The 558,303-nt window shown below is 42.0% G+C and overlaps 10 protein-coding genes, 2 long non-coding RNA genes and 1 pseudogene across 19 annotated transcripts; 8 read left to right on the forward strand and 5 right to left on the reverse strand.

The window, feature by feature from the left end:
* The first annotated feature begins 18,020 nt into the window (after positions 1-18,020).
* On the forward strand, positions 18,021-161,683 carry EPB41L4B (erythrocyte membrane protein band 4.1 like 4B). 3 transcript variants are annotated; one of them, XM_060014359.1, is made up of 26 exons: positions 18,021-18,920; positions 56,893-56,997; positions 71,078-71,120; positions 72,186-72,264; positions 74,212-74,256; positions 76,089-76,141; positions 81,289-81,409; positions 82,511-82,598; positions 82,757-82,845; positions 83,142-83,211; positions 83,308-83,477; positions 85,480-85,589; positions 87,626-87,656; positions 90,718-90,751; positions 96,780-96,844; positions 120,188-120,402; positions 122,735-122,853; positions 128,111-128,236; positions 129,061-129,128; positions 131,627-131,725; positions 141,035-141,215; positions 143,083-143,160; positions 149,029-149,145; positions 151,389-151,457; positions 157,637-157,782; positions 159,029-161,683. In XM_060014359.1, the coding sequence occupies exons 1-26, from the start codon at positions 18,618-18,620 to the stop codon at positions 159,096-159,098; spliced, it is 2,694 nt and encodes an 897-aa protein (XP_059870342.1). In that variant the 5' UTR covers positions 18,021-18,617; the 3' UTR covers positions 159,099-161,683. The 3 variants fall into 3 exon arrangements, with proteins under 3 accessions (XP_059870342.1, XP_059870343.1, XP_059870344.1); XM_060014360.1 differs by lacking the exon at positions 149,029-149,145 and having other exon boundaries at positions 141,026-141,215; XM_060014361.1 differs by lacking the exons at positions 120,188-120,402; positions 122,735-122,853; positions 128,111-128,236; ... (6 more) ...; positions 157,637-157,782; positions 159,029-161,683 and adding an exon at positions 98,628-100,701.
* LOC132426552 (DNA endonuclease RBBP8-like) lies at positions 136,995-139,857 on the forward strand. Its single transcript, XM_060013350.1, is given in 6 exon segments — positions 136,995-137,368; positions 137,370-137,669; positions 137,671-137,726; positions 137,729-138,037; positions 138,040-139,098; positions 139,289-139,857. Coding segments are annotated over 6 exon segments (2,667 nt in total).
* Positions 161,684-165,672: 3,989 nt separating the features above from the next.
* On the forward strand, positions 165,673-190,827 carry FRRS1L (ferric chelate reductase 1 like). The gene is made up of 6 exons (XM_060014362.1): positions 165,673-165,925; positions 176,978-177,062; positions 179,142-179,280; positions 182,262-182,508; positions 184,456-186,969; positions 188,961-190,827. The coding sequence occupies exons 1-5, from the start codon at positions 165,688-165,690 to the stop codon at positions 184,626-184,628; spliced, it is 882 nt and encodes a 293-aa protein (XP_059870345.1). The 5' UTR covers positions 165,673-165,687; the 3' UTR covers positions 184,629-186,969; positions 188,961-190,827.
* A 5,317-nt stretch (positions 190,828-196,144) lies between these two features.
* TMEM245 (transmembrane protein 245) lies at positions 196,145-299,685 on the forward strand. 3 transcript variants are annotated; one of them, XR_009519814.1, is made up of 18 exons: positions 196,145-196,748; positions 206,070-206,187; positions 207,722-207,823; positions 220,165-220,281; positions 223,245-223,469; positions 224,726-224,895; positions 232,920-233,024; positions 244,481-244,563; positions 248,573-248,663; positions 259,626-259,724; positions 262,107-262,238; positions 266,168-266,290; positions 266,419-266,564; positions 277,449-277,549; positions 278,444-278,618; positions 283,169-283,363; positions 284,752-284,918; positions 294,542-294,589. XR_009519814.1 is itself a non-coding variant. In XM_060014363.1 (17 exons), exons 1-17 carry the CDS (start codon positions 196,155-196,157, stop codon positions 294,585-294,587), a joined length of 2,622 nt encoding a protein of 873 aa, XP_059870346.1. In that variant the 5' UTR covers positions 196,145-196,154; the 3' UTR covers positions 294,588-299,685. The 3 variants fall into 3 exon arrangements, 2 of the variants coding, with proteins under 2 accessions (XP_059870346.1, XP_059870348.1); XM_060014363.1 differs by lacking the exon at positions 284,752-284,918 and having other exon boundaries at positions 294,542-299,685; XM_060014365.1 differs by lacking the exons at positions 278,444-278,618; positions 283,169-283,363; positions 284,752-284,918; positions 294,542-294,589 and adding an exon at positions 278,100-278,340.
* Positions 299,686-301,767: 2,082 nt separating this feature from the next.
* CTNNAL1 (catenin alpha like 1) lies at positions 301,768-360,634 on the forward strand. Of its 2 annotated transcripts, XM_060014366.1 has the most exons (19): positions 301,768-301,984; positions 319,010-319,199; positions 325,293-325,480; positions 327,577-327,696; positions 330,173-330,262; positions 331,310-331,480; positions 334,396-334,596; positions 336,987-337,073; positions 340,147-340,305; positions 342,113-342,205; positions 345,397-345,547; positions 349,083-349,120; positions 351,467-351,517; positions 351,611-351,765; positions 355,515-355,563; positions 358,522-358,578; positions 358,722-358,835; positions 359,512-359,595; positions 359,736-360,634. In XM_060014366.1, the coding sequence occupies exons 1-19, from the start codon at positions 301,844-301,846 to the stop codon at positions 359,757-359,759; spliced, it is 2,163 nt and encodes a 720-aa protein (XP_059870349.1). In that variant the 5' UTR covers positions 301,768-301,843; the 3' UTR covers positions 359,760-360,634. The 2 variants fall into 2 exon arrangements, with proteins under 2 accessions (XP_059870349.1, XP_059870350.1); XM_060014367.1 differs by lacking the exon at positions 351,467-351,517.
* LOC132427174 (protein Abitram-like) lies at positions 360,523-367,201 on the reverse strand. Its single transcript, XM_069540761.1, is given in 6 exon segments — positions 360,523-362,654; positions 362,748-362,817; positions 362,897-362,973; positions 365,103-365,232; positions 365,837-365,888; positions 366,994-367,201. Coding segments are annotated over 6 exon segments (564 nt in total). The 5' UTR covers positions 367,091-367,201; the 3' UTR covers positions 360,523-362,516.
* Positions 367,202-367,429: 228 nt separating this feature from the next.
* Positions 367,430-393,449, forward strand: LOC132427176 (uncharacterized). Its single transcript, XR_009519815.1, has 4 exons — positions 367,430-367,565; positions 378,833-378,894; positions 391,915-392,030; positions 393,328-393,449. It is a non-coding gene; the product is annotated as an uncharacterized lncRNA (long non-coding RNA).
* Positions 383,191-448,165, reverse strand: ELP1 (elongator acetyltransferase complex subunit 1). 3 transcript variants are annotated; one of them, XM_060014368.1, is made up of 37 exons: positions 447,932-448,165; positions 442,636-442,798; positions 441,694-441,846; positions 439,967-440,048; positions 439,218-439,298; positions 436,074-436,159; positions 433,883-433,979; positions 432,872-432,962; positions 431,452-431,575; positions 430,414-430,507; positions 426,980-427,210; positions 425,689-425,859; positions 424,788-424,887; positions 422,885-423,067; positions 420,572-420,678; positions 419,923-420,026; positions 418,678-418,731; positions 418,480-418,585; positions 417,512-417,627; positions 417,069-417,142; positions 416,246-416,324; positions 416,064-416,143; positions 414,481-414,618; positions 414,286-414,371; positions 413,603-413,751; positions 412,904-413,027; positions 411,881-411,978; positions 410,207-410,408; positions 408,052-408,113; positions 396,492-396,554; positions 396,048-396,108; positions 394,174-394,287; positions 393,364-393,475; positions 392,158-392,285; positions 391,621-391,775; positions 389,415-389,490; positions 383,191-386,666 (listed from the first exon to the last, which is right to left on the reverse strand). In XM_060014368.1, exons 2-37 carry the CDS (start codon positions 442,783-442,785, stop codon positions 386,599-386,601), a joined length of 3,999 nt encoding a protein of 1,332 aa, XP_059870351.1. In that variant the 5' UTR covers positions 442,786-442,798; positions 447,932-448,165; the 3' UTR covers positions 383,191-386,598. The 3 variants fall into 3 exon arrangements, with proteins under 3 accessions (XP_059870351.1, XP_059870352.1, XP_059870353.1); XM_060014369.1 differs by having other exon boundaries at positions 447,625-448,165; XM_060014370.1 differs by lacking the exon at positions 426,980-427,210.
* Positions 448,166-448,395: 230 nt separating this feature from the next.
* Positions 448,396-454,182, forward strand: LOC132426553 (protein Abitram). Its single transcript, XM_060013351.1, has 6 exons — positions 448,396-448,580; positions 449,709-449,760; positions 450,366-450,495; positions 452,636-452,712; positions 452,792-452,861; positions 452,955-454,182. The coding sequence occupies exons 1-6, from the start codon at positions 448,484-448,486 to the stop codon at positions 453,090-453,092; spliced, it is 564 nt and encodes a 187-aa protein (XP_059869334.1). The 5' UTR covers positions 448,396-448,483; the 3' UTR covers positions 453,093-454,182.
* A 1,770-nt stretch (positions 454,183-455,952) lies between these two features.
* LOC132426555 (uncharacterized) lies at positions 455,953-457,036 on the reverse strand. Its single transcript, XR_009519724.1, has 3 exons — positions 456,978-457,036; positions 456,721-456,834; positions 455,953-456,036 (listed from the first exon to the last, which is right to left on the reverse strand). It is a non-coding gene; the product is annotated as an uncharacterized lncRNA (long non-coding RNA).
* A 14,178-nt stretch (positions 457,037-471,214) lies between these two features.
* On the reverse strand, positions 471,215-472,522 carry ACTL7A (actin like 7A). Its single transcript, XM_060013352.2, is given in 1 exon segment — positions 471,215-472,522. A coding segment is annotated over 1 exon segment (1,308 nt).
* A 5,871-nt stretch (positions 472,523-478,393) lies between these two features.
* ACTL7B (actin like 7B) lies at positions 478,394-479,647 on the forward strand. The gene has a single exon (XM_060013353.1). It carries the CDS (start codon positions 478,394-478,396, stop codon positions 479,645-479,647), a length of 1,254 nt encoding a protein of 417 aa, XP_059869336.1.
* A 41,584-nt stretch (positions 479,648-521,231) lies between these two features.
* On the reverse strand, positions 521,232-521,584 carry LOC132427632 (large ribosomal subunit protein eL42-like; annotated as a pseudogene).
* Positions 521,585-558,303: the final 36,719 nt, after the last annotated feature.

Consider the following 558,303-nt stretch of genomic DNA (forward strand, 5'->3'; position numbering starts at 1 on the left):
ACCAGAAATAGAAATGTATTTAGAAACAAAGAAAATTTATTTTTTAATCACAGGGAAGTTCATCTGATAAGTTTGGTGTCACATTAAGTTCTAGGAAACAGATCCTTGAAAACCACTATTAAAAAAAAAAAGAATTCCTGTAGCCTCAAGATGTCAAAAACAAATTTTACAAATATTTTCAACATATTCAAATGCTAAAGAGGGCTGTAACTCTCAGAAACGGGATCTATTTGGTCATCCAGGATAGTGTTCCGCTCCCTTAAGATGAAGACATGTGGGCCCACATGGAGGCAAAGTATAAAAGCCTTTAGACTGGTACTCTGCCAGATTGTATCTGAAGGGCCTGGGGGTTAGGGATGCAGCAAGTTCACCTCCATACCTATCCTGCACCCACCTCCCATGCCTGCTTGCTTTTAACTCTCTATCACCCCTCATGTTAAACCCAGGTTGGGTACTTTTGATGATAAACACTGGTTCTTTATACCTATTGTTGGTATAAATGCAACATTGTTTATTTGCCAGATCCCTGAGAGGCAAAGATCTAATTAATCTATTACAGCTTCTCTTGGCAAAAAGTCAAACCTTTCAAATGGGAAACGTGGGTCGATATCATCAGTGTGTTTTGCAGCAGAGCTGGCGGGATTGCTCCAGACAAATCAGCCAGACTCCGCTCAGCATGTTCTGAGGTTCAGGCAAGCTGGGAAGTAGCAGGCTGGGGAGGCAGGAGAGGGAGCAGTCCTGTTTGGGCATGTTAAGCAGGAGAGGCCAGAAGCATCCACCAGGCCAGTGTCCAGTGCCCTCCGCAGTGGAACAGCTGTGCCTGTGTCTCCAGACCTGGGACTGGAAGAGGGAAGATGTGGCTGCAAGTGGGGCCTCAGGCACCCCCCAGCATGTCCCTGTAATCTTCCAAACAGTGTACTTGAGGGTAGCGGCTCAGCTCTGCTGAGCGAAACTCTCTCCTGAGGCTTGTTCTTAGGGGCATGGCCGCTCATGGTAAGGGGGTCAACCAGATCCCCCAATAAGGCCTCCCAGGGATGCCTGGTACTGGCGTCGGCCTGGTGGGAGTGGGAAGTTTGGTTTAGTTTATTTTTAAGCTATAATCTTTCTCGTTTTCCCCAAACCTTAATGGCATTTGAACCCTGAACTGGTTGCCCTTTTCAAGGCTTCTCTCTCGTATAGGGACACAAAACAAATCACCAGTTCATTGAAATGACAACTATGGCTGCATTGCTGGAAAAGAAGGAGAAAGATGAACCCATGAACTCTCGCTCTCTGCAAAGTGAGAGAAAACCTCAAAGTTCTCCATCCAAGAAACCTGCGAGTGGTGACTTAGAGTGATGCAACCGTCCTCAGAAGACCTTTATTACATGATTTTGGCTCTTTAGATCTCCAGGCACAAACGCTAAACCAGCAAGAGATTTCCAAACTGGCTCTATGACATCTGTCCCCACAGGGTGGGCACAGTGTGGCCAACGTTTGGCAGGAGGGTAGAGGGAAAGGGACATGGCTTTCTCTACAGCCCTATCCAAGCAAACTTTCTGCAGTAATGGAAATGGTCTACAGCTGCTCTAGTACCATATCCGCTAGACACCTGTGACTACTGAGTGCTTGAACGTGGCTAGTGCCACTAGGCAACTGAATTTTTCATTGTGTTTCATTGAAATGAATATAAGGGAATTTCCTGGCGGTCCAGTGGTTAGGACTCCACACTTTCACTTTCCAAGGGCACAGGTTCAATCCCTGGTCGGGGAGCTGAGATCCCACAAGCCCTGAGGTGTGGCCAAAAAAAAAAAGAATTAAACTTAAATGGCCACACATGGCCAGTGGCTCTCGCATTAGCACAGTTAGAAGTTGTCTGATCTTGAGCTGCTAAGAGAGGGCAGGCAGCTTCAGTTCCTCCGGGTCTCCTCTTTTGTCTTACTTCCCTGGATATTCAGCTTCTCCTTTTTCATCCATCTCTGGCAGCTTCGTCACCAAGGCTTCTCCTCAGTTAACCCTACCGCATTGGCCAAACTTCAGCAAGAAGCAACATTACATTATCTGCTTTGAAAAGACCAAGTATGGCTTTCTCCGAGCAGGATGAGGTTGGCAAGGATTGCTGAAGCTGAGTGTGATATACCAAACTGCTAATTTGCTAAAATAATTGGGGAAAGTGCTACTTTCAAACCCCGACATGACTGAAAGCCGCATTTCTGAAATTGATGGGAGGCCAGAGTCCATGCTACTGGAGGTTATGTTTGCTAATCGTCTCGGTGGTCATTTATTAAATGGCTATGGAATATTGATTCCTCTCTGTCAGAGCACTTGGCCCAGAAAGGCAGGCTAGTTCACTGAGATTTTCTACCGTGCCCCAATCCAAAGATGCAGCCTGACTTCTTGTCAACTGGAAATTTGGACTCACATAATCTGCCTTTTCCTCCAAGGATCCACACGATGTTTTCATGATTGCCTTTGCAACCCAGGTGACCTGTCCCCTACAAAAGTACTGATGAGAAGAGGGAGGCGGGTGGGCCTAGGGGACTGTGTTTTGTACTATTCTGCTCAACCATCTACAGCCAGTTGGATCAGGGCTGGGCATTAACCTCAGAGCTGCCAATTTCACAGGCTGGCCAGTGACCTATGACTTGGCACAGAAGAATGTCCTCCAACCAGAGTTCCTCTTTCTCCACTGGAAGCAGAGAGACTCTGACACTAGAAATTGCAGGTGGGGGATGAGAAGGCAGGAGCCTAGTGGCTTAGGCAGGGACTGGTTTTTGCACAAATGGGGTAGAGCCTTGGAATCTGCTTTTAAAATCCCTCAGGTGGTTGAAACACACTGATAACCATTTTGTTTTAATTCCATATGTACTTAGTCACCTCCAAGAGGACGCTTCTACCTCACCTTACACCTTCCATTTGCAACTTTAACATAGGATACAGCCAGTATTTTGCTCTTGTTGGTAGTACTTCAGTGTAAGCCTTTCTATTTAATATTTCTTGAGAAGAGATTGCTAGTAGTGGGATTCCTAGTCTAAGAGATACTTATCTTTATGGTTCTTGCTACATAGTGCCCTCCAATGGGTTGTGTGAATTTACAGCATCATTGGATAACTGGGTATGTCAGTTTCACCACAGCCTTTGCCAGTATTGGGAATAACACCATGTTGCATTTCCCTCCTGATTCTCCATATTTTTTCAGTAAATGTCAGAAAGTGCCTCAAGTCTGCTTTCATTTGCATTATCTTTGACTATAATTAAGATAATCGTTAAGATAAGGTTTCCCATAGGTGTGTTTCCTCGTCACCATTTCCAGAAGTAATACCACCTTCTCCTGCTACTAAACCTTTCCCCCAATATTTTCAAAAACACGACATAGCATTCAACATTTCCAGTGGCAGCATCGTAAAACCCCACCGGTCAGAAGAGCAGCCTTTTGCCATGTTAGTTAAACCTCTACGGGAGTGTTGTACTGGAGTGTTGTCCAGCAGTGTTCTGCACACAATGACTGACACACGCGCTTATCAAGGAGCTGTAACCCTCTGGTTATGTGGCCACGCTGTTCAGTGGTCCTATAAAGATAAGACAACTGGATTAAACAAAATTAAACCAATTCCGTAGCTGCAGGACTGCTTAGAACCTGCAACACTCCTTTAACAAATGCTTGGTGAACATATAAAGAGGAACATGCATGAGGTCCATTTCCCAAATCTATTTTGCCTGCCGTAGAATCCTTATACGCTGAAGCATACTGACCAATGGTGTCCCGAAGAGGGTACTTTGAGAAACCCTCTCTGGCCCAGAGGTCACGCCCACAGTGTGTGGACAGAAGCTGGAAAAATTCTGGCATCTCTCAGTGACTCCATGTCAGACACTGATACACAGTGACAAAATACACACCTATCTCAAGAAATACTTTAAATAATATATATGAAAAGTCAACAAGGATGTCAGGAAGATATTTTGTGGTGTGAAAAGGAAAGCTACAACATGGCATGTGGAAAAGGATCCCATTTTTGCTTAGAAAAAAAGGTATGTCTTATTGATTACTTCTTGTCCCCTCCAATCCCCCCATCACTAGAATATGTTTCCAACAACAAAAATGTCCAATCACACAGACCATTCTGAGTTTGTTTAAAATTTTAGGGTGTGGTTATATTGATAGACTATTGAGTTTGCTGATTGCACTGTCCTGTTTTATATTTTATGCTTTATATTTTATTTTAAGATGTGTTTATATTATATCAATATTTTTTTGTTTTACCAGCAGAATGCTGTTTACTTAATAATAAAGTTATTACAACAAATGCTGGAGAGGGTGTGGAGAAAAGGGAACCCTCCTACACTGTTGGTGGGAATATAAGTTGGTGCAGTCACTATGGAAAACAGTATGGAGGTTCCTCAAAAAACTAAAAATAGAGTTGCCAACTGACCCTGCAATCCCACTCCTGGGCACATATCCAGACAAAACTATAATTCAAAAAGATACATGCACCCCTATGTTCATAGCAGCACTATTTACAACAGCTGGGGCATGGAAACAACTTAAATGTCCATCAACAGATGAATGGATAAAGAAAGATGTGGTACATATATACAATGGAATACTACTCAGCCATAAAAAGGAATGGAATAATGCCATTTGCAGCAACATGGATGGACCTAGAGATTATCATACTAAGTGAAATAAGCCATAAAAGAAAGACAAATACCATATGATATCACTTATATGTGGAATCTAAAATATGACAGAAATGAACTTATCTATGAAACAGAAACAGACTTACAGACATAGAGAACAGACATTTGGTTGCCAAGGGGGAATGGAAGTGGGGGAGGGATGGATTGGGAGTTCAGGATTAGCAGATACAAACTAGTATTTATAGAATGGATAAATAACAAGGTCCTACTGTAAAGCACAGGAAACTATATTCAATATGCTGTGATAAACCGTAATGGAAAGACTATTAAAAAATATATATATATATATATATATGTAAAATGGAATCACTTTTCTGTACAGCAGAAACTAACATTAGTTGAAATTAAATCAACTATATTTCAATAAAAAATAAAGTTATTAAATAAACTTTATTAAACTTTTAAAAAGTTATTACTAAATTAAATTTATTATGAAACTTGTTTCTCTCTATTACATATTGTCTGAGAAGAATGTTTTCCCAAAGAGTGTGTGTTCGTTTTATAACCAAAGGGAAAAATAAAGCTATTTTTATTTGGGGGTAAAAAGAGGCAATAGCAAAAGTAACATTGGAGCATCTACTGTGCCCAGGCACAGCAATTATCTGATATCATTTAATCCTTCCAATTATTATGCCCATTTACAGATAAGGGAACTGAGGCACAAAGGAGTTAACTGACTTGCCCAAGATCATACTGTATATGGTGGAGCAGGGGTTTTTTTTAATTGTGATAAAATATATAAAACATAAAATTGATCATTTTCACCATTTTTAAGTGAAAACATTATGTTTTCAAAGTTTACTCATGTTATAGTGTGTATCAGTACTTCATTCCTTTTTATAGCCGAATAATATTCTATTATATGGGTATACTACATTTTGTTTATCCATTCATCTGTTGATGAACATTTGTCTTGTTTCCTTTTAGCGAATGTGAATAATGCTACTATAAACATTAGTATACAAGCATCTGTTTGAATTCCTGCTTTCAATTAGTGTGGGTATGTAGACCTATGAGTGGAGTTGCTGGAACATAAAGTAATTCTATGCTTAAATTTTGAGGAATCATCAAGCTATATTTCATATCTGCACCATTCCCCATTACCTACCAGCAATGCACAAAGTTTCCATATCCTCATCAACATATATTTTCTGTTTTGTCTTGTTTATAATAGCAATCCTATAAGTGTGAAGTGGTGTCTCATTGTGGTTCTGATTTGCATTTCCCTAATGATTAGTGACGTTAAACATCTTGCCACGTGTTTACTGGCCATCTGTATATCTTCTTGGTAGAAATGGCTTTTCAAAGCCTTTGCCTATTTTTGAATTGGGTTGTTTTGTTGTCATCGTTGAATTTCAGGTGTCCTTTATATATTCTGGTTACTACTCCCTTATCAGACACATGATTTGTAAATATTTTCTCCCAATCTGTGGGTTGTCTTTTCACTCTCTTAATAGTGTCCTTCGATGCACAAAAGTTTTCATTTTGATGAAGTCCAGTTTATCTATTTGTTTTCTTTTTTGGCTTGTGCTCTTGGTGTCATAGCCAAGAAATCACTGCTACATCCAGTATCATGAAGACTTTGTCCTATGTTTTCTTCTAGGAGATGTCAAATGACAAAAATAATACAATTTCATAGTGAATTTGATGTCCTTTAGTAAAAGGAAAACAATCAATGGACACGAGTACAGTGCCTTCAGGCAGTGGGACACACTTCCTGAGAAATTTTGGGCAAGAGCGAGTTTTTTTTTTTTTCTTTCTTTCTTTTTTATTTTTGGCTGTGTTGGGTCTTCATTGCTGCACATGGGCTTTCCCTAGTTGCTGTGAGCGGGGGCTACTCTTCATTGCGGTGCGCGGGCTTCTCCTCGTGGTGGCTTCTCTTGTTGCAGAGCATGGGCTCTAGGCACACAGGCTTCAGTAGTTGTGGCTTGTGGGCTCCAGAGTTGTGGCTCGCGGGCTCTAGAGGGCAGGCTAAGTAGTTGTGGCACACGGGCTTCATTGCTCCGTGGCATGTAGGATCTTCCTGGACCAGGGCTCGAACCCGTGTCCCCTGCATTGGGAGGTGGATTCTTTTTTTTTTTTTGCGGTACGCAGGCCTCTCACTGTTGTGGCCTCTCCCGTTGTGGAGCACAGGCTCCGGACGCGCAGGCCCAGCGGCCATGGCTCACGGGCCCAGCCGCTCTGCGGCATGTGGGATCTTCCTGGACCGGGGCACAAACCCGCGTCCCCTGCATCGGCAGGCGGACTCTCAACCACTGTGCCACCAGGGAAGTCCCACGAGCGAATTTTATAGAGTATCAACAGAGGCAACTCGGAAACAGGACATGATTGGCTGGGAGGTCGGGAAGTTTCTTATGAGGCCTGCAGGTCCTATTTTCTAGGTAACGTAGCTAAACGAAGCTGAGTTGGAAGATGGTGATTGGTATATGTGAGGTTTCCTTGACAGAGAGGCATTTCCCATAAGTGTAGGCTGGCTTGGGTTTAGATTTGTGATGCAGGCCAGGCCCCTGAGGAGGCCACCATTTTGTGGGTCCTGATATACCAACTACCTTTATCAGAGTTTTATCGTTTGGTTTTTACGTTTAGGTCTTTTGTCCATTTGGAGTTAATGTTCGTATACGGTGTAACGTTAAGGGTCCGGGTCCAAGTTCACTCTCTTGCATGAGGATATCCAGTTTTCCCAGCACCATTTATTGAAAACACTGTCCTTTCCTACTTGAATGGTCTTGGCACCCTTGTTGAAGCAGAGTTTGGAATCCCACTCTGTTGGACTTTTATGTGTTACACTTTTTTGTAGTGGAGTGTGTGCCCCAGTTTTCTCTAAAGCAGTCTCTGTTTCTCAGACCCAGAAGGACTGTCACAGGCCAGGCCTAGAGAGCTCCTGACATGCCTCCCAGGTAGGGTGAGAAGACCTCAGACATTGCCCAAGGCTGCTCCCTGAGGCTGCCGCGCCAGCTGACCCAGCCTGGCTCAGGGACTGCCCAGACCAGTTTGCAGGGTTTCTATTCACTGGGAGCTGGTTCCCTGGCCACAATGGTGGCGTTTTTTTCTTTCTCTCTTTCTGGCTGTATTTCTTCTCAAATTCCCTCTCTCTCCCTCTCCCTCTCCCTCTTCCTCTCCCTCTCTTTCTCTCTCTTCTGTCTTCCCTCTCAGTCCCTGCATGGTCCCTGCCAACCCCCAGGCCAAAGGCCCTGGGCCCCCGACTTCACTTCCACACCCATGCCCAAGGCTGGGGGCCCCTTTCCTGCCCTGGGCCCCCTGCCAAACCAGCCAGCCTCTGACCCAGAAGTTTCTATTTTTTTAATGGACATAAAATTATCAATAATTACATGCCCAGAAATGCTAACAATAACAGTTCACATTTATTGGGTACTTCCCAGACATAGTTGACATGCTGTGTCATTTATTCCTCACAGCAGACCTGTGAGGCCAATACTTTAATTACGTCCCATTAACAGATGAGAACTAAGGTGTGAGGGCTCAAATTCTGTGCCCAAGGTCACTCAGCAAGTAAGTGGCACAGCCAGGATTCAAACACCACCTCCCCAAAATGCTTCTGAGCTGGACTGTCTGATGCCCACTCTTGGTTGGTGACCATGGCCATTTAATGAACATCTGTGTGTGCCAGCCATTGTGGGGGGTGTGTGTGTGTGTGTGTGTGTGTGTGTGTGTGTGTGTGTGTATAAGAGAGAGCAGTGGTGGGGGAGAGAGAGAGAAAGAAAAAGAGACTATTCTCAGGACATGAAGCCCCAGAGAAGAAATGACCTTCCTAAGGTCAAGGGATAGTAGGCAGGGGTAGAATTAGGTCTCAAAGTTAGTTTTCAAACTCCAGACTTTCTTGTAACCAATGGCCATTGGCCCTCTTACCGAGGTAGGGGAGCAGATTAGGGACAGAAAGCCAACAACTGAGGTAACTTATGAAAGTTCTTGAACACTTACCAGGACCCCTCACTGGGACCCCTCCCCCTTCCTCAGGCCTGGCTCTGTTCTCTGGCTCTGTCTTCCCAGCACCTCCTGGCTGGACTCACTGATACTGCTTTTCTAGCAGGCTCAGGCCTGCCCCCATTCTGAAGAAGTTCCACCAGCCAGGCCTGCACAGAGCAGGGGATGAAGAGGTAAACAAGACATGTTTCCACCTTCAAGGAATTATCAGTCTGGGAGGGAAGGGGACTCATCAGCCAGAGACCTAGGAGTCAATCCCCCAACACCTGCTTCTTTTGCCCTACAGCATACCCATCGCCACATCGTACTGGGTTTACCTCCTTCTTGCCTCTCAGTTCTGTCCACTTTTTCCTCTCTAATCCAAGCGGTCATGATCTGCAAATGCTAGCTCTTAGCAGAGGGAGATGTGTGTGCACATGGCATTGTAAGATGACAGGAAAGGGAACCCACCAGATCTATCTAAAGAGGGTCAGAAAGGGCTTTGCTGAGGGGGCGATCTGGGTTCTGAAGGGTGAATAAGAGTTTGCAGGTGGGAAGGTGGGAAAACCTATTTGAGGGGCATCAGATTCCAGTATAAAATCTTTTTTTCAAAAATTTTTATTGGAGTATAGTTAATTTACAATGTTGTGTTAGTTTCTGCTGTACAGCAAAGTGTATCAGTTATACATATACCTATATCCACTCTTTTTTAGATTATTTTCCCCCGTATGGGTCATTACAGAGTATTGAGAAGAGTTCCCTGTGCTACACAGTAGGTTCTTTGCGCATAAAGTCTTGAAGGGCCCCTTAGGGTGTCTGAAGAATGGCAATAATTTAGAATTCATGATGGGGTGGTGAAGTGACAGTGGGGCTGCATCAGCAGGCAGGGCAGATTAAGCCTTTTCCCTGTAGACCATGAGGAACCACGGAAAGACAAAGTCTCCAAGGGGGAGGTGGGGGAGGGAGCTCTGGTTGAAACTATGTTGTCTCCCCAGCAAATAAACATAGGCTGGCTAAAGATTTCTTCGTGGAGTTTGTCCAGATATGAAATATAGATAGCCCTGGGCCCATGTCCAGGCTCCTGGAACTCTGTCATTTTCACCACTGTCCCTTGTCTTCAGCCCTGCTGAAAGATTATAAATAGGGGAATGACTCAGCCTATTTCCTTTTCAGAATGGTCGCTCTGGGGGCTGAGTAAGGGGTGGATTGGAGAGGGAGAGACTGCAGGGGACGCTGCGCAATGGCCTGGGGGATCAGGTAGTGGTGGTGGAAATTTGGGGATGGGGGTATAGATGTTGAGGAATGAGGGAGAATGAGGTAAGTTTCTAGCTTAGATGGATTGGCAGAGAAAGGCCTTACCCAGCTCCCCACACAAGGAAAGTCTCCTTGCCACTTCTCTGCTCTCCACCTTAAGAAGATAGAACACTGATCTGATTGGTCAAATTCCACGGTGATGGTGAGGTCAGGTTTACTTGTGCGTGGTGGGGTCACTGAGCATCAAAAAAAGACACACAGGAGGGTGACTCTCTTCCCTTCATCCATACCTGAGTACACTCGCCTTTGCTTCTCTAGGCAGCAAAGGAGGAAACGCGCCCAAAACAAACAAGGGCTGGGGGGGAGGGAAAGGTCCTCTTTCAGCCTGGGCCCTGGGCTCCACCCCAGCTTTATCAGAGAGCCCTGGGCACTGGGCAGGTCCAGAAAAACAAAGCACACCTTGTATCTCCCGCCATTGCCCTTGGTGCCTGTTTCCCTTGGGGATCTCTGGGCCAGAGAGGGGAGTGGCTGGCAGTCTTCACGTCCTCAAAACCCCTGCCTTTATTCTAACAGCTCAGTCCAGAGGGAGGGAAGGGCTAGGGGAGGGGGAGATGAAGGGATGAAAGAGAGGGTGGAGTCTTGAAGGTCAGAAACTGGCTCTAGGGAGTAAAGAGGAACGGTGGGGGGGGGGGGCCTCCCAGTGAGTCAGTGAGGGTGGGAACTGTGGGCAAGGGCCAGGTTTCAGTCTGGAGAGCACGCCGAGGGAGGGACAGAGGTCCAGCCAAGCAGCCCTGGGATCAGGGCTCCAATCCCAGTGCGGCGGCTGCGTACCAGCTACTCACCGCAGGCGAGTCCCACACTTCTCCAGGCCCCAGGTTCCTCGGCTACGAACTGGGGGCAAAAACAAAAATGTCATGAAGAACCTAGGGGTAAGACAGGAATAAAGACACAGACCTACTAGAGAATGGACTTGAGGATATGGGGAGGGGGAAGGGTAGGCTGTGACAAAACGAGAGAGTGGCACGGACATATATATACTACCAAACGTAAAACAGATAGCTAGTGGGATGCAGCCGCATAGCACAGGGAGATCAGCTCAGTGCTTTGTGACCACCTAGAGGGGTGGGATAGGGAGGGTGGGAGGGAGGGAGACGCAAGAGGGAGGAGATATGGGAACATATGTATATGTATAACTGATTCACTGTGTTATACAGCAGAAACTAACACACCACTGTAAAGCAATTATACTCCAATAAAGATGTAAAATAAAATAAAATAAAATGAGCAAAGAACACCTCACGGCCAGGGTTGTCTGGCAGAGTCATTAAATGCGGTCACATCTGTGACAGCGCTTAATAAACCATAAACCTCTGCACGGCATAAAGACCATAAAGACGTGTCATTCTTCTCACTCTTCCCTTGGGAATAAAAAGCAGGTGCCTCTGATAAACATCTGGCGATTCTCAGCTCCACCCAGCTTCTCTCCAATCAGCCTTCCCTCCAGCTTCAAAACAATGCCATTTATTCCTTCCCCCCAAACACTCTCTATATGTTTGTTCTCTGATCCTTAGCCCTTTGGTCTTTCCCTCCCCACGGGCTTCTTCCTTTTTTTCTACTGATATGTATTGGTCTCCCCGGTATTAAAATAAGAACTATACCCCCCCCACACTTCTGCTTAGTCCTCTTGCCCCTTCTAGCGACTACCCTATCCCCTCCTTCTCCCAGACTTATACTTTTACAGGATTTTGCAGTTTATAAAGTTTTTTTTCCTTTTTTTGCACCCATTATGTGTTTTGTCATATCATTAAGGTCAGAATAAAACTTTGAGGTTAATAGTGCTCGCCCAGTTTTGCAGATGAGAAAGTGAGTATCAGACTAGGGTCCAGCAGAATCCTAGCTCTCTCTTTGATACCTCACTGCCTCCCTTTGATGCTAAGCTTTTTAAATGAGAGGCCTGGATCTGCCATCTCCATTTCCCTGCCTCCAACTTCTCGTAACCCCATATAATCCATTCACTGCTTCAACCGCTGGACCGCTGGACTCTCTTCAAGGTCACCGGGGCCAATAGCTCCTCACCAGCTGGCCCACTTCAGAGGCCCCTCGCAGCCCTTACTCCTCTTAAACCTGGCCTGCATCTGACCCTACCCACTGGCCTGCATCTGACCCTACCCACTGCCTTCTCTTTCTTCAGATTCTCTCTTTCCTTGGCTTGAACTAGAGCTTGACATCCACCACAGAGAAGGAGGTGATGGAGAGAGTTCCTTTTGTGTCTGTGGTTCCTGTAACTTGGTTGTGTGATGTTAACCCAGGTGCATCATGGAACCCTCACTTCGGAAATCTGCCTCCACAGGGTGCTCTGAGCGGTGGCAGGATTTCAAAAGTCCATCCCACCAGCAGCAGCAGCTCAGTTGCCAAGGGCTTTCCCCGAAAGAACAAGTTACCTTGGTTTTGACCAACTTGGCAGAAGATGGGTTTTTGATTTGATGGCAAATAGGCTCAGAGCTGTCATATCTTATGACTTGGCTGGGCCTGGGAAGGTTAATGTCAGAAGTCTGGGACAGAGAAAAAGTGTCACTACTTGGACGTAGACTCTCCCAATAGGAGTGGAACAGGGACCGGGGAGACAAACCCAGCTATAGGTGATGGGGTAGGGGTGATATCTAGTTCTGCATTGTCCAATATGGTAACCACTAATCAGATTGATATTTAAATTAAAATGAGGACTTTCCTGGTGGCACAGTGGTTAAGAATCCATTTGCTAATGCAGGGGACACGGGTTCGATCCTTGGTCTGGGAAGATCCCACATGCCGCAGAGCAACTAAGCCCATGTGCCACAACTACTGAGCTTATGCTCTAGAGCCCGCAAGCCACAACTCCTGAGCCCGCGATCCACAATTACTAAAGCCCACGTGCCTAGAGCCTGTGCTCTGCAACAAGAGAAGCCACCGCAATGAGAAGCCCGCACACTGCAACAAAGTGTAGCCCCCGCTCACCATAACTAGAGAAAGCCTGCATGCAGCAACGAAGACCCAACGCAGCCAAAAATAAAAAATTAAATAAATAATAAATTTAAATGAAATAAAATTAAATATTTAATACCTTAATCTTACTAGCCTCCTTGCAAGTGTTCAATAGTCACATGTGGCTAGTGGTTGCCATATTAGACAGCACAGATGTAGAATGTTTCCATCATTGCAGAAAGTTCTGTTGGACAGCAGTGATTTTAGACCATTGGATACAGAACCAAAGGTAAGCAGTTGGCTAAGAGAGAGTAAGAGATAGGTGAGCACATCAAGCATGTCAGGTAAGAGGGGGCTACACCTTGGGCTTCCCTGGTGGTGCAGTGGTTGGGAGTCCGCCTGCCGATGCAGGGGACACGGGTTCGTGCCCCGGTCCGGGAGGATCCCACATGCCGCGGAGCGGCTGGGCCCGTGGGCCGTGGCCGCTGGGCCTGCGCGTCCGGAGCCTGTGCTCCGCGAGGGAGAGGCCTGTGTACTGCAAAAAAAAAAAAAAAAAAAAAGAGGGGGCTACACCTAAGATGAAGGCAGGGAGGCAGCAGGGTGGGCAGGCACTATAGAAATGCCCCCCTTCCCTTCTCTGTGGTCATCGGCAGCATGAATGTTAGGGCTATCGCATCAGAGCCACGTGTGTTTCCCCAAAGCGGGATGCACATCCTTCAGGGAAGAAATGGGTCCTCAGATAGGATACACATGCTAGGGTGGGCATCAGCGAAGTGGGGCACACCCCTCTTTCTCTCCGGATGTTGATCTCTATGTCTAGACACAGGGCTGGGTTAGTAGATGTTTGGATTGGAGACCTAGGGATTAGATGTTGAGGGAGTCAGAAATTTGGGACTCAGTTGCAGTTGCCAAAAAGTCACTTTTGTCACTGCCACTTCTGAATCTAAAAGTTTAGATGACTTATGAACTCTTCATTTATTTCTGTAAATTCAGTGATGAGAATTGCTTTGCTAATGACTTGCTTAGAGATGAGTCCTTTAAAGAATGAACAAAGTGAGTCCCTATTCGAAATAATTCTTATACTCTGTGTTCAGGAGAGAGAACAAGTGAAGCCAGCGAAAGATCTGGGACCTGGAAAATCTTTATTCTAATCTGATTCACTCCTTAAACTGTAAATTCCAAGGGGTAGCTTCAGGCATGGCTGAAGCTGCAGGCTTAACACTGCTGGTTCCCAACAATTTCAACAAGAGTTCCAGGGCTGACCTTCATTGGCCTGACATGGGTTACTGCCCAGTTTTGAACCAATAACAGGTCACTGAGAAACGTAATGCTCTGATTAGCCAGCTCTGATCATGTACCATACCTGAGGCAGGAGGTGGGGTCAGCTTCACCTAGACCACTAGGCCTCTGAGTGGAGGTGAAGTAATTCTGCAAAGCAACCCAAACTCTGTAACCCAGAGAAGGAAAACGGACGCTAGGCTGGCCATAGCTGCCCACTACACAGTCTTTAATCCATGATAGCTATTATTATTGTAAAACCATAGCAGAAAGTTTAAGCCGACATTTACTAAACACTTGGAAGGGTAGGAAGGGCTTTGTGGGACATCGTAAGGTCTCCATAAGTGTTTATGGAAGGAAAAATGTGTGAAAAAACAGAAGCATACATTCAAAGGTAATCTTGTTCTATGGGAAAAGAAAAGGCATCGGAGGGAACGAGGGCGCGATTTGACTGAGTCTAGGAAACAAGCCAGGACACAAAGGATAGGGATAAATGGTACATTTCTGAGGGAGCTCCTTAGAGACAGGGCTAAGGGCTGTTTAATTAACATGTAAAACTGCTCTGGAGGAAGGTCGTATATAAGGAACTCTCAGGGTTTACTGATGACAGAACTCTGGGAGTAGGGATGGGGAGGAAGACGGGAAGTTCTCATGAACCTGAGGAGGTGGGTAAGGAAGTGGTGGCTGAGCTTTAACGAGGGGAAGGCAAGAAGTGACTCTAGGGGTCAGCTTCTGACTACTGCCCATAAAGTTGAGGAACTCAAGCTACTGCTCATGGCCAAGGAAAGGACCTGGAATTTAGTGTAGACGGTTTCTTGAGAACTTCAGCTCAAGACAGTTCCTGTTTCTAGACAGGAACACAGGTGAAACACTAAATAATCGTTTGAGGACCAAGAGGCCCGTTAAAGAGTGATGTGTTGGCACACAGGATACATGCACAGTTCTGGCCCATTTTCATTGAACATAGAGGAGGTCTGAGAAACGGCCATTAAAATTTCTGAAGGGCTGGTACAGAGCTTGGATAACAGGGACAGGAAATTTTTAGGGTCCAAAAGGCAAAGATTAAGACAGAGCAATCACTGAAATATGTAACCCTGAGCAGACGAAATGCAAACTTACTCATCAAATGTGGAAATTCTGGGGAGGAAACTTGGGTGACAGGAAATTTAATCAAAGGAAGGCCTGAGCCTCTGTTTTTCCTCTGTGTGGTGGAGAAAATAGTGCTTAAATCACTATTGTGATGAGGACTGAATGAGATCAGTTAGGTGACGGTGCCTGGCACAGAGGAGGTGCAGGTAAAATTAAAGCAATCTGGAGTCCCCATGGGATTCTCAGTGACATGGTATTGTCGGCAGCACATGGGAGCTCGAGTCAGGAGACATGAGTGTGAGTCTGGGCTCCAATCCAGTCTTCATTTTCTCCATCTCTAAAAGGCAAAAGCAATACCTACCCCACGGGGCTATTACGACAATGAAATGTGATCCTGCATTCATTCAATGACTGTTTATTGAACGCAGACTACTTGCCAGACGGCAGGCTAGGTGCTGGGTGGGGATACAATGATGAATAAGGAAAAGTCTTGTCTTCATGGAGCTCAGCATTTAGTAGGAGGGAAGGACAGAGGATAATTGCAAATTGAATGACACTCACTTTGAGGGGGATGGCACTATGACAGTGCCAAGAGGCTTTGAAAACGGTAGTGCAACAAACTAATATGATTCACCACTGCACTTGTATGCATTTCCTATCACTGCTGGAATAAATCACCACAAACTTAGTGGTTTAAAACAACACAAGGGGACTTCCCTGGTGGCGCAGTGGTTGAGAGTCTGCCTGCCGATGCAGGGGACGCGGGTTCGTGCCCCGGTCCGGGAAGATCCCACATGCCGCGGAGCGGCTGGGCCCGTGAGCCATGGCCTCTGAGCCTGGGCGTCCGGAGCCTGTGCTCCGCAACGGGAGAGGCCACAACAGGGAGAGGCCCGCGTACCGCAAAAAAAAAAAAAAAACCACAAATGTATTATAATTCTGGAGCTCAGAAGTCAGAGATGGATTTTACAGTCTGTGTTAAAAACAAAGGCTACGTTCCTTCTGGAATATCTAGGGAATAACCTGTTCTTTGCCTTTTCCAGCTTCTAGCAGCTGCCTGCATTCCTTGGCTCCTGAATGCTTCACTCTGACTTCTGCTGCCATTGTCACATCACCTTCTCTGTCTCTGACCCTCCTGCCTCCTTCTTATAAGGACCCTTGTGATTATATTGGTCCCACCTAGATGATAACCCAGGATAATCTCCCCACCTCAAACTCCTTAATTCAGTCACATCTGCAAGGTCCCTTATGCCATGTTCGGGAACATATTCACAGGTTCTGGGGATTGAGATGTGGACATCTTTGGGGGGCCATTATTCAGTCTACCACAGCACTCCTGGGCTATATAGTGTGAAATGGGCTACCCTTAGAAACCAGTAAGCACACTGGCTACCTTTGAACACCAGTTTGCTGGGTATTCTATTAAGTCAAGTCTTGAGGGAGGGGAGTAGAGTGGGTATTGGAAGGCTGATTGCAGGTGCCCCCTCAGAATACACTGTCACCCGGTAGATCCCTGTAGAGTCATAAAGGAAACACTAGGCAACAAGTGAAGGTCCTGGCTGCTGCCATTCAGGAGCTCTGAGACCTCGGGCAAGGATATTACTTCTCTAAGAAGTCCCAAACTCCACATAAGTCAATGGGGACAAATAGAACTACCTGGAAGGGTTGGAGTGAGGATAATGAAAATATCATCCATGAATTCACCTAAGACAGTGCCTGATCCTCAGTAAATGGCAATTTTGGAATGCCTCCTGAATTCACCCCTCCCTTTCTCTTGCCCCTTTGCTGTGGCCACTGCCTCCGTCCAGGACTCTCAGAAACCATCATCGCTTGCCAATCATGTCACATGCCTCAGCTTGGCCGTAGTTAGGAGCAACAGTTTTAAACCCCAGCAGACGAGCCCCTATTAACCATGAAATCTGGAGCAAGTCTCTTAAGCTCTCTAAGCTTCAATTTCCTCCTCCGTACAATGGGGACAAAACCGACTATGGAACCAGGCTGTGCCGAGGATTTAGTGAGATGATGAATGGGAAGGGCTTAGCATAGTGTCAGGCACACACACACACACACACACACACACACACACACACACAAATCAGTGTTATTCTTCTCAAGAGGCCTGGCCTCCTTTCAGCCACACTGAAACTCACTTCTCCCTGAACCAGGCCTTGAACATGTATACCTGAGGGGCACCGTTTATAAACCCTTCCCTCCGCCTCCGATATTCTGTGTGTCCTATACTATCCTCCTCATGCCTCAGTTCTACTCTGCTTCTCAGTAACTTGTGCAACCTTTACTAGCCTTCTCAGCTATGGCTATTTATGCAGGCCTCTGCCTCGATACTGGACACGAATTCCCTGAGGAAAGGTGTTCTCCAGTGTAGTCGGTTGGAAAAGGACACCCCTCCTTGCCTGGCCTCAATTTCCTTATTTGGAATGAGCCCATTGGACTGTGACGGCAGAAAGGGCCCTTCCAGCTCTGAGATCTTAAACTGACAGAACTTTAAGTAGCAGGGACCTGGTAGATTACCTAGTTCACCCCTATCCTTTTCCAGAAGGGGAAAGTGAGGGCCTGGTAGGGCCTTCGCTTAATGCGCTTCTCGCTGGGGCCTCCCAGGCAAGGCTCCCCCGAGGGCATGCAGCGCGTTTTCCTAACTAGGCAAGGGGAGACTCTCCGGCGTCTTCAGGGCTCGCGGCGCCGGAAACACGTGTGTGCTCACCTACGTGTACACACGTGAGCACACCTACAGCAGCAGGGGGCGCTCTGGCCGGCAGGGGGCAGCACAGACCCGGTTTGCAAATACCCGGCGCAGCCCCGAGGGAGGAGGGCGTGCTGCAGTCCCGGCGGTGGTAGCGGCGGTGGCGGCGGAGGCGGCGGCTATAGGTGCAGCCTCCCAGGTGGGAGGCGGGGGCTGCGGGCGCAGGAACAGGCGCCTGGGGAGCGGGCGTTCGGCTGGGCCTCCTCGGGCCTGGGCGCGGCGAGTGGGAGCGAGCGCGCCAGGAGCACGCAGGCGCCCTGCTCCGGCTGGCCCTCGGCCGGCGCGCGGCGCGGGAGCAGCCCGCAGCCCGCCCCCGCGCCCCCCGCGCCCCCCCAGTCCTCGGGCCGCCCGCGGCCGGCAGTCGGGAGCGGCCCCTTGGCGGCGAGCGCAGGCCGCCGGCCCGCCAGGGCGCCTGGCGGCGGAGGCGGCGGCGGGACGGCTCCTGGGCCGCCCCGAGCGCGCCCTCCCGCCCGCGGCCACTCGCAGCCGGCGCTGGCTGGGCCGGCGCGCCCCGCGGGCAGCCGAAGCGCGGCCTCGTCCTCGGCGGGAGCGAGCCCCGGTCCGCAGCCGGCGGGAGGCGGCGCGGGCGGCCGCCTGCACTGACGGCGTCGCGGGGCGCTCCTGGGCGGCGGCGCAGCGGCGGCGGCGCAGGGGGCGGAGGCAGGGGACGCCCCCAGCCAGGATGCTGCGGTTCCTGCGCCGGACCTTTGGCCGCCGCTCCATGCAGCGCTACGCGCGGGGCGCGGCAGGGCGCGGGACCGCCGGCCTGGGGGACGAGCGCGACGGGGGTCCGCGGGGGGGCCCGGCCGCCGCCGCCGTGTCCACGCTGCCCGCCGCGCCCGGGGGCAGTGTGTTCCCGGCCGGCGGCGGGCCCCTGCTCATGGGCTGCGCGGCCGTGCACATCTCCGCCGCCGGGGCCTCCAAGACCACCCTCTACTGCCGCGTCTTCCTGCTCGACGGGACCGAAGTGAGCGTGGACCTGCCGGTGAGTGACGGGGCCGGTCCGGGACACTGGCACCCCGCGGCCCTTGGGGCAGCTCCCTTCCCCCGATGCTTCCCTCTGGGGCGCTCCCCTTGTACCTCTCCGGGATCCCCTCCCCCTTCTGCAAGCACTCCTAGTCTGGTTCCCTCTCGGGCCACCCCGTCCTGCTCTCTTCCGGGGCCCCATCCCTGGCCCGCGCCCCCGAGTCCCAAGTCCCCGCCCCCTGGCGCGGGTGACTGGTGTTCCCCTTCTATCCCCCAGGTTCCTGCATCGTCCTTCTCGGTGCTGGATTATTGGTTAGAAAATCTCAAAGCAATGCGGGGCTGCCATGGGGTGGCCCGCTTGCCCCGACAAACTCGCCACCAGGCCTTGGTGGGACGTCAAGGCGGAGAATCCCCCTCGCCTGCTGGCCGGCAGGTGCCCCAAGTTTGGGAGCGAGTCGGGGGACCACTTCTCTCTTCCGTTCCCATCTTGGTGTACCACTCCGCCCCACCCCCCAACCCGGTCCCATCCTAAAGAGCCCCTCTGGCTCGCTGCCTCACAGGCGGCCGGGCGACTTGGGAGCTAACTCTAGAATGGATCCTCGCGGACCAGGCCAACTTTGCACCGGCAGAGCCCCTGCTGGGGCGCTGGGAGTCAGCCCTGGGGTGCTCCCGGGCCTGGGGCGCCGGACTTTCCCCGGGGTCTGTGCGTGGAGCCGCGGAGGCACTCCAGGGCAGCTGCGCCGCGGCCTGAGCCCCGGTCACCCGCCCACAGGTGGTTGCACCCCGCCGCCTCCGGCAGAGAGCTAGGCTGGCGCTGCTGTCCCCGCCTGGGCATCTGGCTACCAATGTGTCTTTCTAGCCGAAGGGGCCAGATCTGATCAAATCAAATCCGCACATTAGTGGGGCGCCTGCTGTGCACCCGGCGCTGCGGCAGACGGTGCCTTTGGGAATCTTTGGGTGTGACCGAGGACACAGCCACGATTGAGCTTTAGATGAATGTTACAGAGCATCTCGAGGGTTTCAAGGGAAAAAAAATAACATACCGGGACTTCGAAAGAAAGCATTTAGGCCTCCTCGGGTGGGGGAAATTGGACGTCATGAGAGAACTGGGAATATTGTAAGGGTTTTAGATGGGAAAATGAGAGCCTGCCTGGCTTGGGGTTTAACGTTTCTTTGTGTAGGTTTAATTTTGAGACAGTGTCAGTTTATGGCGATTTTATTTTTGTGGTTCCTGGTGCTCTCCATAGGATATCATTTTGTTATGATAATACCCTTTGGGGGCCTTTTTATTCATGGAAAAGGAGCCAACATTCCAGTGCTTAGAGCAGTTCTCTTTACAGTAGTATTAAAATGTTACTGCTTCCCCAAGACGGGTCTCTCCAGCTTTTATTCAGCTGGGAGAGGAGGCCTGAAGGGACCGGGAGGGGCGGTCGGGGGGGCAGCCAGTGGTGAGGTGAGTGTGTTGCTTCTGGAGCAGGCAGCTGGTGTGTGGAGAGGATGTGGCGTATTCTGCATCTCGGATCTGGGAAAGGAATGCTCTGGTTTGGAACTTTGACAACGCTCATTGCTGATGGTTTTCTTGTCTGTTCCCCGGGGATGATTGGTTTATAAAATGTAATGCTTCTGTCAGGTTTGTGCGACAGGCTTAAGCTGTGTTTCTGGGATGAAAAATGCAAACCCAGTAAGATGCATGCGTAGTGAATAGACCCAAACAGGTACCCAAATGAACAGGTTGGGACGGGAATGCTGACTTAACCACAGCTGGTGGAACCCTGGCCCAGTGTGAGGGGAGGGGGATTTTGCATCCTAAGAGGTTTCTTCACTTTATTAAAGGCTACTTGACAAAAGAATTCACCAGGTTTTCTTATAATGGCAGATTTTTTGATGCTTTAAGATGTTATTTAGTGAACTCCCAATTTTATTTATACAGACACGCATATGTATATATACCCCGTCCAAAGGCAAATCCAGAGCAAATGCTGGCTTTTGTCATGTGAGCCCTTGCCTGGGGAGGAAGGATGGAGAAGAATAAACAGTGAGCACGGCTCATCGATTTAAAGATTTATTAGGCATTAGAACTGCATCGCACAGTCTCCTGTGCTCATCTTCCCAGATCCGAGTCTTAGTTCCTGTATTTAATTCTCAGAGTTACAAGGTGAGCTCCAGGCGGCCAGCTCCCCATGAATCTGTAGCATGCGTGTGCCTTCTCAGCCCGTTTCACCAAGCTCACTTTTTATGCTGTCCTTTTTGACATTTAGTCCCACTGGTCATTATTCTCGTCTCCTGCGTTCCTGGATTTTTACCGCTTCCTGGGCCCCGGGGTTGCTTTGCTGCATGGCGCACAGACCTTTGACTGCCATCTCCCTAAGCTGGACTGTCTGTCTCCAGTCACTCGCAGGGGCACAAAGCACACTTGCCAGGCTAACGATAACTCTTTTGTAATTAAAACCCTCTGGTAGTGGTAGCGTCGAGAATTCGTCGCTCAGTATACTAACGGTGGTTATACATTGTCATAAGCCGCTTTATTCGCTCTAGTCAGGAGGCCTGTGTTCCAGAATTGCCTCGAACACAACACCCTCACTGTGATCGTGCTGGGGCACCTCGGTTTTCAGTTGTCACCATTTATTGGGCGTCTCTGTGTGCCAAATGCTGGGCTGTGGACCCAAAGGTGAATGAGAGGTGGCCTTGAGGCTCTTGGGAAACACGTGTAGCAGAGCGTCTTTTTATTGTTAAGTGATGCTGAGTGATAATGACAGGCTCACCGGACAGGGTGCTGGTGGATGAATTGGGAGGACTTCCCAGAGACTTTGACACTTGAGGCTCTAGGATGTCAAATCCAGTGTCCCTTGTGCATTCAAAAAAAATTTTTTTTTTAATTTATTTTTTGGCCACACTGAGCGGCTTGTATAGGATCTTAGTTCCCCGACCAGGGATCGAACCCGGGTTCGAACCCGGGTCCACGGCAGTGAAAGCCCGAGTCCTAACCGTTGGACCACCGGGGAATTCCCCATTTTTAGATTACCTGTTGTGTCAGGGCCACTTCTCGGTCAAGCCACGACCCAGCTGTTATATATAACGAAGGAGGAAGCAAATGACAGGGCCTGGGGCTCCTCCCCCAGGTGGTGGCCTTGTCCTCTGACATGCCTGAGTGTTCTTAACCTTTGCTGTGGATAGACAGGATCTTTTTTAAAAAAAAATCCATCGGTAATGTGCAGTCTGGAGTGGGCTTGCTGTCCAAACCCAGCTTCCGCCCTACAGACCAGAGTGCCACCCTGAGCCACTCCTCTTCAGAAACCCTGGCGCTGCCTTGGAAGGTGCCTCCGTGTCCGTAGCCCAGCCCTGCCCTGCCCTCAGGTGTGGTCAGGTCAGAGCAGGCAGGACTCCCTCGGCCTGCCTGAGACTCTCCCCTTCTATTAATGCAGCTGAAGATCCCATCAGTGTGCTTGGCAGCGGTACCCGCTGTTGACTCATATTAGTTCTCTGTTGACTAAAGCCCTGGCATCGCTTTTGCTCGCGCGGCTGTTGCTCAGCCCCGTCGCCCCCCTCCCCTGCATGCACAGTCTTCCAGCAGCTCTGTGTGGAAAGCCGGGAGGGTGTGTGGCTGGCTGGTCAGCACGCCCCGCCCCCATGCCTTGGAGGGCACGGTCCATTGGCCGGTATTGCATTTGCTGCAGTTGCTTTCACTGTCCCTGGAGCTCCGCAGTGACTTGTATGGTACAGGGCAAGCACCGAGAGTTTCAGGGCAGGAAGATGCATGTTTGAGTCTTGGCAGCTGGGCTGTGCAGCCCTGGGCTACTTGAATCTCGATTTTCTGGTCTTTAAAATGGGATGATTACGACAAAAAGGGTATGAAAAGCCTCAGGAAACAGCAGGGTGCTGAAGGGTTGCTAGTAGGTTGTAATCTTACACACATCTCAGTGCCTCCTCTTTGGCCTGTGAAAAGTGATTGGGAAGTTTTCTAGAAATGAACATTAAAGGAAAAAAAAAACAAAGGCTGGGAATTCCCTGGTGGTCCAGTGGTTAGGACTCTGTGTTTTTACTGCCAAGGGCCCCGGTTCGACCTCTGGTCGGGGAGCTGAGATCCCACAGCATGTGCGGTGTGCCACGCCCCCCCCCCCCCAAAGGAAAGCGGTGCCAGGAAGCCTAAACAGAGCCCAGTGCCCTTTGGCGGGGCTGGGGGTGGGGCTTGATTTAATGTGGGGGGACTGAGTAGTGGACTCTACCTTGGAGGGCAGGGGTATCTTCACTCTCAATGGTGGGAAGAAATGGGGAACTACATAAGGCCCTAGGAAATAGGAGAAGGCAGCTTCTCATTTCCATCCTCTCCCAGGGTTCTGGCTGCCATGGACACCCTGCCTTATCCCAGACCTCTCGGTGGCTTGCTTTTTCCTGCTCCTGAGGGAAGGTATGGGCTCAAGGTGGCCCTCCAGGGCTTATCCTGCCCCCATCTCCAAACCCCCCCGCCCCCGCCCAGACCGTGAATGAGACCATGGGGAGCTTTGGGTAACTGTGTGCGTCATGGGGTTGTGTATTTCTTTAAAAAATACCTTTGTTTTAAAAGGAGGGCTGCTGGCGAAGGAGGGGAGTGGGCAAGAGAGGTGGGTGGTGAACATCCTTCCCAAGTGGGATAGAGATGCGATCTCTAACTCTGGTTCCCCACTTGCTGGGTGGTTGGTGTTAATATGCAGGGAGGGGGAGTCTGCCAGCCTCTCCAGTGCCAGTAACATGACCCTGCGCTGGGCCAGGACTGAACAAATATTAACTTGCTAAGCACTTTCACGTGCATAATCTCATTGAATTCTGTTGCTAGTGCACTGTTGTGGGTGAAGGTACAGGTCTGTTTAATTCTGAAATAGCAAAAGGTTGGGGGCGCGGGCATGGGGAGGTAGAACTTTCCCTTACATTCTTGCATAGGGACTTAGAAAAAAATCCACTCCTTCACCACAGAAATCCTCCGCCCACAGTTTGTCCTCAAAACACGTGTCCTGTCCTTCTCCGCTGCCTGACTCCTGTTGCCAGCCTCCTCCACGGTGCCTGGCGCGTTTCTCCTGCAGGAATCTGGTTCTTTGCACTTGGGTTTCCCCCTCGGGCCCGTGGCAGCTGCCTGCGGGCAGGGTCAGCTGCTGATTCGTTTTGGTGTTTCTCTGCAGGTTGGCATGTGCTTTCCTCCCCCACTTGCATTTCACAGGAGAACATGTTGGCAGCAGAAAGATCAGAAAATATAGAGAAGCAAGGGAAGTTAAAAAGATCTAAAATCTCATCAGAGATAATAACCACTTTTAAAATGGTGGTGTGTGTGTCCATCTGTACTTTTCTCTTTGTTTTTAGATATGAATGTTATTTTAAGTGATGACTTTATATGGGTTGGTGAAAGTAAAGTCTCTTTCCCCACCCCTTCAGCACAAATGAATCGGGACCTAGACCCCAAGTTTGTGTCTCTTGAGGGTGGGACCCTTTTCCCCCCCTTTACAGTCCCTGGGACCTTAGCTGGGGCGGGGAGCGCCCTGTGGCCGTCTGAGCTGTGTGCCACCTACTGCCTGCCTAAGAAGAGGGCTCCCCATCCTTGGAGCCCTTCCCCACCAATCACCTCTGCTCTCTGGCAGGTTAATGTCCTGTTGATGGGGCCACAAAGTCCCCTTGCGTCTGAGGGCTTGTGTTCTGAACACCTGCCTTGGGGTGGTGACCACTCTCGCCTGCCCAGGGATGCCCAGGCTCTCTCACCAGCTGGGGCTCATCTGGCAGCATCCCAGGTGTGCCCCCTCTGCCCTAGGGCCCCTTCGTCTCCTTCTGCAGCCTCTTTGGCTTCTCTCTGCAGCTGGATGTATCTCACTAGTTCCACTTGATTTTAATTTCTGGTTTATTTTTGTTTTCGAAAATGTTTCTGTTTGCGCACTTGTTTTCTTCAGTCAGCATAGACTTGTTGAGCACTTACCCTGCAGGAAGCGTTCGGGAGGGGTACAGGAGGGATGAGAGAGTCCCAGTCTAGAAGGGGAGACAGTGTAAATATACTAGATAACTCGGAACCCCACATGAGGTAGTACAGGCATGAGCGATTGAACTGTGGAGTGGATTTGGGGAAGGTTTAATGCCCAAAGTGACATCGAGTTGTCCCGAAGGTTGCCTGGGAGTTCAGCTGTTAGATTTGGTCAGAGGCGTTGGGGCAGGTGCAGACGCATGGAGGATGGGAGCCAGAAAACCCCACTTGCTGGACTTGGGGCTCCTTGGGGTTGGGGAGGATTATGAGCTCCAGCTATGTCCCTGAGTCTTGAAGGAGTAAGTGAGGAACCTGTGAAGCACAGAGGAGGGTCTCAGGCTAGTAAGAGCCAGGGGCCACTGTGTGTCAGTCCTGTGCTAATTGCCTAAGTGACTGTTTTGTTGGACCCTCACAGAACCTCTTTTGGTGGTTACTGTTGTTAGCCCTGATTTGTGAGGGGGAGAATCAGGGCTTAGCAGGCTGGATAAGAAACTTGCCCGTGTCACACAGCAAAGGCAGACTCTAGTTTCGAGCTCAGATAGTCTGCCGGGAGAAGGTTTGTGTCCTCTGACCCAGGACTGGGCATGTGAGGGGTGGGAGCGGTGGGGTTCTGAGCCTGCCCCAGAGGCCCCGAGGTGGGTGGGGACCCTGAGCCTCAGAAGGGTGTCCTCCTTTCCAGGCCACTTGGGGTTTCCAGACATCGGATTCACATCTGTACTCATATTCAGTGAGTGTAGTTTCGCCCAGAGTGCATTCTGGTTTGAGGCCCATAGTTCTTCAACACTGAGGTTGGAAGTAGGCTACATTTTTTAAAAGTGTTTAATAGAACAACACTAAAATTATCACAAAGAAAAGCATTTTACATATTCCCATCCTGCTGCATAGCAACTGGTTGGTTTCGCTGCTCCCTTCAATCTTTGTGCTTTTGCATACGTGTTTATAAACATGGTGTGCATCCTTGTGTATCCTTTTTTAATTGTTTAAAATTGTCTTCCTCCTATCCGAGCCTTCCAGTGTGTGTGTGTGTGTGTGTGTGTAGTAATACCTGTCTCTACCTGTCTCTTGGGGTTGAAGGTTGATATGCAAAGCACCTGATATCTTACCTGTTAGGCATGCCTACTCCCTCAGGCTCGCAGAGTCTGTGTTACTTCTCTTAATTGCCACCATCCGGGAAGATGTTACTATCCCCTTTACTCACGGTCGCAGGGAGCAGTTGGTCCTGGGCCAGCTATAAGTGTGGTGAATTGAATCTAGGTTTCCTGACTCGTCCTCCAGTGCTCTTCCCCCAGCCCATGCGGTGCACACCTGGCCTTTCTGTTTGAAAGGTATGCCCCTTGGAACTCCTGGGGAAGGTCAGAATCCTTTGTAATTTGATGGGTCAGAATTTCATGCCATCAACCGCCCTGTCTTTCCTGAAACTTTCTGCTTTTCAGCATCTCTGGCATTTGGGTTCTGTCTGCCACTTCTCAGCAATTTTTGCAGGTTCTTTCCCCCAAAGTCATAGTTGGCTGAGTGCCCAGAACTTCCTTCTTGAAGTTGAGACCTGGAGGGTTACCTCCCCGGGGCCCTGTGCCACCGGTGGCATCATCCGGAGCATCTTTGGTTCCCAGCACTGAGCCTGGTCCCAGGGCTGGAACTGCCCAGGCAGCTGGCCCGGCTGGGAGGACGTGGACTGGCAGGCTCCCCGGGCGCCTGCGGGGTCGGCATCCCTCGGCCCTGTGGTGTCTCTTCCATGCCCGTTTCCTGTCCGGATGCTGTTGCTATCTGTGTCCTGCCTCATGTGCGCTCAGGGGCGTTGAGGTGGGCCCAGTGGCACCTCTCCTTTATCCTACCGGTTTGCTTGCTCAGCTGCACCTTCCCTGAGTTACGGATTTTTAAAAATTGTGGTAATACCTAAGTAGCATAAAATTTACCATTGTAACCATTTTTCGGTGTGCAATTCAGTGGCATTGAGTACATGGACACTGTTGTGCGACCATCACCACTCTCCATCTCCAGAATGTTTTCATCATCCCAAATTAAAACTCAGTGCCCACTAAACACGAAGTCCCCATTCCTCTTTCCCCGTAGCCCCTGGTGACCTCTAGTCTGCTTTCTGTCCCTATGAATTTGACTACTCTTAGTACCTCCTATGAGTGGAATCATACAGTACTTGTTTCTTTGTGTCTGGCTTTCACTTAGCATAATGTCTTCAAGGTCCATCCATGTCGTCACATGTATCAGAATTTCCTTCCTCTATAAGGCTGAATAGTATTCCGATGTATGGATATGCCACATTTTGTTGACCCGTTCATCCAAGTTTCAGACTTCGCTGCACATCCGGGCCTTGCCCGTTCACCAGTGGCACTGCCGTCAGAGACTTGGATGTCCCCAGCCCTCTCCTTGGGGATTTTGTTCTTGGCATTCTGGCATCCGCTCACCTGGGACTCATTTTATTTTATTTATTTTGGCTGTGCCAGGCCTTAGTTGCAGCGCTCGGGATCTTCGTTGCAGCGTGCGACTCTTAGTTGCGGCATGTGTGCAGGATCTAGTTTCCCGACCAGGGATCGAACCTGGGCCCCTTGCATTGGGAACGCAGAGTCTTAGCCGCTGGACCACCAGGGAAGTCCCTGGACTCATCCTCCCAGTTGTCTGGTCTTTTGTCTGAGGTGCTCAGTGTTGGCAGGTCCTCTGTCCAGTCATTCTTTACATCTTTTAATGATGAAATACAAATACAAAAGAGTGTCTGTAACATGACTAGTTTTAAAGAAAAATAATACGGTGAACATCCGGGTACCCACCACCCAGCTTAAGAACAAAGAGCATCACCAGTGCTGTTAATGGCCCCCCCATGCTCCTCCCCAATGACCTTTCCCTCCCTCCTGCTCTCCTGAAGTTTGTCTCTCATCCCTTTTTTGATGAGTTTGCCTCATATGTGTGTTTCCCTAAATGATTATTGTTAGTCCTGCATGTTAGCGAACTTTATAGTAAATGGATTTTTCACTCAATACTGTGTCTGTGAGAGATTCATCCATATTGATGAGGTAACTGTAGTTCTTGCTGCGCTGCATGAATATACCGGAATATAGTTATCCTTTGTCGGTGGACATTTGGGATGTTTTCAGTTTGGATCTGTTAGGAAAAAAATGCTGCTTTGAAGAACCTTCTGGAATTGGTCTTCCTGGTGCACATATGCTAGCAAGCGTCTCTCCTGGGTATGTACCAGTGGCTGGGAGGGTGGCGGGCAGGGCCTTTTAAGATCATGCGAAATTGTTTTCTCCAGAGTCCCAGCAACACGTAAAGCGTCTGCTAACGTCTGCTAACCCGTTCTTCAGCCCTTGGCGTTGGACGGCTTTTCTGTTTTTGTCTCGTGGGAGTTAGTGGGAACTCACTGTGGTCTTCACTTTTCCCCAGTTGTTCATGGGGTGGAGTATCTTTGCCTGTGTTATGAACCATGAACGTATCTCCTCCTGGTATGCCTTGTTCTATGATGTTTGCCTGTTTTTTAGTTGCGTTGTATTTTTCTCGTCGCATTCAGCTCACTGCCTGCTGGCTTTGATGAGATTGTCTCCTATACCCACTTCCTCTTCTCAGTGGAACAAAGAATACCTCTCTGTAAGTCCCCCTTGCGGGCCTTTCCTCACTAAGCAGGAATTAACGTTTTGTTTTCCATTTCGCTGTGAATGAGCTGAAGTCTGTTGCTGCTGGTGGCTTTTGGTGAGCAGTTGCAGGATCTATGGTATTCATTCAATTCTGCCTACTTTTTTCCCCCAGTATTTATTAATTGAAATTTTAAATGCAGTCAAAAGCACAGAGAACCCCAAGTACCCATCATATAATGAACATAATCCGAGTACCCATTGTTAAGCTTCATCTTTTATTTAATGTGGCCCCTCTCTTTTCATCTATATCTTCACCTCTGTTACTTCCCAATTCTTTTAAAACAAATTCCAAAACAAAGTCGCAATTATCTAAAAGATAAGGGCTGTGTTTTTTTAAATAGTCACAATATTATTAAAACACCTAGAGAGGGCAGACAGCAGAAGCAAGAAGAAGTACAGTCCTGCAGCCTGTGGAACAAAAACCACATTCACAGAAAGATAGACAAGATGAAAAGGCAGAGAGCTCTGTACCAGATGAAGGAACAAGATAAAACCCCAGAAAAACAACTGAATGAAGTAGAGATAGGCAACCTTCCAGAAAAAGAATTCAGAATAATGAGAGTGAAGATGATCCAGGACCTCGGAAAAAGAATGGAGGCAAAGATTGAGAAGATGCAAGAAATGTTTAACAAAGACCTAGAAGGATTAAAGAACAAACAAACAGATGAACAATACAATAACTGAAATGAAAACTACACTAGAAGGAATCAATAGCAGAATAACTGAGGCAGAAGAACGGATAAGTGACCTGGAAGACAGAAGGGTGGAATTCACAGCTGCGGAACAGAATAAAGATAAAAGAATGAAAAGAAATGAAGACAGCCTAAGAGACCTCTGGGACAACATTAAATGCAGCAACATTCACATTATAGGAGTCCCAGAAGGAGAAGAGAGAGAGAAAGGACCAGAGAAAATATTTGAAGAGATAATAGTCGAAAACTTCCCTAACATGGGAAAGGAAATAGCCACCCAAGTCCAGGAAGCACAGCAAGTCCCATACGGGATAAATCCAAGGAGAAACACGCTAAGACACATAGTAATCAAATTGGCAAAAATTAAAGACAAAGAAAAATTATTGAAAGCAGCAAGGGAAAAATGACAAATAACATACAAGGGAACTCCCATAAGGTTAACAGCTGATTTCTCAGCAGAAACTCTACAAGCCAGAAGGGAGTGGCATGATATACTTAAAGAGATGAAAGGGAAGAACCTACAACCAAGATTACTCTACCTGGCAAGGATCTCATTCAGATTCAATGGAGAAATCAAACACTTTACAGACAAGCAAAAGCTTAGAGAATTCAGCACCACCAAACCAGCTCTACAACAAGTGCTAAAGGAACTTCTCTAAGTGGGAAACACAAGAGAAGAAAAAGACCTACAGAAACAAACCCAAGGTGGGGCTTCCCTGGTGGCGCAGTGGTTGAGAGTCGGCCTGCCAATGCAGGGGACACGGGTTCGTGCCCTGGTCCGGGAAGATCCCACATGCCACGGAGTGGCTAGGCCCGTGAGCCATGGCCGCTGGGCCTGCGCATCCAGAGCCTGTGCTCCGCAATGGGAGAGGCCACAACAGCGAGAGGCCCGCGTACTGCAAAAAAAAAAAAAAAAAAAAAAAAAAACCCAAAACAATTAAGAAAATGCTAATAGGAACATACATATCGATAATTACCTTAAATATGAATGGATTAAATGCTCCAACCAAAAAACACAGGCTTGCTGAATGGATACAAAAACAAGACCCATATATATGCTGTCTACAGGAGGCCCACTTCAGACCTAGGGACACATACAGACTGAAAGTGAGGGGATGGAAAAGGATATTCCATGCAAATGGAAATCAAAAGAAAGCTGGAGTAGCAATACTCTTATCAGATAAAATAGACTTTAAAATAAAGAATGTTATAAGAGACAAGGAAGGACACTACATAATGATCAAGGGATCAATCCAAGAAGAAGATATAACAATTATAAATATATATGCACCCAACATGGGAGCACCTCAATACATAAGGCAACTACTAACAGCTATAAAAGAGGAAATCGACAGTAACACAATAATATGGGGGACTTTAACACCTCACTTACACCAATGGACAGATCATCCAAAATGAAAATAGGGCTTCCCTGGTGGCGCAGTGGTTGAGAGTCCGCCTGCGGATGCAGTGGACGCGGGTTCGTGTCCCAGTCCGGGAAGATCCCATATGCCGCGGAGCAGCTGAGCTTGCGCGTCCAGAGCCTATGCTCCACAGCGGGAGAGGCCACAACAGTGAGAGGCCCGTGTACCGCAAAAAAAAAAAAAAAGAAAATAAATAAGGAAACAGAAGTTTTAAATGACACAATAGACCAGATAGATTTAATTGATATTTATAGGACATTCCATCCAAAAACAGCAGATTACACTTTCTTCTCAAGTGCGCATGGAACATTCTCCAGGATAGATCACATCTTGGGTCACAAATCAAGCCTCAGTAAATTTAAGAAAATTGAAATCATATCAAGCATCTTTTCTGACCACACCGCTATGAGATTAGAAATGAATTACAGGGAAGAAAACGTAAAAAACACAAACACATGGAGGCTAAACAATACGTTACTAGATAACCAAGAGATCACTGAAGAAATCAAAGAGGAAATAAAAAATACCTAGAGACAAATGATAATGAAAACATGGCGATCCAAAACCTATGGGATGCAGCATAATCAGTTCTAAGAGGGAAGTTTATAGCTATACAAGCCTACCTCAAGAAACAAGAAAAATCTCAAATAAACAATCTAACCATACACCTAAAGGAACTAGAGAAAGAACAAACAAAATCCAAAGTTAACAGAAGGAAAGAAATTATAAAGATCAGAGCAGAAATAAATGAAATAGAAACAAAGAAAACAATAGCAAAGATCAAGAAAACTAAAAGCTGGTTCTTTGAGAAGATAAACAAAATTGATAAACCATTAGCCAGACTCATCAAGAAAAAGAGGGAGAGGACTTAAATCAATAAAATTAGAAATGAAAAAGGAGAAGTTACAACACACACCACAGAAATACAAAGCATCCTAAGAGACTACTACAAGCAACTCTATGCCAATAAAATGGACAACCTGGAAGAAATGGACACATTCTTAGAAAGGTATAACCTTCCAAGACTGAACCAGGAAGAAATAGAAAATATGAACAGACCAATCACAAGGAATGAAATTGAAACTGTGATTAAAAATCTTCCAACAAACAAAAGTCCAGGACAAGATGGCTTCACAGGTGAATTCTATCAAACATTTAGAGTACAGCTAACATCCATCCTTCTCAAACTCTTCCAAAAAATTGCAGAGGAAGGAGCACTCCCAAACTCATTCTATGAGGCCACCATCACCCTGATACCAAACCCAGACAAAGGTACTACAAAAAAAGAAAATTACAGACCAATATCACTGATGAATATAGATGTAAAAATCCTCAACAAAATACTAGCAAACAGAATCCAACAACACATTAAAAGGATCATACACCATGATCAAGTGGGATTTATCCCAGGGATGCAAGGATTCTTCAATGTATGCAAATCAATCAATGTGATACACCATATTATCAAATTGATGAATAAAAACCATAAAAGAAACACCTAAAAATAATTAGCAATTGTTTTTTAGTCTCAGATATATAGTCAGTGTTCAGATTTTCTTATTTGGTTGTCACAAGGTCCTTTCATTGTATTTGGTTGATATTCTATCTAAAGCTCTTTAAGAACTTTTTTAAATGTTATTTTTCCTTGCTCTTTTGAGGCATAATTGACAAATAAAAATGGTATATATTTGAGGCGTAAAGCATGGTGATTTGATATACGTTTGCATTGCGAAATGGTTACTGTGCATCGAGCTAATTAACATATCTGTCACCTTGCCAGTCACCATTTCTTCATATGTGTATCTTAGCAGATTTCAAGGATACTCTACGTTATAATGAACTGTCGTCATCATGCTGTCATTTAGATTCCCCAGAACTTACTTATCTTAAAACTGAAAGTTTGTGTCCTTTGACCAACATTATCTCGTTTTTCCCTGTCCCACAATTTCTCTAAAGCTCTTAGTCTAGAGTTTTCCCTTCTCCCCTCCTTTTTCCCCATTTATTTGTTGAAGAAGCTGGGCCTTGTGTCCTAGAGTTTCCCCCTTTCTGGATTTCCTTGATGGCATCCTCAACATTTGGTTACCTTGGGGTGCAGTTGGTACAGGCATTATTTAAAGCATCTGACTCAGGGCACACAGAGAACAATAAGATAGGTTCCTTGCCCTCGAGAAGCTTGAGAGGAGACAGGTCATTACACCTGGTGTGAAAAGTGTCCTAGGGAGTTTTAAATAAGCTTAAAGGAAAGGCTAAGGTGGGAGGACTGGGAGGGGAAAATGGGCAACCAGAAGATTTCAGAGAGAAAGCTTTGAGTTCTGAGGACAAGTGGAGAACAGCTTTCCTGGTGGCCAGGTCAGCACATGCAAAGGCACTGAGGCTGGAAATAATACTTCCAAGAGTCCCTCTCCTTGTTCAGCCCCTGCCTGTGAGCCTTGTTATCCTCCTATCTTTCATTGGATGTTGCTTATTTGAAAAGGTCCAGATTCTTCATCGTTGGAATGTTTTCAGTAGATTTGATTAAAAGAGTGTCTTTTATTTTTCTTCTGTTTCTTCATCAGCTCCATAACTGTAGTTTTGAATGTCTCCCTTGACCTTGAGATTCTCTTTTTCGGTAGCTTACTCCCGTTTGGGTTCCTTTACATTCTCCCGTAGGCCCCTAGTGAGCCCTTTCCATCCATCTCCTGGCCAGAGGTGCCAGCAGACTTTTTAAGGAGCAGAGTCAATGAACACTGCAGAGAGAAGGGAGACGGGGCAGACGGCAGGGCAGCGGGAACCACCGAGTTTTTCCCCTAAAGGAGCGCTTGAAAGCCTCATGGTCCAGAGCCTCATTCTGGGATGGCAGGTCTTTCCTACCTGCCTGGGAACATGCAGCCAGCTGCTGCTCATCTGAGGCAAATGAGCAGTAATTAGCATGTAATAAGCGCAGTTTCCTGCACACAGCCCTCCTGGCCCCTGTGCTCAGTGGCCCAGTGACAGCAGCAGGCCTGTTCGCCTCTCTGAGGCCCCCCTCCCTCCTCCGAAAGCAAGCCGTGGTTCTCCCCTGGCCCAGAAGCTGCATTGCCTGCCGGTGAAATGGCCATGGGCTTCACCCAGGGAAGCCCAATACACTGTAAAGGCTCCTGCGGGTTAGTTATTAACCCGCAGTGCACTCTGAGAGCCCCTTCCACAGCATTTCTCTGGCTGTAGTCCTTTGATTGCTCCTGTTTGCTGGGGCCGAAGTCACCTGCCCAGTGAGTTGCAGTCTGTATTAGGTGGCAGCGACAGTGGCCGGTCAGAGTCCAGGGAGGGGCCCAGGCTGGCTTGGGACTGGCCCCAGTTCTCGCACACAGGCTGGCAGTGGCAGATCTCGTGGGTATTCGAGGGAGAGAGTGAGAAGAGGGGATCTGGATGTGGGATGTTCCAGTGGGAGAGCGGGGAATCCAAGGTCGAAAGTGTTTGTTCAGGATGCTTCAGTATTCTACATAGGATGTCTTTTGCTTTGAAGTCCAGAAGCTTTTAGCTTTGTTCTAAAAGCTGTGACAGATAGTTCCTCTTCATTAAAGAGGCTCCTGAAGAAGAATGCAAAAATTACGTGCTGTCTTCTGAAAGGAAAAGAAGAATTACCTGTACTTGGGTTACTGTAACATGTCATTTATCTTATTAACTCACTTCAGGGGATGAGCACTTCCACACAGATGAGTTTTCCAGAGAGCAGCAGTTCTTTCCGTTTACTGACAAGACCTGTTTTATAACAGCTATTTCATTTATTCATTAAAAACAACAAAAAATGATGCAAATGAACTTATTTACAAAACAGAAACAGACTCAGACTTAGAAAACAAACTGATGGTTACCAGAGGGGAAGGCGGGGAGGGATAAATTAGGAGGTTGGGATTAACATATTCGCACTATTATATATAAAATAGATAATCAACAAGGACCTACTGTATAGCACAGGGAACTCTACTCAATACTCTGTAATAACCTACGTGGGAAGTAGAATTTGAAAAAGAACAGATATATGTATAACTAAATCACTTTGCTGTACACCTGAAACTAACACAACATTGTAAATCAACTGTACTCCAATATAAAGTAAACATTTTAAAACAACACAAAACAAAAACACAGCAGAATGCAAGATCAAACTACAGAAACAGAGAGATCATCTAGTGCGTGTAAGGCACCATGCGAGGAATATGAAATGATCAAAAATGTGGGCCCTGCGTCTAAGGAGCTCATTTGCTGTGGGGTGTGGGATTGTCCTTGAATCGTCCTGCACGTCTCCTGGCCCCCAGCTTTGCCTTGGTAGCCCAGGGTCAGCGTGCTGAGGATGTCAAGGTTAAAAGACCCCCCCACCCCCACCCGCCATGGTTCCAGGCCTCCCCACCTGGATAATCAGGTGGGCTGTGTATCACGTTCCAGCCTTCACCTCGTCGTTGCTTTACTTCCTGGCTCTGCCGGCACACACCTGCGACTCTACACCAGGATCACTGGGCATGGGGGGAGGGTCCCCGTCATCAGAATGTGGTGCCACGTGCAGCTAAGTTGGAGAACCAGTGCTCTGCAGGGTCACGTGCTTTACGTGTGTGTAGTGTTTTAGGTTGAGACGGAGCTTTCGCCTTTTGTGGCTTAATGTAATCCCACTCGTAGCACCTCTTTGAGAGAATTGTGGGCGTTCCAGTTTTATCGCAAGTTCAGCAGCAGGGTTTCTGCCCAGCTAGTAAATGTGGGTTTCTTCCCACAGCTGGTAAATGACAGGACCACACCTTAAGCCCTTTTCGGGCTCTGAGTTCACTTCTCCCCAGTTCTTCCCCAGGGCTGTCACCCTAGTGGTGCTCGAGCTGCCGCACCCTCACTCCTCACACTTCACTTCTTGCCTGGGTACCTTTGCTGTGTATTCCCTTTCTTCTTTATCTCATAAGAGTCCAGTCGTCTTTGAGGACCCATGTCAGATGTGACCATGTTTGTGAAGCTTGTCCTGAGCCCCCGCCCCTCCCACCCACCCTGCTCCTCCTGTGTCGTATTCCCTCTCCTGCCTGGGAAGCTGCAGGGCGTCGTGCCTTGCCTGGGACCTAGTACATTTCATGTCATAGTAGTTATTCATGTAGTAATTGGAGTAATAACTAACATTGCTGACTTCTTGTTTTGCAAATGTTTTTCTTTTTATTTTGGTGAAATACAAATAACAACAAAGTTTAACCATTTCGTACATTCACAGTGTTAGGCAACCATCATTACTATCTAGCTCCAGAGCGTTTTCGTGACCCCTGGATGCATTAAGCAGTCATTCTCCATTCTCCCCTCTTCCCAGCCTCTGGCAACCACTAATCTGTTTTCTGTCTCTGGATTTGCCAACTCGAGATATTTCAGGTAAGTGGAATCATATAGAATGTGTGGCCTTTTGTGCCTGGTTTTCACGCAGCATAATGTTTTCAAAATATATTGACCATTTACATTATGATTTAAGCACTTTACTGGCTTAACTCATTGACTCCTCACAACCCTATGCGTTAGATAGTTCCTATTAACATCCTCATCATACAGATAAAGAGATTGAGGCACAGAGAGGGTAAGCAACATGCTAGAGCACACACAGCACTTAAATGCTCTTGGTCCCTCCGCTGTCCTGCTGGTGTCTGTTCTTCCTGCTCTTGACCTTGATCTTTAGAGATTAGAGGTATAAACTCAACCTATGAAGTTGAATTTGAAGGACAAAAACAAAATTCAAGACAGAATTAATCTACAGCAAAAGAACAAACTATGATGCATCTCCAGGAGCATAAACCTCCAGAGGTACCCCACAAGGACTGCAGAACAGAATTAGTGGGGGAGGGGGTGGATTCTACAGTGAAAGTTCTTGGCTTAGTTGGAGTGGTCAGTTTTGTTACAGATTTCTCACGAGTGTCAGAGGTCCAGTAGGGATTATATGTCTAGTATCGGAAGCCTGCTAATGTTCCAGGATCATAGACATGTTGAGGAATGAGTCTTAAGAACTCCTGAAAGGTAGAGGGGATCCCAACTAGAAGATTTCTTACAAAAGTGGAGCTTACTATGTGCCAGACATAGTTCTGAGCGCTTCTCGTATACTTAAACTCAGTTAATTCTCACAAAAAGTTTACAAGGTAGCCACTGCCCTGTTGCACAGATGAGGAAACAGGTGCAGGACAGTTTAATGTCCCCTCCATGGCCTTGCCACTAGAATGTGGTGGACCCGGGAAGTGTGGTTCCAGCATCCATGGTCTTCATCTTTGTTTTTTTAATCTTCATTTTCTGGTTTTGATTATAACATACCTTTCCTGGAGCAGTGAGAACAGAGCAGCCTAGTTGCTTGAATAGGAAGGAAAAAAGGGGAAAACGATGAGAAAAATATCGGTTTTATAAAAAAGAAATGTTACGCTGTCATTAGTAGTTCTGTACTTTTTAAAATTTTTATTTATTGTTTTGAATTTATTTATCTTTGGCTGCATTGGATCTTTGTTGCTGTGCGTGGGCTTTCTCCAGTTGCAGTGAACAGGGGCTACTCTTGGTTGCTGTGTGTGGGCTTCTCATTGTGGTGGCTTCTCTTGTTGCGGAGCACGGACTCTGGGCGCACAGGCTTCAGTAGTCGTGGCTCGCGGGCTTTAGAGAGCAGGCTCAGTAGTTGTGGCGCACAGGCTTAGTTGCTCAGTGGCCTGTGGGATCTTCCCAGACCAGGGCTCGAACCCGTGTCCCCTGCATTGACAGGCAGATTCTTAACCACTGTGCCACCAGGGAAGCCCTGTACTTTTTAAAAAAATTAAAGCATACCTCTTTATTTTAGAATTTTTAGGAATTGTCGATTAAAACGTACAAAATAAAAATCATATAATACCTCCAGTAAGACATCACCACCTCATAACACTTTGGTGGTGTCCCTACCACCTTTTTGCTGAGGATGGCTAAAGAAGTTTCTTTCAACAAAAATTCGATCGTGCTCTGTATGCTTTTTTTTTTTTAATTGTGGTAAAACGTGTTCTTAATCTTTACACTCTACTACCTCTTATATTTGAAGAAAAGCTTGAGGCAATCTGGACCTTGCTGGGGGAAGGAGAAATCTTATCCTTGCAGCCTAGGGAGCAGCTGCTCCCTGGTATAGGAGCGTCTGAAATGGCTGTGGTGTGAGAAGGCCCATTACTGGGAACTTATGGCTCATGCCGAACCAAGGTTGGCCACAGGTTTTGATATCCTGCTGAGAATGTGGGGCCTTCACGTGCGTTCTTAGTCTTCATCTCACTTGACCCTTGCCGTGGTCCTCACTGCTCAGCAGTGCCGTGCCTCATCCCCATCTGGCTGGGAAGGTGGCTGAGCCCAGACAGGTGTATTTGCTCTTTTGACCCTTGGGAGCTCTGCCGCCTCGTTTTGCTTCTCAGATCGCCTTAATCGCAGGCAGAATGGCTTGGGCACCATCAGAGCCGGACAGCTGAAGCCTTGCAGGGGTTGGCTGGAGGGAGAGCTGGATTTCCATTGGGGAGGGCTTCAGGGGAGGTGTCTGCGGGGTTGATTTTGACATTGAGTGATGGGGGATTGGCAGTCCAGGTGGAAGAACGGCGTGACCAGCCTTACTGAGGAGGGTACAAGGAAGATGTGTCTGGGAAACAGAATGCAGCTCAGGGGATGCTGAAGCGGGGGAGATGGGAAGGGAGGCTAGGACCACTGGACGCTTGGAGTTTGGCTCGGGGGTGGTTGAAGGTAGAGTCAGACTAAGGCTGTTAGCTGCATTGCGGGTCTGAACTAGGGTGGTGCTGGCCATGGACAGAGGGGCGGATGCAATGGAGTCTGAGGACATGGAATCCGATGGATTTGGTGGCTGGATTTAGCAGTGGGATAGATGGGAAGCCAAGCCGTGATCCCCCCATTTTGTGCATGGCAGGTTGGTGGGGTTGAGAACCTGGGGGTGGAGGGGCAGTGGGAAGGGGCCCTAGTACTGGGCTTGCTGGGTCCTTGGTTTTTTTCAAGTTTGCAAATGTAAGGTTTTTTTTTTTGCATTTTGTTTCTTTAAGAGGACCACCAAATGGTATAAATTCAAGGTGCCATAAAGCCTGGATTTACTCCTGGTTGTATTTTAGTTGAGGCCAGTGTGAGGGCCCAGTGGGTCAGACACTTGGAGAGGAGTGTGGTAAGAGTTTCAGTGCAAGTCACACTCATGGGGCCAGCTATGAGGCCAAGACGGAGAGGAACAGATGCTGCCAGCCATAGACTTGTAGAAGCTTGTTCTCGGCCAGGCTTTGGGCTGGGTCATCCCACACAGTCCCCGAGCACAGGTGCTAGGGTTCCTGTCACCATTGTATACGTGAGCAAAGGAAGGCAGCCTGAGCTCTTGCCCCTCTGCTCTATTGCCTCCCAAACCTGGTTGGCCTTGATATCTTCAAGGAAGAGTGAATAACAAGAAACACGGGCATTTATTGAGGGCCTCCTATTGGCACAGAACCACGCTAGGGGCCAGGTGGATACAAGACTGAGTCAAGGATGCATCTCTTTCCTCAGGTAACTGCTATTTAGTGAGAAGATGTGTCTTTTGCATTGGCAGAGAAAGCTGCGGGTTTTACTTGCTTTTACCCACTTTTACCCAGTTTTCTCACTTAAGGAGGAAGAGCCAGGGCAAGAGACAGGAAAAAAATCCCCCAGTGGTCCACCCTGCTTCTCAGAGGACACTGCAGTCCAGAGCTCTGGGATGACTGTGGCTGCACATATTAGGTGCAGAAACTGGTATCTGGAACATGGGACCCAGGGAGGAAAGCAGGGTTTGAGTAATTCATTGAAAACCATGGCTCTGAATCCCAGTGCAGGTTATTTTTATCTCAAACGTTTGTCTCAAAGCTTTATAGTTTATCCACAGAAGATGGCATGAGAAGGGTGATGAAGACATGTCTATACTGTGTGGCCCAAGGTGAATTTTAAAACCCGTCTTTCTGTATTCACGGGCATCATGCCTAGTGAAATAAGCCTTACACAAAAGAGTACCTTTCTGGATGATTCCATTTCTGTGCGGTTTCAGAACTGGCAAAACTAATCTGAGGAAGAAACAATTCAGAATAGGTGTTGCTTCTGAGGGAGTGGGGACGGCCAGGGATTGACTGGGAAGGGGCACCCAGGATCTGGGGCGAGAGGAATGTGCTGAACGGTACAGGGGTGTGGGTTACACAAATGTTGCCATCTGTCAGAAGGGAACAGCTCAGATTTGCACATTTAGATGTAAGTGAATGTACCACCATCCCCGCAAAAGAAGTGTGAGAAAATTAATGGAGGGCGGGGGAAGGAAGGAGTAGAGGAAAAGATGACATAGAATGTTGATCATTGTTAAGGCTGAGTGACAGGTGTTTACTATACTATTATGTTTACTTCGCATTTATTGAAATTGACCCTGAAAAAGAGTTTTAAAAGCAAGAGCGCACTAGGTTATCTTTGTTGATTTCGCCTCCTGCCAGGAATTCAGCCTGTTTGGTGTCCTCTGGGGAAAATGCCCTCGGTGGGCAGTGCGGCTGGTCCCAGTTGCCCCCGGCTATGGGCTCTCCAGACATGCTTACTTTTTGCCTTGTCTGTGGCTCTGAACTTTGGCTTCCTCCCCGGGCACCTGCCACCTCCCCTGTCCTTTTGTCCTCTGTCCTTTTGCTTCGGGAATAGACCCTCCCCTTTTGTGACTTTGACCGTCCCACGCCACCCACACCTGGTGCTTCTCATGGACTCCTCCTCTGCTGAGTCCAGGTCTTTGTCAGCTGTGAGTGAATCCACAAAGGCGCATTCACTTGGGCCTCATTTCCCAGCCACTTAGGGCTGTGAAGTGCTGCTTGCGTGCCTTTGTTCAGCCGTCGAGATCTGTGGAGTGGAGGGACGCCAGCCCCACGTCCCACCTGGCTGTAAAAGAGTACATGCTCCATTTACATATAGAACTTCAAGACAGGCGCAGCCAATCTGTAGCCCCTTAGGGAGGGCGGGAGGGAGGGACATTGGGAAGAGGCACACAGGGCTTCCAGGAGGCTGGGAACTTTCTGTGTTTTGACCTGGGTGGTGGTTGCATAGCTATGGTCACTTCTGATAATTCCTAGAGTTGTACACGTGGGACCTGTGCAGTTTTGTCTGTGTATGTCATGTTCCATTTAGAAAGTAGACTAGAGGTCCGTACAAGGCTTTAAAAAATTCCCGCATTTCACATAAAGAAATTCGAATTTTGTAGCTTTCTTGAAAAACTGGAAGTCTGATAGCACAGTCTGAATTCCAAGTAGTTGACTAGATCTGTGTGGTGACTGACCCCCATTCACTTGTGTATACCATCCTGCAGGAACCCCCTGGACTGGGTGGCACCTGCATAACCCCATACAGGGTTTCCTCCTACTTTTACATTCCCTACGTCCCTGAGAAAGTGTGGGGGTTGGGGTTCAATGCCTGGATTAGAGTCAGTCTTGTAGGAATACCTTTTGACATGGATTTGAAGTCCTTGGGTGCTGAGGTCTCCTCTTGTGTGTGAAGCCACCACAGGCGAGTTAGTTCTTCTTGAACTGGGGGAAGTTGGGGTTCGCTTACGACCAATCCATAGCAGTTAGAAATGTTGAGGAGTTACTGCATTTGTACCTAGGTGTTTAGTTCTGTAAATTATTTCCTATTTGTGTCTTCTACTTTAAAGTAACATTCCATAATACTAGTTAATGCTTTTACCTTGCTTGGTATTCAGCTGTTGCTTTTTTTTTTTTAAATAAATTTATTTATTTATTAATTTTTCTTTTTGGCTGCATTGGGTCTTCGTTGCTGCGCGCAGACTTTCTCTAGTTGTGGCGAGCGGGGGCTACTCTTCGTCGCAGTGAGCGGGCTTCTCATTGCGGTGGCTTCTCTTGTTGCAGAGCACAGGCTGTAGGTGCACGGGCTTCAGTAGTTGTGGCACGTGGGCTCGGTAGTTGTGGCTCGCGGGCTCTAGAGCACAGGCTCAGTAGTTGTGGTGCACGGGCTTAGCTGCTCTGCGGCATGTGGGATCTTCCCTTCCCTGACCAGGGCTCTAACCCGTGTCTCCTGCATTGGCAGGCGGATTCTTAACCACTGTGCCACCAGGGAAGTCCTCAGCTGTTGCTTTTGAAAATGCATATATGATTGGAACATTTTCTCTTTAGTTCATGAGTAAGGAAGGGCTCACATTCTGTGTGGTGAACTTGCAGTCGAGATTCTTCTCACTGTAGCTCACACGAACCACAAACCACATACCTCAGGGAGATAATCTTGACAGTGCTGTCTCTACAGATCCAAACCTATGGAGAGGCTGTAGGCATCACACCCTCCTTTTCTTCTTCTGAATGGGTTATTCTCTGCCTTCTTCTGGCAGGAGACTTTTTTAAGACTACTGACTCACCAAAGGAAAAAGAGAGAAAAGAATGAAAAAATCAAAGGCCACCTATAAAAAGACAGCTTTGTTTGTATACCCCTCCATCAGGTGCGTGGACGGTGGTGCCTCAGTTATAGTTTTATGACCCTAACAGCCAAGCTCACCAGAGACAAGGTTAAAAGTTTTATGTGCTTTTCCACTCATTAACCTTTTTTGAAAATCTTCTATGCACAGAGCCAAGTAAATTAAGCCCTGAAATTCTGTGCCTTAGCAGTTGGTGTGATCACTAAAAGTGCTAAAATGCAGGCTAATTTGCTAGCTGTGTTCATTGTTCATCCTTATGGAATCCCAGCCAGGGTGGGACTTGAGGAATTTGGGATCTAAGACTGGGCTGTGGCTCGAGGAGTATCCAGGCTGTTGGGGACATGTCTCACCATCAGCTCCCGGGGAGTGCCGTGCAGAGTGTCTACGGGCCGCCACCCAGCACAGGCTCTGGATCCCTAGAGGGACATGGTGGGAAGTTCCCAGGGCTTGGTCCAAGGTCCTAGGCACAGCCGTGACCATGCTGGATGGGGTCCTCTGTGTATATTTTCATCCCACCCTCGCCGTTGCTTGGTGGGATGCGTGCTGTGGTTATGTCCATTTCACAGGCCAGAAACAGGCTTGGAAAGGTTAACAGGCTTGGGAAGGTTCAGGGGCTTAGTGGGGGTCACGCTGACTCTGAGTGGTGGAGCCCAGATTCAAAACTGGTCCTAACTTGAAGCTGTGTCCCTCCCGGTACTAGTCAGATCGGGATGCCGTAACAGAGGACCATGGTCTAGGTGGCTTCAATGACAGAAATTGGTCTTCTCGCAGTTCTGGAGGCTGGAATTTCCAGATCGAGGTGCCGGCAGAGTCATGTTCTCTGAGGCCTCCTTGGCTTGTAGATGGCCGCTCTCTTGCTGCCCCTCCTCCCTCTGTCTTCAGATGTTCTTTTCTGTGTGCATTCTTGTCTGTGTGTGTGACCTAATCTCTCTCTTTATAAGGACACCAGTCATAGGATAGGGTCTGCTCCAATGAACTCATTTTAACTTAATTACCTGTTTAATTACCTCTGTCTCCAATTATAGCCACATTTGGAAGCATTGGGGGGTTAGGTCTTGAACATATGAATTTTGGGGAGACACAGTTCATCTCATAACACTCCCCGGTCACTCCACCTCTGTAAAGCTCATCTTCTGGGAGTGATATGCTACCTAGAATGAGGCCATCTGCATCCACGGACCTGCCCTATGGGTGAACCCTGGGGCCAAGCCCTGTTAAATTCATCATTTCATTTCGTGTAATCCTCAGACATCCCTACCAGGTAAGATGTTTCCTGACACCAATCTCAGCCTAAGCTGGGTACCAGAGCTGGGACTCAGATCCCTGCCACACTGATCCCAGAGTCCACGCCTTCAGCCACTGCATCATGGGGTGTGTTGTGACACCCAGAAATTTCAGAGCTGTAAAGGGCTCCACAGAGAAAAAGGGAATGGTCATTATAGGACCTAGTAATTTAGGGAAGTATGTGAGGTAGCACTGACCTGCCTTACTTTGCAAATTTAGTCGTGTTCCTAAGTTGCAGGATGGGTGGGGGCAGTCGTCCACCCGAAATTAGTTCTTTCTGTTCATGTTTCTTGGCTGGGTTTCCTGGGAGTTCGTTGCATATTTATTTATATGGAGTTATTTCCTTTCAGAATTACACGGAGGGGGAATCTGCAATCTGGCAGCAAAAAGTAATTTGGTAGTTTATTTTCAGGGCTGCCCTTCTTCCAGCAGCTTGTTTCAAACTCAGCCTCTGGCACAAAGGCATCCATCATTTTAATTGCATGTTACTGTTTAGCCAGGCACAAATTTGTTTCATTTTCTTTTTCCTTTCTCCTGTGGTTTTTTTTCTTTCTTTCTTTCTTTTTTTTTTTTTTTCCTTTTCTGAACCCCCTTTTTAAAAAGCCAAAAATATTTGCTCAAACCAAGCACTTTTTATAGTCAAGGAGTTTTTAACACTGAAATTTTTCGTATTGCCTATTTGGTTCTTAACCATTTCATAGCAGAAATGCTAGGCTGGTCTTTTTCTTTCCTATTCAAGTAACATAATGCATTTGTCGCGAGATAGTCCTAAGAAAGAAAATTGTATTGGTCTCAGGGTCAGAAGGCTGGTGTTCTATTCCTGGCCTTGTATTGGTTGCCTGACCTGCCTCTGGCCTCGTTTTTCCCCATCTGTAAAATGAGGGACTTGAATGAGCCGATTTCTGGACCATCCCTGTGTTCCTCTTTGGTAACTCGGATGCCGAGAAGGGTTCTGTATGGGACCCTTGTCACCATGGCTGTCTGGAGTTTGGCCGAGGAGCTTGTCCTGTCCCATATCACATGTTTGTATTCTGCTGGGCCGCAGATGGTGGTACTTTAGTTCAAGATTAAGAATCAACCCCAGGGACTTCCCTGGTGGCACAGTGGTTAAGAATCCACCTGCCAATGCAGGGGACACGGCTTTGAACCCTGGTCCGGGAAGATCCCACATGCTGCAGAGCAACTAGGCCCATGAGCCACAACTACTGAGCCCATACGCCACAACTACTGAAGCCCGCGTGCCTAGAGGCCATGCTTTGCAACAAGAGAAACCACCGCAATGAGAAGCCCGCGCACTGCAACGAAGAGTAGCCCCCACTCGCCACAACTAGAGGAAGCCTGCGCCCAGCAACAAAGACCCAGTGCAGCCAAAAATAAATAAATAGATTAGAAAAGAGAAAAAGAATCAACGCTGTATCCCTCAGAAACGTTCTAAGGGATAAAAATCATTGTTCCCTTGAAATTAGGTAGAATGTGAACCTTGGTGTCCAAAGCTTAAAAAATTAGCTTTTACTGCTGCTCATACTTTTTTTCTTGCTGTAAAAGTATGTTATTTGTGTCTGCAAAATTGGGCACAAAGTATAGCAGTGCAGCCCCTTTGTAAGCGGCACCGAAGACTGGGGGTGGGGATGAAATGTGACCTAAGGTCCATAGTAGGTATTGAGTTGAATCTGGACGGACGTCTGTATATTGTATTTTGTTTTAGTGACATGGCAGAAAATTAGCTGTTACTGGCTTGGAGTCACCTTCTGCATCGCATAGCACCATCACCTTCCCTGCGGACAAAGGTTTCTCTTCCCAGCCACTGGCTTGGATGCTCGAAGGCAAGGCTCAGGCCAGACCATGCTGACACCCTCCAACCTTCAACTCCTTTGTAGTTTGTGAGGTTTTCATTAAGTTTTATGGAAAATTTCAAATACACAAGTTGAGACAACTCGTATGACTCATCATACAACAGTAGGATGAAACTGTCATGTACACAACACCCATATATTATTTTTTTCTCTGGAGTATTTTAAAGCAACTCCCAAACAACTTATCATTTCACCTGTTAACACCTAAATGGGTAGCTCTCTCTCTCTCTATCTATATATATCTATTCACCACCCCGTTATCACACTCAGCAAAATGAACAATGATTCCTTAATGTCGTCTGATACAAAGTCCTTGTTCACCTTTCCCTCGCCATCCCCAAAATCTTTTTGTGGACGGTGGTTGGCTTGTTTGAATCAGGAGCCAACTGCAGACGACAGGCTGCATTTGGTCAATAATGTCTTTTAAGTGTCTTTGAATCCATAATAGTCCTCTCCCTCCTTTTCAGTGCAATTTATTGAGTTCTGAATATGCAGCTGGTAAATGTAGAGCAAGGCAGCCTCAGACATTTCAGCCCTTGATTTTAATGTCTTTCTCCTAAGCAGAGTTTGTGGCCTCTGAAGAACAGTGTTTTGGTTTGTCGATCCTTTTTTTTTTAAGAATGAATATATGTATTATTCTAATTCCTCGTCTCCAAGCAGATGGTACCTAAGTTAGCATCACTCTAAGCAACGTTTTTTAAAGTTATGAAAAACTTTTACATACTAAATCTTTTATAAAGTGCGCACACATGCCACGCACATGTGTTATATCTGTGTACCTATATGGTTTTCATTCTGGTTATCTATTGAATAACAAATTCCCCCAGTGCTTAGTGGCTTAAAACAACAATCATTTATCGTAGTTCATGGGTTCTGTTGATCAAGAACCCATTGAGGGGCCAAGAGGGGAATAAAGACACAGACCTACTAGAGAATGGACTTGAGGATACGGGGAGGGGGAAGGGTAAGCTGGGATGAAGTGAGAGAGTGGCATGGACATATATACACTACCAAATGTAAAATAGATAGCTAGTGGGAAGCAGCCGCATAGCACAGGGAGATCAGCTCTGTGCTTTGTGACCACCTAGAGGGGTGGGATAGGGAGAGTGGGAGGGAGGGAGACACAAGAGGGAAGAGATATGGGGACATATGTATATGTATAACTGATTCACTTTGTTATAAAGCAGAAACTAACACACCATTGTAATGCAATTATACTTCAATAAAGATGTTAAAAAAAAAAAACCCATTGAGGTGGGGCTCAGCTAGGATTTTCTTTTGCTTTTCATGGCGTCAAGCAGGATCACCCAGGAGTACTTAGTTGCAAGATTGGCTGGTGTAGAGGGTCCATGATGGCTGCACTCACATCTGGCACCTTGACAGGGATGGCTGGAGGCTGGGCTCACCTGGGACAGTTGAGAGGGACATCTGCTCATGGCCTCTTCAGCATGGTAGTCTTAGGGTAGTTGGATTTTTCACATGGTGGCTGGCTCTTCCCACAGAGCAAGCATCCCAAGAGAACTGTCACTCACCTTGGAAATCACAGAATATCACTAATGCCATATTCTGTTTGGTTGAAGCAGCGCCAGCCTCTTCCATATGCAAGGGAAAAAGAAAAAGACCTTGCAGCCATTTTTTTAGTGGCCACAGTTTAAAAGATTAACACAAAAATTAACCCTGTAGGTACTTGCCACCAGGGACCTTTTAAGTCCCCATGTACTTGCTTCTCTTTTGATGTAAGGTGGAGGGCACTGGGATGGAAAGCCCCTGCCTTAGAGGTCATTCAGCGCAGTCTCCTGCCCCCATCCCATTCTCTAGGGCTTCGAGTGGACTCAGTTGGGCAGAGAGTACTGTGACTGGTTCATGACTCACCTAGCTTAATAATAAAGGTGAGGAGAGGCTCGCAATCCAGAATTCTAAGAGTCATTTGTCCAATGGACCTTTGTGTTAGGGAGGTTGTCTGATATTTTTGTCCTGGTCTGTAGGGATCGCATATGAAAATGTGCCTGATACTAGCTACCCCGAAATTAAAGAGTATTCAACATGCGCTGTTTTAGTGTTTCTTATTGAGAGTGGGAGGTATAATATTTGAAGTGTTGGGTGAAACCAGTTTTCAGGTCTGATTCTCCAGGATCAAGTAGCTTTAGTATCCAGACTTCATTCAGCATCTTGAGGATTGAAAGGGAACCCCTCCCTTCAACTAACCGCTGAGTCACATGTGTTAGGCATGCTTGGAAGGAGCTATAGGGAGACAGAAACCGAAGTCATTAGGAGATGTTAGGTATTCCACACGGATTGAAAGAAGGTTCATAGGCTCATGGCCGTTGGGACCATTTAATTCTCACAGCAGAAACAAATGAGAGCTTTGACTCTTTGCTGAGATATAAATACAGTTTGGCCTGAAGATGGTTTATCAGCCTGGAACAGGGGCTGATCAGTAGTTAATTAATAATGCAACACGAAGTCTCAGTGTTTTAGATTGGTCTCTCCACCAGTTGAAGCCAGTGTGGTGCTCTGTTCTGGACCCCTTAAGCCTACAACCTGCCCACCCAGACCTCATGTTGCACGTGGAGAGCCCCACGCCCCTGGTTGAAAGCAAACCCTGGTCGTCACTGCCTCCTTTCACTGACTCACATACCAAGATGACTTTCTTCTAAGATTGTTCTCACTTCCTTGTTGATCAAAATCAAGGGAAGTTGTTTCTGTAAATTTTCTTTTTAATTAATTTGTTTTATTTTTGGCTGCGTTGGTTCTTTGTTGCTGCACGTGGGCTTTTTCTCTAGTTGCGGCAAGTGGGGGCTACTCTTCGTTGCGGTGCGTGGGCTTCTCATTGCGGTGGCTTCTCTTGTTGCAGAGCACGGGCTCTAGGCATGCGGGCTTCAGTAGTTGTGGTGCCCGGGCTCAGTAGTTGTGGCTCACGGGCTCTAGAGCTCAGGCTCGGTAGTTGCGGCACACGGGCTAGGTTGCTCCACAGCATGTGGGATCTTCCCGGACCAGGGCTCGAACCCATGTCCCCTGCAGATTCTTAACCACTGCGCCACCAGGGAAGTCCCCAAGGGCAGTTGTTTTTGCTGCGTCCTCTGAGTTCTAAGAGGTTGTTAGCCAGGCAAATCAGGAAATTAATCACATGTGCCCTGTTTTACCAGAATTGAATTTCCAGGAGCTGCCCAGCCTGTGGATGTCCCCCACGCACCGTGTCTTGACTTCTGTGTCAGTATGTGAGCAAATCAACTACTTTGCGTTCTGCCACAGCTTCCCTGCCCTCCAGACAAAACTGGAATTGCCCCCACCCCACCCCACCATGAGATCTATTTGTGTCGGACCATGTGGCCCTGTATCCCAGCTGTAGCCGAGGCCACATGTGAAGTAGGCTCTCAGCAGCCATGTGTTGAATTGGGCTTAAGAAACATTTCTTCTTTGCTGGACATGGCTCATGTGTTTGGAGCCAAAGAGGTGAATGAGCTGACCAGAGATGCAGCGGGATGAGGTGGAAAGAACTCCACCTGTCTAAGAATCCGGAAGGTGGGGTCCTGATTCTAGGTCTGCTACTTGTAAGCAATATGAACTTGGTCACGTAATCTCTCTGAGGGTCAGGCTCCTTCTCTGTAAAATGGGGTCGTGGAACCTTTGTAAACATGGAGATCCTCTTCAACTGGGAGGTGGAATTTATAAGCTGGAGAGCCTGGCCTTCAGTCCAGCAGAGTAGGGATACTTCTGCACAGTCTTTGCATCAGTAGATTCCAGTTTTGAGTCACCAGGTCTTGCCGATGGCTGAGATGCTATTTCTCACTCATGATGACGTTTCAAGGTAACTTTATTGGGTAAGTTCAGATATTTGTCTTTACGACGTCCTGGTGTAAACAGTTTATATTTCTTTGTGATGACTTAGTAGTGATGGCAATGGGGACAGAGACCCCTGGGCCACTTTATGTGCGTGTAACAGAGAGCTAGTTTCCTGCTAAGGCTCAGAGAAAACTAGCAAGTTATCAAGTTGCGGGGTGGGGTTAGGAACTAGTAACTCACCATGAATTAGAACTTCCTAGAAACACTTGAAAGATACCTTGAGGTAGGTGCCTTCTGGGAACCGCTGGCCAGGAAGCCCACCGATGAGAACAGGTAGAGTTCCCGGAGCTGTTTAAACAGGGGTGTTTACGAACTTGGAAAGGAAGGAGTTGATCTCCAGGGACCAACAGGGATTTACCAAAAATACCAAAGCCTCGTTAGCCTCAGTGTTTCTTTAAATGGCATTACTAGATCACAGACTTCCTGTATCTCAGTTTTTGTTCGGCATTTGGCAAAAAGTACGTCGTGTTATTCCTGTGGGCACGCGAGAGAAATAAGGTTCGGACGAAAGTGATAATAATTCCTTTGTGTGTATAGGACACCGCAGTTTACAGTGCACGCTCATTTGCTTTCTTGCTTTTTTATTAACATAATGACTTAGCAAGGTGGATGGGGCGGAGGAGAGTACCCCATTTTTCAGATGGAGAGGCTGAGTCTCAGGGTGGGGCTTGCCTAGGGTCACCGTCATATTGCTAGAAAAGAAACAGAGCTGGTTTTCCAACCCAACATTTTTTTAAAAATAAATTTATTTTTATTTATTTACTTTTGGCTGCATTGGGTCTTTGTTGTTGCGCGCGGGCTTTCTCTATTTGCAGCGAGCGGGGGCTACTCTTCGTTGCAGTGCACGGGCTTCTCGTTGCGGTGGCTTCTCTTGTTGTGGAGCGTGGGCTCTAGGCGTGCGGGCTTCAGTAGTTGTGGCGTGCGGGCTCAGTGGTTGTGGCTCGCGGGCTTAGTTGCTCCCGGCATGTGGGATCTTCCCAGACCAGGGCTCGAACCCAATTCCCCTGCATTGGCAGACGGATTCTTAACCACTGCGCCACCAGGGAAGCCCCCAACCCAACATTTTTGCCTCTGAGAGTTACAGGGCATGGCCCCCCCATGGTAAAACTGTGTGCATTTATAACCAGGCTGTGGCCACCATCAGATGGGTGCCTTACTACTGTAGAAATAAAGACACGGCCCCTCCCCCACCCCATACCCTCCACCCCTCACCCCTTCCTGATTATCAGATTTCCCATATGTTGCAAAACTAAGATCAATAAGTGGTATATGGGATAACAAGCAAGGGGGTTAACCTTTTAATAATGTTCTTAAAAGGATAGATTGTGGGCCAATTTAAATAAGATGACATTTAATTGGAGCAAATGCAAAAGTCTGCACTTAGGTTTCAAACCATCGCCACACTTATTTTGGTTATTTTTTAACCCATGTATAAAAATCCAGAACTTGATAATATTTCGTAGAAGGCATAGCATTTTCATCAGCCAAAAGGGCAGGCCACAGTGTGGTATGGTTTTCAAAACACCAGTGTTCTAGACTGCTTTAGAACAGACAGGGAGTCGGGAACGGGAGATGGTAGTACCAGGGTTCTCCATCCAGGTCCCAGCTGGCTGTAGAGAATTCCCAATGAAGATGAACCAGGAAGATCAGACTTGTGCAAAGTGGGTTGTTTGAAGACTGTCTTGGGAGCTGAGGATTCTCCTAAACCCGCATCAGCAGTTATGTTTCGAGCTTTAGAATGTCGAATGATAAAGAAGCAAAGACGAACAGGACAGGGTGCCGCCAACAGGAAGTTTAGTGATGATGATTGTCACTTGAAAGTGGCCATGGGGATTGGCTTGTTGCAGGTGGGGATAGCAATGGGGGTGTAGGGGAGGAGGACACCTAGGCAAAGGAATGACACAGGCAACACTGTAGGGGTGGGACCTGCTGTCTGTGGTGAGTGGGCGGCGTGGTTGGAGAACACGTTTGCCTGGAGCCCAGGGTACATGTGAGGCCTGTGGGAGGGAGAAGGAGTATTGGGTTGGGCGGCATAGATTATGCAGAATCCCTAGCACCAGGCCAGGAAGCCTGCGCTTCATCCTCTGGTGGATGTTTCTGTGCAGAAAAGTGACTGAGATGAGGGCTGTGTTGTATGAGGACCATTCCGGCAAACACAAGGAAGATGGCCTTTAGGAGGGAGACGCTAGAGGTAGTTGGACCACTCGGGGGCTGTTGCTGAGGTCCGTATATGAGGTGATGTGGCCTGAGCCACAATGGAGAGGAAAGAGAGAGCCTTCTGAAGACGGATGCAGAGGGGCGTGCCATCTGATGGATGTGGAACTGGTGGATGGAAGAGAGCCTCGTGTGCCTGCAAGCCTCCTGAAATCCTTTCTCTGCCCAGATGTCATGCTTTCCAACTAGGATGTATACGCTTGACTAGCACTTGCTCACACAGCTTATTTCCTCCTTTCAAACCTACCTGGGATGCACGGCATCTCATGCTATTGAGACTAATGAGATTTGGACGGATTGGCTTCTATCTTCTTTGTTCTTCCAGGACCACAGTCGACCTATTACATTGCAAGGGGGTCAGGTTACAGTAAGACGTTGCCAGTTGCATCTATCTAAGAGGGTCAGGCTGGTTCATTTATCTGGGGGACAGTTAAGACATCCGCTGTCCAGCAGTCTTCCTTATCGGGACCGTGTCTGGGAACCAGTAAATAGGCAAAATCAGAACCTCTGACTGGCTAACAAAGATTTCACGATGTCCATACCTTTCCCTGCTGGCTGGCTGCCTGACCCAGTCTTTAACCGGCGACTCTGTACTCTTACTTTACACATGATTTTCATGCACGTGGTTATTTTTAGCTCCTCTCAGATCAGAAGGAGCTGCTCTAGAGAGACATACTGTCTCCAAACCACTGGTTGCTGGTCCCTGTAAAAAATGATGTGCTGAGACGGGAGGAAGAAAAACTAGGCAACGTGGATGTAAGAACTCGAGGGTAGAGCTCTCTAGATCCTGCTGTGTTTGGGAACAGCTCTCCATACGTGTCTTGTAGTTGGTAGACTTCAGGATGGTGATGGGGACTTTGTAAGGTTTTACAATGAGTATATTCTGTTTGGGAAGGCAGGGAGGTAAGTGGTGTTGCTACTTATGGGCTCGGGTCTTAAGCTGTTTAGGACGACGTTGCTCCGCAAGAAGGACTTGTTCTTCTGTAGCTTCCTGTAGCTGCTCCCTTCCAGACTTTGGGACCCCAGCATACCCCAATGCCTAGAGGGTGGCGGGCATTTGATGAGCAGTTGGTAAATATCTGTTGAATGAATGAATGAATGGATTCATCACAGAGGGGGAGACCCAGTTAACGATGAGGCAACAAGGAGCAGCTTCCATTCTTGTCACATTAACAGATGTCCTGGTGTAATCACTAGACAGCACTTCATGTAATAGCCGCGAAATTGTGTTTAGGTAAATGGCCTTGGAAGTCGAGCACAGTTCCCTAGATGCTTGTTCATGGAAAACTTGATTTGAAAAGATTTTAGTGAGTGTATTCTCATTTTTAGCCCTGCCCATTGTGAAATATCAGTCTGTTTTTCGTGCTTTGGCATGGCCCATCCAGAAGATTTGTTTCCTGGCCCCATCCATCCCCCATGCACATATCCGCATCCATCCACACATCCGTCCATCCATCCAGCCAGCCAGCCAGCCAGCCAGCCAGCCAGCCAGCCAGCCAGCAAACACATTTGTGGAGTGCCTGCGTTTTGGGGATGGAGGGAAGAGAGAATGGTATCCAGGTGAACACAGCTGGTCTCTGCCCTTGGGAGTGCTCAGTCTGAAGCAGGAATAAGACAGGAACATGGGCAGCTATGGTGCAGTGGGATAAGTGTGTATGTAATGAAGGCATGGGCCTGCTTGTGGGAACCCAGAAGAGGGGCACTTACTGCCCTGGAGCGGACGGAGAGAGTAGAGCTGGGGAAGCTGCCGAAGGAGGGAATGTCTGGACCAGTAAGCCCGAGATGACAGCTTGTGGGCTGCTAGGGGCTGCCCCGAGTCAGATGTCCTGGCTGGCAGTGCAGACGAGTTATCTGGAACCTTCTCAGTTTTGAGAATGGACACTCTGTGAGCTGGGAGGCATGAAAGATGGTTGATTCATGGGCTGTGGTCTTGACCCTCCTATCTTCAACCTGCCTTTAACTCCCTGCGACCTCTGTTTCAAGGACCCTTCTGTTCATTCCAGCCCTCATAATTTCACCAGATTCTTTTTAGAGCAGGAAAGGGCCATTGGGAATTCTCTTTTCCAGCAGAAAAGACCAAAGAGCATACTTGGAGGGAGGAAGGTGAGTGGGGGGAAGTGTTTATAGGTGAGTAAAAATAGTGTCTTCTATCCACCAGACCCTGCTGTATGCCACCCCCAAGTCCAGCTGAGTGAGGGTCTGTCAGCAGAGGAGCCAGTCTGGCATTGGCAGAAGGGACTCACTGCCCCTAGAAAGGTTCTTTTCCTAACCGCCACCTTGAGCTCATTCTAAATTAAGAGCCACTTTAGAAAGACATCAGAAAAGTAAAATTTGGAATGACCTAGACAGAAACTTGGGCTAACCTCCCTCATTTTACATGTGGGGAACTGTGCTTTTTCAGTTCATACTCTGAGAGTGTTAAAATTACATACCTGGATGGTAAGCCCTGAACCAAAATAGACCCAGGTGGGGAGCAGGTTGGATTTGGGGTCATTTGAGTTTTGGTGGCCCTGTATATTCAGGGCGCCATGGCCACGTCTGATTTGCAGCTGCAGGGGAAGTCCAGGATGACCGTATGGTTTGGGGGAAATTATGAATTGCTTAAGGTTGGAGTTAATGGTGTATCTGGGACTAGAGCACAGGTCTCTTGCTTTCTCCCAGCGCAGTTCTTTCTGCCACATCCTGCTGCTAAAGCTTTACTCTAACTATTTTTTTCCCACTAGGAAACCCACTAATGAAGCATTGGCACCGTGATAATAGGTGTTGCATGGGGCCAATAGCACTGGATAGTAATTGGAAGAAATACATCCAGAAGATGGATTGTTATGGGCAAGGAGGAAGAGTGCCAGAATTGTGATTTTTTTTTTTTTTTTGAAATTGTATTTGCTGCCTAACAACTGCCAAAAGACCAGTGTTAAAAAAAAACTTGGGAAGAAAACCATCTATAGTTTCTCCATGCTAACACAGCTGTTTTAGTTTTTGCCAATTTCCTGTTTTTATCAAGTAGTCCATGTACAGTGCATATGTATTTTTATGTAGTTGGGATGACAGCTTTCTATTAACAGAGTTAAGTACTGTGTTTACTTAACGTTTCTCATAAGAATTTTCCATATTTCGGTCTCATCTTCATAATTCTTTTTGGTTATGGCCGAATAGTATTCTGGAGTGCTGGTGGGCCCCAGTGCTGTGTTCTGTGATTGGAGTTTCAGTTGTTCTTCTTTTTGCCCTCCCGTGCTCCTGCCTATTTCTCCAGTAGATTAATTTATAGAGAACAGCACTGCACGTCAAGTCTTCTGCTTCTGTTGAATTGGTGCCTTCAGAGGAGTATTTCCAGGAAGGAAAGAGACTGTAATTCATTGATGTAGTTTTGATTGTTTTTTTGCTATTGTTGTTTATTTGTATAACGTCAGTACAGATGTACACATAAAACAAAGGTACAGTTTAATGAACTACTAGAAGGTAGACAGACACCCTTGGACCACTACCCACGTCAAAAGCTGGAGCCCTGCCAGCCAGCCAGAAGTCCACTGTTGCCCCCTCCCTGTGCCCCCTCCAGGCCCCAAGAGCAACGACGGCTCTGACTTTATTACAGTCACTTCTTTACTATCTTTCCAAGTTTGCTCACCCAAGTGTGCATCCCTAGATATTTCAAGTTAAGTTATCCTTTTTTAAAAAAATGTCTTTTAAAGCTCTTTTAATCTGTAGGTGTTCCCTCCACCTCTTCTCTTCCCTATAGTCTGTTGGTTGAAGAAACTAGGTCATTTGTCCTGAGGAGCTTCTAGAATTTTCCACAGGCTGGATCTCACCAATTGCAGTCCCATGTAGTTTAGAACATTCCTCTGCATTTCCTACAGTTGGCAGTTGGGTCTGGTGGTTGAATCAGTCCCAGGGTTGATTTTTTTTTTTTCCCCTGTGGAAAGAGAGGTGTGGGGAGCAAGATTATATCTTGGGTGGTGGGACGTTCTTCATGGCGAGGTACATAATGGTTGTCTGTCTGTCTCCTGTTGCGATGTTAGTAGCCACTGGCATCCAATGCTTAGAGCCTGCCATTCATTAGAAGTTGCAAAATTGTGATACTGCAGTTCTGTTGTTCCTTCTTCATTTATTTGCTGGAATACTACTATAAAGAAAAACTTGGCCTCTCTACTATTTTTAATTGTTTATTTATAGAGATTCACATACCATACAGTTCACCTATCTGAAGCATGCAATCTAGTGGTCTTTAGTATTTTCGTAGAGTTGTGCATCAATCACCACAATTAATTTTAGAACATTTCATTAACCTCCAAAAAATCCTACTCATCTTCACTGTCACCCCGCAAACCTGGCAGCCCTAAGCAATTACTAATCTAATTTCTGTCTGTAGATTTACTGTTCTGGACATTTCAAATAATATGTGGTCATTTGTCACCAAGTTCTTTCACTTAGTATAATGTTTTCAGTATCCATTGATGTTGTAGCATGTATCAGAACTTTATTCCTTTTTATGGCCAAATAATATTCCATTGTATGGATGTACTGCGTTTTGTTTATCCATTCATCAGTTGATAGACATTTGGGTTGCTTCCACTTTTTGGCTATTAGGAATAATGCTGCTGTGAACATTTTTGTACCAGTTTCTGTGTGAGCTTAATGTTTTCATTTTTCTTGGATATTTACCTGGAAGTGTCATTGCTGGGTCAAATGGTAACTCTAGGTTTAACCATTTAAGAAACTGCCAGACTGTTTCCTAAATCAGCTACACAATTTGACATTCCTGTCAGCAGTATAAGAGGGTTCTATTTTCTCCAACATTGGTTATCTGTCTTTTTTATTATAGCCCTCCTAGTGGGTGTGAAGTGTCTGATTGTGGTTTTGATTTGCATTTCCCTGATGAGTAATGATGTTGAGCATCTTTTCATATGCTTATTGGCTGTTTTTCTATCTTTGGAGAACCATGTATCTATCTATCTATCTATCTATCTATCTATCTCTATTTCCTTGACCTAATTTTTAATTGAATATATGTCTTTTTATTATTGAGTTGTAATAATTCTTTGTATGTTCTAGATAGAAGTCCCTTGTCAGAAGTATGATTTGTAAAATTTTCTCCCATTCAGGGTTGTCTTTGTACTTTCTTGATATCTTGGTGTTCTTTGAAGCATAAAAGTTTTACATTTTTGATGATGTCCAGCTTGTTTTTTCTTTTGTTGCTTGCACTTTTGGTGTTTTATCTAGGAAACTGTTGCCTAATCCAAGGTCATGAAGATTTGTGTGTGTGTTTTATTCTGAGTTTTGTAGTCTTAACTCTTACATTTAGGTCTTTGATTCATTTTGAGTTAATTTTTGTATATGTTGTCATCCGCTCTTTGGTTACCCAGTGCTACAGCTAAAGGCAGGATCAATGCTTGATTTTTTTCCCATTTATTTACCATTTATCATAATAAGTCATTGGTTCCCTAATCATCCTATGAAGTTGTAGTTTGGGGGGTTTTTCTTGTCATTATGTATGTATGCTTAGATTTCATCATGAGTTTGTATTATAATAAAAATAATTACGTTTTAAAAAATTTGTGTACTGTGACACATGTATGCAATAGAGAGAGAAAAGTGATTTTGTGGTTTGTTTTTTTCTTTTTTTAATCTTGTTTCTTATCCAGTTGTCACATCCTAAATTTTCATCTACCCAATTGTCTTCCAGAAACATGCCAAAGGCCAGGATTTGTTTGATCAGATTGTGTACCACTTGGACCTGGTGGAAACAGATTACTTTGGCCTCCAGTTCCTTGACTCTGCCCAGGCTGCGGTATGTATGCCTTTGATTCCTTACAGGATGGATTGGCTTTTCATGCTAATCACAGATCCACAGTTGCTAGAAATTGGTAGAGAAAAACAGGAGTAAAACTGTGATATTGTTGCAGTAAGGAGCATGGGGATGGAGGTGCTGGCACCCATGTGAGATGATGCATCCGTGGTGCCCCACCCTGGAGATGGCCAGTACCTGCGAAAGGAAGAGGAAGATGTGTTCCTGTTACACATGGGGATGCACTAGGGGAACCTTTCCAAGCATAGGGATGCAGTGTGGGCACATCTCTAGAGTAGGTAGAGAGAAGAAATATCATTATAGAAATTCTTTTAAGGATGCTGCTTGTATTTAACCAGCAGAAGAGGCTGTGCTACCCTCCTCTCCTGGACTCTTGCCAGGTGTAGCAAGCAGGTGCTGTGAGCACAGCTGAATTGCAGCCGGGCTTAGTGGGCTCAGGGGCTGGGCAGTCGGAGCGGGTCTTGGCATTGCTCGAGAACCATCTTGCAGCCTCCAGCAGGTTGCATTAGGTCAGCAAAGACTTCCCCTGCTTTGCCTGAGACAGAACTGTGTGCAGTGGAGGTGCTCAAGTACGTGAACTCGACACAGCTCAGAACCACTCTTTCATTTATTTTAATTTCTTTATTTATTTTATAACTGACCTACAGTACTATGTTAGTTCCTGTTACACAATGTAGTAATTCAGTATTTCTGTACATTTCTAAATGATCACCCTGAAAGCCTATTTACTACCCGTCACCGTACAGAGATATTACCTTATTACTGACTGTATTCTCCACACTGTACATTTCATACCTGTGACTCACTTATTTTGCAACTACTAGATGTTTGTATGTCTTAATCTCCCTCACCTATTTCTATCTCCCTCCTTCCCCCCCCGGCAACCACCTGTTTGTTCTCTGTATCTGTAACTCTGTTTCTGTTTTGTAATGTTTGTTCATTTGTTCTGTTTCTTAGATTCCACGTATAAGTGATATCATACCATGTTTGTCTTTCACTATCTGACTTATTTCACTTAGCATAATACCCTCTAGGTCCCTCCATGTTGTCACAAATGGCAAGATTTCATTTTTTTTTATGCATGAGTAATATTCCATTGCGTATGTATTATAGATACCACATCTTCTTTATCCATTCATCTATTGATGGGCACTTGGGTTGCTTCCATATCTTGGCTATTGTAAGTAACAGTGCAACGAACATAGGGGTGCATATATCTTTTCTAATTAGTGTTTTTTTCCTTTGGATAAATATCTGGGAGTGGAAGTGCTGGATCATATAGTAGTTCTATTTTTAATTTTTTGAGGAACCTCCATACAGTTTTCCATAGTGGCTGCATCAATTTACATTCCTACCAACAGTGCATGAGGGTTTCCTTTTCTCCACATCCTCGCCAATACTTGTTATTTGTTGTGTTTTTGATAATAGCCATTCTGACAGGTGTGAGGTGATAGATACCTTGTTGTGGTTTAGATTTGCATTTTCCTGATGTTTAGTGATATTGAGCATCTTCTCGTGTTTCTGTTGGCCATCTGTATGTCTTCTTTGGGAAAGTGTCTATTCAGATCCTCTGCCCATTTTTAAATAGGATTGTTTGGGTTTTTTGATGTTGAGTTGTATGAGGTCTTTGTATATTTTGGATATTAACCCCTTATCAGATGTATCGTTTGCAAAGATTTTCTCCTGGTCAGTAGGTGGCATTTTCATTTTGCTGATAGTTGTCTTCACTGTGCAAAAGCTTTTTAGTTTGGTGTAGTCCCATTTGTTTATTTTTGCTTTTGTTTCCCTTGCCTGAGGGAGACATATACAAAAAATATTACTAAGACCACTGTCAAAGAGCATACTGCCTATGTTTTCTTCTAGAAGTTTTATGATTTCAGGTCTTACATTTAGGTCTTTTATCTATTTTGAATTTATTTTTGTGCATAGTGTGAGATAGAAGTCCAATTTGATTCTTCTGCATGTAGCTGTCCAGATCTCCCAACACCATTTATTGAAGAGACTGTCTTTGCCACATTGTATATTCTTGCCTCTTTTGTCATTGATTAATTGATCATATAAATGTGGGTTCATTTCTGGGCTCTCTATTCTGTTCCATTGACCTATGTGTCTGTTTTTGTGTCTGCACCATACTGTTTAGATTACTGTAGCTTTGTAGTATAGCTTGAAATCAGGGAATGTGGTACCTCCAGCTTTGTTCTTTTAAAAAGCAGGAAAGACTTCAGGGTCTCCCTTCCCAACAAAATCTAGCTTTGGGTTTCAAAGAGAATTTATTCAGGAACCTAAAAGTATTTATTAAGTGCCTGTTATGCACTGGGTCCTGTTCCAAGCAGTGGATAATGCAGTGGATAATGCAGTGGATGTATGTAATACCTATGTAACATGACTGGTGGTAATAAGTGTTAAGGAAAATAAAGCAGAGTGAGGTGTTAGACAAAGTAAAGGGAGGGTGAGGGAATAGACAGAGTAAGGGGCAGTGCTATCTTAGACAGAGTATGAAAGGGTGAGTTCCCTGGTAGAAGATGTTTGAGCTGAGACCTGGAGCTCCTCATCTGTGGCTAAGCCTTTCTACCTGAAAGACACTTTTTAGTGACTTCTGGGGGGCTACCCATGATGGTTGTAAGGAGATGCTCAAAGTCGATGCCTGGAAATTGGATCTGCCTGAGATGGTTACTGTGATGCTCAGTCTGCAGTGATAACGGTGGAGCCAGGACTTAAGTGCGCCCGGGCTACAGTGCCTGCTGGGCAGACACTCCCCTCTGCTCCCACTGGATGGCCCCTCTACACCACTGACTTCCTCTCCACCTTCAGGACCTCCTGTCTGCTGACAGCCCACTACCCCAACCCCCTGACTGTTGCCACAAACACCCCAGCTGCCTCCTTGAGTTCGTGGTCCTGATTCCTTCCTGTGAGCCGGAGACTCTCACTCTGGCCACTGTGGCCCTGAGGAGGGCAGACCAGCTTTTCCCTGTCCCCTCCCCCGTGCAGTTCTGCTTCCTTTGAGGTTGGACTGCCCAGTGCTGTGCCCTCTGACCTCAGCGCTCTCCTTCCCATCCTTCAAGGCCTCTGGTGCCTGTTTTTCTCTTCCCTGGGCAACCTCAGAACTCAAATTGCTGACCCCTCTAAACATTCCAGACATGGTTTCCTCTCACTGAAGCTTCGGTTGAGCAAACCTCACACAGATGCACTTCTGGTCCTTTCACCACCGCAATCACTCCAAGATCCGGAATTCTGTCATTTCTCAACCCATGACAACGTCCCGTGATCGCGTCCTTCCAATTCTTCTACATGTGGCCTTGGCCCACGACAACTCCTCCTACTCTGTCCTTCCTCCCGGCCTGGCGAAGCTCAGCTGTCTCACCTGTGTCCCCTCTTGCCCTTTGACTGTCCCCTGGCCTCCCTTTGACACACACGCACGCCCATATGCTTCCTCTGCTGCTTCTCCCGGGCTGCCAGGCGTTGCTGGAGAGCCACGGGCTGTGCGTTTTGGCACCAGCACAAATCACAGATCACAGGTTCAGCAGAGTCCAAGCCCCCGAGCTGTTCTTGGAGCCTCATTATCCCCCAGTGGGCTCTGGGGGTTAATCCCAACTCTGGAATGCCCCAGGGTTCCCCTCTGACTCTGGATCACAGGCCCGTAATCCAGTTCCCACAAAGACTGGTCTCATGGTTGGCCTTGCCACCTACTGAGAAGACCGGGTCATTTAGCTGAAACGCCTTGAGTTTTCTTCCCTGCATCTCAGAGTTTCTCTTTTCTCTCTGTCCATCCTTTTTACTACTTTGTTTTAAGGGAGTTTGCCTGTTTCTCCAGCATTTACTCACTACACCTGCGTCAGAGTTCCATTTCCGGTTGCTTCCTGGGTGCTGAGTTCAGAGTCCTCCTTGCTGTCCCCAGCATCTGACACTTGCCAGCCCTCCTCATCCCGGAAACTCTTCTCTATTCTGCCTTCTCCTGTTGTCCTAACATGTGTGGTATCTTTGGCTTCAGATTGTTTATGGCCCTGGACTGAGTCAGACCTGGACCTTACTCTTGGTTCTGCCCCAACTCATTTGATGGGCTTTAGATAAGCCACCTTTTCTCCCTTGGGCTCAGTTTCCTCATCTGTAAAATGAGGTTCTTTTATTTATTTACTTATTTTTGGCTGTGTTGTTTCTTCATTGCTGCACGGGCTTTTTCTAGTACGGCGAGTGGGGGCTACTCTTCGTTGCAGTGCACGGGCTTCTCATTGCGGCGTCTTCTCTTGAAGAGCACAGGCTCTAGGCCTGCCGGCTTCAGTAGTTGTGGCTCGCAGGCTCTAGAGCGCAGGCTTAGTAGTTGTGGTGCACAGGCTTAGTTGCTCCGCGGCACGTGGGATCTTCCCGGACCAGGGATTGAACCTGTGTCCCCTGCATTGACAGGTGGATTCTTAACCACTGCGCCAGCAGGGAAGCGCCTGTTTTTTTTTTCTTTTGACCACCCCAGGCAGCATGTGTAATCTTAGTTCCCCGACCAAGGATCAAACCCGCGCCCCCTGCAGTGGAATCATGGAGTCTTAACCACTGGACTGCCAGGAAAATCCCTAAAATGGGGTTCTTGGACCTGTTCTCCCAAGAGCTCTTCTAGTTCTAATGTCCAGTGATCTGAGTCTAAAGAAGAGGCAGGCGTGTCTGCCCCACAAATCTTCTCTAGTCAGGGAGAAGGTACCTGTTATTTCTGCCATTAGAGCCAAGTACCTGTTGTTCTGGTGGCGTGTCCTCATCCCCAGGCGACTGCTTTCCAGCCACACGGGTTCCCAGAAAGCCGAGGATGTGACTCCACCATGAAAGGCTCTGCTGTGAGCCTCTGCTCACTTGGCTGCCGGGCTTTCCCGTCCGCTGGTGCCCTGGCCCTGTGCAGCGGGAGGGATGTTCACGGTGAGGTCCAGGCGTCCTTCCCAGGCCACACACCTGCAGACGCTCAGATTCTACAGGTGCTAAAGCCTTTCAAGCATGCAGCTCTGTGAATATGATGCGCTTTTCTTCCCCACAAGAGCAGGCGTAGGGTCCTCGTCTGCCGAACTCTGAGGATCCTGGAGATGTGGGGCAGCGACAGCTCCCAGGCCTCTTCTGCTCATCGGTTTGACATCTAAGCTGGGCTCATGGTAGGCTGGGTCTGGTACTGCCCACGCCTTGCTTGTGCTGGTTCCCCTCCCGGGACACCCTTTCTCATCCCGTTTAAACTTCTGGCCATCGTTCAAGACCACCTCTGATGACAGCCCTTCGTGCAGCGTGTCCTCAACTCCCAAAATGTTTTTCTTCCTCTATGTAGACCTGAGCTTATTTTTCCCTCCCTGGCAGTTTGCTCATTTGGCCTCAGGGTCATTCTTTGTGTATATGAACAAACCTTTCTGATTAGATCCTAAGACTTAGGTCCTCCTCTTCTTAGCTTGGTGACTATTGGTGACAAAGGCATACAACCTAGAACTTTCGTCCTTAGCCCCGGAAGGGACCTTAGGAGCCATTTGTCAAATTTCTCCATCTCTGGTGGTGAAACCAAAGTCCTTAGACCTTGGCAGGTCACTCAGCGAGTAGCGCAGCTTGTGGGCGAACCCAGGTTTTCCGATTTCGGGTTTTAAGTGTTCTTTTCGGTACACTGTACTCTGGAACCTCAGTTTTCCTAACACCAAGGTGAATGTAGTAACGTCCATTTCAGAGGGAAATTGAAGGACTGAGTTAATGGAAGAGAAAGGGTTTTGTAATCCAGCATGGGTGTGGGTCTCACTTCTTCCCAGCTGGGCAGGCCGGGGGGGGGACCAGATGTCATCATGGCCCCCAGAGCTGATGCCCTGAGGTTAGCTGGAACCTCAAGGCTGCCCTGTCCGTGGGAGAGACCTTAGCGATTTAGATGAGACCTCTGGGAAAGTTCGCTGAGCCAATGATTTTTCCCAAAGGCCTGGGACAAAGCATCTGGTGGCAGGTGTGATAGATGGGGGCTCAGAAGGGAACGGTCCACTTGGCTATTGGCTTATTGCCCCATAATCGAGGCTCCTGCAAGGAATGATGTCCCCACCCAGCCCCTAATATGCAAATCAGAGGGCTGGGGGTTCCAGGGCTCTTGGCTGTCTGCATCCCCAGCTTATATTCCCAGCTTGCTGCAGAAAGCCAAGCCTGGTTTCCATAGTGCGCAGCCCAGCCCTGAAGCAAGGTCAAAGTCTATTGGCTTCGCCTATTTTTAGCAGTTGGGGCTGGGGACCTCCTCTTTCCCTTTTCTATATCAAAGCAGGAAAGCCACCCAGGAACCCACTCTGTAGCTCCCACTTTGACACATCTCAAAGCAGGGGCAGGGGTTCTATTTGTACATATCAAAGCTTTCTTCCGAGAGCCCAGGGCTCTGGCCTACACCCACCCAGCTTTCTTAGACTGTTCTGATAGATGCTGTTTACTGAGTTTCTACTCTGATGAGCTCTGAGGCAGGTATCAAACTAGAGGCATTATATAACTCTTGTTTAACATTCAGCGTTGATCTGTAAAGCTGGCCATAAAGCAGACCCATTTCACAGATGAAGAAGCTGAGGCTCACTAGAAACCTTGTAAAGGCTAAAGTAAGGGACAGAGCCGGGATTCAGAACCTGGTCTCTCATTCCAAAGGCCAGCACTTTCCACTGGGTTATACTGACTCCATTACACAAGGGAACATCACACCCACCCCCACACAGCCACACCTGTGGAAAGAAAACATTCAGTCAGTAGCCATTCAGCAAACTTTGACTTGGAGCTTACTCAGTGGCAAGCTCTGTGGTGCAGAGGTAGGCTGGACAGTGTCCCCACCTGCCACATTCTGGTGAGGGAGACAGACAAGTGGTCCCTTGGAAAACTGGGGGCTCAGTTTTTTTTTTTAATGATAAATATAAAATTACCCAATAAAATATCCACCACAGTTAGTGTACTTAAAGTATCTTAGGACTCAGAGTCTTGGAGCAGAAAACCAATCCCAGAATTTCAGTGTTAAGATCCTGAAACCTGGAAAGTTAAGTCTCAGACTATACTGTTCACGGTTATAGACCGTACTGTTCACTGCCCTCCCGTCTGTGAGCCCGGAGGCTGAGTGTTGCTGATGAGGTGATCAGGGTATCAGAGGGGAAGGGCGAACATGGGGTGGGCCGCAGCCACAGAGGATGAGAGGACTTTGCCAGGCAGAGGAGCGGCAGGGATTTGGGGCTGGAGTAACCATAGCCCCACCAAGCAGAAGTCTCCGTCCCCATCTCGGGGTGGGCGTTCTACAGGGTAGGTGTAGCCATCCTCAGTCCCTTCCAAAGCCCCACCCAGCGTGAAAAGGGAGCATTTCATGGTGGTCCGTTTTGCAGCAAGGAATCCGGAAAAGGTGGTTTTGGGCCTTTGTCTCAGACTTGTGAGGTGTTTTTCATCTGGTTTTTGCAGCACGGAATCGGGTAGATGGGTGATTAGAGGCCCAGGGCTGTGAGGGGAGGTTGACACACAGACATGGTGACTGCTGGAAGGACTCTGTGGACGCCAGAGGGACTGTTGTGGCTTCACCCTGATGGGTGCCTGGAATGTCATCACATTTGCCGCTTGTGTCGACACTGCCGGCGCTCCTACCGTTTCAGATGTGTGTGGGGTTAGGGTTGGAGAGTATAAACACTAGTAGTGTAGGGAGGGAGACGCAAGAGGGAAGGGATATGGGAACATATCTATATATATAACTGATTCATTTTGTTGTAAAGCAGAAACTAACACCATTGTAAAGCAATTATACTCCAATAAAGATGTTAAAAACAAACAAACAAAAAAACACTAGTAGTGGGACATGTTACTGTCAGAGAAAGCATCTTAAACCCTTCCTTTCATGTGAACAGTTCATTACAGTTGCCATGGACACTGAGTTGATTCTTGTGTTAGGGGACCGCTCAGTGCACAGATGAGGAAGCTGAGGGGATGGGGCAGGGGGCTTGCCCCTGGCCACATGCCAGGCAAGTAGCAGGGCTGGGACTTGAACTCTGATCTCCTGCCTCCTTCTCAAAGACGTGTGCAACAGCTCAAGAAATGCCTCAGGCCTCCCAGCAGCCTGCTTCTGAATGTTGGCAGAGCGAGTGTTTTCCTGTCCACGTGCAGGTATTGGCGCTGAATGGGTAGCTATTGATAAAGGGAAGGGGTCTCTGCAATTGATTTAAATGAATCCCCAAGGAAAGCTCGAGTAGCTGGCATGAATGGGTTGACAGGGCTTCATGCTGAATGAGGACGAGGAGAGATCCCTCCGGTAGGCAGAGGAGGTGTGTCCTGCTGGGGTGTGGTGCGGAGACCCAGAGCACCGGATGCTGACACAGCCTGAGTTAGAATCCTGCCTCATTAGCGCTGTGACCCAGGGTACCTTGAGCCCTCTCCACGGCCACCTTCCTCTGCTCGAAGCCTGAGAAAGGGATGGATGTGACATAATGTAAGGGGTGTTTTTTCCAACACTACAAGCAATGGATTCTGACACTGTCTGCCTGAAGACAGTGTCGGATTAAGGGCTCGCTCCCTCAGACTCCCCACCAACCCCCGCACCGCACATACACACACACTTCAGGTGCTAATCCCAAGTCCACGTTGTCACCTGTGCTTCTGACCTACTGGCTATAGGTAGGAGTTTCCCATGACCCGCTCCGTGGGTTTAATTTGCTGGAGCCAATCGCAGAAATCAGGGGGACAGTTTACTTACTAGGTTACCAGTTTACTGTAAAAGGATGTAACTCGGGAACAGCCAGTTGAAACAGATGCATAGGGCAAGGTATAGGGGGTGGGGAGGTGTGGAGCTTTCATGCCGTCTCTGAACACGCCGCTCCTCCCAAATCTCCGTGTGTTCACCAACCCAGAAGGTCTATGAACCTTGTCCTTTTGGGTTTTTACGGAGGCTGCACTACATAGACATGATGGATTAAATCATCGGCCATTGGTGATTGATCCAACCTCCAGCCCCTCTCCCCTTCCCAGAGGTCGGGGAGGTGGCGGGCTGGCGGGCGACTGAAAGTTCTAACCCTGTAATCAATCATGTGTTTGGTTTCCCTGGCAACAAGCCCCATCCTTAGGTGCTTTCCCAAAGTCACCTCATTCACATAAACTCAGGTACCATTGAAAGGGTTTCATTATGAATGTTAAGACACTTTCACTGCTGTTACCACTTAGGAAATTACAAGGGTTTTAGGAGCTTTGTGCCAGAAACCGACAAAGACCGAATATATACATTTCTTATTATGAGTCACAACATCACACACAATAAGCTCCAAAAGTGTTCATTCTCTTCTTTCTCTTTACATCCTTTGGATATGATTATCTCTCAGATTCCTTCCAGCGCTAATTTAAATGCAAACTTTTTACAAGACACTTTTTACAAGCCAAGAAAATCTAGAGGTACTAGAAAGCCACTTATGAGTTCCATCACTCAAACGTGATGGCCCAGGGTTGTACAGGCAGAGTTTTTAGACCCTCTTCAACCCCTGAGCTTCTCCTGGCCATTGTGATTCAAGTGCTTCTGTGTAGATTTTAGACAATTAACTTCTATAACCAGCCTTATGTATGTTCTAATTCTAGAACTGATGTACTATCAGAACAGATGGGCTTTGCCGGATCATCTCACATCTCGATTTATGGGAAGGGTTTTGCCAGATGGACTCGGATGAGAAATTCAGATCAGAAACCACCTAATACCTGTTAGAGTGTTTGAGTTAAATGTCTTGCCCTTTGAACTCGGCAAGGCACCTGTCTGTTTCCGGTGACTGGTTTAATGGTCTGTTAAGGGGGCTGGAGCCATTTGCCTTGGCCTCTGCCGACAGGCGGCCTGGCTGTACTTAGCCGAATGCAGGTGAACATCCAAGACAGGTCCTGCTGCTGCTGAATAGGGGGGCTTCAAGCCAAGTATAGGATATAATTTATTAAATGCCACATGGGGCCTGAGTGCCCCCAGCGTCTTCAAGTCCCAGGGTGGTCTTATGGGATTAAGCATGAGTGATCCGAGTCTGGTCAGCTCCTACAGCTAAGAAGAAAAGTCGGGTCATTTTGAGCTGGTTGGATACAAGATAGATTTTATCATCTCTTATTTTAGGCTTGTGACTGGATTTCTTAGCACCTCTGATGCAGATGAGCAAACCTGATCTGAACACCACAGGGTCAAGGAGCTCTTTAAATGGAGCCGCTTCTGATTCTTTTCCCGGCTTTGTGAGCCCCAGACTTTTCACAGGCCTCAATCCTGGCGGGTCCTGCTCTGTGCGGGGCTCTGTGGCTGGTGGCTAGGCGGGAAGGATGGAGGCCAGCACTCATGGATAAGGGGACTTCTTCGTTTTTAGATTTTTTTTTTTTTGATGCGGACCATTTTTAAAGTCTTCATTGAATTTGTTACAATATTGCTTATGTTTTGGGGTTTTTTTGGCCGCAAGGCACGTGGGATCTTATCTCCCCGACCAGGGATCGAACCCACACCCCTGCATTGGAAGGTGAAGTCTTAACCACTGGACCGCCAGGGAAGTCCCTGATAGGGGGGCTTCTTTAGCAGTGTGGTCAGAGGGAAAGGCGTCTGCTGTCCAGGAGGAGCATCTAGCCATGATCTGCCTGTCAGTTAACACGGGTTGTAGACATCTGGCTAATAAACCCTGAAATTGCTTGAGATTTCAGACAGCAGTTTTCAGAAGGGGTCGTGGATATTTCGCCAGGATCATTATTAGGACATGTTCTTGGGTAGGAGAGGATGCAGGAAAACTTCAACACTAAATATTTAATGGGACCCTGGGGGCCTTTAAAAAACACTAACGATCTGAGATTCTGTTTAATGATCTTGGGTGGGACCTGGGCATTTGTGATTGAAACACACAGCCAGGGTTGAAAACCACAGCTGAGGAAACGACATAGGTTGGGCCTGGATCAAGATTAGAGTTTGACAGTAGAGGGAGAGGAACAGTGGGCTGAAGTTTGTTCTATTCCAAATACAATAAGGAGACTTGAGAAGGGAAAGAGATGGGACAAGCTCCTTTCATCTCTGAGCCTCTGGGGCTAATAAGATTAGAAGGCTGGTTGCAGGGAGAACTTTCCTTGCCTGCTAAGGATAAATTGATTTGAAAGTGAGGCGAAGAACAGGTTTAGCCAAGCCATTAGCATGATACTTACTTTGGCAGGAAGGTAAATATTATGTTTGTATCAAGTCTTTATCTGTCCTCCCAGGGGCTAATAAGGTCCAGCATTTCCAGCTTCGTTGAGGGCAGCAGTGAGACTGAATTCTAATGATACAAATGGATCATCAGAAACTGCCCGATAGGCAAGTGATGAATGAATGATGGAAGTTGGCAACCCAGCCCACCTCCCCGCACCGTGAAAATAATATTCCCGTTCAAAGGAAAAAAACTATGCAGAAAATTAAAAAAGAAAAACAGTAGACGTCATTTCCAGTCCCACATTCAGAAATAACCTCTATAAATTCTTCTAGGCATGTTGATAGGAAATAATAATTTTCTATAAAGGGATCCCACCTGCCTTTTTTTTTCCATCTCACATTGTGCCGTGGATCTCTTGCCACGTCAATAAATATAGGCCTAAATAGTTTTAAGGGCTGAATAGTATTTCATTATATGGAGGAGCCATTGTTTTAATCCATCTTTGTCGATGGACATTTAGGTCATTTTCCATTCAAAGCTATGAACAGTGAGATAAAGCATCCTGTCCACGAGCCTTTGAGATAGGCGTCCGGCTATGGGGTTACGGTGCTTTGATCACACGGTTGCCTAGCTGGGGAGTGGGGTTGACAGAGCCCACGGTCTCCCATTGCACTGCTCCCAGCTTATGGTATTACAATTCATCTCTTATTTGCTTCTGTGTTTCCTTATCCCCCTCCTCCCACACGATCAGAGTGGGCTCTTTGGTGAGTGGTAGAGTGCACTGTACTCAGTCCCACCCTTTCTCATTATTAGAATGTGCAGAGTTTAGATTGCTTCTGAAGGTATCTTGACGGTCAGCAGAATGGCCTCGGATTTTGAACAGCTAGTGAGAAACCTGCTGCGGGCTGTGTTGTTCCAACATCCTAACAGCGATGTTCCACGTGCATGGGATTTACGTAAAGGGATGGGAAGGTCTCTATTTGCCTCATTTAAAAAATTATGTTGAACATGTATTTCTCAAGCATCTGATAAGGGCCTGCTGGGTGCCAGGCTCTGTGTTTGGCACAGGAAACTCAGAGATGATTGAGTGTGTGGTCCCTGCCCTTCGAGGCTCATGTTCACCTGGAGGGGCTCGCAGTTTCATGTTCCTAAATGTTGCTTTCCATGGAAGTCGAGCTCCTGAGGCTCCTCAGGACTGTAGTGTCAACAACTTGGATGTTATAGAGGAACGTTTATATGAGGGAAATGGTTTTTTTTTTTTTTTTTTTTTGCGTTATGTGGGCCTCTCACTGTCGTGGCCTCTCTCGTTGCGGAGCACAGGCTCCGGACATGCTGGCTCAGCGGCCATGGCTTATGGGCCTAGCCGCTCTGCGGCATGTGGGATCTTCCTGGACCAGGGCACGAACCCGTGTCCCCTGCATCGGCAGGTGGACTCTCAACCACTGCGGCACCAGGGAAGCCCGAGGGAAATGGTTTTGCAGTTTCCTTGGATGGATAAGACTGAAGTGGTGTTTCTGGTGAAAGCTAGAGGAAGTTGAAATGCCTTCATGGACCAGAGCAGGATTCTCTCAGGCAAATCCCCTCCTGTCTTTCCATCTTCAGTGCGGGTCATTTAAAGGGTCGTGAATTTTGGTTTTAAATTTTAGAGTTTAGGGAGACAGAATGCCCAGACCTGTGTATGAGCAGAGATTTTCGACGGCGGGGCTTGTAGTCATTACTAGATTAACGGAGACTTGGTTGTAACTTGAGAAAACTCAGAAGGAAAAGGCAGTTGGTGGCTCCGCTGACTAGAAGGGACTGTATAGATCAATGAGGTAAAGGGTGGTAGGTTATTTTAGGCACCTCTTTGGAAAGCTAACTCTCCCCAGGAGAAATGCTCTTAATGTGCATAAGCACAGATATTTTTTCTTTTTTTTAATTGAAGTATAGTTTATTTATAATGTTGTGTTAGTTTCAGGTGTACAGCAAAGTGATTCAGTTATATATATATATTTTTTCAGATTATTTTCCATTATAGGTTGTTACAAAATATTGAATATGGTTCCCTGTGCTCTACAGTAAATCTTTGTTGCTTATCTAGTTTATGTATAGTAGTTTGCATCTGTAGTTTAATCCCAAACTCCTAATTTATCCCTCTCCCCTTCCCCCTTTGGTAACCATAAGTTTGTTTTCTATTTTTGTGAGTCTGTTTCCATTTTGTATATAGATTCATTTGTATTATTTTTTAGATTCCACATATAAGTGATATCATGTAATATTTGTCTTTCTGTGACTTACTTCACTTCGTATGATAATCTCTAGGTCCATCCATGCTGCTGCAAATGGCAATATTTCATTCTTTTTTATGGCTGAATAATAGTCTGTTATACACACACACACACACACACACACACACACACACACACACACACATATCTTCTTAAACCAGTCATCTGCTGATGGGCACTTGGCTTGGCTATTATAAATAGTGCTGCTATGAACATTGAGGTGTGTGTATCTTTTCGAATTAATGTTTTCAGTTTTTTTGGATATATACCCAGGAGTAGAATTGCTGGATCAAATGGTTCTATTTTTCATTCTTTAAGGGACCTCCGTATTCTTCTCCATAGTGGCTGCTCCAATTTACATTCCCACCAGCAGTGTATGAGGGTTCACTTTTCCCTTATCCTCTCCAGCATTTATTATTTGTAGACTTTTTGTTGATGCCCATTCTGACCCGTGTGAGGTGATACCTTGTTGTGGTTTTGATTTGCATTTGTCTCATAATTAGTGATGTTGAGCATCTTTTCATGTAGCACAGGTATTTTTATACCATTCCAAGCTGTTTGCAGATCCCCAGCCTAAGAGCTCGTGATCTGGTACAATCCCTGGTTTTAATTACTAAGAGTTGTAGGGCAGGGTAACTCCAAGGGACTGTGTAATCTTACTGACGAACTATTCCTAAGAAAAACTTTTTTTCTTTCTTTCAGCACTGGCTGGATCATTCCAAACCCATAAAAAAGCAGATGAAAAGTAAGTAAGCAGAATTTAGTTTACTACCTTCTTTTATCAGAGAGTAAACTCCTTTGCCAATGTTTTGAGGTATTACATTTTCATTAGAACTTGGGAGCATTTTCAAATGGATTCAATTTTAAGGATGAATTTTAATTTCCTAAGGCTGGCTAAATATTAGAGTTTAAAATTTGAATAAGAGTTTTTAGTAGATGTTAAAAAACAGACTAAGCCCTCATTTGAAATCAGACACTTCTCCCAATGAGGACTGATAAATATGCTGTTCAGAAACATGACTTTATACCTGTGACATTCATTTTCTCGTGAGTTATGAAGTAGATTCAGAGAATGGGAGAGCAGGAAGGATCTTTGACAGTCTGGTCCAGCTCTCTGATTTTATAGTTGTGGTAACCAGATTTCTTCAGTGTGGTTTATGTATGAGTAATTTTTTTTAATTTAATACTTTTAAGGTTTTTTTACCGTAGGTTTTTTTTTTTTTTGTGGTATGCGGGCCTCTCACTGTTGTGGCCTCTCCCGTTGCGGAGCACAGGCTCCGGACGCGCAGGCTCAGCGGCCATGGCTCACGGGCCCAGCCGCTCTGCGGCATGTGGGATCTTCCCGGACCGGGGCATGAACCCGTGTCCCCTGCATCGGCATGCGGACTCTCAACCACTGCGCCACCAGGGAAGCCCTACCGTAGTATTTTTAGATTACAGAACACTTGACTGTTTATGTGTCACTTTCCTTTAGCCCACTTAGTATTTTGTTAAAAGTTAGTATCACTTTGGAGTATCTTGGCAATCAGGGGTGAAAGTAAAGGGTTAGCTCTTAGTAATTCATCTAGATGATGAGGGTTTTTTTCCAGAATGAGATTACTAGCTAAACTATCTTTTGTCAAAACCGAAGTCCATTTTAGTTTTCCAAACTAGTATTGAAAAGAACTTACTAGCTTTGTATGTTCCGTTGTTACCTCCCAGAGTCCGTGGTGGATATGTTAATAGATTTAACATGTTTTTCCTTTTGTCCATTCTGTGATCTTCAAAATTGGGGAAAAACATCTTCAACCTTCCATCTCCAAATGCTTAGTTGGACCTGCTTATGCTTTGCACTTTCGAGTTAAATATTATTCTTCAGAACCGAACAACCTTCGTGAAGAGTTTACAAGGTAGGACAAGATGCAAAACAAGATCCTTCTACCCACCCACACCCCGTAGCACCTGCCTTACTTACAATCCACGGGTCTTCTAAACTGTGGGTTTGCCGCCTCTTTCATCTGCTGTCTTTATATTCCGAGCAACTGTTATTAGCACTTTGTGTGTGCTTATCTCTGTATTCTGTTGAAAATCCACACTTTGCTTGACTGGACCTTTTTCATAGTGAATCAGAATTTTAAAATTTATTTTCTTGTCACGTTCCTATTTTGTTGGACCTTGGGTAGATTGGCTAGTTGGTCTACGGCACTTTAATTTTGTCTCAGATACAAAAAGAGAAGGCAGATGTTAGAAGAGCATCTCTGCCTCCAAAATTGCCACCTTATTTTTTTAAGCAACTGCAAAATATTCCCTTGATGGTTATAATATCAAAGTTGTTAGAATTCCGTCACGGTATCTTTCCGCCCCACCGAATTTCTTTTATAGTGCGCCTGCCCTTGCCTGTCTCTTAGACTTCAGAAATAGCGTCAAAGCAAAAGAGGCTTAAAGAACATTTTACGTGTGGACTTTCCGTCCAGCCACCCTTCTATCAGTGAGATTCTCTACTCAGCCTTCTGCTGCTTTTGATGTCCCCAGAATCTCCTTGTCATTGTCTGTGATGGACAGTTGTGGTGACATGTAAGCTTCTGGGTGATGCATGGTGGTGGCCGCTGGCTTGGAGGTGACCCCCTAAGTAATACTTTAAAGACCGACTTTATCGCCATGTCCCCCATGGGAGCGGCCTGGGGGCTTCTGTGGTTAGGTTTTCCTATAGGAATTGGAAGTTCCGGCCACGTCAGCGTTGTGTCCTCCTTGATGTGAGTACTCAGTTTAATGGTGGTTGAGCACTTCTCAGAAGTAGTAACATTCTGGAATGTACTAGAACCTTCACCACCACCCACATGTCTGCGTCACCCACATTGTCCTATATCCATTCCACAGAGAGTGACCGTGTGCATTGTTTTCAAAGTTCAAACAAATTACATTATCCTAGTGTTTCTCTTTAGAGTCCTTTATGAAGTGTGCTGCTTCTAGCTGTCATCAGAGCCAGTGATTCTTAACCAGGGTTTGTGAATCAGAAACACCTGGGAGGCTTTTGAACAAATCAGATTCCTGGGGACCACTCTTGTGTGTAAGCTTCTCATTCTGTAGGTATGGAGTGGAGCGTGGGCAGCTTTGGTTTTTACAAAGCACTGTAAGTGGTTCTGATGCCCACGTCTTCCTGGTAAAAAGAACACTTACTTAATCTTTTACTTCAGTGAACTGCACTTGTGTTATTTGCTGCCTTCCTCCCCATTTTCCGTTACCCCTGTGACCAGCTGCCATCCAATTCCAGGACTTTTGTTTCGTGTGTGTGTGTGTGTGTGTGTGTGTGTGCACACGTGTACTTTGTTTTTTCAAAGGCAGAGTCTGCAGTTAAACTGCATCAGAAAAAAAGCCTCCAGTGGTTGCTAACTACAGTCAGCTGTAAATTTTTTGATACAATCAGCTGCAGCCTTTCTGGAATCTGCTGGTGGGCAGGCTGAGGGCCCAATGCAGTGGCTCTACCCTGCCTGTTGGATTGGACACGTTGCATGCTGCGTGTGAGCCCTGCGTGCGTGTGCATGTGTGTGTGTGTGTCTCTCTCTCTCCTGGAGCCCCAAGGGTGTGTGGAGGTGTCATTGGACTGTGCAGTGCTCCATGTTCCATCCTCCAAGTATCTTGCGAATTCCTCCATGCGCTCACCTTCCTAGCTAGATTCTGGGCTGCCTTCCTGGAGACAGGAGGAGATGCTTCCACCCAAGTTCTCATTTGATTTGGACTCCCTTTTTACAATGCAGAATTCCGGGCTGTGTGTGGGGTGGGATTTGTGATGGGAAGTTGGGGACTGGAAGCGGCTGGGGAAGAGTTACCCTCTTTTGACTTTTGTATATGTTTGTCAGGTACCTGTTTGTTTTACAACTCAGGCATGACATTCTTTCAGGAAAGTAAGTATGTTTTTGTTCTAACTCTTAACTCAGGATAGATCATAGTATATTTTCTAAATAGTTCACCGTGTGTGTTTTTTTTTAACTCTTTACGCTTGTTCCCTTTTCAAAATTCAAAAAAAGTACACCAGGCATTGTAAAGTGAGTCTAATACTTGGATCACAGTCATCATCATCTTATTTCACGTGATTACTATATGGCTTGAAGCATTTCCAAGAGCATTTAATATCTTAAGTGATGTGTATCTGGGAATAATTCTCTCCCTGATCACATCACTGCCCCATTCATAACGGCTTTTGTCGTATTTGTAAGCAAGATACGTTATTAGTATGTATACACTGACAAGTTTTTGGACCATCCAAAAGTCTCACTCATCACCATCTGCATTTAAGTCATGTAAAGAGGTTATGTTCTGATTCTAGTAGAAAGAGGTTTAGACATCTCATCTCATTTCCTTTTCCTCTCTTAAAAACGGTCTTTAAACACTAGGCCTCTGGCTATACAACGATTGTTGAGCGCAAGAACCACTGGCACTGAAATGGTTGGTTTCACAGGCAGTATGTATTTTAAGGATATGAGATTTCAGCAGTCATAACTTTTACAGTTGTGTCATTTTTTCACCAGCCATATTGACTATTTTCCGTTACATGAAAAACTAAGATATACTGAATCTAAAAAGCAATACCTGCTATTACTGACAGGAATACATTTTGATTTTGAATATAATCTGAAGGAGATTCAAAATGTGATTTCCGAATTTGGAAGCTCTCTGTAGAACATGTGCTATGAGGATCCTAGAGGAATGGACACTATAGAACAAGTAGATTGTACAGGGTATACATTTGCCTTATTCAGCCATGCAATACGGATCTTTGATTGTGTGTGTATTTCTCTCTCTCTCTCTCCATACTGTGCTTCTCATACTAAGAGCCTCTTAACTGGTGATTGTCTTTGGTCTGGAAACACATTAGTGGCGATGCCTCGCATTTGTACAGTACTTTGCAGTTTACGTGCACGTCAGCCTGGTTTACTGCATTCCTAGCAGAATGGTGTTCTGGCGGCCCCAGCGTTGCCTCTACCAGCTGGCCGTCTGTGGCCAGGACACTTGAACACTCAGTTCCTCATTTCTGAGGTGGGAATGGGGAGCACAGGCAACCCCCATCCTAGGGGGTTGACCCACTTGATGCATTGACCAAATTGGATAATATACATATATGAAAAGGCTTTGAAAACTATGAAGTGCTAGGCCAATGTGTGTCATTATTATTTTTCTAACTAAATTTGTAATAGTAAATATGAATGAGATCACTGGATTTGTAGTAATACACCTCTGTGGCGGTGCCTCAGTTATTCGATTGCTTGAGTGTATCCAGCTGTCCTGGCCATCTTAGATATGGTTTCTGTTTATTTGTAACACTATGACCTCCGTTTCAAGAGAGAGTGAAGGCAGCTTGAAAAGATGCATGTACTAGACCAAGATAAAATAAGTTTAAAAATAATAAGGCAAAGGGAAGGCTTTTCATTCAGTTTCCCAAACTTCCCAGTTCTTGCCAGATTCAGTAAAATTGCCCACTCTACTTAGAGTTGAGAGGAGCTATACCTAGATGGGGTTATTTCACCATATGATGAGAGCTGACTTTGGGAAACAGGGAGTGTAAGTCAGCTTGTTCGCAGTTTTTAATGTAGACAGCAAAAATAGAAACCACCGAGAACAAAGATCATTATCTGAATATCACTACCTCCTGAGAAATGATGTTACTGACATTTTGTATAGTTACGTATATTAAAGTTCGTATTTACAGTTAATTTCTTTTCTTTTTTTCCCTTCCAAGGTTGAAATGCCCATATGAAACAGCTGTGGAGTTAGCCGCTCTCTGCCTACAAGGTACATTATTCCTTAGTGGTAATTAGCATTTTAAAGTTGTTGCTTTTCATTTCAACAAATGAGGGTCTCCTGTGTACCAGGCACAGTGCTCTGGTTTGGTCTCCATCCCCAAGTAGCTTTCAGTCCCATGAGGGCCTCGTGGCCGGGTCACATACTCCGTGTGTACGTACAGAGTACACCGTGGTTCCTTCAGGAAGAGAGCCCTGCAGGAGGCTTGGAAGGTGGAGGCCTGTCGGGGGAAAGGTAGATGGAGATGAACAGAGGAACCAAGGCACAAAGTAGAAAAGTGTGGAGAGGCACTAGCAGTTGATTGGTGTCAGAGGGCCAAGTTCAAAAACCTGGAGCGGCGGGTGACCTTGACCCCATTTAAAGTGCATGAACTTCGTGCTGTCAACACGGCGTCTTCGAAGGCTCTTGAGCGGGAGGCAGGCCTGGTGAGACGTGCATTTTAGAAAGGCCACAGTGACTGTGATGGGGAGAAGGGATGGGGGCAAGACCAAGACTGGGGCTGGGGGTGAAGTGAGGAGGTGTAGCTGTAACAAAACGAAACTAAGGCTGGGCGTTAAACACACACCCCAAAGTAGCATCAGCGGTACAAGGAGAAGGACCTGGTCATTAGGCTCAGTGTTGAGAGAGGAGACAGAGATGACTCGTAGGCTGCTACCAAGGATGGGAGGTGGTGACAGTAAATGGTTAGAAGAAGAGTTGGGCTCCCGTGGGGGGACAACTGTGTAGGGTCTCTTGGCCGAGAGGGGCCAGTGGGGCCTCTGGGAGCTTCTTGAGTCTATAGAGATCTGGCTCCACCAGACAGGTCAGGCTGGAAGCACTGACAGGGGAGAGTCATCAGCATGTGGGTGGGAATTGGACGGTAAGAGGGTTGCCTGTGTCTCAGCGTTGACTGTTCCATCTGTCTGATGCACTGGTGGATTTTTAGTTTAACATGCGCAAGAAACACTTGTTCAAGTTGCCAGCACTAATTAAAAGGATACTAATGTGTAACTGCATATAAGGAATTTCATCGGCGCGTCGGGTAGACATATATTGCGGACTCGTTTATCAGGGCTTCTATGGGATAATGAATTATGATGTATTCATTTATAACTACTAACTATTTTTGAGTGCCATAGTAAGATTTGGCTTCTGACTTTTGTATTTACCAAGTTTTAAAAGTTGATCTAAGTCTTTTCAAATTATAAAATCAGTACAGGCTTATTATAGAATATCAGGACAGCAATCAGACAAGTAGAAGGAAGAAAGTAACCTACGGTCCTACCCACAGACAAGCAGAGTTTCTATCTGTGAGTTTGAGTTTTAAAAATGTAGTTCTGATCAGACTCATACACAAATTTTTTTGTATGATTTTCTACTTGGTAATTTTAGTACATATATTCTTTCTGTCATGTTTGTACTTATAAAGAAGGTTTTTAGTGACCAGGTTACTCCCATTCCCTGATACTTCCATTCCTTAGTCACCTTTACTGCTTATTTTTTTTCATTTATATATATACATATATATATATATATATATTTACATCTTTATTGGAGTATAATTGCTTTACGTTGTTTTGTTAGTTGCTGCTGTATAACAAAGTGAATCAGCTATATGTATACATATATCCCCATATCCCCTCCCTCTTGCGTCTCCCTCCCACCCTCCCTATTCCACCCCTCTAGGTGGTCACAGAGCACCGAGCTGATCTCCCTGTGCGATGCAGCTGCTTCCCACTAGCTATCTATTTTACATTTGGTAGTGTATATATGTCCATGCTATTCTTTCACTTCGTCCCAGCTTACCCTTCCACCCCCAACCCCGCCCCATGTCCTCAAGTCCATTCTCTACGTCTGCACCTTTATTCCTGTCCTGCCCCTAGGTTCTTCAGAACCATTTTTTTTTTTTTAGATTCCATATATATGCGTTAACATGCTGTATTTGTTTTTCTCTTTCTGACTTACTTCACTGTGTATGACAGACTCTAGGTCCATCTACCACTTTAGTGCTTATTATCTAGTGGGGACTTGGCATATAATAGGTGCTCAGTAAGTGCAGAATGAAATTGAAGAGCCCCGCCCCCCCCACCCAATGGACTTTGGCTGAAGGGCAGTCTGCCCATGTGGTCTGAAGGTACTTGTGTTGGAGGTAACCGTCTGTGCTAAATACAATGCTAAGCGCTTCACATCCATATTTTCCTGATACAGTGGTCCTTATGGTAAAAGTGCCATAACGATGTGCAGTGGCTTGGGGAACTTGGAAATGGACTGTCCACTTTGACCAATCTGTATTTCACCAGCTTGCCAAGTTGCATCCACCCTAGAGTTTCTGAGCTGCCAGGAGGTCATACTGTCAGGCTTGGTGGCCCAGCAGTAGGTGGCAGGGTGCAATTAATGGGATGAAAGCATCCATGTCAGACCTGGGGCCGTCAGTCCACCGGAGAGGTTCTTCCTAAGGCCATTGGCACACGTCCTAAATGATTAGACGACGATGAGGCACAGAGGTCACCACTCTGCTTGCCCCCAAGTGGTGAAGGCATCACCCAGCTCTAGGAGAGCCATTTGCCTTGCCCTGCCGCCGAGGCAGACAAGAATACCAGCTGTCATTTGAACCCTTCTTGGAGAAATTACCTGTCTGAGTTGGAACCACAACATTAGTGTAATTTAAGATGCAGTCATTATGTCAGGTACAAAGACAAACTGAAGATGTGGACACAGAAATGGGGAAGTTTTTGTCACATTGTCTCTCCGTGTCCCCTCCTCCCCCCAGCCCATCAGTAAATGCTTCTAGTTCAGCCGCAAAGAAGCCGGTTTGCCTTGGACTATGATCGCTAAGAGCCTCTGTGGGTTTGCACAGTGAAAGCTTGTGTACTTCTTCCCGTGCTTGAGCCTTGAATACGTGTCTTGCGGCAGTTGTCCTTGAATTGATGCCTCATGAGTTGTGTTGCAGTGGCCCTGCTTGGAGGCTCTGCTCTTTGAGAACTAATTTTATGGTTGCTTTGGGAATTATTTCAGGCACAAAGAAGAAGAAGGGAGGAGAAGAATGGGATAGTCATTTGTTGTGTGTCCATGATCTTGTTTCATCTTTGTCAGTTTCCCTTTTGTGGATAAGGCATCAGAGACCCAGGACAGTGAAGTGACTTGCCCAGGTCACACAGGTAGTAAGTATATGGTCAAGTTGGTAGTCAAGCCCTCCTGCCTCTGAGCTGTTTCCACCACGCCCCACACCCTTCACAGCTGGGACTCTGGCTGCAGAGTTCAAAGACTGAGCAAAGTGTCCTCTTGCCGGCAGGTTCTTGGAAGGCAGGCAGCAAAGTGTCCCCTTTGCCTGGTCTCGGGGGAACCTCGTCATTGGCTTCTCCCTCCTGTGCTTGATGATGTCAGATGCACAATTAACCCAGTCTTGTGCAGACACACCAGTAAACACAGGGCTCACTTTGGCCCTTGGGTGCAATGTGGTTCACATCCAGGAGATCTCTTCCCAGACTGCCCTTCTAGCTTTGCTAGGTCCCTAGCTTCAGGGTGACATCTTGGTCAGAGGTCAGTCGTGGCCCCCAGCCTTGGGAGCCCAGCCCTCACCTTTTCTGGGCAAATATGTCACCATCTTCATCTGTGACTTTGCCCAAGGCGCCAAGCAGCTGCACATCCTGACCCAGACCACCTGGTGGTATCAGGGGTGCCGTCCAGTTGAGAGCTGCAGGTGAGGGGCTGCAGTCAGGTGAGGGGACAGTCACTAGGTCCCCGCCCTGTGTCAGACACCGTCTCCTGCAGTCCTCCCACCACCCCTCCGAGAATGGTATTGCCGCTTCCTCTGTGTGGACAGGAACATTTTAACCTCTTCTCCTGCGAGCCAGCTGGAGTCCCTTTCCTGAAAGGTGGGCTCTGGGATTGGGGCTCAGAAGCCACTGGAAAGGGCTGCTGGGTCCATAGTGAGTTGCTGTCACTGGGGGTGTTCGGTCATTTGCTGGCTGGTCGGTGGGATGTCGTGTTAAGCAGTGATTCTCAGAGTGTGTTCCCTGGGAACATACTGCATCGGCTGCGTCAGCATCCCCTGGGAACTTGTTAGAAATGCAAGTTTTCAGGCCTTATTCCAGACCTATGGATTTAGAACCTCCGGGGATGGGGACCAGCAACGTGTGTTCGAACGAGCCCTCCAGGCAATTCTGGCGCATTCGAAAACCAGTGCTTTTCAAAGTAACGTGTGCACCACCCTCCTGGGGACGTGGTGGGTTTGCTCCAGCAGATCCAGGGTGGGGCCTGCGATTGTGCATGGTGAGCAGGCCCACGCCGCTGGTCTGCGGACCACACTTTGTGCGGCAAGGTATCAGAGGTAATTAGAGTTCATAGCAAACAAGGTACAGAGGAACCCCTGGAGGATTCCTTTTCCTTCTGAGGTCTGCCTCCTGCACTGCCAGGGTGGGGGGAGTGGAGACAGTGAGCTTTCTCATTCATGTCCTGGAGGAATGGGCCCCCTGTGTCCTCGGGCCCTGCATTCCCAGGGGCACTGGGCAAGAGCCAGGACCAAGCGGCGGCTTCGGGCTTTTTGCTGGGATCGCCTGCGTGGCCGCTGCTCCTTTCTGCACAGCCGGCTCCCTCCCAGCTTCTGCCTGAGTTGCCGCAGTTGCTCCCGGGGCCTTCTCACCCCCTCCTCCCTCACTCCTCACTCCTTCCTTCTCCCTCCTGCCTGATTTTTTCTCCCTGATTTCTGCCTATACCGAATTCTTGATTGGTCCTCTCCAGCACTGCAGACTCTGGAGTGCTGTTCAGACCTACCCTTGACGAGAGCCTTGTTACATGGATGTTTCTGGGTGGGTCCCCATTGCCTGCAGTTGCCTTTTATTGCAAATTCAGGCACTACAATTTTGTGGGGGAAATGTAATCAGGGCCTCCCTGGGCCAGAGAAATAGTCGAGAGAGGGACGGTCATAACTGAGATGATGGTGTATGGCCCAGTGGGGAGCACACTGGAGTGATTCATGGGAACTCTGAACGTACATGTGGGGACCGAGTGGGAGTTAAGTCCTCCTGAAAGCGGGGAGTTGGTTATACAGGAGGGGGTACCTGTGCTGTTTACAGTAGGCAAAGTGCCTTTGGACCTGGTGCTGCAATAACCAAAAGCATTCACTGTCTCCTGTTTTCTCCCTTTTATGAAACCTGCAGCCGAGCTTGGGGAGTGCGAGCTTCCAGAACATACACCAGAGCTTGTGTCTGAGTTTCGGTTCATTCCAAATCAGACAGAAGCGATGGAATTTGATATCTTCCAGAGATGGAAAGAGTACAGGTACCTTGATGCTACCATCTAACATTCTGATGTATGCATTTGGTCATTTGTAAGCATTTGTCAGACTCTTTTATCTCACAGCAGAGTGGCTCTGTTGATGACTATAAAATCGCAGCTCCAGCTCTTCACTTCTTTCCCTCCCATGCTTCAGTCCTGTTTTTGAAAGGCCCACAGGACATCTCTCTTTCCAGAGATGTACAGTAAAAACCAAGCCATACTCCTGTTTCTTCCTCTGAAGTACAGGGCCTGGTCCCGATTTGCTCGTCGCATAGCCAGGGACGCCATGGCCATCCCGGCCTCCTAACCAAGGCAGAGGGGTGCTGCCTTGACCCACCCGGTCCCACACACCTGGGGCTGTGTCCGTGGCCTGGACTGCTAGGGCAAACCCTTTAGAAATGTGTCCTGGGGTTGCTTACAGGGACACTCATGTTTGAGACCATGTGTTGTACAGAGTTGTATTTCAGGACACGTGGTCACCACAGCTAAATCCAGCCCTGCCACTTCTCTCTTGCTTTGTCCTCTTTCCTCCCTTAGTCACCCTAGTCTAGCAGTTTTATGCCTGGATAACAGGGCCACCGCCTCTCCTCCCGCCCGGCCCATCTTCCCCAAACGCTGCCTGTGCCCAGTCACTCTTGACTCAGAAACCGAGCATGGTTTCCCGTGGTCCCGCAGCCATTCTGGCTCCTTTGCAGATGGAAGGTGACAGTAGCACATTCTCGTATCCCATTGAAACAACAACGTAGAAACGGGCGGGCGGGCGTAGAGTCTCGCCCCAGTCCCTGTCACACCCCACCCACGCTCCCTCCTGCACGAAGCCGCGGTGAGCAGCCGGCTGTGTATCCTTCCAGCCTTTCTCCTTCGCGCACGCATGCACGAATCTACACACACAGAGGCGTCTCCCTAAGCGTTCCTATTAGAAGCCCTGCTCTGTCCTCTTTCCGCTCAGTGAACAGTCTGTTCTTGGAGGTCGTGTCATGTTGATGTAAATCGGTAGCCCTCATCCCTTTAATTGCCCCAAGCACCCCTTCATGTGGCCGTGCCCTTCAGGCTTGTGTGGGTGTACGCGTTGCAGTTCACATGTGTCTCGTTGGTTTTTCTAAGGGGAAAGAGCCCTGCCCAGGCGGAACTCTCCTATCTGAATAAAGCGAAGTGGCTGGAAATGTATGGGGTAGACATGCACGTTGTCAGGGTAAGAACCGTGTGCGTTTAAGTAATTGGTTTTCCCGGTGACTGAAAAACGTGTAAACAATGTGCAAACTAAGTAACGTGGTGAGGAAACTGTTTTGCATTCTGCTCTGTGACGACCTGTTAGAACCCTCTACCGACTGTGCCTTCGTTTATTTGTAGGGAAGAGATGGCTGTGAATATTCTCTTGGACTGACCCCGACAGGCATTTTAATCTTTGAAGGAGCTAACAAAATAGGCTTATTCTTTTGGTAATTTAGTTTTGTCCTATATTAAAAATGTCTTTTCCTATTTTGTGGTGGAATTATATGTGATGGGTGATTGTCGAGGGATATTTGCAACACCCAGATTCATTTTTAAAACACACGTACTCTTGCATTTGTGGGTGTCTGACAAATGGCAGTGGCGCTTCTGGATAATCACACTTAACGTGAATGAGTGATTCCTTGAGCAAATCTGAGCTTAAACGGTAGAAAGGAAACGGCGGTGTGATGGGTAGACGGCGCTGCTGCAGACTGTGCTTTGAAAATGCTTTCTTTCTGGCCAGGCCCAAAATTACCAAAATGGATTTTAAAAAGAGCAAATTGACGCTGGTGGTGGTGGAGGACGATGACCAGGTAAGCCTTGCCTCCGTCCCTCCGCCTTGCTGTGAGTCATCCTGAGTCAGTGTTACAAATCCCTGCTCACCGGGACCCCCGTGCTTCACCTCCGAGGGCCGGGAACAGGAGCACACGTTCGTGTTCCGCCTGGACAGCGCCCGGACCTGCAAGCATCTGTGGAAGTGCGCCGTGGAGCACCATGCCTTCTTCCGGCTGCGGACGCCGGGAAACAGCAAGTCCAACAGATCGGACTTTATCAGACTGGGCTCTCGCTTCAGGTTCAGGTAGGCACCGTCTTTACAACACGGTCATGTGTCTTGAAGGAGGGGAGCCGTGATGTTTTGGTGAAAGGAGCAGTGGACCTGCATCTGGAGGCTTGGGTTGGACGTCCTGCCCCTGCTTCTTTCTTAGCATCTGACCTTTCGTGGAGTCGCCGGAGCTCTTCTAGCCTCCGCATCCTCACGGATACGATGAAGCTAATAATCACAAAATTATTAACAGCTGACATTTAGCTGGAACTGTGCTGTCTAATACAGTAGGTGCGAGCTACGTGTGGCTATCTAAATTAATTCACGTTCAGTACATTTAAAAATGTGGCTCCTTGGTCTCACTAACCACGCTTCAGGTGCCCGGTACAAGTGAGATGGGTGGCTGCCACCTTGGGCCGTGCTGATGTAGAACGTGAGTGTCGTTTTGGAAAGCTCTGTCGACCACACTGCCCTAGGGCTTTTCATGTACCAACTCGTAATCCTCCCCATGGCCTCAATGAGATGGGTCCTCAGATTATACCCATTGTACAAATAAGGGAACTAGGTCCGGGGGCGGGTATAGAATCTGTCCAAAGTCACAGCCAGTCAGTGGTAGAGCTGAGATTCAACCCCAGGCTGTCTGGGTCTTATGTCTTATATTTCAACCACTACTCTATCGCCTGTCACACGCCAACATCAAGAAATTTGGTGACAATTAAGAATGAGAGCGGATGTCACTGTGTGTGTGAGTGACCCAGGCTGGGCTCAGGAATATTTGAATCTGAAAACACCCTGAAGAAAGAGAGGTTTATTCCGATATATTTCTACTTACGTTTCTAAGACCATGTCTCTCAAAGTGCACGAGAACTCCCTGGGTGTTTTTTTAAAATGAGGATTTAGGACCTACATCTCAGGCCTTTGTAATCAGAATCTATGGGGGCTCACGTGTGGCTGTATGAATAAGGCCTGGGAATGTGCATTTTAAATGCACTCCCAGGGTCGATTCCTGAGGCGTGTTTACAGATCTGAGAATTGCTGTTACAAGATCTAAAACTTCACATGGTTTCATAACCTCTTCTCACACATGGCATGTCCTTGAACTCTATTTAAGATGCCAAACGATTTGTTCATTTCACATTTTTCTGCTGTGCACGGAAATGTCTGTGCACTTGTGTTTAAAGAATCGCTTGGTTTGAATGTCTTTTTAAATGCTGCAGAGGGGAGTGGGGGGGACCGAGTCCTTTCTGAGAAAGAATCGACTCATGGGTCCTGCGAAGGAAGGACGGAAGGAAGATGTCATAACTGCGAAGCCTGGCAGAGACGTTGCACGGTGTGCTGACGTCTGCTGTGCTCCAAGTGAGCAGGACCGCACTGTTGAGGTTGCCCAGGCAGGGTTTCCCGTGGGACTTGGTCCAGCCCAGCGTGAGAAGGAAGGGAGTTTGGAGATGAGTTTGCCCCTTGGAGGCAGTCAAAGCAGGTGGCAAGTGGCTCCTTCCATGTGATAAATCATAAGCTGAGGGTGGCTGGAATGAGGCAGTGATAGATCAGACAAAGACAGCATTGCCTCCTGGAAGCTGTAGCTGGACGTTGGGTTGATGGAGAGCCTTGGTGAAAGCAGCAGTGTTTTTCTTGGCATAGCAGGGAAAGCCAAGGTTTAGTTAAGTGGTCATTGATAACAGCCTTTTAAAAGAGTTAAATGTCTACCTAATACGTTTTAGGAAAGGTATTTTATGTGTGAATCAGTGTTCTCTTAGTCAAATATTCCAAGTACTCAGACCTGCTTGCTTTGTGCAGTCAAGTGGCTGGTACCTAAATTGCAGGTTTTGTCCTTTGGCGGAAATATAATACAGCCTGGATTTGGCAACAGTGATTTTATTTTCAAGCGGAAGGCTAAATTTAGTGTGTGTCTTTGCCAAACGAGTTTGAGATAAGTTGAAATTTACATTGGAGCTCTTGGAAATAAAAGTTCACTTCCAAATACGTATAATGTACTGACATTCTGATATTGGTAGCATGCAGTGAAATGTTTGCTTTCCAGTGGCCGGACGGAATACCAGGCTACACATGGCGCCAGGTTACGGAGAACCAGCACCTTCGAGAGGAAGCCTAGTAAACGCTATCCGTCCCGGAGACATTCGACATTCAAAGGTGGTGCGCTTTTCATTCTGTCTTGGAATTTTACATCACGGTTAAGTTGGTTAATAAGCCCCAAGGAGTTTGGCGAAGTGGTTTGTGAAGGAACTGTCTGCTGTTCTCTGTCATTCTGAAGCTTTTGACAAAACCCCAGTGGGCTTCTCTTGGTGGGAATCAGGCTACTCTCACCATCCAGCTGTCTTTAGTCTTTCCCATTGGATGTGTTCATTTCCTTCTCCCCCTTTTCCATATTTCTTTTCTTGTACCTCTTTGCTTCTGTGGGGCCTGGGACCTTAGGGATATCATAGGTAAACATGTTTCTTGCCCGTGGAAGATGATGACATGTCTCGAAGGGAAGAACAGTCCCTTCTCCCCTCCATCTTCCAGTTTCAATTGGGGACATCATTCTTGCGCTAATCAGAATTCTGACCACTTAAGAGCAGAACCAGAACTAATTAAAGACTGGACTCGGGGCCCAGAGTCAATCCAAGCACATCGTGTCCTTGAATTTAGCCAGGCCCCAGGATGCTTGCCCTCCCCACCCCACCCCTTTCCCGAACTCCCCGAGCTTTGTCTGTCATTTACTACTGTGGCTTCACACCTGCATGAGGCCTGGTACCCAGTTACAGGTTCAGTCAGCAGATGAGCAAGCCGGGCCCGTTTCTGTTTAAACCCGGCCTCCAGATCCCATCTCCTAGCTCTCCTTTGTCCACACTTGATTGCTCCTCCATTCAGGACTATCTTGTTCTTTTATAGCAGGACCTCTGCACCTCCCCACCCCACTCTTGTTCCCTCCCATATATCATTGTACTGGCCATTTCATATGTTTTTCTTGTATAACTTTTTTTTCTTGTATGACTTAGTGGGCCTTTGTGGGACCTGGCACCTGTGCTTTCCCATCTAGAATCTTTAACCTTGTGTTCCCCACTGTTTCCTTCCTTTTGGAACCAACGGTATAATAGCGCGGCAGCCAGAAACTCTCCAAAGCCATTCTTGGCTGCTTTCGTGGGGAAAAAATTGCCCAGAGCCCAAGGAATGTGGCCTCACTTTCAAGAAAGACCAGAGGTTGAGAGGGTGGGGCTGGGTCCAGGGAGGGTGACAGGTCCGTGAAGGGTGATTGGTTGCAGGAACTGGGAGTGATGAGTGATGGGGCGGGGCCGGGGTGTGGGGGGATGAGAAAGCTCTCTGTCCCAAGGGCTGTGTTCACCTCCCTGGTGAGCATTATTATGCTTGTGCACGTAGCCAGTTGGGTCAAAGTTGCCCAGAGACACCCCGGTCGAAGGAAGAACTTGCTGGTGGGGCCGTCCAAAGATAGTGCCCCCTCTTTACAGAGTGAGCGCCCAGTCCTTGGAGGTGGTCAGGCACAAAGGGAAAGGCGCCGCGGTATGGCTGCTGCCGAGGGGAGGGTGCTTGATGCCCCAAGGTGGCCTTAGAGCTCTCCCAGACTCCAGGTTCCGTGCTTCTCCTCCACTTCCCTTCCTGGTCTTCATCCTCTTTCCCTCCTTTATTTTACTGACATTTTCTCCAGCCAGAGTTCCAGCATCTTTGTGAAACCATTAATGATTTTCCATGCTCCATTTTTCAAAAAACGAAATGGTGTCTAGGTACACAAGCTCTACCTCTGTCCATGGCCCCTTCCGCAGACTCACACCCCGAACCCAGTCAGAGGTGTCTGCCCCGAGCTCCCCTGCACAGGTTACTGCTTGTATTTCAGCCTGTCTTCGATCTTTCACGCCTCTGTCTCTGTCTGTGTCAAGACTGTGAGCTCCTTGAGAGCAGGGACTGTCTGTCTCTGCCTCCTAGGACTCCTGGCCCTGGGAACTAGCTCAGTGAGCATGTTCTGAGTGAATTGGAGGGTGGGGCACAGCGGGAGGTGATTTACTTTTCCTCCAGAAAGGAGAGGTAGCCAAGATGAAGATTCTGCCTCCTGGGGTTGGGACTGCTCTGAGATCACAGGAACCTCTAACCTGAGCATTGGTAACAAGTGGTAAAAATGGTAAAAAGTGGTAAAGCTCTCTAAGGTGTCATACTTTTCTGTTTTTCCCTTAAAGCAAGCAACCCGATGATAGCAGCTCAGTTCTGGTAAGCGCCCCCAGAGTCCGGGTATGGCTCTGCTCTCGAATTACTGTATTTGTTTGCAATGTTGACTTTTTCCTTAATACAGTTAAATCACAGAGTGAAGCACCTGATGGTTTCCTCTCCACCCCCTTTTTCTGTTGCCTGGCTATACCGTCCGCCTGGCTTTCAATAAGTACACAGTAGAATGTTCCAAGACAGTTTGTTTTTTTGGAAAACACAGATGCTTTGTTTGAGTGGCTTTGTGCTTTGTGTATTGTAACAGTGGGTGATAAAGGTGATAGGAATGTGTGTGGCCCAGTGTGCTAACGGCACTGCAGGCAGTGATGGGAAAGAAAGGCCGTGCTCTTGAGCAAAAGCTCCCCGAGAACAAAAACTGGATCCGCTCAGTGACGTGCGGGTTTCATGTCATACAACGTAGAAGACCTTTATCAACACCCAGTGAAATTCCTGTAGGAAGAGAACTTGTCACAAGACTGAAACTCTAGCACCGGTGTCAACAAACTTTTTCTGTAAAGTGCCTGGTCGTAAATATTTTAGACATCGCAGGCTCTGCTGTCTCTCTCAGGACCATTCCACTCTGCCCCCGGAGCATGAAAGCAGCATAGACAGTATGTAAATGAACGGCTCCTGGCGTGTTCTGATTAAACTTTACTCACAAAAGCAGGTGGGCCAGGTTCGGCCCATGGGGCGTGGTTGGCCACCCCCTTCTCCAGCACAGGTGGCCTTGATCTTTCCTGGACATTGGAATCACCTGTTGAGCTTTGAAACCCTCAGCCAGGCCACACCCCAGGCTAATCGAATCAGTCTCCGGGTGAGGACCTGGGCATCTGTGGTTTTAAAGCTCCCAGGTGAGTCTCGTGTGCTGCCCAAGAGGACACTGTCCCACCTGGTGTGTACTTCTCTTTCTCTCCCTGAAACGGTTGTTTTCTTATGTGAGTTTCGACCTCAGTGGACAGCTGTCATGCTAGAGAATCCCAGACTATGTAATTGTTCTGGCCCTTGTGTCCAAGCTCCAGCCACTGGTAGCCCCATCTGGTTAGTCTCTGGTCATCCCAGGCACAGGTCTCAGGCTACCGGGGAGGGTGGTCTTTGAGGCCAGCCTATCTTGGTGCGCTGTACGCCCTGGGCAGTTGGTAGAGTGCGGCGTGTGGAGGAGTGGGTTAGAGATGAGGCATCAGGAGGCCTCCCGCCCAGCCCTGGCATTTCTCTTAAGTCAGCTCTGGGGCGGCCTTTTTCTCATCTGAAAACAAAGAGGTCGGGCTAGATCAAGTGCTTTTCGAAATTTTGTAGCTTTTGATTTTGGCCCACTAGGAGAAACCTGCCATGGAAGCCCAGTACAGAGAACAGACCAAAGCGGGACTGCTCTGGGTGACACCGAGCAGGGAGGGCAGGGCTGGCACCTGCTGCTCACCCACCCCCCGCATCCCACAGGCAGCCCCCAAGACACCTCCAAGGACCCCGAGGTTCTGGAGAACGTAGCTGGCCGTTGTATCACGGCTGGAAGCTCAGCCTGGCCCTCTGATGGCAGACGCTGCTTGCAGTGCCATTCGCTGGGCGTCAGATGTCTGGCTCTTCCGTCTGGGTTGCTGAAAGTATGCCTGTCAGCATGTCTTGTTTTTAATTCTCAGGGGCTTGTGAGTTACGTTTCTTTCCTTTGCTCTCTAAGGAAGTGATTCTTTTGCTTGTTTGTTTTCCCCTAATAAAATTACATTTTCCTCTTAGCGTCTAGGAGAGATTATATATATTGAGAACCAAAATAAACTAAAACAACAAACCTCCACCACACCCACAAAAAACCACCCAGTAAATATACCCTTTAGGAACAAATGAGCTAATAACCACTGTTCGCAGCTGTTCAGTTGCTCTTCATAGCCTGTGGGGTCCTGGGGGTGGGGAGGATTTCTATGGGAGCCGGGGACGAAACTGTGCTCTGGGCGCAGAGGTGATGCCAGGAAAATAGCACCTTGCAGAACACTTCGCCCTCCTGGTGAAATGCAGCCGGGGGTGAATCTGGCCCAGAACCTGGCTCTGTGCACTGGCCCTCTAAGAACACTGGAACACAGGGTTATTTAGACCCTAAGCAAGGCTCATAACCATGAAATGTTTTCCTCTCATTTCTGGAGGAGCAGTAAACCTTGATTTTGAACACGCCACCCTAGCAGCCGAGCCCGATGATGGTGCTGGGTTGGTCTGTGGTCTTTCTGGCAGATGCCGAGCTTGCATATTAAATACATTGTGTTTTGCGCCAACCGTCTCCACCCATACTTTTGACCAGAGTAGTTATACTTCAGATTCCATCAAAATAGGATCATGCATGAGGAGCCTGGAACCTTTCTGCAGGTTCTCAGACAGCCAGCGTGGCTTGGCGGAAAGGATACTGGCCTAGGGGTTTTGCAAATGTCAATTCCGGTCACGGTGCAGCCATGGACTAGCTAGCGAGTGTCCTGACTTCTCTGTTAGGCAACCGTTCCTTTATCTATAAAATGAGGTGGTAACATTTATTGACCTCATAGCCTTGTTGTGTGGATTAAATAATAACAGATGCGAAGTTCCCAGTACAGAGCCTTATGTGGAATGAACATTCCAGAGTGGTGGCCACGTCATGGCAGCATTGTTGAGAGCGGTGGGACCCACAGTGGTGTATGCTCAGAAGTGGCTGGTGGCCCTCCCTTGAGCTGGAGAAAGCCCTGGGCATCACTGGAGCTGCCCGGTACCATGGGCCACCCAGCAATGCCAGGGCAGGCCTGGAATGGGAGCTAAAATTATTTAGTTTGCCCAACTGAAAGGACCTCCTTTTTGCCACCAAAATATAACATTATAAGCACGGGTCTGGAATATTACCTACATGTTTCTATTTGTGAACTCTAAAGTGACGAATGAGGGCTGCTGTTTGGTTTCCCCAGTTATATGTTCATTTAAGTTGCTAGTAACCAAAAAGAAATAGTATTTGTAAAAGTTGCTAACAGAGTAGCTAGCACCTAGGATTAGTTTACAACTATTAAATAAATCAGTAATAATGCCGCTTTACAACCTGTTTTACAATTTTTCTTTTCTTTTTTTTTAGCTCTAAAACAAATCCTGAAGTCCATAATTACCAGGTGAGCTATTGCTTTTAAAAGTTTTCATGTCATACTTCTTAAAGTGTCTAAATTTTCCACACTGAGCAGTCATTGCACTTATAATCAGGTTTGGAAGAAATAACAGCAGTTCATGTTTTTTTGAGAAAACAGTAAGAGGAGAGCCTTCTCCCCTGACCCCTGCTTCCTCTTGGTCATCTGAGCTGCCTGTTTTTCTTAACCTTGTACACTGGCAAGCAGCAGGGATATATGTTCTAAGTTTCTGGGTGGTCAAACACAGCCTCTCGGGGGCACTCAAGTGAGGCCATTTTTTGTCCAAGTGTGTCCTAGGCCCAGGGAACATGAGTCCCTGGAGGTGTGCCCCCAGGAGAAGGATGTCTTGGTCACATGTTTGGGAAATGCTGCGTCCTTCACTCCCTTCTTGGATCTTATGGTGCCCGCTGGGATGCCAAAAGTGCTGAAAAATCCTTCAAGGAAGACACATGTTTTATTTTTTTAAATCCAGTGTTTCCGCAAATCATTTGACTGTTGGACAACCTTCCCACCATAAGAAAAGCTGGCTTCCCCCACCACTTCTGTTGGTGGTGTGTTCATTTCCATCAGTGGAATAGTGGTTTCTAGAACCTGCTTTGTAAAGCACTGTGCTGGGCCTGTTGGCTGCAGAAGGAGTGGAGATGGGTGTCCATGGCTGATGTTCTGCTCTTTCACAGGATGACCATCAAGGCCCGAACCCCCTGCCTGCCCACCAGCCCCTGCTGTGGGTAGCTCTCGCTGGCTGTTCGCAGCCTTCTGTAACCTGGGTCCAGCTTAACTTTTCTACATTTATTGTCCCTGCTCCTTAGCATACATCATGTGTTCAGTTCTTAGAGAATCACATCATTTTTTTAAAAACATCTTTATTGGAGTTTAATTGCTTTACATTGTTGTGTTAGTTTCTGCTGTATAACAAAGTGAATCAGCTATAGGTATACGTATATCCCCATATCCCCTCCCTCTTGCGTGTCCCTCCCACCTTCCCTATCCCACCCCTCTAGGTGGTCACAAAGCACTGAGCTGATCTCCCTGTGCTATGCGGCTGCTTCCCACTAGCTATCTGTTTTACGTTTGGTAGTGTATATATGTCCATGCCACTCTCTCAGTTTGTCCCAGCTTACCCTTCCCCCTCCCCGTATCCTCAAGTCCATTCTCTAGTAGGTCTGTGTCTTTATTCCCGTCTTGCCCCTAGGTTCTTCATGACCATTTTTTTTTAGATTCCACATATATGTGTTAGCATATGGTATTTGTTTTTCTCTTTCTGACTTACTTCACTCTGTATGACAGACTCTAGGTCCATCCACCTCACTACAAATAACTCAATTTCGTTTCTTTCTATGGCTGAGTAATATTCCATTGTATATATGTGCCACATCTTCTTTATCCATCCATCTGTTGATGGACACTTAGGTTGCTTCCATGTCCTGGCTATTGTAAATAGAGCTGCAATGAACATTGTGGTACATGACTCTTTTTTTTTTTTTTTTTTTTTTTTTTGCGGTACGCGGGCCTCTCACTGTTGTGGCCTCTCCCATTGCTGAGCAGAGGCTCCGGACGTGCAGGCCCAGCGGCCATGGCTCACGGGCCCAGCCGCTCCACGGCATGTGGGATCTTCCCGGACCGGGGCATGAACCCGTGTCCCCTGCATCGGCAGGCGGACTCCCAACCACTGCGCCACCAGGGAAGCCCTATGACTCTTTTTGAATTATGGTTTTCTCAGAGTGTATGCCCAGTAGTGGGATTGCTGGGTCGTATGGTAGTTCTATTTTTAGTTTTTTAAGGAACCTCCATACCGTTCTCCATAGTGGCTGTATCAATTTACATTCCCACCAACAGTGTAGGAGGGTTCCCTTTTCTCCACACCCTCTCCAGCATTTATTATTTGTAGATTTTTTGATGATGGCCATTCTGACCGGTGTGAAGTGATACCTCATTGTAGTTTTGATTTGCATTTCTCTATGCAAATCACAATGATTAGTGATGTTGAGCATCCTTTCTTGTGTTTGTTGGCAATCTGTATATCTTCTTTGCAGAAATGTCTATTTAGGTCTTCTGCCCATTTGTGGATTGGGTTGTTTGTTTTTTTTTGATATTGAGCTGCATGAGCTGCTTGTACATTTTGGAGATTAATCCTTTGTCAGTTGCTTCATTTGCAAATATTTTCTCCTATTCTGAGGGTTGTCTTTTTGTCTTGTTTATGGTTTCCTTTGCTGTGCAAAAGCTTTGAAGTTTCACTAGGTCCCATTTGTTTATTTTTGTTTTTATTTCCATTTCTCTGGGAGGTGGGTCAAAAAGGATCTTGCTGTGATTTATGTCATAGAGTGTTCTGCCTATGTTTTCCTCTACGAGTTTTATAGTGTGTGGCCTTACATTTAGGTCTTTAATCCATTTTGATTTTATTTTTGTGTAGGGTGTTAGGGAGTTTTCATTCTTTTACATGTAGCTGTCCAGTTTTCCCAGCACCACTTATTGAAGAGGCTGTCTTTTCTCCACTGTGTACTCTTGCCTCCTTTATCAAAAATAAGGTGACCATATGTGCGTGGGTTTATCTCTGGGCTTTCTATCCTGTTCCATTGATCTATATTTCTGTTTTTGTGCCAATACCATACTGTCTTGATTACTGTAGCTTTGTAGTATAGTCTGAAGTCAGGGAGCCTGATTCCTCCAGCTCCGTTTTTCTCTCTCAGGATTGCTTTGGCTATTCGGGGTCTTTTGTGTTTCCATACAAATTGTGAAAATTTTTGTTCTAGTTCTGTGAAAAATGCCACTGGTAGTTTGATAGGGATTGCACTGAATCTGTAGATTGCTTTGGGTAGTATAGTCATTTTCACAATGTTGATTCTTCCAACCCAAGAACATGGTATATCTCTCCATCTATTTGTATCATCTTTAATTTCTTTCATCAGTGTCTTACAGTTTTCTGCATACAGGTCTTTTGTCTCCTTAGGTAGGTTTATTCCTAGGTATTTTATTCTTTTTGTTGCAGTGGTAAATGGGAGTGTTTCCTTATTTCACTTTCAGATTTTTCATCATTAGGTATATAGGAATGCAAGAGATTTCTGTGCATTAATTTTGTATCCTGCTACTTTACCAAATTCATTGATTAGCTCTAGTAGTTTTCTGGTAGCCTCTTTAGGGAGAATCACATCACTGTTGCCCCATAATTTTTTCCTACTGTTCCTTGGCCCACACTTGTCTGCTGGGAAGCTGTCACCTCCACAAAGCCTTCTCCAGCCCCTTGATTAGAAATCACCAGCACCAGTGGTTCTCAGCCCCGCTGCATGTTAGAACAATCTGTCAAGCTTTAAAAAAATAATTGGTGCTTGGGCCTCAGCCTGGACTGGTTGAATCAGAAACTCTAGGGTGGGTGGGATCTGGGTATTGGCAAGCTGTGGTGCCTCTCTAAGGTGGTTCTGATGAGCGGCCAGGTGGGGGCCCTGAGCTAATGATGTGTCCCTGGCTTCCCAGGTTATCGTGTGCTGAGAGGCAGCACCCATGTCTGCTGACCCCCTAACATGGTGGCCAGCTTTCTTGTCCTGGGTAGGTGTGAATGTCCAAGGGACACTCCTCCCCTGAGTTTCTCTGCCCTAGCGCCAGTCTGGTTTTGAATGTCACAATAAAACTACTCCATGATGAGTTCACTTTGGAGCCTTATTCTAATCCGTCTCTTTCTGGATCCAATCAGTCTTATTACTGTAGATATTAACTCCTTAGTTGGGGGCAGGGATCCCAGTGTACGTTATCTTTATGAGACCTCCAAATTATGTTTCCGAAGAATTTTGTGATATCGTCTTCTGTACATGAAATCTTCTTCCCAATGCGCAGAACCTGGACGTGACTTCCGAGTTGTAGGGAATGAGTGTAAAAAGTGCTTTGCACCTGGAAGGGGAAAGGCCAGCTTTCCTGATCTCCTTGCTGCTGCCTTTGGGTTCTTGAATCTTCTTAGTCAGAGTTTTTTTTTTTTTTTTTTTTGGTCGGACTTTCAGGTGTGAGTGGCTAGACTGTTGTTGATGGGTGATTAGTGCTTGAAGGGGAGAAAAACAAATAAAATAAACAAAGCAAAGCATTCCCAGCTCAGCGCTGCCCTTGCCCCGGCAGCCTTGCAGGTAGAGGGAACGTCCAGGCGATTGTTCGTTGAAATCAAATCCATGACAACTGTCACCTGGATGTTGTTCTTCTCTTAACATCTTTGGCAACCACTGGCCCTCTGCTCCTTGCCAGCCTTTAGAGGTGCCATGATGGGAGTAAATTGACCAGGAAGAGAACATCCTGATAGGTGGCCCGGTAAGCATCTGAGCGCTGAGAAAGGTTTCCAGGAAGGTGGTATTGCATCCTTGGTGTTACTGTGAGCTCAGCAAGCTTAGCAAAGGACGGATTGCTGTGTCCTTGATGGGAGCACTGTTGGCATTTGGAGAGGGGCAGTTCTTCATTGCTTGCGACTGTCCTTAGAGTTACAGGAGGTTTAGCTTCCCTCTTCTCTGCCCAAGAGTTACAGGTAACCCTCCAGTCATTGTGACTAGCAAAACTGCACATACTCATTTCCAGTTGTCCCCAGGGAGATGTAACGGTCCTGGTTGAGAACCATGTGGGTTAACATTAAAAAATACTCCTTGACAGCTTTAGAGGGTGTATAAATTACCAAAGGAGACCAAGGAAGGTTCTGGAATATCCTCCTTCCAAGTCTCTATGGATAAGGTGCCCACCTCTCTCCAATGCATCTGATTTGGTTGTGTTTGAAGACAAGGTATATAGAATAGAAGGTCCACTTCTATTCTAGATTACTCTCTTTTGTTCAAGAGCCAGTTGGTGGAGCCTCTTTTGGGGCCTTGGCTGTATGGCCAAAACGCCTGAAACGGTTCAGCTTTGGGCAAATCATCTATCACCTCTGGGTTTCTGTATCCCCTAAGAGAGAGAAATATGAAGCGACTATTTCCAGGAGATTCTAAAGCCCTAGTCAGCTTTCAGATTCTGCCACTGAAATGTTTTCTCCAGGTTCCTCTTTCCAGTAGGATGTCCTCTGGGGGCTGCGGAATTGCCGACAGGCATCCTTGAAGGACAGGGGCCACTGGAATACAGAAGAGTCAGTGAGGGCATCTCAAGTCCATGAAAATGGAATGAACAGAATTGCTGAGAATTTTTCATAATAGAGAATGGACTTCTGCTTCTTAACCAGAACAGCAGGGAAGAAGAAGAAGGGGAAGAAATAATTAAAAGAATAATGGTGGCAAGCCTGTGGTGACTTAAATGTCAGGAGAACCTAATTTGCCCCATAGAAAATTTAGCCTTGAAGAGCCCCAGGGCTTCTGACACAGTCTGGGACCGCTGCCCTCTGCAGGCCAGAAGTGGACTGGCAGGCAGCCTGCCACCCACCCAGGCCAGCCTTATATCTTCACCCCCGGCCGTTTCGTGAGTCATCAGTCTGGATCCATTTTCTCATGTTAAAATGGGCAAACTACTTCTTTCCTTCTGTTTTATCAGGATAATGGTGCCCTGGATGGTTTGGGGTTTTGTTTGTTTGTTTCCGGGGCCGGGCGGGGGTGTGGGGGGATGTGGGGGGGGGTGTTTTGTTTTGGCTCACATTTTAGAAAAAATTTTTTTAACAAGAGAGAAAGAGTTCGCCCAGAGTCCTGCTGCCTTGGCATCCTCTGTCCAGTCGTTGTCTGTTGGCAGATGTAACTGTTTACACACAGTTGTTGTCATTTTCAGCAACGACAGAAATTGTTTCTAAGGAATAAATTACCGTCATTCTCTCCGTCTCTCTGGCCCCTTCCGTGGGTTCCCTTGGGAGAGATGAATATTGCCTTGCCTGGGCGCCCTAGGGCACCCTTTCAAGGCAGATGCCTTCCGCTTTCTTCTTGGAGGGCAGCCCCCAGCCTTTGTCACGGGGGAAACGTGATATCCTGGGAAACGTGCGCTCCCCCAGCCAGGGTTCAGTAAGAGCCTCTCCATTCACAGCCGGTGAAGACCATTGAAAGCAAAGGGCATCTAATAATCGAGTTTGGTGTTTTATTTCTAGCCTCAGTATCACCCCAATCTTCACCCCAGCCAGCCTCGGTGGCACCCGCACTCTCCAAACATCAGGTAAGTACCTGAGCTCATAGAGCCGTCCTTTCCTAAGCTCTCCTTTTCTACTTAGTTATGAATTGAAATTCTGTATCAGAAACAACTGTTAAAGAGTTGTCTTGTCCCGGAAGAGATGAATAACTTGCAAAGCAAAATAAGCCGGTGATGGGTCTGGATTTACTAAAGTTATGCTTGACGAAATAAAAATGAACTGGGTGGGGTTTTTTGTTTTGTTTTGTTTTAGTCATTCTAACCTCAGATATTTTGGGTTTGGTTTTATGTTTGAAATGTTACTTAAAATTTCTAAGTAACCTTTTCCTGTCCTGAGAATTCATTTACTAAAAATAAGACTAAGGCTCAGGGACTTTTGTTGTGGGATTTTTTTTTTTTCAGGGATGGGGTGGAGGGTTGCTTTTTGTGGTGACGGATCTTTTTCTAAACCTAGGGGTCGGTAAACTTTTTCTGTACAGGGCCAGATAGTCAATATTTTCAGCTTTGTGGTCTCTGTCACAGCTACTCAACTCTGCCATGGTAGCCTGAAAGCAGCCACAGGCGATACAGAAGTGAATGGGCCTGATTGTGTTCCCATAAAGCTTATTTATGAAAATAGACAGTGTGGGATTTAGGCTGAGGGCCGTGTTTACCCACCTCTGCCCTAACCTACCACAGCCCTTCCTGAGTAAACTGGCACCTGCCTTGTTGCATTTACGGTTAAGCTTGAGATTTTTTTTAATGCCAGCTTTGTAAAGGCAAACGTTCCTTTCATGATTTGAATTTCAGATCAGTGTTAATTGGTGTTTATGTGTGAAGCTCTTTCAGAAACATAGTTGGTGAATTCAGTTTGCAGAAAGTTATTTCTTAGCGAGATTGCTAGCCTTGCTCCTCGAGAAAGTGCGGCGAATGGAGTGATGGGAATAAATCCATTGAGAACAGGGCAAATGAGAGCAGTTAGTTCTTGATAGTTCCTACCAAGTTTGCTGGGGATCCTGTAGGACAACAGTGCAGTTTGATCATAAGCACTTGATATTCATGTAACATTTAAAAGCAAGTGAAATTAGTGAAGTAATACTTCTAAATGTTTCTGTGTTGCAAAGGCCGTTTCTTTTCCAGACATGAGACACAGAGAGATCTATAGAAAAGCTTTTCAATTTAACCTTGTGTTTACAAAATTGAACACTTATTTTTGCCTGTTTTACCATATTGGTTTCCTTGTGAGGCAGACCTGGCTGGGAATGCTAGGGAGGCTGGACCAGTGCTGCTCGCAGGTGGCCCTGCTGCCTGGCAGTATCAGTGTCACCTGCAAACTTGTTCATGCAGAGTCCCAGCCCCTCCCCCAGACCTGCTGCATCAGAATCTCTGGGGGTGGTTCCCAGCATATTGTGCTTTATCAGACTCTCCAGGAAAGGAGAATTATTTGGTCCAGCACTTTTGGAAAATGCTGCTTGAGGCGTTCACAGTGTCCGTTCACATGGCAACAGTTCTTGAGAATTCCCGTAGAAAAGGAACCTTTTTCACCACCGCCTCGCTTTCCCCAGACCGACTTGATCATCAGACACCCTTTGAGGGATGATGGTACAGCCAAGGGCAGAGCTGTTCTCAACTTGGAAGTTGATAGAGGACCCACATCTGAATTTTTTAAATACTTGAAAGTAGGAAACCCATTCATTTCCATCTGAAAGCCATCCCCATTTATGTGGTTCATGGTTTTTCTTGTCCGTTTCCTTTGTGCTTGTGTTGTTTCACTCACCTCTCTGCATTGTCTTCATACCCCCACTGACCACTCACTCTGCGAACAAAACAGGCCATCCTTTCAGGATGACAGGCCGCATTGGAAAGCATCGGCCAGTGGAGATGACAGCCATTTCGATTATGTCCACGACCAGAACCAGAAGAACTTAGGAGGAATGCAAAGTATGATGTATCGAGATAAACTCATGACTGCACTTTGAGAGACTGAAGCGTCTTACTTCCATTCACCATCATAGTTTCGTTACATCCCATGGAAAGTGTCTTGGCATCCCGTGGACGTGTTTGTAGAAATGTCTTCTAGGAATAGTTCTGAAAGGTGTTTTCCGTGTCTGTGTAAATATTTGAAAATAACCCCAGTAGGTAGCCCTAACTTACTGACTGCATTCTCAAAAAATGAAGGTAGTTAAAGGCTCAGGAATCGTTCTGATATTGTGATTTTAAAATTGGAGTATAAGTCTGTGTTTATCGTATTGCTGTGTACCTGTTGTTTCTTTGTTATTTAATGAATGGGACCAAAGAAAACCAGAAAAACTTGGGAAGATCGCTCCGTAGAGAGTACCATATAGTACAGTGGTGGGAATTGAGGTCACTGGGGGCCCAGCCTCTGCCATTGTGTGATCTTGGACAGACCATCTCCCCTCTGTTGGCCTCATTTTCCCCGTCTGAAAAGAGCAAGTTGGACTAAATGATCACAAGGTCCTCTCTGGCTCTACAGTTCTGTGATCTGTCAACGTTTCATATTCTTAGGCTGAGGACATAACATTCACACCTTCTTTAACAGAGGGTTACCTCTTTCAAAAGCTGAATAAAGTATATAACATGTTAAAGGTTATATCAATACAGGGAGATTTTGAATTTCCTATCTTAAAGCAGTTTAGTCATTTTGAATTCTCGCAGGTTTATTAATCAGAAATCACATAGCCTTTATTTTTATAGAAGTTGCTGCTCAAGTACAAGAATAATTTTTTAATGTCTTAACGATTGGTGCTGCTAACTTGCGTGCTTTCAGAAGACATAATTATGAATGCACACTGTCAATATATAGAGTTCAAGGGTTGGTTTTTATCCTAGGCTTCATTCTTTTGAGAAGCAACATGCAATATGAGATGCATTTATGGCTCAAATTGAAGCGTGTAAAATTTTAGTGAAGTTGTGCCAAAGCATCCCGTGCAAGAGGATAGGAGGGTGTTGCACAGTCTTTCTGTAGAACCAGAAATCAATACGTTGCCTTTTAGGGTAGAACTCGTACCAAACTCTTTATTTCCCGCCCCCGTTTCAAGCCCCCGAGTAAGACCTTTTTTTCTTCCTGTTAGGTAGGCCTGAGATACTTTCCTTAGTATTTTTGTGAAATCAATTCTTGTGCCATTTTTTATATATATAATTGTAATTTGGCCCTTTTAAGCCTTTTTAAAAAAAAATGTGTTTCCCTCCCTTGAGATAGTTTATTGCCAAAATCTGATCTTTTTTTTTTTTGGTTACCACAAAAATCTATCCAGAAGGAGGGAATCAGCTGCACACCGTGCACAGTGGAGTTGATCACCTATAAACGCTCCCTAAGATACATGTTTACAGGTGTATTTCCTTTTAGCAGATGTTTTGGTCCTCAGTTTACGTGCTGCGTACAGATAATTGTGTTCTGAATCTTTTGATTTCATTGATACAGTTTTACAAATGTGTTTGTGAGGAATAAAGATTATTCTTGCTTTTTTTTTTTTTTTTTTGACTCCATCTTCCTTTTATGCTGCACAAGAGGTATCATTTGTGGATGAAGTAGGTGATGGGACTTTGGAAGTCTGAAGGTGAACATTCAGTTAGGTGGCATGGAGCAAACTCATCCTGGAATGAGGTTGCTCTTAGGAAGGGTGGCCCTTTTTGTAGACTCCGTGGCTGAGGTGTTTATTCATCTGGGGCAGCTTCGGTGAAGGTTCTGATCACAGGTGGCAGTGGGGCTCCCGCTGTAACAGTCCTGTGGTGAGGGTGGGTGTTTGCCCTGGTGATTGCTGCTGTCCCGGGAGAGAGACCTCCAAACCTGTGTCTGTGGCCTCCTGGAGATTGTGTACGCTTATCTAATAACCTCTAATAAATACCTTTCTGCCTGAAGTACCTTGAGTGGATTCAATTGTCTGCAACCAAGAGGTCTAACCAGTGTGCATACATGTTAATTGTTAAAGGAAGCGTACGGTTTTCATCCTTCAACTTGGCGGACCTTTCTCTACTGCATTTGATAGCGGTGACCACTCACTCACAGCTTCTTGAAACTAATCTCTTGATTTCTGTGATCTCTGCTTCTCTAGCCCTTGGACTTTTTCTTCCGTCTTTGTCACAGCCTCTTCTGTCTTCCTGTTAAATATTGGTGTTCTCCCAGGGTTCTTCCTCTGCCCACTGCTTTTCTCCCTGATCACAGTCTACCTGCCCTTCTCATCTTGTCAAGATTTTATAAGTACTGTTGACTCTGAAGCTATTATCTCTAATGCAAACTACTCTGTGAGGTTTTATACTGACATGTCAACCTCTATATCCTTGTACACCTCAGACGTCACATGGCAAAACTTAAATTCATCCTCTTTTACTGAAAAAAACAAAACACAATAACTTCACTTGAATTCTCTTCTTTCTCACCAGGGTAAGCATTTATACATCATCCACAGCTCCTCTCCCTTTTGCCGCCCATGTCCAGGCAGTCCTCAGGTCTGTTCAGCTTGCCTCCTTAGTATTTGTATGTAGCCCTTCCTCCCTCCTTATCAACACTGATCTTGGAGTAGCATCTTCTGTCTGGCACTGATCTCTCTGACTCCAGTCTCCCGACGAGCTCATTCTCCTCGCAATCACTGGAGTGATCTTTCTAGAACACCGTCTGATTGCGTCCTTGCAGTGCTTGATATCTGCCGGGGTTCTCCATGACCCACAAGATGAAGTCCAAGCCCTTCTCTGGAATTCCCCCGCTATCTGCTCCTGTCCTGTTGCTCTAGCTAGCGTATTTTCCCCCCATTTCTCACCCTCCTGTTTAAACTCCTACAACACCAAACTGCGTGTAGTTCCTGGCATTCACCATACCCTGCTGTTACTCCCATCTGTGCCTTTGCAAATACTGTTCCTTCTGCCGAAAATGCTGTCACTCCCATCCTCTTTACCCAACTCCTGCTCATCCCTTAAGCCTCTGCTCAGACGCTGGCTATCTTCTCCCAGGGACTCTGACTGCCTCCACCCGCCTCTGCAAATTGGGCTAGTTCCTGTGCTCTGCTCCTCTACTTCCCCAGCCCCCGTGTGTATCTATGATGTATTCACTATTTTGTGTTAAAACTGCCTTTCTTATTCATCTCATCTTGGAGGCTGTACGTTCCTTAAGTGTAAGCTTTGTGTCACACTCTCCTTTGTTCCCCGGTGCCTGATGAGTAGCAGGTGCTCAATGAATGTCTGCTCAGCAGATGAATTACTCTGCATTCATTCTAAAGGAAACATCTAACCAGATGACAGGCAGGAACACATCACTTCTGAGCTGGTCTGAAGGTATCTGAACAACTGTATCCAGCTGGGAGCATCATCTTTTGAGCAGGACTTTGCCCACCACGTGCGTTCTGGATTCATCTGCTAAATGTGAATATTATTCACTGTGCCCACGGCGTTCTCATGGGAGCCTTCGCTATAATTTTGAGTGGGGCAAACGACGGTCCAGCCATGTGATACTGGAAACGCCGGTAGGTTGACACTGATCCACAGAAACGTACAGGGGCTAGTAGCCAGATGTGCGCTTCAAACTCTGCATGTGTCACTTCACTTGATCTTCCCAACTGCTCTGTGAAGTGGGTGATATTCTTTTCACACGTGGGGAAGTTCAGGCTTAGGGTCTAACCAAGCAGCTTGCCCATGGTCACTCAGAATTCTGACTTCAAAGTCTGTGTTCTCCGCTCCTGTGCCCTCACCGCTAATTATTCCACCATTTGGGACCCTGTCCATCCACATCTCCAGGAGACTGTTACTAGATGATGTTGAAGAGTTCACTCCACTGAAATCCAGAACTACCAGAAAGCCACCTTCCACCACTATCAGTGTAGTGACTGTCTGTCTCTCCTCCACACCCGTGGTCTGTAACCTTGCTCATCACCATCACCAGTGAGCTAGCAACCCTTCCCAATATCCCGCCCGTCCCCTCACCCCTCCTCCAGCAGTCTAGTCGCCCTGTCCATGCAGGCATTCGTGTACCGACAGCCCCCTTTTCAAAGGAGCGGAGATTGAGCGTTATTTTCTTAGTGAGCCACTCATTTGATATGATCCCCTTCTTCCTTCCCGAGAGCTCACAAACTGGTCATTTTTTCTGGAATATTACCTGCCAGCAAAACCAAACTCAGTATTCCATAAACTAACGGGATTAGGTCTTTGCATTTTTGAAACTTAGTTACTTACTGGTCTTGATCATCCACTGTTTTTCTGTGATCCCTGAGAATATCTAACAGTGAATTGACAGTATCGTCACATTAATGTAATTCATGTGGACTGGAAGTCTTGCAATCATGTCAGGTAATTACCTTGGCCTTCAAAACCCTCTTGCTCGTTTCATTTCTTGGTCTACCACTTCCACTGAAAATGGTCCTCCTTAACAGTGAAGATGAAGGAGTAAGGACAGTACGGGAGTCCTTTGTTTTTCTTGCCTGTTAATATCCCACCATGCTTCCAGGTCAGTGACTCCAGCCTCCTGGGCCCTGCTCTGAGCACAACAAATGATAGATCCTTTTTGTTGCCCTTAATTTTTCCAGCTTTTAACTAGTCTTTTAAGATCTGAGCTCATCAAAGAGCTCCTTGAGCAGCCGCATTGATCCATTTGGATGAGTATTTCCCACCCGGCTCTAAGTGAATTCCCTGACTGACTGAATCTTCCAAAAGTACCAGGTAAATACCCTAAATAGCCCTAGAATGATTTGCTTCCACCATTTTGCTCTAGGAGGCAACAAATGCCTAGGCAAGGTATAAGGGGGCAGAGATAGAGAAAAAGCAAACTGCAGCTAAAGAAAGGAAAGTCCCTTCGCACATGAAAGGTGGCACGTTTTAAGAAGCCCCAGCGTTATCTAAAAGGTGAAACAGAGGTGAAATTGACATTCAGCTGAGACTCCACTAAAGAAGCAATCCTCAACAATTCTGCAAAAAGGCCCATTTCCCCCCAAATTAGGAAACCAAATAATCGCTTGGACAGCTTGTTAAAAATGGAGATTGTGAGGCTCTATTTAGGGGGTCAGGGTGAGACCTAAGAACCTTCCTTTTAGTGGTCACTCCAAGGAGAGTCTGAGGTGGGCAGGCGCAGGACCACACTTTGGAAAAGCACAGCTTCCTGTCTTGTTATGTTTGCCCTTGTTTTAGTGGCTCAGTTTTTAACTGATTAGAGACCAACTCTTTTTCTTTTTTTTTTTTTTTAACATCTTTATTGGAGTATAATTGCTTTACCATGGTGTGTTAGTTTCTGCTTTCTAACAAAGTGAATCAGTTATACATGTACATATTCTTTTTCTTAAAGAGGCATGATGTTCAAAAGTAAATGGACGGGGACTTCCCTGGTGGCGCAGTGGTTAAGAATCCGCCTGTTGATGCAGGGGACACGGGTTCGAGCCCTGGTCCGGGAAGATCCCACATGCCGCAGAGCAACTAAGCCCGTGCACCACAACTACTGAGCCTGCGCTCTAGAGCCCGTGAGCCACAACTACTGAGCCCGTGCGCCACAACTACTGAAGCCTGCGTGCCGAGAGCTCGTGCTCCACAACAAGAGAAGCCACCACAATGAGAAGCCTGTGCACTGCAACGAAGAGTAGCCCCAGCTCGCAGCAACTAGAGAAAGCCTACGCGCAGCAACGAAGACCCAACGCAGCCAAAAATAAATTTAAAAAAAGTAAACAGACGGATACATCATAATCAGCTACATCTGTCTCCTCAGCATAGCTTTGCACTTCCTTGGGCTCATGGTGAAGCAGGAGAATGTAAGAATTCTAGTGGTTCTTTATATGGCTTTAATTTCATCACAACCTCCCTCCCCCAAAATCTGTCAAACCAAGACTTAGGTCATTGTTGGGCCCTCCTGCTGAAGTGAGAGGCCAGTGAATTCCAACCACTCGAGGAGGAGAGGGCATAGCACACCCCAGTCTAAGGACCCGTGCCAAGATTAGAGCGCACGGTGGGGTAACAGGTGGAAGTTTACGGAAGCAAAATGGCAGGATGTTGCAGGCTCATGAGAGAAGACTGCAGAGTCCAGTGTGGAGTGGTGATTTTGTTGGAGCACTTTGGACACGCTTTGGAATCTCAGGTAGTTTGAATCCCAGCTTTGCCCCTCACTAGCCGTGTGACCTTTGGCCTGTTTCTTATCTTCTCTATGCCTCATTTTCCTCATCCCAAAATGGAATTTAACAATGTCTCACTGTTATGAGAATTAAATGGCACTGTATGTGTGAGGTGCTTTGCACAATGTTTGATGCTAGCTGGTAGCAATTTTTAGCAGTTTTTGAGATTTAAGGCCTTAGCAGTCCATGTAGTGAGAAGCAGGACAAGGGGATTCAAAGTCTAGCTCAAGGAATGGTGTATCTCCTAGGTTGATGGGTTAAGATGTATGGTCTAAGTTTAGCAACAGAAAGGGGTGCTTCGTTCCAAAGGAAAGGTCACATGGAAGAGAGTTCACACAATAGGTAAAGACACAGCTCTGAAACTCTAACAAGTGAAAAGCAGAAACAGCATGGGGATGTTTTCAGAGGAGATAAAAGGAAATAGAAATGATATTTCTGTCTGAGAATACCAAGAAATAACTGTCCAGGCAGAATGTGGGCAGTGCTTTCTGACCTGCAAATGGGAGAATGGCCCTAGGGAAGGAATTGGTGAGACCACAGAGAATCCATTCTGCTGGGGCATCTGGGACTCAGAAGTTGAGAGAATTGAAACAGATCTGCTCAGTTCCCAGCCTGTCCCAACTTGAGATTTCATCTTACACAAAGCAGAGGGAGTTTTTAACTATTTGGAGACTAAGTAGAAAGTAATAAAGAGAACTGCTGTGCTATTCAACCTTTTTAAGGAAGTAATACAGACAGTGGTAAAAATTCAAAACTATCCAAAAGTTACTTTTCCTTTCCACCCTCTTATTCCCTAGTTTTCCCCAGAGGCAAACACTGTTAGCATTTCTTGTCAATCTAGAGCCATTCTGTGTTTAAACAGGCACATGTTTATTTAACCAATCAATACTGATGGACATTTAGGCTGCCCTGCATCTCTAAAATGACAGCTTTGCCGCCATCCTTATACACGTCGTGCACTTGAGCAAATCCATCTGTAGAATAAATTCCTTACAAGTAGAGATGCTGGGGCCAAAAGGAATGCACGTATTTAATTTAGATATTGCCTAATGAAGTTTACCTCCAAAGATATCCTACCTGATTACGCCTCTCGACACTATACACACAACAGCTATTTGACAGGGCCTCTGTGATCCCACAGGAGACATGCGCTTAGCCTTCGCTAACTTTTTTAAAACCTTGCTAGTCTGATGGGTAAAAATCAGAATTTCTGTTTCAGTTGTATTTCTCTGTAAGCAAGGTGGCACACCTTTTTATCACTTTGAATGCCATTTGTTCCTTGTTTACTGTGGAACATCTGGAGGCCCTAATCTTGAGTCGTACCCTTTAATAAAGATCAGACTGATGAAGTAAAATCCGTCATCTTAGCCTTTTTATAGTGAAGAAAGGGAAGCCTGGGAAGAGTCGATCTTTACCAGACATTCTGTGAAAGCAGCTTTCCAGAAGTTCAGGTAACAGTCAGCATGATACCTGCATGCCCTGGAGGTCTGAAAAAGGAAAAGGGGCAGCATGATAATAGCCAGGATGAAGGAATTGATTTCTAATATCCATGTTTCCTTTCCATTTGGGGAGTTGATTAAGAACTGTACACTCAGACACTGTGAATTTCCCTGGTGTATTTGATCAGGGAAGGACGGATATACATTTAATTACAATTAACATTCTAATATATGGAATCTAAAATCACAGCCACATCGCAGGACTTGCCAGTGGTTTTATTGGGGAAAGGCTGCAGAATTTAAAATACCAAACGGCTTAGTCGAGGCAATCCACTAAAAAGGGTTAGAATAATTAGAGGAACATCCCCGTAGGCTCATGTTACAAGAAACCTGCAGAAACCTACCTAATCCTCCCCTACTGAATAGGGAATGGTTTAAACATCCACTTTGTACCGCTGAGACCTCAAAAGCAAGAGGTGTTGCTGTGCTAACGGCTCCACTAGCCAGTTGCATTCCGTGGCTGGATAAAGACGCTGTAACTATATTTAAGGCAATTTTAAAAGCCCTTAAAATTAGGCCCAGTGTATGGCTTCAGAGGCTAACTAGGGGAGTTTGTAATAGAAGCTTCTGAAGAACCTACAAGAATTGGGGAACAGAGAGAGGACCATTTGAAGAGATTTTTAAGCACGAATGAAAACCGAAATAGATTAATCCTCATCTGTATCCCCTCAGGACCTCGTACCCCACATTCAGCTCCTGCTCACACTTGGTCTTGTGCAATTAGAATGTCCAGGACCTGCCCTGAACAGAGTCTGCATTTTATTCATCCAACTTGAACTTCTTTCTGGAATGAATCATCATTTCATTCATTTGGGTGAGTTGGATGGTGTCTGCCGAGTGGAAAAATAACACTCGCAGCTCATGCCCGATTCTGCCATAACTCTTGCAGAGTGCAAAGGGTGATAAAGAACGGGCTCTTTCGACATTATTTTACACACTAGCAGCTGTGCTTCCATGGCAACGATAATTTTGTCTTACTGTTCCTTGAGGGCTCCCGTGTGATGCTACTGGGGTATGCATTTAAAGCAGTGGCTAGGGGCAAGTCCGTGAATGCTGTTCCCCACCTGAAGAAAGAAAGAAAAGAAAAGGAATCTTCTTTTAAGGCAGAGAGTGGGCACTGATATGCAGAAATGAGAGGCAAAAAGAAAATCTGTAAGAAACCAAGGGAAAACAGTGTTGGATTTGTTAGAAGTGAATGCTGTGAAGGAAAACAGCAATATTTATGTCAGTATTTTTTTCCTTAAGGCAGGAAAAAGATTGAGTCCATTCTTAGTCATGAGCCTCTGTGCAAAAGTGAACTCATGAAATATTTATTCTTTGGACTCAGATCCTGAAATTTATCTGGAATTGCTAAAGTCCTAGATCTCACCGCAAAGTTACAGAGCCCTTCCTCACAGCTTCTTGCTGTCTCCTACACAGACAATTAGAATAAGACATCGTAAAACTTAGCAAGAACAATATCAAGGTAAAATGGATTTTCTGGCAGAAAATGTTCAAGGCCTGCTTGTCTGCTTACAGCCATTCATCGACACCAATGGATACCAGTTTCACCAAAGGAAAACTCCAGACTCAGAGATGGAGGTACACATCCTACCGTAGCTCACACGGGACAGAGACCCCGTTACCACCGAACAAATCGTAAAGGCTCTCATCATTCCTTAAGATGTGGAATATTTTACTCTGCAGTTTTGCCGAGACCATCATGTATTGTTAAGAACAACTGGGGAATTCGTGACCAGAGTGAAGCTTTTATGAACTGACACTTGATAAATTACCTAGGGAGAGTTCAATTTTAATGCACTACACCATTCATCCAACAAATATTTACTCTGCTGCCTCACTGTGCCAGGTACTGTATAGATGCTGGGAATTGCTATTGAGGAAGACACCGTCTTTGGCTCCAGGCACCTAGTAAACTAATGAAAACAAGAGCTCCCAGTCTACTGTGGATTCAGATAGCACCTGTGCTAACACTAACTGGACAGTTCCGAGTTGATTGCCTGGAAAATGTTGAAAGAAATACAAATTGGGGAAAAAAAATTTCTGCCAGTTAGTAATCCATATAAAAGAGTAAATAATGCCAAAAAACGTAATTTTGACCTTTTCAGACAAGAGCAAAATGAGGTAGGGGCATCGTTTCTCTCTAGTCGCTTTAAAAAAAATAAAACCACTAAGTTAGTGTAAGAAATCATCCCAAATTAGTAGACCTAACATTCGTAATGTGTCACATTTCTAAGATGTTGCTGCAATTTTCTTCTCAAACCCATTATGAAAAAGGTACAGTTTTTCAATTATACTCTTACCGTCAGATAGTATGTTTGCGCTAAATTCAATAAGAACTTGTAGCAACACGTTGGTGTAATGCCTACTCTGTTTAGTCTCTGCTAAATTAAAATGGAAATGAGTGACAGGTATCCTGGAAACCAGGATGGGTAAATGCACCTTCTCCTGTCTCTCATCCGGACATGGCAGAGATCAAATTATTTCATTGATCTGTAGTTCCTGAGGTATAAATGCTTAATAAATGACTGTCTGAAAATGCAGTGTCTGGGCAGATAAGTGAAATCAGTTACCTAAGGTCATAGCTAAGGGGCAGCACAACCAAAGCTAAGTGCCAACCAGCATTCTTTTAATGTCATTATACTGCTGCTTTCACCATCCACGTGGCAAAGCAGTGTCTCTTGGCACTGAAGAGAGCACAGGGCTCTATAGTCAGGTTGCCTGGGTTCAAATTCCAGCTCTGCCATTTACTGGTTGTGTGTCTTTGGGAAAGTTAATTAGCCTCTCTGTTCCTGTTTCCTTATCTGTAAAATAAGGAGAGTAATAATTGTTCCTTCTTCAAATGTTGGAAGATTAAGTAAATTCGTAGATGGCATAGTGCTGGGCACTCAGAAGTGTTAGCACTTTTTTTTCTCCTCTGAGGGCATTAATGCACTAGTGTTCAGTCAGCAGGTATGATTCTGACTGACACCATCTGCTGTGATAACATGGTACTTGAGGGGATTCTGCTAAGAGAGTCCCAATCAAGAGTCACAGTTCCAGGCTAATGGGCTTAATTATGAACTAGTAATGATGCTTCCCAGCTTTATTTTTTTAAATTAATTAATTAATTTGTTTTTTGGCTGTGTTGGGTCATCATTGCTGTGCACGGGATTTCTCTAGTTGTGGTGAGCAGGGGCTACTCTGTTGCAGTGTGCGGGCTTCTCATTGCGGTGGCTTCTTTTGTTGCGGAGCATGGGCTCTAGGCACGCAGGCTTCAGTAGTTGTGGCACATGGGCTCAGTAGTTGTGGCGCATGGACTCTAGAGCACAGGCTCAGTAGTTGTGGCACATGGGCTCAGTAGTTGTGGCTTGCACGCTCTTGAACACAGGCTCAGTAGTTGTGGTGCGCGGGCTTAGTTGCTCCGCGACATGTGGGATCTTCCCAGGCCAGGGCTCGAACCCATGTCCCTTGCATTGGCAGGCAGATTCTTAACCACTGTGCCACCAGGGAAGCCCCTGCTTCCCAGCTTTTTCTGTCCTTGGCACCCATAGGAAATGTGTTGTTGTATAGCACACTGGGGTAAGCAGACAAGGGTGCTTGAGGCTCCCGGCGCCCCTGGTCCTGTCCCCTTGCTCCAGCAACTGAGAGAATGAACGGTTCATCCTACTTACCACCTTCTGAGGCCTATCAGTTGGGAAGCTTTACTGTGTGTCAGCAACTCCCTGATGCTTTAGTTCTGATTCGGAACATGGAGGTGTCCCCACTTAGGCTAAAAGTAAATTAGGTGCCAGTTTGCCCCAACCAGGCTCTTCTGGAAGGTGTTTAGAGAACTTACGTGCTGCTGTGTGGGCTGCACAGAAGCTCTTCTTGCCTCCAGGAAGCCTGCTATGAAGTTGAGACATGTGCCAGGATAGGTAAAAGAGTAACTGAGTACAGGCAGCACCTAAGGGTGAACTGAGCAATCCAGAGAAGATGCCAGACGACTTTGGACAGAGAGGATGTTCCCTGTGTCCTCCTAAGAGACTTCAAGCTGGCACATCACAAATGGGGGACTTCTTGGCCATCCAGACAGTGGAGTTCCGTTAAAAGCAGAGCATCTGTTGAGGCCTTGGCCTTTCTAGCTGATGATTTGGTTGCTTGGAAGGTAGAAGAAACACTGCCCTGCCGGTCAGCAAGGAAGACTGGGTTGGAAGTGTATAAGTGACAAGACCCTTGGAAGAAAATGACCCTGGTGTCTTAGAATCATTAATATGAAATGAGTGGAATTCAGGGTTTAATCTTCCATGTATTCTAATCTTTAGAAGATCAGATTTCAAAAATGTTAAACAAGGGTAGATCTAAAAGGGAATATTTTTCACATGGACTATGAATATATCAGATAGTCTGAAAGATGAAGGCATTCAGAGCCCACAATTTAAAACAGTATTTTAAAGAGAAGGAAGGTAGAACATATGACCAAAAACAAAGGGGCAGAGACCTTTTTTTTTTTTTTTCCTGCAGTACGCGGGCCTCTCACTGTTGTGGCCTCTCCCGTTGCGGAGCACAGGCTCCGGATGCGCAGGCTCCGGACGTGCAGGCTCAGCGGCCATGGCTTACGGGCCCAGCCACTCTGCGGCATGTGGGATCTTCCCGGACCGGGGCACGAACCCGCATCCCCTGCATCGGTAGGCGGACTCTCAACCACTGCACCACCAGGGAAGCCCAGAGACCTTTTTTTTTAAAAGGACTTCTGTAGGTGCATATTTTGGTCAGAGCAAAATGATGAACAATTTCATAGCAGAGCCATCTTGAGGATGGTATGTGAGATTAACAGGACAGAAGAAGAGCCGCTCAATTTCTGTTTTGTTTTTCTCTTTTTCAACAAGGAAGCCAGTCAGTATACTAACTGCAGAAAGGTGAAAAGAACAAAGAGAATGAAACTGAAGTCCAAGATAAGAGAGAGAGTAGTCAGGAAATATTTTGATGCTTTACAGTCAGTCTTCAGGTTGAGAAAAATGGCCTTGAAGAAAATTTGCATATGTCATTGCTGAGCCAGCACCAGCACACTTTGAAAAACTATGGAGTCTTGGGGAAATGCCAGAAGAATAGACAGGGAAATGTCATACAGATTCTTGAAAAATGAATTCTAAAACCTGGAGTGATAAGCTTGATGGTAATACCAAGAAAAGTTTGAGAACAGATTTTTTTTTAAGCACTTAGTAAAGTAGTGTTCACTTAGGAACAGAATGGATTTGTTCAGAGTAAGTCATGCTAATCTTTCAAGATTCTTCGTAGGCTAACAGTAGAAGGACTGTCTCTAACCTAATAAGTAGAATTTGTCACAAATCAACATTTAATTTAGATTGTAGATTTAAGATAATCTACATACTTCAGAAATAAGACAAAGATGATTGCTAATATTCAATATCATTCTAGAGGCCTTACCAATGCAATAAGCCAGGAAAACAAAATAAAGAATAAATGCTGGGAAGGAAGAAACAAAATTCATGCGATTATCCTAAAATACAAGTGAATTCCAATTAATAAGAGTTCAGCAAGGTGACCAGAGGTAGAAATACCTTAAAGTCAGTAGTTTCATGTATCTAGTAGTAAAAAAAATTAGAGAAAATGTAATAATTCGTGAGATCCCATTTTCAATTGTGACAAAACTGATATATGGATAGGAATAAAGTTAATAAGATATGTTCCATAACTTTATGGAAAAGTTAAAAATTCTGACTGAAGGACATTTAAGAAGATCTAAATAAATGGTGAGAAATACCTTATGAATGCATTCTCCCAAATTAATCCATTATATTTAATGCTGCAAATCATAATTCCAATGGGATTTTTTTGGTAGTAACTTGAATTGTAAAGTAATCTGGAAGACTGAGTGCATGATAATAGCCAAGAAAAAACAAAAGAAAAAGAAAAACGATGTGTGAAAGGAAACAGGATTTGTACTATCAGATATTAAAAAGCCCAAATATTAGCACAAAAGTAATTAAGACAGTCTGGTGCTGGTTTAGCAATAAATAAATAGTTCAATAAAAATATGAAGAATCCAGGGCTTCTCTGGTGGCACAGTGGTTAAGAATCCACCTGCCAATGCAGGGGACATGGGTTCAAGCCCTGGTCCGGGAAGATCCCACATGCCGCAGAGTAGGTAAGCCCGTGCGCCACACTACTGAGCTTATGCTCTAGAGCCCACGAGCCACAACTGCTGAGCCCATGTGCCTAGAGCCCATGCTCTGCAACAAAAGAAGCCACTGCAATGAGAAGACCGCGCACCGCAACGAAGAGTAGCCCCTGTTCACCACCAACTAGAGAAAGCCCGCGTGCAGCAACGAAGACCCAACGCAGCCAAAAATAAATAAATAAAAAATTTTAAAAATCATTAAAAAAAATATGAAGAATCCAGAAATAGATACAGGTAGATAATTGTGTATCAGTCATGGACAATCAGAACTGAAACCACTCTTGGCAGGTTTCTTACAGAGGGAATTTGATACAGGGAATTGATTGCATAAGGGATGAAGAACTAAGTAGCTAAAGTGACCAGTGAGGCAACCCAGAAATTAGCAACAGTAGAACCTGCTTATCACTCCTAGAGCTGGAGAGACAAAGAGACAAAGCAATATGGCAGTATTCCAGAGCCCAGGAGCTGGAGCCACAGGGAGTCAGTCTAGTGAAAGCTGAAGCCCCAGGGGACTCAACTACTGCCGAAAACATCCCCTGAGGTAGAAAGAGATGAGGGAGAAATACTTAGCTCCTTTTCCTACCCTCCAGTCTCTGTCAGTGCCTCCCATTGGTCAAACGTACATAGAAACCCAAGGGCAGGGAAACTGGGAAATGCATTTCCTTGGAAATACAGCAGGTCAGGGGCACTCAGGGAGGGTAAGGTAAAGGTAAGGAGAGAGGTGTCCAACCCAGCCTGGGGGGGAGCCAATAAAGAAGAATTTATTTAGATATTGTGAGGCAAAGGTCTCTTTTTTCCTGAAATGAAGAACCAGTTGTCTTAACATCACCCAAGGACATGAAAACATGTGATATGACAGTCTCTATCATTGGGAAGACAAGATGTGTACACAAAGATGTCTGAGGCAGTGGGGTTCTAAGGAGGTCTTGGGATTTTCCTGATGAGTGCATTTGCTGCCTTAAATAGAAGCCGAGGCAGATGGGAAGATGTAGCAGATGGACGGCACTTGGGGCACTTGGCAAGCAGAGAGGTGCGAGTCCTGGATTGTGTCCCAGACTCAGCCAGTTACTCACTGTGTGACCTGGTCACCTCATCCCCCAGTGGGTCCCCGTTTCCCCATATGCAAAGTGAGGAGGTTGGACTAGGGCCTTGTGTCTCAGCCCTGGCTGCACATTGGATTTAGAGATAGATGATGTAATTAGCCAGGGTAAGGGTTGTACACTGATAGTTTACAAAATCTCCCTTGGTTGATTTTTTAATCAGCTTTATTAAGATATAAATTAGATACCATGCAATTCGCCAATTCAGATTGTACAATTTAATAGTTTTAGCGTTTTCACAGAGCAGTACAGTCACTACAGTCTAATCTTAGAGTATTTTAACTTCTCCTAAAAGAGACCCCAAAGCCATTAGCGGTCACTTCCTATTTCTCCCCATCCTCCCCAGTCCTAGTTAACCACTAATCTACTTTCTATCTCTATGCATTTACCTATTCTGGACATTTCATATAAATGGAATTATGTTTTCAAGGTTTATTCATGTCATAGCATGGATCAATATTTCATTCCATGTTATAACTGAATAATATTCTGTTGTATGGCTATACCAGATTTTAGTTATCTGTTCATCAGTTGGTGGACATTTGGGTTGTTTCTACCTGTTGGCTCTTGTGAATAATGCTGCTGGGAATATTCATGTGCAAGTCTTTGTATGGACATGTTTTTATTTCTCCTGGGTATATACCTGGGAATGGACTTTCTGGGTCGTATGGTAACTCTATGCTTAACCTTTCTGAGAAACTGCCAGGCTGACTTCCAAAGCAGCTGTGCCATTTTACGTTCCCACCAGCAGTGCAGAGGGTTTCCTCTGGTGCTTTTCATATTCATCCAGAATTTAAAACCACCTAACTGGATGATATCTGAGTGGCCCTGTTTCTACAATGCTATGATTTTTTTTTTGATCCAAGATTAGATCCCCAGGGCTGCCCACAGAAGCCCACGTCTGCCCACAGAAGCCCACGTCACCCAGAACTTGGCTGAGCTGTAGAGTGTATGATTGGTTCCTCAGAGCACCCTGATAACCCCCAGCCTTAGTTTTAAGAGAAAGCCGTGTAAGTTCTGTGTTCCAGCTCAGGACCCTCCCCCATCCCTGCCCTGCGCAGATCATGGTTCTGGCGATGGATTCTGGAGGATTATTCTGAATAATCATACTGTTATTATACTAAATACTGTAACTATTATAATATAATAATTAATATAACAATGGTATAATCATATTATAATGATTATAATGTTATAATATTATAAACCTCAATAATTATCCCATTTTTCAGTATGGAACGCGTTTTGATTGAGTACCACATGTCTGGCCTGCTGGGATCCCAGAGTCAGGCAGGGGAGAGGCTCTGGTGGGATTAGGCAGGGCTGTAAAAGTCCCCCAGCCATGCATCTGCAGAGCCGTGTCCACCCCTAATGCAGTCAAGGACATCCCATAGGACACAGTCCCCCCGAGTAGGAACACTAACTTTTCTAGAGTTGGAAGTAGAATGGGAGTAGGGGCTTCCCCCAAGAGAAGGGAGGAGAAGAAACTAGATCTGGTTCAACTTCTCACTTCACATCTACGAACAGGGCACGTTACTCACCTTCACTAAGTCCCACTGTAAGAGGAGGTGGCAGCAGCTTCCTTGCAGGGTAACTGTAAAAGAAAAGCCTTAAAGCGCCTAGCACGTGCTAGGCACATAGCAGCCCCCTTCTTCCACACCAGATCCTTTCAACTGCCACCTCATGGAAGCAGGAGCTGATGTGTACATACCCCTCGTCCATCACCCTCTGAAAACCAGGACTTGTGACCTCCTTTCCAGAATGCCAGAAGCCTGGTGAATCTCAGTCTCTATTGATGGTGAGCACAGAGCTGGCCTCATCTCCTAAACCTTAGCCACTGGGCCCCGAGGCTTATGGGCTGCTGAGTGCTGCTGGACCCTCTGGGTGGGCTTGACCTTCTCTGAGGTCCCTGTGGACAGGACAGCTGCACAACCCCAGTGGATGCCATTTACATCATAGTTGATGTGAATATCACCTCCTGGAGTTCTGCAGGGAACAGTCCACGAGGCCAGGAACAGTGATTTCCTTAACAGACCCATAACCCCACACAGTGCCATAAGTTAGGATCTCCAGGATGGTCCTCCGTGTGTATGAGCTGAGAAAACACCCAGGTCATACCACGCCTGCTTATGAATCTTTGCTCTTCTAGAAACTTACTCTCAGAGATCCAGGCAGCTTCTCTGACCCTCTGTTTCTCTTCCCATTTGTCTCTTTCTCAGTCTTCCCCAAAAGTCATGGTAAAGTGAAAATCACATGTTATTAAATACAATTTATCACTCTCTGCACATATATTTATTTCCCTGTTTAACTTTTCACTCTGGGTTTCCTGGAAATAAAACACGCGCGCGCGCGCGCGCGCACACACACACACACACACACACACACACTTTTAACTTGGAAAGACAGGAAGGTACGTGAGACTACAGCTTCATTGCAGGTCTGCGGCAGACATCACTCATCAGTCACAGCACTCTTTCCTCCTGAGCTGGCACAACCTCAGAATCCTTTTTCGCCTTACGTTCCAAGCAGAGAGTGAGCATCAGTTGGAGATGGCATGGGAGATGATGTCTATTTACCAGTCCTCAGAAATTCTTGCTCAGAACTTTGCACCACTATGTACAGCCCTGAATGTACCCCAGATCTCTACTATAGGACATCTTGTTCCTTGGGTGTTCATTCTCACATTCAGTGAAACTCGTTGGAAGCTCAATCATAGTTTTCCCTCCTCCAAGCAGCCTTCACTCCCAGCATCCTTTTTTTCAATTAATGGCATGCCATTTGCCTGGTCCTCCAGGCTAAAAAATTCAAAAATTTCTGACCCCTCCATGTCTCTGTGTTCTCCCCTTCTCAAATCCTGCCAATACCCCCCATCCTGTCACTCTCTTCCTTTCAGTGTTTCTCTGGTTTGTCTCTGCTGCCTAGACCATTATAGTCCCCATTCAGACCTTTAATAGGCTGGCTGCAGTGTGGAAGGAGGGCAGGGTGGAAGATGAGCCTTGAGGTGTAAAGTGTCCCAGGCTGTAGGGAATTTTCTCTGTTCTGAGCTCCCAGTCTCTGTGCCTCCTTAGGACAGATATTATTTTCAACATATTTGAGACACAGGAAAATAATGCCCATGGATTTGCAGTTCACACCTTTGTCGTCACATCCCAGCTCCACAGCTTCCATTCATCCTTCCTCCCTCTCTCGCTGCTTCTTTCCTTTTCGCCCTCCCGCCTTCCATTCCTTCCTTTCATCATATATTTATGGAGCACTAATTATGAGCTAGTCAAAGTCTCTACATGTATACAATGGGATATTTAATGTAAAATAGCTAGCCCAGTGCCTGGGATAGAGCAAGTACTGGATAAATAGGTGGGGGAAAGGCTGACTCTCAGACCTGGAAGTGCACCAGAAATCACCTGACCCTGTCACGTCACAGAGGAGGAAACTGAGGCCCAGAGCAGCTGTCCGAGGTTCCTGCACAAAGGTGGGCAGAACTAAGACAAGAAGCCAGGCGTCTCGATGACAACTCGGTGCACGTTTTGCTGCCACCATTACTGCCTCCACGAGGGGGGTGGATACCCTTGGTTATGTTTCAGGTTGGAGAGGTGAAGCTGGACTCTGAACCCAGAAGCCAAAGTCACGCCTTCTTCCACATTCTTACGCACGCGCACAAACACACACACGATGTGAGACTGCCCTGAGCCAAGTCTCCAGAAGGCAGCCAGGGTGGACCAAAGACCCAGCTCACGGGACAACGTGGGGACAATGGTGCTGTTTCTTCCGGAAAGCATCCTGCATCTGCAGCAGAGGCCTCCTCCGTACCTCCTTCCCGCAGCGCCCACATGCCAGGCCTGCAAGCCCTGCCTGCCCTGCTTCAGAAACAGCTCAGAGGGCTGCTCTTCCGTCCAGTGAGTTTGTCTAGCCCCACCCCGTCACAGTCTCCTAATGAAGAGACTGGGGTGTCTGTCCTCCACGCAGCCCTCAACACGAACTTTCTAAAATGGAACTCCAGTCATGTCTCGCCTTTGCTTAAACCCTTTCCACTCCTCACTTCCGCTCCAGCCATCCTGCGCTTTCAACCATCATTCCTTTGCTCAGGCTGTTCCTTAGGCCTGTAATAGCCATTTCTACCTTTTCACTTGAAAGACATTCCACAAAACAAATGAACAAACAAAAAACAGTAACAAGGTAACACACCTTCACTGCTTTAGAGCATGTGAGTTATAAATGAGAGAAAATCAACCACATCAAACAAAAATAAATAAATAGAATTTATTGGACCTTGTAATTAAAAAGGTAAGTGGTAGAACCAGCCTCAGGCAGGGCTGGAACCAGGGGTTCAGATGATACCATTGGGGTGTTTTCTTTCTTTCCATCTAGCTTTACCCTCTGCTCGTCTTGTCTTCCTTTGTACATTGGCCACTTCCCACAGATACTCCTTTGTGTCCAGGGAATATGGTCATAAAGTAGCCTCAACTTACATCATCCTCATAGCCAGATCTGACTTATCTGTGTGTCACAGTAGATGCAGTGCCTTGGGCTCACAATACTTTTAGGGGCCCACAAAAATGGTTTCATTTCTTTGAAGTCAGAAGAAAAAAAATGAACTTTTAGTTGAGGAAAATGGTTTAATATCCGATAATATATTCATTTTTATACAAATGCAGTCATAAAATATAATTTTAAATTTTTTATGGAGAAGTGAAAGCCAAAGTGCTTAGGACCCACAAAAGTCACAATAAGGCCCTGTTTGACTCTAAAAAGGAAGAGAGACACTTTCTCTCCATTTCCATATGTTAAACCTATAGGAAACTCTGTCCCTGATTGGATCATATCCCAGAAAAAGTCACTCTACCTGGAAGGAGGGAAAAGTCTGATTGGCCCACTCTGAGGGGAAATATCAACCTCATACAAACACAAGAAGTGTGGTTTTCTGTAAGAAGAAGGATTCTGTTTCAAGAACGTCTACCAAAATTTGACTCTCTCCCAGTTGATCCCGCCCTTATGATTCCTTTCCCAACACCTTCACCAGCCCCAGAAAAACTAGTTGCCTTGACCTCTATGCTCACTTAGCGGCTTGTTCTAGGGTGATTGTAACTGACTGAAAGACAGAATTTCCTACGCTGAGGTGTGAGCTCCTTGAAGACAGAGTGAAGGAGTGGGCAGTAGAAATCTGGTCTATGGGAATGAGCAGAAAGAGGGGTTAGCTCTGCTTAGGGGTGTGAGGAGGAGACCTTTGATCTGGGTCTTAAAGGCTGGAAGTCTTCCTGGAGGAAGGGGTGTTTTAGCTGGGTTTAGGGATGAGGAAGGACTCCAGGGGACAGAAAGAGGTGAAAGGCACAAGGATGGGAAGGACTAGGGTGTAGAGAAGAATACAGCAGGAGATGAGCTGAAAAGAGAATGGGACAAGATCACAGGGGGGCCGTGAGTAAAGGAATTTGGATTTTTTCCACGGAGCGTCTACAGAGGGCTGAAATTGAGTGTAAAATGTTGCATCTTGGTGCCTTTTTCTGCAGAGAAGTTCCGTAGTTTTCTAGATTTCCAAAGGGTTCTCTATCTTAAAATGGTTAGGAATCACTAGTAACAGAGAGGTATTCCAGCTCCTGGAGTGAGGAGTGCCACACTCTAGAACGTAATCAGAACAGCTCTCTGGCTAGTGCTCTGTGGAGGATGGGCTGAAGGAGGAGTAGAGGCTGGGAGAGCTTTGGGAATCTGTTTCAAGAGCCTTAGGGCAGTAATAACCGGAGGAGCAGTTGGAATTAGAAGATGTCGTAGCAGTACCATTAATAGGTGCTTTCTGCCTGGTGGGGGTGATGGAGAGGAGGAGAAAATGATTCCAAGACTTCCAGTTTCTATCATGATCTTGTCGTAGGATGCTTAACAAATTAGTTTTTAATTTGATGATTGCCTTTGACTTCCTCCTCCCACTTAGACGATGTCTTTTTTTTTTTTTTTTTTTTGGCTACGTTGGGTCTTCATTGCTGCACACGAGCTTTCTCTAGTTGCAGCGAGTGGGGGCTACTCTTTGTTGCGGTGCGCGGGCTTCTCATTGCGGTGGCTTCTTTTGTTGTGGAGCACGGGCTCTAGGCACGCGGGCTTCAGCAGTTGTGGCACGTGGGCTCAGTAGTTGTGGCTCACGGGTTCTAGAGTGCAGGCTCAGTCGTTGTGGCGCACAGGCTTAGTTGCTCCGCGACATGTGGGATCTTCCTTGACCAGGGCTCGAACCCGTGTCCCCTGCATTGGCAGGCGGATTCTCCACCACTGCGCCACCAGGGAAGTCCCATGATGTCTTTTTAAAAACAGAAATTATTTCATTTGAAACTTAAGGATTTTTTTAAGGGTTAACATCTCTGATATATACAAATTTCCACTTTCTGCTTTTCCTTTGAGTGCAGTGTTGCCTTTGTGTCCTGTTCTACAATAACCCTGTGGATCTGTTTGTTGAACCTATTTCTCCTGGTTTTCAATGCTTGGAGAACATCTTTTAAAGTACGGACAGGAATATCAAGACTCTCTGCTTTTCTAAATCCTGACTTTTACACCCTCTGCAGCTACCCGCTCCCTTCCCCAGGGCTCAGCAGCGCAGACCGGCTGCCTTTTGGCCTCGAGGAGAATGGGGGCACACCGTTTGCCACCAAAGCTTCGGGAAGGCACCACCATCACCACCACCAGCACCAGCACCACACTAACTATGGCCTCTCGCTGACCCTGGAGAACAAGGAGGGGCCTTTGAGGTCCCCAAACTCCAGCAGTAAATCACTTACAAGTGAGTAGGAGTATAGGGGGCAGGGTGGGGGAGTGATGCTGCAGGGTGTGTGCGGCTTTCCTAGATGCTCAAGCCAGCCCCTTGCAGTGCAGCTCGGAACAGTGGTAATGTCTGTGCTGGGTTACCAGGTCTGGGCAAGAGCTGACAAGAGCCTTGTGCATTAGGCAGGGGCCACTTAAAAATTATGATTTACCAGCAAACTGATTTCGTTACAAGAGAGCAAATGTCTCTCCACCTCATTTCATGCCGGTTCTCTGCTTCTGCCATATGCAGCACTGGCTCAAGCAATGGAACAGGGACACACGGAAGTGAGGTGGCTGGAATCTCTCATTCCCAACCACAAGAAAGCCCATTCTGTCCCATTTCTGGCATCCCACTTTTCTGAGAGCAAGGTGTCAAGTAGATCTAGTGCATACTGTTAAAGGTCCCAGCTAGAGAAATTACGGAAATGGAGAGTAAGCAAATTAGAAACGTTTCTAGCAACTTGCCAGAGCAATTTTATATGTGTTAAAACTAATTAAAAATGTGGGCTTGGATTTTGTATGACTGTTCTTTTCTTTTTCTAGAAAATCACTTTTATTATATTTTACCAAAGAATTGGTCTGTGATAGGAGGTGGGGGAAGAACTTGTTCTTTATCACATATGGTTTGAAAAAGTGCCAAGGTAGAGGCAAGAGTCAAGAGGCTTCGATTCTAGTTCTCACTGTTGAGCCAAGTCCCCACTTGGATCCTTGGTTTCCTCGTCTATGGAATGTGGTGGAGGGTGTTGAGAAGATGACCAAGGAGTCTTCCAGGTCTGATATTTCATAAGTCTGTGGGCTGGTGAAGAGGATGAGCCATTGAGCCTTTACCTGTAGATCACAGGTAGCATTCTGGGTTGGTGGAGCTAGAAATGGGAACTCATCATCCACTTGGTGTTGAAAAATCAGTCCCTCATCACTATCCGCACTGCCCCGGCCCTGGGCCAGGCCTCATCCTTTTGTATCTGGACAGCTATAACAGGCCTCTACGGGCACCTCCTCCAGTGGAGTCTCCAAATTGCAGCTGCTAAAGCGAGAGCACTCACCAAAGAGCTCTGACCAAATGTCTTAAGACCTTTCCATGGTACTTCACTGTCCTGGGATAAAGCCAGCACTTCTGAGCATGGCCACACACAGACCTTCACAGCCTGGCCCCTGCCAAGGTCTCCAGCCTTCCCCCACACTCCTCAGTACACTCTAGCTACGTGGAACTCCTCTCCTCTCATGAAACACTGTGCCACGTCCCAGCTCTGTTATTTGCACCTGCTGTTCCCTCTGCCTGGAATGCTTTTCTCCACCCTAATGAACTCCTACACATCCTTCAGGAACCAGCTCAAAGGTTGTCAGTGAAACTTTCTCTTTACACCCCTCCCCAATTTGTGGCTTTGGAGTGCCCTCCCTCTTGCTCTATATAATTAAATAAATCTTTGGTTGCTCTTATTGGGGGTATCTGCACAGGCATCTGTCTCCCCCACTGGGCTAGAATTATATCTCATTCATCTCTTTATTCTAGCTTCCCAGATCCCAATTGCTATGAGTACTTGGCACAAACTTTAATACGTAATGAATATTGAATATTTAATGTATTAATGGATAAAAACAAGCTAGTGGGAGGAGTGGTGGTGAACTAATCCAACTTTCAGAAATCAAAATCAGTGAATTTGATTTTAGAAGCATAACATGGTTTTTTGTTTTTGTTTTTGTTTTTGTTTTTTTGCGGTACGCGGGCCTCTCACTGTTGTGGCCTCTCCCGTTGCGGAGCAACAGGCTCCGGACGCGCAGGCTCAGTGGCCATGGCTCACGGGCACAGCCGCTCTGCGGCATGTGGGATCTTCCTGGACCGGGGCACGAACCTGCATCCCCTGCATTGGCAGGCGGACTCTCAACCACTGCGCCACCAGGGAAGCCCATAGCATGGTTTTTAAGGGCACATTCATCTGTCTGTTAGCCTGAACACTAATCTTTCCCATTTGCATAGTGCTTTTCCATTAATAAAGCATTGGCACATGAATTACCTCACTTAATATTCACAGCAGCCCTGCAAGGTAAGTAATTTTATTTTCATTTGAAAATGGCTGAGAGGCTCAGAGAGGTAAAGTAACCTACCCAGGGCCACTGCTCATATTTGGGAGAGTTAGGCCTTGACACCTCGACCTTAAATGTTCTCACATCCCATCTGCTAGTGCATTCTCGAGAGGTTCAAGCTGCCAGAGGAGAAGCCAGACAGAAAGGCACTGGGAGTCAGGCTCTGGCAAGCATCTTTTATCACCTATATCTCTCTGCCCTTTCAACCTTTCCTTATTCACTTGCAGAACTGAGTCCAGGAACACCTGCCCTGTTCAGCGAAGCCGCTGCCCATCTAAAGAAGCTGGAACTGGAAACTGTGAAGGCTGCTGGACCCTGGCCTGCTCTGCACATCAACATAAATAAGGTGCCAAGGACTGGAGCTGGGCAATGAGCATGGACCTGGGGTTCACTCATACCTCTCATTATTACCCTGCCTGCCTCCTAAACTATGTGCCTTTGTCTTGGAGGGATTTCTACTCAATCTTTTTCTGCTCAGCATGTCTCTTAGGAGCAGAAATTCACTTACATTCTTTTGGGGTGGATTACAGCACTAGGGGCTGCCCCCAGTGCTGAGGCCCAACAGGCTGGATCTGTTAGTGGTCTCTCCATCCTTCTAACTGAAAGTTCCATGAGAGAAGCATCCACATTTACCTCTTTCCGTTTTTACCCCTCTGTATTAGTCTGCATTGGCTACTATAGCAAATTACCATAGACCCGGTGGCTGAAACAACAGATATTTATTTCTCACTGATCTGGAGGCTGGGAAGTCTAAGATCAAGGTGCCAGATGACTTGGTTCCCTGGTGAGAGCTCTCCTCCTGTCTTGGAGCTGGTCCCCTTCTCACTGTGTTTTCACTTGCCAGAAGAGAGGGATCTTTCTTTCTTCCTCTTCGTAGAAAGCCACTAATCCCATCATGAGGGCCCCACCCTCATGACTTCATCTAAATCTAATTACTTCTCAAAGGCCCTGTGCCAAATACCATCACAATGGTGGTTAGGGTTTCGACATATAAATTTGGAGAGAACACAGTTCAGTCCATAGCACCCTCTATCTCACTCAGACAGTACCTGGCACATCGTAGATGTTCAGTAACTGTTTGCTAATGGAAGGAAGGGAGGGATGAAAGTAGGGAGGGCAGGCGGAGGAAGGGACAGGGCAGAAACCAAGCTCTCTTTTGGCTAGACCTGTTCTTATATCCAAATGGGTAGCCTTATAAAAGCCAAGTTTTATCTTAGAACTGTAGAAAGCTAGTGCTGAATTCAATCTGTCATTTAGTTCAGCCTTTTCAACGTCTGAGACCAGAGGAAAGGTAATGGCTTTCCCAAGGTCACAGAGCAGTGGTGAAGCCTTGGGCTCCCGACTCCTGGTCCAGTGCCCTTTGCACTCCAACATGCTTCTTCATTTTCTACACCAGGATTTCTCAGCATAGGCCCTAGTGGCATATTGGCCTGATAATGTTGTGTGGGGGGCTCACCTGTGCATTGTAGGATGTTTTACAGCACCCCTGGCCTCTCCCCACTCGATGCTAGTAGAACCCCCATCCAGGTGTGACAACTAAAATTGTCTCCGGACATTGCCAAATGTCCCCTGAAGGGCAGAATTGCCCCTGGTCGAGATCCACTGTTGCACACATATTTTAATTTTTAAAATCCCCATAGGAATAGTATTCTTTACTCATGGGTCATTTTTTTCCACCCTAATGCTTAGCTTTGCCCCTTTATAAGAGGGAATAGGAGGAATTTGGGAGATCTGGCCTGGAAAGCTCCCCCTCCTTACCTGCACTGGTGAACGTGGGAAGGTTATACCTCCTATCGGGGCTGTTCCTCCACCCCAGACATCCCTCTAGCCTGCACTACACTTCCAGCATTTCTCAGAAGACCCTCCACTCCCTTGCAATCCCACACCCCAGTGGGGCAGCCTAAAGTCCCTCTGATCACTAAAGGGCCCCAACTTCAGGACACCCTGTTCACCCACTTTTTCTTTGATACTACCCTCCCTGATAGCCAGCTGGAAAAAAATTCCTCCTGCAGGATGGCACTTATATTCTTTCAGTCAATAAATCTTTATTGAGCAGGCCTCTGCCAGGTGTTGGGAGTCAGCCTGATGGATTGTGTGCCCCTGGATTTGTCTTCTCTCTCTTAGTATCCTGACTGTCAACTTTTCTTCTGCAGCCCACACAATAAATTGTTTTAACAAGAACTTACCTGGAGTTTGGCAAAATCCAAAAATATTTTGCAGGGAAGTATAGCATACAGTAGCAGAGAACTCACAAGCTCCAGGTAATTAGTAGTTGCACGAATATTGGTGGGACATCACCAATAATGGCTTGCTCTGGGTTAAGATGTAGCTGAGACAGCTGTGAGTTACTGAGCATTTCCCTGGCGCTCAAGCAACAATACCCCTCTTTTCTCCTCCGCTTGAAGAAATGCATCAGTGAGCAAGTAGGCTAGAGTGATGTCAGATAACCTTGACTTTGTCCTAATGCATAAGCAAAGTATATTACTTCATACTATGATTCTTTTTTTTTTTTTTTTGTGGTGTGCGGGCCTCTCACTGTGTGGCCTCTCCCATTGCGGAGCACAGGCTCCGGACGCGCAGGCTCAGTGGCCATGGCTCACGGGCCCAGCCGCTTCGCGGCATGTAGGATCCTCCCGGACCGGGGCACGAACCCGTGTCCCCTGCATCGGCAGGCGGACTCTCAACCACTGCGCCACCAGGGAAGCCCCATACTATGATTCTTTATCATTAATAAAACAATCCTCACAACTCATCATGATACCACAATTGGGAACCAATGGTTTTGATGGCTTTTAAGGTTTTTTGCGGTCTGAAGAATCCTCTGATTTGTCTAAGGTTTGGATATGTTAATGGTGAGAAGACGTTTGGTTGCCCAATTCCAAAAGCGTACCCAAAATTATCACAGGAATTTAAATCTCATCAGATTTCAAATGTGTAAACAGTTTGTATCAACAAGTGAAAACTGCATCTGATCATTTCTTTATCCCCAAATGACATCCTCAAACAGAAGACCATTTCCAATTATAATAGTATCAAAGCCCAATTATCATTCATTTGTATGTTTTGAAATCTGTTTTTCCATATTGAACGATAAAGCCTCTTTTCTCAATTCAAATTGAATGTAAAATACAAAATATGGCCATGCAAAAGAGAGAAAGCACAGCATTCTGGGTGCCGTCCTCCAGGCTGTAATTATGGTCTTGTTGTAATCCACATGTTTATCCCTCATAGAGATGCCTTTGTTGCAAACATATTCATGTAATAACACTCGGATTTTCCAAAATTTATATTGGTCTTCACCTGAGTCAAGTTATAGAGCTGAAAGGTAGCTCCTTCTTTTCAGAACAAGCCAGCTTGAATTTATATCCAAAAAGCAGTTTAGAATTAATAAATTCAAGGGGAAAATCAATGCTAAATTCTCACTCTTATTTTAGCAGCATTCAATTTTTTTTTTTTAAAGTAGGTCTTCGGTCATTACTGTCAGTATAACCATATCCCCTGAAGCAATTGTCAAAAATCTCAAATGGGCTTTAGGACCAGTTCAATTCTTGTATTCCGGCATATCATTCCAAAAAATTAGATCTAATTAAAAAATTAACTCATCATACACCAGTGAAAACACCCATGCTAGTATTATCTCTTACATATCTTTTCAACAATTATCTTAATGTAACAGGATTTACATGTACAAGATAAATTCTACTAAAACTATACTGTAACTAATAAACAAGTTACTGTTTTGTTTCAGAGAACGCTACGTCTCTTAGGATCCTGACTCCATTCAAAACAGTCTATTGTCTTTATACTCAGCTTGATCTTAGGACCATTAGTGTCCTCATATCCGATGCTCTCTTTGTAGTTATGTATTGTTTTCTAACCAAAGATTCTAATGTGAGAGTGCCATTCATATCCTTTTTTCCCATGTGATTGTCATGATAACCTTATGAAGAAAGAAACAGCCTCAGAGAGGTTAAGGGGTGCCAGTGTGGCTGGTGGGCAGGGGCTCTAGCTTCGGAGTCACCCAGTCTGGGTGTGAATCTTGGCTCTTCTGTGTACTTCCTGTGTGACCTTGGGCAAGTGACTTGCCATCTCTCTGCTTTGTTTTTCTCATCTATAAAATGGGGATGGTGATAGTATCTACCTTCAAATGGGATGGTTAAATGAGAGGATTCAATGAGATGTGCATATGAAATCCGCCCCCCGCCCGCCCCTTACCCTCCTTGTCCTTCATCTCCATCACCACCACCATCATCATCATCTTGTTTATGGTGCTAGTAAGGGAAAGAGCGGAGATTCAAATCCAGGTCTTCTGTCTCTGCTTATCTTACTGTTTTGTGAAATTTCTGGGTTCAGCTTGTTCTACCACATTCCCTCCATATGTTTGGAGGTCCTGCTGGGAAACTGCATTCTCGGCCCTCTTTTCTTTATTCAATGATGTCAACCAGCCAGTTGCCCTATGCTTCCTCTGGAGCTTTCATAAAACCCCTACTATGTGTATCCAGGTGCTCAATAGGACTTTTGAATTAGTGAATTAGATTAATTTTGGAAATGGCAGAATTGGAGGCCTTTAGAACATTTTGTTCTTGCCCTGGTACATTGTGGCTAATGTGCCGTATTAAGTCACTAAATTGACTTTTAGAAATCATATGGTCTTGTATCTTTCTTATTAAACACATATCTTCCAATAATAACCATATATTATTATAATCGTCTTCAGTAGACATGTATTAAGCACGTGCTGTGTGCCGAGCACCATATTAGCGCTGGGATACACAATGGCCACAATAGGCATGCTTAACAATATGACATTATTTCCCAGAGTATGATGTGTGTACCCTCAGAGACGATTTCAGGTTCTATACATGGATGAGTATTTTTTAATAGTTACATAATTATCATAATTTATGTCATAATAAATATAATAGCCACCAAGTCTATGATGTCAAAGATACTATTGCTTAGGACACACTTAAAATTGGTGGTCCCAGCGTAATCCACCTTAACCGGATTGTACGAATTATAGGTACATGTTTAGTTAATACATGAGAAATGGCAAAAATAGCAAAGGTGGTACCAGATTATTGAAGTCTGAGACACTCTAAAATGAGGCAACATAGATACAAATTTCTCATTGAGAATCACAATTTTCAGCAAGATTATTGTAAAAATACCAATTAGTATTTTGTACTCTTTCCCTTAACCCAGCAAGTCACAGAATTGGGTCTTTATATGTAAGAAGTAGCAGTTATGGGGGAAATAGCACTGCAGCTGGGTGTAGGAAACTCGGAGCTTGAGTCCTGGCTTTACCTGCATGAATACTGGAAGAGTCTCTTCTCTTTGGACCTTCCCCATCTTCTGACTCATGGGCTTCCTAATACAACCTCTCCCTGCTTCACGTGAGAATGAGAGGATTGAGAGGATGTGCTTGTGAATCCTTTGCAAATAGTAAAAGCACTGGTACAAACATAAGGAGTTAGTGACACACTTTTCTGTATGTTTATGTCTTTGGGTTATTTGCAGTGATGATTGATGGGAAAGATTAATGTACGTGTTTTCTTAGTTCTTTGTTTACAGTCTGTTGCGTGTATTTTGGTTCATCTCAGGCTGAAGAAAAAAAGGTTTCTGAGAAGACTCTTCAGACCCCACTTTTGCCTTCCCCCGTGGCTGATCACGTTAAGTGTAACATTTTAAAAGCCCAGCTGGAGAATGCTTCCCGAGCGAGCGCCCAGGTGCGTACCATGCATGCAAGCCTTTGATTTCACGTTGCGGGATTTCCTCTGTGCCACGTAGAAGAAAGAGGCATTCTAGGACTGAGACGCTGTGTCAGTCAGGGTGCAGCCAGGAGATAGGAACCACACCTGTTATGTGCACCGAGTTTTTAATATAAAGAGTTATTAACTGGTATAGCTATAACTGGGTAAGTGAAAGGGCCAGCTCTGTACGCTGTGGTGGGTCTGAGGACCACAGGCTGCTGCATCTCCTGTTGACCTCCAGTGTGTGTTCAGCTGGCCTGGCTGGCTGAGTGGGTGTCCTTTTCTTCCCCACCATTCTTTATGGGACTCGCCAGAGGGAAGAGGACAAGGCTTCTATCAAAATCCTATGACATAATTCCTCCCAGGCTCGGTACACTGATGTGAAAGGACAGCTTCTAAACTCTTTTGTCAGCTGTAAGTGCTGTGTGAGCATAGAGCTGCTTATTATTCCTGATCTAAAATGTGAAGTGGGGGATTAAACTGTGGGTTTGGTTTTTCTCACACCATCCTCTTCTCATTCCATCAGGAGCTGGCACGTAGCAGGTGCTCAATATGAGTGTGAATGCAAGCATTGATTTTATTTGAATGATTACGTGTTAATCCCTGCGATGGGGAATGACTCAAGAAAACATTTTTTGTTAAATAAACACCGGAAAATTTTGTTATTGACTGAGTACTTGATGATCTACCTCTTTGATACACCTTCACATCTCTGTAATCCTTTGAATGTAGGAGACTTGGAAACATTTTTGCATGCCAAGATGTCCAGTTTTGACGAACCTTCCTGTTTTCTTTAACAGGTTGGAAAAGAGGAATCAACGTTTGTAAATATCAATAAGAAATCCAGTCTTCAGGACGCTAACGTAAGGTCTGTTGCTTCTTGTTTGAATGGGGAAACAATAGTACCTTCAGCATTATCCTCAAAACATTACTCATGAGGGCATTTGCTAATAAAATAAAGAGGAAAAAGAAAACAGAGAGAATGTGAGCCTGAAGCAAGAGAAGAGGACTGTCATAAACAACTTCCTTTATGCCTCAGAAATGCCACTTATTCTGTTTTAATATTTCTACCTGATGTACCAAAAAAGAAATCACTTTTGAGATGCTTCTCAGGCATGTAGATCTGACCTTGTCATTCCCCTGCTTAAAGTCGCGGTGGAGTCCGAACTCCTTAACAGAGCATAGGGTGACCTTTATGACCTGGCTTCTGCTCCCTGTCCCAGCTCAGTTCATCCCTCTTCCCGTGGTCCATTCACACACTCCTTATCTGAGCTCCTTGAAGTACTAGAACCACAAATGTTCTTTAAAGCCTCCAGGCTACCACCAACCCAAACCCAGAGGAAAACCTCCCTTTCCTGATCTCATAGAAAGCAGACACTCTTCCCCTCCCAGCCCAAGTGAGTAACAACCTGTAGATCATGGCAGCCCCATTGACGCCTTGGCAGCCTGCTAACATTGGTGGGGGTCTCCCTAGGATAGAGTTTCCTAAAATGGGTCCAAGGAGCACTGCAACCATATTTTGTTAAAACCAAAGACTCAGGTCCTACTCCAGACCCTTCAGATCCTTTGGTGGAAGACGGGGTGGGTGTTGTTGGGGGGGGAGGGGGGAGGGGGGGAAGGGAGCGTGGTTGTGGTAGGGGAGGCTAGGAATAAGAATTTCAAAAACACCCAAGGTGACATAGGAACCACTACCCTGGGGAATACTTGATGCTAAAAATAAAGCCTAATATTTCTCTATGTCATCTCATGATGCCTGGCCCATGTTCTTGGTATAAATTTGTCTTCCTCCAGAGACCCATACCCAGCTGCCTCTTGGACTTTTCAAAACCTTAATTCATCTCTTCCCACCCTACCCTACTGTCCCTTCACCAGTTTTCCTATCTTGGTCAGTGGCATCGTTACCTACCTGTGATCCAGACCTGAGGCCGGGGAGTCCTTGACCGTTACCTACCTCATGCCCTCATCTAATTAGTCACCAAGTCCTGCCAATTTGACTTTCATATTATCACCCACATCCATCCTCTCCTCTTCAGGACCCTCTTCCCGGCCTACCCCCGGGCCTCACCATTTCTCATCCTGGATAACCACTACTGCAGTCTTCTAAGATGCTCCCAACTGGCCTGCTCTCACCAGCATCCTTTGATGCTCTAAGGGCCTTTCTAAAATGCAAGTCTGACCTTGCCACTCCCTTGCCTAAAACCTTCAGTGACTGCCTTTGCCTTCAGCGTAAACAGCTCATCCTGAGGTGCCTCAGGCCCTGGCCTCTGCTTTCCCCTCTAGTCACAATCCCCTGCTCTTCCAATGGGACCTTACCCATCAGCAGTTCCGGGTCTCCACTCTGTCTCCCACCTTGGAAGTCTTACCTCCATCTGGTTGAGTGTAAATCCCTCCTTGAAGCTTTCCAGACACCAACCATTTCACCCAAGCAAAGTTATGTGCTCCCCTATGTGTTCTTCCAGGGACCACGTTCTGTTGACTCTGGGGTCCCAACTTGAGGAAATCATGAACCTAAAGTATGTTGACTCCAATTTCGTATTTGCTCATTCACATGTTTCTTTAACAAACATTTCCTGGGCACTGGCCACCTACCTATCGCCATATTAGGCATTGAATAGAAGGGAAGATGGAGGTCCAGAAGTGTTAACTGACTTGCTAGAGGTCCCTTGCTGAGAACCTCAATTTGTTTTGTTGCCTGTTGGTCCCCGAAGGTAATTTCTGGTGTTTTAAGTGAAATCAGTCACGTACAAAAATGTGTAAAAGCTTTACCTTAAAATCACTGGTTTTGAGTAAGCCCATTGGTTATCTGGCATATTTTCTTGAGGAAATATAAAAATGAAACTTAATTTTTAACATTTTCACCTAGACATAGAATTAAAATGTTTCAGAGTAAGTCTTAAAGGTCTTCTGATTATGCATTTTCACATGAAACACTCTAATCATTATTTATCTCTCTTTTTAAAAAATATATTCTGTGCTACGTTTAAAATAACATAGCTACCAGATTACTTGGAAGTAAAAACGGGTTATCCACAGGTTTCTCTTTACTCATTTTACTGGCGAAACCTGGTTATGAACCAAAACCTAAAATTAGGAGTGGGTGTTTTTGGCAGGGAAATTTTATGTGGTACCCCAATTATGTTCAGTTCCTGCTTGCTGTATTTTCTTCCCTATGATTTTTTTGGTTTTGGCTTTTCTGTGGTATTTTTAAATAATTTTATGTAATAAGTAAAGAGGAGGAAAAAAAAAGGATATCTTGACTGTCAATGTTATTAAGGTATAAATTAACTGAGAAAGCAGTCCCTATAGCCAAAATCAGACCATAAACCTTTTTATTGGTGGTGTTCTGCTTTTCTGGTGTGTCTCTAGAAGTCCTATTCCTATACGTGTGGAAACTACCCAACCAGCTGCGGAAAAGCCGGAAATCAAGCCTCCCCGAGTGCGGAAGTTAACGAGACAATACAGCTTGTGAGTTCTGTGCTGCAGGTTTTCAATTATAACAACAAAGGTGATGCTCAATGTCCAGTTGTAAATGCTTCTTAGCCCTTCACACCATTCCCAAAGAGCTATCCCAAAAATAGAGTCTGTTTCCAATTTAAGTCATAGTGGGACTGGATCTTTCTCCCCGAAAACATGACATGATTGGCATATGTATTCATCATTGATTGCTGTGTAACAAATTACTCCAAGATTTAGTGGCTTAAAACAATCCACATTTATTACCTGTGGTTGGGAATCCAGGCATGGCTTAGCTGGGTCTTCTGGGTTAGAGTGTCCCTTAAGGCTGCCTTCCAGGTGTTGGCAAGGGCTGCAGTCTCATCTGAAGTCTCATTCATGCCGTGTGGGACAGGATTCAGTTCCTTGAGGGCTGCTGGACTGAGGACATCATTCGTTGCTGACTGTTGGCTGGAGGTTGCCCTTAGTTCCTAGTCATGTGGACCTCTGCCGCTTTCTCCATAGGAGAAAACACACAAGAAGAGCCAGAGAGAGCGCTAAGAAGGTGACATCACAGTCTTCTATAACCTCATCTCGGAAATGACATCCCATCACTTTTGCCCTATTCTGTTCATCTGAAGCAAGTCCCTAGATCCAGCCCACACTCAAGGAGACAGGCTTCTTCAGGGGCACAAGTAGCAGAAGGGGATCGGGGGAGCCATATCGGATACTGCCTCCATGGTGCCGTAGTGAAACGGTAGCATTTTCTGTCCACAGAGCCAAAGCTGATCCCTGAGCTATAGGAAGGAAGAGCCATAGTCCTGTAGGAAGAGCCATAGTCCAAAGTGTCCCAGAACCGCCAGGACCTGTCCAGTTCTGTTCAGCTTAACAAAAGTTGTTTTGGCTACCATGTGCACAGGGATATTCTAGGCACTGTGGGGGAAGAACAAAGTGACTTTGACAATTCCCATGCAAGGACTCATAATTTATTAGAGGGAGAGACAGATTTCCCTCTAATAAATTATAATTATAATCCAAAGAAGACAGGCAAATGCTACAGTAAGGGTGGTGATATATTAGCATAATCACAATGGTAGTTAGAATTTCTTGACCTTGGCTATGGCCCAGGTATCGTGCCTGGTTGTATAATTGGTCAGAGAGCTGCAGGGGGATCTTTGGGTGCAGTGGAAAGCGTGGGGCTCTGGAGTTAGAAAGGCTTCTAGTTTACTGTTACAAGCTCTTGGGAAAATTACTCTTTGAACGTCTCCTTCGTCTGTAAAATGGGTAAGGATTTTGTGAGGGTAAACATGAGATAATGTGGGTAAAGCCCTAGCTTTCAGCCTAGCCCTGGCTGAAAGATGAGTTAGTTCCCCTTCCTTTTTCTTATGGACCTGAAGCCTCTGAAGAGGTCAAGTTTAGGAGGTACTGAGAGTACAGAGTATAGGACAAGGAGTGTAACTCCAGATGCAGTTCTCAAACAGCCAGCTCAGGCCTGCCACTTGCACCTTGTGAAAAGGAGAAGAAAGGGGAGTGCAGTTTCAGGGCAGACACATCCCACCTCATTAGTGTTAATAGAAGTTTCTTGACAGTATAGCAGCTGTATTTCCTAGGGAAGCCAAAACGAGTAAGATTCAAATAATTAGCAGTCCTAATGATCTCTGGGGGACAAATTAAACCATGAAAAATCTGCTCCCCTGAGGATAAAGCTGGTAGGATTAACCTTTCACATTTCAGAACTCAAAATGTTATTATCACCCATTCGGGATATGTAATCACTTTGGAAGCAATGACTAACACATGACCTGGAAGGAAAGAAAATTTAGCTAACTCACCAAATTGCCTCTTTTAAGGAAGCCATTGTCAAACCTCTAACTTCATGTGTATTTCTTAAGATACCCCAAAGTATTCTGCTTTGAAAATCAAAGAATGGCAGCATTTTTCCCATTAGTAGTAAATAGCAAAATTGATGGATGAGATTTTCCCAGTTTTAAGTTTTCATCCCATAAATAGTAATGGTACTGTTGACACTCGTTACCACTTCTTTACTCGTCTCTTCCACTCATAGATATTGATAAAGTTAATAAACACTTGGTTGGGGATACAGATTGGAAAACCTCAGATTTCCCATTTCCTAAAAAGTAATTCTGCATCATTAGTTTTGAGATGCAGGGGTGTGTGTGTCCTTTTTAGCTGTTACAGTATTCCTAGTTCCTAGGCCAGAATTACGTGTGCTTGTTTGGGTTTTAGGGTACTCCATCAAAGCATAATGATATTCAGGTGCTCTGAAAAAGTTTTCAAACTGCTGCTTTTTAGGATATAAACAAAAATCTCAGCTGTGTTCTTTTCTTGAAATACGGCATAGGGAGGAAAGGTGTGGCTGCTGTGTGCAGAGTGAAAGGAGAAGCAAACTCTGCAAACAGTTGAAGGCAGGTCAAAGCATCATCTTTATATTGATGTCAGCTGGTATGTTTAGAAAATGATGAGCTGCTTAATTTTTACCCAGATATATAACTTAACTATGTATTTAAACATAGTGTAAAAATCTAAAGGTATTCAGGCAAGACAGAAAAGTCCAAAGAGAAAAGTAACTAATTCCCTAGAATCACACCGTCAAAAATAACCAACGTTCACATTTATGACTATTACTCTAGACATTTTTCTATGCATATATTGTTAAAATAGAAATCATTTCAAAGAAAAGACTCATACTACTACATAAAATTTTACTTATTAAAATGTTTCATGAATTTACCTTAGACACCAGGTGTTCATCATAAATCACATTGATAGCATAAGCTATCTGGCATAGCTCAAGGTCTTAGGTGTGCAAAGACACACTTATCCAGCAGGATATTCCAAGGGTCCAGAGGTTCTCTCAGGAGCTTGTCAGTGGCCAATGGTTCCTTTGGAATGTACAGGGTTTGAGCATCTGGGGCCTGCTGAGTTAGGCCTTTCCTGTGCAGGCAGCAATCTGGCTGGCAGCAGGGGAGAGGGAACTTGTCTATTTCTATAAATTTGAGAAAATACTGTCCATGCTAAGGGTGGGGGATTGATGGTGCTGCTCTGTGCTGGGATGATCAGATCAGAAGAGCTTCCAGCCTTGACGTACCTTGTGGGAAGTCAGGCCTTCCCAACAAAGCCAAGTCCTGGAGATAAGCCCCAGCTGCCGTGAGGGAGACTTCTCCCACATGGTGACTTCCTGTCTAGTGTCCTTTCCATCCTGGCTCATCCCACTCGATCAGAGAGGGTCGAAGACCAGAGCTGCTTGGCCCCAGAACAATTGTGTGCAACTCCTTCTCTATAATCAGTTTATCACACCGAAGAGACAGTTGCTGTTAGGCCACGAAAGGAGTCATTACACCCTTCGCTCAGAACAGGAGGTTCCTACAAGTCTTATGCTTACCCTCCTAAGGGAGGCTCCTCAGAATAACATCCCTTGGTTTGGTGGTTCCTCAAAACATTAAACATAGAACTACCATACAACTCAGCAATTCCACTCCTATGTGGAATTTCAGTTCAAAAGAGTTGAAAGCAGAGACTCAAACAAATGTTTGAACACCAGTGTTCATAACGGCACTATTCACAATAGCTAAAAGGTGGAAACAACCCAATTGTCCATCAACAGATGAAGGGATAAACAAAATACAGTCTGTCCATACAATGGAATGTTACTCAGCCATAAAAAGGAATGACATTTTGACTTATGTGATGACATGGATGGACCTTGAAAACATTATGTTCAAACAAGCCTGATACAGAAGAACATTTGCTGTATGATTCCACTTATACGAGGTACCTAGACTAGTTAAATTCATCCGGACAGAAAGCATCGTGGGGGAGGGGTGTGGAATTTCCCCTTTACCCTTTTTGAGTTCTTGTGGCTGGACTAATAATAAACTGAAAAGGTTAAAAAGAAAGAAATTTTAATTCATGCACATGGAGGTCTCATAGAATTGGAACCTAAGAAGTGCCCAAAGCAAGCAGCTTTTCTACTTTTTAGACAAAGAAACAATAAAGTTGTGAGGAATTGACAGGTGCTCATTTAGTGAAGAATCTAGACAGAGTTTGGGCTCAGGGTAGTAACTTAAAGAAGTAACAGGGTTTGTTTATACAGGCCTCTAGGCCCAAATCCCCTGACTCTGATGATAAAGGGGTCCTTCTATCTTCAGGTACAGGGAGTACACCTTTCACACGAGAGATTTATTTCCTGCTTTCAGGGAGACAGAAAGGAGGGTCAGAGTGTTGGCCATTTCTTAAGTAACTTTAATTCAAAATAATCAATATGACAGACCTTTACACCACGTAACAAGCAGAAAGGAGAAAGTCTGTCAGAAATTAAGGAATAACTGGGGCTTCCCTGGTGGCACAGTGGTTGAGAGTTTGCCTGCCAATTCAGGGGACACAGGTTCGAGCCCTGGTCCGGGAAGATCCCACATGCCGCGGAGCAGCTAAGCCCGTGGGCTACGACTACTGAGCCTGCGCTCTAGAGCCCGTGAGCCACAACTACCGAGCCCACATGCCACAACTCCTGAAGCCCACACGCCTAGAGCCCATGCTCTGCAACAAGAGAAGCCACTGCACTGAGAAGCCCATGCACCGCAACAAAGAGTAGTCCTTGCTCGCCGCAACTAGAGAAAGTCTGCGTGCAGCAACAAAGACCCAACACAGCCAAAAATAAATAAATAAAATAAATAAATTTATTTAAAAAAAAGAAATTAAGGAATAACTTTTTACAACATTTTAGTTACAATTTAACATCATGAAGAGGAGAAGAAAACTTGAGGTCCTAAACAAAGTTTCAGTATTCTCTTGGAAACCAGTACAAACTATATTGATAAATATTTATTTGTAATTTAAATGCCAAAAGTAATTACTTTTTCTTACTAACTACCACAGGAAAAAATTACCCTAAGTTGTTTTTAAAATGCAAATTTTCATAACTAGGATATTACATCTCATAGTTAATACATATTTTGCTTAATAGTAAAACTATCTCTTACCGGATTAATTAAAAAATCCTGGGCCCTCGGGCCATCCCCCAGCCCTGGAAAACACTGGCTGCCCCAAGGGGGCAGCTTGGCTGCTGGCGGTTTGGCAGATCAGGAAGGGAATGAGGAGAAAAGCAAACGGCCGTCTCTTCCCCGCTCCAGAGCGTGCTCGCGTTCCTGCTGGGGCTTTCGAGAATCTCGAGGCAATCTTGCAAGCCGTATTTGAACTGGCCAAAGACAACTTCAGACCTGTATAATGTAACAGAAAAGGTCAGAAAACATTAGGCAGTAGAAGTGTGAGCATATTAAGTAAGATGAACGTCTCGGGAAGCAGTTGCGGAGGCCCCAGTTCTGCAGATGTATCTAATGACTTTAAGGATCTTTGGCCAAAACGAAAGGAGTATCATGATAAAGAAGTACAAGGTCTACAAGTAAAAGTAACCAAACTGAAAAAGGAACGAAGTTTAGATGCACAGAGACTAGAAGAATTCTTCACCAAAAATCAACAGCTGAGAGAGCCACGGAAAGTCCTTCATGAAACCATTAAAGTTTTAGAAGATCGATTCAGAGCAGGATTATGTGATCGCTGTGCGGTAACTGAAGAACATATGCGGAAGAAACAGCAAGAGTTTGAAAATATTCGACAGCAGAATCTTAAACTTATCACAGAGCTTATGAATGAAAAGAATGCAGGAAGAAAATAAAAATCTTTCTGAACAGCTGCAGCAGAAAATTGAGCATGATCGACCACGTCAAGCACCCGGTCTTGAATCTGAGGAAGATGTTATTCCAGATTCACCAATAACAACCGTTTCATTTTCGGGCGCTAACCGACTACGAAGGAAGGAGAACCTCCATGTCCGACACGTAGAACCAACACATACTAAACTGGAGCACTCTGGGTGTGCACGTGAATGGAGAAAAGTACCACAGTCTTCAACTCATTCACAACGTAAACATAATGAACGTGAAATTCTAGTGGCTGACACGTGATCAGAGTCAAGCTCCAGTGGCCAACACACATGGAAAAAGCAGTTATCCTCCTGATGATTTAGTGCAGTTGTTGCTGAAAGACTTGGACTTAGTGTTCAAGATGAGTCTGAATCTCGAGGTCCTATGAGCCTTCTTGGTGATGAGCTCTACCACTGTCTGGAAGGAGATCACAAAAAACCTTTTGAGGAATCTAGAAGAAATAGTGAAGATAGTTTAAGATTTTCAGATTCGAATTCAAAGACTCCTCCTCAAGAAGAATTGACTACTCGGGTATCATCTCCTGTATTTGGCGCTACCCCTAATGTGAAAAGTAATTTAGGTTTGAATACAAGTTTGTCCCCTTCTCTTTTAGAGACTGGGAAAAACACCATCTGTAAACAACGCCTTTCAGCAACACTTCTAATTCTAGACCAGAGAAACCTAGATCAAAATCTGAAGATGGTGCCCTTTTCACACATCATAATATCGGGGCTGAAGTGAAGAAGATCACTAACCAGTCATCTTCTAATAAGCAGGTGCTTATAAATAAAAATACAAGTGAACAGGATAGTATTGATCACATTAAAGATACTGTTACTGATAAACATGTGGTACCCCTGAAATCACTGGGAGGCCGAATCAAAAGGAAGAAAATCAAGGAAGAAAGTGAAGATGAAGTAAGCTGCCCCCAAGCCTCCTTTGATAAAGAAAATGCTTTTCCTTTTCCACCGGATAGTCATTCTTACATGAATGGAGACTATGTGATGGATAAACCTCTGGATCTGTCTGATCGATTTTCACCTATTCAGCGTCAAGAGAAAAGCCAAGGAAGTGAGAACTCTAAAGTCGGGTTTAGGCAAGTGACTCTCTATGAGGTTTTGAAGCCTGTTCCAAAGGGCTCTTCCTCAAGCCATAAGGCCTTGAGTGGGAGCTGTGGGTTAACCAAAGATTCCCCAGAAGAGCCCAGCAGTTTACAGGAGTCCCTCCTCCAGTCCTTGAGTAAATCTCCAGATAATAAAACACTGTTACAAATAAAGGAAGAAAATTCTATCTTTAAAATTCCTCTACATCCACATGAAAGTTTGGAGACAGAGAATCTTTTTGATGACACGAAGGGTGCTGGTTCTCGTGAGCCTCTAAAAATAAAAACCAGGTCAGTCCATGGAGCATGTGAACTTGCATCAGTTCTTCAGTTAAATCCGTGTAGAATTGCTAAAACAAAGTCTCTACAAAACAACCAAGATGTATCCTTTGAAAACATCCAGGGGAGTATAGATCCAGGAGCAGACCTTTCTCAGTATAAAATGGATATCACTGTAGTAGATACAAAGGAGGGCAGTCAGTCAAGATTAGCAGGAGGAGAGACAGTGGACATGGACTGTACATTGGTTAGTGAAAGTATGCTTTTAAAAATGAAGAATCAAGGGCTTCCCTGGTGGCGCAGTGGTTGGGAGTCCACCTGCCGATGCAGGAGATGCGGGTTCGTGCCCCGGTCCGGGAAGATCCCACATGCCACGGAGCGGCTGGGCCCGTGAGCCATGGCCGCTGAGCCTGCGTGTCCGGAGCCTGTGCTCTGCAGCAGGAGAGGCCACAACAGTGACAGGCCCGTGTGCCGCAAAAAAAAAGAAGAATCAAGAGCAGAAGGGAGAAAAAAGTCCAAATGGAGAAAGAAAAATGAATGATAGCTTGGAAGATATGTTTGATCGGACTACACATGAAGAATATGAATCCTGTTTGGTGGATAGCTTCCCCCAAGTAGCAGATGAAGAGTTGTCAACTGCTACAAAGAAACCAAACTCTCCTGGTGATAAACAAGATAAAGTCGAACAGAAAGCATTTGTGGAGCTATATTTTAAAGATGATGAAAGAGAGACTAGCTTACAAAATTTTCCTCATATTGAGGTGGTCCGGAAAAAAGAAGAAAGAAGAAAATTGCTTGGACACACGTGTAAGTAATGTGAAATTTTTTATGCAGATTTTCCAGCAGAAGAAAGAGAAAAGAAGTTGGCTTCCTGCTCAAGCCACCGATTTCGCTACATTCCACCCAACACACCAGAGAATTTCTGGGAAGTTGGTTTTCCTTCCACTCAGACTTGTATGGAAAGAGGTTACATTAAAGAAGATCTTGATCCTTCTCCTCATCCAAAAAGACGGCAGCCTTACCATGCAATATTTTCTCTGAAAGGCAAAGAGCAGAAGACATAAATGTTGAAGCAAAAACAGGAGAGATGACAATATTCTTTTTATTTATAGTTAAGGTTGGTATTAAACATTGATTTTTTTGATCTTCTGAAAACTGATTTATAAATCATTTTTCTATTGAAAATGTTTTTAAATGGCATTTACCCATCACACAGACGACTGTTTAAAAATGGATAAGTTGGGCTTCCCTGGTGGCACAGTGGTTGAGAGTCCGCCTGCCGATGTAAGGGACGCGGGTTCGTGCCCCGGTCCGGGAAGATCCCACATGCCGCGGAGCGGCTGGGCCCATGAACCATGGCCGCTGAGCCTGCATGTCCGGAGCCTGTGCTCCACAACGGGAGAGGCCACAGCAGTGAGAGGCCCGCGTACCGCAAAAAAAAAAAAAAAAAAAAAAAAAATGGATAAGTTTATGTCGTATTTTCTTGCTTTTGCACCTTTAAAATAACAAGGTGCTTTCATTTTGCACTCTGAGTTAAAAGTTGTTTATTACTTTATTTGGTAATACCTAATTACAATTTTGAAAAGACGAAAAAAAAAAATCCTGCAGATGTTTCCAGGAATAAACTTTCGATGATGATGGTAATTCAATCTTTCCTTCAGGGTCTTCAAAAAAATGCTATATAAAAAACATATTAAGCTTTTTCTCCATGTAATTTTATTAAAATAAAAACAACTCTATCCTAATAAAAAAGAATCAATATGCCATTGTGGCATATTTGGGGGTGGCCCACCCTGAGCCTCAACAGCAGAGCAAATGTTACCAGGGTCTGCGGAGAGGGGGCCACGAGGAGCTGTCGTTCAGTGAGTGCAGAGTTGCTGTTGGGATGATAAAAAAGTTTGGCGTATAGATAAAGTCCTTGTTATACAACATTGTGAATGTGTTTGAGCCCCTGGATTGTAAACTGACAAATGGATAAAATGATAAATATTACATTATACATATTTTCTCATCATAAAACATTGTTTTAATCCCCGGGCAAGTGACAGAAAATCCAGCCCAGACTTGCTTTGGCTGAAGGTCAACATATCGGCCCCTGTAAGCTGGACATCTGGTAGACATCTGTTTGGGAAGCCCCCAATCCCCACCCTAGCTGTCCCAGCCCTCCCCACCTCCCTCCACTCCCCTCAGCCTGTTTATTATTGTAATGAGCAGAGCTTCATGTGCTTCTAGTAACCGCAGTGATGAAGACGACCTCCCTCCAGACCTGGCCGAGGCAGCGGGAGCGACCACAACTCCAGCCATGGCCACCACCATGGCCACCACCACACAAGTCTCAGTGCCGCTGGCATCCCCCAAGGTCCACAAACTCAGCTCGCCTCAGAATTCAGAAGGCAAGGGCCAGCTGTCCCCAGGGGCCAAGGTACGGCGGAAAAGCCCTGAGGAGTAGCTATACTTGCCGAGAACTCTGCATAAATTGTGTGTGGCATCTGTATGCATTTAAACTTTGCATCATCAAGTCTGTGCACTCGTAAAGCTACAGTAAGAACCACCAAAGCATGTGTTTTATATAACCTGTCCCTGAAAGATAACCACGTATGAGAGACAAATGGTATAATATAAAAGCATGTATTCCGTACTTGAAGGGAAATTTAAGAGATTTTTGAGGGCAATTTTAGTTTTAGAATATCATCCCTGCAAAAGCTGTTACTCTACTGTGAAGACAGAAAGCAAGAAATGGGTTTTTATCCCCCATAATGGAAAATTTGGAGGAATAAAAACATAGAGGTATCCCTATCCCATTCCTTTTATGGGATAGCCTGTGTTAACAGTTTGAAAGCGGGAAATATTATTCTATTTGTCACTCTGAAATTTCAGGAAGTTGCCAATGATGTGAATGGGCTGTAACTAAGGCACAAGACATTTCTCTTGGTTTCCTTTGAGTGACGCTTAGCTGTGGTCACTCTTCAGCAATTGGTCCCAAGGCGGTCACGTGTCTTGCTCTCCAAGCAGATGCTGAGTCAAAGGTTGCTTGGTCTGTGGACCCCGCTGAGGAACACTGTGTGCATGAGGTGGGGCCCCTAATGCAAGATTGGAACCTTAGAGTCTTGGGGGCCAAGACTTGGGGCCCAACTGCTCCTTTCAAACACCTATGGCTGCTTGAAACAAGTAGTCACTCCACAGCCCTTGTTTCTCCGAGCCTCAGTTTCCTCTTCCCAAAAAAGAGAATAAGATCTGCTACGATGCCCAGCTCATGGGTCCAGCAGAGATTAAAGTGCTTGTGCAAACAGGATGCCCGAGGCTTCTGTAGCTCCAGGGATCATGATTCCTGGTAGCATCTAAGTAACAATGGTCCAGGCCGCATCGTGTATGACTGAGGCCAGTCTTTCACAGGGTCCCTTCCCGGGGTTTCTGGGAATACCTCTGTGTCCAGCAGGATCCGGCTGGATCCCTCAGCCAGTGACTGGCCCAGACTGAGGCTCCCCACTTTTCTGTAGATCACCTCCTGGGAACTGGAGTTGGGTTCCCCTCCACTGTGCTGAGTCCCTAGCGCTGCTTTGTCCCAAGTGTGGACACAGGCTCCTCTGTATATCCCAGGCCATGGTTAAAACCACGCAAAAACATTTACAAAACAGAAGGGAATTCAGTGGAGATGCAGGCAACATCGTACCAGAAGCCACAAGGCTCCCTCTTCTGGCCATCTCTCTCCTTAGGGTCCTGCTTGCACCAAGTAAATGCGACTTATTTTTTTCCACAGAGGGTTTCAAGGCCCCCCATGCTGCTGAGATACCCCCAAGGCAAGGCGAAAAAAAAATTTTCCCAAAAAATGAACGTGATTTTCAGAGGTACCATCTGAAAATCACTCTCCTACCATAAAGCTCTTCCTCGTTATTGTGCAGATGAGTTCAGCTCCTTGAGGTCTTGATCCAGGTTGAGGTCTTTACTCTCTGTTTATATATTCAAAGCAGTCTTTGAAGTGTTTTCCCCCCAAAGGCCAGTCAAAGAGCAGTCAAAGCATTTAAGAAAAATTGTTTGCAGCTTCAAAAAAGACAGTTCTCCACCCTATGCCCTACTTCTACCCATTAAGATTTCAGAAAAACTCAGGCTTTGGTGTCAACATTTTGTACACTACTGAGTTAAGAGAACTCTGGTGGGGGTTGGCATGATAATGAGTTCAGTGTTAGAAAAGGGGAAGAGGAGAGAGGTCAGGACCCTCTGTATCTTCTGTTGAAATTCCACTGTCAGTCCAGAGCCGGCGCTAACTGGGATATTTTTGTCTGCCTTTGTAGAGCCCCTCTGACCGAGGAGGTGCCTTTACCTTGGAGCCAGGTGATCTGCTGATGGATTTCACAGAAGCCACTCCTCTGGTAAACTTCCCATTTTGCTAAAACCAGAAAAGCCACAGACCATAGAAACACCTTGGCAGTGGGACGGATGGACAGAGGTGGGCATCGCTGCTGGGAAGGCTCTTCCTCTTGTCCTGCGCACAGCCTGGAGGCTCAGGGATCAGCTTTCTTCCAGGGTTCAGGCATCACGGGTCCTTCCACCTCACAGAGCCCCCGAGGGAGGGCCGCGCTCCCTGTCCTCTGAGGGTGGCTGCAGGGGCCCCACCCTGCCTGTCTGCTGCTCCTCCGTGCTTCCGTCTCGGCTTCTTGGCTTCCTGGGCTGCATGCCCGCCATGCATGCCCGCCCTGGGACATCTCTTGCTGTCTCCTGCAACAACATGCTCCGGCCTAGAGTACCAGCTCAAGGCCTCACCTAGGTTTCTAGGCCCCTCGTGCCTCCCTACCATCCTCCATCCTCTGCATAGAGGTCTCTCCTTCAGGCTGGGATGCCTGCAGGTGGGAAGCCCTTTCAGGGAAGGGAGCACTGAGCCAGGAGTCATGCAGGCCAGACCTGGCTCCACTCTCCGCTGTTCACCTTAAGAGCCTTGTCACTGGATAGTGGCTGCCCCATCTTCTGTCAAATGAGGATGTCGTTGTTTGCCCTGTCTGCCTAAGAGTATTGTAAGGATCACATGAGAGAGAGAGCCCCACATATAAAGCACCATAAATGTGTATAAGATATTATAAACGTGATTAGATGACACAGGCAAAATTGGATGTATCTTAGGCTGGGCTCAGCCTAATACCCAAGTATACTGGAGCATAAATCATGGTGCACGAATTTGGCATGTGAGTCAAAACGTGAGCCAAGTCAAAAACTATCTCCTGAGAACTTACTCGGCGCCTGGCTGCGTACGAGGCTCTGGGAATGGATAGGGCAGCTAGAGGCTGGAGGGGGCTCAGGTTGGTAAAGGGTCAGGATCAACAGGAGAGACGTGTGGAAGATGCTTGGGGAGAAGCCAGAAGTGGGAGTCATTCAGGACTGGCTCCCTGGACAAGGGTGTGGTGGATGGGAAGGATTTCTGGAAGGCTTTCAAGAGGGGACAAATGAGGCAAAATGCTGTCCAGGCTTTAGGAATGATCACTGCTCCTGCCTCAGCTAGCACAAGGAAATCATCTGTGATTTATGCAACTATACCTCTCTTCTGGAGAGCTGGTACAGTCTGAGAGCTTCGAGTCAGCGCCTTCAGATAAACTGATTGAGAACTGACAGTGGGCAACACCCAGCTCGGGGACCTGCAGAGTTACTTCCTTCCCACGCTCAAGTAAATGGAGCTGGTTATTCATGGCCTTTTTGTTAGACAGATTGCCAAGATAGGGTAACCCGGAAACACCTCATCGCCCCTTTGCCCAGATTGGGAAACTGAGTCCCAGAGTGGGGTAATCACCCAGGGACCAAGCTGGAGCTGGAGCCCAGATGTTCTGGCTCTTTCTCTGGTGCCCTTTGCATCTAATTGAACTAAATCTGGACTCCTCTTTAGGGAACTTACCATTTTAGAGAAGAGCAATGCCTGGAAGAAGGGCTGTGTTTCAAACACTCTAAGAGAGTCTGTATAAACTGCTACTGCTGTGGGACCCTGTGCCTAACCCTGTCTGGGGGCACTAGGAAAAAGAAGGCATCATGTTGCTAGGGTTTTAAGGTATGAGTAGGAGTTTGCCAGATGGAGGAAGTGGACCAAAGCATTCTACGCAGAAGGTACAGCATGAGCAAAATATGATTATTTATTATTATTTAAAAGGTCTGGTGGATCTGAGAACTAGGGTTAGTTTACCAAAAAATACATCATGGCTTTGACAGGAGTGATGGGATTCCCTTAAAAACCATTGTGTTGCAGATCCACCTTGTGGATTTAACTGCCTCACCTTTTCTGTGTTTGGCATAACAGACTGAGATTAGAAAGGAAGCAGCATCTGGCAGGGACCCAGAGGTCCCCTGATCTCAGGTGCCAATGCCTACCAAGTTACTGTCCAGTCTCTGCTTGCACACCTCCAACAGCAGGGAGCTTATTCCGTGTCCCCAGGACACTTTGCTTGTGTCTCTGGGCAGCTCTGACCGAGCTCTGAAACAGGGTCCAGGTGCTGCACTGCCCAGCCACGGGACAGCTGAGGTGTTTGTACAAGACGCAGCTGCCCACTTCACAGCTGAAGTTTGCAGTGAATACCTTTTTTCAAGATGAAGCATCCTTCTTCTTATTTGTGCAGATTTGAGGCACAAGTGCATGTTCACAGAGCACATGCACACAGAAGGTATGCTGGAGGGCTAGTATTTCGGGCTTTCCTTGGCATCATTGGCTTTGACCTTACTTCACTCCAGAGACCTATCTCCATGAGTGCCGAAGCGTCCTAGAGGGGAAGAGGGACTCCAGCAGCCTGCTTCTCCCTTTGTCTGGTCCTCTTACCTCCATCTCCTCCATTTGTTCTTCCCAGCATCAAAGAAATGCGAGCTGCAGCCCTTTCTGCCCTTGATGTTAGGGTGATGGGGGGCGTGGCATCTGTGTCTCTAAAGACAGCCAAGGAAGGCTAGACTTAGGGTCTGGGGCTGGAAGAAAGTCTTAAAGCTGTGTCCCTGCCCTGGTTCCTCAGGCCAGAGCTAGAAGGACAGGGAGCTGGAGAGAGAGGAGTGGGACAGATTTTCTTGCCTTCATTAAACCAAGACACTATTGGAGCTAGTTTAACCCTTAATGTCTCTTTACCCTTATGATCCAGTCTCTGCATGGAATGAAACATGGTCCAAACAGCCAAGAATGATAAAAAAGATTCAGTCTTTAACTGGCGTCTCTTAAGATAATGAAAGAAGATTAAATGAACACCTCCTGGTAACAGTTCTTGAATCTCATTTTGCTTCTCTCTTAATTCTCTTGCACCTTGCACTTCCCCAAGGACTTACATCCCCAAACTCTCCACAAAAACATTCTTTCTAGCTTCACTCTTGTAGCATCCCCTGCTTTTTCCCAACTCTTTTCTTCTGTAATCCCCAACTCTGTTATTACGTAGCTCAATGTAGCAATCCAAGTCCTACAACCTCTGCAGCTCTGTTGTCTGCCCGTTCCTGGAATCTGCATTGTAGACTCTTCAAGATCAGATAAGAGTTTCTGCCTGGGAGGGAAGCAGGTGTGAGGATGGGAAGGGAAGAAGGCAAGTGAGTGAAGACAGCACGCACTCTCCCTCTGGTGTTCTCATTTGGTGTGCAGGGGGGTGTGGGTGTCGGTAGAGTGTGGGGTGTTAGAAGGTGGGCACATGGACACATCAATCATGTTGACCTTGGGATGCAGAGTCCCACCCTCTACTCCAGGTCAGTCATGCCAGCTTCCTTCCCCAGGTAACGCAGACCGTGAACACCCATACCTTCTGTGTCTCTGATGCTCTCTCTTTGGGGCGTGTCCCTCCCTGGTCCCTGTACTGCAAGAACCACTCACCCAGCTGCAGAGCATCATAATCCAGGTCTCGTCTGGGTCAGGGGACATTAGTCAGGAGTTCATGTGTCAGGGAGGAGATGGCCTGGCCAGAGGAAGGTTGTGTAGGGCCCGGAATGGGCCCTGGGTTGGGTGTCAGAAGAACTGAGTTTCCATTTGCCTCAATAACTTAGTTTTTATTTTGAACCTCATTCTAGCAGGAGAGCTGAAGCTTAAGCTCAAGTCAAATCAGGTGCCTCTTCAGTCTTCCTGGGGTTTCATCCGTGTTCTTCAGGGCATGGGGAGAGGGACGGAAGTCTCTTTAGTTCGTGAAGTCACCTATTTGCTGATACATCTGGGACACCCGCTGCTTCACTTATGCCCCTTTTGGGTGGGTGGAGATCGCGGTGCCGCTGGGATGTGAATCCGTATCTGCTGGACACAACCACACAGCCATTCTGCTCTGCTCTCCCATCTCTACCTGAGTAGAGGGGTGCAGGTCCCACTGCTCTTTAATCCCTGTCCCCCAGCCTCTGCCTATGAACGGGGGGCCCAGAGACCCTTTGTGCAGCACTCACTAATGTCTACCCGTTCTCCCTTTCCTTCTGACTTCTCTCGCTTATCCTCAAGCTGGCAATCTCCTTTCTTATCTGGATGAAGGCTTACACATTTTCACCATCTTTTGTCTATGCCAGAACCTTTCTGTTCCCCAGAGAGTCAGATTTTGGAACTCAAAAGCCATATAGAACCTAGGTGCCTAAATGTAGAAAAGACCCAAGGAGGAAAGGAAATACCAGGAGAAAACATAAATGGTATTTCAAAATAGTATCCTATTGCATGTGAAATCCTGTTCATTTACTACAAGTCAGAAGTGTGGGAGCCCCAGGGATGTTCTTTTGTTTAAATCCGCTCAGATGCATTTAGAAATTTGAGTTTCAAATCTGAGATCTAAATCTCCATTTAGAAAGGTCAGAGATGCTTGTGGGATGGACCAACCTTTCTTTACCATAAAAGTCCAATGCTGGGCAAAGCTTTAAGTCATCCATTATAATCTTCAGCACAGACACTGGTGGCCAGTACACATTTTGGCCTCAAGGCAGAATGTCCTTGTTTCTTGGTGATTTATGCCCTAGTAGCATCTTATAGAGCATAACATTTATCCTGAGGACCAGAGCCGGAGGGGGAGTTTAAGTAGGGTGGGAAAACTTAACTGCACATTAGGGGACTAATGTGGACTCCCTTGTTTCTGAAGAATGGATTTAGAAACAGTCAACAAGAGGGTCTAGACCCATGGATTTAGACTTTGCAAATGCAATTTCTGCATCTCCCACGTCTGAATAGTAAAACAAGGCTATCGTGGAGACCATCGTAAATAATGGTTGTAAAAGCCCCTTGGAGATCATCTAGGACAGCACAATAGTAAAAAGGATGGAGCTAGATCAATTTGGAGATGGAGAAGAAGGCAACAACTTTCCTGATAATTTTTCAGTGGAACTTTCCCAGAGGCTCTACTGGATTCATTATGGCAGGATCATACCAACTACTTCAGAAAACGCTCATGAGCTAAAAGATGCATGTATTTGTTCCCTGGAGTAATGGTTCTTTCCTGAGACCCAAACTGACCCTGTCAGTGGCTCCCTCCCCTGACATCAGAGCATTCTTCCCTCACCATTCTCATCCTCACCGGTACAAGCTGTTGGGTCTCTGCTGGGTGCATGGCACTGTTTAGGGCTGGGGCCAGGGAACCCGGTATCCCAAATGACATGGCATTTTCTCACAGTGCTTGGTATCTCCTAGCTAAGCGGCAAGTCCCCTCACCCCCCAGTGCCAATATGAGATGCCAAGGCCTGGGTCCATAGATGTGGGAGGAGGGTCACGGCCAATATATTTTCTGAACACAGATAAAGAGCCATGGCAGATTCAATGGTAAACTCTGTGTTCCTCCTCACTGATGCACCTCTTTCTTGTAGCTCTCTGTTGGGCATCTACTCACTTAGCCACTTACAATGTGGGCCCTTACTTAGCAGAGTTCAGGAGGCCATGGGGCATGGAAGGCAAAGACTCTCCAGTATGTGGCCATTGCTCATTTTGCCCTCATGGCTGGCTTCACGGATTCATCTGAGCTCTTTCTGGCTTGGCCTGGGCGATGCTTCAGAATCCTCAACAGCACCCCGGTCCTGTGCACTTGGCACAGGACAGGGCCCCTACCTGCCAGCCCCAGCAATGGGTTTTGATCTGCCGTTCTGCTCAGATAGTGGAGAAGACAGAGGAGGGCCAGAGAGGAGGAGAGAAGGTGGAGAGAGGAGGGAAGAGGGAGGGACCAGAAGCCAGGTGGCCAGAGGCTGGAAGGAGGCTGCGGGTGAGGCTGGCTTGAGAGCTGTCTGGATTCCACAGATCCATCTTGCACTGTGCTGTCTTTCTCTCCTTCCCCTCCCTTCTCTCCTCTCCTCGTGAGCAGGCAGAGCCCGCCAGCGCCCCCCACTGTGCCCACTCTCGCTGTTCTCCTCCACTCTCTCTCCCCATGAAGGAAGAGACCACTGGAGTTTGCATGCATCCTCCAATCAAAACGAGGCTGGTAGGTACCCTGGCAGGGAGAGGGGCCCGGCCAGGAGAGGTGAGGCGGGCAGGAGCCGCCAGGAGGCAGCCCGTGGGTGTGCACGAGCACCAGACCTCCGGAGGAGCCTGGGGCCGCAGGGGCTCTCGCTCCAGGATGATTGCAGAGTTTGGAGTCCAGCCGTCCCTGGTCAAACTGGGACCCACGGCTGTGATCCCGCCCCTTCGTCTCTAGGTCTCAAGAACCATGAAGAGTTTGTTCTCCTCGAGCCGTGCTGAGGATAGATGCTTTCCGCAGAGAGAAAAATTCTTAGTTGCATTTCTATTAAAACAAAAGCTTTTAACTTGTGTTTTCCTGCTATTTATCAAGATGACAATATGAGAATTATATAATGACTTGAAGGGAATCACCCATAATCCCAACCTAGCACAACTTTTTTTCATTTTTGCATGTTTCCTTCTAATAGTTATTTGTATTCATTCATAATTTTACATAGTTAAATCAGAGTATTCATATCATCTCCTGTTTTCCTCTTTTTGCTTAATGTTTTGTTGTTTCTAGCTTGTTCTTGGTACCACATACTGTATATTCCATCAAGTGAATGGTCCGCCATCTACCTAACGAACTCTTTACTGCAGGACGCGTGCTTTGTTTCCAGTTTGTCACTATTCGAGGGAACGCATATAGCTTGTGTGTCAGGTATTTTATTTTCTCAGGCCAGACCCTGCTGGGTTCAATATTGCAACTTTGGCTTTGCTAAAGTCATTCTAAAGTGGTGTGATACCAATGACCATCAGCGCCATCATCAGAAGAGTGAATGTGCTTTGCCAGAGCCCGGCAACCCAGAGTGTAACTGTTGGAATGTCTTTTTCTTCTTTAGAGCAGGTATAAAATAATTCTTTGAAGTGGCCCACTTTCACATTTCTTTAATAGCGGTAATAATCCTCTTTTCCCCTTTTATTTCATGATGGTCTGAGTCTTATCTGTATGTTACTTTCACTTTGCTTTTGGTCTCAGAACACCACGTTAGGCCCTGTGAGGAGAAAGGCTGCCCCCAGTCCTTCTATTGCTATGCTGCAGGCAGTCACTACCAGCAACCCGAGTTGGCACCTGAGTCCCTGGGAATTTTGAGATATTTAAAGAGACTAAGGAGAGTTTGAGGAAGGGGAGCAGGCTTGGGCTGGACATCTCAGTGCCCACTGCAAGGACATTGTCATTTCTAGATCCGTTGAGTTGAGACCTACTCAACTCATTCAGATCCCTCAGAAGATTTGGGTCTGGTCTGATGTGTTCCTGACCCTCCCTACCTTACCCTCCATTAGAATGACTCAAGGCCATCAGGTAGCTACTCCAGGGTCCGCAGGCAAGACTCAGAGACACTAAGGCGGTGGCGCATAGGGAGTGGTGGCCTCGATGTCTTGGCTGCAGCCCTCTGGTGGCGGGTGGCACAATGTGCATTCACCAGCAGGCAGTTTCTGTGCCCCTGTGGGTTGCAGACAAAGCTAGTGCCACAGTCGTCAGGACCCTGGGCCTGCTGGCAGTCCTCTAGGCCAGCTTAAAGAAATACACACACCCCCGCCCCCCATCCTCCAAGGCCTCCAGGAGGCCAAAGATGAAATGACCCAAGAGAAAGAAATGGAAGCAAAGGCTCTTTTTGGCCACTTAGCCCTACCTGATCATGCCGGGGCGTCCACCCTCTTTCAGACCCCAGCACGGGGCACTTCTGATCACCATGCCTTCTGTTCCCAAGGCCACGGTGGTGGGATTCTCCCATGCTTACATGGGTTTCCCTGAGGTTTCCCTCTATGGCCCGGAGTTTACAGGGAGCCCAGCAACTAAAGTGAACGGACAGGGAATTCTCCTGGCCTGATTAATCCAGGCCTCCTGGTACTCTGTCCACTCTGATATACTGTGTTCCCAGATGTGCCCTCTCAGCGGCCTCTAGTCCATTCTCCAGAGCTGCAGGGGAGCCGTCAGCAGGCCCCCAGGGAGCCCTCACCTGCCTCATTATATGCCCTGGTCGTGGTCAGGGCGAGGAAGACTCCAGCCTGTCTTCCTTGCAGCGGCCTGGCCCTATAGCACAACAGTGGGCACAGTTACGAGCGCTGGGCAACACTCCTAGCGACCCTTGGTGTATTTCTTCAACAAGTAATGAAGGCTCGGTGTGTGTCCCCCTGAAACCTTCAGTTCCGTTTAAAAATGCACTGCCAAAGATTTCAAAACTTTGTTTTCTAGTAACACTCTTCTCTGTCTCTTTTTTGAAGATAAAAACATTCCCGGCTGATACAGTGACCCCTTTTCCTGATCCTTTCATAACAGGGCCACAGTTTACCGTAAGTAGATCCGGAAAACAGATCTGTGTTTCGAGATATTGTTCCCAGGTGGCGTGCTTTCCTGTGATTCACCAGCCAGCAGTGCCAACAGCTTCTTTTTCTTTTGTGGTACGCGGGCCTCTCACTGTTGTGGCCTCTCCCGTTGTGGAGCACAGGCTCCGGATGCGCAGGCTCAGCGGCCATGGCTCACGGGCCCAGCCGCTCCGCGACTTGTGGGATCCTCCCGGACTGGGGCACGAACCCGCGTCCCCTGCATCGGCAGGCGGACTCTCAACCACTGCACCATCAGGGAAGCCCCCAATAGCTTCTTTTGATCACTGTGAACTCTGTGAGGCTGGGAAGGAGCTGGGGCTTGGGGGTCTGCATCTTCTAGTTTTGTTTTATTGAGGTGAGCTTCATGTAACATAAAATTGACCATTTTAAAGTGACAATTCAGTGACATTTAGTACATTCAGGGTCATGCAGCTACCACCTCTATCTAATTCTAAAACCTTTTCATCACCCCCAAAGGAAACCTCATACCCATCAAACAGTCACTTCCCATTTTCCCCTTCCCTCCGGCCCCTGTCAACCACCATTCTGTCTTTTTGGATTTGCCCAGTTTGGATATTCCATAAAAATGGAATCATATACTGTGTGACCTATTGTGTCTGGCTTCTGTCACTTAGCATAATGTTTGTAAGGCTCATGCACACTGTAAGATATATCAGTACTTCATTTCTTCTCATGGAGGAATAATATTCCATTGTACTTTTATACCGTAACTTGTTGATCCATTCATTCATCGATGGGCGTTGATGGGTTGTCTCCACCTTTTGGCTAATGTGAATAATGCTGCTATGAACATGCAGGTACCTATATTTGTCTGAGTCCCTGTTTTTAATTCTTTTGGGTTGGATCTGCATCTTGATAATGGTTAAGATTTTAGGTTAAGTTATTTTACCACTCTGAGCACCAGTCTCGTCTTATTTAAAGTGGAAATAGTAATAAGAACATCCTCCTCCTTATATCTGGTTGAGGCAAGGATCAAAAGGGATCAAGAACTTGAAAGTACTTTACCGACCACAGACCACCCCCAAAAATGTCAAGTACGACGTTTCTCAATGCTGGAGAGGCAGGTGGTGTGCTTAACAAGAGCAGGTAGTCATGACAACTGGCTTTCCCGTTACCATGGCTCTCTGTGTCGCCGAGCAGCTTATTTAAACTCTTTGCAAACTGTTGAAATGTGTTTAAACATTTAAATGTAGTTTCCTCATCTGCAAAATGAAAGAGTTCGATGATTTTCAGGATTCTTTTCAGCTGCTCAGCTTTTTTTCCTTAACTAAAAGCTTCTGCAGAAGCTCACCATCTACTGAGCAGAAGTGGGGAGGCTCAAATGGGGGTGGGCAGAAGAGGCTCCCTCCTCTTTCCCCTCGCCCTCTCCTCCTCCCAGGGATCCGAGTATGCGATTCCTAGAACCAAGAACCAAGTGGTCCCTGAGGCTCCTTCCAACGGCCAGTCTAGCGGACCTGTGAGGTGGCCTAGGGGTAGCTTGAAGTGCAGTCTCGTGGGTTAGGTGATGGTCGCTACCTGAGGTGGCCGGCCGCATGAACAGGGAGGGTGTGAGCAGCGGCTGATTCATGTTTTGGAGGATGAACAGAACTGGGAAGGTGTTCAGCAGTCCATGCAGAAACAAAAGCATGTTTCTAGAACAATCCATGCTAGGGTCATGATCTGCTTCCAGAACCTGCCTTTTAAGAGCCAGAGAGCAGAGACACAGGGGCTGGGCCGGGCGGTTCAGTGCTGCTGCCGCAACATTCATCTGGCCCCTGCAGTTGGGCTAGGCACAGCTCCCCAGCTGGAAGCTCCGGCTCTACTTCCTCTGCTGGCCGTGGCGGGCACTCTGGCCTGCTCCCCAGCCTTGGCAGTGCTGCGAGACACCCAGGGAAGCCCTTCCTGAAAAGCTGGGGGCCAAGATGGAGCAGGAAGCCAATGTCAGAAACCATGCTGGGACTTTTAAGAACTGGGCAAGAGAGCTTTGAGGCAGCTGGAGCAGGCAGGGGGAACAGCATGAACCAGAGTCCTGGGGCAGAGGAGTCATCCCACATTCAGGGGAATGAAATGAAGGCCAGTGGGCCTAGAAGGCAGAGAGCAAGGGTGTGAGGCATGAGAGGAGGAAGGGGAGGAAAGCAGGGACAAACCCTATAGGGCAAAACCATGCTTGGCTTTGTAGGCCAAAGGAGGGGCCCTGATCTGGATCCTACGAGCAATGGGAAGCCTTTGAAGGACTTTGAGCAGGGTAGTAACAGGGCAGCTGCATTTGGAAATGAGCCCTGTGATGGCAGTGGGAGCAGAGCTGGGTTCAGGCAGAGTGGACTCAGGGAAGTAGCCCAGAAATCTAGGACAGTAGTTCAAGGGAGAGAAGGCAGAGAGTGTGATCCAGAGAGGTGTTGATGGTGGAGGTGGAGAGGTGTGCACAGATCAGGGGGATATTTAAGAGGCTGGTAAGGGGGACTTCCCTGGCATTTCAGTGGTTAAGACTTCACCTTGCAGTGCAAGGGGGTGTTGGTTCAATCCCCGGTCGGGGAGCTAAGATCCCACATGGCTGGTGGCCAAAAACCCAAAACATAAAACAGAAGCAATATTGTAACAAATTCAATAAAGACTTTAAAAATGGTCCACATCAAAAAAAAAATCTTAAAAAAAAAAAAAGAGGCTGGTAAGGAATTGGATTGGATGAGGGAGAGAGAGGGCCAAAAAGGGCTCCCAGATTTCTGACTTGCAGAATGTGGATGGAGAGTGGGTCCATTCACTAAGATAAGGAAATCTTAGGGAAGAGTGGATTGGGAGGGATAATGAGTTTGCCTTTGGCCATGATGTGTTAGAAATGCCTTGGAAACATCTGAATGGAAACAGTGAATGGGCAGCTGGATATCCAAGTCTGTATCAGGAGACAGGACTAGACTGGAGATTATAATTAGGGAGCTACTAACAGCCGGATGGTAACAGAAGTCAAATTCATGAGCTTCAGCTTCCTAATTTTCTTACCCCCCTGTGTCATATTATCTTTTCCTCCCCTCCAAGGTCAAGACACTTGACCTTGCTACAGGGTTGCCCTCTCCACAGGCCTCCACACCTATCCTGACCACAGTCATGGGGGAGCTCAGCAGCTCCAGGGAACTCCACACAGAGTTTTTCTGGCCGTTGATCCAGCATTGACCTTGGGTCTGGTTTCAACAACCAGGCTCCTTGCTTAATCCTGAGACCAGTTTCTGTCTTGTATTTGAGCCTGTTAACTCAAAGCCCAGGGCCTTGGTCTGTCTAAGATGAGGGCCCCTGCCTGGCTCTGGTCAGATTTCTGTCCCATGTTCTTCTGCCTAACCTGGTCTGTCCCTGTGCTACCTGCTTTGTTCCAGCAGAAGTTTGTTCATTCATTTCTTCATTCAACAAATAGGAAGACAAGTTCTCAGGGTTGAGATTTAATAATAGTAATTTTCACTGCTCCCTAAGGTCATTCTTATTTATTTATTTATTTTTGGCTGCGTTGGTCTTCATTGCCGCGAGTCGACTTTCTCTAGCTGCAGCGAGCGGGGGCTACTCTTCCTTGCGGTGCGCGAGCTTCTCATTGCAGTGGCTTCTCTTGTTGTGGAGCACAGGCTCTAGGTGCACAGGCTTCAGTAGTTGCAGCACGCGGGCTAGGTAGTTGTGGCTCGCGGGCTCTAGAGCGTAGGCTCAGTAGTTGTGGTACACAGGCTCAGTAGTTGTGGCTCATGGGCTCTAGAGCACGGACTCAGTAGTTGTGGCACACGGGCTTAGTTGCTCCGCAGCATGTGGGATCTTCCCGGACCAGGGCTCGAACCCGTGTCTCCTGCATTGGCAGGTGGATTCTTAACCACTGCGCCACCAGGGAAGCCCCCCTAAGGTCATTCTTAAGTGAAGCTGGCTCTTTCTTTTTCAACTTTGAGTGCATGGCAGTAAAGAATGTAATGACTATTAATAAAGTCTGGTGCCACTGCCCTGATTCATGCTAAGGCCCTGGTACTTTTACCCACTTTTGCCTTTGTATGTAAGTGTAAATTTCCCTCTTTTTTCCGGAAAGGATCAAAATTGGCATCAAAAGCCCAACCTCCACCCACTTCACTGAAACAACAAAATAACTTCTTACCCCAGCTCCTGTATCAGGAAGGCTGGGCTAAGTCACGCTTTAAAATGACAAATTGAATTTCCTACTCACGCTGCATGTCTGTCAGGGGTGGGCTATGCACTGTGCTCTGTGTTGCTCTGTGTCTGGGACCCAGGCTAATGGAGCAGCTGCCGTCTGAAACAGTGCTAGTCACAGTGGCAGAGGTGAAAAAAAAAGAGGTGACAAATCACACACTAGCATGGAAGTAAAACATGGCAGCACATTTCTTTGGCCAAAACAAGGCACGTGGTCATGCCTAACTTCAAAGTGGGGTGGGGAAGTGTAATCCTACCATGGAAATCAATGAGCCAGGATTATCTGGTGAACCACACAAGTGACCACTACAGCGCAAAGTTTGTGAAAGCTCCCTGTGGCAAACATCACATGCTAGCCACTCTACGATGCTCCTGTTCTCGTGGTCAATTCTTTGGCGTTGCTCCAGCCCAGGCCAGGTCAGTTCTCTCTCTAGAGGCACTTGTAAAACAAACAAGGGCTTGTATTTCTCAGTAGTAGTCTTTCAGGACCTCTCAAAGATAAGATTCTCCCCATTGCTCAAGCCAGATATACCCTTACCGAACTACAACTACACCTGGTATTTTTGTGGTTTTCCATGTTTCCCTAGGAGGGACAGCTCATCATCTGTCTAATCACTAGAAATAGATTGCTCATTTGATGATCAAAACCTCTTCTTTAGAAAGCCACGTGAAAAATGTCTCCAAGTTTAGGGCCAGGAACTAGCATGAAAACTCAAGTTATAAAATATATAGCTGGTACTACTGACAGGTTATAAAACAAACAAAAAAGTATGCATAGAAAAAACGCTATGAGGAAATACACTGACAGTGATAGTAAGGGATTATGGAATTACTTCATTTCTTTACTTTTATATATCTTCTGAGTTTCCTATGTGAAGTAATAAGCATATCTTGCTTTGTAATGAAAACAACAATAAATTATCCTCTCCAAATGAGGCAGTGTACTCTAGACCAGTAGTTCTCAAACTCTACCGTATATCAGAATCATCTGAAGGTCTCGTAAAAACACAGATTGCTGGACTTTGTCCCCAAACATTCTGGTTCCAAAGGTCTTAGTTGGGGCCTGAGACTTGGCATTTTCACCAAGTTTCAAGATGGTACTGATGCTGCTAGTCTGGGGCCCATACTTTGGGAACCACTGTTATAATGGTAAAAAACACCAGTTTTGAAGTCAGCCAACCCTGGTTCTAAATACTGGTTCTTAATACTTACTAACTGTGTGACCTTGGGAAGATGACTTAACCTCTTTGAGCCTCACTTTCCTTTTCCATAAAGTCAGTTCCAAGATGTGCGTTTTTCCACCTTCTAACATCTCTGAAATCAGAATGTTTATTACAATAGTGTACATGACAGAGTTCGAATGGTTACTTTTTCTTTCTCTGTGGCACGGGCAAAAATGGTGCATCTTACAAATGATGGTGTCTAACATGTGATGAAACATGACCTCTACCTTTAAGATTGTCCAGAGGTAATGAATGTCAAGTGCTTAGCATAGCGACTAGCACTAAGCAATATCATTTAATAAATGGTAGTTGATTGACTATTATTAAAAAATAACAGGGACTGGGCTTCCCTGGTGGCGCAGTGGTTAAGAATACGCCTGCCAATGCAGGGGACACGAGTTCGAGCCCTGGTCCGGGAAGATCCTACATGCCGCGGAGCAACTAAGCCCGTGCGCCACAACTACTGAGCCTGCGTGCCACAACTACTGAAGCCCATGCGCATGGAACCCATGCTCCACAACAAGAGAAGCCACTGCAATGAGAAGCCCACGCACCGCAACGAAGAGTAGCCCCCGCTCGCCGCAACTAGAGAAAGCTCGTGTGTAGCAATGAGGACCCAACGCAGCCATAAATAAATAAATAAAATTTCTTAAATAAATAAAATAACAGGGACTGTGTGGTAAGTCTTAGGGAGCAGCTGACAGTGTGAAAATGGAACCCAAACTGAGATTGATTTCCTCTTTTCTGTTTCCTCTCCAGGCAGACTTTAGAGACAGTAAATTACAGTGCTGTCCTGGCCAGTCTTCCCCACTGATTCCAGCAGCAACCCTGAGGCCTTTGACAGAGACCGTCTCCACAGTGCAGACCATCTACACCATTCGGAAGCCTGTTTCTCCAGTGGCCAGGTGAGTCAGATCAGCAGGTACCAAGAGATAACTCTGATGACAGGAAACCAGGCACTAGGTGCATTGTGTTTGTGACATCTACCACTCTCTTATTCATTCTTTTATTCATTTATTCTCTGAATATTCTCTGAATATTGGTGTTTATTGAAATGTCGTCAAAGGCTAGGCACTATTCTAGGTGCTAGGACTGTAGAGTGAACAAAACAGATGAAAGTGCTACCTTTCCGGAGTTTACAATTTAGTGTTGGGGGAGGGGAGAGAGACATTGAATGAGTGTGTGTATGTGTGTGTGAGATAGTGACAAGTGCTAGGGAGAAACATAAATCCATGAGCATGCTGGGATGGTCTCACCCAGGTGGCATTTAAGCAGAGAGCTGAAGGTGGTGAGGGGAGCAGGCTGCAGGTATTTGAGAAAGGAGTATAGTAGTCAGAGGGAACAGCTGGTGCTAAGGCTTCTGAGGTGGAGTGAGCCTGGCATGGTTAAGAAAGAGTTAAGGGGGCTGGTGCAGCCACAGAGGTAGTGCAGGACAGGAGAGGAAACCCATGAAACTGGGGCCAGATTGTGTAAAGCCTCCTTGGCCATAGTAGAAACATTGCTTTCTACTCTGAATGAAATTATTTAAAAAATTGATTGTGCCTTTCAAGACGTGTACTTCGTGTGTGTGTGTGTGTGTGTGTGTGTGTGTGTGTGTGTGTGTGTATGCGTGCACCTAAACAGTGGAGATGAATTCCATAGATAGGCAACTGGGCTCGAGGGCCAAGAACTCAGCAGCAACCTCTTAAAACAGCCAATTTTACTTCAATTTTATGTATTCAATTCAATTTTATTTATTAAAACATTGGAGGTAATTCTGGGAGAAAGTGCACATGAAACCAATTGAAAACATGATTTAAAGAAATCTAACCCCTGGACATTTTCCCATTCGTTTAAATGACCTTTACTGAGAGGCTGCTATGTGCCAGATCCTGTGCTAGGCTCCAGGGTTTCAGAGCGGAATGGCATATCTAACAGTCAGTCCCCTGCGGAGCGGTGCTTTCAGAAGCCTCCGTCTGGTGGGGGAAACCTATTGGAAGCCTATTTCAGGTCACTGTAATGCTAGCAAGTGTAGGGGGTCCTTAAGGAGCCCGAAAGAGAAAGTCAAGAACTCAGATTGGGAAAGAATCTGGGAGACGACATTTAAACTGAGACTGCTCTTACCGTTTTTGAGCGTGTATCTCACCATTTTGTCACCTTATTGTTTTTCAGTGCAGAGACGCTCCGGCAGGAACTGGAGAGAGAGAAAATGATGAAAAGACTGTTGATGACCGAACTGTGAAATTCTCCCCTTGGTGCCTGGAGGATGGCATGGTGCCTTCTGTCCGTTTTCTTTCTTCGGGCTTTGTGTGATCACTCTAGCACGACATACAAATGTGTGCTCTGTTGGCCCAGGTCTCTGTGGTTAGTCAAAGCCAACTCCTGGCTTGACTTCTATCGGAAAAGATATTTTATGTCTCCTGAGTATTAGAGTTTTTCTGCTACTCAGTGTAGTTGAGACAGGATTTGGTAAGCCTAGAAGAAAGATGGGAAAACCAGGATTCCTTTTCAGAAGTACCTGTGTGTATATATTAATAACCACAGGGGTTAATATGGCACGGAATCCTTTGCTGTCAATCTCAACCATGTGATTTTGTATGATTGACACTTGCACCAAGCTTTGACTGTTTGTTAGAGTCATTTTTAATGAGAGAATAATTCTTTACTGCTGGTTTTTCATTTACACTGGTAAATACACAGATCTTATAAAGTCTTTAACATTCATTTTTATTCAGACACAAGTACGTGAACTAAAAAAGGAAAGTTGCAGTCACCAGAGCTGAAGGTGCTTCAGCTTAATCTGAAATACAATTTAACTTGTGAACTTATGGTATATGATATTATTGGGGATATATAAAATTTATTATTGAACCCAAAGTAAGACATTATAGTTTAAATTGTCTAAAAATCCTTACAAAGTGACTTGATATCAGGATTCATTTGGGTGTTCCATAAAGGAAAATTATTTCTAAAGTTGATCAACTCATGTCCTGTTGATAGAAACTTGACCAGAAGAAACTTTGCTCTCTTTTTATATAGTTTCAAGAAATGTGTTTTTAAATTTTTATTATGCACTTGAACAACTTTGCAGGAATAATTAAGAACCCCCTAACCACAGACTAGCCCTCTGAAATGTTTCCCATGCTTTCTCAATGAATATGCACACATTTTTACATCAGTATGGTCAGTGTGTACATGGTCTTTGAGTACTTCCTTCTAACACACAGCTCCCCTTTTCAACACTGATCCTGCTCTCACCAATTTTGATTTCTTTGTATCCATGTAACATGATTAACCTCACTTCTTGCCATTACTAGATATTTGAGTTATATCTAACTTTTCACTCTTATAAATAGTGCTGCTATGAATGTCTTTGTAAAAAATGTTCCTTCTTTTGGATTCTCCCCTTGGGAATATCTCCAAAGAGAGATTACAAGGTCAAAGAGCATGAGGTATTTTATAGCTCTTGTTTCATATTGCCAGATTGCTTTCTAGAAAGATCCAGTCTCTGGGTTGAAAAGACCTTAAAGGTCATCAAGTTCAACCCCCCATCCTCTCTGAATGCTTGAATCCCCTCTACAATTTATGATGCCACCAGCAATGTATAAGCATTTCTATTTACCAATAGTTCTGCCAGTATTGGGTTGTGCCATTTTTATTTATTTTTCCTAGTTTAATAAGTGCGTATAGTTGTTTCTTGAAAGGTGGTTTTATTTCATTAATTGCTAGCAAGGCTGAGCACCTTTCCATGTGGTGACTTACTAGCTGTATTTCCTTGTGTGTAAAATGTCCATCCATTTCTTATGACCACTTAAGTGGAATTGATCTCGTATATTTGTATCAGAACTGTATTTTTATGTTGTATAATTTGCTCTCCTGTCCCTATCCTTAAACCTGAATGGTGCCAATAATTTGATACTAATGATTATAAAAAAAAAAGTAATGCCTCATTGACTAGCATCGTTGTAAAATGAGGTAATGTACGCAAATATTCAGATAACAGAGGATTAACCCTTTAAGTGCTCAATCTATACAATTTTAATATTTTTTTGAGGGAAATCTTTCTAAAATATATTACACACTTCCCTGCCTTAGTAAACAGAGTATACTGGAGAGTATTTAACCTTTTCTTGATGAGTCATGGTCATCATCACAAACATCAGCCCCTTTTGTACCTTGGTGTGGTGCAGTGATGTCATCAAGCGCTATCCAGATGTGCAGGGCTTGGCTTGCCTTTCACAGACTAACGCTTTTCTCATTGATGGTTTGCACTGCTGTCTGCTCTATTGGTGAAGCTGTCTGGGGGCAATTGTGGTATTTGGGAACTTTTACCCCCCACCCCAATACTACATGACCCCGGCCGTACTCTTAAAACAGCATTAGCCGTTCTTTATGTTGTGTACACGATACAAAATGTGTTCCTGTACAGTACGGGGGAAATATCTGTTTCTGGGGTTGTCACCTCTTGCCAATCCCTCCTCTTCTAACCTGCTTTCTCAGTCTTCTGCTCTTCACTTCCGGCTCTCTGATGGAAACCTCCAGGGAAAAACTGAAGTTTTCTTGAGGAAGCCGGGAAACTCAGTGTTACATACGTGTCAGGTTGGCTTTGCTTCCGAGGAGGGATGCATGGGCTTTTTGGCCATTGTTCTCAGGAGGCTCTGAGCCTGCTGCTTCTTCCCCATGTCCCCCTGGGTTCACAGATGTTTCAGAAGGTTGATGTCACTGGAAGTCTGATCACAAACAAGTTGGCTGTTACTGTATATGAAAACCCAGTACCTTTGGCAGCTCAACCCTAACCAGTAAAATCAAGAGGATTCCATTGTTTCAGCAGTTGTCCTGGTTATTTGCCTACGTACATGTATGTTGGGTGCTTGGCATTGTGACCTGAGAAGATGACATTGTGTTGGGTGGATTCATAGGGATAAAAGTGAATTGGTACAATCACTTCGCCTTTTTTTTATATACTTAAAACCAAAACAACAGTACCATACGGTCACACCAACAGTACCATACGGTCTTATGTCCGGGGAGAAAAATCAGCTTGCTGACATAATCATTCTGGAGCAAGTGTTCCAGACTGTGAGCCACAGACTCCTGGTGGGTATGGGGGTGAGGGTTAATGCAAGTGGCCTGGGAATCCTGCAACCCCAGGTTTGTGGATTGTAGATTGCATAGGAGATCCTTATGTGTAAAGAGTTTAAAAATGAGGTCCTAGAGCATTCAGAAGATCCCACCTGAATGTGCCCCAAGAATACACTCCCAGAATAGCACAAGAATATTCTGTTACCATCTTTATCTTTCTTTCATCATCTCAAAGATCACAGCTTTTAAAAAACTTGAAACTCACCCTGTTAACCATTTTAATGTATATAATTCAGTATTTTTTAGCATATTCATAATGTCATACAAATATCACAACTATCTAATTACAGAACATTTCCATGATTCCAAAAAGAAACTACATATCTGTAGTCACTACCAGTTCTCCCCTCCCCCTATCTTTTAGCAACCACTAATTTACTTTCTAATTTACTTTCTGTCTTTGGATTTCTGTCTGTGGATTTGCCAATTCTGGACATTTCATATAAATGGAATAACACAATATGTGGTCTTTTGTGACTGGCTTCTTTCACTTAACGCAATGTTTGCAAGTTTCATCCATGTTGTAGCATGTATTAGTACTTCATTCCTTTTTAATGGCTATATAATATTCCATTGTAAGGATATGCCACATTTTGTTTATCCATTCATCAATTAATAGACATTTGGCTTGCTTCCACTTTTTGACTCTTATGAATAATATGAACATTTGTGAACCTATGTTTTCAGTTCTCTTGGGTATATAACTGAGATGGGAATAGCTGCGTCATACAGCAACTCTATGTTGAACTTTTTGAGGAACTGCCAAGATCACAACTTTTATTTCATAAACAATCAAAAGTGAAAAAAATCACATATATTACTAGACAGACAGAAGCATGGGCAAATCTGTTGTTAAACTGGTCAGATACCGAGATGCAGCACTGATTTGTGGGGGGTGAAGTTTATAACATAACAGAAAAAAAATTGTTTTAGAGAAATGGCTTTGAGAAGATAAAATAAAGGTGCTATCTTTTTTTAAAAATGCAAATGAAATTAAACTCAGGTTCATCTCTAAGTTCTTGTTTGAATTCCCAACTCTTGTTCAGGCAGCGGTCTCAGCATGTTCAGGAAACGTTCTTCCTTGAAAAATATGTACAAAAGAGAAAACCACAGTATTGTGGGTTCACGTCAGTGGGGAGCAGAGGCTTTATGCAAACCCTGGGATGTAACAACGTCGGGAATATGTGCTGAGGGTGAGAACAGGTCTCCCTCCAGGGCTGAAATCTTGTAAGAAAACAAAAAGAATAAGAAAATCCCAAAAGCAATTTAAGTGGATGAGAGAGAACCTCGTGAAAGGAAGCAGCCAAGCCCGTAAGGAATTGGAAACCAGAGTAGGTTCTAAGGCCCTGGGGTGGCGTGCAGACTTTTAAGTGACCCATGAAGATTATGGGTATTCTCCCTAGAAAAAGCTATACGTCACACATCATTCCAGCACTTTCATTGGATCCTCACACCAGCCCTGAAACCCATCTATGTCCGCCTTTGAGTCCATGGACCCCAGGTCCTTGATCATGGGTAGCTCACTGAAATCTGCAGTTTACCTACAAGCTTCATTTTAAGCTGTGGGTGCAAACCATCCTCCAACACCAGCACCCGACATCCCCTGCCCCCCCCCCCCAAAATAGCCCACCTGGTTTTACCAGACCAGTTTACCAGAAGAATGACCTGGTTTTAATCTGCCTTATATCTGGCACCATCACTGTTAATTGTATTAATTAAAATGAAGGGAATACAAAATAAGTTAATAGATAACAGCTTGGATTCCCAAACCAGTGAATCAACACCAGAATCAGAAGTCCAAAGCTTGTTTTTTTTTGCTAAACATTGGTCCATTTAAAATTGGCCATATCTTTCCTGATAAACAGGAAGATGAAAAGAAAGACATTTCAATTTTTAACAATAACATTTTATTTTTGGATTTTTTTGTTCTTTTAGGGATACTCTAACAGATTTTCAATTGATTGGATTTCTTGTATTTTAGAATTTTATCCTCTGAAAGCTATGTTTTTGGGAAAGAAATGTCTCTGTTTTGATTTTTAAAGTAATTATAGTTCATCTTACCTTTTTCAAGCAGTAAATCTGACATATTTCTTACAATGACTGGGATATTGGGAGACCTAGTGAAGCCCAGGGTTTCCATGAATTATACCTGAATCACCTGTCAGGATAAACACGTTTAAACTCCAATTGGACAACCCACCATCAGTGTTAACTGATACCTAAAAGCAAACATTTGACCTCTGGGTCACACAAAACTTCTCACTTCTCACAGCAGTCCCCTGTCTCCCATCTCTCCTGGGCCAAAAAAGGTTGTAATCACTAGTTTCTTTTGAATTTTTGTATTTCAGAACCATAGGCATATTCATTCGTTCATTGTCATAGGGTTTAATACTATAGGTATTCATTCAATACCACTGATCCTCACCTCTATCATCTTACCTAATCTCCAGTGCATCATGGAGGTTACTGATCACCACGTGGCACTGCCTGACTTCTGGGCCTACGTTTGAAACCTCCATGCTTTTCTGCCTCCGTAATTATTTTGTTTGTTTATGCAATAAAATAAAATTTAAAAGCAAGCTAGAATGCTGGATCTGCAATACTAGCATAAAAAGAATTGTATCCATGTTTTCTAGCAGAAAACAGCTTAGCAGTTTGAATGTGTTATCACTCCAAAACCATCATTTGGAAAGGCCTGGCGTGTAGTTAAGTGCTTGGTGTGAATGAATGAATGAATGAATGGCTGAGTAAATAACCGGAAGTGAACTGCAAGCGGCAGGAATGGATTTGGGAAAGTCGGGAATTCCACGGTCTGGGCCTGCCAAGGCCTGTAGGTGCTCGCTGTGGGGAAACCAGCAAACCAGTTGCCTGGTGTTGAAGGGGGCACGTTACGCAAGGGCACCGGCAGCCTCTGCTGACTGCACACGCCAAAAATCTATGTGAATCCAGCCCAAAGAGCTGGGTTCTAGTTTCCCTCGGGAAACTAGACCTTAAGGACCTCGGACCTCGGTTTACCTATGTTTAAAGTGGCCCTAAGGACCTCGGTTTACCTATCTATAAAGTGCGGATCTTGCAATTTCAACTTTTTCAGTGATGATCCCAAGAAGTAAATGGATATAGTAAGTGCTTTATATAAACCAAAAAGTGCTGGAACAAGGTGGGGGAAGCAGTGACTCTGACAAGGTGTGTTCAAGGTGAACCCTCCGGGGAGCACTTCTTAAATGTGAACGTATACTGGGGTCTCCCGGGGATATTGGTAAAGTGCATCCTGAGTCACGTGTCTGCCGTGGGGCCCGAGATTAGTGATGCTAACATGCTGGCCTCTGGGGATGCTGCTGCAGCTGCTCCGTGGACCACTTTCTGAGTAGTAGCAAGAGGGTAGAAGGGCCAAATCTGTGTCTGTGAGAGACTCGTGGAGGGAGGGAGGAGAAATGGGAGGAAGAACGGAGGCAGAGAAAGAGAGTTCGGGCGAGGAGGAGAGGATGCTAGGAAGAAGGGGAGGCTTCTGGCGCAAGCGAGGATGCGCAGACCGAGGCTGGGAGGCGGCGGGTGCGGGCGGCTCCGCGGCTGCGCGGGCTGCGGGAGGGGGCGGACGCGTGCTGGCGGCGGCGGCCGCGCAGTACCGACCCTGCGCCCGCGGCGCCCCTGCTGCGGCCCGAGCGGCCTGGCTGCGGGATCGGTGGATAGCGATGGCGCGGCCGCGCCGGCAGTGCCCGAGGGCCTGGGCGCCGCTGCTCTTGCTGCTGCTGGCCGGGCCCGTCGCCTGTGCCGCCAGCCCCGCGGACGACGGCGCGGGCGCCGGGGGCCGGGGGCCCCGGGGCCGCGCGCGGGGGGACTCGGGCTCCGACGAGGCGGTGCCGCGCCACGACTCCTCCTACGGCACCTTCGCGGGGGAGTTCTACGACCTACGCTACCTGTCCGAGGAGGGTGAGGCTGCGGGAGGATGAGGGGCTGCGGGAGCGGAGACCCGGGACGGGGACCGGAGGCGGCAGGAGCGGGGGCGGGGGCGGGCAATTGGTTAGGATGCGAATGGAGGCAGCGCCGGCACGGCCGAGGCCCGGACGGGGAGCGCGTGGCTCCCACTACCCATCCGCCTGGACAAGTGGTCTCAAGAGCTGTCAGCGCCTTCCACCCGCTGCTGGCTTTACAGGTGGGGAGACTGAGGCCGGGAGAGGCAGGTGGTCAGCCAAGTCCTGCGAAGCTGCGGACAGGTGGGGCTGAGTCTAGGCTCCCCCAGTTTTCAGCATCTGGCCTCCACTCTCTGTCTCTGTCAGGGATTGGGGTAGAGGGTGGTAAGGGAGGAGACTGCCATCTGGCCTAGGGTGTGTGAGATAAGAGCAGCTGGTGGGAAGCAGAAATCCCAATTTAAAGAGAGATGTTGCCTTATTTCCTCCCTGTCTGTATGGACCTAAATTTGCAGTGGCTAGTGTCCCAAGCTCAGCGTTCTGTTCGTGCTCACTGCCCTGCCCATGAGAGCCGGGTCACATCTCTTTCCCCACTTCCATCCCACTTCTTTACTGTCTTCCCACATGTCATGCATCCCTAGTGTGAGCCACCATTGTTGGGGCCTGGTGGGCCCAGAGACAGGGTGTTTGTCCCTCAATGACCTCCCTGTAGAGGCAGTGTTTCAGTGAGCACAAAAGCCAAGCTGATTTTCTTCAGAAGGAATGGAAACTGGCTTCTTACTTCTGCAATTTGGAAAGTGATTTTCCTTTTCTTCTGCTAAGAGGAATATCCAAGAATCAAGTTGGGCTTTGAAATGTTGTGTGTCCCAGCAGATGATATGACGCTGGATGTATCTGTTACTTAAGATTAGGTTTAGTTACCTACAACAAACAAACATTAATAGCTTAAATAAGATAGAAGTTCCTCTGTCACGTAAAGAAATCTAGAAGTAGGCAGTCGAAGGTCACTGACTACTTTATAAGGAGATTGCTCAGAAGGCCCATGTAACAATTCTACTTACACTTCATTAGCCACAACCTAGTCATATGGTCACACATAGGTGCAGAGGAGGCTGGGAAATGTAGCCTTTATCTGGGAAGTAATATGCCCAATTCAAAAGCTGGACTTACTGTATTATATGGAGAAATGGATTTGGGGAAATACATTAGTTGGGTAGATGCTTAACTGCTGAAACAGGGACCCCAACATACAGTGGCTTAAATAAGATAGTTTATTTTTCTCTCACTTGAGTCTGGCTGGTCTGGGCAGGTGGTCCAGCTCTGTTCCACAAGGTCATTCAAGGACCTAGGTTCTTTCCCTGATGTTGTTCCCCCACCCTTTAAGGCTTTGTCCTCATCTGTGTGGAAGTCAAGTTGCTTGCACGTCTTTGTTCAAGCTTAAGGAAAGGAGAAAGAGAGGAAGTTCAGGACAAACAATTACCTTTTAGGCTGGTTGCACAAATCACTGCGGTTCACATTTCTTTGGCAAGAACCTAATTACATGACCTAGCTGCAAGGGAGGCTGAAAAGTAGAGTGTTCTAGCTGGGTAGCCATGTGGTCAGGGAGAAGGAAAGAATGCAGGGGCAGAGTAGGGGAACAACAAGCAGAAGTAGAATCTGTCACTCTATAAAAGAATAAATAGTACAAAATCCATCTCTTTTTGAAAGCATGTAATACGTAGTTATTCTGTTCATAGTCAGCCTAGCACACTGCTAGGTGACTTAAAGGTGGCACATGAGAAATTATATTCTCATTGGGCACATGCATCTAACAAATGGAGAACAAGGTCAGATTCTGTGTCAGTTTGTATATATAGAGAGAATGAAGTTAGTTGTATAGTCCAGGCACTTTTATGAACATGGACATCAGGTGGGCTGCAGCCCAAAGGAAAGCTTTATAGAGTTGAACCAGGAAGTGTGAGAGACTTTGGTGAGACAAAAGGGGGAGGGCACTTAGGTGAGGTGACCCTACAGGGGTAGCAGGGCCTGTGATGTGTACAAATCTCTAGTTTGTCTGCTTGGCACTCTCACCCGTTCTGCACATACAACCTGAAGCCTGGCTCTAACCCTCAAAAATCTGCAATGGTTCCAACCTACTCCCTGGAGGAAGCTTCAACTCCTTTATCTGGAATTTTCTGTCTGACCCAACTTTCATTTACAACCATCTCTCACTCCTTCCTTTCCCTCACTCTGAACTTTCACTGCCCATTCTACCCTTCTCTCTGATCCTTTCACTTATCTTCAAAGGCTGATCCTACAACCATCTGGTGGGTGCTAGTGGGGATGTTTGTGGGGTGAGCCTCCCAGGGGAAGCACGTCTACTAGATTACCCTAGGCCTAGGCTTTAGCCTTGTGGGTCCTGAGTAGAGACTTTCCCAAGATCCTTAGAAATAATCAATGACACTGCCTTAAAAGGGTACTGCCAGAGATGGAGAAGCAGAACGAGGAAATGTCCCAGAATGGTTTCCCACCCAGGAGACGAAGGAAAAAGGCATCAGGAGGAGTGTCCCATGCCATGGGGAGGCCCAGTGAAGAGTTAAAATAGTTGATGGATTCAGGAAATGAGAGGTAATGGGTGGATTTTCCTGGGATGAGTTCAGTGGAGAAGGAAGGAGGGAGACCAGTTGATTTTGGAGGAAGTGGCAAATGAAGAGGTAGAAATAGTACCTTTAAACAATTCTATCTTTCTATCAGTACAAGTGGGCTTGTCTTTTTCTAGTGACTGGGCTGTTTTCTCAATGCAGGGTACCCCCTTCTCAGGTTCAAAGTTGCTGACAAACTGAATTTTTAATGAAAAAGTAGCCCAGTAGTATGAAATCAGAAAAAGGGAATTAGAATAATGGGGTGGGCATGGAGAATTCCCTGAAACTCTGGTTGAGCCCAGTGACCATTACCCACCTTGTCCAGAGACCATTTCTCCAGTGTCCAGGTTGCCCAAGACCCCCAGGCCACAGACTGAACACTGGCTGATTTGATGTTTCTCATCACCCCCTAACATGTTCATTTTTTTAAATTTAAATTATATTTTGGTTTAATGATGCTAGTTTTCAGAATTCTCGGGCTAAGACATTCTCATTTCAGAATGTCTTAGCCTGTACTACTCAGCCTTACAGCCCCAGCTCAGTTGCTGCCTCTTTCAGAGGGCTTCTCTGCTTTCCTCCCCCCCATTCCCTGCCACTAGGCAAGATATTCTCCCAGAGTACACTGTCTAACCGTGCTGTGACCCTTTGTGCTCTCTATGGTTAACAGCTTGGATAGGTTCTTGGTGCTTGACTCCTATTACTCATACCCTCTTACCCTTGAGGTTCTCAAAGCCAGAATCTATAGATTCAGAACAACAGTAGAAATATAAAACAGATCACCACATGATTATGGGCAAACCTCCTATTCTGAGGTTTCTCTGAAAAAAATGGAGTTGGGTGTTGGCTTAGGGTTAAGTCCTAAGTGAAGCCTGCTGCTCCGTTTTCCTTTTTTTTTTTTTTTTTTTTTTTGCTCCGTTTTCCTTGCTGCTAAGATTTACAGACCAGGTCTGAGGAGCAAACCCTGAGACTCATCAGCCAGCCACTTGGATGATGGTAGCTGGCTTGCCCTTGGGCCATATCCTACCTTGGAAGGAAACAAGGAACACCATTCAAGGTTGCTTATCTTTAAGGCATAGTAGTCTGACCACTTGTAAAACATGGCCCAGTCAATCAATGAGTTTCTGACCATTGAGTTCTGACCACAATTTTTCCCATCTTGGGAAAGAGCTAGTAAGGCAGTAGAGAGAAGAACAGAGCTTGGGGGGAAGGGCAGGAGTTCCTTCATCTGCCTATATTCTTCCTGCGTCTACTGTGTATTGTACGTGGATACATAACTCATCCCCATACATATAAACATTTGGGATGCTTTTCCCCTTGTGGTGCATATATACGTACTGAGAATAAAAAGACCCCCCCCCTCACACACAGAGGCACATGCACACGTATTTTTTTCATTTATAGTATTTCATTTATAGTATTTATAGTACGTTGGTTTGAACAAAGATAGTGTCACCTTTTTCAGTGACAAAGTAGAAACAGCATATATATATATATAGTTTGGGGGCAGGAGAATAAAACCAAAACAAATCACAGAAAAGGTAAATAATTTAAAGGTAAATAATCTAATTCATATCCATGAATCTAACCCAATAATAACACTAACTGGAGCTGACTTTTATTAAGTGCCTACTGTGTGCCAGTCACTGTCCTAAGTACCTTACCCATATTAACTTTAATCTTTATAGCAACACTGACTTAGATACTACTGCTATTCCCACTTTGGAGTTAAGGAAACTGACCCCCAGAAAGTTTAAATATTGTAGCTAAAGTCACACAGCTAGAAAGTAGCAGAGAACCGGGTGGGTTTGTTGTTGATTGACTTTATGGATAAGGTGGTGCGAGGTGTCCAACGTGCTTAGAAGAGAGGGCCCCCGTGGACCTCTCTTCTAAACACATGTGCTAGGAAATGCAGTGGAACAGGCGGGATGGGGCATTTTTATGGGCAAACTTGAAAAGAGGGGCTTGGAATTGATGGGGTAGTCAGTTGGGAACTACAGGTTCCTGAGTGGTGGAGTGCCATGATGAAAGCTTTGCTGAACGGGCTCCACGTGGGCGGAATGTTACATTTTACAAAGTCCCTTGACATTTTTGCTTCATTATATGGTTCTGATAAGCAGAAACGATTCAGGCAGTCCAGAAAGAGAAATAGGCTGATGCAGTAGCTCTCAGAGATTTGAACAGATAATTTCTGGTTAAAACTTCAAGGAATTGAGTACCAAATTAATACCTGAGGGCTGTGATCCAAGCAGTTAATTAGAAGCAATAAATAGCAAACGAGAAGCCATTATCCACCTAGTGGAGTATGGCAAAATAGGCTCAAGGGATTGCAAAAGAGGAACAGATAGTGGCTGCGTGTTAGACAAGAATGGAAACAACAGAGGCATGTTGAGAACCTGGAGAAATGAACCAAGACAATACGTGCCTCTTGAAGGGAGGTAAAAATGTCTTTCATCCTCCAAGACAGAACAGTTAATTGGAGGGGTTTACAGGGCACATGTGAGAAGAAGGAAAGGGAAGGAGAATAGAAAGGTTTTTTTGCCTCAAACCAATATTATTTGGTCTTCGTCCAAATTTTAATTTTCGATAAAGAGAAAGAAATCACTAAAATGGAAAGTGGAGGGAAAGGAACAAACAAACAAAACCACCAAAAACCAGTAATAAAAAGGTGGGAGCAACAACATTCTAAATCAACTTATACTTCAATAGAAGAAAAAAGTGGGAGCATGGATAAAGCTAAGGGGAAAAGCAGAAGCTGGCATGGCTGGGTGTCTGACGCATACATCTCAGGACTAAGGAAGACGAGTGAGTGTAGGGAGATAGGAGGGGGTGGGGAGAGGCCAGTAAAGGTCTTCAAATGGCGTTGTGACAAGATCTGATTTCTGTTTTAGAAACCTGGCGCTGGTGGAAGAATTAGAAGGGAAGTGGGGGAATCAGATAGGAGGTGGTACAATAGCCAAGAGGCAGGCTCGTGTTTCAGGGTGGGAATGAAAGGAATGGTGACGGAGGAAATGTTCCAGGTGGAGGAATCTAGGGTTTCAGGGTTGGGAGACTGGGGGTGGGTGGTGGGATTCTTCACTAAGATAGAAAACATAGGAGGAAGGGCATTTGGGAGGTGGAGAAGCTCAGTGTTGGGCGTCCGGAATTGTTTTGCTTGTGGAATGTCCAGGCAGAAACCCCTGGAGGGAGTTGATTGTTGGGCTTAAACGTTGATAGAAGAAAAGGAGAAGTGCCAAAGAACTGTGAAGTTAGAGAAAGAAAAACTCTGAGGAAAGTAGGAGGAAAGAAATAACGAAGTAGCAGAATTTAATGAAATAGAAACCAAATATTCAGTAAAGAGGATGAAAAAAGCCAGAAGTGATTCTTTGAAAATATGAATGAAGTAGATACGTGTATTAGTCAGTGTTATCCAGAGAGACACAACCAATAGGATGTGTATGTATATATAGATGAGAGACAGAGAGAGAGAAGTTTATTTTAAGGAGTTGGCTCACACAGTTTTGGAGGTTGGCAAGTCCAGAATCTGCAGGGTGGGCTGGCAGGCTGGAGACCCAGGAGAGAGCCGATGTTATAGTTCAAGTCTGAAGGCCACCTGCCACAGAATTCACTCTTGCCTGGGGAAGGTCAGTCTTTTTGTTCTGTCCAGCTGGGGTTGAGGCCCACCTACATTATGGAGGGCAATCTGCTTTACTCAGAGTCCACTGATACAAAATGTTAAATGTTTATCTCATCCAAAAACACTCTCACAGAAACATCCAGAATAATGTTTGACCACATATCTGGGCACCTGGCCTAGCCAAGTTGGCACATAAAATTAACTCTCACAATAGGATTCTGGCAAGATTGATAAGGAGAAAAAGAGAGAAGACAAATAATATTAGGAATGAGAAAAGGGAGAAATAACCCTAGACATAGCAGAGAGTAAAAAGGTAATATAGGGCTTCCCTGGTGGCGCAGTGGTTGAGAGTCTGCCTGCCGATGCAGGGGACACAGGTTCGTGCCCTGGTCCGGGAAGATCCCACATGCCGCGGAGCGGCTGGGCCCGTGAGCCATGGCCGCTGGGCCTGCGCGTCCGGAGCCTGTGCTCTGCAGCGGGAGAGGCCACGACAGTGAGAGGCCTGCGTACCGGGGAAAAAAAAAAAAAAAAAGCTAATACATTACAACTCAATAATAAAAAGACAGCCTACCCTATTAAAACATGGAGAAAGGCTCTAAATAGACATTTCTCCAAAGAAGGTATACAAATAGCCAATAAGCACATGAAAAGATACTCAGCATCATTAGTCATTAAGAAAATGTAAATCAAAATCATAATGAGATACCACTTAACACCCACTAGGATGGCTATAAAAAAAAAAAAAAAAAAAAGGACCTTCCCCCAACCCCCCCACAGTACATTGCTGGTAAGAATGTAAAACAGTGCGGCTACTTTGGAAAATAATTTGATAGTTCCTCGCGAAGTTAAACGTAGAGTTAACATATGACACAGCAATTCTATTCCAAGAGAACTGAAAACATATGTTCACACAAAGACTTGTACACAGATGTTCATGGCAGCATTATTCATAATAGCCCCAAAGTAGAAACAACCCAAATGTCTGTCAGCCCCTGAATGGATAAAAAAATGTTGTAATCCATACAACGGAGTGTTCCATAAATCAAGAAATATCGTTAATTCTGTGCACCTAGGGTATTTAAAAATTAAAATTCTACAATAAACATAATTTTCCAATAAAATTGTACAGTGCATGTAAAACAGATCCAATTGAATATCTTTATTCTCTAGGCTTCAAGATGATAACTGCTAATAAGATATGGTTTTTCACAAACATTTACATTGTATTGCTATTCAAAGATTAATACACTTACTCTCTACCCATCAAGGTTTAGTCAGAAAGACAGAAACCAATTTTTTAAGCTTTTTAAAACAGGATAACCAGCCCAGGGAGCTGTCTGAAAAGGTATTGAGGGGACTGCAGAAGCAAAAAGGGAGCTCAGAGAAAGTCACTTTGGGAAGCGGCTGCCGGCCCTGGGGCTGAGAGAGCAGAGAGAAGCGCTTGAGGTTGTGAGAGCCAAGAGCTCAGACAAGGGACCTCCCACTCCCACCCCCACCCCAGAGGTGCAGCCCATCCTCTGAGAATGGGCTGTCTGCCCAGCTGATGCTGGTTCCTTTGAAGAGGCTAGTCCTGGGAGTCTAGAAAAAAGCTGTAAACTCAAACCGACTGCCAATGCAAGGATGAAGTAGAGTTGCTGAGGACTTGCATATTGGACAGCAATCAAACAGGAACAAATGGTCTTTCCCTCCTCCTGCCTCCCAACCTCCCTTTAATGTTTTCTTTTGGCAGAACCTAGCCAGCTGGCAAAGGAGAGATGTGGTTTGCAGAGTACTAGCCCATCCTACAGCTGGCTGTAGAGGCTGGGTTGTAGCTGAGATACAGGAGCTTAAATATTGGCACGTGGTCCAAACTTATTTTATTCCAAATAGTAGATCATTTAATTTCAGGAAAAAAAATATAATATTGCTTTGCTTATATTCTGATACCAACCCCACAGTTGGTGTCTTGAAATTCAGTTCTGGCACTAATGACCCCACAGGTTAAAGGGCATAGTCCACAACAAGACTAGCCTCACTTCAGACCAACTGGCTACCAATCCAGGGGCCACTCACAACCCCCCTTGGGTTCTGTAATTCACTACAATGTCTCAAAGGATTCAGGAATGGGCTGTACACACAATAACAGTTTTAGTATCAAGGATACAGCTCAGGAACAGCCAATGAAGACACACACAGGGCAGAGTCTGGGGGGCTCATGAATGCAGTTTCCATGTCCTGTCCTGGAAGGAGAGGATTCCTCTCCATGGAATCATGACTTGTCACCCTCCCGTTATATCAGTGTGTTCACCACCAGGAAGCTGCACTGAGCTTCAGTGTCCAGTGTTTCTATTGGGGTTTCATTACCTAGGCATGGTTGATTTAATCATTAGCTACAGAATTGAACTCAATCTCCAGCCCCTCACCCCCTCCCTGGAGGCAGGGCTAGCTCAAAGCCCCAAACCTCTAATCACGTGGTTCGTCTTTCTAGTGACCAGTCCCCATTCTGAGTCATCTTATCTCTTAGCATAAACTCAGGTGTGAACCCAAGAGGCTCAGGAATAAGAAAGACCCATTGGGAAATTCCAAGGCTTTAGAGTCTCCTTCCCAGGAACCAGGGACAAAAACCAATCAAATTCTTTATTACAAAACATCTTACAGGGACTTCCCTGGTGGCGCAGTGGTTAAGAATCCGCCTGCCAGTGCAGGGGACATGGGTTCGAGCCCTGGTCCGGGAAGATCCCACATGCCATGGAGCAACTAAGCCCGTGCGCCACAGCTACTGAGCTTGCGCTCTAGAGCCTGCGAGCCACAACTACCGAGCCCGTGTGCCTAGAGCCCATGCTCTGCAACAAGAGAAGCCACCGCAATGAGAAGCCCGCGCACCGCAATGAAGAGTAGCCCCCGCTCGCCATAACTAGAGAAAGCCTGCGTGCAACAACGAAGACCCAGTGCAGTGAAAAATAAATAAATTTATACTTAAAAAAACAAAACATCTTACAAAATGAGAAGAAAATGTGATATTATTAAATGATGCCCAAATTCATTTGACAACAAAAGTTCTCATTCCAAGATTTAGAAGCATATAAAATAGGAAATCAGTGCTAGAAAAGCCCTGAGAAATAAGCCATTTACCAACATTAATAAGCTAGTTCAATACATTTATAAGTGAGCTTTGTTCCAGAACTTGCTCTTCTTTGGAGCTTAGAAACCCATTCTTCTTCTAGAGACAATCTTACCCAATGGGTAGTTTAAAAATTTAATAGTAATAATAATCCAATAGTAATAATTACTGGCATTTATTGAGCTGGAAATTTGCTATATGCTGATGTATTATTCTAGACGCTAGGAAGTAGTAAGGACGATGGAAGGAAATGATGAACCTGCGTCAGAAGCAACATTACAAGAGATTGTCTTTTTCAGACACCTATAGAACCTTAAAAACATAAGTAGTCATTGCATTCCTGGATAAATACGCTGAGAAAAAATAGCCACAGCATTGTAGTGAGAAATAAGAGGAAGAACATATAGGATGATGCTTAACATAGTAGCATCGAACTCCATAAATAGTAAGAGAAAAACAAAAAACTCATTCAAGGTGGGACTCAGTCTATAGTACTTGAGTGGATTTACGACTTAGCATAAAATAAGCATGAAAATAGAAAAAGTAATGCATCTGGCCCAAGTACTTAAAGATGGTGAAAAGGTAGGGCTATACTTTAGTATGTGATCAAGATCCAGGGTAGTAGAGATGAACTGTCCATAGAGCACAGATATGAACCAGGAAAATGTGGCCTGGTGACTTTTTTTTTTATTGAAGTGTAGTTGATTTACAATGTCGTGCTAATCTCTGCTGTACAGCAAAGTGACTCAGTTATACACATATAGACATTCTTTTTTTAGATTCTTTTCCATTGTGGTTTATCACAGGATATTGAATATAGTTTCCTGTGCTGTACAGTAGGACCTTCTTATTTATCCATTCTAAATGTAATAGTTTGCATCTGCTGTTGGCTTTTTTTTTAAAGTATAATTTAATGAAACAAAGTAAACAAAACCTCATTTAAAAAAATTACAAATCACAAAGAAAGGACTTCAGAATAGTGAGAAAAGAAAAACTAATACAATAATTTTTTTAAGTGTATTCGCACTGCCTAATATCTATGGGTGATTTTATTTATTCATTTGACAATCATTCAATGTCCAGTGTCAAGCACTGTGCTGGGCAGAGAATACAAGATGAATCACACATGGTGCAGGGAGTGGACAGCCTAGAAGAAAAATATTTGTGTCACAGACTGGAAGCATAATGCAGGCTTTCCTTTGATGTGTGGTTGAATGCATTATGATGTTAAGAAAGATGCATGAAATGATTTGTTTAAAGAATTAGTGAGATAAAATGTTCTATACAGCTTAATGAAAAATGGAAGTTCAGAGAAACAGAAAAATCATATTATAACATACAGATATAAATGGAAAACCTCTACTATCAAATATAGAAATGTTTCATTTATTTTTTCTCTTAGAACATGTGTATTGTATAAAAGTGTGATTTTCACACTCTCAGGGGACAGTGGTGAGCCAGTGGGTATGATATTATGTCCTCTTTCAGTGCCTCAGGCTCCTTACCTGTAAATGAGGAAAAAGCCCTTTCTCAGTTAACACGCAAGGCTGGGTTCAAAGATGCGTGCCCCTACCTGCCCCTCATGAGAAGGGTGATTAGGCTTCAACAGAGCTCTTTTCTGAGGCCTTCACCATTTCTAGACGCGTGCGCTAGAGAATAGTCAACCTACTAAAAAGAAGCATTTCTCATTGGAAACGTTGTTCCTGGATTTTCTAACCATTATTTATTCTCACTGGCCAGGTTACCCTTTCCCTACTGCTCCTCCTGTGGATCCATTTGCCAAAATCAAAGTGGATGACTGTGGAAAAACTAAGGGATGCTTTAGGTTGGTAGATCTGCGAGTTGGATAACTTTAAAGCCAAGACTTTGATTTTACTTCTCAAGGTAGTATTTAAATTGCATGCAGTTCACTCTAACCAGGGACCTGTACCCCTCATAACTTCAGCAGAGATGCGGCTTGTTTCTGATGGCCACCCCAGGTTTCAGTCTTCCAAGCCTTGAGCTGTAGCATGCCCGTTGGCCCTAGAACGTTCTTCTCTAGGTCTTCATTTATGACTGTACGCCATTGGCTCAGGTGTCTAACCAGTTGGCTGTAGGAAAAAGAATCACATAACACAGATGTCTCTGCTTATTCAGCAGGGGTGTGGATGGGACAGGCAATAATAGATGTGCCTGAGACCCAGTTCCTTTTCAAATCAATAGTCATGACTTATGGGTAGCTGTATGATACTAACTAGTCATTACGCATTGATTATTGTGTCTAGCTAGTTGTCTCAGATCTAGTGAGTTCCTGCCTGATTATTCGTAGTATGCTGTCAAGACGTGATGGGCTGGAGCTAGAAAACAGTAGTGTAGACAGTGGGCCTCCCGTCTAGACAGCTGTGCTTTGTTGGGAAAGCCTCCTTTTCTTTGAATCCTTTATTTCCTAAAACAAATTGTCCTTGAGTAAAGATTTTGATGGCCACTGCACTGAATGTTTTGGTTTTTTTTTTTTTTTTTTGGTTCAGTGCTCAAGGAGAAACAATTGAACATGGGGTTTTTGAGTTTTCTTTGATTACAAGTGTATTTCTAAGGAATTTTTAAAAATCCAGTGATACGATTATTGGGGAAGATAGCCAGCAAAGAATACTTCTGGTGATTAGGGGATATTTTTGAGAAACGAAGGCATTTTAGTGCCCTGCTGGCTTCAGGGAGACTTCCTTTCTGGCCCATTCACCCCTCTTTTAGCTTTCCTCACCCTTTTCAGGTTTTTCAGCCCAGTTCCTGTGGTCTTGAGCTTACACCTCCTGCCAGCTTCTCAGGGTATCTGCCAGCAGAGCTGCATGTTCCTTGTCTCCCTCCTCCGTCAATACTTGGCAGCCTTGCATCCTGTACTTTTAGATACCTTCCATCTGAGCTTAGATTATCCCACCCGTTGCTACAATTTTCTGTCGTTTCTGAAAATGGTGTAAAGCAGTGTTCCTGAAACTAGGGCTTGCTGATCCTTAAAGGATCCGCAAGTCCTCTGGAAGAAAATTTAAATTCATGTTTTCATTTCAGTGATGCTCCTTAAACAGATTAACACACGCATAATCTGGTTATCTGGATCACCACCTTACAGTGCTCTATACTTTAGTGTCTGAATTGTATTAGCACCAAGTAGCCCGATAGAGCAAAAGCAAATTTTATGAAGAAATGATGCATTCGCACCCAGTGAATACCAGATGAGGCATTTGTTTGGTGCCTTGTATGTATAAGTGTTGTGGAGCAATTCAGACAGATAAAAGTGGAGGGGAGTGGAGTCATGTCTAGTAGTAAGAACATGCTCAAAATAAAGACCCTGCAGAGTCCACTCAGACACGCTACATGCAGGTAAGCAGAAAGTCGCTTTCAGTGAAATGACCTCATTTGTCACGTGAATGCTATGAATTTAAAAGTTCCTGGTTTTGTAGTTTAATCTATATTTAATTTGCCCATTTTTGTTAGTTTAATTTTGTAGTTTAATTGAAAATTTGTAAGTGAAAAGAACTGGTAATTTAAATTATTTAAATTATTAACTCAGAGAATTTTTTTTCTCTAAAAGGGATGCAGAAATAATTCAGTAATAATTAATATTTGAGAAACTCTAATAACACGTAGAGAACCCTGGCTAGGCCTGGAGGCCCAGGTTCAGTCCTGTTCCAGCTTGATTCACTCGGTAAGTTCCTTCCCATCTCTGGACCTCAGTTTGCAGGTAGATAAAGAGGAGCGTTCCGTCTCCATGGTCTCTCCTGAGTGAAACTGGGGTTTTGAGATCCCAGGTAGCAAAGATCTAATTTATTTATTAATATTGCTTAGCGTCCTGCCTGACACACAGATGTTCTGTTGATGTATTTTGAGTAAGTGGCTGAGGAAGCAGTAATATCTGTTTTGATATATCCTATAGATATGGCAAACCGGGCTGTAATGCAGAGACCTGTGACTACTTCCTTAGTTACCGGATGATAGGGGCTGATGTGGAATTTGAGCTGAGTGCAGACACAGATGGTTGGGTAGCAGTTGGATTCTCTTCAGACAAGAAAATGGTAAGACACAAAGCATGATAGAAGCTAATTTTTCTCTTTAGTTTGCTGTGCTACTTTAGACTTTAGAGAATGAGCACGGTTGTGTTTCCCTAAGTTATGACGCCACTTTTAAATGGGAGAAGCCGATTTCTGGCATTTAATTTTCTTTTTCAAAGTAAAGCAAGTAAATTGATCAAATCCTTATAACAATTATACTAGTTACGGCTCTCTGATTACAAGTTAAAAAAAATTTCAAGCTAGCTTAAACGGAGATGGAAGTGTTGGTTATGAGAATACAAGGTGTCTCGTGGTACCTGTATTCATTAGTTATTTCCACAGTACTGCTGCAAGAGAGCCCCCAAAACTACACGGCTGATTTCTTTCTTGCTCACATGTGTGTGGATTGGCTGGGACTCAGCTGGGCTTGGCTCCAGGCCATGGCCCGGATTCAGGTATTCTCTAATCATTCTGGAACCAGTAGCTACCCAGGCGTGTTTTTCTCATGGCAGAGGCAGAAGCACAAGAGCCATCCAAGCTTATTTCAAACCTGTGTTCACATCACATCTGCTGATAATATTGCATTGCCTGAAGTAATTCACAAAGCCAAGCCCAGAATGAAGGGGCAGGGAAATACACTCCCTCTAGCAAGAAGCCTTGTGAAGGTGTATGTACCTGATATAACAGCGGGGGAGTGAAGAATTGTGTCCAACGATTCAGTCTTCCACAGTGTGCATGGGCAGGAACACATCTGGTCCTCAGAAAGGACTGTGAACGGGAACAGGCAGGAACCCAGGTAGCTGACCATCCCTCACCTCTGCTTCTGTCTGTGCCTCTGCTGCGTTCTCTTTCCTCTGGAGCGTCATCATTTGCCATTCACTGTGCCAAGGTGCTTCCCAAATAGCCAGACTTTCTTAGGCCTTTGAACCTTTGCGTGTGCTGCTGCTGCTTCTCTTCACATGGTCTGTTTTGAGGTTCTTCCAATGAGAGAAGGGCAGCTCAGACCAGGGTTATGGCAGCAGGCGTGGTGGGAAGGGCTCAGATTTCAGATATGTTTTGAAGGTAGCGCTGACAGTCTTTGCTGGTGGATTGGACATAGGTTGTATGTGGGCGGTAAGAAGAGACTGGGGGATCAGGCTAAGCAATCAGAGCTCCAGTGAGTTCGTTCTTGGAGAGTCACTAGAAGAATGCACTTCTCAGTCCAGGCTGTAAGACAGTGGGTGCACCTGGTAACACGGCATGGACACTAATTTATATCACTTATCTCCTACTTTAGGGTCAATAGGAGAAACAGCAGGTGTGTGTGTCATCCCAGAAGCTGGCTTGCAGTGCAATTGACCATTTCTTGTCCTGGAATGCATTTGCACTCATGATGCAGCTGTTAAGATTAGGGGGCTCAGAGGAGGGAGGTCGAGTGAGGAGCGTTCAGATTTTATGTTTGACATTTTGCTATCTAGAAGCCTTTAAAGTATAGGTCTCAAAAAAAATAAAATATAGGTCTCTCTTTTCTTCTCCTATTACTCCAAGAAGCACAGATTGAAAAGTTTTCCAAACCTGATGCACAGGAAAAGCAAAATGGAACCCTTTTTTAATAACCTTTAACTTTTTTTGAAATGATGCATTACTGTTTTCTTCGTTAGATTTTATTTTTTAGAGCAGTTTTAGGTTCACAGCAAAATTGAATAGAGGGTACAGAAGATTTCCATATACCCCCCCAACACACACGTGCAGACCCTCCACCATTATCAGCATCCCTCACAGGAGGGTACATTTGTTATAACTGATGAACACCTATAACGTTTTTGGTTTGTTTTTTACGAAAATGTTAAACCTACAGACAAGCTGCAAGGATAGGACCATAAACTCCTGTATATATGTTTCACCTAGATTCACCAAATGGTAACTTTTTTAATTGTGGCAAAACGTACATAACCTAAAATTTACCATTTTAAAGTGTTCAATTCAGTGGCATCAGTTACATTCATGGTGTGGAACTGCCACCACTATCACTTTTTCTCAAACAATAACATTTGCCACATATGCTTTATGTCTCTTTACTGCTGCTGCTACTACAACAACTCTGACTGCTGCTACTACTTACTATTTTTATTATTTTCTGGAAACTTTGGAGGTTAAATTGAAGATATCATGACCCTTTAACCCTAAATATTTAAGTGGGTATCTCCTAAGATCAAAGACATTCTTTTTCATTATATAGTTTATTAAATTCAGGAAGTTTAGCCTAGATACAATAGTATTATCAAATATACTTGTCCATTTTCAAATTTGCCCTTTGTCCCAATACTGCCCTTTACAGAAATTTTTATTTTATGACTCAGGAGTCTGTCTAGGAACACCATGAGCTGTCATGTATCTTTAGTCTTACTTATTTTGAAATAGTTTCTTATCTTTTCTTTTTTCTTTTCTTTTTGGTCTTTCACGACATTGACCCTTTTGAAGATTACAGGCCAGTGTTTTGGTAGAATGACCTTCCATTCAGGTTTGTCTGATTGCTGGCTTATGATTAGGTTAGTGTCTGTGTTTTCGGCGGGACTGCTGGAGAGCTGGTGATGTATTCTTCTCTAAATGGCTCATTAAGAGGCACTCGATGTCAGCTATGGTGATACAAACTCTGGTCACTTGGTTAAAGATTTTTTTTAAAGATTTTTTTGATGTGGATCATTTTTAAAGTCTTTATTGAATTTGTTACAGTAGTGCTTCTGTTTTATGTTTTGGTTTTTTGGCCACAAGGCATGTGGGATCTCAGCTCCCTGACCAGGGATCGAACCCGCACCCCCTGCACTGGAAGGCAAAGTCTTAACCACTGGACCACCAGGGAAGTCCCTGGTTAAAGATTTTTAGTGGCTTTTAGAACAATTTTTGGGGGTGGGGCTTCCAATTACAGAGTTAATGGATCGTATATTTCGGAGTGAAATTTCTTTCTAGCAGAAAAGTTTGCCAAAGACACACCTTTTGACTTTTTTCTCCATCATCTTTCGTGTTAGGGTGGTGATGATGTCATGGCCTGCGTCCACGACGACAACGGCAGGGTGCGCGTACAGCACTTCTATAACGTAGGCCAGTGGGCAAAGGAGATTCAGAGAAATCCTGCCAGAGATGAGGAAGGCGTTTTTGAGAATAATCGGGTCACCTGCAGATTTAAACGGCCTGTGAATGTTCCCAGAGATGAAACAATTGTTGATCTGCATTTAAGTTGGTATTATCTGTTTGCTTGGGGTCCAGCCATTCAGGGTAAGCTTACATTTTGGTATCTGAATTAAACACCAAACACTGCTGTGCTTGTAGTCCTTATTGACTGGGCGAGAGAGTGATAAGCACTTGCCTAACATAAGAGAGAAAGGCGATATGCATGTTCTGCCTTCAGAATGTGATAATGGACTTATACACATGAACACAGAAATGGACAAGTTATACACATGCCTAGTTAGAGCAAGATATACAAGATAGTATATGATGAGCTCTGTGCTTAATGAAACAGATCATATGTCTGCTGTATATGATATGTGGACTCTAATTCTCACAATGGTCTCATTTACTCCTCACCACGTCCTCCAGAATTGTAGGAATTACCCTCATTTTAGAGAGATTAAGGAACTTGCTCAAGGCTATATGGCTAATTAATGGAAGAACTGAAATTCAAACCTAGATCTGTCTGACTTCAAAATCAGCGAGTACTCTTAACTCCTATGCTCTAAATAGAAAAATACTGAACAGGAAAGGGCCTCTGGCGACTTCTCTAGAGATTGACACTCACTTTATGACTATTCTGGTGGTCATAAAGCTACCAAATTATCCTATTGTTTAGCCCATTACTCCTCAAATTTTAATGTGTATGGGGATTGCCTGGCTATATTGTTAAAATGCAGTTTTCAGTAGGTCTAGTGTGGGGCCTGAGATTCTGCATTTCTAACAAGCTGGTCCACTGATGACCTCACTCTGGGCGGCAAGGCTCTTCGGCATTTCCCCAACAGTGACCCAAGCATATCATGAAGCCGTTGAGAGGCTGCTAAAATCAAGTTACACTGTGTCTACAGCAATCCTCCTGGTTCATCAGCCTGATGGCCTGACCAAGGATGGAAGTGAGCTGTTCTCAGTCCCTGTATGAGAACTCATTCTGGGAATTGCATCTTTCTCATCAAATATCCATTGCCTAATCTGATCTTTTTTTCCTCTTCAAATTGTTCCCATTGATCGATTGGAGATTTTATACCCTTTTTTTTTTTGCCTGTTTCTAGTTGGGAAAACATATGGATGCCTCCAGATTTGTGACACCTTTTCCATTTGCTTATTTCCCAGGTTACCGACAGTGGACCTACAGTTATACCTTTGAGTACTTTCAGTGCCCTGGGAAATAAACTATGTCTTAGGCTGGAGAAATGAACTCATTTTAAATGATGGGATTTGGAATCTAAAACTCTGGGCTTGAGTTTGGTTCTGCCTCTTGGTAGCTGTATCTAGCCTTTCCCTCAAGAAAGGTATGAATTGGAGGTACATAGTTAAGCATGGGAATTCATGTAGGTGACCAATGATTGAGGTTAGGGAGGAGAGGTGAATGGGACCAGTTGAGAGAAAAACTCTTGCCAGCCGGAGGCGTTTGGTTTGTGTTAACAGGAGGCAGCACGGACACTGCAGCAGGGGCTTGACATGTCCAGTTGGACACAGCTTCTCTAGCAAATAGTACCTTAAAAAACCCTCGCTCTGAGCCCTATTTCCAAGATGTCTGCTCTAAATTCATATGCCTTAGTCTCCTAAATTTCATATGGGTTAATCCAAAGGTCAGGCCCTTCCTATCAATTTCAGCTTATTAAGCAGCCTTTGCATACAGGTCAAAAAATGTTTCCCATCCAAAGGCTTGTTTGGTATCTTAATCCTCTTACTTTCTGTACCATTCCACACCACTCTGCCAGACAGACATGCAGACATACAGACACACAGCACACCACACCCTCTCTGGTCTGGCCTGGGCAGGCTACCACTTGATATCCCATAGACTTCCATCTGCAAGGGAGTCCATGTGGTCAGGAGTGGTTAATGAGCCATACATAAAAAATATATTTGGAAAAAAAAATAGTAGCTGTTGTTCTTTGAAGTTTAGTTTTTCTGTGGTTTGCATGTATCATTTTAAATCTGTACCTTTTTTCTATTGCCCCTTCCTTTTTATTTCTTTCCTCTTTAAAGGCTCCATCACCCGACACGATATAGACTCACCACCGACTTCAGAGCGTGTTGTCAGTATTTACAAGTATGAGGACATTTTTATGCCATCAGCTGCCTATCAGACCTTCTCCTCTCCATTCTGTCTGCTTCTCATTGTTGCCTTGACCTTCTACTTATTGATGGGAACCCCTTAACCACAGCTGCAAAGCCAACAGATTCAATGCATTATTAGAAAGTCTTTAGTATATTTTTTAAAAATATGCAGTATAATTTTGGCTTCTATTATGTAAAAAAAAAAGACTTATATGATTCAGCTTTCTGGAAGAAAGAGCAAGTTTCTTTTCTAAGCGAAGAGGATTGTTTAATAATGACCCCATACTTTGGGAAAGTACTTAAAACTTTCCTAAGCACTCACTTTCAAATATGTTTTCTTATTTGAGCTTCCCAACATCTCTGAGTTGGCTTGATGAACATTATTATTGCCATCGTACTGAATGGGATTTGAGACCCAGGAAGGCTCCCTTTTTATGACTCTCGTGCCATGTAGCCTTGGCTACTTGGTAAGATAACACATAGCAAGGTAGAGAAAGCTAGGCATAGAAACCATGTCTCTAAACAACCTTTACTCTTCCAACTACAGCTCAAGAGAGTTACTTGGAGTAATACTAAGGAGAACTTCACTGGATGGCCCAAGTTCACAGCCAGCCTTTTAGGCAGAAGAACTTTCAAATTTTCATAAAGCATGAAGGCATTTGGATACTTACACAGCTAATGAGGAGAATGATGGAGATAATAGTGATATGAAAATGTTCATATTTATTTGAAGTGTCTTCTGGATTAGTAAGTAGCTAAAAGAACACATTTTTTTTTGCTGCTTGGAAAGGTTAGAAATGGAACTGTGAGTGTTCCTGAAGATGTAAAATTATATTAATGATAAAAAAAATGGGCATTCTTAGAAGTTAGAATTTGGACTCTACTACCACTGTATTTAATAAATTAAGGTGTTCATTTGTGGTTACAGCTAATTCTGTTGTCAGTCACCATATATTGAGTATGATTAAATGTGTATTATAATAGACAAATCATCTTGAATATTCAAGGCATTTTGATAATAAATTAACATTTTTGGAGATTTGGAGTAGAAACATTTTAAAGATGACATTTTTTTAAAATTAGCAAATGCGAAATGACCCATCAAGTGAATTTACTTAGAGTATCCGTTCAAATGTTCAGACATAAATTGGATTGGCAGTCAGCATAATTTATAATAATGTCTTGACTTAATGCATTTTCTTTTTTCAAAGGAACCCAAATGTTCCTTTATTCCAACTGACTGAGTTAAGAGCCCATTTAGAGGAAGAGTCTCTGGGTATAATTATGCTGCTGAGACATTTCCACTGTAGAGTTATGGAGTCTTCTGGCTCCCCCCCAACTCCCCACCCCATTGCTTTAAAGTTGGCTTCAACTTTGTGGTTTTTGTGATTAACAACACTGGAGACTGTGATTTCTAATGCCATCCTTGGAATCCATGTCAGAAGTGAAAGGCCGCCTCTCCTTTGGGAGAAGCTTTCACATTCTTCTGGCACTGAACAAAAATAAGGAAAACAGGGCTTCCCTGGTGGCGCAGTGGTTGAGAGTCCGCCTGCCGATGCAGGGGACACCGGTTCGTGCCCCGGTCCGGGAAGATCCCACATGCCGCGGAGCGGCTGGGCCCGTGAGCCATGGCCGCTGAGCCTGCGCGTCCAGAGCCTATGCTCCGCAACGGGAGAGGCCACAACAGTGAGAGGCCCGCGTACCGCGCAAAAACAAAACAACAACAACAAAAAAAAACATAAGGAAAACATCCAGATTCTGTGACATTTACTGCGTGCATCCAAGGGATGTAGGAGAAACAATCCTCATTGCAGGTGGGCAGAGGTGAAATGACATCAAGTGAGTGATGGATTCAAACTCAAGTCATCGGGTTCAAGTCCCTGGCTCCACCTGACTCATAACCAAGCCCTCCAGCCTTGGCTGAAGATGGCCTGTGCATCACCTTCTAAGCTACAGTGGTTGTGTAGCAGTGAGGACACTGAGTATGCAGGCACCCACGTTGTAAATAAGAAAGCAAATATTTTTATATTTCACCCTCTCATGTGTGTAATATTTCCACCATAAATAGGTTAAAACTAAATCGAGACTTGAGCTAGTCTCTGTAGCAGGCAGGGAAGGAATAAATTAAGGGATTTTCCTTCTGCTTACATTTCAAGTCAAGCTAATTGTTTCATGAATTGTTTTTCCTTGGATTACCAGTTTTGCATATTTGTGCTTAGAACTTTCAACGATTTCTCATTTCCATTAGTGTGAAATGCAAACCACTTGGTTTACCTCCAATATCATCTTTTGTCACCACTCCTCACCTTGCTCTGTCCCAGCAAGACTGATTTGCTCTCAGTTCTTCAGACCTGCTTTCTCACCTCTCGTGACGTTCCCTGTGCCCAAACATTCTCCACTTCCTGGGCTTGCTGAACTCCTATGCACCTGTCAGGTCACAGAGTAAGTATTTCTTCCTCCAGTCCCCTGGACTAAGTATCAGTAGGTTCAGGTCCCTGCCAAATGCTCCCAGAGCACACTCGGCTTCCCCATTATTTTACTCATCTCACTTTCCTGTAATTGCTGGCTCGTCCTCCCTGCTAACTCCGTAATGCAGGGACCATTTCCTGTTACTCATCCTTATAACAGACACGACTGCATAGTAGGTACCCAGCAAACATTTGTTGAATGAATAAATAAATGAAACTCTACTCCCATGGCAAGTTTGGTCCAGAAAGCTTGTATTCCATATACATTGCTAGACTGGTCAACATTTTTATATTCTTCGACCTGTGATCACTCCTTTAGCAAACACTGAACTTTTGTCCCTTGAAACATAAATCGAAAGATCTTTCGTAACAATGCTGTTTTGCCCTGTAAAACAGAGTTGACATTTTTAACAATAATCATTGTTCGGAAATGGGAATTCAACAGACCAGGGATGCAGAACAGCATTTAACCGTCATCCCAGAGAATCATCAATTTATAGACATATTGAAGTTAAAACTCTGTAGACTCCAATTTTATTCGTTCTTACGTAATGTAGGAGAATCAACTTCTATTTTATCTCTGTATTCCATTTTCTAACATAGTACTTGTTACAGGGGAGAAACCCAACCAGTGTGTTTTTGTAAATGCCTAAGTAGAATAATAATGTCTGCTAAGTGTATTTAGTGCTTTTCTCAGCACTTTACAAGGATTAACTCGTTTAATCCTCACAACAACCATAGGAAGTAGATTCTATGATTAGTCCAATTTTACAGATGAAGAAACTGAGGCTAGGCATTTGGCATAAATTACCAGTGTTGGCAAGGACTTTAGACGCCATTTTATCCAATGCACTTATTTTAAAGAGGGGCAGCTGAGACCTAGGGAGGTGATGTGATTTCCATCATGCACATTCATTAAAACTTTTATTAAGTGGAACCCACTATCCACACTCAAATTAGCCAGGTGCTTTTTTTTCCCCTTTAGCAATTTACAATGAATAGAAGGACTTTTTATAGTTATATTTGGGGAAAGGGTACATTTTACTTTCTATCGGCTTTTTCTCGTCTTAAAAACATTTTGATTCTTTATTTTACCAGTCATTTTAGTGTGTTTAGTAGTTTTAAAAAATAATACACAGATTGGACAAGACTAGAATGTATTTGTCTTAATTAATTTTTTAAAGTGACTACCTAAAACCCAGGTCTTCTAACTTGGAGTCCAATGCCCTTTTCTTGCTCCACTGTAGTCTCAAAGGTGAATTTTCAAACATGATTTCAGACAAAATGCAAGAGCCATATTTAATTATCTTAAGTTGGCTTTTGTCATCAAGGAAATCAGAAGGTTTGGACAATTCAGGGATGGATTTCCATCCCACATATTTTTTACTACTGTTTCTGTAATTAAGTTTACAGTCTATATTCAGGATTTTGTGCTTAAGGGGTATTACCACTGAGGTTGTATATTATTCTTAGTTCTAGCCTATGGGTCAGCAAAGTTTTTCTGTAAAGGTCCGGATGATAAATATTTTAGACTTTGCAGTCTCTTAGCTGTTCAACTCTGTTGCAGACAATACGTAAACCAATGAGCATGCCTGTGTTCCAATAAAACTTGACACAAATTTGAATTTTATATAACTTTTACATGTCACAAATACTCTTCTTTAGATTAAAAAGAACTTTTTAAATGTAAAAACCATTCTTAGCTTGCAGACCATACAGAAACAGGCAACAGGTTGGGTTTGGCCTGTGGACTGTAGTTTTCCTACCCTTGCTCTCAGCTAAGAGGCACGCCCAGGTGTCATGATCAATTGTATAGGACACTGCGAGTAATGTATTATAATGTATTACTGGTTAATTGTAAAAATATCGACATTAGTAATTTGTTTGTAAACTAAATTATAGTTGATGGATTGTTATCTTGATAATGCATTCCCATTAGAATTTGCATTCTAATATGTTTTCCAGAGTGGATGTGAAAGAGGTGTCAGTAAAGTCAGAGCTGGGTAAGTTTTATTTTATCTAAGCTGTGCCAATCGTGAATGACTTTCACTGTGCAGTTGCTCTTCATGGTGTGGATTACAGTTGATCCTTAAACATTGCATGGGGTTAGGGGCACTGACCCTCTAGGCAGTGGAAAATCCACCTATAATTTATAGTAAGCCCTCCATAATATGTGGTTCCCATGTCCGCGGTTCCTCCTATCCATGGTCACGTGGTCCAACGATGCAACCAGCCTTACTACATGTAGCACTGTAGTATTTACTATTGAAAAAAATCCATATATAAGTGGATCTGCACAGTTCAAACTTATGTTGTTCAAGGGTCAACTGTACAATGTTCAGACTAGTTTATTTTCCTCTAGACAGTTTTTAAGTATTATCTAAATCCGTTACATCCCCGGGATGGGAGTGTTTTACTCATGTGACTATGGCATCACCTTGTGTATCATAATGGAAACATGTTTGAGAACCACCACAATAGGTCAAATGCTGAGATGTGAATACTTTGCTGTATATAACTGTATTGTTTTCTAAATAGAATTGGTTATGTTTAGTGAACAGTTTGATTATTCTCAGAGTGTTTGTATATATATTTGTACATACATGATGAGGTCTGTATGTGTTTATACATAAATGCCTATTATATACACATACCATGGCCATTTGAAGGTCTTTGTCAGGATTGTTTCTGTTTCTGATCTTGTGAATACTTTAAAAACCAAGAGATAAAGCATTGTATGTATTACAGGCCAAACTACCCTTGAGTTTATAGTAATTTCGTTTGCAGAAAGGGTTCCTGGATCCGTTATTAAACCTTGCCTCCTCCATTCAACATTCTATGACTTGTTAAGAACATATAAAATAAAGTATCATTGTTGAGTTTGACTCTTCTATACTGTTAGTTAAGAAACTAAGCCTAGTGTGAACTGAGTCAATGGCATGTAGATGCAACCGGGTTTATCCATGTTTTATATTTAATTAGATTTCTTGTTCAATTAATCAGTTATTTAGTTTCAAGTTGTACTTGGTTGTTTTCATATTTAATAGATAAATATAAATTCCTTTTCATGAAAATAGTGGCTATTAACGTGATTTTAAATGTGACTAAAAAGTTAAGTGAACCATCAAGCGCTTTGGGGTTTTTCACTTAAAGTATGCTGATATTCAACTAATGTTTTCCATTTTCCCCTGGATATTGGCTATTAGGCAAATAGCTGTTCTGTTCTATTCTTCTGGAGAGCCATGGATTCTCTAGGGTTACGGGGTGCGTGGCGGTTGTGCCATTCCCCCAGATCACGAAAGCCGTTACCATTTCATCACACAGAATGTCCTGACCACCTGGAAGAGTCAATGCACCTTCTCCACATGCCTTATTCCCCCAGATGCGCTCATATGCTGGAACAGTCTGGCTCCAGGAGTATTAATATACTTTTTTGCAACTGTCTGTAAAATACTATTTTGTAAGAACTATGCCTTTAGATGGACATTGGTGGGTTATATTTGTTTTATAATAATTGTGTACTTAATGTTCAATTGTGATTGATTTTGAGATTTATGTATATTTATAAGCCTGTCCTACGTGGATTTTTACTCTACGATGTGTGGTACCTTCCTAATAAAGACATGGATTTCTATTTATGTAAAGTAATCGTAGCAATATTCCTAGATGCTACCTAAATGATTGTTCTGCCCATCTGCCGTCACAAATACTTCTATCTTTAGAGGGCTATGTTAGAGTTAGAATATATTAACTAGATTTAAATTTTAAAATATAAATTCTCAACACGGTTTGAAATTCTTCCTGTTGATGTAATTAAAATTTATAATTCTTTATTGATTTACTCTGGTGCATCTTTGGTTTTCTGTTTGTTTGTTTTACACTCTTTCATCAGTACAGTCTCCCTGAAGTTGTAAACCTTGGAGAAGATGACAGCCTGTCATTCTGACAAAGAAGAAAATCATGTCGCAGTAGTCAGGTAAAAATCCCTGCAGAGAAACAATTTGCAAAAGGAATCTTTATTTATAGCTTCAGCTCAGTACCTTTATCAAATAGTAAATGGAGGCCTGTAATCCCATGTAAAGTGTATTAATTGGCTAATAGTGCATAACTAGCTCTAAGAATTTCAATTATAGGCCTTACTGGTAACTAAGTCATATTATATGTTAAGAACAGTTGGTTTAGTTGTAAAGGCTTATGAATCATCAAGGTGGTATGGAAATTGTGGAATGCAGTAGCTGAACTGGTTGAGAAACTGGGACTAGGTTGAGAAATTCAAGGAATGTCATGTTAAGAAAGAGTTAGTTATTACCACATTCTGCATTATAGGCTCTAATCCTCACCCCACCCCCCAAACAAGTATTTTGTTATATTTTGGTATCCTAGGTGTTTGCCGTGGTATTTATTTTGCAGTGTTCTCAGTGGGTAGCCCAGCTGTCCGACCTGACCCTGGCTGATGTTTGACTTGGAAGTTTCTTAGGGCTCAGCCCCAGGTGCAAGGGCCAGGGTATGAGCTGTAAGAAGAGACTGATGAAGTAAAGTGGACATGAAAGTTACTTGCATCCAGGAGGTCAAGAAGCTTTAACCACTTGTTCGTTCATTCATTCATTCAATGAATACTTATCGAGGACTCTTATGTACCAGTCCTTATGCTAGAAGCTACTCATGGAGGACTCTAGGAAGAACAGCTCTTGATTTCTGCCCCTAAGAGGCTCATAGCCTACTTGGGGAGTCAGATACCTAAATATCATGATAATACTTTTTGGTGACTGCAGTGTAAAGAAATGCTCAGGTGTGGTGCAAACCTGGAGTAGGGATCCTCACCCAGCCTGGGGCAACCAGGTGAAAGCAGGTGGTAGTACTGAGGCTGAATCTTAAAGAAGGAATAGGAGCAAAGCAGGATGTGGAGAAGCATCTCCAAGAAAGGGGAGAGCAACCCCAGAAGAAAGGCCAGCAGGATGTGTTCGGGAACCGCTGTCATTTGACAGGGTTTGTATTAGTTTCCTATTGCTGCTGTAACAAATTACCGTAAATTTAGTGGCTTAAAACAACAGAAATGTATTCCCTTGCAGTTCTGGAGGCCAGAGGTCTGAACTGAATCACATGGAGCTACAATCATGGTGTGGGCAGGGCCGGTTTCTTCTGGGAACTCCTGGGGAGAGAATCCTTCCTTGGCTTTTCCACCTTCTGGTAGCTGTGGCTATTTCTTGGCCCGTGGTCTCATGGCTCCAGTGTCTGCCTCTGTGGTCAGAGAGGTCAGATTGCTCTCCTCTTCTGTAGTCTAATCTCCCTCCCTCCCTCTGATATAGATACTTGGGATTGCATTTAGCCCCCATCCATATAATCCAGGATAATCTCCCCACATCAAAATCCTTAACTTCATCATATCTGCAAAGTACAAGTAAGGTAACCTCCTTCACAGGTTCCAGGGATTAGGACCTGGATATCTTTGGGGGCCACCCAACTGCTGGAGGATAAAGGATGAGGCAGAGAGTGGGAAGAGTGAGGTAGGGTGAGCATGGCCCCATCACAGAGGACCTTGGAGGTCATAGCAAAGAGTTTGGAACCTTCCCACAAAGTGAGGAGGCTTTGAAAGGATCAGACTGTACTTTAGAAAGATCACGCTGGCTGCGCTGTAGAGAGCGCAGCAAGAGGGCAGACACAGGGACCAGCTAGAGGCTGCAGTGACATCAGTGTGGTACCAAGAGTGTACAAACAAGTAATGCTTAGGATTCAAACCCATCAGGACTTGATTCTCAAATGAAGAGAGTTTAGTTATACATAGAGAGTGATTCGTCTGGCTAATGTGAAATGCATCCACCATCTCCTGGTTCTCAGTCTTGCTCTGACTTGCAGCAGAAGGCTGGTTGTTTATACGCTGCATAGCCTCAGCTTTAGTTGGAGTGTGTTGTTGAGAGTAGAGCCAAGGAAGGGGTGGGCTGGGAATCCCAAATCCTGATCCCTAACTGTCACACTTCAACAGCTCCAGATAAAGCGTTCCAGACGAATCACGTCTATGAAGATGAGGAGCTACCGGGAAAGGACATTTACGGCCAGCCACTTTTTGGACAGGCAGTTCTGGCTTTTGGTAATAAGTGTTAATTACAAAATCAGCTTGCAGATGCCAGTCCCCCCTACCAAACTTCCTCCCACCCTAGAAGAGAAAGGGGGAGCTATTTTGGCTGCAGACTTTTTTTTTTTTTTTTTTTTTTTTTTTTTTTTGCGGTACGCGGGCCTCTCACTGTTGTGGCCTTTCCGGTTGCGGAGCACAGGCTCCCGACGCGCAGGCTCAGCAGCCATGGCTCATGGGCCCAGCCGCTCCGCGGCATGTAGGATCCTCCCGGACCGGGGCACGAACCCATGTCCCCTGCATCGGCAGGCGGACTCTCAACCACTGCGCCACCAGGGAAGCCCCGCAGACCTTTTTTTTAAAGGGGGATTTTGTGTGTGTGTTTTCCCCAAAAGAACTGCCCAGCTTTCTTTCACTCATCTGGTCTTTTCCTGGGTACATGGGTCTCAGCTGGGTTGGTTGAATCAATTTGATAATTTTTTCACTGACCTTTTTACGAATTGGTAAAATTGTCCTTATTGACATGGTTTGGAATGTTAGCTATAGCTGAATGGTACAAACCAGAAGGACAGGAACCTAGACTGGATGAACAGGAGCCTGGAGGCAGGAAAGGCGATACTCCACTCAGTGAACTGGCAGGACCCGTGCTGTAAGTGGGGGCATGTGTCCTAGTGCAGGAATAGGAGAGAGAAGTAGGAGTAGTTAGGGAGTCAGGCAGGGCCTGATGGTATCAGACTTGTTTACATCATTTGTTCTTCAGCCATTGAGATGTAAGAAAAAAATCTCTTAGTAACTGTTCACATTCATACTAACCTTAGCTTCCCAAACTCTTTTCTTCTAAACCAGTTATTTATGTTCTTAGTCTGCCAATTTTATCTAGTTTCAGACGCTGGATGGTTAGTTAAGTGTAGAAAAGGCAAATACGTTTCATCTTGGGTGCTTACTTTGTGGAGGTGGTAGTGGTTCCCTAGAATGCTTTGCTGAGAAGGATTTTGAGGCTGTGTCTAGGCTCAGTGAGAAAGAGTTGAGTGGTTGATTAGCAATGTCTTCTACGGGCTTAGTAAAAGAGAGCGGTAACTCAGATTTGGAATCTGAATGCACGTTGTTTGATTACATTTTCACATGGCTTCTCCTGCACTGTACATACTGCTCTATATGTGATGTACACACTCCACTGTAAGCACTGGACCTTGTTTAAAGTTAACACTCTAAGATAAACACAAAGCCCTGGAGAATCCTCTCCCCACCTGTGTTTGTTTTACCTCTGGGGCTGTTATCTTGATACCTTGGGAGTTTGTGGACATTGACTGATGTTTAAGAGATGCCTCTTGGCTTCTCTAGGACAAAACGAAGAGTTACCCTGAGAGCCACTATCAGATTTTTTACCATGTCCCAGGTACTGTGCTGCTGCTTTAGACACACTCTTCTGTTTCATTCTCACAGCAACCAGTGATGTAGATGTTATCGTTTTATCAGCCAGAAATCTTTCTGTTGCAAGAAATGTAAAACTGAACTGAAACTGGCTTAAATGGTTGGAAATTCATTGGTTCATGCAACAGGAAGGCCAAAGGCAGTGTGGTCCCAGGGTCAGCTTGATTCACTCCTCTGAATCTATTTCACCTCCACTGTATCCTGGATGCCCATGGAGGCTGTTCTTCCCTGAGGTCTTTGGAGTGAGTTGCTGTGTGGGACCAAAGAAGAAAACCCAAGTAGCCTTGCATTTTGGAGGTGATGCCTAAAAGCATATGTCCTGTGAGCTAGAGATTTGAGTAGACTGTGTGTACTTCTCTCAAATTCTGTTTGTAGGTCCTACATCCCAGTATTTTTTCTCTGCTCTCAACCATAGGAATACATAGCAGAAACATCCCCAGTGTTTCAACACTATTTCTCATAGGGAGCACAAACAAGTTTTTTTGAAAGGATAGCAAATCATCCATTCACTTGCTCAGCAAACACTGAACTTGTACTATGAATGGCCCATGCTGTGTCAGGTGCTGCGGACACAGAAATGAAGCAAACCCATGAGAATCTCTGACTTTGACTGTAGTGTAGTAAGTACAATCATAGAGGGGTGAGCAAAATCCTATAGGAACCCAGCCTTGCGTTAGGCCATATAAATGTAAGTCTAGTGAGTTTCTGGTGCTTCAGCCTTCATTTCTCTTAGTTCCAGTAGCTGCGCCTAAGAGTCTTCTGAAGAGCTTTAAAAAATATGCTAAAAGGATCCCTTGTCAGACCAATTAATTAACATAGTACGTAAGAATAGACTTAGGAGCCAGATTCTGAGTTTGAATCCTGCCTCTGCCACTTACTAGCTGTGTACCTTGGCAAGGTACTTAACTTCTCTGTGCCTCAGTTTTCCTCTTTGTAAAGTGGGGATAATAACACCGCCTTCCTTGTAGGGTTGTTCTAAGGATCAAATGAGTTAATGGGGATGAGACATTTATAACAGGGTCTGCCATATGGTAATCGCTATTTAAAATCCTGCCAAGCACACCAGAGCACACACTTTAAGTGTTTATTAAATAAATCAATAAAATAGAATCTGGTGATCGGTCTTTCATAAGTACTCCCCCACGGATTCTAATGTGCAGCCTGGGTTTTCAATCTGTTAACATCGTGCCTCTTTGGGGATTCCGCCTCCCCCAAAATTGGCGTTAACCAGTGGGTGAGGCGTGTTGCTTTTTTCGTTTGTTTTGTTTTGGGTTGTTTTTAATGACAGTTCAGGGTGTTTTTCGGGAAGATTATCTGACATTTTTCCTCCCAGTTTGTGACTATTATAACACTTTAATTGATGGGAAGGGGGAGTTTGGCTTGTTTGTTTGTTTGTTTTTTACCTCTTCTAGGATGCTGAGCCCAGAAACCTGTTACCTGGATTCCTCAGGGACCAATGAACGAAGGGAGCCCGAGGGCGAAGGAGCGCTCTCTACGCTCTCTGGGAGTTGTAGTTCCCCAAAGGTCCTGTAAGCGTTCAATGGCCAGCTAGGAACTACGACTTCCACAATGCCGCGGGCCGCCCGCCCTGCCTCTCGTCCGTGCCTCTCGCCGGGCATCCCAGTACCGCCTCTCGGCAGCGGCGGCGGCGGCAGGGTACCATGGCCGACGACGGTTCCCCTGAAGAGCCGCCCAGTCCGCGGGGCTCCCCGGGCCGGGCGCCGCGGGTTCAGCGTGCGGTCGGGCCGGGCAGCAGCGGCAGCGGCAGCGGCTGCGGGGAGACCCCGCGGACGGCGGCGCTGGCGCTGCGCTTCGACAAGCCCATCAAGCAGGCCTTCTACAACACCGGGGCCGTGCTGTTCGTGTGCCTGTGCTGCGGCGCCGCCGTGCTCGTCTACTTTATCCTGGAGGCTTTCCTGCGGCCGCTGCTGTGGGCCGTGCTGTGCGGCACCTTCCTGCACCCCTTCAAGAGCTCGCTGACGCGGCTGGGCCGCCACTGGCTACAGCGCCTGCACCGCGCGCACACGCCCATCGTGCTGGCCGCGCTGCTGCTGCCGATCTGCTTCGCAGACTACGGCGTGGAGGCCCTGGGAGAGCAGGCGCTGCGCCGCCGCCGCCTGCTGCTGCTGCTCGGCGCCGGCGGCCCGCTTCTCTATGGCCTCTACAGCCTGGGCAGCTACCTGGGCGTGCAGGTGCTGCTGGCGCACGCAGGCGCGTTCATCTGCCGCGGGCTGGACTACTTCAGCAGCCTGTGGGTGAGTGAGCCTCGGCCCGGGCCCTGGGCGGTCCCGGCGAGCGCGCAGTGCCCCTCACCACACCCGCAGCTCGCTGGGGTGCGATCCTGCCAACCCCTCCGCACGATGCAGGGGCGGCCAGAGATCCAGACCTGCGCCGCAGGCAGTGTCCGTCTCAGCCTTCCTTCCCGTGCACCCTAGGAACTTGGCGCACTTCCTTCCAAAGTGCGGGTGTGGTTTGAAACAGTCTCCCCGTTCCCCGCCCCCGTCCTAATGGAACCACTTAGCGGGGCGTGTGCCCTGTGAGGAATCGCCGTTCCGCTTTGCAGGTAGGGGCTTCAGTGCATCGGTAGGTGGACATGAATTTACTCCTGGTCAGGGAGAGTGGGTCCTCCAGCATCTTAGTTCTGCTCACGTGGGACTTTCCTGGAAGGGACCTTAGAGATTCTAATCCAACCTGTCATCCTACAGATAGGAGAGGTGACTTCTTACCAGGCTAGGGCTAGTTGGGCACAAAGAGGGCACTGGTTGACGCAAGTTTCTCAAGTCCTAGAACAAATCTTTCTTAATAGTTCAGAGCTGCCTCTCAGTTCAGGTGATTTCAATGTACTTTGTGCCAGGCACCTACCTGGTTGCTGAGCCTCGGGGGCCTCTTTCTCACCACAGTCTATTCTTGGGAACTGCTTACATTGTGCAGGGACTGCTGTGCAACATTATCCTCCCGCCTGGATTACTTAGGCAGACTGGGTGAAGGAAAGGTATATTTGTGATTCTTGGATCATCTGAGCTTATTCTTAGAAAATCACGGAGCTTGAGAGTTGGAAGGGATTTCAAGCATAATCTAGTGACACATTTCCTAACTCAGACCAGATTGTAGATCAGTTAATGATCCAAATATTTCACTGGGGACTGTTAAAAACAAGCGGATGTTTAATGCATAAGAATGCTATTTCATCAGTAAGCAGTACCATTTAAAAATAAATGTATTCACTTTTGTCAGTGTTCAATGCACCTTGATGTCAAGTTGCAAAATAATTCCCTTTATCTGTCAAGCAAGGTTTTGACTTACCTGAGGTTATTGGTAGAGTTGGTGATTGATTCCAGAACTCCTGTCTGCTTTTGCTCTATCCATACAACCTCTCAGTTCAAGTTAAAAGTTGATTGAGTATATTGTTAGGTACTGGGCTTTGTGAGGGCTTTAAACGGAGTAAGGTGCAGGCTCTGTGTTCAAGGTACATATAATCATATGTGAGCATATTCTTATGGAGATGACAGACACACAGATAAATGTTCATTACCCACCAATTATGGGCCAGCAGGGTATTGCAAGGTATTGGGGAGCACCTCATCCATAATTTTGGGATGCTGCTTGTGTGCGTAACTGCGAAGTTATCAGACAGAATCCTTGGCCTCCAAGAGGCCTGGTTATTTCAGTTGTGGTAGGAGGGAGGGATGTGGAAGCACCCTCTTTGACCTCCTGAGGCTTGGCAGGTTATCAGGTGGAAGTGATCCTACTCTTTCTTGCCTCCTTGCCTGGTGCTCTTCAGGAGAGGTTTCTGAGATCCGGAGAATGTGATGGTCCCAAAGTCGCTCAGACTTTGAACAAACCCAGGGTTCACTTTATGGAGTCCCAGTTCCATGTTATTTCTCCTTTACCTGCTGTTTCACAGTTCAGTTAAGTGGACTGAATGCCTCTTACATAGAAGGCAGAGTACTATATGCTGTTAAGAAATATAAAAATTACTATAACTTGATTCCTGTCCTCAAGAGATTCAATCTTGTCAAATTCAGACATATTTCTAGATTCTGCTAACATTTTTGACTGTTGATAATGCAGTTTACTGTAATTACCGTAGGCAAGACCAAGTAACATATCCACCAAACTGTAGGAAATTAGGAAAGAAAGCCCTAGCATATATGAACACTGTATTTTCATAGTAAAGTAAGAATTGAATACATGGGTAAATTGCCATGATTAGCAGAAACTGGGGCATTTCTGCCAGTCCCTCTCAGATAGTGGAAAGAGATGAGGAATTGAATAAATGTGAAAAAGTGCCTGCCGCTCCGTGTATAGAGCTATGAATATCTTTTTACTGAAGATAAACCCCCCTTCCTTGTATTTTATTTACATACCCTTGAATGGGTTGTGGATGAGCAGAAGAGAAGTAAGGGCCAAGATTGATTAGGTTAGAAGAGGGGAAGGAAGGTCAAGCCAATTAATAATTTTGAAAAGGCTTGAAACTCAGCTGTTTGCCTAAAGCGATGGGGGCAAGGGAGGAAGGGGTAAAAAACCCATTATAAAAGACACAGTATGAGTTAATTAGAAGTGAGTAGGGAGCCTAAATTGAGGTTGATCTGAATTGGAGAGGAGCTTGCGGCTGTGTTTTCTTGAAGCAGTTCTCAGGAGCGGGTGGTTGAATGGAGGTGAGCTAAAAGTGTACCTGGGAAGCGGAGACAGGGAGTGCTCACTGCTCAGTCAGGAGCGCTGATTAAGGCCTGACAAGAAGTGAAAGGTCATGTGACTGGGTAGGGCGCCCTCTCTAACTTTTCTGTCATAGTTCACAGCTGGTTTGGTTTTGTGAGCCCAAGAAGGGCTGCCTGTCATAGAAAAAGGGTCCTTATGCTTTCTAAACAACCTGTAAATTGGAGCCTGCTGCCACTGAGAGGTATGGCTGGGGGAGGTAGAGAGAAAAGTGAATTTAAGGAAATCTACGTTTTGGAGAGCTGACAATTCATGCATTTAAGATCCAGCTTTTGAGCATCTACCATGGACTGGTAGGCACTTTCATGTGTGTTATTTCATTCTCACAACAGTCATGTGAAGTAGGAGCGAGGAATTTCTCGGGTGAGATTTAGAGATTGATCTGTTCATTCTGTCAGTGAATGATACTCAACAGACCTGTCAGCAGTTGAAGGCCCTTTGTCATCAGAACCTTCAACAAAGATTTTTAAAAGCTTTCCCCCAATACATTGTGTTTATTTATTGATAGTATAAATTGATTTTAGTTTTCAGGAAAAAAAATAGAAGAATATCAGGATTGGACTAACCACACATAGTCCCCCAAAGGCCCCTGGATTCTAGTCATCTAGAAACCTTACTCATCTCTCTTATCCTTGTATCTGTTATTTCCAAGTCCTATCCCGTCTTCCTTTGTAATGTCTTTACTACCTGTGTTTTCCTTTGTTACCAGTTTATCCTTCCAGTTCAGGTCCTGTTCACCTCACTTTGGGGTTCCTTCAGTCTCCTAGCTCTTTTCTGCTAATTCTCCATCCTGCTTGCAAGTGAAAGAGTAACCATCCATGATGTGAGCAATTTTTAAAAACAGTTTCAAATATATTAGACTATTGTGCTGACTTAGTGATGTCTAAACACTTAAAAAAAATCATCTGTTGCAGCAACCTCACATATAACTCAGTCCTTAGGGTCCTTGGCATCTTTCCTTGGTGTAGAGCTGTCAAGATAAATCTAAAAATCTAGCCTTCCTGCTCCACCATTTTTCTTTGCTGGGAGTGTTTTGGGTCTTCCTCTCTCCTTTAGTTCAGACTTGTTAGAACGTTTTGAAGACATTTACAGTTTTTGCAGTAGTAATAGATTTGTTTTCTCCATGGTCTCTGATCACATTGTTTCCACTTTACTTTATAAAGAAGCATGAAGTGGAAGGAACAGTGGCTGAAAGATAAGAGTGTAAATTCTAAACTGAGCTCTGTTAGTAGCTTGCTTTGTGACCTTGGACAGACCAGGGTCCGTCTCTGGGCTACTCAACTCTAGTTGCATGAAGTGTGGGGTTAGCTTGGATGATTTCTAAGGTTCCTGGATATTCAGTTTTACAGATAGATCCCCAGAGTTTGGTAGTACTGCCAGCAAGGCTCTTGGGAAATGCACATTAGCCAGCCGGCCAGGCCTACTCCTGGGATGTTTTACTTGCTTGGCAACAGTAAGGAGGAAAGTTTCTGGTACTTAGGTTCTTTCTCAGTTAAATACTTTGATTATAAAAGAGTCTTGACTCTTAAGTTGCCACACCATGAAAGTTTTCAAATCAGAATAAAGGAGAATGAAGTTTTTTTTTTTGCGGTACGCGGGCCTCTCACTGTTGTGGCCTCTCCTGGTGCGGAGCACAGGCTCCGGATGCGCAGGCTCAGCGGCCATGGCTCACGGGCCCAGCCGCTCCGCAGCATGTGGGATCTTCCCGGACCGGGGCACGAACCCGTGTCCCCTGCATCGGCAGGCGGACTCTCAACCACTGCGCAACCAGGGAAGCCCGAGAATGAAGTTTTAAAGGAGGATGAAGTACCCGAAGCAGTAGCTGATGAGGGCTGTGGCTCCTTAAGTTGGGAAGAAATAAGTAGTTTTATTCTCTCTGTAAAAGACTTAGGAAACTGTTCTGCAAAATCATGCAATAGAAGCAAGCCAAGTTGCTTTTCCAGTTAATACCCAGATGACAATAAATAAAACAAAGACATAGTCTATAGGGCAAAGTCTACTTACGTTTTATGCATTTAATATCTTATTTAATCAGAAAAGTATATGTGGTCAATAAGTCAAATGAAAGGAAAATGTGATTGTTTATTAATTTGCTTTACTTGTGCTAAATAAATGTTGCCAGTTTTTATGGACAGTCTTAAGTATCTAGCACACATCGGTGCTTTAAAATGAGTATTGAATGTATATTTTGAAAAGATCAGACACATTGCTCTGAAGAACATAGTTTGGGAAAGTATGCCTTCTTCTGTTTAAACTGTGGCTCATTGATTTATTCCTGGAAGAAAATTCATACTTGAACAGGTTTTCTCAGAGACAGAAAAAATAAGCTCTCATAAAGGCACACTTATAGGAATCCATACTGGAAATTATGTATGAAATTTGAATGTACACATCCTTATTTTCAGTAAGTTAAAGAATATTTAGCGATTTAAAATATTGACTCAAGTAAAACATGCTTGTTATATATATAAAAAAATTTAAGCAGCATGTAAGTTTACATGGTAAAAGTGAATTGTCTCTTTTCTCTTCCCACTGTATAGATGTTACTGTTGTTAACTGGTGAATAGCCTTCTAAATTTATTTCTACACCTATGTGAATGTATAAAGTATAGGGGTTTTGTTTTTTAAAACAAAAATTTTATATATATATATAAAATTCTCTTTCTTTTATCATTGCTCTTTCATTATCATTGTATTGTGGATATCTTTCCTTGATAGTACTTTCAGATATACTTCTTTCTTTTTAATAGTAGTGTAGTCTAAAGTTTTTTTTTTTCTGGATGCCTTTTAGAAAGTGTTCCTACCAAATTATTTTAGCACTGAATTTGTATTAGTATCTGATAAACATTTTTAAACATTGGTAACTGTAAAATCATTATGGTTTAATAGAAACTTTAAAGTGTTTTTATAAATGGCCATACTTTTTCAACTAATAATATTCTGTGAAGTTTTTCTGAGGAAACTCTTGAAAATACTGAAAAAAAGTCAAAAGATTTTTTTTTTTAAGTAAATACATTTACTATTTATAAAGATAATACTACTCTTAGAAGAAAATTCAATGCTTGAAGTATAAAGATGTGACTTACCCCCTGAAATCCAACCATTCAGAGACAATATTTTTTAACATTTTGGTGAGTATATTTTCACCATTATAAATGTGCATATGCATAAATTTACACTGTGTCATTGAATAAAGTTATTTATCACACTTTTGAAAGTCTGAATAATTATTTCATTTTTGGAGATCCATAATTTAAACAGTCTCCTATAAAATGACATATAATTTGTTATATTTAATTTGTTTGTTTAATATTTTAAACTGCCACAATGAACATTTTTATATCTGCACAGTGTGTAGTTCTTCTGTAAACCAAATTTGTAGAAGTGGAGTTGGGGAGTATATTTAATAAGTTGCTATTTTAAACTGAAATGAGGTTATCTGTGAGTTTCAGGTTTACTGGGTGAAAACACATACCTCTCTTTAGATCATGAGTTTCTTTGAAAAAATCTGAAGTATGCAGTCTCTCATTTTTTTCCTCTCTTTGCGAGTGATACTCGTTCCTTATGAATACAGATAAGAAACAAAAACTTCTTGAAGATTGGTTGAAAAGTATCATAGGCATAAAATCTGAAAGTATATCCTTCTGTGATCCTCTAGCTCAGCTTCTCACTGAGGGCACACTCTCCTACTTTGTCATGCCTGACTTCCAGTCAGCTTTTGCTCAGACTTTTAGCAACGGTAGGTAGCTCATTCCCTTTTTAGACATCTACAGTTTATTAGAAAAATTTATTATATAAAGCTGAAATATGTTGCTTCCTAATTTCCACCTATTATTTCTGCCCTCAGAACCACAGATAATTAAGTCTGTTCCTCTCTCAGATGACATTTCCCCAGCTATTTGAAGATAGCTATCAAATCTTATTTCCTTCTCTTTCCTAAGCTGAACAGTTTTTTCCCCCAGCTGTATCTGTGTCTCCTGTGTTGTGATTTCCATTTCCTTTCCCAGTCTGAATTTTATTGCCACTGTGGTTTGATAGTGTAAGTCACTGAAACAATCACTTTCCCTGATGTATTGTACTTTTATTAATAGGCATTCATGCCAGTTACATTTCTGACCGGCTATCCTCTTCCCATTCTATACTCGTATAGATGAGTTTTGAACCTAAAAGCAGAACTTTGCATTTCTCTCTGTTAAATTTAATCTTATTTGATTAGCCCATTGTTCTAATTTCAGGATATCTTTTTGAATCATTTATATTGACTATTCCCAATTTTGTGTAATCTACAAGTTCGGCTAATATGCCTTCTAGTCTTTCATCTAAATTACTGACTACATGTTTAATAAGGCAGGGCTGATTACCCCTGTGTAGCATACTGCTGAAGACCATCCACTTGCTGAGGATCATTTTCTTTTTAAATTTCAGCAGTTTGTAGTCATCAGAATCAACTGTTTTTATTTTCCCTTGTGAATACTGGAGCAGCTTTTCCTCTTTATTTTTCTGGCACTACCCTTTATTCTCCTTATTGTTAAGAAAGCGGATTCTGGAGCCAGGTTCCTGGGTTCTAATCCTGACTCTGTCACTTCTTTTTTTTTGCTTTTTTAAAAAATAGTATCTATTTATGTTTTATTTTTTGGCTGCATCGAGTCTTAGTTGCAGCATGCGGGATCTTCGTTGTGGCATGCAGGATCTTTCGTTGTGGTGCATGGGCTTCTCTCTAGTTGTGGCATGCAGGTTTTCTCTCTCTAGTTGAGGTGCGTGGGCTTAGTTGCCCTGCAGCATGTGGGATCTTAGTTCCCCGACCAGGGATTGAACCCATGTCCCCTGGAGGCAGGAGGACAGGGTTCTAGAAGAGAGACTTCTGACTGATTTCTCTTCCATCTTTAAGATACTGATTGGGTGGTATCCTTTCAAAGCTTTTTGGCCTTGGCTGTCTTTCTACCTGGATTTTCCTCCCGTCTCACTGCCTGTCCAAGGCTAAGTCCGCTGCCCCAGAGGCCTTGAACCCATCTTTCCCGACTCTGTCACTTTTTAGCTGTGTGACCTTGTGCAAGTCACCTCTCTGAAGTATCAGTTTCTTTCATCTCTAAAATGGGAGTGATAATGGTACTTTTTTCCTGTGGTTATGAGGATTAAATGAGTTCATGTATTTAAAGTATTAGAACAAGGCAAAGTGTTACATAAGTGTACTGTTACTACACTCAGATTTTGTTCTGAGCTCTACAGTCATATCTCAAATTCTCTAAATTCCCAGGGTTAAATGTGTATGGTCCTACAAGCTTGAACTTTTTGGAAGCAGCTGTAGTCTCACTTCCCATGTGCTCATATATCTGGGGCTTAAGATCTCTTTAATATTTCATCTTATTAGTTGCTTGAAGAAAAATATTTTAATATCCTTTTCATTATAAAAGAACTAGTGCTCATTAAAGGCAATTTGGAAAATATAGAGAAAAGGAAAAGAGGAAAACAAAATCTTATCACCTAAATACAACTTTTTAGTACATTTCCTCCCCCTCCTCCACCATACAGTAGATATACTCATGTCACATGTGTTTTTTAATTTTGCTTTTTCCTTAATAATATCTTAGGAATATTTTAAGTTATATAGTCTTTGTTTAAAAAAGCCTGTTTTAATGATTGCATAACATTTTACTGAGTGACTCATCCAGAGCTAACCACTTCCCAGTTATTGAACTTTTAGGTTATCAGCTTTTCAGTGTTCTAAATTAGTCTGTGATAAGCTTCTTTATTTTTAACCCTTTTTCAGAATTTATCATTATTTAGTAAGGTCCCAAAGCTGAATTCTCAGGTCTGAAGCTATAAACATTTTTAAGACCCGAAGAGTATTTTGAAGATATGATCAAAATAAAGTAGGAGGTAGTTTTTTTCTGGCTTTTGTAGTAACCATATCAGTTCCTTTTTCTTCACTCTCTGAATTACAGCATAAAGTCCTTTTTTTGTTTTAATTTGCCTATTTGTTTTCAAGGTTCAGGTTGTTTTAATAAATTCTTGGTGCTCATTTGTTCTAGGTTATGTATTCTTTCCATCTTTTGTGTGTGTTCTATTAAAATATGAGGTTATTAGAGAGTTTCTGTGTATGATGCTTTGTGATTAGTAGAGTCATTTAGTTTTACTGTAGGGAAAACTGAGGAGGGGGACCCTGGCTGGTTCTTCTGTTCTCAAGTCTCGCTGTTTCTTCCTCTGGTAATATTTTTTTCAGCTACACTTCTTCAACTGAGTATAACTCTGGACTCTAACCATCTGTTACCAAGATTATTTCAGCAGGGTCACACTTCAGCTGGCTGCCTTCTTTTTAGCTTTTAAAAAATTCTTTTCATAGTAACACCGGCTTGCGGGATCTTAGTTCCCTGACCAGGGATGGAACCTGGGCCCCTGGCAGTGGAAGCACGGAGTCCTAACCACTGCACCACCAGGGAATTCGCTCTTGTTTTTTCTTTTCTTTTGTAAATATTAATCTACAGAGAAAACTTTAAGAATTCCACAAGGTGAAGCGCTTAATTTAAATCCATGGCTTAAAAATTGAATATTTTATCGTAAGTATCTTTATGCATATAATAGTTTTTGAACTTTAACATATCTTAAATTAAAACTATATTTATGTATTTTTTGTTAAAGATATTTAAATAATATCGCTGCATGGGATTTCAAACCTGTTTATTTCCAAACTTGATTTATCTAAGCAGAGGAGGAAAACGTATGCACACTCCTTTTAGCACCACCAACCGTCATCTGTGTTGTATCCACAGCTCTCATGCTATGTAGATGCTTGCAAGTTTTGTATAATTGTATGTTTATTGCATGTGTATTTTACAACTGTGTCTATATTTCATTTATTTAAGATCTGGACCTTGGTAGTTGGCTATGTGTTGACTGTTTCATTCAAGTGGAATGCAAGCACTGAACGCTACTTGAGAGCAGTGTCAATTCCTGTCTGGATTATATTGCTTTTTCATTTAGGTGGGTCCCTTTTTCTAAGAAAGTCTAGCTTAAGGTCAGCGGAGGCTGACCGTGTGAATCAAAGTGAATTTTTTGAAGTTTTATGTGTTGCGTTTAAAATTCTTTAAAATAATCCTTCAAAATATTCTGCCTTAATCTTTCATTAATCTTGAATGAAAATATTGTACTTTAAAATGTCTGCTTTTAATTATATGGAATGTTCATTTTCAAAAAGGTCTTTTAAAAATAAATATATCTTATAAAGTAGAGCACACTTGAACTTTCATGGCTCTTTCTGAGTGTCTTACTTAGGGAGGATATAGCTAAGCAGTCAAGGATGATAAGAGGTGCTCAAAATCATGTGAGAGAAACTCTTAAGGGAACCAGAGATGTTTACTCTCCATAAGAGAAGGGCACTGGGGCTGCAGGGGTGGGGAGGAGGTAGAGGTGAGGAAGGTAGCAAATACGGAAGCCGGTTTCAGGTATTTGAAGGATTGTGAAAGAGTGGTTTAAACAGATCTCTGTAGCCATTTGGGAGAGATGTCAGAGCAACGAGCAGCTTCAGAGAGACAAGTCTCTGTTCAACATAAGGATGATCAGTGTCAGAGCTGCTCAGAGTAATGAGTTCCCCGTTATTTGAGACTCTTCACTGTTAGCTGAGTGGCTGCCAGGATGTTGTAGAGTGATTTTTCAGGGACTCATTTACCTCCAAGTCTTAACTATATGGAAACATCAAGTTCTAATTTAAAAACAAAATTCAGTAACCTAGAGCAGTAGGTAGCCTATTAGTAGTAGTTTTTAGAGCTACTTACTGTTAAAAATAAAATAAAAACCAGAGTTGGTTGAAAGTGTGTCTTTGCTTAGAGTCTGATACGGAACAAAGCATTACTCTCTAGCTCTGCTGACTTGGAATGCTAAAGGAGTTTCTCAAGAAGATCCCCTAACGTCTGATGGGACTCATTTAGAATTTGGGGAAGGTAGAGTAGAGGAGGGAGGCAGGCAGATATGTTCGTAAGGCTGTAGACCAACTCAGGGAAATGCAAAGGCTTTTGATCCTTGGCCACTTGTTAGCATTTTTGCTCTGTACACTGAGGATACATGAAAGCTTTTTGCCGTGCTCTTGTGGGCCATTCCACCCTTTCTTGAGAGGTAGAGTTCACACCCAGTGGTATTTCCGGGAAATCAAGTCAGGCACCATGACTTAATGTTCTGTGCCTGATGCGGGTCATTCAGGGGTTAAACAGGGGGTTTGATGGTCTTCAACACTGGATGTGCTTTAGAATGGACTTGATTCTTCAGGTGATACAAGCCTCTTAAAGGTAAGCTGGCACATACCCAACCCTTTAGACCAGGGCCTCTGAGAGCAGGGCTGGACTTCCTGAGAGGAGCCCTGAATTGAGGTTTCAATTGCCTTTTAAAAAATTTTTTCCCTGTGAAACAATTTTGTTATTAACATATTTGCCAGATTGTTCTGTCAGTCTACTAAACTGAGTCTTTTAAAGACAAGTGCTAGATTTTTATTTCACTAAAAATGTTAATTCTTAATAATTTGCAGCATCCTTGGCTGGCTCATGGAGAATTCCGGTATTCCTGGTTATTGTTTTCCTGATGTCTGTGGGCACCCTCTATGAAAAACAGAATGGAAAAGAGTCTTCTGGTAAGAAATACTGCATTCTATTAATATTACTCTTAAGAAGTATTTGGGAGAATAACTTTATTTAAAAAACATACTATGATGAACTGCTTTAAATTGGTGGTATTTTCTGAACAGAAAATAAATTTCTTTCAAATATTTTAGATGGTTAGACCATTTCCACCCCCTTTTTTGCATTTTAAATTGAGATTTAATTCATATAACATAAAATTAATCATTAACCTTTTTTTTTTTTTTTTTTTTTTTGCGGTACTCGGGCCTCTCACTGTTGTGGCCTCTCCCGTTGCGGAGCACAGGCTCCGGACGTGCAGGCTCAGCGGCCATGGCTCACGGGCCCAGCCACTCCGCAGCATGTGGGATCCTCCCGGACCGGGACACGAACCCGTGTCCCCTGCATCGGCAGGCGGACTCTCAACCACTGCGCCACCAGGGAAGCCCCCATTAACCATTTTAAAGTGGCATTTAGTACATTCACAGTGTTGTGCAACCATTACTTCCATCTAGTTCCAAGACATCTTCATCACCGTAAAGGAAAGTGCTGTGCCCATTAAGCAGCTACATAAAGTTAGGTTATTCATTTGAGATCTTACTTTTTTCTTAATGAAGATATTTAATGCTATAAACTGCCCTTTAGAAGTGCTTTTGCATCCCATAGGTTTTTTGTTTTTTAAACCCCATATTTGTTTATTTATTTATTTTTGGCGGTGTTGGGTCTTCGTTTCTGTGCGAGGGCTTTCTCTAGTGTGGCAAGCGGGGGCCACTCTGCATCGCGGTGCGCGGGCCTCTCACTGTCGCAGCCTCTCGTTGCGGAGCACAGGCTCCAGATGCGCAGGCTCAGTAGTTGTGGCTCACGGGCCTAGTTGCTCCGCAGCATGTGGGATCTTCCCAGACCAGGGCTCGAACCCGTGTCCCCTGCATTAGCAGGCGGACTCCCAACCACTGCGCCACCAGGGAAGCCCCTTCTCATAGATTTTGATATGTTGTGTTTCCATTTTCTTTGGATCATATACTGTTTGATTTCTCTTTTGATTTCTTCTTTGATACATTGGTTAATCAGAAGTATTTTGTTTAATTTCCATGTGTTGTGTCCCACCTAACAAACCATTGCCAAATCCAAAGTCATGAATATTTACCCCTGTAGATCTTGTATCCTGCAACTTTGCTGAATTTGTTTAATAGCTTTGATAGTTTCTGTGACTTCTTTAGGATTTTGCATATATAAGATCATGTCTCTGCAAATGGAGATAGTTTTCTTACTTTCTAATCTGGGTGCCTTTTATTCCTTATCTTGCCTGATTGCTCTGGCTGAAACTTCCACTACAATGTTGAATAACGATTAGTCTTCTTTAAAAGATTATTTTAAAGATTATTCTTTAAAAGATTATTTTAACCTTTTAAAATCTTTTTTTTTAAAGATTGTTTTTGAGGTACCCTGGTTGCACGTGGCCTTTATCCAGAGCGCTTTGTTAAACATACAGGTTTCTAATAAGTTGTACGGGGTTTGTGGTGGGGTGGGGTGCAGGGGCAGATATCGTCACTGTTCTGAGATCATCAGACTGGACTTCTAGTTAGCCAGCCATGTGGAAATGGCTGTGAGCAGAGAGGTAGGTTTGAACAGCACACAGTTTCCACAGTAATTGACATTTGTCCCTTGCTTCTTTCTGATAGTTACACATAAACTACAAGAGCAAATTACTAATTGCAGCAGATTTTTCAGAGGAAAAAAAAAGTTCTCAAATACCAGTGTGTTACAGTTAAGTTAGAAAATAGAGAGAAACAAAAAGAAGAAAAGAAAAATCATTAAAAATCCCACTGCCCACAGATTATACCAAAATGTTAACTAATGACTTTTATGCCTTTGGACTTCTTAAGACACAAGAAAACTGAATCATAGTGAAATTGTTTCGTAAACTGCATTTTAAACTTAATTATGTCACGAGCACCTTTCTATGTCCATGAATATACTTCTGCAATGTTATTTTTCACATCTCCTTTTCATGCTAATCACAAGGCTATTTGTGGCACTTCGGTGTATGTGTATAGCTACGTTACAGAAGTTTTTTTAAATTAAGTTGCTGTTTGTTTATTATTTTATTTGGTAGATGAGTAGTGTCTGACAATTGTAAGACATTTTTTTTTTTTTTTTTTGCGGTACGCGGGGCTCTCACTGTTGTGGCCTCTCCCGTTGCGGAGCACAGGCTCCAGACGCGCGGGCTCAGCGGCCATGGCTCACGGGCCCAGCTGCTCCGCGGCATGTGGGATCTTCCCGGACCGGGGCACGAACCCATGTCCCCTGCATCGGCAGGCGGACTCTCAACCACTGCGCCACCAGGGAAGCCCCAAGACATCTTTTATTCATAAATATTTGTTTAGAATTTTATAATAACTATCTGAAACAAAGAAACTTTAATTACTTATCTCTCTGAGAGTAGAAAATACAAAAGATTTTATTTTATATTTTTCTGTCTTTCTAACTTTTCTTTGCTCAGCCTCTCTTTCTGGTCACAATCTGTTAGACTGTGTGGTTATATATCGAACCAGTAGAAGTAAACTTCCTGTTTTGGCAACTACTGTAGAAAGCTTGGTGGTTTCCACTTGTTCCTCTGATAAGCTTTGTCTCTTTTTTTTCCCCTTTCCCCTAATAGTAGTGGTTCAGACAGCTCTGCTTATCCTTCACCCCTCACCCCAGGACAGTTTTCTCCTTTTTTTTTCTTCTGGCATTTCTCTCTCTCTCTCTTTTTTTTCTTTTTTTCAATTGAGGTATATTTGACATATATCATTACATTAGTTTCAGGTGTACAACATAATGGTTCCATGTTTGTATATATCACCACAATAAGTCTAGTTAACATCTGTCACCTTACACAGTTACCAAAAAACTTTCTTCTTGTGATGAGAACTCTTAAGACCTACTCTCTTAACAACTTTCAAGTCTACAATAAAGTGTTATTAACAATAGCTTACCATGCTGCACATTACATCCCTGGGACTTGTTTATTTTATAACCGGAAGTTTGTGCCTTTGACTCCCTTCACTCATTTATCCCACCCCCACCACCAGTTCTGGCAGCCCCCCGTCTGTTCTCTGTATCTTTGAGCTGCTGTTTGTTTTAAGATTCCACATATAAGTGAGATCATACAGTATTTGTCTTTCTCTGACCCTTTTTACTTAGCATAATACCCTTGAGGTCCACCATGTTGCTGCAAGTGACAAGACTTCATTCTTTTTTATGGCTGAATAATATTCCTGTGTGTGCGTGTGCGCATGCGCGCACGCATGTGTGTATGTGTGTATATATATGTATGTGTGTGTATGTATACACACACACACACACACACCACATTTTCTTTAGTCATCCGTCAGTGGACCCTTAGGGTGTTTCTGTATCTTGGCTATTGTAAGTAATGCTACAGTGAACATGGGGGTACATATGTCTTTTCGAGTTAGTGTTCTTGTTTTCTTCAGATATATATATCCTAAAATGGAATTGCTGGATCATATGGTAGTTCTGTTTTTAATATTTTGAGGACAGTTTTGTCCTTTTGACTGCTTTTGTCCAGGGCTAAGTAAGTACTTTACTGCAAGTATATGAATAAAGTAGGTCTAACCCAGGGGTTTCAGATGGATTTTCTCTTGGGTATAAATTCTAGTCAGCTGGTGATGGCAGCCTAGGGAGCCGTGAGGACAGGAGTTCTAAGACCAAGTATTGAGCTTGGGAAAAAAGAAGGCTGTGTTTGATTATTATTCCCCATAAGCCCAGAATAGTGGTGTGTTGGCATGCAACCCAGATTTCTGGTATTTGTATTCCAGACGATTACAAGAAAGGAAGTCATAGAGACACAGAATAAATGTTGAGAGCAGATTTGGAAATGTTGGTTTTCCTTGTTTTGTTTACTCCTATTCCAGCCTACTTCAGAATAGGCTTTTCTTGATTTAGAATCTTTTTATGGACTTCTAGTGTAGATAATCCTCATCATAAAATAAATTTAACCATTTTTTTTTCTAAATTTCTGAATATTTTTTTCCTGTTGCCCCTAGTACCTTGTTTCTTTTAGGCATCAGAACTCAAGCCATATTGGGACAACCTTTCCCTTTTTTATAGTCAGTTCCCTCCTGTAGATGTCACTGTAATATAGTTAGGCACGGGAATACTTCAGCGTACTGCCATGGCATTGTGTGCATTTATTCCTTCCTTGTCACCTCCACTGTCCCATTGTAGGACTGCTCTTGTAACCTAGTCACTTGTGCAGGCATCTTTCTCTATGTCTTCTGAGCTTTGAATCTTTTGCTGTTTTACAATCTGTGGTTTGCTGGATGCACAGAATTAATCCTTTGGATGTCATCATACTTCAAAGCATGAATTTGTTTAGTTCCTAGATCCAGAAAACTCTTCTTATGTATCATTGCTGAGTTAGTTTCAGTGGTTCTTTCTGAACCCAGGGACCTTACTCAGTTCTTAGACCTTAGGAACTCTTACTTGGTGTTTCCTGGAGCCTCAAGTTAATGTAGGGAAAAATGTTAAGTGTCTACCATACTTTTAAGTGTACTATCTTTTTTAATCCACAAACAAAACATTCCCCCCACAACCTTGTAGAGTAGATTTCTCCGTTTTGCAGATGAAGACATTTAATAACAGGTTAACTGATTTGCCCACAATCCCACAGGTGACTGGTGGAGCTAAAATTTAAGCCTACGTCCTTGACTCTAACCTACGTCCAGTGTTCTTTCCTTTCACCAGGCTCTTTGACAAGCATCAGCCATCCTGAAAAAGTATCGACTGCTGATGTGTCTTTTTTTAAAAAATAAATTTATTTTATTATTTTATTTTATTTATTGTTTCTGGCTGTGCTGGGTCTTTGTTGCTGCACGTGGGCTTTTTCTAGTTGCGGCGAGCAGGGGCTACTACTCTTTGTTGCGGAGCGCGGGCTTCTCACTGCGGTGGCTTCTCTTGTTGCGGAGCACGGGCTCTAGGTGCACAGGCTTCAGTAGCTGTGGTGCATGGGCTCAGTAGCTGTGGCTTGTGGGCTCTAGAGCTCAGGCTCAGTAGTTGTGGCTCACGGGCTTAACTGCTCCGCGGCATGCGGGATCTTCCCGGACCAGGGATCGAACCGTGTCACCTGCACTGGCAGGCGGATTCTTAACCCCTGTGCCCCCAGGGAAGCCCTGCGGATCCGTCTTGCACTCAGTTGTAGTTGTCCTTTAGTCTTCATGTTGGCCCCGGTGGCTTACCACAAGCACAGCACCCAGCGTCTCTGCCTCCCGGGCCCCAGAAGTCTTAACTTGGCAGAAACCTGGAATCCAGCTTTGGTGTGTTCCCCGGGCCTGTGAGAAAGGAGGAACATAAGCATTGTTGGTCTCCCCTATGCGTGAGGCCTTGTAGGACTCTTAAAACATGCTATCTCATTTAATTTTCATAGTATACCAGTGAGATTAGTATTATACTTGTTTTACAGGTGAAGGAACTTAGGCTCAGAGAGCCATTTACTATGAGTATGAGAAGTGCTTCTTCTAAAGCTAGGCAAACAAGTGTCAGATGTATCTTTAATAGCCAGGACACCCAGGATGAGAAGTACAGGCAATTACACCTGGGCCTGATCCTCTTAACATTGGTAATTGTTTATGAGTGACCAGAAATACCTTGGTGAGGAAGGCTTCATCTTGTCTTAATTGTTTGGGACAGCATGTGATATGAATGAACAAGTTTGGTCCAGTTAAGCCCAAACTGGAGAAAGAAAAAGCGCAAAGTAAATTTCTTACTGCTTGTCTATCATTCCCCAATTCTGCCGCTGTCAGTTAAATAGACCTAGAGAAACTCCTAGTGGTCCATATCCAAACCCCTGTTACTGACCAGTAGTACAGTGAAGTGATACTAGAAGCTGTTGAGGAGGAGATGTATTTTCCACATTAGTAATGGAAACAGAAGCCTTCTTCAAAGGGAACTTTACATGCTGGGGAGATTTTACTTGATGTAAAGGGCCTCCTTCCAATAAGCATCTTTGGGTGTGTTCCTGGTAACTTCAACTGTCCCTGTGAAAGAGAACAAAGTAGATCAAGTATCTCCTTATCTAGACTGGCTTCAAAATATGTTTCCCTCTTTTATTAAAAAAAAAAAATTATTTTGCCCATTGTCGACTTAGCCATAACAACAGATATTATCTGAACATGTGATCTATTTCTTATACCAGAGTATGAGTTTCTGTCCCCTGGTGCTAGGCTACTAATGTCAGTGGTCTGCTTATTTGGACATGTGTGGATTCCTGCTGTTTGGCCCTCCAGTTAATACTGGCCCGGGCTTCCCTGGTGGCGCAGTGGTTGGGAGTCCGCCTGCCGGGGGACACGGGTTCGTGCCCCGGTCCGGGAGGATCCCACATGCCGTGGAGCGGCTGGGCCCGTGAGCCATGGCCACTGAGCCTGCACGTCCGGAGCCTGTGCTCCGCAACGGGAGAGGCCACAACAGAGAGAGGCCCGCGTACCAGAAAAAAAAAAAAAAAAAATACTGGCCCTTTCCCTGGGTAGATTGACTCTTGAAACCTTGGATGCTCTTTCCTTTCTTTGTTTATAGTTCTTGGCTCCCAAGATTATGTTCCCTTGTCTATGTGCCTATTTTTAGCTGGGGCTTTTTTCCCAGTACCATGAGTCTGCCTAGATTCCGGGTCCTGGCATTCTTCTGTCTAGTTGATCATCTCTCTGCCCAAACCCTTGGGGTTTTTGAAGTGCAGAAAGATATCACTAGACAAAAGTCATTCAAGTACATATCTGTTTGATGAGTAAGAGCAGTTGCCAAGTCTTATATCCGTAATTTTCAAATACTCTGTTGATTTTTTCTGTGTGCTATTCCTTTCGTTCCTTTGTGAAGTTTCAGGCATTCTGAAAATTTGCTGAATCATTTGTGTATTAACTAGGATGATATTGCGTAGTTTTCATTGATTTAGCTAAGACTTATTAAATATTTATTGTATATTTTAGTGATATCAGCAAGTTGGAGAAAGTTTTTAAACCATAGTTGTGAAGATTTAATCTGTTGATCTTAACTTTTCCTCAGGTCTTTCAGTGATGACTGTATGTAAGATGTTTTGCGTAGCTCTGAGGGGAGATCTAAAAATGTAAGGATAAGACTTAGGGAAACGGCTGTAGTACAGAGCAGGGAGGGGATGAGAGGTACAGGCAAATACTGTAGGAGTGCTAGTGGCTTGTGCTTGTAGTTTATCCTGTCAAAGCCAGCAGTTTTGATAAAGGTGATGGTGATAATAATATCATTTATTGAGCTAACGTCTGTTGAGTCCTACACAGCAGGCATTGTTCTAAGCATTTTATATGTATTGTTTCACTTAATCCTCTCGTGAGATAGGAATTTCTGTATGCTGCATTTTACACTTGAGGAGACTAAGACATCTGGATCCTAAGTAACCTGCCTGTGGTCATCCAACTAGTAAGAAATAGACCTGAGATTTGAACCTGGGCATTCTTGTTTCCTCACCTGTGATTCCAACCACTGAATTGTAATGCCCCTGTGCATAGTAAGTATAAGCACAGGTCCCATTCTCTCTGGTTCCATTCTCCCTCTGTATCCTCCTGTCTCTCCACTCTTACCATTGTACCCTGTGTTTCATCCTTATTCGACTTCCTAGAGTTCTTTGAACAGCACGCTCTGCTTTTTCTTGCCTTTGTGTCTTTACACCTGCTTTTTTGTCTTTCTGGAAAACTTTTCTACCTTTGTCCTCTAAGATACCAGCCTCTTCCTTTCTCCCCAAGCTAAACTTGTTCTGTCTTCTTTATCTAACTTGCTTAAATGGATTTAAAGGATGGCATCTTTTACCATTCTTGTCAGATAGCCCCTTTGGAAACTGTTCTCCCAGGCATGGGTTAGGTTTCTATCCTCGGTGCTCCCCCAATAGTCTACACTTATATCTACATTAGCTCTTAACATACTGAATCATAACTGATAGTTTAAGTATTAGACTGAGCTTGAGACTAGGGTCTTAACTTAGTCTCTCATCCCAGCAACATAGCCTAGTCACCTGTTTGGTGAATGAATGAATGCTCAGTGGGAGTTTAGAAGTATAAGCCAAAATGCAGCCAAACTGAAAGCCCGTATTTGAGGAGCTATAAAATGATCTTCTTATTTTGGAGCTACCTAACCATCAGGGGACTTCTTTCTCTGACTTTCTCAAGGATAAGTTACCACTTCATTAAATTACCTGTGAAGAGGTAGGTTTAGTAATTGAGGACCCTGAACTAGTCTTTACTCTTATATGAGAGAATACTTTGTTTCCTTGAGTTTTTGTGGGTTTTTTTTGTGGTACGTGGGCCTCTCATCGTTGCGGCCTCCCCTGTCGCGGAGCACAGGCTCCGGATGCGCAGGCTTAGTGGCCATGGCTCATGGGCCCAGCCGCTCTGCGGCATGTGGGATCTTCCCGGACCGGGGCACGAACCCGCGTCCTCTGCATCGACAGGCGGACTCCCAACCACTGCGCCACCAGGGAAGCCCTTTCTTTGAGTTTTGATTGGAAGCCTCCCCCTTCCCCACCTTACTGTGCTGTCCCAGGCCATTAATCATTAGGTGTTCCCAACCTTTTCTCTTGAGTGGACCCCAAGAAATCTCTTGTGGGCACACAGGAACCTAAGACCTCTCTGGTCTCTGATGTAATCAGTTTGTGTTTAAATTTCTATTTGGAAGTCTAAAAAGAACTTCGGTATACCCCAAATCTTCATCCATTTCCCCTACACGTTCTCTGTCTGATCATAATCTGGAAACTTGGGGGTCATCGTTGAACCATTTATTGTTTTGTCACCAAGTCTGGTCCACTTTGACTACTCCATGTCTCTTAAATGCAGGCACTTTCCCAACATCTTTCCTGTTAACCACTGCAGACCGTGCTGTCATCATGTCTTGCCTGTGATACTGCAATAACTTATCTCCCTCTACCTACTCTTGGTCTTCTCTAATCTGTTCTTGACCAAACAGTAGGAATGATCTTTTTATATCTCAAAACTGATTATTTATTTACAGAGTGGGGAGATGTGGTCATAAAAGGGCAACATGAGATCTTTGCAGTGATGAAACTGTTCTGTATCTTGTATCCATGCTGATACTCTGATTGTGGTAGCGTACTGCAGTTTTGAAAGATATTACCATTGCGGGGTGGTGGGGACAGGATAAAAGGTACACAGGATTTCTCTGTATTATTTCTTACAACTGCATGTGATGTTACAATTATCCCAATAACATTTCAGTAAAAAAAATTATCCTATTTAAAACTCTTCAGTGCTTTCCTACTCCTTTTGGGATAAAGACTAAAGTCCTTAGTATGGTCTTCTGCGACTTGCATCATCTGGCTTACCATCTCCAGCCTTGTTTATTTGGTACCAGTTTCCTACTGTGCTCCAAACACACTGACCTTTCACTGTCTTTAACATACCAGTTTCTTCACTTACAGCCTTCCTATTTGCTTCCATCATCCAAAATATTATTACTTACCTTCCTTTGGTTAATTCCTCCTCATTCTTTATATGTCAGCTTCATTTATACTTCTTTTTTTTTTTTTTAAAGAATCATTTGGGAAACTTTCTGTTTTTTAATAAACCCCCATTTTATTTATTTATTTATTTTTGGCCACTCCTCATGGCATGTGGCATCTTAGTTCCCACGCCCCCTGCATTGGAAGGGTGGTGTCTTAACCATTGGACTGCCCAGGAAGTCCCCATTTTTACTTCTTAAAGAGAAGCCTTTCCTGATTCTCCAGACTAAGTCAGATTTCTTCTGTTAGGAGCTCATAAAATACCCAGTATTCTTCCTTTATAGCAATCATCACAATTTGTATACATTCGTTTATCTGTGTGGTTCTTTAATTCGTATCTGTCTCTTCCACTCAGCTCGATGGGGGCAGGGTCTGTGTTTTTATCCCCAGCATTCAGTACAGTGAGTAATGGAAACACGTAAGACATGAAAGACACTGTGTTTTTCTGTCAGCCCTTGTTCTCTTATTGGCATCAAAAAAGCACCTTAGATACCTAGGCCAGGAGAATAGGTTCCAATCCAGATATCTAGCTTATGCTCTCTTCCCAGATCATGAGTTTGAGTTTCTCTTGGATTGCCTAAAAATTAAACCTCTTTCAGGTTACAGAGGCATTTATTCGAGGAGGGATAGGATATGATTGAGCAAGATGAGTGTGCTTGATCCTGATGGCTGAGGCTACCGAAGAGCCATCTCAGACCCCTGGCCTGCTTCCCTCTAGGACATGGCCAGCCTTGAATTTGTTGGGTGTGCCGAGTTTATCTGAAGCTGTAATTCATTGACCTTCCGAAGGTCATGGCTCTTTTCATTGGCTGGGCAGAGCTTTATGTTGCCACATTGAATATTGGCCTACCCAGAGGTCCCAGCTGCATGAGTGTGGGCGTACGTATGATTTGGTGACTGAGAACACTCAGCGTTCTCAGTTGGACAGTGGAATCCATGCCAGCTAGTCTAAATAGAAAGAGGTATTGGTTGTATAAAGAATTCGTACATACAGAATTTTTGGAAGGACCAGACAGTTAAGCTTGGATCTGACATGCAGAAGCAATGCAACCAGGAGAAATGCTCAACAACACCAAAGGACTGTTTGAGCAGAAATGCCACAGCTGCTGCTGCTTGCCACAAAGTTGGAGATCAGACAGCAGAACCTCTGGAACTTCTGCTAAGTACCTGCAGAAAAACCATGGGACTGTATTTGACAGGAGAGCTTCCAAATTACAGTGAGTCACTTAGGGCTTCCACATCTGCACAGGCGTGCCTGCACAAGTGTTCTGCTGTATCACATGTGGAACTGTAGCTGCAAAGGAGTCCAAGAAATACAATCCTTAGCTTTCCAGTCTCTAGGGCACAAGAAAGCACACTAGAATGAGGTGTTGTGTGAGCTAGTCTGTGTTGTCTGCCATAGCAAATTAAAGGCTGACCATCATAGACAGACCTCATTGACCAGTGAATGTTTTTTTTTGAATCTTGTGCAAATGGTTAAACTTGGTTTACTACCTATTAGGAACTTAACATGAGAACCTGTAACGTGAAACAGGGTAGTGATGATCTTTTAGATTTTCAAGCAGTGGATTTCGCCTGTGCTGAATTATGTACTTTATAGATAGTCAGTTGACCCTTGAACCATGTCAGGGTTAGGGACACTGACTCCACCATGCAGTCAAAAATCTGTGAGCTCCTATCTCTGCCTCAGAAACAAAGGAATTGATAAATGACTCACCCAAGGGCAGGAAGCTGAAACAGTTTGGGTAGAATCAGAATTCAAATCCTAGTTTGTTGTTTTTTTTTTTTTGCGGTACCTGGGCCTCTCACTGTTGTGGCCTCTCCCGTTGCGGAGCACAGGCTCCGGACGCGCAGGCCCAGTGGCCGTGGCTCACGGGCCCAGCCGCTCCGCGGCATGTGGGATCCTCCCAGACCGGGGCACGAACCCGTGTCCCCTGCGTCGGCAGGCGGACTCTCAACCACTGCGCCACCAGGGAAGCCCAAATCCTAGTTCTTTTGATTCCACATGTTGTGATCTCTCATCGAACAAAAACTTTTCCCCACACTTAGTTAATTTAAAGATCTGTAAAATAAAAATACAGATACTATATTTATTGAAAAAAATCTGTGTATAAGTGGACCTGCACGGTTCAAACCCGTGTTGGTCAAGGATGAACTGTATATGGTTTTGCATGATACCCATACATTTGCATATTCACTCATGGAATGTTGTCATTGAGAGCAAGTATGGGCTGTTCCATGCTGTGCTAGGAGCTAGTAATACAAAGGAAAGTAAGTCTGCATTCAAGAAGCTCACAGACTTGGTGTGGCAGTGTATTTCAACAGAGATGTGCAGTAAAATTAACCTGTGAAGTACAAAAAATATAAGCGTGGCACTCCACGTTTATATATCTACTATCTGCCACGTGCACCAGCATCAAGTTCCCAAATGAGAGAGATACACAGAGAGTCCAGGAACCTGCATTTTTAGCAGACTTTCCTGTTGCTTTTCTTTTTTCTTTTTATTGGAGTATAGTTGATTTACAGTGTTGCATTAGTTGCAGGTGTACAGCAAAGTGAATGAGTTACACATACATCCACTCTTCTTTAGATTCTTTTCCCATATAGGTCATTACAGAGGACTGAGTAGAGATCCCTGTGCTGTGCAGTAGCCTGTTGATTCTTAAGCATTCTCCCTTGGCGAAGAACCACTGGTCTGGTGGGTCAGTAATAACCATTTGGTTTTATTGCTGTTGAAAACTTAGGAGTATGTTTCAGTTTGCAGGTTATTTCCCATTTTGTCCATTGCCTTTAAAAAGTTTAAAAAAATGCATGCTTGTTTTACAGGAGCGGAGTTACCAGGGCAAGTTATCTCCATGGCAGCTTCTACTCTAGCAACCTTGGCCATCTCCATCACAGGATATGAATCGAGCACTGAGGACCAGCCCTCTACCCAGCCTGCAGGTGACTGACGTTGTGAAGGAGTGCCTTCAGAATATTCCGGAAAATGAAATATATGTAGAATATAAAATTAAGAAAGACACTAGCACCACAAAATGCTACTTGCTGGTCCTTCATTCTTCTCTCTGGTTCCTATTTTTACACTTTTTTCCTTCTCATCTTTGTTCTCATATATCACTTTTTTCATACATTTAATTATTTATCTTCTTAGGTTTCTTATCTTGATTCTTCATTCTTTCCTTTTTTTTTTAAAGTGCTTTTCTTATTTTTCTGTTGTTATTCTCTCTCACTTTCGTGTTATTTTTCTTTTCTTAGTGTCCTATTTACCTTTGTCCATATTTTCTCTTACTTAGTCCTTTTATTTTCCATTTCTTCTGCAACTGTCAGTTCTCCTCCATTGTTCTACTTTGCTCTGACTCTTTTTTTTTTTTTTTTTTTGCGGTACGCGGGCCTCTCACTGCTGTGGCCTCTCCCGTTGCGGAGCACAGGCTCCGGACACGCAGGCTCAGCGGCCATGGCTCACGGGCCCAGCCGCTCCACAGCATGTGGGATCCTCGCAGACTGGGGCACGAACCCGTGTTCCCTGCATCGTCAGGTGGACTCTCAACCACTGCGCCACCAGGGAAGCCCTGCTCTGACTCTTTATGTTGCTTTTGTTGTTGCCTTTCTCCAGCTCTTTCTTTTGTTTTTTATTTTCCATCTTCCAGTCATTCATTTCTCTGGCATTTCTTGCTTTTATTCTCAAAGTTTGCTTTGCATGCCTCATGCTGTTAGTATATTGACTGTTTCCCTTAAAACAGAGCACTCTGGTGGTTCTGCATGCAAAGCTCCTATAAGATCCAGCTGATAGGTTTATACCAGATTTAAAGTCACACTGTACTTGCACAGGATTCAGGAATGTAAAAGGCCTTCCCTCTCTGTGCCAAGAGGTCCATTAGTGCCAGAGGTTTGGGAGCTAAGGAATGTTTTTCATGAGCTATTTTTGAAGAATGGACTTCAGAGAAGTCTTGAAAGAAGGGATCGGCTAAGAGAAAGGCATTTGGGGTAGCAGGAAAATGTTATTTTTCTTGCACATCGAATCATGTTTTCAACGTGGAAAGGGGATGATGTTTTAGTTATGGACTTACTGTTCTTCTAAACATCTGCCACATCCACCAACGTGAAGTTTCCAAATTCGGAAGATATTCAGAGAGGGTCAAACAGAAGCATGTTATAATTAGCTTGCGCTTTAGCCCCAAACCTCAGGGTAGAATGTTTGTTCTGGTGAGGTGGGCTGACTTACCATGGTGCTAGTTATATCAGTAGTAAAAATGTACTCACAACTAATCATTTCACATTAAAAAGAAACACTAAGGAAATTATGACATGACGCTCAGAAGGTTACTGTGTGGTTACTTAGGAAAATTATGAAATAACAGGGAAGGCATTGTTAGAACAAATATTTAGTGAGTACGTTCCATATGTCAGTTACTATTGTGTGTGCTAGGAAATCGGTGGAGGGGAGCGCAAGATAGACAAGGTCTTAGCTCTCCTGGAGCTGATATTCAACTGAAGGGAGAAAGTGGGAAGGGTCATAAGTGGAACATGATACAACTATGTAAAATATGTAAAGACAATGGGGCAAATAGGGCGTTGAGATTAGGGGTGTTCATGGTTTTTTTTTTACCTAGACTTTAAGAAATATGGTATACTTTTATCATTAACTTTTTTATGGAAGGCAAAATGCAGGTTTTAGCATCTTATACATTTCCATCATCATGGTATATTCTGAGTAATAGTGAAATGTAATAGTAGTCGCGTTGTTAGAAAACAGTGCCTCGTGAAATAATTGAGTGATATCCTGTATTTGAAAATTCCTCATCCCCAGCAGTCTGTCATTTTTCATATCTAATTTTAAGAGAAAGATATGCTGCAAATCCCTGGCTGGTTCTTGTAAGGGCAGTTGGCTCCATTTAGGTAAAATGACGCTGAAAAGCCGTATTGTTTCAGAAATATATATAAATACATCTACTGTAAAGTTAAAAGAGGAGGAATTTTTTTTTTTTGTTTTTTTGCGGTGCGCGGACCTCTCACTGCCGTGGCCTCTCCCGCTGCGGAGCACAGGCTCCAGACGCGCAGGCTCAGTGGCCATGGCTCACGGGCCCAGCCGCTCCGCGGCATGTGGGATCTTCCCGGACCGGGGCACGAACCCGCGTCCCCTGCATCGGCAGGCGGACCCCCAACCACTGCGCCACCAGGGAAGCCCAGAAGGAATTTTTAAATAAAGAATTCTGTATGTTAATATTTGTTGCTTTATATGGTTTGGGTAATTTTGATGGGCTAATTATAATTCTCAGTTACTTTGTCTTGTGTTTTTCTTCAGTTTTTTTGTCTAAATGATATACATAAAAATATAAATGATATATATGTCATAAAAAAACTTGAACAGGGCTTCCCTGGTGGCGCACTGGTTGAGAGTCCGCCTGCTGATGCAGGGGACACGGGTTCGTGCCTCGGTCCGGGAAGATCCCACATGCTGCGGAGTGGCTGGGCCCATGAGCCATGGCCGCTGAGCCTGCGCATCTGGAGCCTGTGCTCCGCAACAGGAGAGGCCACAATAGTGAGAGGCCTGCGTACTGCAAAAAAACAACAACAACAAAAAACTTGAACAATGTTAAGTATATAAAGTAAAAAGTAAAACATTTCTCATACTCAACCCTACTCCCCAAAAAACTTAATTTCCTTAGATGTAAACACAGCATTAATTCTCTACACCTTTTTCATTGCATATGCAAGCATACATCCAAGTCTTTTTTTCTTTTTTAACCCAATGTAATCATACTGTCAGAATACATTTTGAAAGCTTAAACTAGGATAGCCTAGTAATTGCTCTGAATTACTGTTTATTAATGTTATTATTTATAACTTATAAATAAATTATTTATTTTTAATATGTGGGGGATTTTTTTTTTTCTTTCCCTCTTCAGGGACAGAAACCATGGACAGAGGAGAACCCCCTCCAACACTGTCCTCATCTGCTTCACCCTCCTCCCCTTCACCCACCTTGGGCAGACAAAGGCCTGAAGTTGGAACATTTCTTAGAAAGAAGAAAACTAGCGATATCTACTTTGTGTCTCTCCTTTGGGCCATTGTTGGAGTCCAGATCTGGTTGAACCTGTGGATTGTACAGTTGCTGCCAGTGCCTATTGCAGGTAATTGGTTAATTATGATCTTGTCTTGCCTTGGAAGACTTTTTTCTTTAACTTTTGGAGTTTTATGTTTGAGATAACTTTACTGTCTTTTTTTTTTTTTTGGTGGTACGTGGGCCTCTCACTGTTGTGGCCTCTCCCGTTGCGGAGCACAGGCTCAGCGGCCATGGCTCATGGGATTACCGTCTTTTTAAATAAAAAGGGAGAGCAGGCTGTGAACAAGGTGGCCCCTTAAAAGTTTTTACAACTCTAATTACCCTGGTCTTATTCTTGAGACCATAGGAGCTTTCCTAGGACCTCTCCAGAGATTTAAAAATGCTGATAAAGGAATTGTTGAATTGGCATGTAACACTAACCTCATGGTTCAAAATAGTAAACTGTGAACTGTTAGATTTTAAGGCCAGGACTAATGACACAAAACTCCCTTGAGTTAGGGAAATTATAGTGGTTGGGATCCATTATCTAGGGTCCAAACTTCAAGGCAACCCTCACAGATAAATAGCACTTCCTTCTAGTCCCTCCACCTTCTTAGTTGGCCTTTAACAGAAGGCTTAACCTCTGTTTGAAGGGCCACCACACTGCCCACCTGCAGAGGGGTACTTTCACATTGTAGTCTGTGTGGTTCCCACTGAAGTTACATAGTACACAGCTGTTTGTGACAGCCCTGCTCGTACTCACCCTGCTTCTCTACCGAACCCCGGTAAGAGATTCAGATGTACAGAGCAGCATCGAGTAGAGAAATAGAAACAAATGAACATGTTGCCCTGCAGTAGTATAATCATGATGCATGTGGAATACCTTATACTACTCTGGTCACTAAACATGAAACATCTAAGGAAAAGAACAAAATTTGGCAAGAGCAGCTATAATAGCCAAAGAGATTAGGACATGTCAGGGGTTAGTATTCTTTACCCTGGAAGGGTAAGGCGTGAGGGGCCAAGGTTGTAGTCACTGAAATCTTCATGATCAGGGTATCTTATGTTTATATAGGTTGTGAATCCCTGACCCCTTCAAGGATTAAGACTTCACAGAGAAGGAGGAATATAGGTGGGTGGGGATTGTGTGAAAATTGTCCCAGTTACATGAATTTGGAATATTTTGAACTTTCTTCTCTCCCTTCTCCTTTTTTAAAAAAAAAAACAGTGTTTTAGCACTAGCTTTACTGTTTTAGGAAGTTATATGAAATTGAGGAACCTATTCATGTTAAAACTTTGTAATCTCTATCTTTTTTATGTGTGTATTTCTCATCTTCCTTATAGTATGGATACTCAAAAAGCTCGTTATTCACTTTGGCGTTGTGAACTTCCTGGAGAAGCGCTGCTTGGTGTGGTGGCAGGTTATAGAGCACTTCCTGAAGGAGCGACAGGAAGCCCTGGCACCATGGCCAATTATCGGGCTTGGAAAATTCTTGTTGAAAGTTGATAGCAAGGTATTGTATTTTAAGAACTTGAGCTATTTTAATGGGGTTTATGTATTTCATTGTCTAAAATATTCCATTTTATGGTATATTGGTATTTATGTTTTATTTGTGGATAGAACATTTAATGTCTAATTCTATGATGAAATTTAAAGTTTAGAATTATGGTTTAAATAAGGATGGGATAGATTTAGTTTCAGTAAGTATTGTGTTAGTATTTTTACATCTTAAAAATGGGAGACAAGGAGCACCTAGTTCAACTCTCTCATTTTATAAGGACCAAATTGAAATCTAGAGGGGTTAAGTGACTTGCCTAAAATTATATTGCCAGGTGGTGGCTCAGATCAGTGAATATTTTGGGGAAAATTCTTATGTGTCAGATATTATGCCAAGTCTTAGGGAAAATCAGATGAATCCTGGAAAACTAGGTGCAGAAGCTGTGTTTGATGGGGAGATAGCAACCCCTTAAAATTTAGAGGCTGAGTTAGATTCAGAGGCTTAGTGGTTAAGAGCATAGGCTCTGAATTCAAACTCTGGATTCAGATCCCTGTTCTGCTTATTAGCTATGTGACCTTGGATGAGTTTCTTAACCTTTCTGTGCCTTGGTTTTCTTACCAATACGATGAGTATAATAGCAGGTATACCTCATAGAATGGTTGTGAGTGTTAAATGAGTTAATATACGTACAATTCTTAGATCAGCATCTGGTACGCAGTAAGCTCTATATAAGTGTTAAGCTGCTGTTGTAATTTGGGGAGGAGAAGTGTGTACAGGATACAGTGGTAGTACTGAGCAAGAAATGACTCACTGTCGGAGAGCGGTGGGAGAGGGGAGGTTTTGCAGCAGAGGTGATGCCAGAGCAAATTTTGAAGCACAAGCAGGAGTTTATTAGGTAGACATGGCAAGAAGAGCAGGTGGATGGAGCAGTGCAAGGGCACAGAGACTCCCATAGCATGAGTTCTTGGGGAACACCAGGAAAATGGCAATGGCTGGGATATGTGAAATGGTAATTAGTGGGAAGCAACGCTGGAGGGTCAGGTGAGACTGGATCACGAAGGCCTTTTTATGTGCCACACTGCGCAACCTGGACGTCATCACAGGGCTAGTGACTGCTTCCTTTAACAGGTCCATCCATGACTTACGGTTGAGAAACACTGTTAGTTGAAACAAATGTAGATATAGATGAGAACAGTAACTGGAGTTCATGTGATGGGGGAGGAAGTCGAAGGAGATGCAGGGGATACATTTTCTTACATATTGCCTGATGGTCTTCCAGAAAGTTTGCCAGTTTCAATTCCCGCCACTGCAACATGTGAGAATGCCCATTTCCTTGAGCTCTTGCCAACACTGGATGTTAGAGTGTAACAAAAAGTCCATTTTAGTTTTGTAAAGCAAAGTATCTCAGTGTTGTTTTAATTTGAAAATTTAAAAAATACAAATTAGGTTGACCATCCTTTTATTTGCTTATTGGCTGTTTATATTTTTCTTTTGTAATTTGCCTATTGTGTTCTTATTAATTTTTTTCAATTTTTTAAATAAGAAAGAATCTAAAACTTCTCACAAATTTCAACATATTTATCACATCTCCCTGATTAAGGTGAAGCTTTATCTTATTAGAGCAGATTTATCACTTCAAACTGTTTAAAGAGGGTAACTCTTACTTCAATTAATTTCTTTGTCTTAGCACTATCGGATGGGATAGAAACTGAATGCCCTTCTCAGTGTTCCCAGGTACTTGTATTTGGAGCCCTTCGTTTAGGAAAACTCTACAGTTGTGTCAGTTGAAGTTCCAGGGGTGTCAAAAAGTATTTGTTATGGAGTAGCCTTGTAAAAATTTTTCATTTTTATTCTAATTTATATGTCAATCTGTCCTTCTTAAGGAAGAGAGACAGTAAAATGAATAAAACTAGCATTTTCTGTTATATGTAATACATAGCAGAATAAATGGCTCTCTCAAACTGAATATTTAATTATAATTGATGTCAAAATTATGTTCTGTGTAGTATAATAATGTATGTGGGCTCCTGCTTTGGGGAATAAATCTGTTTTTCTGTTTGATTGCAATTGATTGGACCAGTGTTTTTGAAATGATCCACATACAGGAGATTGTTTTAAGTATGTGTCTAAACATGTATTGAGTGTACTTTAGGGAAAACTCTGCAAGGAGCATTTAGTTACTCTGATGAAATTATGCGTCTTAGTTTTTATGCTTTTTATGTCACTAATAATGCCTTAAATCTTATGTTTACTGATTTTTAGATTATGTATCCACTAATCAGCATGAGTTATTATAGTGCTAAATATTGTGAGGTGTAGATGACATAATGTTGATGTGAAAAAAAGGATATTATATATGGTAGAAAAATGTGTGCCTAAAAACTTGGAAATGGAAGGAAATGCACCAAATCTGATCAGAATCTTAGATATGTCTGCTTTTTCGCCAGGTGTTCACTGTTCCAAATGAGCACTGAAATGTTTTACTCTAGGAAGTGTGAAATAAGTAGTGTTATAACGCTATAACTACAAAGTTCAATGAAAATGTAGTTTATGAACATAAATTAGTTTATACAGGGACTGAAAATCCTTTTGGTGCATGATATGTGAAAAATCTTAATTATCACTTTGATCTTTGGAATTTGGTGTGAAAGTTCAAGCCTATAAGCATTCAAGTTATTTTTATGTATTTTTAATTATTGAATTGCCAACAAAGCTTGTGGTTATCATCATTTCAATCGTGTATCTTAAAGGACTGCTACATTCACTTGATTTAAAAACTTTGTTAATGCATTACAATTTTTTTTCCAGTTTTTCCTTTGTCTGAGATAATTTCCTCCTCATGCTCTCAATGATTTTCTTTTCTTTCCTTTTCATGCTATTACTGTATTCTCTAATGATATGCCCCTGTTCTTATCTTCTCTCTCTCACCTTACCCCCCCTATCCTCAAGCTCTGGCACTGGCTAAATAAGAAGGTAAACAAACACCTGGATTTTGGTTTTTACTATTGAATTCTGTAACTTCCCCCCAAATCTCTGTTCTCACCCTGTTTCTGTCCACATGTCAAACTAAGTTTTTGTTTTTAAAGTTCTAATTATAAGCTATGGAAGGTCATGAAGCATTAATATCGTCACAGTACAATTTGCTAAAAACTCAAAGCTATTTATTTAGGATGTGGATGATATCTCCTTGCCCAAGTGTGTGTAAGTTCTGTCTTGTAGTCCTTTTGTTTACTGTGATTAACATTCCTTTTTAGCTCTATAATGTGACCCAGTCTGATACTCTAATCTCCTTTGTTGTGTGAGAACACATTAGGCAGAAGTTACTAAAAAGGAAAGAGAACTCGTTATGGCTACTTTTTCTATAAATAACACAGTATTTTTAAAAAATATAAATTTGTGAAATATTTGTCTGATTCTCTTGGCTGGTAATGTTATATGTTGTCCTTTTTAATAACTAGTATTCCAGAATTTTATTTTTATCTTAAAAAGGATTGTAGTCATGGCCTATGATATCTAATTTTATGTATTTCCCAAAGTGTGAGGTATCTGTGGTCAATGACTCACATGATCAGCATGGAATTTTCAATAACTTCAATAAAGGCTAATGCAGATATATTAGGGGTGCTGTATCTCTGATATATTGTCCACATACAGTAGTTCTGACTTAATATCATCAGATCCCTAGGGCAGATAGCAAAAGATGACATCATTCATGTGTATTGTCTTTAAACACAATAAGGCCTTAAAAATCGTCAGTGAAAATATAGCAGGCCTTAAGAAAGATGTGGTACCTCTTGGAAATAGATCAAAATGTGACTCTTAGGTGTAAAGATTAGGGTTTCATTCTTTCTGTTGAAGCAAGAAAGGGGAGACTCTTGACAGTGCTTATGCTTTTAAACGTTGGATTGAAAATAAGCAGTGTGTGAAATAAATAAACACACACACATACCACCACCACTACACACACACAAACACACAAACACACATACACAACTGGCTATGTATACCTCCACTGTCTAAAAACCTGGTATGAGTAAATGAGTTCAATCCTTGGCAAATGATAGTGCTGCAAATATGTTACATTTTCTTACTTTGATTAAAGTAGGTGATTTTATGTATTTTCCCAGTTTGTGTATATTGAAATGAAATTGTCTTCTAGAGATGAGAGAAAGGAGATTTAAAGTCATTAGGTTCAGGGACTTCCCTGGCGGTCCAGTGGTTGAGACTTTGCCTTCCAATGCAGGGGGTGTGGGTTCGATCCCTGGTTGGGGAGCTAAGATCCCACATGCCTTGTGGCCAAAAAACCAGAAGATAAACCAGAAGGAATATTGTAACAAATTCAATAAAGACTTTAGAAAAAAAATGAAGTCATTAGGTTCAATCTGATTTAACCTTTGGTGACTAAATGAGTTAGGTTACCTAGTTCATAGCTGACTAGTTGTGAGTTTTAAAAGATTCCTAAGAGATCAGGTAACTTTTTCCTTTTCTTTGGTGATTCCATGTAGTGTAGGTAAAGCATTGGTGTAGAGTAGGAGTAACTGCTTTAAGTTCTGAGGAAAGCATGTAAATAAGTTGAGGTCTGTTTTGTTACATTTCATCCAGGGTCAGAAAATTTGCAGCATTGGGTATTGGTATTCCAAGTTCAAGTGGAGTGAATTAGAGAGTAATTCAAGAGAAGTGAGGGTGAGAGACACGTCTATGATTAATTGAAATGTAACTGTTTCTTAAGACTTGTTTTATTTCTTAGTATTTATTATTTGCACTAAGACTACTAGAATTTGGTTAAAAAAAAAACAAAGCAAAATAAAAACCTCCAGGTCCAGAATAACGAAATAGAAAACTCAGTAGTGGAATGACACTTTCTTCATAGTTTGATAAATAGGGCCAGTCAGTTTCAGAGTGTCTTTTGGTATAACTATAAATTTACTGACATTGCTACATTAAAAAAAAAATGCTTGCCCTTCATTTATACTTGAAACATTAAGAATGTTGTTTTAAAATTACTCCCCTTCCACTTTTAGAAAATAAAGTTTAAAATCTGAAATAATTTCTCTTGGTGTGGAAGGCTGGGAAAGTTACTAGACAACTGTGCAGTTTCCACGAGCAGGGCAGGGTTTGACAGGTGGTGTGATTCCCTTTGCCCAAAGCGGACCACAGAACAGGATGAGCCTCATGGGACAGAGCCACTGGCATTTCTTTACGAATTCTCTCCTCCTTCCTCTTCCCCTTCCCCCTTGCTTCCTCTGACCATGTTTCTCTTTCTGTGTCTATCAGTTGCTGTTTCCTTATGAGTCTTGTTCCATTCACTCTTTCAGGGAGTTGTTTTCCTCCATAAGTTTTCTATCCATTTTGTTTCCTCTCGATTGGTCCTTAGTTCTTCACATTTTTAAGTCTTTCCTGTCTCTCTTTCCCACTCTTTGTGCTCTCTTTCGCTTTTGCTGTCTTCTTTTTCGTGTTTTCTCACCTTATATCTTAGCTGGCTGTAATGTGAATAGACCCCCCCCCCCCCGCCCTAACTTTTTTGCTTATGTATTGAACATCTTAAATGACTTGATTTACAGGCACACCTCAGAGATATTGCGGGTTGCATTCCAGACTACCCCAGTAAAGCGAATATTGCAAATAAAGCAAGTCACATGATTTTCTTTGGGTTCCCAGTGCATATAAAATTTGTTTACACTATACTGTAGTCTATTAAGCGTGTAGTAGCATTATGTCTAAAAAACTGTAAACTTGAATTAAAAATACTTTATTGCTAAAAAATGCTATCATCTAAGCCTTCAGTGAGTTGTAGTAGTAACATCAAAGATCATTGATCACAAATCACCATGGCAAATACCATAATTAAAGTTTGAAATATTGGGTGAATTACCAAAATGTGATACGGAGACACAGAATAAGCAAATGCTTTTGGAAAAAATGGTGCCAATAGACTTGCTCGATGTAGGGTTGCCTCAAACCTTCACTTTGTAAAAAAAAAAAAACACATTATCTGCAAAGCACAGTAAATTGGAAATGAGGAAAATAAAACAAGGTCTGCTGTATTTTAAATTTTAAATGAAACATCTACCCCTCAGTATTATCTCTTGAAAATAAATCTTTATTTAGGTACCTCTTATTCCAAGCCTTAGGTATAGGCTTGTGATAGGAAAATTCTACCCTGGCTTAAAAACAAAATTTGACTTTTGTAATGTTGTTATATATAACGTGTCTGTGAATATTCCACATTTTATATGTTAAAAATACCCAGACATAAATTTAGATATTCATACTTTCCAAATAAAATATCTTTTACGTTAACATATTTCAGGATATGACTTTTCTAAAAAAAATTGAGGCTCCTAAGTTATTTTCAGAAATCATAACTTGTGAATACAAATCCGGTCTTAATTCTGAAATTATTTTATTTATCTTGCCTAGTCAAATATGTATTAACTGAGCTTTTACCACATGCCATGCACTGTTAGGTTTTGGAGATAAAAAGAAGAGTAATGCAGCACTAGCTCTTTCCTCAGGAAACTGTATCAAGAACTAGATGTAGAGTTAGTTTCTGATTGTGAAACTTTTCAGTTTCATTGGTTTTAGAACTTACATTCAAAATATGACCTCTGACCTTCCATATCTTAGAAACCTGTTATTACTTTTTTTAATCTCTGCATTGTCTTTGATGCTTTGGTAGCATGCACTGAAAATTAACTCTTCCGTTTGAAGCTGTAATTGCCAAGATAAAAGATGCACTTTTTATCTTTGAGTTCACTGTAGCATTGATCTCTTAATGACAGTGTACTTCATGAAAGATAAGGAGATGCAAGCTTACAATCACTGAGTGGAAAATAAATGTTTTAGAAGGCATGTTGTTTTAACCACCATTTTTTTGCTCTTGGATGTTTAACTCACTGTTTGGAGAACATAATTCATATTTAAATTAAGAGTAACTTATTCAGCAATGCTCATGTTGGAGCTGAGGGGTGCAATGTGGTATTTCAGTTGTCAGTCTGATTGTATTTTTGAAATGTTAAATGGTAGCTTGGCATGGCAGGAATTCTAGAAATCTATCAGAATTATATAATCTCAAAAATTTTTATAAATGTAGGATTATTTGTGATTGTGAAAGATGAGAGGAGTTATACTCAAAATAGAACGTCAAGTAGCATTTAGGGAAAGCATAATTTTAATTATTGATTAAGGAATAACCATTACTTTAATGATTATTCTTTATTTACATTTACAGTCAATTACAATTTGTCATAAAGCTTATGTTTTAAAAAGAATAGAAATGTCAAGTGGAATATCAGATTTTTGAAAGTATTTTATTATGAAATATTTCAAATACAAAGAAATAAGAAGAGCACCCACATGCCTATCTTCCAGCATGACAAAATATTACCTATGCAGTTGAAGCCTATTGTGTACCCCTCCCTGCTTGTGCATCCACTTCCCAACCGTTTTGCCCCCAGGGTAACTCTTATTCTGAATTAGTATTTATTATTACCTTAACATTAGATTTTATTCTTACTGCTTTTATAACCCTAGTGACATTAAAGGGAAAAAATAGTTTGAATGCAATTCCCATTTTAATTTGCTCCTATTTTATCTGTATAATTCAGGACATCCTGTACTGTAAGAGTCATACTTTTTCTAAAGTCATCTATATTTGCTAATTGACAGTAAAATTTCATGAGATTTGAGGTCACTAATGGATTGTCATTATTTTGTTTAGAATTTTTATCAGATTGTAAATTATAATTTGAAAGGTAAATATACCACAGTATGAGAATCCAAGCATAGATACTGTTTATATTCAAACTGACTGCCTTTTCTTAGATATGACAATAATAAACTCTTTCTGTAAACAACAATGGTAATTAATATTGTTACTTAACTTTCTAAAGTGGTTTAAAGCTTTCCCTGCTTTAATCATTATGCCATAGTTTGCTTTGCAATGCTGAATATCTTGTCTTCATGATGTTTGAATACATATGTGTTTTTGTTAAGTTGTGTTTGAAAGATAACTAATTCTCTTTTTCGTTTCTGTGCAGATGATCATCTGGCTGGAGAAGATGTTAGACAAAATAATTAGCATTTTCATCATATTTTTGTTAGTGATAGGAACCCTTCTTTTAGCCCTACTCCTGACTGCAAAGGTAGAGTACAACAATACTGTTATCATTAATAAACTCTTAATTGTTAGAATTTGTCATGTAGGTAAGAAGCTAGCAGGTGCAGGCATGGGAAATATTACTTTGCTTATAAGTATGTATAACAGTTAAAGTATTTATGATTTTTGTATTACTAGTTTTGCCATGAATTTGCCTAATATATTTTTTAATGTGCATTTTTATTTATTTCATAAAAATCCTCTGAGGTAAATGCAGATGAAAAATTAAGATACTGAGGAAAAAGTGGCTTCTTCTGTCAATAGGAGAACTATGATCTGATCTCATGACTTCTAGTGTAGATCCTGTTTCCTAGATCAGAATTCAATTCCTTTCCTTCATGTCTCATTGGTTTTTCTGCTGATTTACCATTAGGATATTTCTCGCTTTCCAGATCCTTCCAACTTGCATTTCCTCTCCCCCTTCTTAGTTTGCATTGCTGTAACAGAAAACCATAGACTGAGTGCCTTAAACAACTGGCATTTCTCACAGTTCTGGAGGCTGGAAGTCCCAAATGAAGGTGCCAGCATGGTCAAGTTCTTGGTGAAGGTCCTCTTCCTGGTTTATACATGGCTGTTTTCTCCTTGTGTCCTCACATGTTGGGGAGAAAGAACATGTGTCTCTTCTTATAAGGGCACTAATCCCATCATGAGAGCTCCACCCTCATGACCTAATTACTTCCCAAAGGCCCTACCTCACATTGCTTGTTAGGATTTCAACATATGAATTTCGGGAGGATACAAAAATTTAGTCCATATCACCCCTCTTTCATCAAAGAAAATCATTCTCCAAAGTGCAGCTAAAATTTTCTCTGTAGTGATGTATCTTATGGACTATTTAAAAAACTTTTATAATCTATTTAAATCTTTATATTGACTCTACTCAACTCTGCATCCCAGATTTTTATATGTTTTCCAGGAATTGTGAAGCTTACATGAAATCATGGATATGAAAAGTTTTCCTGTAGTGCTGTAGAGATATGGTAGTACCTGTTATCAGTAGATAATCTAATATGCAGCAATTTACTAAAGGATTACACTGTTTCCTGCTATTTGACTTTCTACTTGCAAGTCCTATTTCTCAGTCATTCTTAGCTTCAGTATTCCCTGATCTTATCAACCTGCTCTCTCTGTACCTGTTTCAGTTTCAATGCAGTTTTTTAGTCACTTATTTAGACTCTACAGCCTTGTTTAGAGACCTTTCTTTGTTTTTGTCATATTTCACCTAAACCTGCCACTGCACGAGTTCCTAGTTCTTAGAGAAATCTTTCACCAGTATGGTCTTCCATTTTCCTTTTTTCTCTTTTTCCTCTCTCTTCTTCTGTTCCACTCTCCCTTCTTCATCCCTTTGAGTAGGGTCTTCTTGCCTGCCCATCTCAATTGTTCATCTTTCAAGTTCTTTTTCTTTGTTCATCCCATGCTTCAGTGAGCTTTTGCTTCCCTGAACTTTCATAACAAGTATTACTGAACCACTTCATTGTGGTCTAGGACTCATGCAAACTGAGCTTTTGAAGGAAATTTACTGGTTATCTAGTTCATTCTCCCAACCAATAAAAGGATAATTCTCTAAAACACCACAACAGTATCCGTTTGAATGTCTAATAGACATCTCAGATGTAACATGTCAAAACTGAATTCCAGACCTCCCTTGCTTGTCTCTTCTCTCACAGTCTTCCCATTTTGGTAAGTGACAGCTTCATTCTGTTTGCTCAGGTGAAAAGCCTCAGGGTCATTCTTGACTACTTTTTTTCTCTTATATCCACATCCAGTCTGTCAGAAAATCCTTTTTGCCTCATTTTCCTGATATATCTTGGGGTAATAGCAGGGTGAGGATGTCAGGTAATTCCTTTCTACCTAAAGCAAGAATAAAATGGTATAAAAATGACTATAAACACCATATCAGGGCATTGGAAAATGACCAGTTAGGCAATAATTTGAGGAGTATTTGCTCATGAAAAACTGCTACCACATCTGGTAAAAACACGTAGTTTGTGGCTTTCTTGCTTGGAGTTCCCTATCCTCATCTGCCTGGCGTGAGCAGCAAAAACCTGCAGTTTTTCTTATGGGAGGTGGTGGATTTGGTTTGGGGCTGGCAACAGAGAAGCTGTGAATTAAAGGGGGAGATTCTGGAAGCAAGAGAGCCATAGAAGGACTGAGATTAATAAATCACACATTCTAGACTGGTATATGTGAGACCTCAAGGAGTCCTGTGAATATTGAAAACCTGGGAGATTTGCAAATTTGTTGTGCCTTTGATTGTATTTCTCAACTCACACACATCTCAGGCTGCAGAGGATGAAGCTTCCTAGTGTGAAGTGTCTGAGCATAACTTCTGCCCAAATTATTTGCTGTCTGTTAAGCTATTCAGATCTAGGGGAAACCCTTAGGCTTTTCAAAAAATAAAAGACATTGAGCAGAGACATTAATGACAGGGAAGACAGACTTTGCAGTTTGATTACAGATAAGTTATATGCTTACTGAAACAAAATAACAGCTTTCAGAGGTATAGAACAGAATCCAGAGTTGCTACAACACATTTTTTAAAAAATGTATTTCATTTATTTATTTGATTGCACCATGTCTTAGTTGCAGCAGGCACGCTTCTTAGTTGTGGCATGTGGGCTCCTTAGTTGCAGCAGGTGAACTCCTTCGTTGCGGCCAGTGGGCTCCTTAGTTGTGGCATGTGAACTCTTAGTTGTGGCATGCATGTGAGATCTAGTTCCCTGACCAGGGATTGAACCTGGGTCCCCTGCATTGGGAGCATGGAGTCTTAACCACTGCACCACCAGGGAAGTCCCTACAACTCATTTTTTTACATCCAATTTTTAACCAAAAATTACTAGACATACAAAGAAACAGAAAAATGTGACTCAAGGGGAAAAAAACCCAAAGAATTATACACTTAAGTGGTCCACATGTTGGATTTAGCAGACAAAGAATTCAAAGCTGCTATTGTAAATATGTTCAAAGAATTAAAGGAAAGTATGCTAATAATGAGTAAGCAAATGCAGACTCAACAGAGAAATGGAGACTATAAAACAGAACCAAATAGAAATCCTAGACTGAACTGAAACTGAAAAGAACAATAACAAATGAAAAATCACTAGATAGGCTCAACAGCAGATTTGCAATCCAGAAAAAGGAAACTAGTGAATTTGAAGAAAGATCACTAGAAGCATACAATCTGAAGAACAAAAATTTTTAAAATATTGGAGCCTCAGAGATCTGTGGGACAATATCAACGTTTCTGTTAGAACCTAACAGACACGTAATTGGAATCTGAGAAAGTGAGAAGAAAAAAAAAGTTGAAAACTACTTGAAGAAATAATGGTCAAAAACTTCCCAAGTTTCATGAAAAGCATTAACAGATCCAAGAAGCCTGACAAACCTTGAGTAGAATAAATACACAGAAACAAAAAAATCACACCTAGAAACATCATAGTCAAGCTACTAAAAGCCAAACAGAGAGAAAAAGAATCTTGAAGGAAGCCAGAGAAAAATTACACATCACACACTGGAGAACAACAAAACAATGAGTTAATTCTCATAATAAACAGTGAATCCGAGGAGGCATTGGAATGACATGTTCAAAGTCTTGGGGAAAAAAGAAGTGATCAACTAAGGATTTTATAATCAATGAAACTATTCTTTAAAAGTAAAGGCAAGATAAAAACGTTTCTAGATAAAGTAAAACTGAGAATTTGTTAATAAAGAGACCTGCACTATAAGAAATGCTAAAGGAGTTCCCTCAGACTGAAGAGAAATTACTCTAGAAATAACTCTTAAAGGGAGAAATGAAGAGCACTTGGTAAATATATAAGTATATATAAAAGTTATATTCTTCCCTCTCCTTCAGTTTGTTTGGACAACATGCGCCTATTTAAAGAAAAATTATAACACTATTGTAGAGTTTATAGTATATGTAGATAAGTTACGTATGTATAACCGTAGCATGAAGAAGAGGACTGGGAAATGGAACTAAACTGGTATGAATTTCCTATAGATATTTTACTGGAAGTAAGTCAATACTAACTTGAAATAACTTGTGATAAATTAAAGGTATGATAAGGTTAAGATAAACAGCAACTACTAAATAATGCAAATTTTAGGGGAAATAAAACAGTATACTAAAAAAATAATTGCTTACCACAAAAGAAGGCAATAAAAGAGGAATAGTAGAGATGGGACAGATAGCAGATAGCAAAATGGCAGATCTGTGTCCAGTCATATCAGTGCTTATATTAAATATGAGGCAACTAAACAAAAGGCAGATTTTCAGACTGGATACGAAAAAGCAAGTTCCAACTAAATGGTATCTATAAGTGATATACTTTAAATTCAGAAGCAAAAAGATTGATAGTAAAAGGATGAAAAAATATATACGAAGCAAACTGTAAACATAAGAGATGTGGAGTGATTATATTAATATCAAACAATGTAGTTAAAACAAATATTACTGGAGACAAATGAGGACTTTTCATAATGATAAGTTAATACTGCAGTAAGGTAAAAAAATTACAGATGTGTGTTCTAACACTAGAGCTCTAAAACACATGAAGCAGGGACTTCCCGTGTGGTCCAGTGGGTAAGACTTTGTGCTTCCATTGCAGGGGGCCCAGGTTCAAACCCTGGTCAAGGAACTAGATCCCGCATGCATGCCGTAACTAAGAGTTCGCATGCTGCAACTAAGAAGTCTGCATACCTCAAAAGATTCCACGTGCTGCAACTAAGACCTGGTGCAGCCAAAAAAAAAAAAAATCTTAAAAAATAAAATACATGAAGCAAAATGTTCAGAATTAAAAGGAAAAGTAGGTAAATCAATGATTATAGTTGGGGATTCATTAATACTCTTCTTGGAATAGTTGACAGAATAAGTAGATATAAAATTTGTAAGGATATAAAACATTGAAAAACATTGTCAAGCAATTTGACCTAATTGACAAGAGCAGAATCATGTTCTTTTCAAGTAAACATGGAATACTGACCAAGATCAACCATGTGCTCAATACATTTAATACATTTATTTATTTTTCAATTTTATTTTATTTTCTTATACAGCAGGTTCTTATTAGTTATTTTATACATATTAGTGTATATATGTGAATCCCTATCTCCCAATTCATCCCCCCGCCCCGCCACCTTCCCCACTTGGTGTCCATACGTTTGTTCTCTACATCTGTGTCTCTATTTCTGCCTTGCAAACCGGTTCATCTTTACCATTTTTCTAGATTCCACATATATGTGTTAATGTACGATATTTGTTTTTCTCTTTCTGACTTACTTCACTCTGTATGACAGTCCCTAGGTCCATCCACATCTCTACAAATGACCCAATTTCATTCCCTTTTATGACTGAGTAATATTCCATTGTATATATGTACCACATCTTCTTTATCCATTTGTCTGTCAGTGGGCATTTAGGTTGCTTCCAAGACCTGGCTATTGTAAATAGTGCTGCAGTGAACATTGGGGTGTATGTGTCTTTTTGAATTATGGTTTTCTCTGGGTATATGCCCAGTAGTGGGATTTCTGGGTCATATGGTAGTTCTATTTTTAGTTTTTTAAGGAAACTCCATACTGTTCTCCATAGTGGCTGTATCAATTTACATTCCCACCAACAGTGCAGGAGGGTTCCCTTTTCTCCACATCCTCTCCAGCATTTGTTGTTTGTAGATTTTCTGATGATGCCCATTCTAACCAGTGTGAGGTGATACCTCATTGTAGTTTTGATTGGCATTTCTCTAATAATTAGTGATGTTGAGCAGCTTTTCAAGTGCCTCTTGACCATCTGTATGTCTTCTTTGGAGAAATGTCTATTTAGATCTTCTGCCCATTTTTTTGACTGGGTTTTTTTTTTTTTTTAATATTGAGCTGCATGAGCTGTTTGTGTATTTTGGAGATTAATCCTTTGTCCATTGATTCGTTTGCAAATATTTTCTCCCATTCTGAGGGGTTGTCTTTTCATCTTGTTTATAGTTTCCTTTGCTGTGCAAAAGCTTTTAAGGTTCATTAGGTCCCATTTGTTTATTTTTGTTTTTATTTCCATTACTCTAGGAGGTGAGTCAAAAAAGATCTTGCTGTGATTTATGTCAAAGCATGTTTTTCCTATGTTTTCCTCTGAGTTTTATAGTGTCCGGTCTTACATTTAGGTCTTTAATCCATTTTGAGTTTATTTTTGTGTATGGTGTTAGGGAATGTTCTAATTTCATTCTTTTACATGTAGCTGTCCAGTTTTCCCAGTGCCACCTGTTGAAGAGACTGTCTTTTTTCCATTGTATATCCTTGCCTCCTTTGTCATAGATTAGTTGACTGTAGGTGTGTGGGTTTATCTCTGGGCTTTCTATGCTGTTCCATTGATCTATATTTCTGTTTTTGTGCCAGTTACCATATTGTCTTGATTACTGTCACTTTGGAGTATAGTCTGAGGTCAGGGGGTCTGATTCCTCCAGCTCCGTGTTTCTTTCTCAAGATTCCTTTGGCTATTCAGGGTCATTTATGTCTCCATACAAATTTTAAGATTTTTTTGTTCTAGTTCTCTAAAACATGCCATTGGTAATTTGATAGGGATTGCATTGAATCTGTAGATTGCTTTGGGTAGTAGAGTCATTTTCACAGTGTTGCTTCTTCTAATCCAAGAACATGGTATATCTCTCCATCTGTTTGTGTCACCTTTGATTTCTTTCATCAGTGTCTTATAGTTTTCTGAGTACAGGTCTTTTACTTTCTTAGGTAGGTTTATTCCTAGGTATTTTATTCTTTTTGTTGTGATGGTGAATTGGATTGTTTCCTTAATTTCTCTCTGATCTTTCATTGTTAGTGTATAGGAATGCAAGAGATTTCTGTGTATTAATTTTATATCCTGCAACTTTACCAAATTCATTGATTAGCTCTAGTAGTTTTCTGGTAGCATCTTTAGGATTCTTTATGTATAGTATCATGTCATCTGCAAACAGTGACAGTTTTACTCTTCCAATTTGTATTCCTTTTATTTCTTTTTCTTCTCTGATTGCTGTGGCTAGGACTTCCAGAACTACGTTAAATAATAGTGGTGAGAGTGGACATCCTTGTTTTGTTCCTGATCTTAGAGGAAATGATTTCCATTTTTCATCATTGAGAGTGATGTTTACTGTGGGTTTGTCATATATGGCCTTTGTTATGTTGAGGTAGTTTCCCCTCTATGCCCACTTTCTGGTGAGTTTTTATTATAAATGTGTATTGAATTTTGTCAAAAACTTTTTCTGCATCTATTGAGATGATTGAAGGTCTTTATCCTTCAATTTGATAATATGGTGTACCACATTGATTGATTTGCATATATTGAAGAATCCTTGCATCCCTGGGATAAATCCTACTTGATCATGGTGTATGATCGTTTTAATGCGTTGTTGGATTCTGTTTGCTAGTATTTTGTTGAGGATTCTTGCATCTATATTCATCAGTGATAGTGGTCTGTAATTTTCTTTTTTTTTTTTATAGTATCTTTGTCTGGTTTTGGTATCAGGGTTATGGTGGCCTCATAGAATGAGTTTGGGAGTGTTCCTTCCTCTGCAATTTTTGGAAGAGTTTGAGAAGGATGGTTGTTAGCTCTTCTCTAATTGATAGAATTCACCTGTGAAGCCATCTGGTCCTGGGCTTTTGTTTGTTGGAAGATTTTTAATCACAATTTCAATTTCATTACTTGTGATTGGTCTGTTCATATTTTCTGTTATTTCCTGCTTCAGTCTTGGAAGGTTATACCTTTCTCAGAATTTATTCATTTCTTCCAGGTTTTCCATTTTACTGGCATAGAGTTGCTTATAGAAGTCTCTTAATGATGCTTTGTATTTCTATGGTGTCCATTGTAACTTCTCCTTTTTCATTTCTAATTTTATTGATTTGAGTCCTCTCCCTCTTTTTCTTGATGAGTCTGGCTAAAGGTTTATCAATTTTGTTTTCAAAGAACTAGCTTTTAGTTTTATTGATCTTTGCTATTGTTTTCTTTGTTTCTATTTCATTTATTTCTGCTCTGATCTTCATGATTTCTTTCCTTCTGCTAACTTTGGGTTTTGTTTGTTCTTCTTTCTCTAGTTCCTCTAGATGTAAGGTTAGATTGTTTATTTGAAATTTTTCTTGTTTCTTGAGGTAGGATTGTATTGCTATAAACTTCCCTCTTAGAACTGCTTTTGCTGCATCCCATAAATTTTGGATTGTCCTGTTTTCATTGTCATTTGTTTCTAGGTATGTTTTGATTTCCTCTTTGATTTCTTCAGTGATCTCTTGGTTATCTAGTAACGTATTGTTTAGCCTCCATGTGTTTGTGTTTTTTACGTTTTTATCCCTGTAATTGATTTCTAATGTCAGCATTGTGGTCGAAAAGTTGCTTGTTATGATTTCAATTGTCTTAAATTTACCGAGGCTTGATTTGTGGCCCAAGATATGATCTATCCTGGAGAATGTTCCGTGTGCAGTTGAGAAAAAAGTGTAATCTGCTGTTTTCAGATGGCGTGTCCTATAAATATCAATTAAATCTGTCTGATCTGTTGTGTCATTTAAAGCTTGTGTTTCCTTATTAATTTTCTGTTTGGATGATCTGTCCATTGGTGTAAGTGAGGTGTTAAAGTCCCCCACTATTATTGTGTTACTGTCGATTTCCTCTTTTATAGCTGTTAGCATTTGCCTTATGTACTGAGGTGCTCCTATGTTGGGTGCAGATATATTTATAATTGTTTTATCTTCTTCTTGGATTGGTCCTTTGACCATTATGCAGTTTCCTTCCTTATCTCTTGTAACATTCTTTATTTTAATGTCTATTTTATCTGACATGAGTATTGCTACTCCAGCTTTCTTCTGATTTCCATTTGCATGGAATATCTTCTTCCATCCCCTCACTTTCAGTCTGTATGTGTCCCTAGGTCTGAAGTGGGTCTCTTGTAGACAGCATGTATATGGGTCTTGTTTTTGTATCCATTCAGCAAGGCTGTGTCTTTTGGTTGAAGCATTTAATCCATTTACATTTAAGGTAATTATTGATATGTATGTTCCTATTACCATTTTCTTAATTGTTTTGGGTTTGTTTTTGTAGGTCCTTTTCTTCTCTTGTGTTTCCCAGTAAGAGCAGTTCCTTTAGCATTTGTTGTAAAGCTGGTTTGGTGGTGCTGAACTCTCTCAGCTTTTGCTTGTCTGTAAAGGTTTTAATTTCTCCATCTAATCTGAATGAGATCCTTGCTAGGTAGAGTAATCTTGGCTGTAGTTTTTTCCCTTTCATCACCCTAAGTATATTGTGCCACTCCCTTCTGGCTTGTAGAGTTTCTGCTGAGAAATCAGCTGTTAAGCATATGGGAGTTCCCTTGTATGTTATTTGTCATTTTTCCCTTGTTGCTTTTAATAATTTTTCTTTGTATTTAATTTTTGTTAATTTGATTACTCTGTGTCTCAGTGTGTTTCTCCTTGGGTTTCTCCTGCCTGGGACTCTCTGCACTTCCTGGACTTGGGTGGCTATTTCCTTTCCCACGTTAGGGAAGTTTTCAACTATAATCTCTTCAGGTATTTTCTCTGGAGCTTTCTCTCTCTTTTCTCCTTCTGGGACCCCTATAATGCGAACTTTGTTGCGTTTAACGTTGTCCCAGAGGTCTCTTAGGCTGTCTTCATTTCTTTTCATTCTTTTTCCTTTATTCTGTCCGTGGCAGTGAATTCCACCATTCTGTCTTCCAGGTCCATTCTTCTGCCTCAGTTATTCTGCTATTGATTCTTTCTAGTGTATTTTTCATTTCAGTTATTGTATTGTTCATTTCTGTTTGTTCTTTAATTCTTCTAGGTCCTTGTTAAACGTTTCTTGCATCTTCTCGATCTTTGCCTCCATTCTGTTTCCAAGGTCCTGAATCATCTTCACTATCATTATTCTGTGTTCTTTTTCTGGAAGGTTGCCTATCTCCACTTCATTTAGTTGTTTTTCTGTGGTTTTATCTTGTTCCTTCATCTGGTACATAGTCCTCTGCCTTTTCATTTTGTCTATCTTCCTGTGATTGTAGTTTTCTTTCCACAGGCTGCAGGATTGTAGTTCTTGCTTCTACTGTCTGCCCTCTGGTGGATGAGGTTATCTAAGAGGCTTGTGCAAGCTTCATGATGGGAGGGAGTGGTGGTGGATAGAGCTGGGTGTTGCACTGGCAGGCAGAGCTGAGTAAAACTTTAATCTGATTGTCTACTCATGGGTGGGGTGGGGTTCCCTCCCTGTTGGTTGTTTGGCCTGAGGCGACCCAGCACTGGAGCCTACCGGGCTCTTTGGTGGGGCCAATGGCAGACTCTGGGAGGGGTACCAAGGAGTACTTCCCAGAGCTTCTGCTACCAGTGTCCTTGTACCCTTAGTGAGCCACAGCCGCCCCCTGCCTCTGCAGGAGACCCTCCAACACTAGCAGATAGGTCTGGTTCAGTCTTCTATGGGGTCACTGTGCTTTCTCCTGGATCCTGATGAGCACACTACTTTGTGTGTACCTTCCAAGAGTGGAGTCTCTGTTTCCCCCAGTCCTTTCCAAATCCTGCAATCAAATCCCGCTAGCCTTCAAAGTCTGGTTCTCTGGGAATTCCTCCTTCCGTTGCTGGACCCTCAGGTTGGGAATCTTGACATGGGGTGAAGAACCTTCACTCTGGTGGGTGGACTTCTGTGGTATAATTGTTCTCCAGTTTGTGAGTCACCCACCCAGTGGTTATGGGATTTGATTTTATTGTGATTCTGCCCCTCCTACCATCTCATTGCGGCTTCTCCTTTGTCTTTGGATGTGGGGGATTTTTTTGGTGAGTTCCATTGTCTTCCTGTCGATGATTGTTCAACAGTTAGCTGTGATTCCAGTGCTCTCACAAGAGGGAGTGAGTGCACGTCCTTCTACTCCACCATCTTGAACCAATCTCCATTTAATACTTTTAAAAATAGTAAAATCATATAGAACATGTTCCTTGACATTGGCTTCTCCTTTTTTATCCCCCTCATTTTGAGGGGGATAAATTCTGAGATTCATTTTCTCTTGGGTTACTTTACTCACAAACCTTACTTGGTTGATTATTTCCCTGTATGTCTCACATTGCCTTATAATTCTAAAGCCCATGTAGTGTTGATATTGCATATATATATACACACACACACATACATACACTATACACACATACACTTATGTGAACTAAATATATCTATATATTTATGTTGTATATATTTGGAAGTATTTGTATCTATTTACATTTCTCCCCCCATTGTTGAGCTTGAAGATAGGGAGCTGTTCTGCACAATTTATTTCCCATAGTTTGTGTCCTAGGACATTATGGATAGCGGCTATTCAGTGGAGGGCTCTAAGTTAATTGAAACTAAGATGTATAATTACTTGACTCTAAAAGCATTGTTCCAATAATAGTGTAGAAAATAAATGTTAAATTGGGTTTAATTTTTATTGAGATTCTTTTCTCTTCTTATCCATAATACAGGTACATCAAGAGAGTGTACATATGATTGAAGTCACAAGCAATTTGATTAATGAAACTCTAGCAAATCACCCTGAGTGGGCAAAGTAAGAATGTTGTTTTGACAAAAATAGAGATGGTTGGCCAAGGTTCTGTGTCTGTTTGCATGAAATGATCTTCATTGATACAGTTACCTTGGAAGAGAAAAGAATTTGCCAAGGCTTTGATGAATGTTGTCATTTTTGCATAAGAATAGCATGTAATGGGATGGTGGGGAGGGGGGAGTTTGTATATTTGAATTGAGATTCACAGTTTTCCAGTGTTTGTGACTTACTAAGCTTTCACCTACATTGTGTTATGTGTTCCTCAGTAGGTTGAAGAGATTATCCCCATTTCACAGATGAGGATGCAGGATCAAAGGCTAAGGAATTTGTGACAGTCCCCCATGGCACAGTCAGCAGTGTTCCCATATTGTATCGTTTTTGCGGCAGGGTTGCAAACTGTGGCTCAGGGCCAAATCCAGCCACCTGTTCTTATAGAGATTTATTGGAACAACCTATACCCATTCATTTACATGTTGTCTGTAGCTGTTTTGGGGCTACAAAGGCAGACAGAATTGAGTAGTTGTGATACAGATTATATGTTCCGAAAAGCCTAAAATATTTATTTACATTCTGGCCCTTTACAGAAGAAATCTGCTAACCCCTGTCTTAGAGGATCTCTTTGTGTACTTGTTTAATTTGGCTTCTGTGAGAGGGTTTTTATGTCTTTGTGGAGAGTGTTCAGCTGGACTATGCTGTTCACCTAATTGAACTTGATGACAAATTACATGACCTTTTTTACTAACGCCAGGGTGGTCACTAATTTATTTTAGGAAATACTCTGCCAGTTTTAAGATTATAAATTGAGATTTAACTTGGTTTTTTCCTTTGACTTGACTTTATTTCTTTATATAAAACCTGCTCAGGACATTCCTTGAACTTGGTTTAGAATCATATTTAAATATTCTCAGAAGGATTTCTGTTATATTTCTACCCACTTATCTCCTATTACCCAGAGCATACTCAGTGCTTGTTCTCAATATTTCTGATTAGTTACAAACTGTAGTATATCCATTCAAGGGAATAATACTTAGCATTAAACAAAAGTGAACTGTCAGTTCATGCGGCAACGTGGATGAATCTCAGAATAATTATGGTGAATGAAAGAAGTCAAGCAGAAGAGAGTCTATATGATATGAGTCCATTTATGTTAAGTTCTAGAAAACACTAATCTAGTGACAGATAGATCAGTGGCTGTGTGTGGATAGGGGTGGGTTCCAGGGAGGGAGTACAGAGGGGCGCAGGGAAACTTCTGAGAGTGATAGGTATGTTCATTGTCTTAGTGAAGGATATAAGAAGTAACATTGATGAGATTTTATTCTGTAACAGTCTCCCTCTGTGCTGTGGAGCAAGGTGGAAGGTGTTCCAAGACTTGAGCCTCTTAGACCAGTTAAAAGCTAGGGTAAAACTAGGTGAGAGGCAGTAAAGCTCTTAATTGTGGACCGTTGTTGTGGAGTGAACAGGACAGACAGATCTGTAAGATCTTAAGGGGGTTAGTTGGTGATTAATTGGGTATAGGAAAACGAAACCTAGCGTGACTCTAATGTTTCAAGCTTTGGAACTTAGTGGATGATGGTGGATTCACCAAGATAGGAAACAGAGAAGCAGATATGGTGGGAAAACTAATTCACTTACTTTTTACCTGATGAGTTTGAGGTGTTTATGGTAAGTGTCAACAGAGGCATCTAGTAGGCTATTGGTTATGTTGGTGTACAGTTCAGGAGAGTGATCTGGAGTGAAGTTAAAAAATTGGCAGCCTTAATTATCTCCTTAGAAAAGGACTCTTTTTCTTTGGTGGTCATTCTTCTGTAGTGGAAGTAAGTCCAGAGCCCTTCTGTACTGGCTTTCAATTGTAATAGTACTGTCTCTACTATTGTTTTGAAGGCACACACAAACTGGGGAGCCCCAGATCAGAGTAGTTCAGAAAGTTGGTTGTTTTTTGTTTTTTTTTTTGCGGTACGCGGGCCTCTCACTGTTGTGGCCTCTCCCGTTGCGGAGCACAGGCTCCGGACGCGCAGGCTCAGTGGCCATGGCTCACAGGCCCAGCCGCTCCGCGGCATGTGGGATCTTCCCGGACCGGGGCACGAACCCGTGTCCCCCGCATCAGCAGGCGGACTCTCAACCACTGCGCCACCAGGGAAGCCCAGTTGTTTTTGTTTTTAAATGTGGGAATAATTATAAAGTTCACAGGGACTTGCAAAGAAATGTATAGGGAGGTCCCCTGGACTCTTCGCCCCACCTTCTCTACTGTTGTTGTCATCTTGTATAACTATACAATAAGAAAACCAGGAAATCAACATTTCACTAGTTTTACATGCACTTGTGTATGTATATGTGCGTGTATATTATATGTGTTCTCTGCAGTTTTATCATGCTTCCCGTTAGCTATCAACACCATGTCGAGATACAGAACTCTTCCATCACCACAAGGCTCCCTCATGCTACCCCTTTTAGCCACACCTACCCTCTACCTCCTCCTCCAACATATTCCTAACCCTTGGCAACCAGTATTTTGTTCTCCGTATCTATAATATTGTTGTTTGATGAATGATGCATAAATCTAATCATAGAGTATGCAGCCTCGTGAGATTGGCTTTTTTCACTTAGCATAATTCCCTTGAAGTCCACTGAAGATGTTGTATGTAGCAATAGCAAGTTCCTTTTTATTGCTGAATAATATTCTATGCAGGAAAGAATTTAAAAGCTATTTAGACTCCAGTAATTTGTGGGAGGTCTGATTCTTTTGCAGCAGATTCGGGGGCTGGTCATGAATGAATAGTTTCTTGCAAATCTCAGTACTCAGTGGCTTCTTGTCCTGAAGATGGCAGTTGACCTCGTGGGAAATTCACGTGGGTGCTCTTAGTGGAGGTGATACAGTTAAGAATTGATTAGATATACTTTCTCCCAGTGTGGTACACATTTTCTGTGCCCTACATAGGTACCTCGACTTCCTGTGGATGTGCTTGGTGAGCTGAAGTATAAATTAGAAAGACTTAGGGTAGGATCAGCCTAGTAGAGCTTCAGAGAAAATGAAGTTGAAGTTGGAACACCTCTTAATTCTTTCCCTGGACAGTATTGTTAGTCTAGAACTCATTTTCTACTTACTACTCACTAGTCTCAAGCCTGCTGATTCTCAGGACCTGCATTAGGAGATGGCACTACGATGGTACTGAACGTCACTTAGCCCTGCCCTTACTGGGGAGGAACCCAGTAGATGAAGCTGTTTTTAATTGGGACTGTTCTCTTGGTACGTCATACTGTGATAGAGATTAATTTTTACCCAGGAAGATGAGGGCAGGCCAGTCCTAATTGTAGGAGCTTGGTTTCACCTGAGGGATACCTTTTGACTGAGGCTAGGAGAGTTAGTGATTGGCTGATGTAGTAAATATCTGAAGCAAGAAGCTCAGTTTAGAGGCCGTGGTTGGTATAAGACCAAGGTGTGTCCCAGTTTGTCCCAGCAAAGGTTGCTCAGGTTGTTTCTGGCCCCATGTCTCCTAGAGGGCACTGATTGTGAGGCGGTCTGGACTGAGCCAAAGCCTTTGACTTGGCCTCACAGCAGCTCCTCTTTATCTGTTGCTCTTCGGACACCTGCATGAATACAATGGCAAAGTGTTTTCACAGCAGACAGCAAGATTTTTTTTTATCAGGCCTAATAGATGTTTGTTAGTCATTAAGGATCTATTCAGATACCTCTGTGAATTTCACACTTTTGAATAACAATACAGGTTATAATTTTCCCCTAAAATGTAGTACCATGTAACTGAAAATATTCAACAGTCTCTTCAAACCACTAATGAATCTATAAATACGGGAGTAATTTAAAAGCTCTTAATTTCTCCCAAGTCACATCTCTATTTAGAGATCCAAATTTCCTGTTCATATTATTATACTATAAGATTATTACATTTGTAAGTGTGTGATGTCAGTTAATCGGTGTTTAAAAAATTAAGTTCCAAGAGTTTGGTGCAGTGCACTATATTAGTTTTTCATTTTTTCTTTCTTTATTTTAAATTAGTTGGCTTCCTGAGGCTCAGGTAGTCCAAAGAGCCCTTAATTCCGCGGCTAACAATGTGTATCAGTATGGACGAGAATGGATAACCCACAAGGTAAGGGAAGAGCCTCTTTTTGCGGCTTTCTCTTTGCAGGGTCTTCATTGGTAGTGAATTCTTGCTTTGATAAAGCAAAAATGGAGATTCTGTTTAGAACAATTTCTATTTTTGAGATAGGCTTAAATCTGCAAGTCAACAAGCAATATACGATGAAATTAAACATTCTGGATGATCGTATCGATTAGTGCTGATAGCCTGAACAATCTGAGAGGTAGACCTTTTGTTTCATGTTCAAGATAGTTCTGATTCATTATTTGTGCTTTAGAACAGAATGATCACTAAGCTTGGGTGGACAAATAAGGCTTTGTGGAGAAAAAAGTATTAACACATATTATATTTTATTATTTGCTGATAACTGTGCTTGGCAGTTTCCAATTTGTTTCATTTAATCTTTCCAAGAAACTTATTGTAGTCTGAATTATTTTATCCCCTTTATAGATGAGGAAACAGACTTAGCAAAGCTAAGTAAATTCCCTATGGTCATGTAGTAAATTGCAGAGCTTGGTTTCAAACTGAAGAGTAATTCCAAATCCCTTGCTCTTTCTACTGTGGTATGTTAGAAGTGTGTGCCTGGAACTGAGTTTAGTGCTTTAATGTGGCACTTGAGATAAACCTTGAAGGAATGGAATGATAGGTCCTGGATGAATATAGAGAAGGAAGAGTGTATTTTAAGAAGGGGTATTTATGTGATCCAAGATGTAGAGACAGGAAGCTGAAGCTTAGTGAAGGGGAGATGAAAGACAGAGGAGAAGGCACAGCTATGACAGCTAAGATCAGACTCCATGATATGGATTTGGGATATCTCTTTTTTTTCCCCCTAGTTTTGCCTGTGGAAATGAAGGTAATTTGAAGTTTTAATGTATTGAAGTAATTAGGATTGTCTAGGGATTGACAAGATTTGTTGCAGTGAGATGTGTGCCAGAAAAAAGTATTAGTGTGTGATTTCTTATTTAAAATTCAAAAACAAAATCTCAAAAAAAAAAAAGGTATCTTGGAAATGACATTGTACATGCAGTAATCTGCTAACCTGAGGATGGAATTGTGGTCAACTTAAAAGTTAAGAGAAAAATGTGTTACTAATCTTCCTGCGTCCATGCCAGATAACCAAATCAACTGTCACATGGAAGTTTTAAAAAATATATTTATTGAATAAATGAAAGTTAAGTACAGTTGACCCTTGAACAATGTGGTGGTTAGAGGCGCTGACCTTCTCTGTGGTCAAAAAACTCCCATATAACTTTACAGTTGGTGCTCATATACCTGGTTCCACATCCTCAGATTCAACCAACCACAGACTGTGGAGCACTGTAGTACATATTTAGTGAAAAAAATCCACATGTAAGTGGACCTGTGCTGTTCCAACCTGTGTTGGTCAAAGGTCCACTGTATGTGGATATGCATCTTAGAACTATCATAGAAGAAAGATCCAGTCATTGCAGAAGCTTTTAGACTTTTATATGTATATATGCCTGACTTAGTCTATGGAAAGCATAGCGTTTAATTTTTGAATTATCTGTTCAGGAGAAATTTTTATTCTGGAATTCTTACGTATTTGGGAAAAGGATAAAGAAGGGGAATTTGGATAGCTGGAGAAATGTGCCTTAGATTTTAAAGAAGTAAATTTCAAATTACTTAGAGAAAAGATAGGTTTGAAACCTTTTGCTCAAGAGTCTAAAAGGGAAGACAGCTGAAGAGAGATGATATTGCTACGAAACATTGTAAAATATTTGTGATCCTCATTTGCAAGACACAGGGATAATATCTAAAAGCAACCATTGAATGTCCATTAACTGATGAATGGATAAATAAAATGTGGTATATCCACATACTGGGATATTATTTGGCCATAAAAAGGAAGGACAAACTGATACATTTTACAACATGGACGAACCTTGAAAACATTAGGCTATGTAAAAGAAGCGGTCATAAAAGACCACATCCATTTATGTAAAATGTGTTGAAGAGGCATATCTACAGAAACAAAGTAGAGTAGTCGTTTTCAGGGGTAGGGGGATTGGGGAGAAATGGGGGATTGATTACTAAAGAGTATGGAGTTTTCTTTTGCGGGGATGAAAATGTTCCAAAATGGATTTTGGTAATCGTTGCATAACTGTGAATGTACTAAAAAACTGTTGAGTTATACACTTAAATGGATGAATTGGAGAACCTTCAAGATGGCGGAGGAGGAAGACGTGGAGGTCCCCTTCCTCTCCACAAATACATGAAAAATACATCTACATGTGGAACAACTCCTACAGGACACATACTGAATGCCGGCAGAAGACCTCAGACTTCCCAAAAGACAAGAAAATCCCCACATACCTGGCCGTGTGGCTGACAGGGTCTTGGTGCCCGGGCTAGGTGTCGGGCCTGAGCTTCTGAGGTCAGAGAGCCGAGTTTAGGATATTGGACCACCAGAGACCTCCCTGCACCATGTAATATCAATCGGTGAGAGCTCTCCCAGAGATCTCTGTCTCAACACTGAGATCCAGCTCCACGCAACGGCCAGCAAGCTCCAGTGTTGGATGCCCCATGCCAAACAACTAGCAAGACAGGAACACAACCCCACCCATTAGCAGAGAGGCTGACTAAAATCATACTAAGTTCACAGCACCCCAAAACACAGCACCGGATGCGGCCCTGCCCACCAGAAAGACAAGATCCAACCCCACCCACCAGAACACAGGCACCAGTCCCCTCCACCAGGAAGCCTACACAAGCCACTGAACGAACCTCACCCACTGGGGGCAGACACCAAAAACAATGGGAACTATGAACCTGCAGCCTGCAAAAAGGAGACCCCAAACACAGTAAGTTAAACAAAATGAGAAGACAGAGAAATATGCAGCAGATGAAGGAGCGAGGTAAAAACCCACCAGGCCTAACATATGAAGAGGAAATAGGCAGTCTACCTGAAAAAGAATTCAGAGTAATGATAGTAAAGATGATCCAAAATCTTGGAAATAGAATGGAGAAAATAAAAGAAACGTTTAACAAGGACCTAGAAGAACTAAAGAGCAAACAAACAATGATGACCACCAACACAATAAATGAAATTAAAAATTCTCTAGAAGGAATCAATAGCAGAATAACTGAGGCAGAAGAACGGATAAGTGACCTGGAAGATAAAATAGTGGAAATGACTACCGCAGAGCAGAATAAAGAAAAAAGAATGAAAAGAATTGAGGGCAGTCTCAGAGACCTCTGGGACAACATTAAACACACCAACATTTGAATTATAGGGATCCCAGAAGAAGAAGAGAAAAAGAAAGGGTCTGAGAAAATATTTGAAGAGGTTATAGTCGAAAACTTCCCTAACATGGGAAAGGAAATAGTCAAGAAAGTCCAAAAAGTACAGAGAGTCCCATACAGGATAAATCCATGGAGAAACATGCCAAGACACATATTAATCAAACTATCAAAAATTAAATACAAAGAAAAAATATTAAAAGCAGCAAGGGAAAAGCAACAAATAACATGCAAGGGAATCCCCATAAGGTTAACAACTGATCTTTCAGCAGAAACTTTGTAAACCAGAAGGGAGTGGCAGGACATATTTAAAGTGATGAAAGGGAAAAACTTACAACCAAGATTGCTCTACCCAGCAAGGATCTCATTCAGATTCGATGGAGAAATTAAAACCTTTATACAGACAAGCAAAAGTTAAGAGAATTCAGCAACACCAAACTAGCTTTACAACAAATGCTGAAGGAACTTCTCTAGCCAGGAAACACAAGAGAAGGAAAAGATCTACAAAAACAAACCCAAAACAATTAAGAAAATGGGAATAGGAACATACATATCGATAATTACCTTAAATGTAAATGGATTAAATGCTCCAACCAAAAGACATAGACTGGCTGAATGGATACAAAAACAAGACCTGTATATATCCTGTCTACAAGAAACCCACTTCAGACCTAGGGACACATACAGACTGAAAATGAGGGGATGGGAAAAGATATTCCATGCAAATGGAAATTGAAAGAAAGCTGGAATAGCAATTCTCGTATCAGAAAAAATAGACTTTAAAATAAAGACTGTTACAAGAAACAAAGAAGGACACTACATAATGATCAAGGGATCAATCCAAGAAGATATAATTATTGTAAATATCTATGCACCCAACATAGGAGCACCTCAATACTTAAGGCAAAAGCTAACAGCCTTAAAGGGGAAATTGACAGTAACACAATCATAGTAGGGGACTTTAACACCCCACTTTCACCAATGGACAGATCATCCAAAATGAAAATAAATAAGGAAACACAAGCTTTAAATGCAACATTAAACAAGATGGACTTAATTGATATTTATAGGACATTCCATCCAAAAACAACAGAATACACTTTTTTTAAACGTCTTTATTGGTGTATAATTGCTTTACAATGATGTGTTAGTTTCTGCTTTAAAACAAAGTGAATCAGTTATACATATACATATGTCCCCATATCTCTTCCCTCTTGCTTCTCCCGCCCTCCCACACTCCCAATCCCAGCCCTCTACATGGTCAGAAAGCACCAAGCTGATCTCCCTGTCCTATGCGGCTGCTTCCCACTAGCTATCTGTTTTACGTTTGGTAGTGTATATATTTCCATGCCACTCTCTCACTTTGTCCCAGCTTACCCTTCCCCCTCCCCATATCCTCAAGTCCCTTCTCTAGTAAGTCTACATCTTTATTCCCATTTTGCCCCTAGGTTCTTCGTGAACTTTTTTTTTTTTTTTTTTAGATTCCATATATATGTGTTAGCATACAGTATTTGTTTTTCTCTTTCTGATTTACTTCACCCTGAATGACAGTCTCTAGGTCCATCCACCTCACTACAAATAACTCCGTTTCATTTCTTTTTATGGCTGAGTAATATTCCATTGTATATATGTGCCACATCTTCTTTATCCATTCATCTGTTGATGGACTCTTAGGTTGCTTCCATGTCCTGGCTATTATAAATAGAGCTGCAGTGAACATTTTGGTTCATGACTCTTTCTGAATTATGGTTTTCTCAGGGTATATGCCCAGTAGTGGGATTGCTGGGTCGTATGGTAGTTCTATTTTTAGTTTTTTAAGGAACCTCCATACTGTCCTCCATAGTGGCTGTATCAATTTACATTCCCACCAACAATGCAAGAGGGTTCCCTTTTCTCCACACCCCCTCCAACATTTATTGTTTGTAGATTTTTTGATGATGGCCGTTCTGACCGGTGTGAGACGATACCTCATTGTAGTTTTGTTTGTTTGTTTGTTTTTGCAGTACGCGGGCCTCTCACTGTTGTGGCCTCTCCCGTTGTGGAGCACAGGCTCCGGATGTGCAGGCTCAGTGGCCAGGGCTCACTGGCCCAGCCGCTCCACGGCACATGGGATCTTCCCGGTCCGGGGCACGAACCCACGTCCCCTGCATTGGCAGGCGGACTCTCAACCACTGCACCACCAGGGAAGCCCCTCGTTGTAGTTTTGATTTGCATTTCTCTAATGATTAATGATGTTGAGCATTCTTTCATGTGCTTGTTGGCATTCTGTATATCTTCTTTGGAGAAATGTCTGTTTAGGTCTTCTGCCCATTTTTGGATTGGGTTGTTTGGTTTTTTGATATTGAGCTGCCTGAACTGCTTGTAAATTTTGGAGATTAATCTTTTGTCAGTTGCTTCCTTTGCAAATATTTTCTCCCATTCTGAGGGTTGTCTTTGGTCTTGTTTATGGTTTCCTTTGCTGTGCAAAAGATTTTAAGTTTCATTAGGTCCCATTTGTTTATTTTTGTTTTCATTTCCATTTCTCTAGGAGGTGGGTCAGGAAGGATCTTGCTGTGATTTATGTCATAGAGTGTTCTGCCTATGTTTTCCTCTAAGAGTTTGATGGTGTCTGGCCTTACATTTAGGTCTTTAATCCATTTTGAGTTTATTTTTGTGTATGGTGTTAGGCAGTGTTGTAATTTCATTCTTTTACGTGTAGCTGTCCAGTTTTCCTAGCACCACATATTGAAGAGGCTGTCTTTTCTCCATTGTATTTTCTTGCCTCCTTTATCAAAGATAAGGTGATCATATGTGCATGGGTTTATCTCTGGGCTTTCTATCCTGTTCCATTGATCTATATTTCTGTTTCTGTGCCAGTAGCATACTGTCTTGATTACGGTAGCTTTGTAGTATAGTCTGAGGTCAGGGAGCCTGATTCCTCCAGCTCCGTTTTTCATTCTCAAGATTGCCTTGGCTATTCGGGGTCTTTTGTGTTTCCATACAAATTGTGAAATTTTTTGTTCTAGTTCTGTGAAAAATGCCAGTGGTAGTTTGATAGGGATTGCATTGAATCTGTAGGTTGCTTTGGGTAATAGAGTCATTTTCACAATGTTAATTTTTCCAATCCAAGAACATGGTATATCTCTCCATCTATTTATATTATCTTTAATTTTTTTCATCAGTGTCTGATAACTTTCTGCATACAGGTCTTTTGTCTCCTTAGGTAGATTTATTCCTAGATATTTTATTCTTTTTGTTGCAGTGGTAAATGGGAGTGTTTTCTTAATTTCACTTTCAAATTTTTCATCATTAGTGTTCTTAAGTGCTCATGGAACATTCTCCAGGATAGATCATATCTTGGGTCAGAAATCAAGCCTTGGTGAATTTAAGAAAATTGAAATCATATCCAGTATCTTTTCCGACCACAACACTATGAGACTAGACATTGATTACAGGAAAAAAACTGTAAAAAATACAAACACATGGAGGCTAAACAAGACGCTACTAAATAAGCAAGAGATCACTGAAAAAATCAAAGAGGAAATCAAAAAATACCTAGAAACAAATGACAATGAAAACACGACGACCCAAAGCCAATGGGATGCAGCGAAAGCAGTTCTAAGAGGGAAGTTCATAGCAATACAATCCTACCTCAAGAAACAAGAAACATCTCAAGTAAACAACCTAAGCTTACACCTAAAGCATTAGCGAAAGAAGAACAAAACTCAGTGTTAGCAGAAGGAAAGAAAGTATAAAGATCAGATCAGAAATAAATGAAAAAGGAATGAAGGAAACAATAGCAAAGATGAATAAAACTAAAGCCTGGTTCTTTGAGAAGATAAACAAAATTGATAAACCATTAGCCGGACTCATCGAGAAAAAAATGAAGACTCAAATCAACAGAATTAGAAATGAAAAAGGAGAAGTAACAGCTGTACTGCAGAAATAAAAAGGATCATGAGAGACTACTACAAGCAACTATATGCCAATAAAATAGACAACATGGAAGAAATGGACAAATTCTTAGAAAAGCACAACCTTCCGAGACTGAACCAGGAAGAAATAGAAAATATAAACAGACCAATCACAAGCAATGAAATTGAGACTGTGATTAAAAATCTTCCAGCAAACAAAAGCCCAGGACCATATGGCTTCACAGGCAAATTCTATCAAACATTTATAGAAGAGCTAACACCTCTCCTTCTCAAAACTCTTCCAAAATATAGCAGAGGGTGGAACACTCCCAGACTCATTCTGTGAGGCCACCTTCACCCACATACCAAAACCAGACAAAGGTGTCACAAAAAAAGAAAACTACTGGCCAATATCATTGAAGAACATAGATGCAAAAATTCTCAACAAAATACTTGCAAACAGAATCCAACAGCACATTAAAAGGACCATCTACCGTGATCAAGTGGAGTTAATCCCAGGAATGCAAGGATTATTCATTATACACAAATCAATCAACGTGACACACCATATTAACAAATTGAAGAATAAAAACCATATGATAATTTCACAGATGCAGAAAAAGCTTTCGACAAAATTCAACACCCATTTATGATAAAATCTCTCCCGAAAGTAGGCATAGAGGGAACCTACCTAAACATAATAAAAGCCATATATGACAAACCCACAGCCACCATTGTTCTCAGTGGTGAGGAACTGAAACCACTTCCTCTAAGATCAGGAACAAGTCAAGGTTGCCCACTCTTACCGCTGTTATTGAACGTAATTTTGGAAGTTTTAGACACAGTAGTCAGAGAAGGAAAAGAAATAAAAGAAATCCAAATAGGAAAAGAAGAAGTAAAACTGACATTGTTTGCAGATGACATGATACTATACATAGAGCATTCTAAAGATGCTACCAGAAAACTACTAGAGCTAAACAATGAATTTGGTAAAATAGCAGGATTAATGTACAGAAATCTCTTGCATTCCTATACACTAATGATGAAAAATATGAAAGATAAATTAAGGAAACACTCCCATTTACCATTGTAACAAAAAGAATAAAATACCTAGGAATCTACCTAAGGAGGCAAAAGACCTGTATGCAGAGAACTATAAGACACTGATGAAAGAAATTAAAGATGATACAAACAGATGGAGAGATGTACCATGTTCTTGGATTGGAAGAATCAACATTGTGAAAATGACAGTGCTACCCAGAGCAATCTACAGATTCATCACAATCCCTATCAGACTACCAATGGCATTTTTCACAGAACTAGAACAAAAAATTGCACAATTTGTATGGAAACACAAAAGACCCCGAATAGCCAAGGCAATCTTGAGAATGAAAAACGGAGCTGGAGGAATCAGGCTCCCTGACCTCAGACTATACTACAAAGCTACGGTAATCAAGACATTATGGTACTGGCACAAAAACAGAAATATAGATCAATGGAACAGGATAGAAAGCCCAGAGATAAACCCATGTACATATGGTCACCTTATCTTTTTCTTTTTTTAAAATTTATTTATTTTTTATTTTTATTTTTGGCTGCGTTGGGTCTTTGTTGCTGTGCATGGGCTTTCTCTGGTTGTGGCGAGTGGGGGCTACTCTTCATTGCTGTGCGTGGGCTTCTCATTGCGGTGCCTTCTCTTGTTGCAGAGCACGGGCTCTAGGCCTGTGTCATACAACATCCTCACTTTAACTATCCTTTCTACTTGTATTCTCTTTATAAAATTTGTACCTAGAGATACTGCCCTGATACAACAAGAGAATAAGTAATGAGTGCATTTCCTATGTCCCTTCTCTGACGGCAAGAATGAAGAAGATGACAGCCAGTGCACAAACATGTCAGGCACTGTTCTAAATGCTGGCGAAAAGCAGTAAACCAGAAAGAGTTACAGCTCTCCTAGAGCCTTACATTCTGGGTGAAAGGAGACCAGCATTAAACGTGCAAACAAAAGTTTCAGATCTGAAAGTGCTGTGACCGGAGTAAACAGAGTGATGTGGTAGAGAGTAACTCCAAGTGATGCTTTAGCTAGAATGGCCAGAGAATGCCTCTGAGAAGGTAATGTTTTCACTAAGACTTGAGTGGTGAGAAGGAGGCAATTTATGAAGGTCTTCGAAAAGAATGTTTCAAGTTGAGGGCATAGAAAATTCAGAGGCCCTGAGATGGGAAGGAGCTTGAATGAGGGAAAGGAAGGTCACTGTGGCTGGAATAGGGGATGTGGTGATGAGACAAGCCTTGAGGTCATAAAGAACTTGGGGTTTTAATTTAGCTACAGAGGACTTTAAAACAGGGATATGACCAGATTTAGGATATTGAAAGCTCATCTTGGCTGCTTTATGGAGGAGTGGGCAAGAATGAAGAAGGCAGGGAGACCAATTGAAAGATTATTCTGATAGTCCAGGTGAGATGTTGACGAGTTGGACTAAGATCGCAGAAGTGGGAATTGAGAGAAATTGTCATATTTGGGATATGTTTTTGAGGTTGTCTTGACATGAATTGCTCATGGATTGGTTATGGAGTGCAAGGGAAGGAGGTTTTTGGTTTGTCCAACTAGAAGGATAGCTGTACACTTAGATGAAAAGAATTGGAGGTGGTAGTGCGGTGTAGGTGTTGCATGTAGATTGGTAATTCTGTTTTAGGGCATATTAAATATCTTCAGTAGAGATGCAGTCGGACATACATAGCTGGAGCTCAAGGGAGAGATCTGGGCTGTAGATGGAAGTTTGAATATCATATAGTACCCATGTGATTGGTAGAGATGAACTGTATTAGTTTTGGTAGGGCTGCCATAACAAAGTACCATGAACTTTGTGCTTCAACAACATAAATTAATTTTCTCACAATTCTAGAGGCTACAGGTCCAAGATCAAGGAGTCAGCAGAATTGGTTTCTTCTGAGGCCTCTTTCAGCTTGGCTTATAGATAGCCTTTGTCTTTACATGGTCTTTCCTCTATGTGTGTTTATGTCCTAATGTCCTCTTTTTTTTTTTTCTTGCGGTACGCGGGCCTCTCACTGTTGTGGCCTCTGCCGTTGCGGAGCACAGGCTCCGGACACGCAGGCTCAGCGGCCATGGCTCACCGGCTCAGCCGCTCTGCGGCATGTGGGATCTTCCCAGACCGGGGCACGAACCCGTGTCCCCTGCATCGGCAGGCAGACTCTCAATCACTGTGCCACTAGGGAAGCCCATGTCCTCTTTTTATAAGAACACAGTAATATTGAATTAGGACCTACCCCAATGATCTCATTTTAATTTGGTTACCTCCTTAAAGACCCTATCTGCAAATATAGTCACATTCTGAGGTACTGGCTGTTAGGACTTCAGCATAAGAATTTAGGGGCGGGGGACACAATTAAGCCCATAACATGGCCTAAGGGGAGAATATAACTAGAAGAGGACCAAAGGTAGATTCCTGCAGCACTTAAGCTTTTGAAGCTCAGAGAAGTAAGCTAGCAGAGAAGACTGAGGGCACTTAAGGTCAGAAAAGTCAGTAAGCATGGCTTAATTCTCTTAAAACCTAAAGAAGCTCTCTTAGAGACCTAAGAATAAAGGAAAGAAAAAAGAAGCAAAAAGGTGGGAGAGAGGAAATTTACTGGGGATATTGAGAAGTAGAGTTTAAGAAAAGAACATAATGTGGTTAGAGGCAATTAAATAGGCTGGAACATTTTAGTTTGATTTGGTACAAATATAAAGACCCAGCATGTATTAATTTTACTGAATTGTTGCCTGAAATATTAAACCAGATTATATCTGTATTTCTTCCAGCTTCATAAAATTCTTGGAGATAAGGTGAACAATACTGCCGTAATTGAAAAGCAGGTGCTAGAACTTTGGGACAGACTGTATCATTCTTGGTTTGTAAAGGTAAGTTATTTTAGCTAAGGATTTCAGTTGTAAACTAATAGTGTCCTTTTATTTTATGGACTCATTGACTAGGTAGGATTGTGTTAACATTGGGGTTTTATTTATTGACATTTTTAAGCTGCAAGTTCTTTTTTTTCTTTTACGGTATGCGGGCCTCTTACGTTGTGGCCTCTCCCATTGCGGAGCACAGGCTCAGCGGCCATGGCTCACAGGCCCAGCCGCTCCGCGGCATGTGGGATCTTCCCGGACCAGGGCACGAACCCGTGTCCCCTGCATCGGCAGGCGGACTCTCAACCACTGCGCCACCAGGGAAGCCCAAGCTGCAGGTGCTTAAACCTCAGGTCACTAAAAGTCAGCTTGAATTGATGATTAGTCTCCATGGCAGAACCCACCAGTCTCTGGTGTATCAGTATTCCATCCTCTGTTCATTACCATCAACAGCATCCCATCCTCTAGACCAGATTTGTACAGTAGAAATGTAATGAATGCAAGTCATACATGTTAATTTTTCTAGTGGCCACATTTAAAAAGAAAACTAGGACAGGTGAAATTAATTTTAATAATGTATTTTACTTAACCCAGTATACCGAATATATGTCATTTCCATATGGAATGAATAAAAAAATTTAATGAGGTTTTATAGATATATATATAATTTTTTCCATTTTTGGATTAGCCACATTTTAGGTACTCAGTAGCCATATGTGGGTAGTGGCTACTATTTGGGACAATACAGCTTCAGACTAAGAACTTTTCTCTTTGAGGAAGTGAAAATAGATCCAAAAGTTTAGAGAGATTTATTTTATTTTAAGTAAACCTTTAATGCTACTTGTGCTGATGTACTCCAATTTCAGAATTTATGACGAAAAATAGTATCATTTTTCATTAAATGTAAAAATGATGGTTTGAAAGCAGCTGGTTGTGCCAGGCTGTTCTGTACACTGCGTTGGCAAGGCCTGTGGGCCATTAGGAGCTGTGCTGTGGAAGATGCCCATCCAGGGGAAGGAGATAGAGTGGGGCAGAGTTCGTGGTTGGTTTTTCCCTGGGTTGATCTAAACAGAAGAGAAACATAAATAAATCTCTTAACTTGGGGTTTGGGGGTAGGAGGGCTTGATTTAAATTTGAATTTGTTGCTCAGTGACCTGTTTGGCATTGTGTACTCCTGCCCCAGGAGGAGTCGAAGGAACAGTGATGGTTTTTGTGGCTTTCCAAAACTGGGAGTTAAAACTAACTGGGCGGGCTTCCCTGGTGGTGCAGTGGTTGAGAGTCTGCTTGCCGATGCAGGGGACACGGGTTCATGCCCCGGTCCGGGAAGATCCCACATGCCACGGAGCAGCTGGGTCTGTGAGCCATGGCCGCTGAGCCTGCGCGTCTGGAGCCTGTGCTCCGCAACGGGAGAGGCCACAACAGTGAGAGGCCCGTGTACCGCAAAAAAAAAAAAAAAACTAACTGGGGGATCTCTGGGTAGATATCTGCTGAAGAGCCAGACTATTGGAAAGGTTGTATCCACTTCTTCTGCTGACTCTGGGGCTTCTTCTTACAGACAAACAGCTTTTACTGTCCCTCACCCCCTTTGAGCTTCGCTTATGGGCCAGGGTGGTCAGTGTTTTAAAAGCATAGGTTTGTAAGTGGGTAAGTGCATTGCTTTCTTTACCTGTTTTACTAGGATCTAATGTCTTCATTGCATAATGAAGGCAGGCATCACAGTGCTGTTTGAAAAAAGTGCGAGAATGGAAACACAAGAATGTTAAGAATCTACTTCTATTTCTAAATTTTAACCTTACCAGTCACTTTGTTTATACATCACATCACTCTTTCAAATCTGTTATTCCTGCATTTCTGCCAATGTAATTCTCTTCCAGATAGACAAGCTACATTCCCCCCGACCCTTGTTTTCCCCTGTTTTATTGAGATATGATTGACATATAACATTATATTGGTTTTAGCTGTACTTTTTCATATTTCCTCTCTGCTTCCTTTAGCGTGTATGGAGGAGTAATAAGAGAGATGAGCAAAGGAGGAAAAAAGCAAAACTGGGAGACCAAGAGAAAGGTTAGAGGGGCTAAAAGGGAAAAATAAGATGGAAGTATCTGCTGCGTTCCTGTTCAGTTGAACATACTGACGAGTAAAGTGTGTTCATGAACGTACTTAGAAGGGAAGCTTTTAAGCTAGAATGAGACACAGTAACTAGAATGTAAACAGAAAAATATATTTCAGGTCTTTCGGTGGAGTTCTTTGTTGATTTCTTAAATAATAAAAAGTTTTTCACCTTTGTGCACTTACTAAATTGCTCAAGTGGACCTAAAACAAAATAGGCTATTTTTACCTCCTATTCTTTAGGTTAAGATGGAGATTTCATGTCTGAACTGTTCTATTCCATAGAATGTAACGCACTCTGGAAGGCTCAAAGGACACAAGATGCACATAAGTCGTCAGAATAGCTGGCTGGGAGACATTCTGGACTGGCAGGATATCGCTTCCTTTGTCCATGAGAACATTGAGACATTTCTTTCGGTAAGAAATAGTATTTATAGTTAAACTGGACTTAGAAACAAAAACAGAAACTCTAATTCCCAGTTTTCTTCACACACTGAAAGGCCTTTCGGTACCCTGTTTTTAATGCCATGACATTTACAGTTTGGAGAGTTCGAAATGCACTAGAAAGATGTCCAAAAGCCATAGGCCTCAGGTGTAACTCCCTGATGCCTCCTCTGTGGTTGAAGAGTAACCAAGAGATGCTGACTCAGGTAGCACACGTAATGCTGTGGCTCTCAGATTCTGAGATGGTATCCTTGTCCCCTAGGCTGACCAGAATGTTCCCAGTTGGACCACTAGAGAGGGAGCCACCTTTGGTGGGTGAAGCCCTTTGGCAGATGGAAATATGGTTCCAGTCACATTAGAGAGACTGGATGTTTAAAGGCTTCGCTTATTATCATCCCACCTGTCCTTCCCTCATGCACCACCCACCTCTGCCTTGTTTACCAAAGGATCAAAGGCAGCAAGGAACAGCTTGCCGTGTTGCCAAGTTTCAGCGACTATTCTTCATTCCATAGCCTACTTTGTGAGGTATCTTGGTCTGTGGCTTTTCACAGAGATGAGGAGACTTCTCTTGTGAATAAACGTGTAACTCTCATCATGTTAATAAAAGTGGAGGTTTGCTGTGCTAGATATTTTTAAAATTTAATTTTTATCAAAATAATAGATGACCATAGCTTAAAGGTCAAAAATGTTTTAAGGTTTTTAATAAAAAATAGCAGTGACCCTGCTCTGTGCTTCCCCACTTCAGTCTCATTCTCCAAAAAGAGCTCTCAATTCTTTTAGCTTTCTCTGTGTGTTTACCTCTAAATTTCTTAAATAATGTTTATGCTGCTCTTTCTTGGTTTTACAATATTATCTTTTGGCTTCCTAACATGGAAGATGAAGATACAAGTCCCTCAGTGCTTCCTTACAGCTCCCTTGGGGTTTTCTTACGACTCCTTTGGTCCCTTCACCCAGTCCCTTCACCCATCCCTGCACTCACATTTTCCCTTTCTCCCAATGGCCTAATGTAGCTACAACAGTTTGAAATTACATCTAGAAATTCATGTCCTTCAATTCTAAGAATGTTGTTTTTGATAATCCCTTCCCTCTGTTTTCTGTAGTCCAGTGGCTCTCAGATTTTGGTGTGAGGACTCCAAAGAGCTTTTGCTGATGTAGGTTCTATTGATACTTATTGTATTAGCAGTTAAAACTGAGAACTTTAGGGCTTCCCTGGTGGCGCAGTGGTTGAGAGTCCGCCTGCCGATGCAGGGGACATGGGTTCGTGCCCCGGTCCGGGAGGATCCCACATGCCGCGGAGCGGCTGTGCCCGTGAGCCATGGCCGCTGAGCCTGCGCGTCCGGAGCCTGCTCATCCGGAGCCTGTGCTCTGCAATGGGAGAGGCCACAACAGTGAGAGGCCCGCGTACTGCAAAACAACAACAACAACAACAAAAAAAACTGAGAACTTTAAAAATATTTATCAATTCACTAAAAAATAACGTTACTTGTTGACATGAAGGGCATGCTTGTTATGTCTGAAAAATAACCATTTTCCAAAACAAAAAAAATGATTTAGTGTGAAGAGTGGCTTTCTTTACATTTTTGCAAACCTGTTTAATTTTGCAAACCTGATATTTGTTTCTGCATTCAGTCTGTTGGAATATGTTGTTTTGGTTGAAGTATATGAGGAAATCTAGCCTCACACAGATATGTAGCTGGAAAAGAGGGTAGTCTTTTAATAACCTTTTCAGATCATCGTGACTATTCTTTGATACTACGCCAAAACTCAACAAATGGTATTTCTTAAAGGTTAGTTGCAGTGTAGAATTTGAAACCGTATCAGTGAACTTTTTCTACTCCCCTATATTAAGGTCCCTTGATCTATCTTGGCTAGGAATGGATCTTCTACCCTTACATGATTTTGTAATGTGCACTGGTCAATTGGAATATTGGTTCACTAATATCTAATTCTAAATATTGACACGTTTTGTTATACAGTATTAAAAAAAGTTACATTCTTTAATATCACCACCTATCTCATCAGAACAAATTTTAAGAAACTGTCAAGGTCAGACCTTGATTGAACTTTCTGGTTTTATAATACCCAGCATCTCTTTCTTCTTTTCTGAACCTTTCTTCCTAATCCCTTTGAGTACATAGAAAAGTTACTAGATTGTTAGTGACTACCAGTCTACAATTAATGTATTCAGTTAATTTCTTAAGAATTACCACAGAGTATTTCCTATCAGTATGACCCAGAAACTATTTAAAAAATTTTTTTGATAAAAATTCCAAAGTGACTGAATTCCCCAAAAGAATGTTTGTAAAAATCACAAGTAAGGGCATTGTTGGTTTGTTTCTTAGAATCAGTGGCAGTATTCATTCATTCTTTATCCCATAAGGTCAAACAGTCAATCATGCATATTTTTGTAGGCATCATGAAGCATTTTCAAGATTTTATGTAAGGAGTTATTGTAAATGAAACTAGCCTGCCAAAGCCCTCTTATGAAGGCTGAGCTGAGGTTTGCAAGAAATGCTGAGGACAACAAAATATGCCTTTATAAGTGGTACATTTGAGGTAGGAAAGGAATGGATAGGCCTTTCATGGAGGAGATGGTATAACTTGAGCATATGACAAAAAACAGAACTTCTCTTTTGGAAAGGGCAGCAAAATAAAACCAGCCGTTAGGAGTTCTGGTCCTAGGTCTAGTTCCGCTTATTAGCTTCATGCCCTTGGGCAAGTTTTTAAAAATCTCTGAGCTTCGGTTTGTATATCTGTAAAATAAAGATGATATCATCTACATTGCTTCCCTCGCTGCATTGCTGTGAGGTTTATGCGAGCATTTTGAAAACTATAATGGAAGGTGTTTTTCTGATCATCTTGCTTCCTTGTTTTTCATTAAGAGGAAGGATAGTCCTCTTGGGGAGAATAATAGAACAGACATTATCATATGGGACTTTAAGTTCATGAAGAGATAGGAAATATCTATAACACACCTACGTGAAAACACGTGTGTTATAGATATTATACATCTTCTTTCAGTAATATTTAACATGTATTAACATCTGGTTTTAGTGAATTTGCAGGTGATGGATCAGATGAACTCAGTAGGTCTTGATATAGGGTCATTATCTGTCTGAGGAAAGGTTTTCAGCTGCAGAGCTCTGACCCCATCTGTTCATTTCTTTTATTGTGACTTTAGTGAAGTCATTGAAGTGACGCTTTTGTGTTTGTTGTTGGTTCTAAGTTGAAGATGGCCAGTCGGTGGGGGAGGTATAGCTAATCAGACTAATGTTAGAATTTCTTGACCTGTGCTTCTGGTCCTACAAGCTACATACAACTACAGGTTGCATTCTGGCATATTCTCCTGTAGGTATTTTTTCTATGTGTGCCATTTTCATAGTTATAATCATGCTATAAATAAGCTTTTTTGTCCTGTTCTTTAAACTTAGCATTGTATCACAAAATATTTTTCTGTGTTATAATAGAGATTTTTTTTTTTTGCGGTACGCAGGCCTCTCACCGTTGTGGCCTCTCCCGTCGCGGAGCACAGGCTCTGGACGCGCAGGCTCAGCGGCCATGGCTCACGGGCCCAGCCGCTCCATGGCATGTGGGATCTTCCCGGATGGGGGCACGAACCCGTGTCCCCTGCATCGGCAGGCAGACTCTCAACCACTGCGCCACCAGGGAAGCCCAATAGAGATGTTTTAATGGCTGCCTGTTATTATTTGTAGTACATTCACCATAATTTACTTAACCATTTTCCTTACTAATCAACATTCAAATGTTTTCAGATAAAATAATACTCAGTTCTTGTTGTTTCAGTTTATGGTAGTAAAACACTCCATGAGAGCACACTAGACAGCTGTAGAAACTTCTTTCCTGAGGATGAGTTCTCATATTTAGCCTTCCCTCCTCGCCAGATCTTAGAGTCCCTGTGGATCGTGATGAGCCGGAATGTGAGCCTGCTCTTCACCACTGTCACCACGCTCCTGGCCATCCTCTTCTACAGCGGGACTGCCCTCCTCAACTTTGTTCTGTCTCTGGTATGTACACACAGATGAGTACGTGTCACACTCCTTCTGCAGTAAAGCATATTCTTGGTTCCATTTATATTTCCTTCCTGTAGTTTCCAAATGTGATATTTTAGGAGGTACTGTCCTTTGTTTTGCAGATAATTTTCCTGACCACACTATTTTATCTGTTAAGTTCCAGTGATGAGTACTACAAGCCAGTGAAGTGGGTGATAAGCCTGACACCACTATCTCAGCCAGGTCCTTCTTCTAATATTATTGGCCAGTCTGTGGAAGAAGCTATCAGGTAGGGAAAAGATTTATGCTGTTCTTACTTCCTTCAGAAACTGCTCTCCATGAGAGGCCCATTTTTCTGTCTTGAGCCTTCCTGGTAACATTCAGTGCTAAGCTATTGAGGGACGCTGGTATTTTCAAATTTTTTTTTTTTTTTTTTTTGCGGTACGTGGGCCTCTCACTGTTGTGGCCTCTCCCGTTGCGGAGCACAGGCTCCGGACGCGCAGGCTCAGCAGCCATGGCTCACAGGCCCAGCCGCTCCGCGGCATGTGGGATCTTCCTGGACCGGGACACGAACCTGTGTCCCCTGCATCGGCAGGCGGACTCTCAACCACTGTGCCACCAGGGAAGCCCCTGGTATTTTCAGATTTTTAACATCTCCTTTGAGAGGATAATGTAAAACAGTTTTAATATCTTACTGTCAAGCCTGTGATGTACAAAGGTCTAATGGCCTGTCCCCAGGCCCTTGCTGCAGCTTCTAATCGTCACATAATTTGCTCGGGAGAAGCCCCTCCTGCACCCTGCACCACACATACACCTCAGCTTCTCTCAGAACCCTCCTTGTATTCTCAGGAATTCTAGCTTTGCTTGGGGAGGAGAGTAGGTGGCCTTCCTGTTTCTTCCTCTGTCGCTCTGCAGCCAGGCTGTGTCCTCTGCAGAGGGTAGTTTGGATACCGGAAATGCAAAATTTGGGGTTATTTCCAAGTCACGCGCTCTGTGTGTATCGCAGGTTCCAGCCAGAAATTTCCATCATGTCTTCTGGGGTCTATGTATTGCAGGCTTGATTTCTGAATGAGATGATTCTTCAGCTTTTATTCTTCATATCCTCTTTCCAAGTCACTGATGCCTTTTTCTTTTTCCTCTTCATCATGTCAGGTAGGGAGAGGCCTTTTGCAGCCTTGTCTCAGCTCCTTCCCAAAACTTTGTCCCTCATTGCTCTAACTCATTAATAAGACTCTACTTCATTTTGACTTCTTACGAATAGCTACTCAAATGAAATCCTCATGTTATCCATTAGAGCTCCTTTTTCTAATAAGCTGTTAGGTGGTCTAAAGCTTCTCTTGAATAGTGAATCTTTGGCTGGCATTTCTGTTTCCACATACTTTTAAGAAAATGGGAATTTCTTGAAACTAGTCTGCCACAGAAATGTTGATTTGACCTGATAATTCTGTCTGACTGATTTTGGCTTATTTTTTCACTGTGTTCATGTAACAGCTGGTGAGGATACCACTTTGATCTTTGGAAAACCCTTGGTTACATTCAAATAGCATGCATGCACCTAAAATATATTTTCTCTGGAAACTTTGCTAGGTTTTCTGTTTTTCCTCCTACTTTATTTGACAGTAGGTGGGATTAAAACCAAAAAAGCTCTTATCCCCTTTGGTGCTCCCAGGTATCCACATGGAGCCATCCATGTAAATATTCTGGGTTTGGGAGTATATTGTCTACTGTAACAGCTTTCAGGGTGAAGTTGTCTTCAGGAAAGATACTTGCTGGCTTTAGCATCCCTTCTAAGCCTATTTGACCATTGGTTTTCATCTTTATTAATCTATCAATAGATTAACTTTAGTGTATCTAAGTGACATCTGTCTCAAAAAAGTTTATGCAAATACTTTACCAAAAAGGAAAAATAACTTTCTATCTTCCCAATAGGATAAAGCTATGGAATCAGCCATATCAAAGGCTGCCATAATCCTCTAGTCAGTGTGACTTAAGCCAAGTCTTACAGAAAAGTATCTAGCTTGTCCATAAAGAACTTCAAGAAAGATACTTCTTTTTCCTGAAGTAACCTTTACTAGCACAGCTGGCCATCCTCTAAATGTCTGTCATTGAGTCATTTTTTTTTTATACCAAATATGCCACCTCCTTTGTTTTAAAGATTATTCTTTAATGTCATGGTTCCTTGGAACTGGTAAGCAGAGCTGTGATTTGTACCTAAGTCCAGCTGATTGAGATCACACATTCTTCTGGTATACCATGATGCCTTCTTCCAGGAGACGGTTGGAACAAAAGATGATGAATTAAATTCGTGGTACTGTTACTCACATGGACACATGAGGCTGGCAGCTAAAAATTTAGTTCTTTGCAGAGGAAGACAAATATCACATGATATCGCTTATACGTAGAATCTAAAAAAAGGATACAAATGAACTTATTTACAAAAGAAATAGAAAACAAATTTATGGTTACCAAGGCTGGAGGAAGGGTTAAATTAGGAGCTTGGGGTTAATAAAATACACACACTACTGTATGTAAAATAGATAACAAGGGCTTACTGTATAGCACAGGGAACTATACTCAATATCTTGTAATAACCTATAATGGAAAAGAATGTAAAAAAGAATATATATATTCATATATATGTATAACTGAATCTTTGTATAACTTTGTTATATATGTATAACTGTACACTTTACACCTGAAACTAACAGAACATTGTAAGTCAACTATATTTCAATAAAAATTTAAAAAAATTAGGTCTTTGGTTCAGGAAGGAGTTTGAGGTTAGAGAGCGTACAGTCATCTACATAGATATGAGGAAATATATGTCTTTTCACAGGTTAGATTTGCTTTATCTTCTTGGGATTGTACACACTAATTATGTACTATAAGAATAGCCCATGTCTTGGTTCTAACGTATACTCGTACAAAAAACCATTCATTTTATCTTATTTTTTTAAATTTGTTTTTAACTTTCTATTTTGTATTGGAGTATAGCCGATTAACAATGCTGTGATAGTTTCAGGTGCAGAGCAAAGGTTAATGTTTTTTTATTGTGGTAAAAGTCACATAGAGGACTTATTTTTAATACAGAAAAAAAATTAACAACCAACACTACAATCCTAATTGTTCTCAAAATTGATAGATTTCTGTGAGTCTGAAAAATATGGTACAGACGAGATAACTTGTTATATAGGCTGGGCCATTTTTCTAACCACAGCTATATCAAGTTATATAAATTACAGATTGTAATTCAGGTTGATTTTTAGCAGCCTGAGTGCTTTTTATTTCTTTACTGGGTCAAATTCAAGGCTTAAAATATACAGTCATACATAGATACCTCTGAAGAACTTTCTCATATATGTAAGATAACAATGAGTTCTAGTTCTACAAGCTCCTGTCAGTTTTTTCATTCTTAAGGATTATGTTCAAGATGGAATATGTTTCTTCATGGAGAAAGATTTTAAGAGGGAAAATATTATACAAATGATCATGAAAATATTATCATAATGCCCTGAGACTGAAGTTTAGTGTGTAAATTATCAGTGATGTCGGGTTTTATAAGCATCAGTCATTAGTTGTCATCAATGTTGCAGTTAAGTGAATTATTAAACTCATTTTATATGATCCATTAATAAGTTAAAAGTGGAATTGAAATTGGGAGTTAACTGCATGTCCAGACAGTGAAAGTGTCTTTGTTCTTCAAGCTTTGCCTTCTGAAATATGTGGCTACTAGATAATCACTGTCTCATTGAATTTCTGAACCTTAGTTATTTTTCTCCATTCTGAATGAGTATTCTTCTAAACCGAATACATTTGTGATTGGGTTTTCATTTCATGAATTTTTGAGTTAGTGGCATGCATCCGTTACCCCTAAACCATTTTCCTCCCCTTAGAGCATGTTGTGTCCTGAATGTTTGCATCACACCCTTCTTCCCCGATGCTCCATTCTGCTTGCTCTGGTGGAGATATTGCACATTACTAAGTTGCATGTTGTCACGGCCTCAGTGCAATTTAGTGTGTGTGATATTTTCACATGAGTGCATGCACACGGGTAGGGCTCTTGCTTGTGGGATTACAGCTTTTCAGGGCCGGTGGGTGGGAGTCCTAGTGATGAATTTGATGGGAGAATGTGTGTACTGTGAGATTTTCGGTGAACATGCTTCCCTCCAGTTTTGCAGAATTAAAAGTATTTGGATTAAAAAAAATAAATCAGCGTCGATCATTGAGTAAATCAGTATTTCCACATTTTACTGGAAATATTAAATATTCATTAGAAAGAAATTCTTGTGGATTGAAGGTTATAAACATTATTTGTTTAAATTAAAATGTATAAGGAAGAGTTTAAAGCTGTAAGAAAATATATTTTCATTTATTTGAAGAGATCTCCTAACGCTGAAATAGAGAGGCAGAATCTCTTATGCATGTTTGGGAAAATTAAAATTAGTAGAGTTCTTAAATAATAACCAAGTCAGTAAATATAATGCCTTTTTAACCTACTTGATTAAAGATCAGTTTAATAAGCTTAAACCTTTGCTTCAAGCTTCCAAGGGAAATGACTTTTAAAAACTTTGTCTTGTATTTAGTTTCTCTTTGTGGTGCTTTAAAAATTGCTAAGTTCATTTTAATGAACTTAGGCTCATAATAGAACTAGTGTTGAGATACAAATGTTTGCTATTTGCGAATGTAATTGAAACAACCTCTTGTTGATTTTTTAAATTAGCACTAGAGTAAGTATCCACGATCAGTAGGCACTGTCAAAGACACAAAACAACATGTTAATTAAATAAAAATATTGAATTAGTATTTACTGCTGCCAAGGACTCCACACGATTTAATGTGATGCCATGGTCGTATGCTTGTGTGTGTGATTCACAGTTACTTCCAGTGGGGATGGAAGGCGTCTGTGGGAGCAGCTCTCCCTGAGCCCCTCACCAGCACGCTAGGTCTGCGAGCACAGCGTGACCATTCCCCTCTGGAATGGAAATCCAGTGTCAACCAAGTTTCTGTACCTTTTACTGTGGAGCTGGGTCTCTGGGGTGGCTAGTGAATCAGGAAAGGGAGGGGGTTGTAATGAAGGGATCCCTGATTGGTCATTTTATACGCGGGGTCTCTGAACATGCCTGCCCTCTCCACTAGCTCACCTTCTACTTGAGGTGCACTGTGTGGCAGTGAGGGTAGACTACTGTTGTTCCCTGGGGAATGATAGTCTAATAGTCTTCCTGTCTGACCTTTAGAAAGAAAAGAGGGCAGAACCAGTGTAAGGAAATGTCAGGAGTAGGCAGAATTTGATTGTGGACTCTTTACTCTCCTTTTCTTTCTTTTCCCTTAGACTGTGCTTCCTACTTGTTTGTGGTCTAGGGCCCTGTGTACCCTGAGGGCACAGAGCTTCTTGACTATGGTTTTTCATTCTCCCCACCCATGTCCTTGCTTCAAGTCTCACTCCATTAAAAGCAAGTCATCTGATGAAATCCTGAGTTGGCTGGCTAGTTCTCTCTCACTCAGTTTGGAAAAGTAACACAAATACTCTTTCGGTCAGAAATGAGAGGGCGCTGAGAGCAGAAGTAAAAAATTTGTGAAAACAACAGTTTCATCTCAGAGTTTATAAAGGGTAAACACAGAGCGCTGGTTACGAATTAAAATTCTAACCAATCATTTGAAGTCAATTTAGGTCTCTGGTACAGAGGAGTTAGATATGTAGTTGTGTAAACGAGGCAGGGACACACAGACCTTTATGTGTCATAATTATACAAGTATAATTACACTTAGACAAAAAGCTGATTGTGTATCAACTTGGAACTTTTATTCACAGAGAGGTATGCTTAGATGAGGCCTAACTGGATGGGATGCGCTATGGCCTGCCTTCAGTAGAGGGGACCCCTGCTTTGTAACAGTCTCCATATGGCACGGGGCAGGGGAACATCTATAGGACTGTCTGACAGTGGAAGGTCTCTGAGTGAGGATGTGGCCTTGTTAGAAAGGGGGAGCCTCCAGCTCAGGGGTTGGTGTCAGTCTCATCTGTTGAGCTAAATCAGGCCTGCTGAGCCAGATTAACTGAGCTACCGAAAGAGGGGAGGAAAAGAGCCTCCTGAGTCTTCTGAATTTGATTCTCCAACTGCTGAGTGCTGGGAAAGCCTGGAGATGTAGTTAGAGAACAACTCTCAGTCTTTAAAGAGTCACTGAAAAGAGGTGTGTCTTAGAAGGTGGAGCACACGCAGATATTCTTCCACTCAAAAGAAAAGATTGGGACTTCCCTGGTGGTCCAGTGGTAAAGAATCCGCCTTCCAGTGCAGGGGACTCGGGTTCGATCCCTGGTCAGGGAACTAAGATCCCACATGCTGCGGGGCAGCTAAGCTCGTGCGCCATAACTAGTGAGCTCACACGCCTCAATGAGAGAGCCTGCGTGCCACAAGCTACAGAGCTCACATGCCCTGGAGCCCGTGTGCCACAACTAGAGAGAGAAAACCCCACACACCACAACTAGAGAGATGCCCGTGCGCCACAACGAAAGATCCCGCATGCCTCAGCCAAGACCCCGTGTTCCACAACTAAGACCCGATGCAGCCAAATAAATAAATTAAATAAGTAAATATTAAAAAAAAAAAAGATTGAGGTGGATAGTGGAGGAAGACTGTATGCTACATGCATATGAGACTGGTGAACTTGATACCTGATAACAGTAGCTCCAATAATAGCCACTGTTATTGAGCGCCAAGTGTGTGTCAGGTCAGTTACTGGGGACTCCAGATGCGTTGTCATTTAGCTTTTCATGAGCTGAATTGTTCTTTCTGCCAGCATCCACCCTCGTAATACCATAAGTATGAAGTTTAAGCCTTACACCTTGAGGAGATGTGGTGTGATGTAGCAGGCAGTAACTTCTGGCTGGGTGTCCATAGACTATAGGTTTTCTCTGAATGGAGAGATAAAAACAGTTGCTAACGTTTCTTTAAAATGTTAAACAGATACCATATTACCCAGCATCTTCACTCTAAGGCATTTACTGAAAAGCATTGAAAGCATATGACCAAAACTTGTGCTTAAATGTTCATAGCAGCATTATTCACAATAGCCCCAAACTGGAAATAGCCCAAATGCCCATCAGCTGGTGAATGGATAAACAAATTGTGGTATATCCAGATAATGGAATACTACTCAGCAATTTAAAAGGAACAAACTACTGTGTGGATGAACCTCAAAAGCATTGTACTAGGTTAAGGAAACCAAACACCAAAAGCTGTGTAATGACAGTGGGAATGTACTTGACACTACTGAACTGTACACTTAAAAACGGTTAAATAGTAAGTTTCATGTTATGTATATTTTACCACATTTCTTTTTAAAAGGTACGTAATGTATGATTCTGTTAGTACAAAATTCTAGAAAAGGCAAAACTGTAGTGACAAAGCATATCTAGTGGCTGTCAGAGACCAGGGCTCAGGGAGGGATTCACTATAACAGGGCATGAGGAAACTTTTTGGGAATGATGCTAACGTTCTATATTTTGATTCTGGTGGTAGTTAGGCAACTGTATACATTTGTCAAAATCCACGGAATCATATGCTTAAAGTTGGTGAGTTTTATTGTTGGTAAATTATAGTTCAATAAAACTTATGTAGAAGAAAGAGAGGAGAAAAAATGGCTAGGAATTTGAAGGAGTTAAAAAATTCTCTTAGTAAATTATTAGAAGATTTTTCTCTGCTTTCTAAAAAACTGTGTGCCAGATCATAAGGTAGGGGAAATATATTGTCTTTACTTCCCTCATTGGGATACATGAAAACGTTTAGTTACTGCGAACAATAGGTAGTGCATTTAGGGTCTACAAAATTACTTAAAAGTTGCCTTAGTGAGAATATTACCAACAGTCAATATTCCCAGAGCTAGAAGGAGACTGTTTTCCTACGTGTGGTCCTTTTTGGATTGAGCTTTGCTTACTTGCCACCTAGAGGGGTGATTCAGTTGTGGTATTCCATTGCACTTTCTTTTTTTTTTTTTTAGAATCAGTTAAGATTCATTGAATTCTTACTATGTCCAAGGTTTATGATAAATATTTTACTTTTTTTTAACATCTTTATTGGAGTATAATTGCTTTACAGTGGTGTGTTAGTTTCTGCTTTATAACAAAGTAAATCAGTTATACATATACATATGTTCCCATATCTCTTCCCTCTTGACGTCTCCCTCCCTCCCACCCTCCCTATCCCACCCCTCTAGGTGGTCACAAACCACCTAGCTGATCTCCCTGTGCAATGCGGCTGCTTCTCACTAGGTATCTATTTTACGTTTGGTAGTGTATATATGTCCATGCCACTCTCTCACTTTGTCACAGCTTACCTTCCCCCTCCCCATATCCTCAAGTCCATGCTCTAGTAGGTCTGTGTCTTTATTCTCATCTTAACCCTAGGTTCTTCATGACATTTTTTTTCCCTTAGATTCCATATATATGTATTAGCATACAGTATTTGTCTTTCTCTTTCTGACTTACTTCACTCTGTATGACAGACTCTAGGTCTATCCACCTCACTACAAGTAACTCAATTTCATTTCTTTTTATGGCTGAGTAATATTCCATTGTATATATGTGCCACATCTTCTTTATCCATTCATCTGTTGATGGACACTTAGGTTGCGTCCATGTCCTGGCTATTGTAAATAGAGCTGCAATGAACATTTTGGTACATGACTCTTTTTGAATTATGGTTTTCTCAGGATATATGCCCAGTAGTGGAATTGCTGGGTCGTATGGTAGTTCTATTGGTAGTTTTTTAAGGAACCTCCATACTGTTCTCCATAGTGGCTGTATCAATTTACATTCCCACCAACAGTGCAAGAGTGTTCCCTTTTCTCCACACCCTCTCCAGCATTTATTGTTTCTAGATTTTTTGATGATGGTCATTCTGACTGGTTTGAGATGATATCTCATTGTAGTTTTGTTTTGCATTTCTCTAATGATTAATGATGTTGAGCATTCTTTCATGTGTTTGTTGGCCATCTGTATATCTTCTTTGGAGAAATGTCTGTTAAGGTCTTCTGCCCATTTTTGGATTGGGTTGTTTGTTTTTTTGTTATTGAGCTGCATGAGCTGCTTGTAAATTTTGGAAGTTAATCCTTTGTCAGTTGCTTCATTTGCAAATATTTTCTCCCATTCTGAGGGTTGTCTTTTGGTCTTGTTTATGGTTTCCTTTGCTGTGCAAAAGCTTTTAAGTTTCATTAGGTCCCATTTGTTTATTTTTGTTTTTATTTCCATTTCTCTAGGAGGTGGGTCAAAAAGGATCTTGCTGTGATTTATGTCATAGAGTGTTCTGCCTATGTTTTCCTCTAAGAATGTGATAGTGTCTGGCCTTACATTTCCATTGCACTTTGATGTCAACTTATTTTTGGCTTAAAATTTTTAAAACACCGTAAGTTTGATCAAAATATCACATCTATATCTTTTCTCACCAGCCCCCCTTCCCCATTCTAGTCAGATTCTGTACTTTTTTTCTTAGACTTTGTTCTCATTAATCTTTCCGTGATATTTGATATTATTCCCTCATTCTCAAAAGCTTCCTTCTCCCTTGCTCTTTGGGAATAGTGTACTCTAGTGATTTTCTTTCTACTAGAGAAATGATTTCATTATCTCTTTGGCTGGCGTATCTTTGTCCTTAGGTCCCTTATGAGAACAGAGCTCATTGCCCCATTCTTTCTAGGCTTGCCCCTTGGGATATCTTAGCCTATCCTATGATTATTTGGTGTATCTCAAATTTCTTGTCCCAAGGTCGCTATTAAGCCTTGTCTCTTATTTCCAGCTACCTCCAGGGTATTTATTTTCATCATCCTTTTTCGACTTAACACTGCCCAAACTAAACATGTTCCCTTTTCTTCCATGTCCTCGCCCATTCTGGGGTTCTCCATGACTTTGAGACACTGCCATTCTTTCTCCCTCAGGTTAAAACCTGAATCTCATGTTCTTTTTGTCTTCCATGTCTTCTAATCAGTTACTGTTCGGATCTTTTATATTTCCTGTGGGCTATCTCCCTTACTTTAAGTCTTTTGGTATCTCTTTAGCCTGTGTCCTTATTATTAGAGAGCCTATGGCACTTTTTTCAGTGAAAGCTGCTGGTCGGTATGACAAGGTTTCACAATTTTGAGAGCCACTCTGTCCCCAAATGCATGTCTCAGAACCCTGTGAAATGACTGAGTCACTGGATTCCAGAGTTTGACTTACTCTCCCAGTACACCTCTTGGGATGCTTTGGAAAATCTTGGTGTGTCCTTTTGTGTGTACAGTGTTACGTTGCTGCCACCGTCTCTGCTTTTTTTAATCACAAACAGCTTTTCCTTCTCTCATGAGTATATAAGCGTGCGTCCCGTGCACCCCACAGATTCCTGTTTTTTGTAACTTTGTGATACCTTGGGATAACTTAAGATTTGCTGCCTTTGTGCTCTCCCTGAGCAGTTCCTTATTTCTCCTCCTTATACAGTACTACCTTAATCTTCCAACTGAAAAGCAAAAATGAAGTACCTGAGATTGCGTATTTTCATTCCTATTAATCACGGAATATGTGTGTCTGTTTTTACACCTCTTGTATTTTCCTCTCTGATTTTACTTCGGAATTAATAAGATTTTTTTTGTAAATTCTCACCCAATGACCTGCATTCTTTGATAGCATTTTTATAAGTTACTTTGTAGGTTGGGTTGCATGGTTTAAGATGTGTGGGAGCATTTTGTTAACGAGAAGAAGGACTGATGAAGTACCGGCTATAGTATTCCTCACTTGCTCTTCCCAAAGAGGGGGGCTGGCCACAGCCTGGATGTCTCCAGATTTAACTACATCCTCAGAAATAAGATATTTACACTTATTTTTCTTTCTATTTATTTTGGTGGTGAGCGATCTGCTTTAGAAGTGAAGAGTTGATGAGTTATTTCAGTGAATAGGGTATTTTAAGGTGTTTTATTTCAGTTATCTTTTCATTAGAGAAATTTAAAGAACAGTTTAGTAAATCTATTTCAAGTTTTCAATACAAGATTTTTATGTTTCTCTGAAATAAAATGAAAAAAGCATTCTCAGGCCATTGGAAAAATTGAAGCTATTATCAGATTTGGATAAAGTAGCCAGAAGCCTAGCAATATTGATTTTTCTGAATCACAGTATGATACTGTGTTTATTTTCTTTCCCTTTTATCTTTGGACGTTCTAGAGGGGTGTTTGATGCTTCCCTCAAAATGGCTGGCTTCTACGGATTATACACCTGGCTGACTCATACTATATTTGGCATCAATATTGTCTTCATACCATCAGGTAACAACTGTATCATAACTTCTGCTGTCCTCTATTTAAGGAACATTAAGCCATTTTACATATACTGTCAGCTTCCTTAAATTTAAAGTGCTAAATTTTGAGATCTAATCTAGTCCAGATTAGGAGCAGAAATATGATCTGGAATGTTTATTTATTGCTGTATCCCCAGTAGTTAAAACAATACCCAGCACATAGGAAGCACTGCATAAATAACAAATACTTATTTGTTAACTGATCATACTGTTCTGGAAAGGGATGAGTGTAAAGTAAGGTCTTTCAGTTAGCAGGGTTATTTTTGGTGTTTTTATTGAAATTACACTTCATTTTTATTAGAAAGAAGCAAGGTAAAGAATATACGTTCTTATCCGAGATTTAGAAACTAATTTCTGATTTGGCTTTGGAATCAGTACAAATATTTGACCAGTGCTCTATAGTTATATCATAGGACTGTACAGTTGTCCTTTGGTATCCCTGAGGGTATGGTTTCAGGACCCCCTGAGGATACCAAATTCTGCGGATGCTCAGGTCCTTTGGCCCTCTGTATTTGCAGGTTCCACATCTGAGGATATGGAGGGCCACCTGCATACGTATTAACTAACCATTGATTGAGAATAACAACTGTGGGACACTAAAATTTTGTTGCTTAAGAACAGATTCATGAAGTAAACACACACTTCAGAAGGATTTTCATGATCCAGTTTGAAGATCTTGGACCTCATTCAACTAGCAGATTCAGTTAAACAGGGCATATCATTCCCCTAAAATTTGAGTTTGTATTTGTTTAACTTGTTCTGGTGGAAATTTTTAAGTAGTAGGAGCTAGTGATTAGATTCTGCTGTCTTGTTATTGCTTTGCTGATGATAAGTTGCTTTTTCTTCTTTTAATCTTTATTAGCTTTAGCAGCAATCCTTGGAGCAGTGCCGTTTCTAGGCACATACTGGGCAGCAGTACCTGCAGTTCTAGACCTGTGGCTTACACAAGGCTTAGGATGCAAAGCCATCTTACTGTTGGTTTTTCATCTCTTGCCGACATACTTTGTAGATACTGCCATCTATTCTGATATATCAGGGTAAGTATTCCATAGAACTTCTGAAGTTGGTGATGAATCATATCCAGGAATTTCTTTGGCCTTTTTTAAGAAGATTTTATTTTTTTCCTTTTGGGCATGGGAGAAAGGACTGGTGGTAGGATTTTCAGTGAAGTAATCTTTTGTGATCCCACTGATATCATCAAAGTTTAATTTAATTAATATCATTTGCAAGGTATGCTATTTTGTTATAAGTTTTATTTACAATATATGAGACTAAAAATTGTGAATAATCCTCTGGTTTAGTGACATTTAATCTAGGAAAAAAGAATTACTGTACATACTTCAAAATAAAAATATTTTAAGTACGATAACAAGTTAGTAGTTATTTTCAGAACTTTTTTGCTTTCAGAGAAACACATTATTAGGTTCTAAGTTTGAGGATTTCCACGTAAAGTGAAACCTCATCAAGTTCGTATCTGACAAGCAGTGCTTTCTTACTTTAGATATTATAGTATGGTTCTATGATGAATGCAGATTAAATTTAAGGCAGAAGCCAAACTTTGGCAATATAATAAATATCTGTTTTTGTAGGTTTTGATGTCTCTTAGAAATTGCATTCAGTAAATCAAGCTGATTCTCATTTAGTCACGTATCCAGATTAACATTGCTTATTACAATCTAGGATGTGACAAATATTGAATTTTATTTAGCTACTCAAATTCAGAATATGGTCCACTGAAACTATCATAATAGTTAATATTTTAAATTTTCTTTAAGTAAAACTCATCACAATAAGCGTAGACAGGGTCTAAGTTTACAGGAAGAGGACCCTTCAGTTAATTTGAAATTATGAAGAGACCAGTCATATGCTACCTTGTTTTCTCTCTAGTATGTTAAAATAGAAAATAAATGATATAGAACAACTAAGAAGCCCCAAAGTTCCAGAGCAACAAGAAACAAGCAACTCCATAAGCAAGCCTTAGGGGAACTTCTTTGCCTAAAACTTAAAGATAACAGGAGAACTTCATAGTGAGCTTAACTAACATTTAATAGTTGAAATTTAAACCGTAAGAGTAGTTACATGATTTATAGTTAAGTGTTTTCATTTCTTTAAACTTTGCTGTAAATTTTATATCAGGGTTTTTAGCTAGAATTTAAGACTTAGATATAGTTCTATCTTAATAATAAAGTAACGCCTTATTTAACCAACATCATTAGGAAATGAAAAATTTTACGTAACTTGCTTTATTTTATTTTGTAATAAATTAAGCTTTTATTTAAAAGCTCCCACACTTTTCTTTTTTTAAGCTTTAAGCATTTTTGTTAAAAATTTTCCTTAAATGTATTGTTTAGGGAAAATGCTTGCTTACATAGTGTAACGTGGAATATTGCCCTAAATCCTTTTTGGAATGAAGAAGACAAATAAATTACAAATATAATTTATTGCTTTCCTGAAGACTAGCTCACCTTAAATGTTACTGAATTGTAATACAGTACAGGATATCCTTCCAAGGTATTTAGTTATTTTCCCTTCACTAAATTGTTCTAATCATCTGTGTTTAGAAACTAGAAACAAACAAGATATACCTTATTTCTAAGTCCCTCTTATGTCAGTGGTCTTATGTTATTATCAGTGTGCTGTGCTGCTGTAATCTACAGGTATGCCTCATTTTATTGTACTTCACTTTATTGCGCTTCGCAGATACTGCTTTTTTTTTCTTTTTTAAACAAATTGAAGGTTTGTGGCAACGCTGTGTTGAGCAAGTCTATTGACACCATTTTTCCAACAGCATTTGCTCACTTTGTGTCTCTGTGTCATTTTGGTAATTCTTGCAATACTTCAGACTTTTTTATTATGTTTTTAATGATGATCTGTGATCAGTGATCTTTGATGTTACTATTGTAATTGTATTGGGGTGCTATGAACTACACCCATATAAGATGGCAGACAATTGATAGATGTCGTATGTGTTTTGACTGCTCCACCAACCAGCCGTTCCCTTATCTTCTCCCTCTCCTTGGGTCTCCCTAGTCCTTGAGATACAGCAATATTGAAATAAGGCCAATTAATACCCTTACAGTGGCCTCTAAGTGTTCAAGTGAAAGGAAGAGACAGACATCTCTCACTTAAATCAAAGGCTAGAAATGATTAAACTTAGTGAAGAAGGTATGTTGAAAGCTAGGCCTCTTGAGTCAGTTAGCCAAGTTGTGAATGTAAAGAACAAGTTCTTGAAGGAAGTGAAAAGTGCTATTCCAGTGAACACACACATGGTAAGAAAGCAAAGCCGCCTTTTTGCTGATACGGAGAAAGCTTTGGTATTCTGGATGGAAGATCAGACCAGCCACAACATTCCCTTAAGCCAGAGCCTAATCTGGAGAAAGACCCTAACTCTTCTCAACCCTGTGAAGGCTGTGAGGGGTGAGGAAGCTGCAGAAGAAACGTTTGAAGCTAGCAGAGGTCGGTTCGTAAGGTTTAAGGAAAGAAGCTGTCTCCAGAACATAAAAGTGCAAGGTGAAGCAGCAACTGCTGATGTAGAAGCTGCAGCAAGTTATCCAGAAGGTCTAGCTAAAGAGAAATAATGAAAGTGGCTACATTAAACAGACTTTCAATGTAGACGAAACAACTTTCTCTTGGAAAAAGATGCCACCTAGGACTTTCAACGCCTGGCTTCAAAGCTTGAAGGACAGGCTGGCTCTGTTGCTAGGGGCTAATGCAGCTGGTGACTTTAAATTGAAGCCAGTGCTCATTTACCATTCCAAAAATCCCAGGGCCCTTAAGAATTGTGCTAAATCTACTCTGCCTGTGCTCAAGAAATGAACCAACAAAACCTCGATAACAGCACATCTATTTGCAACATGGTTTACTGAATATCTTAAGCCTACTCTTGAGACCTACTGGTCAGAAAAAAATGATTCCTTTCAAAATACTTTGGCTTATTTGACAATGTACCCAGTCACCCAAGACCTCTGATAGAGATGTGCAATGAGGTTAATGTTGTTCTCATGCCTGTAATACAACATCCATTCTGCAGCCTGTGGTTCAAGGAGTAATTTCAACTTTCAAGTCTTGTTATGTAAGACTTTACCCAGATCCTCTGATGGATCTGGGTAAAGTCAATTGAAAACCTTCTGGAAAGCATTCAGCATTCTAGACGCCATTAAGAACACTCGTATTTCATGGGAGGAGGTCAAAATATCAACATTAACAGAAGTTTGGAAGAAGTTGATTCCAACCCTCATGGATAACTTTGAGGGGTTCAAGACTTCAGTGGAAGAAGTAACTGCAGATGTGGTGGAAATAGCAAGAGAACTAGATTTAGAAGTGGAGTCTGAAGATGTAACTGAATTACTGCAGTCTCATGATAAAACTTTAATTTTCTTTTCTTATGGATAAGCCAAGAAAGTGGCTTCTTGTGATGAAGTCTACTTCTGGTAAAGATGCTGTGAAGATTGTTGAAATGGCAACAAAGGATCTAGTGTATTACATAAACTTGGTTGATAAAGCAGAAGCAGGGTTTGAAAGGATTAACTCCCATATTGAAAGAAGTTCTGTGGTGCGTAAAATGCTCTCAAACAGCACTGCGTGCTACAGAAAAATCATCTATGAAAGGAAGAGTCAGTGGATGCAGCAAAACTTCATTGTTGTCTTGTTTTGAGAAATTGCCACAGCTGCCCCTGCCGTCAGCAACCAATCACGCTGATCAGTCAGCAGCCGTCACTATCGAGACAAGACTCGCCACTAGCAAAAAGATTACAATCTGCTGAAGGCTTACATGATAGTTAGCATTTTTACCAATCAGGTGTTTTTAAATTAACGTATGTACATATTTTTAGATGTAATGCTATTGTATACTTAAAAGACTACAGTACAGTGTGGACATAATTTTTATATACTCCGGGAAACCAGAAATTTCGTGTGACTCACTTTATTGTGAGATTTGGCTTTATTATGGTGGTCTGGAACCAAACCTGCAGTATCTCTGAGGTCTGCCTGTGTCTTATTTCATTCCAGTTATGTAAGTGACACTGTGATAAGCTGGAAGACAGTTATGACTCTCCTATGAAATAAAAATCTTGGGCTTTTTGTCAAATATTTTCCTCATGAGGCCTTTTATCACTACCTGTGTTAAAATCTGTATTTTAGGAGGTTGCTAGAAGTCTAACTTATGAATAACAGGGATGTCATTGTATTGTTATCATCTTTATAAAAAAAGCATAATTAGTTGAACTACATACTTAATTATGCCCACTTAATTTTTCTAGATGGAGGTAAACCTAACAGGTAGATTATATAACGAGTCCTAAGCTGACATTAACCCACCTCAGACAGCTCTGTAATGGTACCTGTTAACATTGCTGACTTCACTCCTTCAGTTGCTGGACCTATAAAAAGGCAAACGTCACACATGTAGGCAAGGAAATTTTTGCATCTTGTTATCTGCATTGAGGTAATCTGAAGAAAGCTGATAATGCAATCAAAAGGCAGGTGTATTACAGAATGAACATTGTGTTAGAGAATGTATTTCCGACTTACTCCAAGGTTTATGTTTGTTAAAAGTCATGAGTAATCTGTGTGCTCTTTATTCCAGAGGTGGCCATCCTTACCTAACAGGCTTGGCAGTGGCTGGTGGAGCGTACTACCTGGGCCTGGAAGGAGCAATCATTGGGCCCATACTTCTCTGCATACTTGTGGTCGCTTCCAATATCTATAGTGCTATGTTAATGAGTCCCACGAATTCAGTACCCACGCCAAACCAGACCCCGTGGCCTGTTCAGACTCAGCGGTGAGTTACAGCAGAATGATCATAAACTGTGTATGAAATTGAACTAACCTGTCTCATTATTTTTCACCTGCATACAGTCTGTTAGGATACAGAGTATTTCAGTTCCTCTGCTCTACTAAAGATTGAAGACACTAAGTAAATAGAAATCATTTGTGTGTAGACTTTTGGGTTTCACGTATCAGGAACATTTAAAAACCGATTGGGTCAGAATTGTTAATGTCATGAAAAACCAAAAATAAATAAATTTTAAAAGACCCTTTTGAGACAGTGGTATACTAGATTGAAGGAGACTTAGGAAATAGGACAACCAAATGCAGTGCATGGGTCCATGACAGGATCCTGGATTGGGGAATGGAGAGAATCTATAAAGAACATTTCTGAAGCAGTTAGAGAAATTGATTATGGACCATATGTGAAATAATATTATATTGATATTAAATTTCTTAGGTCTGACAGTGATACTTCGGTTATGTAGCAGAATATCCTTTAGGGATGAGATGTGAAACTGAGAGGGAGAAAATGACTGTAGCAAAATGTTCACAACTGGTGAATCTAGATGAAGGACAGACATATGGCTGTTAATTGTACTATTTCAATTTTTCTGTAGGTTTATTTATATACTATTTAATTTGTATATATTTATTTATATACTGTAGTATTCCAGTGTGTGGATATACCACAATTTATTTATTCATTGTAGTATTGATGGACATTTGGGTAGTGTCCAGTTTAGGACTGTTATGAATCAGGCTGCTATGAACTTTCTGGTACATGGCTTTTGGTGAACATGAGTACTTACTTCAGGTGCGTATATAGCAGCAGAGGAATGGCTGGGACTACATCTGGTTTAACTTTAGTGGATACTTGCAAAACAGTTTTTCTATGTGGCTGTACCAGAAATTACATTTTAACAACAGAAAAGTAAGAAGGACTTTTAATGAAAAACTAAGTCTCAGAATACAGGATTTTAACTTTCCAGAAACCATACTGCATTGCCCTTGTTATTTTCAGTTGGAAAAGAATTTTTTTGTTGCCTATTCTAGTGTAATTAAGGAGTCATTAACAAGTTGATTCTGAAAATGTATTTAGTGAAACTATATTTTTATTTGAAATTCTTCTAAAATGTTCTGCTTATTTCATTTTAAGTGCTGTATTTTGTGAAGAAAGACATAGTCCTTTAACCCAAAACAAGTAGAATAACGTTTCTGAGTTAGAGCTAGTCGGTCAAAGGGCCATCTTAGTTAATTCTAGGCACTTATTTGATGGCAGTGAAATATCAGTTTCCTGAAGAAGAATGAAAAGAAGAGGTACTTAGAGGTTTTAACAAAGACGTCACCAGTTTGGGGGTGGTTACACTATGATATCCTTTCCTGCCTTTGCTCTTAAAGGCAGGTACTGGGTTCCTGAGAAGTCGGTGGACAGTTACTTGAAAGCAGTAGAGAGCATTTGCTGAGTGGATACCGTATTCCTTGGGCTCACGAAACAAGAAATAAAAAGAAAATTGGTTGATCGATATTTTGCTGTTATTTTAGAAAAAGACTTCTGATGATTCCAGGTTGGTAGAGCAAGAGTTAGTTTCTAAGGTGAAACAAAAGAAGCTAATATGAATCCTTCTAGAGGCGAGTAAACCCTTTCCCCTGGTCCCCTTCTGAGGGCAGAATGTTGTTAATTAAGTGGTATGGGGGTTTGAAAAAATAATGTTAAGGACCGATATAGCTGTAATCTTTTTCTTTCGAAGTTATGGATGTATATAATTTAAAAGAGTCAAAAATTTCTATAAAGCTTGTGAAAAAGAGCAGTCCTTTGCCTTCTCCCTGCCCCTTCCTTTCCTCTCTAAGAGGAACCACTTTCGACTCTATCTGTTGTTTACCTCCATATCTTGAAATTGTGTTTATTTCTTGATTTTTTTCTTGTATTGGCACTGTTTACTTCCCATTTGGAAAGTGAGAAATTATCTCTTTTACTAACCATCCGCCCGATATTACTGAACTGTGATATTGGTTAGATCAGTATTCAGTGTTTACATTATTATGGCTCTGTAAATTACATTCATATTTAAGCCTTCTTGTATATTGTCTATAGTTCCTTACCTATACAACATTTTGCTTTCCTTTGTGTTATAAAGATACCGTTTTTTATTTGCTTTGTTTTCTGTGAACTTATAATTAGTCCAATGCCAGGCTTTGCACCAGGTATTTACCTCTCCTCTCACTCAGCATACTGAGTTGCGTCTGGTTTGCTATAAGTGTCATCTTCCTGAAGAACTCGCTCCTGGATTGTTCTGATCTGCTCCAGCAGAGTTGTACAGCTGTCACCCTGGGGATTCCCTCAGCTCTCCCCTCTGTTGGAATCCTTATTTCCCATATGATTTCCCAATATTGTTTTCTTTCTTGATTTATTCCTGCTTTTTGTTGGAGCACATCCTCCTGTAGATTTTTGGGAAAGAATGCATGGGAGGTAAATTTGGGGGACGATACATGTCTGAAAAGGCTTCTAAAGTCATACTTACTCAATAGTTTGCCTGGGTAGAGAATTCTACGTTTAAAATTTTTTCCCTTTAGAACTTTATTTCTTAATTGTTTTCTAGCTTTCACGGTTGTTAAAATTCTGAAGCCTTTCTGGTTCCTGATTCTTTGTAATTTAACTGTTTGAAAACTATAGGATCTTTTTTGTTGTTTTTAATCTACTTTGTTGTTGTTGTTCCAATTGGCACTTGTATCAAGTGCCTTTGTGACCTTTAAAACTGGAAATTTATGTTCTGTGCTTCTGAAATTTTTCTTCGGTTATTTTATTACTGATTTCCTTCTCTCCCTTTTATTTTGGTGCTGACCCGCATACACTGTTCATATCATTTTTTAACCTTTTCTCTGATGTTCTTCTGGTTCTGTCTTTTTGGCTCCCATTTTCTGGGTGATTTCTCCAACTTTATCTTCTAACACCTTCTTAGAGGTCTCCATTTCTGCTATCATATTTTTGGGGTGTCTGGTTTATTGAGGTATTATTTGTATAAATAAAATTTATCTTTTTTGGCATATAGGTCTGTGTTACTTTTCTATGATACATAACAAATTTCCACTAACTTAGTGGCTTAAAACAACATACATTTATATTAAAGTCCATGAGTCAGGAGTACAGGCATAATTCAGCTGGGTCTTCTACTTAGGATCTGCCAAGGCTGTGGTCAAGGTGTAAGCTTGGGCTGGGATTTCATCTGCAGATGGGGGAGCCCTCTTCCAAGCTTGCCTGTTGTTGGCAGAATTCCTTTGCTTGCAGTTGTAGAACTGAGGCTTGTAGCTTCTAGAGGCTGCCCCTTTCCATAGGCATTTCATTAACGTGATGCTTGCTTCTTCAAGGCCAGCAGGAGAGTATTTTTCTGACTTCTGTCTCTGACTGCTAAGACCCTTTTGTAAAGGGCTCACCTGATTAGACCTAGCCCACTGAACATATTGCCATTTTTTTTTTTTTTAAATAAATTTATTTATTTATTTATTTTTGGCTGTGTTGGGTCTTCGTTTCTTTGCGAGGGCTTTCTCCAGTTGCGGCGAGCGGGGGCCCCTCTTCATCGCGGTGCGCGGGCCTCTCACTGTCGCAGCCTCTCCCGTTGCAGAGCACAGGCTCCAGACGCGCAGGCTCAGTAGTTGTGGCTCACGGGCCCAGTTGCTCCGCGGCATGTGGGATTTTCCCAGACCAGGGCTCGAACCCATGTCCCCTGCATTGGCAGGCAGATTCTTAACCACTGCGCCGCCAGGGCAGCACCCCATATTGCCATTTTGATTAAAGTCAATTGCTTAGGGACCTTGATTACATCTGTAATATCCTTTACCTTCACCGTATTAACAACATAATCACAATAGCAGGTATCGGATATTTTTGACTACTGGCTTATGTTAAGAGTGAACTACTCAGGATCTGTGGGTTGGTTGCTATGTGTACATTATGGTATTATTACCTGTGGGTTGGTTATTATATTACCATAATATAATCTGCCAGGACCATTGTCTTGTGCAACCCTTGATGTCAGTGCTTTTTGGTTTCCCTTTGGGGCTGCTAAATTCCTCAGAGAAAGATCTTTTAATCTCCTGCCCAGAGTTTGACAGCTTGGTCTTACTGCTTTTTAAACACTCTTTAAAGCAGCCCTTCTGTGTTTAGTCCCACCTTCAACCCCACTTCCAAAGTTACTTGATATCCCCAATTCCTGAGCCTTATGGGCAATTTTGCTGAATAACTCCTGGCTTAGGATTCAGCTTTTTAGGTTATGCTGGGTCATAGCAGTTGTTCATCTCCTTTCCATCTTCTAAAAATTTGTTGCTCTTAACCTCTTATGTTCTTTTTTTTCTCCTCTTTTTTCAGGTAGGTTTATGCCTTTAAAAAAACACTTTTGGGGTTTTGAGAAGGCCTGAAGGAACTATGTGTTCAACACAGCACTTTCTAGTGGAAAGTCTAAATGACCTCTTAAATAGTAACAAACAACCACCACTGACATTTATTGGGACTCAGCATGCCAAGTTCTGTGATAAAACTTTACCTGCGTTGTCTTATTTTACTTAATCTGTCCAATGTTTTCATGTGAGGTTAGGAAAGATTGTTTTCCATATTCTATAAATGAAGAAATCAGGGCTTAGAGAGGTTAACTTGCCTCTAGTCACATAGTAATAAGCAGGTGAGCTGGTGTGTTACAACTAAAGATCTTTCTTTTCTTTAATCATCTCCCCCCTCCACCCCCCACAAGATAAAACATTCTCCTCTGTTTCCTTCCTCAGTAGATGTTACCCTTTAATTATATGTGCCAGTGTGAGGTCATCCTTATGACTTTCCATCTCCTCAGTAACCATCTATACCAAGTCCTATCAGTTTTATCTCAAATCTTTCCCCTTTTTTGGGTACTGTCCTTTCCCCTTTTTCCCCAGTTCCACCTGCCCTGAGCCCAGCTGTTAGGTTTCTCACCTGGACTGCTGCAGGCATCTCAGTCTCCCAGCCGGTCTCTCAGTGTCCACTCTTACTGTCCTCCAGTCCCTTTTCCATACTGCAGCGGATGTTTTCTTTTCAGAATGGAGGCAGATCTGGTTGTGCTTACCAAAACTGGCCTCCCATTGTTCTTACAAGGAAGATCAAAATCCTTCCAAGGCCCTACATGATCTACCTGTGCCTGCTTCACGAATTCTGAAACACTTTTCCCTGTCCGAGCTGCAGCCACATTGGCTTTGTGTCAGGGCCTCAGTGACACCAGCTCCATTCAAACTCTAGGACTTCAAGCACGCTGCTTTCTCTGTCTGGACACTCTCCCCCTCCCGCATCTTTCCTTGCCTAGTTAACTCCTAATCATTCTTCAGATCGCAACTCAAGTGTCAGTTCATGGGAGCAGCTTTCCCTACCCCCAAGATTAGGTTACGTCCTTCTGCTAGTTTAATGCTCTTACAGATAGCACCTTGTACCTTTCCTTTCTCCTACGACTTTCACTTATACACTTGATTCTTTGTCTCTTCCCGCTTGACTGTGGTTGCTGTTACTGCGGGGTCATGTCCATGTTAGTTACTGGTGTATCCACCGCACCTGTCAACCTTGGAAAGTGCTCTTCCTAGTTGAAGAAATGAATGGGCTGTGAGGGAATAGTCTCTACAGAGGCATGAGCTGTGGAAGGGTTTGGCTTGTCTTAGGAACTCTCAGTGTGAGAATGGAGGGTGGATTGTTCATTCCATTAGGCAGATATACCTTCTGATTGCAGATGGAGGCGCTGGTGGCTGAGAAGACCCATTTGCACAGCTATTTCTGTGTACTGCCATGTATCTTCAGATGGATGAATGACTGTCCACCTAAGGAAAGATGAAGGAGGGTGGACCCCTTTTCTCTGCTTCTCACTGTTGATCGTGGTGGTTGCACTATTTCACAAGGGTGAATGTCGCAGACACAGCACAACTTTGGGCTCCCAACTATTTTGGCCTTGATTCAATAATCAGAACCTATTGCTTCCCCTGTTCTCTATTAACACTGGGGCTGTTTGGGAGGTGTGGGGAAGGATCAAAACACCCTGCAGTCACACATTTTCAAGTACTTTCTTGATTTTTGGACAGGATAATCAGACTTGATTTGACATACTTATTTCACTCCTACCAAAAACTGAGCAGCAATCTCTGAATGTTAAAGCTCAGAAAAACCTGTAAGGAGAAAGTAAGGGCATGTCGCAGGAACTCCTGTGGGAACGCTCTTACCTGTATTCAAGTTTTCCTTTGCCCTCTGTCATACCTTGTTATGACCGGAGGTGACAGCTGGAATGTGGCCCTTTAGGAACTCAGCTTTATCTTTTTCTAGGATAGAGTAATTAGTAACTCATTGCTGATTTTAGAAGCATTATCTTAACCTGACTGTGATTATCTTTCATGATTTAATACCCAAAGTTCAATCAAAGTTCAGTATTTTTTCATAAAAGAAATTACAAAGGGTCCCCAACTTAAGAAGGTTTAACTTACGACTTTTTCAACTTTGTGATGGTGTGAAAGTGATACACATTCAGTAGAAACTGTACTTAAACTTTGAATGTTGGTTTTTTCCTGGGCTAGTGATATGCGGTACGATACTCTCTCTCGTGATGCTGGGCAGCGGCAGCGCGCAGCTCCTAATCAGCCACACGATCAGGTAAAGAAACAACTGATAGGCCTACAATCATGCAGTACCCAGACAGCCGTTCTGTTCTTCACTTTCAGTGCAGCATTCAGTAAATTACGTGAGATAGTCAACACTTTATTATAAAACTGGCTTTGTGTTAGATGATTTTGCCCAACTGTAGGCTAATGTAAGTGTTCTGAGCATGTTTAAGGTAGGCTTGGCTAAGCTATGATGTTTCTTAGGTTAAGTGTATTAAATGCTTTTTGACTTTGGATATTTTCAACTTACAGTGGGTTTATTGGGATGTAATATGATGGTCAAGAAAGTCAAGAAAGATCAGTATTTGACAGTTAAGCTACGGTGTAACACATCCTACTGTTTATAGAGCAAGGAGTTATTTTTGTCTTTGCAAAATAAGATATGAAGATGTTCTCCAAAAAACAGTCACCACTCCTCCAGATCTTTACATTAACCTTAAGGATTTCAGTTGGAGTGTATTCCCCATCATTCCAGTTTAGGAAAATGAGGGAAAAAAGAGAACTGGAGATGGGAAGGGAGCTGTACTCTACTCCCCCTCCGTTGGTGGTTGCTTCTCCTTTGACACTGTCACTTAAAAACTTTCCTGAATCTGTTCGTTCCTCTGTCTTCCCAATGGTGTTGACCCAATGCCAGGATTTCTTCAACATCCTCTTCACCGGTCCCTGCCTCTAGTCTTGCTTCCCTCCCATCTTGTTCTCTGGTTTTTCTGGAGCATAACTGTTAAATGCCTCTGCTGCTTAAAATTCCCATGGTGGCTTCCCATGGCCTTCAAGGTGAAGTTGAAACTTTAAATTGGCCCATCAGACCTTTCGTGCCTTCTGTCTACCTCAGCAGACTCATCTCTCTCTGTTGCCTGCCTTACGTTTTCTTTTCTAGCCATATTGAACTTGTTTAGTTTCCTGGAGTCAGTGAGATCTTTGCACATGTTTTCCCCTCTGTAAAGAATACTACCCCCTTTCTAGCCAAGTCCAGTATCATAACCTTTACTTAAAGTACTCTTCTTTGGAGAAGCATTACTAGAACTCTCTAGACTAGATAAGGTGTCCCTGCTATGTGTTCCCATAGCATCTTCCACTTATCCTAACTTAATACCTATTATATAAATGTGTGTTTGTCTTTCCACTAATTGGTAAGCTTTCTGAAGGTAGGAACTATGTCTAACTCGTTTACAGCTGTGTTACCATTCCTGGCACGGTGTTTGGCAAATAGAAAGTGCTCAATGAAAATTTGATGAATTAATAGATTAGTGAAACCAAGAGCAGATCAGATTAAAAGATTTTTGCAGTATAACTGTGAGGCCGATAAAAAGAGGAGGGGCCATGGTAAACCCCAGCCTTAGAAATTTATTCCAAATTTTTGGAAGGGAAGGAATGTACATAATAGTGATGACATGTGCTCTGTCACAAGATGTGCGGGTGAGGGTCTAGGAAATACACACTTGCTATCCTGAGCCAACGAAAGTAAGTTAAACATCCACAATTTACTCTGCTTCTCTGGGAGGCTGGGAGTCAACAACTCTTGAGTTGTTAAATCAAAAGATTTAAACATTCACATAAATGGATTTTTTAAAATCTCATTGAAACTTTAGGGGAGGCACATCCCAAAATATTTCCAAGGAGCAGAGATTGTAAATGAGAAATCACACTGCACAATCTCCATTGCTCTTAAAGGAACTATAAAATGTTAACAGCAGTCCTCTGTCCCCCCCAGTCTCATGTGGCCCCATTGTGCATTACTTGTTCTTGAGAAATTCTACCACTATGGTTCAAAGGGGCGTAATAATCCTTATGGTATGGGAAAGAATACTGTATTTAGATGGTTTAGGTAGAATATTTGCCATTTTTAGAAATACTGTTAAGGAAATTCCCTGGCAGTCCAGTGGTTAGGACTCGACACTTTCACTGCCGAGGGCCTGGGTTCAATCCTTGGTTGGCGAATTAAGATCCTAAAAGTTGCGCGTCGAGGCCAAAAAAAAAAAAAAAAATCAAAGAAAGCAAGAAGGAAATACTGTCAATGCAATATTTATTCCTTTGTTTCTTCCTAATCTAGAGAGTTACAGATTTATGAGCCCTGCAGATTAGTTAGTACTGTGCCTTTTGATGAGGCCAGAAAGAAATTATTTCTCTATCTCTAGCTTATGGAGTTTGTTTTCCAGGAGATAATTGAGGTTCAGTTAAGATCAGTGTTACTTCTATAGGGTTTTACACACACGTTACCACCACCCCCCACCCCCCCCACCCCCGCCTCCATTCTATTTCTGTTGAGATAGAAAACACTTAGCAACTGTATTCTTAGCTTGCTTCACTTTGTTTTCTTTCTTCTGAGTCCTTCTGGAGACTTTCTTGGCCTGGAGGCAGAATTGAATAGCAGGTATGAATTTCAAGGTCACAGCTAAGCTTACTTGTCAACAGAAAGCAGTCGCCAGGCGAACCACAGTGTTAATGTTATTTCATGCATCTTTGCCCTGAGGCAGAAATTTTCATTCATAATTTAGGGAATTGAAGAGTTAGAGATTCAAATTTGCAGGTATCTTAGAAAGTTGAAAAGATATCAAAGAATGAGTTTACAAACCGTTTTGGGTGTTGGAAAATGCTTTGAAATATTGGCAAGTTTTTGGTTATTGGTTTTAAAGGTTTTCCAGGGCTTCCCAGAATTAAGTGCTACTTGAAATTCATGGAGTCTGAGGCAACTTGTAGCCAGCTTTGCCTATACACAAACGTAACAACAAAAATTTAGGTGAGACTGTGAAAAATAGATATATAAATAAATGGGTAGATAGCTATCTAGAGCAATGGTTCTGGGAGGAGGGTGTGATTTTGCTCCCCTCAGGGGGCGTTTGGCAATGTCTAGAGACATGTTCATCATCACAGCTGTAGTAGGTGGAGGCAGGGATGCTGCTAAATATCTTACAACGCACAAAATGGTCCACAGTGCTGCTGTTGAGAAACCCTGATTTGATGGATGTAGAGATAGATGGATATTAATATATATATATAAAACATTTGTGTCTGTATAAACCTTAGTTTGGGGGAATTTTTCTCCAGGTATAAATAAAAATATTTAAGGAAAGAAATTCATTCCAATTCTTTGACCTATCAGCATATATTCAACATGGGGTTCAGTCATGTCACATATAAACCCTTTCAGAGCCACAGGAACCATAGCCAGGAAGCTTACCCCTTCCTCAGAGCTGTTCCTTCAGATGTAGGGCCTCATGCAGTGAAGGAGCCTTGAGATAACTGAGCATCCTTGAATGTAATCTTTTTTCTGTAACATTTTACCTGTGCCCCTCTTGACATTAAAGTACTTCCTACATTGTGCTAAAGGGTTAGTCTTTAATTTACCTCTGCCCTGCCTGTTGAACCCTCCTAATTGGTGATATTGTTGTAAAACAGCAAGGCACCCTCTATCTAAAAGGATGGTAATAAACTTGTGCTTCATATCTGTATTGGTTAAGATAGATTTGCCTGTATTATAACCAAAAAACAAACTCAAAAAAATCCACCATCAGTAGAACTTAAAATAACAGTGACTTAAATGAGCCAGAAGTTTATTTCTCTCTTGGGTGTAAGAAGTGCAGAGGCAGGCAGATCAGGACTAGTGTGTCTGTTCCACAAACATCCATGCCAAGCTTTGCCCCACCTTAACGCCAGCCTTGGTGTGAGGTCTTTTCATCTAAGATGGGTGCTTGAGCTCATGTTCATTGATAAACTCTGACCTGGCCATGTGGCTGCCAACACAGATGCAGAGCTGGCTGGGTGATATCATCCTAGCTTGGGCATAAAAATTATGTAGCAAAGGCCAACTAGCTATTATAGTCCTAAGGTAGGCACCACAAAGATGCAGCAGACCACCTCCATCCAACCCAGATATTGCCTGCCAATTAGCTACATTTACTTGGCTTGCTTGATGTAGGTTAGAGACGGTACAAGTACAAGGTCATCTGTTGAAAAGACCTACCCCATTTCTCCTGCCCTGAACCACAATCCTCAGAGCTTGGACATTGCTGGGTCAGTTTTCCTATTTTGCAATAAAAGTTATCCTGCTAACGTTTAATCTTTGGTCTCTTAGTGATTTTCTCTTTACCATCATTGTGTCTACTTTCCAGTCAGCAAGAAGGGGGAAGGATTGAAGATTACCCTTCTCTTTTAAGTACACTGCCCAGAAGTCACTCAACACTTCGAATTGGCCAGATCTTAGTCACATGGTCATTAGTTTCAAGAGAGTCTGGGGAAATAGTCTTTTGGATGGACCCTCCAAAAAACTGGAGTTCTTGTTACTAAAGATTGAGAGACAGCTATCAGACTTTGAAACGATACTCAGTGAAAATATCAGGAAAAAAACAGTGACTACATAACCTCATCAAGGCTCTCAAATTATAAAAATAAGATATTCTGTGGCAGTGAATTACTGGTTAGATGCTATTTTTCTTTCCTCCCTCCCTCCCTCCCTTCCTCCCTTCCTCCCCTCCTTCTCTGTGGTTTTATTATTTCCCTTTTTCCGAAAGCAAAACTAATCATTCTGTGTTTCTTCTTAAAGGACTTTCCGTGACATTTCTGAAGATCTGAAGCCTTCAGTAGACTGACTTGGTTTCTAAACCACAGTGATTTCTCTAGGAAATTCAACCTTGACTGTGAGTTTAGCTCAGCTGTGGCTGCCTATCCTTTCAGCGGTGCCTGGCAAACAGAGCCCAGGAAAAGAAGCAGAAGCCTCCTAGCCTTCCATACAGAATGCCCGGACAAGAGAGGACTTGCTGTGCTTTGCATTTTAAAGCACAGCTTTGGAGCTCAGAAATGTGGTTTACTCACTAAACTGTTGCTAAGATGGCTTGAAAAGTTTCAGTTTATAAACTGGTACCATGGCTTGAAATTTTCCCACTTTGGTTATGTATATTACAATATGTATTTATAAAGTTTTTTAAAGAGTCCTAAACTACCTGCTGTATACAGTGTAGTTTTCTCCTGTTTTAAGAAATCTGTCTTTAAACTTTTCTGTGACAGTCACTTTTCCATGAAGAGGGCTTTCACTTTTGAGAATGTAGTTGCTTGAGCGGGAAAAATGAGTCTTCTCCCTTCTTCCACAGTGTATGGTCCTCTCTGTAAGGACGAGCAAATCTTCAGTGTAAGGGCAGGTGGCTTATTTGAAGTTCAGTTAGTTGTATGTTACAACCACAGGAGATCACAGAAAGACCGAAGCTCTTCCTCCCCTTCTCCCTCCATCCGCTACTGCTCTATTGCCAAATTTTTTAAACTTGGCTGACCACATTGAAATTAAATACTTATTAAGCTGCTATTAATGGTAACAGTATGATAGAATTCATGTTGTAATGTTTTTCTTTCCAAATGTTTTAAGAAAAAAATCTCGGGCAGCAGTGCTCCGATCATTAAAAGTATCCCTGTTTCACTATTTGGAATTTGACCAATTAGTTTTATTAGCAGTAAAATTTTATATCTGTGTAGTATTTTCCCATCACTTAGCACAGTGCCTTGCACATAGACTCTTTTTTTTTGTTTTATTTTTTTGGCGGTACGCGGGCCTCTCACTGCTGTGGCCTCTCCCGTTGCGGAGCACAGGCTCCGGACTCGCAGGCCCAGCGGCCATGGCTCACGGGCCCAGCCGCTCCGCGGCATGTGGGATCTTCCCGGACCGGGGCACGAACCCATGTCCCCTGCATCAGCAGGCGGACTCTCAACCACTGCGCCACCAGGGAAGCCCGCACATAGACTCTAGATGAATGCTTGTTGAATTAAATTATGACTTTTAAAATATCTCAGATATCACAATAACCAGCATAGTGCTCTACATTTGACAAAGTCTTTTTGCACATATTATTTCACAAGCACTTCACATCAGCTTTCATATAGCTTCACATTATTTTGCAACAGTTTCACACAGATGGGGAAGGTAAGGTTCAAAAGTGACCAACTCAAAAGTCGTGAAGTTTAGTAAAATTTGACCTCAGATCTTTCTGACTCCACACTCTGCCAACTCTGCTATATTGTAGTGTTTCTTTTAATATCTTACACAATTTTTCCAGTGCTCTGAGGTAGAATAGGTGTCCTGTTCTATCGCATAGACTTGTCCTAGGGTTAATGACAGGGCTGGGACTAGAACCCAGCTCTTAGCTTTGTGCCCTTTCCACTGTGTAAAACAATCTTCAGGCTCTTTCTCTGCCCCCAAAGGAGTATGGAGGAGAAAGAGTTCTTAAGTAACAAAGATTTCATTTTTGGAAAACATTTAAAAGTAGAAATCATATTTTTCTAAAACATCTTCTCATTAAGAAGCATAGTTAATGATAATTACTTTAAATTTATTCTGATATTACTTCAGAAAAACTCCATCTAGGAAAGAGGCTACCTTGAGGTCTCTGTCTGTAGAGTAGACTGTACAGATCTCATATATTTCCTGTGAATCCTTCAACAATTACAATCTGGTATTCCACCAAGTGTTACATTTGGCACTAAGTGGCACTAAGTAACTCATTCTTTTCTTTAATCACTTGTTCATTCATTCATTCAGTAGAACATTGGTTGAGAGTTTGCCAGACTCTAGGTTCTATGCCAGGCACTGTACAGGGTGCTGTAGGGGATAATTCGTAAGAAGGCCTTCTCTCACCTTAAATCTTAGCCAGATCATGTGTATTGCTAAAATTAAAAATTTTGCTTTAAAAGTATTAAGAAAGAAATCAGGTTTGTTTTTGTTAACGGTATACTGATAAGTTTACAGCTGTGATTAGCACGTATTTATGAGAGGCAAACACTATGCACAGTAAGTTAGTGTGCATATACAAATTATGTTCTTCCAAAGTGCTTTTAGCTCTGTAAAGTGATATTGCAAAAATATAAATTTGAGGTAATATATGGCTCTTGCTGGTAGTGTGAATACCAGGTCCTTAGAGGGGGACTCTGAGCCCTAAGAGAATAGTTTAGAGCTGCCAAAATTAGCAATGATGTAGTATCACCCTGAAGTATCAGGAGCAGAGGTGCCCCAGAGCACTCCCCAGTCCTGTCAGGAAACTTGAACTGCCCCAGTACTCCAGCAACAGCCTAAGGACTTGAAGTCCCTGCAGCTGGGGGAGGTGTTCCTGGAACCCTCAGAAACAGAGAGAACATGCCCCCTCAGATACAGTGAGGAGGTTTCACAGATCTTCATAAGGCATTGAGATCAAATGATATGAAAAAGTAGGAGTTTCAAGCTCGAGTCTCAAAGGTGATTCTCAGGATTTGACCCAGAAAGAAGCTTCCTTAGGAACAGATAATGCATTGATGAAGTAGAAGTAGCTTCAGCAAAAACATAGTACAGAAATCCTATCACAATGTCCTGCATTTTATAGCTTTATTAAAGATGAGTTTGAAGGTCACATTCACTACTGAATTGTAAACTGAATGGAGGGGATAAGATCTCCCCACACAGTATGTTCCTCTCTTTTCTGAGAACGACGCGCGGGATTTTCAGATAAACTCCATGTCATGTAAGTCCAGCTTCAGTTCCAAAATTCCTATCACACTCTCTGTTTCTGGAAGTGATCTCTGCCAGACTGCCTTAGATACCAATTTTATTTATTCTTAAGTTTGCAAGGATCCTTAACACGCATTTCCATTAGAGGTGGTTAGCTGGCAGAGTTTTCCCTTGACTTCTGAGACTGGTGCAAATTGACTCTTGATACCCAAGAAGTGTTATTTAAACAAACTAAGTAGCTTTGGAAATAGCCGTTTATTCCATTAAAGGGCTTGCACATGAGGTCCTCTGGCCAATCTTGGTCTTAACAAGAATCTATTGTGACCCATCAGGACTTGCTAGTACCCCTAGTTCCCACTTTGGTTGTATTTAGAGCTTCAGGATGTGTCACTACTGAGCAAGAAATGCTCAGAAATTCAGGCTATGAGGGGTTAGATTAGAGCAAAGTAATTTTAGGTGAGTTATCCAGAGCTTTCAACCTCAAGGTTTATAGGAAAACCCCTACAGTCTCCTCTAAGGGTCTTCCAAGATCCTTACAGAAGTATTAGACTAGGCATTTCACAGTAGAACTATAGCCTCTGGCAACATACTTCCAAATGCTCGTTCCCGCCAAGAACAAGTATTTCTTTGTTTTTTATGTATTTCTTGTCTTTACCCATTTTGCCATTAAAATATATTCATTTCATTAACTTATTGAGGATCTGCAAAAAATATGAATGCTATGTGAAACCACTGAACAGTTAATTTTTTTGGTAGTTCAAAAATAATCAAGAGAATTACAAATCAAGATGTTCTGCCTGCATCCTGGAGTCATAGGAATTCTATGCCAGATGAGCCTTATCCAATTAGGTGATCCTGTCATTTTCTAGAGAAGGAAACAAATCCACAGGTTAAAGTGTCTTTTCTGACCAGTCAGTAACAATTCAGAGCAGAGTAAGTTTTTTTCTCTCAGCCCATTGTTCTACTTCTCTTCCCTTCCTCTTGTAGTTGAGTAGCTTTTGGAAAAATGTGTTCCTTATAGCAGTAGTTGCAAGGGATGTTATTAGATGTTACAAGAGAACAAAAGTGTATGTGGGGTGGGGGGGGGTGGGGACTCCAAGCTCAGTTAAAATTGAGGAATGCTGAGTTTGTTTCCTTTCTGTAGGACTTCGAAGAGTTTTTAATGTGCTCTTATATATTGTGAATTTATAAGGGGACAAAGACTGTGTTTACGAGACTTATTTGACCTTAAACTGCGCCCCATCCTCCTTTTCTCAGAGCGGCTCAGAGGACTCCGTGTCCTTTGGGAAACATGGCTCTCAAAAGTTTACAGGTCTTTTAGAAGACATCCCTAATGGAATTCTGAATGGTACATCCACCATGTAAACCGTAATATATCTCAAAGTTTAGTGAGATGCCAGAAAGAAAACGTATTTGCCATTCAGAGCTATACATCAAGTATAGAGATTCTTTTCTACCTATGGTGTGTAGAATCAGTATTTGTGTTTTGGTTTTGAAAGTTTTTCAAAGATCAATTAGTGTGCAAATACAGTGGTGATATATTGATATTACATTTTAATAATGCTTTTTTGTGTCGCAGTTTATAGTTTTCAGAATGCTTTCATAACAACCCTGTGAGACAGGCAGGTGTAAGTATTATCAGATGAGGCACTGGAGGCTCAGAAAGGTTTTTGTGATTTTCCCCTTAAGTTTATACCACAAAATGATGGAGCCAGAATTCAGTTGCAGAGCTTCTGACTCCAAGTCCAGAATTCTTTACTCCACACCTGGTTTCTTACTTTTTCTTCTAGCTTCATATTTTACTATGAAAGGTATGGAAGCAGATCTTAAACATCATTTTGGCTTCTTGTCAAATACTATTTTTTATGGCAGTGACCCAGAAAGTGTAACTCCAATTGTAGTTATCCCAAAGAAAACCCTTCTTTGTGCTTTGCAGTGCCACTTGTCTAGGTGATTGGAGTGTATTTCAAATACCATTTGATTTTGAAACCAAGATTGGATATATAGTTTTAATTGCTTATGTAACTTCTGGAAAATGTATCATCTTTGCATTCTCAGGCAAAGTAGAGATGGTTTGAAGGTAAAAAAAAGATTATTCAAATACAACAATACATCTTTATTCTCACAAACTCTGTTTCTTAGCTTTAACTTGCTTTGACAACCGACTGATGTAACATCTTTGTAAATGTAAAATATTTATATTTTGAAATAAAATTACTGTGTTGAATGAATCAGGTGGTAAACTTAGTTTCATTTCTGTGGAGAAATTTGGTCTTCAGTGAAGTCAAACTTTCACGAATACATCCATCTCTTAGGCCTTATATCTTGCCTTTTCTTTGACACCAATGCCGACACTGAATTTTTATGAAATATGGGCAACTTACATAAGGGAAGATGTACCTGTGGAGTGGGTGCTGAGCACCTTAAAGAGGTGAAAGGGTCCAAGGCTAAGGCTGGGACCCTCAGAGCCCAGGGGAAGGTGGCTTTGTGGTAGATAAGGAAGTGATGTGGTGGGTGGCTGGGGAGTGAGACTCAAATGAAAAGAAAGTTGAGGGCTTCCCTGGTAGCGCAGTGGTTGAGAGTCCGCCTGCCTATGCAGGGGACACGGGTTCGTGCCCCGGTCCGGGAAGATCCCACATGCCGCGGAGCGGCTGGGCCCGTGAGCCATGGCCGCTGAGCCTGCGCGTCCGGACCCTGTGCTCTGCAAACGGGGGAGGCCACAACAGTGAGAGGCCCGCGTACCGCAAAAAAACAACAAAAAAAAATCCCACACCTCTTTAGGGGGCTTCCCTGGTGGCGCAGTGGTTGAGAGTACGCCTGCCGATGCAGGGCACGCGGGTTTGTGTCCCAGTCCGGGAAGATCCCACATGCCGCGGAGCAGCTGGGCCCGTGAGCCATGGCCGCTGAGCCCGCGCGTCCCGACCCTGTGCTCCGCAACGGGAGAGGCCACAGCAGTGAGAGGCCCGTGTACCTCAAAACAACAACAACAACAAAAAAAAAACAAAAATGAAAAGAAAGTTGGATAAAAGAACCACATGTTTTGCATGAAGAAAACAAACCTAAGGTATAGCTATCTTCAATAGCAAAGATAATCTATGCAGCAGTAGCAGATGGAGTTGAACCCCAAATGGAGGTATTTTAAAACACATCTCAACAGTGCTTGGGAAAGAGCTTTCTGACACCTCGAGCTGGTGTGGTATTCAGCTCATCAATCTGACGTTATAGATGGAGAAAATGATCCTGGCAAAGGTGTAAGGGGTGGGCTAGCCAGCCTCAGATTCAGATTGTTTTCTACTCTTGATAGTTTCTTATTGGCAAATATGCTAGTTCACAAAATATTTCTTCATGCTTCTCAGTCTGTTGCGTAAGCCTAGGACCCTTTCACAGGGTGTGTGCTTCTGTCAGCCTCCCCTGGGTTTGCTTCTGGAAACTTTAGGGTCACAGGTGTCCAGTTCTCCCATCTCCATCACACAGGGGCTCCTTGATTCTTAGCCTTACCCTTAAGTGAGTTTAGTCAGAGTTACACACTAATGATCTTCAGTTACTGAACAGCTGTTGAGAAACTGCTCTGCGCTAGGCATGAGGGCAAAAGTAGTTTTAAAAAGTAATAGTGTTGAGCAGAGGTGAAGTTTTTCCATATGTTCTATTTAATTTCCTTTTGAAGAGTAATTCTGAACAGTAGCCTGAAGATACCCAAATCAGTGTTTTCTTGCCGGGTACCCAGATACTCCTTAAATGATTGCATTATCAAAAGTTTCATCTTCAGTCCAGCTGAAATTGTGAGAAAGATACGGTTAGGAAAAGAGCAGGGTGGAAGGGGGAAATGGGACCTTCTCGAGAAGCTCCAGAAAGACTATAACCTGTAGAATTCCCGTCTTACGGTAAAAGCCCTTCCCTATAGGCTTGACTCTGGTCCCGGTCTACCAGTTAGTTTCAATCCCAGCGCAGCTTCCAGTAATCGCGGGGAAATCGGAGTTAGGACGAGCCACTACTGGGGAGCATGGGAAGCTTCGCTGGGCATGGATGTCTTTGCCCTGGTAAGAGGCCCCGTGGCCGTGGAACGCCCTCAGGTATCTTGTTTCTCTGTTCTAGAGGGGGCGAGACGTGTGCGGAACCCACTAAGGAATGATCTGAGACAGACAGGATGGGGATCGGGGACAGAGGACAGAAGGGGCGGGGCCAGGGTTAGGGGGTGGGGCTGCAGGGCGGACTCCAGACTGGGGCGCTTGGAGGCGGAGAGTGGGCGGGCCCGTGCTGGGGGCGGGCCCGGCGGGGTGGTGCCTCGGGCGGCGCGGGTGCATCGCAGCTGCGGAGCGCAAGCAGGCTGGCGGGTGGCGGGTCCGCAGCGGCACGGCGTCCGGGCTCCGCGACGGGCTGAGGGCCATGGCCGCCTCTCCGGGCCCGGCCGGCGGTGCCGCCGCCGGGGCAGTGCACGGCTCCGGCCCGTTTGGCCTCGCCTTCGACTCCGGACTCGAGATCAAAACTCGCTCAGTGGAGCAGACGCTGCTCCCGCTGGTTTCTCAGGTAAAGCGGCGCGCGCGCGCGGCCCCTGCGTCTCCCTCCGGCCGCGGCCCGCGATGGCGGCGGTCGCTCTCGCGGCAGGGGCCGGGCTGGGCGGGAGGCAGCCGCTGCCCCACATTCCGCGCCAGGACTCCGGCGTCAGTGTCGGACCGCCTGTCTGGGGCTTGAGGACTGGCCTTGGTTGAGGCGGCGGGAGTAGAGACCATCCGAAATCCGGCTGCGGGGCCAAGTGGGCTGAGCAGCAGCGGAGGCTGCGGGGCGGGGAGCCCCGTGCGGACCTGAGTGCCGGCCACAGGTGCGCCGCCCTGCCTCCCCACAGGATCCTCCTCGGGGCTGCAGCACCGGTGGCCCCCGGCTCCCCGAGGCCAGCTCCCCGGGGGCAGAGGGGACCCCCGCGGGGGCTCCGCTGGAGCTTAGGGGCCCTCCTCGCTGCCGCTCTTTAACCCACTGCCCGCACACCTTTGCACCTCCAGTCCAAACCCGGACCGTGGCCAGTCTGGCTGGGGCGTTGCTGCCGGCCTCCAAGTCCAGCGTGCTCTCCTCTCCCCTAGGCCTTTGTCCCTTTCCCCGGAGTGTGAGTCGGCTCGCCAGTCGCCCGTTCACCCCGGGCCACCCGGCCCCTTCACCTTAACCTGTCTGCTCACTTCAGCTGGCTTTTGTCCGGCCTCGGAAGGGTGAAGTGAAGGACCGTCTGATAGTTAATTCGGGTACACATCTTTTTGCCAAATCCCATTTGGGAATGTATGCTTTATTGAATTTATTGGTCCCAACAGAAGTCTGGAATCAGCTAATTGATGCGCGTAGCTTTAGAGAAGTTTTTGTTACTGTGAGCCGAGTTTACGCAGCCTCCGGGCTGGAATTCCTCACCTAGATCTGTTGTGATGTGCTAAGCACTGTGGGAAGTGAAGAATTCTGTGCCTTCAGGAGCTCGTTGCAGGTGTGACTCACAACAAGACTGTTAACATCTTGATGCTTCACGTTAGCATTGCCAAGATTTTACAGGTAGAAGGAATCTTAAAGGTTATCTGATGCTAAATTTAAAAATTCTTACAGCATCCTTCACACCTGGTCACCAGTCCCCTGCTTAAACATGCTCAGTGATGGGGAGCCTGTAGCTATTGCATAGAATTTCCAATGCTATCTGTTCTCCATCCCAGCCCTGCAGATATTTGAAAACAGCAGTGGTACATGTCCCTAGATTCCTGTTATGCTGATTAAATAAACAGCCCCATTTTCTTCACCTGTGCTCATTTTAGCCTGGCTAACAGAACAGTGAATGAATAACCTTGACACTCCCCATCCTCCTTCCCTTCCAGGTCTGAAAGAAGCACTGACAGGTGGGATGAGTTGAGGATTAGTTAGTGATGTCTGCACTGCCCCTCCCACAAAAGAATACCACTACCACCACCAGCACAACCACAACACAAAATGAAAAATACTGGAGTAGTTTTAAGAGAGAGAGTTAAGAGAGTGGTATTTTATCCATTTTTCTTTTTTTTAACAATCCAAATATAATGCTTACTATGCGCTAGGCCGTGCTCTAAGCACTTTATACATATTAATTCATTTAATTCTCATAACAATCTTGTGAGGTAGAGATGTTTATTCTCATTATATGAATGAGGAAACTGAGGAATAATGAGGTTAAGTGACTTGTAGTGGGACTTTCACCTGTAAATGTCGAACTGGAGTTTGAATCCAGGCAGCCTGGTCCCAGAGTCTGTGCTGCTAGCTACACCATATTTGTTCTCCCTAGAGATTGGGGGCGGTGATGAGGTCAGCCAGTAGTAGGTACAGAGAAGAGAGTCCACAGTGGAAAAACAAGCTGGAAGGTTGTTGTAATCTGGAGAAATGGTAACTTTTCACAGTATCACTGCTAAAAATGTATGCTAGAGTTCTGCATTGTGTAATTCTGGGGTAAGAGAGGGTGGAGAGAGTAGGAGAGTGGAGGAGGAAATGTGAATTGGCTGCTGAGAGTTAACTAGAGGTCAATGCCAGAGGGGGAAAATGCCAGCTTTTTTTTTTTCTTTTCCTTCCCTGTTAAAGACTCATTCAGGGCCATAGCTGAGGTTCTGCATTCCACACAGTATGTGTCCACAGCTGTATCTTTAGCATTATTATAACTGATATTCCTAATGATTAACTGTACTCAACAACAAAAAAGTTAACTTATGCTTAAAATCAAGACATATATAAAGCATGGCCAGAACACTCACAAAGCAGTTAAGTGTGAAATACAGCTTAGAATGATTTTTAAGTTTTAGTGAGTGTTAGTGGATTAAAGTGCAGCTCTCTAGAAAACTCGTGTCCAGGAGTCTCATTTTCTAAGGATACGGCATTATTATCCAACTCATGTTTTACCACCATATCCACAAGAATAAGTTTAAGCTTTTCAGGCAAGCATTTGTTGTAAGCTTTCTAGTTGCTACTCTGTGGGACTTGTATTCTAGTTGGGAGACGGGGCAGGTACAGAATAGCACATGGCAAGTGTCAGATGAGCATCATCCGTAGTAAATGCTCTAAGAGCTCAGAGCAGGTGTGGATGAGTCAGCAACAATGCCCTCGAGGAGACAGGGTCTTGAGGTGAACAGGTAGGGCTAGCCTTGTACCGCTTAGTCAGTTTTAAGCAGAGTTTCTACTCTGATATCATTTAACCTCTTCTGACTCTCCAGGTAAAAAGTTCTGGGTTCAATGGCCTTATTCTAGGAATGCAGCATCAGTATTAGACAAATATATATATACAATTTTCTGCGTTTACATATTAGAAGAGATCCATGTTCTTAGCAATAGATGCAGAATAGCTTCAGTTAAATTCAACTTCTAATCATGATAAGGAGCACATAGTAAACTAGTAATAGAAGAAAACTTCCTTAACCTGATAAAGAGTACCTACAGAAAACCTATAGTTAACATCACAGCAACAAGTCAAATTTAAAATAAACATTTCCGGGGCTTCCCTGGTGGCACAGTGGTTGAGAGTCCGCCTGTCGATGCAGGGGACACGGGTTCGTGCCCTGGTCTGGGAAGATCCCACATGCCTTGGAGCAGCTGGGTCCGTGAGCCATGGCCGCTGAGCCTGCGCGTCCGGAGCCTGTGCTCTGCAACGGGAGAGGCCACCACAGCAATGAGAGGCCCGCATACCGCAAAAAAAACAAACAAACAAAAAAAACCCAAAAACATTTCCTTTAAACTAGAAGTGAGAGGAGGGATATCTGCTCTCATAGCTTCTATTCAATTGTACTGTAAATCGTAACCAGTGGAACAAGACAAGAAGCGAAAGGTATAAAGGTAGGAAAGGAAAAATCAAAATATAATTATCTACATAGAAAACTGGAGTCTACAAATAAATTATAAAAGTTAGGAAGTTTAGTAAGTTCATTGAATGTAGGCTTCTAAAGTCAACTGCTTTTCTTTCTAATAACAAACAGAAAAGTCATCCTAAAACATGATACCAGTTAGAATAAAACTGACAGCAAAATATGTGTATATATGTGTATAACAAAAGAGAGGCCAAACTTCATGAAGAAAATTTAAAAATTTTATGGAAAGCCAAAGTAGAGCTAAATAAATGGGAGAAAAGTACCATATGCTCCTGGCTAGATTGACTTGATATTATTTACATATCAATTTCCCCTATTGATATGTAAATTTAATGCAATTCCAATGAAAATTTCAACAGGATTTTTTTAGTAGAATTTGATAAAAGTAATTCTAAAATTTGTATGAAAGAGCAAATAGCCAAGAATAGCCAGAAGAGAAACAAGGTGGGTGGACTTGCTCTACCAGATTTCAAGTCTTATTATAAAGCTAGAGTGATTAAGACAATGTGGGTCTAAGAACAGAGATGGACAAATAGACTAGTGAAACAGAATAGAGAATCTAGAAACAGATCCACACGTATACAGAAACTTGATAATTCACAGAATTGGCACTGCTCGTCAGTGGGGAAAGGAAGAACTTTTTAAAAAATGGGAACAATTGGTTATCTGAATAGAAACACATGATATTGAATCCCAATTCCAAATGGATTAAAAATATCAATATGAAAGGAAAAAACTTAAAACACTTTTAGGGAAAAAAATTGGGCAATATCTTCACCACCTCACGGTGGGAAAAGATTTCTTAATACACTGAAAGTATAAACCCTAAGCAAAAATTAATACATTTGCTCCATTAAAATGGAGAATTGGACTTCCCTGTTGGCACAGTGGTTAAGAATCTGCCTGCCAATGCAGGGGACATGGGTTTGAGCCCTGATCTGGGAAGATCCCACATGCCGTGGACCACCTAAACCCATGCGCCACAACAAGAGAAGCCACCACAATGAGAAGCCCGCACACCGCAACAAAGACCCAAGGCAACCAAAAGTAAAAATATAATAAATAAAAAAAAAAAAAGGAGAATCTTTGTTCATCAAAGTTGAAAGGATAAGCCTTAAAGTGGGAGAATATGATTGCAACACAAATAACCAACAAATGATTGGTAGCACCCAGGATAAATAAAGGACTCCAATGAATCAAAAATAAGATTACCCATTAAAAATTGGTAAAATGAATACTCATCTTGTAGAAGAGGAAACAGATGTCTAAAAGATATGTGAAAAGATGCTCAACTTTATTAGAAGTCAGTGAAGTATAAGTTAAAGCTGCAGTGAGAACAAGTGTTGGTGAGGAATGTGGAGTTGATGGAAATGTCAATAGTACAACAGTTTTGGAAACCAGTTTGATGTAATAAAGTTCAAGGTGGGTATTACCTAAGGCCCAGGAATTTCACTGTTAAATCCATACCCCTAGAGAAAATCCTGCACGTGTATTAGAGACATAGATTGGAATGTTGATAGTCTTTTTACTTCTAATGGCTCCAAACTGGAAACTACCCAAACGTCTTTTAGCAGTAGGATGTTTAAATAAAATGTGCTAAGTTCATACGAGATACTATGCAGCAGTGAAATGAATAAACCATAGCTATAATTATCAATATGGATGAATCTCAAAAGCATAATGTTAAGGAAAAAAAATTAAAGGTTCAAAACAGGCAAAACAAAACCATACATCATTTAAGGATATAACATACGCAATAGTTATAATAAGGGAATGATGAGCACAAAATCAGAGCAGTGGTTTCCTCTGGGGCGGGGGATGAGGGGGTGATGTAGAAAGGGAGGGGCCCCCAGGGCGCATGGGTTGTCAGAGGTGCTGCTAATGTTTTCTTAAGCTTGGTGGTAGGTTTGTTATGTCTTCCTTTCATTTCTTTAAATGGTATACATACATGTTCTATACGCTCATTTGTTGTATATTTCCTAATTCAGATGATTTTTTAAAAGCCCTGGGCTAAGTCGCAAGCACATTTTCTACAGAGCAGCTCCCCACCTTCTTTAATAATCACTTTATTCTTCCTGTCAAAATTCCCACTCCCAGTCTTACAATGCTTTTATCCAAGGAAGGGAAGAGGGATATCTGCCACACAGCTCCACCCTGGTGTGGAATGTTATTCTACCACCCACTAGTCTTTTCCTGTCTGTGATAGATTTACTTCACTCACCGTAATACAGACCCTTTAATTAATCTCCAGGGTAGCTCCCCTGTCTTCCCATTTCTCTCTGCGTTGTCCTGGAAGCTTCTTAGGATCTTTGTCTCACTAAGTTGGAGATGAATACATATGGCACTCTGCTGATTTGTGTATGTGAATATATGTGTTTTTAATTGCAAAGGAAAAACACATAAATAGTGTATAAAGAGAGTGAAAGTGCCCTTTTTCCTGCTTTTAAAGACCTCCTCATGATTCGGTGTGTTTTCTTCCATACTGGTTGCTATAGCTGATTAGCTGATTTTTCTATCTAATAATTTTGAGAATTTACTAATGAGTTAAGCCCAGGGATGAACTTCTCTCTCCTGGGCTGACTCCCTTGTTTTTCAGGTCCCAGGGAATTAAATAAAGCTTTGTTCTTTTATCTGGCCTACCTTTTTTTTTTTTTTTCTCCCTGGGTCTTCACTTGCTTTCTTATCTTCCCACAAAATAAGTAAACTAAGATAATCCATTTCAATCAAGAGATTACTGTCAGTTATTCTAGAAAATAAGAATAACATCACAAACAAGGGGAAAGAACAGAGATTCTAGAAATGTGAAAAGGGCAATATCTAATCATTATGTAATGCTTACTAAATACCAGACACTATTCTAAGTACTTTATTTACATATACTAATTTATTCCCCACAATGACCTTATGAGATGGGTACTGTTATTACTCCTGTTTTTACAGATGAGAACACTGAGTCACAGAAAGGTTAGATAACTTGCTATATAATCATATGACAGAGCCAGAACTCAAACCCAGGCAGAGTGACGCCAGAATTCATGCTCTTAACTGCTAGGCTATACTTTGTCGGCGATGAGAACTTCTTGACACCCTTTGTTAGAAGGTATCAAGTAGGTCCGGGTTCTTACTCTTTTATTCCACAGGAGAGTTCTTCAATATATCAGATCCTCTTTCTTCCCCATGGGATACCTTCTCTGCCCTCTTTTCCAGTTCATTCAGACATTCTCTACACTCTGGTGTTAGGGCAACTCTAGGTTGTGACTCCCAATTTAATATGCCTCCTATTTTTGCAGAATAATAGCTAAAATTTTATTTGGCACATTCAAGGCAATTTTACCAGCTGTCAGTCTCCTGATTTTTTTTTTTAAAGTCTTTATTGGAGTATAATTGCTTTACAATGCTGTGTTAGTTTCTGCTGTATAACAGAGTGAATCAGCTATATGCATACATATATACCCATATCCCCTCCCTCTTGCATCTCCCTCCCACCCTCCCTATCCCACCCATCTAGGTGGTCACAAAGCACCGAGCTGATCTCCCTGTGCTATGCCGCTGCTTCCCACTAGCTGTCTGTTTTACATTTGGTAGTGTATGTATGTCAGTGCCACTCTCTCACTTCATCCCAGCTTACCCTTCCCCCTCCCCATATCCTCAAGTCCATTCTCTATGTCTGTGCCTTTATTCCTGTCCTGCCCCTAGGTTCATCAGAACCATTTTTTTTTTAAGATTCCATATATATGTGTTAGCATATGGTATTTGTTTTTCTCTTTCTGACTTACTTTACTCTGTATGACAGACGCTGGGTCTATCCACCTCACTACAAATAACTCAGTTTCATTTTTTTTATGGCTGAGTAATATTCCATTGTATATATGTGCCACATTCATCGTTGATGGACACTTAGGTTGCTTCCATGTCCTGGCTATAGTAAATAGAGCTGCAATGAACATTGTGGTACATGACTCTTTTTGAATTATGGTTTTCTCAGGGTATATGCACAGTAGTGGGATTGCTGGGTCATATAATAGTTCTATTTTTAGTTTTTTAAGGAAACTCCATACCGTTCTCCATAGTGGCTGTATCAATTTACCTTCCCACCAACAGTGCAAGGGAGTTCCCTTTTCTCCACACCCTCTCCAGCATTTATTGTCTCTAGATTTTTTGATGATGGCCATTCTGACTGGTGTGAGATGATATCTCATTGTAGTTTTGATTTGCATTTCTCTAATGATTAGTGATGTTGAGCATTCTTTCATGTGTTTGTTGGCAATCTGTATTATCTTCTTTGGAGAAATATCTATTAAGGTCTTCTGCCCATTTTTGGATTGGGTTGTTTGTTTTTTTGTTATTGAGCTGCATGAGCTGCTTGTAAATTTTGGGGGTTAATCCTTTGTCAGTTGCTTCATTTGCAAATATTTTCTCCCATTCTGAGGGTTGTCTTTTGGTCTCGTTTATGGTTTCCTTTGCTGTGCAAAAGCTTTTAAGTTTCATTAGGCCCCATTTGTTTATTTTTATTTCCATTTCTCTAGGAGGTGAGTCAAACTGGATCTTGCTGTGATTTATGTCATAGAGTGTTCTGCCTATGTTTTGCTCTAGGAGTTTGATAGTGTCTGGCCTTACATTTAGGTCTTTAATCCATTTTGAGTTTATTTTTGTGTATGATGTTAGGAAGTGTTCTATTTTCATTCTTTTACATGTAGCTGTCCAGTTTTCCCAGCACCACTTACTGAAGAGTCTGTCTTTTCTCCACTGTATATTCTTACCTCCTTTATCAAAGATAAGGTGACCATATGTGCCTGGGTTTATCTCTGGGTTTTCTATCCTGTTCCATTGATCTATATTTCTGTTTTTGTGCCAGTACTATACTGTCTTGATTACTGTAGCTTTGTAGTATAGTCTGAATTCCTCTGGCTCCGTTTTTCTTTCTCAAGATTGCTTTGGCGGGGCTTCCCTGGTGGCGCAGTTGTTGAGAGTCCACCTGCCGATGCAGGGGACACAGGTTCGTGCCCTGGTCCAGGAGGATCCCACTGCGGCTGGGCCCGTGAGCCATGGCTGCTGAGCCTGTGCGTCCGGAGCCTGTGCTCCACAACGGGAGAGGCCACAACAGTGAGAGTCCCGCGTACCGCAAAAACGATTGCTTTGGCTATTCGGGGTCTTTTGTGTTTCCATACCAATTGTGCAATTTTTTATTCTAGTTCTGTGAAAAATGCCATTGGTAGTTTGATAGGGATTGCATTGAATCTGTAGATTGCTTTGGGTAATATGGTCATTTTCACTATGTTGATTCTTCCAATCCAAGAACATGGTATATCTCTCCATCTGTTTGTATCATCTTTAACTTCTTTCATCAATGTCTTATAGTTTTCTCCATCTCCCTCTGCTATATTTTGGAAGAGTTTTAGAAGGAAGGGTGTTAGCTCTTCTGTAAATGTTTGATAGAATTTGCCTGTGAAGCCATCTCGTCTTGGGCTTTTGTTTGTAGGAAGATTTTTAATCACAGTTTCAATTTCAGTGCTTGTGATTGGTCTGTTTATATTTTCTATTTCTTCCTGGTTCAGTCTCGGAAGGTTGTGTTTTTCTAAGAATTTGTCCATTTTTTCCAGGTTGTCCATTTTATTGGCATATAGTTGCTTGTAGTAGTCTCTCATGATCCTTTGTATTTCTGTAGTGTCAGTTATTACTTCTTCTTTCTCATTTCTAATTCTGTTGATTTGATTCTTCTCCCTTTTTTTCTTGATTAGTCTTGCTAATGGTCTATCAATCTTGTTTATCTTCTCAAAGAACCAGCTTTTAGTTTTATTGATATTTGCTATTGTTTCTTTCATTTCTTTTTCACTTATTTCTGATATGATCTTTATGATTTCTTTCCTTCTGCTAACTTTGGGTTTTTTTTTTTTTTGTTCTTCTTTATCTAATGCTTTAGGTGTAAGATTAGGTTGTTTATTTGAGATGCTTCTTGTTTCTTGAGGTAGGATTGTACTTCCCGCTTAGAACTGCTTTTGCTGCGTCCCATAGGTTTTGGGTTGTCGTGTTTTCATTGTCATTTGTTTCTAGGTATTTTTTGATTTCCTCTTTGATTTCTTCAGTGATCTCTTGGTTATTTAGTAGCCTATTGTTTAGCCTTCATGTATTTGTATTTTCTACAGATTTTTTCCTGTAATTGATACCTAGTCTCATAGTGTTGTGGTCAGAAAAGATACTTGATATGATTTCAGTTTTCTTAAATTTACCAAGGCTTGATTTGTGACCCAAGATATGGTCTATCCTGGAGAATGTTCCATGAGCTCTTCAGAAGAAAATATATTCTGTTGCTTTTGGTTGGAATGTCCTATAAATATCAATTGAGTCCATCTTGTTTAATGTGCCATTTAAGCTTGTGTTTCCTTATTTATTTTCATTTTGGATGATCTGGCCATTGGTGAAAGTGGAGTGTTAAAGTCCCCTACTTTTGTTGTGTTACTGTCAATTTCCCATTTTATGGCTGTTAGCATTTGCCTTATGTATTGAGGTACTCCTGTGTTGGGTGCAAAAATATTTACAATTGTTTTATCTTCTTCTTGGATTGATCCCTTGATCATTATGTAGTGTCCTTCTTTGTCTCTTGTAATAGTCTTTATATTAAAGTCTATTTTGTCTGATATGAGAATTGCTATTCCAGCTTTCTTTCGATTTCCATTTGCATGGAATATCTTTTTCCATCCCCTCACTTTCGGTCTGTATGTGTCCCTAGGTCTGAAGTGGGTCTCTTGTAAACAGCATATGTATGGGTCTTGTTTTTGTATCCATTCAGCCAGTCTGTGTCTTTTTTTGTTTTTTTTTTTTTTGTGGTACGCGGGCCTCTCACTGTTGCGGCCTCTCCCGTTGCGGAGCACCGGCTCCAGACGCGCAAGCTCAGCGGCCATGGCTCACGGGCCCAGCCGCTCCGCGGCACGTGGGATTCTCCCGGATCGGGGCACGAACCCGCGTCCCCTGCATCGGCAGGCAGACTCTCAACCACTGCGCCACCAGGGAAGCCCCAGTCTGTGTCTTTTGGTTGGAGCATTTAATCCATTTACATTTAAGGTAATTATTGATATGTATGTTCCTGTTACCATTTTCTTAATTGTTTCAGGTTTGTTTTTGTAGGTCATTTCCTTCTCTTGTGTTTCCCAGTAAGAGCAGTTCCTTTAGCATTTGTTGTAAAGCTGGTTTGGTGTTACTGAATTCTCTTAACTTTTGCTTGTCTGTAAAGGTTTTAATTTCTCAATCGAATCTGAATGAGATCCTTGCTGGGTAGAGTAATCTTGGTTGTAAGTTTTTCCCTTTCATCACTTTAAATATGTCCTGTCATCCCTTCTGGTTTACAGAGTTTATGCTGAAAAATCAACTGATAACCTTATGGGGATTCCCTTGTATATTATTTGTTGCTTTTCCCTTGCTGCTTTTGATATTTTTTCTTTGTATTTAATTTTTGATAGTTTGATTAATATGTGTCTTGGTGTGTTTCTCTGTGCATTTATTCTGTATTGGACTCCCTGTGCTTCCTGGACTTGATTGACTATTTCCTTTACCATGTTAGGGAAGTTTTGGACTATAATCTCTATCAATATTTTCTCAGACCCTTTCTATTTCTCTTCTTCTTCTTCTATTTTTTTTGCGGTATGCGGGCCTCTCACTGTTGTGGCCTCACCCATTGCAGAGCACAGGCTCTGGACGTGCAGGCTCAGCGGCCATGGCTCACGGGCCTAGCCGCTCCGCGGCATGTGGGATCTTCCCGGACCAGTGCACAAACTCGCATCCCCTGCATCGGCAGGCAGACTCTCAACCACTGCGCCACCAGGGAAGCCCTCTCTTCTTCTTCTGGGACCCCTATAATTCTAATGTTGGTACGTTTAATATTGTCTCAAATGTCTCTGAGACTGTCCTCAATTCTTTTCATTCTTTTTTCTTTATTCTGCTCCCTGGCAGTTATTTCCACCATTTTATCTTCCAGCTCACTTATCTGTTCTTCTGCCCTAGTTATTCTGGTATTTATTCCTTCTAGAATATTTTTAATTTCAGTAATTGTGTTGTTCATCATTGTTTGCTCTTTAGTTCTTTTAGATACTTGTTAAATGTTTCTTGTATTTTCTCCATTCTGTTTCCAAGATTTTGGATCATCTTTACTATCATTACTCTGAATTCTTTTTCAGGTAGGTTCCCTATTTTGTCTTCATTTATTTGGTCTCGTAGGTTTTTACCTTGCTCCTTTGTCTGTAACATATTTTTTTTGTCATTTCTTTTCTTTTCTTTTTTTTTTTTTTTGATGGGTGGTGCTGTGTTCCTGTCTTACTGGTTGTTTGGCCTGAGACATCCAGCACTGGAGTTTGCAGGCAGTTAGATTGAGCTGGGTCTTGGTGCTGAGATGAGGACCTTTGGGAGGCTTCACTCCGATTGACATTCCCTGGTCTCTGAGGTTCTCTGTTAGTCCAGCGGTTTGGACTCGGAGCCCCCGCCACAGGAGCTTGGGCCCAACCTCTGGCCTGGGAAGTAAGATCCTGCAAGGTTCTCTGCCTATGCCCATGGCCCCTGCAGCTCCTTCAGGCATATGTGGGGAGCAGGCCCCAGCTCTGGGAGCACTCAGCCGTGGGACTTGCCACGCCTCCCCTGATTCTTAACGTAATCCTGGGAGGAAAGAGGCTGTGTAGCGACTGAGAGGCAACTTATTGCCTTTGTGACCTTGGGAAAATTCTTAACCTTTTCAAATTTCAGGTTTTTAATCTGTAAGATGAGGGTAGTAACAGTATCTACCTCACAGAGATGTAAGCATTGATTGAATCAGTACATGTAAAGCACATCAGATAGCATTTGCTGTTGTGCTTAATGTTAAATGTTAACTAGTTTTATTTTTTGCTTGACAAGGAAATGGAAGTTTGGTCTCACTTTTGTTAAACTGTGTTTAAGTATGTCTATGTAGAAAGCACGACTGAAAAGAACTATGCCAAGTTGCTCACAAGGTGGTGGGATTATGGGTCACTTTTATTTCTTAGGGCTTTCCTATATTACCCCTTCCCGTTTTTAAAAACAATCAACATGTATAACTTTTTGGATCTCCCTTTTAAAAAGTTTGAAAATAATTTTAGGACATATATAGACCTTTTTTGTGTATAAATTTATTTATTTTATTTATTTATTTTTGGCTGTGTTGGGTCTTCATTGCTGTGTGCGGGCTTTCTCTAGTTGCGGTGAGCAGGGGCTACTCTTCGTTGTGGCACGTGAGCTTTTCATTGTGTTGGCTTCTCTTGTTGCAGAGCACGGGCTCTAGGTGCACGGGCTTCAGTAGTTGTGGCACGTGGGCTCAGTAGTTGTGGCTTGCGGGCTTTAGAGCGTAGGCTCAGTTGTTGTGGTCAAGCTGGACCAGGGCTTGAACCTGTGTCCCCTGCATTGGCAGGTGGATTCTTAGCTACTGCGCCACCAGGGAAGTCCCATACATAGACCTTTTAATAAGAAATTTTATAAATTGACTTGGCTCCTCCAAATTCAATTTGAAATGCATACCTGTATTTGGACTGAATATTTTGCAGAGTGCTTTGAGTAAAAGGAAGATAGCCACACCTAATTATGCACTGGGGAGGATGCTTGTAGTGAAAGCAAAATGTGTGTTTCAGAACTGAACAATAGTTGGTATTTTAGCCTAATTGCAGGATCTTTTCTTTACAATTGAAAAGTCTAAACTTTATAAAGGATTTAATAAAAACAACTTAAACTTCTTTTCTCCAGAGTTTCTTCCAACATGGTTGTTTGGAACAGTCAGTGGTGGTCAAGTTCTCTGTTCTCCAGGTGATACTAAGAGTTCCCTAGGATGTATCAGGTGTGGAGAAGGACTAAGCTGGTGCTCATAGTATTCATATTTGTTTCCCTGCTTCCCATAACCCATAGTTATCCTCAAAATTCAACCATAGAAACACTTCTTTGATGGACTACCTAGTAATTTTAGGTAATATTTTATCTTGAAGAAAGTATTTTTCCCTCTAAAAGCAAAAACACTCAAAAAACCCAGGAAGATTGAAAAGCTCCACTAAAGGAAAGAGTATGGGGTGGACTTTGGTGTCAGATAAACCTGGGTTCAAATTCTAAACTAGGCCGCTTCTTAGCTGTGTAAGCCAAGTACTTAATTTCACTCAGCCTCCGTTTTCTTATCTTGAATAGTATGTAAGGATTAAATAAGAGAGCTAATGATAATATGCCTCTGAGTACTTAAACTGGGTACTATGTTAAATATGATACCACATCATTTTCTTTAATCCTCTTGTCAGTTGAGAAGTCAGAGGCAGGGAAGTCAGGTTGGCTAAGTGGTGAAGAGGCTAGGCTCTTGAGTCAGAGTATCTGGATTTAAATCTTAAATCTCCTACTCTTCTTGATGTCTAATTTCCTTACTCTCCATGCTGTCTAGTTTTCTCATTTCTGAAATGGGGATGATATTAGTACCTATTTCATTGGGATTTTGTGGGGCATTATAATGTAGTACTTAAAAGTGTGGTCTCTGCCAGCGTTATCCTGATACCAAAGCCAGATAAGGACACTATAAGGGAAAAAACCAAACCAAAACAACAACAGCAAAAAACTATAGGCCAATATCCCTGATGAATACAGATGCAAAAATTATTAACAAAATACTAGCAAACTGAATTCAGTAGCACATTAAATGGATCATACACCATGATCAAGTGGGATTTATCCCTGGGTTGCAAGGATGGTTCAATATACGCAAATCAATAAATGTGATACACCACATTAATAAAATGAAGGAAAAATTATATAATCATCACAATACGTGCAGAAAAAGCATCTGACAAAATTTTAACATTCTTTCATGATTGAGTATATAAAGAATGTACCTCAACATAATAAAGGCCATATATTATAAGCTCACAGCTAACATCATTCTCAACAGTGAAATGTTGAAAGCTTTTTCTCTAATGTCAGGAACAAGACAAGGGTGTCCATTCTCACCACTCCTATTCAATATAGTACTGGAAGTGTTAGCCAGAGCAGTCAGGCAACAAAAAGGCATAAAAGGCATCAAAGTCAGAAAGGAAGAAGTAAAATTATCTCCATTTGCAGATAACATGATCTTATATATAAGGAAATCCTAAAGACTCCACCAAAAAACTGTCAGAACTAATAAACAAATTCCTAAAGTCGCAGGCTAAAAAAATCAACATGCAGAAATTGGTGTTGTGTTTCTATACACTAAAAACAAAGTATCTGAAAAAGAAATAAAATGGTACCATTTACAATAGCATCAAAAATGATAAAATACTTAAGAATAAATTTAACCAAGGAGGTGAAAGATCAGTACATTGAACACTATAAAACTTGGATGAAAGAAATTGAAGAAGACACAAGTAAATGGAAAGATAAGCCATGTTCATAGGTCAGGAGAATTAGTATTAAAATGTCCATACTACCCAAAGCTATCTATAGCTTCAGTGCAATTCCTATCAAAATTGCAATGGCATTTTTAACAGAAATAGAAAAACAATCCTGAAATTTGTATGGAAGCACCAAGACCCCAACTAGCCAAGACATCCTGAGAAACAGGAAAAAAGCTGGAGGCATCACACTTCCTGATTTCAAACTATACTACAAAGCTATAGTAATTAAACAGTAGGGGACCGGCATTAAAATAGACACATGGTCCACTGGAACAAAATCCAGAGCCCATGCATACATAGTAAACTAATATTTGACAAGGGAGCCAAGAATACTCAATGGGTAAAGGATAGCTTCTTCAATAAATGATTTGGGAAAACTGGATAATCCCATGTAAAAGAATGAAATGGGACCCTTATCTTATACCACTCACAAAAATTAACTTGAAATGGATTAAAGACTTAAGTGTAAGACCCAAAGCCATAAAACTCCTAGACAAAAACATAGGGAAAAAATCTCCTTGACATTGGTCTTGGCAATGATTTTGGGATATGACATCAAAAGCACAAGTAACAAAAGCAAAAATGGACAAATTGGACTACATCAGTCTAAAAAGCTTCTGTACAGCAAACAATCTGATTTAAAAATGAGCAGAGGAATTGAATAGACATTTTTCAAAAGACATACAGATGGCCAACAGGTACATGAAAAAATGCTTAAAATCACCAATCACCAGGGAAATTCAAGTCAAAACTACAATGAGATATTACCTCACATCTGTTAAAATTGACTGTCATCAGAAAGATGAGATAAGTGATGGTGGGGATGTGGAGAAAAGAGAATGCTTGTGCACTGTTGGTGGGAATGTAAGTTGGTGCAGCCACTATGGAAAAGAGTATGAAGATTCCTCAAAAAATTTAAAAAATAGAACTACCATATGATCCAGCAATCACACTTCCTTCATAGAAGGAAGATCAACTAATCTCAGGTAGCTACACAGATACTTTCTATCACATTGTCCTATTTTAATATTTTGCATAGCATTTACATTAATTTTTTTTTAACCTATGTGTGTAATTATTTTGTCTCCCCTCACCCCACTAGAATGTAAGGTCCATGAGAATATGGGCCTTTTCTTCCTTGTTCATTGCTGTTTCATCATTGCCTAGAATTTTGTTTGACATATGATAGGTGTGCAACAAATATATTTTGTACAATTGGATTATTGTTATGTTGATAGACTGTAAACAGAATAAGGGCAGGATTGTGTTAGTCTTGTTCAGTGATGCATCCTCAGGACCTGGATTCTAGGAAATTTTCAAAATTTGGAAGATAATATTATAGATGAGGAAATTTAGAGAGGTTAAGTACATTTCCCTAGGTCATTTAGTTAGTAATGGCAGAGCCAAGGCTCAAACCCAGGCCTTCCTGACTCTAAATTATTAATACCATAACACATAAAGTGCTTGGCACGTAGTTGCCACTCAAAGGGCAAGTCCCTTCCTCTTCTCTTAATTCACTATTCTGGTCTTTGTTAATATATTTATATAAATCATTTCAAAGTTATACACAATGGACATGTACCATTTGGGATTTATATTTTTCATGTAACATTCTTTAAATATTTTCATATGTCACTATAGTTCAGGTACTGATTTTCTAGGACATTTTGAAGATTTGTATTTGTTTCAACCAGCTTAACTTGTCACCTTTTATATTTTATTTCAGGGCCTGGAGTCAAGTGTTAAAGGTCTTGGTATTTCGTTTACTTTGAGTCTGCAACAAAACTGAGAGAAGTATAAAACATAGATATTATAGTGGTCCTTCTAAAGTGTAAACAAGTATGGTTCATGTACCATTTTGTACAACCTACACACTGTGCTAGGCAGTGGAGTGGAATGCGCGGTGAAGAAGATGCTGTCTCTGCTCTCGCAGTAGCTCAAGTCACAGTAGAGGAATCTAGACCTGACATGCTTTGGTTTTATGTGGATTCTTTGAATGTAATGATCCACCTTCTCCTACTTTTCTCCTGTCTTTAAGATTTGTTGAAATGTCTGGAGGGCTTATAGAACTTTGTGCCCTGGATAACTGCCCTCAGGTAAACTTAGAATTGTTATTAATGGAAATGTTGTCCTCAGGAGGGTTGCAAGATGATTTGCTCGTTGTCTTTGGGTTGAAGCATTAAAACTATCAATTAATTTAGTGTATTAGGCTAGTGTAGTATGCTGGGCTTAATTTTCTTGGCCATTGTGATACAGCTTTAAAAAAAAGTATTGAGATAAAATTTAAGCAGATTGCTTTTATCTTTTATTTTTAGATCACCACACTTATTAATCATAAAGATAATACCAAAAAGTCTGATAAAACTCTGCAAGCAATTCAGCGTGTAGGACAAGCCGTAAACTTGGCAGTTGGAAGATTTGTTAAAGTAGGGGAAGCTATAGCCAATGAAAACTGGGACTTGAAAGAAGAAATAAGTATTGCCTGTATTGAAGCTAAACAAGCAGGTATGTTAAAGCCTATTTATACGAATTTTCTTGCTTTGGATATCATGACAAATTATTGTCTTATTTTGAGTAAAGATGTGTACTGTGTTTTAGCCCTTTTATTACTGATGCCTGGGTCATTAAAGCCCTAGATTAGCGTCCAGGAATATTGAATTTCTCTTGGATTAAGTCCTAAATCTGAAACATTGAATTCTTTCACTGGGCAGGGTAGAAGCCCACCATCCTGGCCATCAGCCATTGAATGCAAGAGGTATAGAAGGAACATGAGGCATGGACTCTACTGTCAAGGAGCATATTAGCCTATTTGCCATCACGTAGGAAATGGAAATAAAAATAAGCCTGTTCCTGTCTCTACAGCAGACAAATCTGACTTCAGATTTCCTGATGTCTCACAAGTCTATAACTGGTGGCATAGAAGTTTGAGAGAACCTGGGGAGTTTTGACGGATACAGATAATTCAGCTTTGTTAAAGTGTCATTTATCCACCTATTCTTTAAATAAATATTTACTCAGTGCTGGCCATATGCCAGGCATTCTTCTAGACCAGAGGGATATAGCCACATAGAAATCAGTATATAGTCTGCCCTCGTGGAGCTTGCATTCTAGTGAGGGAGACCATAAACAAATGAATAAATAGATATGTGCATAAGGACAGGTGGCAACAGTTATCATGGAGAAAATGGTAAAGCAGAATAAGGGTTAGGAGACCAAAGGAGGTATATTTTAGGGAGGGCAGGGTTTTTCAACTTTGATGCCGTTGACATTTTGGGCTTGATAATTCTTTGTTGGGGGTGTGGGCTGCCCTGAGCATTGTACAGTCCCTAACTTCTACCTATCAGATGCCTGTAAATCCCTTCTTCCCCCATTGTGACAGCCAAAAATGTCTTGACATTGCCAAATGTCCTCTGAGGGATCAAAATGGCCCCCCCCCCAGTTGAGAACTACTGAAATCGGGGGGTGGAGTCAGGAAATCTCTCTAAGGAAGTAACACTGAAGCAGAGACTGCAGTGAAGTGAGGACCCCAACTATATGAATATCTGGGGGAAGGACATTCCAGGCAAGGAGAAGAGCAAGAACAGGTATGGCTTTCTAGGCAAAGATAGGAACTTTGGGCCGTGTTCTAAGTGTCACAGTGGGGCTAGTGGAAGATTTTGTGCAGGATGGTGACATAATCTCATTTATATTTTAAAAGGATCCCTGGTGGCTGCTGTAGGGAGAATAGATTTTAGGAGGTATGGGGGTGAAATCAGAGACCAGTTAGGAGGCTGTTGTAGTGGTTCAGGTGATAGACGATGGTGACTTAGACCCAGTGATAGCACTTGAGGTGGTGAAAAGGAGTTGCATTTGGTTATATTGAAAAGGTGGAGCTGGTAGGATTTGCTGATAGTTTGGATGTGGGATGTGATGGGAAGAAGAGTCATGGATAACTCCAAGGTTTGATGGGTAAATGGTGGTACTCTTAATTGAGATGGGCAACCCTGAGAGAGGAGCAGGTATGTTTGGAGGGTCATCATGGGGGGAAGGGAGTGGGTGAGATAAGGCCAAGTAATGTGGAGGAGCCAACCAGGCAATACATGGCCCTAATGTTATATGAATGACTTCAGGTACTATTCTATACTTGATAGATTGAGGAATTTGGGGCCAGCTGAAAGACAATAAATTTGTGTTAGAAATCTTTCTGGTAGTACGGAGGAAATGAACAAATGAGGGTTGATTGAGAGAGAGTTGAGACTAAAGGCAGAGAGATTAATGTGGAAGCTTTTCCAGTAAACCAGGCTAAACCAAGACAGTGTGTTAGGGATATGAAAACCAGAAAGAGTACACTAAATATTCACTGAGATGATTAAATGATAGAACTTGGTTATTGGCTAAAGCAAAGGGAGGATTCTGACTTGACTCTTGGGTTTCTAGCCATCACTAAGATATAGAATAGATTTATGTAGGGAAGGGGGATGGCCTTATTCTATTCATAATTTATGTTTTGCCTACATATTAAAAGAGATTTAAGGGAATTTCCTGGCGATCCAGTGGTTAGGACTCGGTGCTTTCACTGCTGTGGCCCGGGTGCAATCCCTGGTCGGGGAACTAAGATCCTGCAAGCCGTAGGGTGTAGCCAAAAAAAAAAAAGAGAGAGAGAGAGATGTAAAATAGTTAACAATTAAACACATGTTTAATAAACCCATTAAAATAGGAGATGAAAATAAATATACTAGAAACTTTGGCCAACATTGTTACTCTAATTAAACATGAAATTTATCTTTGTACTTCCTGGAAAGCAGGACAAGAAATGTGGGAAAGAAGGGGTTATATAATTCTCATTGTTTGTTGAAAGGAAACAAACCAGCTTGTCAAGAGGAAAGTGACTTTTTTTCCTGGAACTAAATTGTGTGGGCACTTATACAAGAGACATTATTACATAATGCCGTGGACAATTCAACAGAAAACGTAGAGATGTTTTTCATGTTACTGTTTCTTAAGCAGACCCTTAATTAAAGCAAGAGTAAGGGTTTTTAAAAGAAAGGGCAGCCTGAGTCCTCACCTTATTGGCTTCGTAGCATGTCACTGTGCTCAGTGTAAGGTGAGAAGAGGATGTGTACACCTACCCCAGCTCCAGTAGACTGTGCTGCCCTGCAAGTCCTGTAAGCCTAGGAGCTCCATGCAGGTGTCTTTTGGATGCTGTCTGGTGTCATGGGCTGCTCCTGTTGTCTCTTCTCACGTGAAGTGCTCTTTCCCTCTTGAGAACTGCCTCTTACGGTCACTCAGATAATATAATGAGAATGGTGCCTCCTGGAGTTGTAGGATATGGAAGCCTTATTTTCTCTTAACATATACAAATTTAAGACTTAAGTCACTCCTGGAATGTTTCTAGCCCACTCAGCTCATAGTAGTCATTTTCTCCTTTGGACCATTTAATATTCACTTGAGGGGAATAATGTAAAGTAGTGATAAAGAACTGTGGCTTTGGAGTCAATCCCAACTCTTCCACTTGCTAGCAGTGTGATATTGGGCAAGCTACTAAACTTTTTTAAACCTCAGTTTTCTAATCTATAAAGTGGGGATATTAGTGTTTATAGCAGTGTTTTGACATAATGCATGTATGCATTTGGCACATAAAAAGTGCTCAATAAATATTAGTTGTCATTGTAATGATTATTTCTAACTTTTCATTCCCTGTGTTGAACTTTTGCATTGTGTTTTTACTTTTTTCTAATTGAGGTATATTTGACACACAACATTTTATTAGTTTCAGGTATACAATGTAATGATTAGATATTTGTATATATTGTGAAATGATCACCACAGTAGGTCTAGTTAACATTCACACATAGTTACAAGATTTTTTTTTTCTTGCAGTGAGAACTTAAGATTTACTCTATAGCAACTTTCAAATATGCAATACAGTATTATTAACTATGGTTGCCAGGCTGTGCATTACATCCCATGACTTATTTAGCTTATAACTAGAAGTTTGTACCTTTTGAGTGCACCCATTTTGTCCACCCCGCAACTGTTTTTACTTTTTACTTGGCTTCTAGTCAAGTTTTACATTTTCTGTGGGCACTCAATAAATATTTGTATTTGACCGACTTTGAGTTTTTGCTTTAAGACATAACACTAACTAGTTACATATAACAAGTTAAAAAATGACAACCATGAAACTATAAGGCAGCTTTGTGACTTTTCCAGGGGACTAGTTTCTGAACAGTCTATACTTGGAACAACTTTATAATGTTAAGGAAGCATTTAACTTTGTTGGTGGAGCTAACCAAATGTTACCGTCCCACATACTTAGGGCTAAATGCCTGGGGTTTAGTCAGAAAAAGGAAAGGTTAAATAACGCCATATGGGCAAGCTCGTATGTAATATCTCTGATGACTGAGAGCTACTGGAAAAAGTAACATTTTCCAGGGGTGCAGAGGAAACATTTTTATACTTCTTGCTATGACAAAGTGATACTTTTCCTCTTGCTCCTTTCTCTGTACGTTAAAGTTTAATTCTAACCTCTTTTTTCTCTTCATATTTGCTATATAAACTTTGTATTAGTTACCTATTGCTGTGTAACATATTAACCCAAACTTAGCAACTTAAAACCACAAACATTTTATTCCCTCACATAGTTTCTGAGGGTCAGAAATCAGGGAGTAGCTTAACCAGCTGGTTCTGGGTCAGCGTCTCTCATGAGGTTGCACTCAGGGTGTTGGCTGGGCCTGCAGGTTTGACTGGACTGCAGGATCTGCTTTCAAGCTCCCTCTCTTGGTTATTGGCAAGCTTCACATTTTTGCTGGCTCTTGACCAGAGGCCTCCGATTCTCCCCATGTATACCTCTCTGCAGTAGTGGCTGCGTGCAACATGGTAAATGGCTTCCCTCAGAGAGAGCAACCAAGATGGCAACCTCAGAGTCTTTAACAACCTAAGGTTGGGTGTAGCATACTGTCACTTCTGCCATACCAACCCTGGTATCCTGTGGGAGGAGAGAACACAAGGATGAAAATACCAGGAGGTGGGGACCATTGGGAGCCATCTTGGAGGCTGGCTACCACAGACTTCGTCTGTTAGTAGAACTTCAGCTGTTGTCATGTTATGTAACCACTCCATATGTGATGGCTTATCTTTTGGGTTTTCCTGTATCATTTCAAATTCCGATTGTCTGAAACTAAATTTATCATCTCCCTTCCCATGCCCTTCTGACTTTTTTAAGTGACTTAGGTTTACAACCTTGAAGCCATTTTTTTCACTTTTCCTTTCCTTCATATCACTGTTAAGGTCCTAACTTTATATTTTGTTCCCTCAGTATCTCCCGAATCATCTTTTTTATATTCCTATGGCTGTCATCCTAGTAAGTTCCTTACTGCTTCACACTCACAATTAAAATAGCTGCCTGGTTAGTAGCCTGGCTCTGAATCTCTCCTTTCTAGTCCATTTTATATGCTTCTATCAGACTAATCTTCCTGAATCCTGACTCATTATGTCATACCTTGTGATATGTCCATTAAAATTCAGATAATTTTTCTCGAGATCCTTAACCTCTTGGGTGTATGTAATAATATTGACAAGAGGGCTTTTGTGAGAAAATCAATCCATTATGTACTCAGACTTATTTACGACTTAAAAATGATCTTGAACATTACAAGATGATGAAAAGTTTATTTTTTTACACTTTTAAATTTAAACAGTAAGGTTTGGGAAGAAGTTACAGTCTGGTTTAATTTGGGGGGACAAGAAATATTTGAATTGTTTTATTGGTGGATAATTGCTATTACAGAAATCAAAAGATTTTCATAGCAACAATGAAGAAGAGACTGTTTTTTTTTTTTTTTTTTTTGCGGTTCGCGGGCCTCTCACTGTTGTGGCCTCTCCCGTTGTGGAGCACAGGCTCCAGATGCGCAGACCCAGCGGCCATGGCTCACGGGCCCAGCCGCTCTGCGGCATGTGGGATCTTCCCGGACCGGGGCACGAACCCGTGTCCCCTGCATCGGCAGGTGGACTCTCAACCACTGCGCCACCAGGGAAGCCCGAGGGATGTTTTTTCTAGGCCCACTTTTCACTGAGGATGTCTCCTGCTGGGGCCCAAAGTCTTGTCTTCTCTCCCTGCATATCCATAAAAACCCAAACCCCTTCAGGTTGTGGAGATGGGCAGTGACACCCACCCCCACCCCTGCCCCCCTGATGCTCCCTCTACCCCCTCAGCCCTAGCCAAAGCCTGGGCAGCTGCTTACTTCTCTGCTTTTAGGTTCTTCCTTGGTTATTGGTTCCTGGGATCTCTCTTTCTTGACCTTATAGAGCAGGAGGCTTTTGGGATCATGTAGTTTGCCGTACCGCTGGAAACAAAAGTTATAATATTTTTCAAACTCGATGAATGTAACAGTTTTCCACAATTCTTAGGAATGTACCATTATTTTGCCATTAGAGAACCTTATATGATAATCCTTAGGTTCATTAAGAAGAAGCTATTTCTTATTCCTGAAATAAGACTCCGAAGTTGAGTTTCTGCCCATTGAGCACATTACCTTAAAGATTAAAGTCTGGATTTTAATTTGTGTGACTTATTCCCAGTTTAACCCCCCACCCCCCACCCTTTGCCTTTCTTCTTAGGAGAAACAATTGCAGCGCTTACAGATATGAGCAGCTTGAATCGTCCAGAATCTGATGGCCAGATCACAATTTTTACAGATAAAACAGGAGTTATAAAAGCTGCAAGATTACTTCTTTCTTCAGTGACAAAAGTGTTATTGCTGGCAGACCGAGTAGTCATTAAGCAGATAATAAGGTCAAGAAATAAGGTACTTACCTTTCTAATGTTTCTACTTGTGTCTTTCAGGGTTGTTCAAAAAGTTATTTCTTTTTTTTTTAGGTTAACTGCAGGTAATTCAGCAATGCTTATCTGTTTTAATTGTTTATTATTCGAATTGTCTACAGTTTAAAAGTGATGCTTCATCTATACCTGTAATTCCTAAATGTATATACTGGGCTCAAACTTTTGAATGCAAATAACATTTCTTCTCAGAAAACCATTATCTACTTGTTGAGGTTTATTGGTGAAAACTTTTCATGTGTACAAATGTGGGAAGAAAAGCTGAACACCATGACAATGTATGTAGTAGAAACCTAGCTGATAAAAATACTGAATTCCGGGCTTCCCTGGTGGCGCAGTTGTTGAGAGTCCGCCTGCCAATGCAGGGGACACGGGTTCATGCCCCAGTCCGGGAAGATCCCACATGCCGCGGAGTGGCTGGGCCCATGAGCCATGGCCGCTGAGCCTGCGCGTCCGGAGCCTGTGCTCTGCAATGGGAGAGGCCACAGCAGTGAGAGGCCCGCGAACAGCAAAAAAAAAAAAAAAAAAAACTGAATTCCTAAGTGCCTTTTTTCCCCCAAGTCAGACAGTAACAATTTATATGCTTCAGAAGAAGCTCAATTACCTGAAACCACAATTATCCACATTATAAAATTTCTGTATGCAAAGTTCCTAAATATTAATAATCATAAAATTTAGAGAATAGATTTTAACTCTTCCAGTCTAGACTTCTTCCAGTCTCTCAGATAATGGCCATGCTTCTCCATCAACAGGGAAGCCAGGGTGTGTACAATTATTTATTTATTTATTTATATAGCTGCGAGTCTTAGTTGTGGCAGGCGGGATCTTCGTTGTGGCATGTGGGATCTTTTAGTTGTGGCATGTGGACCTCTTAGTTGTGGCACGCAAACTCTTAGTTGCGGCATGCATGCGGGATCTATTTCCCTGACCAGGGATGAACCCGGGCCCCCTGCATTGGGAGCGTGGAATCTTACCCACTGGACCACTAGGGAAGTCCCAATCACTTCTTTCCCTGGATAATCCCCTAGGCAAAGAGGAGGGCAGTCAGCCAGGGAAGGGATCCTCCCACTGATCTGAGGGCAAAACTACCTGGCTAGTATTGAGTGAATTGAAAAGTGTAAGTTTAAAGAGAAAAAGAAATTGGAGAGGTGAATCGGACAGTGCTAGAGGAATAGGAACAAACCTTCGTCTCTTTGGAAGACGGAGGTTCTGCTCAGTGGTGGCAATCTGCCTTATCTACGTTAATTGCCTAGGCTTCCTGAGCTGCTGGGGCAGATTAACATGCCAAATATCCATCATATCCTCATTAAAAATAAGTAAACACAGGCTATCTGTGTTTTCCTTACCTATCTTGGTCTGACTAAAACTAATCCAGTACTGTTATTTTAGAGAAAAGTATTTGAAAATATGTTTCACATCTATTTACTTTACTTCTAAATATCAAGAAAATACATAACGTTCTCTGTTGACTGTGTTACAAACATGCTCTCTATCTACTCCTGGCTGCCCAAAGCTTCTTGGCAATTAACTGATTCACCACAGGCAGTTTCTGACTGATGCAAACTTTTCCTACTCTTGAAGTCCCTAATCGCCCTTTCCACTCCTTACTATGCGGGTGACCTTCCTTCCACTTTTCTGAGGAGGATGGGGTTCCCCCAGTTCTGGTTCACTGAACCTTAAAGCTTCTGTGTATCATCTTTTATCCCCATCCGCCTCCTACATCTATGAAGATTTGATTACCTTAGTCCTGCACATTCCCGCCTTCTCCAGACCTTGCTGCATAAATGATCTCTTGCATATTTAGTCATTTCCTTTACTTTTTCCTTTAATTTTCAAGTAAGCCCAAGTCTTCCCATCCTAAAAAGAAATCATTCCCTAGATGATTCTAACCTTTGAATCTGCATCTACTTTTCTGAGTCCTTTCTTCTCTGTCTTTTCCTCGGACTCTTTCTCAACTTCCCCCTAGAATTTAGAACTTCTCTTTTGTTCCTCTCTTGGCTCAGGTTTGATGTCTCAGTCTCTTTCACATCTAAACCTGATAATAAAATAATGTCTGTTTTGCAGGTTCTTGCGACTATGGAAAGACTGGAGAAAGTGAACAACTTTCAAGAGTTTGTCCAAATATTCAGTCAATTTGGAAATGAAATGGTGGAGTTTGCACATCTTACTGGAGATAGACAAAATGTATGTGTTTACAAAATCTTGAAATACATTTATACTTTTCAATTTGGATAGAGGTGTGATCTTTGTGATCATTTGGGTTGTTTTTTTTGCTTGTTAAATCTATAACCTTGCTCTTGAAAGCCTTTCATAAATAAGCCAGGATAAAGTAAATAGATCTGTATGCCTTTTTTTGCTCACAGATAACAGTTAAATATTTTCCCACCTCACACACTGGGAAAGGTCATACTTGCCTTCAAGCCCCAATTAAAGTACTTCCTCTTTCACAGAACTTTCCATTTGACTCTTCTACAAGGGCTCAGGCAAATAAATGAGTCATCATACATATCCTGATAGTATTTTGTTATATATCTCTTATTATTCTTTTTGTAATTTGTTATATATTATTCTGTTATTATATCTTTCTATAATTGTTCTATATTAGATTAATAGTAATAACCCAAGCATTGGGTGATTTGCATTGGCTATATGTTAGCTACTTAATATTCATGATTTCATTTAATTCTCAGAACATCCGTGTAAGGTAGATATTGTTATTACTGTTTCACACATGAGGAAACTGAACTTGAGAAGATAATAAAGTTTCCCAAGGTCACTTTTCTAGCAGGTTGAACTCAATTATGTCTGATTCTAAAGCCTGTAGTTTTCAAACCGCACCATGATATTAGGTCTTTGTGGGTCTGTTCCCCAATTCAGACTGTAAGTTCTGAAGTTTAGGGAGGTGGAAAACCATGTCAAATCCAGGATTGACTTTTTCTTGTTGTTGGGGTACTTGTGCATGTGTTTATCCTGTCAAGTTAAATATATAATTGATCACTTCTTGAGATGCTTTGGTATAGTCCCATAGGCCATGGTTTGGGGCGTGAACTTTCCTGGTTGTAGCTGGAGTTGGAAGGTGGGTATTGGCCTGGAAAGTGGCAGGCTGGGTTACATGCTTCACTTAGTGCTTCTTGGACATCTGGGTTTAATGAGGCCTGTGTTTCGTCCTGTGGACCAGCCCTCTAACAGATTGAGATGCCACCTTTTTGGATCACTTGCTATCACCATACAATCTATGGTGTAATGTATGGCTTACAAGTGTTATGTATACACACTTGATGCATTGTCAAGTAGACCCACAGGTTTTTTTGCTAGAAGTCCTGTCCAGTATGTTAAAGACAAGGAATGGATGGAAATTTTAGAAGTGACCTCAACCTTTATTTTTGAAAGATGCTCCTAATGGATGATAATCACATGTAGGATACAGTCCTTTGGAATGTTACCTTGTGACCTGAATTAGCTTTGGAGTTTTTTGCAGTTTCTCATTTACTAGATGTAACTTTGCTTCTTTCTTTCCTATTAAAGAAAGCTGTATTGGGATGCAAGTAAATGAGAGTGATATTATTACAGGGGTAACTTTGAATCCACTCCCATTTATTAAAACAAATAAAAGGAAATCACTTTCATACTTTAGGTCCTTGTTATTTGTAAGAAAAGCCTTTTCATCCAACTGACAAGTGAGAAAAAAAATTGACTAATATGACAGGTGAAAATTTTATGTAATCCGAATTTCATCATCCATAAGTAAAGTTATTGGAACACACCCATATTAATTTGTTTATGTATTGTCTAGGGTAGCTTTCATGATACACTGGCAAAATTAAGTAGTTGTTTCAGAGACCAAATGAACCAGAAAGCCTCAAAAATTTATTATCTGGCCTTCTATTGAAAATTTTTGCTGACCCCTGATTTAGATGGTTACCAAACTATTATGAGAGTATTTGGTTGTAGATTTAATCAGCAATATTTGGAGATCTTCTGTGATAGCACACATTCATATCAAGGGCTATATGAAGAGAAACCAAATGAAAAAAAAAAACAAACCCAAATACAGTGCCTACTTCAGAGTTTATATTCTAGTTGGGGAAAATTATATGCCCAAGAAACATCTTAAGAACATTTTAGAGCAGCATATTGGCTAAGTTTAGGATTAAAACAACAACAACAGCAACAAAAAACTTGAGATGAATATGCACTTAGATGGGATTAATCACATGATCCCTGAAAGAGTTGGCTGTAAGTGTCTATTTTGAAGGAAATAATAGTCTACAAATGCTCAGTAAATAAGTCGCTTTTAATTAAGTAAAGCATAGGATGGTTGTTTCTGGTTGGGAATGAGGTGTGTTTACATGGGCAGAATGTCAGGTGTGCAGGCCACCAGAACATGAGCCACATGGCAGCCTCTCCCTAGGTCTCAGTTCCTGGCTGTGCTGCCCTTAGTAAGGGCAGCTGTTTCTTTCTACTCTATTGTGTTGATACATTTACATTGAAGTGGTGACATTTTATAAAACATTTATTCTGGGTTTTTTTCTACTTTGTCACTTTTTTAAAACAATGTTACTTAATTGCTGAGTATTGCTATTATGGAGTAAATTATTTCTCAAAAAATTGAGTTGTTTACATGATCCTAGACTGCTCAGTGATTTTATTCCATGTTTAGGATTTGAAAGATGAAAAGAAAAAGGCAAAAATGGCAGCAGCTAGGGCAGTTCTTGAAAAGTGTACAATGATGCTTCTCACAGCTTCAAAGGTAAGAAAATTTTTGTTTTACTGTGTTGTAAATTAATTAAAAAACCTGATTAAATGCATCTAATTTATGTATTTTACACATTAAAAAGATGAAAGTGATAAATTGGAATATGGGCTATAATAGTTAAATTTCAGTTATTCTTTAACAAGAATGTTAACTTCCATCCCCAGTTCCAAACATCAGGTAATCTATGAGTCAGCTTTGAGCAACTAAGCAGAAAATGGCTTATTAAGTGCTGTGAATGGAGGCCTGTCACACACGGTCACTGCCTGTGGGGTTTTGCTAGTCTCATTGGGGAGCCAGCACATGTGCTCTAGAAAAAGCTACGCAAGTTAGAATCTGTTAAGTAACAGTGGAGTATTAAGTCAGCCCTTAGCTTGTTTATTCTGTAAATTCATACCTCTAAGTCCTTATTCTACTTTTAACAAAATTGTCAATCAAGAGCTCGTAATTTCAAACAGCAGTCGGCCAGCAAATTGGTACAATTCAAGAAAGAACTAGTAAACATCTCATTAGCAGTTTGTTTAGGATTGCCTTTTCTGCTCGGTATATTGCCTTGATGCTAGGATCAGTGAAGCCACAGAAACAGGATTCACGGGAGTCTGCTTGGAAGGCTCTGTTCATAGCTAGGCCCTGGAGTAGTTTTTCCTTTACATCATTTTTTAAAAGTCAAAGATGCATCCACAGTCATAAGACATCTGTTCATTTTTCCTCATTCTTTTTTTAGCTCTTGCACATATTAGGCAACATTTTAGAAGTTTTAATCATGATGAAGATATAGAGTTGTTGTTTTTTTTTCAAAAATTTTAAGTAAACATACTAAAGTATAAAGATACAGTTTTGCACTCTGCCTTTTTCACTTAACCTTGCTGTCGCTTTTTACTCATCCTACTTCCACTTTTAGTGAGGAGAAGCAGCTGGGTGAGCCAGGGACACGGGAGATTTTGGTAAAGAACCATTTTTATTAGCATGGCATATTCTCTGTAAGATTTTGTGTATTATGATATGGGCCAAATCTTAACATAAAAATTTTCAATTGTTTCAAAGACGTGTCTCAGGCATCCCAACTGTGAATCAGCCCATAAAAACAAAGAAGGAGTATTTGACAGAATGAAAGTGGCATTGGATAAGGTAATTGAAATTGTGACCGAATGCAAACCAAATGGAGAGACTGACATTTCATCTATCAGTATTTTTACTGGAATTAAGGAATTCAAGGTAAGAATAGAGAGAAAATATTTTGTTTTTTTCTTGCCATTTCAAAGAAGCATCATTATATGTAGTATCCATAGTTTTGTTTAATATTTTAGAATAGATGCTTCACAAAGGCAGATATTTGTCTTTAAAACAGTGCCACAGTGTACAAACTTAATACTCAGTAACATAAAGCTTAGGGTAGTTTGTACAGAGAACATGGGTCTAGGGTTATAGTAGCTGGTCTGGCCCTGTTCAGCTGTATGGTTTAGCTGTAGCCTCTTGTCCTCTGTTTAGAAGGGTTCCCTTCCCAGCTCTGGAGCAATGCCATACCATCATGGTTGATTACAGACAGCAGATCTGGAATCTGCTGGAATCCCTGCTCTTCCTTGCGCTATAGAATAGATACTTTGAGACTGTAGTAATAGTGATAGCATTAATGATGCTTGAAACTTTTAAATGAACAATAATACATGCTAACATTTATCAAGCACTTATTCTGTGCCAGCTCTGTGCTTTAAATGTGCGTGTGTGTGTGTGTGTGTGTGTGCGTGTGTGTGTGTGTGTGTGTATATCTCAATCTCACAAGAACTATTATTATTATTCCCATTATACTGTTGAGGAGACTGAGAAACAGAGATTAAGTAACTTGCTAGCTAGAAAGTACCAGAGTTAGGATTTGAAAGTTGGCAGCCTGACTCCAGAATACCCACCGTTTCAGGGCAGAACTCATCACAACTCAGAGATGGTGACAGTGCTCTTTAGTAGGAGTGGTGTCTAGTCGGGAAGACCCAGGGAATTGTCTAACACAACTCCCTCATTTAATAGGTGGGAGAACTAGGGCCCTGAGAAGTTCTCTAATATGCTAAGGGTTACCTCCCTCTCTAGTAGTCAGGGCTGTGACAGGGATGGTATTCTTTCCATCTAAGTAGGAACATGGGGTGGAAGAAAGTAATGGAAAGAACATTTATTTTTAGGCATCATGCTCTCTCAATAAGTATTTTCTCATTTAATCTCTAACTTCCCTTTTAGATGCATATTACTATACCCATGTTTTTGAGGAGGAAAGCTAATATGTGGTAGAACCCTTGTTTAGAACCAGGACTTTCTGATCCCAAAGTCCATGACCTTTCAGTTTACACCTCTGAGTCTGCTTATATGCTGTCTGTCCTACCCCACATCTCCTCCTGAGGGGGAGGAAGCTACAGGGACCAGTCATTCTTTCAGAGTTTTTATTACTGAAAGGAATCTTAGAGATAATTTTTCTAATTCTCTCTTTTTGCTAAGGCTGAAGGGATAGATGTCAAAGGTCAAAGGATAATAAGGAAACGAGTAGGGGTAGAGCCAGGTCTTTGGCCTCTTGACGCTGCATTTCTGGTTCCAGGCTAACTGAGGGCAGCGTGGTGCCTGTGGCCGCTGCTGGCAGCTCCAGCTGCTGATCTCTTCGCCAGCAGGCATTCTGCAGAGCAAAGCGATCGTGAATAGACTCAGTCTCACTGTCAGTGGTTATCTTCTTTGCATCTGTAGAGGGAAACTGGATACTTTATTCGTTACTTCGAATATATGAACAGATCTTATGAAAACATGCAAATAAGTGGCTTTCAAAAAAAAAACTCTACTAAGTTGCTGTTTAAAAACATATATATGTTCTCTTTAAAGGAAAATAAAAAAGTTTAACATAAATGGTATGTGGACTGATTTTTATGTTGTAATTCTGTTTAAATCCTCAAATTCTTAGGTTCTCATTGTCAATTCCATACCTCACTTTTATCCATGTTCTTTCCTAGCTTAAAAAAAAAAGAAAAATCCTGTCTCCATAGAACAGAGTGATTACTGGAGATAACTTGGGCCAGGAGGAGAAGGGGAAGCTATTACTTCCCTGTGGCCTCTCGACCTTCCCAAATCTTGGTATTTTCAGGGATCATGTTAAAATGGGTCATATGTAAGGATTAATTTGGAATGATAGTTGTGAAAGGACTTTGAAGTGTGAAACAAGTGTAAGTTATCCTTATCAGAGCAAGAATTGTGCCCACAATCATGATCATCACCACCTACTGCCTCTCAGCCCAGGTTGTTTCTGTGACATATTTCAAGGGCTAGAGGTTAAATAAGGTTGAAGTGACATAGCATATCTCAGAAAGCTGAGAGAGAGAGAAAATTGTACTAGTGAACATGTGTTCGTCACACCTTCAGGGAACTCTAAGCACAGGCTGGCTGAAGTGAAAGAAGGTTTAGGAACTCAGAGAGATGAAATAGACTGTTAGAAAGATATGTAAAGACAAGACCCTGGAAGGTTTTATGTTATGCGGTACAAGTTTGGGCTTGGTTTCATAGGTGTTGAGCCAATTAGAGGGAGGTGGCAATATCTGAAGAGGTACATTTTAGAAAGATGATTGAGGTCCCCTGGTAGAGAATGTTTTGGTCAGGGAGGTACTGTTGGGGACATAAGACAAAATGTAGGGAGACTAGTTTTGCTGAATTAATGAAGGAAAAATTGATGCTTTTCCTAGTCCCTTCTATACCCCATACCTTCCACACCATTCCCCCTGGGCTCAACACATTCATTTTTGGCTGTAACATCTTCCAGGACTGTGCCTTGGCATTTTGTCAGATACAAATCCTTTACCTGGAAGCTGGTTCATTTTTCCTACCAGTTGCTACATGATAATGCTCCTTCTGCCTTAGTATTCATTGATCTTGTAGAAATGCTTTGTTAACGACTATAGTAATAAAGCTCCACACGGCCATTGGTGGCTCTCAAGCAATGTGTCCTCCTGGGTTAGTGGACAATAAAGTCATCCCTGGGTGCTGTATTTCTCCTGAGCTTTCAGACAGGGAAAGAAATTGCTAGCGTCTTCCTGGGCCCTGGGAGAAAGTACAGCCCATCTGGTTAGGTGGGAATGTTGACTCATGTGGATGTATATGCTTTTTGTTCTCAGATGAATATTGAAACTCTTCGGGAGAATCTTTATTTTCAGTCAAAAGAGACTCTCTCTGCGATGCTGGACGCCCTCTTGGAGCGCACAGAGGACTTTACTGATTGTGCCTATACCAGCCACGAGCACAGGGAACGCATCTTGGAACTGTCAGCTCAGGCCAGGATGGAACTGCAGCAGTTAATTTCTGTGTGGATTGAAGCTGTAAGAGCTTTATTTCATCAAAGTAAATCTTCTGTAATAGCTTTTCCCTGGAGCCCTGAGAGTTGTGGCAGGCGCCGTCACCACCAGGAGTGTGAATGTGGTCCAGAGTGGGCCAAGGGTGTCTCATTCCTTTTCTGCCCCCTACTTGGCCAAAGCATCCTTCCCATAAGCACTCACGGTATTCTAGGCCTGTTGTTTCTCATCCTGGCCAGTCTGGATTCTGCCACCATCACCATCACTAGTTCACCCTGTCGTCCCCACTCTTCCACCAGACTCACCTCTGGAAAATTCCTCCCCAAAATCCTTCTTCAGAGTGAAGAGCAGAGGTTCAACCAAGCCTAGAGGTTCTTGGAACCTGAGTCTTACTGCTGGAGCCGTTCAGATGTGAACAGTTCTTAACTCTGAGGACAGCTGATTTATAGACACAAGGATTTAGAAAACGTATTGAGGTTTAGATGCAATGAAGACCAGGGTAGATCCAGCTGGCAGGTGAAAGATTTTTCACTTTCGCACAGATTCCTGGTCTCAGACTGGCGGGCAGCCCCTTTAAGAGCCTTAAACAGGCTGCTGGTGCACTTCAAACGTGGGAGTTATTTGGGCAAGAGTGGCAAGGACTGACAGAAGTGGTACAACACAGGAGGTGTGCACCCAATCTCTTCTAGAGCGTGGATTACAGATTTGAAAGGTAGAGCCCTGAGACATGTCTCTGGCACCATTTATTTATTTCTTAGGCCTAGGATATGTCAAAAAAGTATTTAACATGGTTTACAACATACAGCATGGATAGAACAAATCTGGAAATCATGGACAAAAGCTTAGGCAGTAAAGATGAAGAAGGGTGAATGTGCCTGAGAGGGTCCAGCAGTCTGCTTCCTTGTGAAGAGATTGATTTATGAATGTAGTATAAATCACAGATTTCCCTCATATTTTCTTGGCATCACAATATTGCAAATGCTCATATTAACAGGAAAACTTAACTATGGTAGAATGGTGTCAGGGATAAAAGCAGTATTTTGTGTTTAGTTTGAATTGTCTATGTGATATCTAATCTGAAGTGTAGATGGCTTCAGAATTAAATTTTAAGCCCAACATGCAATATAAAGAGTTTCTGTGAGGAAGCGCTGTCTGTGTTGGGCATCCAGTTCTATCAATACTTAAATTTGCAGTTAGCACCTTTCACATGTTTCACAAGCACTTGGATCTCTGATTCTGCATGTCAGATGTATTGTTCATTCATTCACTTTTTTAGCAGTTGTCACTGAGTACCTTTTATATGCCGGGCACCGAAAATCTAAAGATGAATAAGATAAAATCTTTGCCTGTAAGAATTTTGCAATGTAGAAAAATGTGGGAAGGTGTGAAACGAGTACAAAGTACAGATCATGTGTTGAGAGGGTTTAAAGGAGGTTGAATTTGTATTTATCTAGAGGAATCAAGAAGCTTCATGAAGAGATTGACATTTAACTGATTTATTCATTCAAAGAGTTGAATACCTGCTACCTTCCATTTGCTGTGCCAGGTATTGTGCATTCAGTGGTGAGCAGAATAAATGTGATCCCAGCCTTCACAGAGCTTACCAAGACCTAGTGAGGAAAATAGGCTTTAAATAACAACAACAACAAAAATCAAAAGTACGTATGTAATTGCAAACTAGGATGATTACTTAGAGAAAAGGTTAGGGTAAGAAGAGGGTCTAATCTAAATTGTGTGATCTAAGAAGGCCTTTCTGAGAAAGAAACATTTATGTAAGGACTTGAAGATGAATAGGGTTTTAATTTTTATCTAGGTTAAGAATGAAGAGATGAGAATTCCAGGCAGAAGGTAAAACAGATTAGTTTTAGACATGATAAATTTATTAAAGAAAATTAGATTTAAAAAATTCACCTGTTTAGAGTAGAAAAATGTAACTAAATAAAAATTCTCTTTTCCACTCTAACCATAAACAGATGAATTTAAAAAATCTACTTTTTTTTTTAACTAAACAAATTGAGTTTATTAATTAATTTATTTTTGCTGTGTTGTGTCTTCGTTTCTGTGCGAGGGCTTTCTTTAGCTGTGGCAAGCAGGGGCCACTCTTCATCACGGTGTGCAGGCCTCTCACTATCGCGGCCTCTCTTGTTGCGGAGCACAGGCTCCAGACGCGCAGGCTCAGTAGTTGTGGCTCACAGGCCTAGTTGCTCTGCGGCATGTGGAATCCTCCCAGACCGGGGCTCGAACCCGTGTCCCCTGCATTAGTAGGCAGATTCTCAACCACTGCGCCACCAGGGAAGCCCTACTTTTCTTATAGTTCACAGATGATATTAAAAATTTATTATGTTTGTAGTTTGAGTAAAATTGGAATTACAAGATGAAAAAGACAACTCTTCACATGTACTTTTAAAACTTTTTAGCAAAGAAAGAAAACAAAGAGCATCGATGAAGAACTGGAACTCGCTATATTGAAAATCAGTCACAGCCTCAATGAACTTAAGAAAGAAGTAAGTACAGTTTGAAATCTAGCCTCTTTTAATTCTTTGCAAGTTGTCGTGTTGTATGGTATATATAAAATGCCTTAGCATTAGTATGTTCCTGTGCCCAGAAAATGTTTGTAAAGTTTTCCTTTGACCTAGTTATTTTGAAGCCACTGTTTTATTAGTGCCATCATTCTCAAAGCTTGTACACAAATGTTTATAACAGCCCGAAACTGGAAACAATCTAAATTTCCAGGGAATTCCCTGGTGGTCCAGTGGTTAGGACTTCACGCTTTCACTGCCAAGAGCGTGGGTTCAATCCCTGGTTGGGGAACTGAGATCCTGCAAGTGGTGCGGTATGGTCAAATAAATAAATAAATAAATAAATAAATAAATATCCATCAACAGGGGAATCAATAAATGAATTTTGGTATAACTATATCAAATGCTATTCAGCAATAAAAAAGAACACTATCGATACGGGCAATAACATGGATGAATTGCTTAAACGTTACACTGAGTGAAAGAAGTCAGACAGAAAAGTGTGTGTGTGTAATTCTATTTAGAAAAAATTCTTAAAAAGGCCAAACTGATTTATAGTGACGGAAACCAGGTCAGTGACTGCTGGGGTCAAAAGGGGGGATACTTACTACAAAGGGGCATGGGAGAACTTTTTGTGCTAATGGAAGTGTCGTAAATATTGATTATGGTGGTAGTTAACTTGGGTGTAAATGTTTGTCAAAACTCATCGAACTGTACCCTTGGTACATTTTGTTGTATATAAATTATACCTTAATAAAGTTGGTATTTTAAAATGTTCTTTTGGCTGTGAAGATTTCCCTGTTCCCTGGATGAAAACTTTATCATCTAATGACTTATTTGGTCACTCTTAGGTAATTGAAAGTCACTTTAAGTCAGGGCTTTGTGAACTACAGCCAGGCTGTTTTTATAAATAAAGTTTTTTGGGGGGACACAGTTCTGCCCATTTGAGTTGGGTAGTTGCGACTATGTGGCCTGAAAATCCCAAAATATTTACTCTCTGGCCCTCTACAGAAAATGTTCACCAATCCCTGCTTTAGGTCGTAAAACACAAACTCAGTTCAAAAATGAGAATGTTCATTCCAATATATTAATCAGTATTTTTTTTTTTGCGGTATGTGGGCCTCTCACTGTTGTGGCCTCTCCCGTTGCGGAGCACAGGCTCCAGGCTCCGGACGCGCAGGCTCAGCGGCCATGGCTCACGGACCCAGCCGCTCCGCGGCATGTGGGATCTTCCCAGACTGGGGCACGAACCCATGTCCCCTTTATCGGCAGGCGGACTCTCAACCACTGCGCCACCAGGGAAGCCCTATTAATCAGGATTTTGATTCATTCAATTGTAGGGCTTTGCTCCTGTTCCCCACTCCTCTAGCCCGCCTAGGGCTTTTGGGGGAAGTGTGGTCTCTTGTCGCTCTTTCAGGCCCTTCATCTCCTATTATCTAGCTTCTGTTCCAGATCTTTGCCAGGTTGTGACACGGGGAAAGAAGAGAGGAAGTGGGGAGTTCTTAGTGCCCGGTGCCCTTATGAGATGCACTGGGCTCGAAGATGTTTAAAGCTGACTTTCTCTGTCGTGAATACTTGAGTGCTCTTCAGAGGCTTTCCTGGTGCCTCCCCTGACCAGCCCCTTACTTTGTAACTTCTGTGCCACTTTGCTCCCTCCATTTTGGGGTGTGCCTGGGAGGGGACTCACAGCAAGCACCAGAAAGACCCTCCTCACAAAAACCTTTCTTCTCTCTTATCTCTAATTTCTTTGTTCTTTTATATTTTTTAAGAGAGTCAAGGGCTCAAGAGAATGAATTGGTTTGGGAGAGTTTCATATATAAATTATCTGGTGACGTTTCATTGACCTCTGTTGAAACCTTCATTTAACATCCTATTAAACATTAGAAGGATATGGTCTTCTATGGTTTAAAAAAAGCCTACTCATTTTTTCCAGCCTATTCAATTTAAACTAAACTGTTGTTAAGACTGTGACTATCAGTTGAACATAAAATCTTTTGGTGATAGCCTGAGTGGCTTTCCATAAGCTTCATTTTCCTTACCTCTGAAATGGGTATAATAACATCAACCTAGAAGAATTTTTATAAGGATTAAGGGAGATAATGTCTGTAAAGCTACTTACAGTACCTTGCACAGAGCAGGAATTTCATGTTTATTCACCCTTCTTGCCTTGGAGTTTGTAAGTAGTCTCCAGAACCATTTGTAAGATTTATGGGACCTTGAACAAGTCACTCAGTCTCTAGGGACCTGTTTCATAGTTTGTAAAATAAAAGACTGGCATTAGCTATTTTCTATGACCCTGATGGTTAAACAAAATCTTTTGAATTCTTATGTGCATTTAATTTCCAAAGGAAAATGCATTTTAATGTCTTTGTTTCTGACTGTAATTATTCTCACTTGATTTGGTGAATGTGGACTACCCTATTGTTAATTTTGTACAAAGTCCTGCAATTTGAATGGACATTGGATTACTTCCAGGAAAAAAAGAATCACTTCATTCAAATAGGCTTAATTAAAAATCAGATTTTCCTTAGGACAATGTTATTAAAAATGATCTCTTTCTGGTGAACCCCAAAATAACCTGTCATAACATTTTTTAAAAAAGGCAGGATAAGGAGAAGAAAAGATTTTGGAGTTAAATAGTATGCAAAGATGTTCAGTGAGAGTGAGCAATGCTTAAAATCCATTCCACCTAAAGTTAAATAAAACCTTGAGGTTTTCATTATCCTTTTATCCATCATTTCTCCTGTGACCGAAGAGTTAGACAGAAAAGCTGTGGATAGCAATATAAACTGAGCCCCCGAGGGAAGGGGTTGTGTCCTACTTGTCATGTATGTCCAGCCTTTAGTTCAGTTCCTGTGATAATGTAGGTATTTAATAAAATTTGTTGAATATATATTTTATATATACATATATATATATACACACCCTTCAGCAGATCAAGTGGGACTGATGTGAGGTTGCTACTCTTTAGTTTTTAAAGTACTCATGAGGTTTTTGGTCACAAAACCTTATTGTTTGTTGTCTTTTTTTCATTACCCTTCACTCCCCACATCTGCAGCTTCATAGTACAGCAGTTCAGCTGGCAGCAGATCTGGTAAAATACCACGCTGATCATGTGGTTCTCAAAGCATTAAAACTTACTGGAGTAGAAGGAAATTTAGAAGGTTTGGCTGAATATGCCTGCAAACTCTCTGAACAGAAAGAGCGGCTTGTTGAGGTGAGCAATAGGTTGCTTGTTAAAGAAACTGTAGTTTAATGAAAGCTGTACTATCATCAAGTAATATTAACACAAATACAGTTTTTGGTTTACTCATAAGAGGGTTTTCTCTCTTGCCTTTGGAATTTTAAAAATATCATGTTTATCTGTTCTTAAAACAATTTGTCCTCTAAAACAAAACAATAAAAAATGCTAGAACCCACAAATGCCCTTCTTAACCTCCTTCCTTATTCCATCAAAGAGATTAGATCTTGGAGTAGAGCAGTGGAGATACATCGTATGACCCTGTTTGTATTTGAATCTTTTGAGTCTCAGCAGGAAAGAGATGGCACGTTCAAATTAGGTTAATCTTAAGAGGGTTTAACAAAGGAGCCATTTACAATTGCATGGATAGGATGTGGGGAAACCATGAGAGTACAGGAATTGGGGTTAGTGACAGCAGAGCTGGTACTACTCCTACAACCAAATTAACGGGGGGAGTGAGTGGTTTCTGGAAACTGGAAGGGCACAGAGTCCTTCAGAGAGCCTTGAGTAGTTGTGGTTTCAGGACTAGACACAGAGACAGCCCACGGCAGCCTGCAGGGAAAGAGCATGAGAATAAAGGCCCTTACCCTCCAAATCCCTGCTGCTGTATTGCTGGGGCTTCCCATTGGCCAAACAGCTGTAGACCACATAGGTCAGTCTCCCAAGAAGGAAAAAGAGTGGATATGGAGGGACAAAGAGAAGACATCCAGCACAGTATTCCTTCTCGGAATCTCTCCTGTTGTGCCCAAATCTTTGTTATGTGTTACTGATGCATAACCTGCCCCTTTTGTTATAATTCCAATTATTGATTGATATTGTAAGCCTTCTACCTATTGAGAATGTCAGACATCTGCTAGTAAAGAAATGTATACTTAACCCATGTGCACGTGAAGAATATATCCCCTTGTATATATGAGGTACGTCCCAGCCAACATGTATATTAATGCACAGATATGAACCATCTAGCTGTGTTCATATTATCTAATGTCCCATGCTCACTGAATCTCACATACTAATGGTTAGAAGGAACTTTTAGACTAAGCTTAGCTTCCTCTCCTTTATTTGTTTACATCTGAAAACTACTAGGGAGCATTCTTAAAATGACTGTGGATACATCTCCTTTTAAAAATAGATCTGATGCTGTTTTGTTTATAAATCAAGTATTATGACTGCAGGCAAACTTGCTAATTATAGGAATCCTGCAGCAAATCTTTTTAAAAAGTGAAAAAAAAATTTTCCCTAATTTTCTGTTTTAAGCCTCAAGAAATTATTGAAAAATTATTTTCAAAAATTTTCACTGATACAGGCTCTTTACTCATTATATCAGTCTTGCCTAATCCAGTGTTATCTCCAGTAAAAGGTGTGTTAATTGACAGGGAGAAGTGTTATTTGTTGGCAGAAAGAATGTGTAGCTTGTGGTAACTGACATAGTTTAGCTGAGAGACCTTGGATAAGTCCTTCTCTGAGCCACGTTTCCTCATATGTGAAATATGTGGGCACTGCAAGGTCCTTTCAGGATTCCTCTTGATTCTAATATTCTGTGACCACCTTGCCATGATCAGATAGGAAGTGGAAACACTAGGGTATATGCTAATAAACCCGTATTTGTCCCTGCTTTGCTCCTAGAGAATCCGTTGGTAACCAATGCAATATTATAATAATCTTATTAATGTACAAATTTATTTTTATAGGTTTTAATGTTTTATTTTCTTTGTTAATTATAAAATGATGCTATGTATTGTGAAGAATGAGAAAGTTGAACTGTAGAAATGGTTTTTTGTAGACCTGTCGATTGTTGAGACATGTGTCTGGGACAGAACCTCTTGAAATAACCTGTATACATGCAGAGGAGACATTTCAGGTGACTGGCCAGCAGGTATGATCAACAGCAGATCGTTCCTTCCATATTATGTTTTATCTGAGTGTCATAACAAATTGTGCACAAGGAAGACACAAATGGTTTTGCATAACTACGGGCCAAATCTACTGAGCGAAATGAAGGTAATGGAATTTTTGTTGGTAGTGTGCCAGAACATTCCATTGGATTATCTGGTCATCTGGCAAATTAGAGATTGGCCCATTTAATTGATGCCCTAGTTTATATCTATTTAATTGAAGCCGTTTACAATACAGGTCGTTATAACATGTTTGAAAACTAAGTTATCATTATGTGATAAGCCATAAAAATACTCACATGTTTTGACCCAATAATTCCTAAGGACACAAGGAGATTAAAAGAAAAATAAAAATAATACTTGTTACATTACTTATAATAAGATTCAGTTGGAAGCAAAGTAACAATCTTAAGTTAGGTAAATAATATAGTATGATGTTATAGTAATAATTTTGATAACTAGAATTAGCAACATCAAAAAATGTTTCATTAAAATGTTAGGTGACAAAAGCAGGATACAGATTTGTTTATATGCTATAATTGCTACTATATAAAATGTACATATATAAGAAAATGACTATAAGAATGTGCAGAAATGAAAGTTCTGCTTGTTAGGGAGAATTGTGAGTTATTTTTTCTGAATTCTCTATAATATTACTTCGTTTTTATAATTTTCAAAAGCATTTTAACAATTGATATCGTATTTAATACTGTCTGTCAAATTAAGGGAAAAAGGGAGGGACAGAAGTTCCTTTCCCTTTTAGGTCTAAGCTCTGAAATACGATTTACCAGGTGTATTTGTTTCATTCATCATGGCAGCCAAAAGGACTTACTCCTTATTGCATTATTGGATGGTAGATGTCGAGCTCCTGGATTTATAGTTGAGAACAGCAAAAGCAACTTAGAGACAAAGGTGGTGTGTGCCCTCTAGCAGACCCAAGTTGGATGCTGGAAGGATGTTTATACTCCCCGTGGAGAACAGTATCAAAGCTTCTCACGGAAACAGGAACTATCTGAGTGACCCTCAGCAGTGACCATCGGCTGAGCATTTTATTATAACCAGAGGATCTCTGTTTATTGGGAGAAACCAAGGCTTCAATATTTACTTGTCCATTTGGGAGTCATACTACTTGCCTTGGCCATAAATGTATTTCAGTAGAGCTAAAGTTTGACTCTCCTGCCATATACAATCAGCTCTTGTTATCCTCAGGCCCTGCTTGCTATATCCTCAGGCCCTACTTGCTATTTGGTTGTAATTCTCTGCTTACTGTTTTCATTGCAGCAGGGATATTAGGAAAAGTATATTTTCTTTTCCAGGATGGTGATAGATAGAGCCTGCTGTCAATTTCTGTAACTTGAGAAGCTTTTTCTATTCCCATAGCTTCAGCTTTTATTCCTAGTCTTGACTATCTGTCTCACAAAGGGATAATTTAAGAAAACAGAGCATGCCTCTAGGAGAATTTATATTACTTCTGGACACCTCTGCTTTAGCAATGTCATTTTTATATTTCCTTTACAATGTTACAGCATATCCAGGGCACAGTGGAACAGTTTCCACACTGTACAGTGGCTCCTGGTTGAGAAGGTGACACTGCTGCATCTAGCTTGTAGTGCATGGCGAGCCATTTGCCCACCTTCCCTGAAGATGGGGAACCTTGTTCTACTCTGAAAGCTGCCACCTGCTTGTCAAGCCTGTGCCTGTGGGACTATGCTCACCCAGGAGGAGCGCCTAGGTCTAATTCTCTCGAAGGCAGCCTGACTCTGACCATAGCAGTTTCTTTTCTTTATTTTTAAATTGAAGTATAGTTGATTTACAATGTTGTGTTAGTTTTCTAGTGTACAGCAAAGTGATTCCGTATATATATATATATATATATATATATATATATATATTTAGTTAGTTAGTTAGTTTTTCTTTCTCGTATTCTTTTCCATTACATATCAGTTTCTGAAACCTCTTCAGTGACTTCCTATCTCACTCAGAGTAAAGTCCATCTTTACTGTGCGTGTTTCTCCATCACGTGGCCATTGGTGACCTTCCTTTTTTTTGATGTCAGTCCAGTCACACTGACCTACTGGCTGTTGTTAAAATGTATCAGAAATGTTCCCGCCTTATTCCCAAACGACTTTCCCTAGGTTTCCCTGTGACTCCCTCACCTTCTTCAGTTCTTTGCTTACATGCCACCTTTGCAAGTGACCACCTAACTTAAAATACTGTGACTGCCTAACACCCTCCATCCTCCTTACCCTTTGTTTTTGTACATATCGTTCATCATCTAAGATATTTCATAATTTACTTACATGTTTTTAATTACCTGTCTCCCCACATTATAATATGAGCCCCATGAAGAGAGGAACATTTATTTGTTTCGAATGAAACAACTGTTTCCCCAGCACCTGGAACATGGGTACAGTGCTGGGCATACAGCAGGTGAATGAAGAGTCATATATTAGTTACTTGGTACCTTTGAGTCTCAGTTTCTCCAGCTGTAAAATGGGAACACTGCTTATTGAGAAGGATAGTATTTTGTTTGTGTTTTTGAGGATTAATACTAATGTATATCAAGCACCTATCACAGTACCTCAAGGATATATCTACCGTGTCCTCATAGGTGTATGCGTATGTTACTACTACTACCACCATCACTACCACTACCAGTACTAATACCGATTCTGCTACCTCTACAACTACTACCGCTGCTACTACCAGTACCAGTACTAATACCAATACTGCTACTACCATCACTACTACTATCATCACTATGACTACTGCTACCACCACTACTGCCACCATTACTACCACTGTTACTAATACTACCACTACTACACCATCTCTTCTTCTGCAGTATACAGTACACTCTTTGTAGTCAGAGTATAACTCTGAATTATGCTATGGAAATAACTTTGTTGAAACAGAACTTTCCTTGAATAAAGATAATTGCTCCCTGAATAAAGGCTTATATATAATAATGCCTACTATTTATCTATAGATAAGATTATAAGAAACAGTAAGTTTTGTATGTCCATACTGCCCAACATGGGGCTTATGTGTGGAAATTGCTTTGTAGTTGTGCTATTGAGTGATATGAACAGTACAGGCTTAAGTTTGATTTCCAGTATGATTCTGAGAGGTAAGATTTTGAAACTCACACCTGTGTATATTGTTTCTTTAGATAATTTCTGCTGCTGAAACTTTGACATTGCATCCATCTAGTAAAATTGCTAAAGAAAATCTAGATGTATTCTGTGAAGCCTGGGAATCCCAAATTAGTGACATGTTAACACTGCTGAGAGAAATCAATGATGTGTTTGAAGGAAGACGAGGTGAGAAACTGTCTATATATTGAAATATGTTAGTATTTTAATGTAACTATTAGTTTTTTAATGTCAAACCTCAGATGCAAAATGAATAACTTGTTATAACCCCACTGGGTTATTTTTATAGTAAAGTATCTCCCACAAAAAATTATAAAAATATTATTTGTCCTTCATTTTAGTATCAAAGCAATAAAATTTGTTGTACAACAGTATAGTAGATTCCTTTGAATTAATATTAACAATCTAGTTTTCTTATTGAAATTGTCATTTTTATATTTCTTATAAATTGTTTTTTAGTTTTAGTACAAATGCTCTTCTGTAATACAATAATTCTCTGATGTAATTCTACTAACTTCATAATGAAATGAATGTAGTTATTTGATTTTCGAATTGCTTTCCTTCCACTTGGATGGAATCTCTTTCCTTGATGACTACGTAATCTTGGAATATTTCCTTTGGTGGGTAAGTTCATTGGTATTTCTACAACATGTAGAATAGCACCATACCGTGTACAGAAGGCATAATTTTTACTCTTTATTTTAACATCAACTTGGAGTTTTGTTTATTTCCCATTGTACTGTGTATCCAGTTATCTATGTTCATGTGTTTTTATGTATTTCCTTTCTAATGGCTTCTGTTAGTGTCAAGCATGTTTGTTTTTTAAATTAAGATGTCAATTAAAGTCATAATAACATCAAATTACATATTTATTTTTACTGATTATGAACATCTAAACATTTCATTTTTTAAAAAACACCCATTTAGGGTAATTGCTGATTTGCTTAAAAATCAGGGAATGGTAGACTTTGTAGATATTACGTAATTTGTAATGTGTAATAAATGCTTACCATGCTTCTGCATTTAAAGATTTCTGTGATAGCTAGTCTGAATGGCATATCATTTTGATGCTTTGATAAAGTACTTACAGCTGCATGTTTTTTTATTTTATAAATTTATTTATTTACTTTTGGCTGTGTTGGGTCTTCATTGCTATGCGCGGGTTTTCTCTAGTTGCGGCTAGCAGGGGCCACTCTTCATTGCGGTGCGCGGGCTTCTCATTGCCGTGGCTTCTCTTGTTGCGGAGCACGGGCTCTAGGTGCTAGTTGTGGCACAGGCTCAGTGGTTGTGGCTCGTGGGCTTTAGAGTGCCGGCTCAGTAGTTGTGGCGCACAGGCTTAGTTGCTCCGCGGCATGTGGGATCTTCCCGGACCAGGGATCAAACCCATCTCCCCTGCATTGGCAGGCGGATTCTTAACCACTGCACCACCAGGGAAGCCCCGCTGCATGGGTTTTTATGTGAGGCAAGTTTTATATATTAAAAGGTAAATTGATATAATTGATCCATATTTAAAGAAGAATGATCACTTTGCCATAAGACTTGTTTAAGAAATGAAGAGAAGACGCTTCCTGGTCTTTCTGAGCGCTAGACTAGCGTCCCCTACAGATAGACCAGAATTGAAACAGGAAAATCCTATACTTATTTTTGGCCTGTGTGGTCACTGTGGTTTCTTTTACTTTCAAACTGGATATTATGTAAATGATCTCTTCTTTAGGTTTGAGTAACCTGTCCCCCACAAATCAGGGTTATCTTAACTTCCTAAGTGCTGAACAGAAGTTCCTCTTTAGGTGGGACACTGCTGCCTTTGATCAATGGGACACCCATTGTTTAACTGGTAGTATCTTGCTGTTCAGAGGCATCCTTACTTATGTGGAGTTAATTGAGATAGAGTTGCTTAATTTCTTTTATTGCTTTATTTTCTTTTATTTTTTTTTCCTGACTGTTATCATGAAGCTCATAAGAATAGCTTTTCCGCCAAGAAGCCCAACTCTGAGTCAGCCACCGTTGACTGAACTGAGTCCAGTGGCACAGTGCTGCTCTTCCTGTTCTGTATGGTTATTAGGACGGGGCTGCCTGTTTCCTCGCACCTGCCCACTGCAAAGGACAGAGTGTATTCTTCAGATTCTGGTTTCTCTTTGCTACTGGTATAACTCATATTATAACTATTACTGGAAAACCTTTGCTCTATTTTAGCCACTTTAGTTCTGCTCTGCATATCTTGACTCTCCTGACTAGGAAACTTAGATACGTTTGCAAGTGTCAGTTAGCCAAACAATTAAGTAGCAAACGACATGCTAAGCAATGAAAAAGAGCCTTTAGTGTTCACATATTTGAAGTTCGTCTGAGAGCTAGGTTATTGTCCCCTTACCCGGAGACCCTTCGATTTCATAATAGGGCCTCCTGGGATTGTTTAAAGAACTCAAAAATCAATATTTGTCTTCCTCCCTTTCTGCCTTCATCCAGTTCTGCCTTCAGGGAGGCCATGGCCTTTGTATTAGAAGGGACCTAGATCAAAAAGACTCCACCTTTCCTTAGTGACAAGTATGTATCAACATTTAGAATTTGAGATTATCTTAGACAAATAAACGTCAAAAAGAAGCTTTCTCTCATAGCCTGCAGATTCTATCCCTTATTTAAGGAAGCTGAATTTCCTTTGTTATATTTGAACCATCTTGAAGTTTATCGGACTAAGCTTCAGTTTATAGGGACGTACCAGGTTCCATAGCTCTGCACCTACTTCATTGCTTGGCAGACTGGACGCGTGAGGTGCTGTTCACTGAAATGGGGCGAACAGGAAGAGGAACATGCTTGTGGATAAACATGAGCTTACTTGGGGGATGTATGAGTCGGGAACAAGGGAGTGATCCATCCAGACAAGAGATGATGGGGCCATGATAGTGGAAATGAAGATAAGAGGACTGAGTGAAGAATTTTATAAGTAATATTAGTATGATTTGATGATTAATTGAATGTAGAGGTAAGGGAGAGTTTGAGGATAACAACTGGGTTTGGTCTAATCCAAATTCGAAAATACCCCAGTCCTACTCCTGAGGTTAGTTAATAATCTGCCTAGCCTTTAGTGGTTAGGGATTCATTTTAAGTGGCTCTGGGGACATGAATTTTTTTCTGATGGATCATGCCATATAAAGCCCCTTTCAGAACCAAAAAAGCTAATTATAAGAACTTCTAATGAGGCATAATATTGCACACCTTCAGAGAAATAATGAGGCTTTCCTGTCCTTGGGGGATTAGCTTTATTTGGTAGAGATGCAGAAAAGCTCTGGATATTGAAAATGGACAGCAGTTAGGTTGTCATGAGATTATTTTGCTATCCTCATGGGCTGAGAGGGCCTTTGAACTTAATTCTGGACTTAATTTATCTGGAGGTGTAAACTCAGAAGTAAAGATGGCACAAGTGTCATGTTGATTTAGGGAGTATTAAACAAAGGATTTAGGGAGTATTAAACTTATAATACCCCTGTGAAGACAGTGCTTCAAAGACAATTCTGTACGTCAAAGTCTGTACCAAATATTTTTTTTTCATGTTCTCCAACCAAATTACAATTTTATTTCTCAGTCACATGTAATTAATAGACTAAATTATCAAAACTAATGTGCTAACATTTCTGTTTATTTAATAATATTTTAAAAATCAAATGTGAATAGTAGAAAATTTGTTTTAAGTTATATATGTTATTTGTAGGAGAGAAGTACGGCTACCTTTCACTTCCAAAGCCAATGGTAAGTAGAAAACCTTTGTATTTGTACACTTGAGAATGTTTTTATTCAGAATTCAAATTATGCTCTTGTTGCCTATTGCTCCCCCCACAACTTCCAATGATTGACATGACGAAAAAAAAGTTAGGATATTAAATGTTGACTGTTCAGAATTGTTATTCTGAGTAGCAGTCTAGATGTAGCCCACAGTTTGGTTATTTGTGTTAGATTTGAGGGATTGAGGGAATACGTAACAGATCTTATGATTAATAAGAAGCTGTAATGTGAAGTCAGAGGTCTTTTTGTTCTTCATATCTTGGGTCTAATTCACAAGGTCATGTTGGAATAATTTTGTGCAAACTAATAACTTTCTTAATTTTCTTGATGAAAATAAACCATTCTGTTTATATGAGGCTTGAAATGCTTTATTTATTAGCTTTACACAGTTGAAGCTGATGCATCTTGGCTGCATTGCAAAATAGTGCCCACTAGATGGCAGGCTTGGTTACATTATTAAGATGGTTTCTGTACCTTTTCAGGCAATTCCCTTTTGGTCTTCATTAAACACTTTGATAATAATAATTTGTAAAAGTAAAAATAACGGAAACACAACTAAATTTAAAAGAATAAGATGGGGTTGAAAGATTCTAAATAAAATAAAACCTAAAAACCTCTAGGGTATTCTTAACTTTCTTAAATGCTTTATAAGTTGCTTTGTGCTAGACTAAGGAAGAAGATGCAGATGATGTGACTATACAAGGAGGAGCCGAAGAGATCATCGGTCATCTCTGTTTATTTTCTAATGAACCTAAGAGACAGCCTGTGTGTGTGTGTGTGTGTGTGTGTGTGTCCATGCCTCTTTGTATTTATTTTCTGTCCTTTACCTTCTCCTATTTCTTCTATAGTAAACAGGATTAGAAAATTTCAAAAGGGCAATGTTAAATGAACAAATATAAACAATGGGATAGAAAAACGAGAAAAAGTTGCGGCTCTTCTATTCTGCAGTTAAACTGGTGACAGAATAGCTGGTCAGAAGCAATAAGTCATGGTAATAATAAGGGAAACAAAAAATGGAGAAGTACACATATACCTCAAAGCTATTATCTTCTTAAGCTAAGTGGGCACATGCGTGTTTTGTTTTATCATAATCTGTATTTTGTGTACATGTGTGTGGATATATACTCTGTGGGGGGGGTGTGTGTGTGTGTGTGCATGTGTGTGTGTGGATGGTTTAAATAAATGTTTCCTTTAAAAAAATAAATGGCTCCCTGCATCTCCTGGCCCTACTAGCCCAGCTGTTCTGGAACTCCTGCCCCAGCTAGGGGAGTTCCCACCAGATCTCAGAATGAGAGGAATGCCGCCCAACTTGGGCTGCCATCTCCAGAGAACTTCTGGATATATTTTTCAAAGAAACATTGCTATTGGTAGTGGTTTCTACAAGTAAGTAAGCATCTGTGGGCCAGTCTGGTAACCTAACCAGTGTACAAAGTTTTCTTCTCCCCTAGGGGAAATATATTCTGATTTCTAAATAGCCTACGTAGAAAGAAACTTGCTGTTTCAAATATAGGGGCCATCAAACATGCTGGTTCAAATATTAAATCGTAAATTCTAAGTATAATCTCCTATATAACCTGGCATAAAGGATTAGGAATCTGGATGTCAGTGAAACTAGGGTGCTGAAATTTAGCCCTCAAAAAGGCATACTTGTTAAAGGAATTGAATTCCAGAGTCATAACATTAGGAATATATTGAAAGCTACATATAGTGATTAATTTTATTACATCATTTCCTAAGAATAATTTAACAGAGGGGCCAGGGAGGTTTGGGGGTTTAATAATTGGACTATGAAAAGACTGCAGAAGTCTTTAAGTGTTTCTGGGACACAGATCTGCTTTTCCTAACTCCAGATTTCTAACTAACTACTTCTTCAAAGCTGAACGCACATATTAGTAGAGTATTTGCAATTACAGTTGACCCTTGAACAGCATGAGTTTGAACTTTGGGGTCCACTCTTTTGTGCATTTTTTTCAGTAGTACATACTACAGTGCTACACCATCTGGGGTTGGTTGAATCCGCAGATGCAGAACCACAGACACAGGGGAACTGCGGATACGGAGGGCTGACTGTAAGTTATACTTAGATTTTCGGCTGCGGGCAGAGAGTCAATGCCCTTAAGCCCCACGTTGTTCAAGGGTCAACTGTAGTTGTTTGTTTTTACTTAAACAGTTTAATATAGTTTCAGTATGTTCTGAAAATTTTTATATTAAAATTTTATTACAGGTACTTTGTTATGCTTTCTATGACTATTGCATTTCTTCACAATTAACTCTACCTATTTTTAAGATGCCCTAATCTTTTTCTTGTCACAGAAGAATAACGCAAACCTGAAGTCATTAAAGCCAGACAAGCCTGACTCTGAGGCAAGACCTTTTTCTTTCCAGTAGTCTTACTTTTAATCTTCCTTTTACATAATTAATGACTACATTGTTGTGATTAAAATGTATGTTTTGTAGGAGCAAGCCAAGATAGCAAAGCTTGGACTCAAGCTGGGTTTGCTCACCTCTGATGCCAACTGTGAGATTGAGAAGTGGGAGGATCAGGAGAACGAGGTTGTTCGATACGGACGGAACATGTCCAGTATGGCCTATTCTCTGTATTTATTTACTAGGTAAGTGTAGTTACATCTTAATCTTTTAAAATGAATTTAATGATATCTGGTGTAAAGAAAAAGTGCCATGTTACATTGATAGGTTAAAGTCGGTTTCAAATATATGATAAAAAGCCTATAAGTAGTTCTTAGGACAATTAAGTGAATGCAACAAGAAGACATTCATTTAACTAGGATTTAGATTTAGAAGAGATCCTTTTCTAGGTTTGTGTACGGTTCCTTCCATAATTTTGAAATAATTTTGCTTTCTGCTTTTTGTCATCCCATATATCAGTGTCTCTCCCAGCCAGCGTCAGTAAGTTTAGAAAACATGCCTTTTATATATACACTACCAAATGTAAAATGGATGGCTAGTGGGAAGCAGCCTCATAGCACAGGGAGATGAGCTCGGTGCTTTGTGTCCACCTAGAGGGGTGGGATAGGGAGGGTGGGAGGGGGAGGTGCGAGAGGGAGGGGATATGGGGATGTATGTTTACGTGTAGCTGATTCACTTTGTTATACAGCAGAAAATAACACACATTGTAAAGCAATTATACTCCAATAAAGACATAAAAAAGAAAACAAAACATGCCTTTTAAATCTTTACACAGTGACGGATTATATACAGATCAAAGAATAGAGCCATGAGGTCTACCACCTCAGTAGGGTGCCAAACCTCCATGGATCAGTATTCATTATATAGCAGAGAATTTCCCTAACTTTACATTTACCTGACCTACATTCTCTGTCTTGTTCACCTTACAAGACTGTTGGTCAAACGCCTCAATGAAGTCCATGTCGCTCACATTTGTCTTCCATTATAATAATGGAAGACCATACATATGGTACAGTATTTCCATGTTGCTAAAAATTTTATCTGTTTTCTGCTCAATGACCTGTTCTAGAATTTTCTCAAGGAATAACTTCGAGCTTTTGGTTTTCTGATATCTATCTTATTAATTTTTAGAAACTAGAAGATATTTGATATCTTCAGTGTTATGGCTTCTCTCCTACTCATTTTGATTTTGAAATTATAACCAGCAGTCGTTCACATCTGCATATTATTTCAGTAATCTGGAATGTAATCCATTTGGACTGGAGTCTTAAGCTCAGTTAAAGTAATTGGGATCTCTACAACTGTGTGGGCTTTTGGGCTCAATAAATAGCCCCTTTTCCCCACCAAAGTTCTGAACAAAATGAAAAAATAAGCAAAAGAATAGGCAGATGGGTCCAGTAACATTTATACTGATAAAGCTGATACTCAATAATGAGGTTTATAGCCATAGGCAAGTAGGCTTTTAAAAATAATCCCTAGAATTAAGAAATCTTACCCTGTAGGGGAAGAATGTATCTCTTAAAATACTTGGCAGACTAGGTATATCCCAAAGGCACCCTTACTACGAAGAGAAAAAGGAGAAAAGAAAGGGCTACCATGTCTAATTTATTTTCATTTTCACAAAGTCACCAAAAAGACTGAAAAGATCAATAAATGTCCACCCTCTTCTATGGGGTGAAATACGTGAGAGAGCAGAGTGAAGTGAGGGATGCTGTGCTAGTGAAGATTCCTTCATATGGAAGGAAGATTAGGAGTGAGGAAGAAGCATTCATTCTTGTCTTGATGATGTCTTCTACCTTTTCAAGGAAAATGATTCCTCTGGAGGGTGAAGGAGAAATGATAGTTGAATAATTTTGCCTCTGGTTAGCAGTCATTTGTTAATATCTTTCCATATTTTCCATCATTGGAGACCTTTCCCGCCCCCCCCCCTTTGGTGGTTTCCTTCCTTTGTTCTTAATTCTTTTTTTTTTTTTTTTTTTTTTTTCTGTACGCGGACCTCTCAATGTTGTGGCCTCTCCCGTTGCGGAGCACAGGCTCCGGACGCGCAGGCTCAGAGTCAATGGCTCACGCGCCCAGCCGCTCCGCGGCATGTAGGATCTTCCAGCACCGGGGCACGAACCGGCGTCCCCTGCATCGGCAGGCGGACTCTCAACCACTGCGCCACCAGGGAAACCCTGTTCTTAATTCTTAGCAAGCTTCTCTGGGGATTGAGTTTTCCCAAAACTAATTTTGACCTCCTTTCTTGGTTCATATCATTTAAAAATCGGATGAGTCAAGTCTGCAAAAGGAAGTAAAATGGAATTCCTTTGTTTACCCACACTCAATGTGTGGGTAACTGAAATGTGAAGATTAACTGTAGAAGCAAAGATCTTTCCTTTGAGATGGAATCATGCTAATTATCTCATGGTGATAAAAATCAGATTAAAAAAATTTTTTTGACCAATAGAAACTCAAGAAATAAATTATTACTTACTAAATGTAGTTTGGTATATAAAATCTTCCCACATAAAGGATTCATCAATAGAAAATTTTTTAAGTTTGTGATTGCCCCTTTTGTTTCTTGTTTCTTATTTCAGAATATTTCAGGATTATATATGGTCAGCAATTTTTATTTCTGAGTCAGAATAGTGGATTTTGGTAAGGGGTGACATGCATCCCACAGAGACTAGGAAGCATGAGGAATAGAGGTAACTAAAGCTCTATGGAATGGGACTTGTTACTGGAATATGGTTATTGGACAGGAGCCACTGGAGTTCAGGAAAAGAAAATGGATTTTCTGTAATGGATAACACCTTGTGCCAGTTTGGCAAGTCCTGGTAATATGATTGTGGTAAAATCTTAAGCTGGCTTTGTTTTCTACCCACCCTGTCGGTTTACCTGTTTTTCCCCAATTTTTCTGTTTTCCCTTAAGATGATGGTTTACCAGCCTCATCTAATTGCTTCTTTCTGAGACTCATTTGTTAGTCTTCACAGTATCCAATTTTGTAGTTTTCTTGGGCAATTTTATAGCTTTTCTTCAGGCTGTCATGTAAGGTTGTCTTAACAATTTATATAATTTCTTTATCATTTATATACAGTTACTCATATTTCTTTAAAATTTATATATTTTAGCTTTTCTAGTACATTACGGTTTTTAAAAATTTCACACTTACCAGTGCCTTATGGTTTTTAAATTAGTTTCTGCGTCATAATTTCATTTGATCCTTACAACAGTTTATCAGAGAATAAGAATGTTTCGTTCATATCTCATAGCTATTAAAAGGCAGAACTGGTAAACCAGATTTCAGATCTTCTGATTCATGCCTGGGCTGTTGCTCATCTTAATGCATTCTGTTGCTCTTTGTTATAATTTACTTTTCACTTGTAAAGGTCTGAATTCTTCTTGATAGTTTTCAATATGATACTCTCTAATCTTCCGATGAGAGCGGTAGCACAAATATTGCTATGACTATTTTATAGACTCAGAATTGAAACTTAACTGACAGCCTCATCAGAAACAACTGAATTCCTGCCAGAGTTGAAATTAGAATAAAAAATGAGAACGTCCTGATTTTGGTCTGACCTTTTTTCCATTATGGAACAAAGGTCTTTTAGTTAAGGCACATTATCAGCTCTCATATCTTTAACTTATGAAGCAAAATGAAGAAGGTTAAAAAAGAAAAATAAAACTTAAATGTAACTTCTCAGTTTTAAGTTTCTTTACATTATAAAATTAACATATATAATGTTTACCAATTTTTTAAAAAGTGCCTTAAGAGGTAATAGTTAAATGTTAAAGCTGCTTTAAGAATAGTTACAATATTATTAGTCTATTCAATATTATTCTTCAAAATTTGGGATCTGTTAATATACAAAATGCTCTAAAACTTTAATATAAAATCAATTTCCAGGCAGTAACTTTTTCTTACCTCCTTAATAATTCACTTTATTTCAGGGGAGAGGGGCCAATAAAAACTTCCCAGGATTTAATTCATCAACTAGAGGTATGTTTTATTTCCATTTTATGCTAATACTTTATTTTTATTACTATTATTATTAGTTTGGCTGTGCCATGCAGCTCGAGGGATCTTATTAGTTCCCTGACCAGGAATCAAACCCAGGGCCCTGGCAGTGACAGTGCCGAGTGCTAACCACTGGACCGCCAGGTAGTTCCCCTATGCTGATACTTTAATTCTGGGCTAAAAGTTCGTGATAGCTAGTTTTCTTAATGATTTACTGCATCATGTTTGTATGTTTACCTACGTACACAGCACATGTGTACTATAGAGAGTGGTAGAAAAGTAGAGGACTGCAGTAGCATTTTGTGGAGCTGTTTTGGTTATCTTAGTGGAAAAAAACAAATATTATAGGGGTAAAGTAGAATGGGCTTTGATAGTCACTAGATGCAATATTAAGTTTCAGGTTTTCCCAAGTAGGTGAAAATACCCTGTCAGCAGATGCGTATCTTATACTGTCCTAAATGTGAGGAAAGCATTTTGGCTTCTTCTTTATTGAATTGGATGAATGATATTGATTAAATGAGATAACACATAAGAAAGCATCTGTCATGGGGCTGAGACCATTATAGCTTCTCAGTACATGTTAGTTTCCTTTTCTTCCTCCATATTCCTGATGATTTAGGGCATTCAGGGAGAGACACATATACTGACACTCACCCTTCTGCCCTGTGTGTCTCATGAAACTCCACATAGGCCTAGCTCTAATTCTCCTCGCTTACCTGGAGGCTTAGATTGATAAGTGGATCACAGAGTCCTTTCTTAATTCCCTGACGCGCATGTTAGTCTGTTTGCCTCTCTAGAACCGAGGGCATTCTTGCATTTGAAATCTGAAAATTCTATCACTTTATCAACTTTACGTATTTTCCTTTGGCATTCCCATGTGCTTTCACCTGAGCCTCTTCAGGGAAGGGATTTCAGCTTGAGAGGATGATTGTCAACAGAGTCAGCAGAATTATAGAAAATACTTCATTTGGAATTTTCTGTAAAGTTGACTCTAAGTGAGCTATTTCCCTGTTTAAAAAGTTGGGAGAAATTCTGGATTCATTTTGTTCAGTTTGACCCGTATCCATTCCAAGTCAGATCACACCATAGAGAGTATTTCACTGTAAAAGGTCCACTGATGACCTTCTTCCTGTGTTAGCTTTTCATTAAACCAGCATCTGCTGATTGTCTGCATAAAATGTTCATCACATGTTCATTGAGTTTGTACTGTGTGTCAAACCCTGGGGATAAGAGTTTTGGAGAAGCGTGAACAAAAGAAAGTCCCTACCCCATGGAGCTTACATTCAAGTGGGAGCAGATAGACAATGAAAAGTTAAATATATAATGCCCATATATAAGTACTGAGAGATAAAATCCTGTAGGATAAGAAGACAGGTGATAGAAGGGGGGTGGTCAGGAAAGACCTCTTTAAGGAGGTAGCATCTGAGTAGAATGTTGAGAGAGTGAGCTAGATGGATATCTTGGGGTCGAATATTTCAGGCAGGCAGAACAAGTGCAAAGGCCGTGAGGTGTAGGGGTAGGCTGGAGGTGTCTGAAGAACAACAGGGAGACAAGCGTGGGTGGAATGTAGTGAGTCAGAAGGAAGGTGGTAGCAAATGACATCTCTGAGCCATGGGAAGAACCTTGATTTTTTTTTTTTTTCCCAAGAATTATGGAAAGCCCGTTGAGGGTTTTGAGGAGCAATGGCATGACCTGGCTTCTGTTTTAAAAGGTTTTTGGCTTGACCAACAGGGTAAATGGTAACACCATTTACTGAGTGAGAGAACAGAGGGACAACACGGAATTTAGAGGGAGAAAATCAAGCATTTTATTTTGCCGAAGTAGGATGAACAGGAGTGGGGTCAGGTTAGGTCAAGAATGGACAGAGAGATTTGGGAGTCATGAGCTTTAAGGTGGTTTTAAAACCATGGTGCTCTGTGAGACAGGGATCTTGCCCCCAAGGGATTTGCAGGCTAGAAGGGAAGAGAAGAGAAGAGAAAGTGGGAATGTGGAATGATGAGGAACATGTGGGTAAGTGAGTCATTCTGTTTGGTTAGAAGGTATGTTTAAAACGCACTGGTTTCCCTTTTAAAGGATAGGGAAGGATGCGAAGGACTATTTGACCTTGAGATCAGTTTATCCAATGATAGCAAGGCTGTTGGAAAGAGAGTTAAAGTTAACCCTGAAATTATTTGCCTCCCTGTTCTGCATCTTCATATGCTTTATCTAATTTCTTACCAAGATCTGTTATTTTTCTTCACAAATCACTCTCAAATTTGCCCTGTTCTTTTCATTCTTCCTGCTGCCACCTGAAGCTCACTCTTCACTTCCCTGGTGTCTCTCACTCTAAAAGACTCTGTGTACTACTAAAAAATAATCATCCCAAATATTCTAAAGTATTTTTCAGTATTCTTTCCCATCATCCTCTTTTCCTCACTAAATTGTACAATGTATGGTCAATAGGGAAAACATAATCCCCTCAAATGGCTAGTTGAAGAATGTGTATAGGTGACAAATTCTATCTTGCTGAGCTGGAAGCAGGAATGTTCTAACGCTTTTGACCTCATCTAACCCTTTTGACCCCATGTTCCAAGATTCAACACCCTCTTATAATTGGGGATATTATGAGATGAGCTTCGGATCCATCTAAAAGCCCAGGCATAATTTTTATGGCTAAGTATCAAATGTCTGTGTGATCCTGCACAGTAATTGGAGGTGTCCCGGTGTAGGGGAGCCACTGCAGGGACTGATTCTGCATCAGGTCTGGGAAATCTGCTTCTGAATACTGTTAAACTCTTGTGTTTTCCTGGATACAACAAAAAACATAGAAGTTCCATGACAGACCTTTTATGTTTAGGTTTTATTTTTTAAATTCTGTATGAAAATTATCCATGAGTGTATTTCTTACCAACTGTCTAGATGACATACGCCTAACGTAGTGATGTTTTTCCTTTCTACCAGGTTTTTGCTGAAGAGGGTCTGAAGCTTGCTTCAAGTGTGCAAGCTTTCTCAAAACAGGTAATGCTCATATCCTTGCCTGGTGCTGGTGGTGATGTCATAAATACCCACTTTGAGGGTATATTATTAAGGTATAAAGGTATTTAAGGTTTAAAAGATGGAATTTCATTGGAGGTGTTATAACTTCCTTATTTACATTTCAGCTGAAAGATGATGATAAGCTTATGCTTCTCCTGGAAATAAACAAGCTTGTTCCTCTGTGCCACCAGCTCCAGGCAGTAACTAAGACACCTTTGCAGAATCAAGTGTTTCTAAAGGTAAAAGGGAGGGTGGGACATTCAGGAAAGCGCTTGAGAAACTTTGACACTTCTTTTTTTATTAGGTTAGCTTCCAGCCCCTTTTTCTTCAAATAAAGTGTTAATACCCACAGAAGAACCATGTATTTCCATTTTTCCTGCCTTGACTGCAAGAACCATTTATCATCTGCAGTTATAACTGACCCCAGGAAGTAGTAGGTTCACCAAGTAAATTAGCTTTTTGGACATGATTAATTCCATAGCATGGAGCAGCTACCCTTAAATCCCAACATCATCACCTGACTAACTAGGGCACAGACACCTCAGAGTGAAGGGCTTCTGTTGTTTGTTTTAGGGAGTTTGAGTGAAAAAAAAGTAGAGTGCAAAGAATTGCAACGAAGGGGGTTCACTGCCACTATTTGGTGCCCTTTGAGAAGCCCCTAAACCATCTGAAATAGAACAGGTTGATTTTCCATCCATTCTTCCTGGGGTCCATGAAATTGGCATGAGACTTGGGCAACAATCCCTGCTTCTGTGTTCTGGGACCTCAGGTCATCAAGTCAGCTCAGATGCCTTAATCTGTATACCCTTTGAGATCCCTATAATGAAGAAATTTTTACCATTTTCAAACTAAATGCTAAAGTCTTTTGAAGGCCTCCTTATAAGAATTTGATTTGCTTGCTTTCTGTCACTATAGGTTGATAAGAGTATTACAAAGACAAGATGCATAATGGCTACTTTGGTCCAACTTCTCTCACTTTGCTATAAACTGCTTAAGAAGGTAAGATAATTTGTGTATCTTAAAGTCACATTTAAAAAATTAGTCTAAAGGAAAGTGCAAAAGAAAATAGATACTATTTAATTTTGCAATTATTTTAAGAGTAAAGTAAAGCAGAAACTAATTTTCTTAATTCTTTCCAGATTCAAATGGAAAACAACAGATGAGTCTCAGTTACAAATAAAGATTCTGTGGATGGTAAAACTTGAGAAGCTTTTGAGGTCAGATCTCTGGAACACCATGTGGCAAAGCTGACATTTTTAGAAAGCAAATGATCCTTTATATTTCAGAAACTGAACAATTTTGTAAAGAAAACAAACTGAAATCTTGCTTTATTTTCTGATCATGAAACCAATTGTGAAGCTTTCTGACAACTAATAAATGCCATGGTAGTTGCTATATTTCTAATTGCAGTGTGATTTTAGAATAGGACGTTGCCATGAATAATGTTTAAGTCAAACCAAATATGCCTACTGTCTTAATGACAGTTTAATCCAAAGAAACTACTTTGAATATATGATCATTTTGGCATATTTTACCCTAACATTCTATTTTTTTAAATTTAAGCTTATCATCTACTATACCAATTTGCAGCAGAAGAGACAAGTAGTCTGGGTGATGCAGGGTTGTCCTTAAACCTGTGGACTCTTCTTCAATCCCTCCGTCCACTGAGTATGACTGGGCCTCTGCTGTCCCCTCTGTCACAGATCATCCATGCCAGGAACACACATGTGTTCTCTAGTAAGGGTTTCACGGAGCACAGGAAATCTGTTGTGATGCATGTCCCTCCCCCACCCAAAAGCAGGGTCATGGAGCTTACTCCACGGAATCCTGGAGGAACTCCCTAGGAGATGGTTTTAGTTCTCCTTCTAGCATAGCTGGCCTGTCTGCCCTGAATATTAGCTGGAATCCTAAGCCTATCTTACGGGCTTAAAAAGTAGTTTTTGTACTTCTGAGTAGTGACTGATGGAACAGAAGGTAGAAGACAGAGAATAATTGAACTGAGCTTTTTAAAATAAATTGAGTAAGCATACATTTTATATATGTCTCTTTGGAATGTTCATTATAAAACAAATAAACAACTTTAGTGTTTTTAGTTTTACGGTTTAAAGCTTTTGTTTTTGTGGGGTGGGTTTTGATAGAAGGTTCTGGTTATAAGTTCTGTCTTTATGGTGTAGTATAGTTAACTTTGTTTTTTGTGCTTGTATCCCGATGCTTTGAAATTTATTTTGAAATCTAACGGGACATGTCAGTTGCCAAATGGCAGTAGTTCTGTAGGCTCGTCTGATGATCGGTATCTGGGTCAGCCATCACAGTCAATGTTCACAAGATCCTGAAGAACCACCAGTTAGCTAGTCACTATTTTATTGAAGGAAACTTGAATTTACTGTAGGCCTTGGAGAGAAAATGGGATGCACTCAGCTTGGTTATGACCTTTATAAAAATCATCAAACATGATTTTTATGCCCTGAAACCAAAATACTCTTTTAAATTACAATGGAAATATAGGGAAAATGATGTGAGGTAATGTTATATGTAAAATAGATATATAATTCTTTTACTATCTTTAGTATCTTTGTTTTATGACACCTTTGGGAACCATTTGTGCTACCTGAAATGGGGATTTGCTAGTTTGTGCTTACACTTTCAGCTCATAGCACCATCAAGGTAGATGTTTCTATAATTACTACCTGTATCATGTCCATTGGGTATACTTAGGGGAGAGTTAGGGTTAAAAGAAGTTTCCTTGTGAGTCAAAAATAATTTTAAAAAATTTATTTACAAAAGAGTTTACATACCTGAAATGAGAATTCTCTTATTTAAATGCAAGTGGTGGTAGAAAGGGATAACATCACTTCAACAGCATAAGATGATAGAGAACCAAAAGAATTTACATGTTAATGATAATCGTTTTATTTAAAACCATATAGTTATATGTATGTATGTGTTGCAGCCCTTAAGGAAAAATAACAGTTTTAAAAGTCCTTTTATTTGAAATTCAATGTAAACAAGTATACAATTTTAAACCATAAATTCATAGTTTTTCGTTTATTGTTTAAATGATGTGAAAGCTTTTGTTCTGTTCAAAAGCATGTGTGTCTTCAAATTCCAGGAACCTCTCGGGAACTTCCTCGCTGGTTACCCTGTAACTAGAGTGTGAGACTGAGAGACCACAAATGCACATGTTACTTCATACAGCATTATAATATTGATACTTCCATGTTAGCAAAGCCCCTTTCAAAGCCTCTTCATGTGTCCCTCATTAAGAAACCAGTGTTACAGTGCTACATTGTTCAGAGTTGAAGCCCAACCCATAGACATAGAGAAGGTACACTCTACACCCTGCCTCTTCCCAGCAACCTGAGCGGGGGAGTTGGGGCAGAAGGGGTGGGACCAGACGTTTCGGTCCTGTCACACTGAAGCAGATTGGGTAAGAAAGGCCAGTTGTTGTTTTTCAACTTCAAAGTGATGGAAAATTGAGGCAAAAACAATAACCATGACATAATACGCAACCAGAATCACATCAAAACCTAGTATTTACTAATGGGTTACAGGATGATGGGTAATTTTTTTTTTATTTTGCTGTGTTTTCTGTCTTTTTCAAATTTTCTTCAACGTGCTTTGTTTGTTGGCTTTTAATCAGAAAAACAAAACGTCTGTTGCTTGCCAGTTGTTAGAAAGAGAAAAGCAAAAGAACAGAGTGAGTCCATGGGCAGGCAGATCTGGGCGGTTGAAGACAAAATGGAATCAAGGCTTGTTATGCAAGACAAAGAAGGAAACCTAGGTCAGGTTTTAAGATCAGGCCTCCCTGCGGATGGCCCGGAGTGAAGGGTGCTTCAGCATCTCTGGTTCTTCCTTAGTGCACTGACTGGTAGGCCAGGGAAGGATAAGAATGCCCTCTTGTTTTTACTCAATCTTAATCCTCATGAGGTCGCTGTTGTGGCACTGATGCGTTTCACCACGACTTCTTCATACTGTTTTTGTGTCAGTAACCCTTCTGTTATGCTTTTACTTTCTTCAAACTTGGGCAACACAACTGCAATGTATCCTTCGGTGGATGGCTAGAAGGGAAATAGAATATTTAATACTGTCAAATGGTAAAACATCAGGTAAAAAGTGTGTGGATGGGATCTTACTTCCCCAGACCCTTTTACCTTCTCTTGAAGAATAGATGGCTTATGGAGAATGTTTTCATTCACTTCCATCAACCGTCCTCTAACACAGCTATTTAAAGAAAATATTGCTTTGAAGAAAAATATTATCTTCTTTGTTTCTCCAAAATTGTGGTTAAAAAGTAACTCACCTAGATATGGTGTATTCTTCTCCATCAGAGCAGTAAATCTTACACAGAGGTGCAAGTTCTGTTAGAAACTGTGCCCCCTGATAATAAAAGGGAAGAAAAAATTAATTGATGTACATTTTCACTTTTCTTTGTGAGGCAGCCCTCAGAGTTACAATAGGATATATTCCTGGAATTAGTGTTTTAAATAAAAATGACAAGTACAGAAAAACCATTCATTTATTCAAATATTTATATATTAAATGCCTCTATGGTCTAGGCACCATCCTAGGCTCTAGGGGAAAAAGCAGACTAAGACAAATGTGATAATAGGTAGTTTAGTTACATATTAAGAATATATTTTATCTTAACTTATTATACTTTATATTTAACTGTGCATGAGAAAGCTGCACATAGCCAAGTGTAAAGACTTCAAAAGAGTAGGAAAATCTCATCAATAAGCATAATATAAAATTCAACACTATAGAGAATGATCGCAATATTGTATAAAGTTAGTTTCATTAAGATTCCTACCTTATTTTTATATCAGAACTTAATAGAGAAAGGAACTTCTTTATTAGGTCAATCACTGAGACTTTCTGGAGAAGGGATATTTTTCTAATTAAAAAAAATGCAATTTGAGGAAAATCTGGAAAACAGAAAAGTTTTAAGTAGCAGATAAGAGTAACTTACCCATTATCTTATAACCCGCTAGCAAATACTACATTTGTCTGTTTGAATGTTGTGGCATGGTTATACTTTCATGTACTCCACTGTATGGATATATCTGGGGAGGTTCTGACAAATATCTATCGAGTCGGCCACAAAGTTCGTTCAGGATTTTCCCTAACATGAGAAACCGGAGCGAAATTTTTGGCCAACCCAGTACAAGGAGGCTCATGGGAAATGGATGGAAGCATGTCTCATGTGTTGCTCTTTTTTCCCAGGAATTTTTACTGCAGTGAACATCTGAGGTCAAGATGCTGTTCTTTATGGCCTCTTTCCCACTCACAACTTTATTAGACAGCATTCAGGTGTTACTGCATGAGCTTCACTCCTCTGCCTGTGGGTACTTCGTTTCAAAAGACTAGTCAGTGTGACTCCCCACTTTTGGGAGGAGGGGCTGGGGATTTGCCCCAGATGGTTTGTCTACCACTGGCTCTGTTTCAGAAAGAAGTGTTTTAACCCCTCTTGGTCACCTCCCTTGGGAGAATAAATGATGGGCAGTGCTGAGATGCGATCAAAGCTTATCTACAGTGGGTTCCACATGCAGGTCCCTCTCTGTTCCTCAGTAGTAACAACAGTGTTACTATTTTGGACAAAGATTGATCACAGGAACATCACAAGCACTAACTGTTTTACTTGTAATTTGTAGACTTTTAAGAGTGGTCCATGCTTTTTAAAGTCCACTTGCTTCCTGAGTGAGGAAAAATCAGTAATTATAACAGGTTATTAGGGGCCTTCAGGCCTACAAAGGGGAGTATAAACAAGGGTCTTCCAGAACAGTGGGGTAATTAGCAGAAACTCTTAGTATGAACTCAGTAAATGAAGGACCTAAATCATCCACTGAAACTTTCCTTTCCAGGGGGTTTGTTAGGATAGTTTAGTATGGTATTGAGTTGTCCTTGGTGTGATACCCTCCTTTAACAGTAAAATGTCCATTTGCCTAGAATTGTAGAGGGCACAGGTAACATTTTCTATAACTAAACACTATGTGGAGGTAGAGGGTGTAGCTAGATGTGTATTAAATTGGCAATGATTTAGGAATGGGAAATGATATGAAGCAAATACTGTATATTTTCCCAGATTGATTTTTTTTCACTACCTCAGGACTTTATTTTACTTTTAAGTTCACATGTGAAAATATATGATAAAGAAGTATTGATCATCTGTATTTTATAGAATTCGAAATACTGGCTTAACAAAACAGGAAGGGACAAAATATCTTGTTTTATTGGTATTAGTGTTGTTCTTTCAAAGGCCCACCTTCTCCATCCTTCATCCTGGGGATGACAGGGATGGTGGCCCAGAAGCTAATATGACAGATAATATACCTTCTGAAATACCTCATTTTTTTGGCCTGAGAATTTCTTTAGAGCTTAAGTATTCTTAAAATCATCTCTAACTGCCAGGGAAGTATGCTGAGCATACATTACTGGGTTCTAAGACTGGCTGGCTTTACCATTATTAAGACAATAGAGGATTTAAGTAGAGAAATACAGGAACATACCCGCTTAAATTTCCCAGAGACTTTGTTCTGAAGTCTGCTACAGTTGGTACTGATTTGATAGGAAATGCTTTTAATTGCTTTTCCACTTTGAAGAACTGGATGGGATCCTGCCAGTGTGATGACACATATTCTACGAGGAGCAAAAATTGATCCTGTATTATTGCTTGGTATGATTCTTCCTCCTATGACACAGTATTCCTACTGGCACAAGAAGAGCTGAGCTGACATTTGTTTAGTCAGCCTATCATTTCCCCCCATTGTCCTCTGGCTACTATTGGAGCTTAACTGAAGAGAAGAATGCAGTAATAAAAATGGGGAAAATGGGACTGAATTTCCTTTCCCAAAAGGGAAGCGTACCACAGGTGTTTAGACAGCACGGAGGAGGAAGAGAGAAAAGTAAGGCATGCCGGTATGGACAGGATACCATCTGTGCTTCTACCCTAGCCCTCTCCACGGGCTTGGCCACTTCAGTGGTTAGGCACAGGCTGGTTTCTTGAGGTAGTAGCCGACTGAGGGTGTGGTCCTCCATTTGGATATTTGGGTAGGCAAGTTTATTTGTTTAGCTTAGGCACTGAAAGACTCATTCTTGTCAACCAAACTCCTACTATAAATAATACCATCTCAATACAGTGGAAGATAATCATTTAATGAATATTTATTCAATACAAGACCATACCAGGCTACAATGACAGAAAAAAATTTCTTTGATAACTTAAAATTCCCAATTTGCTTACCAGTTACAGTGTTGGAGTATACAGTGGTCTTCACAGGGTTTTCCTTTGACATCTAGAAAAAATGAATGAGTCTGATGGCTGCTGAGTCAATATTTACTACCACTGTGTAGTACTTTCTTTGGTTCATAGAGGTAGTTAATTATGAAGGCTGGACACATACATCACTGGTATCCCTTCATTACTCAAAAAGATATACCTAAAGGCTGACCATAAGGTATTTAAAGACATCTGGTCCAGCTGGAATCATTCATTCAATGTTAAAATGATGATTAACTCTTCGCTCCACCTGAGTACAATCATTTCTATTAGAACAAAAGTCATTAGTAATGTATTCTTTATTTAATTTAGTAGCATGCTTTGTCGGTCAGTTTTAGAGAGACTTAACTCATTCTGGTTCACCCAGGACTGTCCTCATGTTAGCGTTGAAAGTAATGGATTCCCAAAAACACCTCAGTCCAGGGTTAACCGGACAGTTGGTTACACTAAGTCTGGCTAATAAAACGTATGCTATTGTAAAATATTTCAGTATTGTAAAAGATGAGTACACCTATTATCCCTAAATGAATGGGAGCAAGTTGGGTTAGAGGAGGGTCCCCGACGATGCTCTCATCACTGATATTTGCTGGGTACGCAAAGCTGTACAACAGGATACCTACTTCTAAGTGGCAAATGTGTAATACCAGCGACTTCCTTTAAGTAAAACTGTAGATTCTGCTTTCTAAATGCCTCTATTCTAACCCACCCTCTCCTCTCCATCCCTATGCCTCTACCTTAGTTTAGACCGCTACCATTTAAATCATTTTATGTATCGCCTCTTCTTGGAGGGCTGAGCCCCTCAAATCCCTTTAGGCACTCAAGGAGATTGCAATCCAGCTCCTGCCTCCCTCGGGGATCTCACCTTAGTCTATCATCTTCCCGCAAGCGACCCACCCGCGTGAACTCGCATTGCGCTCGCCCTACCCAGAATGCACCCTGCTGTTTTCCACGTCCTTGCAAATGCCATTCCCTTGGCCTACAGAGGAACAGAGAGATCCAGTTCCTTCTGACGTGGGGAGGAAGGGCTGGGGAAGGTGCGCGTGGCTTATGATCTCTCATCATAGTCGCTATACTGTCGGACAAACTGGGCCCAGAAGAGACTGACATCATTCTCCACTTACCCGCTTTGTACCTGCGAGTGAAGTAACGATCCATAAGCGACGGCACCGCGGGCTCCGCAGCTGAGGCGGCCACAGGGGTCTCGGGCTCGGTAGCCATGGCGACCTCGGGTGCTGCAAACCGCGCCCTCTGGGGCCTGGACGCTTCCTCCCGCTCCCCTGGGTGGAAGGTGTCTTTCCAGCGGTGGCCCGGGGTACGTGTCACGTGAACGCCCGAGTCTCCCCAGGCCCTGCAGGCTCCGCCCACCGGCTCCTATTACCGAGCTCTGGGGCCTGACGTCAAAGCGGGGCTCAGATACAATAGGCTGCGCAGTAGGACGTATGGCCAGGGGGCGGTCGCGAGCGCAGCTTCTCACTGTACTTTGCTGGGCAAAGGCGGCACGCCACGCCCCGTCCGCCTCGTGACGTCACTCCGGCGCCGCTATGAGCGTTTCCTACTTACCTCGCTCCCGGATCGTTGTCGGGCTGGTCGCCCGTCCGCCCGGCTTCAGCCCCTACCCAAAGGGCTCGAGCGGCCCTGCGGCCCGGAGACCCAGTGCGCGTCGCGAGAGCTCAGGAGCAGCGGAAAGTGAGAGGTATGTTTATTTCTGTTTATTTCTGCTTCAAATATTCTTTGGAACTAGGGAGGGTATAAATTGCAATCAAATGTTAATTTAGACAGACGGATTTCAATTTCCACACCTGAAAATGTTAACAATTACGTATGCGCACCTTATTTTTATCATGTTTTGAAAAGCTGAGGGTAAAGCAAATGTCTTTGAATGAACGGGAGGAGCGCCATAGCTAAGAAGATAGAGCAGATGCTTCTGAGTCAAGAGTGATCATCCTCGAAATTCACTTCAGTGTCTTAAAATCAAAATTGGTTGATAATTCACTCTTCTCCTGGTGTTTGCAGACACCTGAAGGAAACCCAGCTTGTCTGGTGGCCATGCCTACTGGCAGTGCCCTGACACAGTTTTGATTGGCAGTGATATAGAGTCGAAGCAACACGATGCCGGGTGTTGTGCTTCACCCCATCCCTGACCAGTAGTGGAGCCTCACGCTTCAGCAGTTATGACTCTTTCCTAAGGGCTGAGACGGGGACAAGGAAGAGTCACCTGGGGTGCTTGTTAAGCATTCAGCTTCTGGCTTCCTTGGAGGATCTGGTTCAGCTGGGCTGGGACGGGACTCAGGCGTGTGTATGGTTAATAAGCTCCCCAGGTGATTCTTACTAAGGAGGCTGAGCAAACACTGGGCTGGATGGTCATTCATCGGGGTAGTGTAAAATTCCTTTTAAGTAGAACTCTGATTGCAACTGGTGCTTCTCATACCTCAGAATCTGCAGTGGTGCTCATTAAAGCTCACACTCCTGCATTCCCGTTCTCCAGATACTCTAATTATGCGGGTCTTAAAAAGGTCCCTTGTTGATTTTATGTAGGGACCATTGGTAGAAATGAAATCCATTATGCTTCCCAAGTCTCAAGCTTGTGTGTGTATGAATCTTATTCCTGTAGCACCGGAGTACTTCCCAGAATGCTTAAACTTAATAAAAGATAAAAACTTGTGTAACGAAGCTCTGAAGTTATATCCACCAAACTCGCAGCAGTACAAGGTGTGTAACATGTGAAATGAGGCTCTCCTGATTTTGCTTTGTGCTGTAGTTGGAGAAGGATGAGGCTCCTGAGTCCCTGACACTGTCCTTGGTTTCAAGGTTTATCTTCAAACTAATTAGCCTCATCTTGAACTTCTTATCTGGGAGAAAGGCCCTGACCTGTTCCTCTTCTGAAGAACTTGCCCAGGCAAGAAACCTAGGCGTTGTCTCTGGATCCTCCTCGGGAATACCATGGCATTTTCCATCCTGCCCCTCCTCCAGCCCAAACTCATGATCATCCTGAATAGTGCTGATCTTTCCCATTTATTTCTTTTTTTAAAAACTTTAAAAATTTTTTTATACAGCAAGTTCTTATTACTCATCAGTTTTATACACATCAGTGTATACATGTCAATCCCAATCGCCCAATTCATCAGCCCCTCACCCCCCGCCGCTTTCCCCCCTTGGTATCCATACATTTGTTCTCTACATCTGTGTCTCAATTTCTGCCCTGCATACCGGTTCATCTGTACCATTTTTTTAGGTTCCACATATATGCGTTAATATGCAATATTTGGTTTTCTCTTTCTGACTTAACTTCACTCTGTATGACAGTCTCTAGATGCATCCATATCTCAACAAATGACGCAATTTCGTTCCTTTTTATGGCTGAGTAATATTCCATTGTATATATGTACCACATCTTCTTTATCCATTCATCTGTTGATGGGCATTTAGGTTGCTTCCATGACCTGGCTATTGTAAAAAGTGCTGCAATGAACATTGGGGTACATGTGTCTTTTTTTTTTTTTTTTTTGCGGTACACGGTTTATTTACGTTTTTTCCGGTACGCGGGCCTCTCACTGTTGTGCCCTCTCCTGTTGTGGAGCACAGGCTCCGGACGCACAGGCTCAGCGGCCATGGCTTACAGGCCTAGCTGCTCCGTGGCATGTGGGATCTTCCTGGACTGGGGCACAAACCTGCGTCCCCTGCATCGGCAGGCGGACTCAACCACTGTGCCACCAGGGAAGTGTCTTTTTGAATTATGGTTTTTGTGTCTTTTTGAATTATGGTTTTCTCTGGGTATATGCCCAGTAGTGGGGTTGCTGGATCATATGGTAATACTATTTTAGTTTTTTAAGGAACCTTCATACTGTTCTCCATAGTGGCTGTATCAATTTACATTCCCACCAAGAGTGCAAGAGGGTTCCCTTTTCTCCACACCCGCTCCAGCATTTGTTGTTTGTAGATTTTCTGATGATGCCCATTCTAACTGGTGTGAGGTGACACCTCATTGAGTTTTGATTTGCATTTCTCTAATAATTAGTGATGTTGAGCAGCTTTTCATGTGCTTCTTGGCCATCTGTATATCTTCTTTGGAGAAATGTCTATTTAGGTCTTCTGCCCTTTTTTGGATTGGATTGTTTGTTTTTTTAATATTGAGTTGCATGACCTGTTTATATATTTTGGAGATTAATCCTTTGCTGATTTGTTTGCAAATATTTTCTCCCATTCTGAGGGTTGTCTTTTCATCTTGCTTATGGTTTCCTTTGGTCTTTCCTATGGTCTTACATTTAGGTCTCTAATCCATTTTGAGTTTATTTTTGTGTATGGTGTTAGGGAGTGTTCTAATTTCATTCTTTTACATGTAGCTGTCCAGTTTTCCCAGCACCACTCATTGAAGAGGCTGTCTTTTCTCCATTGCATATTCTTGCCTTCTTTATCAAAAATAAGGTGACCATATGTACGTGGGTTTATCTCTGGGCTTTCTATACTGTTCTGTTGATCTATGTTTCTGTTTTTGTGCCAGTACCACAATGTCTTGATTACTGTAGCTTTATAGTATAGTCTGAAGTCAGGGAGTCTGATTCCTCCAGCTCCGTTTTTTTACCTCAAGAATGCTTTGCCTATTTGGGGTCTTTTGTGTCTCCATACAAATTTTAAGGTACTTTGTTCTAGTTCCGTAAAAAATGCCATTGGTAATTTGATAGGGATTGCATTTAATCTGTAGATTGCTTTGGGTAGTACAGTCATTTTCACAATATTGATTTTTCCAATCCAAGAACATGGTATATCTCTCCATCTGTTGGTATCATCTTTAATTTCTTTCATCAGTGATTTATAGTTTTCTGCATACAGGTCTTTTGTCTCCCTAGGTAGGTTTATTCCTAGGCATTTTACTCTTTTTGTTGCAATGGTAAATGGGAGTGTTTCCTTAATTTCACTTTCAGATTTTTTATCATTAGTGTATGGGAATGCAAGACATTTCTGTGCATTAATTTCATATCCTGCTACTTTACCAAATTCATTGATTAGCTCTAGCAGTTTTCTAGTGGCATCTTTAGGATTCTCTATGTATAGTATCACGGCATCTGCAAACAGTGACAGTTTTACTTCTTCTTTTCCAGTTTGTATTCCTTTTATTTCTTTTTTTTCTCTGATTGCCATGGAGAGGACTTCCAAAACCATGTTGAATAATAGTGGTGAGAGTGGACATCCTTGTCTTTTCCTGCTCTTAGAGGAAATGCTTTCAGTTTTTCACGATTGAGAATGATGTTTGCTGTGGGTTTCTCGTATATGACCTGTATTATGTTGAGGTAGGTTCCCTCTATGCCCACTTTCTGGAGAGTTAATATCATAAAAGGGTGTTGAATTTTGTCAGAAGCTTTTTCTGCATCTATTGAAATGATCATATGGTTTTTATTCTTAACTTGTTAATATGGTGTATCACGTTGATTGATTTGCATATACTGAAGAATTCTTGCATCCCTGGGATAAATCTCACTTGATCATGGTGTATGATCCTTTTAATGTGTTGTTGGATTCTGTTTCCTAGTATTTTGTTGAGGATTTTTGCATCTATATTCATCAATGACATTGGTCTGTAATTTTCTTTTTTTGTAGTACCTTTGTCTGGTTTTGGTATCAGGGTGATGGTGGCCTCATAGAATGAGTTTGGGAGTGTTCCTTCCTCTGCAATATTTTGGAAGAGTTTGTGAAGGATGGGTGTTAGCTCTTCTCTAAATGTTTGATAGAATTCACCTGTGAAGCCACCTGGTCCTGGACTTTTGTTTGTTGGAAGATTTTTAATCACAGCTTCAATTTCATTCCTTGTGATTGGTCTGTTCATATTTTCTATTCCTTCCTGGTTCAGTCTTGGAAGGTTATACCTTTCTAAGAATTTTTTTTTAACATCTTTATTGGAGTATAATTGCTTTACAATGGTGTGTTAGTTTCTGCTCCATAACACAGTGATTCAGCTATACACATACACACATTCCCATATCTCTTCCCTCTTGCGTCTACCACCCTCCCACCCTCCCTCTCCCACCCCTCTAGGTGGTCACAAAGCACCAAGCTGACTTCCTGTGCTATGCAGCTGCTTCCCACTAGCTATCTGTTTTACGTTTGGTAGTGGATATATGTCCATGCCACTCTCTCACTTTGTCACAGCTTACCCTTCCCCCTCCCCATATCCTCAAGTCCATTGTCTAGTAGGCCTGTGTCTTTATTCCTGTCTTACCCCTAGGTTCTTCATGACCTTTTTTTTCTTAAATTCCATATATATGTGTTAGCATACGGTATGTGTTTTTCTCTTTCTGACTTACTTCAGTCTGTATGACAGACTCTAGGTCCAACCACCTCACTACAAATATCTCAATTTCGTTTCTTATTATGGCTGAGTAATATTCCATTGTATATATGTGCCACATCTTCTTTATCCATTCATCTGTTGATGGACACTTAGGTTGATTCCATGTCCTGGCTATTGTAAATAGAGCTGCAATGAACATTTTGGTACATGACTCTTTTTGAATTATGGTTTTCTCAGGGTATATGCACAGTAGTGGGATTGCTGGGTCGTATGGTAGTTCTATTTGTAGTTTTTTAAGGAACCTCCATACTGTTCTCTATAGTGGCTGTATCAACCTACATTCCCATCAACAGTGCAAGAGTTCACTTTTCTCCACACCCTCTCCAGCATTTATTGTTTCTAGACTTTTTGATGATGGCCATTATGACCGGTGTGAAATGATATCTCATTGTAGTTTTGATTTGCATTTCTCTAATGATTAATGATGTTGAGCATTCTTTCATGTGTTTGTTGGCAGTCTGTATATCATCTTTGGAGAAATGTCTATTTAGGTCTTCTGCCCATTTTTGGATTGGGTTGTTTGTTTTTTTGTTATTGAGCTGCGTGAGCTGCCTGTAAATCTTGGAGGTTAATCCTTTGTCAGTTGCTTCATTTGCAAATATTTTCTCCCATTCTGAGGGTTGTCTTTTGGTCATGTTTATGGTTTCCTTTGCTGTGCAAAAGCTTTTAAGTTTCATTAGGTCCCATTTGTTTATTTTTGTTTTTATTTCCATTTCTCTAGGAGGTGGGTCAAAAAGGATCTTGCTGTGATTTATGTCATAGAGTGTTCTGCCTATGTTTTCTTCTAAGAGTTTGATACTGTCTGGCCTTACATTTAGGTCTTTAATCCACCGTGATTTTATTTTTGTGTATGGTGTTAGGAAGTGTTCTAATTTCATTCTTTTACATGTAGCTGTCCAGTTTTCCCAGCACCACTTACTGAAGAGGCTGTCTTTTCTCCACTGTATATTCTTGACTCCTTTATCAAGATAAGGTGACCATATGTGCGTGGGTTTATCTCTGGGCTTTCTATCCTGTTCCATTCATCTATCTTTCTGTTTTTGTGCCAGTACCATACTGTCTTGATTACTGTAGCTTTGTAGTATAGTCTGAAGTCAGGGAGCCTGATTCTTCCAGCTCCATTTTTCGTTCTCAAGATTGCTTTGGCTATTCGGGGTCTTTTGTGTTTGCATACAAATTGTGAAACTTTTTGTTCTAGTTCTGTGAAAAATGCCAGTGGTAGTTTGATAGGGATTGCATTGAATATCTAGATTGCTCTAGGTAGTAGAGTCATTTTCACAATGTTGATTCTTCCAATCAAAGAACATGGTATATCTCTCCATCTATTTGTATCCTCTTTAATTTCTTTCATCAGTGTCTTATAATTTTCTGCATACAGATCTTTTGTCTCCTTAGGTAGGTTTATTCCTAGATATTTTATTTTATTTTTTTGCAGTGGTAAATGGGAGTGTCTTCTTAATTTCACTTTCAGGTTTTTCATCATTAGTGTGTAGGAATGCCAGAGATTTCTGTGCATTAATTTTGTATCCTGCTACTTTACCAAATTCATTGATTAGCTCTAGTAGTTTTCTGGTAGCATCTTTAGGATTCTCTATGTATAGTATCACGGCATCTGCAAACAGTGACAGCTTTACTTCTTCTTTTCTGATTTGGATTCCTTTTATTTCCTTTTCTCTGATTGCTGTGGCTAAAACTTCCAGAACTATGTTGAATAAGAGTGGCAAGAGTGGGCAACCTTGTCTTGTTCCTGATCTTAGTGGAAATGCTTTCAGTTTTTCACCATTGAGGACAATGTTGGCTGTGGGTTTGTCATATATGGCCTTTATTATGTTGAGGAAAGTTCCCTCTATGCCTACTTTCTGCAGGGTTTTTTATCATAAATGAGTGTTGAATTTTGTCAAAAGCTTTCTCTGCATCTATTGAGATGATCATATGTTTTTTCTCCTTCAATTTGTTAATATGGTGTATCACGTTGATTGATTTGCATATATTGAAGAATCCTTGCATTCCTGGAATAAACCCCACTTGATCATGGTGTATGATCCTTTTAATGTGCTGTTGCATTCTGTTGGCTAGTATTTTATGGAGGATTTTTGCATGTATGTTCATCAGCGATATTGGCCTGTCGTTTTCTTTCTTTATGACATCTTTGTCTGGTTTTGGTATCAGGGTGATGGTGGCATCGTAGAATGAGTTTGGGAGTGTTCCTCCCTCTGCTATATTTTGGAATAGTTTGAGAAGGATAGGTGTTAGCTGTTCTCTAAGTGTTTGATAGAATTTGCCTGTGAAGCCATCTGGTCCTGGGCTTTTGTTTGTTGGAAGATTTTTAATCACAGTTTCAATTTCAGTGCTTGTGATGGGTCTGTTCATATTTTCTATTTCTTCCTGATTCCGTCTTGGCAGGTTGTGCATTTCTAAGAATTTGTCCATTTCTTCCAGGTTGTCCATTTTATTGGCATAGAGTTCCTTGTAGTAATCTCTCATGATCTTTTGTATTCTGCATTGTCAGTTGTTACTTCTTCTTTTTCACTTCTAATTCTATTGAATTGAGTCTTCTCCCTTTTTTTGTTGACGAGTCTGGCTAATGTTTTATCAATTTTGTTTATCTTCTCAAACAACCAGGTTTTAGTTTTGTTGATCTTTGCTCTCATTTCCTTCATTTCTTTTTTATTTATTTCTCATCTGATTTTTTTTTTTTTTTTTTTGCTGTACGCGGGCCTCTCACTGTTGTGGCCTCTCCCATTGCGGAGCACAGGCTCCGCACGCGCAAGCTCAGCTGCCATGGCTCACGGGCCCAGCTGCTCCGCAGCATGTGGGATCCTCCCGGACCGGGGCACGAACCCATATCCCCTGCATCGGCAGGCGGACTCTCAACCACTGTGCCACCAGGGAAGCCCCCTCATCTGATTTTTATGATGTCTTTCCTTCTGCTAATTTTGGGTTTTTTTTTGTTCTTCTTTCTGTAATTGCTTTAGGTGCAAAGTTAGGTTGTTTATTCGAGACGTTTCCTGTTTTTTAAGGTAGGATTGTATTGCTATAAACTTCCCTCTCAGAACTGCTTTTGCTCCATCCCATAGGTTTTGGGTCATCCTGTCTCCATTGTCATTTGTTTATAGGTATTTTTTGATTTCCTCTTTGATTTCTTCAGTGATCACTTCGTTAAGTAGTGTATTGTTTAGCCCCCATGTGTTTGTATTTTTTACAGATCCTTTCCTGTAATTGATATCTAGTCTCATAGTGTTGTGGTAGGAAAAGATATTTGATACAATTTCAATTTTCTTAAATTTACTAAGGCTTGATTTGTGACCCAAGATATGATCTATCCTGGAGAATGTTCCATGAGCACTTGAGAAAAATGTGTACTCTGTTGTTTTGGGATGGAATGTCCTATAAATATCAATTAAGCCCATCTTGTTTAATGTATCATTTAAAGCTTGTGTTTCCTTATTTATTTTCATTTTGGATGATCTGTCCATTGGTGAAAGTGGGGTGTTAAAGTCCCCTACTATGAATGTGTTACTGTCGATTTCCCCTTTTATGGCTGTTAGTATTTGCCTTATGTATTGAGGTGCTCCTATGTTGGGTGCATAAATATTTACAATTGTTATATCTTCTTCTTGGATCAGTCCCTTGATCATTATGCAGTGTCCTTCTTTGTGTCTCCTAATAGTCTTTATTTTAAAGTCTATTTTGTCTGATATGAGAATTGCTACTCCAGCTTTCTTTTGGTTTTCATTTGCATGGAATATCTTTTTCCTCTCCTTACTTTCAGTCTGTATGTGTCTCTAGGTCTGAAGTGGGTCTCTCATAGACAGCATATATATGGGTCTTGTTTTACTATCCATTCAGCCAATCTGTGTCTTTTGGTGGGAGCATTTAGTCCATTAACATTTAAGGTAATTATCGATATGTATGTTCCTATTCCCATTTTCTTAATTGTTTTGGGTTTGTTATTGTAGGTCTTTTCCTTCTCTTGTGTGTCTTGCCTAGACAAGTTCCTTTAGCATTTGTTGTAAAGCTGGTGTGGTGGTGCTGAACTCTCTCAGCTTTTGCTTGTCTGTAAAGGTTTTAATTTCTCCATCAAATCTGAATGAGATCCTTGCTGGGTGGAGCAATCTTGGTTGCAGGTTTTTCACCTTCATCACTTTAAATATGTCCTGCCAGTCCCTTCTGGCTTCAGAGTTTCTGCTGAAAGATCAGCTCTTAACTTTATGGGGATTCCCTTGTGTGTTATTTGTTGCTTTTCCCTTGCTGCTTTTAGTATGTTTTCTTTGTATTTAAATTTTGACAGTTTGATTAATATGTGTCTTGGCGTGTTTCTTCTTGGATTTTCCTGTATGGGACTCTCTGTGCTTCCTGGATTTGATTAACTATTTCCTTTCTCATATTAGGGAGGTTTTCAACTATAATCTCTTCAATTATTTTCTCAGTCCCTTTCTTTTTCTCTTCTTCTGGAACCCCTATAATTCGAATGTTGGTGTATTTAATGTTGTCCCAGAGGTCTCTGAGACTGTCCTCAGTTCTTTTCATTCTTTTTTCTTTATTCTGCTCTGCAGTAGTTATTTCCACTATTTTTCCAGGTCACTTATCCATTCTTCTGCCTTAGTTATTCTGTTATTGATCCCATATAGAGTATTTTTAATTTCATTTATTGTGTTGTTCATCATTACTTGTTTCATCTTTAGTTCTTCTAGGTCCTTGTTAAATGTTTCTTGCATTTTGTCTATTTCCAAGATTTTGGATCATCTTTACTATCATTATTCTGAATTCTTTTTCAGGTAGACTGCCTATTTCCTCTTCATTTGTTACATCTGGTGGATTTTTATCTTGCTCCTTCATCTGCTCTGTTTTTTCTGTCCTCTCATTGCTTATCTTACTGTGTTTGGGGTCTCCGTTTTACAGGCTGCAGGTTCGTAGTTCCTGTTGTTTTGGTGTCTGTCCCCAGTGGCTAAATTTGGTTCAGTGGTTTGTGTAGGCTTCCCGGTGTAGGGAACTAGTGCCTGTGTTCTGGTGGATGAGGCTGGATCTTGTCTTTCTGGTAGGTAGGTCCATGTCTGGTGGTGTGTTTTGGGGTGTCTGTGGACTTATTATGATTTTAGGCAGCCTCTCTGCTAACGGGTGGGGTTGTGTTCCGGTCTTGCTAGTTGTTTGGCATAGGTGTCCAGCACTGTAGCTTGCTGGTCGTTGAGTGAAGCTGGATCTTGGTGTTGAGATGGAGATCTCTGGGAGATTTTCTCCGTTTGATATTATGTGGAGCTGGGAGGTCTCTTGTGGACCAGTGTCCTGAAGTTGGCTCTCCCACCTCAGAGGCACAGCACTGACTCCTGGCTGCAGCACCAAGAGCCTTTCATCCACATGGCTGACCAGTCCTCCTCCAAACTGTCAAAGTCTTGAAAAACAAGGAAAGCCTGAGAAACTGTCACAGGCAAGAGAAACCCAAGGAGACAATATGATCTGCTGTACTGTGGCCTCCTGGAAGGGATCAGTTGTGGAAGCTGCAAGTCCCAAACCAACGGGCATCGGGGTTGGTTTCTGATAAAAGCTCTCTTGCTGCGTTTAGATGACTGCCTTGCTGTGTTCTCACATGGCGGAGAGGGCTGTTATTTGTAGTTTAAATTTTCTAGTTCTGTTCTTGGTGTCTGTTATCTTCTCTTACATCCTTTTCAACTCTTAGCTTGCTGTGTGTCATGCCTTATAATGGAGTGCACCTAGTTCTCCCAGATGCTTAGCAGAAAAAGGTGGAGAAGACAGTGCTCAAAGATTTTTGAGAAATGTTACAAGGTGGAGTCACTTCATGTGTACATTTAACTTAGCCAGTTTACACAAGTCACCAAAGGAAAGAAAAGATAGCTATTTCAACAGTGCAGGTGACTATTCCCGGTTTTGTCCGTGATAATATGCCCTGGAGTTAGCATGAAATGTGAGACGTGACTCTGCCAGCCCCTTAGTTAACTCTGGGTTCTGTGTGCCTCTCATAGTGTAATTATCTCAACTGGGCTGAGAATGAGTCTCAGATCTGAAGATACTGCAAGACCCCTGACATAAGCCAACTACCCCCATCTAGTGCGCAACGAAAGAAACAGCAGCCTCTTCCTATTAGAGGAGAAATGGATTAGTGCGAGATGCTAGGTCAGTTTCCCACACGTGTGCCTTTGTAAGCATTTTTCATGACTGATTTTGACTATATGTGATTTTCACATCCATGCTAAATTTTGATTGTAACTGCCATTTAAGATAGGACCCCATGGTATTCCTGCCTCTCTCTCTCATAGAAATTCACAAAGTATATAGTTTGATACACAATAAAGACATATTAATGAAGCATTTCAGCAAAAGAACGCTTAACTCTATCTTACCCAGTGCTTCACAAACGTACTTGACCTGAGAATGGTTTCTTGGTCCTGCCTTTTATGATCCTTCGAGCAGTCTTGGGGAACACTTTTGAAAATGCTATTTTAAAGCAGTTCACTTTGAATGTATATGCTGTAGAGCTCAATCTCCAATTTGTAGGGGACCATTTTGATTTAAATAGTACCACCAAAAACCGTTTCAACTTGAGTTTTGGGAATACCGTTCTTAGTAAGCCGACTGTGCTCAGATGCTTACTGTCTTTGCAGGAAAGCTAGCTGAGCAGAGGAAGCACGGCGACGCAGCCACAGTTTTGGAACAGTACGCCCAGGTAAACTCAGTGCCTCCCATCCACACCCCTCCCCCACCCCCAGTCAACAAGCAAGTACCTAGTGATCATGAAAATTAAAGGAACTGTGGGTATTTAGGAAATCCAGAGGTAGTATTTCCCCTGAGGGTCTCCCATCTTGCTGGCTTGACTTGGTAATCTAAATTCAGTATACCTCTAAGTAATTACACTTGCTGTGCCAAAGAACACTATTATAATATGCACTAGTGGCTTGACCTTGGTAGAAAGTATAAATTAAGTCTGAAGGGAATTATACCTTTTATATTAACTTACCAAAGTAGCAACAATGAGAAAAGACTGTTCTCAACCAAAGGGATGGAGCGTTACACCCTTTTTCGGCTTTCACTCCCGTTCTTTCTGTTGGAAATGTCTCTTTTACCTCGGGCAGCTTGATGGGTTCCAATTTCCCACCAGATTATAAAGATAAGTACCTACACCAGCTTTTGATAGAATTCTAGGATTTATTATGAAAATAATAAAGCCTATGTGCTGTCACAGACTTAACAGGACACAGGTACACAATTAATACCAGGGATTCCTGCCTCTAGGGTTTTGGCGTTTGATGAGAAAGTGTTTGTTACAGTTGTCACTAGTGGGCACATCTGCATAACAAAATTGTGCTTTTAAAATACTTTATTGTCTTTCATGTAATAAGAGTCAGTGAAACAAGGTAACTGTGATATCATTAGATCCTGGAAAGAAAATATGTTGGGTGATTGGGCTGAAAACATGAAGATATATTCCACCTAAAATGGTTAGCTAAATGGATAAGATGCCTGCTTTTGATTTCTAACATTTCTTTCTGACTCTTTCTTAGAATTTCCAACTCTCTGCTTACATGACCCAACTGTTCTTGCACGTTGTTTTTTCCATTAGAGGTGTTATCATATTTATTGTACTGATTTTAAGTTCCCAGTCTCACAATCTCAACATCCCTGCCGTATCAGAGTCCTGTTCTGATGCTTGCTTTGACTCTTCAAACTGTGTTTTAATCCCTTTTGTATGCCTTGTAATTTTCTGTCAAAAGCCTAATGTGTGTGATATACTGGGTAAAAGCAAATCTGATAAATAGGTCTTTAATGATATGGTGATGAGGCTGGGGGTTGGGTAGGAGAAGTGTTCTGTAGTCCTGTGATTAGCTGGCAGTCTTGAAGTGAGCATGTACCTCATCTGTGAACTTCACCAGTGCTTCTCAGTTTTTTTTCACTTCTTAGGTAGGACAGGAAGGTTAGAGGGGGCTGGAGTTGGGTATTTCCCTGCCTCCATATTGGTTAGGCCCTGGTGAAACCCACTTCAATTAGGCTCTGCCAAAATCACTTGAGTGCAGGTCTTGTTGAGAAGATCAGTATTTTCAAATGTCTGCTTTTCCCTTCCCCTGCTAGAAGTACATAGTCACCCTGAGAAGTTCTGGTAGGGCTCCTGGAGGTAAAAACTCACAAAAGTGTAGGAATCTCTGTAAGGATGGACCCCTAAAGAGTTTTTAACTCTTGGCCTTGTCTACAGTGAGTGATATTAGCTGGAGAAATTCAGTCTTTCACCCTAAGTGTGATGTTTGCTAGCTTTTTTGGGAGTTTAATAGGTGTGAGAAACTGGGAGGGCCAAATCTCGTTGGCCACCTGTTTTGTAAATAAAGTTTTATTGGAACATAGCCCCACCATTTGTTTACCCATTGTCTGTGGCTGCTTTTGCACTTTAAACCACAGAGTTGAAGAGTTGTGACAGCGACAGTCTGGATGAAAGTCCCAGAAATCCTAAAATATTAACTATCTTTTTACAGAAAAAATTTGCCAATCCTAGCCCACTTGTGTTGAGGAAATTCCCTTTTATTTCTGGTTCTGAGAGTTTTTATCATGAACGGGTATTGAAGTTTGCTGATTGCCTCTTAAACTAAGATGTTTTCTGTTTTGTTTTTAGACCAGTGATAGGGTGAATTGTATTTATGTTGTTTCTTTTTTTTAATTGAAGGATAATAGCTTATTTACAATGTTGTGTTAATTTCTGCTATACAGCAAAGTGATTCGGCTGTACATATATATACATTCGTTTTTGTATATTATTTTCCATTATGGTTTATCATAGGATACTGAATATGTACTTCTCTGTGCTATACAGTAGGACCTTGTTGTTTATCCATTCCATATATGATAGCTTACATCTGCTCACCCCAACCTCCCACTCCATCCCTCCCCCACCCTCTTCCCCCTTGGAAACAAGTCTGTTCTCTATGAGTGTGAGTCTGTTTCTGTCTCGTACATAGGTTCATTTGTGTCATATTTTAGACTCCACATATAAGTGACATCATGTGGTATTTGTCTTTCTTTCTTCACTTAGTATGATAATCTCTTGTTGCTGCAAATACCATTGTTCTGTTATATGGCTGAGTAGTATTCCATTGTATATATGTACCACATCTTCTTTATCCATTCATCAGTTGATGGACATTAAGACTGTTTCCATGTCCTGGCTATTGTGAATAGTGCTGCTATGAACATAGGGGTACATGTATCTTTTTGGATTAGTATTGTCTGGATATGTGCCCAGGAGTGGGATTGCTGGCTCATATCGTAATTCTATTTTTAGTTTTCTGAGGACCCTCCATACTGTTTTCCATAGCAGCCGTACCAACTTACTTACATTCCCACCAGTGGTGTAGGAGGGTTCCCTTTCCTCCACATCCTCTCCAACATTTGTTATTTTATAGAGTTTTAATGATGGCCATTCTGACCTGTGTGAGGTGGTACCTCATTGTAGTTTTGATTTGCATTTCTCTAATAATAGGCACTGTTGAGCATCTTACCATGTACTTCTTGGCCATCTGTATGTTACTGGGAGAAATGTGTATTTTGGTCTTATGCCCGTTTTTCGATTTGGTTGTTTTTGAACTGTTTGTGTATTTTGGAATTTATGCCCTTGTCCATAGCATCGTTTAGAAATATTTTCTGCCATTCTGTAGGTTGTCTTTTTGTTTTGTTTATGGTTTCCTTTGCTGTGCAAAAGCTTCTAAGTTTGACACGGTCCCATTTATATTTATTTCCATTGCCTTGTAAGACTGACCTTAGAAAACATTGGTACGATTTATATCAGAGAATGTTTTGCCTATGATCTCTTCTAGAGATACAATAGAACATATAATGATACAATAGAACAGTTAGAGTTAATTGATGTTTCCAGGACATTACATCCAAAAAACCAGAATTCACATTCTTTCCAAGTGCACATGGAACATCCTCTAGGACTGACCACATACCAGGGCACAAAACAAACCTCAACAAATTTAAGAGTGTAGGAATTATTCGTAGCATCTTCTCAGACCACAGTGCCATGAAACTTGAAATCACAGAAAAAGAAATGCAAAAAACAATTACATGGAGACTAAACACCATGCTACTAAAAAAACAATGGGTCAATGAGGAAATGAAAAATTACCTTGTGACAAATGACAGTGAAAATACAACCATACAAAATCTAGGGGATGCAGCAAAACCAGTTCTAGGGGGAAGTTTATCACAATACAGCCCTTCCTTACAAAACAAGAAAAATCTCAACCTAACCAACCACTTAAAAGAATTACAAACAAAACAAAGTCAGCAGAAGAAAAGAAAAAATAAAGATCAGAGAGGAATAGAGATTAAAAAAAGGACAAAAACCAATAAAAGCAAAAGCTCTTTCTTTGAAAGGGCAGACAAAATTGACAAATGAAAAATCAACCAGTTACACAGAAATACAAAAAACTATAAGGGAATACTGTGAACAATTATATAGCAACAGATTTGAAAACCTAGATATAATAGACAAGTTTATAGAAAGACAGAGCCCACCAAAATTGAATCAAGAAGAAATAGACAATTTGAAAAAACTCCCTCCAAAGTCCAGGACTGGATGGCTTCACAGGTGAATTGTACCAAACATACAAAGAAGAACCTATACCAATCCTTCTCAAACTCTTTGAAAACACTGAAGAGGAGGAACAAACACTACCAAAGACATTCTATGAAGCCACCATCAACCTGATACCAAAACTGGACAAAGGTATCACCTAAAAAGAAAATTACAAGCCAGTATCTTTGATGAATACAAATGCAGAAATTCTCAACAAAATATTAGCAAATTGAATCCAACAACACATGAAGAAGATCATACATGGGACTTCCCTGGTGGTGCAGTGGTTAAGAATCTGCCTGCTAATGCAGGGTACACGGGTTCAATCCCTGGTCTGGGAATATCCCACGTGCCATGGAGCAGCTAAGCCTGTGCGCCACAACTACTGAAGCCTGCGTGCCTAGAGCCCGTGCTCCACAACAAGAGAAGCCACTGCAGTGAGAAGCCCGCACACTGCAATGAGGAGTAGCCCCCACTCTCCGCAACTAGAGAAAGCCCATGAGCATCAACAAAGACCCAACACAACCATAAATAAAAAATCATACACCAAGTGGGATTCATCCCAACTTCACAAGGATGGTTCAACATATGCAAATCAATGTGATACACCACATCAAAAGACAAGACAAAAACCACATGATCATCTCAATAGATGCAGAAAAAGCTTTTGCCAAAATTCAGTGTCTATTCATGATAAAAACTCTTTCCAAAGTGGGTAGAGAGGCAACATATCTCAACATAATAAAACCTATTTATGACAAACCCACAGCCAATATAATACTCAATGGTGAAAAGCTGAAACCCCTCCTGCTAAAATCTGGAACAAGACAAGGATGCTCACTTTCACCACTTCTACTGAACATAGAACTGGAAGTCCTAACCACAGCAGTCAGACAAGAAAAAGAAATAAAAGGTATCCAAATTGGGAGGGAAGAGGTAAAATTTTCATTATCTGCAGATGACATGACCCTGTATATAGAAAATCCTAAGCACTCCACACAAAAACTACTAGAACTGATCAGTAAGTACCAGGATACAAGATTAACATACAGAAACTGGTTGCATTTCTTTACACTAACAATGAAATACCAGAAAGGGAATGTAAAAACAAAATACCTTTTAACATCACAGCCCCAAAATAAAAATACTTAGAAGTAAACCTGACCAAGGAGATTAAAGACTTATATGCTGAGAAGTATAAAACATTAATAAAGGAAATTAAAGTTGATTCAAAGAAATGGAAAGATATCCCATGCTCTTGAAATGGAAAAATTAATATTATTAAAATGGCCATACTACTGAAAGCAATCTACATATTTAACGCAATCCCTATCAACTTACCTATGACATTTTTCACATAACTAGAATAATCCTAAAATTTACATGGAACCATAAAAGACCCAGGATTGCCAAAGTAATCCTGAGGAAAAGAACAAAGCAGGAGGCATAAACCTTCCAGACTTCAGACAATACTACCAAGCTACAGTAATCAAAACAGTGTGATATAGGCACAAAAACAGACACATGGATCAATGGAACAAAACAGAGAACTCAGAAACCCACACACCTATGGTCAATTAAACCTTAAAGGAGGCAAGAATATAAAATGGGAAAAAGACAGTCTCTTAAGCAAGTGATACTGGGAAAGTTGGACAGCTGCATGTAAATCAATGAAGTGAGAACATACCTTTACACCATGCACAAAAATAAACTCAAAATGCCTTAAAGCTTATTTTTAAGAAATCCTCTTCAATTATGACTATGAAAAATCCCTCAGATGTGTGCATGTGTGTATATATGTAGATACATATGGAAAATAAAGTTATTTTAAAATACGTGGCAATGCTAAGAAATTACACCAAGCTATACTCATAAAGACATAATAAAAACATTAGCTCCTGCCTCTGTTTTTTAAAGAAGTCTAAATTTAAAATGTGCATTTATCGGAGAAAGTCCTCTGCAAGTTTCCTCTTGATGTCTGGAGTATCTGAACAAAGCTGATTCCATGGAACAAACTAAATAACTGAGGCTTTTAGCTTCTTGCATGAATTTGCTTTGGGAAGAGGCCAAATTTGGGGGAAGAATTATATACCCTTCTCTAGAACTTGACAAAATCTTTCCCACAAATTAAGCATTCATAACTCCAAGGAGTTTCTCCTTTGCCCATACACAGCACTTTTCCCCATGAATTCACCCTTGACTTAGCCTTCAGTTTGGAAGGTCTGCTCTCACTTGCTTCTACTCCAAATGAATAAAATTCCATCTTGCTCAGAGAGAGAGTAACTGATAGTAATTTGTATTCACACAAATTCTTTTTTGCTGCTTCAATATATTATTTCAAGGAAAGTGAACATCCATGCAAAGTCACACCATTATCAACAGACACATTTACTTCTATTTCCCACCCATCAGCATGGGTCCCTTTACTATTATCCATAGCAGGAGCACTATAATATATTAAAATGACATGTAAGTTACCATGTTCATTAATCCACACCAAAGAGTAGTCACAAAGCACTTGCAGCCTTTCAACGTTGGGCACTTAATTATAGATATTCTTCTACTTTTTCTATTATTTTGTGAAAATTTTCAGACACACAGAAAAGATGAATTATACAGTGAACACACCTAGATTCTATAGTTTACATTTTGCTATATTAGGGAAAACCTTCTTTAGTTACACAATTCTGGGTATACCTATACTCTGATGTCCTGTTAGTTTACGTAGAGTAATAAAGGTCTGGTTCTGGTATTAAAAGCATGAAAGAGATTGTTAACCTTACCCAAGAGTCAGCCACAAACTACTGTCAAAATGAACTGAGCTTTTTTCTAGACTCACTGAAAAGAGATAACATTCTCATTTCTTCCAAAGAAAATAACTAAAAGACAGAAGTCAGTTAAGCACCATAAAGAAAAATAAATGAAATGACCTAAAATACTGACAAAAACATTATGTTAAAAGAAGCAACACTTGGAGAAAAAGGAGTAACTTACTACTGTTCATGCCTATGATGCACACTGCTCACCATCCCAAATGTACGCAATACTGTTTCAGAAATTCTAATCTGTTCCAGCTCTAACACTGCTAACTCTAGCAGAACATTCACAGGCAAGAAAAATAGTCCATATGGACACTGTAGTGATAGGAGGCTCAAACCAGTTATAACTGGAAGCACATGACCTGGCAAGATATTAGAAAATAACCGCTGTCAGCCTAGGAAAGCTTAGAATATCAAAGGATAGATTTCACTTTTCATTCTGCTTTAGTTCAAGGTGAAGTCATTTAAATGATTAAATTTGACCAAATGTTGGGAGCACTAATAGCCATGTTGTTTATATATAAAGCTTTCCTCAAGGAACATAAAACAATTTAAAAACATTATTTTACTTTTCTTCACACTTTTGAGGTAGCAGCCACAAAACATTCCCAGTTAACTGAGGCACGAATCAATCCTGTGATTTGTCTACAGTCCCAGTATGATTCAGACCTGTAGCTGGGAATGAAACCCAATGTCCTGATTACCATAAATACCAGAAATATGCTCTCAATCAGCACTAAGTAGAAGAACAGTAATTTTTACAAAATGATGCTATATGGGTTAAAGCTTAAAGCCTTGCTAATGATTAAGATTATATGCAAAATAAAACAGAACTGGTGTCTGCTGAGGTCAGCTGCACAGAGCAGCTCTCCGTAATGCTAAGGTAGATGGTCTTACTCTCCCCAGTTCCCAGCAGCCAGGCCTCAAGGAGTGAGGAGTGGAAGGAAAACAGCCTTCTCTGCCAGAGCCCTCCTAACTGGGGCCAGAGTCACTCTAGAAGGCTCAGTTTCCACTGGGTTCTTCTGTTGATCTTTGGTGGTATAAAAAGCTCAGCATCTGAAAGAAAGGAGAGGGAAATTGTGATAGGCACACTATTTTTTCTTGGTGGGAGCTGAGGCAAGTAACTCTAAGCTAAAATTAGGCAACTGGGCTTTGCACCTACAAGACGACCATCAGAACCAGAGTTAATGTTCCATCAAACTATGCACCTAACATCTGTACATTTTACTGTATGTAAAATTTACATCAATTTTAAGAGTAAAAAAAAGTAGTGGCGTGTATTCAGTATGTAAAGTTAATGGACAGAAAATGCTTTATGATAAAAATTTCTGCAAACACACTGATCAATAAAAATGTCCATATTTTTAAAATATAAATAAATGGAGGCAGCGGGTGATGGTTGGGGGAAATTTGTCACCGTTAGATAAAACTCACAGGCCCTCTTTCAGTTAGATTTATGGAGTCTCTTATCTAAGTAGGAATCATATACAGGAAGTAGAGACATGAGAAAACATGCATATATAAAGATGGTCTTTCTCAGTATTATTCATAGTACATCTGTATATATGACCCATACAGACATGAAAAATAATTTACATGAATATTTTGAAATGTGTGAAAAATGCTCAAGATAAAATGTTTTAAAAACATGGTTTTCATTATACATATATACATGCATGGTACACATGCATGACTAGAAATTATTAAATCTTAATTTTCTTTGCCATACTGTACAATCCAGATTTTCTCTACTAATCCTAACAGTTTTATAATTTCACATACAATTACTACTCTCTACACCCCCAAACAAAAATCTATATAGACAGAAAGACCACAAGAAGTTTCGCTTATTTATAATATTGGAAAAGCCTACTTAAATTCATTGTCAACAAGCTCCATAATTTTATGTTAAATAGTGGGTAAACTTCGAATGAGACTCCATCATTTTTTAAAAAAGAAACAAGTTATGAAAATAATGTATTTTATTTTTAAAAATTAGACATAACTACAATTATATTTGATTCTTAGACTTAACTAAATATAAATACCAAGTATTGACTTATTGGCAGGAAAGAAATTATTCTGACAAACTGTATGACAGCAGGACATGACATCTTTCACATTTCCATGTTTGAATTTCACAGCACAGAGAGAGTCATTTCACAAAAATAATTTGAGGGCTTTATCAGTTTTTCCAAGGACTTCTCTTAATCCTTTGATAGTCAAATCATACTCATTTGAAGAATTTTGTTATCAACTGTAACAAGTCCAGTTTCTCCATGATTTAAGCACTACTCTAGTAAAACGTTAATCCATTTTATGAAATGGATTACATTTTTGCAGACTTGCAATCAACCTGCATGGTACTACGTTGCATCTTAACATGAAACAATCAGAAACTGCCCCATCAAGTCACTGATCCCCTACTACTACTGTTAGCTGGGAAGGGGCAGGTGAGGAATATTTGAGAGGAACTAATTTTGTAAGTAGCTCATCCGCCTCTTTTTGGATTATGAGAACTTCTCCTTTCCTAAACAATCTACACTAGTGTTCCTACACAGGGACACGGATAATACATACTCTGATAATGAAAGTCTTTAAGGCTCAGCTGGGAAATGGAAGTGCTCTTTGATAAAGCCAACTAGACCAGCCTAGAGAAAGGTGTGACTGAGCTTGACCTGAAGGTCAGCATCAAGCCAGCAGTGAGGAAAACGGGACAGAAATCACAACTGGATTCGACACATTACAAACTAAACAATTACCAAACAACCTCTGGCCTGAGATGAATTGTAGCATCTCAGAAATAAGTGTATGTTTTGGGACTGATACCAAAGGCAGCTTGCCAGCCTCCAGGAAGAAGGGGATCTAGGGATACAGCAGTTAACTCTGTGCATGTATGAGCTTAGCTGGAACGGAAGGTGGTTAATTTTTTCCTGGTAGCAACATAAGCCATGAAAGTTAAACTTGACATGGCTCCCACAAAGTCTACTTCAAATGTCATCAAAATGCTACCACAGTGTAGCATTTAAATGAAAAAATTTCAGAACATTGCCTCTCACATGCCAGAAATGCAAATAGCAGCCGTAAAAACTGCCACCTTTTCAAAGCTGAAAAGAAGTTGCTGTGCTTGACTGATCCACATGAAGGGCAAATACTGTGGCACCAAATTGATCTGTCAAAAGGTTTTTAACCAACTTTCAAAAGAAAGGCTTTTAACTTTGAGGAATATGTAACCTAACTGATGAGAAAGAATCCTCTCCCCCCCACCACAAAGAAACAGAACATTTTAGGAATTCAACAGAAAATGCAGATGAAATGCTAATCTTCTTTGGATTTGTTTTCAAATTATACTGTTAATCCTAAGTATGACTAAAATGGTCCAGCTCTTAAGCAAGGAATACGAAAATGTCCCCAAGACACAATGCAAAACTGCCAACAGCCAAAAAGGATGATTCAGATGAATCCTTAAAATGTATGTGCAAATTAGACCGTTTAGGAGTCACACTTCTTCAACTGTGATGTGTCTGTATGGACTAGTGTATGCCATTGCATTAATTAGTGTGTATGTCAGAACAATTTTTTTTTAATTATACATTTAATGTCACATTGGATTTCTTACCCGCTAACCCAGGATCCCAACACTAAAGGCATTAAACTAATTTTACTAAAGACAGACTCTTAGAACTGAGGGAAAATAGTAGTGATTCCCCAATCTCTCCTTATACTACTAACCATCTCAACACTTAGAAAAAGATACTCCTTCTGCTTAGTACTATAATAATTTAGAGAGAAAAAAATACTAACCAAGAACAGGAACTGAAGTCTTTTCTTGTTGATAAGAGGCCATGATACTATTTGCAGTAGAATTGGGACCTAGAACCTAAGTAGAAAGTAGAAAGTAGACTGAATCAGCAAAGATTATCTTATAATTCTGCTGACGGCATATACCAAATCTCTACCAGCAATAAATAGCCTTTCATTTTCATTGTGGTATCAAACACGTATGTGATTTTAATTTGCCAGTTTCTCCAGTCTCAATTCAGACCTCTACATCTCCTGTCCACCAGAAGAACAAGGTAATGATGGGGGGAAAACAGAAAAAGAAAATCTCAGTGATATATGCCTGGTCCTTTCCAAATAAGTGAGCCATACCCTGGGGGAAGGGGATATAATAAGAGGTTATAGAATACACAGAGCACCAGACTGTACTCAAAGATTTGTGAGAATTTTTACATTAAAACAATTCTGTGCATATCATGGAGGAGAATGCAAACTCCGCACACGTGTTTAAGGTAAAACAAGAGACTTTGCAGGAATTCCACGCCCGCTCGAGCCTCAGCAGGCACATTCCAGGCCCTCCACCTCGCCTTCACTCAGGTCTGTGTGTTCTCTCCTGGCGCACTCTCAGCAGTGATGGCACGTGCTCAAAACACTGCCATGTGACTAAAGCACGTAGTATACTGCATATATGACATTATCATGCTTTACCAACCAAAGCAAAAACACAATTTACCTGGTCATTTCCCCTAGAAGACTCGTAAGTTGGTATCTTAGATGTTAACATGATCTGAATAGACGAGGATAAGGGAGAGCATTGGGCAGCATTATAAATTGTTAGCCTCGAAAGCACTAGTTCTGAAGGTGATCACATTTCTTCTAAGAAATACTTATTATAGTAAATTCAAGTATTTATGAGGGGCTAATTCTCAGTTGCTTTTATCTTTATGGTTTGTAAAATGCTTTTATATCTACCCTCTCATCTAACCTTCAAAACATTCCAGTGAAGTATACAGGAGAGTATTATCCCCATTTATAACTGAGGAAATCGAGACCCAGTAAGCTTATGAGCCGATTTCCAGCCTTTCTCTCAGCTCCAAACCCACCCTTCCTATACACTGTTCGTGATGCTGGGACTGGGGGCCTGAGAAAACACCCCTCCTTGGACAGCCGTTATGCTCCAACAATAGCAGACACCAGCTGGACGGAGGAAAGAGAGGGAATTTGTTCCCTTGTTCGCTTGCTTTCACTCAACAGTAGCTCTGTACCCCGCAGCAGCTGTTTGTTCCAGTTTCTGTTTATTTCTATACGCTTAGACCCAGCCTCATCCTGCCCCCTCGGCAATACCAGCACTAGCTGGCTGCCACCCCCTTCTCCGAGGTTCAAGAACCAGCTCTGCAGGGGCCTCACCTCTGAGCATCTAAATTCTAAGAATCCCAACTTTCCTTTTGTTCCTTCAGCTTTATGGGTACAAGCGGCTGTCGGGTTTCAATCTCAATGTTCCTTCTCTGTGTTCCCTTTCTGCCTTCTCAGTCCTCTAGTACTTGGTTAACCAGTTCCATATATTAAACTCTCTCTCATAAAATAACAGCTGTGGTTTTTGTTTTTCCTTAATGGACTCTGACTGATAAACCAGCCTTTCTGAATCAAAACTGAAACTTTGAACAACAGACCTGAGATGTAAGAGACTGAGCAGATATACACAATAAATAGATGACAATATATTAGAATTCTTGATGGGACACAAACAGCTTTAACATAATTAGCAAGCTTGTTACAACAACACAGAAGTGACAAGTCAAATTTACCATAAAACAAGAGAAAAAGCAATTGTCTGGGCTTCCTTTAAAGAACTCAGATCCCATCCATAAGTCTGAACAGAGAGGTGAGAGGCCTAGCTTGCCCCCAACCCTGACCAATCTCACTGAAGGTCAGGGCAACCATCTGACATCTGACTTTCCCATCTTCTCCATGACAGCAGTTTCATGCAGAAAGGAGAAATAAAAAGCAAACTTAACCTAGGCCAAGGTGTACTATGAACTATACTATCAAACGTAAAATCTTCTTACTGACAGCTTAAACATAAGCCTAAGACAATTTAACTATTGTATAGTATGTTTAAAGAACAGGAAAATCTTTTGCTCTCACTATTAAGAGATTGTGTGAGAGTAATAACCTGTCAAAGTGATTAAAAAAAGAAAAGAAGCACATTCTGTCTTTGAGGAAAACTTACAGGTGTAGCTGAACTCTGCTGGGGGGTGAGAGTCCAAATTTCTGGAAGTGACCTTTCCATTAGCTGCAGAGTATCTTCAAAGGCCTTCTGTAATTCCCTTCCTTGCTCGTCAAACTCAAAGAGAAAGAGTATCTTTAAAATATGGTATATTTCATCTAGAGAGAAGAAATTTGAGAGTGGTAAGTTGTATCACCAGCTCCACTGCTAGAATCCTAACAGGAGTTTCTTTCCCAAGTGAAAATATCTAATAGCACACTACAATATCTCCCTCATTTTCTTCTTTCTCCCCAAAAGCTGGAATAATTCAACATATCTACTACAAAAAGAAAACAAACCCACTAGAGCCAAGCAGGAAAGCAGTGCCTCCTCTGTCTTTATCCTGGTTTCAGTGATAGTCTCTCACAGCTCAGGTAGGTGGATGCCAAAGAGAAAGACGTCTAGGCTATTGGCTAAGAAGTTTTGTTTCAGGAATGCACCCTGAAGTGACGAATTTACTATGTTTTTTGTGGGCAAGAATCATCAGTATTGAGAATATACCTTTCAGTTTTTCAGTGCCCTGCACCACATCACTCAATGCCTCCAAAAGGGCCAGATCCTCCAGTGGACTCCCTTCCTTGAGGCTGTGCTTCTTCCGTTCCGCTTTGCGCCGATTCTTAGATGATCTCCTGTTAGAAATTAGAGATGTTTCAAAAGGGGCTCTCCTTGTGCTGAACAGATTAAAATGAATAACTATTGGCCACCAACTTTCTGGGAAACCAGAGTATATACAGATGGTATTTGTATTTTGGGGAAAATGGTGAAGGTGTTAAGATGATACATAAAAATTAAATTGGGAGAGAAAAGGCAGGAAGTAATAAGGAAAACCCTAAAAAGTGATGCCTGGCCTTGAAATTTTGATTAAAATACAGAATAAAATCGGATTTCATCTGATAATAAGAGGCAGAAAAATGAAAAGAACAAACAGCTTCAATTTTGTAGCAAAAACCAAATAAGTTTAAAGGCAACAAAATTAAGTTGAAGTAAGATAACAGACATACAAGATTGGAATTTGAATATCATAAAATATATATGAATCCTACATTCTCTCCTGCCTCAGAGGTCTTTAATTATGCCATTTGTTTTGTCTGGGACTCTCACCCCAACTCTCAAAGCCCAGTTCTAGGTGGCTTTCTTGCAGTTTCTGATTGCCCCACACAACCTCACAGGTCTCCATTCTGAATTCCTAAAGCACAATTTGGTTTAAATATATAATCTTGCATTATATACTTTTGTTTCCCAAGGAAGAGTACAAGCCCTTATAACTCACATCCCCTTAAAAAGGTTTTGGTAACATCCACTACAACTAGCTCGATTATACTTCTGACAAGTTGAATTTTGAATTGAAGAAGTGTGAAATCTTTTTTCTTTATAATCTTTATATTTTTCTCAGTGCCTACACATTATAGTCACTTAATATTTCTTAAATGAATAAAGTTAGATGTCATATATAAACTGAGTACCCAGTGTAAGCGCCATGTGGTTGATGGGCAAACACACAGGCCACGAAGTTGCAGCAGAAAACATTTCAAAGCTGAGTCTAATCTCTTAGATATGCTGCGAAGGTCCTTGCACAGCTTCCACAGGGCCTTGAAGAATGTCCTCCCCCTCCTGCTGCACTATCCTGTTGGAAAACTGACCTATTTACTTGTATTTTCTCCATATACCCAGGGCATGGTCAATGTGCTGAATAAACATGATACATACGCTGATATTCTGGAGTTACTGTGGGAATATTTGCCACTCATGTCACTGCCACTCATGACACTGCTAGTTTCAGAGAAGAGATCTGACTCTTGACCGTGGGGTGCCTCATCATCTAGAGGAGAAGAACCAGACAGCATGAAAACTACCTGCAAATGAGGGTTTACCTTCAGTGGGGTAAGGGAACTACAGTTAACCAGGTCATATCTAAGGACATGAAAACTAGTACAAAGTCGATCTCAAAATGAAATAGATAATATATACAGTTTTATTACTGTAAACTAGTACTTTACCAAACTTCTTTATTCTTTTTACATAAAAAATTTTTACTTATTTATTTATTTATTTATCTAGCTAGCTAGCTGCGCTGGGTCTTAGTTGTGGCATGTGGGATCTTTGTGGCCGTGTGCAAGATCTTCGTTGTGGCATGTGGGATCTAGTTCCCTGACCAGGGATCGAACCGGGGCACCCTGCATTGGGAGTGCAGAGTCTTAATCACTGGACCACCAGGCAAGTCTTTTTTTTTTTTTTTTTTTTTTTTTAAAGCAAAGGAACTTCTGGAAATGAGGAGATCACTGTGTAAATACAGTAGTCTGCTGCTCTGGTCGGGGTGTGGAGAGAACGTTTGGCAGACCTCTGCCCATTGGTGCCTGGTCCTGCCCCCAAGCTCTCACCAGTACCCACAACAAAGACCCTCACAGACCCTCAGAGGCCTCGGACTTCCACTTGGCACAGTAATCACACTGCGTGCTGAGACAAAGCGCAATGCTGGCCCCCCCCCCCAAGCATTGGTGTCTTCAGGTGGGCACTCACCCAGATGCACCTGCTGTGCTTGCTCCTTGAGCTCTCGTACCACCAATAGACGTGCTTTATGGCGACTGAAGGTGGCTGTCTGAGAGTCCAGAAACGCCATATAATTTTTCTGGGCTAAGGGTGCAGATGGAAAATAATTTGAGCACGTTTAAACAAAGAGATAAAACTAGAGTGGGAGTGGTTAGTGAGGGAGTTGGAGCTTAACAAAGAAAAGAAGTTACCAGGTTTTTCAAGCAAGAATTTTTTCTTTAATGAGAAGTAACCAACATTGCTATAGGAGAAAGAACTAGAGATTGAGATTCCAGATCTTAAAGTTCATCAACATCATCCTAGAGGGCTTCCCTGGTGGCGCAGTGGTTGAGAGTCCGCCTGCCGATGCAGGGGACACGGGTTCATGCCCTGGTCCGGGAAGATCGCACATGCCGCGGAGCGGCTGGGCCTCTGAGCCATGGCTGCTGAGCCTGCACGTCCAGAGCCTGTGCTCCACAACGGGAGAGGCCACAACAGTGAGAGGCCCGAGTACAGCAAAAACAAAACAAAACAAAACATCATCCAAGAATACTCTCTACTACTAAACTTACAAAATCACCTGAACAAAAGACTTGGTATGTAACCCAAGAGAAGACTAGTAAATAAAAGGAGTGCACAGGAAGCTGCTAACAAAAATAGGAGGAAAGTCTCTGAAATGCTTCTTAAACATATAAGTATTAGGTCTTTGTAGTTTTTCATCTACAAATACCCAATATTTATATGTTTAAGAAGCACTTTTTCTAGGTTCTAATTAGTGGAGAAAAATCCAAGAGTGGGCTAGATGGATTGTTATAGGGCCAGGAAGGATGCTTCCAGTATCCAGTTAGGAGTACCTAAAGTGAATGATACACAAAGAACCCTCCCAGTTTTGAGTAGGACAGGGTAGTAGAGAGCAGGCAGGGTAAGAATATAAATACATGTTAATGTCAGAAAGGCCAGACATTACTTACAGGGTAGACTGTGCAGAGCTTAAAATCAACCTCTACTCCCAAAGACTTTTATAAGTCCAACTGATGTCCTTCTTTTACACTTTGCAAGGGATATAGCGAACACCAGAGTATTCTAGAACTGATAACACTCATCTGTTATTGAGGAACCATCTGCAAAGGTTCTTCTTTTTATTATTATTTTCTGGGCCGCGCCACACTGCATGCAGGATCTTAGTTCCCCGACCAGGGGTCAAACCTGAGGCCCCTGCAGTGGAAGTGCAGAGTCTAAACCACTGGACCACCAGGGAAGTCCCTTCTTATTTTTAAAAAATTTTTATTTTGAAAAAGTTTCAAACCTACTTAAAGGTTGCAGTAATTCAATGTACATACATATACCCTTCACTTAGATTTATCAATTATTAACATTTTGCCATATTTTTGGCTTCCTCTGTTTCTAAACACACACATTTTTGTGGAACCCTCTGAGAGGAAGTTGCAGATTCTTCCCTCTTAAATACTTCAGCATCTCTCTCTTAAGAATCAGGATATCATCTATATAACCACAATACAATTATTAAATGCAGGAAATTAACCATTTGATACAATATTATCTAATATACAGTTCATATTTGAGTTTACCAACTATTCCCAAAGATTCTTAATTGTATCTTATCACAGGTTTTTAACATTCAAATAAGTTATGTGCTACTATTTAGCAACATACCGTATTTAAAAACCATGTTCAGAAGTAAATTTCACACCCACTGGAGAACTCTGATTGACTCGATATAATGAGTCCTTTCATCACTGACATGATTAAAGGATGTAATAGCACAGGCAGTACTCTCCCGTCTCCCTTTCCCCCCGCAGTTCTATACTTCCAAATCAGGAATTCTATCTAAATGTAACCCTCACCTTCTAAAATGGAAGGCTTTACGTTGGTTTCTATAATATCTGGTCTGTTATATTTATGTACCTAAAAAAAAAAAAATACAACAATTTTAGGCAGGAAAACTTCAAATCACTGGAAAGTTAAGATACTTGGAAATGGATCACTTTCAGAGGTGACAGGATATTTTCCAGAGGAGTAGGCCTCCTATAAGGTAGCCAATGAAAACTCAATTCATTTCAGTAAAAATTAGTAATATTTCATATTTAGAGGACTAATTCCAAACATCAAGAATAAACTTTTTAAATGGTTTAGGAAGCACTGCTTATCCTTAGACCAGGAACCTGAACTATTTCTAACAAATTTCAGTAGCTCCGAAGACAAGGGACTGCGGCTGACACTGTCTCCCCTGTGCAGGCTCTTGCTCCGCTTAGCACTTCATGCAGGGAGGAGTTTTGAAGTCCTCTTACCAGTCTCAGAGCTTCTTCCCAGGCAGCTCCTTCTAACAGCAAGAGCACAGCTTCTTCATAATCCTGACAGGGGAACATCAAGGAAGGTAACAGGCTAATGGAGCAAGTGTGTTAGATGCCACCCTAATAAACTGCAAAACTGCCCACAGAGCTGCCTCCCTCTGCCTTTCCAGCCTATCACTCACAGTCCCAGTTGGTGGGACTGGCCTAGAGTACATGCTCGATAAATATTGATGCAAGAGACAAAGGAGGGGTGTCAATTCTGGAAATGATCACAAAGCACAAGGTAAGCATCACCTCTCTACATCCCTGAGCATCAAAACCACGAGAAAGACTGTTAGAAATGCCCATTTCCCCCGCTGCGCCTCCAAATCTGATTCCAGAGGTTTAGGTGGACTCCTGAATTGACAAGTGCACACTCTGGAAAAATGGTAGACTAGAATAGTAATCTTCTAAACCATTTTTTTTTTAATGTTTATTTTTTTATTTTGAACTTCAAACTTACAAAAAACTGATGAGTGTAATAAACACCTGCATACCCTACAGTCTTTAACCATTTGTGATGCTTGTACCCTTATCACTAAACACTTTTGATCATGTACCCAATACATAATTAGTTAATGTACTTAAAAAGCATATAAAACAAAACACGTTTTTAAAAGATGAAATATATGAGGCAACTGGCTGAGTTTCTTCAAGTAATCTCTGTTATAAAAAGGTGTATACATTAGATAAAAGGGATTTAAAGGACATAACAAAATGCAATACCTGTCCCTAGACTGGAATCTAATTTGGATCGATCTACTGTAAACAATTTTGGAATATTGAGGGAACTTAAATTGTAATTATTAGATGAATTAAAATGTGTCAACATGGAGAGATGAAGATCATAACCAAACACACCAAATTTACAAACAGAACAAACAGCATAATTTCATTTTGGTTAAAAATGCGTGCGTGCGTGCGTGCGTGCGTGTGTGTGTGTGTGTGTGTGTGTGTGGAGAGAGGGGGTGGGGAAGAGACAGAAAGGAGAGAGAAAACTCTAGAAAGAAAACAAGAGGTGCTAATAATAGCAATCTCTGAGTGGTAGGAATGAGATGTTTTTATTTTCTTGTATGTGCTTTCAGCACTTTAAACAATCTATAATACATATATACTACTTTAAATAGGTTATTTTTAATTAAAAAGATTGATTAAACATTTTCTTCCGAGAGCCCAAAGGATCCTTGCAGGCCTGTACCACGTGTCCCAGAGGAACGCTGTAGGATGTATTTTGCTTGACTGGCAGTGTGTGAGTGTGTGTGTTTTATTGAGATCAAATTCACATAACATAAAGTGTGTAATTCGATGGTGTTTACTGTATCACAATGTTGGTAACCACAAGCTCTCCCTTTCAAAATTTTTTTATCATCACATAAAAACACTCCATATCCATTAACCAATCCCTCCTTATTTCCCACTCCTCTCACCCCCTGGTAACTTCTAACCTGCTTTCTGTCTCTCTGGATTTGCCTAATCTGGATATGTTGTAAAAAAGGAACCACACAATAGGTGACTTTTTGTGTCTGACTTATTTCACTTAGCATATGTTTTTAAGATTCATCCAAGTTGTACCATCTACTGGTTCTTTGTTCCTTCCTTTCCCCTTATTTTTGATTGTAGTAAAATTTAATATAAAATTTACCCTTTTAACCATTTACTGTATAGTTCGGTGGCATTAAGCAAATTCACACTGTTGTGAAACCATCACCACCACCATCAGTCTCCAAAACTTTATCTTGCAAAACTGAAATTCTATATCCATTAAACAGTAAATTCCCATGTTCCCCTACCCCCAGACTCTAGCAACCATCATTATACTTTCTGTCCAGATGAATTTGACTACTCTAGTTACTTCATGTAAGTAGAATCATACAATATTTGTCCTTTTATGTGAGTTATTTCACTCAGCATAATGTTTTCAAGTTTCATCTAAGTTGTAGCATGCATCAATTTTTCATTCTTTTTTATGACTGAATAATATTCCTGTGTGTGTATCTGTGCATGTATGCACATATCACAATTTATTCATCTGTTCATCTGTCATTGATGGACATTTGGGTTGTTTCCACCTATTGGCTATTATAATGCTCTAAAAATATAAACATTTGTATACAAGTTTCTTTGTGGACGTATGTTTCCATTTCTCGAGTATATATTTAGGGGGGGAACTGCTGAATCATATGGTAATGCTATGCTTAACTTTTTAAGGAACCACCAAACTCTTTTCCATAGCAGCTGCACCATTTTACCTTCCCACTAGCAATATACAAGGGTTCCTATTTCTCCACATCTTTGACAACACTTATTTTTCATTCTTTTGATTAAAATGATTCTAGTGGGTATGAAGTGATAGCCCACTGTGGTTTTGATTTACATTTCCTTAATGAACAACGATGTTGAACATCTCTTCATGTGGTTAATGGCCATCTGTATATCTTCTTTGGAGAAATATCTATTCAAGTCTTTTGGCCATTTCAAACAAAATGAGTTGTTTGTCCTTTTGTTCTTGAGTTGTAAGAGTTCTTTACATATTCTGGACATAACAAGGAAACTATAAACCAATATTCCTTGTGAACAAGCAAAAAAGCCTCAAGTAAACTTTCGAATCCACCAATATAGGTCATACATCATGACCAAGTTGGGTTTAACTCAGGGATGCAAGATTGGTTTAACATTCAAAAGTCAGTGCAGATGAGTGATCAAGATGGTGGAGTAGTAGGACATGAAGCTCACCCCCTCCCACAAATATATCAGAAATACACATACATGTGGAACAATTCTCACAGAATATCTACCAAACGCTGGCAGAGGACCTCAGAACTCTGAATGAGCAAGAAAATCTCCCTGTAACTGGGTAGGACAAAAGAAAAAAAAAAAGAGAGAGGAATCGGGACAGGACCTGGGCCCTTGGGAGGGATCTGTGAAAGAGGAAAGGTTCCTGTACCCTGGGAAGTCCCCTCACCAGTGGGGAGATTAGCTGGGACAGAGGGGGAGCTTTGGAGCCTGGGAGGAGAATGCAGCAACTGGTTTGCAGCAGCTAGAATGGAGAGACAGACAGTGCCACCGCCCTGCACTCCCCAGCCTAAGACACATGTCCTCTGGTATGGGCGGGAGCTGGGTGTGTAAACTTGGGCTTCAGAGATGAGACCCAGGTAGACAACTGGAGTGGGCTGCACGCAGACAGCCTGAAGGGGCTGGAGTCTGGTGCAACCACACCTGGGAGGGCACGCGGAGGAAAGCTAGGCTGCTTTAGAGGCCAGGTGCCATTGTGTGGGCAGTGCGTGAGGGGAGGGGCAGGACCTGCCACTACAGCCTTTTTCCCTGCAGGAGCTCTCAGGCAGCAGAACACCGCCTACACGAGCTCCAGGAGCGGTCACGAGCAGCGACTGCCCTTTGGGTTTTAGGAGTAATCACCAGCTGCCACCACCACCCTTCTGGACTCCAGGATTGGTCGTGAGCTGCCTCTACTCCCTTTGCATGCTCTAGGGGTGCACGTGATCTGCCAGTGCCACCGAGAACCCCAAGACCAGGCACTAGCTCCCATATCTGCACACCCCCTGTCAAGGGGATGATGGCCAGCACATGCTGAGGAAAGAGGCTACAGGGAAAAAAAAAACAACCCTCATGGGACTTTACTGGTGGTCCAGTGGTTAAGAATCTGCTTCCAATGCAGGGGATGTAGGTTCGATCCCTGGTTGGGGAACTAGGATCCCACATGCCACGGGACAACTAAGCCTGCATGCTCTGTAGCCCGCATGCCACAACTAGAGAGAAGCCCCTGCGCAACTAAAGAGGAGCCCATGCGCCGCAATGAAAGATCCCACGTGCCACAACTAAGACCTGATGCAGCCAAATAAATAAACAAATAAATAAATAATAAAAACAGCCCTCGCACCAAAAATATTAAACCCACACAAGATACACAGGGACAGACCCACATATAAATAGCCCTCCAAGACGAGTAGCTAACTGTTTCTCCTAAACTCACAGAATAAGAGAAATATAAGTAAAATGAAGAAGCAGAGGAACCACTCACAGTTAAAAGACCAAGAGAATTCCCCTGAAAGAACAAATAAACAGACCTCTTCAGTCAAATAGACACCAATTTCAAAAAGGAGATAATGAAAATACTGAAAGAATTAAGGAAGGCTACTGACAGAAATGCAGAGTACTGTAAAAAAAAAAAAAAAGGAACTAGAAACTATAAAGTATAACCAAGAAAAATTAGAGAACTCATTTGCTGAGATGACAACTGAACTAAAAGCAATGAACAGCAGAATAAGTAATGCACAAGAACAAATAAGTGACCTGGAAGATAGCAACAGAATAATGGAAATCACCCAATCAGGACAGCAGACAGAAAGGCAAATTAAAAAAAAAAAGAAAATGAAAGCAATATAAGAGACCTATGGGATAATATAAAGCATGCCAATGGGGATTGAAAATGTATTTGAAGAAATTATGGCTGAAAACTTCCCAAACATAAAGAAGGAAACATATCCAGGTATAGGAAACACAGAGGGTCCCAAACAAGGTAAGCCCAAATAGACCTACACCAAGACATAATACAAACAGCAAAATTTAAAGATAAAGAGAGGATTCTAAAAGCAGCAAGAGAAAAACAAAGAGTTAATTACAAGGGGACCCCCATAAGGCTATCAGCTGATTTCTCTACAGAAACGTTGCAAGGCCAGAAGGGAGGGGCAAGATATATTCAAAGTCCTGAAAGGGAAAAGTCTGCAACCTATGATACTCTACCCAGCAAGATTATCATTTAGAATAGAAGGAAAGATAAAGAATTTCTCAGACAAGCAGAAACTAAAAGAATACAGCAATACTAAACCTATCCTAAAGGAAATACTGAAAGGTCTTCTCTAAATAGAAAAGAAGAATATATAAGAAAGAGAAAATCACAATTGGAAAGCAAATCACCTAAATAAGCCAGTACAGAGATTAAAAAAATTTTTTTTAATTTCTGTGAAAGTGATAACCACAATAAACAGCAAAAGGATGAACATGAAGATGTAAAAGAGGACATCAAAATCATAAAGTGTGGGGGAGGAGAGTAAGAAAATGTAGATTTTTTTTTCATTTCCTAGAATGTGTTTGAGCCTATATGACTAGCAGTCTAAGGCAAGCAGATACAGGATGGGGTTAACATAGTGGAAAAACAGGGTAACCACAAATCAAAGACATACAATAAATTAAAAAAACCAAAAAGAACCTAAGTATAACACAAAAGAAAATCATCGAACCACAAAAGATAAAAAGAAAAAGGGACAAAGAAAAAATATAAAATCAACAGGAAAACAAGGTTAAAAAGGCAATTAATACATATCTATCAATAATTACCTTAAATGTCAATGGACTAAATGCTCAAATCAAAAGACACAGAGTGGCAGACTGAATTAAAAAAATGAGCCTACAATACCTGCCTGCAAGAGACCCACTTCAGGGCAATGAACACACAGAGATTGAAAGTGAGGGGACAGAAAAAGATATTTCATGCAAACGGAAATGACAAGAAAAGTGGGAGTCACAACACTCATATCAGACAAAATAGACTTTAAAACAAAGTCCATAAAGAAGGATAAAGACGGACACTATATAATAAAAGGATCAACACAAGAAGAGGATTTTACACTCGTCAACATATATTCACCTAATATAGGAGCATCCAAATACACAAAACAAATACTAACAGACATAAAGGGAGAAACTGACAGGAATACAATAATAGTAGGAGACTTTAACACCCCACTCACATCAATGGACAGATCTTCTAGACAGAAAATCAATAAGGCAACAGAGATCCTGAATGATACAATAGAACAGTTAGACTTAATTGATATTTTCAGGGCATTACATCCCAAAAAACCCATAATACACATTCTTTTCAAGTGCACATTAAACATTCTCTAGGATTGACAACATACTAGGGCACAAAACAAGCCTCAACAAATTTCAGAGTATAGACGTTATCTCAAGGATCTTTTCTGACCACAATGCCATGAAACTAGAAATCAACCACAGGAAAAGAAATGAGGAAAAAAATGACTACATGAAGACTAGACAACATGCTACTAAAAAACCAACAGGTCAATGATGAAATCAAAGAGGAAATTAAAAAATACCTTGAAACAAATGACAATGAAAACACAACCATACAAAATCTATGGGATGCAGCAAAACCATTTCTTAGAGGGAAGTTCATAGTGATACAGGCCTTGTTCAAAAAACAAGAAAAATCTCAAATAACCTAATCAACCACTTAAAACAATTACAAAAAGAAGAACAAATAAAAGAATTATAAAAAGTAATTCATGAGGTAATTCATGAATAAAAATAATGCATGAAGTAATTCATGAATTACATGAAGTCAGTAGAAGGAAGGAATTAATAAAAATCAGGGAGGAAATAAAATAAAGATTTAAAAAACAACAGAAAAAAAATCAATAAAACAAAGAGCTTGTTCTTTTAAAGGGTAAACAAGATTGACAAGCCTCTGGCAAGACTCACCAAGAAGAAGAGAGAGAGAACCCAAATAAACAAAATAAGAAATGAAAAAGGAGACATGACAACTGATACTGCACAAATACAAAAAACCATAAGGGAATACTATGAACAACTATATGCCAACAAATTGACAACCTAGAAGAAATGGACAAGTTTCTAGAAACATAGAACCCACCAAAATTGAATCAAGAAGAAACAGATAATTTGAAAAACCAATCACTAGAGGTGAAATAGTCTGTAATTAAAAAAACTCCCTACAAACAAAAGTCCAGGACCAGATGGCTTCACAGGTGAATTATACCAAACATAAAAAGAAGAACTTATACCTATCCTTCTCAAAGTCCTCCAAAAAACTGAAGAGTGGGGAACACTCTCAAAGACATTCTATGAAGCTGCCATCATCCTGATACCAAAACTGGACAAAGACACCACCAAAAAAGAAAATTTCAGGCCAATATCTTTGATGAATACAGAGGCAGAAATTCTCAACAAAGTGTTAGCAAACTGAATCCAACAACACATAAAAAAGATCATACACCACGACCAAGTGAGATTCATCCCAAGTTCCCATGGATGGTTCAACGTACGCAAGTCAATCAATGTGACACACCACCTCAACAAAAGGCAAGACAAAAACCACATGACCATCTCAATAGATGCAGAAAAGCATTTGACAAAATTCAACATCCATTTATGTTAAAACCCCTTTCCAAAGTGGGTATAGAGGGAACATATCTCAACATAATAAAGCTATTTATGACAAACCCACAAGCAATATAATACTCAATGGTGAAAAGCTGAAAGGCTTCCTGCTAAAATCTGGAACTAGACAAGGATGCTCACTCACACCACTTCTATCCACCATAGTATTGAAAGGCCTAACCACAGCAATCAGGCAAAAAGAAATAAAAGGTATCCAAATCGGAAGGGAAGAGGTAAAATTGTCATTATATGCAGATAACATGATCCTATACATAGAAAACCCTAAATACACCCCAGAAAAACTACTAGAACTGATAAACAAATTCAGCAAGGTAGCAGGATACAAGACTAACATACATTACATACATTACATACATACATCAGCTACATTTCTTTACACTAGCAATGAAATATCAGAAAGGGAATGTAAAAAAACAATACCTTTCAAAATCACAGCCCCCCAAATAAAATACTTCAGAATAAACCTGACCAAGGAGGTGAAAGACTTATATGCTAAAAGCTATAAAACATTAAGAAAGATAATTGATGACGACTCAAAGATATGGAAAGAAATCCTATGCTCTTGGATTCAAAGAATTAATATTGTTAAAATGGCCATACTACTGAAAGCAATCTACAGATTCAATGCAATCCCTATCAAATGACCCATGACATCTTTCACAGAACTAGAACAAATAATTGTAAAATTTATATGGAACCACAAAAGACCCAGAATTGCCAAAGCAATCCTGAGGAAAAAGAACAAAGCAGGAGGCATAACCTTCCCAGACTTCAGACATACTACAGAGCTACAGAAATCAAACCAGCATGGTATTGGCACAAAAACAGACAAATGGATCAATGGAACAGAATAGATAGCCCAGAAATAAATACACACAACTACTGTCAATTAATCTTCGATAAAAAAGTCAAAAATATATAATGTGAAAAAGACAGTCTCTTTAGCAAGTGCTGTTGGAAAAGTTGGACAGCCACATGTAAACTGATGAAGTTGAAGCACACACTACACAAAATAACCTCAAAATTGTTTAAAGACTTAAACATAAGACATGACATAATAAAACTCCTAGAAGAGATCACAGGCAAAACATTCTCTGACATAAATTGTACCAATGTTTTCTTAGGCCAGTCTTCCAAGGCAATGGAAATAAAAACAAAAATAAACAAATGGGACCTTGTCAAACTTACAAGCTTTTGCACAGCAAAGGAAACCATAAACAAAACGAAAAAACAATCTATGGAATGGCAGAAAATATTTGCAAATGATGTGACGGACAAGGGCTTAATTTCCAAAATATACAAACAGCTCATATAACTCAACAACAAAAAAAACAAACAACCCAATCAAAAGATGGGCAGAAAACATAAATAGACATTTCTCTAAAGAATACATACAGATGGCCAATAGGCACATGGAAAGATGCTCAACATCATTCATTATTAGAGAAACGCAAATCAAAACGACAATGAGGTACCACCTCACACAGGTCAGAATGGCCATCATTAAAACTCTATAAAATAACAAATGTTGGCGAGGATGTGGAGGAAAGGGAACCCTCCTACACCACTGGTGGGAATGTAAGTTGGTGCGGCTGCTATGGAAAACAGTATGGAGGGTCCTCAGAAAACGAAAAATAGAATTACCATATAAGCCAGCAATCCCATGGGCATATATCCAGACAAAACTGTAATCCAAAAAGATACATGTACCTCTATGTTCACAGCAGCACTATTCACAATAGCCAGGACATGGAAACAGTCTTAATGTCCATCAACTGATGAATGGATAAAGACGATGTGGTACATATAATACAATGGAATGCTACTCAGCCATATAACAGAACAATGGTATTTGCAGCAACAAGAGATTATCATACTAAGTGAAGAAAGTCAGAAAGACAAATACCACATGATGTCACTTATATGTGGAGTCTAAAATATGACACAAAAGAACCTATGTACGAGACAGAAACAGACTCACACTCATAGAGAACAGACTTGTTTCCAAGGGGGAAGAGGGTGGGGGAGGGATGGAGTGGGAGGTTGGGGTGAGCAGATGTAAGCTATTATATATGGAATGGAAAACAACAAGGTCCTACTGTATAGCACAGAGAAGTACATATTCAGTATCCTATGATAAACCATAATGGAAAATAATATACAAAAACGAATGTATATATATGTACAGCCGAATCACTTTGCTGTATAGCAGAAATTAACACAACATTGTAAATAAGCTATTATCCTTCAATTAAAAAAAAGAAACAACATAAATACAATTCACCTTATCACTGGTCTAAAAACAAAACAGAAAACATCTTAGTTTAAGAGGCAATCAGCAAACTTCAATACCCGTTCATGATGAAAACTCTCAGAACCAGAAATAAAAGGGAATTTCCTCAACACAAGTGGGCTAGGATGGGCAAATTTTTTCTGTAAAAGGATAGACAGTTAATATTTTAGGCTTTCTGGGACTTTCATCCAGACTGTCTCTGTCACAACTCTTCAACCCTGTGGTTTTAAGTGCAAAAGCAGCCACAGACAATGGGTAAACAAATGGTGGGGCTATGTTCCAATAAAACTTTATTTACAAAACAGGTGGCCAACAAGATTTGGCCCACAGGCTATAGTTTGCCAACTCCAGCAACAGCCCTCCCATTTCTCACACCTATTAAACTCCCAAAAAAGCTAGCAAACATCACACTTAGGGTGAAAGACTGAATTTCTCCAGCTAATATCACTCACTGTAGACAAGGCCAAGAGTTAAAAACTCTATGGGGGGTCCATACTTACGGAGATTCCCACACTTTTGTGAGTTTTTACCTCCAGGAGCCCTACCAGAACTTCTCACGGTGTCTACGTACTTCTAGCAGGGGGAAGGGAAAAGCAGACATTTGAAAATACTGACAAGACCTGCACTCAAGTGATTTTGGCAGAGCCTAATCGAAGTGGGTTTCACCAGGGCCTAACCAATGTGGAGGCAGGGAAATACCCAACTCCAGCCCCCTCTAACCTTCCTGTCCTACCTAAGAAGTGAAAAAAAACTGAGAAGCACTGGTGAAGTTCACAGATGAGGCACATGCTCACTTCAAGACTGCCAGCTAATCACAGGACTACAGAACACTTCTCCTACCCAACCCCCAGCCTCATCCCCATATCATTAAAGACCTATTTATCAGATTTGCTTTTTTACCCAGTATATCACACACATTAGGCTTCTGACAGAAAATTACAAGGCATACAAAAGGGATTAAAACACAGTTTGAAGAGTCAAAGCAAGCATCAGAACACGACTCTGATAGGCAGGGATGTTGAGATTGTGAGGCTGGGAACTTAAGATCAGTACAATAAATATGATAACACCTCTAATGGAAAAAACAACGTGCAAGAACAGATGGGTCATGTAAGCAGAGAGTTGGAAATTCTAAGAAAGAGTCAAAAAGAAATGTTAGAAATCAAAAGCAGGCATCTTATCCATTTAGTTAACCATCTTAGGTGGGATATATCTTCATGTTTTCAGCTCAATCACCCAACATATTTTCTTTCCAGGATCTAATGATATCACATTTTAGTTACCTTGTTTCACTGACTCTTATTACATGAAAGACAATGAAGTATTTTAAAAGCACAATTTTGTTATGCAGATGTGCCCACTAGTGACAACTGTAACAAACACTTTCTCATCAAAGGCCAAAACCCTAGAGGCAGGAATCGCTGGTATTAATTGTGTACCTGTGTCCTGTTAAGTCTGTGACAACGCACAGGCTTTATTATTTTCATAATAAATCCTAGAATTCTATCAAAAGCTGGTGTAGGTACTTATCTTTATAATCTGGTGGGAAATTGGAACCCATCAAGCTGCCCGAGGTAAAAGAGACATTTCCAACAGAAAGAACGGGAGTGAAAGCCGAAAAAGGGTGTAACGCTCCATCCCTTTGGTTGAGAACAGTCTTTTCTCATTGTTGCTACTTTGGCAAGTTAATATAAAAGGTATAATTCCCTTCAGATTTAATTTATACTTTCTACCAAGGTCAAGCCACTAGTGCATATTATAATAGTGTTCTTTGGCACAGCAAGTGTAACTACTTAGAGATATATTGAATTTAGATTACCAAGTCAAGCCAGCAAGATGGGAGACCCTCAGGGGAAATACTATCTCTGGATTTCCTAAATACCCACAGTTCCTTTAATTTTCATGATCACTAAGGTACAACTGGGAAGCCCTTGCTTGTTGATTGGGGTTGGGGGTGTGGGTGTGGATGGGAGGCACTGAGTTTACCTGGGCGTACTGTTCCAAAACTGTGGCTGCGTCGCCGTGCTTCCTCTGCTCAGCTAGCTTTCCTGCAAAGACAGTAAGCATCTGAGCACAGTCGGCTTACTAAGAACGGTATTCCCAAAACTCAAGTTGAAACGGTTTTTGGTGGTACTATTTAAATCAAAATGGTCCCCTACAAATTGGAGATTGAGCTCTACAGCATATACATTCAAAGTGAACTGCTTTAAAATAGCATTTTCAAAAGTGTTCTCCCAGACTGTTCAAAGGATCATAAAAGGCAGGACCAAGAAACCATTCTCAGGTCAAGTACGTTTGTGAAGCACTGGGTAAGGTAGAGTTAAGCGTTCTTTTGCTGAAATGCTTCATTAATATGTCTTTATAGTGTATCAAACTATATACTTTGTGAATTTCTATGAGAGAGACAGGCAGGAATACCATGGGGTCCTATCTTAAATGGCAGTTACAATCAAAATTTAGCACGGATGTGAAAATCACATATAGTCAAAATCAGTCATGAAAAATGCTTACAAAGGCACACGTGTGGGAAACTGACCTAGCATCTCGCACTAATCTATTATTTCCTCTGATAGGAAGAGGCTGCTGTTTCTTTGGTTGAGCACTAGATGGGGGTAGTTGGCTTATGTCAGGGGTCTTGCAGTATCTTCAGATCTGAGACTCATTCTCAGCCCAGTTGAGATAATTACACTATGAGAGGCACACAGAACCCAGAGTTAACTAAGGGGCTGGCAGAGTCACGTCTCCCATTTCATGCTAACTCCAGGGCATATTATCACTGACAAAACCAGGAATAGTCACCTGCACTGTTTAAATAGCTATCTTTTCTTCCTTTTGGTGACTTGTGTAAACTAAGTTAAATGTACACATGAAGTGACTCCACCTTGTAACATTTCTCAAAAATCTTTGAGCACTGTCTTCTCCACCTTTTTCTGCTAAGACTCTGGGAGAACTAGGTGCACTCCATTATAAGGCATGACACACAGCAAGCTAAGAGTTGAAAAGAATGTAAGAGAAGATAACAGACACCAAGAACAGAACTAGAAAATTTAAACTACAAACAACAAGTTTCTAGAGCAGAAGTATCAACGGAGCCAGAATGAAGAGTTAATAAGACTCAAATAAGGACTTCTCGGTACCTGTAAAAAGAGTTCAGCTTGGAAATTGAAAGGGCTTATTAAAGAGTCCACAGATATAATAACCAGAAAATGCCAGAAACAGAAAAGTGATAATCTCACACATTTTTATAATCCCAAAGGAAAAAAAAACAATGTGAAATTACTCAAGAGAATATGTATGTACATTTAATAGGATGTAGTTTGGATTTTTTTTCAGGACTGCTTTTTATGGGGATATCATAACAATATTTACAAGACTCTTGAAAAGGTGGGGGGAAAATATACCAGCCACTCACTCACTTCAAGCATGGCTGAGAGGGCCAGAGCCGCACCCGTCACTTCTCCCAGGCACTCTGGGAATGCCACTCCACTCTAAGGAATCAGACTGGAAAAACCTCACCTCCAGTTCAGGCAATCCCTAGATCCTGACACAGCTAAACTGCCTTTGCTTTCACATTGCTTATACATTTGGCTTCATTTCTGAACATTGTTATTATGGTTTCCAATGATCTATTGGCTATATTTGAACAGTCCGACCTGGAAATTCATCTTTACATTCTCGCAGGGCATATTGCTACCCAGCTACACTGTACCCGGTGTCCTGTAAAGTGTGAGTTTGGTGAATGAGGTAGAGAAAAGTGTTAGCTTCATTTCCAACTTTGAGTGTTCTCTCACACGATTCTAGCTTTTCCCCTTCCTGAGGACTGGAAAACAGATGTGGAGAAAATCCACCTTCAACTCTCTGCCTAAGAGATGGCAGATCCGCACCATGGGAGGACTTGTCAGTGCCATGAGAGAGACAAGTAAACTGCTTTCTTTACTGTGCCATTGTATTTGGGGAACTCTCGTAGCAGTTAAACTTTTACTCTACCTAATAAGCCACTCCAAATTAACCTTTACCCATGCACATGACAGTGCACCAGGTGTGCTCCCACCTGACACATGTCTGCAAAACTGCCAAACAAAACCACAGAGACACAAAGCCATTAGAGAAGTTATCTGGGAGAACCTAATGGCATGTTTACCTGCCAGAGTTCTGCCCAGGCCAGCCAGCTGGTCTTTGGTCAAGTGAAGCTGGGCTGCCACACAGAGAGCTTGCTGCCAACTGCCACAAGCCAGAAAGGCGCTGAGAGCTTTCTCGTGGGCACCAGCGCGGGCAAACACGAGCCCTGCTGGCTCACAGAGGTGCTCCTGCAGCAGGTGTTCCCCGTAAGCAATGCTGATGTCCTGGGACAGGAAGAGACAAAGGGTTGGTGAGGACAGGTGATAACTGTTTTTTTAAATCTCCAAGGTAGGCTGCCTCGGTCATTATACTTGAAATTCCCTGGAATGACTTAGAAAAACCCTGTGGATGACCAGTGAATTCAATCTTTCTTCCACTCAGAACCTTACTGAGGATGTGCCATGTATTCATCCAACAAATAATTACTGAGTGCTGTTCAGGGCAGCGGGAGTGACACAGCAAAGCAAAAAATAAAGCCAAACAAAGCAGAGACAAACAAACAGAAAAAATAGTAACAAGAACCACTCCCAGGTTCCTGCTCTTGCGGTGAAAGAGTACGGACTTATAAACACACTGTGGTCGACAGCATAATGGCAGATAGTGGTAAAGGGATAGAGCGATGGGAGTGCTGTTTCAGAGGGCTGTGAGGATTAGAAGCCAAGTGAAGAGTTACGGGACAGTATTCCACGCCAAGAGCACACAAAGCACCATGGCCATCGGGCAGGAATGGGTATGGAAGGCACAGGAAAGAGTAACAAAAAGGCTGGTATGACTGAAGCACAGAGGGCACAGGGGACGAACAGATAAGGCACATGAGAGCAAAGAGGCAGGCTTTGGCCAAATTCTGTATTCCCCAGGCTCAGTATGAGGCAGGGAAACAGAGGGACATAACACGGGGTCCCTGCCCTTAAGGAAACCCACAGCCTGGTGGGGCAACAAATCAGTAGATAGCAGATTGATAAATGCCCTTCCCAAGTTTAGAACAAGGTGCTCTGGGAGCTCAGTGTTTGGCACCTCAGCCAGGAACGGCTTTCTGGCAGAGGAGACCCGAGAGTTTAGAAGGACAGGAGGGCTAAAGGAAGTGGAGGAAGAGGGCTGCCAGAGGCAGCTGATGCTAAAGAAGCAGGCAGGGGCCAGATGACAGAAAGACGTGTGCAATTTGTGGACAAACTGAAAATGGTGGTGATGATGGCACGGGCTCCATATCCCAGGTTGGCCACCTCACGTCCTAGGTCCTGAGGCAAGGTGGTTCCTCGTTTGAAAATTGTGCACAACACCTACGAGGATGTTGTAAGAATTATAATACATGTAGCTGATAAGTAAAGTACTGCATATGAGAAAAGCTAAACAGATGTTTGTTCAAACAAGCGAACCAAACTTTATGCAGAAATACATGGGAAAGATCAGCACTATTCAGGATGATCGTGAGTTTGGGCTGGATGAGGGGCAGGATGGAAAATGCCATGGTATTCCCGAGGAGGATCCAGAGACAACGCCTAGGTTTCTTGCCTGGGCAAGTTCTTCAGAAGAGGAACAGGTCAGGGCCTTTCTCCCAGATAAGAAGTTCAAGATGAGGCTAATTAGTTTGAAGATAAACCTTGAAACCAAGGACAGTGTCAGGGACTCAGGAGCCTCATCCTTCTCCAACTACAGCACAAAGCAAAATCAGGAGAGCCTCATTTCACATGCTACACACCTTGTACTGCTGCGAGTTTGGTGGATATAACTTCAGAGCTTCGTTATACAAGTTTTTATCTTTTATTAAGTTTAAGCATTCTGGGAAGTACTCCGGTCCTACAGGAATAAGATTCATACACACACAAGCTTGAGACTTGGGAAGCATAATGGATTTCATTTCTACCAATGGTCCCTACATAAAATCAACAAGGGACCTTTTTAAGACCCGCATAATTAGAGTATCTGGAGAACGGGAATGCAGGAGTGTGAGCTTTAATGAGCACCACTGCAGATTCTGAGGTATGAGAAGCGCCAGCTGGAATCAGAGTTCTACTTAGAAGGAATTTTACACCACCCCTGATGAATGACCATCCAGCCCAGTGTTTGCTCAGCCTCCTTAGTAAGAATCACCTGGGGAGCTTATTAACCATACACACGCCTGAGTCCCGTCCCAGCCCAGCTGAACCAGATCCTCCAAGGAAGCCAGAAGCTGAATGCTTAACAAGCACCCCAGGTGACTCTTCCTTGTCCCCGTCTCAGCCCTTAGGAAAGAGTCATAACTGCTGAAGCGTGAGGCTCCACTACTGGTCAGGGATGGGGTGAAGCACAACACCCGGCATCGTGTTGCTTCGACTCCATATCACTGCCAGTCAAAACTGTGTCAGGGCACTGCCAGTAGGCATGGCCACCAGACAAGCTGGGTTTCCTTCAGGTGTCTGCAAACACCAGGAGAAGAGTGAATTATCAACCAATTTTGATTTTAAGACACTGAAGTGAATTTCGAGGATGATCACTCTTGACTCAGAAGCATCTGCTCTATCTTCTTAGCTATGGAGCTCCTCCCGTTCATTCAAAGACATTTGCTTTACCCTCAGCTTTTCAAAACGTGATAAAAATAAGGTGCGCGTACGTAATTGTTAACATTTTCAGGTGTGGAAATTGAAATCCGTCTGTCTAAACTAACATTTGATTGCAATTTATACCCTCCCTAGTTCCAAAGAATATTTGAAGCATAAATAAACATACTAACCCTCACACTTACCACATTTGCTGAGGTGGCCAATGGCTTTTTCATACCGTTTCAAATATTTGTCTATAGTGAACCGCTGATAATTCGTTTCCATTTTCTTAAGTGTATTTAGAAATGGAAGGTATTCTTTGGGATCCTAAAAATTAAAAAAAAATTTTTTTTAAAGGACAATTTTATTGCTCGTGATTATATTACTTATAAAAATAAACATATAATAATTATAGCAATGAAACGAAAGCTACATCATTTTAAAAATATGTAGTGTATTCATATATTAATTATATATAAAACCAAACTACATAAAACCACTTTTGGTAAAAATGCCTTAACATATGGGCATATTGTCCAGGTTCCCAATTTGCACTGGTAAAAGAAGCTACATGATAGAACTGGACTGGAATATGAATCATTTGTTATATATCCTTGATAAGAGAAGAATTTATTCACACTTAATGCCTATAAGCTTAAAAATAACCCAGTAATTTTATTTCAATTGCTCAACCTAGCAATCAAAACACTTTGGTAAGCCCAGAACAGCGACAGAGAATGAGCTTGGAAGTATGGGTCCTGAAGACTAACAGTTCTGCCTCGAGGCCTGTCCTCACAGCCTTAACATCAGACCAAACACTGCAGTTTCAGGAGCACTGTTTCATACTACCATGTTCGCATAAACAAAAATGAGAAGTATGTCTAAGCAGTAACTCCACATACCTTCTGTGACTTCTCAGCTACCATGAGGACCAAATCAAAGTTATAGGTCCCAAGAGAATGATCATATAATTCATTAACATCTACAAGAAGCAGCAAATACTTCAGGGCCTCTTCAGCACTCACAGCATCAGGAACAGGTGCAGCACTTCCTATCAGTGTGTAAGAAAACAAAACAGAACAAAACCATTTGGGGAAAAAACCCACACACCTAGCAACATAACCAAAAAGACAAAGTAATACGTTTTCCTGGCAGAACTGGACACCAGATGAATATATTCTTTTGACTCTTTGTTTTTTTTTTTTTTTTTTGTGGTACACGGGCCTCTCACTGTTATGGCCTCTCCCATTGCGGAGTACAGGCTCCAGACGCACAGGCTCAGCGGCCATGGCTCACGGGCCCAGTCGCTCCACGGCATGTGGGATCTTCCCAGACCGGGGCACGAACCTGCGTCCCCTGCATCGGCAGGCGGACTCTCAACCACTGCGCCACCAGGGAAGCCCTGACTCTTGTACAAGCTTTATAGGGTAGCATTCAAAGAAATGGACCCAGGTCTTAAGAGACGAAAAAGCCACACGCCAAATCAGTGTTGTGACCCTGGTCCTGGTCAGTGTGATCTCCAGAAGACCAAAGACCCGATGTCAGTCGAGGCCCCGATACACACACTCTGTCAACATGTCTCTACCTTGAAGCTCGTGTACCTTCTGCAGCACAATTTCCAGTTCTGGGGTTGTTTTTTTCACGTGAGAGGTGAGTATTGATAGGCAGTACCTGAAGTAATAAGTGAAGTACACCAGAATAAGAAAGATGAGCAAGCTAAAGAGAAACAACTACACACTTCTGTTACTCAAAAGATGCCACCTAACGACAGCACACGTACTTGTGAGGATTTATGTTCTCCATTGCTGCTCTCATAGCATCGCAGATAAGGTCTACTTTTTTCCCATCAGGATCGCTGGACAGCTGGACAGTGCTGGTAACTGGTGGAGGGTACATGGTTTTTGTAACATCTTCTTCCCTGCGAACAAGCGTGTATTACAAGGTCACTAACTGAACATATGTCCCAGCTATCAAACTACTAACATATATGTTGGAGTGCCGATGAGATAATAAATAAAAAATGGCTTTTGGAAGACAGTTTAATTCTAAAAATATTCATATATGGTGAAAAATGGAAAAACTTGCTGAGAAAATGGAAACATGTCCACAAAAGACTTGTATGTTAATGTTTACAGATGTTACATTCATAGAGCCCCAAACTGGGTACAGTCCAGGTGTCCACCCACAGGAGAATGAAGAAATAAACTGCAGTATGTTTACACTACGGCATACTACTCAGCAATAAAAAAGAATAAACTAGTAATACATGCAAAAACATGGATGAATCTCAAGATAGTATACTATATGATTCATTTATATAAAGTTCTTGAACAGGCAAAACTGATCTACAGTGAAAAACTCAAAAAAGCAGTTGTCAAGAGGGTGGGGACAAAGAACAAATGAGAAGGGGAACTTTCTGAGATGAAGGAAATGTTCTCTATCTCGATAGGGGTCAAGATTACATGGAAGTATACCTTTGTCAAAACTCAGTGAATGGTACACTTATAATCTGTGCATTTCATTATATATAAATTTGACATGCAGGGGGACCCCGTACACAAAGAATATGCTCTAGTTAATGTTATGCAAGGTGAAGTACTGACAGGTAAAGTGGACTGATGCCTATAATTACCTCGAAATTTGTCTAAAGTAAAGATGAAGGGTGGGGACTTCCCTGGTGGCACAGTGGTTAAGAGTCCGCCTGCTAATGCAGGGGACACAGGTTCGAGCCCTGGTCTGGGAAGATCCCACATGCCACGGAGCAACTAAGCCTGTGCACCACAACTACTGAGCCTGCACTCTCTAGCCCGTGAGCCACAACTACTGAGCCCACATGCCGCAACTACTGAAGCCTGCGTGCCTAGAGCCTGTGCTCTGCAACAAGAGAAGCCACCGCAATGAGAAGCCTGTGCACCACAACAAAGAGTAGCCCCCGCTCACCACAACTAGAGAAAGCCTGCACGCAGCAATGAAGACCCAATGCAGCCAAAAATAAATAAATTTTTTTTAAAAGTGCATTAGGAAAAAAAAATGAGTGGTGGATGAACAGATGGGAAATAGTGATAAAGCAAATAGAAAGTTAGAAAAAAGTCACTGCAGAGGAAGACACCATTTATTTCAATTAATAGTTTTTTATGTACACCTAAAATTAAAGTCAAATAATAATTCTAAATGACATCTTTTAAAGTCTTAGTTTTAAAAAGGGAAAAGACTGAAAATCCAGTACATGCGGCATCTAAGAGTTAGAGATTAAAAAAAATATATTGAAAAGTAATTTTTCTCCTCTATTTATCTGTCTGATTTCCTTAACCAGAAGAGAGAAAATTATGCATGCGATACTCATGAATTATTCAAAATACTTACTTCAATTCTGTGAAAAACAGATTAATATGATTTACAGAATCTATCTGTCTTATGAAGGTTTCCACATTTTCAAGAAACACCTACCCAAGAAAAAAATAAAAAAAGGACAAAACATTTTAGTTCAGATCATCTTAGTTCAAGTCTAAGGTAAGCTATGATAAATATCAGATTTAGAACGTTACCTTAGGGTTATGATCATGAATCAGATTGAGATTAATTCTCAGTTTTCTCATGCATTCAAATGCTTCTTTAAACATTAATCTGTGAAGAGACAGAAAATGAACAGAGAGGGCATTTCACAAAAAGTAAGCTCCCTGGACTCAGCATATTTTCATAATGATATAAACCAGTTAAAATTAAGACTATAGCCCAACTACTACTGGATTTCTACTCTGAAATCATAGAATGAAAAAAATCAGGTACCAGATTCATTTACCTTCCTAAAAGGTGTGATTTAGTCATCATGGCTGGTTGAGGACTATATCCACACACACGCACACAAAATCATTACGGAACTTAGAGCTACTTTCTTTTTTAACAAAATGTTAGTAAACATTTTCCAATATAAAGTTTCCCCCAAATTCAGAGATTCAGATAATGGATCATTTCCTTCACGACAGTGGCTCAGGCATTTTTGGGTCATAGGCCTTTTTATAAGTCTGCTGAAAGCCTTAGGCCTTCTGCCCAGACAAATACACACAGACACAGGATGGTACAAAAATTCCCTGGGTTCACAGGCCATCTAAAGCCTATATCGTTCCCCTTAGGCTAGGAAGCCCTGTTTCGTACACTGAGCCTCATGATTCCTTCTGCTAGGAATGTTTATTACACCATACGATATAAGAATCAAAGTGTGAAGAAAAGAGAGCCTCTGAGAATCTGATTGAAGATATATGTAATGAAAGATTTGAAGACTTGTAAGTTTTAAAAATCTTAATGGAATACTTGCTGTCTTCACACGTAAGTCATAACAATAAGCTAACTAATCATATACATGGTACTTACTTGTCCAACCACTTCCGAATTTGAGCTAAAACCAGGGCTCGATGATGAACAACTTCTAAGTTTCCCCTTGGCATCTTAAAATAAATAAATCAAATCGATAACTTTTTTAACTAAATAGAAAAAAATTAAATACCCAGGATATACAACTTTACCTAACTCTTCTTAGAGAACTAACACAACACTGTAAAATGAGCATAGCTTTGGCAAAATTTAGTTGTGCTCAAAACTTATTTTGACTTTTAAAAGAAGTCTCCCTCTTAGCCTTACTGGGCAGAGCCTATATTAACACTCCTTTGTATAAAGCTAACAGAGAAAATAGCAAGGAAAGGCTTATAATAAATTAACACAAATGATAAAACAGCTTAAAATATAATCCACAAGAATTCTGTTTGCTATTTACTGTCAAATGACTATCAGAAACATAGCCTGAAAAATCAGCTTACCTGTAATATAAGCTTTGTGTCCTGGGGCACAACAGTGACAATGCGTGAACCCCTCTCCACCTTCCGCAGAGATTCCCCATTAGACACATGGCTGCTGCTCAGACCTGCCTGTAATGCTAAAGACACCGTAGGCTAAGCCTTAAGAATCACTGTCAGGACAAGCCACTCTCCACTAACTGCAGCTGAAACTGCATGTTATCCAAAGTAGAAAGAAGCAATTAACAACTAAGCCGCACTGCTCTCTTACTCAGCCTCAAGACCATTAGCCCCTCTGATAAACAATCTTATCCCAGAATTTTGTGCTCTCTCACAGAGCCCTCATGCACATGCCCATACACAACGTCTCAACTGATATGGAAAACACAGGGAGGACTGGGCACCTTCTCTCTGTCTTAGTGTACTGATAAAGCTACGATCGTATCAGTGAAAGATTCCCTGTTTCCAAGTTATCAATAGAAGCAAAGAAAATAAGTGGGCTTTTTTTTCATAAGAAAATTGTGTGCATGCGCACACAAACACGCTGGGTGGGGGGACGTGGAACACAGAAGAAAATGCAGCCGATTTCCTATGAGCCATGAGATGGAGTCCTTCAGATATACAATGGAGGGTTGCCACAGTGAGAAAAGGAAGATTACAAAGAAGATTGAGCATATTGCCAGTTTGGTGCCTACATGGTAATTCAAAGTAAAATATTAGTTATATTAAAAAATTTCCTGAAAATTGTTTGTTTACCTTAGGATGTGCTGCTTAAGGAAGGACCTCCTTCTCTTTGCTAACTGATGTGGAGTGATTCAACTGAGATATCATGTTGAGATTAGGGGCTAAGTAAATGAACTTTAGAAATTTTCTCCAGTCTAGGACTCATGATAAAAAGCCAAAGTATGCAACAATCTTAAGTCATCAAGACTTCAAAGGACAAACGATATTAGAACAGGGATTATTTTCTATTTTATACACTGAAAACTTACTTTTCAATGATGCATCTCTCAGGCAAAAACACTGGCAGGTATGGGAATAAGTCGTCAACAATAAAAACTCATCATATACTGCAAATGATGTGATATTTGAAGCAACCTACAAAAGGTCAGGGAGGCAAAGGGGAGAGTTAGCTATATTACTTGGAGCCAAGACTGAAAAAGATTCAATGTCAGAACAAGCCTTGATACCTCAGTGTCATTGATGAAAAAGCGACATCTATCAGTCAGACCGAGGACACATTCCTGCAAAGAAATAAAATATGAAATTACAAACAATTCTAACCAAACTAGTTAAACCAAACTTTTCTATTACATGGTTCCATTGCCCTATGATTTCACATCTAGGTCCTTGTAATGCGGACTGAAGATGCCTAAGATGTGGTTGGTCCAGTGCAAAGTGTGCTATGAGGCCATCCAGTGCATCAGCAAGCCCCGCCGTTTCTATCTCCTATGCATGTCTCAAACGTATCACCTTTTGGCCCCTCACTGCCTCCACTCACAGCCACTTTCACTCTCCTCCCTTTCAACCTACTCTCTACTGGGCAGCCAGAATAACCTTTCAAACCATGAAGCACATCACACTACTCCCTGATTAAAATCATCAATTTCCAATCTATGTTAAATGAGCAAAGCCACGCTCTTTCCCATGGCCTATCACTAAGGACTAGCCATTGCTTCCGTTAGGTTCCTTGAGGAAGCTGAGCTCTCCTAAGCTCACAGTATGGATAGTTCCTCCTCCCTGGAACACTCTCCCTTTCTTAGAGATAGAACTTTCTTTTTCTTCACATCTCAGCACATACACCACCACCTCCCAGAGGCTTTCCCAGACCACCAAAAGTTGGTCTCCCCATCCTCACAGCTACCATCCTCTAACTAGCCTCAAACACTTCTCTATTCTCTACCATTACACCCTGCTCATTTACTTCATTCTCCTATCAGAAGGGACAGCCATACCCGTATTGATAGATTAAAAATTCCAGAAGGGCAGGAACTAGTCAGCTGTCTGGTTTTGTAACCACTGTATCTACCACCGGCCACAATTATAGGCATTCTAATATTTGATGAATGATAACCTACTGAATCCTAGTTTCAAGATTACATTTCTGTTGTCCCCAAAAGTTACTTATCAACTAACTTTGAATGTTTTGTACAAATGGGGATAAAAGTCTGCCAATTGCATTTTTCTATTTTTGAATTTATACTTCCAAGGAAAGGAATCAACTAACCACTACATGCAATCTCCTAATCCCATTCCAGAGATTTAGAGGCTGAGGCTCAGGAAACTTCTCATTGTTGAGAGTAACTTCTCATTGTTGCCTTGAGATTTAGTGGACACCCAGGTCCACCTCCAAAGTACACACTCTTTCTACTTAATGCTATCAGTTCCTGGGTCACTGCTCTAAGTGGTAAGTTTTTCTGCCTGTGTTTACTTACCTCTCCTCCAACCATGGCCAGTTCGGTCTGTGTGCACGGATAAGGAAATCGAACAGGAAATCCACCAGGGTTCTTCCATGGTTCAACAGCCAGAGAGGGTGATTCTGCAGGATTGGCAGATGAGGTTTACCAAGAGCTGATCCGCTCTTTGTAAAAAAAAACTGTTACATTAATACTTGATAAATACTTAACATGCAATTTAAATCACTTTCCAAATGTGTTTTGGAAACTCAGTAAAGTACTCCAGTTCATTACAAGAGAAAATACAGGGAGAACACACCAGCTAATTCTACTCTATAGATTAGGGTTTTTCAGGGTAGCTAAAAGACCTAATAATCACGGCAACACTGATAAGATACAAGTATATGTACTCAAGAATTAAATATCTACGTAAATCATAAACATGCTTTCCTAACTTTTTTTTTTTTTTGCGGTACGCGGGCCTCTCACTGCTGTGGCCCCTCCCACCATGGAGCATAGGCTCCGGACGTGCAGGCTCAGCGGCCATGGCTCACGGGCCCAGCCGCTCTGCGGCATGTGGGATCCTCCCGGACCGGGGCACGAACCCGTGTCCCTTACATCGGCAGGCGGACTCTCAACCACTGCGCCACCAGGGAAGCCCCCGCTTTCCTAACATTTTGATACTCACCCCAAAGGTACTTAAGTATCTGACCACCAGCCACCTGCAGTGCTACTGACTTGGTCTTGGAGTTGCAACACAGACTGATTATGACCCCATCCACTGTCACAGATGAACTGACAAGAGTAAAATAAAAAACAAAGGAAGTGAAGGAGGTGTGAACAGACTGTTTTTCTCAAAAGTAGTGACATTTCATTGATTTTGCAAAACAGAAAAAGAAGCAATTTTCCTTTGGTGCTGCACTGCCTATTTCAATATAACATAAACACAACAAATGCACACACATATGTATATACACACTAATAGATAAACTATTGCAAGCGCAAGCCCAGGTAAAGCAATTACCTGTCACATGACATTTTCCACAATGTCAATAAGTAGGTGTCTACATTGTGAGGTCATCACTCCTATTCTGGCAGCAACTTTATATAACTTATTGCAACTTATTTCAATTTATTGCATTAAATAAAGCAGTGAATCTGTGGGAAAGTGAGCACGCTTAATACCTATATTGCTATTATATTCATTCATAGAAATCTGTGGGTCTCCCTTAATGGGAAGAGAGGAATCTGTTATTGCCATTATATTTTTTCCTGAGTCAATGAACAAGAGTAGACATGTCTTAAAGGAAGTGGAAGAGGTACGATAAAAGCAAATGGTGCCAATGCTAACATTTATTCAAAGAGTTTTAAACAAATCTACAAAAACCCCCAAGATGCCACAAATTTGGGGAGGATAAGTTATCTGAGAAGTTAAAGGAATAGACTCTGGAGGTACAATGGCTGGGACTGGATCCTGGCTCCACCTGCGTTATCTCAGGCAAGTTACTTAAACTGCTCTGTGCCTCAGCTGTCTCAGCTGTCAAATGAGGGCGCCAACAGTACATACTTCAGAGAGGTGTTGTGAGAAATAAGTGAGTTAATACAGGAAAAGCATTTAAGAGGGTACCTTTTACAAAGCACAAGCTATAGTAAATGTAAGCTATAAGCTGATTGGGGGACTATATATTTGTCAAAGACATTAACATTTTGTATGAACAAAATAGTCTTTTTTGAGAAACAAAAGTCAAAGCAGCAGAAATATATTTTAAATGACTTCTCACTTCCTTTATAGCAAATGAGATGACCGCATTTACCTTCTACAAGATAATGATAAAAAATTTCAAATTTTTAGTAGTAGAAACATGCATAATTTAGGCATTTCTAATGTAAATTGCTCTGTTTTCCAAAGGAAGCCCCTGTTAAGTCTGCATGCAGCTAGAACATATTCTGCAACCAGACATATTCACAAAACCTTTAAAAATGTGAAGCATTACTGGGACTTCCCTGGGGGGCCAGCGGTTAAGACTCCACGCTCCCAATGCAGGGAGCCCGGGTTGGATCCCTGGTTGGGGAACTAGATCCCACATGACCCAACTAAAAAAGATCCTGCGTGCCACAACTAAGACCTGGCGCAGCCAAAATAAATCATAAATAAATAAATATTTTTTTAAAAATATGAAGCAGTATCATTCAAAGATTAGAAGTTAATGACTGCATTTGGAATATGCTTCATGTATACAATAAAGAAAGTTCCTAATTTTGCAACAACGGTTTTCAGAATTTAAACCTAACCAGCAGAACTTTAATTACATGTGAATCTGGGGATTACTATCAATGTATGCCGAAGGTGCCGAGTTTTGACACTGGAAACCTGAGGATTTCTCGGAGCTGTCCACACAACGCTATCTGGTGCACAACAGGGCTTGCGATACAGAAAACAACATTCATTAATGAAACCTGTTACGTGACAAAGATGCAGTCGGGAATCAAAATGAAACTCAGGGCCAGGGAGCTATGAAATTTTAGCAAAGAAAAACAGAAGAGGTTTTCTAGTAATAAATGCAATCAAGTGCCAAACAAAATGTATAGGAGGCTGGAAGAAATATTTTGAAGTCACTAAATCAAAATGAAATGCATATATATAGATCTCATAGTCGATTTTAATAACTAACAAGGGTAATTAGAGTGGCTAATTCTCATAGGCTAATAATTACTCTGCTGGAATCTAAGGTGAATGAAAATTTTTAACACACCTTAAAAATGTTTTGCCTCATCTCTTGGCATTTGTGCTATTTTTCACCACTTCTTGATGTATTTTAGTCTATATTTTGACATGACTAAAAACTAGACTTAACCCTCTTGCTAAATATGTCTAAAAAGGAAGCCACTGCCCCTCAACCCTGCTCACTGGAAGTAAAAAAAAAAAAAGTCCCATGCTCATAAAAGAAGCCTAACTCTATCTGCTTATTAACACATGGAATACAGCGAATTGTTGGAATACCTAATGTTGAGCTGTCCCTGCTCCTCATCCATCGCAGAAGGGGCCACAGTCAGGTGGTGAATGACAGACTGTGGGCTGGACTGACTGTGGCTCACAGCCAGGAAAACGTCTTCCTGAACCCAGGTGAGAAGGCCAAGCTTCAGTGGGTTTACTTCTTCATCTTCACTGTTCTCAAACTGAATTCTGTTTTAAACATCGAAGAATTTTCAAAACATGAATAAAACTTTAACATCACCGAGATTTTCCTGAATGAAGGATGAACCACTTTATATATAGTCAACTCCTAATTATTTGGAGGGACAAAACCTGAGGTAATGCCCAATACCAGAAAATCCAAAAATAATGTTTGCCTGGCTTAAGAATACAGTTTTCTAGTATTTAAAATTAAGTATCTTATACTCTGAGATCTTTAGATTTGAAGAGAACATTTCAAGAAACTGACTACACAAGAAAAACTGACAGCCCCAGGCCCTACACTAATAAACCCCAGCAGTCTTCCATGGTTACCATTTACCAGCATTCAAACCAGGCTTCAGCAGATATTTAGGTCTCAGCTGAACGGATCCTAAGCATCTCATATCAAAATGACTAATTCGTTTGGGAGATGACTCCTTTGCGCTAATGCCTTCCTCCTGGAGCATTCAGACACTGGAGGAGGGCCTGTTTTTACTACTTCACGCGGGAACTCACAATGGCTCCTTCCTGTCTTTCAGCTCAAGCAGCAGATCCTCAGCACCCACTAAAGCTGAGTCACTAGTCTGATCTTCCTACTCAAGCAGCTCTCCCTGGACTCAGTCTCTTCACTGCATTCAGCCCCACGCAGGAGCATTCCTGCCTCGGGTTCTCACTGACACTCTTCTGCCCACCACACTCAACATTCTCAATCCTTCTTTGGCAATCCTAAACCTATCTCTTTTTCAAGGTTCAAGGTAAGTTATTTATGCCCTTCATGAAATCTTCTCTAAATGACTTAGAGCTATCCTTCTCACAATTTTTAAAAAAATGTAACTATATTCTCAATTTCCTCATGCTTTCTAGTTTGCCTTAAATCTGTCCTCTAAACTTTCAAGTCTGTGAAATGAAATAATCCATGTACATGCTCTTTGAAAAACTACTAAGCATTATATAGACAGCTCCCAAATCATACACAGGTAGGAAATATATTCATTAAATATACTGCATATATTGGCATTTAAGAAATATTTTGTTATATTCAGTTATTTGCTCATTATTCCCATTAATTTAGAAATAAGTGCGCCCAGGAGACAAAGTACTGCGTTAGTTAAGAACATGGGCTTATTGAATAGAACACAATCAAATTCTGGGTTCTCACAGAAATGGACTTATAATTAATAATTTGGCTTCTGGGTCATTTTACAATGCCTATAGTGCACCTGAGGTATTCAATTATATCCAACTGTTTGTAGTACTGTTTCAATAGGAAAATGCATTCTGATTTGCAACATGAGAGCCTCAAAACACAGCAACCAAAAGTTCTGCATTGTAGGATGAAACAAACTAGAGACTGCATTAGGTCAGCCGCACATTAACAATGTACATATCCTCATTTGTGTAAGCAAATGCACTCTGCTCTACCATCTGCATCTCCACCTTTCCCATGGGATTTTCCCTGTTGAAAATCCCCCCAGGGATGTTGGGGGAATGGGTTCTAAGTCAGCCTAAGACTTATGCTCCATTGCCACCCATCAGCATATATGATATTCAGATATATAGGTAACTGACTTCTCCAACCAGGCTGTAAAACCAGGACCAAGGTGTTGTATCTACTTCTTGTTCCACTGAGCAACAGGTACAGGATAAGATAATAACAGCTGGCTGAATTTAGGACTAAATGCTGGCTGCTTCTGTGCCCAGAGGTCCAAGGCAACTAAGAACAACCTACTTGTAGCTCTTGTCCAGATGAGGTGTTCTAAGAGAAATTTTAAATCCATTTCCACCCACAGCTCCCAGTTTCACCGTAGAGTCTATGCTTGGACTATCACCTAGGAAAAAAAAAAAATGCAAATACTATCATAGTAAACTACAAACATTTTTCCTGATACTAAGGATATGGAGTTCTGCATTTAATGGGCTCTAGAAGGTAATCCACTTTACAAATAAAGCAATCTAGAAAATAACCACATCTCAACCTCTTTCTTAAATTAAATTTCTGCCTACCTTTCAGGCTAAGAATTCAAAACTTATTTGAAAACAAGGCTACCACTGCCATGAGCCAGTATAACCTACGATACAACCATAGAATTCACAAATTTCAGGTTCTTCAAGTATATCAGGAAAGCAACTAGAAACTGGCAGCAATGGGACTGTGGAAGGACAACTAGATTAGATGCTAAAACACCTAAGTAGAGGTCCTTGTCCTTTCTTGCTCAAGCAGACTGCAAACCCTCCGGCGTGCTGTTCCCTCATATATAAAACAGAAAAGCTCCACCTCTGACACAGCTCCTAGGAAAGCTGTGAGATCGACCGAAAATACGTGCAATGGCAATGTTAAGGATGTAATGAGATACTACGTTCTTTCTAGGGTTGAGAATTATTCCTAAATAACTAACCCTTCAAATTCAACAAAGCAAAAGGAATTGTTCTTATTAGCCAGAGTAGGATTGAACACCCCCCACAAACACAGAAAAAACCCTGCAAGTCAATTAAACATCACAGTAAGAATGATATTAATTATAAACTTCAAAATTTTTGGAAGCCCTAGAGCTAATGCAACACCAAACTGTAATTTGCCTTCGTGTAGGAGATTTGATTCAGAACATCCTGATAACAGTTTCTGAACATACCACATTTATAAACAGAAATCTGGTTACTGGCATCTAGGACAGCGAGGTCATTGCTCTTTTTAGGGTGTGCCGAGAACACGACTTGATTTACAGGGTGTGGGAGCAGCAGTCGGTAGGTGCACATGGGAGGCGGAACCACACTCTGCCGGAAGACTGTCACCAATACCCTGTCTGCATGCGAGAGAGAAAGAGGATGAGACACATGGATGTTCAATTCGTAAAACAAGGCATCTGAACAGCACAGTACCACTAATTAATAATGGTGGTAGAAAATATACAGCGATTCTTAAAAGTAACTGTTGGTGTTTTTATCATGAATAAGCTTAAATACAGTGTAGAGGAGGGAAGTAAGTGTCAGAGCTCTGTCTATATCTAGCTATTGTCACCTCCAGGCCTATAGCAGTCCATCTCGGGGCTTGGAGTTTCAGGTGCCAGGGACTAGGGCAAGCAGGCCAAAAGGTCAGAGTTCTAGCTTTAAACCTGGGCCTGCAACCAAGCCAGAATAAACCAAAATCCTTAAAGCACTTCCCTGTGCATGGATCTGGTAATAAGGCATATGTGCGTAAGTCCTCTATATAGAACATACGATTGTAAAATCAGTATTATGATCACTACATAGAACATAAATTAGTACATCAACTCACGTTACAACCTTAGAAGCAAGTTTTCCTTTAGGTCATTAGCAATAAATAAACTGTCTATTCAGGAAAGACTGACTTTCCCTAGTTTCTTTCCCCTCACTAAACAAAAAGCCTCAACCTAATTAAAAAACACCAATCCAATCCGAGTACTAGGCAGATGTCTGTAACTTGAACTGAAGATACTGGAAAGGTATATAATTAGCAAGCAAATTATATATATAAATTAAATATATATCAAAAAATAAAGCAACATAATGGAGTGGTGTGAGGGTCAACGCAACCCTATGTCGGGGCACAAAGGCAAGGCTGACACACCAAAGCCAGAAGCCTACTGTTGTCTTCCTCTCCACCCAGGGTCAGAAATGTCAATGTCTTCAAAGCCCAGACAGTAATGTGTAAAGGCCATGGTTGTAGTAGAAAAGGGAGTTGAGGGAGGCAGGGGGAGAGGAGAGACCATGGTTCTCAGGGGAGTACACGCCTCACCTAAGGGCGTTCCCATGCAATCAAAACCAAAACAAGTAAAAACAAACCAAACAACCAGAATAATCAATCAAACAAAAATCCTGCACTGTTTCAGTCAAACTACCACATCTGCAGGCTCCTGGCTCAGGCCCCCTGCGGGCCCACGGACACACTTTCCAGCTCCTTACTTCCATCAACAACAGCCACATTTGCCATGTCACTTAAATTCTCTCCTGAGCTCCGGTCAGTCGTCCAGTGCCAGTCATAGCAGAGGTAATGCCAGCCTTGACAGAGAACATGCAGCCGGTATGGGGTCACCGGGTCCCACATCAGAGACACAATCTTGCTCTTCCCACAGGTGCTGAAGGGCAGGCTTTGCTTGAGATACCAGTGATAGTTTCCAACAGTCCAGAGCTGAACTGCAGGGGAAAATGAAAAGGAGGCCATCAGAGGCAGGGGTCTGCGGACCAGACTTCGTACCACTTGCTAGAGAGGGATGAGGACACCCTTTTCTTTTTCAAATGACCCTTTCTGCTCAGCCTCTTCATTAAGATAATAATATTAACAATAATTGTTAAAGTATAGTTTGTCATGAGGATAAAATATTAAGCATCAATAAGGTCAGAAGCACATGTGTTCATTTCTATCTCTACCTTCAATCTTTATGATCATGATGATGGAAGGCTCCTACCACAGGACAGTGCTTTAGTGAGTTGTTTTTTTCCATTAAGACTTAGAAAGAAGAAAATTTGGCGATTAGATTAAAAGTATTAAAACACTCAATCCAAGAGCACTAGACTAGCATCACTATGTTGTATTACGCTTAAGACGCTTATTATTTTCTTCCAAGTGTTTTGCATGCAGTTATGTCCAAGGGAGATTAGCATGCAATTACCCTTAAAAGAACAAGACCAAAACCTGTAGTGTGCAGGAAATAGGAAGAAGTTGGTCAAAGAGTACAAACTCTCCAGTTATACGTTCCAGAGATCTAATGTATAGCATGGTGACTACAGTTAACAATACTGTATTGTATACTTGAAAGTTGCTACGAGAGTAGATTTAAAATGTTCTCACCGGGCTTCCCTGGTGGTGCAGTGGTTAAGAATCTGCCTGCCAATGCAGTGGACACGGGTTCGAGCCCTGGTCTGGGACGATCCCATCATGTCACGGAGCAACTAAGCCTGTGCGCCACAACTACTGAGCCTGCGCTCTAGAGCCCACGAGCCACAACTACTGAGCCCATGTGCCACAACTACTGAGCCTGCATGCCACAACTACTGAAGCTTGCATGGAGGCAAGTGGAGCAACTAAGCCCGTGCGCCACAATTACTGAGCCTGCGCTCTAGAGCCTGTGCTCCGTGACAAGAGAAGCCACCACAACGAGAAGCCTGCGCACCACACCGAAGAGTAGCCCCTGCTCGCCACAACTAGAGAAAGCCCGCACGCAGCAATGAAGACCCAACGCAGCCAAAAAAAAGTTCTCACCATACAACAAAAATGGTAATTATGTGAAGTGAAGGATGAGTTAATCAACCTTACTGTGGCAAACATTTCACAGTACATGCATGCATCAAATCATCACATTGTAGCTCCTGAATGTACACGTTATATGTCAATTTTATCTCAATAAAGCTGGGGGAAAAAAAGACCTAATCATGTCAAAGCCAACCTCTGTTAAACAGAAGACACACATAAATGAAGATTTTAATTATATTAAGGAATTTCTTTTCTTTAAACATCTCCCTCATCACTAATTCTTAACTCAGCAATCACAGCAAATCCAACCTAGTTCTCAAACAAGGCTACTCCAATACTTCAACCTACCTCTGGGTTAAGTTAGACTACATGCTCATGCTCTGTGAGGACAGACGTTGTGGCTGTTCTTGCAGCTACACTTTTATCCTGAGCATATCACAGGGCCAGCCATTAACACCTGGTTAATCAGTGGTTCTCAACTCTGGCTACACATTAAAAAATCACCTGGGGACTTCCCTGGTGGCGCAGTGGTTAAGAATCCGCCTGCCAATGCAGGGGACATGGGTTCAAGCCCTAGTCTGGGAAGATCCCACATGCCGCGGAGCAACTAAGCCCATGCGCCACAACTACTGAAGCCTGTGCACCTAGAGCCCGTGCTCCACAACAAGAGAAGCTACCGCAATGAGAAGCCCACACAGCACAAGGAAGAGTGGCCCCCACTCGCCGCAACTAGAGACAGTCTGCGCACAGCAACGAAGACCCAACACAGCCAAAAATAAATAAATAAATAAAATTAAAAATAAATAAATAAATGTTAGTGTTTACAAAAAAAATCACCTGGAAGCTTTTTTTTTTAAATTTAATACTGATGTATAGTCCCCATTATAACACACTGAGAGCAGCTCTGAAATAAGACATTGGTAGCATTTTTTTTTTCCTAAAGCTGCAGCCAGGGTTTAGAACTATTGTGTTGAATGAATAAATGAATGAATGAGCTTCTCAATAACATTTCAGTTAAAGTTCTATTGATTAAAAAGTTTGAAAGCCACTCAGAAAATAATCAAGCAAATGAAAAGATTTATGAAAAAAATGTTCAGTGCACTGCTATTGATGACAGTGAAAAATTACAAAACTTTAAATGTCTAACAACTAAGATTTAATAAACTGTAGCATAAATGAATATACAGCAATTTAAAATGACACAGATAGATATCTGAAATGGAAAGTTTGTGACACACTGTAAAAGCAAGTTACAAAACTGCAGGTATCATACCTACATATTTAACAAAAATGAGATCATAGCTTTACTGAGATGTATACATAAAATCTGGAAGACAAGAAACTTTAAATAGTGATTATTACTGAGTGACAGAATTACGGACGAACTCTTCTTCGTATCTTTATTTTCTAATGCTTTCACATATTACATATACACTGAAAAATACATATTTACAATTTGATTTGCAATTTAAAAGCTATAGAAGATTCTTACTTATATCTAATCTCATTTCTCTTTCACTTCCACAGTATTCCTTTGGCTAGCATTTTTATTTGCTACAGTGGTACCATCCATGAAGAGAAAGCACTGATGACTTGTGATAATTTACATGTCAACTTGGCTAGGCTATGGTGTCTAGTTGTTTGATCAAACACTAGTCTAGACGTTGCTGGGAAGGTATTCTGCGGATGTGATTAACCTTTATAATCAGCTGACTTTAAGTACAGCAGACTATCCTCCATAATGTGGATAAATATCAACCAAAGAGTTCATAGAGCCTAAGAGCAAAAACTAAGGCCTCCCATGGAAAACGGAATTTTGCCTCAAGACTGTAACAGAGAATCTTGTCCGAGTTTCCAGACTGTGGGCCTGTCCCACAGATTTTGGACTCAAGACTGCAACATCAACTCTTCACTGAATTTCCAACCAGCCAGCTTACGCTGATTCTATTTCTCTAGAGACCCTGCCTGATACATAACTGAAATCCATCCCATCAAAAGCTAACCACTCCCTCATCTCTACCTACCCCCCTCAGTTATCTCTGATTCCATTACAAGACTAAGTGAAAGGGATAAAGGAAACTCCATGGCCTACTACTTTCAATTACATTTTATGGGGCAGAAGGCTGAGGTACTAGAGCTGTCTTACCATAGGTTTTTAGAGTGGAATTTTCTTCCCTCTGAAGGTCTTCCAGCCAAACTGCAAGCACAGTGGAATCTGCATTCCAGAGAAGGTCATTAACCTAGTAGAGAAAAAAGACCTGTCACTGGCCTTTATGTATTTACCTCAAAATCTTTATGATAGCTGAATTCCCTGTTCTCACAAGTCAAATAATCCCACACTTGAGTTGATCCCTAGCTGTAAATTACTAACCTATGGAGTTTTTAAACAAATCTCTGTCATCATATGTAAAGGACTTCAAAAAAATGCATTATGTTTAAATACTTAACCAAATGAAGGTGACATTTTTAGACAATCAAGAATATTTGAATATGGAATAGATATTAGATAATATTAAGGAGTTATTACTAATTTTGTAAGGTATCATAATGGAATTGTGGTTATATTAAGAAAAATGTTCTCAATTGTTAGAGAAATGAATATTGAAAATATGATTTTTAAAATTAAAACCCTAGGAAATTTTTACAAAGTGTGTGTGTAGGGGGCGGGGCAGAGAGTGAAGAATAGATGAAAATAATTTTGCAAAATGCTGGTACATATCTGTTGAAAGTAAGTAATAGGTACATGGGAGTTCATTAAGCTCTTCTCTCAACTTTTAATATATTTAAATTTTTACATAATTAAAAATTACCATGATTTGTTTTCGCTCCAGCAAAGATCCAAATGTTACACAACCTCCTTAAGGTTTACATGTTAAAAATGGCAAGTGTCTTTATCACTGGAAGAATTATGCTTTTGTCAAAATAAACAATAAAAACTGGCATTTCTATTTCCTTTCTGTGTTTTATCTAGGATGAGGAAGGAATGCTATTGCTTCTCTACAAAATCTCCTTAGGAAAAACAATTTGGTTTATAAAAAAAAAAAATTCAGTCATAGGAAGCCACTATTTTTATTACTGTCTACTCTGGGGCTTCTATTTACATACCCATATCAAATACAAATCTTCTTCTCTAGAGCTGTGCAAAGTCCTCTGAATTTGATGGTAAAACAACTCAGGCACCTACCTTAACCTCATCTTTAAAGAAAGGAAGTGTAAAATGTCCATGGAGAAGTCCATTTTTCTCAAAAAACACAACATCCTGCTGATTGGGTTTATCTTGCGTAGATGCAATCAAACTGCCTGAGGGCCTTAAAGCAAACCCAGAGTGTTAGAGCATCCAAAAGCTCATCCGGCTGGCTAAGAACAAGATGAAATTCAGAGAAACACTTTTTTCAGCAAAAACAAAAAGCCTCCATCCAAGGAAGTTTTAAATCCCATGTTTCCTGGCAAGCAGTCACCCTAGTGTGGGACTGTATCTGCCCAGAGGACAGAGTGCCTTTTCCTGATTTGCACAAGGGCTCTATTTGCCCACAAAGACTCACAGATTGAGACTGCACTTGGGTGACTTTAAAAGAACCAATAGGGCTTCCCTGGTGGCGCGGTGGTTGAGAGTCCGCCTGCCGATGCAGGGGACACGGGTTCGTGCCCCGGTCCAGGAAGATCCCACATGCCACAGAGCGGCTGGGCCCGTGAGCCATGGCCGCTGAGCCTGCCTGTCCGGAGGCTGTGCGGGAGAGGCCACAACAGTGAGAGGCCCACGTACAGCAAAAAAAAAAAAAAAAAAAAAAAAAGAACCAATAAATTATTTAAACCATTCCCAGTATAATGTCCTATAAAACCATAAACTATTTCTCTTTCAATTATATGACTTCAGCAATATTACATGCTCAGGTAGGTATTTTTAAAGACTTCTAAATCTACTGAAAACACCTTGATCACCCCACCTTGTTTGTATTTGTCTCTAGAGTTTTAATTCAAATACATTTCTCTCTTTTGTCTGTCGTCCAACTGTCACTCAAATACTGGTGGGAAACATGTCTAAAACCTAGAGACCTAGGTTTTGCCTATAACAGATGCTGCTGAGGCAGAAAATATTTCTTCTATCTATAATCAGGACAGCCATATATCATAAGCAGGTTGTGACCTGCACAAGGGTACTAGGCCAACAGGTGAATTGGGCGCAAATCCAGCCCGCGTGTTCCTCAGCAAACAGGTCCCCTTAGTGTGGGAGTTTGTGCAGAGAAAGGAAGCCCTTTTCCTAGTTTTCACCAAAGCTCTGCTGCCCCACAGAAATTCACAGACTGCAACTTCCCTTCGAAGCACCACTTTCTGTTTTACACAGTGGCTTCATGTAGGCCCCGCCTATAACCTACAAAATGTGTGGGCCTTGGAATGATGAGGTCTGCGAAGCTCAGAATCTACTATTCAAACCACATTCAGACTTCAGGGAACTAAAAAAGAAAGATACAGGCTTACAGTCAAATGAGAAAAAGTAATTATCTCTTTGTGTTTTATAAACACCTACATTCAGTAGGTACCACCACTCCCACTCTAGTACCAAGAAATCTCTGGCAAGAAGTTACAAGGTTTCTTCTCCCACTCACTTCCAAGCCAGAGCAGGTCCCAGTCCTGCCACAGGCTCACTGGTTGACTGTAAAGCAAACTCCCGGCTCCACACTCTGACCTTTCGAGCCCCTGTGTAGTAGAGAGAGGGAGAAAAACAACAATGGCAAAATTTAAAGCATTGTGATAAATGTTGTCAAGTCTGAACTTCCAAACACCTTCCTTATTAATAAAAACTGTCATGGTTTCACAAAGCCAATTAGATGAATCTTGTTAAAAATTCGTATCCAGGGCTTCCCTGGTGGCATAGTAGTTAAGAATCCGTCTGCGGGCTTCCCTGGTGGCGCAGTGGTTGAGAGTCCGCCTGCCGATGCAGGGGACACGGGTTCGTGCCCCGGTCCGGAGGATCCCACATGCCACGGAGCGGCTGGGCCCGTGAGCCATGGCTGCTGAGCCTGCACATCCGGAGCCTGTGCTCCGCAACGGGACAGGCCACAACAGTGAGAGGCCCATGTACCGCAAAAAGAAAAAAAAAAGAATCCGTCTGCCAATGCAGGGTTCGAGCCCTGGTCCGGGAAGATCCCACATGCTGCGGAGCAACTAAGCCCATGAGCCACAACTACTGAGCCTGCGCTCTAGAGCCCGCGAGCCACAACTACTGAGCCCATGCGCCACAACTACTGAAGCCCGCGCACCTAGAGCCCGTGCTCCACAACAAGAGAAGCCACTGCAATGAGAAGCATGTGCACTGCAATGAAGAGTAGCCCCCGGTTGCTGCAACTAGAGAAAGCCCGCGCGCAGCAACAAAAGACCAAACACAGCCAAAAATAAATAAATAAAATAAATTTATAAATAATAAATTTAAAAAATTTTTTAAATGCTTTAAAAAAAATTCATATCAAACTGGTAGGAGGCTGGGCCAAATAGCCTCAAAGAACTCTTCTGATTCTTAGCTCTATATTCATTTAACACCTGAAGCAGCACATTGTTACCTCATGGGTGTAATGAAAGAAAACCCTCAAAGCAAAAGTAAGAAAAATTTATTTCCATACCTGTCTCTGGGCAAACAACACTCACAGCAAAAAACTGTCCATCACCACGCCAGGTAACTTGTGGTCTATGGTCATCCCAGGGCAAAGCAGACTCGTGCTAAAGAGAGAAAAAAACACAAATGTTACTGGTGGCCTTAAATGGCCCAGAATCAAATAAGCCTCAGCCTATTAAAGTTAAATCTTTTATATAAGGTTTAAGCTATCTAGAAATCGAGTTTCACAGAATCCTCAGGAACCCTTCCAGAAGGGCCCTTAGACCCAAAAATCAAGAGAAAAGAACTTAAAACCAAACAAAACAAAATCTTTCCCTGGACATTAAAAAGTGGCCTCCAAGCAGAGCAACAGGGAAAAAGAGCTACATATCTAGATACTAAAAATAACGAGCTGAGGAATCTATCAGGCAACTATATAAGAAAATTAATGTTTGTCTAAATTTAAGAGGGTAGAGTTTTATTCACTGAGTAAACTTCACAATGCTGCACAGAAGAGTTAAGAAGATGAGAGGAATGTGGGCAGGGAAGAGCCAGAGGAGATAAAGCCAGCAGCAGTGATGAAAACATGGACAAGCTCCGCATTCTGCAGCACTGAAAGAAGAAAGGTTTCCAGTGCCACTTGCATCTCAGTCCCGAATGCCTTGAAGACAGAAGCCAATTCTGTGGGGTTGGGGACGAATGACCACCTGAGCATCCATCATCACATTCCAGTGACAGGCTAAGTCAGAATGGTGCTAGTGCCAGAAACTGCACAGTAGGGAATACACAGCAGCCTAACAAGATTTATTCTCAATGAAACTGCCCTGCGGTATACACAGACTTCCTCTAGTGAAGGGTTAGGAGACAATATGAGTTACACGGAATGTAGCCAGAAATAAATTAAGGATGGAAAATGTAACGGCAGGCAGTGTATGATTTCATCTATCCTAGAAGGTCAGCACAGGGAAATCTCCACATGTAATATAGACAAAGTGCTTCCATTTGCTCAGGCCCACATCTGGGGATTATCCTCAATTCCTCGCTCTCTCTCTTACCCTACATCTGATCTATTATCAATAAATCCTGTAGCTCTATCCTTCAAAATGTATCCAGAAAGAAGGAAAACATAGAGTTTCATCCAGGAAGAGAAATCAGGAAAAAAAAGACTAATATATACATATATAGGAAAAGTATAAAAACATGCACGTGAATTATCAACAGTGAACGCAGGGCAGCAGCTCCTTCTGGGGAGGAAGGGGGAGGGTATCAGGAAGGGATACAGAGTGCTTCATTTCTGTCTGTGGTGAGTTATTTTTTTAAATGAATATTGCTGATACTTATTCTCTATGTGAAAAAAAAATAACAAAACAACTTGGCAATAAAAAAGAAAAAAGGATCTTTCTAGGATAACTTATTCCCTAAGGTCTCCAAACAGCTTGTTTTACTAGAGCAGAAGAGATCTGTCCATTACCGCCCTCTACCTGTGAAACAGAGCAGGACCCGATGGTCCCCCCAACCCCATGTCCTCAGCCTGCCTTTTGTCTGCAGAAAAACTTTAGCCAAACAGTAAGTTTAATCAGAGAAGTGAGAAAATGCAGAAACAAAGGAAAACAGTCCAACATGACTAAATAATAATAGTTTAGGCATTAAGCACAGTCAAGGACCTTTTTAGTTCCTCCTCAAGGGCTACAGATAATATTCTGAGCCATATCCTGTGAGCTGTCTTATAGATACTGAAACCGCCACCAGGTGGAAGAAATTAACTACATGATGACCAGACTGTGGCCATGACATAAGCTGCCACAAATCCGAGAACTGGCCTCCAAGAAATGGGAACAAACCGACCCTGGAAGTAAAGACTAACTGTACTTAATAATCAAGATGACGCTGGTCAGACCACCGCATGACCAATTTCAAGATGACTGTCAGAGCTGCCTGTACTGTTTCTGCATGTAGCGCCCCCTCGGCCTTTAAAGCTCTTGCCCACTGGTTGTCAGGGAGGGGAGTCGGCTTTTGGACAAAAATCACCCCCCAGTTGCTGGCACCCAGCGGAATAAAGCAAACTTTCCTTTCCACCAATTTTGCCTCTTTATTGGCTTTAGAGCGGCGAGCAGCCGGACCCCACTTTTGGTAACACCTGGACACCTAAGAGCTCCTGGTGGGTAGCAGAACTTCTATTTGTTCGAAAGAAGGTTCTTTATCCATCAGACCAACCTTACCATTTGCATCTGAAAGGCGGCTTGCCTGCCTTCTGATCCATGGAACTGCGTCTCCTTCCTGCCCCAGCCAACAGTGATGAACTTGCCTAGAGAACAAGTGAGTGAGAATATGCAAGACAACCAATAAGCTAAATAAAATAAAAGCAGTTTCATGGCTATTCTTCATGAAGTTGGGTCCTCTGAGACCTCTCAATAGATTGACCAGCAGTCAATATTTTAAAAACCTACGTTCCATATTATATACTGAAGTGATTCTGAAGACTTTGAAATGCCCTTATTTTGGAAAGAGCTTTACTGCCATTGTATATAAATTCCCTTGATGACAGTCAGCAATCCATCCCCACTTTACAAGGAGAATGAAACATGAAGAATCTATGCAATATGTCCACAGATAACAAAACATAAAACTCAAGAAGACAAGAGCTGGGAATAAAATTCCAATCGTAAGTTCAATCCACTAAATGTATCCAACCTCCCTGCTAGTGTTGGAGACCATGATTGTGGAATTCAAGCCCTCACAGAGACTGACACACCCTAGTGACAGAGGCCAAAATTAGAACACAGGGCTTCTGCCTTCCAGGCTGGGCTTCTTTCTAAATTATAATGCTGATCTTACATAAGATATAGAGTCAGTTGCTGAAATAATGCAGCCTTCTGTTCCTGAAGGTAGGACCTGGCATCCACCTATAAGAGGTACTTACAGAGATGCCCCTGAAAGCATCGGCCAGATCCAGGACCCAATATCTCCCTCCTACAACTGATGCTGATTCTGACGAAGCAGAGCTGTTTATAATTTCTATAAATTATGGGTCAGCATGACCGTTTCCTGCCTGCTCTGCTTGGGCACACCCAAGTACTGCAGTATCCCAAAGCATACCTTGCTGCTGTATACAAATAGTAGTACCTATCCTGGTGCACACCCCTGCGCTTCTATCCGAAAGTTTCCACAGAGAGATAAAGGGTCAAGGAGTGAAGCAAGACAACTTTTCCAGTGGGATCAGATGATAAGTGGTGGAGTTACAGCAGGAATCAGCAAACTACAGCCTGCATTTGCTTTTACAAATAAACTTGTATTGGAACACAGCCATACCCATTTCTTTATGTACTATCTTAAGTGCTTTCACACTACATCAGCAGAGTTGAGTAGCTGCAACACAGACCATATGGCCTGAAAGCGGAAAACAATTACTATCCAGTTCTTTACAGAACAAGTTTGTCGACACCTGGGTTAGAAGAAAAATATCTATTCACCGCTCCACAGAGTGACTTTTTGTACTGACAAATACATTTCTAAGACCTAAGACCCTGACTTGGACTCCCTCTCCTTTGCTTTACTCTATTAGATTTCTTATGAAAAAGTCGGTGGGATGAGCCAGGCCCAGAGCACTTTCCCATGCAGAGATGTGTTGGTTACTACCTCTATGACTATCCTCAAAGCTGGATGCCCCAGAGTCCCACCCTGGGCCCTAGATCCAGCACCATACCTGCTCCCTGAGCAGCACATCTAATCCCAAGATTGTAAAGAGTCCCCACATGCCAATGACGCCCAGTCCACGGCTCTGGCCTCTCCTGAGCTTCAGCCCCTTCTACTTACCTGCTTTACTTGGTGATCCCATATGGCCCTTAAACAAATCCAAGAAGGAACTCATCACCCACCCCTTATAGACCAGCACTTCCCCACCTTCCCTCTCAGATACTGACATCTTTATTTCCACCACCTGAGCTTCTGGCTAGAGTCCTACTAAACTTTCTTCTTCACCTTACATACCCAAAGCCTATTTATTTCACTTTCTAAACTGGTATTTCTCAAACTAGCTAGGGCAGGAGGGGAACCATCATGCACACATATTCCAAAAAAGTTTCTCATGATTCCAAAAAATGTACTATCTTTATTGAGAATCAAACTTTTCCTGCATTTTTCCCTTTTCTAGTCCCACACCCACCTTCTTTATCTCTCATGTGGATTCCTGTAGCAACCTCCTACCAGATCACCCTGTCTCGTCTCTTCCCTCTCCACCAATCAATCTTGCATCATCAGAACCTTTAATGACTGATCTCCTGTAACTTCATGTCCAAACTCCCTATCAAACTTAATCAAAATCCCTCCCCTTTATTTCATTCCACATCCAGGTCCTGTCACTAGGCAATGCTGAAGTACTCACAGTTGTCTGAATAAGCCATGCTGTGTCAAAGGCCTCCATGAAACATCCCTGCCTTGGAATGAACTAATTCACTTGCTTGGACCACTCCCCCACCCTCAACCCTCATCTACCCAACACCAAGTCAGCCAAAACTCAGCTCAAGTCGGCCTCCTCTGGGAAGCCTTCCGTCCCCATTACTCCCTTTCTCTCCTTATGCTACCCTAATACCTGCACATCCTGTTATTACTGACTCCTAAGGGAAAAGATGAATTAGCCACAGCACCAAACACACTGCTGGGTTCACATTACCTACTCAAACATTGTTTCTGAACAAATTATTTTTGAATGAATAAATGAGTAGCATTTTTCTAAATGATTTCTTAGTAGAATGAGAAGTCATGAAGTTAGACCTCAGCAAAACTTAAAATACCATCTCCCCCATCCTTCTCCTCAATCAGGCCAGCTACCTGGTACCCTGAAGTTGGCCAGAGCTTCTTACACTCAATAAGCATCTCCACTCTTCTCCTCTTCAATACTTCCACAGCCTAATGCCCATATCACCTCAGCTAGATCTTAGCAAGAAAACAATATGATGGGTCCCATGAAAATTCAGGTCTAATAAGTAGGAACAAAAATCAGCTCTCTATCCTGCCTCTCTTATCTTCTCCCCAAAATTGTACCTCAGAAATGCTCTCCTTATTCTACCTAGTACAGTCCTTTTCATTAAACCCCCTGACTAAGCCTGTCCTGGGGTTTGGGCAACAACTACCCTGGTGATTCTAAGCACAGATTCCTATTCCCCAAATTATTGACAAAGCCAGCTCTCAGACTTGGAGAGGCACCAGAGGTATGCCTTTTAAAATCTGGAATGAACTAAAGGAATTGGTCTATCTGTCAGTGAATTAAGTTGGGGTTTAAGCTTCATAGTTCTTTGGGCTTATTATGATGTGGCTATCGGTGTGCAAGACAAGTCACAAAATGGTTCAAACAAAGCTACACTTACTTTCACCAAAATCATCCTGGTGGATTTGCTGTTCCATGATTGGTTCAAACTCTTTTGTCATCATAATTAGGGTCTGTTGACCTTGGAGGAGCACAAAGAAGAATATTTTGTTCTCATTTAGCATATCTGCCATTCTGTAAGTATCTACAGCATTGGAAGCTACTGAGCTGGAGTGGAGGAGTTTATAGTCAAAACAGAGAAGACAGAATTTATTCAAAATGTTCTGACTCTCATTTTTTAAAAAAAGTTTCGACTGGGTAAGTCACCTAGTAGTTATTCTCAGCTATTTATGTATGTCAAGCTAACATTAAAGTCCACATAGCCCTCTTCCACTAACTTCAACGATTTAGTCAGCAAGATATCTCTTCGAATGTATACCTCATCAGGGTGCTAGTTTGCAGAAACTCATCTGGAATGAAAAGACTTAAGGGAAAAAAAATAGGACTGGGAGAGCAGTTCTTAGAATCAGTTTATTTTATGTAGCAACTCTTCCTCTTAGAGGAGGTTAAATATTGTTTACATTTTAAACCATAGCTATGGACCTTAGCAGCAACTTTTTAAAACAATATATTAAGAAGTAAAACTTAACTCAAAAACACCACATTCCCTATAGATTATCATGTTTGTATCCTTGTTCCAAGAAATGGTTTTTTTTTGAAACTTAAGCACCCTAAAACTTAAGCCTGTGAGATATCAGGAGTCATGTTTTATAAAAGTCAAGAATTAGGGACCAGTAGTGACAGGCTTACCTGTGGCAAGAAGCACCAGCTCTTGGTCAGGACTCCAACTCATGACAGAGATACCACTGGCTACACTCCCGACACATTCCAGCTGAGAGAGACATTTTAAAATGTTAAGGGAGATATGAAAATATAAGCATCTCCGTAAATATTTACTATGACCTTAATCAAAACAATTAACAACACACAAAGGTGAAATTATTCAGGGAACATTTATTCAGTAACAGGTATTAAAAGACCAGGCATGATACAGACCATAGGGACTGGAAGTGACTACGGCCACTCCATTCCTCCCGTTAAGGAGATAAAAGATGCCTCTACAGCAGGGTTAGGGATGTAACCGAGGTCTCTGGGAATTAAGTGGGGGCTCAGGACAGAGACTGACAAGTGGCCCAGGACAGTCAAGGAAAGCTTCTCGGAGGAGGTGCTTTGAAGGGTAGGAATAGGGCCAGGAGGAAGAGACTGGGGGGGAAATGTGCAGCTAAAAAGAGCACTTAAAAATCAGCTGCAACTATAGAGCCTAAGGTATACATATACACAGGAATGGTGGGGGTGGGAGGTGAGGCTAAAAAGGAATTTGGGGAACAGTGAGAGGTCTTATACGGCACAATAAGGAATATGGATTGTGTCCTGCAGACACTGTGATGCCACAAATGTGGAGGATCAGCACCGTCTGGTGGAGACCGATGGATTGGAGGAGCTCAGTAACTAGAAAAACGTTCTACAAAACGTTTTGAAAGTAAAAGCATACCTTTTAAATGTGAGAAATACTAAGTAAGTTATACTTGATGGCTTTGATATTTCTCACCATGAACTGAGAATAAGATTTACTGCTGTACTAAATGGGACCGTTAAAAGCAAAGGTGCCAGATTTAGACTGCCAGGATTTAAATCTCACCCGATAACTGTTTGACCTTAGCCTAGTCATTTAAGCCCTCTGTGCCTCAATTTCCTCTTTTGAAGAACAGAAAAACAACAATCTACCTCATAAGGCTGTAGTGAAGATTAAATACAATTCTGCATGAAAAACACTTGAAAAAGTGCCTGGCACATTGTAAACATTTAATCAATGTCAGCTGCTATTATTATCCTATGATTAGTAATATGACTTGTGATACATCCATGTTAAAGAGATCACAACTAAGGGAGTAATCAACAAAGTTTAAAAAGCTGTCAGGAAGGTGAGGATAGAAATCCAGAAACTAAGCCTTATGCTAAGTAGAGAAGGAGGCAAATGGTTGAAATCTATCTTCTCTGGCAGTCATAAGATGTGCACATAATGATAGCATATCACCTTAGCACCTGTAGTTCAGGGACTCTTAAAGTTAGCCATCAAGGAGAGGCTTATTCAGCATTCATAAAAGGAAACGTAAGCCATATAAACATTTCAAAGACTTCATAAATTGAGAAATAAAAGTTACAACTCAGGATCAGATATACCATACAAGAATGGCCAGATTTGGGTTTTTGTTCAGTTCTTATTTGGAATGTTCTGATTGTTCTAATTAATAAATGCAGTAGACAAAACTGAGTTTTAGAAGAATCCTGAAATATAGCTAAAGCCATGCCAACAATTTTCTGTAAAGAATTATATAATGCAAAGACTTTAATTTGCAAAATGCTTAAATATTATGGCTCCTGACATTTTAAACTTCTACGAAAAACTAGTGACATGAAACAGAAAAAGGCGTTTGAGGATGTCTAAGATTTCCTCCTCACTGATCTCTTCCACTTACCTGGTGTGTGTTGAGATTGCAAAGTAGGACATCTCCAGAAGCTGTGGCCACACACACAGACTCGTGATCCAGCAACTCCTGAATACCAACAATGCAGCCACTTCCATCCTCTGGGAGAAAGCCTTCTGCCACCAGAGGAATTTCATTTTTCACCTTTCACCAAAACAAATAAACAAATTAAGTCAATCTACTTTCAAGAACAATTCATCACACTTCCAGAAATACTTTTTAATGCTTCTTTTATAATATAAAAGCTTTCAAAAATGTTTTTTTCCTAGATTAAAACCCAAACTTTCATGTGAGAAATTTCACAGCACTACCATCTTTAACACAAAACACAGGTCATGTGACCTTTGTGCCAAGCAAACATAAAAGCCTGGTATCTTTGAAAATATCCAATAAAACATGAAGCTAATAACTATGATTTTCTAAAATGTATACACTATGGGGAAAAGGGACTAAGAATGTAATCACCTAAAATACATTAGTAGCAGAATATAATTAAGGGAAGGTGTCAGAATCAACCTAAAGAGCTTTTCAATATACATACGCTCAAGCTCCAGAAGTGAAGATTCTGATGTAGTTGGTATGAGACGGAGACTGAAAAAATTTAAAAAGCCCTACAGGAAATTTTCACCTGCATTCCCACTTGAGAACTGTTAATAGATAGTATTTACATGGTAGAAAGGGTAAAAAGTCGGGCACCCCACAAAATACAATGTCAAAGCTCTGCCAGCTTAGATTAAAACAGAAGCAGACTAAAAGACAGGGTACTAGTTAAGTTATGTCTAATATGACATCAGTATAAAGCGAAGGGAGCATTCATTTGCGGGGGACGTAAATTCAGAAAGATTTAAAGGAAAGACTATTTGGGGAAGCAAGTTTGGAAAAAGACAAGTCAAGAGTCATGCCAAGTGCTAGCACCCTCCATCAATAACTTACCTCTCTTACGACAGGGTCTACTTCTATCAGTCCATGTTCTGAGCCAATGAGCACTGTGTCCTGTTCAGTTCGGAGAGAGAAGCACTGAGGTTTCCCTGGAGCCTGAATATCCCTGAACTCCAAGCTCCGAAATAACTTTAGATTTCTCATGATGAAGCGACTCCTGAAAGAAAAGTACAAATATCTCCTGATGACACTTTAATTTCTCTGAGAAATAGAAACAGCTTAGTAGCGATAAATCACACTCCAATATAAGCAAAATGATTCAGGGAGCAGAGAAGTTAGAATAACCGAGAAAAAAAAGATCTAATCTGAACCCACACAGAGATGAGTGGTAGCAACCTAACCAACTGTGTAAATCTACGGTCTACAAATTGAGGCTGTGAAATCTATTTTACGTTCTCACTCTTTGAAAGAGGCAAGATTCTCAACTTCAGAGTTTTTTCTTCAAAAAAGATTTAACATCAGTTATTCTGAAGGAAAGTTGAGGAGAATGCAATGAATGAGAAAACATTTTATTTTGCACATGAGGATATTTTATAACTTGACAGATTTACAAAATAATATAAAAATCCACATATATACTGGCAGTGGAAGAAAATAAAATTACTTTAATATCACCAACTACATTTATTTATAAACTGGCTCTATATCTTCCTTAAAAAATTAAAATTGAAATCAAACATAGAAATAAAGAAAAGCAGTTATGGGACTTCCCTGGTGGTACAGTGGTTAACACTCTGCGCTCCCGAATCGGAGAAAATATTTGCAAATGAAGCAACCGACAAAGGATTAATCTCCAAAATTTACAAGCAGCTCATGCAGCTCAATAACAAGAAAACAAACAACCCAATCCAAAAATGGGCAGAAGACCTAAATAGACATTTCTCCAAAGAAGATATACAGACTGCCAACAAACACATGAAAGAATGCTCAACATCATTAATCATTAGAGTAATGCAAATCAAAACTACAATGAGATATCATCTCACACCAGTCAGAATGGCTATCATCAAAAAATCTAGAAAGAATAAATGCTGGAGAGGGTGTGGAGAAAAGGGAACACTCTTGCACTGCTGGTGGGAATGTGAATTGGTTCAGCCACTATGGAGAACAGTATGGAGGCTCCTTAAAAAACTACAAATAGAACTACCATACGACCCAACAATCCCACTACTAGGCATATACCCTGAGAAAACCAAAATTCAAAAAGAGTCATGTACCAAAATGTTCATTGCAGCTCTATTTACAATAGCCCGGAGATGGAAACAACCTAAGTGCCCATCATCGGATGAATGGATAAAGAAGATGTGGCACATATATACAATGGAATATTACTCAGCCATAAAAAGAAACGAAATTGAGCTATTTGTAATGAGGTGGATAGACCTAGAGTCTGTCATACAGAGTGAAGTAAGTCAGAAAGAAAAAGACAAATACCGTATGCTAACACATATATATGGAATTTAAGAAAAAAAATGTCATGAAGAACCTAGGGGTAAAGCAGGAATAAAGACGCAGACCTCCTAGAGAACGGACTTGAGGTTATGGGGAGGGGGAAGGGTGAGCTGTGACAGGGCGAGAGAGAGTCATGGGCATATACACACTAACAAACGTAGTAAGGTAGATAGCTAGTGGGAAGCAGCCGCATGGCACAGGGATATTGGCTCGGTGCTTTGTGACAGCCTGGAGGGGTGGGATAGGGAGGGTGGGAGGGAGGGAGACGCAAGAGGGAAGACATATGGGAACATATGTTTATGTATGACTGATTCACTTTGTTATAAAGCAGAAACTAACACACCATTGTAAAGCAATTATACCCCAATAAAGATGTTAAAAAAAAAAAAAAAAAAAGACTCTGCGCTCCCAATGCAGGGAGCCCAGGTTCGATCCCTGGTCAGGGAACTAGATCCCACATGCATGTCACAACTAAGAGTTTGCATGCCACAACTAAGGAGCCCATGTGCCGCAACTAAGAGCCCTCCTGCTGCAACTAAGGAGCCCAAGTGCCACAACTAAGACCCAGAACAACCAAATAAATAAGTAAATATTATTTTTTAAAAAAAGAAAAGCATTTATTGTTCTCAGGGAGAAAAGAAGACACTACTTCAAAACGATGACCAACAATTCAAGGAGCTTCATAACCTGATATAACTACTTCACATTACTCCACTTTCCTGGCCTGATTTTCACCAGGGCAGTAGAAAAGCTGAGAAAAGAACGATCAATAGGAAATCTACCTTGGTCTGACAAAATCAGACTTGTTTTAACGTATAATATTACCTAAGAGGAAAAAAAAGTTAATGTGCTGTATATTTATATCCAGACCTCTTTAAGGTTTATACTGTAATTGGAAGTCCCTAACTTATATTAGGGGTGACAATTACACAGACCACACTGGCCTTCTTGTCACCTTAATCCAAGGTGAATTCTCTCATCTTGCATTTCCTACTTATGACAATGAAAGAAGAAACATGAATTAATCCTTATACTACATAGCAGATAAAATGTTAAGTGTAGTAGAGTGAGACAACATAAAATGTGGGTTAAGAGGAAGGCAAGCCCACACGGTGGAAGTGAGGAAGAGAATCATGGCAAACAATGGTTTTGTGCGCTTTCATGAGTTATATTCAAGAACTTCTAGAAATTATTCGAACCTGTATTATACCATACACACTTTTTATTTAGATCTAATTCTATATAGAAAGCTTGGGTTTTTGAAAGCATATAAAAATTACATTACTTTTCATCTTTAAATAACATTAAGACGACCACTGACATAGATCTGAAAGGATGGGTGGATTTGAGAGGAGAGGATGTCTGGCTAGAGGGGAGTAAACACGGGACAGAGCAGGAAGAGGTGAAAACAGACAACAGAGGACCAGATGTATTTCAACCTGATTTAGCTGATAATAATTATGTTGTAATTGTTGCCATGATCAGAGCATCAAAATGTCTCCCTGTGAACTTGGATTCTATTCACCAACAATCCGTGGAGCTCTGGGGTCCGTGAACCCCAGCATAAGAATTTGGAAGGCAAAGGCAGAAGGAGCTGAGGAGGACTCCCTTTTTCCTGTTACCTTGCTGTTTCAGTCAATGTCACCCCAGCAATGGGCCTTCATCCTTCCAGGGGCCCTTGGTCCCAGCCTCTGGCACTCCCATGACTAGCATGATAACAACCACCCCAGAGGTACCAGCACTAACCAGGCCAGTACTCCCTCCAGGTGCCTGAAATCTAGTACCATGGAGCTCCTCCTCTGAATTCCAGAGCTATCAACGCCAGCTTTCCAATGCCTCTCCTCCCAGGTCATGATAACCCCAATGGCTTCCCTTGTTTTGATCCTCAGACCTAGCTAAGTGTTGTAACTGCTTTCAGCAGTTTACTTTTTTAATTACTTCACTGCTCCCTTTTGCTTTTTGTTCCTCCAGCAGGTATTTAACCAATTCTTCGTATTAAATTCTGTTGAAATACTGTGTGGTTTCTACTTTCCTGACTGGACCCTAACTGACAAACATATCAAACAACCTGAGTTCTCAAATCACTGAGCTTTCAAAATCACCGGCCAAGTGTCACAGGGAAGAACCTTTTGTATTCTATTACAAGTTAATCACTAAAGGGATGCAGCCTATAAGCTAAAATTACACATAATGACCCAACTCTCAGAACCCTGACTCCCAGGTAATGTGCATTAAGCTAAAATACTTTTATTTAGCTCACAAGAAACATCCTGACCAGGCCCACCTGTGAATGCCTGCAGGGAGGAAGAAATTAACACATCCCCTCTGGAGGCTGATGGGAACCAGGAAATGTTTGACTTTACTCCCTCCCCTTTTAGTATAAAAGAAGCCTTAATTCTAACTCAGGCAAGATGGGTCTTTGGGGGCACGAGCCCACCATCTTGGTTTGCTGGCTTTCCGAATAAAGTCGTTATTCCTTGCCCCAACACCTCATCTCTCGATTATTGGCCTGTAGTGTGGTGAGCAGTACGAGTTTAGGCTTGGTGACACAAGGGCAGCTCATCATTCATCTCCCTCCTCCCCAACCCTTCCAGCCTCAAAGTGAACTTCTCTAAAATTTCACACCTATCAGCCTTATTCCCTTACCTTCTCAGAAGTGTCCTACTCTTTTTCAAGACCAGCAAAGGAGAACGCTCCAAACTCCCCCAGGACCTTGGTTTATTGGTACCCTTTCTTTTACATCTGCAATCTCCAACTCCCCTGCCCTCAAACGACTCATCCTTTCTCAGCCCTTAAATGCGCTAAAGATCTCTCCACACCATAGATCAATTCTGGATCCTCTCTGAAATTTCTGACAACTCCTCTATTTTCTTCCCTTGCTCCTTCATCCATCCACCTCTTGGCTAATTATCGTGCCCATGACCACAAATACCAAAGAGATCACTAATATGCTTAGTAGATCTAAACGTCCAGCCCTGACCCTCCCTAAACTGAACACTCAACTCACATTTTCAACCTCCTGCTGTTACCACAAGGATTTCTCAAAAAGCACATCAAATGCAACCTGTTAAATGAAGTACCTGCTATTCTCCACCAAACTAGTTTCCCCTCTGGGGACATGGCATTCCTACTTTCTCTGTCCTCCAAGCTGAAGCTGTGTCTGCTTCCCTTTTGCCCACACTTTCACAGTAACCTATTCATTGGTTACTGCCCTGCCTGTCAATGCTCGGTTTGAATCCTTTTACACAGTACCGTAATCCTACGATCCGGTTTGTGGCCTACATCATATACCGACTGAGCACTTGCTAAGTGCTAGTTCTGGAGAAGAGATGACTGACAGTTACTGCCTCCTCAGAGGTCACAGCTTAACGGGGGAGAGGGCCACATAAGATACCACATCACATGGAGATGCACGGGACAACACCTCCAAGGAAAAGCTGCAGATGCGAGAAGCGACTCGCAGCACAGCACCTGAACTTCTATTACCGTCAGCTTCTATCATGCATTGTTGCGCTTTAATTGGTGCATTACTTGGTTCGGCGGTATAGTCCGCAACTGCAAGGAATCCGAAGACTGGGTAAGTGTGCAGCTGGGGGAGCAGCATATGATTCCCCCTCCTGCCGCGCCGCGCAGAGCCCTCTGATGGCCGTGGGTGCAGCAGGCGGCGAGTCTGCAGAAAGAGAACTCAAGGAGCGCAGAGGTGGTCAAGCCGCACTTCACTCCCAGACCAGAAGCAGGCAGCGGTTGGGCGCTAGGGGGTCCCCTTCAACAGGGCACCCTCTGGCGGACAGGGCCCGTTTCCATGCCCCCACCCCAGCTAGGCCGCTCGAACGCTCACCTACGCCGCGCTCTGAGGAAACGCAAACAGCGGTGCGTCCGCCCAGGGCTGCGCACGGGCCTCTCCCCGACCGTGCTTCTGTGCTCTCACGACGCGCACTGGGTCTCCGGGTCGCCAGGTCGCTTGAGCCCCTCCGGTAGTGGCGAAGCCAGGCGGAGGGGCGACCTGCGAAGCATGTACTCGCAAGCGAAGAGAGCCCCACACGCGCCGAGCGGCGGCGCAGTGACGTCGTGAGCCGAAGGGGGCGCGGCCTGCCTTCTCCGTCTTCCCGCAAAGATATATGTGGAGCTGTGCTGGCCTCCGCCCCCTATCCCTACATCCTCCTTCCCAGCCTATTGTATTTGATCCCCGCCTTGACGTCAGACGCCAAAGCTCAGTTAAGTGGGGCCGGTGGGTGGAGCCTGCGGACCCTTGGGAGCAGAGCGCGTGCGCGCAATGCGCGTGCGCACACCGCGTGTCTCGGCTACACGCCGGAAAGACGTCTTACTCCGCGGCAAGCGGGAGGAAGAGTACAGGCCCCAGAGGGCGGGGTTTGCAGCACCCGAGGTCGCCATGGCTACCGAGTCCGAGACCCCTGTGGCAGCCTCAGCTAAGGAGCCCGCGGTGCCGTCGCTTGTGGATCGTTACTTCACTCGCTGGTACAAAGCGGGTAAGTGGAGAATGATGTCAGTCTCTTCTGGGCCCAATTTGTCTGACAGTATAGGGACTATGATGAGAGATCATAAGCCACGCGCACCTTCCCCAGCCCTTCCTCCCCACGTCAGAAGGAACTGGATCTCTCTGTTCCTCTGTAGGCCAAGGGAATGGCATTTGCAAGGACGTGGAAAACAGCATGGTGCATTCTGGGTTGGGCGAGCGCAGTGCGAGTTCACGAGGGTGGGGTCGCTTGCGGGAAGATGGTAGACTAAGGTGAGATCCCCGAGGGAGGCAGGAGCTGGATTGCAATCTCCTTGAGTGCCTAAAGGGATTTGAGGGGCTCAGCCCTCCAAGAAGAGGCGATACATAAAATGATTTAAATGGTAGAGATCTAAACTAAGGTAGAGGCATAGGGATGGAGAGGAGAGGGTGGGTTAGAATAGAGGCATTTAGAAAGCAGAATCTACAGTTTTACTTAAAGGAAGTCGCTGGTATTACACATTTGCCACTTAGAAGTAGGTATCCTGTTGTACAGCTTTGTGTACCCAGCAAATATCAGTGATGAGAGCATTGTCGGGGACCCTCCTCTAACCCAACTTGCTCCCATTCATTTAGGGATAATAGGTGTACTCATCTTTTACAACACTGAAATATTTTACAATAACATACGTTTTATTAGCCAGACTTAGTGTAACCAACTGTCTGGTTAACCCTGGATTGAGGTGTTTTCGGGAATCCATTACTTTCAGCGCTAACATCAGGACAGTCCTGAGCGAACCAGAATGAGTTAAGTCTCTCTAAAACTGACCGACAAAGCATGCTACTAAATTAAATAAAGACTACATTACTAATCACTTTTTTTCTAATAGAAATGATTGTACTCATTTTAAAGTGAGGATAAAAAAAGGTGGAGCAAAGAGTTACCCATCATTTTAACATTGAATGAATGATTCCATCTGGACCAGATGTCTTTAAATACTTTATGGTCAGCCTTTAGGTATATCTTTTTGAGTAATGAAAGGATACCAGTGATATATGTGTCCCGCCTTCATAATTAACTACGTCTATGAACCAAAGAAAGTACTACACAGTGGTAGTAAATATTGACTCAACAACCATCAGACTCATTCATTTTTTCTAGATGTCAAAGGAAAACCCTGTGAGGACCACTGTATACTCCAACACTCTAACCGGTAAGCAAATTGGGAATTTTAAATGATCAAAAAAATTTTTTTTCTGTCATTGTAGCCTGGTATGGTCTCGTATTGAATAAATATTCATTAAATGATTATCTTCCACTGTATTGAGATGGTATTATTTATAGTAGGAGTTTGGTTGACAAGAATGAGTCTTTCAGTGCCTAAGCTAAACAAATAAACTTGCCTACCCAAATATCCAAATGGAGGACCACACCCTCAGTCGGCTACTACCTCAAGAAACCAGCCTGTGCCTAACCACTGAAGTGGCCAAGCCCGTGGAGAGGGCTAGGGTAGAAGCACAGATGGTATCCTGTCCATACCGGCATGCCTTACTTTTCTCTCTTCCTCCTCCGTGCTGTCTAAACACCTGTGGTACGCTTCCCTTTTGGGAAAGGAAATTCAGTCCCATTTTCCCCATTTTTATTACTGCATTCTTCTCTTCAGTTAAGCTCCAATAGTAGCCAGAGGAAAATGGGGGGAAATGATAGGCTGACTAAACAAATGTCAGCTCAGCTCTTCTGGTGCCAGTAGGAATACTGTGTTATAGGAGGAAGAATCATACCAAGCAATAATACAGGATCCATTTTTGCTCCTCGTAGAATATGTGTCATCACACTGGCAGGATCCCATCCAGTTCTTCAAAGTGGAAAAGTAATTAAAAGCATTTCCTATCAAATCAGTACCAACTGTAGCAGACTTCAGAACAAAGTCTCTGGGAAATTTAAGCGGGTATGTTCCTGTATTTCTCTACTTAAATCCTCTATTGTCATAATAATGGTAAAGCCAGCCAGTCTTAGAACCCAGTAATGTATGCTCAGCATACTTCCCTGGCAGTTAGAGATGATTTTAAGAATACTTAAGCTCTAAAGAAATTCTCAGGCCAAAAAAATGAGGTATTTCAGAAGGTATATTATCTGTCATATTAGCTTCTGGGCCACCATCCCTGTCATCCCCAGGATGAAGGATGGAGAAGGTGGGCCTTTGAAAGAACAACACTAATACCAATATAACAAGATATTTTGTCCCTTCCTGATTTGTTAAGCCAGTATTTCGAATTCTATAAAATACAGCTGATCAATACTTCTTTATCATAAATTTTCACATGTGAACTTAAAAGTAAAATAAAGTCCTGAGGTAGTGAAAAAAAATCAATCTGGGAAAATATACAGTATTTGCTTCATATCAGTTGCCATTCCTAACTCATTGCCAATTTAATACACATCTAGCTACACCCTCTACCTCCACATAGTGTTTAGTTATAGAAAATGTTACCTGTGCCCTCTACAATTCTAGGCAAATGGACATTTTACTGTTAAAGGAGGGTATCACACCAAGGACAACTCAAAACCATACTAAACTATCCTAACAAACCCCCTGGAAAGGAAAGTTTCAGTGGATGATTTAGGTCCTTCATTTACTGAGTTCATACTAAGAGTTCCTGCTAATTACCTCACTGCTCTGGAAGACCCTTGTTTACACTCCCCTTTGTAGGCTTGAAGGCCCCTAATAACCTGCCTTATAATTATTGATTTTTCCTCACTCAGGAAGCAAGTGGACTTTAAAAAGCATGGACCATTCTTAAAAGTCTACAAATGACAAGTAAAACAGTTAGTGCTTGTGATGTTCCTGTGATCAATCTTTGTCCAAAATAGTAACACTGTTGTTACTACTGAGGAACAGAGAGGGACCTGCACATGGAACCCACTGTAGATAAGCTTTGATCGCATCTCAGCACTGCCCATCATTTATTCTCCCAAGGGAGGTGACCAAGAGGGGTTAAAACACTTCTTTCTGACACAGAGCCAGTGGTAGACAAACCATCTGGGATAAATCCCCAGCCCCTCCTCCCAAAAGTGGGGAGTCACACTGACTAGTCTTTTGAAACGAAGTACCCACAGGCAGAGGAGTGAAGCGCATGCAGTAACACCTGAATGCTGTCTAATAAAGTTGTGAGTGGGAAAGAGGCCATAAAGAACAGCATCTTGACCTCAGATGTTCACTGCAGTAAAAATTCCTGGGAAAAAAGAGCAACACATGAGACATGCTTGCATCCATTTCCCATGAGCCTCCTTGTACTGGGTTGGCCAAAAAGTTCGCTCCGGTTTTTCATGTTAGGGAAAAACCTGCATGAACTTCGTGGCCGACTCGATAGATATTTGTCAGAACCTCCCCAGATATATCCATACAGTGGAGTACATGAAAATATAACCGTGCCACAACATTCAAACGGACATATGTCAAAATGTAGTATTTGCTAGCGGGTTATAGGATAATGGGTAAGTTACTCTATATGCTACTTAAAACTTTTCTGTTTTCCAGATTTTCCTCAAATTGCTTTTTTTTAAATTAGAAAAATATCCCTTCTCCAGAAAGTCTTAGTGATTGACCTAATAAAGAAGTTCCTTTCTCTATTAAGTTCTGATATAAAAATAAGGTAGGAATCTTAATGAAACTAACTTTATACAATATTGCGATCATTCTCTATAATGCTGAATTGTATATTATGCTTATTGATGAGATTTTCCTACCCTTTTGAAGTCTTTACACTTGGCTATGTGCAGCTTTCCCATGTACAGTTAAATATAAAGTATAATAAGTTAAGATAAAATATATTCTTAATATGTAACTAAACTACCTATTATCACATTTGTCTTAGTCTGCTTTTTCCCCTAGAGCCTAGGATGGTGCCTAGCCCATAGAGGCATTTAATATATAAATATTTAAATAAATGAATGGTTTTTCTGTACTTAAGTCATTTTTATTTAAAACACTAATTCCAGGAATATATCCTATTGTAACTCTGAGGGCTGCCTCACAAAGAAAAGTGAAAATGTACATCAATTAATTTTTTCTTCCCTTTTATTATCAGGGGGCACAGTTTCTAACAGAACTTGCACCTCTGTGTAAGATTTACTGCTCTGATGGAGAAGAATACACCATATCTAGGTGAGTTACTTTTTAACCACAATTTTGGAGAAACAAAGAAGATAATATTTTTCTTCAAAGCAATATTTTCTTTAAATAGCTGTGTTAGAGGACGGTTGATGGAAGTGAATGAAAACATTCTCCATAAGCCATCTATTCTTCAAGAGAAGGTAAAAGGGTCTGGGGAAGTAAGATCCCATCCACACACTTTTTACCTGATGTTTTACCATTTGACAGTATTAAATATTCTATTTCCCTTCTAGCCATCCACCGAAGGATACATTGCAGTTGTGTTGCCCAAGTTTGAAGAAAGTAAAAGCATAACAGAAGGGTTACTGACACAAAAACAGTATGAAGAAGTCGTGGTGAAACGCATCAGTGCCACAACAGCGACCTCATGAGGATTAAGATTGAGTAAAAACAAGAGGGCATTCTTATCCTTCCCTGGCCTACCAGTCAGTGCACTAAGGAAGAACCAGAGATGCTGAAGCACCCTTCACACCGGGCCATCCGCAGGGAGGCCTGATCTTAAAACCTGACCTAGGTTTCCTTCTTTGTCTTGCATAACAAGCCTTGATTCCATTTTGTCTTCAACCTCCCAGATCTGCCTGCCCATGGACTCACTCTGTTCTTTTGCTTTTCTCTTTCTAACAACTGGCAAGCGACAGATGTTTTTCTGATTAAAAACCAACAAACAAAGCACTTTGAGGAAAATTTGAAAAGACAGAAAAGTAAAAATAATTTACCCATCATCCTGTAACCCGTTAGTAAATACTAGGTTTTGATGTGATTCTGTTTGAGTATTATGTCATGGTTTATTGTTTTTGCCTCAATTTTCCATCACTTTGAAGTTGAAAAACAACAACTGGCCTTTCTTACCCAATCTGCTTCAGTGTGACACAACCAAAACGTCTGGTCCCACCCCTTCTGCCCCAACTCCCCCGCTCAGGTTGCTGGGAAGAGGCAGGGTGTAGAGTGTACCTTCTCTATGTCTATGGGTTGGGCTTCAACTCTGAACAATGTAGCACTGTAACACTGGTTTCTTAATGAGGGACACATGAAGAGGCTTTGAAAGGGGCTTTGCTAACATGGAAGTATCAATATTATAATGCTGTATGAAGTAACATGTGCATTTGTGGTCTCTCAGTCTCACACTCTAGTTACAGGGTAACCAGCGAGGAAGTTCCCGAGAGGTTCCTGGAATTTGAAGACACACATGCTTTTGAACAGAACAAAAGCTTTCACATCATTTAAACAATAAACAAAAAACTGAATTCATGGTTTAAGATTGTATACTTGTTTACATTGAATTTCAAATAAAAGGACTTTCCACATTGGTATTTTTCCTTAAGGGCTGCAACATATACATACATATAAACATTTCTGTTTTTAAATAAAACAATTATCCTTGAGTATAAATTCTTTTAGTTCACCATCGTCTTTTGCTGTTCAAGTCATGTTATCCCTTCCCTACCCCTACTTGCATTTAAATAAGAGAATATTCTCATTTGAGTTATGTAAAATATTTTGTAAATAAAATTTTAAAATTATTTTTGACTCACAAGGAAACTTCTTTTAACCCTAACTCTCCCCTAAGTATACCCAATGGACATGATACAGGTAGTAATTATAGAAACATCTACCTTGATAGTGCTATGAGCTGAAAGTGTTAGCACAAACCAGCAAATTCCCATTTCAGCACAAATGCTTCCCAAAGGTGTCATAAAACAAAGATACTAAAGATAGTAAAAGAATTATATATCTATTTTACATATAACATTATCTCACATCATTTTCCCTATATTTCCATTGTAATTTAAAAGAGTATTTTGGCTTCAGGGCATAAAAATCATGTTTGATGATTTTTATAAAGGTCATAACCAAGCTGAGTGCATCCCATTTTCTCTCCAAGGCCTACAGTAAATTCAAGTTTGCCTAAATAAAATATTGACTAGCTAACTGGTGGTTCTTCAGGATCTTGTGAACATTGACTGTGATGCTGACCCAGATACCGATCATCAGACGAGCCTACAGAACTACTGCCATTTGGCCACTGACATGTCCCGTTAGATTTCAAAATAAATTTCAAAGCATCGGGATACAAGCACAAAAAAACAAAGTTAACTATACTACATCATAAGGACAGAACTTATAACCAGATCCTTCTATCAAAACCCACCCCACAAAAACAAAAGCTTTAAACCCTAAAATCAAAAAGACTAAAGTCATTTATTTAATGAATATTCCAAAGGCACATATGTATACTTACTCAAATTATTTTGAACAGCTTAGTTCAATTGTTCTCTGTCTTCTATCTTCTGTTCCATCAGTTACTACTGAGATGTACAAAAACTGCTTTTTAAGCCAGTAAAATAAGCTTAGGATTCCAGCTAATATTCAGGGCAGACAGGCCAGCTATGCTAGAACGAGAACTAAAACCATCTGCTAGTGAGTTCCTCCAGGATTCCGTGGAGAGAGGGACATGCATCACAACAGATTTCCTGTGCTCCGTGAAACCCTTACTAGAGAACAAACGAGTGCTCCCGGCATGGATGATCTGTGACAGGGGACAGTGGAGGTCCAGTCATACTCAGTAGACGGAGGGATTGAAGAAGAGTTCACAGGTTTAAGGAAAACCCTGCATCACCCAGACTACTGTGTCTCTTCTGCTGCAAATTGGTATAGTAGATGATAAGCTTAAATTTAAAAAAATAGGAAGTTAGGGTAAAATGTGCCAAAGGTGAGCATATATTCAAAATAGCTTCTTTGGATTAAATTGTCATTAAGACAGAGGGATATTTGGTTTGACTTTTAAGGAACATTATTCATGGCAATGTTCCATTTAAAATCACACTGCAATTAGAAATATAGCAACTACCATGGCATTTACAGTTGTCAGAAAGCTTCACAATCGGTTTCATGATCAGAAAATAAAGCAAGATTTCAGTTTGTTTTCTTTACAAAATTGTTGTATTTCTGAAATATAAAGGATCGTTTGCTTTCTAAAAATGTCAGCTTTGCCACATGGTGTTCCAGAGATCTGACCTCAAAAGCTTCTCAAGTTTTACCATCCACAGAATCTTTATTTGTAACTGAGACTCATCTGTTGTTGTCCATTTGAAGCTGGAAACAATTAAGACAATTAGTTTCTGCTTTACTTTTAAAATAAAAATTGCAAAATTAAGTAGTATCTATTTTCTTTTGCATTTTCCTTTAGACTAATATTTTTAATGTGAATTTAAGATACACAAATTATCTTACCTTCTTAAGCAGTTTATAGCAAAGCGAGAGAAGTTGGACCAAAGTAGCCATTATGCATCTTGTCTTTGTAATACTCTTATCAACCTATAGTGACAGATAGCAAGCAAATCAAATTCTTATAAGGAGGCCTTCAAAAGACTTTAGCATTTAGTTTGAAAATGGTAACCATTTCTTCATTGTAGAAATCTAAGGGATCTCAAAGGGTATACAGATTAAGGCATCTGAGCTGACTTGATGACCTGAGGTCCCAGAACACAGAAGCAGGGATTGTTGCCCAAGTCTCATGCCAATTTCATGGACCCCAGGAATAATGGATGGAAAATCAACCTGTTCTATTTCAGATGGTTTAGGGGCTTCTCAAAGTGCACCAAATAGTGGCAGTGAACCCCCTTCTTTGCAGTTCTTTGCACTCTACTTTTTTGCACTCAAACTCCCTAAAACAAACAACAGAAGCCCTTCAGTCTGAGGTGTCTGTGCCCTAGTTAGTCAGGTGATGATGTTGGGATTTAAGGGTAGCTGCTCCGTGCTATGGAATTAATCACGTCCAAAAAGCTAATTTACTTGGTGAACCTACTACTTCCTGGGGTCAGTTATAACTGCAGATGATAAATGGTTCTTGCAGTCAAGGCAGGAAAAATGGAAATACATGGTTCTTCTGTGGGTATTAACACTTTATTTGAAGAAAAAGGGGCTGGAAGCTAACCTAATAAAAAAAGAAGTGTGAAAGTTTCTCAAGCGCTTTCCTGAATGTCCCACCCTCCCTTTTACCTTTAGAAACACTTGATTCTGCAAAGGTGTCTTAGTTACTGCCTGGAGCTGGTGGCACAGAGGAACAAGCTTGTTTATTTCCAGGAGAAGCATAAGCTTATCATCATCTTTCAGCTGAAATGTAAATAAGGAAGTTATAACAACTCCAATGAAATTCCATCTTTTAAACCTTAAATACCTTTATACCTTAATAATATACCCTCAAAGTGGGTATTTATGACATCACCACCAGCACCAGGCAAGGATACGTGCATTACCTGTTTTGAGAAAGCTTGCACACTTGAAGCAAGCTTCAGACCCTCTTCAGCAAAAACCTGGTAGAAAGGAAAAACATCACTACGTTAGGCGTATGTCATCTAGACAGTTGGTAAGAAATACACTCATGGATAATTTTCATACAGAAGTTAAAAAATAAAACCTAAACATAAAAGGTCTGTCATGGAACTTCTATGTTTTTTGTTGTATCCAGGAAAACACAAGAGTTTAACGGTATTCAGAAGCAGATTTCCCAGACCTGATGCAGAATCAGTCCCTGCAGTGGCTCCCCTACACCGGGACACCTCCAATTATTGTGCAGGATCACACAGACATTTGATACTTAGCCATAAAAATTATGCCTGGGCTTTTAGATGGATCTGAAGCTCATCTCATAATATCCCCAATTATAAGAGGGTGTTGAATCTTGGAACATGGGGTCAAAAGGGTTAGATGAGGTCAAAAGTGTTAGAACATTCCTGCTTCCAGCTCAGCAAGATAGAATTTGTCACCTATACCATTCTTCAGCTAGCCATTTGAGGGGATTATTTTTTCCCTATTGACCATACATTGTACAATTTAGTGAGGAGAAGAGGATGATGGGAAAGAATACTGAAAAATACTTTAGAATATTCGGGATGATTATTTTTAAGTGGTACACAGAGTCTTTTAGAGTGAGAGACACCAGGGAAGTGAAGACTGAACTTCAGGTGGCAGCAGGAAGAATGAAAAGTACAGGGCAAATTTGAGAGTGATTTGTGAAGAAAAATAACAGATCTTGGTAATAAATTAGATAAAGCATATGAAGAGGAAGGAGGCAATAATTTCAGGGTTAACTTTAATTCTCTTTCCAACAGCCTTGCTATCATTGGATAACCTGATCTCAAGGTCAAATTGTCCTTCACATCCTTCCCTATCCTTTAAAAGGGAAAACAATGTGGGCTTCTCATTGCCGTGGCTTCTCTTGTTGCGGAGCTCAGGCTCTAGGCGCGCGGGGTTAGTAGTTGTGGCTCGCGGGTTCTAGAGCACAGGCTCAGTAGTTGTGGCTCATGGGCTTAGTTGCTCCGCAGCATGTGGGATCCTCCCAGACCAGGGCTAGAACCCGCCTGCATTGGCAAGCGGATTCTTAACCACTGCGCCACGAGGGAAGCCTCTATTCCAACTTTTTAAAAAGGGAAAAACTCACTTATAGTCAACTTTATAGAAAATTCCAAATGAAATAGTTTCTATAATTCTGCTGACTCTGTTGACAATCATCCTCTCAAGCTGAAATCCCTTCCCTGAAGAGGCTCAGGTGAAAGCACATGGGAATGCCAAAGGAAAATACGTAAAGTTGATAAAGTGATAGAAATTTCAGATTTCAAATGCAAGAATGCCTTTGGTTCTAGAGAGGCAAACAGACTAACATGTGCGTCAGGGAATTAAGAAAGGACTCTTGTAATCCACTTATCAATCTAAGCCTCCAGGTAAGCGAGGAGAATTAGAGCTAGGCCTATGTGGAGTTTCACGAGACACACAGGGCAGAAGGGTAAGTGTCAGTATATGTGTCTCTCCCTGAATGCCCTAAATCATCAGGAATATGGAAGAAGAAAAGGAAACTAACATGTACTGAGAAGCTATAATGGTCTCAGCCCCATGACAGATGCTTTCTTATGTGTTATCTCATTTAATCAATATCATTCATCCAATTCAATAATGAAGAAGCCAAAAACCTTTCCTCGCATTCAGGACAGTATAAGAGAAATCCATTTGCTGACAGGATATTTTCACCTACTTGGGAAAACCTGAAACTTAATATTGCATCTAGTGACTATCAAAGCCCGTTCTACTTTATCCCTATAATATTTGGTTTTTGTTTTTCCAATAAGATAATCAAAAAGCTCCAAAAAATGCTACTGCAAGTCCTCTAATTTTCTACCACTGTCTATAGTATACATGTGTTGTGTGCACAGGTAAACACACAATTACAGTAAATCATTTAGAAAACTAGCTATTACCAACTTTTATGCTACAGTATTAGCATAAAATGGAAATAAAATCTACCTCTGGTTGATGAATTAAATCCTGCGAAGTTTTTAGTGGACTCTCTCTCCTGAAATAAAATGAATTATTAACGAGGTAGGAAAAAATTATTGCCTTAAATTGATTTTATACTAAAGTTTTAGAGCATTTCAGGCATTAACATACCCAAATTTTGAAGAGTAATATTGAAAAGACTAAAAATATTTTGAGTATTCTTAAAACAACTTTAATATTTAACTATTACTTCTTAAGGTACTTCAAAAAATTTCAGGTAAACATTATATATGTTCATTTTATGATATAAAGAAACTTAAAACTGACAAGTTATATTTAGTTAAGTTTTATTTTTCCTTTTTAAACTTTTTTATTTTGCTTCATAAGTTAAAGATATAAGACCTGATAATATGTCTTAACTAAAGGCCTTTGTTCCATATGGAGAAAAGATCTGACCAAAAATCAGGAAATTCTCATTTTTTATTCTAATTTCAACTCTGGCAGGAATTCAATTGTTTTTGATGAGGCATGTAAGTTAAGTTTCAATTCTGAGTCTATGAAATAATCATAATAATATTTGTGCTACCACTCTCATCAGAAGATTAGGGAATATCACATTGACAACTACCAAGAAGAATTAAGTTCTGCCCTTTAACAGCTATGAGACGTGAACAAAATATTCTTATTCTCTGATAACCTGTTGTAAGGATCAAATGAAATTAGGAAGCAGAAACTACTTTAAAAACCATAAGGCACTGGTAAGTGTGAAATATTTTAAAACTATAATGTACTAGAAAATCTAAAATATATAAATTATAAAGAAATATGAGTAACTGCATATAAATGATAAAGAAATATTATAAATTGTTAAGACAACCTTAAACAATAGCCTGAAGAAAAGCTATAAAATTGCCCAGGAAAACTACAAAACTGGATATTGTGAAAACTAACAGATGAGTCTCAGAAAGAAGCAATTAGATGAGGCTGGTAAGCCATCGTCTTAAGGGAAAACAGAAAAATTGTTTGGGAAAAAACAGGTATACCGACAGGGTGGGTAGAAAACAAAGCCAGCTTGAGATTTTACCACAATCATATTACCAAGACTTGCCAAGTTGGCACAAGATGTTATCCATTACCATTATCCGTTCCCATCAAGAATTCTAATATATTGTCATCTATTTATTGTGTATATCTGCTCAGTCTCTTACATCTCAGGTCTGTTGTTCAAAGTTTCAGTTTTGATTCAGAAAGGCTGGTTTATCAGTCAGAGTCCATTAAGGAAAACAAAAACCACAGCTATTATTTTATCAGAGAGAGTTTAATATATGGAACTGGTTAACCAAGTACTAGAGGACTGAGAAGGCAGTAAGGGAACACAGAGAAGGAACATTGAGATTGAAACCCGACAGCCGCTTGTACCCATAAAGCTGAAGGAACAAAAGGAAGAGTTGGGATTCTTAGAATTTAGACGCTTGGAGGTGAGGCCCCTGCAGATCTGGTTCTTGAACCTCGGAGAAGGGGGTGGCAGCCAGCTGGTGCTGGTATTGCTGAGGGCGCAGGATGAGGCTGGGTCTAAGCATATAGAAACTGGAACAAACAGCTGCTGCGGGGTATAGAGCTACTGTTGAGTGAAAGCAAGCGAACAAGGGAACAAATTCCCTCTCCTTCCTCCGTCCAGCCTTGCCCTGTCCCTCTGGTGTCTGCTATTGTTGGAGCATAATGGCTGTCCAAGGAGGGGTGTTTTCTCAGGCCCCCAGTCCCAGCATCATGAGCAGTGTATAGGAAGGGTGGGTTTGGAGCTGAGAGAGAGGCTGGAAATCAGCTCATAAGCTTACTGGGTCTCAATTTCCCCAGTTATAAATGGGGATAATACTCCCCTGTATACTTCACTGGAATGTTTTGAAGGTTAGAAGAGAAGGTAGATATAAAAGCATTTTACGAGCCATAAAAATAAAAACAACCGAGAATTAGCCTCCCATAAATACTTGAATTTACTGTAATAGGTATTTCTTAGAAGAAATGTGATCACCTTCAGAACTAATGGTTTTGAAACTAACAATTTATAATGCTTCCCCATGTCCTCCCTTATCCTCATCTATTCAGATCATGTTAACATCTAAGATACCAACTTACGAGTCTTCTAGGGGAAATGACCAGGTAAATTGTGTTTTTGCTTTGGTTGGTAAAGCATGATAATGTCATATATGCAGTATACTACGTGGTGTAGTCACATGGCAGTGTTTTGAGCACGTGACATCACTGCTGAGAGTGCGCCAGGAGAGAACACACAGACCTGAGTGAAGGCGAGGCGGGGGGCCTGGAATGTGCCTGCTGAGGCTCGAGCAGGAGTGGAATTCCTACAAAGTCTCTTGTTTTACCTTAAACACGTGTGCGGAGTTTGCATTCTCCTCCATGATATGCACAGAATTGTTTTAATGTAAAAATTCTCACAAATCTTTGAGTACAGTCTGGTGCTCTGTGTATTCTATAACCTCTTATTATTATATCCCCTGCCCCCAGGGTATGGCTCACTTATTTGGAAAGGACCAGGCATATATCACTGAGATTTTCTTCTTCTGTTTCTCCCCATCATTACCTTGTTCTTCTGGTAGACAGGAGATGTAGAGGTCTGAATTGAGACTGGAGAAACTGGCAAATTAAAATCACATATGTGTTTGACACCACAATGAAAATGAAAGGCAATTTATTGCTGGTAGAGATTTGGGTATTTGCAGTCAGCAGAAGTATAAAATAATCATTGCTGATTCAGTCTGCTTTCTATCGGGTTAGTCAAAAGGTTCGTTCGTCATTTTCCGTAAGATGGCTCTAGTAGCACTTAGTCGTCTTTAACTTCACTCGAAACAATTTTGTTAGATTGTATGTGACAGCATGCAGCACGTGCATTTAAAAAAAGACATTAAATTGGTGAATTTTTGTGTAGCCATTTTAACATTGAAGATGGAAGGAAAAAGGCAACATTTTCGTCATATTATGCTTTATTATTTCAAGAAAGGTAAAAACGCAGCTGAAATGCAAAAAAAAAAAAAAGATCTGTGCAGTGTATGGAGAAGGTGCTGTGACTGATCAAACACGTCAAATGTGGTTTGCGAAGTTTCGTGCTGGAGATTTCTCGCTGGATGATGCTCCACAGTCAGGTAGACCAGTTGAAGTTGATAGGAATCAAATGAGACATTAATTGAGAACAATCAACATTATACCACGCGGGAGATAGCCGACACACTCAAAATATCCAAATCAAGCGTTGAAAACCATTTGCTCCAGCTTGGTTATGTTCATCACTTTGATGTTTGGGTTCCACATAAGTTAAGCAAAAAAAACCTTCTTGACCATATTTCTGCATGTGATTCTCTACTTAAACGTAGTGAAAATGTTCCATTTTTAAAACAAATTGTGATGGGCAATGAAAAGTGGATACTGTACAATAATGTGGAATGGAAGAGATCGTGGGGCAAGTGAAATAAACCACCACCAATCATAGCACAGGCCTGTCTTCATCCAAAGAAGGTGATGTGTATACGGTGGGATTGGAAGGGAGTCCTCTATTGTGAGCTCCTTCCGGAAAACCAGATGATTAATTCCAACAAGTACTGCTCCCAGTTAGACCAACTGAAAGCAGCACTCGACGAAAAGCATCCAGAATTAGTCAATGCATAATCTTCCATCAGGATAACGCTAGACTGCATGTTTCTTTGATGACTAGGCAAAAAAGCTTGGCTGGGAAGTTCTGATTCATCCGCTGTATTCATCAGACATTGCACCTTCGGATTTCCATTTCTTTAGGTCTTTACAAAATTCTCTTAATAGAAAAAAATTTCAATTCCCTGGAAGACTACAGAAGGCACCTGGGACAGTTCTTTGCTCAAAAAGATAAAAAGTTTTGGGAAGATGGAATTATGAAGTTGCCTGAAAAATGGCAGAAGGTAGTGGAACAAAAGAGTGAATACGTTGTTCAATAAAGTTCTTGGTGAAAATGAAAAATGTGTCTTTTATTTTTACTTAAAAACCGAAGGCAGTTTTTGGCCAACCCAATACTTAGGTTCTAGGTCCCAATTCTACTGCAAATGGTATCATGGCCTCTTATCAACAAGAGAAGACTTCAGTCCCTGTTCTTGGTTAGTATTTTTTTTTCACTCTAAATTATTCCATTACTAAGCAGAAGGAATATCTTTTTGTAAGTGTTGAGAAGGTTAGTAGTATTAGGAGAGAATGGGGGGTCACTACAATTTCCCTCAGTTCTAAGACTGTATCTTTATTAAAATCAGTTTAATGCCTTTAGTGTTGGGATCCTGGGTGGGGGTCTGGGAAATCCAATATGACATTCAATGTATAATTTAAAAAAATTGTTCTGACATGCACACTTGTCAGTGCAGTGGTATACACTCATGCGTACAGGCACATTACAGTTGAAGTTTGAGTCTAAACAGTCTAATTTGCATGTACGTTTTAAGGATTCATCTGAATCCTTTTTGACTATTGGCAGTTTTGCATTGTGTCTTGGGGACATTTTCATATTCCTTGCTTAAGAGCTGGAACCTTTTAGTCATCCTTAGGATTGACTATAATTTGAAAACAAATCCAAAGAAGATTAGCATTTCATCTGCATTTCCTATTGAATTATACCAAAAATGTTTTGTTTATTTGTTGGGGGGAGAGGATTCTCATCAATTAGGTTACATATTCCTCAACAAAGTTGAAAGCCCTAAAGGCTTTCTTTTGAAAGTTGGTTTAAAACTCTTTTTTTTTTTTGGCCGCAGGGGATCTTAGTTCCCCCGACCAAGAACCTGGGCCCTGGCAGTGAAAGCGGAGTCCTAACCACTGGACCGCCAGGGAATTCCCTAAAAAACTTTTGAAAGATCAGTTTGGTGCCAGAGTATTCGGCCTTCATGTGGATCAGTCAAGCACAGCAACTTCTTTTCAGCTTTGAAAAGGTGGCAGTTTTTACGGCTGCTATTTGCATTTCTGGCATGTGAGAGGCAATGTTCTGAAATTTTTTCATTTAAATGCTACACTGTGGTAGCATTTTGATGACATTTGAAGTAGACTTTGTGGGAGCCATGTCAAGTTTAAATTTCATGGCTTATGTTGCTACCAGGAAAAAATTAACCACCTTCCGTTCCAGCTAAGCTCATACATGCAGAGAGTTAACTGCTGTATCCCTAGATCCCCTTCTTCCTGGAGGCTGGCAAGCTGCCTTTGGTATCAGTCCCAAAACGTACACTTATTTCTGAGATGCTACAATTCATCTCAGGCCAGAGGTTGTTTGGTAATTGTTTAGTTTGTAATGTGTCGAATCCAGTTGTGCTTTCTGTCCCGTTTTCCTCACTGCTGGCTTGATGCCGACCTTCAGGTCAAGTTCAGTCACACCTTTCTCTAGGCTGGTCTAGTTGGCTTTATCAAAGAGCACTTCCATTTCCCAGCTGAGCCTTAAAGACTTTAAAATTTTGAGGCTCCTCATTATCAGAGTATGTATTATCCGTGTCCCTGTGTAGGAACACTAGTGTAGATTGTTTAGGAAAGGAGAAGTTCTCATAATCCAAAAAGAGGCGGATGAGCTACTCACAAAATTAGTTCCTCTCAAATATTCCTCACCTGCCCCTTCCCAGCTAACAGTAGTAGTAGGGGATCAGAGACTTGATGGGGCATTTTCTGATTGTTTCATGTTAAGATGCAACGTAGTACCATGCAGGTTGATTGCAAGTCTGCAAAAATGTAATCCATTTCATAAAATGGATTAACCTTTTACTAGAGTAGTGCTTAAATCATGGCCGAATTGGGCTTTTTATAATTGATAACAAAATTACTTCAAATGAGTATGATTTGACTATCAAAGGATTAAGAGAAGTCTTTGGAAAAACTGATAAAGCCCTCAAAATGTTTTTGTGAAATGACTCTCTCTGTGCTGTGAAATTCAAACATGGAAATGTGAAAGATGTCATGTCCTGCTGTCATACAGTTTGTCAGAATAATTTCTTTCCTGCCAATAAGTCAATACTTGGTATTTATATTTAGTTAAGTCTAAGAATCAAATATAATTGTAGTTATGCCTAATTTTAAAAAATAAAATACACTATTTTCAGAACTTGTTTCTTTTTTAAAAACAGATAAGGGGTCATTGAAAAGTTGGTTACTATTTAACTTGAAATTATGGGGCTTGTTGACCCTGAATTTAAGTAACCTTTTCCAATATTGTTAAATAAGCAAAACCTCTTGTGGTCTTTTTGTCTATATACAATAGAATTTTGTTTCGGGGTGTAGAGAGTAGTAATTGTATGTGAAATTATAAAACTGTTATGATTAGTAGAGAAAATCTGGATGTACCGAAAAGTATAGCAAAGAAAATTAAGATTTAATAATTTCTAGTCATACGTGTGTATCATGCATGTGTATATGTATAATGAAAACCATGTTTTTAAAACATTTTATCTTGAGCATTTTTCTCACACTTTAAAATATTCTTGTAAAATAATTTTTCATGTCTGTATGGGTCATATATATAGGTGTTCCCTGAATAATACTGAGAATGAATACCTCTCTATATACATATTTTCTCATGTCTCTACTTCCTGTATATGATTTCTACTTAAGTAAGAGACTCCATAAATCTAACTGAAAGAGGGCCTGCGAGTTTTATCTAATGGTGACAAATTCCCCCCAACCATCGCCCACCTCTTCCAGTTATTTATTTATTTTTTAAGTAGGGACATTTTTATTGATCAGTGTGTTTTTAGAAGTTTTTATTATAAGTATTTTCTGTCCATTAACTTTACTTACTGAATACACGCCAGCACTTTTTTTTACTCTTATAATTGAGGTAAATTTGACATACAGTGAAATGTACAGCTCTTTTGTGCATGGTTTGGTGAAATTTAATACATGCATACGGCCTCGTACCCACAACTACCACCCCCTCCCATTTGAAATACAGAACATTCTTCCACTTTGAATCACTCAGTGGGCATTTTTTTTCTTCAACCCTCCCAGATGCCTAAAGTTGAAGTGGAATTCCTCTTCTTGGGGCAGGGCCTCCAGGCTGTGTTTGCTCTGACTGGGAGGTTGTTAGGGTCACGGAAACATTAACTCTGGTTCTGATGGTCGTGTTGTGGGTACAAAGCCCCGTCGCCTAGTGTTAGCTTAGAGTTACTGTCTCAGCTCCCACCAATATGAAAGAGTGTGTCTGTCACATTTTCTCTTTCCTTTCAGGTACTGTGCTTTTTATACCACCAAAGATCAACAAAAGAACCCAGTGGAAACTGAGCCTTCTAGAGTGACTCTGACCCCAGTTAGGAGGGCTCTGGCAGAGAAGGCTGTTTTCCTTCCACTCCTCACTCCTCGAGGCCTGGCTGCTGGGAACTGGGGAGAGTAAGACCATCTACCTTAACATTACGGAGAGCTGCTCTGTGCAGCTGACCTCAGCAGACGCCAGTTCTATTTTATTTTGCATATAATCTTAATCATTAGCAAGGCTTTAAGCTTTAACCCATATAGCATCATTTTGTAAAAACTACTGTTCTTCTACTTAGTGCTGATTGAGAGCATATTTCTGGTATTTATGGTAATCAGGACATCGGGTTTCATTCCCAGCTACAGGTCTGAATCATATTGGGACCGTAACTAGACAAATCACAGAATTGACTTGTGCCTCAGTTAATTGGGAATGTTTTGTGGCTGCTACCTCAAAAGTGTGAAGAGAAGTTAAATAATGTTTTTAAATTGTTTCATGTTCCTTGAGGAAAGCTTTATATATAAACAACATGGCTATTAGTGCTCCCAACATTTGGTCAAATTTAATCATTTAAATGACTTCACCTTGAACTAAAGCAGAATGAAAAGTGAAATCTATCCTTTGATATTCTAAGCTTTCCTAGGCTGACAGCGGTTATTTTGTAATATCTTGCCACGTCATGTGCTTCCAGTTATAACTGGTTTGAGCCTCCTATCACTACAGTGTCCATATGGACTATTTTTCTTGCCTGTGAATGTTCTGCTAGAGTTAGCAGTGTTAGAGCTGGAACAGATTAGAATTTCTGAAACAGTATTGCGTACATTTGGGATGGTGAGCAGTGTGCATCATAGGCATGAACAGTAGTAAGTTACTCCTTTTTCTCCAAGTGTTGCTTCTTTTAACATAATGTTTTCGTCAGTATCTGGGCCATTTCATTTATTTTTCTTTATGGTGCTTAACTGACCTCTGTCTTTTAGTTATTTTCTTTGAAGGAAATGAGAATGTTATCTCTTTTTAGTAAGTCTAGAAAAAGCTCAGTTTGTTTTGACAACAGTTTTGTGGCTGACTCTTGGGTAAGGTTAACAATCTCTTTCATGCTTTTAATACCGGAAACAGACCTTTATTACTCTACGTAAACTAACAGGAAGTCAGAGTATAGGTATACCCAGAATTGTGTAACTAAAGAAGGTTTTCCCTAATATAGCAAAATGTAAACTATAGAATCTAGGTGTGTTCACTGTATAATTCAACTTTTCTGTGTGTCTGAAAATTTTCTCAAAATAATAGAAAAAGAAGAAGGTCTATAATTAAGTGCCCAACACTGAAAGGCTGCAAGTGCTTTGTGACTACTCTTTGGTGTGGATTAATGAACATGGTTACTTATATGACATTTTAATATATTATAGTGCTCTTGCTATGGATAATAGTAAAGGGACTCTCTCTATCCTCTGAGCAAGATGGAGTTTTATTCATTTGGAGAAGTAGCAGGTGGGAGCAGACCTTCCAAATTGAAGGCAAAGTCAAGGGCGAATTTATGGGGGAAAATGCTGTGTATGGGCAAAGGAGAAACTCCTGAGAGTGATGAATGCTTAATTTGGGGGAAAGATTCTGTCATCTTCTAGAGAAGAGTATATAACTCTTCCCCCAAATTTGGGATCTTCCCCAATTCATGTTGCAAGAAGCTAAAAGCCTCAGTTACTTTGTTTGTTCCATGGAATCAGCTTTGCTCAGATGCTCCAGACATCAAGAGGAAATTTGCAGAGGATTGTCTCTTGTAATCAAAGTGTATTTTACATTTAGACTTTTTAAAAAACTGAGGCAGGAGCTAATGGTTTTATTATGCCTTTATGAATATAGCTTGGTGTTATTTCTTAGCACTGCTGCATATTTTTAAATAAATTTATTTTCACATATACCTACATATATATACACATATATTTATGTGTGTATATACATACATGTGCACACATCTGAGGGATTTTTCATAGCCACAATTGAAGAGGATGTTTTTAAAAATAAATAAAACTGACGATTCTTAGTAATTTAAGGTGACTACAATTTTGGGAAGCAGAATTAGCTTTTTTTCCTCCTCCCGTGCCGGCCCATAACCTGCTTTGCTTCAGTAGAAGCACCACCTGGACAAGTCCTTGGGAGTCTTTGGCTGTCCTTCCTTGTCTGTCATATTTAGTAGCAACTGAGTTGAGGATGAACATCTTAGAAGCTAGGTAACCATAAATGTCTGAGATCTGTAGACAAGCCAAAGTTAATATGGTGATGTTTGGCAGCCCTGAAGGCCTGCTCTTGATTCCTATTTTCTCTGTGCTCCCTAAGCCCTTGCCTATGCCTCATGCTTACACTAGGCTGTTCCACCGTTACTCTTACTAGTTTTGAAGTCCCAGGAACTTCAAGACCAACAGATGTCCTCTTGGTATAGAGAAAGGACAAAATCACGGGTCCACTCATCTTAGTGTCCTTGAACAAAGTCATGGAATCTCACTGAGTCTTGCTTTTCTACAACCTTGTGTGCCCACCCAGGCTAACCTGGGTTTCTCAGCCTCGGCACTGTTGATATTTTGGGTTACGTCATTCTTTGCTGTCCTGTGCCTATAGGATGTATAGCAGTATCTCTGGCCTCTACACATTTGATGCCAGTGCTATGTACCCTCTACTCCTGTTATGATAATCACCAATATCTTTAGACATTGCCAAATGTCCCTTGGGGTTCAAAATTGTCCTCAGTTGAGAACCACTGGACTAAGATGACGTCCAAATACTTAGTAAAAACTATTCATGTTTTTTTATGTGTGAGGAGGATTCTGTTTTTCTGCAAGTGTGATTTATACGGATCAAGTGAGAGAATTCATAAAAGTGCTTTGAATGAGATGACACAGTTGTTTAACCTTATATTGGTATTTTTCATTTTAAAATGCAGTATAGCATTTGGTCCTAGGATGGCCTGGGAGTTCCCATCCTCTAGAACCACGTCCCATGCCTCCCCTTCATCAAGACCCTCACCTTTTGGGGGGTAATCGACTGGGGGTTCATAGACCCTTAAGGGATCTAAGATAGAGTATTTCTGTAATCCTATGTATTTTATTTGATGCAGTTAAAAATATTATTCTATTATTCTGAGGGGTCCATAGGTTTACCACCCTGCCAAAGAGGTCCAAAGGTTAAGAATTAACCAAACTTCAACCTGCCCATCAGTGAATGTTCATAGAGTGTTGACAGTAGTGGTTTGGGCAGAAACTGAGGTGAACAAGGCATACCTCTCTCAAGTCAATGTACCCAGCTCCTAGCTGATTCCCTGATCCTCCAGGGTAAGGCTTAGTCCTTGCTGACTAAGCCCTTCTGTGGCTATTTCTGCTTCTCTACTCTAGCTTGCTAGTGCCAGCCAGCTGTGCTTACTTACCAGGTCTCCAGGGTGGGGCATTTAGGTCTTTCAAGGCTGTCTAGGCAACCCTGGAGGCTAGGAGAGTGGTTCTGTAGGGCTTCTCCCTGGGAATGGTAGAGATGCCATCACTCTCCTATGAGTGATTGAATGTGTGTGTCTTTGGGTGTATGTGTGGCTCAGGATCATCGTATGGCATTTGGGCTCCTTTATAAGAGGTAGAATTCTACAAGCGAATACTAGCTAACAACCCTTGTGATCACCTCCTGGAGGCCACACACTCATATTCAGGTGTTTACCTCTGATATTTACATCAGCTGTGTGAGGTAGGCATTTGAATTCAATTTTACAGGTGAGCAGACTCAGGTCACACAGCTAGTTGGAAGCAAAACAGTTTCAAATTGCAGAATCTAAAGCCCACGTTCTTTCCACTATTTTATGCTGCCTGCCAGTGTTGGAGACAGGGCAGAGAATGTACTGGGGACTGTTCTAAAAAACTGAAGGTCCAATTGTAAACTGCCCCACAGGAATATCACAGAACATGCTGGGCTCTGGAAGGGCTTCCTGGACCATGAGGATCTTTACGTTCCTTCAGTTCCTTAGTTGGGTTAGAATGACCAGCATGGACCAGCCTCCCACAGACCCACACTGCAGAACTGGCAGCCTTTATCCTGCGCCGTTCCAGACTCCAGCTGTATACCCTGCAGGTTGATGGAGAATCCAGTCTGGTTGGAGATGAGCATCTGCTGCTTGAAGTGTCTGGAGAATGGCTGTGGGTTGCATCCTCATGACCTTAGTGCTGATAACCCAAGATACATCTGCCCCCAGTTTTTTAAAGGGGGAAATCTATATAGCACCCATTCCCTGAAGAGTTTTTCCCTTAAGATACACATATCTTGCTCATAATACACCAGGTTTCAGCAGCCAATCACCATGATGGGTTGGTAAGAACTGGTATTGAGACATAAACAACTATTGGAACTAAAAGAAAGTACAGTTAAACCAGGCATCAGACATCTTCGTCAGCTCTTTCCAAGCCTTCAGAGTCACTGATCAACGGTGAAATGCACTCTGCTGCTTTGTGGGCGACTGAACCATTACAGCATACTTCCTGTTGGTGTTTATTGAAAGGGACCTTCTTATAGGCCACAACAGCATTTACTGTATCTATCTAATCTATGTTTATCCCACTCTCCCTTCCAAGCAGAGTTTAACAATACTGTAGTACCTAAAGTGGGGAATATACAAAATAAGGGACAGAATAATTTTAGAGGTAGTTTCTCCCCCAAATACTTAAGCAATCAACCTATAAAGCACATCTTTTTGGTCCATAATCCTTCCCCCCTTCTCCCCCCATTCCCCCCCCCCCCCGCTGTTGTTTTGGCAAATGGACATTTTAAGGCAGATGCTGCATGCGTGAAGTTCTCATTGCGTGAGGAAATAGAGAAACACACTGTGGAGGGAAACGTGAGGATTGTTTAATACTGCGGGAGTGAAACGGCTGGCTCAGCTCTCTCTGTATGGGACGGGTGCTCACCCAGCAAAGCTGATGATGCATGGCCACCACAGAGACCATGCTTCATCGGAGTTCAGAAGCACCTTCTGTAGAGGAAGAAAGGCCCGTGCTCCTCGTACTCAAAGCGGTGGACCCACAGTGGTTGGAAGCTCTGAAGCGATGCTAGGATGGAGCCACCCGTCCACACCGCAGTGTCTCTTTCGGGCAACACGTTTACCTGGGGGGTGTCATTAGGACACATGCTGTTCAGCTCCTTCTGCAGACGGTTAGGGAAACCACTGAGCATGCTGCTCCCCCCACAGAGTAGGATATTCCCCATGAGGTCTCGTTTGAGGGCGATGTCACACTTGTTAAGGCAGGACACTGTCTGGGTGTGGAGGCCCAGCTGCATGGACTTGATCAGAGAAGGCTTGAAGAACATTTCTGAGCAGAGGAACCTTTCCTGGCGCAGGTATATCTCCTGCCCATCCGGCAGGGTGTACTGGATCGTATGCTCAGTAGCTGGGACTTTCTTCTCTTCAGTGGGGTCCAGGGCCACAAAGCAGCATTTCTTCTTGATGTCCTCCACAATGCCCAGCTGGTCCTCAGTGAAGTGTTTCCCCGAATTGTTCATCAGGCCCATCAAGTAGGTTGTCAGGTCAGAACCTGCATAGTCCAGCCGTCCGGTGATGCTGGGCAAAGGATAGCCCTCGTAGATGGGAACTACGTAGGACACACCGTGGCCGACCTCCACAACCAGGCCGGAGGTCCTTCCGTAGGAGTACATGGACAGGCGGGACTGGTAGGCGATATGCATTGCGGGAGTTTTGAAGGTCTCAAACAGCATTTCAGCATACTTCTCTCTATTGGTGTGTGGGCTCAGGGGTGGGTCTGAAACCAAGACCGCGTGCTTCTCTGGGGCAATCTTCATCTCTTGACGGAAGAGATAGTCCCAGATATCCTGCACTGTATCCCAGTCCACGATGATGCCATGTCGCAGAGGATTAATTAGCTTGAGACGAACCTCTGGGTTGACAAGCTCCTGCCCCACGAATGTCTCCTTGCGATTGTCCCCGGTTTTGGCCGTCTCCATGTAGGGTTTGCCCACTGTGGATGAGATCACGTGGGTGGGCTTTGGCAGCCCGGCAAAGCCACATTTACAGTAGCCCGTGCCAAGGTCCACGACCACTGCTTTGGTCGACTCTAGCTTGGACTTATTATTGACCACAGGTGATTTCGTAGGTTCTTCCGGCTCTGAATGGTTACGGCGAACCCGCACTGCCCGCTTCGCTGGGCCGTCCTTTAAGGAGGCAGTCTGGAGGACCTGTGTCTGCAGGGAGGCCTGTTCACCCATTCTCTCGGAAGGCCCAGCCCCTATGATTGCCGCCTGTGGAGCCTACATGCTCTCAAGAGCTATTTTGCTCTCAGAAATTTCCTCAATCCCACTGGCCTCAAGGCCTGAAAGGCTTAGAGGGCAACTTGAGAATTTCCCCAGTGATGACATCACTGATTATGACATAATCCAGTGTCCCAGGGCTTTCAGGCTTACTGGGAACCTTTGTCCTGTGTTAGGGTGGATTTGAAAGCGTTTTTAAAGTGACTTACTTTTTTCTAAATTTTTTAATAAACGAGGTTTATCCAATCAATTAATATTTATTGAGTGCTTGCTATGTGCAAGGCAGGCAGCCGTGAAAAAGAAAGACAAAAATCTCTGCCCTTGTAGAGTTTACATTCTAGTCAGTGGGGATTGGGGAGAGACAGACAATAACCAAAATAAATATATGTTAGAAGATGTTAATGGCAAAAGAGAAAAGCAAAGCAGGGAAAGCTTGGGGGAGGGTGGCTGTGTTCATGTGCCATGTATTTTTCTCCCTGAGACGGTGACACTTGAGTGAGGACCTGAAGGAGGTGAGGGAGAGTGCCACGTGTATGTCGGGGAGCAGCAGGTGCAGACGATTGTGGGTTAGAGCAGGGTCTGCAAACTCAGGCCTGCAGCCTGTTTTTTTTTGTTTTTTTGCGGTACGTGGGCCTCTCACTGTTGTGGCCTCTCCCGCTGCGGAGCACAGGCTCCGGACGCGCAGGCTCAGCGGCCATGGCTCACGGGCCCAGCCGCTCCGCGGCATGTGGGATCTTCCCGGACCGGGGCACGAACCCGTGTCCCCTGCATTGGAGGCGGACTCTCAACCACTGCGGCACCAGGGAAGCCCTGCAGCCTGTTTTCTAAATAAAGTTTTATTGGATCACAGCCATGCTCATTCGTTTATGTATTGTCTATATCTGCTTTTATGCTACAAGCTCAGAGTTGAGTCATTGCAATAAGTACTGTATGGCCTAAAAAGCTGAAAATGACTATCTGGCCCTTTACAGAAAAGGTTTGCTGCTTCCCAAGTCAGAGGATTCCAAGAAGACCAGTGTGGCTGCAGTGGAGAGAGCAAGGAAAAGTAGAGATGGGAGAAGGGGTCGGGGAGGGAGAGCAGCTCAGGTTAGGCCTCATAGGCCATTAATAGGACTTTGGCTCTAACTCTGTGTGAGGTCAGAAAGCACTAGAGAATTTTGATCAGATAGTTGACACCATCTGATTTAGATTTTAGCAGGACCAATGGCTGCTATGGTGAACATGCCAAGCACTTCTGTCCCACTTATTTCTTAGGGCAACCTGCAGAGGAATTATTTTTGGACACATATTTGCACACATACTCCTCCTTTGTCCAGGTCATTGGGTTGACAATGAAATTAGACCCTACAGTCCCACTGATGAGAACACTGAGGCTCTTGGGTACATAGCCCACCCAAGGATATCCAGCCAGCAGTGCCAAGTTCTGCTGACTGCGACTTCTTCCCAGAGGTGTCCCTTGATGCGACCCAACATGTGTCTCTGAGGCTGCTTGGCCACTGTATCACATGCCATCTCTGAAGCTGGGCTTGTTGGTGCTGACACCCGCTGCTCTCAAAGTGCCCAGGATCCATCCTTATGTTATGCAGCACCATGCTCTTATTAAAGAGGCAGTCACTACAATGGTGGGCTTTCTCCTTTAAGGAAGTTACTGGGGATGCTCTTTACTCCTTTTGGGATATGAGAGAAGAAAAGGACCAAGTCCAGTTTCATGAGCCTTGTGACTATGTGATAGGGGCAGCTTCTTGGTTCAATGGGTAGAGGAGGAGATGGTATTGAATTTTGAAAGAAGAATAAGAAAGTACTTTTCTCTATGCCTGGCTGCCTGAGAAATAGCTTATTTACCTCTGCTTTTCAGGGGTTTGCATGGCCAACTTGGATTGTCTGACTTTATTTCAAGAGAACTTGTATGACAACCAAAGGTGTATTTAGTTTAGAATCATCCATTTTCTTTCTCCTCAACCCACCTCTTGATTTCTGAGAAATATGCAGCTGCTTAGTACATTTTTACTGCCCTGGAGTCCTGTAAGAGCCTATATTAGTTTCGTATTGAGACAGTAACAAATTACCACAAATTTAATGGCTTAAAACACAAATTTATTATCCTGCAATTCTGGAGGTTAGAAGCCCACAGTCAGTCTTAGTGGGCTAAAATCAAGGTCTCAGCAGGGCCTTGTTCCTTCTGGAGGCTCTAAGGGATAATCCTTTTCCAGCCCTTAGGTGCTGCCTACCTTCCTTGGCTTGTGGCCCCTTCCTTCATCTTCAAAGACCTCTCAGACTTCTGCTTCCATTGTCATATCTCCTTATCTGAACTTGACCCTCCTGTCTCCCTTTTCTTAAGAGACTTCTGATTACTTTGGGCCCACCTGGATAATCGAGGGTTGTTAATCTCCCCATTGCAAACTTCTTAGCTCACATCTGCAAAGTTCCTTTTACCATGAAAGGTAACATAATCACAGGTTCCAGGAATTCAGATGTGGATATCTTTGGGGAACCATTATTCACACTCTGTCACTCAACCTGTGCATACCACTTCACTAAGACACTCAGAGCCTGACATGCTCTGTTTCACAGGCTCCTCCCCCACTGCCCATGCTTGCTGTCCTTGGCGCTTTCTATCATAGGTGGGAGAGGTGCTGTGCTAGCTTAAGGCCAATTGCTCCATCTAGCCTGTAACGTCCATGGGCACAGGGACTCTCAGGGTCCATCCCCACATCCTTCAGGCTAAAGCCAATTGTCACATTTCACTCCTTTTACTTCACCTCTCAGGATTTTACATACTTGGATGCTGTCTCCTAATGGAAACCCTTTTCCCCTTAGCTTTCACGTCACCCTTTGTGACCCTTCTCTCTGGGTCAGCACACGGTGATATCAATGATGGAAGGATATAGAGACTGTTGGCACACTGCACCCAAAACCTCCACTGCCTGGCACCCACAACACTGCACACCTGTCACCAGCTATTTAAGGCATATGTGGGCTCCTGGGGGTCTCTGGTGAGGTCCCTCTAGGTAGAGACACTCTATTTTGCTCATGCTTTCTTAGGCTGTATTTTCTCATGGGATAACACCTACTTTTGCTCCTCTGGCCCAAGACCAAAAATACCATGAGATCCTTCTTGAAAGCAACGCTGAGGCTCTCCCCTAACGTGGAAAAAGAAAACATGAAAAAATTAGACCAAGAAACACATTTCTCCCTGAGGTGGTATCCTTGCTCCTAGCTTTGTTTTTTGGGACACCACCCACCCTTGACCTTCGGAGGAAAGGTGAACCAGACCCTGTAATTTTAGCAGCTAAGGAGGGAAGAAAGAGAATCTAGTAAGGAAAAGGCCAAAGTACGTTTCTTTTCACGAACGCAGATTCCTAGATCCCACCTCCACTTTACTGAATCTGCATGTTTCGAGCCTAAGACTGTTGAGACCTAGGAATCCAACTCTTCAATATGTTGACCTTTGGGAATCTCTGAGTCAAGCTCCCAGCAAAGAAAAGAATTCCTTGTTAAACAGACATGAGCCTCATTCCCAAAGCTCAGCCCTCAGTGTGATAACCCCAATATAAAGACTAACCAGTTTACTTGAGGTGGAAGGGAAAGGAGCTGTCTTCAGAAGGTGGAGATACTCTACTGAGGACTAAATCTAGATCATTTCTCTTTCCCGAGCTCCATAATCCACAGCCTAGTGGCCTCTGGACATCTCTAAGTCAGCACGCCCCAAATGGAACTCATTGCCTTCCCCTGTATAACCGCTCTTGCCCCTGTATCCTCTGTCTATATATGAGGAGCCCTACCATCCACCTAGATGCTCAAGCCTGAAACCTGGAGGCAGCGGATAGGGATCAATCTGATGAGGGGATATAGCACTATCAAAATCAGGTTCGACTAACATCTTGAGTAGTTTGCCCAAGCTCATACAGATTATAATAATGGAGCTAGATTTGAACTCGGGTCTTCTGAGTCCAGTTCCTTACTCCTCTTTCTATTCTGTACTGTCTTCCCATAAGGAGTGGAAGAAGAGGAGGCTTAGGGGGTCCACGTGCATTGCCTTTAAATAGCCTAAGTGTTGTCACATGGAAGAATTAGCTTGCCTTGCACAACGTCAAAAGTAGACGCAAGACCAATTAATGGTTTCTTCAGAGAGGTACAGATATCAATCCAATGTGAGGAAAAGTTTGTCCCTCACAGCTGTCCATGCCAGATCAAGTGTCTAATCCTCAGGTTCTGTGATTTTGAGATCCCACCAGTGGAACTTGGTGGTGCTCATAACTGAAATCCTTATAAAGTTGTTTCCCACATAATCCAGTTCCCTAGTGCCATGTTCCAAAAAACAATTCAGCAAACAGAAATTCCCATGAGTTCTTTATTAACATTCTTATATGTTCCACAGCAGTATTTCTTATGTCTTAAAAATCCCTCTTTTCTTTCTTATCAATGTCACCTAATCCTTCAACTACTTCTGCTCTTATTAAGTTTCCCAGAAAACTTCCTTAGCCCCAGTTGTTTCTCTTCCCCTTTTCCTCCTGTTTCTTTACCGAAGCCCTAATCTGTCTTTTGTTTTAGAGGGGGGACAGTTTGGCACAGAGGACCCTATGGGAACCTAGTGAATTTGTTTGTTCTGTATGACAGGCCATCTTTGCTTGGGCAGAGGAAAGGGATTCATCCTTCCCTCTTCCTCACTCCCCACATCTAATCTTCTAATGTAAATGCAATGCTTCGGGCTAGACATGTCACAGGAGCCTATGAGAAAGGGTCTCAAATGCTAGACTAGAAGCTTGGATTGAATTGAGGACAGTTGAGAACCAACCAATTAGATTAGGTTCTACTTTCTGAATTTCTTTAGAACCTGTCCCTTCCTTTTTTCCACACTATCACAGCCCTAGCTTAGGCCACCTTCAAGTTTTACAAAAATTTCTTCAACATCCTCCTTTTAGATCTCAGAGTCTTGTGCTTTTAATCTAAGCCTTTACCTCTAGAATTTGGGGTCCGCCCTAGTTGCCCCCATGACTGCCGTAACCTGATGTATTTTTCCAAACACCTTAACTACTGGAAGCTCCCCACCATGCCTCCCTCTGAGTGTCTGATCAGGCTGTGCTCTCTGCTTGGGATGGCTTTCCCTCCTCTTAGCTACCTGACAAGTATCCACTTATCTTTCAGTACTCTACATAGGCAGCACCTCTCTGGAGAAGCTTCTGACTCCCTCCCTCCTTTGTGCACCTCTGTTCTCCCAATAGACGTCCACCTGCAAACTCCTCTGCATCCATTCATCTTCTTCCCAACTAGACTGGGCACTGCTTGTGGCCAGGTTTCTATCATCAGGGCCTACACACTCTTCAAGGTGACCTGGTACATTGGATTTGGAGGAACTTGGGTTAAAGTACAAACACTCCAAGAGCTGTTTGCTCTTGGGCAAGTCATTTGCATTCTGAGCCTTGATTTCCTTAGCTCTGTCTACCTGCCAAGATGCTGTGAAGTGTCACGTGAGGTGCCTGCTACAGTGTTTGGCTTACTGTAGGGGCTCAAATATTTATCACCCTCTTGGCCAAGAAGCTGAGGAGGAAGAGGTGTTCAGCTAGTGAACGGGGGATTAGGAGTGAGGATATAAGGGGAGGGAGAAGAAACCTCTGAGACCCAAGTGTGGTTGGATTTCTAAAACTGTGCTGGCCACCTGCTCCGTCTGGGAGCAAAGTCGCGTTAGGCCGATGGGGGTGGGGCTGATAGGTCAAGGACCTGCCAAGGCCAAGCCCTCCCTGGGCTGCTGGAATGGACCAGCCCATGGTGACATCACAATCCTGAGGAGTTGCCAAGGCACTGCTGGAGGTGGACCCTCTTATTTCTCCCCATGGAGCTCTAGGATGTGGATGTGAGAAAGGTGAGCAAGGAAGGCAAATGGCGACGAGGAACAGCCCTAGCCCCAAGCCCATAGGCACGGCTCAGGGGGACCCTGGAGAGGCAGGCACGCTGCCAGGTCCTGAGGCTGGCAGCCGGGACACAAGTTCATCCACTCAGCTGAAGATGAAGCCCAAGAAGGTGCATAAGATCAAGGCACTCATCATTGACCTGGGCTCCCAGTACTGTAAGTGTGGCTATGCGGGTGAGCCGAGGCCCACCTACTTCATCTCCTCCACTGTGGGCAAGCGCTGCTCGGAGGCGGCTGATGCTGGTGACACCCGCAAGGAGGTCTACGTGGGCCACGAGCTGCTCAACATGGAGGCGCCTCTGAAGCTGATTAACCCGCTAAAACACGGCATTGTGGTGGACTGGGACTGCGTCCAGAACATCTGGGAGTACATCTTCCACACAGCCATGAAGATCTTCCCCGAGGAGCATGCTGTGCTGGTCTCCGACCCCCCACTCAGCCCCAACAGCAACCGCGAGAAGTATGCAGAGCTCATGTTCGAGACCTTTGGCATCCCTGCCATGCATGTGACCTCCCAGTCGTTGCTGTCCATCTACTCCTATGGCAAGACCTCTGGGCTGGTGGTGGAGAGTGGGCACGGCGTCTCACACGTGGTGCCCATCTCCGAGGGCAACGTGCTACCAGGCCTGACGAGGCGTGCCGACTATGCCGGCAGCAACCTCACTAGCTACCTGCTGCAGCTGCTCAACGCCGCCGGCCACAAGTTCACGGACGACCACCTGCACATCATCGAGCACATCAAGAAGAAGTGCTGCTACTCGGCACTCAAGCCAGAGGAGGAGCTTGGCCTGTGCCTGGAGGATCTGCGTGTGGACTATGAGCTCCCCGACGGCAAGCGCATCACCATCGGCCAGGAGCGCTTTCAGTGCGCCGAGATGCTCTTCAAGCCCACCTTGGTGGGCAGCGACCAGCCTGGTCTCCCCGAGCTCACGGCCGCCTGCCTGAACCACTGCCAGGAGGCGGGCTTCAAGGAGGAGATGGCAGCCAACGTGCTGCTGTGTGGCGGCTGCACCATGCTGGATGGCTTCCCAGAGCGCTTCCAGAGGGAGCTGAGCCTCCTCTGCCCCGGGGACAGCCCCACAGTGGCTGCTGCTCCCGAGAGGAAGACCTCCGTGTGGACCGGCGGCTCCATCCTGGCCTCCCTGCAGGCCTTCCAGCAGCTTTGGGTCAGCAAGGAAGAGTTCGAGGAGCGGGGCAGTGAAGCCATCTACAGCAAGTGCTGAGCAGTGGTGTCCCTACGGTCCAGGCCCATGGGCAGGCAGCCACAGACCGCTCTGTACACATTTACAGAATTTCACGTAAAATTTTAAGATGCAATGGCTCTTGTCTGGTCTGGATTTCTTGCTCTAGTGTGATAGCAGAAGGTGGTGGGGAGTTGGGTTTAGGCATATTAGCACCTTCTGCTCTGCTGGGTCGGGAGCAGCAGGGGGTGGGGGAGGGTCACTGGCCCCTCCCCCTCCACTCTCCCCATGAGGGCAACATCATCATAGAGCCCAGAATGTGGCTTCCTGTTCTATTAGCTCTTCAAGGTTCAAAATCCAATCCAACAGACACTCAGACTGCTTGCTCACCCATGGACCAAGGGGGAAACAAAAGCTCAGATTAAGGGACTAGCTTGGGTCACATAGTTAAGTGGTGGGTGGGAGACTCACAACTAAGAGTCTGATTTCCATCTCCTGTTTCTGCCCCTGATGGTCACCTGCCCGTAGCTTTGTCACTGCTTGACTGCCTCACTAACCAACCCTCACCGCCTGCCCCCTTCAAAGGAACAGCCCATGGGTGTCTCCTGAGTGGGAGGGGCCATTTCTACCCATCGGGGGCCCTCTCCCTTTAGACACCTGCCAAAGTTGCAGCTATTTTTAGAGTCACAAAAAGCCACTGAATCTGGAGGCTGTAGAAACCAGAGGCCATTTAGAAATCATGTGGTTCTCTCCCTCCTGTAGAGTTGGGGAAACTGAGGACCAGGATGGAGGGGGCCATGTCAGTGGTTAAGCCTAGGTTTCCTGACCCAGGTCATGCTTATTTCTAGAAGGGCAAACATGGTTACTTCAGTTTGGAATGCTATAGCAAAATACCACAGATGGGGGGGCTTATAAACAACAAATCTGTTTCTTACAGTTCCGGAGGCTGGAGGCCAAGATCAGGGTGCCAGCATGGCCAGGCTCTGGTGAAGGCCTTCTTCCGGGTTACAAACTCCTGACATCTGGCTGCGCTCTCACTTGGTGGATGAGATGAGGGGTATCTCTGGGGCCTCTTCTATGAAGGCAGTAATCCCATTCATGAAGGCTCTGCCCTCCCAAAAGTCACCTTCCGAAGGTCTCCACTAACACCATTACTTTGGTTCGGTTTTCAACATATGAATTTGGAGGGAGGGGTGGGGGATTGGGAGGGCACCTATAGCAATGGTTCTTAATGGTTAGCAACCATTAAGCACTTACCAAACATCTACTATGGGTGAGGCCCAGAGCTGGAGACAGAAATGGCCAGAATGTGGCCCTTCTCTTGGGATTACACACAGCTAGTGGGGGATCCAGTGGACAGCCACGTTGGTGGCTGAGCTCAGTGTTCCTGGGGGTGGGAAGGAGGAGGTGGTGTAGTGGAAAGCTGCAAATGGAGAAGGAAGCGCTAGGCGTGGTGACCACTTAGTAGCTTTAGGGCTGAGGGAGAAGCCATCGAGTCTTGTGAGATTTCAGCTGGTGAATGACTGACTGCCGAGAAGAGGGTGGCTCCTGCCTCTTTTCCTCCCCCACCTCCTGATGGGTCCATGACCAGGGGCCCATGAGCAGTTGTCTGTGAAATCAGACATGGGTGAGCTGCGTAATCTGATGGGCTATCAAATATCTGTGAGCCAACTCTTACCTTAGACAAAGAGTCCTGATTTGGGGGCAGTCTGTGAGGCTGCCTCTGTCCCTGGCCTTGTGCGAGAGCTGCAGCTTTGGGAAAGAACCAGACAAGGTCTCTATCACATAACGTCTTGCCATCTAGCCCTCCCTGTTGCCTAGAATTGGGTTTCTAGCCTGGCGTTTGAGTTCCTCTGGAGCTGACAGGGCCTTGGTGCTATGCAGGAACCTGGGCTCTTTCCTGTAGAGAGAGTTGCAGACTGGAGGACTAGAGGCTGATGGTGCCAGTAGACACATTTTATTTGGCCAGAACAGTGTATAAATTTTTTTCTGGAATGTGAATTCTTTCAGTGGGGTCTATATTCTTGTGTTGCCAAAGTCTCTTCCACTTTGATGTCTTCACATATACCTGCTGCTTCAGCATAACTTTTGTTGTATTAGCCAGCATTCTTTTCTGTTGCTTGCAACCCAAGAACATTTGCTTAATACTTATCCTAAATATCTGATGAATTATAGAGAGGGAAATGGAGGCTTACAGAGGGGAAAGTGATGTGCCCCAAATCACACAGGCAGTAAATTAGTGCTGCATGTGAACGTTCTTCCACATGCTCGTCTTGACCATCTCTAAAAACCATGCCTATGTCTACCTTCCCGCCTCCACAATCCTTTCTTCCTCACTCCCCACATTCTCAGCAAGTTCTCCTATCTCCACAGTCACAGTTTCAGTGCCCTGATCTCCTGGTCCTCTCCTCTAAAAGCATCCCTGTGTGGCCAATGGTATGAAAACACTAATCTCTGGTGACTCTTATAATTGAAATATTAAGACCAACATTTCATTTATTTCCCAACAGAAAAGCTACTACACATGAAGAATTTTTGTCACAGTATTAGAGAATGTCAGATAACACATTCACACTTTAGAGTGCAAACCTAAGCGTGTCAATTGGCCGTTGTTCTATATTCTCTTGTTTAGGTATTTGTCCCCGAGGTTAAACTTGAGCTTCTTAAGGGCAGGAACTTGGACTTCCTCATCCTGGTTTTCTCTGGGCCCAGTGCAGAGAAATGGCATGGGGTGGGTGTTTAGTACATGCCAATGGAAATGACTTACTCCCAGTCAGTGAGGTAGAAGTTACAAGTATCTTTCCGCATTTTACAGGTGAGGACCCTGAAGCTTGTAGAAGTTAGGAATCTTGTCCAAGTTTACTCACCTGGTAAATCACAGTCTTGTGCTAAATCAAAGTTTTGTGATTCCAAAATGCATCTCTGCCCTTATCTCCTTTCTGCAAATTTTCAGTCTCTTTTATAAGAAAAAGAATACATATAAAAGATTCCTTTCAAGTAATAAACAACAAATATGATGTAATTTCATAATTATCCCAAGGCATACAAGTTAAGAATGCCAATCTTTTAGCAAAGGAGAGACAACTTGCTTGAGACTTCCAGAGACATAAGTAAGCAAGTATTAGAGTGACATCATGTGGTAAAGTCCTACTAGTTAGACATGGCAAGAGGCCTGTTATCCTCACTGCCTGTCTGGGCAGCCTGATCTCTCTCCCGAAAGTGTATTACCAAGTTTGTCCTAAGAATTATCTGCATGAGGTAGGTTTAAGCAGTTCACTTCATTATAATACAAACCATTAATGGTGTTTTATTTGATAAGTGTTTTTTCTTTTTTTTAATCCTACATTTTCTTGTAATGTAGTGGTTCTTAACCAGTGGGGACAGGGAGTGTGGGGTATTGGTGATGCTGGAGCTAGCTCTTAATGGCTTGTGACAGCCCATTGTTAATATCAGGAATTTTGCAAGCCAGTTAAACCATGTTGGTAGCTTGAAATTGTCCAGGGTGTAAGTATTACCTTTTTTTTTTGGCAAGTAGGCATTCCTGTGTCTTTCAAGGGGATTTAGTTAGTGTATAATGCAGATGCACGTTGCACACCAAAGAGGAGGGGGTAGTGGCTGAAACGGCGGATAAAAATTTCATGTTAAATTTTTCTGGCCCTGCCTCAAAAATAATTTTGCTTCCTCATGAAGATGCAGCTCTGTAAGGTCAGAACGTCTTTTACCACCTGTCCAAGCTCCACTCACCTTCAAGGCCCCTCCCAATGCCCCTTCCCACCACTGTGGCCTTGCACACCAGCCTTGGCTTTATCACCTGCCCAACTCAGCAAAAAGGACAGACTGTGTCTTTTCCATCTCTGTGTCATGGCTCAGGGTAGGTGCCCTGGGGAAAGTAGGCTCTATGTATTGCTCAGAGGCTCCTTAATTTGTATTTGCTTGTCCTGGACTTTTTGCTCTTTCCTCCCAGAACTCTGCAGAATTTCTATGGTTCTCAGCCTTCAACCTGGCTGTCTGTCAGAATCATCTGGGGAGCTTTTAAGAAAGACCCATGCCCAACTTCAGTCCCAGTTAAATCAGAATGTGTGGGGTGGAGTGGAAGCACCAGTGTGATCTCACAGGCCGCCAGTGATTCTGATGTGGGAACCACTGCTCTAGGGAAGCCTCAGGCCCCACCTAGTCTTTCATTTTCACAGGCAGAAATGCCAAACCTTTCAGGCAGCACTCAGTCTAGAAAAATGTTCTTTTCCTGAGATGGAACCTGAGAATCTGCCAACTTTCTGAGCCTTTAACATTCCAGAGACCACTGCATGGCTTCTGAAAGGAGTTTCACCCCTCCTGGCTTCTGCATTTGCATAAATATGTAGAATAATAATTAGGATCTAAATAAGTCATAAAAGAAGCAATAGGACTATGCTTAGTGAGTTCTGGGAAAGTCAGGCCAGAAAGCAGTGCTTTACGGATGACCCTTGAGCAATTGCAGAGAGCCACTTCCGTGGTTTCAGGCAGGAAGCGTCCGGCAGAGAAAACCGTGAGGATGGGAACTGGATCAGCAAGACCTAGCATGAATGTAACCCCTCAACCACAACCTTGAGAAGCACCCCTCCCTCATTTTTATGGCCAAATAAATGGATATGGGGTTGAATTCTGCCAGGATCCCTTTCTCCCCCATCGCTAAGACAAAGGTGGCTTGGTACATTTCCATAGCTCTAAGCACTTTCTTCATCTTCTTGTGGCTTGAGAGGACCAGGCCTTTTCTCTACTTCTCACCCTGGTGTGTGCATGCATACCTGCATATACACAAACCAGTATGCGTACATGTGCATGCATGTACACAGAGCCTGCAGTCTCCTTAGAGGAATTTATTTCTTTGCGAAGGGGGGCATTAAAATGGAGGGCAAAGTTCTTGTCTTGGTCTCGTGGTTCTCAAATTTTGTTGCTTATTAGAGTCACTTGAGGAGCTTTCAAAATTCCTGATGCCGAGGACTTCCGGCTCATGGAGTCACCTTATTCTCTCAGGTCCTCCCTCTTACAACTAAAGGTCCCTGGACACTGAGAGAGATTCTCTCCTTGACCAAACTCTAGCCAGGGTCCCCTGAGCCCTTTCTTAACTAAGCCTCAAGCTTGGCCTGTAAAGACTGGAAAAAACACTAAATAGTTTCTAACAGCTCAAGGCTGCATCCACAGGATGACCCTATGCCTCCTTAGAATGTCTGAGAAAATTCAAGGATGCCCAGAGAACTCACTGTTTGTTCAAGCCAACCCCCGAAGGAAGATAGGCTCCCTGTCTCCCAGCCTCTGCGGGAGGGTAGGAGCCTAATTTCAGTAAGTGCCAGTTGGTTAACCCAGATGGGTTTCACAGAGACCAACCCTTGCTTCCTGCTTTTTTGTATTTTTTCACTTCTCTGACTCTCCTAAGCCCCTGCTTGACTCCCTCCCTATGCCTTCATTCTCCCTTTAAAATGCAGTCATCTTGTGACTTCCCTGGTGGCGCAGTGGTTAAGAATCCGTCTCCCAATGCAGGTCTCCCAATGCAGGGGACGTGGGTTCGAGCCCTGGTCTGGGAAGATCCCACACGCCGCAGAGCAACTAAGCCCGTGTACCACAACGACTGAGCCTGGGCTCTAGAGCCCTCGAGCCACAACTACTGAGCCCACGTGCTGCAACTACTGAAGCCCGCATTCCTAGCACCCATGCTCTGCAACAAGAGAAGCCACTGCAATGAGAAGCCCGCGGACCGCAACGAAGAGTAGCCCCCGCTCGTTGCAGCCAGAGAAAGCCAGCGCACAGTAACAAAACCCAACACAGCCAAATATAAATAAATAAATAAATTTATATATTAAAAAAAAGAGCAATAGGAGCATCTTTTTTTTTTAAAAAAAAATGCAGTCACCTCTGTATAAATCAAAGTGGAACTCTTTTCTCTCCTGTAACAGTATTTTACTGTTTAAAATCTGTTCTTACCACTTAAACTAATGTCTGGCTTTGTTTAACTTTGATAATATAACACACCAAATAAACATAGGAAGTCTCCAAAAAGTGAAAGAAGTACTTGTAGGCAAGTTGTTATTATCTTTAGAAATTACTTATATTAACTATATTTTCTTATTTTTCATAAGACCCCCCAAATGCCAGAGCATCACAAATTTAAAAAATAAGAAAATATATTTAATATAATTGGCCCAGTGATGAATGGATACCAAATAGACAAACACAGAATCTAAGAAAGCCCAGTTAGGACCTCCCTGGTGGTCCAGTGGTTAAGACTCCCTGCTCCAAGTGCAGGGGGCAAGGGTTCTACCCCTGGTCAAGGAACTCAGATCTTGTATGCTGCATGGTGCAGCCAGAAACAAAAAAAACCAACAACTCTCTTTGGGACTTCCCTGGCTGTCCAGTGGCTGAGACGTTGTGCTTCCACTGTACGGGGTGTGGGTTCGATCCCTGGTCAGCGAACTAAGATCCCACATGCCAAGCAGTGTGGCCAAAAAATAGAAGAAAAGAAAAGAAAACACAGAGTGGGTTTCAGTGGGGCTGAATGGGGACTTGATCTCCCACTCCATCCTCCTGCAGCATGGAATGGGGTAACATGCAGTGGGGTATTGTCAGTGGGTCCAGCATTGCTGTACCTCCATCCTCATGCAGCAGCAATGAGGCAGAAAAAGGTGATGAGAGGTGGGGCTAGTTGGCACTTACCTCTCTCCTCTTCATTCTCTGGTGATGAGGGGGCCCAGTGGGGAGCTGATTTTGCACGCCCACTTGGAGGCAAGTAATTTGTGGATATCGAGAAACTGATTATAAAGTTTATATGGAAAGGAAAAAGACCCAGAATAGCCAATACCACACTGAGGAAGAAGAAAAAAGTTGGAAGACTGACACTATCTGACTTAAAAACTTACTTAAGTTACAATAATTAAGACAGTGTGGGATTGGTGAAAGAATAGACAAGTAGATCAATGAACAGTATAGAGAGCTCCAAGATAGACCCACACAAATATAATCAATTGATTGCTGACAATGGAGTAAAGACAATTCAATAGAGAAAAGATAATTTTTTAAATAGAGTTAGAACAATTGGAAATCCTTTTGCAAAAAAATAAACCTAGACACCGATTTTACACCCTTCACAAAAATTAACTCAAAATGGATCATAGACCTAAGCACAAACCTATAAAACTTCAAGAAGACAGCATAGAAAATCTAGATGACCTTGGGATTGGTGATGAAATTTCAGATGCAACACCAAAAGCACAATCCATGAATGAAAAAATTGAACTAATAAGTTGGACTCTATTAACAGGAAAAACTTCTGCTCTGTGAAAGACATTGTTCAGAGAATGAAAAAACAAGCCACAGAATGGTAGAAAATATTTGCAAAACAAATCATCTGATAAATGATATGTATCCAAAGAACTCTTAAAATGCAACAATAAGAAAATGAACAATCCAATTAAAAAATGGGCAAAAGATCTGAACAGACACTTCAACAAAGCAGATATACATATGCCAAATACACATATGAAAATATGCTTATCCTTTATAAAAGATGCAAAATCGTACATCCACTCTAAAAGGCAATTTTTTAAAAACCAAGCTAAATGTATTCTTACCATATGATCTAACAATCACACTCCTAGATATTTACTCAATTGAACTGAAAACTTATGTCCACATAAAAACCTACACATGAATGTTTGTATTATCTCTACTCTAGTTGCCAAAAACTGGAAGCAACGAAGATATCCTTAAATAGGTTAATGGATAAATGGTGGTACATCTGTACAATGAAACATTATTCAGGAATAAAAACTATGGACTTTGGTTAATAATATGTCAGTATTGTTTCATTAATTATTACAAATGTGCCACAGTACTGCAAGTGAAAATGTGTATGGGTGGGTGGGGGTGGTACATGGAAACTTGCTACGTTATCTGCTCAATTTTTCTCTAAATTTAAAACTGTTTAAAAATAAAATCTTTTAAACAAGCAAACAAAAGGCAATCTATAGCTTGGGAGAAAATATTTGCAAACCATATATCCAGCAAAGGACTAGTATTTAGAATATGTAAAGAATTCTCAAAACTTAACAGTTAAAAACAATCTAATTAAAAAATGGATGTAAGACATAAACAGACATTTCACTAAAAAGAATATATATGTCTTCTTTGGAAAAATGTCTATTTAGATCTTCCACCCATTTTTTGATTGGGTTGTTTGTTTTTTTGATATTAAGTTACATGAGCTGTTTTTAAATTTTGGAGATTAATCCATTGTCAGTTACTTCATTTGCAAATATTTTCTCCCATTTTGAGGGTTGTCTTTTTGTTTTGTATATGGTTTCCTTTGTTATGCAAAAGCTTTTAAGTGTAATTAGGTCCCATTTGTTTATTTTTGTTTTTATTTTCATTAGGAGGTGGATTGAAAAAGATTTTGCCGCTATTTACGTCAAAGAGTGTTCTGCCTATGCTTTCCTCTAAGAGTTTTATAGTATCCGGCCTTATATCTAGGTCTTTAATCCATTTTGAGTTTATTTTTGTGTAGGGTGTTAGGGAGTGTTCCAATTTCCTTCGTTTACATGCAGTTGTCCAGTTTTCCCAGCACCACATATTGAAGAGACTGTCTTTTCTCCATTGTATATTCTTGCCTCCTTTGTCATAGATTAGGTGGCCACAGGCGCACGGGTTTATCTCTGGGTTTTCTATCCTGTTCCTTTGATCTATATTTCTGTTTTTGTGCCAGTACCACACTGTTTTGATTATTGTAGCTTTGTAGTATAGTCTGAAGCCAGGGAGCCTGGGTCCTCCAGCTCTGTTTTTCCTTCTCAAGATTGCTTTGGCTATTCGTGGTCTTTTGTGTTTCCATACAAACTGTAAAATTTTTTGTTTTAATTCTGTGAAAAAATGCCATTGGTAATTTGATAGGGATGGCATTGAATCATACAGATGCCTGAAAAGCACATAAAAAGATGCTCAGCATCACTAATTATTAGAGAAATGCAAATCAAAACTACAATGTGGTATCACCTCACACTGGTCAGAGTGGCCATCATCAAAAAAATCTATAAACAATTAATGCTAAAGAGATGTGGAGAAAAGGAACCCTCCTACACTGTTGGTGGGAATGTAAATTGGTACAGCCACTATGGAGAACAGTATGGAGGTTCCTTAAAAAACTAAAAATAGAGCTACCATATGATCCAACAATCCCACTCCTGGGCATATATCCAGAGAAAACCATAATTCGAAAAGATACATGTACCCCAATGTTCAAAGAAGCACTATTTACAATAGCCAAGACATGGAAGCAACTTAAATGTCCATCAACAGAGGATTGGATAAAGAAGATGTGGTACATACATACAATGGAATATTATTCAGCCATAAAAAAGAACAAAATAATGCCATTTGCAGCAACATGAATGGACATAGAGATTGTCATACTGAGTGAAGTAAGTCAGACAAAGATAAATATCATATGATATCACTTATATGTGGAATCTACAAAAGGGGTACAAATGAACTTACCTACAAAACAGAAATAGAGTCACAGATGTAGAAAACAAAATTATGGTTACCGAGGGGTAAGGAGGGGGGGAAGGGATAAATTGGGAGATTGGGACTGACATATACACACTACTATATATAAAATAGATAACTAATAAGGACCTACTGTATAGCACAGGGAACTCAATACTCTGTAATGGCCTATATGGGAAAAGAATCTAAAAAAGAGTGGATATATGTATATATATAACTGATTCACTTTGCTGTACACCTGAAACTAACACAGTATTGTAAATCAACTACACTCCAATAAAAATTTTTAAAAAAGGATATATAGTTGGCAGATAAGCACATGAAAAAATATTCAACATCACTAGCCATTAGAGAAATAAATGCAGATTAAAACCATAATGAGAACTATCACACATCAGAATGGCTTTTAAGAAAAAATGATGACAACACCATAGCTGGTGAGGATGAGAAAGTAGATCACTCACACATTGCTCATGGGAAAATGATACAGTCACTCTAGAAATCAGTTTGGTAGTTTCTTACAAAACTAAACATGTAACTACCGTATCACCCAGCAAATGCACTCAGACATTTATCCCAGAGAAACTAAAAGTTATCTTCACACAAAAACCTGTACACAAATATTCGTAACAGCTTTATTGATAATAAACAGAAACTGGAGACAACTCAGATGTCCTTCAATGGTTAAATCAGCTGGTACATCCATACCAGGAAATACTACCCAGCCATGAAAAGGAAGGAACTAATGAAACACCCAACAACTTGGATGAATCTCCAGGGAATTATGCTGAGTAAAAAAAGCCAATCCCAAAAGGCCACAGACTGCATGATTCCATTTATATAACATTCTTGAAATGACAAAAAATATAGAGATGGGACTTCCCTGGTGGCACAGTGGTTAAGAATCCACCTGCCAATGCAGGGGACATGGATTTGATCCCTGGTCCGGGGAGATCCCACATACTGCGGAGCAACTAAGCCCGTGTGCCACAACTACTGAACCTGAGCCCTAGAGCCTGCGAGCTGCAACTACTGAAGCCCGCATGCCTAGAGCCTGTGCTCCGCAACAAGAGAAGCCACCGTAATGAGAAGCCGGCGCACCGCAACGAAGAGTAGCTCCTACTCGCCCCAACTAGAGAAAGCCCGCACACAGCAACAAAGACCCAATGCAGCCAAAAAAAAAAAATATATATATATATATATATATATATATATATAAATGGAATACAGATTAATGGTTACCAGGGTTAGGGAAGGGGTATGTAGGGAGAGCTGGGTGTAGTTATAAAAGGAAAATTCAAGAGATCTTTGTGATGGTGAAACTGTTCTGCATCTTGATTGTATAAGTGTCAGTATCATGGTATGACATTATACTATAGCTTTGCAAGGTGTTACTTTTGGGGGAAAATGGGATCTCTGTATATTACTTCTTACAACCGCCCCCATGAATCTACCATTATCTCACAATAAAAGTTTAAATGAAAATGAAGAGATAGACTGAGAAAAGAATCCTAATGCCCAGGCCACACTTTAGAGTGGTTAAATCGAAATCTCTGGGGGTGGGACCAGGTATTAGTATTTATCTTTAAGTTTTCCATGTAGTTTCAGTGTGAAACCAAATTAAAGAACCACTTATTTAGACACCTGTGTGGAGCATGCGGCATCAGTGTAGAGGTGGTGGAGAGCTTCAGGGGTTGTACAGATAAACTTACACCAGCCGTGTGGTCTTGGGAAAGCCATTTAATTTCATTTAACCTCAGCCTCTTCATTTGTAAAAATGGTGACCAACTGTCCTTACAGTTCCCAGCACTTTTCTGAAGATCAAAGAGAGAATGTAGGTGAGTGGTTTATAAATTGTAAAGTGCAATATAAATGTTCTGGTCAATGTACAATATGTGTTGTATATATGTGCAAGTGTGTTTTTAAATATGTACAGAATACCTACTGCATGCAGAAATCTTCATATTTATCTCATTTAATTTCATCAACAACCTGGCAATTAGGAATTGTGATCCTGATTTTACAGAGAGGAGGAGCAAGAGGCTCATAGAGATAAATAGTTAACACCCCTGGTGTTAGGAGTATAAATAGATTATATTCCAGCAAAACTCCACTCACTGGCCATGGGTTTGCCTAACAGCGGTGGATATCAAGTCATTTACGTTTAAAGGTAAGCCCCTACTTTCACTTCTAAGACACACAAACAAATAAAATTCCTGTAAGGGCAATTTTTGTTGAATCATCTGAGTAATAGTCTGAATTCTTCACTTCATTTGCCAATATAGATGAAGCTAGGTGTAAGAGAGGAAAACAGAAAAACAATTGAGAATAAGAAAGCACCTGGTTTCCAAATGATTTATTCCCAGCATGAAGCCAGAAGAGAGGCCACCTGGGGTAAGAAGGGCTAGTGGTGTCCCATTAGCAAGTGTTAAATCCCTGTTAATGCCCTTGTTTGATTACAAAGGTATTTAAAAATGCATTAAGTATGGAAAAGGTGATTCTGGCTGGCATCAGACTTCCACAAAATAAGTGCCAATGTAGAGGAGAGAAAGAAGCTCTCACCTTTTCATGTGCTTCTGTCATAAATTAAATTAATTACTGGAACATTTGTAAAAATAAAGTCTCAGAGGGATCAGTTCCAAATCAGAGAACTGAGACAATTATATGTTAAAAAGTCCACATATGTAACTGAAAATATCTTGGTCACTGGTATGCTTTTTGGATTAAGAGAATTACTTTATTGACCGGCCATGTGTGTGCAAATAGAGACCAAGTAATTCAACGTCTTCTACCGCCCAGATGGAGTTGGAACAAGGGATCAGCCTCAATGCTGGCCACCTGGCAACGTTTTTCTAATGATCTTCCAAGAATTTGGAGCTTTGCACGAACTAGCCACCATCTTTCCACCTCTGAATGATGTTTTTCCATTCACTATGATCTCTGTTTATGTGTGTAGATTCCCAAGTAAATTAGATGCTTAAAGTTTTAACTCAGTGAATTGGCAGCAACTCACGGGATGAATTTTAAAAGATGGGGGAAGAGAAAGGTAAAGACATGAGGAGTCATTTTGCAGCTTGTTCCTTTTCCTTTTTTCCTTTTGAAACCAAGAAGCAACCTTCTTACTGACCCAGGTCTTGGGGGAAGTGGCCGGATTCAGTCCTAACTTGAGGACATCTAAGACTTGAAGAAGTTGGACATGGAATTTTACCATTCTTGGTCTTATTTTCCTAAACTGGTGAAATGGTAATAAGAAACAGGGTATGGGAAAACCATTTGGTAGTCTCAGGTGATCTTCTTGGCATTGGCCTGGGTCACTGGGCATTGGGGTCTCTGGTGGGGCACCTATCAGGACAGTATGTGCTTCTGTCTCCAATGGGTACTTCCCCTCTGCTCTTCTTTTTGCCCTCTTCCTAGCTATCAGGGAACACCTGGATTTTCTCACTGTCTCAATTCCTTTGCCATGCTGTTTCTTAGCAAGCAATTAGTAGCTTTCAATATTTAAAACTATTGAAAAATCAGATTAGATGTAGGCTGTATAGTTCCCTATTATTAAGTTAGAAATGCTAATATTGGTCATCGGAGTCATCTTTCACAAACTGCAGCTTTTCTCAGTTTCAAAGCACCATTGCACCTCCCCTGTGGCATTTGATCCTTATAAGCAGCCTAGAAGAAAGTGGGGGGGAGTGGGTGTTGAACAGTATTCTCATTTTATAGATGAGAAAAGTGAGGCTCCAAGATGCATTGAATTTAATTATTGCACACATAGCACTGTGTCTGCTGCACTGGGGGGACATAAGGGACGTATCATTCCGCATGCAAAGCATAGTAAAAGCTAACATGGCAGACAATCGCCGTTCGCTGAGCACCCAACTTTAATTCAATACGGTAAACTGAACTGAGCACCCACCTGGTCCGGGCTCTGTTCTAGCCCCTGAGGGTGGGTGGGTGGGACACGAGGATGGAGTAGCCTTGCTGTCAAGTTATTTATGGTTTTGTTGGGGTAGGGTTGTCAGATTTAGTAAATAATGATAAGGATACTCTGTTAAATTGGAATTTCAATAAATAAGAAGTAATTTTCAGTATAAACATGTCCCATCCAATTTTATCTGGCAGTATTTTACATGGAGGAAAGTAGACTAAAAGTCTGAAACTATTGTGACAATAGTGGGTACTCTGGGAGGATTTCCTGGAATAAGTAACAGTTGAGTTGGGTCTTGAAGGCAGTAGAGGCCATAGAAAATCTAGTCGAAGGAGGCACAATAGAGTCTAGGGAGCTTAGGGAATGGGGTTATTTATCATTTTGTTCTCAGTTTCCTCATCTGTAAAAGGGGGATAATAATAGCATATCTGTTGTAGGATTGTTGTGAGGATAAAATGACTTTATATGTGTGAGGCACTTAGGACACTGCCTGGCACAGAGTAAGCGCTATTTATGTATCTGCTCCAGTGAGAGGTGACAATGAAATTAACTAAGGCAGGGAAAAGCTGAGGAAGAGGAAGGGATTTGCCAGAGGGTCACATTACTGGACTCAACTGACCGGAGGAGCAGAGCAGTGAGGCAGAAGGTGGAGGGGAAGAGAAGTGACATACATTCCTAACAGGGGTGAGCGGGAAAAGCTGGAGCCTGGCAAGAGGTGAAGAGGAGCTGGTTTGGGGGAAAGTGACCAATTCCATTGGCACCTGAGTTTGGGCTGCCCACTCCAGGTGGAGAAATGTGGCTGGAATCAGGAAAGAAAGCAGGGCCAGGGGTAGAGGCCTGGGAGACTTCAGATTGGAGGTGAGGGAAGCCAGGGCATGAATGAAATCACCCAAGGACTGAATGAAAAGCGAATAAGAATGCTAAAGTTGTACCTTGCCAATGTTCTACTTGCAACTCAGAGCTATTCTTAGTATTTAATGTAGTTTACACTCACTAAGGCAGTTTCATAAAAACCAAGGCAACCATGGAGGTCCCCCAAAGTTACAGACTTGCATTTATGGATGTGTGGACACGGGCTATCTCTGAAAGGCAGGCTCTGATGAGAACTGAGAGACCTGGAAATGGTGGGAGGAAAACTTACTTTTTAATTTATATCCTTTTATGCCTTTTGATTTTTCCTCCAAGTAAAAGTGCTATTTGAATGAAATTTATTTATTTATTTATTTTGCGGTACGTGAGCCTCTACACTGTTGTGGCCTCTCCCGTTGCGGAGCACAGGCTCCGGACGCGCAGGCTCAGCGGCCATGGCTCACGGGCCCGGCCGCTCCACGGCATGTGGGATCTTCCCGGACCGGGACACGAACCCGTGTCCCCTGCATCGGCAGGCGGACTCTCAACCACTGTGCCACCAGGGAAGCCCTGAACGAAATTTATTTTTAAGAAAAGGAGAAAACACTAGAAATTTTGGTAACGTAGTGTAAGAGCCTGAAAAATTGCTCTCATTTACATTTCATTCTTTCTTTAGTCATCCTGGAGTGGCTTTTGTGGAGATCTATGGTTTTGGTCATTTTCACCCTTAGGAACAAAGATTTATGCCTCAGGATGTGTCATGCCTTGCATGTGTCCATAGAGTCTTAGCTTAAGGAGAATATATTGCTCTAACCATTGCACACATTCTTCATTTCTTTCATTGCCTGCTGTCTACATCAGTCTCTCTGTAGACTTGGATTGTGGGGACCAATAGTGAACACTGTATTAAAATTCATTTGACACCTGTTTGAGACAGGCCCAAAGTACCAGCCCAAGGTCCTGGTCCCCAGGAGGTGCACAGGGGTGAGTCACTTTGGGGACCTTGGATTTTCCCACATCTGGTAATGGACATAGGAGAAACAGATGAGAAAGAAAAATTTGTCTTTCTCCTGTAGTTACTACTGAAGTGTTCCAAACAAGAAATAGATAAGAAAAGGTCATGGACAACTGGGGAACTGAAACAGAAATGATCTGGTCAGATTCTTTTTAGATGAAAAAACAGGCTCTGGGTTGGGAAGCAGCTTGCCCAAGGACACATAAGTGGCGAATGGAGGAGCTGGGACCATTGTGAGATTCCCCAGGATCTGGTCCTGCACTCTCTCAACAGCGTTGGAGATTCTGGTGCAGCCACATGCAGCTTGGCACATCCAAAGCCTCTGCACTGCTTTTTAATCCTTTAAGAAACACTTAAGGAAGAACAGACTTGTCTGCAAGTGCAAGTGACCTGGCAGGAGGGCACTCTCTGCAGGAACAATGTGATTGTGCTCCCTCTGCGGAGAGGAATGAGTCACCTCCAGTAATAGCCAAGCCAGTTTCTCTCATAATACTGGGGGAAAAGACTCCACACATCAAAACCATATCTTCAGAAGACAGTGGGGTGGTGCTCTGGCCTGAGTTCCCAGGCACCCTCTTTGGGCCCCAGCTTTTCCATCAGTGTTAAGGAGCTCACATGGCCAATTGTATCTCACCAGGAGGTGCGATGGCATTAAAGACACTTCCCACAAATGGCAAAGGCTCACAGCTAGATCAAGAACAAGCCAAGCCTTCTTGGTGAAGATGGGTACAGCAGGAAGAAGGTCATGGCAGAGAATAATAGGTTGCATTTACCAGCCTGCTTTGCAGCTAAGTGTGGTGTGGCCATGGGACTAAATTCAGGCCAATGAGGTGTGAATGGAAATGCTGTGTGCAACTTCTGGGTCATCGTCAGTTTAAAAGAAGATGTTCTGGAATAGCTTTCCCTTTCCTCTTTCCTTGAGCTGGAACATGAATGTGCTGTGACCTAGCTTTGACCATGCAGACAAGAATAATGCCCTTGATGATGGCAGAGCAATAGGATGGAAGGAACCATTGGGTTCCTCAATGGTTACATGGAGGAAAACCACTCACTAATCTAGACCTCAGGGCCATTAGTGACAGAAAAACAAATCTCCATCTCCTTTCAGCTACAATATTTTGGGTGTCTTTTGTATATAGAAGCTTATCCTTTACGTTGACTTCAATGGACAGAGCACAATAGGAAGTGAGGGATATTTTGAGCAAAATTCCTTTTGGAAAATTACTGGATTGGGCACAGAGTTTCTCTGTAGAACTATTCCCCATCCCTTTTCCTTTCTGACAGTTTCCTAATTGAGCAAATCAGCTTTCTCATATGACCCTTATAATAATCCTGTGAACAGGGTTTTCTTTCATTTTATAGTTGAGAAAATGGAGGCTCAGAATGGGGAGGTAATTTCCCCAAGATCACACAGTTAATAAATGATAGGACTACGATATAAACTCAGGTCTTTGTGATTCCAGAGTCCAGGCTCTCTGCTCTGTGGGATGCTGCCCCTCCCAATAAGCCAGAATCTGTTTCTGAATATAGTTGCACACTATGTCTTGGTGGTTTTAAAGCCTTAAGATCATAAGTAGAAAGGGCTTGGTTGTTTCATAAAGGTAGAGGCTGGCAGGAAGCTGTAATTTCCGAAAGTACCCAAATTGTAAATTACCAGTGCTCTGACAGTTTATTTACATTCCTGTTGTATGGAAACCAGACCATGTTTTTCCATAGAATCAATGTGATTCATGGTGACACACACCCAGGCTAGCTCCCAGATACCTGTATCACTCATAGCCTAGGTCTAGGTCTAGGGAGCAAGGAAAGAGAGTCATGGTAGAGATTATGATTCTCCAATGACCAGATGCCTCAGGCCCATTGTGCCCTACGCTTCTGGCCTGCTTTGCCTCCACCTGCCACTTCCCCTACATTTCAACTGAACCTCCCAACTCCTTAGTCTGGCTCATTTCATGTAGGAATAAATAAGAAAGCAATGTGGTTGATCAAATTTACACTAAAGTGATTGTTATCTAGGAAAATCTATGTCATTCAGTATGGTAGACTTAGAAAAATTTGCTTTCTATTTAGTGTATTTAATTACAGCGTTATTGTGGTCTACAAACATACCTGGACCAGGCCGGGGAATTATGTTATTTTATTGAACACGTTTAATTCTTGCAAACAGACTAAGCTTCATATGGAAGGTTATAGGTAGTATCTTAAAGCAGAGTGAGGTGGGGAATCAATTTCAGAGGGCAATCAGATATATAGCTACCTGGTACAATTGCCAGAAGACTGGATGGCATTTATAGAGTTTGGAAAGCAAATGAATTATCTGGGAACACAAGAGCTCTGTGGTAAGTCTGCTTTGTTCTATATCAGTCAGAATTTAGTTCAGGAGACAGAGTTCATCCTGAATATACTTTTTTAGCAGGAAGAGATTTTAATGCATGTAATCTTACCAACTTTTGCTTACCAAAATGGTGATGAGTGTTGGGGCAACTGGCTCTGGTTCTGGGCCTCTGGGTATGCAGAACATTACAGAAATGACCCACTAGGAAAGCACCCACCGCTTAGGCCACCTGAGACTATTGAGTTCAAGAACCCATCACTGTAGCTTTGACCTTGGATAAGGAAGTGGGAATCATGAAGCTGCGGTCACTGTAGCAAGGCCAGTGCCAGTGCCACACCTACCTTTGACACACAGGAAGCTGAGCAGATGCTGGTGTCTGCTGCAGAAAAGTCTGCCATCCTCATGGTCATGCTTATCTTATTTTTACCTCACCAAACTCAGACAAGCATATCTAATGGCATCCAAATAAAATTTGCATCCAGAACCTGCAGAGGACTGCGGGAGGTGTAGTTTTAGCTTTCTAACCTCTGCCATACAGCAAGGCCCTCTAGATGTACCCTATACAATAGAACTCTCTGTGATGAGGGAAATGTTCTCTCTGCATGGCCCAGTACAGTAGTCTCTACCCAGATATGGCAACTGAATACTTGAAATGTGGCTAGTACAACTGAGGGACTAAATTTTTAAATTTTATTGGAATTTTATTAATGATTTAATTTTGAATCGCCACATATGGCTAGTAGCTAGGGTATTGATTAGTGTAGCTCCAGAAGGAGGGCAGAAGGGAGGCTGAATGAGCCAACCCACAGTATCCATAACACTGATTATAATCCTTGCAAATCACTGTGGAGGATAACCCTCATGGTCTCTATTTCTGCACCTGTAAAATGAGGATAACTACTTCCAAGGGTAATGTTACAATAAAGTAGCTGGGAAACAGCTTATGATTAGCAATACATTCAGGACCATGAACACCAGAGGGCTGGGATTAGGATGTAGTAGGAAAGATGATCCCAGAGGATAATTCACTTTACCCCAGATAAATTCACTTGAACCTAGGGTCTGGCACAGTACCCTTAACAATTCAAGGGCTTTACAAAGTGTACTTTTCCAGAAAGATGCTGATATGTGCTTGGCTGAACTTGGCTTCTCCAGTCCAGACCTCTCTCCTGAACTCCATATCCACGTATCTATTTACTGAATGGCTTCACATGGATGCCCAACAGTCACCACAAATGAAACACATTTATCCATCCACCCATCTGTTTGTCCATTTGTCTGTCCATTCATCCATATATCCATCCATTCATCCAAACATTCATCTAAACACACAAACATGTATTATATGCTATCATATGCCAGGTAATGAGCTAGTCACGTGGGGTGTAGTATTGAACAAAACATAATACTTCCTCTCTTCAAGCTTACAGCTTAACAGGAAATATAGAGAAGTAACAGAGAGTGGGGTAAGTAGAAGTACAGGGTGCAATGGGAGGACCTTGGAGGAGCATCAGCCTTATACCTGCAGGGCCCAGGCTGGGTCAGAGAAGGCTTCCTGGAGGATCAGAAGAGTTGTAGTTAGTCAAAATAGACAGAGGGGAACAACAAAAGCAGAGGCTCAGAGGCAAGAGAGAATGCAATACTTGTTAAGAACCAAAGATGTTCAGTATGAGTGGAGTATGTGAGGGAGTGGTGTAAGATGGGGTAGGAGAGGTAGATAGAGACAGATGATGCAGGATCTTGCAAGTCAAACTAATTGGACTTTATTTTAAAAGAACAGGGGAACCATAGAAAGATTTTAAGCAAGATATTTGCTTTGGGAAAAAGCTGTGCTGTAGACTAAATTATGTCCCTCCCTCAAATTCACATATTAAAGCCCTAACCCCCAGTTTGGAGATGGGTCCTTTGTGAGGTAGATAGGTTTAGATGAGGTAATGAGAATGGGCCTTCATGATAGGATTAGTACCCTTACAAGAAGAGACACCAGAGAGCTTGTTCTTACACTATCTCCCTGTCATGTGGGAACACAGCAAGAAGGTGGCCTTCTATAAGCCAGGAAGAGATGCCTCACCAGAGACTGACCTTGCTGGCCCCTCAAACTTCTACTTCCTTTCTCGACAACTCTGAGAAATTTCTGTTGTTTCAGCCACCCAGTCTATGATATTTTGTTATAGCAGCCTGAGCTAAGTAATACAAACCCTCTGGTTGTAATGTGAATGAATTCTAGGAAAAGAAGTCTGGTGACAGGGAGATCATTGGAAGCAGGAGGCTGTCAAAGTAATTCTTTTAAGAGATGACTACCTGCATGAGGGTAGTAGCAGTGGGAGAGGAGAAAAGAGTGCAGGATATGGGGATACATAGAGATTTCTGATCTGGGCAATGGCTGTTTATTGGTGCTAAGGTAAGGAACACTAAAAGAAAAGTTGGTTTTGAGATGGGGAGCTGTGTTCAATTTTGGGTGTGATAATACATTCAATCTGTTGATCCCTTATTCTACTATGTCTAATAACTTCACTCGATCAACAAGTTTTCGTAGTGGTCTTTTAGGGAGATGAGTCAGTGATTGAAAAGATTAATAATAGTAGTCTTTTTGAAGGTTTTGGGAGACAGAATAATGTTGCACCAAAGATGTACACACCCTGACTCCAGGAATCTGTGAATGTTATCTTACATGGCAAAAAAGGGATTTATATATGTGACTAGACATGGGGAGATTATCCTGGACTATCTGTGTGGGCCCTATCTAATCACAGAGTCATTAAAATGGAGAACATTTCCCTGTTGGGTCAGAGAGATAGGATGGAGGAAGAAAGAAAAGAGAGGGCTCCAGGACCACATGGCTTCACAGGTGAATTCTATCAAACATTTAGAGAAGAGCTAACATCTATCCTTCTCAAACTCTTCCAAAATATAGCAGAGGGAGGAACACTTCCAAACTCATTCTACAAGGCCACCATCACCCTGATACCAAAACCAGACAAAGATGGCACAAAAAAAGAAAACTAGAGGCCAATATTGCTGATAAACATAGATGCAAAAATCCTCAACAAAATACTAGCAAACAGAATCCAAGAGCACATTAAAAGGATCATACACCATGATCAAATGGGGTTTATCCCAGGAATTCAAGGATTCTTCAACATATGCAAACCAATCAATGTGATAAACCATATTAACAAACTGAAGGAGAAAAACCATATGATCATCTCAATAGATGGAGAAAAAGTTTTCAACAAAATTCAACACCGATTTATGATAAAAACCCTCCAGAAAGTAGGCATAGAGGGAACTTAACTCAACATAATAAAGGCCATATATGACAAACCCACAGGCAACATCATTCTCAATGGTGAAAAACTGAAAGCATTTCCACTAAGATCAGGAACAAGACAAGGTTGTCCACTCTTGCCACTCTTATTCAACATAGTTTTGGAAGTTTTATCCACAGCAATCAGAGAAGAAAAAGAAATAAAAGGAATACAAATCGGAGAAGAAGAAGTAAAACTGTCACTGTTTGCAGATGACATGATACTATACACAGAGAATCCTAAAGACGCTACCAGAGAACTACTAGAGCTAGTCAATGAACTTGGTAAAGTAGCAGGATACAAAATTAATGCACAGAAATCTCTTGCATTCCTACACACTAATGATGAAAAATCTGAAAGAGAAATTAAGGAAACACTCCCATTTACCATAGCAACAAAAAGAATAAAATACCTAGGAATAAACCTACCTAAGGAGATAAAAGACCTGTATGCAGAAAACTGTAAGACACTGATGAAAGAAATTAAAGATGATACAAATAGATGGAGAGATATACCATGTTCTTGGATTGGAAGAACCAACATTGTGAAAATGACTATACTACCCAAAGCAATCTACAGATTCAATGCAATCCCTATCAAACTATCAATGGCATTTTTCAGAGAACTAGAACAAAAAATTGCACATTTGTATGGAAACACAAAAGACCCCGAATAGCCAAAACAATCTTGAGAAAGAAAAACGGAGCCAGAGGAATCAGGCTCCCGGGCTTCAGACTATACTACAAAGCTACAGTAATCAAGACGGTGTGGTACTGGCACAAAAACAGAAAAAGGAACAGGATAGAAAACCCATAGATAAACCCACACACATACAGTCACCTTACATTTGATAAAGGAGGCAAGAATATACAATGTAGAAAAGACAGCCTCTGCAATAAGTGGTGCTGGGAAAACTGGACAGCTACATGTAAAAGAAAGAAATTAGAACACTACCTAACACCATACACAAAAATAAACTCAAAATGGATTAAAAACCTAAATGTAAGACCAGACACTATACAAACTTTAGAGGAAAACAGGCAGAACACTCTATGACATAAATCACAGCAAGATCCTTTTTGACCCACCTCTTAGAGAAACGTAAATAAAAACAAAAATAAACAAATGGGACCTAAATGAAACTTAACAGCTTTTGCACAGCAAAGGAAACCATAAACCAAACAAAAAGAAAACCCTCAGAATGGGAGAAAATATTTGTAAATGAAGCAACTGACAAAGGATTAATCTCCAAAATATACAAGCAACTCATGCAGCTTGTATCAAAAAAACAAACAACCCAATCCAAAAATGGGCAGAAGACCTAAATAGACATCTCTCCGAAGAAGATATACAGATTGCCAACAAACACATGAAAGGATGCTCAACATTACTAATCATTAGAGAAATACAAATCAAAACTGCAATGAGGTATCACTTCACACTGGTCAGAATGGCCATCATCAAAAAATCTACAAACAATAAATGCTGGAGAGGTTGTGGAGAAAAGGGAACCCTCTTGCACTGTTGGTGGGAATGTAAATTGATACAGACACTATGGAGAACAGTATGGAGGTTCCTCAAAAAACTATAAAAATAGAACTACCATACAACCCAGCAATCCCACTACTGTGCATATACCCTGAGAAAACCATAATTCAAAAAGAGTCATGTACCACAATGTTCATTGCAGCGCTATTTACAATAGTCAGGACATGGAAGCAACCTAAGTGTCCATCGACAGATGAATGGATAAAGAAGATGTGGCACATATATACAATGGAATATTACTCAGCCATAAAAAGAAATTGAGTTATTTGTAGTTAGGTGGATGGACCTAGAGTCTGGCATACAGAGTAAAGTTAAGTCAGAAAGAGAAAAAGAAATACCGTATGCTAACACATATATATGGAATCTAAAAAAAAAAAAAAGTTCTGAAGAATCTAGGGGCAGGACAGGAATAAAGACTCAGACATAGGGAATGGACTTGAGGACACAGGGAGGGGAAAGGGTAAGCTGGGATGAAGTGAGAGAGTGGCATGGACGTATATACACTACCAAATGTAAAATAGAGAGCTAGTGGGAAGCAGCCGCATAGCACAGGGAGATCAGCTTGGTGCTATGTGTCCACCTAGAGGGGTGGGATAGGGAGGGTGAGAGGGAGACGCAAGAGGGAGGGGATATGGGGACGTATGTATATGTATAGCTGATTCACTTTGTTATACAGCAGAAAGTAACACACCATTGTAAAGCAATTATACTCCAATAAAGATGCTAAAAAAAAAAAAGGGAAGGGCTCAGTTTTTCATTGCTGGCTTTGAAGATGTAGGAAGGGGGCCACAAGTCAGGGAATGTAGTAGACTCTAGAAGCTGGGAATGGTTCTCAGCACTTGGGCAATGGGTGAATATTGGTTCACAGAACCTGTAAGATAATACATTTGTTTTGTTTTGTTACTACATTGTGGGTAATTTGTTGGGGCAACATAACAACTGAATACAGGCCTTCACATGCATGGTTGGTAGGTATGTCAGTCAGGGTACAGTCAGGAGCTTAAATCACACTAGCAATTTGAACAAATTTATTATAAAGAATTATCAACTAGTAAAAGGTGATTAACAAATAAAAAGAGTAAGAGAACTCTAAGGAATATCAGAATAGAAACTGTAGGGTGCAGCTACTACCTCTAAGGCTAAGAGAAAGTATCAAGGAAGGAGTAAACTTGGCCAGATGATTTTAAAGAGGTCTTGCAAGGAAGGTAATTGATTGGGATGGTTTAGAGTTTATGGCATAATAGGTTTGGATCAGTGCATGAAACAAAGCAAAGATCTTGAAGCAAGCCTTGATAAGCAAAGATCCCAAAGCAAGTACTGGTAAGCAATAATTAATCCTGATGAGTAAATAATTTTAGTTGTTTTGCATTTTAATCTTCCAGGAGTAAAGCATTTCCTGGAACAAAAAGCTGAATTATTTTTCCTTGTTCTCAGTGTTGTTTAGCATAACGATGGAAAAATATTCAGGTTTCAGTATTATTTAATACAGATAGAGAAAAATATGTTGGTTTAAATTCTCATTACTTTGCAATTCTAATAGGGGGAAAAAGATACCTTCACTGTTGTTTAAATTTTTGTTTCATAAATGAGTGGAATAGCTTTTCATGTATAGTTATGTGCGAACTCCTGTGAATTAATCATCTTTTTCTGATTCATCTGTAGGAATGTTGCATAAAAAGGGCATTAATTCCTTATCAATTGAGTTATAATTTTTCCCAGTTTGTCATTTGCTTTTGTTTTTACCTTTTTTTTTTTTTTTGCTGTACACAGGCCTCTCACTGCTGTGGCCTCTCCCGTTGCGGAGCACAGGCTCCGGACACGCAGGCTCAGCGGCCATGGCTCACTGGCCTAGCTGCTCCGCGGCATGTGGGACGTTCCCGGACCGGGGCACGAACCCATGTCCCCTGCATCGGCAGGCGGACTCTCAACCACTGCGCCACCAGGGAAGCCCTTACCTTTTATTTTAATACAGAAATGTCTATATTGTCTATATTGTCCTATTAATTAGTCAATTCCCTTTAAGATTTGTAGGTTTCAGGTAATGCTTTAAAATGCCTTTTCATACACATCAAATTGTTAACTGTGCTTACCTTACCACTTCAGGCAGCGGGAGTATAGAGGGATGGAAAGAGTGTTTACATTTTGTGATTTATACATTTATGTGTTGTTTAAATTATTAAAAGCACGCTCTACTATTATACTTCTAAAATAATTTTAAAGTATAGAAATGCTTTTCCTACTCCAAGATGATAATCTTCTAGAGCTTTTTATGGTGATTTTCAAAAGACATGCTTATTTATGGAGTTATATCCAGTTTTTCCTCCCAAATGCGTAGGCAATTGCCCTTTGTTAAAACTGCAGTGATTTATAGATTTAGAGAAAACGGACATCTTTATTATTATGTATCTTTCAATCCTAAAAAAAGGTATCTTACTCTCCTAAAACAAATTTTCTCTCCAGTCTTCTTTTAAGTCCCTAGGTAGAATTTTAGAAACTTGTGATTTCTGTGTACTTACTTTTTTACTTAGCTACTTTATTTTATTACCTTATCAGTTAATTCTCTTGGCCTTTCTAATTTTCTTAACTCTCTGTCTTAGGCATGTAGTTTTATAAATAACACAGTATGTGGTTTCATTTTTGAACTCGAGTTTTTCATTTGCTATTTCTTTTTAACATCTTTATTGGAGTATAACTGCTTTACAATGGTGTGTTAGTTTCTGCTTTATAACAAAGTGAATCAGCTATAAATATACATATATTCCCATATCCCCTCCCTCTTGTGTCTCTCTCCCACCCTCCCTATCCCACCCCTCTAGGTGGTCACAAAGCACTGAGCTGATCTCCCTGTGCTATGCGGCTGCTTCCCACTAGCTATCTATTTTACATTTGGTAGTGTATATAGGTCCATGCCACTCTCTCACTTAGTCCCAGCTTACCCTTCCCCCTCCTCATGTCCTCAAGTCCATTCTCTACGTCTGCATCTTTATTCCTGTCCTGCCCCTAGGTTCTTCAGAACCATTTTTTTTTTTTTTAGATTCCATATATATGTTAGCATACGGTATTTTTCTTTCTGACTTACTTCACTCTGTATGACAGACTCTAGGTCCATCCACCTCACTACAAATAACTCAATTTCATTTCTTTTTATGGCTGAGTGATATTCCATTGTATATATGTGCCACATCTTCTTTATCCATTCATCTGTCGATGGACACTTAGGTTGCTTCCATGTCCTGGCTATTATAAATAGAGCTCATTTGCTAAGGATTTTATCCCACTTTCATTTAGTTCTATAGCAGATGTTTGTTCTGCTTCTATATACTTATTTCAAACAGACTGTCTTAGTCTGTTTGGGCTGCTATAACAAAAATACCATAGAGTGGGTGGTTTAAACAACAGACATTTCTTTCTCACAGTTCTAGAGGCTATGAAGTCGAAGATCAAGGTGCCAGCAGATTTGGTGTCTGGTGAGAACCTGTTTCCTGGTTCATAGATAGCCATCTTCTCGCTGTGTCTTCACGTGACAGACAAGAGAGACAGGAAGCAAGCTTTCTAGTGACTCTTACGAGGGCCCTAATGCCATTCACAAGGGTGCCACCCTATGACCTCGTCTAATCCTAATCACCTCCTAAAGGTTCCACCTCCTAGCACTATCACATTGTGGGATAGAGTTTCAACACAGGAATTTTGGGGAGACACAAACATTCAGTCCATAACATAGTCTCTTTTGAGTTTCCTTCCCTTTTATATCTTTCTTGGTAATCTACCTTACTACTGCCAACAAAACAAATCTGGTATTTTGGGTTCTACTAAATAACAGTTACTTTTATATCTCTTCAGATATAGGTTTTTGTTTAGATCTTCTGAGTTCTGTCCCAAAGTATTATCATATATTATTATTATTTCTACATTATGTAAAAAGATTTTTAAAAGGGCACCAAAATTGGGTGACAAGGTGGTCTAAGATTTCTACGTTCCATTAAGCTCTTCAGATAAAATATACTAAATAGCTGTCATATTTTGAGTACTTATTATGGACTGGGCAATTCACACATGTTATCTAATTTAATCTGTAGGATATTTCTAGAGATGGCTATTATTATTCTCATTTTCACCTGAAGAAATCAAGTCTGAATAAGTAGGAAATGCCCAACTTCAAACAGGAAGTGGATTTAAACCATAGTCTCTTTCTACCAAGTTCCTATTCTTCCTTGCTCCTCACATGCCTTCTACATCTTGAGAGAATAAGTAAAAGCTAGTTATGCATCAAATGAAAGGGTTGGGAGTGAGACTTCTCTGAGTATAATTTATTTATTTTTGACTTTGACCCATGTAAATGTTTTACAGTTTTTGGAAAACAATACAGGGAAAATAAAGCTAATCCTAAAATTGAGAATGAATTGAAACAACCTTAACTCTTTATAAAATTGGTTATATAACAACATAGAGATAAGAATTATTTCAAGTGACTTTGGAACATGCTCTTCTGGTATATCTTCTTGGTGGATTATATTCTAAGGAAAAAAGAACTGCAGATACTTTGAAACTTGACTCAGTAGTTTTATTATTAGAAATAGTATTTGTATTATAATTTTAAAATTACATTATATATATATTAGGATAGAATGGATAAGAACATTAATGTTACTAAGATCCAAAACTTTCATTGCTAGAGAAATGAGATACAAAGTAAAAACGCAGTGTTAAATGGAATATTACTCAGCCATAAAAAGAAATGAAATTGAGTTATTTGTAGTGAGGGGGATGGACCTAGTGTCTGTCATACAGAGTGAAGTCAGAAAGAGAAAAACAAATACCATACGCTAACACTTATATATGGAATCTAAAAAAAAAAAAAAAAAAAGGTTCTGAAGAACCTAGGGGCAGGACAGGAATAAAGATGCAGACGTAGAGAATGGACTTGAGGATACAGGGAGGAGGAAGGGTAAGCTGAGATGAACTGAGAGAGTGGCATTGACATATATACACTACCAAATGTAAAATAGAGAGCTAGTGGGAAGCAGCCGCATAACACAGGGAGATCAGCTTGGTGCTATGTGTCCACCTAGAGGGGTGGGATAGGGAGGGTGGGAGGGAGACGCAAGACAGAGGGGATATGGGGATATATGTATAAGTATAGCTGATTCACTTTGTTATACAGCAGCAACTAACACAACAATGTACGCAATTATACTCCAGTAAAGCTGTTAAAAAAAAAAACCCAAAAATACCTGGTGTTAAATTTGAATTGTACATACTAATATGAAATCATGGTTAATTTTTTTTTTTAAATTTTTCTGTTCACTGAAAGGACCTAAAAGCAATGATATCCCAGTAGCAATGTTAACTGAGACTCTATCCCTCATTCTTGGAAGATAGTTGTGCTGCCAGTTCCAGCAAAGCCTCATCATCTGGGTGGGAAAGGATTGAGTGCCCTAGGCTAGGACTGTTTCATGTAAGGAAACAGTTCAGCGCTTAACTCAGCAGTTAGAAATTTTAAAGTTGTTTGCCAGGAGTGAGGTCTGCCTGTAGCACTCTTTATCACCCTCACAATATCTTTTGTAAAGACTACATTGCTCACTAATGCTTTTATGTGAAAGTGGACTCTTATGGGTGAACGTGAAGGTGGAGTCATGTCCTGTGTCTGGGTTGGTGTGAGGTGGGAAGCTGGAGATGAGAGCACAGGAAACCCTGAGAATGCAAATCTTTGGGAGTTAGCAAAAATTCCTGGAAGAACTCCAGATTTTCAAAGGCTATATAATTGGTAGGATCGAAGCTCAGGTGACCAAGGGGGTAATGGACAACCCAACTGCTATCTGTGTTATAGGAGGAATAAATAGGAAATAACACTACAGTGTATCTATGATATGATAAAAGAATGGAACTGGAAAAATACTATGGCTCAAGAAGGATGGAGGAATATAGAAGGCCCAGGAAAGGTTGGAGGGATCTACCAGGCTGGATGCTGTGAAGAGGAATTGTGAGTTCACCTTCCCCTTTAAGGGCCCTCTCCCACCCTCAAGAACACTGTCACTGTACCATTGCTCCATGATGGGGTCATATTCTCAATGCTCAGTCGTCTGAGCCTGAGGTGCACTTCAAATAAACTCTGCTTTCAGATGCATCTCAGTGAGTCTTGGGGCACTAGTTGCATTTCACACTTTCTGTATAGTATGGGGTTCATTTTTCCATTCCTGGAATACTTACAGAGAAATCAAAAACTTACTTTTAGGAAAAATAGACATATCAATTTGGCAAAGGAACCCTAAGGTAAGCCAGCAGCAGAGACTAACCTTTTTCTCCTCCTCTTCCTACTTTTCTAAATCAATTATGTTGTTACAGAGAGCCACATAAGACGGAAACTCTCAGGGAGGATTAGAATGCGGGGAACAGGGGAGGGCTTGAAGCTCACAGACCCTTTATCTGCGTGTGACAGAGGGCTCCATGGTAAAATCCTTATCACAGTGAGTCACTGGCCAAGGCTGGATTATTAATAGAGTTCAGGATTCTTATAGGAGGACAGAGTCCCTCAACTCTTATTCACCAGTCATGGTTCCACCTCAGGTATCTCTGGGCCAAGGCTTCCCTTTGTGTTAGGGATGATTTGGAGAACAATGCCCTAAGCCTTTGAAAGCCTTGAATCAGATGCTGAGCCCGAGCTCTGTGAGCAGGGGAAAGTCCTATGTGAAGGTATACACATGTGCCTGCAGTTCTGGAAATGAGTGCCCTTCATCTGCAGGGGATAAGGACTGAAAATATCAATTGAGCATAACATACAGATAATACTTCTTGAAATTTGCAAAGAAGGAAAAATAGAAAATATTTTTATCTACTTTAAAGTGACTAACAGGGATGATCACAGAGCTCTATTAATATGGAAAATCAGATTATCTATGAATAAATGAATGTCTATTGCTTGTCCAGAGAGAAAAAAGTGAAAATTCAGTCCTAGCCTCTCACTCTAGTCTCTCAAGATCAGTGCAGAGTCAAAAAGAGGAACAGAGGTATAGAATTAAAAGGTAAGGTTTTGTCTAGTCAACCCTGGGCTACTCAAGTTCAACCTTAATCTCACCTTTCCATGAGGGCCCAGTCTACACTCTGAGGATGTCAGTTCCTAGAGGACTTCTCTATTAGGAAATAGAGCTCTCAGAGAGGAGGCTCACAAGAAGGGTTCATATTCCCTGTTCTGCCCATCCACCCACTCAAAGAATGATGGAGCTGGGCCTTGGTTCTTGGTCACTGGTGGTGGTGTGAGATATACGGGAACCACTGTTGGTTTTGGAGGCAGAACTCCTGGATCCTGATTTTGGACAAGCTATTTCACTTCCCCAAGGTTCAACTTCCTCCTCAGAGGTAATACCTGGCCTCCATACCTCACAGGGTTGTTGTGAGGATCACATAAGATAATGTCTGTGAAAGGCCTTAGTATTGTTGGCATGGATAATTCTGTATGGTAAATTTGGTGCTTTCAGAGTCCTAGTCTCCCAAACATCTCCCCCAAAGGACCATCCCACTCAGCCTCCTAAAATAACACTTTGCTCCTCTCTTCACCACAAGTAACCCAGGCTTTTGGATTCTCACATTGGAGAGGCTGACTGAAAAGAATTCACTGTAGCACAAAACAAGCTTTCCTAATGAACAGGAGATTAATCTCTCCCTCTCTCTCCTGTATCCCTCTTCCCAGGATGGCTTATGCAGTTCCAGGGCCCAGTACAGCCTGGGGTTAACATTGAAGGGGAAACCAGTAGGGAAGGGAATGTGAAAGAAAGCCTTGGCGTGAGGAATAAGAGAAGCATTGTGAAGTCTGGGATGTGGGGGAATGTAGTGTGTTTCCGGCTCTGTGAGGCCCCCATCCTAGCCCTCTTGATTTTAGCTTATTCCTCTTGTCTTCTGCAGAAACTTGGACAAGCTCCCTGTTACAGGAAGTTTGTGGCCACCATTTCATCAAGATCCCCACTGTGAGTGGCGAGTAGTGGCCATGGAAGCTGACATTCTGCTGTTTGGGGAGCCTATGGAAGATACTGCTGCCTCAGAGTCCCATGCCTCCTACCATTCCTCTGAGGGGGGTCAGCTCAGTCTCTGCCTTCAACCTCTCAGTGACCCTCAGAGGACCCATAACCAGGCCCTCTCTTAGCCCTTGTACCTCTAGTTTCTACCTTCTCACTGGATTCCACAGAGGCCTATGTTCCAGACCATGTACAGACTCCATAACACTGGCTTCCATCTTCTCTGGGGACTCTCCAGAGGCATATTTACCTCTGTTGTCTTTTTGCCCGAGTACCCTTTGGGGCCCATCTTCCCTCACTGAACTCTTAACTGTCTCCTTTCCTCTCATTGTGTTCTGTTTTCTTTTCTTTCTTTCTTTTTTTTTTTTTTGGCTGCACCGCGCAGGTCTTCTTCTACCCCGACCTGGGATTGAATCTGGGCCCTTGGCAGTGAAAGCGTGGAGTCCTAACCACTGAACTGCCAGGGAATTCCCTGTGTTCTGTTTTCTCAAAGCAGCCCCTTGTCACTCCTTTCATCCCCATCACTGGCTTTAGTGAAAATTTGTTTGGAATAGCTAAATTTTCACAAAAGGTTTCTGAGCATTATTTTGTTTAGGACTAAAACCTTCCTTTCTATGTATCACGTGATAGGGGGTTTTAGAATTCTGGTTGTTTGGCCTATTACACTATTTTTCATCCCCAGATCACTTTTTGGTTGAGTCTTATCAACCAAAGAAGGAAATCAGCTGATTAATTCCATGAAATTGACAGCAAAGGAAGTTGGGTGGCACCCAAAGGAAAGTAAGTACACACCCAACAGAAGGGGTAATTGCATGCAGTCTCATATTGGACTCACATCGAGGAGTGACTAAGGTGAGAAAAAAAAAATAGTATTAAGGATAAAGACCTTCAAGTTATCATAGTTCATAGATAAGAAGCGTCAATAATTTAAACCTTAACTTGGCAGAGAGCAAAGAATAAAGAAAAAGAGCAAAAGCACATGCAGATTAAAGCATAGCAATTTGTGGCTCTGGTGGTCTTGTCTGGTGGGTCTTGGGGGAAGGTGACACTTCTTTCAGTTATCTCCTTTGGAATGATTCCTCCGATTCCTCTGTTTGAGGTCGCAGGACAGCCTTCCAGTGACTTCGTGTCATGTATATCTGTTGACTTTGGAGGCCTGGAATTACTGCTGTGTTAGTTGTTTACAGTACCTGGTAAGGTCCTTCCCACTGAAGTTCGACCACAGTCTTCCTCTGATATCTGACCTAGTAACTCAAAAAATGAAGAAATTTATGTTATTCAAGAGAAGAACAGAGAGTTAACAGGATATTTTGGTAATTCAAAAGAAAACTCTTGGGACTTCCCTGGTGGTCCAGTGGTAAAGAATCTGCCTTACAATGCAAGGGACGTGGGTTTGACCCCTGGGCAGGGAACTAAGATCCCACATGCCATGGGGCAACTAAGCCTGCGTGCTACAACTACTGAGCTTGTGCACCTCAACTAGAGAGCCTGCATGTCGCAAACTACAGAGCCCACAAGTCACAACTAGAGAAGAGAAAACCCGCACGCCACAACTAGAGAGAAGCCTGCGTGCCGCAACGAAAGATCTGGCGTGCCGCAACTAAAAGATCCCGCATGCCTCAACGAAGATCCTGAGTGCTGCAACTAAGACCTGATTCAGCCAAAAATAAATAAAAATAAATAAAATAAATAATAATAATAAAAAGAACACTTATCTAGGCACAAAATGTGTATGTTACAATTTGCAGTAAAAGATTTATAAGCCTTTTTCTGTGAATAAATCTATTAACATGGAATATACCTTTGAATTTTCCTTTTTGTCATTTATAGAATTAAATTAATATGCCTTTGTATGTATATGTAGACATACATAAATACATAATGCATATATAATGAAATTTTAGTTTTTAAGATATACTTTATCTCAGCATATTAAAACAAGTGTATATATTACACTGAATTATCATTTAATAACCTAATATTTCCTTAACAAACCATATTCATTATCTTACATACATATTCACATTTTCTGTGATTATTATATAAGTATAGTCTTTATAATTTTTATTGATTACCACATTTAGCCAAGGTAACCAATTTTTGTTTCCTCTAGAAACAGGGAAAACTAAAAGGCAAGAAACCAAGAACTGCTTAACTAAATTTTTATGGGTACATGTTTTAGATCACATTTTACATTTTCAGCAAACAGAATAAACACATCAGCCAAAGGTGCTTACACACTATTAATTTATAGCCCTTATATAATGTATATGAATTTATAATATATAAATTATATATAAATACATTATATATAAAATGTATATATTATATATTATATATATTATATATATTATATATAATATATATAATATATATATATTATATTATATATATATATAAAATATATATTATATATAATATATATATTATATATATATTATATACATTATATAATATGTATATATTATTATATATATGTATATGTATATATTATATGTATATATATATTATATATATGTATATGTATATATTATATGTATATATATATATTTTATATATATATATATTATATGTATATATTATATGTATATATATTATATGTATATATATATTATATGTATATATTATAATATGTATATATATGTATATATGTATATATTATAATATGTATATATATAATATGTATATATTATATATATATGTATATATATATATGAATTTATAATATATAAATTATATATAAATACATTATATATAAAAATGTATATATATACACATTATATATAAAATATATAATGTATATGAATACGGGTAGCAGGCTCAGTAGTTGTGGCTCACAGGCCCAGTTGCTCCGCAGCATGTGGGATCCTCCCAGACCAGGGCTCGAACCCGTGTCCCCTACATTAGCAGGCAGATTCGCAACCACTGTGCCACCAGGGAAGCCCACAGCATTCTTTTTTAGACAGACCAGTTATCCAATCTCCTCTTGAGAGTTTCTTTTCCCTTTATGCCTCAGGCATTTCTCAAATGAACATCCTCATTCATGTCAAAGTTCCCCAAGAGGCCACTATAATTTTAATTTCTCCTCAGTGAAGTTATGCCAGGAGGTAGCACAAACTTGTTAGCAGACAAGCCCATGAGAGACTGCTTGACTGTTGATCAAAGGTAAAACATCACTTGTGTTGTGAGTCCTCAACCTTAAGGTTAAGCTGCCTCTACTTGCTGACCTGAGAAATCAGCAGCCACCTGGCTCTCAGAAAGTGTGGAGAGCTCTTTGCCAAAGCCAAGTTCTCATACCTAGAGAAGACTGGGGAAAGTTCTCATAGACAAATAGAAGACAATAGATAAATAGAAGGCAGGACAGGGTGTTAAAAGCCAAATTTCACCAGGGGAGACGAGTCTGATGGGAAACCAAAAATTCCAGGAGACAAACTGATATTGAAGGACCAAAGAAGACAACCAGAATCTAAATTCAATGTAAAACCACACAATCAGACAGACAAATCTTGAATGTCTTGAGACTCAAGGAATCTCAGATATGCACATTAGTACTATCATAGAGGCCAATCCTTCGTAGGGAGGGATTTGACCAAGTATCAAGAGAATCTCCAAATGTCCTAATCAGGACACCCAGAGCAAACTTGTAGTCTGACAAAGTCAGGGTTATTGGCTCATTGCAACGAAGGAGGTCACACATTGGAGGAATCATGGGGTGTGTCACCAAGACAGGGAAAAGTTATGATACAATTTTGGGGAAGGGTGGCAATAGGTGAAATTTATATGAAATAGTATTTTGATATGTTAAAGCAAAGCAGGGCTGTGTGTAAAGGGGCAACATCATGTCTGGATGGCAAAGCGGAAACTAGGTTTCCTTTCCTTAGAAACTACAAATTAAGACAGATGCAAAATGTTAATGTCCCAAACTCCCTTATCTGAATCTGCACCAGGGTTGAAAATTAAGGCAGGTGCTCTGTGTCAATGTCAGTTAGATCCTGCAGGCAAGAGGGGGATGTTTTGTTCTTACTTCAAAAGCAAAGTTTCTGGAAAACAAGATTTCTCAGTAACAAAGTAATAGTTATGCTACTGAGTGTCATTCAGACATTTCACAGCTGTAGTGTTTCCTTGGCAGAACTATAATTTTCTGCTAACTTTGCACCTGGCTTTATCTGTGATCGGTGTCTGTTTTCCCATTTTGATGAATGGCATGGCAGATTTTCATTTTTTCAGGTCAAACTAATTTTCACTTTTCCTCTTGTTTTAGTGGCTTGTTGAACTTGCCGGAAAGAAGCTGTGGTGGCAGGGGCCTTTCCTGGAAATTATTAATTTCTTTCTTTCTTTCCTGTTTCCCACCTCCTAGCATGGGCTATCTAATTTTAGGGCCCCAGTGCAGCCTGGGGTTGCCACAGATACCAGAATGAGAAAGCAAGCCTTGGGGTGAGGTATAAAGGAGTATAATGAAGTCTCAGATATGGGGCATGGGAAGGGGCAGCATGCTTCAGGTGCCCTTACTCTTGTCAGACCCTCTTGTTCCTACTCTGTTCCTGGCGGCAGCTTGCAGCCTCTTGCGGTTTTGGTAACTGCTGGGTCAAGATTGGTGCAGGGAGGGTTGGGAAAGCATCACTGTGGTGGTTGACCTTCTGCTCTGGGGAATCCTGTGAAAGATGCTGCTCCCTCTGTGTTCCCTTCTGTCCCCACAGCTCCTCTGCTTGAGCCTTCTTTAACTCTGGCCTCCACCCTTTTACCAGACCTTCCAGAAGATGAATAACTAGCCCCTCTGTCTGAGCCCTTTCACTTCTGGCCTATTTATCAGCCTTTCTTCCCAGGACCCTACAGAGTCTCATCTTCCCCTGCTGCTCTCAATTTTGTATCTGACTCTGCTCCTGCATAATCTGTTTTCTTCTCTGCCCTGCTCTTCATAATTGGTCCCACTCCCTCATCACTCCTTTCACCTCCATACTGGCCTCTCTGCCACCAGAGGCTCTGTCACTGGCTCCCACATTCTCGCTCATCTTTTTTTCCACTCCCATGATGGCCTTCTCCCCTCTGCCTGGGAGTCCTCCTTGCCTTGATCTCTCCTAACATTTCATTTATCCTTATTTCGCCCCATTACCAGCTTTCTCATCTTTTCCATGAAGGTCCTCTCTGCCTCCACTCTGCCCCCCAGGTCCCCTTATTCAATCTCAACACTGCAGATCCCTTTCTGCCTCCAGAGCTACAATCTTAAGGGACCATCTTCTAGCCCCATCATCTACCCTTCCTCCTTTCCCCTAGAACACACTCAGATACTAGACTCTCTTCCCCAACCAGATCCCTCCTCTTGCATGATCGTACCCTTTTGGTCAGGAATTCAACCTCTTATCTCTCACAACATCCCATTCACTCCATGAATCCCACTGATTCATTTGCCTGTCACCCATCATCACCAACAGTCTCTACCCCACCATTGCCAGACTCTATTTTAATACTGACTCAGTTTGGCTTGATTTAAATCCTACTGAACGCTGTCCCAGAGAGCTTATCTTCAGAAAACCCCCTTTGTCTGACTTCTACTGCAAAAGACTTAGGCATTGACTGCTCAAAAACCTTGTCCATTTCAACCTCCTCCCGGAGGCAGCTGTCTGTTAAGGACTTGTTTTTCCCTACCTTCTCATACTGTGATTTCCAGCAGGAGGAGCTTTTTCCTTTCACCCATCAAGTTCTGTCTCTGGGGAGACCCTGCAATCAGGCATGTGGAAGCAAGCAGACACTCTTTCCTTAGCTCTGCTGTCCAGAAGCTCCTGAAGATATGTCACAAAGAGTGTGGATTTCCAGATTTGGGAGGACAAAGAAGAAGGAATCATTCTAAAACAACGGAGGGCATACTACCAACTCATCTTCTTTAGCATCACTTGCTGTTGAGCACTACTCCACAGCCCTCCAACCCTTCTAGAGATGTGAAGGCCAACCACAGTAACTGCATAGTCCACAGGAGCCTCCAAATTCCAAAATCTTGCGAGACTCTGCAGCACAAATGTAGCTAGCTCTTCAGAGGTCCCCCTCTCTGCACAGTGAGTCCCTCCTGGCTATCTTTCTGGTCTTTGATAACAGTCCCACACTAGTCTCCCTTTCTCTTATGCAATCTCTAATGTCCTCCTCCCCCAGTCCAAATGCACTTAACCAATCCCCCATTGCTTCCTCAGCCCCAGACTTTGCCCCCACCTTAAAGCCTAGCCCCAGTCCTTGGGGGAAAATTCTAGAGGGAAGGAGCTCACCAAAGAAGGACAGTATCTTCTCTGAGTTGAGTTTCCACTTTAGGAATATGATGATGCAGGTGAATTTAGGTATTCTTTCAAAGATTAAACAGTCCAGGGAGCTAGTCAAGGCCAAGGAATTCCCCAGCTCCGGAGCAGCCTAGGTCAGCAGAAGCCCTGTGTTCCTAAGCTTCAGGCCCTAAGGAAAAGCCAAAAAAAGAATTTAGCCCCAAAGGATGAGAGGACCTTAAGGAGATCCAAAGATTAAATACATCAAGGAGGGGAGGTAGGATTAGGGATCTTCCAAGCCAGTCACCCTTCCGGATTTAGCTGACACTCTAGTGAACAAGACCCCTCCCCAGTTTTTGCCCCAGATGTAAAAGAGACTTCAAGAAAAAGTCACCTGGAGAAAAAGGATGAGTTGTTTGTTCAGTGGCTTTGTCCCAGGACACAAGGCTAAGGGCAAAAAGGTCACTTACAAAAAACTACAACTGTGCACGGTCCACATTCAGTTGAAACCAGAGGAGTCTTTGCGTGAAGGATCCGAGTCATTGTTTGAAGCACTTGGGACACATGAGTAAGAAAAACAAAGCTCCCTCCCCTTGTGGAGTTACAGCGTTGGTCCTTGAGTCAGCTCCTTCTCTGCATACTCAAAAACGGTATCAAACCTCCTTCACTTTCCTCAAGTTCCTGCCCCTCCCTCCCCCTCAACAGATTTGCTATTTGGCCCACTTTTTTTTTTGCGGTATGCGGGCCTCTACACTGTTGTGGCCTCCCCCGTTGCGGAGCACAGACTCCGGACGCGCAGGCTCAGCGGCCATGGCTCACGGGCCCAGCCGCTCCGCGGCATGTGGGATCTTCGCGGACCGGGGCACGAACCTGTGTCCCCTGCAGCGGCAGGCGGACTCTCAACCACTGCGCCACCAGGGAAGCCCTTGACCCACTTCTGAAAGGATCATAAGCCTTCAGATGGGAACTTTTCATCACCAAATCTTCAAAAATGGTTGCATAGCACCCTCCTTTCCCTCTTCCTTACTGCTATGTAAAGTGCGGGGGTCTTTCTGGGATGCCTTCCTTGACCCTCCCAAGACCGGATTGGTGCCCTCACTTTCACCATCACAACTCTATTTGTAATTTTGGATTACTCTCTAGGTCCCCAAAGTACCAGGATCTTCTCTATCATCCTCACTACTGGCCTGGTGTATCGCACCTAGTTAACGGTAAGTCAATAACCGTTTAGACGAACTAACTAGCAAGCGTTGCGCAGAACCTCCGCAGGCACAGCCCCACCCAGCGTGCTTCGCGGGCCCGGCCGAGGCCTGGAGGGGTACTACATCCGGTGGGACTACCCCTGGGGGTGGGGCCATACCGGGGGCGGGGCCACATCCGGGACAGGGGCCAAGGGCTGGGGGCGGGGCCCGCGTTGGGCTCCCGGCCCGCTTTTAGAGGCGGCGGCAATTTCTCCTCGGAATCCTGAACCCGGAAGTCACAGCTCCGGATTCCCCTCACGGATGAGGTTGTAACGGGGCTTTCCGGCAGACTGAGGGCGCTTCCACCTCTACTGCCTGCGTTGTTCCACTGGCTATCGCTTCACCTCAGCCCACGGGGGCCACACCATCCAGGCTGCGGCCTCCCAAGGCCCTGAAAGGCCCCGGAGGCCCTGAGCACGGGACCTGCCCTCTCTGCCTGAACTTAAAGAGGACATCTTCGTCACCATCACTGTAACACCGACTGCTGTCTAGTGGGCTCTGGGCAAGTCCTTGGGCTCCCAGCCCAGATGTCACCCTCCCACAGGCCTGGAACAGGACCGTACACCGACCTAGTGAGGTGGCCGAGAGGAGTGGAAGGAACCGCGCACCTTTGGTCAGCGCCAGGGCCCAAGGCTGGCCCAGAGGCTCTGCTGCGGTTGCCACCTGGGCTGGTAAGGTCGCAGCTGGCGCGCTCCCAGCAGTACCAGTAACCACATTGTGCGGGGTGCTTTGCTGCCCGCTGGGAGTTGTTTTCTGAGGAGCTGCTGCAAAGGCCCTGCCAGCCAGGCCCTGCCAGCCAGGCCAGGAGGCAGGCCTGGTGAGGCCCCGAGGGAAAGGCCCGTGATGGGAAAGGGCAGCGTGACTGCGGAGATGAGACCACGCCTGAGGGGCAGACGCAGGACCCTGTGCAGACGGATGCAGGGATCTCACCTCCCTGGGCTGGGCTGAGGCCTCCAGCCGACGTGGTGGGGCCGAGGGCACAGAAGCTTGCAGCTGCCTTCACAACAGGTACCGATACAGCCATGCTTCCGTTGCGGGCCCTCAGCGCCAGGTCCTGTGTTACACAGGAACGCTGGAGTGATGTGGGCGTGGTCACTAGAGATGGAAGGAAATACCATGGTTCTTCATTTTGGGGGAACAGGTTGTCTTACTCTTGCCTAAGTGTTTTATAGCGAGTTTGCAAGATAGAGAATAGTAGATGGCAGTACCCCATGGACCGCTAAACTCAAAACACGTAATACTAACATTTTGATGTATTTTTTCCCAGCTTTGCTGTGCGTGTTTTCAGTGTTTAAATAATATAAATACATATATTTTTTAAAAGGTGGGAAAAGGTAAGCAATGTCTGTATCATTGTACACTCTTCCTAAATATCATTTTTAGTGTCTTCCATATTAACCATTCTGTTTTTCTATGATATGTAGGTTTGTTCCAAGTTTTTGATATTGTAAGACGTTACTTAACATGTTTGTGCATGATTGCACTTGCTTAGAACTGACTTATTCCAAAATCATAAAGCTTTTCTTGAACTTTATTTTCTCATCCAGGGTTCTACCCTTGAGCCACCCCTCTTCTCTTTCTGTAAGTCTCTTAGGCAAGATATCTACCCATGTGGTAGTTATTTCATTACTGACTTCTCCCATTTGCTTCACATTTATACATCTGGATGCTCGCTGAACATTCCCAACCTTGATTTCCCACAGGTACCCCATACCTAAAATCTGTAAATGTAGACAATGATCTTCCTCTGCCATCAGCCACCCTTGCTTGGCAAGTCCCAGTATCTATTAGTAGCACCTGGTCCCCAAGCCCAATGCATAAGGGCCCTTCTGTGCGCCTCCTCCTCCTTCATCCTTCCCGTAATCAGTCAGTCACCAAGTTCTGCTGATTTTACTGGTTACCTATTTCTCAAATTTTAATCTTCTCTTCATTCTTACTACTACCTTGGGAGTTCAGACCTTCATTGTCGTTCACCAAATTATGCGGTGGCTTCTTAACTAATCTCTGATTTTAACTAATCCTCCTACTTCCTGATTTCTACTTCTTTAGCTTCTACTACTTTCAACTCTGCAGTTTTTCTACTCCAGTAAACACACCTGTTTTGTTCAGTGCTTCGGCATCCTATTGTTTTTTAATTGAAGTATAGTTGATTTACATAATTAGTTTCAGGTGTACAGCAAAATGATTCAGATTTTGCGTATATTATATGCACACACATTCTTTTTCAGATTCTTTTCCACTGTAGGTTATCACAAGATGTTGAATGTAGTTCCCATGCTGTACAGTAGGTCCTTGTTGTTTATCTATCAATATTTTATATATAGTAGTGTGTATCTGTTAATCCCAAACTCCTAATTTATCCTCCCCTCCTTTCCCCTTTGTTAACCATAAGTTTGTTTTCTGCATGAGTCTATTTCTGTTTTGTAAGTTCATTTATATCATTTTTTTATTCCACATATAAGTGATATCATATAATATTTGTCTTCCTCTGTCTGACTTCACTTAGTATGATAATCTCTAGGTCCATCCATGTTGCTGCAAGTGGCATTATTTCATTCTTTTTTATGGCTGAGTAATATTCCTATATATATATATATATATATATATATTTTTTTTTTTTTTTTTTTACATACACCCCTCCGCTCCCCACATCTTCTTTATTCATTCATCTGTCAGTGGACATTTAGGCTGCTTCAAGGTCTTGGCTATTGTAAATAGTGCTGCTATGAAAATTGGGGTGCATGTATCATTTCCAGTTAGAGTTTTCTCTGGATATATGCCCAGGAATGGGATTGCTGGATCACATGGTAACTCTATTTTTAGTTTTTTTTTTTTTTTTTTTTTTTTTTTTTTTGCGGTACGTGGGCCTCTCACTGTTGTGGCCTCTCCCGTTGCGGAGCACAGGCTCCGGATGCGCAGGCTCAGCAGCCATGGCTCATGGGCCCAGCCGCTCTGCGGCATGGGGGATCTCCCCGGACCGGGGCATGAACCCATGTCCCCTGCATTGGCAGGCAGACTCTCAACCACTGCGCCACCAGGGAAGCCCTATTTTTAGTTTTTTAAGGAACCTCCATACTGTTTTCCATAGTGCCTACACCAATTTACATTCCTGACAACAATGTAGGAGGGTTCTTTTTTCTCCTTAATCATTTTGATTTCTCTACCTGGAGTTCCTTAGGCAGATAAACACTAGAGTTCTCACAGTCTACTACAGTAGGTCAGGGCTGTGTTTTTTTTTCAGGGAATTTGTCCATTTCATCCAAGTTGGTGAATTTATTAGCATAGTTCATAATATTTTCTTATTCTTCTAATGTTAGTAGATCTGGTGATTTCCCCTCCTTCATTCTTGATGTTGGTAATTTGTGCCTTCACTTTCTTGATCAGTCTGAGTAGAGGTTTATCAGTTGTCTTTTTTTTTTTTCTCAAAGAAACAGCTTCTGGTTTCATTGATTTTCTTCTTTGTTTTTCTGGTTTTATTTCGTAGATTTCTGCTCATATTTTTACGTCCTTCTGTTTGCTCTGACTTTATATTGCCTTTGTTTTTCTAGTTTCTTAAGGTGAATTCTCGTTAGAGCATTGATTTGAAACTATTCTACTCTTCTTAATATAAACTTATTTTTTTTGAAGTTAACGTAGCCTCAAGATATTATTTCCTTTGTAATAAAACAAAAGGTGAAGCCCACAACAGGATGATTTGGCCTTTTGTTGTCTCTTCCCAGTTCATAATGCATGCATCTATTAATAGCTGGCATTCTTTTAGATGTATAATAGGGCTTAAGCGTTCAAGCCTTAGCACAGTTTTCTTTGTAGTTTTAGCCTTTGCTGGAAAATCTGCCTAGCTTGCTCACCATAGCCACTCTACTTCCTGTGGTAACACTGCTTTCCTGGGACAGGCCTGAATCCTTGCCCTTCTTGTACTGTGTCATTTTGTGGGGTTGTGCTAGTCACACTTCTTATAGAAAGTCTAGTGGGTCTTAGGAGTATTTACCATGTTTACTGGGGTACTAACACTATAAATTTTGAATGCTTTGAATTTCCCTGTAAACACTGATTTATCTATATCCCACAACTTTTCATGTGTTTTCATTTTCAAGTTTTTATAATTTATCATTTGACTTTGAGTGATTTAGAAGTGTGGGAAATTTTCCAAATATCTTTCTATTCTTGATTTCTTATTTAATTATATTGTGAATTCAAAGCATTAATTCAAAGTATTGAGAACATACTTTGTACAATTTCAGTTTTTTAAACTTTGTCGAGAATTAACTTATGACCCAGTATATTCTTGGTGACTATTTCATATTTACATATGACTAACTTATAGCCAACTCTTCGTATCCACGGTTCTTCTGTATCCAAGGTTCCACATCCATGGATTCAACCAATCAGGGATTGTGTAGTACTCTAGTATTTACTTTTGAAAAAAAATCCGCATATGAGTGGATCTGCGCAGTTCAAACCCGTGTTTTTCAGTGGTCAACTGTACTTGAAAAGAATGCGTATTCTGCTGTTTGTTGACTAGAATACTCTATAAATATCAATTAGGTCAAGTTGGTTTATAGTGTTGTTCAGGTCTTCTATGTCCTTACTAATTTCTTTCGGCTTCTTCTATTACTAAGAGGGTCGTTGATGTTTCTGACTATAATCATGGAATTGTCCGTTTCTTTTCTGAGTTCTAGCAATTTTTGCTTCATGCCGTTTTGAAGCTCCAATCTTAGGTGTATATACATTTAGGATTCTTATATCTTGTTGTTGTTGAATTGTCCCCTTTATCATTATGTAATGACTCTCTTTATCTCTGGTAATATTCCTGTTCTGAAGTCTGCTTTGTCTAGTATTCATAAGGGCACTCAGCTCTCTGATTAGTGTTTGCATGGTCTTTTTGCATCATTTTAACCTTTTACTTATTTATGTCTTTATATTGAAGGTGAGTTTCCTGTAGACAGCATAATGTGTTGTCTTGCTTTTTTATCCAATCTGACAGTCTCTGCCTTCTAATTGGGGTGTGTAGATTACTTACATTTTTACTATTGATATGGTTACATTTAAATCTACCATCTGGCTAGTCATTTTCTATTTGTTCCATCTGTTCTTTCTTCCTTTCCCTTCTTTTTGCTAACCTGCTTGTAGATTATTTTTTTATGATTCTGCTTTCTCTTCACTCTTGTCTTATTTGTTAAACCTCTTTTTTCTAATAAAAATTTCTTTATGTTATTTAATTTTCATCTTTATCACATTTTTGAATAGTCATCTTCAAATTATATTATACCAATTCATGTATAGAGTAAGAACTTTTCTTTCCCCCCATTTTTTGTGCTATTGTCATATACTTAGGGGCTGTATTATTTCAAAATAATTTAAATTTCGTAAGTAATTTATGATTATATCCTTTGAGTAAAAATATTAAAATATTTCACATAAAGTCCCCTTGACCATCCCTTCCTTGGAGGTAAGCAACATCACCAGTTTGTTACACATCCTCCCAGACCTCTGCTATGTATTTATATATGTATGTGTGTGTGTGTGTATGTATATGTGGGTGTGTGTGTATATATATATATACTTAGAATATGTACAGTTTACTTTTTTTGCATAAGAGATATACTATGCATACCGTTCTGTAGCATGCTTCTTTTACTCAACAATATGTCTTGTCAGTCTACCCATATTAGTATTTTTGGATCTGCCTCATTCTTTTGAAGTGCTGCACAGTATTCTATTAAATGGATTTCTCAGAGTTTTATTATTATTATTTTTTTAGTTGATGGACATTTTTTTCTGATTATTCATTATGGTAAATAAGGCCCCAGTGAATATCCTTCTGTATGCCTTATTGTGGACATTTGAAAATGCTTTTCTAGAGTACATACCTAGAAGTGGAATGACATTTCTCATAGAACCCTCCAGCAAGACATAAAGGGGAGAGGAGAGGCAGAATTTAACCCTAGAAGGTTTTAAGGTTGCACTGGGGCTAGTGGGGGTGGTGGGTGTGTCGGGGATGTCATAGAGGATTTAAAGCCTTGGAAACCCTTTGGAGAATTTAGTACAGTAATGGTCTTGTCTTCGGAACTCAGGGACTTCTGAGGGAACATGGATTGGTTACTATTTTCATGCCTTGGGTATAAGGAAGCAACCTTTTTTATTCATCAGAGTTAGAAAAGAGAAGGGTGTGACTCATTTTGGTGGTCTATCAGATGGGTTAAATAAGTTGCCCCAAGTCACATGGCTGTCACAGAGGAATAAGCGACAGTCCAGTGGGCTTATGAAAGTTACTAAATTTAGAGATTGTTTGGTTGTATACCTTCACTGTTCACATGAGAAGCAAGGCCTGGAGAGGGAAAGAGACCCGCTCAAGGTTTCACAGTAAGTCAGTGATACTGCTGACATATTTCAGCCCGGCTGTAAGAGGCAGAAAAGCAGAAATAGAAAGGTGATAGCTTAGTCCAGCTGTGGGGGGAGTGGTGGGGGGAGTGGTGGGGGGCGGCCGAGGAGACAGAGAAGCAAACAACACTTCCACCTACTCTGCCCCCTGCAGCCCACTCTCTTCCTTTCTCCAGATTTTTGTGGACTTCTTTCTTCAGCAGCATCAAAGAAGTCCAAAAAGGAAAACTAAACAATCCAAATTATAAGATAGAGAAAAAACCCATGTCCATGTAAATGTTACTATTCTGCAGCAAAACAAACATGGTAGAAATAATGAGGCTTTGGTTTGGGTCTGTGATGTGGAAGATGGGCATAAATAGTCACTAAACCAACTAGTGGAGCCGCAGTAATTCTGTCCTGGAGGGTAGAGCGAGGGGTACATTACCCAAATGCAGCTATTAAAAAGGGGTCTAGATTCCCTTGCAATAATCATTAATTTCAGGCAACAAAACAAAATAAAATAAAGAAAACCACAAAAGGAGGGGTGGGTCATTAAAACAAAAAAGATGGGCACTCAAAAGACTTCTCACAGCTGGAAAGCACCAGGTGCTTGCCTACTTTTACAGTAGAGGTCCTCAAACTGACCTGCCCTTAAGCTGACTAAGGATGCCCTTTGAGAAGTGCAGCATCTTGAGATTCTGTCTTTAGAGTTATTGGGGACAGAATATTCTTCAGGTTTGGAAATGCTTGAGGGGAAGTCCCCTAGAGTAGTCTTTCTGTCTTGGCATACTTGGGATGCCTTTGAAAAAGCCAGATTCCTGAACTTCCCCGCTCCAACTCCAGTACTGGATCTGTGGGTGGGTCCGTAATCTGCATATTAAACAGTCACGCAGGTGATTCTTACGCCTGCCTGCTGACATTTGGCCCAGGATGGGCTTGCCCGATCATTCTGCAGTGATAATGGTACTGTCTTTTTGAAGACCTGCATTAATTATGTCAAACCCCTTTGGTAATTTCACATGGTTGGATCTATCTACTATCTTTGTTTCCTTTAAATTTCAACTGAGCTCTAGACAATGAGTTTTCTGGATCTTTGTTTGGACACACAGGGTGAAGAGAATTTTTCAGGATGTGAATGTTAACTGATAAGTGACCTAGGACAGTGGTTTCCATATGGATAAGTTTGGAAACATTTCAGGGGGCAACTTAGAATTCTCATTTCTATTTGGAGCCATGAAGTTCAAAGATATATTTTATGAGGTAGCAGGTCTTCAGGTTTTAAAGGTAGTTACATTGTTATTTGTGTTCCAGACCTAATCCCTTTTTCAGAATCTCTACAAACACACTGGGAGGGGGTTTCTCCCCATATTGCAGATAAGGATTTAAGATGTAAACCTTTTCTGGAATGACGCAGGAAAATCAACTCTTTAATCAGTCAACACAAAACTCCCAGTAGTGAATTGAGAGGGCCAGGATCACAGATATAATAATTGGGAGAATTAAGCTTTGAATGTATGTCTTTTTTTTTTTTTTTTTTTTTTTTGCGGTACGCAGGCCTCTCACTGTTGTGGCCTTTCCCGTTGCGGAGCACAGGCTCCGGACGCACAAGCCCAGCGGCCATGGCTCACGGGCCCAGCTGCTCTGCGGCGTGTGGGATCTTCCCGGACCGGGGCACAAACCCATGTCCCCTGCATCGGCAGGGGGACTCTCAACCACTGCGCCACCAGGGAAGCCCTGAATGTATGTCTTTTGGAAGCATCCTGGTGCTGTAAAAAAGGGTATTAATTAAATTCAACTTTGATCCTAAATTAGGATTGCTAGTTACTAGTTAGTTATGTGACCCTGGTCCAATCAGGTAATCTCCTAGAGCTATCTGCATCTCTGAAACAAAGAGAATTACATTTTGCTGAGCTGGTGGGGTTGGGGCTTCTGCTGTTTTCGGAGAAGGTGTGTGAGACCCTCAGTGCAGTGCAGTACATGCCCATAGGTGGTGCTAAGTAATGGTTATGATTAGTGAATTCCAGGCTGAAGTTTTTTTTCCACAGATGCACAGCAGCTTCTCAGGTCTCCCAGCCTTTTAGACCAGCTGCAACTCTTCCCCTCCTCCCCACACCATCCCCTTCACATGTACAACTGCCCTGGGGCATTTATCCTCCAGGGGATAATTCTCCATGAAGCTGGCACATCTGTCATGGGCACCAGTAGGTGCCAGCAAAGGCTAAGCTTTCAGAAGGGCTGCTTCATTTGATTTTTATCATTCTTCCATCCCCCGCAGTGTGACTCATGAAAGCCCAGATGTCCTTTCCTTTCATCCGGAGTGATCTCTGTCTCTCACAGCCTTTCTTGCTTGCTATTCTGAGCCTGGGAGAAAATGCTCAGGGTTACCCTGTCAAATATCAATGAAGAGGGCTTCCCTGGTGGCACAGTGGTTGAGAGTCCGCCTGCCGATGCAGGGGACACGGGTTCGTGCCTCGGTCCGGGAAGATCCCACATGCCGCAGAGTGGCTGGGCCCGTGAGCCATGGCCGCTGAGCCTGCGCTCCGCAATGGGAGAGGCCACAACAGTGAGAGGCCCGCATACCGCAAAAAAAAAAAAAAAAAAAAAAAAAAAAAAATCAATGAAGAGAGACCTCCTATTTTGGGGATTCTTGTAACAAAACTAATAAACACCAGTGTAGGGACTTCCCTGGTGGCTCAGTGGTTAAGAATCCACCTGCCAGTGCAGGAGACACGGGTTCGAGCCCTGGTCCGGGAAGATCCCACATGCTGCGGAGCAACTAAGCCCGTGTGCTACAACTACTGAGCCTGCGCTCTAGAGCTGTGAGCCACAACTACTGAGCCCATGTGCCACAACGACTGAAGCCTGTGCACCGAGAGCCCATGCTCCGCGACAAGAGAAGCCACCGCAATGAGAAGCCCGCACACTGCAACGAAAAGTAGCCCCTGCTCGCCGCAGCTAGAGAAAGCCTGTGTGCAGCAAAGAAGACCCAACGCAGCCAAAAATAAATAAATTAATTAATAAAAAAATAAATAAACACCAGTGCTACATTTAGGCAGCACTTTACAGTCTACAATGTACTTTCATATCCATTAGCTCATTTAATAGTTGAGAACTTCTGGTAAGGTAGTGTGATGGTTAAGAGTTAGGCTCTGGAGTCTGCAGATTGCCTTTAAATTCCCATCTTCACCTCTTCTCAGCTGAATCATCTTGGGCAAGTAACTTAGCATCTCTGAACGCTGTAGATTTAAGTGGAAAGTACCCAGAACATGGTAATAAGTGCCCAATAATTGTTAACTATTACTTCTATCATGCCCATTTTACCACATGACCTCAAGGTTTTTTGTAACCTCACCACTGGTCTGTAATCTAATGGGTCAAACCTCACTTTCTTCACTTTTCCTCTTATCCCCCTGCCTCCACACCCTCCTCAGCTTTGCTCCCCCCTCACACATAGCCTACAGTGAACGTTCCTTTTTCTCTTTTATAAATTTATTTAATTAATTAATTTATTTTTGGCTGCATTGGGTCTTCGTTGCTACGTGTGGGCTTTCTCTAGTTGCGTCGAGCAGAGGCTGCTCTTTGTTCTGGTGTGTGGGCTTCTCACTGCAGTGGCTTCTCTTGTTGCGGAGCATGGGCTCTAGGCGCGGGCTTCAGTAGTTGTGGCTCACGGGGTCTAGAGCGCAGGCTCAGTAGTTGTGGCTTGCGGGCTCCAGAGCGCAGGCTCAGTAGTTGTGGCGCATGGGCTTTGTTGTCCACGGCATGTGGGATCTTCCTGGACCAGGGCTTAAACCCATGTCCCCTGCATTGGGAGGAGGATTCTTAACTACTGTGCCACCAGGGAAGCCCAATTTTCCTTTTTCTGTTCAGCACAGGCTATCTCAGGCCTTTGCATGGGCTATCCTCTCTGTCCTGAGCCCACATCCTGAATCCTGGTAAATACCTACTCATCCTTCAGGTAGACTGACTCCCTTTTATCCCCAGCCTCCCAGGTTGCTTTCCGTACACCTTGATTATAACAAGACTGAGATTGTCTCTTTTCCTAACTTATCTATTCATTAGACTGAGTGCTCCCTGGGGAAAGGGATCATATCTTCTCACTTGTGTAACTCCTGTCCCTCATATCTGTGATATGCCAAATAGATGTCGGTTTGAATGAACAAGTGTTATAGAATTCATCAATCCACCTAAAATTATCTTAGATAAGCATTCAGGTTATTGAGCCCAGAGGCTGTGGAGCCAGTCCTGAAACCTAGGCTCCAGCTGCTAGTCCCCAGGCTCTCTGGGCACCCCCCAGGCTGCCTCTCATTGTGGTCTCCTGACCTTGCTGTGTAATTTTTCCAACCAAGCTGGACACAGAAAGAAAAAAAAAAACCTAATCATCTGAAAGCACTAGACTTCATATTTACAGGCCCAGTAGAGGTTTCTAGTTGACAGCAAGCAGCCAGTGTGCAAAGGCCTGCTTTTAATGTATCAGAAAAGACAAAATTATAGTGTGCCCGCCTTTCATGTGCTGTCTGTTTTGTCTTGCTGAATAAAAGGGAAACTCTGGCTCCAGGCTGATTTTCATTTACAAAAATAGACTAAATTCTAACCCTTAAATTATCAAAAGTGCCATATACTTGACAAGCAGCTAAGCGGAGAGCAGAAACTACTAGGTTAGTAATTAAACAGAGGTTAAGTCAAATTAACAGAGACAGACATTCTTGTCTGGTGGTCAGAACAGAGGCCTGGAGAGCCCTGGATCTGGCCCTGGTACCTGCATGTGTCAGAGTGAAGTCTTGATGGCAACCATGGTTGCCAAGGAGAGACCCCATGGGCTCCCCGCCCCCCCCCCCCCCCCCCCGACTTCCTGGCAAGTCTTCTAGTGTGAGAACCAGGGATGTGTTCCTGTTGAGAGATGGGATAGGGGGAGGGTAGGCCTGAAAGAAGTCAGGAGGAGGCTGAGGGGACCCAGCTCTCCTCCATTTTCAGAATTTGTTTCCAAGTAACATAAGGGACCATGGAAGAGTTTTTTAAATATAAAATTATTGTAGCTTAGGATCTCTTATAAGTACTTCAATATAAATTATTCATTTACTCAAAAAATATTGAGTGCTCACAACCATGGACCAAGCTAAATCCTAGCCTTGGGGTGCTGACATGCTGGTAGAGGAAGGCAGAAAATAAACAAGCAAATAAATGCATAGCATTTCAGGTGGCTCTAAATGACATGGGCATAACTATAGTAAAGGAGGAGGATAGGGAGATCAGGAGTAGGAGAGAAGGGAGTGGGGGAGAAGGGAAAGATGGAGTTGCTATTTATATTAGGCAGTCAGGAGAGGCTTTTCTGATAAGGTGATATTTGAGCAGAAATCTACAAGGGGAAGAGAATTTCCGGCAGAAAGAACAGCAAGTGTAAAGGTCTTGAGTTGGATGAGTGCTTAGCAAGTTTGAGGAAAAGCAAGGATCCCAGTGTGGCCAGATCATGACAAGCAATGAGGGGGTGGTAGGAGATGAGGTTTGAAAAAGATTAAGGGCTAGATCATGTAGGCATTCTAAGAACACTGGCTTTTATTACAAGTTAAAAATGAAAGCTTTGAAGGCTTTTGAGCACATCTTACATGATTTACAAGGGTCACTTTGGGCTGCTGTGTTGAGAGTAGAATGTAGGGAGATGAGAATAAACAGGAAAGGGAGACACAATTGTGGTTTAGGTCCGGTGGTGGTAAAAAGTGGTTGGATTCAGAATAACTTCTCAAAGTAGATCTTGTAGGATTTGCTGATAGTTTGGATCTAGGATGTTAAAGGAAGAAAGGATTCAAGGATAACTTCAAGGATTTTGGCCTGATCAAGAGGAATGATGGAGTTCTTTTTTAACGAGATGGAAAGACTGTAGGAAGAATAGATCTGGGAGTTGGAGTACAAATCAAGAATTTGTATTTGGATATGATAATTCTGAGATGCATATTATACCACTATAACAAGTATTGTGAAGAAGCACAGCTCTGGGAATGAATTGGAATGCAATTTTAAGGTGAAAACTCTGGCAGGCACCATGATTTTTCTGGTCACTCTAAGTCCCATGGTTCTCTTTAAGTAGGAAACCAGACACTTGATTCAGAAACAAGAATGTCCAGTTCAGTTTGTTACTTAATACTTACATCTTCATTAAAAGGTCATGTTTCTTTTGCTTCCAACTTCCTCTACCTTAGCAGGTCAGTTACCCCCACTGGGGAAGAAGTTATGGCTGGCTTTTTTCCCTTTCTTGTTTATCATCTCATTAGCTATGGTTTCAGCTACTCCAGAGTTGGTGTCAACACTCCACTAGGAGGGTAGAGGGGAAAGAGATCAGAAAGTTCTTACTTGTCTGGGACCATCTTAACATGATTTTACTTTCTCTGGGGCTGGCTAATATTTAAGGCTGTGTCTTCCTTGGTTCTTTTGTAGATTCTTTGGAGGCTCCACTGCTGTAGCTCCTCTTTTGTCAGCTCCACTGGTGTGGGTGATGCATCCTGTTCCTCCAGCTGCCGTGGGGTTCCCCGCAGCTCATTCCACACAGACTTTCTCATTTACAGTCCCATCATCGCACCAAGCAGAACACTTGAGCTAGGATGATAAGGCTCTTGCTGACTCTCCTGCGTGGCTCGCCTCCGGTCCACAGGAAATATACACCCTGTGCCTTGGCTATCCCCAAGGGAATCTCTTCTCTGCTGTCACCCACTGCTTTAGCAACCTCTCACCTTTAGATTCCCCAATGGTGGTGGGGGGTCAGACTCCAGTTAATTAAGCAGCTCTCCCCACCCCCTTTCTTCAGACTCCAGGGAATGCATATCAGCTCTCTGAGTCATCCCCTATCACTAGGTCTGAGCTGAGGGGGCTTCCCCCGTCCTTTCTATTCTCCAGGGAGAGGAGCTATTCACAGCACAGCTTTCTTCAAAGAAAGCCTTTTACATATTCTCCCTCCCTTCAATCTCTGGTAGTTGGACCATTTTATGACATTGCTTACAGTGAGGGGTGCAAATTAAACTGTTTTTAGATAACCACTTTGAAAATATTGATTTGCATCAGCCCCTTACTTTAGTATTTGATATCTATTGTGTTGAGGCCTTGGTCTAAACTCCCTTTTTAACATCTTGTTACACTTTTAAAATTTGAGAGTCAACAGCATATGAATTGTGCTTAAGAGCCACGCGGTTAGAGGAAGTCACCTATGGTGCGAACAGCAAAAATATCTGACGACTGAGCCCTTTCATAAATTAGAAATGAAGAACCAGCAAAGGATACTGAGAAGGAGCCCTCAGAATTTGCCCTGTTTCTGGATTGGCTTAAAAACAAAAAACCCTTTAGGCCCTTAGAACTCATCCTCTATTCTGAATTATAATCAATACTGTAGCAATGGCTTTTCCAATAGTAAATTTTCCATTTTTCGTGATGCCACTGTTCATATGTAAATGTCTTTGGCTTTTACAAAGTATTCATTATTTCATTTCAACTACTTTATACCCCTGTGAGGAAGGTTTCATTACAGATGGGGAAACTGAGGGCCAAAGAACTTTGAGAGACTTTCCCAAGGTTCAAGGAGTAAGAGGCAGAGGTTGGATTTGAGTTCAGGTCTTTGGCTCCAGGTTTTGAGCTCTTTTTTTCATAGCCACCTCAAAGACACTCATGACAATCAGAGTTTTTTAAGGTTCTGCTAAAGTAGACTATTTAATAAATGTGTGGCAATGGTTTAATCTCACATGCTAGTTCCCATGCATTAATTAAAGTTACCTGGAGAGCTGTGTTTGCAGGATTCTGAGGTATAATGAGGTTTGGCAGGAAAGAGTACCTTGATCAATTAGTGATGACTGTCATTGGTTGGTAGGGGTTCTGGTGGCATATGTGCCATGCATTTGACATCACTGATTTAATTATTTCGTGTGTGTGTGTGTGTGTGTGTGTGTGTGAGAGAGAGAGAGAGAGAGAGAGAGAGAGAGTGAGTGAGAGAGAGAGAGAGTGGGAGGGGGAGGGAGGGAGGGAGGGAGGGGGGGAGAGAGAGAGAGAGAGAGAGAGAGAGAGAGAGAGAGAGAGAGAGAGAGAGAGAGATGTTCTCTGGAACAGTTGTAGTTTCTCAAAACACATTAAAAGAATGGGAAAAGAAAGAAAGAGCAGCCTAAAGCCATATTGGGTTACTGGAGATGACAACATTGTATACATGCATTCTGAGAGCACACATTTTTAAGGATGTGGTGCTGGCAAAGGAAACAGCCTGAACTCAGAACAGCCTTGCAAATAAATAAAACTAGCCACTGTTCCCCAGCATTTTTCTCTCCCAATTCTTATTTTGAGAAATTTTTAAGTAGCAGAAAAGTTAAAAGAGTAGTACAATGAATGCCCATATATCACTTTCCTAGATTTCCATCATTCATCATTTCCTAGTTAACATTCTCTCTCTGCTTTTATTCCGAATTGTTTGAAAGTAATTAAAAAAATTCACAACACTAAAGCATTCATTTCTTAAGAACAGACATTCTTTGACATAATCACAGTACCATTATCATACCTGCAAAAATAATACATAGGCCATATTTAAATTTCCCTAGTTGTCCCTAAAAGTGGGATCAGATTGAATGTACGGCTTTTTGTTCAGACTTTATTTTGGTAAGTGACATATTGTAAGATTTTTCACTTCATTGATAAAATGTCCTTCAAAAATGACCATGTGGGACTTCCCTCGTGGCGCAGTGGTTAAGCCTCCGTGCTCCCAATGCAGGGGACCTGGGTTCGATCCCTGGTCAGGGAACTAGATCCCACATGCATGCCACAACTAAGACCTGGCAGAACCAAATAAATAAACAAAATAAATATTTAAAACAAAAACAAAAATGACCATGTTATTTCATTACCTGGATAGAGTACGTTTTATTTTACTAGCCTTTACTTTTGTGCATTTAGTCTGTTTTCTATTTAGTGATTATTGTTGTAAATGCTGTTGCAGTGAACATCATGGGGACATGGTGCATTGGCCTCAATATATATTCCAACCTCTTTTTTAGGGTCTTCCTATACCAAGAAGACTAAAATTTCCCCAGCCTGCCTTGCAGTTCAAGTTCTAGATGTAATTTAGATTCCACCAATCACTTGCACTTACGTAAGATCTGGAAGGCAAAAGCATGATGTAGAGGTCATGCATTTGTTGCCCCTGTGCTTTTCCTGGAAAGTAAGGCCATTATTATTATTTTTTTTCCTGCAGTGCTAGGAACGAATACTCAATTCAGTTACTGGGAAACTTTTAAGTATATTAGAAACAATTTGTGTATGTGAATCAGTTTTTTAAGCTATAAATTTTATGATCTAAATACAGATAAGTATTTGCAGTGAAAATTTAGCATTCATATTCAAATGTGCTGTAAATGTAAAAAGTACACTGGATTTTGAAGACTTCGTATGATAAATGTAATATAAGATATGTCACTAATTTTATATTGATTACATTTTGAAATGATAATACTTGAGATATATTGGGTTAAGGGAAATTTGTTATTAAAATTAATTTCATTTAGATTTAACTGTGGCTAGAAAACTTAAAATGACAAATGTGGCTTGCATGATATTTCTCTTGGACAACACTGCTCTAGAATTAGCCATGAAAAAAATTTGTGTTTTCCTAACTAGGGATTTCTAGATCAGAGCAGTCTAAATCGTAGTTCAAATTTCTCAATTTTTTCAAATAAGGAATTTCTGGAGCAACCTATTCTGTATACTAGGCACTGACTTATTTCTGCTTCTTTAAATTAGTGGAAACTCTTGTGGTTGCTCATGGAGGTTTGTTCAGATATTTTGTGAGGAGGCGTCCTCCCTCTATTCTCAGTCCCAGCAGCCAGTCTGGCAGGAGTGACCTCCTAACTCTTCTTCCCACCCTCAAGGCTTCCTGGGCTTGTGGACTTGGGCCCCATTTTGACCTGACTTCCGGGATGATTCTATTTGACTCCACACATGCTTGGTTTTGCCACTTGCTGGTGAGACTCCACCTGGGTCTGTGCTGCCTTGGCTAAATCCCACTGTGTAGGACACGACTGGACATGGCTATGGAAGAAGCTGGATTGTGGGTAATCCACACAGACGTTCCTTAAAGCTTGTGTGAAAGTTTAGCACACCCCCAAATAGACATATCTGCTATAAGGTGAGGACTATAAACCCAACAGCTGAAATATATTATAGTCTCAAATAATACCTTGTTGTTTAGCCACAATCTCTGATGTTATCTTCCCAACATTTCATATATGCCCTTTAATTTTGTAGTTGTATTCACAGTTGGAAATACAGTTAACTAGCTAAACATGCCACTAAGACTAAAGATTTGCCACTTTTAACACCCCTAATAAGTGCCTTTGTTTTTCTCAAATATATTACATTTATAAATTTAATTTAAATATTTAATATAAATATATTAAATTTATAAATCCCACACTTCTTGTCAGTAGTATTAATTTTTCATTTTTTGCACTGTCTAGGTGGTGCCATGATGTTTTTTTTAAAAATTTATTTGTCTTATTTATTTATTTGGCTGTGTTGGGTCTTTGTTGCTGCACCTGGGCTTTCTCTGGTTGCGGCGAGTGGGGGCTACCCTTCGTTGCGGTGCACAGGCTTCTCGTTATGGTGGCTTCTCTTGTTGTGGAACACGGGCTCTAGGCATGCGGGCTTCAGTAGTTGTGGCACACGGGCTCAGTAGTTGTGGCTTGTGGGCTCTAGAATGCAGGCTCAGTAGTTGTGGTGCACGGGCTTAGTTGCTTCGTGGCATGTGGGATCTTCCCAGACCAGGGATCAAACTCATATCCCCTGCGTTGGCAGGCAGATTCTTAACCACTGCACCACCAGGGAGGTCCCCATGATGATGTTTTTGATCTGATATATAAGAGCCTGAAATTGGCAGTTGAAAGCTGGTTTAGGTTGGTTACAGTGTTATGTATAAATAGGTTGCTGTTCACTTGAGGCCTGATTGGTCCCTGCTGGATTCTTGAATCCCATACTGGGCAGTCCTGGAGGAAGGCCCTGTGTATTTTTTTCCTAGGAGATCATGCCTATAATTTGGAGGTGGAGGAGGAGAACTACAGATAAAGACACCTTACCCCATGCTGAACAATTTGTTTTTATTCCCTTATCATCCAGTTTCCTGGAGGCCATGGGTGATTTTCCTGGCCAAGTTTGCCTCATAAACCAAGGCAATAAAGTGTGTGGGACACTTGTCAAACACGTAAAAACAGACTAAAAAGCTCTTGAATGCCCTTCTTCCTAGCTCCCCACTGGGTGTGGTTGGCATGGTGGTGGGGAGGGAACATCTCCAGTATCTCAGTGGGCATGAGCAACATCATATTAATAAATGAGCATTCTATTAATGGTTAAGAAATTCCCAGTTTTCCAAATAAGATCTGGTTTCAGTCAGAGGGCAGAAACTAAGATCCCTGTGCAAGTGAATGGTTTATCAAATTGTTCTGGGAGTGAAAGCACTTAAACAGTTTATCAGACCCCGTACTTCTCAGCATCAGTCTCTGACTCTGCACCACGGGCTTTAGTTCTCTAAGAGAAACAGCTGGAAAGGGGGATGCCAGATTTGGATTATTTACCATACGATTGGCTCCCTGCTGTTTGCTTTAAACAGTTTACCTCCCTGAATCCCCACAGTAGTTCTGCGAGGTGGGATTTATTTTTCCATTAAAATATGAGAAAACCCAGGCTCAGAGAGGTGGTGTATTTGCTGAAAGTCACACAGCTGGTCACTAGGCATTGCTCTGAAATCCATTTGCTTATGTAACATTAGGAAAACACCTTCAACATTAGAATGAATAATTCCCACTTTGTATCCCTATAGCCTTTCGTACACAATAGAATATAGCACACACCATGACTTGTGTTATGCACCCATCTCTCACTGTGTGTAGGTTCCTTGAAACTAGTGAAGGGGGCAGATACTTTTGGTTCTCCCATCAGCCACTCCTTTCTTCTTCTCTGCCAGTAAGTCTTATTGCCCAGAATATAGTTAGATGACCATACTTAGTTGCAAGGAAGGCTGGGAAGTAGTCTTCCAGCCTAAGTGGGCCAGTTCTGCACTTAATAAAAATTGGGTTCTATTGCTAAGGAAGGGAGTTTGGTTATGGGGTAGAAAACTAGCAGTTTCTGCATAGTGTATGTCAACTGAAAAAAAACCACACAACCTAAAAGTTGAGAAAGGTGTGTTTTATTTGGTGGTCTTTCTGAGGACTTCAAGCCTGGAAGACAGCCTCTCAGATAGCTCTGAGGGACTGTTCCGAAGAGGTAAGGGAGGAGCCAGGATATATAGGGAGTTTTGCAACAAATACCAGATAATCAAAAGATTACCATTAATTGAAGAAAACCAGATATCTCAAGTTAATGAATTTAGCGCTTTTCTATGTATGAGAAGATGCAACAGTCTGGGCTCATTGAAACCATTCCTTTGATGTGTACCTTAGCTCTTTAGGGCCAATATCCAGTTCTTTCCCATCCAGAGTTCCCTTACCGTTGGGTGCACTGTTGAGGGTGGCTGCAGTGGCTGAGGGCCTGGCAGTGGGCAGCCCTGTTTGTCTCCATCCTGAGTTCCCTCAGGGCTCACCATTAGGGGCAGTGGCTGTAGTGGCTTGATGGCTGCAACATCCTTTGTTTACTGTTATGGGAGGCAAATTTTTCATTCACAGGTACTTTTAAAAATACATATTTTTAAACACCTGTAAAAAGGGTACATTTTCCACACCTCTTTCTACTCCTTTTTCCCTTTAACCTGGCCCAATTCACACATTTGTGTTACTTCTAGGCATTGAATTTAGAACCTGGCAGAAACCTCTGTGTAGGCAGCAACCTCCTTTCTTCTCTGGACATTTCTTCTCTGAGGTCATTCTGCATCTGAAGGGGGCTCCCAACCACTGCCCAAATTCTGGAGATTAAGCTGTAACTTCCTGGGAAGTGGTTCCCTTGAATCTGTGCTTGCCCCATTCTTACTTTCTAAAGCATTTCTCCTGTCTTATCAAGTTCCGCTCATGTATTTAAAACACAGTTCAATGTGATTTTCACCTTATTTGCAGGAAAATGTCCATTGAGAAAGGTGGGGTGGAGGCACTTGCCACAGCTATTGCATTTGCCTGGAAACTATAGGTGACATAATGTTATAGTTCTTCAAGTAGAAATGCATAAAATCACCGTGAGTGTGGTTCCTGCTCTCTTATCTAGCTGCTAGTGCTAGAGCAAATACAGATGCAAGCAAACTGTTGTCTCCACTCCCTTAGGAATGAACTATCTTGGGTCTTTGTTTTAGGTGTTGTGTTTATTGGTATTTGTGTTAGGATTAGCCCATTTAGAGAAGAGACCCATGGAATCTGAGTGAGTGGTTAGAATGAAACTATTTGCTGCTTAAAAAAAATTATTTGTTTGTGTTTATTTTTCCCAGCAGTTTCTTTGATTCTTGGGAAGGCTTTTAGGGAATTGGTGAAATTTGGGCTATTTCCAAAGACTTCTCCAGTTGTTTTCCACAGGAAATATAAAAGCACACATTTAATTTTAGTTCACTTGGAAGTACTTCAGGAGACAGATCTACTGTGGATATAGAGAAGAATGTATAAACAAACAAACAAACACTTAAAAAACAAACCAAGGAATGATCCATGCGCCCTTGAAAAGAATGTGTATTCTACTGCTTTCAGATGGAATGCTCTAAAAGTATCAATTTAGTCCATTTGGTTTAATGTGTTATTTAAGGCTTGTGTTTCCTTATTGATTTTCTGCCTGGATGATCTGTCCATTGATGTAAGTGGGGTGTTAAAGTCCCCTGCTATTACTGTGTTACTGTCGATTTTTCCTTTTATGTCTTTTTTTTTTTTTTTTGCGGTACGCGAGCCTCTCACTGTTGTGGCCTCTCCCGTTGCGGAGCACAGGCTCTGGACGCGCAGGCTCAGCGGCTATGGCTTACAGGCTTAGCTGCTCCGTGGCATGTGGGATCTTCCCGGACCGGGGCACGAACCCGTGTCCCCTGCATCGGCAGGTGGACTCTCAACCACTGTGCCACAGGGAAGCCCCCTTTTATGTCTTTTAATATTTGCCTTATATATTGAGGTGCTTCTATGTTGGGTGCACATATATTTATAATTTTTATACCTTCTTCTTGGATTGATCCCTCGATCATTATGTACTGTCCTTCTTTGTCTCTTGTAACAGTCTGTATTTTAAACTCTGTTTTGTTGGATACGAGTATTCCTACTCCAGCTTTCTTTTGATTTCCATTTGCATGGAATACCCTTTTTCCATCCCCTCACTTTCAGTCTGTTTGTGTCTATAGATCTGAAGTGAGCCTCTTGTAGGCAGCAGATATACAAGTCTTGTTTATATATCCATTCAACCAGTCTGTGTCCTTTGGCTGGAGCATTTAGTTCATTTACATTTAAGGTAATTATTGATATTTATGGTCTTATTGACATTTTGTTAATTCTTTTGGATTTGTTTCCGTAGGTCTTTTGTTGCCCTTTCTTCTTTTGTTGTCTTCTCTTGTGATTTGATGACTATCTTTACTGTTATGTTTGGATTCCTTTTTCTCTTTTGTGTGTATATCTATTATAGATTTTTGGTTTATAGTTACCATGAAGTTTTGGTATAGCAGAATATATATATATATATATATATATATATATATATATATATGAGATTTATTTTTAACATCTTTATTGGAGTATAATTATTTTACAATGTTGTATTAGTTTCTGCTGTATAAGAAAGTGAATCAGCTATACGTACACATATATACCCATATCCTGTCCCTCTTGAATCTCCCTCCCACCTCCCTATCCCACCCCTCTAGGTGGACACAAAGCACCGAGCTGATCTCCCTGTGCTATGTGGCTGCTTCCCATTAGCTCTCTATTTTACATTTGGTAGTGTATATATGTCCATGCCACTCTCTTACTTCGTCCCAGCTTGCCCTTCCCCCTCCCCTTGTCCTCAAGTCCATTCCCTATGTCTGCGTCTTTATTCCTGTCCTGCCCCTATGTTCTTCAGAACCTTTTTTTTGAAGATTCCATATATATGTGTTAGCATATGGTATTTGTTTTTCTCTTTCTGACGTACTTCACTCTGTATGACAGATTCTATGTCCATCCACCTCACTACAAATAACTCAATTTCGTTTCTTTTTATGGCTGAGTAATATTCCATTGTATATATGTGCCACATCTTCTTTATCCATTCATCTGTCGAGGGACACATAGGTTGCTTCCATGCCCTGGCTATTGTAAATAGTTCTGCAATGAACATTGTGGTACATGACTCTTTTTGAATTATGGTTTTCTCAGGGTATATGCCCAGTAGTGGGATTGCTGGGTCATATGGTAATTCTATTTTTAGTTTTTTAAGGAACCTCCATACTGTTCTCCATAGTGGCTCTATCAATTTACATCACCACCAAGAGTGCAAGAGGGTTCCCTTTTCTCCACACTGTCTCCAGCATTTATTCTTTGTAGATTTTTGGATGATGGCCATTCTGACTGGTGTGAGGTGATACTTCATTGTGGTTTCGATTTGCATTTCTCTAGTGATTATTGATGTTGAGCATCCTTTCATGTGTTTGTTGGCAATCTGTATATCTTCTTTGGAGAAATGTCTATTTAGGTCTTCTGCCCATTTTTGGGTTGGCTTGTTTGTTTTTTTGATATTGAGCTGCATGAGCTGCTTGTATATTTTGGAGATTAATCCTTTGTCAGTAGCTTCATTTGCAAATATTTTCTCCTATTCTGAGGGTTTTCTTCTTGTTTGGTTTATGGTTTCCTTTGCTGTGCAAAAGCTTTTAAGTTTCATTAGGTCCCATTTGTTTATTTTTGTTTTTATTTACGTTTCTCTAAGAGGTGAGTTAAAAAGGATCTTGGCTGTGATTTATGTCATAGAGTGTTCTGCCTGTTTTCCTCTAAAGTTTGTATAGTGTCTGGTCTTACATTTAGGTTTTTAATCCATTTTGAGTTTATTTTTGTGTATGGTGTTAGGTAGCGTTCTAATTTCTTTCTTTTACATGTAGCTGTCCAGTTTTCCCAGCACCACTCATTGAAGAGGCTGTCTTACCTTCATTGTATATTCTTGCCTCCTTTATCAAAGATAAGGTGACCGGGCTTCCCTGGTGGCGCAGTGGTTGAGAGACTGCCTGCCGATGCAGGGGACATGGGTTCGTGCCCCGGTCCGGGAGGATCCCACATGCTGCGGAGAGGCTGGGCTCATGAGCCATGGCCGCTGAGCCTGTGGGTCCGTAGCCTGTGCTCCACAGCGGGAGAGGCCACAGCAGTGGGAGGCCTGCGTACCGCAAAAAAAAAAAAAAGATAAGGTGACCATATGTGTGTGGGTTATCTCTGGTGGGTTATTTCTATCCTGTTCCATTGATCTATATTTCTGTTTTTGTGCTAGTACCATACTGTCTTGATTACTGTAGCTTTGTAGTATAGTCTGAAGACAGGGAGCCTGATTCCTCCAGCTCTGTTTTTTCTTTCTCAAGATTGCTTTGGCTATTCTGGGTCTTTTGTGTTTCCATACAAATTGTGCAATGTTTTCTTCCAGTTTTGTGAAAAATGCCAGTGGTAGTTTGATAGGGATTGCATTGAATATGTAGATTACTTTGGGTAGTATAGTCATTTTCACAATGTTGATTCTTCCAATCCAAGAACATGGTACATCTCTCCATCTGTTTGTATCATCTTGAATTTCCTTCATCGGTTTCTTTTAGGTTTCTGCATACAGGTCTTTTGTCTCCTTAGGTAGGTTTATTCCTAGATATTTTATTCTTTTTGTTGCAATGGTAAATGGGAATGTTTCCTTAATTTTTTCAGATTTTTCATCACTAGTGTGTAGGAAAGCAAGAGATTTCTGTGCATTAATTTTGTATCCTGCTAGTTTACCAAATTCATTGATTAGCTCTAGTAGTTTTCTGATAGCATCTTTAGGATTCTCTATGTATAGTATCATGTCATCTGCAAACAGTGACAATTTTACTTCTTCTTTTCTGATTTGGATTACTTTTATTTCTTTTTCTTCTCTGATTGCTGTGTCTAAAACTTCCAAAACTATGTTGAATAATAGTGGTGAGATTGGACAACCTTGTCTTGTTCCTGATCTTAGTGGAAATGGTTTTAGTTTTTCACCGATGAGAATGATGTTGGCTGTGGGTTTGTCATATATGGCCTTTATTATGTTGAGGTAAGTTCCCTCTGTGCCTACTTTCTGGAGGGTGTTTATCATAAATGGGTGTTGAATTTTGTCGAAAACTTTTTCTGTATCTGTTGAGATGATCATATGGTTTTTCTCCTTCAGTCTGTTAATATCGTTTATCACATTGATTTATTTGCATATATTGAAGAATCCTTGCATTCCTGGGATAAACCACACTTGATCATGGTGTATCAGCCTTTTCATGTGTTGTTGGATTCTGTTTGCTAGTATTTTGTTGAGGATTTTTGCATCTATGTTCATCAGTGATATTGGCCTATAGCGTACTTTTTTTTGTGACATCTTTTCTGGTTTTGGTATCAGGGTGATGGTGGCCTCATAGAATGAGTTTGGGAATTTTCCTCCCTCTGCTATATTTCGGAAGAGTTTGAGAAGGATAGGTGTTAGCTCTTCTCTAAATGTTTGGTAGAATTTGCCTGTGAAGCCATCTGGTCCTGGGCTTTTGTTTGTTGGAAGATTTTAAATCACAGTTTTAATTTCAGTGCTTGTGATTAGTCATTTTATATTTTCTGTTTCTTCCTGGTTCAGTCTCGGAAGGTTGTGCTTTTCTAAGAATTTGTCCATTTCTTCCAGGTTGTCTATTTTATTGGCATATAGTTGCTTGTAGTAATCTCTCATGATCCTTTGTATTTCTGCAGTGTCAGTTGTTACTTCTCCTTTTTCATTTCTAATTCTGCTGATTTTAGTCCTCTCCCTTGTTTTCTTGGATGAGTCTGGCTAATGGTTTATCAATTTTGTTTATCTTCTCAAAGAACCAGCTTTTAGTTTTATTGATCTTTGCTATCATTTCCTTAATTCCTTTTTCATTTATTTCTGATCTGATCTTTATGATTTCTTTCCTTCTGCTAACTTTGGGGTTTTTTTGTTCTTCTTTCACTAATTGCTTTAGGTGTAAGTTTAGGTTGTTTAATTGAACTTTTTATTTTTTCTTCAGGTAGGAGTGTGTTGCTATAGACTTCCTTCTTAGACCTGCTTTTGCTGCATCCCATAGGTTTTGCGTCATCGTGTTTTCATTGTCATGTGTTTCTAGGTATTTTTTTTATTTCCTCTTTGATTTCTTCAGTGATGTCTTGGTTATTTAGTAGTGTATTGTTTAGCCTCCATGTGTTTGTATTTCTAACAGATTTTTTTCCTGTAATTGATATCTAGTCTCATAGCGTTCTGGTTGGAAAAGATACTTGATATGATTTCGATTTTCTTAAATTTACCAAGGCTTGATTTTTGACCCAAGTTATGATCTATCCTGGAGAATGTTCCATGAGCACTTGAGAAGAAAGTGTATTTTGTTGTTTTTGGATGGAATGTCCTATAAATATCAAGTAAGTCCATCTTGTTTAATGTATCATTTAAAGGTTGTGTTTCCTTATTTATTTTCATTTTGGATGATCTGTCCATTGGGGAAAGTGCGCTGTTAACATCCCCTACTATTGTTGTGTTACAGTCAGTTTCCCCTTTTATGGCTGTTAGCATTTGCCTTATGTGTTGAGATGCTCCTATGTTGGGTGCATAAATATTTACAATTGTTATATCTTCTTCTTGTATTGATCCTTTGATCATTATGTCATGTCCTTCTTTGCCTCTTGTAATAGTCTTTATTTTAAAGTCTATTTTGTCTGATATGAGAGTTGCTATTCCAGGTTTCTTTTGATTTCCATTTGCATGGAATATCTTTTTCCATCCCCTCACTTTCAAATTGTATGTGTCTCTAGGTCTGAAGTGGGTCTCTTGTAGACAGCATATATACGGGTCTTCTTTTTGTATCCATTCAGCCAGTCTGTGTCTTTTGGTTGGAGCATTTAATCCATTTTCATTTAAGGTAATTATCGATATGTATGTTCCTATTCCCATTTTCTTAATTGTTTTGGGTTTGTTATTGTAGGTCTTTTCCTTCTCTTTTATTTCCTGCCTAGAGAAGTTCCTTTAGCATTTGCTGTAAAACTGGTTTGGTGTTGTTGAATTCTCTTAGCTTTTGCTTGTCGAATCTGAATGAAATCCTTGCTGGGAAGAGTGATCTTGGTTGTAGGTTTTTCCCTTTCATCACTTTAAATATGTCCTGCCACTCCCTTCTGGCTTGCAGAGTTTCTGCTGAAAGATCAGCTGTTAACCTTATAGGGATTCCCTTGTGTGTTATTTGTTGCTTTTCCCTTGCTGCTTTTAATATTTTTTGTGTGTGTTTAATTTTTGATAGTTTGATTAATATGTGTCTTGGCATGTTTCTCCTTGGATTTATCCTGTATGGGACACTCTGTGCTTCCTGGACTTGATTGACTATTTCCTTTCCCATATTAGGGAAGTTTTCGACTATAATCTCTTCAAATATTTTCTCCGTCCCTTTCTTTTTCTCTTCTTCTTCTGGGACCCCTATAATGCAAATGTTGGTGCATTTAATATTGTCCCAGAGGTCTCTAAGACTGTCCTCAGTTCTTTTCATTCTTTTTTCTTTATCCTGCTCTGTGGTAGTTATTTCCAGTATTTTATCTTCCAGGTCACTTATCTGTTCATCTGCCTCAGTTATTCTGCTATTGATTCCTTCTAGAGAATTTTTAATTCCATTTATTGTGTTGTTCATCATTGTTTGCTCTTTAGTTTTTCTAGGTCCTTGTTAAACGTGTCTTTTATTTTCTCCATTGTATTTCCAAGATTTTGGATCATGTTTACTATCATTACTCTGAATTCTTTTTCAGGTAGATTGACTATTTCCTCTTCATTTGTTTGGTCTGGTGGGTTTTTACCATGCTCCTTCACCTGCTGCGTATTTCTCTGTCTTCTCATTTTGCTTAACTTACTGTGTTTGGGGTCTCCTTTTCACAGGCTGCAGGTTCATAGTTCCCATTGTTTTTGGTGTCTGCCCCAGTGGGTAAGGTTGGTTCAGTTGGTTGTGTAGGCTTCCTGGTGGAGGGGACTGATGCCTATTCTGGTGGATGAGGCTGCATCTTGTCTTTCTGGTGGGCAGGACTGCGTCTGGTGGTGTGTTTTAGGGTGTTTGTGAACTTACTATGATTTTAGGCAGCCTCCCTGCTAATGGGTGGGGTTGTGTTCCTGTGTTGCTAGTTGTTTGGCATGGTGTGTCCAGCACTGGAGCTTACTGGTCGTTGAGTGGAGCGGGGTCTTAACATTGAGACGGAGATCTCTGGGAGAACTCTCGCCAATTGATATTACATGTGGCCGGGAGGTCTCTGGTGGACCAATGTCCTGAACTTGGCTCTCCCACCTCAGAGGCTCAGGCCTGACACCTGGCTGGAGAACCAAGGCCCCGTCAGACACATGGCTATATTCAGACACTTCCAGTTATTCCAGTGATGATTATCTGGTTGGTGGATACTCCATGGCCTCTCTGCATCTACTGCTTTCCTTTTGGCTTGTTCCCTGCTCTGTTAGCACCTTTAAATCCTTATTCTTATTCAGAAAGTTCTGAACATATACGATGGAAATTTTCAAGAAGAATATATGCAGTGGATTCTCTGTTTAATTTTCAAGTGTTTCAGGGCTGGCCAAGGAGTCTCCTGAGGTGGACACCAGAAACACCATTGAGAAGGGAATACATGAGTGCTGAAGCCTCTGGGTACCTGATTACCTCAACATCACCGGCGGTGGCATGAGCAGGAGCCCAGGGCGCGGGGGCCAGTGGCGGGTTATGCTGGGCCACAGGGTGTCTCCTGCAGTCCCGGTAGCAGTTGGTGCAGTAGTTTCAGACGTCTGGGCTTGGGCTCTGCCGAGAGCAAGGCTGCTTGAATGCGAGTGAACCAGCGGGGCTGTGCGTGCGCGCGTGAGAGTAAGACGCGGGTGAGCCCTAGAGGCAGGTGGCCAGTGGTGGTGGCAGCAGCCTGTGTGATTGTTTTAAGTTGCTCACCTCTTAATTTCAAATGCATTTAAAAAACCCTGCATTTGTACTCTCCTCCCATAACAATTACTGTTTTTGATATCATATTTTACCTCTGATTGTTTTGTGTATCCCTTAACTGCTTATTATGGATATAGATGATTTTACTACCTTTGTCTTTTAACCTCTCTGCTAGCTTTGTGTGTGGATGATTTCCTACATTTACTGTATGCTTGCCTTTTATTGGTGAGCTTTTTCATTTTGTAATTTTCTTGTTTCTAGTTGTGGCCTTTTCTTTTTTGCCCAGAGAAGTTCCTTTAGCATTTGTTGTACAGCTTGTTTGGTGGTGCTGAATTCTTTTAGCTTTTGCTTGTCTGTGATATCTGTATTAAATCTGAACAAGAGCCTTGCTGAGCAGAGTATTCTTGGTTGTAGGTTTTTCCCTTTTATCACTTTAAATATATCATGCCACTCCCTTCTGGCCTGCAGAGTTTCTGCTGAAAAATCAGCTGATAGCCTTATGGGAGTTCCCTTTTATGTTATTTGTTGGTTTTCCCTTACTGCTTTTAATATTCTCTTTACATTTAATTTTTGTCATTTTGATTACAATGTATCTTGGTGTGTTCCTCTTTGGGTTAATGCTGTATGAGACTCTCTGTGCTTCCTGGCTTTGGGTGACTGTTTCTCCAGGATAGATCACATGCTAAGCCACAAAACAGGCTTTGGTAAATTTAAGAAAATTGAAATCATATCAAGCATCTTTTCTGACCACAATGCTATTAGACTGGAAATCAACTACAAGGAAAAAACAGCAAAATATTTAGAGGCAAATGAAAATGAAAACATGATGATCCAAGACCTGTGGAACACAGCAAGAGCAGTTCTAAGAAGGAATTTTATAGTAATAGAAGCTTACCTCAGGAAATAAGAAAAATCTCGAATAAACAACCCAACCTTACACCTAAAGCAACTAGAGAAAGAAGAACAAATGAAACCCAAAGGTATAGAAGGAAAGAAATCATAAAGATCAGAGCATAAAAATGAAATAGAGAGTTAAAAACAATAGGAAAGATTAATGAATCTAAAAGCTGGTTCTTTGAAAAGATGAAGAAAGTTGATACATTTTTAGCCAGACTCATCAAGAAAAAAAAGGGAGAGGGCCCAGATCAATAAAATCACAAATGAAACAGGAGAAGTTACAACTGACACCACAGAAATACAAAGAATCATAAGAGACTACCACAAGCAACTATATGCCAATAAAATGGACAACCTAGAAGAAATGGACAAATTCTTAGAAAGGTTCAATCTTCCAAGACTGAACCAGGAAGAAACAGAAAATATGAACAGACCAGTTACCAGTACTGAAATTTAATCAGCAATTTAAAAACTCCCAGCAGGGAATTCCCTTTAGGTCCATTGGTTAGGGCTCGGTGCTTGGGTTCAATTGCTGGTTGGGGAACAAAGATCCCACAAACTGTGCAGCCTGGGGAAAAAAAAAAAGAAAAAATAAAAAACCAAAAAAAAAAAAAAAAACCAAAACCCCCAAAACCCCACCAAAATAAAATGAAAGCATAAAAACCAAAAACCAAAAAAAAAAAAAACCACAAAACAACCAAAACCAAAAAAACCCCAAAACCAAAAACTCCCATCAAAAAAAAGTCCAGGACTAGATGGCTTCACAGGTGAATTCTACCAAGTATTTAGAGTAGAGTTAACACCTATCCTTCTGAAACTTTTCCAAAAAACTGGAGAGGAAGGAATACTTCCAAATTCATTCTATGAGGCCACCATCATCCTGATACCAAAACCAGACAAAGATATCACAGAAATGAGAATTATAGGCCAATATCACTGATGAACATAGATGCAAAAATCCTCAACAAACTACTAGCAAACCAAACAATACATTAAAAGGATCATATACCATGATCAAGTGGGATTTATTACAGGGATGCAAGGATTTTTCAATATCTGCAAATCAATCAATGTGATACACAACATTAACAAATTGAAGAACAAAAACTGTATGATCATATCAAGAGATGCAGAAAAAGCTTTTGATGAAATTCAACACTGATTTATGATAAAAAAATCTCTCCAGAAAGTGGTCATAGAGGGAACATACCTCAACATAATAAAGGCCATATATGACAAATCTACAACTTACATCATACTCAGTGGTGAAAAGCTGAAAACATTCCCTCTAAGATCAGGGATAGGACAAGGATGCCCACTCTCACCACTTTTATTCAGTATAGTTTTGGAAGTTCTAGACACAGCAAGAAAAGAAAAAGAAATAGAAAAAAAAAGAAAAGAAGAGAAGAAGAAGAAATAAAAGGAATTCAAATTGGAAAGAAGTAAAATTGTCACTGTTTGCAGATGACATTGATACTATACATAGAAAATCCTAAAGACACCACCAGAAAACTATCAGAGCTCATCAATGAATTTGGTACAGTTGCAGGATATAAAATTAATATACAGAAATCTGTTGCATTTCTATACACTAACAATGAAATATCAGAAAGAGAAATTAAGGAAACAGTCCCATTTACCATTGCATCAAAAAGAATAAGATTCCTAGGAATAAACCTACCTAAGGAGACAAAAGACCTGTACTCTGAAAACTATAAGACGGTGATGAAAGAAATTGTAGATGACACAAACAGATGGCAAGATATACTGTGTGCTTTGATTGGAAGAATCAGTATTGTTAAAATGACTGTATTACCCAAGGGAATCTACAGATTCAATGCAATTCCTATCAAATTACCAATAGCATTTTTCACAGAATTCAAGCAAAAAATTTAAAAATTTGTATGGAAACACAAAAGACTTCAAATAGCCAAAACAATCTTGAACAAGAAGAATGGAGTTGGAGGAATCATGCTCCCTTGACTTCAGACTATACTACAAAGCTACAGTAATCAAAACAGTATGATACCGGCACAAAAAGAGACATATAGATCAGTGGAACAGGATCGAAAGCCCAGAAATAAACCCACACACTTACGGCCAATTAATCTGTGACAAAGGAGGCAAGACTATACAACGGAGAAAAGACAGTCTCTTCAGTAACTGGTGCTGGGAAAACTGGACAGCTACATGTAAAAAAATGAAATTAAAACATTCTGTAACACTATACACAAGAATAAGCTCAAATGGATTAAAGACCTAAATATGAGACTGGATACTGTAAAACTTCTTGAGGAGAATGTAGGCTGAACACTCTTTGACATAAATTGCAGCTATAATTTTTTGATCTGTCTCCTAGAGTAATGGGAACAAAAGCAAAAATAAACAACTGGGACCTAATTAAACTTTAAAGCTCTTGCACACCAAAGGAAACCAGAAACAAAACAAAAAGACAACCTATGGAATGGGAGATATATTTGCAAACGATGCAACTGACAAGGGATTAATTTCCAAAATATACAAACAGCTCATAGAGTTCAATATTAAAAAAACAAACAACTCAATCAGAAAATGGACAGAAGACCTAAATAGACATTTCTCCAAAGAAGACATACAGATGGCCAACAGGCACATGAAAAGATGCTCAACATCACTGATTATTATAGAAATGCAGATCAAAACTACAATAAGGTTGTATCACTTCATACCAGTGAGAATGGCCGTTAAAGTCTACAAATAATAACTGCTGGATAGAGTGTGGAGAACACTGTTGGCAGGAATGTGAATTGGCAGGAATGTGAATTGGTACAGCTGCTATGGAGAACCGTATGGACGTTCCTTAAAAAACTAAAAATGGAGTTACCATATGATCTAGCAATCCCACTCCTGGGCATATATCTGGAAAAAATGAAAACTCTGATTCGAAAAGATACATGTACCCCAGTGTTCATAGCAGCACTATTTACAATAGCCAAGACATGAGAGCAGCCTAAATGTCCGTTGATAGATGAATGGATAAAGAAGATGTGGTATATATATACAGTTGAATTTTACTCAGCCACAAAAAAAGAATTGAATAATGCCATTTGCAGCAACATTGATGGACCTAGAGATTATCATACTAAGTGAAGTAAGTCAGGTAGAGAAAGACATATTATGTGATATCACCTATATGTGGAATCTGAAAAAATGATACAAATGAACTTATTTACAAAACAGAAATAGACTCACAGACATAGAAAACAAACCTATGTTTACCAAAGGGGAAGGAGAGGGAGGGATAAATTAGGAGTTTGGGATTAACAGATACACACTATTATATATAAAATAGAGAAAAAACAATGACCTACTCTACAGTACAGGGAACTATATTCAGTATCTTTTAATAACCTATAATGGAAAAGAATCTGAGAAAGAATATGTATATAATATATATAATACACTTAATATATATAACTGAATCACTATGCTGTACACCTGAAACTAACACAACATTGTAAATCAACTATACTTCAATATAAAGGTTTTTGTTTTGGGGAAAAAACATGATAAAATGTGCAATAAAAATATGTACTTTGAATTAAAACAAAGCTGGGAATGAGTAGTTTCATGTTGTTTTACTGAAACCCAGTTAATACTAATCATGCCTACCATTATTTGAAGTTCTACTGATTTTTGGCAGGCAGGATTTCTTGGTAGGCTGGCTCTGTAGAGGTGTGATGTTGGATTCATCTTGGTCCTTTTAGTGACCAGCACAACTAGGGGCCCAGGACATGTGTGTTGAATTGAATGGGCACTAACAGTAGAAAGTTTCATTGATAAACCTAATTGTCTTAAAACTTTGAGGATAACATTATAGACTTCTGGCCATTCTGTGGGGGAATCAGTTTGCAATTAGCCTCACATGTATTACTGATTTCAGTTCTAATTGTTTATGAGCTTTAAGCAAATGGTTTGGCTCTGAATGAGAGAGTCATTGGCCATAGATGAATGAAAATGTTTGACTTTTCTGCACTGTGTTTATGTCTCTATCATATATATTATAGCAGGACCCAAGGTTAATCAATTATTTTGACCCAGAGAATTGTAATCAGCAACTTTCTACCTAAGTAGGGACATAAGTGATTCTACACAGTGGTAGAATAAATAGAAATTTGAATTTGTTAATTGGCAAAATGGGCCGTGTCCTTCATGTCAGTCTTATAACCAACTGGGCAACCTTCTGACTCTCCAGTTAAAAATATCAATAATTAGGGACACTTTGTAGCAGTCCATCTCATATTTTTATATTATTAGCTGAGAAATAATAGAAAAACTATATAGCTATTAGTCTCTGCCCCTGGTTCCTGGCACAGAGCTCCTAAAATCCTTGCAATTTCCTAAGTGATAAGAGGACTAGGAACATCTTTTGTTTTACTGTTTGGCCTTTGACCCTGGTTCCTGACACAGAGCTTCTAAATCTCTTGGAATTTACTGGGTGAGAGCAGTATCTTTTGTTTTCATTAGGTGACTCATGGTGGGCTGCTGGATGGGGGCTGGTTACCAGAAAGACTAAGCCATGATTAGAAGCTTGGAATTTTCAGCCTAGCCCGCATTCTCCAGAGAGGGGAGAGAGACTGGAAGTGGACTTAATTATCAATCATGCTTACATAATGAGTCCTCCATAAAAATCCCCAAGTATGGAGTTTGGAGAGCTTCCAGGTTGGTGAACACATCCATGTACTGCTAGGGTGATGCACCCCAGCTCCACAGGGACAGAAGCTCCTGGGCTTGGGATCTCCCAGACCAGGCCCTGTGTGTCTCTTCATTTGGTTGCTCATCTGTGTCCTTTATCATATGCTTTAATATAATAACCTGGTACAAAGGAGCTTATTTGCAAAACAGAAATAGAGTCGCACATGTGGAAACCAAAGTGTCGGGGGTTGGGGGGGTGAAGCTGGGGGCGGGTGGCAGTGGGGATGGAGGGGTGGATTGGGAGATTGGGATTGACATGTGCACACTACTGTATATAAGATGGATAACTAATAGGGTCCTGCCGTGTAGCACAGGGAACTCTGCTTGATACTCTGCTGTGACCTATATTGGGGGGGAATCTAAAAAAGAGTAGATATATGTATATGTGTAGTTGATTCACTTTGCTGTGCAGCAGAAACTAGCGCAACATTGTGGATCAACTATACTCCAATAAAAAATAAAATAACAATAGGATACACACACACAACATAATAACCTGGTAAGTAAATGTTTCCCTGAGTTCTGTGAGCTGTTCTAGCAAATAATTGACATCTGAAATTGGGTGGGGGGCAATCTTGTGGGACTGAGCCCTTAACATGTGGGATCTGATGCTATCTTCAGGTGGATGGCGTCAGAATTGAGTTAAGTTGTAGGGCACCCAGCTACTGTCACAGAATTGGTTTGATGTGGGAAAAACTCTCACACATCTGGTGTCAGAAGAGTTGTGAATGTGATAGTATTGAGAGAATAAAAGAAAAACACAGTGTAGGTTTTCTTCAGTAGCCTATGGCGATATAACCAAATTTGTCAGATATTTGAAAAACTTATTTATTAAAGATAATTATATTTAGGAAAACCATAGAAATTATATATGTATAGCTCGAATTTTCACAGATGGAACCCAGTCTTGTAATCAGCACTCAGATTAAGAAACAGAACATCACCAGTACCCTGGAAAATTCCCTCCTCCTCCCTCGAAGTCTGCCACTGTTTTTTTGTTTTTGATAGACATACAAGTGTACCTTTTTCTTAAACACAAAGGGAAGGAAATCCTTCTTTGTTGTCATCTATTCTTAATTCTATCCAAAAGTAAATGAGTTCTATCAAAGGCAAAGCCATTCCTTGAATTATTCTTAATAATAACAGTAATGATTATGATGATAGTAGTTTAAAAGTAGCTTTATATTTCCACTTACATTACTTTAAAAGCAGCTTTACCTTTATTTTCTCATTTTGTTTTCACAGCTGCCACTGAGGTAGGGATTATTTTCACCACTTTATACATAAGCAGGGGGACTAGGAAGGTCACACAGCCTGCAAGGGGTCCCAGGGCTGAGGGACCCCAGGGCAAGGTCCTTGCTGCTACACTGGGAGAAGACATGTCTGATCCTTCACTGACCAGAGTATACCGTGGCCTCAAATATTTTGAGAATCCCTGAAACCACAAAAGGAGATGTCTTCATCCTTAATTCAGAGACATTCTAAATATGTAGATAATTCAGAACAGGCTGGGGGAGAGTTGTTACCCATTTATCCATTTATTCATTCTTTTTTTTTAATTGAAGTATAGTTAATTTACAGTGTTGTGTTAGTTTCACGTGTACAGCAAAGTGATTCAGTTATATATATATTTACCTATATATATATTCTTTTTCAGATTCTTTTCCATGATAGGTTATTATAAGATACTGAATATAGTTCCCTGTGCTATACAGTAGGTCCTTGTTGTTTATCTATTTTATATATAGTAGTGTGTATCTGTTAATCCCAAACTCCTAATTTCTCTCTCCCCTCCCCTATTTATTATTTCTTGATCACTTTTTCCAGGCACTGTTATAGACACTAGGGATACGGCATGCAACAAGATGGATATTGTCATTGTTCTCTCATGGTCTTACATTCTAGAAAAGGAGACAGAAAATAAAAAGTAAACACAAACCTAGACAAGTTAATTTGAGACAGTTTTAGTGCCATGAAGACAATAAATAAGGCTAAGATGGGAGTGAGAGGATAGGGAGCATGGGGTGGTCAGGGAAGGCTTCCTTGAGGTGACTTATTTTGCAATGTAAACTTTTTTGTTGAAGTATAACATACGTACAAAAAAGTGCACAAGTCATAAGTGCGCAGCTTGATGAATTTCTGCAAAGTGAACACACTCCTGTAACTATCACCTAGGCCAAGCAGTAGAACACTGCCAACTGACCTGAGGCGGTGACATTTGAGTTGAGACCCTCATGCTAAGTAGGTGCTTGTGCAAAGGTCTGGATTTAGAGTATTTCAGTAAAGAGGATAACAGTTGAGAAGGCAAGGGGAAAAACGTGGCATGTTTGAGGAGCAGAAAGAAGACCAGTGTGTACCAGTCTGTTGATTTAGCACTGCAATATTTGGGTTATGTGTTTGTGACATGATTCTTAGCTTAGGATTGGAGAGGATGATTATAATTGCTCTACAAGCCCCATCCATCAGTAAATTGGGCTCTTAGGATCTCAAAGTAACTTGGAGCAGAGGGTCTTAGCAGGAAAGTCTTCGGAGATTTTATCGCACAGTGTCTCCCTCATCCAAGGAGAGCAATATCCCAACTCAGATATAGAGAGAATTATTGTAATGTGAGAGACTATAAAATCTGTAGAATTATTACAATAATTCTACTAGATTTCTTTCAATTCCATCTACCTTCCCTCACCATGTAACCTATTAAACAGAAGAGTTCCTCCTGCTATCTTGTCCAGGGCCCTGGTCCTGACATTTGATATTCCAAGATTTCATCATGACCACGTGCTTAAAAGTCCCATGCTACCTAAATGTTTGCATACAGGTCGGTTGGTTCTTAAGAAGGGATATAGGGAAATAACAGAGGTATTGAGAGGCACTTACATAACTGGGGACAATAGGAACACTGGGTAAGTCATTACACAAATACCTGTATCACTCAGAGTGATTAAGCTTAAATGAGATAATGTCACATTGTGGCAGAGGGGGCAGTCTTAAAAGTTTTCTGCCTGCCCTAGTTAAATTTCTAATTCTTTCACATTAGACTGTCCCACAATTATTAATATTTCCTTGTATGAACAACACTTATTCAGAACTTGACAAGTGAGAACTTCTGGTGAGGCAATCCTGCCTTCACAGTGGGACACAAATTAACCTACTTTGGCCCCTGACTGCCTATGCAGAGGCTCCACCTGGGCCCCTAGCTACTCTTTAGGGTGTGTTTCCTGTGAGCTCACAGCATATCTACTGTTATTGTGTTCATGCTGTGTCACATGGAGGACTCTGCAGGTGTGCCCATTCATGTGGTGGGCATAGCTGCTGTTAAGGTAGGCATGGTTGGGGATACTGTTCTGTATCAGTCTGTAAATGGCTGTGACTTATGTAGTTCTTCACTGGCTGCCACTCCAAGCCCTTAGAGGTGCCAGAGGTGTATAGAGGAGGACTATCACCTCTACCTTTGCTACATTCTATTAGAAGGGCCCCAAAGCAGGGATGCCTGAGTTCCAAGGTGTTTCCATCTTTGTTTATAGCCTTTTACTCAACAGAGGTCTCTGACACGAACCCAATAAGACTGGGTCAGGAGACAAATTGGAGAGGTAGATACTTGGCTGAACTCAGCATTTTCCCACCCTTAGGACTTTTTTACAGCTTAACCAGATCTTTCTTCCCTTAGGATATGTTCCATCCCAGGAGGCTCCTTAGCCCCCCACCAAGACATCTGTGAGGCCACTTCCCATTTGCCAGGTGTGCCCAGACATCCTGAATCCCCAGTCTGGACACAGTGCTAGATCTTTCTCAAGGCTGCTCTGCAGCCCCTTGATGGTCTACCATACAAGCTCAGAAAGGCCTGAATCCTGCAGCTTTGAGCTGGGAGCCCCCACCCCTTTGTAAGCAGTGCTCAATGCTTTTTTCTTTTTTCAGTCAGCAAAAGCCTGATGCTTGTTTTGACAAGTCCTGTCCCAACAAGAGAAACCGTCTTAATATGTAAATCTCCTGGGAAGTGGGATCACTTCCTCGGCTGATTCTTAGTGAAGAGGATGAGAGAAAGCGGCGGGCTCCTAACTATGTCTCTGACTAGAGTTTCACCCGCTGTAATTTATCTTGCTTGCATGGTGCCACTTGAGTAGTCTTTCTAAAATAACCGAGTCTCACCCCTGCTTTCAAAACTGTTAATGCTTGCCTGTTGCTTAAAGACCAAGTTCTTTATCATGAGAGATGAGACTCTTCCTGATCTGTTGGCCACCTTACTTCTCCTGCCTCATTTTCCCCTATTTCCCTCTGCACATCACACTCTCCAGTCACACCAGTCTACTCCAGGCCTGTACCTTTCCTCATGCTTTCCCCTTCATCTGGGATACTGTTCTCCACTCTCCTTTACTACGTGGCAAACTACTGATTCTTTAAGCCCAGCTCACATGTTGCCTCTAAGAAGCCCTTCCCTCCTGATTTCACAGGTAGTCTTTTTACTGTAGAAACTGTCCCCAGCAGGACGGACAGTGCCTGGCTCACAGCGTCAAAGGAGAGTCAAAGGTTTGCTTAGGGGTTGGTTGTTCCTAAAGGCCTGGTGTGCCTCTCACAGGGCATAGATTTTCTTCCTGGTTGTATTGGTGAAATGCACTTTCTCTCCTTATTTGGCTTCTGGTGCCCAGTCTGCCATCCATTAGTATATCAGGGAGTTGCCTGTTCCCGCGAGATCATCAGCCCCCTTATTCCTCCTTTGTAACTGGATTATGTCAGACTTTACTGTGTGCCTGGAGGCTTCCTATGGGTCTAATTTCAAAATAACCGAGAAATGTCATACTAACCACCAACTTCCCCTCCGCCCCTGTAAAAACAGATTTGTTTTTGAAACAGTTTAATAGAATAACATCCAGGGAAGAAACAGGAGGAGCAAGAGGGGGGATAAAACTCTCCCAAATCCATAAGACAGCTAATGCACTAAGTATGTCAATGGGCTCTCAGCTTCTCTAGGAGGTCTGCAGGAGAACAAAAAGGATTCTCAGAGCAGAGGGGGAGCACCCTTTCTGACTGGACACATGATACTATATCGGGTTGCCAGTGGTGAGAGCCCATTATTAACAAGATCCTTTAATAAAAGCCCAAGCCATTGCTAATTCACTAGGTATTAAAGCAGCAAGAGACAGCTGCTGAGGGTGGCAGTGGCATGGGGGTAGGGGTGGTATGGATGAGGGGTGGGAGGGTTAAAGTCTTGAAAAGTCAGAGCCAAGGCACTTAAAATGAGCCAGATTCTCTGGCCTGTGCTATTCATGTCCCTCCTCTGCTCAAAAGCCTTTGTTGCTACCCTTTCAAAGCTACTTACCTCTCTCCCCCACTTCCCTAACCCGTGATAACCACTAATCTGTTTTCCATCTCTATAATTTTGTCATTTCAAGAATGTTATATACATAGAACTATACAGTACGTAAACCTTTTTATTTTTAATTTTTTTTACAAGTCTTTTACCTCCTTAGGTAGATTTATTCCTAGGTATTTTATTCTTTTTGTTGCAATGGTGAATGGGATTGTTTCCTTAATTTCTCTTTCTGATCTTTCGTTGTTAGCGTATAGGAATGTAAGAGATTTCTGTGCATTAATTTTGTATCCTGCAGCTTTACCAAATTCATTGATTAGCTCTAGTAGTTTTCTGGTGGCATCTTTAGGATTCTCTATGTATAGTATCATGGCATCTACAAACAGTGACAGTTTTACTTCTTCTTTTCCAATTTGTATTTCTTTTATTTCTTTTTCTTCTCTGATTGCCATGGCTAGGACTTCCAAAACTATGTTGAATAATACTGGCGAGAGTGGACAGCCTTGTCTTGTTCCTGATCTTAGAGGAAATGCTTTCAGATTTTCACCACTGAGAATGATGTTGGCTGTGGGTCTGTCATATATGGCCTTTTTTATGTTGAGGTAGGTTCCCTCTATGCCCACTTTCTGGAGAGTTTTTATCATAAATGGGTGTTGAATTTTCTCAAAAGCTTTCTCTGCATCTATTAAGATGATCGTATGGTTTTTATTCTTCAGTTTGTTAATATGGTGTATCACATTGATTGATTTGCATATATTGAAGAATCCTTGCATTCCTGGGATAAATCCCACTTGATCATGGTGTATGATGCTTTTCATGTGTTGTTGGATTCTGCTTGCTAGTATTTTGTTGAGGATTTTTGCATGTATATTCATCAGTGATATTGGGCTGTAATTATCTTTTTTTGTATTATCTTTGTCTGGTTTTGGTATCAGGGTGATGGTGGCCTCATAGATTGAGTTTGGGATTGTTCCTTCCTCTGAAGTTTTTTGAAAGAATTTGAGAAAGATTGGTGTTAGCTCTTCTCTAAATGTTTGATAGAATTCGCCTGTGAAGCCATCTGGTCCTGGGCTTTTGTTTGTTGGAAGATTCTTAATCACAGTTTCAGCTTCATTACTTGTGATTGGTTTGTTCATGTTTTCTATTTCTTCCTGGTTCAGTCTTGGAAGGTTATACCTTTCTAAGGATTTGTCCATTTCTTCCAGGTTGTCCATTTTATTGGCACAGAGCTGCTTGTAGTAGTCTCTTAGGATACTTTGTAGTTCTGCAGTGTCCTTTGTAACTTCTCCTTTTTCATTTCTAATTTTATTGATTTTAGTCCTCTCCCTCTTTTTCTTGATGAGTCTGGCTAATGGTTTATCAATTTAGTTTATCTTCTCAAAGAACCAGGTTTTAGTTTTATTGATCTTTGCTATTGTTTTCTTTGTTTCTATTTCATTTATTTCTGCTCTGATCTTTATGATTTCTTTCCTTCTGCTAACTTTGGGTTTTGTTTGTTCTTCTTTCTCTAGTTCCTTTAGGTGTAAGGTTAGGTTGTTTATTTGAGATTTTTCTTGTTTCTTGAGGTAGGCTTGTATTGCTATAAACTTCCCTCTTAGAACAGCTTTTGCTGCATCCCATAGGTTTTGGATCATCGTGTTTTCATTGTAATTTGTTTCTACGTATTTTTAGATTTTCTCTTTGATTTCTTCAGTGATCTCTTTGTTATTTAGTAACATATTGTTTAGCCTCTGTGTGTTTGTGTTTTTTATGTTTTTTTCCCTGTAATTGACTTCTAATCTCACAGCATTGTGGTTGGAAAAGATGCTTGATATGATTTCAGTTTTCTTAAATTTACCGAGACTTGATTTGTGACCCAAGATGTGATCTGTCCTGGAGAATGTTCTGTGTGCACTTGAGAAGAAAGTGTAATCTGCTGTTTTTGGATGGAATGTCCTATAAATATCAATTAAACCTATCTGGTCTATTGTGTCATTTAAAGCTTGTGTTTCCTTATTAATTTTCTGTTTGGATGATCTGTCCATTGGTGTAAGTGAGGTGTTAAAGTCCCCCACTATTATTGTGTTACTGTTGATTTCCTCTTTTATAGCTGTTAGCATTTGCCTTATGTATTGAGGTGCTCCTATGTTGGGTGCATATATATTAATAATTGTTATATCTTCTTCTTGGATTGATCTCTTGATCATTATGTAGTGTCCTTCCTTGTCTCTTGTAACATTCTTTATTTTAAAGTCTATTTTATCTGATATGAATATTGCTACTCCAGCTTTCTTTTGATTTCCATTTGCGTGGAATATCTTTTTCCATCCCCTCACTTTCAGTCTGTATGTGTCCCTAGGTCTGAAGTGGGTCTCTT

Source organism: Delphinus delphis, chromosome 6, assembly GCF_949987515.2.
Source record: "Delphinus delphis chromosome 6, mDelDel1.2, whole genome shotgun sequence".
NCBI classification, from domain to species: domain Eukaryota; kingdom Metazoa; phylum Chordata; class Mammalia; order Artiodactyla; family Delphinidae; genus Delphinus; species Delphinus delphis.

Excerpts from the sequence above, each read along its gene's own strand:
- EPB41L4B (XM_060014359.1), top strand. The coding sequence starts at position 18,618 with ATGCTGCGGTTCCTGCGCCGGACCTTTGGCCGCCGCTCCATGCAGCGC. Across the intron at positions 71,121-72,185 it reads CATAAAAAAGCAGATGAAAA|TTGGACCTGCTTATGCTTTG; the intron begins GTAAGTAAGCAG and ends CCAAATGCTTAG. Across the intron at positions 157,783-159,028 it reads CCTGTTTCTCCAGTGGCCAG|TGCAGAGACGCTCCGGCAGG; the intron begins GTGAGTCAGATC and ends ATTGTTTTTCAG.
- FRRS1L (XM_060014362.1), top strand. The coding sequence starts at position 165,688 with ATGGCGCGGCCGCGCCGGCAGTGCCCGAGGGCCTGGGCGCCGCTGCTC. Across the intron at positions 179,281-182,261 it reads TCTCTTCAGACAAGAAAATG|GGTGGTGATGATGTCATGGC; the intron begins GTAAGACACAAA and ends CTTTCGTGTTAG. Across the intron at positions 182,509-184,455 it reads TTGGGGTCCAGCCATTCAGG|GCTCCATCACCCGACACGAT; the intron begins GTAAGCTTACAT and ends TCCTCTTTAAAG.
- TMEM245 (XM_060014363.1), top strand. The coding sequence starts at position 196,155 with ATGGCCGACGACGGTTCCCCTGAAGAGCCGCCCAGTCCGCGGGGCTCC. Across the intron at positions 206,188-207,721 it reads TATATTGCTTTTTCATTTAG|CATCCTTGGCTGGCTCATGG; the intron begins GTGGGTCCCTTT and ends AATAATTTGCAG. Across the intron at positions 248,664-259,625 it reads GAGAATGGATAACCCACAAG|CTTCATAAAATTCTTGGAGA; the intron begins GTAAGGGAAGAG and ends TATTTCTTCCAG.
- CTNNAL1 (XM_060014366.1), top strand. The coding sequence starts at position 301,844 with ATGGCCGCCTCTCCGGGCCCGGCCGGCGGTGCCGCCGCCGGGGCAGTG. Across the intron at positions 331,481-334,395 it reads CTGGAATTAAGGAATTCAAG|ATGAATATTGAAACTCTTCG; the intron begins GTAAGAATAGAG and ends TTTTGTTCTCAG. Across the intron at positions 359,596-359,735 it reads GCTATAAACTGCTTAAGAAG|ATTCAAATGGAAAACAACAG; the intron begins GTAAGATAATTT and ends AATTCTTTCCAG.
- ELP1 (XM_060014368.1), bottom strand. The coding sequence starts at position 442,785 with ATGAGAAATCTAAAGTTATTTCGGAGCTTGGAGTTCAGGGATATTCAG. Across the intron at positions 439,299-439,966 it reads GCTGGTGCTTCTTGCCACAG|GTCAACAGACCCTAATTATG; the intron begins GTAAGCCTGTCA and ends TGCTCCTCCAAG. Across the intron at positions 396,555-408,051 it reads TTTTGGAACAGTACGCCCAG|GATTATGAAGAAGCTGTGCT; the intron begins GTAAACTCAGTG and ends TTCCCCTGTCAG.
- LOC132426553 (XM_060013351.1), top strand. The coding sequence starts at position 448,484 with ATGGCTACCGAGTCCGAGACCCCTGTGGCAGCCTCAGCTAAGGAGCCC. Across the intron at positions 450,496-452,635 it reads TCTCTGGGAAATTTAAGCGG|GGGGCACAGTTTCTAACAGA; the intron begins GTATGTTCCTGT and ends TTTTATTATCAG. Across the intron at positions 452,713-452,791 it reads GAAGAATACACCATATCTAG|CTGTGTTAGAGGACGGTTGA; the intron begins GTGAGTTACTTT and ends TTCTTTAAATAG.
- ACTL7B (XM_060013353.1), top strand. The coding sequence starts at position 478,394 with ATGGCGACGAGGAACAGCCCTAGCCCCAAGCCCATAGGCACGGCTCAG.